The sequence below is a fragment of the Lycorma delicatula genome, chromosome 11 (assembly GCF_047948215.1).
Source record: "Lycorma delicatula isolate Av1 chromosome 11, ASM4794821v1, whole genome shotgun sequence".
NCBI lineage: Eukaryota > Metazoa > Arthropoda > Insecta > Hemiptera > Fulgoridae > Lycorma > Lycorma delicatula.
In genome coordinates, this window is record NC_134465.1 from 58,303,270 (window position 1) to 58,879,985 (window position 576,716).

Genomic DNA, 576,716 nt, shown 5'->3' on the forward strand with positions numbered 1-576,716 from the left:
CAACATTCTACGGCTAATCGTTTTTGAGTTATGCGAGGTACGTACGTACAGACGTCACGCCGAAATTAGTCAAAATGGATTCAGGGTTGGTCAAAATGGATGTTTTCGTTGAAATTTTAAAACCGTAATTTTTCGCGATTACAGTACTTCCTTGTACGAATAGTACAAGGAGGAAATTCGTACAAGGAAAAAAAGATAAAATTTTTGAACATTTAGAAACCACCCGTAAAAGAAGACTAAATTTTCGTGAGGGATATTATTTGAATGGATTTAGATAGATTGAAAAAAAAAAAACTGTTTAATAAATTGTGGAATTATAATACTCCTCTCCAATACATAAAACAAGTAAAGGAAGACATAAATAAAGCAGTTATAGAAGTAAAATATAATCATAATAGAACAACATTTAGAGAAAAAATCTGCAGAAAAGGGGTTCTTGTAAATGCAAAGAAGAAAAGAGAGGGCATACGCTGGACAGAAGAACGAAAAACACAGAGTAGTGAAAGAATGAAAGAATTTTGGTGGAGAAAGAGGGAAATGCAAGCAGAAGAAATTGAAGTAATATTTGCGTGGTGCTCTGCAGCCGGTTCGAAAAAAACAATAATTTAATAAGGTGAAATAATACGGTAATATACTGGAATTCAGCTCAATACAGCATATTAGCTTAACCGTAGATAATATGTAGAGATCGTGTTTAAAAAATTCAATGATATTACAGTGAAAAATATTTATTTCTGTTTAAATTTTATTAAAGCTTTTCATCATAAATAATAATAATAAATTCAAGTACTTTAAAGTATGAGCTTCAGAGTATTGAATATTTCCCTAGAGCGTATTTTAATAGCTGGGATTTATAAATTTATTTTACTTTTAGCCAGGACTTATTAGGAAATCCATTAATGATTAAACACATCTGCGAGATTTCTCCTACACTGTAAAGAAGGCAATTGAAATTCCCTCACTAGACTAATTGGATAAATCATGAAAGGATAAGACTAGAATGTTTTTATAAAACACATATATTTTAAAATTTTTACCTGCGCACTTTCAATTAGTCTATTTTTTTGTCTCTGTATTAATTTTTTAATAATTACATATCAATAAAAAATAACTTTATAATTTTAATTGGAGTGTATATTTTTTTATCACAGAAGGTTTAACTGATGTTATCATCTGAAGAAAATTCCACTAAAACATAAAACAACAAACTTTAAATAATTATCTAACTACTCACTACTTCAAGTGCTTTTAAAGTTTTTTTCTCTAAATGAGACAATATAAAGATAGGAAAGGTTTCCTACCCTTATCAAAGAACTAAAAGGAAATACAGCCCCACCTTGTTTCAAAAACTTTTTTAACTTTTATGTTAGAAAGGTTTTAAGCCAGAAAAGATATTTTTTTAGTAAGACACCAAATTAATCCTTCCTAATGACTTCAAATTTTATTCTTTTTAATTTTTTTTTTTTTTTTTTAAACTAAATAAAATAATAAAAAATCTGATGTGGACACCATGTGACTTCCTTGTACGCCTATTAAATTACATAAACACATTTTTTTTTTTAAAATGAAAAGCGCATAAAATTTTATTTCATTAATAAATTCTGATACTTTTTCTTATTTCTTATTTATATTATTTCTCTTTTTTTTTGTTTTTATTACTGAATTATTATTTATCGTAAAATTTTATTTAAAATCGGAGGTTAATAATTATTAGTAAACCAATATATTTAAATTAAAAAAAAAAAAGAGATGAGTGATACGAACCGATGTGCCCCATATATCTTCCCCATATAATTACTTATAAGAAATATTACTCTAAATAATTATATATAAATATATAATATATTATCTATTATCCTCCTGTGAAAATAGGAGGAGAAAAGATTACGGAGGTAGAAGAATTTTGTTATTTGGGAAGTAGAATTACTAAAGATGGACTAAGCAGGAGCGATATAAAATGCAGAATAGCACCAGCGAAACGAGCCTTCAGTAAGAAATATGATTTGTTTACATCAAAAATTAATTTATATGTCAGGAAAAGATTTTTGAAAGTATATGTTTGGAGTGTCGCTTTATATGGAAGTGAAACTTGGACGATCGGAGTATCTGAGAAGAAAAGATTAGAAGCTTTTGAAATGCGGTGCTATAGGAGAATGTTAAAAATCAGATGGGTGGATAAAGTGACAAATGAAGAGGTATTGCGGCAAATAGATGAAGAAATAAGCATTTGGAAAAATATAGTTAAAAGAAGAGACTGACTTATAGGCCACATACTAAGGCATCCTGGAATAGTCGCTTTAATATTGGGAGGACAGGTAGAAGGAAAAAATTGTGTAGGCAGGCCACGTTTGGAATATGTAAAACGAATCCCTAACAATTCGTTTTACATATTCCATGTAAATATCCATATTCATGTGGGATGTAGAGGGTATACTGAAATGAAACGACTAGCACTAGATAGGGAATCTTGGAGAGCTGCATCAAACCAGTCAAATGACTGAAGACAAAAAAAAAAATATCTGTAATCTGTAAATCTTAAAATATTATCTATAAATCTTATAACGATTCTTATAAGATTCCTGATTATCTTCCTCTTATAAGATCCAGGTATTTCATTAATTAAATTTTTTTGCTATAACTCTGGAACCAATAAAAATAAGTACCACTTATGATATATCGTTGAAAAGCTTTCAATGAGGGCTTACTTCTGCAATTAAGAAAAAAAAAATTTTGGAAATCTTTGTTCAGTCGATTGCAATCTATTTAATTAATCGCACAACTACTTGTTACAACAGTTCTAAATGCAAAATTTCAACATTCTACGGCTAACCATTTTTAGTTATGCGAGATACATACGTACAGCATCAAACTAATCTAAAACTAGTCAAAATGGATTCAGGAAGGATCAAAATGATTTTTCTATTAAAATCTGGAATCCGAAATTTTTCGCGATCACAATATTTCCTTTAATTTATTAGGAATTAAAAATAAAATTACATACGCCAACAATGTAATGTTAAAAAATATAAAATACAAAATAGGTTTATCTGAATTTACATTTATTTGATTATGTGTAATGAATGGTATACGAATAAAGTCCATGCTACACCATTCTAGTGTGATTAATTATATAGCAATTTCCTTGCTTACTATCTCGAATGGAAAAAAGATTGGATTAGATGCCAGAGAGGATTATCAGTTTCCATCCCCCAGTGACTGAAAAAATAAAACAAAAACCATCGATTACCCTCCCCCAAAACTCATGGTTTATATTTACTCCTTTCTAGTTTTCTTTTTCATATTTATTTTTCAACTTCCTTTCACACAAAACCCACTTTTAATCATATTCTATCTCCAGATCTATCTATCGTAATCTATTAATAAATTTAATTAATTTCAGTTGACGATTTATTTTATTTGAAAAAAATACAAAATAAACTGAACAACGAGCGAACAAAGAAAAAAGTTAACCTAAAAGATTACATAAAAAATGTGGTAAAGTAATGACATATAATATTCAATGTGTGTTCAATATTTATCTTTTGCGGTGCAGTATATATATATATATATATATATATATATATATATACAGCAGCAGAACCGGCAATGCTTCGCTATTGCTAGATTTTACTATATATATGTATATATATATATATATATATAAATTAAATGAACATAATTGAAAGTTTGATAAAACATTAACAAAATGAACATTATAGAACTTCACAAAATTTAACCTTTCCCGTTTCCTGTTCCCTTCCCCCTTTCCCATCTTCATTTTACAGTTTTCTTTTCTCCTTTTCCATTTTACCCATTTCCCCTTTTCCAATTCATTCCCCAATTTATCTTTCCATTATTTCCCTTTCTCTCTTTCTCTCCCCCCTCAACACTTTTCTTTTTTCTCCTTCCCCTTTTCATTTCCTTTTCCCCGTTTTCCCCTTTGTTCTTTTTTCCATTTTCCCCTTCTTTCCTTATTACATTCTTCACTTTTAACTTTTTCGATTTTTTTCCTTTTTCCGAGTTTTCCCTTTTCTCCCTTTTTCCCCGCGCATAAATCGGTCCAGTAGTGGTCTATAGCGGACACACATCGGAAACATTGAAATGGAATCGTAAAATATTTAGTATAGCGTGTGTTGCTTTTACGTCCAACAGATAGCGCTGTTTTTCAAAAAAATCATGTTTCTACCTGTCACAGGTGTGACATCTTAGTTATATAAATAGTAAGTAAATAAAAACACGCGCGTATTGGAGTGTAACGTTGTATTTGCTAGACTTCAGAAAATGTTGATATTAGATTTTGTAAATGAATTAATAGAATCATATAATTTATGATTATACTAAATTTAATTCTGTTTAGGTTTAACTACATTTTTAGAAATTTAAAGATGGAATTTAAATTCAAAATTTAAAGATTTCACTTCGTTCCTCACCTGAGGATCTTTTTGGTTTGATTTTATTGTTTGGGTGTGGGTCTATTTCGTTTAGTTTAACCAAATACATCCTGACTCCCGGACTGGGGACGCAGAGACGGCATAGTCGGGCCTGGTGGATTCTACTGTGAGGGTTTGAGGCGGGCACAAAGTGAGATCCGACCGGCGGGCCGAGACGTGAAGATCCGTTAAAGAACACTTTCCTGGGCTGTGTAATACTTAACAACAGGATCCGGCCCGGGGGAAAGGAAAAATTCAAATACACGTTAACCAACAATGTTGTAATTTATTTTTTTCATTATTATATTTTAGTTACTAATAAAAGTTACATTATTATTTAAAATTCTGATAATTTATATTTAAAAACATTATTATAACAATAGATAAACTTTCATTTTAATTTACGTTAATAGTTAATGATTACTGGTGAAATATCTTAAAATCCAAAAAAATTAGATTTTGGTCTTTTTTAACTGCAGTAATAAGCCCTCCTTGTGAAATCTTTTTAATGATATATCATAAGTGCTATCTATTTTCATTAGTTCCAGAGTTATAGCAAAAATAAAATTTTAATTAACAAAACATTTGGGTCTAACAAATGAAGGTTGATCGGTTTGAATTCGACTTCATTTCCTTTCTTTTTTTTTAACTTTTTTATTTTAATTTAAGTATATCGATTTATTAATAATTATTAACCTGATTATAAAAAAAAATTACAATAAATACTAATTCAATAACAATAAAAAAATATACGAAAAAAAATAAAAGTTATTAGTGAAATAAAATTTTATGTACTTTTAAAAGTGTGTTAATGATGTTAAAGAACAATTTAGATTCGAAGTAACAGTACAAGGTGAAAAGATAAAGATTTGCTGAAGATAAAGCTACGATTTGCTGATGATATAGTAATTCTAGCCGAGAGTAAAAAGGATTTAGAAGAAACAATGAACGGCATAGATGAAGTCCTACGCAAGAACTATCGCATGAAAATAAACAAGAACAAAACAAAAGTAATGAAATGTATTAGAAATAACAAAGATGGACCACTGAATGTGAAAATAGGAGGAGAAAAGATTATGGAGGTAGAAGAATTTTGTTATTTGGGAAGTAGAATTACTAAAGATGGACGAAGCAGGAGCGATATAAAATGCCGAATAGCACAAGCGAAACGAGCCTTCAGTAAGAAATATAATTTGTTTAGTTATAATTAGTATATAATTAGTATATAATTAGTATATGTTTGGACTGTCGCTTTATATGGAAGTGAAACTTGGACGATCGGAGTATCTGAGAAAAAAAGATTAGAAGCTTTTGAAATGCGGTGATATAGGAGAATGTTAAAAATCAGATGGGTGGATAAAGTGACAAATGAAGAGATATTGCGGCAAATAGATGAAGAAAGAAGCATTTGGAAAAATATAGTTAAAAGAAGAGACAGACTTATAGGCCACATACTAAGGCATCCTGGAATAGTCGCTTTAATATTGGAAGGACAGGTTGAAGGAAAAAATAGTGTAGGCAGGCCACGTTTGGAATATGTAAAACAAATTGTTAGGGATGTAGGATGTAGAGGGTGTACTGAAATGAAACGACTAGCACTAGATAGGGAATCTTGGAGAGCTGCATCAAACCAGTCAAATGACTGAAGACAAAAAAAAAAGTGTGTATTAGTAATTTAATAAATGAACAAGGAAGTCATGTGGTATGCACATAAGATTATTTTTTCACATTTGTTTAATTATCTGTTTTATTTAAATACCATGATTCTATCTACCCTGTCATCTGATAATCCTGTTTGTGATTTTTCTTTACTTTGAAACATTATAACAGGGCTAATGACTTTAGAAGTCGTTTTCCCAAAATTACAAAAATAAATAATAATATTTCCAATCTTCATCTTTGTCATTTGTAGAATGATTTAATTTTAAGCTCTATGCAAATCCTGGGAAAATTCAGTAACATCTTGTTAGCTATTTTTTCTTGAATGTATATTAGAAAATGAGTTGGATAAAATTGAAAGGAGAAATAGAATCACAAATTTAGATAAAATGGGCTATTTCTATATTAATAATTCATAACCGGTTTTATTTCAATTTTCTTGCACCGTTTCCTTATAAAAAATACATTTATATAGATTTAATATAATGAATTCAATTGAATGATTTCTGTGTTGTATTTTTTATATAAAAATAATTAAATTGATTCATTTAATTTTTTTCCAATCAATTTAATAAATTAAGCTGTATTAATAACGTTAATTAAGCTGAAAAACATTTTTCCAATTTCTTCTCTTTTTTTTTAACCTTGGGGAAAAAACTGATATCGTTTAATATTTGCCGATCCATTAACTGCTAACTCTTTGCTTTCAGTAGCTTCCTGTTATATGTCCCAGATGATTTACGGGAGTTTTATTATTTTTTTTTTCGTTTTGTTTGGCAATATTCCTGTGGTATTTTACGTTACCATCTATCTCACGATATATGCGTATGTATGATCATTTTTTAAATTTGTTTTTTTGATTTAGATTTAAAGTATAGTTTGTAACAAACAGGCTTGATTGATATAAATTATAGTTTTATAAAAACAATTCTGTTTAAAAAAAAAAACAAAAAAAAAAATATTTATTCTATACTTTATTTTATTATTATCATTGTAATGCTAGATGAAATTAAAAATTATATACTTACTAGCAGACCCGGCAATGCTTGGCTGTTGCTAGCTTTGAGTATATATATATATATATATATATATAGAGATTAAGTGAACACAATTGAAAGTTTGATAAAACATTAACAAAATAAACATTACTTCACAAAATTTAAACTTTCCCTTTTACCCTTTCTCCCTTTTCCTTTCCCCTTTCATTTCCCCTTTCCCTCTCCCCCAATTTCCTTTTCCCCATTATCTTTTTTTTTGTATTTCCTTGTTCGTTTCCACAATTTTCCCCCTTCCTATCCCTTTTCCGTTTCCTGATTTATCTTTTCCTTATTTCCCTTTCTCCCTTCCTCCTCTCCATTACCGCTTTTATTTTTTCTCCTTTCTCCTTTCTGTTCCCTTTTCCCGTTTTTCCTTTTTCCCTTTTTTCCTTCTTCCCCTTTACTTTATTCGATTTTTCCCTTTTCCGATTTTTCCCTTTCTCCCTTTTTCCCCGCTTGTAAATCAGTTCAGTAGTTTTTTATTCTATAGCAGACACACGTATCAGAAAAATTGAAATGGAATTGTAAAATATTTAGTATAGCGTGTGTTGCTTTTACGTCCAACAGATTGCGCTGTTTTTTAAAAAAAGCATGTTTTTACCTGTCACCGGTGTGACATCTTAGGTATATAAATAGTAAGTATATAAAAACACGCGCGTCTTGGATTGTAACGTTAAATCAAAATTTCAAAGCAATCGGTGAAGAACTTTTGGAGATTTAACATTTTGAACAAACGAACATTTATATTTTTATTTATATAGATAGATTGTCTTTAATCCGTTGAAAAAATAAACTTTTTTATTTATAGTTTGAATAAACTTGCATTTTTTTCGCCGATGTTTTCATTATTATAATATAAATGTAACTTCAGACTTTTACATATGAATATTTAATATTTGAATATTAAAAACAATATTATTTTTATGATTCATGATGTGGTGTGTCTATACACCACATCATGAATCTTAACTTATAATGATACAATTTCTATTCATCCGTTAAAGATAAAAAACTTTGTGCAGTTTCATTGGCACATAATTTTTTTTAGAAATATTTTACTTTCCTGTTGAATACACCTGGAATTGCTATGTTAAAGGAAAAGTGTGGTGCTATTATAAATCAATGACCTCTCAAGCTGCCTTGGCTATTAAAGATGTATGATGTATACGGATCAAATGACAAATTTATCACATGATCCTTTCTAATTATGATTTCATTCTACTCTAGCGGGATCATGTGATATTATTTTAAGATTAAATCGTAAAATGACCTTGAATTAAGCATTAAAAAATTAAATATTACAATACTAGTTGCCCCGGCAATGCTTCGCTATTTCTAGATTTGAGTATATATATATATATATATATATATATATATATATATATACTAATCTAATGTATATATATATATATATATATATATACATTAGATTAAATGAACACAATTGAAATTTAATAAAACATTAAAAACCTGAACATTTCGAAACTTCACAAAATTTAACCTTTCACTTTCTAAGTCAGAATGTAAATAAATCCAACTGTCAAAACAACAGTACTATCTATCGGATTTAATTCAAACTACTCCCTAAATAAAGTAGTCGGTTCAAAATACCCTAACTTTCTTTCTACTGGTCAGATTGAGGAGTTCAATTGCTTTAAACCTTCTTCGGACAACGCGAGCCATTTTTAAAAAAACCGCGCTTAAATCGGTCCAGTAGTTTTTTAATCTATAGCGGACACATATTCGAAAATTGTTATGTATTTAGATTCACAGGAAATTAAATTAGCAGATCTACAATTACAGAATAAGTAATACAAATTTGGTTAGAGTATTTGTGATGGAAGATCTTATAATACTACTGGATTTTACATTGATTGATTCACAACAAATTGACTCCGTAAACAATAGTACCAATAAATTATTCGGTTTTGTAATTAGGATTATAAAACTATATACGGATATCATTCCAATAATAAAACTAATTCTACTCTTTTGTACACAGCATTTTGAAATACGGATTTGTTATCTTGAATCCATTCCAAGTGAATTCAATTGATTGTGCAGAATAAATTCTTGTATTACAAAAGATTCAAAAACTTTGTCCTCTTGGATATCATTCAGAATCTGAGAGAAATATTTAATATAGAATCCTTAAAAATAATTTGGGAATTCACCACATTGATAATTTCTTTTTTTATAAATTTTTGAGTTACTCGGTGGATCTTCCAATACGGCTGGTGCGTATTTGTTTCTTTGTGCTTCCAAATAAACTTAGACTCGATATGTTGATCGTTATTCCAATAATTAATAAGTTTCATCATTCGATGTCTTACTTTTTAAGGTTTTGTCTCTTATTAATTGATATTAATAAGGGTCAAAGTTATAAGATATTATAATTACTTAGATGCTCCGTATTACTTATTATATATAGCCGTTGAATTATTGTTAAAATAAATAAATAGTTTTACAACTTAATTTGCCTGTTCCTGAAATTTAAAAAAATATTTTTATCTCGTGACTTAGTGACGAGATAGACATAAACATCTTTTATCTTTAAAGAGAATCACTAATACTGCTTCGCTAGAGCTCGACCTCTTTTCTTAGCGTTAAATATACAATTACCTGTAGTTCTTACTGCTGCTCCATGTTATTATCTTCCTTGGCGGTCTTCTATTCGTTTTTATTAGTGTCATAAAAATAACATAAATCCGGTTATCTTAAGAGAAAAGTTTTATAATATTATAAATAACGTTAATCCAGATGCTATAGTTTATACGGACGGCTCAAAAAACGTTAATTCTGTTGGTTGTGGTTTGCAATAGAAAATACATGTTTGGTCTTCCCAGTATCATAGTAATTTCGTTGTAGAACTGTATGTTATTAAAGACCTTAAATATAATTTAATATATATTTAACGCCTTAAATATAATTAGCCAACATATTGACACGTACTTATCTGCTCAGATTCCATGAGTACCTAACAGGCGATTATTAACATGTACTCCAGACACCCTATTTTCTGTGAGATTCAGAGTGTTATTTATCAAATGACTCAACGTAGTACAACTGTGAGCTTCAGCTGGATCTGCAATCATATTTGTATTTCAGGTATTGAGCCCACTGATGGGGCGCAAAAGAGGCTTGTTTCCAGCCTCCTTTCGCTAACCGCGTTGTTTCGAACGATCTTCATTTTTATCTGGTTTTTTCAAAAGGGTGGTTTTTGATGATGGCAAAGGCAATGGAATGCTACCATTCCAATAAATAATAAACTTCTCCCAGTTAAAAACATTTTGTTATCCTGTAGAAATAACCCTTATAACCTTTTTTTTTTTTTTTTTTGGTTGTTTGTGGGCGAAAAACGCTTGGTCGTTATTATCGCCCGGTAGTTATTATTAAAAGGGTATGAAATAATAACCTATACAAGGTGTAAATGTAATATTAATCATATAATAAAAATTTACTAAAACAAGCCAAGAAGGCAAAATAAAGTTAGGTAAGTATAAAAACTTACCTAACTCATGGATATCTGAAGACACAAACTTAAACACTCGTTTGTGCTCATGCTGCGACTGCCAACTAACTGTGCATCACATCCTCGTGGATTGTATCTGTTACACTGCATTGTGTCACAAGTTTAAACTAGGAGCTGACGTGAGAAGTACTTGGGGTACAATGAAACAATGTTATCTAATCTTTTACGATTTCTCAGGGCCGTCCGGTTATATTCAATTAATTTTATTTAATAGAGTGGCTTTCGACTGTTTATACCATTTACCGTATAAATTTACCCATAAGACAGATGGTAATATTTTTGTTTTAATTTAGATTATTGACGTAGTATTTCATTGTGGTTTTATTTCACTTTGTGGGTTTTTAGTTTTAAATTTAATTTTTAATAATTATTTATGTACTGTATAAATATCGTGTCTGGCGCTAACAACGACACTTCGTTGTACACTCAGGAAAAAATCTTTATGTTTATTATAGAAAATTCTGGGTTTAAAACAGTCTTGGAATTTTTTAAAAGATAATAATTTCTTATGTCTAGAAAAATACTAAAAATACAGTTTTGGGATATATATATATATATATATATAAAATTATTTTTAAATGTCATATATATTATATATATATATATAAATTTACAGTTCTGGGACTTATATATATATATAAGTCCCAGAACTGTATTTTTAGTATTTAGTATTTTATTATTTTAGTATTTTAATATATATATATATATAAATTTGTTTTCATTTATTCCGATTAAATTTCATATAAAACCATTTCATAATATGAAACGAAAAGATCTAATTTGAGATCTTTTGGATACCATTCGTGTCCAAAACACGAAATATACGTCTGCTGAATTTAGTAATTATTTTAAGGTCATATTTCGTCCTTTCTTTTGCTATTTAACGTCCGGTAACTACCGTTCAGATAATACTTCAGAGGATGAATGAGGATGATATTTACGAGTGTAAATGATTGTATGATTGTTAAGTGTAGTCTTGTACAATCTCAGGTCGACTACTCCTAAGATGTGTGGTTAATTGAAACCCAACCACAAAAGAACACCGGTATTCACGATTTAGTACTCAAATCCATATAAAAGTAACTGCCTTTACTAGGATTTGAACCTTAGAACTCTCGACTTTGAAATTAGCAGATTTGCTATGACGAGTTCACCACTAGACCAATCCGGTGGTTCTTATTTCGTGCTGGCAAAAGGGAAAGAGACGAATTCCATTATATTATAGAGTGGAATAATGAATTACGTAGGTTCTTCATAGAGGAAGGTCGAGTGTTCGTAGATTTCACATCTTGTAGTGTTAAAAATTACCTCAAAGTTAGTCGTTGTTATCATTGTTTTGCGCTGGGGCATGTGTCGAAATTTTGGAAAGAAAAAGAACAATATTAGTTTTGCGGAAAGGAGAAGGCACGACTGTCGATCAGACGAATATCCTGCTTGCAATCGTGCGCGGGACATTGTATGTCGCCGGATCAATATGTGATAGTTATTGATTTTATTTATGTTTTTGTGTTTATGCCGTGTTTGTGTTAATTTTTTTAATCTTTTTACTTTTTTATCTCCCCCCCTGGAACCGGATCCGGGACTAAGCTAGTACACAGCTCCAGGAGGTGCCATTGCTTCAAACTACTTCAGCAGGCACTAAGGTTCCCCCCAGGTAGCTGGAACTAGGTCTTTAATTATTCGCCATGCCTCTAATTAGGGGACCCAAGGGGTTCGCCCCCACCGGGAATCTGGTCTTGACGCTACCCCTCTAATGGGGAATCCCAGAAGGATCCCCCATCGGGACTACGGTCTTCCTTTAACCCCGACGTGAAGTTCCAAAGGAAGTCCCCGTCCAATCATCGAAAATGGGACACCTTAACGTCCCACCCCTCATGGACGAGGCTGTTTCAACCTTTGGTCGTCCCCAAAAGCAAAGGCGGACGTTGTTTTTATTGTTTTGTTTTCTAACATGTCTTTTGTTTTTGATTACGTTTTAATATTGTCAGTTTTAGTATTTATACGTATGTGTTTTTTGGGGGGTAATTTAATATTCTAATGGTTATATCTGGTTTATGTTTTTGCTTTTGGATTATTTTAGTGTTCTGTTTATGATCTTGTTTTGGTGTTTATTGTTTTGTCGTTTGTTTTTCAATGTTTCTATTTTAGTCTATATTGCTTTTCTGTTTTAATTTTCTTTTCTTTCTCTGTTTACGTCTAGGTTATGAATACATTATATATGTGTTTAAATGTTTATTTATGTCTGTTGCTGAAGTACTGAAAATGACCTACGGTAAAGCCCCTAAGAGCTATGTACAGAGGGGGTAGAGTATGGCGGCCTAACTGTCATGAAGGTTGTCTTCCCTTCGGGGTTATGTTTCATTAACATTAAGTTCTACACAATATTACACACAGATATTTTCAGTAATATCTTTAATTTCTAACTTTTCTTTTCTCTATGAAATCTCTTGTTTGAGGTTTTCTGATGTCTGTTTATTTTATTTTACCAAATAAGTGTATGTATTTTTCAATTATGCCTCTAAAGAAAATGTTCCCCTATCGTAAAATAAAAATTAAATTTTACAAAAATTATTGTTTATCTATCTTATATTTTCTTTCTTCGTAATTTCAGTTTTACTGTCATAAAACGTAACTTTTTAAATTTTACTTTAATGTAATATAAATTTAAAAATATATATATATATCTTTGAAAGAATTTGAAGTATGTAATATAATGTTTAACGAGAAATCTCTATGTAGCTATGTGCTTCCAATGTGTATATATAAAAGCAACACATGGTATGACACAGTATCTAATACAATATTATTAGAAAATATATTTTTTATATTCAAGGGAATATATATTCCCTTGCGTTTGGTCATAATACTTTCTCTTTATTCCATTTTATGAGTTTTATAGTTTTATGATATTTTCAAATTATTAAAAAAATTTACGATAATATATTTTTTTAATGATATATATAAAAATTTAATATTATTTATCTTTCGTTCATTTGTCATCTATTTTTGCTTAAAAGACGGATGTTTTCTTAATTTTAAGAAAATTTATTTTTTTTTATTTGTCTTCAGTCATTTGAATGGTTTAATGCAGCTCCCAATATTCACTATCTAGTGTCAATCGTTTCATTTCGCCATACCCCTTACATCCTACATCCCTAACAATTTTTTTTACAAATTCTAAACGTTGCCTGCCTGTACAATTATCCCACCTGCCTATCTCTTCAATTCCAGGATGCTTTATCCTGGAATTTAACTATATTTTTCCAAATGCTTCTTTCTTCATCAATTTGCCGCAACACATTTTCATTTGTCACTTTATCCATCCATCTGATTTTTAACATTCTCCTGTAGCACCACATTTCAAAAGCTTGTAATTTTTTCTTCTCAGGTACTCCGATCGTCCAAGTTTCACTTCCATATAAAGCTACGCTCCAAACATATACTTTTAAAAATGTTTTCCTGATGTTTAAATTAATTTTCGATGTAAAAAAAATATATTTATGACTGAAAGCTCGTTTCACCTGTGCTATTCGGCATTTTATATCGCTCCTGGTACGTCCATCTTTAGTAATTCTACTTTCCAAGTAACACAAAATTCTTCTACCTTCATAATCTTTTCTCTTCCTATTTTTATATTGAGTGGTCCGTCTACATTATTTCTACAACATTTCATTAATTTCGTTTTTGTTCTTGTTTATTTTCATGCGGTAGTTCTTGCGTATGATTTCATCCATGCGGTTCATCTTTTCTTCTAAATTTTTATTACTCTCGGCTAGAATTACTATAGCACAGCAAATCGTACCATCTTTATCTTTTCAATTTGTCCTGTTACTCTGGATCTAAATTGTTTTTTAACATAATTGATTACTAGTTGTAAGTAAAGATTAAAAAGTAACGGGGATACATTCTTGTTAGAACATTCTTGTCAGACTCCCTTTTTTATTACGCCTTTTTTAAAAGCATAAGAATAGTAAACGTTTTTGAACATAGAAAGAAAATATAAGATAGATAAAGAATAATTTTTGTAAAATTTATTTCTTTCCTTATGAAAGAACATTTTCTTTATAGGTATAATGAAAACATACACATATGTATTTGGTAAAATAAAATAATCTGGCATCAGAAAGCCTCAAACAAGAGATTTTATATAGAAAAAAATATTACATCAAATATAAATTTCGAATTTAAAAATATTACTGTGAACATTTGTGTGAAGGGTATAACACTTAATTTTAATGAAACATAAATTATTATTATTTTTTTTATGGTCGAGATCAGTGGTCTCTAATGTGGGGTAGGCCAAAAAAAGTAGTGCACATAATAAATAATTTGATGCCCTGAGGTAGATATTCCCCACGTCCGGAACACAACATCTACGTTCCACGTCCAGGGTGGCAACAGCTGTACTGAAGTACATTACATATAGCTGGCTAACGGGGTTCCGAGTGTTGCTTCTCGGATGTGCTTTGTTAAGGTTGACCTGGTTCCAACTTCAGGTCACTAAACGGACTGGATTTTTGGCTACCTGCAGGAAATGGAATAACAAACGATTTTGGAAATGGATTCATACCACTCTTAGAGCTGGCGGTGTGACGGCCAGGGTCAATGTTATTGCAGATGGCAAGCATGTAGCAATGGTGCCCATGTATGTCGGTGCATGGGAGCTCTGAAAGCTTCGGTGAGTAGGAGCCTGGAGTCAGTGCAGAGACTGCGCATCCGCTCTCTGCCAGGACATATGCCGGTTCCACCGGAGTACCGGATCGGACCTCCAAGGTTAGTAGCCCTGGAGTGGGGGTGTACCCCGGCGGCTAACCTTGCTACAGAAGGGATCAATGTTCATGAATATTCCTGAACAAACTAACGTGGCAGAGGGTGCACGTAAACACCCTCGTTTAGAAACCGCCGATTCGCCACAAGCGAAGAGGAAAAAAAGTAAGGAGAGTGATAACATGAGAAAAGATGCTGATAAAATCAGTAAAGATTTAAGAAGAGCTTTGTTTGGAAATAATGTTCCCAAACCAAGATTTTTGGTCATTACGAAAGAGAATGGTAACTTCCAAAAGGTAAGTCCATTCTTAATTGCTAGAGAGATTACAAATTGTGCTGGTGGTCCTGTCAAGGAAATCCGTAAGACGTTTAATGGATTACATGTCGAAACTATCAACGACATGCAAAGCCAGAAAGTCCAGGCGTTGAAGAAGATCGGTGAATTTGCGGTTACTGTCCAACCGCATAGTACACTTAATTCATCCAGAGGAGTTGTTGTTTGCCGTGATCTTCTTAACTGTACTGAAGAAGAAATAGTGCAGGAAATGTCTAGTCAAGGAGTGACTCATTGTCGCAGATTTACTATGAGACGAAATGGTGAGATTCTTCCTTTGGCCTCTCATGTTTTGACATTCAATAGGCCAAATCTTCCTGAAAAAGTACGAGCTGGCATCCATCGGCTTGATGTACGGGCATTTATTCCGCAGCCGATGAGATTTTTTAGGTGTCAACGTTTCGGACACACTGCAGCTAGATGTGAAGCGCAGGAAATTTGTATATGCGGAATGAAGATACAGAGTGATCTATGTAAAGACCCTCCAGTCTGCATTAATTGTAAAGGGCACCATAACTGTCGATCTAGGAACTGCCCAGTATAATCAGAAACAGCCATTCAGGAAGTTAAAACGCTTCAAAAAGTCAGCTACCCTGAAGCGAAGAAGATTGTAAACCTACGTACACCTAGACCATCGACTACATACGCAGAAGCAGCTGCTGCTCCCCCCACACCTAAAATCAACGTGGAGCAGTTGCTTAATACGATGGCACCAAGTCTCGCGACAATGATAGAAAGAATAATTGATTCCAAGATCGAGTCGACTCATCAGACACAACAAAGTAAACATGAGAAGGCTCATTCCCGGACTGACGTCGCTGACAGAAGACCCGTACCAGCGCAGTTTAAAAAACCGGCAAAATCTTCGATTATATCTCCATCAGTAGACGTAATGAAGAAAAATCTTGATTTATCCAACAAAGATCAAAATATCACCCCGATGACGAGTCATATAGCTAAGGATACTGTGACAAGAGTACAGGAAAAATCTGCGTCAACCAAAATGGAGGTGCAAGTAACTATCGAAAAAGCACCAGACACAGACGATAATAAAACTGTACGTACAGAGGCCCCAAAAGCTCAGAGAACAACTGTGGCGAGAGCATCTGTATCAGCCGGCCCAAGCACAGCCTTAGATATTGAATCAACTTCATCAGCCGCCGAAAGTGCATCGGTTGCAAGTTTAGATTCAGTTGCAACGATGCTCACAGCACCATTGAAGCTTTCATCACCTGATGTAAGCCGGCGAACGTCATTGGCGTCAGAAAGAGAAGACGATGCCATGTCCGAAGCCTCAGACACACTGTCGTCCAAAGTTGAGGCCGTTCGCAGAATGGAAAAACGGTGCAAAAAAGGATGGCTGAAAGGAAAGCCTAGAAAGTAATTTTATTGGATCAGAAGTTATAAGAAAAGTAAAACTTTGATCATTTTTTGACACATGAAAATGTGAAATATTGAACCCTTTTTTATTTTTTATTTTTTTTGAAGTGGGATGGGGCTAATGACCAAAGTAGTCGATGCCCCTAAAAACCTCAAAAAAAAAAAAAATAATAATTTGATCTTGACTACAAGTGCCCCTGCGCGCACGCACGCACTCATACACACACATACACACCCACACACTTATATATATGTATATATATTATATGAGGTATAAATTATAATTATTTTCGTCTCAGGAATACGCGATCCAAAATGTTTGGAGATTGCTGGTCTAAATGAACTAGTTGGACCCTAAAACATAAATATTTGCAAAAAAATCTGATTTACCATTTTCCATACGATCACCATACTTTACCGTTTAAATGTCTAAAATAGTCTAAACTATACCTAATCTAGCTATATTCGCCGAAAAAGTAATAATTGCAGTTTAAGTTTTCTTAGGGTAAATTAAAAGAATATTGAAACTTAAATGGTTAATTTTTCATAGCATAGTTATTCAAGTTATATTTTTACTGTATTTTATATTGTTTTTAATTTTAAAATATGTGTATTCTATTATTATTGAATTAAAAAAAAAATTATTATTACTGCTTTCGGATGTATATATAAATAAGTTAACAAAAATTACATCCTAGTAGAAGAATAAAATAATTTTGATAAAATTATTTTAGCATATATCTTTACTTACTTTTTTATGGTTTCATTTGAGTACTCTAGCGAGAACTTTATCAGATGAGATTTTTTTTTTGTTTTATAGTAGACTAATTAAAACTTTAAAGTAGTAGTTATAAATGTTTCATAAAATTCTGCAAAGAAATTAAGATCTCTACAAAAGTACTAAACGGAGATAATAAAAGTCAATGAAAAACTTTTAGATTAATTTTAATAATATTTAAAAGTTTAATTTTGTCACTTACTGTTTTCTTTATTGTACGTTTAATATTATTCCAGAGATTTCTGCTTCATTAGTAAGTTTATTGTGGGTAAGAAATTAAAAACATAATTTAAAATATTAAAGTATATTGAAATACGACTGGTACAAAATAATATTCAATATTTGTTTTGGCAATAATTGTTTAGATTTATTAATGAGTTTTATGTTGGCAGCAGTTAATAAATATAGAGTGTCTCATATAAAAAGCAACCCAAACTTATATTGGTAGGTATTGGAATAATAAAAAGGCATGTGTAAATGTAAATGTAATTATTATTTTTACCATCCATTACCTTACATTTAGAGTAAATGTTGGAAGTGGCCGCCATCTTCTTGAATACAAGCTTCAGTTCTTTTTACAGCGTTTCTTGCAACTTTTTTCAAAGTTTGTGGCTGGATATTTAATACAGCTTGTTCAATACTGACTTTTGTCCAAGTCAAAAGTCAAAATTGTCAATACTAACAATTGTTCAAGTGTTCGTGGTTTGTTGCTGTAGGCTTTTTCTTTGAGATAACCCCACAGAAAAAAATCCGCCGGAGTCAAATCTGGAGATCTTGACGGCCACAAGCCTCGACCGATAACACGAGTACCAAAAATTTCCTCAACGAAATCAGACGTTGAACCTGCGTAGTGCGATGTCGCATCGTCATGTTGTAGCCAGCAGCGTCTGTCTTCCTCTTCCAAGAGTTTAATGAACCGAAATAAAATATCCTGATATCTTTCTGCATTAATGGTGTACTTGAAAAAAATTGGACCGATTATTTTCTTCCGCGATATCGCGCACCACACGCCCAACTTCTGCGGGTGTAATTGTTTTTCGCGATAAACGTGGGGATTTTCAGCGCTCCAAATTCTACTGTTTTGGTTGTTTACGTAGCCATCTAAATGAAACCATGCTTCATCTGCGAAAAATAACAAATCCATAACGTTAATTCCCTCACGCAGAAATCGACGGAACCGTTGACAATATTGTAGCCGTTTTTCTTTGTCGGGCTCAAGAAGTCGATGAACCGATTGAATGCGATAAGGTCGGAATTGTAATCGTTTGGTCGCCCGATGAAGAGTTGATTTAGACAAATTAATTTCAGCAGACAAACGTCTGATCGATTTATTTGGCGAGGCGAGTAATCGGTCTTTGATTTCAGTGACTGTATCTGTATTCAACACTGACGCAGATCTTTTGTGTTCCTTGTTATTAACAGAACCGGTCTCTCTAAATTTTCCGACTAACCTTAATACTGATGTTTTGTTAGGAGCTGGTTTATCTGGGTACTTATGGCGAAACACATCTTGCACTGCAACCACTGATTTCGTACTGAAGTACGCCTCGACAATGAAAACACGTTCATCTAGCAAAAACACCATCTTGTCTCTAGCAATACACTGAACGTTATGACTGCATTGTTGTTACTATCGGTAGTGTTCTACTGCGTCGCCGCGATGTTCAGATGTTGGACGAGTCCATTTCAGTAACGAGTAAGGTAGTAAGCTTGACTTCTGAAATTTCATGGACGAGTGATTGATGGATTGCGTTTTATATGGGACACTCTGTATTAGTTTCTTTTTTTACAAGTGCGCTGTTTCTATATCGTTCCAAGATGGCTGACAAAGAACAACTGACTGTTAAACAGCACGTAAAGACTGTATTGTTTTTAAATGAAACTAAAAACGTGGTACTTACACAAAGACGGTTTTGTGCACATTTTCAAACACTGTAGTCGCCCTCCTTTAAAAAAATTTGTAGACTTTACGAAACATTTTATAGTGATAGTTCAGTATTTGACGGTAATGGCCTGCCGATGTTTGTTCTCTACAAAATGTCAAAGCTTCAGAGCAGGGTTGCTGAGGAGCCGCGGGCAAATCAACAAGAAAACCAGCAGCAGGACTAGGAATTTCTAAGCGATCTGTGCAGCGAATTTTAAAAAACCTATTTGCATTTGTATCCGTTGAAAATAACGATGTTGCCTAAATTAACGTTTGACAACAAACATCAAGGAATGGTATTCGTTGAATGTATTGTTGAACGATGCTTAGTTTTCAGATGAGGCATATTTTCACGTAGACGGGGTTGTTAATAAACAGAATGTGCGTTTTTGGGCTTACGAAAATCCACATGCGCTTTATGAAAAGGTGCATCACGCTCCAAGAATATGGTACGGGCCTCTATTTCAAGTCAAGACGTTAGAGAGCCATTATTTTTTGAACAGACAGTGAACAGTGAACGTTATCTAAACTTTGTTTAATAATTTTGTTCCTTAACTTCTTGCAAAAGGGTTTCGATTAGAAAACGAGTTGTTGATGCAGGCAGGATGGAATCACACACACACGCATACACACACACACACACACACACACACACACACACACACACACACACACACACACACACACACACACACACACACACACACACAAACACACACACAAACACAAACACACACACACACACACACACACACACACACACACACACCCACACACACACATATACAGCTAATGTTGTTTTAGACTTTCTGCAAGAAACTTTTAACGCAAATGACAAATGTCATTTCTAACCAATTTTCTAATCGTTTTGCGTGTGGACAGAACAGGCCGCCGAACAGTCCTGATTTGAACCCGTGTGATTATTTTCTTTGGGGATTTCTAAAGGAAAAGATTTTCCCTAAAGATCCATCACTGTTCTCGAACAGTGATGGATCTGTGAGTACTGATCATTTAGGCATGCAACAAAGCAACCGAGGATATGTATCGTCGAGTTATTAACAACATAGGAGTTCGTGATGAAGAAGTTATTACATGTGATGGTCGTCATATTGAACATGTGATAAGCAGAAAATAATCTCTAGGTATATAGTAAACAACCCATTGGCTTGGTCTAGTGGTAAACGCGTCTTCGCAAATCAGCTGATTTGGAAGTCGAGAGTTCCAGCGTTGAAGTCCTAATAAAGGTAGTTACATTTATACGGATTTGAGTACTAAATCGTTGATACCGGTGTTTTTTGGTGGTTGGGTTTCAATTAACCACACATCTCAGAAATGGTTAACCTGAAGACTACATTTCACTTACACTCATACATGTCATGCTCATTCATTCTCTGAAGTAATACCAGACGGTAATTCCTAGAGGCTTAACAAGAAAAAGAAAGGTATTTAGTTAACACTTTGTATTTTACTTTTCTCTATTGGGATTCAAATAAATATTTTCTTAATAAAATCAAATATTAGAACATTTCGTGCGTCACTCGGTATGTTATCATATTACCCAGTTACATAAAACAAACTATTTTGCTGGTATTACAATCTGTTGTAATATTGATTTTCAAGAAATTTCTTACACAGTTAATTTTGGCTTATACTTAATGTTGAATTCAAGCTTGATGTGTTTGTTTTTTTTAATAGTTACTAGTAAAAAATAAAGATTCAGTTGATTTATTTTTTTTATTAATACTGAATACCTATAAAGATTTGTTATAGTCAATGTTTATATAAAATAATGAAACATAAACGCCCAAAAGATATTTCTGAATGAACATATTTACAATTGGCTCAGATGGAATAATACGAATGAGTGACCAGTGTTACTAATATGATATTACATCATACAATGAGATCGATAGTGACTACCTATATTCTATGATTCATTAATTATAGGAAATTTAGATTTACCAGTATTATGGTTTAATTAGTGGCATCATAATTGAAGCTATAATTAATTGTTATTCATTTCAGTCAATACATTTACTATAGAATATTGCAGATCAGAGAATCAGATCGTTGTGGCTTTCATTAGAATACCATCCGGAGTTTTGCTTTTGTTTTATTCCTACATTTTCTAATGGAAAATGTTTTGGTTTTGTTGTGCTTCGTAAATATTTTTCTGTGTGTTAGTAAAAATTTATGTATAAATCATTCGTAATTGTATAAATGATTCTAATAATTTTTAAGAATTGAGAGGAGAGTGGAAGAAGTGTTAGAAGAAGCACAATTTGGTTTCAGGAAAAGTATAGGGACAAGGGAAGCGATTTTAGGCCTCAGATTAATATTAGAAGGAAGATTAAAAAAAAAAAACAAATCAGTATACTTGGCATTTATAGACCTAGAAAAGTCATTCGATAACGTAGACTGGGATAAAATGTTCAGCATTTTAAAAACAATTAGGGTTAAAATACAGAGATAGAAGAACGATTGCTAACATTTACAGGAACCAAAAAGCAACAGTAATAATTGAAGTACATAAGAAAGAAGCCGTAATAAGAAAGGGAGTTTGACAAGGATGTTATCCCCAATACTTTTTAATCTTTACATAGAACTAACAGTTAATGATGTTAAGGGACAATTTAGATCCGGAGTAACAGTACAAGGTGAAAAGATAAAGATGCTACGATTTGTTGATGACATAGTAATTCTAGCCGAGAGTAAAAAGAATTTAGAAGAAACAATGAACGGCATGGATGAAGTCCTACGCAAGAAATACCGCATGAAAATAAACAAGAACAAAACGAAAGTAATGAACTGTAGTAGAAATAATGAACATGGATCACTGAATGGGAAAATAGGAAGAGAAAAGATTATGGGGTAGAAGAATTTTGTTATTTGGGAAGTAGAATTACTAAAGATGGTCGAAACAGGAGCGATATAAAATGCCGAATAGCACAGGCGAAACGAGCTTTCAGTCAGAAATATAATTTGTTTACATCAAAAATTAATTTAAATGTCAGGAAAAGATTTTTGAAAGTATATGTTTGGAGCGTCGCTTTATATGGAAGTGAAGCTTGGACGATCGGAGTACTTGCGAAGGAAAGATTAGAAGCTTTGGAAATGCGGTGCTATAGTGAATGTTAAAAACCAGGTGGGTGGATAAAGTGACAAATGAAGAAGTGTTGCGGCAAATAGATGAAGAAAGAAGCATTTGGAAAAATATAATTAAAAGAAGAGACAGACTTATAAGCCACATACTAAGGCATCCTGGAATATTCGCTTTAATATTAAAGGGACAAATAGAAGAGAAAAATTGTGCAGGCAGGAAACGTATGAAATATGTAAAACAAATTGTTAGGGATGTAGGATGTAGGAAGTACACCGTTTCCACCTATCCTTGACGACCACAGTGAAAATTTTCATATTTGATTGAAACAACGATGATTGAATTGATTTTTCGTTAATTTAATCTGGTTTTAATATTCTTTTTTAATTTGGTTTAATATTGCTAACAACAGATACCGATTATTAAGAATCGTTAACGATCCAATTTCCAGCATCATAACGAACCATGCTTCGAAATTGCTCCGCTCAGATATTCTCGACCTTAATTTGAGCGTAACTCGATAACGACTCAACCAGTTTTCATCATATTTTCACCCTAATTTAAATAAAATAAGACATATCTAAATTTTTATGAAATTAATCTAGTAATGTTGAAGATTTTTGTGCCACAAAAATTTATACATAGTCTCATAAATATATAAGGAAATCCCGAATTTAAGTGAATAGTATTTTCTTATTTTTCATGCCTCAAAACGTAAAGAAAATTCATTTTTATTCTGCTCCACTCACACAATGCAACAGAAAGTAATACCGTAATTTTCTTCCGAAAAATCTGTAAAGAAAATATGAATTCAAAGCAGAAATTAACTTTCTACTTTTTTAAATAATTGTCTTAAATCTAAGAATTATTGCCGGCCTCCGTGGTGCGAGTAGTAGCGTCTCCTCTTTTATCCGGAAGGTGCCGGGTTTGAATCCCGGTCAGGCACGGTGTTTTTTACAAGTTACTTGTCATACATCTCATCCTCTGAAACAATACCTAATGGTGGTCCCGGAGGTTAAAAAAAAGTATTATACTTTCAGATGTCTGTTTAATGTATTTGTTCTAATAAAGTAGTATTGTATGTTATTTTATGGTATTTTCAATTAAAATCCGTTTAGTTTTAAACGGATTAGGTTATGTGGCAAACTGCTTTGCCACATAAATTAGGTTATGTGGCAAACTGCTTAAAAGACCGTATAATTACCGTAGGTTCCTTACTATTCTGAAGAAAAACTATGTGAAAATTAAATTCGGCTTAAAAAATATTTTATTTCATCCCGTAATATTCTCATTATTTATTCTAAAATGGGATAATATTTTAGTTGCTACATTAACGCAATTGGTATTGGCTTTTTTCGTTTATTATTTTATATTCGAAATAACACGTTATCCTATAACACGGGAATAATAGCTGTCTCAGGATGCCCGCATTATAGCTGGGTCGTACTGATTTTTTAATTAAATCTTTACAATTATTTAAATTTTTAAAATAAATTCTACTTTAATTTATTATTATTTTAATCAATTTTTAATTGTTATAAATTTTATTTTTTATAATTTTTAAATAAAAGTTGTTTGCAGTAAATTATATTACAGAAATAGTAGTTTAATTATTTTCAGCAGAATAGTTCATTTTAATTCAACGACTATACTAGTAAACATACCGCTCTACATTAATAATATTTTAATTGTATTTTATAATTTTGTTTTCAAAATGTAATTTATATTCTGCTGTTAGAATGAAATTTGTTAAAACTCTTTATTAATATATAGATATAAATTTTAAATGATTGTAACAAATAAATTTATCACAAATATTATTGTTTAAAAAGTGAAATATTTATGAAATATATAGACAAAGGAGTTCCAAGAGAATATTAAAACGGTTGGAAAGTGCTGATTTAAAGATTTAAATTAATGGATTTTTCTTAGAAACAATATAAATAAAAAAAAAACAAAAAAAAAACAGAAAAAAACATTTATGTTTTTCTTTACTCATATGTGTTTTTTTTTGTTTTATCTAAGATAAATGTTTCTAAAAATACGAGTAAAAAAACAAAAAACGTGACCTGAGCAATTTTTTTAATTTAAATTCCCTTATACAACTAAAAATTGTAGAGAAAAATGTTTAAATTGAGTGTTTATCGAAATAACTGCCTAGAATAAGTAAAAAAAAAACTTACAACACAATTGTAGGATTTTCTCGTCTCATGATTTTTTTCTGATTCACGGTTTACACACACACAATTTAAAATATTTATCATTTTATGTAAATACTAGCTGCAGATGCGTGCTGTAGTCACGCCCACCGTAACTAGGCTCTCCAGGCGGGTTGCCTTGGCGGGCAGCGTCTCGGATTGAGATTATTAGGTGTCCAAAATTGATAACCTCTAATGTAAAAATTTTTTTTTTTAATGATGAAAACTGATGTAACGAAAATTAAATAAGGAATTTAACTCAAGAAATTGATATAAATGAATCGGTATTTTCCATTAGTGAACGATACATTCTGGTGCCTACTTTTTGGTTATAGTTCATTATTTTATGAAGAAAAACGCATATATATATCGATATAATAGTATAACAAGTGTTTTGTGTGTTTTTTTATTTTTGTTTAACCTCCGGGATCACAGGTATTGCTTCAGAGGATGAGGTGAATGATTTGCAACGTGTGTGAAAATGCCATGCCTTACTGAGATTCCAACCCGGGTCGTCCGGATGAAAGGCCGAGACACTACCACCAGTCGCGCCACGGAGGCTGGCAATATAGTAAGAGAACACCTGATCACCACGTGACATGTACTAACCAATCGGGATTTTCCGCTACTGATCGGTATATTCCGATGCTAAGCTAAACGACACACACACACACACACACACACACACACACACACACACACACACACACACACACAGATCCACATACAAATGACCTTTAGTAGGGTATAATAATATTTTTTGTTTATTTAAATCAATGATTCTAACTAAAGCACGGGCGTGTATCGTATTTCATTCGTGCGGGTTTGACGATACCAGCGGCCACTTTAAATACTTTTTTACACTTTAAATATTATTCATTTATTTAATTCTACCGCTTACCTGTGACATCACAACATAATAGTCGACTACAACAGCTTTAGGTCAGTGCTATACTAGCGCTCCTTGTGGCGAGAGGATATTATTGAGGCAATGTACCAACTTAGCCGCTAGTTTATTTATATCATTTTTGGATTGGAGGTGCGAGTTTGCTAAATTTTTATTTTGCAAATATAATTATTTTATTTTAATTGTTAACAAATCTGTCTAATATAAATAAGATCTTAATTAGGCGAAATATCGAGATACTGAGGGTGACCTTGCTCTACAGTCTCAACCCCTTGACATTTTGAGTTATAAATTTAATACCATCAGCCCCCGTTATATAGAAGTAAGCTGACCAAATTTGGTAAAAATCGGACCAGTAGTTCTGGAGATGTAGATGATTCAGAGTGTGAAACAGAACACATACAAGTTCATACAAATATACTGAAAATTTCAATCCGTTTTTTGGGTTTCTTAGGCGTCAAAATGTCAAGATTCGGTGAAAACCGCATGTGCCCAAATTGGTCTGATTACGATACTTTCCCTTCTAAAGCTAAGCGCTAGACGGGAAAGTAAAAAAAATCTTTAACTGCATTGCACATACAAACACACAAAAAATTTATATTATTGATTTTACAACAAATAAAATATTAAATTTATGAATAAATATATAATTTTATTCAAATCTAATATATTTACATATTTTTAATAACAATAATAACTCTAATTTTCAATCTGCTTATATATTTATGAAAATAATTTTTGTTTATTTACATTGTTTATAATAAATACAGTCATAATATATAGTGTAATATTTTAATTAATTCATTGTTACCACAAGCTAAAAAAAAAAAAAAAAAACGCTAGAAAGTGTTCTTAAAAAATATTGAGTAGGGTATCAGCTATTTTACTACTCAAACATATAACTTACCAATCCATGATTGATATATTAACTAAATAAGTTAATTACATTACGTGTATATTATATTTTATAAATAAGCTTTCATTAAGGTAAACTACGTTATCAACTGTCAACCAACAAAAAAAACCTGCTTTTTCTTATTTATTAATGTATTAAAAAGACGTTTTAATATATTTAAATTTCATTCTGTTAATATGATATAAATCGCGATATATAAAGTTTAAAAATAATAAAATTGCTTCGTAATATTGGTTAAAAACAATTTAAGGATGGTTATTTTTTCAGCTCAATATTTTTATTTTTTTTCAAAAAATTGACGATCTAAATAAAATACCATTTTTAACCGACTTTAAAAAAGGAGAAGATTATTCGATTGTTTTTTTTTTTTTAATTATGTTACGCAATATCTCCAACATTAGTAAACCGATTTTGGTAATTTTTTTTTAATCGAAAGAGTATACTTTTTCATTGGTTCCATTTAAATTTTAACTAAATCCGATGATAATCTTAGGAAAAATACCAATAAAACCAAACGGCTCGACTCCCTTAACCACTGACCGCTAGCACCAGTACAATGTTGCTCTCTGTTCTCTGTATGACTAGGATTTTAATAATAGTTTGTATTATCGTTGTTTAGTCTCTGTGGAACTATTCATGGCATTTCTTTCTCTATGTTTCCTTAAACGATAATTTCTTTCGTGACAACTTTCCTTTAAACGTCGCTGTCTCATTTGAGCAGCGCGCCCCATCCATACGTTATAGTATAGTATAGTATAGTCATAGTTTGCGAGATAAATGGCTTGGAATATAAATATATTCTAGGAATATTGTATGACCTTCAAAATCTCGTTAACTTTATCGTCGTATAATACTATTTACCAGTATAACACTATCTCTGATGGTTAAATGTATGACCTTCAAAAAAAGATCCAAGGTCATATGTGACCAAATAATTAAATGTAAAATTTTTGCTCTTTTCATTGGTGGGGTCAAAAATAAATCATTATATCTGAAAAAATATCGGGTTAATCTTCAAATAACGGTCAAGGTCAAGGTCAAATCCAGGGTCACCCTCAAATCTTAGTAACTTTTGTTAAGGTAATTTTTTCGTATTATGTGTGTTTACGAAAAAATCTCCAAGGATGATTAAACTGAAACTCCCTGAAAAAAAGATCCAAGGTCATATTATGACCACGTATTTCAACATACGATTTTCTGCTCTTTTCATTGATGGGGTCATAAATGAGTTTTTTATATTGTGTGTATAGTTTACGAGAAAATCTCATGAGGTAATTAAAATGACACACTGTATATACTATCGTATTTCAACAGCTTTAATAAAAGTTTGGTTATAGACATTTAGCGTAATTTCATTGTGACATTGTTGACATAATTAATTGAACCCCAACCACCAAAGTACATCAGTATCCACCGTCTAGTATTCAAATATGTATAAAAACATCTAGCTTTTATTAGGATTCAAATCTCAGTACCTTCAACTTCAAAAATCAGCTGTTAAACAACTGATTTTCGACGACGAGTTAACCACTAGACCTGGTGGGTTAGCTCTATATATGAAGTACAAACTTTCAAAAAATGTTTAAAAAATATTCAAACCGAAGGAAGAGAGCAAAAGAACAACACATATATATTTCAATTTTAAGAGGTGGGGGTTGATTCTTTGAAAAAAATATTTTTTTTGGATTATTTATTTATCAATTATAGATAATAAAATTTTCTATAAAATGCCTTTGAAGAAAATAGAAATTAATTTTTTTCGTGATAACCCCCAATTCCTCAACGAAAATTTGGATAAAAATTAATATGATCACTGTGTCACATATAGAATTATTTGAGCCAGATTTGAAGAAAATCGGTTCAGTAATTCCTGAGGTATAAAGCCAAAAACAATGCTGGACACATACGTATACACAAGTGCGTACATATATATTTTCTTTCTTTTTCCGGTTCAGAGGATGAATGAGGATAATGAGTGTAAATGAAGTTTTGTCTTGTAGTCTCAGTTTGACCATTCCTGAAATGTGTGGTTAATTGAAACCTAACTACCGAAGAACAACGGTATCCACGATCTAGTATTCAAATCCGTATACAAGTAACTGCCTTTACTAGTAGGCCTTGAACGCTGGAACACTCAACTTTCAGAATCAGCTGATTTGAGAAGACGCGTTCACCAGTAGACCAACCCGGTGGGTACGTTCTAGATAAACTAGTTGGATTCAAAAAAATTTGCAAAAAAAAATCCTGATACCCAATTTTTGACATGTTCATCATACTTTCTCCTCTATTATTATTTTTCTAACTTAATTTTCCGGGGAAATAAAAATTACTTAAATACTGCTCTTAGAATGAACAAATAATATTTTCTAATATTATATTTTATAAAATATTATAGTTTAGATTTTTAACTTTTTGATAATCTTAAGTTTTTTTTTTAATTCTCCATCAAATAAAAGTTAAAATTTAATGAAGAACATGGAAAAATTCTTTTTGTACTTTTTAGCACTGTTTTTTTTTAATTCGTTTTGTTTTTAAAAGTTTATGTTATTTGGAAAAATATTTAAGTAACAATTTGAAAAAATGATTATGAAATAGAATTAAACCATTCTTTATTATGCTGTTTTTTTTTTCTTTTACAGTAATTATGAATCGTGTTATTAAACTTTGAACTAATTGGCAAAGTTATAACAAGATTAATATTACTTGTAATGGCTACGGAATTTAACGCTAGAAAATAATAATAAATAATTTTTTACCTATTTTGGAAAAGAAATTGATACAAAATTTTAAAGGTAGTTGCTTTTATACGGATTTCAATACTAGACGGTGGATACTGGTGTAAACTTTGGTGGTTGGGGGTCAATTAATGTCACAATGACATTACGCAAAATATTTATAACTAAGCTTGATATATAAAACCCGTTGAAATAGAATATATACAGAATACATACAGAAAAATACAGAGAATACATACAGAAGAATAGATACATGCAGAGAATACATACAGAGAATATATACAGTGTTTGATTTTAATAATCCCAGGCGATTTTATCGTAAACTAGACATAATACGAAAAAATTATCTTAACAAAATTTACTCAGATTGGAGGGTAACACGGCATCAGGACTTTTTATTGACTTGAACGACCTTGACCACCGTTATTTTAAGGTTAACACGATTTTTAAAAATGTAATGACCTATTTTTGACCTCACTAATGAAAAGAGCAGGAAATTTTACATTGAATTATGTGGTCACAAATATGATCTTGGACCTTTTTCGAAGATCGTCTGCTAACCATCAAAGATAGTGTTATACGAGTTACACGTTTTTGAAGGTCATTCATTAGTAATTTGTCTTTTTGATTTTCTAACCAGAAAAAATCTGATGTGGACACCACATGATTTCCTTCTACACCTATTAAATTACATATACACATTTTTAAAAGTATATAAAATTTTATTTCACTAATAACTTCCGATTGATTGAATGAAACGACTAGCACTAGATAGGGAATCTTGGAGAGCTGCATCAAACCAGTCAAATGACTGAAGACAAAAAAAAAAAAACTTCCGATTTTTTTCATATATTTTTTTAATTATTATTGTTGAGTTATTATTTATTGCAAAACTTTTTTTTACAATCAGATTAATAATTATTAATAAATCAAAATATTTAAATTAATAAAAAAAATTTAAAAAAAAAGGAAATGAAGTCGAATTCGAACCCCTTGTAAGATCCAAATATTTCATTAATTAAAATTTTATTTGGCTAAAACTCTGGAACCAATGAAAATAAGTACCACTTATGATATATCGTTGAAAAGTTTTCAATAAAGACTTATTACTGAAGTTAAGAAAAAGTTCAAAATAGACATTTTTTTGTGGATTTTGGATATTTTTAGTCAAATCGATTGCAATCAAAAAGAAAGGTGCACAACTAGATGTTACAACAGTCCTAAATTCAAAATTTCAAAATCCTACAGCTAATCGTTTTTGGGTTATACGAGATACATACTCGTACGTGCATATGTCACGCTGAAACTAGTTAAAATGGATTTAGGGATGGTCAAAATGGATATTTCCGTTGAAATCTAAAAAACCGAAATTTTTCGCGATGACAATACTTCCTTTACTTGTACAAGGAAGTAAAAATGAATAATAATAAAAGTTTCGGAATAATATTATTTAATATTTCCTTATAAATTATTACTGTAAAAGTATTTTTTCTTAGCAGGTTAATTTTTTTATGTAATAGACAGTTGAAACATCTTACTACAATACATTATACATATATCTACCTATAATCTATATCTATATTAATATATAGGTTTGGTGTACAGGTAATTTTTTAATTAAAAATATATTTATATTATATATTTAATATATTTATTTGGTTATTATCCAATAAAATATTTATTTGATGACGAATAAAAAATGATTTAGTAGTTTGAGTTACGTATATCTATGCCCTGATGCAAAGTAACTTTTTTGTATATACAGATTGCCTTATTTTTCATTAATATAAATAAATTAATATATACAAGTTCTTTTTACAAAGTTGTAAAAAATTAATTCGCAACTCAAATATGGAAAACAATAAATAAATATTTAATATTATTATAAATTAAAATGTTACATGATAGACAGTAAAAGAAAGAGTATGATTTTAATATAAGTATTTTTATTTTAATATTATTGGTGAGTGTACTCAAAAATGAGTAATATACATTAATACAGCTTTTATTCGTATGTAGTAAATTTCGTTTTTAACCTTACTCCCCAAAGTTTCATTGCTATCGTATGAACGGTTTAGGAAGGCATAAGAGACATACAGACAAACATTCATTTATATATATATATATACATAATCTATTTTTTCTTTTTGGCCATTACTACTTAAATTTTTACAACAAAATTTTTTTTCTTTTTTCAAAGTTACAACTTTTATTTCGTTTTATTCTGATGTTTTGTCTTTTTCCAATATTTCTTCATCATTTCATTATGGCGTTTCTTTCCTTTTTTTTTGTCCACTTGCTTCTAGATTTTTTATTATTATTTTTTTTTTTATTTCGGCTCAGAAGTCTTTAAAGTTTAAGATTTTTTCTTATAAATTTCCCTGCATTAGATTTCTTCTTGAAGTCAGTTTTTTCTCTCCTTCTTTTTTTTAAATTTTTGTACTATTTCTTTACTTTTAACATAACAAATAAAGAAAAACATACCTGTATTTCCCCAACCACCTTATTCACCTGACTTTAGTCTCTGCAACTTTTTCCTGTTCCCGACTTAAAGAAAAACACTTCAAAGGACACCATTTTGGAAAAGTAGAAAGTATTAAAAAAAATGTACCGATCATCTGAAGGATATTCCGGTTTCTGAGTTCCAACACTGCTATGGAGAGTGAGAAAACCATTTGAAGCGTTGCATGGCTTCCCAAGGAAACTATTTCGAAGGTGATAGGGTCCATGTATAATTGGATTGTAAATAAAAAGGTTTTTCTGAACCAGTCTCATTACTTTATTTACAGACCTCGTGTATATATATATATATATCCCGAAAAAAAAAAATATATATATATTTTCGGGATCAAATATACCCAAAAGGTTTCTCAATTATGCCAAAAAAACATGGGAAAAAATTTATTAGCGATAGAATAGGTAATTTTTTGTTTATCCGGAACAAAAACTCCTCTTTCTCTTTATATAATAGTATAGATTATAAAAGCAGGTATTTATGATTAAATTAAGTAAGATAAAGTTTAATTTTATTAATAAATATTTTTGTACATTTTTTTTCTGAATTAAATATGTTTGCTTAAAAAGTAATGTAATTCAGTAAAATGGATTTGACAAATTTTGTACGGCATGAGTGAAAATAGAGAGGATGGTAAAGCATTGAAACTGTCCAGTGACAGCTCCTTCGCATTAGTTATACTACAGTTCGCTTCATTTCGCTTGACTTCAGTGTTTAGTTTAAACTGACCTCTACTCCATTTATGTCTTAGACATTTTAGATTAACCTTTTGACGTTTTGACATTTATAATTACTGGAAAGACGGATTATTAATAACTGTGTTAAATTTAGCTTAAAATCGATTACCTAAATAGTATGTCAACAAGTATTATTTATATACGTTGTGAACATGATTAAAGCGATACATCATAATTAAAATTTTTTGTGCGTGAATAAAATATTAATAATTTCTCATTATTAAGTACCGTTTTTATTATTTTTTTTATTTAATAGTTTATTGTGTTTATATCTTTTATAAATTTTTAATTAATTTAGAAATAAATTAACATTTTGATATGACTTTTACTTTCTATAATATTTTATTACTTATTCCTGGAATACGATGTAATTATTTTCCGGCTTCCGTGGCGTAGCGTCTCCGCCTTTCATCCGGAGGTCCTGGGTTCGAATCCCGGTCAGACATGGCATTTTCTCATAAGCTACATTTCCATATACTAGGCACAGGCTTCAAGGTTATATGACGATATTATCAGGAAAAAAACAACAGAATCATTCTATTGATTTACTTTGCTTAATGAAGGAAAATGTTGCTATAAAAAAACTCCATTTGGACTTTTATATCTTTCGACATCTATTCTAACCATCCTACGTGACGTCACGTTTCAAGGAAGGAACAAATAGCCGGTTATGGACAATAGAATATTCACTAGAAGAAAATATATTAAAGCTCGGATCTGAGTTGAACAGCTTTTATACTTTCAATAAGTTTAGCCAACGATTCTTACAGTTGTCTTAGTGGTTTTTAAGTTCATTTTACGGATGGGGAAAGTCGCATATACTTTTGTGTGCGATTCGCAAATTTGCTTCACATTTTTTGATATCTCGTACCATTATATGTATGAAATAATAAAATATTTTTTAAGCTTTTTATTAATGTAATATATATATATATTTATAAATTCTGCCTTCATCGATATAATTAATGGCAGTATAGATAATCTCTATTGACTGTATTAATAGCATATATCTTAATTTTGTATAACTATTACTCTTTATTTTTTTATACATCACTTTACTATTTTAATCTGAAAAATTTTCAGGATTTGATGAAACAAAAAAGGCTGAAAAACAATTACAGAGTTCAAAAAGTGACGAAACCTTATGGAAGAATGTTTTCTTCTTTTTTTGCATATTTAATTGAGGAAAATTGAGGAGTAATAGGTTACACAATGCAGCAGAAAATGTTTATTGTCTCCCGATAAATTAGATATCTCAGTTATGCTCAGACAAGAATGGTTTTACAAAAAAGTACGCATTGATGCACTAAAAAAGTCCTCCGTCAAGCGGATGTACAACAAATTCCCAGAGACAGGGATGATGGCAGATTCAGCCAAAAGTGATCGACTGAAATTTCTAAGACCAGAAAAATTTATCGACGTTAAAGCTGTATATTCTGTTAATCCTAAGAAATCTGTGCGACACCAATCTAGCCAGTCTAGTCTCTCCGTTGGTAGTGTGAATACGGCATTGCACAACTGTTTAAATATGCATCCGTACACATTTCGTATTGTTCACGAGTTGTTATCTGCAAACACTGGAAAACATGTACATTTTTTTTCAGCGGTTGAAGAATTCGATGACTGGTTTTGGTCTGATGAAGCATAGTTACATCTTGATGGATACGTGAACACACAGAATTCATGCATTTGATGTACAGAAAATCCACATCAGCTACACGGACAAAAAGTGTTTGGTGTGCAATCTTCAAGACATTCTTTCATGGTACAGTGAACAGTAAGTGCTACATACATCCCTACCCCGTTGGGGAAGAGGGGAAGACACTCGCAACAAGGCGATCGGAAGCTCCTTGTGACGCTTCTGGTTTCCACACCACCACCCGCGTTCCTAGCCATGATTGGCTTTAACTGGAGTTGTCTTTCGCCCTCTAACCTTTTACAACTCATAGTAAGAAGCCAAGCCTCGTTGGGATGCCACCGATGTAAATGCCTCGGTAGACATTTGCATCGGTTGTTTTTAAATTCAGATTTTGTCTTCGTTGTAGGCCTCATCCGGACATCTTGAATGTCCTACATCGTTTCCCTCTGAACAAGCTAACCGAGTTCGCGGAAGCAAAAACCACGCGCCTAGTTCTACATTTAATAGAGCCAATTTGTGTGTAAATGTCTCATAAATTCGAGGCAATAGAATAATAACATACCAGAGCGCTACTTACAGATGGTCCAACAATTTGTAAACATTATATCTGCAGATCGGCTAGAGTACACATGATTTTAGCCAGACAATGCTACGGGTCATACAGCCAAGTACACTATGACTATCTTGGATCAGTATTTACATGGATAAGTGATTTCGAAGGGGTTATGGCTCCCTCGGTCCCCTCCTGACGTTTTCTTGTGGAGGGTGGGGGTACCTTAAGGATGATGCTTACAAAACTTATCCTCCTACCATTCCCGGATTGCAGAACAAAATTAACGATGTATCACTGAAATTCCTCAACAAACGTTGCAACTTGTGTTTAAGAGCATACGACGTCGTATCAATTATGTGAATCGCATAATGGAGGTCACTTTTTTTAATAAGGTTGCATCACCTTTTGAACACTCTGTAGAATAAAGTCTAATGTTGTTTAAATATATTCTATTTACAATACGCGTATTTCAAAGTAATTAAAAATAAGCTACATCTTTTGAAAATTTTTCTTCTGTGTTATTTAAATACATATATTATTTTTTAAACACTTTTCTTAATTTTACAATTATTATCGTTAAGTATACAAATTACAATACAATTTATTTATCATATATATTATATAAATTTTTCTATAATCTACTTACTGCCTATATAATATTTACACTTTATAATTATATATAGTTTTTAATAATAATTTATAAAATTATTGTTTTTTATATAAAATAAAAGTCAATAAGTATGCGTGCATCTGGTATTTATACCGGATGTTCATAAAGTATATCACCCTTAAATAAATTTTCAACGTAGAAAAATTAAATTTACTGAATGTTTTGACTTCCTTTTTAGTATTTTCCAAAACCATTTCCTAAGCATCCAGTATCCCCTGAAGGATTGGCAACTTATCAATTTTAATTAGGAGTCGGAATGTGAAAGATAATTTTAAAGTACAATCATTGAAAAAGATTAACACCATCATATCATTTTTGTTAATTTTTTAAAATTATTCCTTCATGGGATTCCTTGAATGCTTGAAATTTGGTGTTCTCATATACATTAATAAATAGTTTTTTCAACGTTGGAATATTTGTTAAATTTAATTTTTCTTTGTTCAATGGTAGAAAATTGTTTAAGGTTGCCATATTTTACAAACAATCAGTATATTTATATTTTTATCATCAAACAAGAAGAACTGATTAATATTTATTTATATATATATTTATATATATATACATATATATATATATAAAAATAATATTGTTTGCGTGTCCGTTTGTCTTTTACAAAGATCTACAGTTTTATTTCGATCATAATGAAATTTTGCACATTAACATTTCCAACAAGAGGAAAATTATTATCTACATTTCATTTTGAAAAAAATACTCCACTCTATCAATCTCTCCGTACAGCATCTAACTTAACTAGAATTTTTCAATTTAAATTTACAAAAATACAGCAGGAGAATAAGTCGTTACTCTGGAAATCGATAATTACACATATTTTTAAATTTAGCTTCATTTAAAAATATTTAAATGTAGTCTACTTACTTTAATTTGGACAAAGCCCAGACGACGCCGAGTAACCCAGCTGGTACACACAAATACTTTTTTATTTTTATTTGTTACCTTGTGATGGGTAGAATGGGCATATAAGTCCCAGTTTTATATGCGTAGTTTTCGCTCAGATTGGAAAAAATATTTTAGATGCGTATTATGAAGGGAGGAGGAAACTAGGATTGGTGGGGAACATCTCCCATCTCATTCTCCCTCATGGCACAGACATTCGGTCTCCCTCATGAGGTGGGGAATGAACCCCACCTAAAAATGGAATAAAAAGGTATAATATACATATATTTTATTATTTTTTTTTGTCTTCAGTCATTTGACTGGTTTGATGCAGCTCTCCAAGATTCCCTATCTAGTGCTAGTCTTATCATTTCAGTATACCCTCTACATCCTACATCCCTAACAATTTGTTTTACATATTCCAAACGTGGCTTGCCTACACAATTTTTCCCTTCTACCTGTCCTTCCAATATTAAAGCGACTATTCCAGGATGCCTTAGTATGTGGGCTATAAGTCTGTCTCTTCTTTTAACTATATTTTTCCAAATGCTTGTTTCTTCATCTACTTGCCGCAACACTTCTTCATTTTTCACTTTATCCACCCACCTGGTTTTTAACATTCACTATAGCACCGCATTTCAAAAGCTTCTAATCTTTCCTTCGCAAGTACTCCGATCGTCCAAGCTTCACTTCCATATAAAGCGACGCTCCAAACATATACTTTCAAAAATCTTTTCCTGACATTTAAATTATTTTTTGATGTAAACAAATTATATTTCTGACTGAAAGCTCGTTTCGCCTGTGCTATTCGGCATTTTATATCGCTCCTGTTTCGACCATCTTTAGTAATTCTACTTCCCAAATAACAAAATTCTTCTACCCCATAATCTTTTCTCTTCCTATTTTCACATTCAGTGATCCATGTTCATTATTTCTACTACATTTCATTACTTTCGTTTTGTTCTTGTTTATTTTCATGCGGTATTTCTTGCGTAGGACTTCATCTATGCCGTTCATCGTTTCTTCTAAATCTTTTTTACTCTCGGCTAGAATTACTATATCATCAGCAAATCGTAACATCTTTATCTTTTCACCTTCTACTGTTACTCCGAATCTAAATTGTTCTTTAACATCATTAACTGCTAGTTCCATGTAAAGATTAAAAAGTAACAGAGATAGGAAACATCCTTGTTGGACTCCCTTTCTTATTACGGCTTCTTTCTTATGAATTGTTACTGTTGCTGTTTGGTTCCTGTACATGTTAGCAATTGTTCTTCTATCTCTGTATTTGAACCCTAATTTTTTAAAAATGCTGAACATTTTATTCCAGTCTACGTTATCGAATGACTTTTCTAGGTCTATAAATGCCAAGTATGTTGGTTTGTTTTTCTTTAATCTTCCTTCTACTATTAATCTGAAGCCTAAAATTGCTTCCCTTGTCCCTATACTTTTCCTGAAACCAAATTGGTCTTCTTCTAACACTAAATTAATTTATTTTATTTATTTTAACTTAATTTTATTTTTAAAGGGAAATTTTGCAGATTTGTAGAACCTAATGCCATAGCAGTTTGACTGCGTACCAATGTCAACATATACCAGTGACAAAGCAAAATGAACTACTGCGCATCATCTAATTAGCTTACAAAATTTAGATTTTTTATATCTGTTAGATAATCATTACACTATTTTAACAAATTATTTATACGTAATGAATAATGACGCTACTAGTTTGCCAAATTTGAGGTGTCTTTACCTTTCATCCAGAACATTCTGTATTCAAATCTTGGTCAGGCTTGGCGCTTTTAATATATTCAGTACATCGTAAACTAATTGACCGAAAGCCTGTTGTTGCTAAGAAAATAAATAATGCAACAAAAAATTTGAAATTATTTAATTTTTATTCTGAAGGAAATTCATTAAAATATTTTGAGTTTATTTCTTAAATGGAAATTTTTGATCTCTTTAAAAATTATCATCTCTAAATTTATTTTAGAGATGATACGTTTATAATACATATTGTTATTTTAAAATTAAAAAAAAAATTATTTTTCATACTAAATGATTAAAATTAAAAGTATTTTAGTGAAAATATAATAGATTGATTACATTTTCAACATTTTAATGAAAGTAATTTCTGTAACAGTTTTGTTAAGTTAAAATTATATATAAAAAAAGAAGATATTCACCATTACGTCCTTCACTGCTCGCAGTGAAGGACGAACTCTCGTCGTGAGGAAGTAGTCCTCTGCCTGTTACGGTTGGGGCATACGAGGATCACACACGAATGCCAGGAGGAGACCCACCTCTGTGCACACGATGCAACTGCCGCATGACTGTGCACCACATTCTCGTGGACTGCGTATGTTATGCGGCGTTGCGTCATCAGTTTAATATACCCAGCAGCATTCGTGATGTCTTGAGCAATGATGGCAGGATTTTGGAGCGAATGTTTCTCTTTTTGCATAGTACTGGGTTACTGCAAAGGATTTAATATACTTATATATGTTTTTCTGTAACGAGAGTTTTTTAATAATTTTAACCTTTATTTTCGATTTGATTTTTTAGTTCTATGTGTTTAATTTTACTATCCGGGGTGGGGATTTTTGCACAACCCATCAGAGTTAGGTAAGCTTTTATACTTTCTTTATGCTATTATTTTATCTTTAATATTTTATCAACTTTGTCTGTGATATTAGTTTTGGGTATTATTTTGCCTTCTTGGCTTGTTTTAGTAAAATTTTATTATATGATTAATATTACGTTTACACCTTTTATAGCTTATTATTTTGTAGATATATCACCCTTTTAATAATAACTACCGGACGATGATAACGCCCAAGCGTTTCTCGCCCACAAACAACAAAAAAAATCCCATTACGTCTTATATTTAAAACCATTATAAACACTAAAAATTAAAATTTTATTGGTATTACAAATAAAAAAGTTTTAATATTTTTGCAGTAATTTTATTTAGGATAACGTAAAACAAAATTCCATTTGGCACGCTGGAAGGCGGAGATAGATTTCACAAGTGTTAAGTAGGAGATAAAATAGATTTCCACCTTAAAGTTAAGAAAAACTTCAAATTTACTCAATACGACAATGGTTGCATGTGAAAAAAAGTTTCACATGTTTAATATACGACAAGCCCCATTTTCTTTCAATTCCAGCAAAATTTTGTTCATCCCTTGCGGTAAGGGTTGATCATATCAAAAATTGTTACAGACAAAAGTTTTATATAATGTTTATAGGACTAACGCCCACTTTAAACAGATTCGATACTGTGCCTATTAAGAGAGGTATGATTTTTTTTGTCTCCAAAACCCCATTTTTTCCATCTCCTTGACCAATGATTGCTGATATAAAAAAATTTACTTACATAAGTTTTAGGCCCTTATCCAAAGAATAGTAGGAACTTTAAACGAATTCGTTATTTTATTTAATAAGAAAGTTATAGTAATATTTTGTTTTTTTTTCGAAAAAGCGCCCCCTATTTCCACCCCCATGTTCCGATTTTGGCCGTTAACAAACTCGACCGAGATTTTGGAACTAGTTATTTTCAAGAAACAATTTTTAAATTATTTAACAATTACGGCAGTTATAGGTCCGCAAAAAAATTAAATATATATATATTTAGACTTTAGAACTGACGGTGGTTTTGGGGTCTGGGGGATGTGAAACGCGAAGATGTGTTAAAATTTTCCGGAAGTCGAATCATAGTAATCATTACAATACGTAACTTTCCTATGAAATCTATGTAAAAAAAAAACTAAGAAAAATATTATTTGACGTATTTTAACAGCATTGTTTTAAAAAACTGCAAATAAGTCTCTGTTATATGGAAGACAATATCGGTTATTGTAAAATATACATTAGTGTAAATTTTTTTTGTTGAAAAATAACTTTTTTAAACGGGTAATAAACACATAAGTTTTAAACAAAACTTGTATAAAATTTTATTTTGATCAAAATGCTTTGAATTAATTCCAATTAACTAAATACAAACTAAAGAATTTGAAAGTAAAAAAAAATCTTAGCCCATCCATTAAAATTAGACTATTCTAGTAGTTAACTAATTGCCGTCGCTAATCAGTTAACAGTTGATTTTCGAAGTCGAAGGTTCTGATGTTCAAATTCTAGTAAAAGCTATTTGCTTTTTTACGGATTTGAATACTAGAAATGGATACCGATGTGCTTTGGTGGCGTGAGTTCAATTAATCATACGTCTCAGAAATGGACGGCCTCAGTCTGTACAAGAATAGACCTCATTTACATATCATATACATCAACCTTATCTCATTGGTCGTGCGGGGGATTGCTTATTATTATTCACTAGTTAAACGGATTGCAACAATGTACAATGTGTTTTTTGACCCTCAGTCTTTTGTATTTACACAAATTATTCAAGTATTTACTCAGATTTCTCAAAAACTATTAAAAATACAATTCTGGTTCTACTTTTTAGATTTTATGTAAAACCGTTATATTTACCTCTTAATTTGGGTTCCAAGAATTACAGTTTGGCTTAACTTTTTTACCGATGGGGCAGAAATCGAGGCAAAATCTTTTGTCAGCTGACCCTTGCTAATAAAACGTTTCCGGTTTTGTGTTTATATGATTTTTCTTTCTTATTTTCACCAATAGAACCTTTCCTTTAAGTTTTTTTAATATTTTTCGTGGATCTGTATATTTTTAATTAATAAAAATATTATACGGGTTGCTCAGTTCTTCTTTATTTGATTTTTTTTTTTTGCTTGTAATAATTACTTACAACCTAACAAAATATTAATTTTAATAAACTTCTTGTTTTTTATATAGGAGTTTTTACGAATTTCTTTTTCTAAATAAAAAAACTGTTCTATTAATATTATACATTATACCTTTACATATTTACAAAAACAATAAAATAGGCTAAGTAATAATAATTTATACAAATCACCATAATTTTATCACTTTATATTTTTTAGTTCTTTCATTATTATTATTTATAAATATTTTATCTTTATGATTATAATTATTATATCTTATTTTTTTATATCATCACAAATCACTGCTGCTTGCACTACCTGGCGGCGATGAACCAATCTTATATCACAGTTCTATAGCTTCTGGTCCTTTCCATGTAATTCCTGCTCTTAATAGATTATAAAATTTCATTACACCGTATATTGCAAATATCTGAAACAAAACAAAAAAAAAATTATCTTATTAAATCAATTTAATTTTAATATTTATTTGAGAATAGCGTTAATAATTTTTAAGAATAATAAGCATTCCATGCTAAGTACAACGTGAATAATGTGGATTTTATTGTTTGTCTTCTTCATTAAGCTACGAGTAAAATAAAGGTAAATAAATAAAAATAACCTACATCAAAAGTATATTTTAGAAGGAATTATCCAGGGGACTCTGCCCTCTTGATCACCCATCATCATCATTTACTAAAGGCTATGTCGATTTAGCCATGTCACTCCCATCTCCGCTTCTGTCTTCAAGTCATTATATGAACCAAGGCCCATCTCTTCTTTAACATTATTTATGATGCTTGGTCTCGGTCTACCTTTAGGTCTTTTGCCCAAAACCTTGCCCTCAAATATATTCATCAAGAACTGTCGTAATACATACCTATCAATTTCGCTCTTCTTCTTCTTCGTATAATATTTAGCAAGGACCTCCTCTCACTCACTTTTGATTTTTATCATTTCTTTTCCTATATCGAGCTTGTTCTTGTTATTCTTCTCCAAATCCACATTTCCATTGCTTCCAGTCTTCTTCTTTCTGCTTTCCCAAGCGTCCATGTTTTACACCGATAAGTTTCTAAAACACCAGACATAAGTTTTAGCGAAATGTTTCTATATTTGTATACTCATATGATTATCAGTCCGTAATTTTTTTTTATCCAGGAAAGCTCGTTTTGCCAGCGCTATTCTTCTTTTTATTTCTGTGACACATTTATTATCGCTAGTGACGGTACTTCTCAAATAACAAAAACTGTCTAATTAAATATCAACCTTTCTACCTTCCTTTATTTTTCTTAAAATCATAATCTTTGTCTTCTCCTTATTAATTTTCAGTATAAGTTTTGTTAGTAATTTAGATAGTGTTTCTAACATAATCTTTATTCCCCTTGCGAATTCAGCCAGTAACACAATATACAATTACGAATACATAGTGTATGGATTTTCCATTAATTCTGATTCCTGGGAATGGCGAGCAAAGCGAATTCTGCGGCGAAAACAGTAGGCCCTTGGCCCCGGGAGGCCCCTGAGTTGGCTCCGGGATTCACCTGGGCTGACCTGAGCCCCAAGGGTGAAGGCTTTGGCTAGACGAGCCAGCGAGTATATATATATATATATATATATACAGGGTGTCCCATATAAAACACGCAACCCATCAATCACTCATCCATGAAATTTCAAAAGTCAAGCTTACTCCCCTACTCGTTACTGAAATGGACTCGTCCAACATCTGAACATCGCGGCGACGCAGTAGAACACTACCGACAGTAACAACAATGCAATCAAAACGTTCAGTGTATTGCTAGAGACAAGATGGTGTTTTCGCTAGATGAACGTGTTTTCATTGTTGAGTCGTACTTCGTTGAGTACGAAATCAGTAGTTGCAGTGCAAGATTTGTTTCGCCATAAGTACCCAGATAAACCAGTTCCTAACAAAACATCAGTATTAAGGTTAGTCGCAAAATTTAGAGAGACCGGTTCTGTTAATAACAAGGAACATAAAAGATCTGCGTCAGTGTTGAATACAGATACAGTCGCTGAAATCAAAGACCGATTACTCGCCTCGCCAAATAAATCGATCAGACGTTTGTCTGCTGAAATTAATTTGTCTAAATCAACTGTTCATCGGGCGACCAAACGATTACAATTACGACCTTATCGCATTCAAACGGTTCATCAATTTCTTGAGCTCGACAAAGAAAAACGGCTACAATATTGTCAACGGTTCCGTCGATTTCTGCTTGAGGGAATTAATGTTATGGATTCGTTATTTTTCACAAATGAAGCACGGTTTCATTTGGATGGCTACGTAAACAGCCAAAACAGTAGAATTTGGAAGGCTGAAAATTCCCACGTTTATCACGAAAAACAATTACACCCGCAGAAGTTGGGTGTGTGGTGCGCGATATCGCGGAAGAAAATAATCGGTCCTATTTTTATCGAGTACACCATTAATGCAGAACGATATCAGGATATTTTATTTCAGTTCATTGCAGCGTTGGAAGAGGAATACTTCTGGCTACAACATGACGGTGCGACATCGCACTACGCAGGTTCAACTTCTGATTTCGTTGAGGAATTCTTTGGTAATCGTATTATCGGTCGAGGCTTGTGGCCACCAACATCTCCAGATTTGACTGCGGCGGATTTTTTTCTACGGGGTTACTTCAAAGATAAAGCCTACAGCAACAAACCACGAACAATTGAACAACTGAAAGTCAATATTGAACAAGCTGTATTAAATATCCAGCCACAAACTTTGAAAAAAGTTGCAAGAAACGCTGTAAAAAGAATTGAAGCTTGTATTCAAGAAGATGGCGGCCACTTCCAACATTTACTCTAAATGTAAGGTAATGGATGGTAATAATAAAAATTACATTTACATTTACAGATGCCTTTTTATTATTTCAATACCTACCAACAATATAATGTTGGGTTGCGTTTTATATGGGACACTCTGTGTTGATATATATATATATATCAGATTTTATTCGTTCGAATAATCAAAGATATTTTAATTTTAGCTTGAAATATTTTTACTTATTGTTTAGCTGTATTTAATAATGCAGTACATTAATCTAGAATTGAATTTATGCTCATTTTCTGTAATATATTGTTAAGTACTAAAGTAATGACGGCAAATGTGACAATAATTGCTGAGAAATCTTTTCTTAGAAACATTTATTTTAATGTAATGAATTAAATTTGTCATTACAGTTATTTGAAAATTTACTCTAGGTACGTTTATTTTTAGGAAAAATTATTGATGTATTCATATTTGAAGCTTAAATTTAAATAGAAAATTTTATTAAGTAAACTGTTAAATCGCATTATCATCGACATCCCTTTCAAATTTCTATAACGTCATTTATATCTTGATTCTCACGCTAAGGATTTAGTGATGCCTGTTTTCTACTCCGAATCTCATCGTTTTATCATTTTCTATTCACTTTCTCTCTCTCTGTTTCAACTAATGCTTCATTTCTAAGCAGGAAATAATAGTAATACCTCTTAACTTTGAATTTTGTTTTAGACTGTTTCACTTACAGGCTATTTGAACACGCTAACCGTGTTATATTTAGTTTTCTTTTTTCTGTAATCTTTACGTTATTAATTCTACCCGTAAAAGATAGATTAAATTAATTTTTTTATTAATATCTATTTTTTTAATTTATCAAATTTATACCTTTTTACATGAATTTGAATTTATTAGAGATTTTCGAAGATTTTATGTTATACTTTATTTTTATTTTATTTTTTATATCTGTATTTATATTTTTTAACTATTACATCAAAATTGCTAGTACTCGCCATGGTAATTATCTCAGTACACCTACTGACCTCTGATTTTGACGAAGTTTGGGATATACCTTTAATAGGATCTAAGTTATATATAATAGTAAATTTTATGTTAATTTAAACGTATTTTTTATTTTGTTTCTTTTAATGTCAGCAGAATGAAATGATTTTTGGAATTTTTTATGGTCAGGTAAGGCATTTTGAAGGGTACAAAGAGAAATGTAGTTAGTTTTTCTCTAAGTTTTTTACTTGTACGAAGTAAAGGAAGGAATCTCGAAAAATTTCGGTTTTCAGATTTCAACGGAAATATTCAGATTGACGTTGGTAAAAATGAATATTTCTTCAGGGATTCATTCCCTGAACTAATTTTATAAACTAGTCAAGGATTCAAGATTCAGAAACTAGTCAAAATTTACTAGTTGCAACGTGACGTCTGTACGTACGTACGTACTTATGTATCTTGCATAATTTAAAAACGATTAGCCGTAGGATGTTGAAATTTTGGATTTAGGACTTTTGTAACATCGAGTTATGCACCTCCCTTTTCGATTGCAATTGACTGAACCAAAAGTGTCTAAGAAAGCCCAAAATCCAAGTTTTGGATTTTGGATCCAAAATTTGAATTTTGGACGTTTTCTTGAACTGTACTAATAAGCCATCATTGAGATATTTTCAACGATGGAACACAAGTGGTACTTATTTTCATTGGTTCCAGAGTTATAGTCAAATAAAATCTTAATTAATAAAATATTTGGATCTTACAAGGGGAAGAAGGCACATCGGTTCGAATTCGACTTCATCTTCTTTTTTTTAATTTAAATATATTGATTTATTAATAATTATTAACCTCTGATTGTAAAAAAAATTACAATAAATAATAATTCAATAATAACAAAACACAAAGAAATTAAAAAGTATCAGAATTATTAATGAAATAACATTTTTATCTAGTTTTCATTTAAAAAAAAAATGTGTAATATAATTTAATAGGCGTACAAGGAAGTCATGTAGTGCCCACATCAGATATTTAATCAGATATTTAAGTAATTACTGTGTAAGTAAAGTAACGGGCTACCAATGATTTTGATGAAATTTGGAACAAATTTATTTAGGTCCTACTTTATTTGTTGCAATTTAATTTATTCAACACAAACGCCTTTCACTTGAGTTAAGTCCCTCCTAAGCTATACAGTACCTGCACCAAAAATTTCGTTATTTTACACTCTACGCGTATAACATACGTTATTTTCTCACTACATAATTTGGTTTCAGTTAAATTAAATTAAGAATAAGATTAGATTTACTTCAAGTTAGGTTAATTGAGCAAAAGTCTTGAATCCAATATGATTCGAATTCCCAGAGTGATTCGGTACTATGTCAACCATAGTGAAAATTTTGTGGATCCTTTTCTCGGGTCCCATACGCAAATAGCGGAGATTATGTGGGCGTCAGTTAAATGCAAAAATAAGCGTGAATGTGGGACGCCCAGATTGTTCTTCGATTCATGCCTCTGTGAATACTTTCGGTGAAGTCGACATCAGAGGAACGATTTGATCGACTAGATACTGGTAGGCATTCACGCTTTCTCGCTACTGGAATTTGTTAAGCTTCATGTAGGACAGGATTGGTCTAGTAGTGAACGCGTCTTCCCAAATCAGCTGATTTGGAAGTCAAGTAGTTCCAGCTTCAAATTCTAGTAAAGTCAATTATTTTTTTACGGATTTGAATACTAGATCGTGGATACCGGTGTTCTTTGGTGGTTGGGTTTCAATTAACCACAGATCTCAGGAGTGGTCGAACTGAGAATGTACAAAATTACACTTCATTTACACTCATACATTTCATTCTCTGATGTAATGTCTGAACGGTAATTACCGTAGACTAAACAGGGAAAAGAAGAAGGGTTTTTTCTAACGCCGGCCTCCGTGGCGTGAGTGGTAGCGTCTCGGTCTTTCATCCGGAGGTCCCGGGTTCGAATCCCGGTCAGACATGGCATTTTCACACACGCTACTAATCATTCATCTCATCCTCAGAAACAATACCTATCGGTGGTCTCGGAGGTTAAACAAAAAAAAAAACCAGAAAACAGAGGTTTTTTCTAAGAAATGGGTGCTTTTAATGCAGACGATCCATAAACATACTATTATAGAACCATTTTTTATAACACCATACATTATATTAGCTTTAGATAAATTAATTTTAATAATTTTTATTAATTAACTAGCTCTACCCGCCACGCTTCGCTGTGGCACATTGTGGTTGCATGGATGAGAAATGAGAAACAAAACAAAGCATACGTTTCATAGAAGTTGCAATACGTTGCAATACTTGTGAATATAGAATATTTTTTTGTTTTTCCACTGTTTGCGTAGATATAAAGGCTATCTGGTTTGCCGACTCGGGAACACGCAACATACAGTTGCCCATGGAGATGCAATCCGCATCTAAATCTAAATCACACAATTCTAAAGATTGACCTTGAGCTTTATCGATTGTGATTGCAAATGCCAATCGAATTGGGAATTGCAATCTTTTAAATTAAAATGGTGTATCGGTCAAGATTATGGGTATTCGAGGAATGAGGACATCTTCACCTTTGAAAGGCCCCGTTAAAATCATTGCTTCCACTACGTTATTCATCAATTTCTTAACTGCGAGTCGCGTGCCGTTGCAGAGTTTTGGCTGATTAATATTCTGCAACAGGATAATTGTCATTTTTTGATCGAACCGTTGCTAGAATCAATCTAATGAGGAATGTTTTCCCAGTTCCTCCTGGCACATCCAAGAAGAAGGTCCCCCAACTCCGTCATTTATCATTTGCATTATGCGATCATAAATGCCTTTCTGTTCACGCGTTAACTTGGGAATGTTTGATTGGACATATGACTGAAGATCACCAATCTTGTAACCTGTTCACGGCGTAAATCCACATCAAATGAAGCAATCGCAGCTCGGGTGGGTGCTGGCATTCCCAATTGACTAAGAACTTTATTTGCAATAGCTATGCACTTGTCTTCAATATTTATCAATGCTTCGTTGTAAATGCCTTCTGTAAATTCCATGGTCATATTGGTATTTTCTAGGCGTACTCTATGCAAAATATCCTCAGCCATATGCGATCGATATCTTTCCCATAACTCTGTGGGAGATGAAGGGAAGCAAGCGGTCAATATAATATCCCACTGTTGGTCGTTTTCTAATAAATTCAGAGCTTGGTGAAAGGCGCAGCTCAATCACGACACGATCACACAAAAGTACCTCGATTAAAGTGAATATTTAATTCAGATTGTATAATAATCTGAATCAGATGCAAGTGGATAGGTTTTTTTTTTTTTTTTTTTTTTTTTTTTTTTTAATAAACAATGTAATTGGGAACAGGTATTGTTTCACATGTGACTGCGGTTGTCGTTAGCTAGTATGGCGAGTGTTCCCCTCGCTTCCAGCAGATGGCGAGGTCACTGGTACACAGCTGACCGTTAAAATAACTGTTTTCTCGCAGTCGCCGGTATGTGACTGATGCGAAAAATAGATAAAAACAATCTTTGATGCGGGTTATATATCGTGCTATAATTTGAGCTCAATCGGTGCAGAACATTTTGAGTTTTTGAAGCGTACACAAACGAACTTAACATTTTTATATATATAGATTAAAAACTTCGTTATTAAAAAAAAATAAAAGAAAATTACAAATAATATAAATAAAATTGTTCGGTTTCTTATATATTTATTTGGTATGATACCTACAAAATAAATACAATGAAAAACGAATTTCTGAGATGAAAATCGATGACTTTAAAAAAACTTCCGGTAACTTAAATATATTTCTCCAAACAATATAAAACACACATTCAAACTTTGTATGATACATATATGGAAATTATGGACACAAACATATATATATGGATTGAGAGGGGAATGGGTGAGAGTACACTACCCATATAAAGTGTCAACAACAGGATAAGGGATATCAAACAATATTCTTTCCTTATATTTTGTTTACCAAACGTTATTCAATAGAAAAGATATTGTGTATCCTTTTGCAATAACTATTATAAAGAATGAAAAATATAGTAACTGAAGTAAAGAAAGAAAGACTGAAATGGATAAAAATAGGAAGAAATAGAATATGCCTTTTTTTCAACCTCTTATATAATGCAACTGCTTTCACAGTCATCATCCTCTGTCTTTTCTTTCTCTCTTACTCAATTTTATTCCATCCACTATCATGTTAGCTTTCATCACCGTTCTGTACCATCTTTTAAAGAAGTCTTTTTTCATTTTTACCCATTTCCATCCCTCATTCTTTTCCACTACTTTGTTTTCCTAATCTAGTACCGTTTTGTAAACTCTTTTCAAGAGATTCTTCTGCTCAGTATTTAGTGTTTTCTTATACTTCCGTATTTCTATATTAGAAAATCGTAGACTACATTCCTGTTTAAAAAAAAAAATTCCAAAATGTTATTCCTAAAAATTAAAAATTCTTACATCATATTATATTTACTTTAAATTTAAATTTAGTTTTTTTAAATTAATTTACTTTAAATATAATTTAGGCAGCAGTGAGGAGGAACGGGGACTCCCAATACCCCGAGTCAATAAAAAAATTGGAGAAAAGAGTCCGGGAGGATGGGGCGGGATCCCGGGAATGGCATAGCCGGGCTCGGTTACCCCCGCCTCTGAAGTTAGAGGCAGGCAAATTAAAATAAGACGATTCATAACCGGTGGGCCGACCTGCCATGCCGGACCTACTGCCGATTGGCGGGGAGGCCGGTTAGTCGCAAGGACACGCCCCTAGACTGAGTCATGCTTCACTGCAGATCCGGACCAGGGGTATAGGGGCAAGTCTAACAAAATAAAGAAAAAATGTTTATTTTATAAAATATATCATCAACCTCAGGATTTTTTTTTGAATAGACCATTCCATTTTCTAGTAAAAACTATTAAAATAATTTTATTTTTAATGAGATATTCAGGTTTTAATATTACATAAAATATTATTTTTTTTATCTTACTATTTATGTGTTTATTCAAAATATGAACCAAGGCCAATGTCAAATAACAATCATTATGTTTGATGATAATATATTTCGTTGCACGTGAAAAATAGTATACTTAATCGGGATTCGAACCCGGGCAGCTCCGGTTAAAAAGAAGCGAGATGTAAACACTCCGCTACAGCATAAAACTATATTGATATTTTTTCTGTCAAACACATATGCTTGTTTAAATTATGAAGGGTATTAAATATAAAAGACACAAATTATTTAAAGCTGAAACGGTTTAGTTGATCAATGTGACATTTTTTTAACTTCTCATGATAATAATTTCCTGCAATAATATATTTGTCCCATAACTTAATCAGCTTATTTATACCTGATGCAAAGAAATCTTTTTCTTAATGTCGAAATCGGTTCAGATATTTTCTTTGAAATCGTCACTGGCATTAAACTTCTTATCACGTAGCGCTTCATTATGTGGTTAAACTAGTTGAAATCAGATTGAACTGAGGTTGGTCAGAACTGCGAGGGTTGAGGTTCCTGCTGAAATTTATCGAATTTACTGAGTTTTTAAGGCCGGAAAGTATCATGAAACATCCTCAACCCCGTAGGAGAAGAAACCCGCCTTATGACGATACCAGTCGCCACACCAACCCCTTTGTTCCTAGCCTTGATGGGTTTTAACGCGGTTTTCTTTTAGACCCACTAAACTTGACACAGTCATCAGTTTGACCTCTGCCAGGATATCACCGATGCAAATTCCTTGGCAGACATTTCCATCAGTGTATTTACACAACCTACAATCGCCTTCTTATGACTTCTTCCAATGGCGACCACCTACCATAACATACATCCCAACCCCGTTGGGGAAGACACCCGCCTAGTCACGTTCCGGTCACCATACCACCCCTCCCGTTACTTGTCCTGTTGGGCTTTAACGGGAACCATAACTTACAACCCTCAACTATCAAATGACCGATTCTACTTGTATTATTATATTATTCTATCTATACATCTATAACAGCATCAGATCCGCTCAGCCATCCTCCGGGAGACTAAGAATCTAAGGAAGCCAGCAACTATGTCCTCTTCCCTTTCGGTTTTCCAATTAAGTTGCAGATCAAAACCACTATTGATCCTTGTAAGCTCTCTAGCTACTTTGGTACGTTCAGCTTTGTACCTGGGACAGACATGTAAGACATGGCACACATCATCAATGGTCCTACACGCCGCACACAAGCCTGAATTAATCAAACCAAATCTGACCAACCTATCTCGACTAGCACCATATCTAGAAAGAAACTGTGAAATATACCGATTGTGGGAAATTCACCTAACTATCTGCATACTTCTCACATCAGCAAAATTTCCATGTGTGTAACGGCCATCGGGCGATTAAGTCCACCTGACCTTCCATAAATGGAAACCTTGGTTGTCTATTTATTTTATGCATAGGTTAGTTGGCCTACCTTCATAGCATCATACCTAAATTGGCGTTCAGTCGCTAAGATATCAATGCGCTTATCACCAGAAATAATGCAGGACGGCCTCTCAATAGACAGTCCTGTAGGCACCAATCACAGATAACAATAGGAGACGCTGGGCTCTCAACAAAATATTCCTATAATAGTTGTACCTCATTCGGTGAGCCTAAACATGTGCAGTAAATAGCAAGATGCAGAATGATGCTTTTACACTGAGATCCAGGGCGTTTTTTTCAAATCTGTTGGTTTCATTTTGTCGATAACATGATATGCGCTGTTTATTGTTCACTGATCTAGAAAATTGACAAAAAGCAAGCCTTTTGAACCCCAAAAATTGTCAGTATTATTTTTCCTGCTGATGGTCGGTTGGGAATTTTTTCTCGACAGATGAACTCGTGTGCTTCCATTCTATGCTTTGACTTTTTGATTTCAGTTCATAACGGTGATTTCATTTCTGATAACGGGTTAGAATACTGTACAAAAAAGAATCACTTTCCTTCTGACATCGTTGTTTTTTATTTCTGCACATGTCAAATTTTGTATCCTTATAGTGATCATTCGACTTTCTTGAAACCCATTTTGCTCTTGTTTTAAGATACTTGAGCTAATTGGTGACAGTTTTATGCATTTTACCAAGAATTACTTGTAATTTTTCAGTTATAATCTCAACTGTAATCCGTCAATTTTCTTGGATGAGAGAGTCTATGCTGTTTCAAGCGCTAATTAAGTTGAATCTTCAATCGGAAGTCTCGAACGGTGCTCGTCAGTCACTGAAGCCTTTAAATTTTTCTACCCAATTGTAGATATCTTCGGTTCGTGCAACTTTATCTTTTTTTTTTTGTCTTCAGTCATTTAACTGGTTTGATGCAGCTCTCCAAGATTCCCTATCTAGTGCTAGTTGTTTCATTTCAGTATACCCTCTACATCCTACATCCCTAATAATTTGTTTTACATATTCCAAACGTGGCCTGCCTACACAATTTTTTCCTTCTACCTGTTCTTCCAATATTAAAGCGACTATTCCAGGATGCCTTAATATGTGGCCTATAAGTCTGTCACTTCTTTTAACTATATTTTTCGAAATGCTTCTTTCTTCATCTATTTGTCACAATACCTCTTCATTTGTCACTTTATCCACCCATCTGATTTTTAACATTCTCCTATAGCACCACATTTCAAAAGCTTCTAATCTTTTCTTCTCAGATACTCCGACTGTCCAAGTTTCACTTCCATATAAAGCGACACTTCAAACATATACTTTCAAATATCTTTTCCTGACATTTAAATTAATTTTTGATGTAAACAAACTATATTTCTTACTTAAGGCTCGTTTCGATTGTGCTATTCGGCATTTTATATCGCTCCTGCTTCGTCCATCTTTATTAATTCTACTTCCCAAATAACAAAATTCTTCTACCACCATAATCTTTTCTCCTCCCATTTTCACATTCAGTGGTCCATCTTTGTTATTTCTGCTACATTTCATTACTTTGGTTTTGTTCTTGTTTATCTTCATGCGATAGTTCTTCTTCAGCTTTATCTATATTTTTTAATCATACGAAAGCAAATTTTTTTCGGTGTTTTACCTTGGGAAAGCAAAAAATCATCAATTTTTTGCTTGATTGCAAAACTGCATCACATTGCAGAGAGTGCATTGATCTCTGCACGTTGTTCAAGGACGTTGAGAACTGATGACTCGTTATTATAAAATTTAAGATATTGAAGCTAAAATAAAACAAACAACTGATCAAACCTCTACACTAGATTACCACCGATTTACTGTTCTGAAATTATCGTAGCCCTCTTGCCAATTGTTTTGCCTCTAACAGCTATTTTTTCTTTAATTATTTAATGACCATTGCATAAATATATTTTTTGTATTATAACGAAAAGTACGGTATTTTTTATCGAGTAATACTATCGATAGAAAGTACGTATACGTAAGATTCATTGATTATAAAAAACGCTTTTGATTCTATAAACCATTAATTCCTGTGCATAGCGTTAAACCTCTAAAACATGCCTCCTAAATATCTCAATTTAATAATAAAATATATTCATCGAGTAAGGCCGGAGCAGTAATGAACCACGTCGGTTAATATTTTAAAATAAAAATGAAGTAAAACAGAAAGATTCTTTATTAGGGCTTGTTGAATTTAGTCTTGGAAGAAGTATTTAAAATAAACTGAGATTTTTGGAATTAGTAGTAGCAGTAGAAGACTGGGAAATCTAAATTTCGTAAATGAACGATACTATTTGCTTTATCTCCTGAAATATTAAACGAATTAGAAAAACAAGGCTGGTTGGCAGTTTACTGGTAAACTGTTCTTACAAATATAGTTAAGGAAGAAATGAATGTACAGGAAAGAAATTATCAAAGAAACGAAACAATCTATTTCGGAGTAATTATAGAGATTTGAGGACAGAATAGAAAAATAGACCCGAAGAAGGATAGCAAATGGTTAGAAAAAATATTAATCCTTTAAATTCATTATGAAAAATACAACCAAATGAGTATTGTACAGAAAGGTAAATTATTAGATTATTGTGTAACACCTTGTCCCATGTACGGTTAAAAAATTTGGATGTTGCCGAAGAATTCTGTACAATAAGTCTGAGTTACTCAATAATCAATGGAAAGAATTATAACTGGTCTGAAATGGAAAGAGAATTAAATATGAAAATATAAGCCAACATGTTTGGAGTGGTAGATGTAGGTAAAGTAATAAAGAAATCAATGAGCACTTGGCAAGGTTTAAAGATGGAAGGTAAACAAATCAAGTTAAATTTTGAAAATATTTCTGTGAGAAAAGGTAAAAAAAAAACAGATTGAAAAATCGGAGGGAGGATGATATATAAAAGGAATAAATTGATGTAGGTTGGCATCGGACTGGAAAGCATTGACTATTGGGGAAAGGTTTGTGCTCGGTAATGGGCCTGGTTTTATATATAAAAATTCGATAAATAGCGTTTAGTTAAATGAAGAAATAATTTAACAAGTAGCTGAAGTATTACTTTTTATTATTTATCTATAAAAAAACGTTTTCTGTAATTTTGTTCGTAGTATTACTTACATGTCCACGTGTATATATATATATATATATAATAACTAGGATCGTTCCTGTGCGTGCATCACGCAAAAACCTACTGAGCAGATTTTATTAAAATTTTGCGGATTTATACCTTAGAAGCTTGGTCATTATCTTCAATTAGAATTATCATGATATTTCTAATGAGGATTAAAATATTAGATATTATTAAAATAAAAATTCATTTAATTCATTATATTTCTGTTACCATGATAAAAGAAAGAAATGAGTTCAGATCTATATATTTTTAAATATTTTATTATATGATTATTATTAAAATATTATTGTAATTATGTTAAATTAGTACATTTAGCAAACTTTTAGATTGCCTATTTTGACTGTCGATATTGGATTGTTAAAAGTAAAAAAAATATGTCCTTGAAAAATTAGAAGTAACCTTCCATATTACTCAAAGTCTGCTAATAGAATGAAAGTATCTCGGTCCTGTGAACAGCTGAAGTTCGTGATACTCGGTTTACTTTTGATCGAAAACGCTTCGCACAGACTCGAGCTGCAATAAATTCTCAAAGCGAGTTACAGTTAAGTTCCTCACGACTTCATACTGACGTCATCGAAGAGCTATCATGCTCACATAAGGATAAGTGGCTTTAGCTATAATGTACAGATTAGGTACGCCAATCGTGGACATATTGGCACCACGACAGAAGTACGTTCGTATTTATCATGCTTGGGAATAGAAAACGGAACCAAAAGGTTTCCAACAATAACGAAGGAAACATTGTAGGAAAGAGAGCTTTTGTTATTTATTAATATTATTCTCACAATCACGAGAGTAACGAATAGAAATACTGTTCTTGGACCTATTTTTCGATTTTTTAGGTCAAATTTCATATAAAACCACTAACTATACCCTTTAATTTGGGATCTGAAGAATTACAATTTGATTTAATTTTACCGAAGGCGCAGAAGTCAAGATGAGATCTTTTCATCAGCCAATATTCGCTAACGAAGCGTTTTCAAACCTATGTTTGTATAAAATTTCATAATTATTTTCACCAGTAGAACATGTCTTGAAAGTTTGTTACGTTTTCGTTATTCATTCTTAATAGTGTATTTAATACTTAAACATTGAAAGGCTTTGTATGTATTCACTAGAAAAAAGTCGGACCTATGGTCCGCCGAGAAAATGATACATGGTGGTTTCATTACACGTGATTTTGTTAAATGTTTTTGCCAGTTGTAACAAAATAACGTTCAACAATTTAGTATACTACCAACAAAAAATACTTTTCCAACGAAAAGCTTTAAAATCATGAAGATTTTTAAGTGTTTCTTAAGTTGCAATTTTTAACGCAACTCTAACCTCAATGTTTTTCTCTTTTATCGCTACAACACAAATATAATTTTAGATAAATGTTTGGTATCGAAGTATAAATCATTCAACGAATGAATCGTTCGTGCGCTGCGCACAGCCGCCCGGTGCATCACCAGTGGTCCGCTCTGCGCCAATAGAAGCTAAAATAAAAATTTGAGCACATACAACAAACAAACACACGCACCATCAGTTTTACTTCCTTGTACAAAGTAACTGCAGTAATTCGAAAAATTTAGGTTTTCAGATTACAACGGAAATATCTATTTTGACCATCCCTGAATCCATTTTGATTACGTTTCGGTACGTATGTATTTTATCTCGCATAACTTAAGAACGATTAGCCGTTAGGATGTTGAAATTTTGGATTTAGAAATGTTGTAACATGTGCTCCTCCAGTTTTGATTGCAATCGAATGAACCAAAAGTTGAGAGCTTTGAGAGCTTTTCAATTATATATCATAAGTTGTACTTATTTTCATTGGTTCCAGAGTTATAGTCAAATAAAATTTAAATTAATGAAATATTTGAAACTTATAAGAGGAAGACACATCGGGTCGAATCAGATTTCATCTCCTTTTTTTAATTTTTTTCCTAATTTAAATATATTGATTTATTAACCTCTGATTGTAAAAAAACTTTTACGATAAATAACATTCAATAATAAAATAAAAAAATATCAGTAGTTATTAATGAAATAAAATTTTATGTAATTTTCATTTAAAACAAAAAAATGTGTATATATAATTTAATAGGCGTACAAGGAAGTCATATGGTGTCCACATCAGATTTTTTTTGGGATGGAATATAAATATCATTTCTTTTATTTTAAAAAAGAAACTTTTTTTTTCATTTGTTTCAGGCTTGTTGTAAGTTCTCGAATGTGGTTTAGGTTATTTAACGAGGTAAACTTGAATTATGAGTGTATGTATATGTACAAATGCGATAATAAGAATAAAATTCATAATTCTAACAGTGGAAATCTGATTTAAATTAGATATATCAATAGAATTTAATTTGACCGCTGTACCAAACCAAGTAATGTGTGTTATTGGGAGAGCAATAATGTATTCAACGTAAAAATAACTTGGGTGAATATCAAATACTGAAAGAGTGTCTAAATTTATGGAATGTAAAAATTTTATTTGCCTTATTACAATATATTTGAATGTGTCTTTCATCGTGTGTCACTCATTATTTAAGTTAAATTTACGGTTTACGGTTCCTGCAGTTAATGTCAGTTATTTTATTTAATTTTTAATTTTATTTTATTTTTATTAGAGTAATAACACATATACAGTGTGTCCCATATAAAACGCAACCCAACCTTATATTGGTAGGTATTGAAATAATAAAAAGGCATGTGTAAATGTAAATGTAATTTTTATTATTACCATCCATTACCTTACATTTAGAGTAAATGTTGGAAGTGGCCGCAATCTTCTTGAATAAAAGCTTCAATTCTTATTACAGCGTTTCTTGCAACTTTTTTCAAAGTTTGTGGCTGGATATTTAATACAGCTTGTTCAATATTGATTTTCAATCGTTCAAGTGTTCGTAGTTTGTTGCTGTAGGCTTTTTCTTTGAGGTAACCCCGTAGAAAAAAATTCGCCGCAGTCAAATCTGGAGATCTTGGTGGCCACAAGCCTCGACCGATAATACGATTACCAAAGAATTCATCGACGAAATCAGAAGTTGAACCTGCGTAGTGCGATGTCGCACCGTCATTGTTGTAGCCAGCAGTGTCAGTCTTCCTCTTCCAAGAGTGCGATGAACTGAAATAAAATATCCTGATATCGTTCTGCATTAATGGTGTACTCGATAAAAATAGGACCGATTATTTTCTTCCGCGATATCGCGCACCACACACCGAGCTTCTGCGGGTGTAATTGTTTTTCGTGATAAACGTGGGAATTTTCAGCCTTCCAAATTCTACTGTTTTGGCTGTTTACGTAGCCATCCAAATGAAACCGTGCTTCATCTGTGAAAAATAACGAATCCATAACATTAATTCCCTCACGCAGAAATCGACGGAACCGTTGACAATATTGTAGCCGTTTTTCTTTGTCGGGCTCAAGAAGTAGATGAACCGTTTGAATGCGATAAGGTCGTAATTGTAATCCTTTGGTCGCCCGATGAACAGTTGATGTAGACAAATTAATTTCAGCAGACAAACGTCTGATCGATTTATTTGACGAGGCGAGTAATCGGTCTTTGATTTCAGTGACTGTATCTGTATTCAACACTGACGCAGATTTTTTGTGTTCCTTGTTATTAACAGAACCGGTCTCTCTAAAGTTTGCGACTAACCTTAATACTGATGTTTTGTTAGGAGCTGGTTTATCTGGGTACTTACGGCGAAACAAATCTTGCACTGCAACCACTGATTTCGTACTGAAGTACGACTCAACAATGAAAACACGTTCATCAAGCGAAAACACCATCTTATGATTGAATTGTTGTTACTATCGGTAGTGTTCTACTGCGTCGCCGCGATGTTCAGATGTTGGACTATGTCCATTTCAGTAACGAGTAGGGGAGTAAGCTTGACTTTTGAAATTATATGGATGAGTGATTGATGGGTTGCGTTTTATAAGGTATACTCCGTATATATATATACCAAGTAATATTAAAGTATGGAAACGGCGTATTCATATTTCAAAACTGAGGTTGAAACAAGCACAGATCTATCTAGTTACAAAATTATTCATTTATGTGGTTTTTCATTAAAAATATTTTATTTTTATTTTATATTTTTCACTTAAAATTATTCATTTATTTGAAATTTTTGTCCGCCATATTGAAACAAAACTTTTTTTTTATAAAATAGGAAGGTAGAAGTGGTACATGTTTATAATGTGAAACATTACGAGAAAATACTAGCGTAAACCGTGTTCGATAAATGTCTTCGTTTTCGAGTTGTAAATAATCAGTTCCAAAAACGGAAGAATTTTGGTAGCAGTAAAACGAGGTAAAACGCCAAACGTAGAAACCTTTTTATTTTTTATTACATTCAGAATTACAACCAGTAAAAAACTTTATACAATTAATATTGGAATTAAAGACCCAAAATTGATAACAACAGCCTTCAAAATAATAATAATAATATACAGAAACTAATAATTTGAGCACTAATTCAAATTAAATGGCTAGGTTTTCTATACTTTAATTATCACAAAATTTAATTTAAAAATTTAGTTACATATTTTCGGTCCTAAATTACTTTATTCGATAAATTAAAAAAAAAAATTAAACAATTTAAACATTTTTAATAATAAATTTGGAGCAGTAATTCAGTTGTTACTTATCTAACAATACAATTTTTATTATATTATATAGTTGCGCGATATACCACATACCATACCAAAGCAAAACGATCGATCTCCTTAATAATTTTGGTTGAGATATTTTGAATCATCCTGTCCTTAGTCCTGACCTGGTACCAAATGAATTTTTTCCTTTCACTCTTTTGAAAGACCATACGGGCGGAAAAAGCTTTTCAAGTGACAAAGAGGTGAAGAATGCCGTATATGTGAGTGGTGAAAGGAAATGGGAACAGGGACGTGTGACACAGATATACGAGTATTATTATCTGGGTTGACTAAATACTTGGAACTGAATAGTGGATGCATAGAAAAGAAATAATGGTATACTTGTGTAGTATGTATTAAACTTTCACCAGTAAATATATATTTTTCAGTTATTTTTAAAATATTGTAACCTTACTTTCCGAACATATCTCGTAATACAAAATACAAATTAAAATGATTTGAATGAAGTTCCATGGATATATATTGTCGCTGCTCGATCAGGATATTGAGAGATTGAGAATTGAATATGTTTATATAATTACAATTTATTGGTTTAAAAACGTAAGTAAAATAAGACAGATAAATAACAATAAAAATAATGACAATAATAATAACAACAACAGACAGTGATTACATACAAAACAGAGTTTAAATTAATTGTCAGGATTTATTCACAGATAGATAAATAGTAAAACGCAGAATTCAGTCTCATTGAAAAAAAAATTAGCATGAATGCTAATCTTAACACTTTTAACCACTAGTCTTGTATTAACAACAATAGTACAAAAGATAAGTATAAAGTTCTTTTACTGCAAATACCTTTTCTTACAAATAAAACTACCCTAACAATCTATGAATGAAATTTAGTCTATTATCTCTTTCACTTATAGTCTTAACAGTAACGCACCGAACCATTTCTCGTTTTCGTGTACTGTCCACACTGGAATTACTTGTGACGTCACCTTAATCGCGTCGAATATGTACGCCTAGAAATTCACTTCCTCATTGACTCCTCGCAGAATACTCTCGCTGACTGGCATCTCACAGAACTCTCCTCGCAGACTCACATCGTAACGTCTCGCTTAGATTGATTTCAACTGGTCTTTCCCAGATTATTTATTATCCTATCTTCTTTAACTGCAGGACCAGATCTTAGTTGAGCATGAGAACGATCGAACGAGCCGTTTCGTTCCTATGCATTCCTAATCTGGTCCGATAACTCTTCTCATGGAACTACATCTTTTAGGTGTGTCAGTGGACAATATTACAAAAGACGATCATTAAACGGACTTGTTACCTTTTAGCTCTTACCAAATTCTTCACATTATTATACTTTTTACTACTTTCTTTTTAATTGGTAGAAATCCGTTATACCGGTTTTGTTACATATTTCTTTGTATCCTGTATTACTTTCCAGAATTTTTTGTAATATTACCTGGAAAACTATTCAACAGAGAAAATCTAAAAATGTTTTAAGTAATCTCATAATAATTAAACTAAACTATTTCGAGGTTTCTATAATCAGTAATTTTTATAAAAAATTCTTTGAAAATGAATCCTCGGTAAAAATTGATTTTTATAAAAATAGTCTCAAATATTTATATTAGACAATTAAGTAATCTATAACATGAAGCAGTTCTATTTTTGCATTACTGCCCAAAATGGAGTGTAATGTATTTAGGGTATATGTATGTATGTTACACTGTAGCAGCTCAATGGTTAAACCGATTTAGATGTATGACCGCTCGTTGGAATCCTTACGTTACCGGGAGTATCATAGGATATATATATATACGCGTACATGCAGGTGATTCAAAAGGAAAGGGAATAATCTGGAAACTGATTCTACTGTGGAACTTGAAGTAACGAAAAAAATTTACACAAAGATATGTCCGAAAACGCTTTGTTATCGAATTACAGCTAACGAAAAATTTTGCACGGATTTCAGTTCCCCCGGTGAAATTTCAGTATATTGGAGAAAAAAGGTGATGGTTTCTTATGTTTCTGGACCTGAAAATTTGGATAAAACTGGTCTCAGAACTAGATTGCCGTAGTTTTCATGATATCCAGTGTAAGATGGAGAAATTCAGTGACGAAAAACGTTTTTCTTTAGATTTTAAGTACATTAACTTTGTTAAATGGCTAGTAAATCCTTCAATTTTATTATCAGAACGTGTAGAAATTTTTATTTTTAGATGATTGATTTAATAAAAGTTATGAAAACCAAAAAAAAAGAAGTATTAATAACAATCTTAAGAAAAAATTCTTATGAATTTGTAAAAATTAAAAATAGCTCTTTTTAATACAATAAATTTACACCTTTGAAAAATTAAAGTATTTTTAATTTACTTTTAAAAAATATACTCACTTTATTGTATACTCTTACATGACTGCCTAAAAAGGAGTGTAATGTATTTAGGTTTATGTAATGTATGTATGTATGTTTGTTTCACCGTAGCAGCTAAACGACTGAACCGATTTAGGTGTATGACCCCACGTTGGAATCCTTACGTTAACGGGAGTGTTATAGGCTATATAAAAATTTATATATATATATATATATATATATATATATATGTATTTAAAAAAAAATAGATTTGAAAATAAATTGACACTTTTTACAAATACTATATACAAAGTTTCCATTCGTACTCTGTTCAGTTATCCTAGATTAAAGAGCAATGTGTTTTTTTTTGGCAGTCGTGTTGTAGATATATTTCATAAGAAAGCTACCTATTGTAATGGGTACCATGATTCGACATCCGGAAAATTTCGACATATCTTCGCATTTCACATCCCCCAGACCCCAAAACCACCTTTAGTTCAAACGTTTATACATACATTTATATATATATATATATATATATGCTCATACATACACACACACACACACACACACACACACACACACACACACACACACACACACACACACACACACATATATATATATATATATATATATATATACACACACACACACACACACACACACAAAGAGAGAGAGAGAGAGAGAGAGAGAGAGAAACAGTGAGAGAGAGATTGAGAGTACACATATTTCAATTTCTTGTGGACACGATAACTGCTGTAATTTTGCGCCAATCACTTTCAAATTGATACAAAAAGTATAACGACTCAAAATATCGGTTCAGCTCGTTAATAGGAAAAATCGGACTATGGGGGTGGAAATGGGAGAGCTTATTCGAAAAAATAAAATATCCCTATAACTTTCCTATTAAGGTAAATATCGAATTCGTTTACATTTTCTACTATTCTTTGGATAAGGGCCTAAAACTTATCTAAGTAAATTTTTCTGATATCACCAACCATTGGCCCATAGGATGGATAAATGGAAATGGGGTTTCGAATACAAAAAATCATACATCCCTTAATAGGCACAGTATTGAATCAGTTTAAAGTGGTCGTTAGTCCTCTAAACATTACCTAAAACCTTTGTCTGAAACAATTTTTGATTTAACCAACCGTTACGGCAAGGGATGACCAAAATATTGCTGGAATTGTAAAATGGGGGCTTGTCGTATGTTAAATATGTGAAACTTTTTTCACATGTAACAATAATTGTTGTATTAAGTAAATTTGAAGTTTTTCTTAAATTTAAGGTGGAAATCTTTTTTATCCCCTACATCGATGAAATCTTCCTCCGCCTTTCGGCGTGTCGAAAGGGATTTTTTTCATTTTTAATATTTATTTGTTGTTATGGTTAGATTTTCAGAGACGTTATCGATTAATCCTATAGATTAATCGAATTAATTAATAGGATTGAAAATTCATGATGTTACGAACATATTAATACACTTATTATTTATTAACCTACGTTAATGTTATGTGCATTAGTTACAAAGATTTTTTTTTTTAATTTTTTTACTTATGAAATCATCCCCAGCAATTTTAATCATGTAAACCTCTTTCCGCATATGGAGAGAACTTATTTTAAAACAAATAGAAAAAAATATTTCATCAAAGTTTTTCAAAATTTATTTGCTTATTCATGCAATTAAAAAAAAAAAAATAAATGAAAATCTTTTTTCAAAAGTAAACTAAGATTTTTAACAAAAAATATTTAAACTTTAAAAAAAACGTTTAAACATGTCTGGCTAGTGTCGTCACCCAAGTAGCCGCCGATTGAATTCCGTCGGAACTATGGTGGAGTGGTGCAGGTGAAAGATCCTGGATCCTGGATCCTGGAACCGAGACCCGGTTCCCTGCTGAGGGGATGGGAGGTGGCGTAGCCATACCCCGTCTCCGAGGCGGGGGATTAGAGGCAGGCGAATAAAATAAAATTAAAGATCCGAGACCGGGGGAGCTAACCTGCCGGGCCGGGTGTACAACCAGTGGGCGGGGGACACTCCCTTAGAGTAAAAGGACACTCTCCCCGACTGAGTATACTTAAATGGATATCCGGTCGGGGAGAGTAGGGGAAGGAAAAAAAAAAAAAAAGGTGAAAGATCCTTGGAATGACCTCAGGAACCCTCGTTACTTTCTGTTCCTGGTGAAGAATGTAGCAACCATGGCTATCTGTGTTTGATTGATTGTCTAGCGATCCTTACGAGTGTGTCTTGCTCCTGACTACCTCCGGTGCTTGTATATGTAAACTCAGAGCCATGATGTCACGTAGAATGATCTCAGTACAAATAGTCTAATAATAAATTAGAACATCCAACCTTCAGGAACAATTTATTACATAAATATTTTGTAATAATGTATTCCATCAAAATTTTACATTAAATCTCTTTTTTAATTAATATTAATCGTGTCAAGATTAATATTAATTACTATAAAGATAGTACCAATAATTTTGATTTTATTTAATTTACACTAATAAATGCGGAATAATACCTTTATACAGATTAAGAAATACCTTTTTTTTCATTAATTTTCATTGTAATAATGAATAAAAATAAATTTACGAAAGATAATCGAATTTTTATGTCGTATATGGCATAGATGAAGTCCTACGCAAGAACTATCGCATGAAAATAAACAAGAACAAAACAAAAGTAATGAAATTTAGTAGAAATATCAAAGATGGACCACTGAATGTGAAAATAGGAGGAGAAAAGATTATGGTGGTAGAAGAATTTTGTTATTTGGGAAGTAGAATTACTAAAGATGGACGAAGCAGGAGCGATATAAAATGCCGAATAGCACAAGCTAAACGAGCCTTCAGTAAGAAATATAATTTGTTTACATCAAAAATTAATTTAAATGTCAGGAAAAGATTTTTGAAAGTGTATGTTTGGAGTGTCGCTTTATGTGGAATTGAAACTTGGACAATCGGAGTATATGAGCAGAGAAGGTTAGAAACTTTTGAAATGTGGTGCTATAGGAGAATGTTAAAAATCAGATGGGTGGATAAAGTGACAAATGAAGAGGTATTGCGACAAATAGATGAAGAAAGAAGCATTTGGAAAAATATAGTTAAAAGAAGAGACAGACTTATAGGCCACATACTAAGGCATCCTGGAATAGTCGCTTTAATATTGGAAGGACAGGTAGAAGGGAAAAATTGTGTAGGCAGGCCACGTTTGGAATATGTAAAACAAATTGTTAGGGATGTAGGATGTAGAGGGTATACTGAAATGAAACGACTAGCACTAAATAGGGAATCTTGGAGAGCTGCATCAAACCAGTCAAATGACTGAAGACAACAAAAAAAAAATATCGTATATACAAATATTTGTTACATGTTTCTGATATATTAAATTCAAGAATGATTAAAATATAATTTAACTAACAAAGATAAAATATAAAATTACGAAAAAAAAAAATAAAAAAAAAAAATATAATAAATCCGTTTGTTAAGCGCAAATTAAGTTTAACTGGGAAGTCTCATGAAGAAATATTTAAAGACTTATCCACTGGGTTTTAACATTTTGTATTATGATGACTTTATAGAATAAGTAATAGAAAGAAAAATAACCATGTACCTTTATGCTTAGCATAAGCATAAAGCATGAAAAATTAGTTTTAAGAAGTAAATACTAGCTGCTGCTTAGTACTTGAAATTAATTAAGTTTTTAAGTAAGAAATATATTAAATCCATACGGATGCACAGCTTAATTTACTGATATAAATTGATGTATTTTCGTTGTTAAAGGTTGAACATATTTTAAAATAGTTAGTTTCCTAAAAATGCCCTCTGCATATTTTTTAAATAGAATTTTACTTTCTAGCATCATAAATCTAGAGCTGTAAGAAAGAAAGTGTATGGTTAGCAGTCAAAAAATGGGGTATGAATTTGTTTTTCATTTCTCGACGTTTTATGATTCAGGGACCCCCAAAAAACAAAAAAGGGGGTAATGTTCGTGTATTGGCACATTTGAAGCTTAATACCTTTTGACCGGATAGAAAGATTTTGATGAAATTTTGTACAAAGACTTGTATATATGGAGTAGTTTGTTCGTTAAATTTTTAGGGTCAGTATCACCATGGAGGTAAATAGTTTTTCAAAATTTTGCAACCATAACCTCATTTTATATTAAGCTCAGTACATGTATATTATTTTTTTAAGGCCGAGCGTCTGTATTTAAATATATAATAATTATTGCGATATGTTTTTTGAAGCTGTTTTAGATTTTTATTGTTTTACCTATGATATTATGCTTTTTAATTTTTAATTTAATTTTTTTAAATTACTGTTATTTAGTTTATATGACTGTGACATTTGAAATCGCGTTGATATATAACACGATTTTTTATATATATATTGAGAAAGAAAGAGAGAGAGAGATAGATTGAGTGAGAGAGTAAGAGGGGGTGAGTGAGAGTGTGAGAGAGAGTGAGAGAGGGGGAGAGAGTGAGAGAGAGAGAGAGAGACAGAGACATAGTGAGAGAGAGAATATAAAAATTGTATTCTTTTCTTCAGCTTTCGTCGTGTTTCGCCTAGGGGGTCCCCCGTACGCGTGGGGGTCGTCTGGGTGTAATAAGATCGGGAGCACTCCTTTTATGCCTTATGTCATCTTGTTCGTGCGAGTCACTTTTTGAGTGGTGTTTGATTGTGTATGTGGGCGTTTTACCACCTTCCAGATGAAATGCACACCAGCTGTACCAGGAAGGGGGAGCCAGGGGTGGAGGTTTAGTCGGTAGTGCGCAGGAATACAATACGCACCTAATATCATCTTGCGGAACCTGTCAGCGAATCCGTCACTGCTTCGGCGCCCGTAAATGGGGTTCTTACACCTCGTAAAAAAAAAAGGTTTCGTCTTGTTAGTATAAAAATGGGGTCTCATGGGTTGTACGACACCACTGTACATATGTGAAATAAAATATAAATGGACACACTAATTTAAGAACTGAACGAAATTCACCTTGTTCATGTTATAATCCTAACTGGATATACAATCTAACCAAACTTAACCTACGCTCGCTAACCTTGACTAGCGAGCGAAGCAAGCTTTGGTTAAGTTTGGTTAGATTATATTTATAATTTCGGTATTAATTAAATAAATTGAAAGTGGTGGTCATACAACCCATAAGACGCTCGCTTCGCTCGCTAGTCAAGGTTAGCGATAAAAGTTTGGTTAGATTATATTTATAATTATAACATGAGCAAGGTTGATTTATTCTTAAATTAAAATTGCAGTAAAATGCAGTGTGTTTGTTTTAATATTCTTCTGTTCTCTTCTCTTTTTTCCCTCTTTCTGGTGTGTGTGTGTGTGTGTGTGTGTGTGTGTGTGATGTTTTTTATTTTAACCGGCTGTGACATTTTATGGCAAAATGTGGATATTATGTTCTTCTACCAGGTCTAAAAAAGAAAAAAAAATCCAATATCAATATCATCATTTAAATGACTGGTAGTTTTCAAAATCGTAATTAAAATAAAAGGAAATTTAAAAAACCATCCTGTAGGGTTATATTGATAGGAAAAATAAATTGTTAAAATTGTGGTAGAGAAATAAAATTACTTCTTGATTTTTCAATAATTAAAACGCAGGAAGGCATTTAAAATGTGAAATCAAAACTAATCAACAATTTCAATTATTATGAATACAAATAGTTTTATTTCTCTCTCTCTCTTTCTCTCTCTCTGTCTGGTGCTCTCTGGAGAGCACCATTGTCGCTTGGGATTAATACTACTACATATCTATGAAGCTGAACTCGACAGTTTAATATTAGTAATCGAAACTTGTTGAATCAGTCAGTCGATCAGTTTATCTCCTTCCCTAGTCATTCGTATCAGTTAGGAAAACACGTAACAATACATGGCATAGGAGTAAAAAAATTCAATTGAAAAAAATTATGCATATATTTTCAATTAACTTTTATTGTAGTATTTATTTATTTATTTAAGGGAATAGAATAAATTTATCTTCTTTTTTGCTGTTTAATTTGGTGCTCAATTCGAAAAAAACAATAAAGTGCTGTAGGATTAGTAAATAAATTTATTTTATTTCCTTGAAATTCAACCAAGGATGATTTCTGAGATGAGAATGTCTTTGATTATTAAATAATTGATATTCATAAAAATACTTTGTTTTGAAATGTGAAAAATATAGATTTATCTTTTTTCTTTTGTCAAAAGGGATTTTGTAACTTCCATCCTATTTTTTTTTCGGCCAAATATTGCTAAAGAAATTTAAAAATGTTATTAAAATAATTCCATTCTACACGCCGGAAGGCGGAGGTAGATTTCACCGGGGCAAAATAGGGGTAGGCGAACTCGGATTGTACGAGCTCGTATCAAATATTACTTTCCATGTTTTACGGACACTACATTTTCTAATTTGACCATAAGCTATTGCTATATTTATCAAGACTTCCTTATAATTCCTGTGCCTATTAAGGGAGCCATGATATTTTTTGTCCTTGAAACCCCATTTTTCCACCCCTTGGCCCTTATCAAATAAAATAGTAGGAACTTTTAACGAATTCAATATTTTACTTAATAAGAAAATTATAGCAATATTTTATTATTTCGAAAAAACCTCCCATTTTCACCCACATGGTTTGATTTTGCCCATTAACGAACTCGACCGAGATTTTTGGTCGTTATATTTTATGTATTAATTTGAAAGTGATTGGACCAAAATTACGGCAGTTATCGTGTCCACAAGAAAGTGAAATATATATATGAAAAGTTTTGGACTGACGGTGATTTTGAGGTCTGCGGATGAAACGCAAAGATATGTCAAAATTTTCCGGAAGTCGAATCATGGTACCCATTATAACATGTAGCTTTGTTATGAAATCTACCTAAAAACACTTCTCTCATCTTAATCTTGGTAAAAAAAAATTATTACAAAGATGTAATACTTTCCTGGTATAGGTTATTTATTCTTATATAGTGGAGAAATAGTTATACATGAAAAAAGTTATTTAATTTTTTTTTTATATTGGATGGAGGCAATCCATAATAAAGTTTTATTGTAAAAATATCATTATATGTTTAAATAAAACAAAAAAAGTTAAAATAATTAGAAAAAAATGAGTATTTTTTATATTTTCTGCTCACCACCTTAAAAAATATCTTTCAAAAACTTCTTTTTTTTCTTTATTAATTTTTTAAATAAAAGAAAGTAAAAAAAAAAATACCCACTGAAAAATGTACAACCAATAAAATGTTATTTAAGATTTATTCTTTATGAATGGGGGATTATGAAATTTTATTCTAATGTTATAATAATTAAAAGTTTAAATAAACTAAAAAGAGTTTTAAAAAACTTTTTAAATCGATATTTTTAAGCTTTGATCGGCTCCCTCACTGCGAGTATTGCCTCCAAATTATTACTTTTTGGCTACTTGCAGTATTATTACGCTTAGGAAGATATAAAAAAATTCGGTTAAGAAATATGCAATCAAAAAAAAAGCTTTATTACTTGTTTGTATGAAGTAAAGGAAGTATTGTGATCGCGAACAAATTAGGTTTTTAGATTTCAACGGAAATATCAATTTTGAACACCCCTGAATTCATTTTGACTAGTTTCAGCGTGACATCTGTGTATATCTATGTATCTCGCATCTCAAAAACGATTAGGCGTAGGATGTTGAAATTTTTGATTTCGGACTGTTGTAACATCTAGTTGTGCACCTCTCCTTTTGATTGCAATCGACTGAACCAAAGGTTTCAAAAAATCCCAAAATCTAAACAAATTTGGGTTTTCTTAACTGCAGTAATATTAAGTCCTCATTGAGAGCTTTTCAACAATATATCATAAGTAGTACTTATTTTCATTGTTTCCAGAGTTACAGTCAAATAAAATTTTAATTAATGAAATATTTGGATCTTAGGGGAAGACACATCGGTTCGAATCAGACTTCTTCTCTTTTTCTTAACTTTCATTCACTTTAACATTCACATGGAATGTAGCTTTGTCTGTAAAAATTATATCGTCTAAAAATGATTCGTTTTCACTTATTCTGTCCAACCATTCAACAGCGAAATTGTAACGTTTTACAACATCATCGTGTTTCAATTCCTGCAGTATCTGGATTTTATAAGCATGTAATTTCAGTTTTTTACGTAAAAGTTTGTGAACTGTTGATTTTTGAATACCTAATTCGACGCTTCGACGGGGGATGGACTTCCCAGGACTTCTAATTGCCGATTGTCTAATTAGTTCAACCGTTTCGTCTGGTACACTTGGTCTGCCGGTTGATTTCTGTTTCTTAACCGATCCGGTTTCATCGAATCGTTTGAACCAACGTGTTGTCTTATTTTTGTGTGTTGGATCTTTTCCGAATTCACGTCGAAACGCACGTTGAACTAAAATTACGGATTTTAATTCAGCCATAAATAAAACACACTTTGCTTTGTCTTTATCCGAGAAAATAGTAACTAACTCAACACACCGCAACAACAATACAAGAACTGACGTTGTGGTTACAACGCTGATAAACAAACTTTTGGTTGGATGCTTTCAGGGATACCAATAAAATATCTAGAAATTTCTCTACAATCTTCCTATGAATTACTGAAACCGCACCATTCTTTTATGATAACTCTGTATTTTAGAATAAAGACCGATCGGAATAAGGCATGTATAGAGGGAAAAAAACTGTTACCTTGACTTTTATAAGTGGAAATAGTAATGGAGCTTATAGTAAACGTAAAAAAAATAAATGCGTGAGCGAGGATGATGGAGGGTTGATTTGGGAGTTTAAAATGAGGTGAAAAATAATATTATTGCGATTTCTGGCGAAAGTTGTCTTCAAAAACATTTGTGGTTATTTAAGACACATAAAGGTATACTTTCACCAAGTTTAGTCATAATTAAATTACTTTTGAGGAAATGAAAAATAACAAACGTAAAAAAAAAAGATTTTTCTTTGAAATTTTGAGGTTATGTTAAAAAGTAACCTCTACAAAAGTTCTAGATTTTTGCATGATCACACGTTTTGTATTGGAAAATTTTTATTTCAACCCCAAACTCACCAACCCCCCAAATCACCCTACCATCACCTCTGCTCAAGCATTTATTTTTTTTATGTTTATTATAAGCCCCTTTACCATTTCCACTTATAAAAGTCCAGGTAACAATTTTTTTTTCTCTAAGTGTAATTTGGTTGGATTATAGTCTATCATTGAATTTAGATATAAAGTTCGAAGTGTTCATTAATCGCTTTTTTCGTATATTAAGTTTTCAACTAACTTTAATTTTCACCTAAACTAATAAAAACATTTTATAACTTGTTATATTAAATCGTTTTCAATATGAAAATTATTTCATGCAAATTTATTATAGAAACAAAAAATATCTCTAAATAACAACCCCTAGGTACCATGTAGAATCTATATAAGTAATAATTTTTGGTACTATTATACTCTATAATAAAGAAACTCTACGTAAAAACCTAGAAGTACTCTTTATAAACATGAACGGAAATATACAACTAACTCTAGCTTTTGATGCAGTCAGAAAACAGAACTACAAAAAACCATTCTGTAAAGTGAATGAAAACCCAGCACATATTCACGTGTTACACATAACATCAATCCCATGAAATCTTGCAGTTGTTTCTATGTATATATATATATATATGTAAATCTCAGAACATTCCCTTTAAAACCTACACTCAAACAGACTTTTTATCAACAGCTTTAAAAGCCTTGAAAAAATATTATAAGTATCCAATATAATAGATTGTATTATTTAAATATAAATTATATTTAAAACGACTGTTTAAACAACTGAATTCAATATTATATTTCTTTTTATATAAAAATTTAAGGGTTGAATTTAAAAACGATCGATTTAATTTTAGAAAATTTAAACAAAATAAACTAAATATTAAGATAGGTATATCGAAATTGCACATGCACGGGAGACTCCCGTACATGTGGGGGTCACCTTGACGTGACAAGGCCGCGGGCACTCCGCTCTCGTATCTGATAGCGTCCGCAGTATAAGGGGTATGTATGTGTGCCTGGTTAGTTTGTGATGTAAATTTTCTGTACTGATATTATGATGTAATGTTTTTGATTTATAATTCTGTTGTTTTTTTGGTTTTTTTTTTACGTATGTATTTGAGTATTTTGCTTTTGAATTTTTTTGTATTTCCCTGTTTCTTGGGGTCTTATTGCAATATGTAGTATTTTGTATTTACTGTATTCCGTAAGGATAAGCTGTTTGGCTGCAGATTTTTACTGTTTTTTGATGTATACATTTATAGTGTTGCGTTGTTGCATTGATCGTGTAATATTAATGAATATCTCATTTCAGGCGTACTTTTATATTCTTGCTGTATTGGTTTTCATGCTTTTTTTTTATATGATGTTTATATTGTTTGAGACTTGTTTTCTTGAGTTGTTCTTCTCTTGTATTTGTATATGTTGTGTGACTGTTTTCTGTATCTTGATGTATGGTGATGTATCATGTTTGCTGTTGATTTGTTTTTGTTGATATTTCTATTATAATGCGATTGCATTAGGGCGTATGCATGTGTGAGTGGGCGTGCAACATCTCTTCCAGATGGAACGCTTCACTAGCGGTTCCAGGAAGAGTGGTAGCCAGGGGTGACGCTTTAGTCGGTAGTCCGCAGGTTTACATACTCATATTGATAACATCATACGGCATCTGTTAGCGAGCCCGACACTGCTTAGGCGTCTGTAAATGGGATTCCCCACCTCTTTAACAAAAGAAAAAGAAAGTATATGGAAATTAATACTGTTAAATGCCGGTAATTCAAATAAAAATTAATGTTGGAAAAGGTTGGTTCTGACGTAATACTACGTCTTTTTTCTCGCTTTGTATAAGGATTATTAATTTTTTGTAACGAAACAAAAAATAATTTTTTTTTAGTGTTATAATTTCTACAGTTTGCAAGTTTTAAAAGTGATATATATGTCTTTTTATGTAGGACAAGTCAATATTTAATATATGTTGTTTTTCTGAACACAACATGACGGATGGAAAAGTTCCAAGATACAACGGTGATAGATATTTTTATTTTATTTTAAATTTATACTAAATTTACGAGCTGAAGTTAAATTAAATATTTTTCATCGCATGGATTTTTTACGATTATTTATTTTTTAATAATAATTCAATAAAGCAACGTAAAAATGTTGCTTTAGTACTTAACTGTAGGAAGAAAAATATAGATTAGTATTAGCGAATAATATTGCGAATTTAAATCAAAGTTGTAACAATTTAACTTTTTTTTTAAAGTTTCGTTAAAATGTTTAATATATTATTTTCCTGGGAAATTATACAAGAAAAAGAAAGGTAATATTTAATGTGATGTGCAATATGTATAGGTGATATAAGTAGGTAATATGTTACCTACAGGTTTTATGACATCTTGACTTTTCACACCCTAAATGACTCTATTAAGATAAAAATAAGTAAACATTTTTCTGCAAGGATGTATATATGTATGACGCATTGCTGTAAGCTAAATATCTTCAGACTGCCGGCGCGAGTGGTAAGGTCTCGGCCTTTTATTCAGAAGTCCCGGGTTCGAATCCGGTCATGGCATTTTCACATGCTACAGTACTGTCATTTCATCTCATCCTCTCTCTTTTTCTGTTTAGCCTCCGGAACCACCGTAAGGTATTACTTCAGAGGATGAATGAAGATGATATGTATTAATGTAAATAAAGTGTAGTCTTGTACAATCTCAAGGCGACTATTCCTGAGATGTGTGGTTAATTGAAACCCAACCACCAAAGAACACTAGTATCCACGTTCTAGTATTCAAACCTGTACAAAAGTAATTGCCTTTACTAGGATTTGAACCTTGGAACTCTCGACTTCGAAATCAGTTGATTTACGATGACGAGTTCACCACTAGACCAACCCATCATCTGAAGTAATAATACCTAACGGTGATCCCGGAGGCTACAAAAAAAAGAAAAAAAATCAGACCGGATGAATTCAGTAAGTCGGTATACAGGACAATTATTATGTAATAATTTTGTGAAAATTAAGGAAGAAAGGAAATAAGTGATTTTTTTCCTAAGTTGTTTAAAAAAATCGTTTTTAACGAAAAATGTTTTGCTTAAATAGTACATAAATTTCCAACAAAAAAAAATGAAAAATCTTTACCTCCACCCACAGAAATTTTAATTATACTATTTTGATCTTTTGAGATTTTTTCAACCGGAAGTAAAAATACGTTTAGTAGAATTACATAGGGATACTCTTATAACAATTTCCATCATCATACAGGTTGTAAAAACCTATTGATCCAGTACTTGACCCATATTTTTGCAAATATTTTCTGTTGAGTTTTAAAGTTATTTAAATCAAGTTTTATTGGTACTATAATTACTACATATGCATATTTCAGTATCATAAAGTATCAGGATAAAGGTAACATAAAAAAAATGACAAAAAATTAATTCCTTCCTCCCTAGAAATTTTTTTAATTAATTATTTTTTTAATAATATTGTGGCGTGTTCATGGCTTGAGAAAGATATTGAGGTACTAACGTATAAATTTCTTATAATATAATTTTATTTTTCTAAAAGTATATAAAATAAAATAAATAGTATTAATAAATAAATGTAACATACAAAATAGTAAAGAAAATATTGATTTAATGAACAGATTATAAAAAACAACATTTTTTTTGTCTTCAGTCATTTGACTGGTTTGATGCAGCTCTCTAAGATTCTCTATCTGGAGCCAGTCGTTTCATATCGGTATACCCCTTACATCCTACATCCCTTACAATTTGTTTTACATATTCCAAACGTGGCATGCCTGCACAATCTTTTCCTTCTACCTGACCTTCTAATATTAAAGCAACCAGGATGCCTTAATTCCAGGATGCCTTAATATGTGGCCTATAAGTCTGTCTCTTCTTTTAACTATATTTTTTCCAAATGCTTCTTTCTTCATCTATTTGCCTCAGCACTTCTTCATGTGTCATGTCAAAAACCCATTTGATTTTTAACATTCTTCTATAGCATCACATTTCAAAAGCTTCTAATCTTTTCTTCTCAGGTACTCCGATCGTCCAAATTTCACTTCCATATAAAGTGACGCTCCAAACGTATGCTTTCAAAAATCTTTTCCTGACATTTAAATTAATTTTTGATGTAAACAAATTATATTTCTGACTGAAGGCTCGTTTTGCCTGTGCTATTCGTCATTTTATATCGGTCCTGCTTCGTCCATCTTTAGTAATTCCCAAATAACAAAATTTTTCTACCTACATAATCTGTTCTCATCCTATTTTTATATTCAGTGGTCCATGTTCATTATTTCTACTACATTTCATTACTTTCGTTTTGTTCTTGTTTATAATAGCAACATACAATCGGATTTACTAAAAACTTTATAATGACTGATAGAAACTAATAATGCAGTATCGATAAGGAAACAATAGAAAAATAAAAAAATTCACACAGTTCACTTTCTGCAAGTCTTATTACTTTTACTGTTTACAAAAGACTTACCTACACTTTATGGATAAATAAAATGCTGTCACTTTCGCTCCTAATTACAAATACCTCAGAGGTTCTTGTTTTCAACCACTGTCCAAAATGGAATCCTTGTAATGCAGCCTTCAATCGTTGCTACCAACACTGACTTTTATCGCTGTTATCGCACGTTTCATCGAACTCGGACGTGCAAAACTACACACTTTGTCTACTGATCCCTGGTAGTATTTGTACCTCCTGGCCTATAGAATCACATGACCCATCCGACCGGATGGGTCGTATGATTCTATAGGCCAGTCTATAGTCTATAGGACAGTCTATAGACCGTCCTTTTGATTGTTCATAATAATTTTCATTCTTCCCGCCCTTACGTTTTTCTATAAGTTCTTTTTCCGGTCTGGTAATTCTTCTAGTCAAAAATGAGCTTTTGGAGGTACCATTGATTGCATTACAAAGAACAAATAATTAAACGGACCTGTTTTCGAAATAAAGGATCCTTTTTAGTTCCTTCTAATTTTTTTTTGTTTTCCTTCTCTTTCCTCTTAATTGGAAGAAACACTGACCCGTTACAATAGTTTAAATAAAAATAGGTGTAAAAAAAATGGTTCGAGAAACCAGATTTCGAAATACAACTCCAGTTTCTCATGGCTGGAAAAATATAGCAAATTCGTTGTGTATATATAAGTAATATATACAGAACATTTCTAAAATGGTGGGCTGGCTATACTTTTTCGGATTTTACTTGTAAAACTAAACAAAAAATATACTTAGGAAAATGCAAATTCTCATTCGTTCTCCTTCTGTCCGCCATTTTGTTCTCAAGTTCGGATCACATTAATATCTGGTAAGTATCTTGGTAATAAAGTTTTAAAACTAGCAAAAAAACAATCCTTAAAACCTTGGCAAATTGCCAAATGCGAGCCATGTTTATTTTTCAATCCCTTTTATGTCCATAAATATTAGTTTTATCAAAATTTATGTTATTTTCTAAAACATTGAGCCTTTTATTTTGAATAAAATTACATTTTACTTTTGAAAATCGGTTTACAAATAATCGAGTTATAGGAAAAAATCGATGTTGGAATTTTGTGTCATAATTATTAGATCTGTTATTGTGAGAAAATTATTACTTAATTTGGTACTAATTTACAGAACTAGAATTAACAATTAATTTTTCATCGAATTGAACATAATCTGGAGGACATGAAAACAGACACATAATTACATAAATTTTCTGTCATAACTCGGCTGTTTGGTAACCGACTTTCAAAAATAAAATGTCATTTTGTTCAAAATAAAAGGCTTAATATTTTAGAAAATAAGATTAATTTTGATGAAACAAAAATTTATAGAGATACTAGCAGACCCAGCAATGCTTCGCTATTGCTATATATATATATATATATATATATATATATAGAGAGAGAGAGAGAGAGAGAGTGAGAGAGTGGGGGAGAGAGAATTTAAATGAACGCAATTGAAAATTTGATAAAAAAAGTAAAAACTGAACTTCTCAAATTTTACCTTTCACTTATTCTCCTTCCCCTTTTCCCTTTCTAACTTCTCCCTTTCACCCTTCTCCCTTCCTTTCTCATAGTTTCCCTTTTACCCTTTCCCGTTTTCCCCTTTTCCCCGTTTTCCATTTTCCCCTTTTACCCGCACATAAATCGATCCATTAGTTAAATGATCTTTAGCGGACACACATATGAACATGCCTTTTATATATATATATATATATATATATATATATATATATATACATGTAGAATAAAAAAGTCTAAAAGTCTGTTTGTATATTTGTTTCGTAAATATCTCGACACCGGCCCCACCTAGAGGGTATAATTTTTGCAAAAATATTATATTCTGAATATGAACCAAATCGGTCCATAAATATAATTTTTCTAAATATCTCAAATCCAACGCCATCTAGCGGGTTCATTTTTTACAGAGATAATTCTTTCCATGTAAGTAACATGTATTCTGAATATGAGGCAAATCGGACCATAAATACAATTTTTCGAAATATCTTGACGCCAGCGCCACCTATCAGGTCCAAACTAATTCAGAAACCTTCCCTGGCATGCGTCCAACCATTCCCCAAAGTTTCATCGCTATCGGATGAACGGTTTAGGAAGACATAAGAGACATACAGACAAACATTCATTTATATATATATATATATATATAGATAACGGATTGAAAAATAAACATGGCTGCCATTTGGTAATATGCAAAGGTATTTAAGTCCTCATTTTTTGCTAATTTAAAAAATTTATTACCGAGACGCTTACCAAATATTAATGTGATTCGTTTATCCGAACATGAGATATAAATTTTTATATAAAAATAACAAAATGGCGGACACTGGGAGAACGAAGAGAAATTTCCATTTCTAAGGATATGTTTTGTTTAATTTTTACAAGCAGAATCCGAAAACGTGTAGCCAGCCCACCATTTTAGAAATACTCTGCATATGTATTCTTTATTTTCATTTTTTACAAAATTTTCACTGAAAAGTAAAGTGTATGATTATTATAATTTGTTATTTTGTACTTTTTCCACTGAAAAAACTAATTTAATCAACCAAATCTTGTATTAGAATATATAATAATGTTCGAATATGTAAATCTAGATAACAAGCCTCTTGATTAAGATAACCTGTCATATCTGAACTACGGAATATTCTCGTATTGTACTATTATATTATACTGTGGAATATACATTACGTTTTAACAATTTGATTAAGGTTCTAACACAACTGCCCTTGTAGGCAGAATATTATTTATTCATTTCAATTAATATGGATTCTCAATTTCAAAATTTTAAGAATTTTTTTCCAATTTATTTTTTCAAGTTTAATATTAATATCTATTCACTTATATAGTAACAACATGCTTACGCCCCCATACAGTTACCAATGGATGATAAATGAATTTCTTTAACTTGTGAAAATGCCATACGTGACCGGGATTCGAACCCGGAACCTCCGGATGAAAGACCGAGACGCTACCACTCCGTCACGTAGATCAACAAATATCAAAACCAAAAAAAAATGTTTAGAAATGTTTTCTCCCACACTCTTTTTTGTTGGCAACCGGTTAAATAAATCCCGTTATCTAATAAAATAATATGTCAAAAATAGTTATATTTTCGTATGTATGGCATTTTTATAAGCTACTTGTCATTCATCTCTTCCTCTGAAGTAATACCTAACGGTGGTCTCAGTGGTTAAAAAAGAAGAAAAACGTTAACGTTCAACAATACAGTATTGGTTTTTAGCCATCCCGGTCGTTGATTTCAAATGGTGCATTATTTTAATTTCCAGACAGGTTTTGTAGTATAGAAATCCTTGTTTACTATAACCTTTTTTCTTTCTTTTTCCTGTTTAGCCTCCGGGAATTTCCGTTCAAGTGTTACTTCAGAGGATGATATGTATGAGTGTAAATGAAGTGCAGTCTTGTACATTCTCAGTTTGACCATTCCTGATATGTGTGGTTAATTGAAAACCCAACCACCAAAATATCCGCGATCTAGTATTCAAATCCGTATAAAAATAGCTTACTTTACTAGGACTTGAACGCTGGAACTCTCGACTTCCAAATCAGCTGATTTGGGAAGACGTGTTCACCACTAGATCTACCCGGTGGGTTTGTTTATAATAACCAGTTACCTTTAGTTTTACGTTTAGAATAACGAAAAAGCATATTATTATCTGAATTTCATAGTTGGCCTCAATATCGATTGTCAAATATATTTTTAATTTTTATAATTTACATATAATAATTATCTTTATTATTACAGGCATACCAACCTAGTGAACAGTTTTTTATTTTTAAGATAGAACTTGGGTAAATGCTTTGTTGTATTTTGGAATCAGAAGGTTTGAATTTATACGAAAGTCACTCTAACCATACTTTTTTATTTACTTTTACTTATAGTCACATCAACGAGTATAGTCGTCATTAGCGACTTAAGTGTAACTACATGATCGTAAATAATAAACATAAACACCAAAAACAAGAAATAATAAACACAAACTAAGTAAAACCGCTAAATTACATTCTTCATCCCACTATCAGAGAGAAACCGCAACTGTCTTTTATGCATTTTTTCAGGTTTAATAAAAAACCTCATACCTGAACCCAGGTCTAATTTTTGCCGAATAGTACCGAATATTGGGAAATCTAGGACCTAAGTGGTGTACTGACCACTTTACAATGCACGCCTCACAGGTCTGCTGAGGAGATCCAAATAGACGGGCGTGGGTAAACCTAGTGTGTCCAATCCTCAGCCGACTTGGGATGACTCCCTGGTGTTACTTGGGAGAAAAGGTTTCTCGAACACGTTCTCTCGGATGTTATCTAAGGCCGTGGGAGGACTTGGCAGCCACAACTTATTTCACTGATAACGTAGTTTAACACGGAGTATTTTCATGAAGTCGCTCTCACATGTTAATTCTACTTGAAGAATTGCCATTTATTACCGCTCTCTTGGCAGCCTAATCAGCCCGTTCGTTCCCGAGAATTCCGCATTGGCCAGGGACTCATACCAATACCACAGTCTTATTTATTCTTGAGAGGGTATCATAAATTATTTGAATGATGGATTCTGATCGTCTGCAGCTCATGCTCTCAAGTACACACATAGAATCGGTATTGTTAGCCATATTGTTTAGGCACCAAATAAAGATAAATATTTATGAAAAATAAAAATAAATATTTTAAAGTATTTCTTGATTTAGTTTGTATATTAAGGATTATCATGATTTTCAGTGTTTGGAGTTTTCTGTAATATTTATTAGGATATAAAATGGGGAATAAAGAGATTTAGAATAAGGGTGATTTACATAAAAGGATGATCGGGACAAATTGAGGTAATTTATGTCTAGCCCAGGACCTAAAAAAAAAGTAACACATTCTGGTACCCTTTGTCAAAGAACTAATTTAGATAACGGACAGTTTATCATACAGCATAATTCACCGTTATTAAAAAAAAAAATCTATTGTACGTATAACTTTAAAGAATTTTATTTTTAATTCGCGTGTTTCGTTTATAAAAACAAAGATTTGTTGGTTGAATCTGTCCAAATATTGATTTATTTAGTTTAAACTGAAAAAAATTATTCTCGTAATCAGATTGATATTACTAAAAGTTACGTGTCCTGGTTTGCATACAAAACTAATTTTATTTTTGTAGAAAGGGAATACGATGTAATTTTGATTATTGTAATATTATACACATTGGAAATAGAATTGTTCCCCTAGAAAAGCCTTTGCAAGAGTAGAAGAATTTTGGTTGTATATTTTGTTTTATTTTATACAAAATTCAATAGGCTTATATAAATGTAAATATTGTATAAATCAAATTGAAAAGATGTAGAATATATATGAGACGTCTTTCCAGTGATTTCTTAGTAATATTTGTAACTTAAATAAAAAAAAAAAACTTGACATTTCGTTGAAAAAAAAAAGACTGAATTTTTGTACAAATAACATTGAATTTTCAAATAAGTACTGAATATTATTATTAAATATTTTTTGTTTGCAGTAATTACATGTTTAGTTAATAACATGAGCCAATCATTTTAATTATAATACATCAAATAAAAAAAAACTTTATTACTTTTTTTACAACAGCACTTATTTTCTGATGTATCTATATAATTATAAAAAAAGCTGATAACACACTTGTAGGACTTTCCCATCACGCGGCTCTTTTCTAATACACGGCTTACACAAACAACTTAATTAAAAATATTTATCATTTTATTTGAATATAATATTTTTTATTTATTTAATTCAATGATTCTAATTAAGCGCGCGCATTTCATTCGCGTGAATGTGGCGGTACTAGCGGCAACTTTAAATCCTTATCTACATTTTAAATATTATTTATTTACTTAATTCTTCCGCTCACCTGTGAGTTACAACATAGCGGACGACTACATCAGTTGTACGTCAGTCCTACACTAGCGCTCCTTGAGGTAAAAAAGGGGTACTAATGGCACAGTATACTCACTTAGCGACTAGTTTATTTTACAGTATTTTTTGGGTTAGGGGCGTGATTTTGCAAAAATTTTTTTTAGAAATATCATTATTTTCTAATTGTTAACAAATGTGCCTAAGAACAATAAGACCTTAATTAGGCGAAATCTCGAGATACTGAGGGTGACCTTGCTCTACAGTATCACCCCCTTGACCTTTTAAGTTGCAAATTTAATGGCATTAATGCCTCATATGTAGAAGTAATATGACTTAGTTTGGTAAAAATCGGTCGAGTAGTTTTGGTGATATAAGGTGTAAAACACCCAAAACTTGCAAATATTTTCATCTGGTTTTTGTGTTTTTTTGGGTTCTTTCAATATCAAAACGCCAAGATCCGAGAGAGAAAGTTAGAGAGAGAGAGAGAGAGAGATATTAATAGGAACTGAAAATGATTTACAGAATAATTATGAAAAAGTGCTGTATTTTTTTTTAACAGATTTGTTATTGATTTAAAAATTAAAAATGGTATAAAGTATTTAGAATTTAACCATAGAAATATGATTACATAAAAATATAAATAAATGTCAAAATTAATGATCTCTCAAATGTATAAAACTCGTTTAAATGGAAGAATGGAAGAATTCATTAAAGGTAAAAATAAAGATATTTTGGTCGAACAAAAAAAAAGAACAAAACAAAAAAAAATGACTTTAAGGTAAGAAAGATAGGTTAGATGTTTGAAAAAAATAAAAATTTCATTAAACGGGAAGAAAGGACTTTGTAATAGAAGAATAAGTGTGTGTGTGTGTGTGTGTGTGTGTGTGTGTGTGTGTGTGTGTGTGTGTGGAATTGTGGTGATTGTATTGTTCGTTCACAATACTATTCTATCTAGTCTATTATTGCGCTTTTGTCGAAAATTCAACAAAAGATTGTGGTGTTGGTGGGTCTGTGGTAAATCGTAATATTTTGTGGCATACAAACACCAAGCATCTTTTAGAAAACTAACGCACTCTACAATTGGTACTAGAAAACTCCTATATACCTTTTCATTTCTCTTGTACATTCACTTTTATTGTTTTCTCTTTGAATGTATGTGTATGAGGTTGAAAATGTGTATTTAATATATATATATAATATGACTTCTTTGTCGTGGAGAATTTTCAAACAAATGTATTTTTTAAGCAGCAAATATATCATATTTTTCTCTTCTTTAAGTAGTTATTCATTCGATTTTTTATTACTTTTATAAATTTATTTTTAGATTTTTAATACCTTCTCATTTTATCTTAAATTCTCCTTTATTATTTATTTATTTTACAACATTTGATTTCCTATAAAGACAAGTTTGACTACAACATCTTCATCTTAACAACTTCTTCTATCGGAACAAAACTTTACACTTAAAAGTTTATTTTAGTTCATTAGTTAGTTAAGTAATTAATTAAGATAAATTATTTAATCAATTATTAACCTCTTTTGTTAAATTAAAGTTACATAATTTAATTCTGTGTAAGAAATTTATGTAATCTTTCTAAAAATTTTAATATATATATTAATTAAGTGATTTTAATTGTTTCATATTACTGTTTTTATTCATCTAGCATGATATTCTATTCTTCTAATTACTTTTTTCCTCTTTAAATTATTTTCTCTTTTCTCTTTAACTTACATTCATTAATTTTGTTTTATTTTCTCAAACATTTCTATCTTTTTTTTTGTTAAAATTCTTATAAATGTGTTCTTTTTTTAATTTCTTTATTATTTTCACTTAATACTCTTCAATTTCGTTTAATAATTTTCTATAGCTAGATAAATTTCCTTGTCAATGGTACAAAAAACATGTTATAAATAACTCGCATGCTAACTGAATACAAAGTTAGTTGTAATTATAAAATTGATTTCATTAAAGAAATTTTAATTAGAAAAACATCCTTAGATTAGTTATCATAGTAACGTGTATCTAATATATAAGATTGTGTATCTAATACACGTGTATCTAATATAAGATTGACGGAATAATTGTCATATTAATTCGATGTCAATGTTTAGCTAATAATCAACCTTCAAAATTCACTGTAATTCATTGTAGAACCCTAGAAAAACGTACTGATATCTTATCTCTAATAACGTTAATTTGTGAGGCAATACAAGACGTCACAAGATAATTTCATTCGTAAAATTAATTAATTTCTTTTAATACTACAAATATTAATCAAGTTTTAATTAAAAGATTTTACAGCAGTGCATCTCAGTCTATCAGATATTACTACCAAGAAACTTTAGTAAAATATTACTAATTTTACGATAAATAAATGTTTGTAGTATCAGTAATTTAAATTTGTTTGTAATTTGAAAAAATCTTACTGTTCTATTTTGAAGAGATTTAATCAATCTTTAAGTTTAGCATTATTATACAGAGTTATCATAAAATAATGGTGCGGTTTTGAACATGGTTTAAATTAAAACAGAATTACTTACAGTTTATGTTTTTTATTTTTCAAATTTGTCGTCTCAAACATTTTTTTACATAATTAATAAATTTCAATATGCGCGTCCTTAGTCGCTCGACAAATGTCCAAACGACACTCAACTTCTCTCCAAACATTAGTTAATATTTCATCGTTAATGGTTGTCATTGCTTCATTAATCCTATTTTTTAAGCGGTTTAGGTCGCGTATTCATTGTGTATAAACAACGCTTTTGATGTACCCCCACAAGAAAAAATCGCAAGGTGTCAGGTCTGGACTCCTTGGAGGCCAAAGTGTGGGTCCTTGCCGGCCTATCTATCGATCTCAAATTTTTCGTTCAAAACGTCCGTGACCAATGCATTGAAGTGCGGGGGAGCACCATCTTGTTGGAAATGAAGTCGATGAATGTTTTCGTGTTCATCCGGCTGAGGAAAGCAATAACCGGTTAACACGTCAAGATACACAACTCCATTAATTATTTTTTCAGCAAAGATGAAAGGCCCTATTACACGATTTTTCATCACACCACACCAAACATTAACTTTAGGCGAATCGCGTTGTTTCTCAATAATTGCGTGTGGGGTTTCAGAGCCCCGTATTCGTGAATTGTGACTGTTAACATATCCATTCACATGGAATGTAGCTTCGTCTGTAAAAATTATATCTAAAAATGATTCGTTTTCACTTATTCTGTCCGACATTTCAACAGCGAAATTGTAACGTTTTACACCATCATCGGGTTTCAATTCCTGCAGTATCTGGATTTTATAAACGTGTAATTTCAGTTTTTTATGTAAAACTTTGTGAACTGTTGATTTTGGAATACCTAATTCGACGCTTTGACGGGGGATGGACTTCCCAGGACTTCTAATTACCGATCGTCTATTTAGTTCAACCGTTTCGTCTGGTACACTTGGTCTGCCGGTTGATTTCTGTTTCTTAACCGATCCGGTTTCTTCGAATTGTTTGAACGAACGTGTTATGTTATTTTTGTGTGGTGGATCTCTTCCGAATTCACGTCGAAACGCACGTTGAACTAAAATTACGGATTTGAATTCAGGTATAAATAAAACGCACTTTGCTTTGTCTTTATCCGAGAACATAGTAACTTACTAAACTCGCCGCAACAACAATACAAGAACTGACGTTGTGGTTACAACTGCTGATGAACAAATTTTGGGTTGGAGGCTTTCAGAGATACCAATATAACATCTAGAAATTTCCCTACAATCTTCCTATGAATTACTCAAGCCACACTATTCTTTTATGATAACTCTGTATAATACTTATATATAAAGTCGAAAGTTTGTTTGTTTTTTGTCGTCGCGAGAATTTGCAAAATAGAGTCGTGTTATACTAGAAAAGATTATAAACCTCTGTGGCCGAGGCTAGGCCACAGATCGAGGTCCAAACCTCATTAGGAATGAAATTGTGAATTAAAGATATTCATTAAAGAAAAAAAAAAGAATTAATCCTTTTACTTCATTAATATATTTCTGTTACCATGGAAACAAAATATCAATGAATTTTTCATCGTCAAAGGTGTGTGTACTTTAGTTAACAGTAGTTATTAATATTCTGTCTTTCCTAATTTGATTTCGTTTTCTGGTTTTTATAAAGCCTGAACACTTTAATTGTTATTTATCAGAATCATTTTCATAACTATGTGGGTAATGAGCTGCGGGGGTTCAAAGGGCGCCTTATAAGCCGATAATGTCGAGCGAAGAGAGCTCTACAGTCCTGGGGTAGGCTCTGTGCTCCTGGGAGACCCCCCAGGATTTGGCTCGGATATCCCTGGGGTTCACCTCGGCCGACCTGTGCCTCGGGGGTCCAAGGTGCAAAGCCCCAACCGACTACCTTCTATATAAAATACATCTAAAAAATATAAAGTTATATCTTGGAGTTACATGAAAAAATTGGAACAAGTTTTTTTTATGTACAATCAATTATGTGAATAAATAATATGCAATACATTATATTATATACAGTATTTGTTTAGGATGTATGAGTATGAGTTGTCAGTCTTTTGTTAGGTGCCACTAAATATGATTAACAAAGATCGATTTTTTTTTTGTACAAATTAATTTAAATTGTTTGACGTTTATATACGTTTTTTTTCTTAATGTCTATAGATTTAAAAAAACATCATTCGTTCCTAAAAAATAAGAATATTCAAGCAGACAATACAGTTATTTTCTCAGTACATGTAGATTAACAACTCAACTTTCGAGAAAATTCTCTATTATGCTTCACTTTCTATTTATAATAAACTACGTAACGATCTAAATGATGTAATCAATTTAATTAAATTAATAATTAAGATTTATTATAACAGAAATACTATTACTTTTACTGATAAATTAGATAAATCTGACTATTTTACGTATCTCGTTAACGTTTACTTAAATTCATACTGAAATATTTATTAATAAATTTTAACATTTTTATTTTATTATCGGATAAATAATGTTCTATGTAAAAACAAATTTTATACTATTTACTTACATTTAACGCTGCTCTTGTTAGAAAAAATGCTACTTCTGCTTTACACGCTGAATCAAATTCCTAAAAAGAGAAAGAAATTTGTAAGTATTAAATTTGAAAAACCTTTTGTTTATAAAAAATAATTATTTATAATTAACTTAAAAGTTCATAAAACAAACTAAGATCAACATTTTTTTATCTATTAATTGTTTTTATAGATATCATCCTTCTTTATTATGTTAGTTTTAATTGTTACTTGTGGAACAATAGAAAGTTTATGGATTAAATTGATGGACTTAATTGGTGTAATGCTAATGCACCTTCATTATTTTTATTTATTTAGTTATTATTGTACTAATTCTTCACATTCTGTAATCAAAATAACTCACAAAAATACATAGTGTAAATTGTAAAGAAAAAAATAAATTTTGACTGATTTTAACTTTTAAACATCATGGACGTATTTGTACGTCTGTGCGAATAGAAAATATTTTTTAAAAGGAATTCTATGACTGATTTTATTACTGAACCTATTAATTAAAAATGTTATTAATTAAAATTTGTAACTGAAACGGTTGATTTATTTCTTTTAAATTAGGAAGGAACAATACGTTTCCAATTTTTATTTTATCTTGTAAACAAGCCTTTTATATTGCATTAAATTTTAAGTTTTTCAAAAAACGTTTAATGAAAAATAAATTAAATTTTTAAATAACCTATTATAGCGAGAGACTTACGTAACACCCTCGTTGTAGACTAACCGCGTTATTTCGAGAAGTAAATTTACTTTAAAATTGGTCATGATTAATTGACAGATGTTGTATTAGAAGCGCATTGTTGACAATTTCAAAGGATTTATGGTGGGTTTTAAACCGATATCGAATACAGTGGTAGAGTAAATAACATTTCTTCATCCTATTTTATTTTTTCAGATATTCAAATAATTTTTGTGGGCAGGTTATATCCGCGTTATATCCGTATTAGCGGTATTTCGAGCCGCGTTATAGCAGGACTGTATTGTATTAATAAAGTATCAACAAGTATCAAGTAAGTTTCTGATCTTTTAGTTGATGGTGTACTTAGTATAAATTTTGCATTTCATTCTTTTATTGAAAATTTTGGTAAATCTAGAGTCTTAATACGAATTTTTGCGAAAAAGACTTTATTAAATAAATAAAAAGTTATTGTTAATTCTTATGTGGTTGACTGGTTTGTTAATTCTATTATCGATTTCTTTGTATTCCTGTTAATAAATTTACCTTTATTTTCTTATTATATCCTATACCCTCATTTATTTGTTTTATATATTCCAATCTCTGCTTTTCCCAGTAGCTTTTTTTACTATACGTCCCCTATTTACTACACGTAAATTTTTACCAAACTTACTAAATATGACTATTTTAAAGGATAGCTAATCTACTTTATTTCTATAAAAAATTCTTTTCGAATTTTCTCTCCTATCATAATCCTATCATAATTTTTTATTAAACTATCAAATTTTTAGCAGTCTTTTCTAACATTTCATTTCAAGCGTCTCTCTTTTTCCTTTTTCCATTTTCTGTTAACCACATTTTGCTACCCTAATTTACTTCACGATATTTCAAGATATTTCAGAATATCTTTCTTAGATCTGCTTTAGATACTGTAAGAGTTCTTTTTCTCATGAATTTTGTAAATTTTTGTACCTATATGCTTTATATTAGTTTACTCTTAGTTATTTTACTTAATAAATAAGGAAAGTTTACAACTTATGAGAATTATAAAACATTTAAATCCATATTGTCATTATTTTTTTGCATTCAATTTCCTTAAGATCCATAAGAATGCTTTCCATAAGAATGATATCCATAAGAATGATTTCCATAAGAATGCTACCTATTGTAATGGGTACCATGATTCAGCTTCCGGAAAATTTCAACATATCTTCGCGTTTTAAATCCTCCAGATCCCAAAACCACCATCAGCTCAAAACTTTATATACTCGTATATATATATATATATATTTCACTTTCTTGTGGACACGATAACTGCCGTAATTTTGCGCCAATCACTTTCAAATTGTTCCTTAAAAATAACGTCCCAAAATCTTGGTCGTGTTTGTTAACGGCCAAAATCGAACTATAGGGGTGGAAATGGGGGGCTTTTTCGAAAAAAACAAAATATCACTATAACCTTCTTATTAAGTAAAATATAGACTTCGTTTAAAGTTCCTACTATTATTTTGATAAGGACCGAAAACTTATGTACGTAAAGTTTTTTTATATCACGAACCATTGGCTCAGAGTATGAAAAAATAAGGTTTCATAGACAAAAAAATTCATACCTCCCTTAATAAACACAGTATCAGTTTAAGTCTTCTAAATATTACTTAAACTTTTGTCTGTAACAATTTTTTATATGATCAACCCTTACGGCAAGGGATGACCAAAATGCTGCTGGAATTGTAAGATGTGGCTTGTCGTATGCCAAACATGTGAAACATTTTTTACATTGTCGTATTGAGTAAATTTGAAGTTTTTATTAACTTTAAGGTGGAAATTCTTTTTATCTCCTACTTAGCACCTGAAATGTACCTCCGCCTTCCGGCGTGCCAAAAAGGATTTTTTTTTTATATTTACGTGTACTCATACATTTAATTGTACATTCAAATGATTTTTTTTTGTATTATATTTACTATTTAGAAGCTAAAAACCAATAAGAGAAAATACATTATTGTTTTACCCTTTTTTTTTAACTAATGCTCGTCTTAATAATCTAGTTTTAATTTTTAAAAGCTATTTGATTCTTGGTGTAGATTGTAGAAATCTACTTCCTTAATATTTTAATATTAAGTAACGTTTTATTCCATTTTGTATCATCAAATTCTACTCCTGATATAAAAACTTTATTTAATAGTTTTATTTATGAATTTTTTTTTATGTGGCTTCTAAAATTAATTTGAAGGTGAAAATTGTTTTTTTTTTACTCATGACCTTTGCGTTTGGTCTTAATTTTTCAACACTTTTCATCACTCCTTCTCTGTGGGTATTGAATAATTTTTGTAACTTTTTAAATTTAATTTCATTCTACCTGACTGGAACGAGACAGTTACTATTTCATCTCAATTCAGAATATTTTCTGAAAATTTATTTGTTGATAATAATATAAAAACTTTTTTGCTGTCATTACCATAGACATGATGATAATAATTTTAATAATTCCATAAATAATCTTAGGAATATTAAAATATAGCTTACGTTACCAAATTTATCACAATTTCTAAATTAATAATATATTTCCTATTAAATACAATTTTAAATTAAAAATAAAGTATTAATTAATATACTCACTCTATTAACGTGATCTCTAAGTACATTTGAATACACCATAGCAACTGCTTCTAATGGTATAAATGTTATAAAACCTATAATCCATGATACTACGAGACCACACTTTTCCTGTAACAAACAGAAACGTACAATTTTACATTTTATAGTTTTTATTATACGATATACTAATGTATATGTCCAGGAAAAATTAATTGAAGGGAATATCTTGATAAACCACGATATATACTAGATGTAGTACGTTCTTCGTGAAAGGAGCTCGTGGTGGGAGAAGCTTTATCTATGGATCTATCCTACGGTAGGGCATTAAGTCCAACTAGAACTGAGATTCTCACTCAGTAGTCATATTAAGGCTAAGAAGTAGAAGATAGTTCAAAAACATGGAGAGTTATTGCATAGCGAATTAAATCTCACAAATGTTGCAATTAATAAAAAAAAATTAAAAAGAAGCCATAAAGCCTTTTTTTTCTTTTTTATTCATATGTTGCGACAAAAAGTAATTTTTTAGTTTACATTTTTTTAACTTGTAAATACAAAATCGTTGATCATCAACGAATTTACTAATCGATCATTAAATGTATTGTATTAATGTATTTTAATGATAATCCAGATACGTGTTAGGAATGTTGGCTACATTAATAATATTATGTTGTAGTGATAGGATAGTTTTTGTGGGAGGGGCTTTGTTTATGGACCAATCCAAATGGGACAGAGGTAGTTACTCAACGATCATCCGCTTGTTGATTAGTAGGTTATTAATGACTTATCACCTTTTTTTTCTCCTGCTCCTCTGAGTCGGATCGGCATTCAAGCAATACTCAACATAGGGGCACGGATCTTTTATTCACCTCATTCTCCTGCCTCATCAACGAGCCCGGCTATGCCGTTCCCGGACCCCGGCACAGTAACCAGGACTTGGTCTCGCCTGTCTCAAGCCACTAGGGAGGGAAACCAAGTCCGGCTATGCCGTTCCCAGATCCCCCCCTAGTGACAGGTCTTGGTCTTTCTCTTACCTTTTTTATTATACTTGCTGTTCCCTGCTTCAGTCACGAAACTCTATTTCTTTCCTCTGAAGAATTTCTGTGGCCAAACCGTCTATAGCATTCCATTCTACCAATCCTTGTATCATATAGCTTACAGTGTTTTCGGGAGTACCATAAAATGTATGTTAAGGTGAATCTACCAGGCTACAGTATATACAGTTGGACATCTCTCGCTTTCCAAATCGGTGTAAATACTCGCCAAATTCTTCATGGCCTGTGCACCATAATAACTCACATCACTATGACCTCTCCCCAGCTACGTCTCTAATTGCGGTATCATTCTTTGTATCCATGTTCCAGTATGTGACTCATCCCAAGCCTCCTGCGATTCTTGCAATAGGAGGATTTTAGCGTTCTCTCTTATACCCTCGTATAATCTTTTCCTGTATTGGGCTATAAGATGAATGGGAGGCACTCCTCCCAACACACTCGCCGATGCTGCCTACACTGTTCTATACGCTGTCGTTATCTTTAATGTGGTTTTTCTTTGCAGTGACGTCAATCGCTTCATATTCTTTTTCTTGTCTAATGCAATGCACGATACCGGTATAGCCTATAACATTAAGACTATCATCTAAACAAAATATTCTGTAAAATAAAATTTTTATATAACTTAAAAAAAAAATTAATAAATAAAAATTATAAGAATTTAACATCGATTATTTTAATAAGCTGGTATAATGATTAAAATCATAAAACAATTTTAAGGAAAAATAATACTAAAGCAATTATGCAAAGCTGTTTTATCAGAGAAAATTCAATATTATAAGAGTATTTTTCTTTTAAACCGTAGGGAAAAATTTATGATTACAGGTATTTTTTATACGTTAGCTTAAATACAAGTAGCAAAGCAAATATTGAATTATTTATGAAGGTAATTAATCTTGCTATACTATTATATTTTTTTCTCTTTTTTATATTTATTTCGTTTACATTTTATATGAAGCTGATAACTTTTCAATATTATTAGATATTTATTAACCTTTTTAAAAGATTATCGTAACAAAATATTTCTCTTTCTTGACTTTCTACCGTGAGTTTTGTTTGCTAATCAATTTGTTTATCTTTGTTTTTCATTCTTTGATGTAATAAAATTAATAAAATTATTTTAAAGCTCTTTGATATTTATAATCGATGACTTTCTAATTTTTAATTAATTTACCTCCTTTAATTTTAATTAACTTTTGATTGAACAACGTTTACCTTACAATTTTAAAGTCATTTTATAATTATTATCGTTGTTTTAGACATTTATTTTTGATATATCTAATTATTGATTTATTTCTTTATAATTATAATATTCCATACATTAAAAATTTACTAGTGGCGTTAAATCTTTTTCCAATTAATTTAAAACCATTCCCGGTCGTTTTCCTGGATAACTCTTTTGACAAAACATAAAGGGTTGATTACACTTTCCTAAAGTTTATTTTTATGAATATTACTCACTCCAAAAATTGTTTAATTTATAATTTTTATAAAATTATAATCCAAAAATTTATAATTTTTATTAAAAAATAATATTAAAAAAAAAATTATAAGATTTTAAAGCGAACAATGTAATAATAAACAATTACCAACTATAATATAAATAAAATAATAGAATTTAAACATTTTACAAAACGACGTAATGGAACTATTGCACGCAAAAAAATTCATGTCATTTTCTTCGCTTTTATAAGTATTGTAGCCAAGATTATTATTTTTATTATCCTTTAAAAATCTACTCATTTTTCTTTACCCTTAATTTTTCAATTTAAATTCGGATCTTTTTCGGAATTCCCCCACCAAAAAAAACACTTAAATTTTTATTCAATCGGCCAATAATCGATGTATTTTTTATATCCTCCAATAAGAATTAGGAATATACATGTTTTAAAATGAAAAATCAAAATTGGTAATTTTTCGTTTCTTTCTCCCCCACACCCCAAGTTGGCAAGTTTTTCACCTAGAGATAACTGAAAATAGCAAGAAATATTGATATTAACAATAACCAAATTGGAGATAAAAACCAGTAACCATATATAACCATTTATTTATTTTATAAATATAATCTAACCAAACATAATCTACGCTCACTAACCTTGCTAATTAACAGTAATGTAATGAATATTTAAATAATAAATTCAGTAATTATTGCTGTAACTTTTTTTTGTGAATGCCATGCCTGACCGGGGGATTCGAACCTGGGACCTCCGAATGAAACTCCAAGACGGTACCAGTCGCGCCACGGAGGCCGACAATTGTTTTTTTATTATTTTTTCCTGTTAAGCCTAACGGAATAACGATCAGGTATTATTACTTCATTAATGAATTACTTCAGAGGATGAATGAGGATGATATGTAGAAGTGTAAATGAAGTGTAGTCTTGTACAGTCTCAGGTCGAACATTTCTGAGGTGTATGGTTAATTGAAACCCAACCACAAAAAAATACCACTATCCACCAAACTAGTATTCAAATCCGTATAAAAGTGTAACTGCCTTTACTAAGATTTCAACGTTAGAATTCTTATTATTTAAATAATTTTATTTATTTATTATTTAAATAATCAAAAAAATACTGTCAATTAGTCGAGGTTAACGAGCGAAGCGAGCGTAAATTTGGTTGATTATATGTATAATTTATATCTGTAATTATAAGCAATAATGCTTATATTTTTAATATGTAAAATATATTAGTATGGAAAATGTTTAAAATGATCAGTAAAAAAAAGCATGTTAGTGTGTTATTTTTTGGGTTATTTCTCCAATCTGGTTATTGGTAATATCATTCATTATTTCCTGCTATTTTGAGTTTACAGGAACCAAACAGCAACAGTAACAATTGAAGAACATAAGAAAGAAGCCGTAATAAGAAAGGGAGTCCGACAAGGATGTTCCCTATCTCCGTTATTTTTTAATCTTTACATGGAACTAGCAGTTAATGATGTTAAAGAACAATTTAGATTCGGAGTAACAGTACAAGGTGAAAAGATAAAGATGCTACGATTTGCTGATGATATATTAATTCTAGCCGAGAGTAAAAAGGATTTAGAAGAAACAATGAACGGCATAGAAGAAGTCCTACTCAAGAACTATCGCATGAAAATAAACAAGAACAAAACAAAAGTAATGAAATGTAGTAGAAATAACAAAGATGGACCACTGAATGTGAAAACAGGAGGAGAAAAGATTATGGAGGTAGAAGAATTTTGTTATTTGGGAAGTAGAATTACTAAAGATGGACGAAGCAGAAGCGATATAAAATGTCGAATAGCACAAGCTAAACGAGCCTTCAGTAAGAAATATAATTTGTTTACATCAAAAATTAATTTAAATGTCAGGAAAATATTTTTGAAAGTGTATGTTTGGAGTGTCGCTTTATATGGAAGTGAAACTTGGACAATCGGAGTATCTGAGAAGAAAAGATTAGAAACTTTTGAAATGTGGTGCTATAGGAAAATGTTAAAAATCAGATGGGTGGATAAAGTGACAAATGAAGAGGTATTGCGGCAAATAGATGAAGAAAGAAGCATTTTGAAAAATATAGTTAAAAGAAGAGACAGACTTATAGGCCACATACTAAGGCATTCTGGAATAGTCGCTTTAATATTGGAAGGACAGGTAGAAGGGAAAAATTGTGTAGGCAGGCCACGTTTGGAATATGTATAACAAATTGTTAGGGATGTAGGATATAGAGGGTATACTGAGATGAAACGACTAGCACTAGATAGGGAAGCTTGGAGAGCTGCATCAAACCAGTAAAATGACTGAAGACAAAAAAAAAAGAATTTATTGTTTATTTGCAATTAATATTATTTATTAAATTAGATGTATTGTTTCTAATAATATCTCTTATTTCTTTGTCGTGAATCTTATAATTGTTATCTTTAGTATCAACTATTGTTAACAAAAAAATTGGTCCCTTCAGTGCAATATTATTCAAAAAAAAAAATCTAACAATACTTATGGTTAAGCAAAACAAATAAAATTGGTACCGTAATGCACCTTGTCCGATGGATCAGGCAAAAGTCAGAAAATCAGGCAAAAGCTGAGATATATAGCCAAACTTTAATTTTTTTGATTAATGAGTTTTCGAAATATAGGGCAAAAATTGTTTACAAATAAATGATGAATATCCCTTACCGCTAAGTCGGATCGACTTAATACTTACAAATTTTAAATAGTTTAATACGTACATTCTTTTGTAATTGTACTTCCCAAATAACAAAACTCTTCTACCTCCATAGTCTTTCTCGTCCTATTTTTATATTCAGAGGTTCATTTACTTTATTTCTACTACATTTCATTACTTTCGTTTTTTTTTTTTTTAATATTTTCATATGGTAGTTCTTGCGTAGGACTTGATCCATGCCATTCATTGTTTCTTCTAAATATTTTTTACTCTCAGCAAGAATTACTATATCATCAGAAAATCGTAGTATCTTTATCTTTTCACTTTTCCACTATTATTCGGGATCTAAACTGTTATTAAACTCATTAACTGGTAGTTGTATGTAAAAATTAAAATGTAACGGGGATACGGAACATCTTTGCATTATTACCTTTTTTTTACTGATTCTTTCTTATGCTCTTCGATTATTACTGTTGCAGTTTGGTTCCTGTAAATGTTAGCAATTGTTCTTCTATCTCTATACTTGAACCCTAAATTTTTTAATATGCTGAACATTTTATTCCAGTTTAAGTTATCAAATTCCTTTTCTAAGTCTGTAAATGTTATGTATGTTGGTTTGTTTTACTTTAATCTTCCTTCGACTGTAAATCTAAGTGCTAAAATTGCTTTCCTTGTTCTTATATTTTTCTGAAACCAAATTGGTCTTCTCCTACCACTTTTTCCACTTGGCTTTTTCCGTGTGTATATTGGTGTAAACTGGATATTGGCAGTTACTAAATTATACTTCGTGCAAAACTCAAATCAGTTTTGAATTTGAAGCGATATTTCCTTCCTTGCCTTTTCCGATACTTTTATTCCAATCTCCAACTATCATTAAATTTTCATTCCGTTTTATGTGTTTAATTTCTTTGTATACACACACTACCTCATTATCATCATCATCATGGACTCTTGTAGGCATATTTAACATCATTGTTGGCTTATGTTTTGATTTTACACCTGGTTACAATTATCGTATCGCTATGCTTTTTAAAATACTCTACTCTCTTCTCTATCTTTCTGTTCATTACGAAACCTACTCCGGCCTGCCCTTTATTTGATTCTGAGTTAACTATTCTAAAATCAACAGATCAAAATTCGTTTTCCACTTCCCTTTGAACCTCGCTAATTTCTACTACATCTACATTTAACCTATTCATTTCCCTCTTTAAATTTTCTTTTATAGATCTTTTTTAACCTTTTATAAACTTCTAACATTCCACGCTCCGACTAGTAGAATGATATTTTTTTAATTTTTTTTTTTTTTATATGAAGTTTAACAGGTTTTTAAAGCTATTTTTACAGTTAGTTTTAGCTTTTATTTTCAGTCAGAGAATCTTTATTTCGTCTTTATTAGTATATTTTTATTTTTTAAATGTCCTGTAGGTTTAAATATTTAGCTCTTTCTTTTTTGAAATATTTTTTTTAATAAAGGAAATTACAAAACTTAATGAGTGCTGCAAACGAAAAAAAACATAAAACTAGATGTTTTATATTATCTGACAAAAGTATCTTTGAATTTAATTATAAAATTTCTGTATGTAATTAAATATATAGAATTTCGTAAGTTTATGTTTGCCTAAGTGTGCGTGTAACTGTAATATTTAATGAAGTTTAATACTTAATGTGAAAGCTGTAGAGTGGTTATTGACCTCTATATAACTGGGTTATTACAGAAGAAAATTTTAAGTGAAAAGTTGTTATAGAATCTATCTACTGTTATTAAGCATCATTAATGAGAAGCTTGAATATTCAACCAAAATGTTACAGAATATTATTCCGCGTAATGAATAAATCTAAAATTTTACTTCAGTTGTTTTTAATGCATCGTGGGCTCCAATTACTAAGTTTGACTATTTACTTGTATTTTAAATGTAAATTATAATAATACGTTTTATTTATATTTAGAGCCATGTAAACAAATTCTTTCAGCCCATGGTTGGATAGTAAAACCATTCATGCAGTGGCCATTATAAATGTTTGCGTGTGTTTCATCTGTCTCCTAATAGAACAAAAGCGATAAGAATAAAAAAATAACAATTTTATAAATAATTTAAAAATTCATTGTGAATCTTATACAGAGAAATTCACGAAGCGTGTAAAAAATTCCAGAATATGTTCGATTAGTGAAAATGTGGAAGGATATTTTATGTAGTAATATCTATAATCAGTTTCATTACTTAGTTTCAAATACAACTAATAATAAAATTAATCTAAGTATAAAACATGGCGGAATAAAAGAGAAATATATTTATAAATAAACAATTTAAAGTTATATCAATCAATATCATGAAACATTATTTCATCATATTATTTTACTTTTTAATACTTCCTTGTATTTTGTACTAAGTACAAGGAAGTAATCCCAAAAAAATCCGATTTTCAGATTTCAACGGAAATATCCATTTTGACTATCCCTGAATCCATTTGACTAGTTTCAGTGTGACGTCTGTACGTAAATATCTAGCATAGATCACCACCGCCCACCCGTGCAAGCACGGGCGAACGGCAGCACCGTACGGAATTGTCCCTCACCACCACGCTTCCCGATATTTCATTCGCAGTATTCCCGAAACAAAACCCGATACATTGTTGAAGTTCACCGAACTGGGTAACATCGTTCCAACGATGGTCCCCACCTCGAGATGTCCAGTTACGGCAGTACAGTCGTGGCGTTCCTCGTCCCAACGCGGGCACTGGAATATCACGTGTTCCGGCGTGTCTAACTCTCGACAGTAAGGGCAGAAAGGCTCTTCAGCTCTTCTTCGTTCACACAGCTACGAACGAAAGACCCCATGGCCGATCAGGAATTGTGTCAGTCAGAATTCCAGTTCGCCAAACTTCCTACCGGTCAACCTGTGCGTGATTAAACGATGCGTCCATATCTCTTTCGTGGACGCTTCCCGCCTGGCTTGTTAATCCTTATCCCTAAACAGTTGCGTTGGCATCGTCCTTAGACACAACCTGATAAACTTGCGCACGAGCCGCCACCAGCTGCTGAAGTGACGGCATCCCAGTCACCACCAGTACAGCCTCAGTTGAGACCGAGGCGTATGCCGACGCCTATATATAATACGAGTATTAAGTGTGTTTACATTTAGTTTTTCATATATATTTTACAGAAATTTTTATGTAAATTAGAATGACCATATCTATTTGTTTTTAACTATGTTCTTTTTAAAGTTCAACTAAAAGTAGATAATATTTCTTTTTTCTACAGATATTTTTATTGTTAAGTGTATTTTACATAAACTAATGTTCATAGATTTTTTTTTTATTGCTCGAATATTTAAATTAGGAATACAATTTGAATATCAATTATTTATATAGTTATTGAGAATTCCATAAAATAAAATCATTTGCATTGCAGGTTAAATTAATTTTTATTTTCAATGTTACGAGCATTTAGATTTGCCGTTTTATTTTACAGTACAGTATTAAAATGTTTCAGCTCTTAATGAATTTCTAACGTTGAAAGGTTCCACTTTATGTTCTTTAAACGAATGGTAAATGTTCAAACACCATGTAAATACACACGCGCGCGCACACATACATATGACCCACTTAGGTACTCAATACAAATGTGCTGTAACACACGTTCATTTAAGCTATAGAGAGATATGTAAATTTAAACCAAACATGTACAATAGGTACATGTATAAAAATTCATTTTTATTCGTAACAGATATTTGTTTTTTTTTTTAATATATAAATATATAGAAATCTATTCTACAATATATCCCTCTTCTTTTAATACTAAAAAAAATATGTACCTTTAAATATTCAAATTGTAATCCAATGTAACTTTTACTTTTTTTTTTAATTTACTTTACTACATTTATCAACTTTTTATTGTATTAATTTTAAAATTAATAGTAGATAAAATGTTCATTTCTTTTTTTCTTGAAAAAAAGAAATGAACATTTTTGAAATGTTGAATTGAAATTTCATGGATGAGTGATTGCTGGGTGAGAAATATAATTTGTTTACATCAAAAATTAATTTAAATGTCAGGAAAAGATTTTTGAATGTGTTTGTTTGGAGTGTCGCTTTATATGGAAGTGAAGCTTGGACGATCGGAGTATCTGAGAAGAAAAGATTAGAAGCTTTTGAAATGTGGTGCTATAGGAGAATGTTAAAAATCAGACGGGTGGATAAAGTGACAAATGAAGAGGTATTGTGACAAATAGATGAAGAAAGAAACATTTCGAAAAATATAGTTAAAAGAAGAGACATACTTATAGGCCACATACTAAGGCATCCTGGAATAGTCGCTTTAATATTAGAAGGACAGGTAGAAGGAAAAAATTGTGTAGGCAGGCCACGTTTGGAATATGTAAAACAAATTTTTAGGGATGTAGGATGTAGAGGGTATACTGAAATGAAACGACTAGCACTAGATAGGGAATCTTGTAGAGCTGCATCAAACCAGTCAAATGACTGAAGACAAAAAAAAAATTTCAATAACAAACCGTTTTCTAATATATGTTTGTACGAACATTTTTCCTTTTATCAAGCTTCAAAAATCAGTTCCAAAATTATTTTTCTTTTTTCTTCATCATTCCTATTTATTAATATTTTTTTCATCAGTATATTTATAAAAATATAGTATAATTTCTCATCATTTTAATTTCAATATCTTTTTAAGTTTGAATCTATTTTATTCAGTTTATAATCTATTTATATTTAACGATTTATTTTATCTCTTCTCAAAATAAAATTTAATTAATTTTAAATATTAGCCGTTATATTTTCATGATTTGTTTAAACATAATTGCGTAATTTCAATATGTCAGATGATTATATGTCAGATAAAATTGAAAAAGAAAACGAAAATTTAATTTAATTGGATTAGTGTAAAATACACTGTACATTATTATTATATTCGATAGGCTTTGTAAAGCCGTAGTATTATTCTGTATTTAGTTTATTTGATTAGTATTTTGTATATATAAATACACACATATATATATAAAGTTTTATGTTTATCTGACTGATAAATAGTTTTATATAAAACTAATTACCCTCAAGCATTGTTAATTTATTTAACCCAATGAGTAAACATAATATTCTGGTATGAAATACAATGAATTCAAATAACAATCATAAACCTTGTTATTTCAGTTTAGTCATTTAAAATACAGACCTTTATATATATATATATATATATATATATACATATATATTTTATACATAATTTTAAAACAGCTTCCCAAATTCCAATTTGATTTCCTCTAGCGCTTTCGGCTATTCTGCCATCTTCAGGAGGAGTATAATATATGTATATATATATATAGTATCTTTCATAAGTTTAAGGACACATTAGAAAAACTGTTTATTTCAGTTTGTCTTTAAACTTATGAACTACATACAAATCTTATCTGGCTGTGAGAAACAGCTTTAAAGAATACATCTTTTGGTGAAAACCGCAAGCTTCTAAGTTAGATGCTTCAAATTTTATGGGGTAATTTAAATATTTTAAATGAGCTAAAATAAGCCCGTATTTTTATAAAGAAATTACTATTTCTCGTAAAATATGTAACCTAGGCTAATGAGTATGATATCATTTTAAAGTTGTGTTTTAGATTTTTTCAATAGAGTAACAAGAAAAATTCTAATGAATTTATTTTTTTTTAGTTAAAAAGGCTTAAGTGATTTTAAAATTTTCATGAAATTTTTGTTTTTAAGAGAGTAATGTTGAAAAATGTAAAAATCACTTTAAAGTGTCAGGTACACCAACTTAGAGTGTCAGGCATACCAACAGTAAATAAAAATGTCAAGTTGGCACTATTATCAGCTGTTTCCCACCAAAACGGTGATGAATTAGAATTTGTCTCTTTGAGGTTAGGTTGGTGAAAAGCTTTTTTATTAACAATGGGTAAGAAAAGTGTTAGTGTAGAAGTAAAATGGCAAGTAATCGGTCTCTGGAAAGCAAATAAAACATACAGAGACATTGTTGAATAATTAAAAATATCAAAAACATGTGTACAGCAAGTTGTTAAAAAATATCGTGATCAAGAAATTGTCGTTGATCTTTCACGATCTGGTCGACCACGAAAAACGTCAATGAAGCAAGACAGAGCAATTATAAAACTATCAAAACTTAATTCATGTACTTTGTTATGTATTTTTATGTTCGATTTACTGTTATTAACATGTAATAACATTATCGTTCACTACTATTATCCTGATTATTATTGTGGTTGTAATTACTATATAAATATTTGTCTATATTATTGTTATTATTAATTTGTCTGCTTGTAATTATGAACATTTTAAACCAATAAACTGTAATTATATAAACGTTCTAAACTGTCAACCTCTCAATATCCTGATCGAGCCGGAACACGTGACAATATATTTTGTAAAGAAATTAATTTAAGATATAAGATGCAATAAACGTGCTAAGATTAGAAAATTTATCTAGGATAAAAACTAATGTAAAAATACATATATATAAGAAATGTGTTTGATATGTTTACACATAACGTATTTATTTTGAAATTGTATTTTAAATTTATAATTGTATAGTATGAAGGATTAGTGACATAAAACTCATATTTAATTTCAATTTATTATAATGAACAGGAAAGACCTTATCCTTAAATAAGAGTGTAATACATGACAGGTTATTAAAATCAAAGTTAAGTTTTCAAATTTAACTTTAGATATAAGTAAAACTTAGTAAGTCTTATTTCCATATAAAAGCAATATAAAGAGGCAAGTTTGATATAAAATTCAGATTTTATGTAACAGGAAGAAGATGTTGATGAAGATGTCTTAAAAGGAAGTAGAAAAAAGTAAAATAGAAGAAAATCATTTTTAAAAGTTTAGCAAGTTCTTCTTTAAATACGTTTGTGTATACGCACGTGCGCGTGTGTGTGTTTCTGTGTTAGTCTAAAACTAATTTGTTTTTCATGTCATTATTGGAATCATTACATCAAAAGTTAGTAAAACCTTTTACTAAAATTATTCCATCATATTTGTAACTTTAGTTAATGCAATAACTCATAATACGATATATATATATATATATATATATATATATATATAATATATCCCAAGAAAATTACAAGCTTATCCTTTTCATGGAAAACAATAAATCATTTAAAAACAGTTTAAAAAATATTATACTAAAAATAATAATTGAAATATCCTTTAAAATCATCCGTTCTGTTATTTTTTTTTTTATAATTTGTTATTCTGAGTACAATTACAGGTCACCATCAGTCCATCAGTACACTAATCGCCTCCAATATTGGAGAATAACGTGTTTAATTTTTATATTTAACGTTAATTAGACGAGGTTACCGTGCGAAGCGAACGTAGGTTGTTTGGCTTAAATTTTAACTTCCTTTTTTTTACGAAGGTTTCTCGTAATCTATTTACCTTAGTTATTAGTATTGGGTGATTTTTTTTTAAATCTTTATTTCGACCCTCACTACAGCTACTTGTGATCGTCGACCTATACCGGCAAAGTTTCGAATAAGAAAATACTTCGGTCTTCATTGATGTATTTTGTACATGTCGACATTCACCGAAGAATATCGAAATTTTCCAGATATCGGTCATTCACCGTAACATATACATCATATATTGTATACAGAGTGTTTCTAAAATGATGGGCTTGCTATAATGTTCCGGATTCTACTTGTAAAATTAAAGAAAAAATATCCTTGAGAAAAATGGCAATTTCTCCATCGTTCTCCCACTGTCCGCTATTTTGTTATTTTTATATTATAATTTTTATCTCAAGATCGAATAAAGTAATCACATTAATATTTGGTAAGCGTCTTTGTAATAAAGTTTTAAATTAGAAAAAAATCAGAACTTAAATACCTTCGCAAATTAAAAAATTGTGGCAATGTTTATTTTTCAATTCGTTATATGTTCATTAACATTAGTTTTATTAAAATTTATGTACTGTAATATTAAGCCTACTGTTTAGAACAAAATGACATTTTATTCTTTTAAATCTGTTAACAAATAGTTATGACAGAAAAGTGATATAATTTTGTATCTGTTTTCATGTCCTCCAGTTTAGGTTCAATTCGATTAAATATTAATTGTTTTTATTTATTGTTATTACTAGAGACGCTGCGCAACACATATGCGCAAAGGTTCATCCGAATTTTGCGCGGGTTTTTATTTCACGACCGATCGGACCTTGAAAAAATAACCCTCGTATAATTGAATTATAAACTGGAACTGTTACTGAATGCGATTGTAAAAAAATAATGCGGTTGCCATTTGTAGGCGACTAGCTGCAACTGGAACTGAACTAGAATGACGACTGAAGACAATAATGACTATGTACTTGCTTAAATAATATTGTTGGAGCCGCTGCTTCGTCAGGAGCCGAGTGACATGTAAGGAGCCGCTGAATCGTCAGCAGCCGAATGCATACGAAAGGAGCCGAATGAACTGTAAATATACTAATGAATCCAACCATAGTCGAAGGTAAATTAATTTAAAAATCCTATTAATACATTAATGCTTCAACATTTAAACGATAATAAAAATCTATAAGTATGTAAAGAATATTTAAAAATTAAAGAAATCTAACTCGGAAGAGTATTGACTTCCCTTTAAAATTAATATTAAAATGGAAACTACGAAAAATGTTATATGATGATCTAAAACTATGGAACCGCAGAATTAAAGGGGGCATTTAATGATTATTATGTTTATAAAAATAAGTTTTAGGCATTGATAAAATTCGGAACTGCAAAGAAATATTTTTGATTTTGGAGTTCTTTTACTCCAGGGGGAGTAAATGAGTAAAATTAATGTTAAAAATTCAGCCAGTAAAATGAAATTCTTAAATAAAAAAAAAAAAAAGGTTCAATAATATTCAAAATTTTAAATAAATTCAAATGTGATTTTTTAGATCGGGGGAATCTTTTTCATCAATTTTTTTTTCAATTTTATAAATAAACTAAACATTTGGAGATAATGAAGTATTAATACTTTCACATTTATAGGAATGGATTTTTCTTTGGCTAGAAAATGTTTTTTTTTCTAAAATGTTAAGGCATAGTTTTTTAAATAATCTAATGTGGACACTACATGACTTCCTTGTACGTCTTATATATTCACAGTTTTTTTTAAAATGAAAAGTACATAAAATTTTATTTCATTAATAAGTTCTGATATTTTTTATTTTATTGTTATTATTGAATTATTATTTATTTAAAAAAAATATAAAATCACAGGTTAACAATTATTAATAAATCAATATATTTTAAATGTAAAACAAAATGACGATGAACTCGGATTTGAACCTACGAGCTTTCCCCTTGTAAGATCCAAACATTTCATTAATTAAAATTTTATTTGGCTATAACTCTGGAATCAATGAAAATAAGTACTACTTATGATACCAATATATTGTTAAAAAGCTCTCAATGAGGACTTATTATTGCAGTTAACAAAAAGTTTAAAATCCAGATTTGTTTTTGGATTTAAGGCTTTCTTGAGCACTTTTGGTTTAGTCGATTGCAATTAAAAGGGGAGGTGCATAACTAGATCTTACAACAGTCCTAAATCCAAAATGTTAACATCCTACGGCTTATCGTTTTTAAGTTATGCGAGATGCCTACGTACATACAGACATCACACCGAAACTAGTCAAAATGGATTCAGGCAAGGTCAAAATGGATATTTCCGTTGAAATCTGAAAACCGAAATTTTTCGCGATCACAATACTTCCTTTACTTCGTACAAGGAAGTAAAAATATGATCTTTTAATTATTTTTTGAAATTGATTATTATGGTTTCCCTTTAGTATATATACTGTAGCTTTATTTTACGGGGAAGTAAATGTAAAGGTCATTTTGAATTGTGCGTATTTTTTCCCAGTTTGTTCTAATGTTTATTATTGCGTTACCTATCGATATCAATAATTAATTTTTTTAATAGACAATGTTTTTAGAACAGGGTTTATTTTCCTTCGGTCCAATATTTGTAAGTGTACTGGTTCGAGTGTCCCAATCAAGTACAACCGATATTTTAATCGAATATACATATATTTATGTTGGTTTTACATACGTAAGTCAAAAGAGTGTGGCTCAATACTCATTGATTTCGGGTTAAGGAAGATTTTTTTAAATCTTTACATTTTTTTTTTATATGGTCGTATTTTTTTGTACTGTTTTATTTAAAATCAGTTTGCAAAATAAGGAAAGTTTAAGTAAATCGTATAAAGCAACAATGATATACACGATAAAAGAGAGATATACAATGATACTTCCCAAGACAATACAATAAAAGTCTGAAAAAGCATAACATTTAAAAGTACAACAAATAAAATGTAGCTAACAATCTACGTAAGTCCGTAATAAAGTACATATAAATCGAAAACGGTGAAATGAAACGGAGCAAAAAAGGATGAATGGTCAACACAGCAGTTAAATTGTCAATAAAACAAAGAAAGTATAATATTTAACGCACAACAGTCTCCAGATGTAATTGTAATACATGCAACTTTTTCAGTCGTCTCAAATCCTCATTGTTATTCAATAGGTTAACAACCAGATGGTTTTCGTGCGTATTAAGCTTAAGTATGTACTTTGAACTTAACCGGTAAATTTATTCACGAACAGATGATATCCCTAGGTAATTGTTGATCTCCTTGTTTTTTTCACAATCCATGACGCCTCCGATATGTTTCTCATCACTTTATTCCTTTGGAACCTTTGGATGATGTCGATATTACTACTGCTTACCGACCCCAAATTTGTATCCTGTAGACTCATCTTGGCATTTAAAACGCTTTATACAACATCAATCTTCTTTCTTTTTCCCTGTTAAGCCTCCGGTAACTACCGTTTAGATAATTCTTCAGAGGATGAATGAGGATGATATGTATGAGTGTAAATGAAGTGTAGTCTTGTACATTCTCAGTTCGACCATTCCTGAGATGTGTGGTTAATTGAAACCCAACCACCAAAGAACACCGGTATCCACGATCTAGTATTCAAATCCGTGTAAAAATAACTGACTTTACTAGGACTTGAACGCTGTAACTCTCGACTTCCAAATCAGCTGATTTGGGAAGACGCGTTAACCACTAGACCAACCCGGTGGGTTTATACAACATCAATCTACTTAACGACAACATAACTCTTTTTTAGTAACCAGTTTCTACCGCCTAAGCTTGATATTCAATTGCTTTCTCTTTTATCTCACGTGATTTTTCCATGTTAGGCGTATGTGTATTCAATAGTTGGCTAAATTCGGGGATTTTGTCTACCGTAATGAGTGTATAATTTTTTCATTGTTTATGTAAATACTAAACATTTTTATAATTGGTTTTTACAATAATGATACCTTTCTCTTACGTGTAAAGTAGAATTCCTAAATCCTAAGTCTCACTAACACGATATCAAATATTACGGCTTTGAGTTTTTTATTTTGAAAATGACACGAAATTTAAATAGCTCTTCTTTTTGAAACACCTTATATAAATGAACGTTCTGATTTATTCGATAGAAAAAAAATCTGTCGTATTTCTACAAAACCGACTCTTAGTTTCCAACACTCTCATTAATTCGCTGTCAGAAACGCACTGATTTTCAGAATACAGAACACCTTACTATATACGTTCGATTAACCAGTTGACGATTTACAAGCATCAAGTTTCAACTCGCTCACCAGTGTGACTCACTACATAAGCGCGTAAATGCCGTTCCCAAGACCTCGCCCCATTCGCTGGAACTTGGTCTTTTCACCAATTTTTGTTTGACCCAGGAGAATTAGGAGTCTCCGTGCCTCCTCACTGCCACCCATCCGTGCAGACATGGACGAACGGCAGCTCAACTGGGGGCTGTCCTTTACCTCACATCTTCCATTCGGGCTTCAGTCGTCCCCCATTCTCTGTAATCCTTTTCCTTCCTCTTTAGGATGTCTGCAATCAGACATTTCCTTAAACCGTTCAACATATACAGAACAGAGGTTTCAGGTGTCACTCATTCGAGATTACAATTTAACTTGGCTCCATCCCACAGAGGATATTCAAAGAAGGTATGCTAGGGGGTGTCCTGAAGCGTCAACATATGAAATTCTGGAAAATCCTTCTACGAAATCGGTACAGATATTCCCCAAATTCGACGTGACCGGAGAGGGACTGTGTGACATGATATCCAACCTCTCCATGTCTGCGGGGAGACTTATCCTCACTAAAAAGCGAAGGGACTCTGCAGGATGCTGTATTTATTTATAAAGCCCTTATGCCAAGATAAAGGTTGATGTTTCGAATGTCTGGCATACAGTGCTGAGATTAAGTGTAAGTAATCATCGTCTCTTGTGCCTGAGTCAGAGAACGCATCTTTTACCGTTGGCTTGAGGTAATGATATTAGTCATGGATTAAGTAGGACATTGATATTTTTGATCTGTGCTTCATTAAGAAGATCAAAGATCAGTCTATATATAATGGAATTTTTTTAAATCCATTATTATTGAAATTGAAATTAATACTATAATTAATATTAAAATTTGTATCACTTGCCTTTATTGTGCGATATTACCAAGTCTGTTCTGTTGTACTAAATAAAATAAATGAATAGATTATTATTTATGATAGAATTTTTTTAAAAATCCATTTTTATGTTTTGTAATCGTGTAGTTATAAATTAATTGGGAATGAAAGGTATTAAAAAAAAGAATATTTCTTAAGAATTTTTTTTTACCAAGCTTTTAAGCAATGAACTATTTGCTGCACAGTATAATGAATTATTGAACAGCTCTAAAGAGTTTCAGATTTAATGTAAATAATTGAAACTGTAGTTAAGCATTTTGTATGTGTGTTTGTGTGTTTCGCATCGATGAGCTATAAGGTATCAGAGTTAAAGCCGACTTAAATAACACTCCTTTCAATAGATACAACCACGGTTTTACCTTGCTTTCCTCTTTCTCTTTTGAACAACCTGTCTCATTCCTTCTTTATCTCTAAAACATTTCTACTCTCAGTTACTTTGATACTTAACGTTGCTTATTAAAATTAAATAATTTTACCACCTTAACCGTTAAACCTTTAAACTCTAACAAAACTTAAATCATCTCATTTACAAAACAAACCGACGTTTTATAAATGTTTATTAATATTAAATACTACGTAATATTTTTATTAATACCGCTTTTTTAATACTTTTATTATAATTATTTATTTTCTTTCATTTAATAATATTTTTTATTGGTTGGTTATTATACTGTATTTTTACATTTTATGAATTGGGTTTATCGTATCAATTAAATTTTAATAAATAATGTAACGTTTTTTAAACAGAACCCTGTTAATTGTGTGTAGATATTTTTAATATTATTTTTTTTAAGATTACGGGCATCAACTGATATGTTAATGGACCTAAATGAAAAACTTTAGCGTTAAAAATGCCACTCCTGATCGAGATTCAAACCCGGAACTTCCAGAAGAAAGGCCTAGACGCTACCACTCTGCCACGGAGATCAGCGGAGATACTTTATGTTATAATTCAAGAATTATGGATTCTGAACTATTGGACCGATTTATAAAGAAGAAAAAAAATGATACGTGTAACTACCGTTTCCGCTAATCGGTCAATTCGATAGTTGAAGATTATAAGTTCCGGTGGTAAGTGGCCATACTAAGTCGATATTTGCATCGGTAGCATCCTAAAAGAAGCCAAACTAATGATTGTGTTCTGTTATCAAATTAGAGGTTATAAAAGTTGGCCTCCGGTAAACCCTATCAGGGCTATGAACGAAGGTGGTGGACGGGTGTTCACAAGGGGGATGTCTTCGCCCAAGGGAGTAAGGATATTACCAGTAATATTGGTGGGTATTCTATTCACTGTATGTTGAGTATTTAATTCAAAAAAATTCTTGTATTGAGCAATAAAATCAAATATAATATTTTAATAAAAAGGGGTAAAATTTAAATATAAATTTAATATGTTAATAAAAAGGGGTTTCTCCCTTTTCAGGACAAACATTTTTTTTTAATAAATTTTCTGAAAGTTTCAAGAATATTTCTGTAAATCTTCAAGTCGAAACTCGTAACACAGAGTTATCATAAAAGAATGGTGCGGTTACAGTAATTCATAGGAAGATAGTAGGGAAATTTCTAGATGTTATATTGGTATCCCTGAAAGCCTCCAACCCAAACGTTTGTTTATCAGCAGTTGTAACCACAATGTCAGTTCTTGTATTGTTGTTGCGGTGAGTTTAGTGAGTTACTATGTTCTCGGATAAAGACAAAATAAAGTGAAGACACTTTCGGTAAAGACAGAAGAAACGGTTGAACTAATTAGACAATCGGCTATTAGAAGTCCTGGGAAGTCCATCCCCCGTCGAAGCGTCGAATTAGTTATTCCAAAATCAACAGTTCATAAAGTTTTACATAAAAAACTGAAATTACACGCTTATAAAATCTAGATACTGCATGAATTGAAACCCGATGATGGTGTAAAACGTTAAAATTTCGCTGTTGAAATGTCGGACAGAATAAGTGAAAACGAATCATTTTTAGATGATATAATTTTTACAGAGGAAGCTACATTCCATGTGAATGGATATGTTAACAGACACAATTCACGAATACGGGGCTCTGAAAACCCACACGCAATTATATTGAGAAACAACGCGATTCGCCTAAAGTTAATGTTTGGTGTGGTGTGATGAAAAATCGTGTAATAGGGCCTTTCTTCTTTGCTGAAAGAACAATTAATGGAGTTGTGAGTTGTGTATCTTGACATCTTAACCAATTATTGCTTTCCTCAGCCGGATGAACTCGAAAACATTCATCGACTTCATTTCCAACTAGATGGTGTTCCCCCGCATTTCAATGCATCGGTCACGGACGCTTTGAACGAAAAATTTGGAGATCGATGGATAGGCCGACAAGGACCCATACTTTAGCCTCCAAAGAGTCCAGACCTGACACCTTGCGATTTTTTCTTGTGGGGGTACATTAAAAGCGTTGTTTATATACAAAAAATTCGGGACCTAAACCGCATAAAAAAACAGGATTAATGAAGCAATGACAACCATTAACGAAGAAATGTTAACTAATGTTTGGAGAGAAGTTGAGTATCGTTTGGGCATTTGTCGAGCGACTAAGGGCGCACATATTGAAATTTATTAATTATGTAAAAAAAATGTTTGAGACGACAAATTTGAAAAATAAAAAACAAACTGTAAGTAATTCTGTTTTAATTTAAACCATGTTCAAAACCGAACCATTCTTTTATGATAACTCTGTATTTGAAAAATTATAACGAGTCAAAAAAGTAGAAACTTTCTTTTCTTTTTATTTATTCACTTTCTATTTTTTATATCGTCATACGCATATTTTATACTTTATTTAATGCTAAATCTAAACGCCGATTAATGATAATATAAGATGATTTTAGAGAACGGAAATTGTAACTAGAGATTCGTTTTAAAAAAGTTACACAATATTCACAGTGAGAAATTTATAGCATTATTTACAGTTTTGAGCTTTAATAAAAAAAAAAATCAGTAGAAAATGATATTAATAGCAGACAAAAGACAAATTTAATAAGGTACATTATAATTTATCTTTTATTATTTGAATTTAAAAAAAAAAAAATATATATATATATATATATATATATATATATATATATATATATTTCCTGTGTTATATACTTTCTGTGTTAAACAGTCAACAAAATTCTTTTATCTCTTTATTTTCTATTTCTTCTTCTTCTTTTTGTCTTCCCACTCCTCTTTACGTCACTTTTACTGTTATATTACTATTATTACTCGTTCATTTTATCATCTCATTAAAATGTAACATTATACTATTATCTAGTACCCTGCCTTTTCATAATATATTAATTAAGATAACCTTATGCAACTAAACAGTATTAGATTACTTATTTATGTTTTTCCAGTTCATATTATTATTAAAAATAATCTTTAGATTAATTATTTCGCGCGTTTAAAGCTCATTTTCTCTAACTATTCTAAACAGTATTTCTCACAGTATTCTAAATAAGTTTTTATTTTTATTTCGTCGTCTTTATATAAATTATTTTATTATATATTTCCTATTTTTATATCATTTTACTTTATTTAATATAAACTTTCCTGTCATCCTCCGTGGCGCGAGTGGTAGCGTTTCGGCCTTTCATCCGGAGGTCTGCGGTTCGAATCCCGGTCAGGGATGGAATTTTCACACGCGCTACAAATCATTCATCTTATCCTTTGAAGAATGTCTAACGGTGGATCCGGAGGTTAAAAAAAAGATATATAAACTTTTCCTGTTTATATTAATATTTAATAACTCTTTTTATTATTAATAATATTAAACAAGTACTAATAATATATATGATTTACTTAATAAAGGATAAATCTGGATGAAATATTTTATTTTTTTGTTTTTTCACTTCCTTGTATTAAGTTCATAGAAGTATTGTGATCGGGAAAAATTTCAGATTTCAACGGAAATATCTATTTTTACCATACTTGAATTCATTTTGACGTGACGTCTGTACTTACGTATGTATACATGTCGCATAATTCAAAAACGATTAGCCGTAGGATAATGAAATTTTTTATTTAGGATTATTGTAACATTTAGTTGGGCACTATCCCTTTTTATTGCAATCGACTAGACCAATAGTCCAAAAAAATTCGAAATCAAAAAACATTTGGGTTATTGATTTTTTCTTAAATGCCCTAATAAGCCCTCATTGAGAGCTTTTCAAGTATATACACAAGTATATACATATTTTCACTGGTTCCAGAGTTATAGCCAAATAAAGTTTTAATTAATGTAATATTTGGATCTTACAGGAAGGCACATCGGTTCGAATCAGACTTCATCTCCCCTTTTTTTTTATTTACATATATTGATTTATTTATAAATATTAACCAGTGATTGTATAACAATTTTAAAAATAAATAATAATTCAATAATAACAATAAAAAAATAAATAAAAAATATCATAAGTTATTAATAAAACAAAATTTTATGTAATTTTCATTAAAAACAAAAAAATGTATATCTAATTTAATAGGCATACACATCAGTTTTTTTTTTTAAGTTTTGGAATTAATTTTGTGTTGTTACACTTTAGTCCATAAAAAAATTATTTTTATTAGTGTTTCTAAAATGGTGGGCTGGCTATAGATTTTCGGATTCTACTTGTAAAATTAAACAAAAAAATTCTTAGGAAAAATGGCAATTTCTCCTTCGTTCATCCCTGTCCACCAGTTTGTTATTTTTATATACAAATTTATATCTCAAGTTCGAATAGAAGAACTCATTAGTATTTGGTAAGCGTCTTTGAAATAAACTTTTTAAGATTAGCAAAAAATCAGGACTTAAATACCTTCGAAAATTACAAAATGACGGCCATGTTTATTTTTCAATCTGTTATATCTCCATAAATATTAGTTTTATCAAAATTTATGTTATTTGATAAAATATTAAGCCTTTTATTATGAAAAAAATGACATTTTATTTTTGTTAAATCTGTTAACAAATAGCCGAGTTTTGGAAAAAAATCGATCTTGTAATTTTGTGTCACAATTATTAGGTCTATTATTGTAAGAAAATTATTTCTTAATTTGATACTAATTTACAATACTAGAATTAACAATAAATAAAAATAATTATTATTTAATCGAACTAAATATAAAGTGGAGGACATGAAAAAAGACACATAATTACATCAATGTGTTAGATTACTCTAACTTTTAATTTTTAACTAAAAATTAAAATCAATTTTCCAAATTTTATTTCATAAAACAAAATCATTAAAAAAAAGTTAAATACGTAAAATGTTAATTAGATTTATTAATTTTCAGTTTAGTTTCGCTACAATCTTTTCTATTAAATGTAACAATCAAAATTTTCGAAACTTTAAATCAGTATAGAATACTTTGGTTAATAATTTTTATAAATTAACTTGTCAGAAAAAAATGATTGGATAGAATATAAGAGTTTATGAAAATAAATTACATTCATAAATAATAATTTTTACGAAAAATAACAAGCTTACGCCTTCATTTTAAAAACCAACAAAACTTTTTTAAAATATTTGTCCCTTAAGAAAACATTAAGTTATGATGATACACTTGTAAAATTTATCCTTCTCATAACTTTGCTAACCTAATTCTACTTACTAACGTTCAATTTAGGCTTATCTGTATATATATATATATATATATATATACTAGCAGACCCGGCAATGCTTCGCTATTGCTATATATATATATATAGAAAGAGAGAGAGAGATAGAGAGAGAGAGTATAAATGAACACAATTTAAAATTTTATAAAAAAATTAAAAAACTGAACTTCACAAATTTTACCTTTCACTTATTCTCCTTCCCTTTTCCATTTCCAACTTCTCCCTTTCACCCTTTTCCCTCGCCCCTTTCCCAGTTTCCTTTTTACCCTTTCCCATTTTCCCGTTTTCTCTTTCACCTTTTCCCCGTTTTCCATTTTCCCCTTTTTCCCTTTTACCCGCGAGTAAATCGGTCCATTAGTTTTTTGGTCTTTAGTGGACACACATACGAACATGTCTTTTATATAAAAATATAAATATATATATATAGAATAAAAAAGTCTGTTTGTATATTTGTTTCGTAAATATCTCGACATCGGCCCTATCTAGCGGGTATAGTTTTTGCAAAAATATTTCTTTTCACGTAACTAATATAAATATTCTGAATGTGAACCAAATCGGTCCATAAATATAATTTTTCTAAATATCTCAAATCCAGCGCCATCTAGCGGGTTCATTTTTTGCAGAGATAATTCTTTCCATGTAAGTAACATGTATTCTGAATATGAGGCAAATCGGATCATAAATACAATTTTTCGAAATATCTCGACGCCAGCGCCACCTAGCGAGTCCAAACAAATTCAGAAACCTTTCCTGGCATGTGTCTAACCATTCCCCAAAGTTTCATCGCTATCGGATGAACGGTTTAGGAAGGCATAAGAGACATACAGAGAGACTAACATTCATTTATATATATATATAAAATGCTTGAAGTAAAAAATTCAACAAAAAATGACAAAAAAATAATAATGGTTAAAAATTTACGAATAAAAAGAAAAAATCGTTTTAATTATTTAAACTTAAAATTATAAAAGATAACAAAATTTATTTATTTTTAAATAAACGGTTTTTTATTTGTAGTCGCTGCAAAAATTAAAATCATTAGCGGTTTATCAGTGTAATGTAAATGTACCGGTAATTGTGTAGTTTTGTACAACTCAGGCCGACTATTCCTAAGGTATGTGGTTAATTGATATTCAATCATCGTCACTGAACACCGGTATCCACGATCTAGTATTCAAATCCGGTTAAAAACAACAATTTGAACCTGAAAACTCTCGACTTCGAAATCAGGTAATTTAAAACAAGTTACCACTAGGTCAATCTGGTGTGTTAAAAATACATTAATTTTTATAAAATCTACATAAATAAAAATGTAAATGTTTGTTTGTTCAAAATCTTAAATCTCCGAAAGTGTTTCACCGATTGCTTTGAAATTTTGAAACAAAATTGCATTCGAATACGCACGTGTTTTTATATAACTACTATTTATATATACCTAAGACATCACACCTGTGACAGGTAAAAACATATTTTTGAAAAACAGTTCTCTGTTGGACTTAAAAGCAACACACGTTATACTAAATATTTTACGATTCCATTTCAATGTTTCTGACGTATGTGTTCGCTATAGACTAAAAACTACTGGACTGATTTACCCCCGCGGAGAAAACTGAGAAAGAGTCAGAAAAGGGAAAATCGAAAAAAGTAAAAGTGAAGTTCCGGGGTATCAAGTTCCTGACCTCGTAGGGAAAGACACCCTCCCCCTACCCCCTCCGTTCCGAGCCCTCATGGGCTTTACCGGAGGTCATCTTCGAAACCTCGGCTTTTCAGATATTCCAGTCCGCCTTCGCCAGGATGCCATCGATGCGAATGCCACGAGTGACATTCTCATCGGTGTACTATATTTAATGAACTCAAAACAAAACACATTTCATAGAGTCTTAAGTAAAACTGAAAAGACCTAACTAAACAAAGGAATTGTACTACCTACCCGTAAGGTAAAAGTGAGTTCAACACACAACACGAAACATAAAAATATTACACGGAATAATAACAACACAGTAACACTGAAACAAAACAAAAGGACATAAAACATAATTTATAAAAGAAAAACAGAATACAAGAGAAATCCAAGCAGAGCTTTAGATCCCCTCAGCAATCCTTTCCTCTGCTAAGTACACTATAAAACTCTCCACTATTGCCCATTTGGCCTGGCTCCTCCAGTTTACACGCAGATCCAACGCCGAACCGATAAGATCAAGCCGACAGATGGTCTCCGTACGCTCGTACTTTGAGCACTCAGAAAGTAGGTATCGTCCTATTGTTCACACTGAGGACACATCCCAGAATCTACTAGGCCGAATTTCTGCAGTCTGCCCCTAAAAGCACTATGGCCTGAAAGAAATTGCGTCACATATTTATTACGGTGCACCCAAGAGGCGTCCCGTAAACCAACAATATTTGGAGAGAGATCATGCGTGTAATGCCCACCATCTGTCTCATTCCATCTGGTCTGCGTCAAGAAATTGCCATATTAAATTTCTTGAACTTTATCCGAAGTCAACTCACCGGACTTCTTAGCAACATACCGCTGCTGCTTCTCAGACGCAATCAAGTCTATATGTTTCACGCCTGCCTCACCAAGACTGCCTGCCGTGAAATAGTATGGTAATCCCGCAAGACAGGCAGAAGGAGTCATCCTCTGTCGCGCATGCAAGTACACCCGGAACACGCCGTGACCAGTCAAAAACTAAGTCAGGCAATAAGAGATTTTATATTCACTTTATATTTATATTTACTTATATTTTCACTTTATATTAAGCTCAGTAAATGCGCACATGATTATCTTAGCATTTAAAAAAAAAATATTTTTCCTCAAATACTCCTTTTTCCCCCAAAACCAAAAAAACCAATCTTTTTATTTATTGTTTATTTATTAACCTTATTTTTTTTAGTCCCCTAGGAATAGTAGTAGCAGAAGTGACTTAAATAAATATTTTGGTGGCAACGTAAGAGTGTGGGAGCCAATTAAATTTTTTAAATATTTATTTTTTGAATTTTTAAATTTTTTTTATTTATTTAAACGTCTAAAAATTGTATTATAATAAAATTTCATAATATTTCATCCTCACCTCCGAAAAAAAAAGTTATATTGCTTGTATATTTTTCAGAGGAATTATTTTTAGTTTTTTTCCATTTAATATAGTATTATTTACTAGTAGTATTAGTAAATTATTAATCTTTACATAGAACTAGCAGTTAATGATGTTAAAGAACAATTTAGATTCGGAGTAACAGTACAAGGTGAAAAGATGAAGATGCTACGATTTGCTGATGATATAGTAATTCTAGCCCAGAGTAAAAAGGATTTAGAAGAAACGATGAACGGCATAGATGAAGTCCTACGCAAGAACTATCGCATGAAAATAAACAAGAACAAAACAAAAGTAATGAAATGTAGTAGAAATAACAAAGATGGACCACTGAATGTGAAAATAGGAGGAGAAAAGATTATGGAGGTAGAAGAATTTTGTTATTTGGGAAGTAGAATTACTAAAGATGGATGAAGCAGGAGCGATATAAAATGCCGAATAGCACAAGCTAAACGAGCCTTCAGTAAGAAATATAATTTGTTTACATCAAAAATTAATTTAAATGTCAGGAAAATATTTTTGAAAGTGTATGTTTGGAGTGTCGCTTTATATGGAAGTGAAACTTGGAGGATCGGAGTATCTGAGAAGAAACGATTAGAAGCTTTTGAAATGTGGTGCTACAGGATAATGTTAAAAATCAGATGGGTGGATAAAGTGACAAATGAAGAGGTATTGCGGCAAATAGATGAAGAAAGAAGCATTTGGAAAAATATAGTTAAAAGAAGAGACAGACTTATAGGCCACATACTAAGGCATCCTGGAATAGTCGCTTTAATATTGGAAGAACAGGTAGAATGAAAAAATTGTGTAGGCAGGCCAGGTTTGGAATATGTAAAACAAATTGTTAGGGATGTAGGATGTAAAGGGTATACTGAAATGAAACGACTAGCACTAGATAGGGAATCTTGGAGAGCTGCATCAAACCAGTCAAATGACTGAAGACAAAAAAAAAAATATAGTAAACGTAGACGAATAAAAAAATTTTCTGAACGGTGATTTTGGGGGTGGAAAAGAAATAAAAGCAAAAATATAACATTTTTTATTAAACTTTATTCATGTATTATTACTTTTCTGATATATAAAAATGTCAATGCCCGGATAGTAGAACAACTTTATTGTAAGTTTTTTCTCAAAAGTTTATTAAAGAGATATGTATAAAACGTAGATATTTTTTTGTTTATCGAATTCTGTTGAATATTAATGTTAATTTTATGCTTGATTAATTTTCAATGTTTTTCTTAATTGGCTAAATTATTAAATTTAAAAATAAATTATACTAACTCATAATGCTTATCGCTGAAGCGTTACATGAATTATAAGTAATTTAGGAAAGGAGAATAGCTTACTTTCTTCATTAGTTTCTTACTCATTATTCTAATATTATTCAATAAACGTCTTTATTCACTGTTTCTCTTTTATAATATCTGTAATACTTTTAATAATTATACGGTAAAATTTTTCATCACAGTATCATAATATAAATGGGAAATATAAAGAAATAAATATCTGAGAAGTTAAATCAAAAAAAAGAAATTAAAAAAAAATTTATTAATATAATTTAGTGCAGTAACTCTCTGTTGTTTTTTATTTATTTATTCATTTATTTTAATTATAAACTTTTTAATTATTTAATAGTAATTTAAACTTTATAACTTATTTATAAATTTAATTTATGTTAATTATTAAAATGAAATGTTTTTAATAAATTTCTAAATAAATTATACAAAAAAATTATTAAATTCTATCTAATGAATATAATTAAAAAGATAAAAACAATATATAGTTTAAATTTGTATGAAAAGTGGAATCAAAAAAGAATATTAGAGAATGATATGACAGTGAAGTAAAAGAGTAGAGACTAATTAAGTATGATAAAGTATTATTGTGTGCTTCGTGAGAAACTAATTTATATTATTTAATTTTGAAAGCTTTTAATAAAGTTTGTTTATTTCAAAATATTTAAACACAGTAACATTATTTACTTTTTCATCCAACTACGCCCGTGCGTGCGCGCACCCACACACAAATTCATATTCACCAATTTGACTCTATTAGTCTATAAAAAAACAAACTTTTCTGTTAATGTATTTAATAAAGTGTGTCTTTTGCGCTAATTTAAAATATGTAAACGAAAATTGAGTAAAGGGGTTTTTTGTTAGCAACACGGATTTAAAGAAAATTTAATTTTTTTTTTTAAAGAATTATATATAATATCTTACTTTAATATCTATTTTATTTCATTTTCCCAGTATTTAATCTTTGTAATGTCTCTTTAAAAGCTTCAACTGTAAACGGAAAGCATATTAGTTCTCCACTTTCCCTGGTACCTTGTCATCACTGATATATATTTTGGTGAAATCACTCGCTGCGCTCATCACGTAATCACTAAAGTTAGGTGTAAAAAAGTTAAAATGTGAATATAACGTGTATATATATTTTTTAAACTATAGCATCCGCTATAGTTCTCCACCGCTCAGCGTGAAGAACATCATCGTCATATTGTGAAGCTCCAACTGCTTTGACACAGTCGCAGGGTTCGTGGCGATGGTTCTTCAGGAGAAGTATCGGGGGGCTCGGGGATGAGGGACAGCTCTCTGCGGAGCTGCCGTTCGCAGTGCTTGCACGAGTGGGCGATAACGATGAGGCACGGAAACTCTCGCACCCCCGAGCGAAAAGACCAAATCCTAGCGGGAATCCCCACTCGGGTTGTCCCCGTTAGAGGCATTGGCATAATGACCGAGTCCCCAGCTCCCGGAGTAGGGACCGAGAGACGGCATAGCCGGGTCTGGGGTATCCTACTCTGGAGGTTTGAGGTAGGCGCAAAGTGATATTCGACCGGCGGGCCGAGACGTAAAGGCCCGTTAGAGTAAAGGACACTCCCCTGGGCTGTGCAATACTCAACTGCAGGATCCGGACCGGGGAGAAGAAGAAAAGGAAAAAAAAATTATAGCATCCTACAGGGTCCACGTCCTTGTTAAGGTCGTGGATGTTCTCACTACGCAGGATGAGTTTCTCAGGGAAATTCGTAAAATAAGTGGTGAGTCGGTCACTATAGATGTTTTATCAATGCGGCCGGCTTACGGCACGACGCAAGTGGTAACATTAGTCGTGCCGCTTATCCTTGCGGACAAACTGCTGTCTGATGTGCGTGTTTGCACTGGGTGAGTGGCTTATCGGGTGACGCGGGGTGCCTCCGACAAACTCTGCTTTAGATGCTGGAGTCCAGATCACAGGGTCAAGTTCTGTAATGGCGCAGATAGAAGTGGCCATTGTTTTAAGTGTGGTAAGGCCGGCCATATACGTAAAGATATTTTTTGTTTAGTTTAACAATTAAAATCCGAAGAAAGTATAGCCAGCCATTTTAGAAACACTCTTTGTTTATATATATATATATATATATATATATATATATAAAATAATTTTTATTTTCTATCGGATTTTATTTTAATGATTTACCTTTTATTGTAATCTCCACATGGATTAGCCAGAAAAATTACTGTAGGTGAAAGAAAAACACGTCTTTTAAATTATACCATACTTAATGAAAAAAAAAACTGACAAATTATTGCATGACTTTACCAGTTACAAAAATAAGATATAAGCATCAAAATTTCTAAATTTCGATTAAAAAATGTTTGATTTTAGGATTTTCTATATACTCCGTAGGGAAGATTTAGAAAAAAAAGATTTATGAAAAAAAGGTCCCTAGCAAAAAAAAAAGTAATTTAAAAGAGACTTGATTAAAACAATTGAAAAAATAAAGTATAACTTTTATTGGAAGTAATGAAGAATAGCTTTTCATTTTGGGTCCGGATGTTGGATCCGTTGTGTTGTCGGATTTGGTACGGAGCTCCGATTCATAAAGGTCATTATACTAGTTTTATTAAAAAAGGAAAAATATGGTATGAAGTGAATGATATTTTGACTATCAACAACAAAATTGGCCGTGAAATTAAAAAAAAAATTATTTTTTCTAGAAAGGCAATAAATTTTAATAATAAATCCATATGATTAACAATCAGTGTCATAAAAAAAAAGATAAAAGAATAATCTAAGAAATCGCAATGATATACAAAAAAAAATTACAATGAAATTGTAAACCGTACAGTAAGAGTCTTGCAGATATAATATCTTCCGCTCAAAAAACAAAAATTTCTGTAATATAAATACAACTCTTTTTAACAAAACGATACTGATATCAAAAAAAGGTAAGAAACTACATTGCTACTATTTAAATCTATTATTAATTTAGAATTTTATTTTTAAAAAAATACATGTTAAATATCAAAATAATTACAACGATTTCCCATATTTTATAAATTTATCTTATAACAAAATTTTTCAAAAGTTATACAACTTTATATTAAATTTTATAGTAAAACATTTTTTAAATAAAGAATTAGCTCAACATTTTTGAAAAAGATTATATAACTTTAAAAAATAAGAAAATAAACCCAGTAACAACGTTGTAAAATAAATTACATTATTCAGAGTTACATTAAAAATCTCAATAAGTAATAAATTTCAAAGATTTTATATTAATTACATTAGTTTTATAATTGTTATAATAATTAAGAAATATTGAAATAATGTGTACATCTTTAACGGAGGTAATTCTTAATTTTTACTTTTTTAAAAGTTAGTATGACTTAATAGAATAATAACAATAATAAACTTTAATACAAAAGTAAACTTTTACATTATGTTTAACCTTCTTAAAGTTTAAAAGTAAATGATGTTTACAAAAACAGATTAAAAATGTTTTATATTCCCTAAGTTAACTTTAATATCCAAGATAACAAAACAGTTAAACACTTTTCGTTCAAACAATCGAAACACTGTAAACTAATCATATTAGATAAAATATAAAGCTACAATCCATAAAATAAAAAAGCTGACAATACAGTTGTAGGACTTTCCCTTCACGCGGCTTTTTTTCTGATCCACGGCTTACACGCACAGTTTAATTTAAATATTTATCATTTTATTTTGTTTATTTAATTCAATGATTTTTAACTAAAACGTGCGCATACCGTATTTCATTCACACGGATGTAGCGTTACTAGCGGCCACTTTAAATCAGGGAGTTCATTAGAACTTCGCCGGAAAGAGTCTTTTTTTCCTGTTTTGCCTCTGGGAATCACCGTCAGGTATTATTTTAGAGGATGATATGTATGAGTGTAAGTGAAGTATAGTCTTGTACAGTCTCAGGTCGACCATTTCTGAGATGTGGTTAATTGAAACCCAACCACAAAAGAACACCGGTATCCACGATCTAGTATTCAAATCCGTATAAAAGTAACTGCCTTTACTAGGACTTAAACGTTGGAACTCTCGACTTCCAAATCATTCCACTAGACCAACCCGGTTGGTTTCTCGGTAAGAGACTGCATGCGGCGAAGTCAACGAACTACGTTTACATTTCTAACATGACCTAACCTATCTAGTTCAAACAAATTACACTTAGAGAAAAAAAAAATCGTTAACTAAACTTTTATTAGTGGAAATGGAAAAAGGGCTTATAATAAACGTAAAAAAAAAATAAATGCGTGAGCGGAGGTGGTGGAGAAGATAAAATCATAGTAATTAAAGAAAAAATCATTAAAAAGTATTGAAAAGGGATGAAAAATGATATTATTGCGATTTCCGGCGAAAGTTGACGTCAAAAAAAAGTATCCAATACAAAAGTTGTAGATCATGCAAAAATCTACAACTTTTGTAACGGTTACTTTTTAACATAGAATAAACATAAAAATTTTTTTTCGTTTTTTTTTATTTTTCATTTTTGTAAAAATAGTTTATTTTTTATGAAACTTTGTGAAAGTGGACCTTTCTGTGTTTTAAATAATCACAAATATTTTTAGATAAAAAAGTATCCAAAATGTTCATTTTTCCGGTCCGAAACACTTTTCTTTTTTTAAAAAAAAGAAGAAATTCATCGTACAGAGTTCAGCCAGTCCTCATTTTTTCGTTTTGACATATACTTTTCAGTAAAATCAAAATAAAAATCTATAATTAAATTTCAAAAACATGCTCATAATTGTAAAATAAAACAAAAAATGACTGCAACACTGAATTTTTCAGTAATTGTAGATAATTTGTTTAAATTTAAAAAAAAAATTCAAAATCTGATTACACCATTCAATTGTACGGAAAAAATATAAAAGAAACTGTTTCATTGTTTGACCTGAAATTTTATTTTTATGCTGTATTGCTATAAACATCTAAGTCGAATAATTTTGTGTACCAAAAGATATTTGTCTTTTGTACGCAATCATTATGTAGATTATAGCTGTATAATATTTGATGATTATCCGGATAATTAAAACTCAATTGCATCTTCAACAAAAACAGCTGAACGCTTAAATAAAAAAAAATCTTCGAGTGTTCCTTTTTTAATATTGAAACGCATACAAAAATAATATTTTTACAAGAGAAATTTTTGTCAAATGATAAAAATAAGAATGAATTTTTAGAAGCATTTAGATGTAAAGGATATACAATTAAACAAGTCCAATTAAAATTAAATTATAAAAGTACAGGTAACAATTTTTTCCCCTCTAAATGATTATTTCGATCGGTCTAAGTAATATAATTGCTAAGGCAACAATAGTAACGACGTAATTTGTCGTAAATATCAACTTGTTTTGATATTGGATCGTATCGCTTATCAGACAGAGCTAGCTGATACAGAGTATACAGTCGTGCGACTGCGCAATAACTGCTGCGTTCAGCCTGCCAGCGACAGCCTGCCTGCTGTTGTTGCGCGGACATGTTACAACAGGCAAAAACGTTGTTAGCTATGCGATGTCAGTTCGTTTATTGTGCGTTTAGAGCTTTTGTTACCCGTATGCGTTAAAAGTAATGAATTCGTTGTAAGTAAATTATATTATTTATTATTTTTTAATTGTTTTAGTATTATTATTTAAAAGTGCAGTTACATATTTTGTTTAATATTAAGGATCTGTTTGCTTAATCATTTCGTTATGTTATATTAATACGTATTGTATTCACTCCGATTTGACGTAATTTAATCATTCAATACGAACTGGTATTTGAATCTGGAGTATTTCATACCAACATTAAGAATTATAATTTTTGTGAGATGTTAAATTTGTGATTCATTGTATGTAACATTCATTTTCTTTTTAGTTTTATATTATAAAATTAAAATAATTAATCTGTAAAAATTGAGATTATTTGTAAAAATATTTGACTAATATTAAATGGATTTGGATCCCAATATTTGATGACTAATGATTAGTTTTTAAAATATGTTTATACACATTGTTTAATAAAACAAATTAAGTAGTTAATTATCGAAATGAAAATGGTTTTGATGAAGATATAAGCATGAATTTTTAAAGCTTATAAAAAAACCGACAATCCACACAAGCTATGTTTATAAATTTCAGCGCGAACCCCCAAATAGAGGTTTTTAGGATCCGGCCGACAGATAGGGGTTAGAGCCCCCATTTTGTGAAGGAAAAATTTTCGGGCACAACGAGAAATCAACAGAAAAAACTGCAATGAAAATCATCCCTTGTACTGCCTTGTATAACTTTTCAAAATTAGAACCATTTTTAGGGGTGGGGATGAAAATTAGGAAAATAATTTTTTTACAAAAGTTGTTCAATAATATTCACAAAATTATATATGCAAAATCTGGAGACGATTTCGTTTTTCTCCCGTGTATCCCCCTCTCCTTGATTTTTTAATTGAAGATTTACTAGCATCAATACCCCTACTATAGAAATACTATCACCAATTTGGTGAAAATTATTCAATTAGTTCTGGAGGTATAAGGTAATTTACATGCCAATATACTTACATAGCTTTCTTTTTCCTTTTTAGTCTCCGGGAATTATCGTTCAGGTATTACTTCAGAGGATTAATGAGGATGATATGTATGAGTATAAATGAAGTGTCTTTTAGTCTCAGTTCGACCATTCCTGAGATGCTTGGTTAATTGAAACCCAACCACGGGGAATACACCGGTATCCACGATCTAGTATTCAAATCCGTATAAAAGTAACTGCCTTTATTAGAACTTGAGCGGTAGAACTCTCGAATTCCAGATCAGCTGATTTTGGAAGACGCGTTTACCACGACCAACCCTGTGGATTTAAATGTACTTACATAAGTACGCACATTTGTCGCGGAAATTTCGATGCCATTTTTCGGTTCTCTGGAGTCCATAGGAGTCAATTTGTCAAGATTCGGTGAAAATCGGATACACCCGACCACCATACTTTCCCTTCTATATAACTACAGCTGTTAAATAGAAGGGAAAGTAAGAATAAAGTACATTTCAGAAACATCTTTTAAAAAAATTAAAAATTACAGTTTTTAGAAAAAAAAATTATAAATCCATAATTTAGCGTTGAATTCATAAAATCTAAATTTAAACAGTATTGAAAAAATGTTTTTTACGTATTCGATCAGTTTTTTTTTTTAAATTACAATCAAATGATTAATAAATAAGAGTAAACTTCCTGAGTTTACTAAATGCTATTAGTTTCTCTTCTCTATTTCACTCACATTATTAGATTATGTCAAATGATTATTTCACTCGCTTCTCTAATCTATTCAAATGTATCCCAATATATCACTTTACAAATGAGAATTGGAGTAGAAGGAGTTGAATCAATAGGATTAAGCTATCCATGAATGTAGTTATTTGAGTATGTTGAGGTACTATTAACATAATAATAATTGGTTGATAGGTAATAATAGTTTGCTTACTCGTGTATTGTCTGGACAAGTCCAGTTTGATCATCAATGTACATGTAGGTTTTTACATTTGAAAAATACTATATTTTTCAGTGGACCGGTCATGTAAGATTTGTCAAATTGTTATATGGATTTATTATTTTTTATTAAAGAGTGATTCATGAAAAATGTAATTAATTTTTCAAGATATGTTCTACTCATGAAAATAAACAAGAAAATCCATATAAACATAGATTCGGAAATTTTTCGTCAGCGAGTGTTGGCTGGCGAACGATTTCGCCCTGATTCCTGCGTCTTAGGTAAAATTATGTTGGACTGTAATTCATGGGATCCAAATTAAGGGGTAATTTTTTTGGTTTTATATGAAATTGGACCTGAAAAAAGTAGGTCTCAGAACTGTATTTTTAATATTTTTTTTTTTTTGGAAATCTGGGGTAAAAGATAAAAGATTGTATTAGGTATGTATTTGTGTGTGTGTGTGTATGTGTTTGTGTGTGGGCGCGCGCGCGTGTGTTTTTAGATATTTATCTGAAGAGTATTGCAAAGCTCACGTATAGTGAATATCTCGTTTAGTATAGTCGGAAATGGGAAAAATGTTCATTGTTCAAAGTTTTTTTACCTTTCTTCAGCTCTTTCAAGGTTGAACTTCGAAATGTTTTTTATTTATTCGTACGAAGGTTACACACATCAAAAATCAAAATTAAGTAGATACCTTCATTTGATACCAACAAATTAAAAAAAAAAAAAAAAAAAAAAAAAAAAAAAAAAAAAAAAAAAAAAAAAAAATAGTAAAATTATATATATAAATAGGAATTGAAAATAAATGATTTACAAAATAATTATAAAAAAGTGCTGTATTTTTTAAACAGATTATTTATTGATTTAAAAATTAAAAATGGTATAAAGTATTTAGAATTTAAGCCTAAAAATATGATTACATAAAAATATAAATAAATGTCAAAATTAATAATCTCCCCAATGTATAAAACTCGTTTAATTGGAAGAATGATGTTTTATTTATTAAAGGTAAAAGATATTTTGGTTGAACAAAAAAAAGATCAAAACAAATAAAATGACTTTAAGGTAGGTTAGATGTTTAGAAAAAATAAAAATTTCATTAAACGAGAAGAAAGGACTTTGCAGTAGAAGAATGTATGTATGTATGTGTATATGTATGTATGTGGGCATGTGTGCATATGTGTGCGTATGTTTATGTGTGTGTTTGTGCGCGCGCGCATTCCCCCTACCCCTTCACAAAAACACCCGCTCACTCTCTCGCTCTCTCTCTCTCTCTCTCAGTCTCTCTCACTCTCTCTCTCTCTCTCTCTCTCTCTCTGTGTGTGTGTGTGTGTGTGTGTGTGTATGCAATTAAATATAAGTTTAACATTTCTATGAACGATTAAGGTAAAAAACACTATTCTATTGCAGAATTTATTTTATAGATCAATATACAGATTTTCTTTTATATATATATATATATATGTTTGTTTTTTATTATTTATAACAAATATTACTATGATATATTTCATTTTTTAATACTTTTATTTATAGTCGCATCAACAATTAAAGTCATTGGTGACTTATCAGTCAAATGAAACTGAACCGGTAAATTTGTAGTCTTGAACAAACTCAGGTCGACTATTCCCGAGACGTGTGTGTGGTTAATTGAAACCTAACCACCAATGAATACCGGTTCCACGATCTAGTATTAAAATCTGAATAAAAGTAACTTATTGTTATTACATTATGAACCGTGGAAAAACAGTATTCAAAGTTCGAAAGAGTTTAATTTATAACTTTGAGAAATTGCAGATTTTGTACGTATGTGTACATCCATACGTATTAGATATTTACGTTGCATAATTTAGATATGTAATTACGCGCGCGCGTTTGTGTGTGTGTGTGTGTGTGTGTGTGTGTGTGTGTGTGTGTGTGTGTGTGTGTGTGTGTGTGTGTGTGTGTGTGTGTATGTGAGTGTGTGTATGTGAGTGTGATGGGGAAAAGACAAAACAATGTGGTCGAAAAATACGCTATTTTATGTTTGGGTAAAAATTATTTTGTTAAATGGGTAATAATACCCACCCATTATTGTTTTTCGTAGTTACGTATTAGCCTGTCGAATAATAAATTGCAAACTTTTGGGTTATTTTTAATATCACCCCATCTAATATATATTATCATTTATATAGTTTTATTTTATAAATATTATTTAACCAAAGTTAACCTACGCTCACTAACCTTGACTAATTAACACAGTAATGTTTTGAGTATATAAATTATAATTTCAGTAATTATTGCAAATTACTTATTATTTAAATAATCAAAATATTACTTAATCAAAATATTAATATTAGTCTTGATTAGCAACGAAGCGAGCGTAGGTTAAGTTTGGTTATTTTATATCAATAATTATAAGCAATAATGCTTATATTTTTAATATGTAAAACATGTTAATGATTCCGTAACTTTGTAAACACTTCAAAGTTACGGAATCATGATGGTTGTAGTCGACGGCCTAATACGTAAGTACCTAATTTTTAATAATGGTTGTTTATTTAAAACATAAGATTGAACAAAACCTTTAAAAAATTTGTTTCTGACTTTATTATTATTTTTCTGGGACCAATATTTTTTCAATTTTTCAGGTAAAATTTCATATGAAACCGCTTTAATCTTGATCCAAGAATAAAAGTCGTAATTTTAGCAAATGTACAGAAATCAGTCGACGCTTACTAAAGAAGCGTATCCGAACATACGTTTATATGAACTATTTTCTTTATTTTTATCAGTAGAATGTGTCTTGAAAGTTTTTTATATTCTTCGGGAACACGCTGTATATAATATAATGATTTTTTATTATTAACCAAAAAAATTGTAATTAAAAAATCTGATGTGGACACCACATGAATTCCTTGTACGCTTTTTAAATTACATATACATATTTTTTACTGCACTTCGTTTAAACTTATATCATTTGAAAATGGGATACGATCCTCCAATTCTTTAATAAAGTGGACAGTTGCTCAATTGTATTGTGGTGGACACCATATTGCATCAAATATTTTGTGGTGTACGTATCAGAATTCTATTTTATATATTAATTTTGTTTCACGTCGCTCAAAAAGTTATTTGGTGTAACTGAGAACGTGTCAGATCCGTAATCATGCACAGATTGGTTTGAATCTGACTTCATATACATATATATTTTTTAAACTTTTTTTAAATTTAAATATAACCTCTGTAAAAAACCTCTGTAAAAATTTACCTCTGAAAATTTAACCTCTGTAAAAATGTTTGAATTCAAATGAAACGTATTAAAATTCTATTTCACTAATAACTTCTGATTTTTTTTTTAATCGGATGTTAATAATTATTAATAATTCAATATATTTAAATTAAAAGAAGTTAAAAAAAAAAGAGAAGGAAATAAAGTCGGATTTGAACCGATGTGCCTTCCCCTAGTAAGATCCAAATATTTGATTAATGAAAACTTTATTTGGCTATAACTCTGTAATTGATGAAAATAAATACCACTTCTGAAATATCGGTGAAGAGCTCTCAATGAAGGCTTATTATTGCAGTTAAGAAAAAGTCCAAAATTCAAATGTTTTGGATTTTGTGCTTTTTTGGATACTTTTGGTTCAGTCGATTGCAATCAAAAGGGGAGGTGAACAACTAGACGTCACAACAGTCCTAGATCCCAAATTTCAACATTCTACGGGTAAGCGTTTTTGATTTATACATACCAACAACAATGAGTAATATTTAAACAAATTGTGATGAAAAAAATCAGTGTTGCCAATTTGTTTTCCGTAGGTCTAAAATTATTACTTCTACCTCTACTAGACACATCTGTTTTCTTTTTTTGTAACATTTTCTTCTAAGTTTTCGTCGGTTTTGTTGTTAATAAGAGTCGACATGTTTAACATTTTATTTGTTTTCTGTTGACATTATTTACATCAATCTTCTTATAATTAAATTCTCTACAATTTATATTTAAAAAATGAATGATTTATTGCCAATTTAACAACGTTATTGTACGTCAAACGTAAAAAATGTGTTTTTGACCCTATTTTTGGCGTTTTACATGGGATATCTTAGAAACTAAGAGAGATACAACTCTGGGACCTATTTTTTTCGATTTTCCAGCTCAAAAACCATAAGAAACAATTGAATTTGTCCCTTAATTGACCTTCCCAGAATTTCAGAAAGCATTAATTTACCCGGAGGAACTGAAACTCGAGCAAAATCTTTCACCCTGTATAACTCGCTAACAAAACGTTTTCGGACCTACATTTATATGAACTTTTTTCTTATTTTTAGCCTCTAGAATGGGTTGTTAAAGTATTGCCCTATCATCCTGAATCACCCTGTCTATTTTTCGATTTATGTTATCAATGGAATGCATGAACATATTAATGGAAGGGTTCAATCTTTTACTCCAGTAATTTTTCATTTTTTTATGAGTGGAGAGATCTTTTCTCTTAGACCATGCCTAATCAATGTTGATTTGTTTTATTAGTTCTTATAACCCACTGAAATTCTTGATTTTGTCTCGAAATGAGTTCCGGTCTTCTAGTTCTCCATCTGTAAAATTTATCTCTTGTATATATTTACGAAATCATCGATCCATTTATTGTTCTTTTGAGTTTTGATGTAAATGAGGATACGTTTTACGAGTCTTACGTCATTCATACGAGAAGATTGGCCATAGAACTGGATTTTGAATTTTTGCATTATATCGGTAAATTTTTCATAGTATGTGTAGAGAACTTATCGATTTGGAGTTTGTAGTTATCAGTTTTCTTTGGGTCTAGGATTTTCCTGAGGATGTTGCTTTCTTTACGTTCAATTATTTGGATGTCACATTTCGTTAGTGGTCCGGGGCATTCTGCTACATACAAGCATTTAATTTAGATGACGGTTTTGTAGTGGCAGATGTTCGTGTTGATGGACATGTATATTTTATTTTAGATGTTTCAGATGAGATGGTATTCAAATTCCAATTTTTATGCTCTTTCGTTCACTGATTCTTTTTCAGAGATGTTAGAGATGATGGTTTTTCTGAAGAATTTGAATTTGTTGACTTCAGAAATTATTTGATCGTTGTTTATTCGAGTACGTTTGGGAGAATATTTAATGTCTGTAATGAATTGCGTTTTTTAAAGAAAACTTGAAGACCAGATATAGCTGCGAATTTTTGAATGATTTCATATTGTTCGGGCTGAAATTTCTACTTTTTCAGATGGTAGAACGATGTTGTCGACAAAAGCGAAGGAGTTGTTGAGATAGTGTTTTCTTTTGTATCAGAGGTGAATTTGGTTGAGAAATTTCAGGTTAGAGAGTTTGTTTTTCCATTCCCTGTTAACAATATGAAGAAAGTAGTTGAAAAGGAGATGTGATAATTCATCTTTGTGTAGAGAAGGAGAGAGTGTGACAGAGAGGGAGGATTTTTTCAATAATTTTTATGAAAATTACTTATAAGAGCTAGAAAAAATGTATTATTACATAAAATTATAACCGTTTTTAAAATTTTATTAAATGAAATTAACGATCTTTGAAAAATTTTGCTTTGAAAATATTTGTTATAATTATCAAATAAAAAATCTTGTTAATATTATCAGTAAACCACTTTTTACTCCTTTAAATTTAAATTTCGGTTTTAGATCTTTTTCGGAATTCCCACCTCCCAAAAAAAACACTTAATTTTTTAACCAATGGGCCAAAAATTGATGTATTTTTAATATCCAATAAGAATTAGGTGGGAATATTTATATTTCAAAATAGCAGGAAATATTGATATTAACAATAACTTAATCACACCAACATTCTTTTTTATTTTACATATTAAAAATATAAGCATTATTGGTTATAATTATAGATATACATTAGAAATATAATCAACCAAACTTAATCTACGCTCGCTTCGATCGCTAAACTCGACTAATTAACAGTAATTTTTTGATTATTTAAATAATAAATAATTGCCGACCTCCATGGCGCGAGTGGTAGCGTCTCAGCCTTTCATCGGGAGGTCCCGGGTTCGAATCCCGATCAGGCATGGCATTTTCAAAAAAAATAATTGTAGCAATATTTACTGAATTTATTATTTAAACATTCAAAACGTTACTGTTAATTAGTAAAGTTAGCGAGCGTAGGGTAAGTTTGGTTAGATTAAATTTATAAAGTATATAACTGGTTATATCTGATTATTGGGTTTTTTCCAACCTGGTTATTGTTAATATTAATATTTCATGCTATTTTGAGTTATCTCCAGGGGAAAAATTTGTACTTTTGGGAGGGGGAGAAAGGAAAACCTAACAATTATAATTTTTTATTTTGAAACATGCATATTCCCAACTAATTTTTATTGGATATTAAAAATACATCGTATTTTGGCCGATTGGTTAAAACATTAAGTGTATTTTTTTTTTTTTTTTTGAGGGGAGAATTCCGAAATAGATCCCTATTTTTATTTATTTAAAAGATTAAATGAAATATAACTCGTTGAATATTTGCGAAGTAAAATATAATAAAAAAACGAAATTAAAAAAAAACTTTTTTTTTCTAAAATATCAGCGGTAACAAAATGTTAATACGTGTTGGTAACTTATGTGACAAAGACGTTTACAAATTTGTAACTAGAGATAGAATTTTTCCGTTTTCTTTATGTATGTATGTGTGCTTTTATTTTTATAAACTCGTTTATCATTTGACAATGGATAACAAACGATTTGTCATTCTGCACGAAATGTCAATCTCAAGTTATACGTTTTTCTTTGAGCTTAGATTTTGTTTTGTTATCTTTCGTGAATTTTTCCATTATTATGAAAAAATATGCATATATTTGTTTATATATATATATATATATATATATATATTTCTTATGTTCGATAAGATTTAAATTAGTTTCAAACCTTTAAAAAATATTTTACAGTAGAAAATACTGGAAATTTCTTCCAATCGAACTCATGAATTTCAGTTTAACAGATAGTTAATTTAACTGAGCCATTAAATTAAATCATTTCTGTCTATTTCAGTATTGTACAAGTTTTTACTGTTTATTACAGTATTATACAAGTTTTATATTTGATATTTTTTTCATTTCGTAATTAGGATTTGACGTTATATATTTATCTATGAATTAACCATTGGTCAAATAAAATCCAAAAATCTGTTGGAAAGTTTAAACTTTTTACAAAAAAAGATTTCTTTTTCTTTGATTTTATGTAATATCTCTTTCAGTTACCAAGAAAAGCAGCTTTAAATTTGCGATATTCTACAGGAACACAATGCTATTAATAAACAACCAATAAAAAAGCGCAGCTTATCCAACAAAACCATTATCACTGTTATTATACGTACAACGCGACGCGTCTCGGCTGGCTACACTTACCACAGGTTGCTTGAATAAAAAACATTTTTAAAAAATAAAAAAAAAGATAAAAAATGAAAAACGAAGTTTCACCGTCAACTCCTGGTGGTTTATCGGGTAACGCTAAGAACCGTCTAAAACACTTTTTACCCACACGAAGGACGGGTAACCGGGTATAAATAATGTTTTGATATGGACTGACTATTCTGATACCCGCATACTTCAGATCACTCAAAATTTCGAGTCCTGTTACTCTGAAGAAATTATTATACATTAATAGATTTTATCAATTGAACAGGGTTTAATATTTTTATTTATCATTAGTATTCTCACAAAATTGAGGATAATGAACACCGTAAAAGTCCTGGGTAGACAGTAAGGGCGAGCGAAGCGAGCCTTGACCGAGTAGTATCTTTATAAAAGTAATATTTAAAATAAAAACCTAATTGTATTAAAATTAAAAAAGAATTAATTTTAAAAAATTTTATCACTTTAAGCAAAACAAGTAATCGAATTTTCTCTGAGAGAAAATTGTCTTTAAAAAAATTCACTAGGCTATTTTTTTCAACATTTCATTTTTAAAATACATAAAATTGTTTAAGTAGGATATAAACAATTTAATTAAGTGAAAACATTTATTTTCTTTTTTCTTTAGAATTTAATTAATGCAAGAACTTTAAGAAAAAAATTGTATTAAGCGTGATTTGAATGAATTAGTTATTTAACAGCATTAACAAAAATCCAATTATAACTTAAAAACGCGATGATGCTCTGCTGAATTAAAAGTATTTAATATAATTTCCTCTTGACCAATTTTTTTTAAATAGTACAGATTTTTACTCTGAACACTTGTACTGGTTTTTTAAATTTTTTTTTTTTTGAAACGAACCGTATATATATTTTTTATATATAAATTGTTAAAGCATTATCCATTATATATTTTGTAGATGAATTTTTTGGAGTGTGGTCCCAATTTAATTTTCTTCTACTTAAATTAACTGGAAATTATTAAAAAAGATATATGTTATTTTTATAGCTAATATGAAAATTTCTTTAAAAATAATCATTGTATTGGAGGACGACGTCATTTTTAAATATTTCAGTTGACGTTTATCTTCCGTTTTGATCAACCACATTTTTGCCATTTTTGAGGTAAAATCATTATACCATCACTGAAGAACTTTCATATATTCTAAACAAAAAACTATGGTACGTGGCTTTCACAATCCTCTTTTTAAACCAGCTTAATACCGTTTAGAAAGTACTATAGAGATCGAAACAAAATATAATCTAACGGTGTAAGATCAGAACTATACGAAGGATGCATAAAAACGTCCCACCCAAGCTCTCTCAATTTTTGAGGGTCGTCAAAAATATATGGGATTTAGTATTTTCGTAACGGAAAACAACATCTTTCCCTTTTTTCCATGAATTCCATTGCTTTATCTTGATCCCTTGACATAAAATTTTCGGTTTATGATAGTTGAGGTTAGAATCAATTGTTTGATCTGACGGCAGCAGCTCATAATGAGCAATTACTTTCCGATCCCAGCACATACACAGTATTACTTTTCTTGGCCACAATCCTGGTTTAGCCTTCATTTATAGAGAGCTTCACCTTGCTTCGACTATTATATTTTCCTACATTATTGTTTTACATGATCCATTTCTATAGACTGAGGTTTCATTCATGTTATTTAAAATTGGCTATTAATGAGAAACAGTAATTTCTATTTAAACTAGGACTTTTAAAATTTAGTGATCTTTTGGATAGTTCCGTTCGGCTGTACTCGGCTGCCGTCGGATTCGCACAGCTCTTGACGAATACACGGCTCCGTTCGGATGCACTCGGCTCCTATCGGCTGTACTCGGCTCCGTACAGATCACACAGCTCCTTACAGATTCACGGCGCCATCTGCTACATCAGTAGGTCATACTTTGTCGTCAGTCCAGTCTTCGATCAATCTCCAACGACTCAACATGCACTAATTACATGATGTTACATATAGTACATATAGACTTGCAAGTTTACCCATCGGGTTAGTCTAATGGTGAACTCGTCTTCCCAAATCAGCTGATTTGGAAGTCGAGAGTTCCAGCCTTCAAGTCCTAGAAAAGTCAGTTATTTTTACACGGATTTGAATACTAGATCGTGGATACCGGTGTTCTTTGGTGGTTGTGTTTCAATTAACCACACATTAGAGGAATGGTCGAACTAAGACTGTACAAGACTCTACACTTCATTTATGCTCATACATATCATCCTCATTCATCCTCTGAAGTATTATCTGAAAGTAATTACCGGAGGCTAAACAGGAAAAAGAAAGAAAAGACTTGCAATTTTAATAATTTTACATGTAATATATATGTGTGTGTATATATATATATATATATATATATGACAATTACAATTTATCATAAAAAATAATTTATAAATGTAACTTCGTAAAGGGTTAATTTATTTAAGAGAATCAGCAAACTTCAACACTATTTTCATCGCCTGCAACGAGCCGTTTCAAAATAATTCGATTTCGTTCTGTTTTAACAATGATTCACAGGTGGAAATTCAATCAATTAAACCTTTAACTGATACATCATTTTTTTGTATCCAGCCTTTTTCAAACGGTTTAAAACAATTTTTTGGTCGATTTTTAGTTCGTTACTGAGATAATGTTCTGATTATGGTCAATATTTTCTATGGTATCACGGCGTTTTCAGTCCATGACTGACTAGAATGAATGTACCATTAATATAAAAATTTCTCAATTTGAAACACTTGAACCAGCACGCGTACTAATATTGCATGATGTCCATAAACATCACAATTTTTTTTTAAAAGCCTAAGTCGCATACTTCTTTTTTTAAATAAAATTTCAAAATGTATCAAATTTCATTTAGAATATTTTTATTTATTTTCAAGACGCAGTAACTTTTAAATAAATTAATTAATATAATGATAACTTTTGTAAAAAATAGTAAATGTCGTTTTTCAAAAGCACGTAACTGTTGACAGATGCGATTAATATTGTCAGAGTTATTGTGATGCTAAAGCCATCTACCGGGAGAATATGATAAACGTTTTTCTAACCTAACCAGTATTGCAAAGCAGTTTGTAATATCTCTTACTAAATATATTCAGTGTAAATCATTTACAGTTGACGTTCTTTTTTTTTATGTACTGAATTTACGTAATGTATTATAAACTCTTTGTAAATAGTATTTTTTTATAAGATTAACAAAAATTTAAATACAGTTTGGACAATAGTCTTTTAATAAAACCGATATATTCAGAAATATAAACAAGAAATTCTATCAGAATTGCGTTAATTTAAATAAATATTATTTATTACTTATAAATGTTATATTAATTTATTATACATAAATAACTGTTTTTTTATCAATTTACCATTGGTTTCTTCAATTTTTCACATGTTTTTTTTTAAATTAATTTATTTTGTTAATTTATAGACATTAATTCATTGGATTGATTTTTGCAGTATTTTCAATATACTTTAAAGTAATTTTTAATTAGTTTTGTAAAGCGTTCTATATTATTTTTTTTTGTTTTAACAAATTAATTTTTTTCGAACTGGCGTGTCACAGAAGAAAAGATAAGGTCTCAAACCCTATCGATTATTAAAGAAAATTTATTTATTTTTTTATTAATTTTATAAAGTTACTACGTGAAAAAAATTATAAATATTTAAAAAAAATATAATGACTAGTTCAGTCTCAACATCGAACTGTAATTTTGTACGTAATTATGTTTAATTCGAAAAAGATTAATCCTTTTGTGCTTTTGCATAATTACTATGTACAGGACCTAAGATTCACAGCTAGAATATGAGTAGTTGATAATCAATTAATCATACTTTCTAGCTCTTGGGAATATGTGGTTAGAAGGAAGGTAATTTTTCCTATGAAGTACTCGTTATCGTCAGGTTTTTCATAATTTATCTTTTGTATTATCAGGAAATGTAGGTGAACCAGGCGGGTTGGTCTAGTGCTGTGCTCGTCATCTCAAATCAGTTGATTTCAAAGTCGAGTGTTCTAAGGTTGAAATCTTGGTAAAGTTAACTTTTATACGGATTTGAATACTAGATCGTGAATACTGGTGTTCTTTGGTGGTTGGGTTTCAAGTAAATATACATCTCAGGAATGGTCGGTGAATGGTCAGGAATATCTTACGGTGGTTTCAGATGCTAAACAGAAAAAGAAAGAAGGAAGTGTAAGTGATCGACTTGTTATAACCATATATTGGTAAATGATCTGCAGAATTGCTTCAATGTTTCATAATTTATTGTTTTTTTGTATTGTATATTTCATACTGTTATTTATGATTCTGATTGGATGTACTCGAAATCTATAAAAATTGATAACTGTTTATTGGTAAATGATCTGAACGGTGAACAGAATTGGACAATCAACGTAATTTAACTTCTACTTATTGCCATTGACACAACATTTTTTTAATATATTTTCTTTTACGTAATAAAAGTTCAACATTTCTATGAACGTTTAAAGTAAAAAAGACTGTTCTATAGCAGAATTTTTTATATAGATCAATATACAGATTTTTGTTTCTATACATATAGTTTGTTTTTTATTAGATAACAAATATTACTATGATATTTTATTTTTTAATACTTTTATTTATAGTCGCATCAACAATTAAAGTCATTAGCCAGTTATCGGTAAATTTGTAGTCTTGAACCAACTCAGGTCGACTATTCCTGAGACGTGTAGTTAATTGAAACCCAACCACCAATGAAAACCGGTTTCCACGATCTAGTATTCAAATTCGAATTAAACTAATTTATTTTTGTTATATTATGAACCGCGGAAAAACAGTTTCAAAGTTCAAAAGAGTTTAAATTATAACTTTGAGAAATTTCAGATTTTGAACATATGTGTACATACGTTGCATAATTTAGATATGTATTTGTGTGCATGCGCACGCGCCCGTGTCTGTGTGATGAATACGTGTATATTCAGATATGCATAGGAAAATGTATGTTATGGAAAGGCTGTTATCTACCTAGGTCCAGGCGGGAATAATATAAACAGAGTGCAAGGAGAAATTTAAAGAGAAAATGAGAGAGTATGTATTTTACAATAGTTGTCTTAGGAGAAGGAGAGAGCTTAATTTGAATAATAGGATACCGCATTATTGGGTTTGTTGTGTCGACGAAATGAGAAGGGAGGAGTATAGATTAATAAAAAGAGAAAACGTTCTCTCCATAAAATGAAAGGGAGAAAGATAAGGATGAGAGACTAGTGTCATATAATACTGTTAGGAAACTAGCGGGGCTTTACTATTTATTCACAGAATTAAATAAGACAGGATTATCTAGTAAAAAATACAGATGCAACATATTGTGTTTTAAACAACCATATAAAAACAGCGTAATCTACTATAAAAAAGTAAATGAATAAAATTAAATAGAACAGCAAATTATTTGTGTGTAAGTGCAAATAGAAAGGTAGATAAACGGTTGAATATATAATTATAATTCATTAAACTGTTATCAGGCTATTTAATTTTATTAATACTTATATAGTTTACGTATTATAGAATTACATAAGCCGTTTTAAAATTTAGAAATTAACACAAATTTAAAAATAAAGTTTTATTTCAAATTTTCTGCAATAATGCGGGGGAATCAGCAAAAGTAAACATAGCATCCTTTTTTTTAGTCAAAACATAAAACATTGCATTAAAACAAAAATATGTGTAATATCAACCATTTTTTTTGTTGTAAGCTTATAACCTTAGATTATTCGAAAATAATATCATTCGTATGTCATTCAAGACTTTATTTGACATGGCAAGTCTATCAACAAATCTTTGTTTCATTTTAACATAAATCAGCTTGTATTCCACTAATAATACGTCTAATATTTGCTTTCAAGTCATTAATCTTTAGTTGTTTGTTGTTATACACTTGTAATTAACACAACCCCATAGAAAAAAAGTCTAAAGGATTCAAATCACATGATCTTGGTGTCTAATTGGCATTACCATTTCGTGAAATTATGAACCACCAAACTTTTCCTACAATAACTGATTTGTTTCAGCAACCGTGTGGCATGTGGCACCATCCTGTTGAAACCCCATCTTATTCAAACCAAAATTTTCCAAATTACAAAAAAAAAATCACCATCATAGCTCGTTCACCATTTACCGCAACATCTCCTTGCTCAATTTCGAAAAAAAAAAAAACAATATCCCAATGATGTCACCAGCCTGTAATACGCATCAAACAGTTATTTTTTCTCAAATATAATGGTTGCTATTGAATCATTTGTGAATTGGAACATCTAAAATACGTCAGTTTTGCTTGTTTACAAAGTCATCAAGCAAAATCTGAAAAGATTATTATTTTTAATGAAAATTTGGACCACTTCGAACTGCTCTATAGTTCAATCAGCAAAATATCGATGCAAAAAATGGTTTCGTGGTTTTAATTCTTGAGTTACTCAAATCTTATGTGGGTATAGACCCAAGATCTTCACACAAAACTTGCCATGTTGTTGAAAAAAATGCCCAAGTCTTGTGAATGATTTAAAACCGATAAATTTCGATTTTCACGAAAACTTGCACTTGTAGTAGCAATATTCTTTTGACTTGTATTTCTTTTGTGAATTGGTTTTTCAACATCAGTTAAAAAGTATTCTCTTCGAATTTTTTAACCAAACGATGAATTGTGCTTTTGTATGGCCGATTATGCACACACACCATTAATATCGCGAACTACACTATTTGTAATTGTAACCGATTCCATATTCAATAAATTTTTACGATTTGTAAACGTTGTTGAGACGCTTAAAATTCAATGATGATTTGTCATAAACTACTGAAAACAAATTGACGATTAAAATTAAAAAAAAAAAAAAACAGAAAAACTCAACGTCGCCACTGTTCGGATTTAGGTTTCTTTAATTTTTAAATACTCTTTACATATTTATATTTTATTATTATAGTTTCAATTTTGGAGTTTTAATATATTTAATATGATTTTTAAATTTAAATATCTTCGGCTCCTTTCGGATGCACTCGACTCCTGATAATATAACTCGGCTTCTGACAGTTCACACGGCTAACTTTACCAATGCAGATGTCCCTCGGGGCATCTGCATCGGTGGCATCTCTGTGGGGCCTGAACTGAACGCTGTGGTGTGCAATCAGTTTGAGGGCGAGAAGATGTCCTCCGTTAAAGCCACTGATGGCTATGAACGGAGCGGGTGGTGTAGTGACCGGACACGCTACGAGGCGGGATCTTCTCCCCTCGAGGGGGAATCGAGAGTTCACACGGCTAATTCGAGACATTCAATGAAATTGGCTCATTAAATGGTTAGAACTAGGCGCGGAGTCTTCATTCCGCGGTTAGGTTTCTACCTTAGTTCCTGAGGGCGACGTGGTAGCTGTAGGTGTCCGTTGTCTTCTTCGGAAGGCATAAATCTAAAACTATCTCGGGGTGAATTTACCGAAGTAGATGTCCCTCGGTGCATCTGCATCAGTGGCATCTCAGCGGGGGCGGAACTGAACGCTGTGGTATGTGATCAGTTTGAAGGCGAGAAGCTGTCCTCCGTTAAAGCCACTACTGGCTAAGAACGGAGGGGGTGGTGTAGCGACCGGACACGCTACGAGGCGGGATCTTCTCCCCTTGTGTGTGTGGGGTGGGGGGGTAATCGAGTTCACACGGCTAATGTAAAACTAGACGCGGGTTTAGTACCTCCGTGAACTCGGTTAGCTAGTTCAGAGGGCAACTATGTTGGACATTCAAGATGACCGGATGAGGCCTTCAGGCAAAAGTTGAGTTTATAAATCAGTGATGTAAATGTCTACCGAGGCATTTACATCGGTGGCATTCCAATGAGGCCTGGCTTATTACTATGAGATGTAAAAAGTTAGAGGGCAAAAGACGACTCCCGTTAAAGCCCATCAGAGCTAGGAACGGGGGCAGTGGTGTGGCGACCAGAAGCGTCATAAGGCGGGTGTTTTCTCCTACGGGGTTGGTTGTTCACACGGCTCCTTTCGGATACACTCGGCTCCTGACGAAGCAGCAGCTTCAGCAACATTATTTAAGCAAGTACATCATCATTCTTGTGGTCGGTCATTCATTATTCATTCTTCAGTTGTCACTCTTGTTCAGTTCCAACCAGTCTCCTACAAATGGCAATCGCATTATTCTTGTAGAATCGCAGTCAGTAATAGTTCCAGTTTATAATTCAATTATAACAAACATTTAATACTAATAATAATAATAATAATAATAATAATAATAATAATAATAATATATATATATATATATATATATATATATATATATATATATATATATATATATATACACACGAGGGCTATTCAGAAAGTAAGGAACGTTTTGGAATTTAAAAAAAACTTTTTATTATATACATGTGAAAGAGGGACTAAAATACTACTTTTCAACATAATCACCATACAAATTGAGGCACTTATCATAGCGGTGGACAAGCTTTGAAATTCCTGTGTCATAGAATTCTGCCGCCTGTGATCTCAACCACTCAGTGACGGTAGCCTAGCTTCTGTGAAACAATTTCAAACAATGAAGTCCGTGAAACTTGTGGGAAACATTGAGAAAGCTCAGTTATTGTGAAACTGCAGTTTTCACGAATCTTTTCGTCAACTTTGGAGACCAGGTCGTCAGTCACAATGCTCGGACGTCACTCTTCTCTTTATCGTGAACGTTTGTGCGGCCATTTTTAAACTGAATGCACCACTTTCTGACAGAACTTTCACTCATTAGGTTGTTCCCGTACACTTCACACAGTTCCCGATGAATTTCTATTGGTTTTAAGTTTTTTGCCAACAAAAAACGAATCACAGACCGCACCTCACAACTGGTAGGATTTTCGATTGCAGCACACATTTCAAATTTGTATATAAAAAAAAAAAACGGGCAGTGCGGAGATGTCCCCGTTGTCACGGCTGGACGCTGACTGAGGTGCCGAGCACGAGCACATCAATATATACGCGATTGGCGTGCGCCTGGCGGCGTCAGGTGGAAACGTTCCTTACTTTCTGAATAGCCCTCGTATATATATTCAAGTATATTGTATATTCAAATATAATAAAGAATTGATAATAACATCAAACTTATGACTTTAATAACTTAAGAATCAACGCCGAACTTCATCTATTCGTACAGCCACCACTATCTGTCAGTTTTTGCGTCCTGTTTTAAAGACCCCTTACAAAAAAATTAACTTAAATGTAACAGAAAATTTTAATAAATAAACATTAATAATGTTTCTATATTCGCGAAACATGAAACAAAATAAAACAATCGTGTTTTGTATCTACAATCAGAAACATTACAAAAAAAGTTTAGCATCTAAGGTTTATAAACTAAAAACAAAATAAATTATTTATTAAAAAGTTTTCAAGTATTCTTTAAGATGATCCAATCATAAGTGGTGAGGAGAGGAGGAGGTTAGCTATAAAAATTGTTTAAACCAATCATTTTAATTTCCTCCCCACTTGAACTGATCGCTACTCCCTTTATACACGCCCATAATATGAGTATAAGGTAAGAAAAGAGATTATATGAAGAAAGCTAAAAATAACATGACCAACAGCTAATCACTGAAATATCTGATAAGTTAATTTTTTCAGTATATATTTTATTAATATTTTATTTGTATATCGTTGTTTCACATTCCTTTTTTAGGTTTTTTTTTACTTTTAGATTAATTAATTAATTAAAAAATTAAAAAAGTTTTTTTCTATTTATGAATTTTTAATTAGATTTTGTAATATTTAATTAAGTTGACCAGTTTTACAAAACATGATATCATGATAAAATTAAACGATTCAATTTAAAATTAATGGAACTTGTCAGAACTAATTATAAGCACCTTTTTGAATGTAATTTCCTCTAGCATTGTTGGTAATGGCTTTTGACTTCAAAAGGTTAATAAACTTCCTGTAGTGTATTCTGTACAATCAAAGTTTTTATTAGATCTGTATTTGTTTGTAATATGTTGTTTTTTTTTTTTTTTAATTAAATTTAGTTTGTAAGTTTATTATTTATGTGTGTGTGATATTGTACTAGTATTACAAATTTTATTTTTTTATATTAGGTACTGTTAATTAGTTTTGGAGTTTTGGAGAACGACTTTAATCGATTTAAAAAGGAGTTATTAATAATTTTAAATTAAATTAACTCACTGAATATTCTGTAATTTTAATCTGGTTGTAGTATTTTAGATTTCATATTTTATTAGTTATAAGTAATTCTAATAATATTTGAAATCCTAGTGTATTAATGATTTTTTTTAAAGGTTTACTGATTTTTAATTAATAAACATTTTATAACAATAATCATAAATTTAGAAATATGTTTCGATGCGGTAGTAAGATGACATTAAAAAAAAAAAATTATTATTTTGGTCTTGATCCATGAAATTTAGTCTCACAAAATATTTCAGCAGTGGCTGCTCGCGTATAGGGAGTATTGAACTACAGTACCCTCTATTTCCACTGGATATTATCGATAATATTTAATATAATGAGTCCTTTTTTCTTTAATTCGTTCTTTATACTTTTACACAACATATAATTCCGAAGCTTAATGTCAGTGGCCATCCCCCAATTTATGATAAATATACAAAAATCTTATCTTAATCGTATGGAACTGTGCGCTTCACAGTTCCAGCGGCGTGGTGTTTAGTTTTTGTACGCATGCGCACATAAGAAGATGCACACGAGGGTGCAAGGAAGAGAGAGAGAACTGTCTATCCTGCAGTGCCGACCCTGGCGTGTTGATGGAAGGTAGTTTTTTTTACTCCGCGTGTGTACGGAACATTCCTTGTTTGTTCCCTTTTCTAGTGAGTTGGTGGAAGGAATATGAAAGTGGTTTAGTTGGTTTTTCAGTAGCGATCAGAAGATGGCGGAAAGCAAGATCTTTTTGATTGCCAAATCTGTCTAAAAACACACTGGAAGGCCAAAAGAGAAGGTATTTAGTAAAAAATAATTATATTTGTTTCTGTGTACATAGAAATTTAGATTAAACACGGAAGTTTAGTTCGCGAAGAACACCGGTATCTACGATCTAGTATTCAAATCCACATAAAAGTAATTGTCTTTACTAGGATTTAAACCTTAAAACTCTCGACTTCCAAATCAGCTGATTTGGGTAAACGAGTACTAGATACTAGATCGTGGATACCGGTGTTCTTTGGTGGTTGGGTTTCAATTAACCATACATCTCAGGAATGGTCGACCTGAGACTGTACAAGACTACAACTTCATTTAAATTCATACATATCATCCTCTGAAGTAATACCTTACGGTGGTTTGGTGGCTAAACAGAAAAAAAGAGCCTAAACAGACTATTGGAGCGCTGTTTTAACTTACAATGATTATTATTAAAGTACCTTGTTTGTCTTTAACCAGATGAAAATTCTTTATACCTCTTCCCAGATTATATTATGAAAAGTATTTAAAATTTTTTTTAATATTATGTGCAGAACATTATAACAGCTTACTCCAAAACGAGTAAATTTATTATGTAAAACTAAAAAATTTGGTAAAAAATCTTGTAATTCAAACGATCAATAAAAGTAAACGATTGTCATTATAAATTTATCAATTACATTGTAAATTTTTTATCGATTAGAAGAGTTTTTATCGTAATTTGTAATAATCGTAGTATGAGTTCCTGTTAATCGGGAATCGGAATTGGGAGATTAGATATATAGGTTTTCATTTCATTACTCTTTCTTTTAAATGACGTTGGAACATACATACGAGTACATACACCCTAAATATATTACACTCCTTTTTGGGCAGTCGTGTAATAAATTATTAGAGTATAAACCAAAGCGAGCACTTTTTTAAAAATATTTTAATTTTTGAAAGATCTAAATTTATTGTACTAAAAACAGCTGTTTTTAATTTTTACAAATTCATTTTTTTTTTTTATTATAACGACACAGCAACTTTAAAATCTGTTCAGCAAGATAATTGAACAATAAGTAAATAAGATCTGTTTGAATAACATTAAGCAGTCGCAGACCCAGCGGCCTACATGCTACGAGGTGCCGAGCAGTGGAAGACGGTTGCTGGAATGATCCTGCGGAAGAGGGAGTCAGAGTACAGCGTGTGGGGTGCAGGCTGTGTAGTCTTGTGGTGAGGGGATCTATTGCTTTCATGAGAGGATCTACTAAGATTATGAAACATGGGACGAAGATGTCTAGGACTAGGGAGGTAGCCCTCATGACTGTGGTGTTCTGGTCCACCCACATGCAAGAGTAAGGGATCAGAGCTACCCGATGGTGGACCTTCAGGGTGTGAGAGGACGGGTCGAGTGGGATAAACACCAGATATGTGAAACGCACACCTGGTTCTTCGTAGCTAGATACGGAAAGAGCAGCTCTCCAGATGTGGGATGGGCTGCCTGTCCAGAAGAGGAAGTCGGCATGTCCCGATGATGCTAGGGAGACCCAGGTGGGATGCCTCTATAGGAAGGGTAGGCTGCTGCCACCACACCCTGAGATGACCGAATGATACTTGAATGCCTGGTTGTCTTAGGGGTGTTAAAATCAGAGGAAAAAAAGACCCAGCGGCTGGTGACTTAACGATAACGATGAAATGAAATAGAAGAGCACTCCGTACAGTCAGACCATAAAGTCACCTAATTGAAACGATAGGCAAACCAAGAATATTGTTCCTCAGCAATCTTGAAAAATCACTGATCTTGTTTGTTATTCAATAAATTGACACGAAATAAGTCGGGTACCGATCCAAACGATTTTGATAAAGTAGGTTGACTAGAGAGATTTCCTGCCAAACGGTATGCGACTTAAGATAATTATTCGTGAGGCTATTGGTTATGTACCAGAATATGTGTAGCATTTTTCGCAGCGTTTTTGTCTGGTAGCGTTTAAGTATGTCAATACTGGATTTGCACTCCGTACACCGTACACCACAATTCAAGCCCGTAAGTCCAAACAGGCTTCAAAACTGATTTATAAATCAATAATTTACTTTCCACTGAAAGCCGAGATCTATGAGGACTTAGATGGCTGATAGGAATCAGCCAGTACATGCTTTTAAACTTGAGATCCAGCTGTTTGTGCTTAGTTTAGTAAATTGAAAATATTAAAATTTTTCAAAGGTCTAAATTTATTGTACAAGAAACAACTGTTTTTAATTTTTACAAATTCATAGGAATTTTTTGTAAAGTTGTTTATTAATAAAGGTGATTTTTTCGGCTTTTCATAAATCTTATGAAATAAATTTTATCAGAATAAAATTTTCTAAACGTTTTGATATTAAAATTTACGCGTTTAGTAGTCATTTAACGAAATTATTTTACTTAAAGCCTAAAAAAATATTTTAATAGAATTTTTTCTGTTTTACATTGAATACTACGTTAGATAAAGTTCTGGGTCCTGTTTTATTCTATTTTTCAGGTCTAAATACATAAGATACAATCAATTTTACACCAATATACCGAAATTTTACTGGAGGAACTGAAATCTGCGCGAAATTTTTCTCTAGCCGTAACTCGATAACAAAACGTTTTTGGATATATGTTTGTATGAACTTTTTTATTTATTTCAAGTTGTAGAATCAGTTTCCAGATTATTTATCTTCCCTTTTGAGTTATCTACAGTGTGTACATATTTATATAGCCTATGACACTCCGGTAACGTAATGATTTGAATGCTGGGTTGTACCAGTTTCCAGATTTTCTTTCCTTTTGAATTACTTGCATGTATGCATATATTTATATAGCCTATGACACTCGGGTAACGTAAGGATTTGAATGCTGGGTTGTACATCTAAATAGGTTCAGCCGTTGAGCTGTAAAACATACATACAATCACCCTAAATATATTATAAGTCTTTTCGATCAGTCGTGTAATAAAGAATTCTGATTATCTAATATATGTATGTGTAATTTAAATCAAACCCAATTGAAAAAACGAAACTGTGATTTCTATTATATTTTGTCAACAGGAAGACTACCATACAATTTTATTGATTAATAAAATTATCAGTAATTATTTATAATTTATTTTAGTTGTGAGTATATATTAATTAGCAACCTGTATTCGAAATCAAGGATGTTGATACTTCGAAGTGAATTTTTTTATTCCAATATCAAATCGTCTTAGAAATAAGATTACGTCTATAAAATTTTCGGATAAGTCTTTACATTAGGAGTTCTGAAATTGTAAAAAAATAATTTAATTAAAATATAAACAAATCATTCGGGGTGGCTGTTTGTTGCAGGGTGGACACTCAGTTAAATTTAAAAAGCGGGTTCGGTTTACTTGGTACAATTGCAAAAAAAAAAAAAAAAATACAGGATTAAAATTGTATTAAATAAGTAATATTTTAAAACCAATCTTTTTTTTTTTTTGTCTTCAGTCATTTGACAAGTTTGATACAGCTCTCCAAGATTCCCTATCTAGTGCTAGTCGTTTCATTTCAGTATAATCCATTTCCTCTACATCCTACATCCCTAACAATTTGTTTTACATATTCCAAACTTTGCCTGCCTACACAATTTTTTCCTTCTACTTGTCCTTCCAATATTAAAGCGACTATTCCAGGATGCCTTAGTATCTGGCCTATAAGTCTGTCTCTTCTTTAAACCATATTTTTCCAAATGCTTCTTTCTTCATTTATTTGCCGCAATACCTCTCATTTGTCACTTTATCCACCCATCTGATTTTTAACATTCTCCTATAGCACCACATTTCAAAAGCATCTAATCTTTTCTTCTCAGATACTCCGATTGTCCAAGTTTCACTTCCATATAAAGCGACACTCCAAACATACACTTTCAAAAATCTTTTCCTGACATGTAATTAATTTTTGATGTAAACAAATTATATTTCTTACTGAAGCCTCGTTTACCTTGTGCTATTCGGCATTTTATATCGCTCCTGCTTCGTCCATCTTTAGTAATTCTACTTCCCAAATAAGAAAATTCTTCTACCTCCATAATCTTTTCTCCTCCTATTTTCACATTCTTTTAATTTTTATAAAATTAAAACCAATTTTAATTTTTATAATTAAGTAATTATATAGCACATAAATTTACATTTTTTATTAAGAGAACCGTTAAAACCAGTAAGCGCAAATGGTGTGTGTGACTCTTCAGAACATGAATTCTGAGGCCAGCAGCGCCAAGAGGCGTTGTACACATTTTTGACTTTATAAGCGACACCAGAGTAAAAATATTAGTAAAACCCTCGTTTAATAATTAATTAGTAATTAAATTAATAGTCGAATTTTCAGAAAAATTTTGTTTGAAAAAAGGCATTCAAAAGTGTTAAGATTCGACATGGACATTTTCCATCTTTTCTGTGTTAATATTACTTTTATTTTATTAACCTTTTAGGTTAATCTAAAATTAATATTTTAAAGTTTAGTTTAATGTTTTAAATTTAATTTTTTATTTTATAAACATCACGTTTGGGCGTTAATGATGGTTCTTCGTTTTATGTTCATGAAAAAAAAAAACTTGTCCGAGTGATGATAACGGCACTTTGTTGTGCGTCAAGGAAAAATTTATATTTTAAGAATATTATAAAATCCTAGTTGGTTTAATTTTCTACTTGTTACCTTAAAAATTAATTGATTGGATATTTTTCACTGTATAGGAATTATTCAGTAGTAAGTTCTTAATGAAAAAATATATAAAAATATATGTAAAAAATAATGGAAGCTGAAATTCGTATAGAGATGTAAGAGAGAAGTTATATAATATAAATATATATATGGATGTGGGTGTGTGCGCGTGTGGGCTTGAGTTTGATAAAAGATGTAATAATGTAGTAAGAAATATTTCTCAGTAAGCAGTTTTCAATAAAATGTTTTTTTACGAAATATAAAAAAGAAATTTTACAATTTCTGATGAAATGCGAACAAAAAAAGGTAATATATCTGGTATGTGAACAATTCGCACTTACATATTGACACGTTCGAACTCAAAAAAATGTCGTTTATAATGGTCATTAATCTTAGAATGATCGATTCGACGTAGCTGAGAAATGTGTTTAATATCTTGACCGATTTTCTTCATTCACATGCTTAGATTCATTCCAATTCATACATATATTTTAACAGTTTTTTTACAAAATTAAATTTGCTGTATCATTATTATTAATCCTGTCGTATTTTTCCCTTTTTTTGACTCAGTACTATATGTTTCTTTGTTTAAACATTTTAAAATTGAAAATCGATTATTATTAACATTATCGGTTACGGAGACGTTCGATTGTATGGTATTGATCTGCCAATAATTTAGAGAAGAATTCTATTGGTATTAATAATAAGCGTATATTAACAAATGCTCCTCCATTTTGTACGTATTTTATTTTCAGTTTTAAATCTTACGATTCCTATTAGTAGTAAATGATAAATAACATTTACTTTAAGTCATGAAAAGCGTTTTTTTGTTGGACATGTAGTTTCTGATTAGTAAAAATAATTTAGTTTAATAAAATAGCAAAACTAATTATCTTCGCATTCGATTTGTATAAGTATATTAGAAATGAATAGGTCGATACACCTCACGTTACCAATCGCAGAGATGTGATTTATACAAAAACTACTCTATTTTTACTATCTTGGTTATACGTCAAGTGCTGCTTCAGCAGTATTAAAAAAAAAAAAAAGTTGTACTTTCCTGGTATTTTTTATTTATTATTATACTAGCAGATCCGGCAAGACTTCGCTATTGCTAGATTTGAGGATATATATAGATTAAATGAACATAACAAAACTTCACAAAATTTAACTTTTCCCTTTTCCCTTTCAACCCTTTCCTTTTCTTTTTTCCACTATTTCTTATTTTCCTTTTTCCAATTTTCATATATAATATATTCCCTTTCCCCATTTAACCCTTTAAATTTCTCCTCCCCCCCCTTTTCTTTCTCAATATATTTTCCCCTTATTCTCTTTATCTCTGTTATTCCCCTTTTTCTTTTTTTCATTTTACCCTATTTACCTCTTTCGGTTTTCCCTTTTCCGATTTTTCCTTTTCTCCGCGCGTAAATCGGCCCAGTAGTTTTTTACCCTATAGCGGACACATATATCGGAAACACTGAAATGGAATCGTAAAGCATTTAGTATAGCGTGTGTTGCTTTTACGTCCAACAGATAGCACTGTTTCAAAAAAAGCATGTTTTTATCTGTCACAGGTGTGACATCTAAGATATATAAATAGTAGGTATACAAAAACACGCGCGTATTCGAATGCAACGTTGCGTCAAAATTTCAAAGCAATCGGTAAAGAAATTTGGGAGGTTTAAATTTTGAATAAACGCAAATTTAAATTTTTATTTATATATAGATAGCGGAAAAATAATGATTTATGAAAAAAAGATTAAACAATCGATATTTTTTACACTTTTCTGCCCCTCTCCACAGACAAAATCACCTCCCAAGAAAATTGTTTGATTTGCCTACATTTACTATGTAAAATGGAAGAAACTAAAAAAAGTTCTATTAAAAAATTTACAAATTAAAAGTTACCTAAGGTTTATATTTTTTGGGAAAATTTTATTTTATTTTTGTTAAAAGTTTAACTACATTAAAAAAGTTTTAAAAAATGTTAAAAATTGATACTTTTAAACGGTGCTCCTACAATGACAAAATTGCCTGGAAATACTTTTTTTTGGGCTATTTGCGTTACTACTATGCTTAGTAAAACATTAGAAAAATTCGGTTAAGAAATATGCAATAAATAAAAAAATCCCTTTCGACACGCCGGAAAGCGGAGGTAGATTTCACTAGTGCTGAGTAGGAGATAAAAAAGATTTCCATCTTAAAGTTAAGAAAAACTTCAAATTTACTCAATACGACAATGGTTGCATGTGAAAAAATGTTTCACATGTTTAGCATACGACAAGCCCCATCTTCTTACAATTCCATCAATATTTTGTTGTTTCCTTGCCGTAAGCGTTGGTCATATCAAAACTTGTTTCATATAAAGGTTTTAGGTAATATTTAAAGAACTAATAACCTCTTTAAACAGATTCGATGCTGTGCCTATTAAGGAAGGTATGTATTTATTTTTTTTCGAAACCCCATTTTTTCCACCCCTTGGGCCAATGGTTGGTGATATCAAAAACCTTTACTTAGATAAATTTTAGGCCCTTATCCAAAGAATAGTAAGAACTTTAAACGAATTCGTTATTTTACTTAATAAGAAATTTACAGTGATATATTGTTATTTCGAAAGAGCCCCTCCATTTCCATCCCAGTGGTCCGATATTTCCTATTAACGTACTTGACCGAGATTTTGTGTCGTTATTTGTTAAACATGTAGATGTCATGGGAATTTTTTTAAAAAAAAAACCGAATTAATAGTTTTTTTTTTTTTTTTTGATTGTGGCTGTTAATAAAAATATTTTATGACCTAGCTGTTGAACAAATGGGTCAAATGAAACGAAAATCTGTTTAATGAACAGTTTTTTCTTTTATGCAATTGCATTATAAATATTACGTAATTAATATTCAAAAATTCTATGGTTTATCGAAATAAAATCTGTCAAAGAGAAAGCCATAAAAAATTATGCAACTATTTGCCGGTTTTTTTTTATTAATAATACAAACACTTTCATGAAAGTATTTTAAATATTTCAATTTTATTTCATTCTAAGTTTTTTTTTCAATTTAATTACATTTCTATAATTAAATAAAATAGAAATTAATTATGTAATATTTTAATTAATGTCGACTAATAGGAGAAGTTCTTATAAATTTCTAGTAAATTACAATTTTCTTAGAATAGTTTAAAGTAGTCAAAGTGAGTTTTATTAAAAATGTCTTATTTATTAATCATAAAGATAATTCATTTAGTTTTAAGGGAGAAGAAACAGTGCAACTGAAACCTTATATTTGATAAAAACTTCTCATGTTTCAATTAGTCATGATTTTTAATTAAAAAAACTTTTAGATCCATACTTTAATCAGCAAGTCTGAAGTAATTAATGTGACAACTGCTTCAATCCTGTGTTTCAAGTCGAGTAGGTCAATCGGTAACGGTGGCACATACACTTCATTATCGGGCGAACGTGGAGGATACAGCAAACAAGCCGTGTCCATCTGGTCCCCGGTAAAAATCAAGTGGTAGTAGTCGGAGAGAATTTCATTCAAGTGGTAATAGTCGGAGAGAATTTCATTCAACCAATCAATCACTTACAACGTTATGCCGGTGAGAATCATCTTATTGCCAAATAAAGTTCAGTGGTTCGTACTGCAGTTGAAGAAACTTCACGGCTATCCTTCTTAACGGATTTCCTAGGGCTACACACAAAAGACTCTCTTTCATGTACAATATTATCTTCGGATAAACTCGGTCGCCTTGAACTCTTCCTTTTACAAATACAGCCGGTAGTTTCAAATTGTTTACACCATCTACGAGTATTATTTTCACTCGAGGGATCAAACTGAAACGTCAAACGAAACGCACGTTGAACGTAATTATAAATCTATACTAAATCGATAATTTAATGTATATTTTTGCTACTAAAAAATTTTGTTATGGTCACCCTTTTTGCTACTAGCGCTTTCAAGCGTAAGGTACAAGAAATGCAGGGTGTCCCATATAGCTTAGGGTCTTCCCAAATCAGCTGATTTGGAAGTCGAGAGTTCCAGCGTTCAAGTCCTACTAAAGCAAGTTATTTTTACACGGATTTGAATACTAGATCGTGGATACCGGTGTTCTTTGGTGGTTGGGTTTCAATTAACCACACATCTCAGGAATGGTCGAACTGAGAATGTACAAGACTTACACTTCATTTACACTCATACATATCATCCTCATTCATCTTCTGAAGAATTATCTAAACGGTAGTTACCGGAGGCTAAACAGGAAAAAGAAAGAAAGGGTGTCCCATATAAAACGCAACCCAACCTTATATTGGTAGGTATTGAAATAATAAATAGCACGTGTAAATGTAAATGTAATATTTATTATTACCATCCATTACCTTACATTTAGAGTAAATGTTGGAAGTGGCCGCCATCTTCTTGAATACAAGCTTCAATTCTTATTACAGCGTTTCTTGCAACTTTTTTCAAAGTTTGTGCCTGGATATTTAATACAGCTTGTTCAATATTGATTTTCAATTGTTCAAGTGTTCGTAGTTTGTTGCTGTAGGCTTTTTCTTTGAGGTAACCCCGTAGAAAAAAATTCGCCGCAGTCAAATCTGAAGATTTTGGTGGCCATAAGCCTCGACCGATAATACGATTACCAAAGAATTCATCGACGAAATCAGAAGTTGAACCTGCGTAGTGCGATGTCGCACCGTCATGTTGTAGCCAGCAGTGTCTGTCTTCCTCTTCCAAGAGTGTAATGAACCGAAATAAAATATCCTGATATCGTTCTGCATTAATGGTGTACTCGAAAAAAATAGGACCGATTATTTACTTCCGCGATATCGCGCACCACACGCCCAACTTCTGCGGGTGTAATTGTTTTTCGCGATAAACGTGGGGATTTTCAGCGCTCCAAATTCTACTGTTTTGGCTGTTTACGTAGCCATCCAAATGAAACCGTGCTTCATCTGTGAAAAATAACGAATCCATAACATTAATTCCCTCACGCAGAAATCGACGGAACCGTTGACAATATTGTAGCCGTTTTTATTTGTCGGGCTCAAGAAGTCGATGAACCGTTTGAATGCGATAAGGTCGTAATTGTAATTGTTTGGTCGCCCGATGAACAGTTGATTTAGACAAATTAATTTCAGCAGACAAACGTCTGATCGATTTATTTGGCGAGGCGCGTAATCGGTCTTTGATTTCAGTGACTGTATCTGTATTCAACACTGACGCAGATCTTTTGTGTTCCTTGTTATTAACAGAACCGGTCTCTCTAAATTTTGCGACTAACCTTAATACTGATTTTTTTTAGGAGCTGGGTTATCTGGGTACTTATGACGAAACAAATCTTGCACTGCAACCGCTGATTTCGTACTGAAGTACGACTCGACAATGAAAACACGTTCGTCTAGCGAAAACACCATCTTGTCTCTAGCAATACACTGAACGTTATGATTGCATTGTCGTTACTATCGGTAGTGTTCTACTGCGTCCCCGCGATGTTCAGATGTTGGAAGAGTCCATTTCAGTAACGCGTAGGGGAGTAAGCTTGACTTTTGAAATTTCATGGATGAGTGATTGATGTGTTGCGTTTTATATGGGACACCCTGTAGTTTATGAGTTTGCGCATACCTAAAATTGTCTGAGTTTCTCTTTTATTTCATGTATAATTAATCAATGTAATTGAAACTTAATAAATATTACGTAACGTTAAAACTCCAGTGTTGTTTTAATACACACTGTACTGTCCACAGCGAGCATATAAGAGATATCCACAAAATTATATCCTGCTACACCATTTGAAGTCGAATGGATGAAAAAACTAAATGTTAATTTGTAGCTATATTGAAATTTGTACCTGAATCTACACAGATAAGTACAATTTGCTATGCATTATTAGATTTGTTTGAATGTTTAGTTTTAATAACTTGGAAATACCTGAAAATAAAATTATTAAACTTTCTCCTATTTTTAACAACTTAATTTGTTTTTGTTTACGTCTCGTTTTTTGATTATTTCTTTTTCTACCATATCCTTACGTTTTTATAATTCTCCTCTTAATCTTCTCTTTCGATTATTTCGTATTCTTTATTTACGTATATCTATCCTTTACTTTGTTTTCCCGTGTGATTATTTCTCATCGTTTTACTTTATTTATTTTTATTCTTTTCTTAGAAATGGCTGTCTTTTTTTTTCAATGTTTATCTGAACTACTGTCATATTTCTTTGATATTTTATATTATTTTTTTAAATTTATACTTCCTGTACTTCTTTTTCTAAATAAAAATGTCAAAAACGGGTAACGTTGAATCTTGAACGTGTGTACGTCACATGTTAAGATATATGTGTAAGTGTAAAGTTTAGTTTCTCATAATATCGATATTTGTGACCAGAAAATATTTTTCGTATTTCTTTTATAACACAAAAAAAAAATAGTTCAACCTTTTTTGTTTGTGTATTATTTTCAATAAATATTTCCTTCTTATATATCTTTCTTAAAACTACATTTGTTTTTGACATTTGTAGAAATGATGATTCAATAATTTTCATTTTTATTTATTTATATTTTTTTAATAATAATATATGTACGATATATTTAATTCAATATACATATATAAAAATATTTAAATATTCTATACATCTTTTTTATACCAACACACACACACACACATACACACACAAACACACACACACAGACACTCTGAACATAATATATATTTTTTCCCATCATACTTCACCAGATGTTTTCAATACTTTTACCGATCTTATTACTTCAGACTGGTAAATTAGTCTTATAGTAAGTACGGGTATTTTCTTACGTAACTCTATCGTCAGGCAGAATTTCATTTGTGGTTAATTAAAGTCCAAATATCAAATGATGGCTTGAAGCTGATATTGTAATTATAATTGGAATTAACCTTCAACTTTTGACCTGCCGTACAGGTTACAAAGCTAACAGTTTACTCCAAAACTATTAATTTTTAATGTGTGTATGTATGTGTGTTGGACAAACACACACACACAAAATGACATTTTATTTTTGAAAGTCGGTTAATAAATAGCCGAATTATGGTAGAGAATTGATTTAATTGTAAATCTGTTTTCATGTCCACATTATGTTCAATTCGATGAAATATTAATTGTTAATTCTAGTACTGTAAATTAGTATCAGATTAAGAAATAATTTTCTCACAATAATAGACCTAATAATTAAAACAAAATTACAACATCAATTTTCTCCCATAACTCGACTACTCGATAACCGATTTAAAAAAATAAAATCTCATTTTGTTCAAAATAAAAGGCTTAATATTTTAGTAAATAACATAAATTTTGATAACACTAATATTTATGGAGATATAACGGATTTAAAAATAAACATGGCTGCCATTCTGTAATTTGCAAAGTTATTTAATTCCTGTTTTTTTGATAATTTTAAAACTTTATTACAAAGACGCTTATCAAATATTGATGTGATTCGTCTATCTAAACTTGAGATATAAATTATTATATAAAAATAACAAAATGGCGGACAGTGGGAGAACGAAGGAGAAATTGCAATTTTTCCTACGATATTTTTTGTTTAGTTTTACAAGTAGAATTCGCAAACATATAGCCAGCGATCATTTTAGAAACATTCTATATATATATATTTTTTTTTTTTTGAAGAAATTCTGTTTAATGCTAAGATGTAAGTCCAAAAGCAATACGACATACGTACACGTATTCGTACATATGCGCATACACTAGTTTGACCGTAAAACGTAAAAGTTTTCAAGTAAAGTATTTATTTTTGAATATCAAACTATTCTAGCTATATTTGCCAGGAAAGTAAAAATTAGATATAAAGAATTATTGGAAAAGGATAATTCCATAACTGTTTTGAAGTTTATTTTATTTTGTTTATAAACTTCAACATTTTTTTTTTTTTAAATCTGTTAAAATTTTTTAAAGTAATTCTAGTTCCCAAATAACAAAATTCTTCTACCTCCATAATTTTTCTCCTCCTATTTTCACATTCAGTGGTCCATTTTTGTTATTTCTACTACAATGCATTACTTTTGTTTTGTTCTTGTTTATTTGGATGCGATAGTTCTTGCGTAGGACTTCATCTATGCCGTTCATTGTTTCTTCTAAATCCATTTTACTCTCGGCTAGAATTTCTATATCATCAACAAATCGTAGCATCTTTATCTTTTCACCTTGTACTGTTACTCCGAATCTAAATTGTTCTTTAACATCATTAACTGCTAGTTCCATGTAAAGATTAAAAAGTAACGGAGATAGGGAATATCCTTGTCGGACTCCCTTTCTTATTACGGCTTCTTTCTTATGTTCTTCAATTGTTACTGTTGCTGTTTGGTTCCTGTACATGTTAGCAATTGTTCTTCTATCTCTGTATTTGAACCCTAACTTTTTTAAAATGCTGAACATTTTATTCCAGTCTACGTTATCGAATGCCTTTTCTAGGTCTATAAATACCAAGTATGTTTAAAATATTATTAAAAAGTATTAATCCAAATTACTAGTAATTAATTTTGAAATTCTTAAAATCTTTCACTCCTTGACCATCCTCAGAAGATTAAAAATATTATAATAAAATAAAGTTAAAAAATTACGATATTAAGCCAGTCATTACTGATTGCTAATTATCAGTATAATGATTGAAATTTACAGTGTAATCTGGTGTAATCCCGGTCTGGCATAGCATTTTAACACACGCTACAAACTGTTCATCTCATCCTTTCTTTTCCTGTTTAACCTCCGGTAATTACCGTTCAGATAATACTTCTCAGAGGATGAATGAGGATGATATGTATGAGTGTAAATCAAGTGTAGTCTTGTACAGTCTGAGTTCGACCATTCCTGAGATGTGTGGTTAATTGAAACCCCACCACCGAAGAACATCGTATCCATGATCTAGGATTCAAATCCGTGTAAAAATAACTGATTTTACTAGGACTTGAACGTTGGAACTCTCGACTTCCAAATCAGCTGATTTGGGAAGACGCGTTCACCACTAGACCAATCCGGTAGGTTTGTTTATCTCATCCACTGAAGCAATACCTAACGGTGTCCGTCCCGAAGAGTAAAAAAAGAGAAATAAAAAAAGTATAATCTGGTGGTAATAAAATCAACGGGAATCATGTTGCACGAATGATATTTTATTTGAATTATTATCTCTTTATATCGATATTTAAAATCATCTTTAAAATCTTTTTGTTCATTAATTAGATTTTTTTGTTTACTGTAAATGTGATATTTTTCTAAATTAGATCTATTATAATTATTATATCTAAAATTTTCACAAAAGTATTTGGGTTGCATGTATGATCTTTATCTAATATATGTTTTGCGAAGTTAGAATTTTCTGGTTTATTGTTTCATGTGTTCTTTTGCACGCATGACACCATATATCATGTTACAATCTTCACATACCTTAGATAAATATTCAAAAGAACATTTCCATAAAAAACCTTTTGTAAGAAAAACAAAAGGCAAGAAATCAGCAGCTTAATAAAAGATGTAAATAAATACAGAGATACTACAAAAAGAGACTTTTTGAGTGTGAAGTAAGAGTGTTTGTATAGGATGATTATATATTATTTTATTTTAACTTTTTTTTTTTTTGAGGAATTGTCAGACAAAATTACTTTGAATGTTAGAACGGCATATGTTGTATATAGTTAACCTACAGAAATCCAATATCATGCAATGATATCGACAAATAACAAAATGAACAGCAGACAAAGAAATTTTTCATTTAAAACAAAAAAAAAAAACTTTCCAGTTAAATTACGCGAAAGAAACTTATAACGGTACTACTAAAGAAACTTCGGTAATAAAATAAATAAAGAAACATTGAAATCAAACAAATAGAAGAAAAGTAAGACCTGAATATACATTTAAAAAAAAAACAGCATATAGATCGATTCTCCTATTTTATTGAAGTTATTTGGAAACGTCTTAAATCTTTTTAAAAAAAATGGTAAACAATTTCTTTAAAAAATTTTCCATGTACAGAAAATTTATTGCCAAATTCTAAAAATAAATTACTTTCAATTTATTTGATTACTTTCAATAAATAAATAAATTAAACATCAATTTATAATCCGTTGATAAAAAATAAAAATATAATATATATATTTCTTAATGCCTATAACATTACACGACTGATGGAAATTTATATTTGGTTTCAGATTTTTTATATCTTTGTAATTTGAAAATGTTTTTCTGGTCGTTATACGAGGGTAATTTTTTTTTCAAGGTCTGATCGGTCACGAAATTAAAACCACAGTGAAACTAAAAAAAATGTTTGTTTGTAACAAGTACGCTATTTCTATACATAGTCGCAACTTCGATTCAGACATTTGTCGTAGCGTGGTATCAACTTTCCTATATCCTCGTCATAGAACGGAGCCGCCTTTGTTTTCAGCCATGTTTTTACGCTGGTCGCAACTCGATGTCTGTGCTAAAATGTTGTCCTCCTAGCCAGCGTTTCATGAGATCAAAGAGGTGAAAATCGGTTGGAGCCAAGTCCAGGCTGTATGGTGGTTGATGAAACAGTTCCTAACGAAAACGCTGCAGGAGCTCCTTTGTTACAGCTGCAGTGTGCGGCCGAGAATTGTCATGGAGAAAGACAATGCCTGATGACAACATTCCTCTCCGCTTATTCTTATTCATCCACCATACAGCCCGGAATGACCCGCTTTTTAAGCTTAACTCAGTGCCCACTCTGAAAGAGGTCACCAGCTCTGCATAAACGACCACCCCGAATAATTTTCGGCCACACAATTGCAAATAATTGTTCAGTATAATTTTCATGTACTGAACAATGTTATGCTTCACACTTTTTTCTCTTACATGAGTTACCTACCTAACTTACTCCCGAAAGTAATTTCTTACATATAAAGACCGGTGATACCCTTTTACGGAATCGTGTACATAATAGTACTGAAAACTACTATGACAAACGCATAATATGCAACAATAAAACAATGAATTTCACAATATAAACCCCGACCCGAATACTCGCCTACATAATACATGATTAATAAAATACACAAAATACATACATAAATACCGACAATGCAGTATCACCTATATACATAATCAGTACACTTAATACATACAGAAACTAATCTCGCTCGTCTACAGATATCTACATATATACAATACAATGAATAATAACGAAATACACAACAATAAAACACAAGCCCCGACCGAAAAAGAACATATCAACTACGACCCGTGCGAGGTACTCCTAATCGCCGTTCTCTGACTCTCTTCCACGCAGAATAGCTTCAACCGATGACCCCACAATATTGGCATAGGGGAGAAGCCCTCTTCCCATTCCTATAAAGATATGCTCCCAAAGCAGTCATGGCCACTCAAAAAATGTCAGCTCATAAGACAGGTTTCCGAACTTCCCCCTCATCCAGACATTAATTTCTGGGATGAGGGATCTGGTCCATTCACCCGTCCATCTCCCCTACCACTGGTTGATATACCGTGTATACGCGTCACCAGCCGCTGTACGCCACTATCTCATAGCCCACTCCTCCGCCATGAGACTCAAGGGTGGCAAACCGGCAATGACAAACACCGCCTTACCGGATACAGTACTGTACGCACAAGCAATCCACAGGGCAAGCATTCTCTACAGCCCATTTACGAGTTCCCTGGTTCGCCTGATGCTAAGGGCTCTAATCCATACCGGAGCCCCGTACAAACAGACTCTACGCCACAGAGGCGAGGAGTCAGTCTCCTCTTCCTGGTAGATGGGCCGCCAAGATTCCTCATTAGCTTGGCTAGAGCACTAACTGTCCTCCAAGCCTCCTTGTACATCTATTAAATTACACATACACATTTAAAAAAAATAAAAATACATAAAATTTTATTTCATTACTCACCTCTGATATTTTATAATAATTTTTTTTTATTGTTATTGAATTATTATTTATCGTAATTTTTGTTTGCAATCAGAGGTTAATAATTATTAATAAATCGATATGTTTAAATTAAAAAAAAAACGTAAAAAAAAGGAAATTAAGTCTGATTCGAACCGATGTGCCGTCCCCTTGTAAGCTCCTGGTTCTTTGCATGACAACGCCTGCCCTCGTTCCGCACAAATGATATGGGATGCTATTCAAACGCCGGGTCGTGAGATTTTGCCAAATTTATCTTAAAATCTTTACAATCTTTTACCAGCAGGGTTTTTGTTTGTTTGGCTCTCAGATTTTACACAGGCACAGATTTTGAAACAGATTTTACGAGGCACCACATTCAGCAAAAATGAGATCAAAATTGCGGTCAAACATTGAAGTGAAAAATTGTTACTAAAACAAGAAAGTTCACGAAAAATGGAATAAAGTTTTAAAAGTAACTGGAAGTTATGCTGAAAAATCGTGCTACTTTTATTGTCTTTAAATAAATAGGAATTTTTCTGCAGTCATTTATCTCATTTAATTAAGAAAAAGATAATCGATGTAATCATTAATAAAAAATCCGTTTAAAACTTAAATTACAACATATATGTTGTTCTTCAATATAAAATGCTATTTAGTCGATTAGGAGTTGAATCTTTTTTTTCCTGTTTAATCTCCTGGACCACGTTAGGTATTGCTTCAGAGGGTGAGATGAATTATTTGTAGCGTGTATGGAAACGCCATGACTGACCGGGATTCGAACCCGAGACCATTGCGGATGAAAGATCGAGACGCTACCACTCGCTCCACGGAAGCCGCTAGGGGTTGAATCTACATCGTATTTAAAAAATTATTTTTTTTTACACTAGTAAATGTATATAATATCTAAAAAAATTTATATATACCTGTTTTGGTTGGAGTTTTTATTCTACATTTTGAATATGAAATTCGGTTTTGGATTATTAAATTATTTAAATAATAGTGTTAGAGAAATTGTGGTATAAAATATTTGATGAGTAATTAATTTTTGATGCAATAATAAATAGTTATAATTTTGGTACAAATAGTAAAATTTGATTTAAGCTATAATTATATTACGTCATTGATAAATACATTAAAACATATTGAAAGTACAGAAACTGTGTGTGTGTGTGTGTGTGTGTGTGTGTGTGTGTGTGTGTGTGTGTGCGCGCGTATATTTATATATATACACTCTGAGCACAGCCAAGTATGAAAACCGCTATAATGTTATTATATACGTATACTGTCTACTATTGTTATTACCTGTATTGTTGCGTTCGGTTGAGTGAAGTAAATATAAAAACCAATATTCCTCCTTCATTGAATTTTGATAATATAGGTCTTGTTTAATATCATATATTCTCGTTCGTGTATGTGGATATATGGAGAGAGAGAGACAAGAGCGAGTAAGAATGAAAGGATGGCAGTCAGTAAAACCTAATGATATTTCCCTATTGTGAAATTTAATTGCATGTACCTGTCAATACACTTCTGAACTTTTACTGAAAAATAATAAAAACAGTCACATATATATGACAGTATATATATATATATATATGTATAAAAACTTGTTTCATGAAAATTTAATGTAAAAAATTTTTTTTTTCTTTTTTTAATATTTACCAAATGAATATACAGGATGTCCCATATAAAACGCAACCCATCAATCACTCATCCATGAAATTTCAAAAGTCAAACTTACTCCCATACTCGTTACTGAAATGGACTCGTCCAACATCTGAACATCGCGGCGACGCAGTAGAACACTACCGATAGTAACGACAATGCAATCATAACGTTCAGTGTATTGCTAGAGACAAGATGGTATTTTCGCTAGATGAACGTGTTTTCATTGTTGAGTCGTACTTCAGTACGAAAACAGTGGTTGCAGTGCAAAATTTGTTTCGCTATAAGTACCCAGATAAACCAGCTCCTAACAAAACATCAGTATTAAGGTTAGTCGCAAAATTTAGAGAGACCGGTTCTGTTAATAACAAGGAACACAAAAGATCTGCGTCAGTGTTGAATACAGATACAGTCACTGAAATCAAAGACCGATTACTCGCCTCGCCAAATCAATCGATCAGACGTTTGTCTGCTGAAATTAATTTGTCTAAATCAATTGTTCATCGGGCGACCAAACAATTACAATTACGACCTTATCGCATTCAAACGGTTCATCAACTTCTTGAGCCCGACAAATAAAAACGGCTACAATATTGTCAACGGTTCCGTCGATTTCTGCGTGAGGGGATTAATGTTATGGATTCGTTATTTTTCACAGATGAAGCACGGTTTCATTGGGATGGCTACGTAAACAGCCAGAACAGTAGAATTTGGAGTGCTGAAAATCGCACACGTTTATCACGAAAAACAATTACACCCGCAGATGTTGGGCGCGTGGTGCGCGATATCGCGGAAGAAATTAATCGGTCCTATTTCTTTCGAGTACACCATTAATACAGAACGATATCAGGATATTTTGTTTCAGTTCATCGCACTCTTGGAAGAGGAAGACAGACACCGCTGGCTACAACATGACGGTGCGACATCGCGCTACGCAGGTTCAACTTCTGATTTCGTCGAGGAATTCTTTGGGAATCGTGTTATCGGTCGAAGCTTGTGGCCACTAAGATCTCCAGATATGACTGCGGCGGATTTTTTTCTACGGGGTTACCTCAAAGAAAACGCCTACAGCAACAAACCACGAACACTTCAACGATTGAAAGTCAATATTGAACAAGCTATATTAAATATCCAGCCTCAAACTTTGAAAAAGGTTGCAAGAAACGCTGTAAAAAGAATTGAAGCTTGTATTCAAGAAGATGGCGGCCACTTCCAGCATTTACTCTAAATGTAAGGTAATGGATGGTAATAATAAAAATTACATTTACATTTACACATGCCTTTTTATTATTTCAATACCTACCAATATAAGGTTGGGTTGCGTTTTATATGGGACACCCTACTATTTTATATAGAAATTTCATATTAGTTATTTATAACTCGCTGGTCGGGACTCCCTCATGGATCCCACAAAGCTCGGTTTGCTCGCCATTCCTGTCTAACCAGATGTTGTTCGCTATCCTCATGGTTGTAAGAATAATACTGATAGATAACAATTAAAGTATTCAGGCTTTATAGTAACGTGAAAAAGAAACTAAATTACGAAAGATAGAATAAAAGTAATTATGATAATAAGTTACGCTGACACTTGACGAAAGAAACTTCATAACTTATTTCTATGGCCATAGCGACAGAAATTAAATTTTTAATCATTAGTATTTTCTTCTTTAATGAATTGACAACTTTACCCCCAAGGGGGAAAATAGAACTTTGGTCTATAGCTTAAAATCTTCCTTGGGATAAGACCAATGTGTCTTGCAAACTTGAAAGCAATCGGTCGGTTGGTTTTTGCGTGATACGAGAACATACATAAAGACAGATAGATAAACAAACTTTCGGTTATCAGAAGATATTAAGTTATAAGATATTTCAACAGATATTTATAATGGAGTAATTTTATTTTCTATGCGTTTCATTCGAAAAGTTTTAGATTCGATTTCCGATTAGCTTTTAGTTTTTTCAGAATGAATAATACATTTATTTATTGTTTAATCTATTTTTATACCCATGGGTATCTGAACAGATAATAACATTATAACTAGGGCAATCCCTATGCGCGCATAACTTAAACATTACCGGACAGATTATAATAAAACTTTGCAGGATTTTCCTAATGGGAATTAAGATATTAAAAGATATTCATTAAGGGAAAAAGATTAATCCTTTTACTTTATTATATTTCTATTATCATGGTAAAAGAAAACATTCTCTAAGTTCACATCTAACACTAATGATCTAACTTAATATTAATATTTTATTAATTTATTATAATCAAGTTTTTTTTAAGTTTTAGGGGCATTAACAGTTATTGTCAATAGCCCCTTCCATATCAAAAAAGAAAATATATAGTTTTCCCTCCCGATAAAAAACACGAGCGATATAACCATTGGAATAATCCTGTCAATAGAGATCATCCAAAAAACAGACTTGTCATAGTATTAAAACCCCAATAGAAATACAAAAATGGCAAGGGTGTAAATGGTCCTTGCCATTTAAAAGCAAAAACCATCTCTTACGAAACGTTGTCAACAATCAAATTTCCATAGTGTCTTAAACACGTAATGACAAGGGTGTAAAAGGTCCTTGCCGCTTTAATATCTAACATCACAAATAATAGAAGAATTATTCAAAGAACATCAAAAACACATCTTAAAAATCTCATTTTATATAAAAAATAAAACAAATTAATTAAAATAAATTTTTTATGGAAATATAAAACCGATCTTTTCTAAAATTCTATCGCCTCGGTTTTCCTTTCAATTATCCTTTTTTCCCATCTTCCTAAGGCCTCGATGTCGAAATCAATGGTATCTGAGGCCTCGAAGATGGAATCTTCAGGTCCTGCGGCGTAAGTTACGCAGGATTTCTGCTGCCGGCATCGGATGACACCGGCTCCAATTGGCGCAGTCAGAAGTACATCACAGTCGAGACTGGATGTACTACTCACTGCAAGAACGTGTGGGGCGGCTAGTGTCTCGTCTTTTCCGCTAAAAGTCTCTATGATTTCGGAGACACCATTGTAGTTTTTCCTAAATCTTACTTTTCTAAAAGGAAGATTTCTGGTTTTTCCGGTCCCAAAGTTGGGATTTTCTCAATCTGAACTTTAGCTGGAAGTTCCTTCTACATTTTTATTCCTTTCCTTCTGTATTATTATTTTTATTATTATTATAATTAGCTTAAATTAACACATTTAGTGAACTTCAAATAGTATGAGAATTAGAAATGGAGAAATAATAATATTGGGAAAATAATTATGTTGAAAAAAAGGAGTTGTAAAAATAATTTAAAAAAATTTGCATTGGAACTTTTGACTCTGTACCCTTCAGACGTATCGAAATGCCACCGAAGAAAAGAAAGAAGTATTGATCCGATAATTTCTACAGCAAAAATAAAAGCCATTCGTGCGTCGAAAACAATTGAACAATGGGAGCTTCATTTACAGCAGGAGCATATCAGAGAATCTAAGACAAGAAAGAGGGAAACGTTGGAAAAAAGAGAGCTTTTCAGACTTTAATTGTTTTTTATCACTATCATTTTCACAACCATGATAATGAATACAGCGGGAGTCTAGGGGGCAGAGTTTCCTGACCGGCTACTATATATATATATATATATACTAGTGCTTCCGCGTCACTGCTTTTACTACGAATCAATTCGGCTTTAACCGCAATGTGTTTATAGCAACCTTATTTATTTATAAATAAAAATTATTTAATCAAGAATATTGATTTCAGATTTTTCATTAAAATCGCGGCATTTAATGAAAATTTTAGCATTTTTTTTTTTATGCTTGGATGAATAAGCTGCTGTATGAATGTACTCTATACCAAACCACATAAAATTTCCCGTGAGAAAAACTGTTTTCTCTTATGTCAATGCCTGTCAACTTCAATTATTGCTCTTCCCGTTGCGGTCAGGAGATATTTAGCCGGTTATGGTTCGCTTCATTCCCCCTTACCGTCTAGCCCTTTGATCTCTTAGTGTTAATTATACTCATTTTTTGTGAGAATAATAATAATAATAAATAAAAATTAAAGTCTGTTTAATCTGTAAAAAAATCAATGTATCTTAATTTCTTCAGAGAAATAGTTGGGTAAATACAGGACCCGACATTTTGAGTAATCTAAGAATATCGGTTTTAAAACAGTTGGATAAAAATATTTTTTCCCGGTTCTTAGTCGTACTCGACAAACACCACTAGAAAACACGTGGCTATAATTCGTTTCTCTTTTTTTTTATTTTTTAAATACTTTTATTTTATGTTTTTAGTTGAGTAACCAGACGTAAGTGCAACCAGTCGTGTCGCACGTACAACAGTGGCTGTATTGGTTGTGCCGCCACACCGTATACTATTGCACCCCTTAAAAATCGATACTTTTATAAACCCGAAAATGGTTTTTAAATATTTATCTGAAGAGTATTTACAAGTCCCAATCTAGTAATGAACAACTCGTTTAGAATAGTCGAAAATGTGTAAAAATTGCCATCAATCTTCAAATTATTTTTACCTTTCTTCAACACTTTTATAGTCGAATTTCAAAAAAAATTAGAATTTAGTTTTAAATATTTAAAGAAAATTAGACACACCAAAAATCAAGTTGTTATTTCATTTGTTACCGAGAAATTAGAAAAAAAATATAGCCGGGAAAAAAATCAAAATCCATTTTAACCCTTTAAACTGGGAATTTCATAAAAATCTAGAAATAAGTTTTTATATATTCACATGAAAATTATAAAAACCAAAAATTTAATTGATATCTTCATTTATTACATAGGAATTTAAAAAAAAAATTATAAAAAAATTTAATTCTAATCAATTTTAACCCTTTAAACTCGGAGTTTCAAAAAATAATCCTTTCTTATTGGATACTTATAACGTAAGAAGAAAATGTTGAGTGACGAATCAATCAGTTAGGACAATTTGCTTTATAGCTATAAATATATATATTTTTTTCATTGTGAATTTTCCTAAATAAAATCTTTCTCGTATACTTGTACAAATTATAGGTGCCTAAACCTAACCCTTTTTTTTCTCCTCTTTAGCCTCCGGTAACTACCGTTTAGATAATACTTCAGAGGATGAATGAGGATGATGAGTACGAGTGTGAATGAAGTTTAGTCTTGTACATTCTCAGTTCGACTATTCCTGAGATGTGTGGTTAATTGAAACCCAACCACCAAAGAACACCGGTATCCACGATCTAGTATTCATCTAATAATCTTGAATATAAAATAATCTTTGAAACCCCATTTTTTCCACCCCCTGGACCAATAGTTGGGGATATCAAAAAACTTTACTTAGATAAGTTTTAGGCTCTTATCCAAATAATAGTAGGAACTTCAAATTCGATATTTTACTTAATAAGCAAGTTATAACGATATTTTTTTTTTCAAAAAAAGTCTTCCATTCCGCCCCATGGTCCGATTTTGCCCATTAACGAACTCGACCGAGATTTTGGGTCGTTATATTTTATGTATCATTTTGAAAGTAACTGACGCAAAATTACGGCAGTTATCGTATCCACAAGAATATTAAATATATATATTATACATTTTTGAACTGACGGTGGTTTTGGGGTCTGGGGGATGTGAAACGCAGAGATATATCGAAATTTTCCGAAAGTCGAATCATGGTACCCATTAAAATAGGTAAATTTCTTATAAAATATACGTAAAAGGAAGGTAAACTGTAGTTGGGGAACATTTTAAACATTTTTTATAAAATGGCATGCTTTCAAAATTTATTGTTTTCAGTAATTTAACACCAAAGACATTTAAATAGATGTTAAAATTAAATATTGTGATAATTAAAGTAAATAATTTCAATTGACCTAGCCATTTAATTTTTTCTAGTATTGCAAATTATTAGTTATTGTGTAATTTTTTTTTTTTTTTTGAGAAAAATGTCATGCGACTGTGATTCGAACCCAGGACTTCTGGGTATTATTATTATTATTATTATGTATTAATTATTAGTGTTATTTATTATTGTGTAGGCTTTTATTATTAGTATAGGTCCAACTCAGTATTTAAAAAAAAATTTTGATTTAATATGGAGGATCCAAGATGGCAGACAAAAAATTTAAAAACCCCATAAAGTGGTAACTTTGTTGCTATGTATTAGAATATCCCAAGTTGTTTCAAATTTGTAGCACTTCTCAGTTTAGAATAAGACGCCATTTACATAGTTTAATAACAAATTTAATAGTGAAGTAACTATTTTGCTACTCTCTGTTGTTAGATAATAATAATAATATAATATACAACATATATTGTTATCATTTACCAACCGGAAAAGTAAAATTATATTAAAAAAAGATAAACGAGAAAAAAATGATGAAAGAATAGCTTTTATTTAATTATTATATATATATATATATATATATATATATATAATATTGTTGGATATTTATCTGTATTCTGCATGCGTGTGGTGCGTGTCTGTGTCTATGGTGTAGTGGGGAGTTCATCTCTCCCTTCTTCTTGTGTGTTGCACGCTCAGTTAGGTTAGTGAAGTGTACATGACGTCGTTCGGTTTTGTTTTATTACAAGTTAGTATACCGGTATTCAATTACGATCAGAGTCAATCTAATACAATAAAGATGTCATAATTTTTAGTTAAATTCAAGCTGTGTCAATTTATTATGCAGTCCACTTAACCGTTTTATAACCAGAATCCTAATATATATATATATATATAAATAAAAATTTTCGTTTGTTCGAAATCTTAAATCTCCGAAAGTTCTTCTCCGATTGCTTTGAAATTTTTACACAAAGTTGTATTCAAATACGCGCGTGTTTTTATATATCTACTATTTATATATCTAAGATGTCACACTTGTGACAGGTAAAAACATGTCTTTTTTGAAAAAACAGCGCTATCTGTTGGACGTAAAAGCAACACACGCTACAGTAATTATTTTACTATTCCATTTCAGTGTTTCCGATATGTGTATCCGCAATAGACTAAAAAACTACTGGACCGATTAACGCAAGGGGAAGAAGGGAGAAAGGGAAAAATCGGAAAAGGGAAACATCATAAAAGGTAAAAAAGGAAGAAGTGGAAAATGGAAAAAAGAATAAGGAGAAAACAGGGAAAAATAAAAACGGGGAAAAAATGTAATGGGTGAAAGAATAAAAACGAAGTTGGAAAAGGGAAATAATGGAAAAGATAAATGGGGAAAGGAAAGGAAAAGGAAGAAATGGAGGAAATGAAAGGGAAGAGGGGAACGGGAATATGGTAAGAATGAAAATGGGAAGGGAGAAATGAGAGTGGGAGTGGAAAGGGAAAATGGGAAAAAGGAAAGGTTAAATTTTTTGAAGTTTTGTAATAATGTTCATTTTGCTAATTTTTTATCTAACTTTCAATTGTGTTCATTTAATCTATGTATATATATATATATAAAATATTTAGAAAATTGAGCGGCTAACCCATTTCCAATCCGTCTGCGGCTTCTACTGGACATATAAGGCTGTGTTTTTTTTTTTATTCTGCTTGGAATGACCCACAAATATGTCAACAAGCGTCATCCGATCCAAAATTTGAGTCTCCTTTGAGAAATACTGAAAAATTTTAATTTATTTTTTAATTGAGAAACTTTGTGAGGTTATTACGTTCATAAAAGTCACATTGAAACTCCGTCAATGCTTGATGACATATCTGTGAGCCATTCCGAACTGAAAAAAAAAAAATTGCCTGATCCGTCCAGTAGAACATCTGGACTGACTGGAAATAGTTTTGATCACGCGTTTTACCTGCGGTAGGAAAGGAAAAATAAAAGTAAGGGTATTAGTGGTGAGACGTGTTGTGAATGGAATAGATTTTTAGCTGTTTTTTTTAAAAATAAATAACATTACTTTATAATGACAACGCTGTGAAGAAGCAACGGGCACTAGTAAATATTCTATTCTTCTAATCCAAACATAATGTTCAAATTTTACTTTTTTGTTAAATATATTCTCGTTTCTCTTTGTTAATACAAGTAATAACGAAAAGCAACGAAAGTACAGTGCTGTACTTTTTTGTAAAATGTAATATTCTGGAGAATAAGAATTTTAAATCTGTTATTGATTTCTAATATTTATACGTTTTATGTTTTTTTTTTAAATGTAATTTACATTTTCCCTAACCTAATCAGCGTAATCAGATTTCTGTTTATTATATTAAAATGCTTATAAATGTTCCTGAAAGAGGAACTGTTTGTTAAATCACCTGTAAAACCAAAAATTAAACGCAGTAATTATTATATTACTGCGTTTAGAATATAAATGAAATTATACAAAGTTAAATAGAGTCATTTAATAAAATACGTAAAAACTGAAATTATTAAAAACACATAAAGGATATTAAATTAAAAGTTTAATAAATTAACCATCAATATTTAATAATAAAATAGAAGACATAAAAAGTGACGAAAAGGTTTTTTTATATGCCTTTAAAATACAACAATAATAGTATAAATATTTTTTTTAAACAAACTAATGGCATTTTTAATTTAAAGCATTTAAAAATATATATAGTACCACTTATAATTGGGATTTAATAATTTTTATATTTATTATCTATTATACTCGAAACTCTGATGGTTGCTATGATCCTGTTATTCATTCACGTAAAAACTACTGAACCGCTTGAGCTGAAATTTTACATTAATATAAATTTTAAATCTGGAAAGAACATAGATCTATTACCGTTACGAAATATTTCACAGTTTTAAGATGGGGCCGTTTCAATGGTTTAGTGTAACAACCGGGTTATGTTCCTAGCCGATATTCATCTTTACTATGGTCAAACAGTTGATCAAATTGAATTCGGAATCACCTGCAGTATTTCATAGTAAATTTTCAATAAAAAAATCTGATATGAACATCACATGACTTCCTTGTATGCCTATTAAATTATTATATACATTTTTAAAAGTACTTAAAATTTTATTTCATTAATAGCTTCTGATATTTTTTAATATTTTATTTTTTTTATTGTTATTATTGAATTATTATTTATCGTAAAGATTTTTTTACAATCAGGGGTTAATAATTATTAATAAATTAATATATTTAAATTATGAAAAAAGTTAAAAAAAGGAGATGAAATTTGATTGGAACCGATGTGCCTTCCCCTTGTAAGTTCCAAATAATTTATTAATTACAAATTAATCTGGCTATGATTCTGGAACCAATAAGTATTACTATGATATATCGTTGAAAAGCTGACAATGAGGCTTTATTACTGCAGTTTAGAAAAAGTACAAATTCCAAACTTGTTTGAATTTTATGCTTTTTTGGACACTTTTGTTTCAGTCGATTGCAATTAAAAGGGGAGGTGCACACCTAGATGTTATAACAGTCCTAATCCAAAATTTCAACATCGTACGGCTAATCGTTCTTGAGTTATGCGAGATACATACGTATGTATGTATACGTACGTATGTGTCACGCCGAAACTAGTCAAAATGAATTCAGGGATGGTAAAAATGGATATTTCCGTTAAAATCTGAAGACCGAAATTTTTCGCGATCACAATACTTCCTCTACATTCTTATAAGGAAGTAAAAATCAGTCTTTTTCGATATCTTTTTTTGTTATCAATAAAAGTAGCTTTAAAGGTGCGACAGTGTATGGTATCATTCCTTTAGATTTGCCTTTCACTTTCAAGCGTATCCAGTTTTTTCTTACAGTTGTTTTCTTTTTCAATGACGACAAATAAATCACAAGGGGAGGTTTGTAGTTGGATAGTCAATGCTTCTAGCGTGGTCTACTGTGGCTTGCTCTAAAGTCTACCTTGGGAACAATCTGTTTGTATACACTCCGGGTATTGTATACAAGGTTTTTCTTCAGGTTATGTTATCCACAAAACCTTTCCATAAAACACAAAGAAAGTTAAAAATATCAAATAAAGAAAAGTATAACTGAAACGAATTAATGTGATCTGCTCTTGGTGTTTGTCGGATAACGCTAATAACTGTGCACAATACATTTTTACTCGTACGTGGACCGATAACCAGCTATAACTACTATTTTTAAAATGGAGTCGACTAATTTAAAACCCGCTTGCTTTAGATCATTCAGTTTCGAATCCTGACCAAACTGCTGTTTTGAAGAAATTACAATAGAAATTGATAATATTTATAAACTGAACAGATTTTAATTATTTAACTACATTATTCTCATAAGTATGGGGATAATGAACGCAGTGGGGTCTATGGGAAGGAACCCCCTGATTCGACGGGAAGAACAAGTGAACCGAGTCTGGACCGGCTGGTTTATGATAAATCAGGTGTCCATCTAATAGAATTCGAAAATCAAAATAAAAAAAATCATAAAAAAAGCATTAACGAAAAATATAATTAATGAAACAGTAGAATTAAAATAATATTTGAATTAAGGAAATAATACATTTAATTTATATTTATCTATATAAATAAAAATTTAATTGCGTTATTGTTCAAAATCTTAAATTTCCGAAAGTTCTTCACCGATTGCTTTGAAATTTTGACACGTTGCATTCGAATATGCGCGTGTTTTTTATACCTAAGATGTTACACCTGTGACAAATAAAAACATTCTTTTTTTTAAAAGACAGTGCTATCGGTTAGACGTAAAAGCAACACACGCTATACTAAAACTTTTATGGTCCCATTTCAATGTTTCCGATATGTGTGTCCGTTATAGACAAAAAAAACTACTGGACCAATTTACGTGCGCGGAAAAAGGGAGAAAGGGAAAATAGGAAAAATAAAAAAGGGAAAACGTGTAGATTTAAAAACGGGGAAAGGAAATAGAAGGGGGATTGGAGACAAAGTAAACGGGAAAGGGGGAAATAGGAAGAGGAACGTGAAATAATGGAAAGAAAAATGGGTAGGAAACGGGAAAGGGGAAAGTAAAAGAGGGGAAGGAACAGGAGGAATAGCGAAAAAGGAAAAGGTTAAATTTTGTGAAGTTCCGTAATGTTAATTTTGTTAATGTTTTAACAAACTTTCAATTGTGTTCATTTAATCTCGCAATAGCGAAGCATTGCCAGGTCTGGTAGTTTAAAAATAAAAACATTAAAGTTTTATTTAATATTTTTTTATTAATGATGATGTAACTCCGATAGCATTTGATATTTCATCTATTTACAAGCTGAATTATATTCGGGAATCCAGTACTTATTCCTCAGTAAAAATAAAAAAAAAAAGATGTTTCGTTGGAAAAATATATTTTCTTTAATTCTTTTTCTTTGAAATGTTTTAATAAAATACATCCCTATTGAGTAAATAAACAAAAATATGTCGAAGACTAACAATTAAGAACCTAAAAATAAAAATACTATATTTTTTGAATTTCTAAAAACTTTGTATGAAAATGTTTTTCAAATGTTACATATATATATTTTTTTTTTCATCTGTTTCATTATTTGGCTTAAGTATATCCCGTTCAAAGTAAAAAAATAAAATAACTTAATAATTCTTCTTTTATTTTCTAAAAATATTTTTTTAAAAGGGAGAAAGGGAAAAGTGAAAAATTGAATAAGGTAAAAGAGAAGAAGAGGAAAGTGTAAAAAAAGGGAAAACGGGAAAAGGAAATGGAAAAGAAATGAGAAAAAAGAAAGAGGGGAAATTAGGAAGGGGAAATAAGGAGAAAATAAATGGGGAAGGTAAGGGAAGGGAATATGGTAAAAATGAAAATTGGAAGAAGGAAAATGGGAAAAAGGAAATTGAGAAAGGGTAAGAGGGAAAGGTTAAATTTTGTGAAGTTCCGTATTGTTCATTTTGTTAATGTTTTATGAAACTTTCAATTGTGTTCATTTAATCTAATATAAATGCTCAAATCTAGCAATAGCGAAGCATTGCCGGGTCTACTAGTTTATAATATATTAGGTGTTCATCTAACAGAATGCGAACATTAAAATTAAAAAAAATTATAAAAAAAGCATTAACAAAAAAATATAATAAATGAACCAGTATAATTTAAAATATAAAATAATGTTTGGATTAAGGAAAAAATACATTTAATTTATATCTATAAATAGAATTCTAATTATAATACAAAAAAAAAGAAACGTTTTATTATCTGCTACAGATTATAATGGCATTTTATTTCAGTGACTGAAATGGTAAATATAAATTTCTATAACGTTTGAATTGTATGAATTATAAAGTTTGAATTGTATTAAAAAAGGAAATACAGCTTAGACATTCTATAAAAGCATTGTTGTGGGACCGGAAGTTATCTTTACAATGCAATCAGGTATTCTGTAAGTTGTATTATCTGTGTATCTTGACATACGTATATATCGGGACCCATGGACGGTATACACTAGAAAGAGAAGTAAGCAACAAAGAGCAGAGATAAAACTTTTCAGGAATACAACCGGGAAAACTAGAAAAGATTGTGTGAGAAATAAATGGGTCAAACAGAAATAGAGTTTATGTAGTTTGCAGGAAAATATAATAATTTTGTTTGGTTATTTATGTGAATGAATGATTACCATTGTTAGTATAGGTACAGAAGGAAATATGATTTAGAACTAGTCAACAGAAATGTTGGATGGTGTAATTAATCAAAGAAGAAGTTTGTAAAAGATTTGACCTTGAAGGATTGTTTGAGTAGAATCTGTTCTTTAGGATGAAGGTGGTGATTTAATATTAACAGCCCTACTAGGGTATCATAAAAAACAAAAGAAGAAAAATAAATGTATAAGTATAATTTATAATAAAATTAAAATTTTATTTATTAAAAATATTTAATAAAAAATTAATTAATAGAAATTAAAGTAAAAAAGCAGACTATATTTTAAAAATATGAATTTAAAAAGATATACTTAACTAGTATTTACCCGTCATGACTTCTGTGTATGAGGAATTGTATAGATTTATTGAACAACTAACTTACAGTAAGCTTTATTTGTCGGTTTATTTAAAAAAAAAACAATTCGGTATTCACATATTGCAAAGATTTATTGTGCTTCAATATAAATACAATTATATCATGAAGAAATACTTTTACAAAAAATATGTATGATACAAAGTCACAAATAAGTACCGTTGTATCACAAAAAATTATGTCATAACCCCTTTGTACACTACGTTAGTAGTTCTTCCATCCGATGCTAAAATCATTAAACTTGATAGTGAACATACTTTAGAACAGGTCACATAGATTTCGGGGGCGATCCACCGTGCAGGCTATCTGCCGAATTTCGGGATGGGCCGACGAGGTGAAGAGAGGCATTGGCGAACCAGGAGAATTCCACTGATGCTGTCACTAGACATAAAAAACGCGTTCGGGGCTATTGGTTGGGGTCAAATAATATAGATATTTTTTATTTATAATTATTAACCTCCGATTGTAAAAAAAAATTACAGTAAATAATACAATTACAAAAAAAAAAAAAAATATCAGATGTTATTAATGAAATAAAATTTTATACTCTTTTCTTTTTAAAAAAATGTGTATATATGTAATTTTAGGCGTATAAGGAAATCATATGGTGTCCAATCACATTTTTCCCCAAAAATTTCAGTACGATCTCATTTCAGTAGAGTAGCTGAAATCCAAGCGAAATCTTTCTCTAGCCTGAACTCGCAATCGAAGCATTTTAGGCATATATATCAGTATATATATGCCTATATCAAATCAGTATATATATATATATATATATATATATATATATATACTGATTTTGTTGTGGAAGTGTACGTAATTTAATCTGATTTGTTAGTAGAATGTTACATCGAATGTAGGAAATATATTAAAATTAAACTGAGAGAGAAATGATAACGACACTAAAAGTTCACTTATCCATGCATATAGTGACTCGTATTTAAGCTGATATAAGGGAATAATAATAATTTTTAACATTATTATCAGGAGAAGAGGGTAAACTTTATATTCTAGAAAAATGCTGAGTAAGATCGTTACATATTTTTTGTTTGTGTACTTGAACAACGTCCTTCTTCATTTTTCTCTATTTTTAGCTAAACTGTTTCCCCTATTTCCTTTTTACATTTTTACACTCATTACTCTTTTTCAGTCTCTGTCTTTTTGCATCTTTTACTGATCCTTCAAAAACTATTTTAATGAATCCTTTTAATTTCAATATATATATACCAACAAATTCGCTATTTTATCTGGAATTGTTCTGATAAAATTTTTATTCTCGTTAAATCTCTCCAGATTATTTCGTAACTTTTCATTTTATCCATTTAATTTTCTTCATAGTCATATTTCAAATACCTTCAGTTTTTTTTTTTTTAGTTTTCATTTTCACATCGATACTAACATACAATCTAAAAGTAACACTTTACAAGTTGTTTTTTTTCAACTCTACTGTATCTTACTACATAATAAATATTTATTGTTAAATACTTTCTTACGTTTGATATTCTTAGTTTTATTCAGTTTTCAAATTTTTAGCGTTTTACTAACACGTTACCTAATTTTCTATTTGTTTTATTTCTCATCTCTTTTTTGTACAAATATTCATCAGCTTATTCGTCTTCTATTTTCATTATTTTTATTTTTATTATGATTGCATTCATTTCATGCCATATTTTGCTTTTTTAATTTTCAAATCGTCTGTTGAATATTTTATTCTACATCTCACTACTATATAAACGTTTTTTTTATCATTTATTTCCGATAACTGCGAACTAAATCAATCATTTCGAAAATTTTTAGCGTTCCTATTAACCCGGAATGTTTATTGCAGTTCAAACTTCACCAATCTTATCACTAGATAAATCATAAATTAAAAAAAAAAAAAACTTATAAATAAATTAGAACTGTTTTTTCTAAGGTTATTGTCGTTGACATATCGATTGTCATCGATGGATGTCTCTGTCGATTTCTTCATGCAGTTATTCTGTGATTTACTAAACTTTATGTAATTTTCTAATCGGATGGATAATTTATGTACTCTGTAGATTTTTATGTACTTAACTAACAAGTTTCATCAAGGTAAACCACACACATAATCTCAGTTTGGTATTAATATTTTCACAATGTCTAGATCGGTGTTGCCAACCTACCGGGTTGGTCTAGTGGTTAAAGAGTCTTCCCAAATCAGCTGATTTGGAAATCAAGAGTTCCAGCGTTCAATTCCTAGTAAACGCAGTTATTTTATACGAATTTGAATACTACTAGATCGTGGATACCGGTGTTCTTTGGTGGTTGAATTTCAATTAACACCACATCTCAGGAATGGTCGAACTGAGATTGTACAACTCATACATATTATCCTTATTCATCCTCTGAAGTAATACCTAAACGGTAATTCCCGGAGGCTAAACAGGAAAAAAAGATCGGTGTTGCCACAAATAGGAAGAAGAAATTTTAGAAGTATTACAGTTTTTTGTCCTAGACAACGTGAATCTACAACAGATCGTTCTCAAAGGAATCCACACGACTCAAAATCGAATTCACCTTTCGAGAAATATGTTAGACCCCAAATCAGTTATTGATTATCACCTTGAAATTGACAACTACATTTGAAAGATATATAAATAGATTAAGTGATTAAAATATTTAACTACTGCAATACCAAAAAAATGGAATGATGAACTTCCTATTATTTGCTGTGCTGGGAACAAAGTTTTTCTTCAACAACTTTAATTTCTTTCTGATTTTTTTCATGAAAAATGTTACTTTGGGAATACAACCTATATATAAAAATTTCATTTTATCCGGAAAGTTGTAAACTAGGATTTGAATACTACCTCGTGGATATCCACGAGAGTTCTAGCGTTCAAGTCCTAGTAAAGGCAGTTACTTTTATACAAATTTTAATACTAGATCGTAAATACCAGTGTTCTTTGGTAGTTGGATTTTAATTAATCACATATCACAGGAATGATTGAACTGAGACTGTACAACATTACACTTAATTTCCTCTTATTCATATCATCCCCATACATCCTTTGAAGTAATATCTGAACGGTAATTCCCGGAGGCTAAACAGGAAAAATAAAAGAAAAAACTCTTACCGACGAAACCCACCGGGTTGGTTGGTTTAGTGGTGAACCCGTCTTCAAAAATCAGCTGATTTTGAAGTCGAGAGTTCCAACGTTCAAATTCTAGTAAAGGCAATTAATTTTATACAGATTTCAATAATAGTTCGTGGATACCGATATTCTTTGGTAGTTGGGTTTCAATTAACCACAGATTTCAGAAATGGTAGACCTGAGACTGTATAAGATTACACTTCCACTTACACTCATACATATCATCCTCACTCATCCTTTGAAGTGACGGTGATTCCCGGAGGCTAAACAGAAAAAAGGTAGGTAGGTTGGACTCTGAGGACAGTCCACGTAATTACTAAAAATTTATTTTCAAATTATTAAGGCTTATAATCAATAATTAAGGCATATATTCAATTTATAATATAGGCATATAGCGTGAGTGAAGCCGCTACGGGTATATTAATCTCCTACAAAAGACCATTCATCTATAAATTTTATACAGTTCATTCTCTCCCCTTTCTTTTATAGTTATTCCCTTATCTTCTTGTAGAACATTTTTATTTCATCTTTAACATACATATTAAATAATTTTGGTAATGAGCAGGAGCCTTGCAACCTACTAGGCGTGTAACCAACCTATTAGGCTTATTAATCTTCTTTGGTCTAACCTGTAATTATATAATTCAGGCACGATTTTTTTAACTAAACGTAAATTTTTCAACACTTCTTATCTCAATAATATTTCGATTGCTATATCCTATTTGAATACCTTTTTTATATGTACAAAAAAACATATATATATATATATATATATATATATATATTCCTTAACCTCTTCTATGTATTTTACTAGGCGGTAAGGGGACTTTGCTTGTCTTTCTCGTCTAGTCGGACGGGTCACTCCGTCTAAAACCCCACTGTGTGTTCTAACCCTCGTGTTTGTGAAAATAATACTGATAAGTAACAATTAATGATTGTTGAATTTATAAAAAAAATATTATCAGTGTATTTTAATATCTTCATAGCAGCAGTTTGATTAGTACAGAATTCGAAACTTTGAATGACTTAAAAAATGTGTGTTTCAGAATTATTGATCCCCATCTTAAAATAATAGTCATAGCTGGTTACTCGTACAAAGAACGGGTAAAAAGTATTTTGCTCAGTTCTTAGCGTTACCCGACAAACACTACGCAAAGGTGACCGTACTTTGTTTCTCATTCTTTTTTTGTATTTTATTTTTTAATTTTTTTGGGGGGGGAAGAATTTCAGAACAATATAATCTACAGAATTGACCAATATAAACATTTACAGCTTTTCTCTCAGGAGATTTTTCCCACTGGAAACTCTGGAGCAAACCCTTTACTCTTCAAGTGGAGATCAGTCATGTAAATCATTTTCCTTTGTGATTTATTTACCGTCATAAAAAATGCAAATGGAACCTGGAGGTGCTTGAAAGTAAAAATCTAAAGTAAAGAGACTTAAAAGTAAAGTAAAGATTAAAGGAATCACACCGTACAAAAGCTACTTATTTCGGTACAAAAAAAAACATATCGAAAAAAAAGAAATATTTTTTGTAGAATATTTAACTTCAAATATTTGCAAATGGTTGCCTAATTCAGTTTTACTGACGGTTTGGCCATGTAAAGTTGAATATAAGCAAAGAATATAATCCGGTTGTTTTTTTTTTTTTGGGTAGTTGGAGGAACCCCATTTACGAGCGAATTGTTGGACTCGCTAACAGGTTCCGCAAAATATTATTAGAAGTGCGTACGTATGCCTGCGCTCTACCGACTAAATCTCCTACCTCACCAACCCATCCACCCGGGATCGGACTTGATTAAGCATTATTACGGCCCTGGAAAGTGCCTAACTGTCTTAACTACCTGAATGGAGAAGTGCCAGGCCCGGCTCTGCCATTCCCAGTCGCCCCACTCCAGTAACTGGGACTCGGTTCTTTAGTGTCATTGCTTCGTAACAGGGGCATCCCGGAGAGGGCACCCCCGTCGGATATTGATCTTTTCAGCTCGGATCAGGAGTCCCCTTGATTCCTCGCCACCGCCCACCCGAGCAAGCCCGGACGAACAGCGACTCCACATAGAATTGTCACTCAACCCCTCGTTCCCCAATCCTTTAATCCGGTTGTTACCGCAAGCTATTAAAATAACAAATCTTTTTCAGAAATTTAACTGACAGTCCTGTAATCTTGACACTTTACTAAACTATGCTTTTTAGGAAATGGAATCGTGATTGTTTTAAGAAAATCTTATGCATCTTCCACATCTCCCTTTTGTAGATGACATTACGTAATATCCCATCTAATATTACGTAACTTCCTATAATCCTTCTTCTGTAATATATAATATTTTTTATTGAGAAGTTATCTATCCGAATAGGTTTTCCATTGTTTATTTCTTTAATTGTTTGAATAATTTCCGATTTTTGGGATTGCTGATCCTAATTTATCATTTTCCATTCTAACCTGATTTCCTGTGGGAAGATCGTGTATTTTACTGTAATGTTGAATAAACTTCTTTCACATTTGTTTAATTATATATTTTTCCTTGTATAATAATTAGTATTTTTTCTGTATTAAGTATCTCTCCTCTTCTTCTATTTTTCTTACGTTACCGTTTTTACTTTTATATACAATAACTCGTATTTTCATTTTCTTTTTAAATTTTCTATATCTGTTTATTTGTTTGTAAGCTTTTTTCGTTATGATCTTCTTAATTCATTATTCAATTTTCTACGGTCTTTTTCATATTCTATGTTCTTTTATTTTCTTTGGGTTTTATTATTCAGCTTCCTCTGGTAACCCTAATATTTTACTTCTTTTTACTTAATGAAGAAAATATTTTGTTCTATTTCTTTCTATCTCTTAATTTTATATAAATATTTTTTCTTTTATTAATATATCTCTTGAACTTAATAAAAAATAAATTAATATGTAAAATATTTATTTATTATTTTTTTACTTTTCAATTTTATTTTCTAAAAAAATATTGGAGTGTTTCCATCTAATATCGTTTTTATTTCATCTATAAATTTAATTAAATATGCGTATATTACAACGTATATAGTAAGTACCCTAATATATCACAGTTAGATCTATATGTTTGTTGTAGACTGCTTGCGCTCACTTAATTTCAATTTCGTTTATTTGGTTTGTACTATGCTATCCTTTAATGATAAACTAAGTTGTAAGATGATGTTTACTATATATAATAATGTGTTATTAGTTTATATTATAGACAAATATTGATTGATGGTTGATGTAATTAGAAGTTAAAGGAGATGTAGGATTATTAAGGATTGAGACGACCTGCAATTGATTATATTAATTTATTATCTTTATACAAAAAAGGAAACCTTACAAGTAATTCTTTTTAAAGTACGAATAAAAAAGAGGTTAAAGGTTATTTTTATATTAAATTTTATATATATATATTATATTCTTGAAAATGTATAATATTGTAATCTAAGTCTAACGAACGTTATCTTGGATGGATAAAAAGGATCATCTGGTACTTACTTTAAAGTCCTGATGTCCTTCTTTAAATATAAATTTTGTGTTTTAAATAAATTAGGAAACATCTTGAAATCTTGAATAATATTATCATTTAAATTGTTATTTTACTCTAATTTAAAGAAAAAATATTTTGTCTTTTTTGTTTGTAACTTTTAAATATAGTAAATACTGTGTTGTACTGTTTTGAGCTTGATTTATCTGGGAACAAAGGACTTTTCATATATGCAGGTATACTGACACCGGAAGTCTGTTTTACTGAGAAATAATTACTTCCTTTTTATCTCTTGATACATATATAAAAGAGTATTTGATTCTCTTATTTCCTCAGGTGAATTTTATTTCTTTTAGTCTCTTAGAAATTATTGCAACTATTCCATAATATTTTATAATATTCTATTTTATTTTATTTAAATCAAATATACACTACAAAAAGGTCTTTTTTTTAACTGTTATTTTATATAACTGTACGTTTGTTGGTAAAATTCCCATTCTGTTTCTGATTCAAGTGTAAATATATATAAAAATAATTTAAATCTATTTATTTAAAACAAGATATCGTGATTAATTCATAATTAACTACAAACAAATACTACTGAAGATAAATTGAAATCTGCGTATACCTGTTCTTGCGGTGGAAGTGCACAAAAAGAAAGGATTTTTTTTGAAATTTCGAGTTTAAATGGTTAAAATTATTAGCAATGAAATTAACAATTTTTTAATCTCTTGGTAATGACCGGCCTCCGTGGCGCGAGTGGTTGCGTCTCAGTCTTTCAACTGGAGGTCCCGGTCAAGCACGGCATTTTCACACACGCTACAAAAATCATTCACCTCATCCTCTGAAGCGATACCTAACGTCGGTCCCGGAGGTTAAACAAAAAAATAATCTCTCGATATCGGCATCGGAATGTAACGATCTCTAGCGAAAAATCCCGTTTTGTTAGTATCAATTTCTAGAGTTAAAATTTCTAATTTAACTTTCGTTAGATAAATTTTCATGATTCAAAAAATAATATATTTACACAAGAGGTAATCAATTTTGGGCATCTAATAATCCCATTCAAGACGCCGCTCTCCAGGGCAACCCGCCTAGAGAGCCTGGCTGTGGAGGCGTACCTACGGCACGCCCTGCTACTAGTTAATAATAGTAACATTATAAAAGTGATATCAAAGAGGGTCAAAGTAAGGGGTATGGATTACGGATATGTAATTAATTACATTATAGCCTACGTGATTTGGAAAGATAGAAGATTTTAAACATTGAAGGAATTTTGCAGAACAGTTGGAAAATAGTATTATATATATAGTTGGTTAATTAAATTAAATTTATACAAATTTTGAAATATGTAAACCTCCATATAAATTTATTTCGTTTTTCAAGTTTATATTTTATCACAAATAATATTTTTAATGCTCTTATTTAGTAGTGGTATTATTATGTTTTATTAATAATCATGATGCATTTAAGTAGAGCCAAAAATTAAACAAAAGCATGTTTTGAATAGTCTAAAAATATTTATTTTGAAAATTATTGGTATATGTATTTATAATTACATTATGTGCTGATAATACTTGAATGCACATAGTTTCCTCAGTCAAATTTTGTAATAATAAAATACGCTTCATTAAAATAATAAATGAACTCAAATATTTATCGTTTCAACATTTTTCATATTCGTGTATAAAACTGTTCATTGTTTTTTACGGTTGTTTATATATTATTTTTTAATAATAAAAATAAATACTCCACCAAAATATTAAATTAATTTAAAATTAAATTTAATAAATAATTAAATTAAATAAATTTTCGTATGTCTTTACCTTAATAATTCCAAAGAGTAGCATAATGCTTAATACAATCATGAACATCTGTGTACCAATTATAGCAAAATATGCTATTTGAACTCCTGTAAAAAAAAATAAAAAATTTATTTATAAATGTGTTATTAGATTATACATTGATACACATATTATATTTAAATATAAGAAAATGCATGAATAACGGGGAAAATAGATTATTTAGGAAATAATATTAATAATAAATGAAATATTGTAGTTGAAAATTAAAAAAAATATTCAATTAATATATTTAAATATTACTAAAGATAAATTAGAGATTGCCAGTTTGCTGATCACCGTGGCGAAATGGTAGTGTCTTGCCAAGAATCCAGGGTTCGATTCCAGGTCCGGCATGGCATTTTTACACACTAAAAAATACAAATTTTCATATTTCTACGTAAAAGCTCTCAAGGCTTTGTAGTAAACTTAAATTTATGTAAATAAAAGAAATTATAATATCACATAATATAATAATCAAGAATTAATCGGTTATTGTAAAATAATTGTTTTTTTTTTTTACTTTTTGTTTTCTTTGAATAAGTGGATCAGCCAATAATTACAAATGACGTAGATTAGGAGAAGATATGAATTAGGATAAGATTACGTAGAAAAAATGATTGTTGTAGGAAAAATAAATCGGTTAATGTTTATACAAAAGAAAAAAGCATTAAACTAGTAAACAAATAAAATGTTAATATAAAAATTACTTAAGTGATACTGATTTTAACAGAGAGTTAAAAAAGTTAAATTACAATAAAAAGAAAAATATTTATTATGGGTAATGAAACGATAAAAAAAAAACATGTATTAAGTAATAATATGAAGTTAGACGTAAAAAGACGTCATGTATTGTATTTAATAAAACTACTTGGTTTGTATATCAAACAGGGAGATTTAAAAAAAGAATGAGTGAGAGGAGAGATTAAAGAAGGTTCAATGGAATACAAATGAATAGAATAAGAAACAAAAACAGTAAAAGAGAATGGAAGCTTAATTAAAACATTTCAGAATATGAAAGCTAACTGGCTAGGAGAAATAATGAAAAGAGAATTTATTAAAACAATGCTGGTAGAATCTCATAGTAGGCCCAAAGTATAAACATTACAGTCAATCTAAAAGGGAATAGAACCTTTTAGAAAGTAAAAGTATAGCTTGGAATAGAAGAAAATTAACACGGCGCACACAGGATAGATAGTAAATAATGATGATATAAGTAAATTTAAATATTTTATTAGAAAAAAAATCTGATGTGGACACCACGTGGCTTCCTTGTACGCCTACTAAATTACATATACACATTTTTCTTTTAAATGAAAAGTACATAAAATTTTATTTCATAAATAACTTCTGATATTTTATCTTTTTTTTTTTTTTTAATTGTTATTATAGAATTTTTATTTATTGTGAAACTTTTTTACGATACGAGGTTAATAATTATTAATAAATCAATATATTTAAATTATAAAAAAAGTTAAAAATTGAAAATGCAGTTGAAGCCGGATTTGAACTGAACTGCCTTCTCTTTTAAGATCCAAATATTTCATTATTAAAATTTTATTTGGCTATAACTTTGGAACCAATGAAAATAAGTACCACTTACGATATATCGTTGAGAAGCTCTCAATAAGGGCTTATTACTGCAGTTAAGAAAAAGTCCAAAATCCAAATTTTTTGATTTTGGGCTTTTTTGGACATTTTTTGTCAAGTCGATTGCAATCAAAAGGGGAGGTGCACAACTAGATGTTACAGCAGTCCTAAATCCAAAATTTCAATATTCTATGGTTAATCGTTTTTGAGTTATACGAAGATGCATACGTACGTAGAGACATCACGCCGAAACTATTTAGGTATGATCAAAATGGATATTTCCGTTGAAGTCTGAAATTTTTCGCGATCACTATACTTCCTTTACTTCGTACAAGGAAGTAAAAAAATAGTTACTTTAAAAAATAAATTAATTTTAACTTACATTTTTTACTTTCTTGTACGAAGTAAAGGAAGTATTGCGATCGCGAAAAATTTCGGTTTTCAGATTTCAACGGAAATATCTATTTTGACCATTCCTGAATCCATTTTGACTAGTTTCGGCTTGATGTCTGTACGCAAAACTGAAAAACGATTAGCGGTAGAATGTTTAAATTTCGGATTTAGGATTGTTGTAACATCTAGTTGTGCTCCTCCTCTTATGATTGCAATTGACCGAACCAAAAGTGTCAGGGAAAGCCCAAAATAAAAAAAATTGGATTTTGGACTTTTTCTTAACTGCAGTAATAAGCCCTTATTGAGAGCTTTTCAACAATAATGATAAAGTGGTATATATTTTCATTGGTTTCAGAGTTATAGCCAAATAAGATTTTAATAAATGAAATATAATCTTAGGGGAAGACACATCGGTTCGAATAAGACATCCTTTTTTTAGCTTCTTTTTTTTATTTAAATATATTTACTTATAAATAAATATTACCTTCTAAGTGTAAAAATTAGAGGGTAATATAAATAATTATGGGTACGATAAATAATCCAATAATAACAATTATAAAATAACTGAAAAAATAATAGAAGTTATTAATAAAATAAAATTTTGCGTAATTATCATTTTTAAAAAAAGTTTGAGATGATAATATGAAACATTATCTTGATGAAGATAGCATCCGGAAATTATTTCATTAAATATGGTATTAATTTAATATTAAATTAATTTTTATTATTAAAATATATATGATACTAGAATATATGATCGTATGATCGTAGACAATATGAATCTACGTTAGAGCCTTCTCAAAGTTTTGAAGAGCAACGCATACGCTCGACTCAAAATCCAGTTAAACGTTTGGGAAATATATTAGGTTCCAAATCAGTTTTATATTATCACCTTAAAATTGACTATCTGAATTCGAAAGATATTCAAATAGATTTTTTTTTTGTCTTCAGTCATTTGACTGGTTTGATGCAGCTCTCCAAGATTCCCTATCTAGTGCTAGTCGTTTCATTTCAGTATACCCTCTACATAGTACATCCCTAACAATTTGGTTTACATATTCCAAACGTGGCCTGCCTACACAATTTTTTCCTTCTACCTGTCCTTCTAATATTAAAGCGACTATTCCAGGATGCCTTAGTATGTGGTCTATAAGTCTGTCTCTTCTTTTAACTATATTTTTCCAAATGCTTCTTTCTTCATCTATTTGCCGCAATACCTCTTCATTTGTCACTTTATCCACCCATCTGATTTTTAACATTCTCCTATAGCACCGCATTTCAAAAGCTTCTAATCTTTTCTTCTAAGATACTCCGATTGTCCAAGTTTCACTTCCATATAAAGCGACACTCCAAACATATACTTTCAAAAATCTTTTCCTGACATTTAAATTAATTTCTGATGTAAACAAATTTATATTTCTTACTGAAGGTTCGTTTCGCTTGTGCTATTCGGCATTTTATATCGCTCCTGCTTCGTCCATCTTTAGTAATTCTACTTCCCAAATAACAAAATTCTTCTACCTACATAATCTTTTCTCCTCCTATTTTCACATTCAGTGGTCCATCTTTGTTATTTCTATTACATTTCATTACTTTTGTTTTGTTCTTGTTTATTTTCATGCGATAGTTCTTGCGTAGGACTTCTTCTATGCCGTTCATTGTTTCTTCTAAATCCTTTTTACTCTCGGCTAGAATTAATATATCATCAGCAAATCGTAGCATTTTTATCTTTTCACCTTGTACTGTTACTCCGAATCTAAATTGTTCTTTAACATCATTAACTGCTAGTTCCATGTAAAGATTTAAAAATAACGGAGATAGGGAACATCCTTGTCGGACTCCCTTTCTTATTACGGCTTCTTTCTTATGTTCTTCAATTGTTACTGTTGCTGTTTGGTTCCTGTACATGTTAGCAATTGTTCTTCTATCTCTGTATTTTAACCCTAATTTTTTTTAAATGCTGAACATTTTAATCCAGTCTTACGTTATCGAATGCCTTTTCTAGGCCTATAAACGCCAAGTATGTTGGTTTGTTTTTCTTTAATCTTCCTTCTACTATTAATCTGAGGCCTAAAATTGCTTCCCTTGTCCCAATACTTTTCCTGAAACCAAATTGGTCTTCTCCTAACACTTCTTCCACTCTCCTTTCAATTCTTCTGTATTCAAATAGATAATATGATTGAAATATTTAACCAATTCAATGCCAAAAATAATAATGAACTTTGCGGTTATAGGAATACAGTAGTTGTTGAATAACGTTAATTTCCTCCTGGTTTCGTTAAAAATTTAATTTTTGGAACACCTTTATCTAAAGATTACTTAGATATTATATTATCTAATGTTTATGAGTTCTCGCGTCAGATTAGAAAATGTGCTTAAATAACGTTAAACTCGTAATAAATCTCTGAAGAAGTCGATATGATTATCGAAATTCAATATTCAAAAATCATTACAACTTTGTTAAATATTTAAGTAGTGGTGATTCTCTTTAAATTTAATATCTAATTACTCTTTTTACATATATTAGGAAAATAATACAAATTGATCCTATCATAAAAACCGTCTGAAGAAATCTATAATGACATAGAAAATAACTACAGCTATATGAAATAACATTAAATTTAATAAAATAAATTCTAGTTTATTTATTTTTACGTTTTTTTTTTCTTTATTACTTGATTTGTAAAGTAATGAGATTGGCGAGGTATGAACTGTGGGTAAATATTCCGGAGATTTAAGAAAAATACAATTAAAATTTTTATAATGATTGGTTCAGTTTGCAATTATCGGGAAGAAACAAAAAAGATGTTGTATTTTATATAGCAATGCAATAGATTTTTGAACCTTTGACCTGTAATATCATAAAATATTTACAGTTTATTTATTTTGTATTATTTTTTAAAGTTCGCTTTATTAATTTTGTTATTTTTATTTATTGAATGATTTAACTAACGTTTATCACCTATTTATTATTCGAACACGGTAAAGTTTTAAGTAGTTTATGTAATATAAATATCGTTGCTCAATTTTAACTGTTTAAAAGTTTTTACCATCGTTATGTTGGAAACATTTGTTGTTATAAAATTCATTGATGTTGATGATGGTAACGGGTGGAACTAAAGAGAGAAATAGTAGTTATGACGAATAAGGATGATGGTTGTTTACTACAATGGAGTAGTTAACTTAGTCTGATGGAAAGTTTTGAACTAGTATTGAATAGACAGTGTAACACAGATGTCACACTGATGTTGAATTGCGAAACTGGACACTTCATTATTGACATCGGTTATAATATTATTGTAGTTACTACTACTGTTATTATGCTATATAATGTGTTTGCATCAGTTCTGTTAATATATATATATATATATATATAGAGAGAGAGAGAGAGAGAGAGAGAGATTATTGAATTAGACAACAATTAATTATCTTAAAACTTAAAGTTTATTGATAATATAATTACAATTATTGAATTAATTAATTACTGTTATTAATTATTATGAGGAGATTGTATTATTTACATTTCATCTTATTTATGAAATAAAATTTCAAAGAAATTAATGAATTTATCATGTGATATATAAATATGGGTATGATTTATATGAGGTATGATTTTTTTTTGTCTTCGAAACCCCATTTTTCCATCCCCTGGACCATGGTTGATGATATAAAATAACTTTACTTAGATAAGTTTTAGGCCCTTATCCAAAGAATAGTAGGAACTTTGTAACAAATTAGATATTTTACTTAATATGAAAGTTAAAGCGGTATTTTTGAAAAAAAATATTTTATTTTTAAAAAAAAAACCCCTCCTATTTCTATCACCATGGTCTGATTTTGCCCATTAACAAATTCGACTGATTATTTGGGTCGTTATATTTTATGTATCAATTTGAAAGTGATTGGCAGAAAATTACTGTAATTTTAAGGTATTTGAAATTTTGTTTGCTTATAATTCGAAAACGAAAACATTGATAAAGAAATAATCTTAACCATTGTATTTATCTTAAAATGTAACATTAAAATCATGTATGTCCAGGACATACTATTTAAAAAAAAAATTAATTCAATGTGGGGGATTCAAGGTGGCGGGCAAACATTTCAAATATACCATAAATTGGTATAATTTTATAACTATGTACATCCGAACTTGTTTCTCCCCCTCAGATTTGAAATGTAAAGCTGTTTCCAAACTTTCCTACAGATATATATATATATAAAATCTTTTTTCATAAGGAAAATTAAAAGGAAAAATCTTGTAATCTATATTGAATCCTACCTTAATAACTTAGTATTAAATAAGTTACTATATCTTATTCATTCCAGAGCGGAAACCTTTTTCTAAAATAAAAATTCATTATATTTTAATTATTTTAACTAAATTATTTTTTTCCCAAGAAATCTTTTATAAAGATTTACATCTACCTTCTCTGGTAATTCTGCTCTATTACCAGCTAAAATCTCTTGATATCTAAGTTCTATTTAATTTCTTCATATCTCTCATTTCCTTTGAAATCATCTATTTTATTTACTCTTTTTCGACCTATCTATTTGTATTAACAGCAGATTTTTAATCAATACTTTTCCTCTAACTGTATTTCCTCGCCCGTTAATTTTCCTATTTTGAATTGTATAGATAAAGATTCCGTATTCATGTTAATTCTTTTCATTACTTCTCCGTTTTTCATTTTGTCTATCCATTTAATTATCTTCAATCTTTTTCATGCTCACATCCTAAATATAATTTTTTCTCTTTTTTTCGGTGTTTCATATATGTAAAGATCTATACTTTACAAACGCTTTTTCAACTTTAAGACTATTTTACTATGTAATAACTTGTTTATTTCTGTTAAATACTTACTTTTCTATTAATATTCTTGTTTTTATTTTGTCTGTTTTTTTTTTTTTTTTGTACAGTAATTGTTTGTTAACATTGTACCTAAATATATTTATGGTTTTATTTATTGTTCAATTCTTCCGTTTTTATTCAGATATTCGTCGGTTTATTGTTTCCTATCCTCATTACTTTAATTTTCGTATACATTAATTTCTAGTTCATTTTATTTGATAGTCTTTTAATTTTTAAATCAACCGTTGAATATGCTATAATCTATCTCCTAAGCAAAATCTGTCATCTACAAATCTTATACTTACTCTTGCACTGATTCCTTTATCTTCTTCTACATATGATATTCTCAACATATACAGAATGATTTGCAAGAAGTGTAATAAACGTTCAGGAATGTTCTTCTAGTGAAAATAAAGAACAGGGAATTCTAAGTACTAACTCTTCTTTTGCATTACATTTCTGTTCATTTTCTTCAAATATGATTTCAAGAGGCCCCACAGGTTAGGCGACCTTAGAACCCAGTTAATAGATCCGCCATGTCCAACCCATTTTTAAAAAATAATCGCAGTTAAGCACTCTCTGCTAGAGGGAAGTATGGAATTACTCTATATTTTTGGAAAATAATCTGCCTTCTTATCTTCTGCCTTCTATCTTCCGATAGATCTGCCAAATTCTTTCGGAAAAAAGGTTAAGTATGAAGCACCCGGAACATTCTCACTGAAAATAAATCGTTATAATATTTTTTGGGCTGGAATACCTCACAAAACGTTTTCCGTGGAACTTATATTGGTATCCAATTTCGACGATGCCGTGTGGATTTTTCTGATTTCATATGTGATTGTTTTTTTTGTACAAAAAATTTCACTTTGAAAATATGTTGCTTCATCGATAAATACAGGGTTATCATAAAAGAATGGTGAAAGGTGAAAGTTTGTTTATCATTAGTTGTAACCACAACGTAAGTTCTTGTATTGTTGATGCGGTGAGTTTAGTGAGTTACTATATTCTCGGATAAAGACAAACCAAAGTGTATTTTATTGATTGCTGAATTAAAATCCGTAATTTTAGTTCAACGTGCGTTTCGACGTGAATTCGGAAGAGATCCACCACACAAAAATAACATAACACGTTCGTTCAAACAATTCGAAGAAACCGGATCGGTTAAGAAACAGAAATCAACCGGCAGACCAAGTGTAACAGACGAAACGGTTGAACTAATTAGACAATCGGCAATTAGAAGTCCTGGGAAGTCCATCCCCCGTCGACGCGTCGAATTAGGTATTCCAAAATCAACAGTTCATAAAGTTTTACATAAAAAACTGAAATTACACGCTTATAAAATCCAGATACTGCAGGAATTGAAACCCGATGATGGTGTAAAACGTTACACTTTCGTTGTTGAAATGTCGGACAGAATTAGTGAAAACGAATCATTTTTAGACAATATAATTTTTACAGACGAAGCTACATTTCATGTGAATGGATGCGTTAACAGACACAATTCACGAATATGGGACTCTGAAAACCCACACACAATTATTGAGAAACAACGCGATTACCCTAAAGTTAATGTTTGGTGTGGTGTGATGAAAAATCGTGTAATAGGGCCTTTCTTCTTTGCTGAAAAAACAATTAATGGAGTTGTGTATCTTGACATGTTAACCGATTATTGCTTTCCTCAGCCGGATGAACTCGAAAACATTCATCGACTTCATTTCCAAGAAGATGGTGTTCCGCCGCACTTCAATACATTGGTCACGGACGCTTTGAATGAAAAATTTGGAGATCGATGGATAGGCCAACAAGGACTCTACTTTGGCCTCCAAAGAGTCCAGACCTGACACCTTGCGATTTTTTCTTGTGGGGGTACATCAAAAGCGTTGTTTATACACAAAAAATTCGTGACCTAAACCGCTTAAAAAACAGGATTAATGAAGCAATGACAACCATTAACGAAGAAATGTTAACTAATGTTTGGAGAGAAGTTGAGTATCGTTTGGACATTTGTCGAGCGACTAAGGGCGCACATGTAAAAAAATGTTTGAGACGACAAATTTGAAAAATAAAAAACATAAACTGTAAGTAATTCTGTTTTAATTTAAACCATGTTCAAAACCGCTCCATTCTTTTATGATAACATGTATATACATATGTATATGTACAGAGTGTCCTTTAAACGTGAGGCCAAACTCTAGGATGTGATTCTTCCTAACATAGTGAAGAAAAAATGTGAATGAATATAGGTCCGATAAAGCATAATTTTCTGTCTGTCCGCCTTTTTAGTTTTTTAAGAAAAAAATATTTTTCAAGAACGATTGGAGGTAACCCAACAAAATTTTGTACTTTATTTTGCACTAATATTTTTAATAAGAAAAAATAACGATAGTCTTCGTTGACAAATTTCAAAAAGGCGGTCGTGTCAATTCTTCAATCTTAAATATCTTAGGAATTATTAGACTTATCAAATAGTGGTGTATTATAAAAATTATGAGGCATTGTTTTGTGAACAAAACGATGCAGTTGTAAAAATCCGACGACAAACAACACAGTTATTGCAAAAAGTAGGCCTAAATCGATATGGCGGCCATCTTGTATTTATTATTATCGTAACTCACTTGATTACTAAATCAAATTTTCTGATTAAGATTGCTAAAATTAGCAACTTTAACCAGAAACCATGATAGCTTCATAATCATTATAATACAACACAATTTGGTAAATCTAATAATTCCTAAGATATTTAAGATTGAAAAACTGAAATGACCGCTATTTTAAAATTTGTCAACGAAGACTAAGGTTACTTTTTTCCTATTAAAAAATGTTACTGTAAAATAAAATACAAAATTTTATTGCGTTATCTCCAACCGTTCTTGAAAAATAAATTTGTTTTAAAAAACACAAAATGGGGAGAGAGAAAAATATGAGTTTCAGACCTACGTTCACTGAACATTTTTTCTTCAGTATGTTAAGTGGATCACTTCCTAGAGTTTGGCCTCATATTTAAAGGATACTCTGTACATATATATGTATGTATATGTATATGCATTATATTCGTATATACATATATTTATATGAGTGACGGACGATATGTACATAATCAGGAGCAAAATTCAAAAAATTAATTTAAAAGAATTACAATATATATATATATATATATATATATATATATACATATATATATATATTGTAATTGGCAGACCCGGGAATGTTTCGCTATTGCTAGATTTGTTAGTGTATTTATATATATATATAGTTTATGGATATGCCGGCATGGACCCGTACTTTGACCTGCAAGGAGTCCAGACCTGACACCTTGCGATTTTTTTCTTGTGGGGGTACATCAAAAGCGTTGTTTATACACAAAAAATTCGCGACCTAAACCGCTTAAAAAACAATTAATGAAGCAATAACAACCATTAACGAAGAAATGTTAACTAATATTTGGAGAGAAGTTGAGTATCGTTTGGACATTTGTCGAGCGACTAAAGGCGCACATATTGAAATTTATTAATTATGTAAAAAATGTTTGAGACAAATTTAAAAAATAAAAAACAAACTGTAAGTAATTCTGTTTTAATTTAAACCATGTTCAAAACCGCACCATTCTTTTATGATAACTCTGTACAATAAAATCAGCGTTATTAACGTGGTATAGATTCCAGTGACAAAAATTTAAACTTACAAAAAGATTTCTAGAAAGTAAATTTTTACCTTTTTGTAGATTAAAAAGATTGAGTTTATCTTTTCGAAGTATTCACAATATCTTTCTTTATATTTAACCAGTACGGTACGAAATTCATCTGGTACTGGTGTTTGGGATATGTTCAATGTGCAGAACTGATATGTTCTTCTTCCCTGACATGATGTTGTTCTTGCTGTTTGACAGTATATGAAGAGAAGACAAAAACGATCCAGTAATACGTAAGCACTGAAATACCGATACAAGGATTTTACGGCTTGGAATCCTCCTATTCAAAAATCTTTGATGTTTTATCGCTGCGCAACTAGTGTATTTTTATTGAAAAACCCATAAACAAAAGTAATGTCTACGTATGCATTCTCTATAAGTTTTATTTAAAACTTTTAAGTTTTTATTACTCATTTAACAAATTTAATTTTGGGCAAACATAAAATAGTGTGTTTTTCGACCCCAGATTTCTATACTTTATCCCAGATTTCACAAAAACTAATAAAAATGTACTTCTGGGACCTATTTCAATTCAATTATTAAGATCAGATTTCATATGAAACCATTAGATTTACCCCTTAATTGGGGTCTGTCAAGTTTAATTTTACCTAAGGTGCAGAAATCGGCGTAAAATCTTACGTCAATTGACACTCATTAACGAAGTGTTTGCGAATCTATGTTTATTTGTCCTGAAAGTTTGTTACGTACTTCCTGAATCTTTCTGTATGTTAAATAAGACTGCTGATAAATACAAACAACAATTTTGGATTATTCCTCTTCCAGGACAAACCATTCAGTTGGAATATCCTCAAAAATTATCCATAATTTGTTGAATAAAAAATAATCCGTTTTTAATATATAAAAGAAAAAACAGTACAGTACAGCCCCGCTATAACGCGGCTCGATATACCGGGGATGCGTATATGACATGGATTATAAAAAATTATCTAAATACCTATCTTCCGCACTTAACCCAACGTCCGGGTCCGCAGTCAAGCAATTCTTTCCGTAGAGGATGAGATAAGTGTTTTGTAGTGTGTGGAAAAATGCCATGCCTGATTGGGGGATTCGAACCCAGGACCTCCGTGTGAAAGGCCAAGACGCTAACACTCGCGCCACGGAGGCCGGCCCGCACTTAACTTGTTTCTATGTAAGTACACATTATACTGTATTGGCTTTTTCTATGAAATCATTATCGCTTGTTTTTTTGCCTAATTTTTTAATTGATGCCCTTTGAGATTTAAAATTTACAACTCGAAATAACGCGGTTTACCTATAACGCGGGTGTCGCGTAAGTCCTCCGATAACCTCGTTATATCAGGGTTACACTGTAATTAGAAGATATTTTTATAAAGTCGTGTATGTTGTATGGAATTATTTTTCTTTTATTTTCAACTAATGATTTTTTTCCTGAAATGTGAAAATAATAATAAAAAAGTGGTTTTACCAAAGGGTGTTTTGGATTTATTGGCCTAATTATTATCTTTTTTTAAAGTTCATCCAGAGCAATGAAAATGGTTAAAATCTTCTTTTTTTTCTATAAAAGAGGCTGACTGGTAAATATTTCAATATAGAGAATAATTTAGCTCACATAGATAGCATTTTAACTGAATAAATAAATTATTGTCAAATCAATATTTTTATTTATTTTATTTAATATCAGGTTACAGAGTAACATAGCACTGTGACATAATGTCAATAGTACTCTGTAGAGATGCTAAGGCAAATATACGCAGTCAATGTGTTTGTCAATGTACGCAGGCAATGGCTTGTCAATGTAGATATGTAGTCTTGAACAGACTCAGTTTGACCATTCCTAAGAAAATGTAAGTTAATTTTTAAAATCTTATTAATACAGGTTACTTCGTTCATGTATAATCTGGTTAAAATAAAATGGGAATAAATCGGAATAGTCAGCACAGATTAAAATTAATCGTTTTTTTTTTTTCATTTATCACCAAATACATCTACAATAAGAAAACGTTCTCCAAGACCGCAAAATTAAGACATTATACAACTGTAATAAGACAAGTAATCTTATATCTCACTGAAAGATTACACCTAATCGACCTCGAAAAATGACTCGAAGAAAAGAAGCTTACTAAGGAAACAACAGAGGAAGGACGCAGACTGAAATATAACGAGATCTACCAAAATCAAGAAAACCTAGAAAGGGCGATAATAAAAAGAAGGTTAAATTTGTTGGGGAGTATGATCAGGATGGACGTAGATAGATTACATAAAGAAATCTTTGATAAGCTGTGGAACATGAAAAGTAAATCAAAATACCGGAAAACACGAAAGAGGACTTCCAAAGAATAGCCTTAAAAAAAAAAATTACTTGTTATTCTATAAAGGAGTAACACTCCTTTAATTAACATTTATTAAACTTTAATAAGTTACCTTATAAAGGTAACTTTCGAAGTATAATTTGTAGTATAAAAGCTCTTGCGGCAGATAAATTAAAAGAAATGAAGTAAATTGAAAGTTAAGAAAATATGAAACCATGCAGAAAAAATGTAAAACGCATGGAAGAAGAGAAAATAAGCTATATAGAATACTGAACATAAGTTAGTTTTTTCGCTTAAAAAAAAAATGGGTGACAACAAAGGAAATTTGTTTCCTGGCATAGGTTATTTACTCTATATAATGGAAAAATAATGTTATATGAAAATAAACCAAAAAATCTGATGTGGATACAACATGACTTCCTTGTACACATATTAAATTACATTTTTAAAAGTACATAAAATTTTATTTCATTAATAACTTCTGATATTATTTCATAATTTTTTTTTTTTTATTGTTATTATTGAATTATTATTTATTGTAATTCTTTTTACTATAAGAGGTTAACTATTAATAAATCATTATATTTAAATTAAAAAAAAAATTACAAAAAAAGGAGATAAAGTCGGATTCAAACCAATGTGCCTTCCCCTTGTAAGATTCAAATATTTTATTTATTAAAATTTTATTTGGCCATAACTCTAGAACCAATGAAAATATGTACCACTTATGACACATCGTTGAAAATCTCTCAATGAAGGCTTATTACTGCAGTTAAGAAAACTGAAGGCTTTTTGGACACTTTAGGTTCAGTCGATTGTAATCAAAAAGGTAGGTGCACAACTAGATTTTACAACAGTTCTAAATCCAAAATATCAGCATCCTGAGGCTAATCGTTTTTGAGTTATGCGAGATACATACGTACGAACAGACGTCACGCCGAAACTAATCAAAATGGATTCAGGATGGTCAAAATGGATATTTCCGTTGAAATCTGAAAATCGAAATTTTTCGCTATCACAATACTTCCTTTCCTTCGTAAAAGGAGTAAAAATTAAAAATTGATCGATTCTCCTATCGCCAATATTGCCTCAAAGTAGTTTTTTTTTGTTACTTGTCTACTAAGAAGACGTAATAAAAAATTTTGGTTAAAAAATATATAATAAATAAAAAGATAGTTTTTACAATTTTTGGGGAAGAAGGGAATTTTGGAGCAAAAAATTTTTAAAAATGGTAAGATAAGCATGCACGCATTTACTGAGCTTAATATATAAAGTAGGATTATGTTTGCAAAATTTTGAGAAAATTTACTCCAATAAAACTACGTTCCCTATCCTCTGGAAATATTTTCCCTAAACCTTTACCAAAAAATTGGCTCATATATTTGAGTCCCTCCTCTATGAATCATGAGACCTTGCCGTTGGTGAGGGGGCTTGAGTGCTCAGGGATACAGAGTAGCTGGACCGAAGGTGCAACCATATCGGAGAGGTATCTGTTGAGAGCCAGACTAAGGAATGATTCCTGAAAGAGGGCAGCAGCTCTTTCAGTAGTTGTTAGGGGCGTGAGTCACAATGACTTAAACGGCCGTATCAACATCACTCAGTCCTCTGAGTACTGCGCAGCTGAAAGCAATGGAAAACTACAGCTGCTTTTTTTCCAAGAAAATGTGGCTCTCTGCATTTTCACATAGCAATAATGGAGGCGCCTTCCTTGGTAAAATATTCCGGAGGTAAAATAGTCCCCCGTTCGGATCTCCGGGTGGGGACTAAGGACTAAGGAAGGGGTCACCAGAAAATTAAAAAATAACATTCTACGAGTTGGAGCGTGGAATGTTAGAAACGACTAGCACTAGATAGGGAATCTTGGAGAGCTGCATCAAACCAGTCAAATGACTGAAGACAAAAAAAAAAAAATATATTTGAGTATTTGTATAAAACTTCAAAACTTCATTAAAATCGCTTTATTAAACATTATTATGCTTCAAATACGCCAACACACACACCTATCTATATACGTACGTACGAAGGAATATTTTCCCCCATTATCTTTTTTGGGGGTCTCTTAGTCACGAAACGTTTATAAATGGGGAAATAAAATATATCCATTTTTTTTTTTTGACGGATTACAATACTTTCCTTCTTGCATCACAGTTTTACAGCTATAATACCAGAAAAGTAAAACTCGTGCTTTTTTTTTATGATTAATTCATTATAAAAGCTTGAAGCTTATGCATGCGAATATAAAATGGAAATTTTATTTTATAGTGCATGAAAAAAGCTATGTCTGACCGGAATTTGAATCCGGGACCTCCAAATGAAAGACCGAGACTCTACAACTCCGCCACGGAGATATTTTTCTATATAATGATAATATGGAAAGAAAAGAGAATGTTAGTTTAATTCCTAAATTTCATTATATTTAAGTGAAGAGATAAGATTTCCTATGAAAATTTACATCACATGAAAATTTATGTAAAATTAATTTTTCTTATATTTCTAATAAATGAAATACTAAAATAAAATTTAGTCTTCACTCTAAATTTTCCTTTCTTTGTACCAAATGTGATTTAGTGAGCGACTAAATATATTACTATATAAAAATGGAGCTATAAAATACGATATTTTATAGTTTTACGTTTTACTTCTAACCCAATAAGTAGTTTTCTGAATAAATATAAAATTAATCTCAAAGTTCAATAAACATAGTTATAAAATACATTCATATCATCCAAGTGCTTGTTTTGTGTACGTAAATATAATTTTTTTTTCTGTTCATAAATGTAGAAATTCTAATTTATAGGTATAAAGTTATTAATATTAGTTTGCTAAATTATTCTTTTCTTTTGCATTTGAGCAGGTCCTTCATGTTATCAATTTCTTTCTCGTTCTCTCCCATTTTTTTTTTCTTGTACCAGTTTCTAATTTTTATAACATTCTTCATCCTATCAAGTTATGTTAATATTTGTATCATAAATATTAACTTTCTTATTTATCAATTTTTAAACGGAGATATATACTTCAAAATGATAATCAATATCAACGCTTCAAATTTTATTATATCCATATTTAAAATATTTTTACGTTTTCTACTATAGTATAATAACAATTTTTTTTAATTGGACTATAAAAATTAAAAAAAATAACGAAACAAATTTTTTTGTAATTTGTTTTTTTTTAAATTATAGATTTTTTGTCAAAATGTAAAAATATTTTGAAACAGAAATACGATTAATTTTTTAATATCATATTACTGTGTATCTATAATCTATTATTACTTTGTAAAACTCGCTACTATATAAAGAGAAATCATCCTTTTCGTTTGTTCCCGATAACAGTTAAGAATACTGAATCCAATCATTACAAAATTTTAACTGTAGTTTTCTTATGATTCCTGGTAAATTTACCTCAGTTCAAACATCACTAATTTCATTACTAAATAAATTAAAAAAGCAAATATTAATCAATAACCTAGAACATTTTTGACTAAATTTAATGCCGTTGTTTTTATACATATAAGTAATATCGATTGCCATTTCTACGGAGTAGCCCGTAAGTAATAGATCACAGTTTTTATCGCCGTAACTTCTAGCGTAAATGCACTTTATGACAGGTTTAACTTTTAATATAAGTGTCAAATTGCAATGTTCCAAAAGGTTTTTTTTTTTTACTGATCGCCACCAGCAGTCTGCTGAAGAGTGTGAGCCACTCTTGAGCCACTCAACTTGGTGAGCCCAAGTTGAAAGAGGACCCACAGATGAAACAAGAGTGTGATTTGGACTGATAAAGCCAAATTTCACCTGAACGATAGGATAAACAGACATAATTACATTTACTAGCGTACGTCGAATCCAAATATGGTAGTCGAGTACAATAATAAAAATCCCTGCATCATGGGCTGGGGAGGTGTTACGTATCAAGGAGTCACTGGCCCTTTCTTCTTTGAAGGTGGCGTCAATGGTGAGAATTACTAAGAGTTCATTATCCTGAGGGTGTAGGTCATCATCTCCTCGACCGAAAAAATGTCGAATGAGCAAATCAAAGAACAAAACCGTGCCGATTTGCTTTTTTGACAGTAGGGGTATCGTGCATAAAGAATTTGTTCCTCCAGGAACCAAGTGTTCAACTATCAACCAAGTGTTTTACAAAAGTGTCCTTGAAAGGCTCAGGAAAAGAGTGATTCGTATGAGACCAAACATTGCAGACAAGTGGATGCTTCATCATGACAATGACCCGTGTCACACGGCCATTTCTATCAGGGAATTTTTGACCTCAAAACGCAATCCTACAATTCCTCAAACTCCCTATTCACCCGATATGAGTCCTTGTGACTTTTTCCTTTTTACGAAATTGAAACATGTCTTAAAAGGATGTCATGTCGGAACTCTGGAGAACATTCAAAAGACTGTGACCGACCAGTTAAAAGCCCTACCAGGAGTGAGAACAACGACTCCGCCGGTGTATAGCTGTCCAAGGGAACTACTTTGAAGGGGATAATATTGTTGTTTGAAAAAAATAAAAACTTTGGTAAATAAAAAGTCAGTTTCATTACTTTTCTCGCACACCTCGTACGCTCGGCTCAAAATCGAGTTTAACCTTTGAAAAATATGATTTGTTCATCAAATATGATAATCATCTTGAAATCAATTAAATTTGAATCATATTCAAATGAGAAACTTGATTAAAATATTTAACCACTGTACTGCCAAAAAAATGGAAATGAAAAAATTTCTACATTTTGCTGTGTTAGGTACAAAAGTAGTACTTCAATAACTTCCTGATTTCATTAAAAAATTCTATTTTGGGAGCACATCCTTTACCTAAACATTTTATTTTATCCGGTAAATTATGAGTAGCAATAATTCTGAGAGCAACAACCTACACGTAATTATTAAAAAAACTATTTCCAGTTTTTTAAAGTTCTAAGTACATATAGATGGGCGAAGGCGCGAAGAGAGGTGCTAATGATAAATTATTATTTTGTTACAAAGGATTTATGAAACTGTGAAGCTTCTTCTTAAAAGGATATTCATTAATCATCTTTTTTGGACTTCTTTTATATTGTGTTATATTTTGTCACAATTTGGAACGTTAGTTTTTAAATTTGAATGTATATTGTCGTTTTGTGCTTTCATTAAAACGATCCTATTTAGATGTCTGATATTTACGTTTAAATTACATATACTTGTTATTATATAAAAGGTTTAATGTTTCATAATTTGGATGTTTTAGTTAATATTTTCCGAAAAACCCCAATATTCTTGTTTTATAGTTGTTTTTTTTTTAAGTTTTACTTACACGGTGACTTTGTGATTCTGTGAAGAAGTTAGGTTTTATTCCACTTTAAAATTTTTACGTCTGAATTGTACGTTTTTCTCCTTGTAATAAGGAGAATCCGTTCTAAAAATATATATACTGAAATATTCCATCTCTCTCCCTTTCTATCGTTTTTATTTGTGTACGTAAAAATTTATAACTTAGAAAAAAAACTGAAATATTTTACTAAAATATTTCACACGTTTTCGTGAAATAAATAAATAAATAAATCTTGTTACTTTTTTAAATTTTAAATTTTTCCGGCTTTTTAATTCTTTTTTCATCATCATTTAAATAAATAGTTCAAATAAATAATCCAGTTAATTTATATTTTATTAAATATATTTTCTGAAGCCCTTAAAACAAAATGAAAAATTATTATTTTACATAAGATTATGATAAAAAGGACTACTACATTAGTATACCTAGCTATACATTAAGAAATGTATAAATTAATGTAATTAATTCTAAAATGAACTTAAAAGAGCAAAGAGATTAAAGAAAGACGAAGATTAAAATGAGTTAAAAATAATTGAATATGTATGATGTAGGTGATATTTTGACACTAATACATTGCCTTATAATGTTTAATCTATTTCATTACGTTAAAAGTAATGAAATGTTGTAGAAATAACAAAGATGGATCACTGAATGTGAAAATAGAAGGAGAAAAGATTTTGGAGGTAGAAGAATTTTGTTATTTGGGAAGTAGAATTACTAAAGATGGACGAAGCAGGAGAGATATAAAATGCCGAATAGCACAAGCGAAACGAGCCTTCAGTAACAAATATAATTTGTTTACATCAAAAATTAATTTAAATGTCAGGAAAAGATTTTTGAAAGTATATGTTTGGAGCATCGCTTTATATGGAAGTGAAACTTGGACGATCGGAGTATCTGAGAAGAAAAGATTAGAAGCTTTTGAAATGCGGTGCTATAGGAGAATGTTAAAAATCAGATGGGTGGATAAAGTGACAAATGAAGAGGTATTGCGGCAAATAGATGAAGAAAGAAGCATTTGGAAAAATATAGTTAAAAGAAGAGACAGACTTGTATCCTAGTATAGTCGCTTTAATATTGGAAGGACAGGTAGAAGGAAAAAATTGTGTAGGCAGGCCACGTTTGGAATATGTAAAACAAATTGTTAGGGATGTAGGATGTAGAGGGTATACTGAAATGAAACGACTAGCACTAGATAGGGAATCTTGGAGAGCTGCATCAAACCAGTCAAATGACTTAAGACAAAAAAAAAAAATAGATTGGTATAGAATGGAAGGAAATTGACATTTATAATATTGTAATATATCAAATGATTTATTCAGCCAGTAAATGGGAAGTATTACAAAGTTATGTATTGAAGAATACAGTAGAATCTAAATGCATATTTTTGGAGTTAAAAATTGTTAATATTACTGAAAAAATATTTCATAAAAAAATTATATAAATATATATTCAATAAAAAAAAAAAATAATATAAAACTTAATATGATAATTAAAAAAAAATATTCAATTTATTTTTATTTTACGTTAATTTTTACTCCGTTATACGTAATAAAGGAAGTATTTTGATCACGAAAAATTTCGGTTTTCAGATTTTAACGGAAATATCCAATTTGACCATCCCTGAATCCATTTTGACTGGTTTCGGCGAGACATCTGTACGTACGTATCTCGCATAACTCAAAAACGATTAGCCGTAGGGTGTTGAAATTTTGGATTTAGGACTGTTGTAAGATCTCCCCTTTTGATTACAATCGACTGAAACAAAAGTGTCAAAAAAAAGCTCAAAATCCTGAAAAATTTGGGTTTTGGACTTTTTCTTAAGCCTTCATTCAGAGCTTTTTAACGATATATCATAATTAGTACTTATTTTCGTGGTTCAAGAGTTATAGCCAAATAAAATTTTAATTAATGAAAATATGGATCTTACAAGGGGAAGGCACATCGGCGAGAATCCGACTTCAATTGATTTATTAAAAATCATTACCATGTGATTGTAAAAAAATCTTTACAGTAAATAATAATTCAATAATAATAATAAGCATAGTAAAAATAAACAATAATGACATAGAACTAGTAGGAAACTTTAAATATTTGGAAGAAAACATCACACACAACCTCCAAGAAAATCCAAATTGGAATGAAAGAATAAATAAACTCATCAAAGCCACGATAAAAACACAAAACATCTATAACAAAAAATGCATGTCCATAAACACAAAAATAAGACATTATAACTCAGTTATCCGACCAGAAAGACTTTACAGATGCGAAACCATATTTGGACCATATCAGACAAGGTTTACGGACAAACCGGAAAAGATTGAAAGACAACTTCTACGACATCGGGAAAAACATTAAAAAAGACGGGATTTGGAGAATTATTCCAAACGCAGAGATTTACAAAACGATCATTCCGATAACTAATAAATTTAGAAAGAAGAGAATTTCCTTTCTAGGACATATTTTCAGAACGGAAGAGACCAGACTTGTCAGACGGATAATCGAACTTTTCTGGAACAAGAAAAGCAGACCGAACTGGTTATACGAAGTACAGAAAGACATGGAGGAATTAGACGTAACCCGTGAAAACCTAAAAACGAAAACCGGAAACTATGAGAAATTAAAAAATAAAGAAACAATATTCCTATCAAAACCCAAGAAAACAATAAGCCGGGTGTACTCTGAACAAGAAAGGGCAAGAAGATCTGAAGCCCTTAGAAATTACTGGCAAAAAAGAAAAACTGAAAAACAACAAATCAGCAAGAAAAGAAAGAACATGCCAAAAAAAATGAACTTAAGTGATCCATTATGTTCTTAAAAGTAAAAAAAAAAAAAAAGAATATGTAATAAAAAATATAAATAAAAAAAAAATAAATGTAATTTAATAAGCGTAGAAGGAAGTCATGTTGTGTCCACATCAGATTTTCTTTGTTTTGTATTGAACTACCAATGGTACTGTTTACTGACTTCCTGCGTGTACTTATATTGAATGTTCTATGTAGAGTATTAAAACGTAGTTCATATATATTATCATAGAATATATATATATATTCTATATAGAACATAGAATATTATATAGTATATAATTTTTCAGGAGTTTCGATGGAAGCTTCTTTGCATGGTCATCTTTACTTATGGTTTCTTTAATATTGTAACCGATTGTAAATTTTATTTTGAGACAAAAAACTGAGACAAAACAAATACTGTTTTAATAATTCACTTAAATATACCAGATAATCTTTTGATTTTATCCGTAAATGGTCTGATTCTGTGAAATTTAAGTCAAATTTTATGAACAAGATTAATAATTATTGAATAAAAATTGGGCTCGGGTTTTTTTAGGGGAAGGTTAATGTTGATTTGCGTATAGCATTTTATATTGCAAAAATAAGCAGTTGTGTTTAACACTGCGGTAACAGTGAGAATGAATTTTATATACAATGTTGATAGCTTAAATAAGAGAGTTTCTGACCAAGGTGACCGAATGATTTTTTAATGAAGGGGCTAAGCGAGGAGATTTTGAACACTGTGAAAGTTACAACGGTGGCTTTATTGTAAATAGGGATATAGGATTTTTCTTTTTCTTCTTCTTCACTATCTTCAAAACAGCATTATGTTCTCAATACAATTTGTATATATATATTTTTTTAATTTCAAGCATTAAGTTTTCCTAAATGCACTGATTTTAATTAATCTTTGATTTTTTTATTTTATTTTACACAGCAACCTTTGGTTATTTCATTATAAAATAGCAGACCCGGCAATGCTTCGCTATTGTTAGATTTCAGTACATATATAGATTAAATGAACACAATTGTTGAAAGTTTGATAAAACATTAACAAAATGAACATTACCCGAACTTCACAAAAAATAACCTTTCCCTTTTACCGTTTATCCCTTTTCCCCTTTCCTCTTTTTCTTCCCCCTTTTCCCATTTTCCTCTTTCCCTATTTTTCTCTTATATTTTCCCTTTCCCCGTTTTAATTTTTCCGTATTCCCTTTCCCCTTCATCTTTCCCCATTTCTCTTTTATCCTTGACCAAGATAATCTCATTCTTTTAGCATTCTTTGAATAATAATAACAAAGGTTATACTTTTCTCTCTTGAAGGCATATTTTTTTTAGCTTTTGGCAATCTAGTATCGACAGCCAAAATAAACAATCAAAACTCATAAAAGTTCTCTACATGTGCTAATTTAAGTTATTACAATAATAATAATAATTTAGTAATAATAATTTTTATTTTATTTATTTATTTATTTTATTGTCAATTGAAAATTACATATACAATTTTATTCAACATATTTATTCTTGACGCAGGTAGCAAAAGAAACCTTGAGCGCTACCCGCGAATTCATATCATTATAATAGGATGATTAATAAAAAAATAATACAAGGGTTACTTTTTTTCTTTTTTTCAAGGTCCGATCGGTCACGAAATTAAAATCACAGTGAAAATAAAAAAATTGTTATTTGTAACAAGTACTTACATAGTTACGCTATTTCTCTACATAATCGCCACTCCGATTTAGACATTTGTCGTTGCGTGGTACCAACTTTCCAATACCCTCGTCATAGAACGGAGCCGCCGAACTTGAACTTCTTTGATTTACTGGGAGAATGAGAATACATCCACTGTTTGGATTGTTCTTTTGTTTCTTCCGTTTTTTGAAATGGACCCATGTCTCATCGCCTGTGACAATTTTGTTCAAAAAATCTTCTCCTTCATTGTGGTAGCGCTGGAGAAACGTTAGGGAGGTGTCCATTCTCATTGTTTTGTGATGGTCGGACAGCATCTTGGGAACCCATCTCGCACACAGCACACAGCGGTACTGAAGTCTCTCACTCACAATGATGTAGAGAGCTGACCTTGAAATTTCAGGAAACGAATCACTCAATACGGAAATTGTGAACCGACGATTTTCTCGAATTGCCTCATCCACTCGCTCAACGAGATCATCGGTTGACATACCCTTCCTTCCCTGACCTCCTGCACCATGAACATCTGTACGTCCTGCTTTAAAGTTTCTGCACCATTGTCGCATTTTGCTGTCACTCATTTAAGTTTCACCGTACACATTACTTATTCGTCGATGAATTTCAGCTGTATTACACCCCTCAGCCTGAAGAAATCGAATTACCGCACGCACTTTACATTTGGCGGAGATGCTATTGTTGTAAACATGTCTACGTGCTAGCTGCGTGTTCCGAACTAAACGAAGTGACGCGACGTTATTGAAGACCATACTGAGACGCTGCGCAACACATATGCGCAATGTTTCATCCGATTTTTGCGCGGGTTTTTAATTCGCGACCGATCGGACCTTGAAAAAAAATAATCCTCGTAATTAAAAATACAGTATTTAAGTAAATAAAAATACATAGAACCAGAATGTAAAATTATTTAAATTTACATTGAAATCGAATAAAATAAAATACAATAAATTCATAATCTAAAAAATGAGAAAAGAAAAAATAATTTCGTAAAGGAGAAATAAATAAAAAAAAAGAAAGATAACTTATGATAAGGCAACAAGAAATATTAATAAAATAATACAGCTGAATACTACTTTGAATTTACATTACCTTAGCATTCACTTAAACATTCACAGTTTTATATGTTAAGTATTACATTAATTTATTTTGTTTTTTGGTATTCATTGAAGTAATATGTTAATTAGTAGTGTAGATTATTTTTGTATCTCAATTTTGTAAATTAAAATATTTATTGGTTCACCCATTCATCTATTTCTTTGCTTTGATTACTATTTATTATTTGGACGTTAAAATGATTGGGGACTTTGTTAGATACTATACTGCAGTAATACGAAAATTGACGTTTGCAAAAAGTTAATTTTGAAATGAATGTGGTACAAATATTTGTTCCTGCTGAAGGAGTATTGTACGGTGTATTTTTAAATTTAAAATCATTATATATATGAGTTTAAGAGTATTATTACTTTCTTGACATATATTTGCCTCAAAGTAGGTACTATAAATTACTCAAATAAGCGTGTACCGGTATATAAACTTGGTCTACCAAGAGCTGCTCTAATTAAATATTTATGCTCCAGAAATATTTAATTAAATATTTTAATATTTCTGGTGCATAAATATTTTATTAAGATGGGTATCGTATGTTCCTTCCTATATCTCGATTCCATATTGAAAAAGTGAGTGAGCGTCTGCAAAATATAGAATTCTTATTTTTTCAACATCTTTCATTTTGTTTATTTAAAAAAAAGTATGAATAAGGTATTTCAGTCTTTTAAAATATTTAAAAGTATTTAAATCTAAATTCAGAGTTTTTTCTTTTACCATGATAACAGAAATATGATGAAGTAGAAAGAAAATTTTTTTTTGTTTAATGAATATCTTTAATATTTTAACCTCCCCCCCACGTTAGGAATATCGTGATAATTGTAATCGGAGATAATGACCATGCCTCTAAGGTATAAATCTGGCAAGTTTTATTAAAATATATGTCCAGTAGTGCTTGTGTGATGTGTGGACAGAAACGATCCTATTAATCATTATATTACATGTATAAATATTTTATTAAGAAATGCTATAAACAGGAAGTGCAAATTGGTGAAAGAAGAGTGGATTAAAGAAAAGTGTTCAGAAGTGGAAAGAGAAATGAACATTGGTAAAATAGACGGAGCATACAGGAAAGTTAAGGAAAATTTTGGGGTACATAAATTAAAATCTAATAATGTGTTAAACAAAGATGGTACACCAATATATAATACGAAAGGTAAAGTCGATAGATGGGTGGAATATATTGAAGAGTTATACGGAGGAAATGAATTAGAAAATCGTGTTATAGAGGAAGAAGAGGAAGTTGAGGAAGATGAAATGGGAGAAACAATACTGAGATCTGAATTTAAGAGAGCATTAAAAGATTTAAATGGCAGAAAGGCTCCTGGAATAGACGGAATACCTGTAGAATTACTGCGCAGTGCAGGTGAGGAAGCGATTGATAGATTATACAAACTGGTGTGTAATATTTATGAAAATGGGGAATTTCCGTCAGACTTGAAAAAAAGTGTTATAGTTATGATACCAAAGAAAGCAGGGGCAGATAAATGTGAAGAATACAGAACAATTAGTTTAACTAGTCATGCATCAAAAATCTTAACTAGAATTCTACACAGAAGAATTGAGAGGAGAGTGGAAGAAGTGTTAGGAGAAGACCAATTTGGTTTCAGGAAAAGTATAGGGACAAGGGAAGCAATTTTAGGCCTCAGATTAATAGTAGAAGGAAGATTAAAGAAAAACAAACCAACATACTTGGCGTTTATAGACCTAGAAAAGGCTTTCGATAACGTAGACTGGAATAAAATGTTCAGCATTTTAAAAAAATTAGGGTTCAAATACAGAGATAGAAGAACAATTGCTAACATGTACAGGAACCAAACAGCAACAATAACAATTGAAGAACATAAGAAAGAAGCCCTAATAAGAAAGGGAGTCCGACAAGGATGTTCCCTATCTCCGTTACTTTTTAATCTTTACATGGAACTAGCAGTTAATAATGTTAAAGAACAATTTAGATTCGGAGTAACAGTACAAGGTGAAAAGATAAAGATGCTACGATTTGCTGATGATGTAGTAATTCTAGCCGAGAGTAAAAAGGATTTAGCAGAAACATTGAACGGTATAGATGAAGTCCTACGCAAGAACTATCGCATGAAAATAAACAAGAACAAAACAAAAGTAATGAAATGTAGTAGAAATAACAAAGATGGACCGCTGAATGTGAAAATAGGAGGAGAAAAGATTATGGAGGTAGAAGAATTTTGTTATTTGGGAAGTAAAATTACTAAAGATGGACGAAGCAGGAGCGATATAAAATGCCGAATAGCACAAGCTAAACGAGCCTTCAGTAAGAAATATAATTTGTTTACATCAAAAATTAATTTAAATGTCAGGAAAAGATTTTTGAAAGTATATGTTTGGAGTGTCGCTTTATATGGAAGTGAAACTTGGACAATCGGAGTATGTGAGAAGAAAAGATTAGAAGTTTTTGAAATGTGGTGCTATAGGAGAATGTTAAAAATCAGATGGGTGGATAAAGTGATAAATGAAGAGGTATTGCGGCAAATAGATGAAGAAAGAAGCATTTGGAAAAATATAGTTAAAAGAAGAGACAGACTTATAGGCCACATACTAAGGCATCCTGGAATAGTCGCTTTAATATTGGAAGGACAGGTAGAAGGGAAAAATTGTGTAGGCAGGCCACGTTTGGAGTATGTAAAACAAATTGTTGGGGATGTAGGATGTAGAGGGTATACTGAAATGAAACGACTAGCACTAGATAGGGAATCTTTGAGAGCTGCATCAAACCAGTCAAATGACTGAAGACAAAAAAAAAAAAAAATAAATAAATATTTACAATCTTTTTAGCAGGCCTATCAATAATTTAAATTAAATTAAAAAATAAAAAATAGACAAAAAATAAATAAATAATAATTAAAATATTTCTAAAACTTTTTTCAATTCTTTTTTTAAATTCTGAATTATTTAAATTGACGCACAGATAAGCCTATTTTTAGATAAGGGGCTACGACTCACTCCACAAAAAACCAACTAGTGGTTGTAGCATGCCGACGTAAGATTAGAATTCAAGTTACAGTCGATGGGGTTAGACTAGAAACAACGTCCTTAGTGAAATATCTCGGGGTATGATTCGATCAAAATGGGCTATACAACCGACACCTCAATGAAGTATACAGTAAAGCGGAGCGGATAGTCAACGCTCTGGTAGACTGATGGGCAACAAGTAGGGACCCAGAGCAGATAAAAGAAAGCATTTGATGATACCAGTGACTTCTACAATATTATATGCAGTGCCTGCCTCGTTTTCGGCACTAAAAAACAAGAGGAAAGTGAAGATGATGACATCACTGCAGAAACGAATGAATATAAGGATCGGGGCGGCGTACCGAACGGTATCAGCGGATGCGGCGGGAGTCCTGGCCGGGATACCGCCGATCCAGTTACGGGCTACCCAAATGAAACAGATCTATGAGAGCATGGATAGGGGAGATGCCACTAATCTCTTGCTACAAGAATTGCAAGAGAAGTGGAACGCCGCTACGACTGGGGCGTGGACAATGAAACTTATTCCTGAGCTAGGAACGTGGCTGAGAAGGAAATACGGTGACATAAGGTACTACCTGTCAAAATTCCTCTTCGGTCACGGAGGATTTGGTGTATGTATACTTACTTACAGGTTTAGAAGAAGCTCCCAAATTGTGTGTACTGCGGTCAAGAAGGCACTCCCTGCCACACCTTTTTTGAGTGTGCACGTTGGGAGGATCTAAAAGCCAGATATAACATACAAGAGATTTCCCCGGAAACTAAACAAAGTATATGCTGATAGGTAAAGAGAAATGGCTGACAATAGAGAGATTCGTGGCTAAGGTTATACGAGCAATGGATTACAAGAAGTGGCAGGAGTTACTTTAGAAAATAAAATAACCAAGACTCGGCTGCTGGGGCAGAGTCCGGCAACGGCATAGATGGACCCGTTCTCCCTGGTCTTAGCGGTTAAACGCAGAGACAAGATGAAAATAAGGAAAAGATCCGGAACCGGTGAGCCGACCTGCCATGCCGATAAGTGGGGAGGCTCATTACAATCGCAAGGATACTCCCTTGACCTGAGTAATACTTGACTGTTGAGCCGGCTCAAGAAGCATGAGAATAAACAAACACAAAAAAATGAAAAAAAGGTTAATTTTAGACATTTATTTTTTTATTAGGTGTCGATTTCAAAAATTAAAATTTATAAAAATACTAAATTTGTTTTACTTTTTAGTAACTTTGTTTATAAAAAATAACTATATATTTATTTATTTTTGAAGTGTATACAATAATTTGCTGAAATTTATATTTAATTATATTTTCATCAATAAACTAAAAATGCATAACTTATTATAAAAAATAAATATTTGCATAAATGAAAATTGTAAATTTTCAAAATTCATAATAACATAATAGACTATTTTGCATAATAAATACAAAATAATATGATGAGAAATATGTAAAGAGTATGTTGTAAACTTGAGTTTTCGTGCGTAAAAGAGGTTTCTTGAAAGTCCACAACGTTCAAATTAAAGAATACCAGTAATTATATTTTTATATTTCGTACGATTTCAAGTCTTTATTTTTAGTCTACAGAATGATTTTTTTCATGATTCATTTGATTATATTTAGTAATTTTGACATTTAAAGGTCTATCATTAATTTGTATCTTTTTTTGTCCAATTTATAATTCTCAGTATTTTTTTGTATATGTATTTTTGATTCTCACTCTCTCTCTCTCTCTCTCTCTCTTGTTCTCAATGTATATAGAACATATCTTATCTAGTTGGTAAATCCTCTTGGGAAATTAAATTTACAGTTTGGGTTTAATTCTAGAATAGAACAGTGTTGCTTTGAATCTGTACGCTATCTATATATTACTCCCAGACTAACCTTGCCTGTTCCATACAATTAATGAAACCACAGTATTGTATTTTGGAATTCATATGATAAATTACAATATATGTATTATATAAATATGAAAAATAGTCTCCTGTTAACGTATTGGTCTGAGTAATTTATATGTTAATTTAATTTTGATTCTGTTTCAATGCTATGTTGTTTTTTTTAATCAAGAAAAACTGTTCCTGGTTGGTTAGACATATATATTTTTTTTAAACAAAATTTAATATTTTTCTTTCCCGGCGAGTATAGCTAGAGGTCTATATTTAAGGGTAAAGTATGGTGAACTTTTCAAAAGTAGGGTATCAGGTGTTTTGTAAATCTTTACGTCTTATAGTTCAACTAGTATATCTGGACAAAAAAAAAAACAACATATGTATGAATGTTAGTCTGTGCGTACTTTTGTACATACATTTTCTGTGTAATATTTACATTTTTTATAAATTATGGATTCCGGACCTAAAATGCAGAAATGTTTTATGAAAATTTTCTTTTTCTTATTTTTACCTCCATTGAATGACTTTTCATAGTAAACTTTACTTAAGCAGATTTATTAGTGTCATATGATCCTCAACTGGAGTGCTGAAAAAACGCATCATCCTGAAAACTTATAGAAGCATCGTTTTGTCGAAGTTGGAATACGGGTCAATCCTGAATGACAGCGGGAGAAAACGTTAAGGTCTTACTAGACTCCTTGTACATTACTTATGTTCCAATAACCATAGAGTAATTTGCCACTAGCGCTATAACAAGTATATTAACGGAATCCAGTGAACTCCCATTACATTACAGGAAGAAATATCATGTTATCAAATACGCGGTCAGCATGTCCCGTCTGTTCAACTGCTCAAGGCAGGAGACCAGGCCCGCTCTAACTCAACAATTTGACGGGAAGAAATCCTTATCTCAATGTTTTAACCTCAAACTATTTTCCTATCTCCAGGAACTAAGCCTGTCTGTTCCGAAGATTCTCGGAAATGAAGTAGGATGCGGTGCTCTTTGGCTGCGCGCATCTCTAAAGTTTGAATGTTTACCAACATTTTTTTTTTCTGTTTAGCTTCCGGAAGCACCATAAGGTATTACTTCAGAGGATGATATGTATAAATGTAAATGAAGTGTAATCTTGTACAGTCTCAGGTCGACCATTTCTGAGATGTGTGGTTAATCGAAACCCAACCACCAAAGAACACCGGTATCCGCGATCTAGTATTCAAATCCGTATAAAAGTAACTGCCTTTACTAGATTTTTAATCTTAGAAATCTCGAAATCAGTTGATTTATAAAGACGCGTTCATCACTAGACTCAACGCGGTGGTTTGGATATTTACCAACTGGAAGACGCAAACGTGACCCTCATTATCGAATTGCTAGGGACCAATTTAGCGAGATGACTAAGAAGTACAACGATTTCACATACATTATACAGATGGCTCTGTCTCGCCTGACGAGTGCGGCAGTTTAATAGTATTCCCTGGTAAAGAGATAACGCAAAAGCTTAATAACTGTATATTCTCCTGCTAGACTTACACAATTTGCTATTCCTTGAAAGTTATTGATGTTCGTAGTAACAACAACTTCCTGATAATAACTGATTTTAGACGTATACTTGAGAGCTTGAACTGCAGACCATCTGAACCCATCATTACACCCTCTCAAGAGTAAACAAGACAGTGGTGCGTATGAGTCCTGTACCATTATGGCATCCTCTTAGCAGCCTCATAAGCCTCGAGCTTATGAGGCTGCTAAGAGAGGGACAACAAATTACCTCTGATTAGAATTAACGTGTGAGAGTGACTTCACGAAAGCAGTCCATGTCTATGTACACAATAGAATAAGTTCTGGTTGCTGAGTCCACCCATGGCCTTACGCAGAATCCAGGAGAACGAATTCGAGAAACGATTTTATTCCATACAACAGAAGAGACCAAGTCATCATAATGCTGCTGAAGTTTGAGCACATTTTATATTAAATTGAGTAATTTTTTTACATTATATATACTCAGGATCAGGTCACAGCAGGTGTAATTTAAATCCTACATCAACCAATAATAGTCGTGAGTCGAGATAATATCATTTCACAGTGAAAATTTAACCTTTCATGAATTGTGTTTGTATACTTTTAATTGAATTAATTAATTTTAAGCGAATTATAATAGGATTTGAACTTAAATAAAATGGTTTTCATCATAGAAGGTTTTATCACAGCTGGATAAATACATTTATACTCCATTATTATAAAATAGGTTATTAAAGAAAATACAATTTATCTAAAATTAGGGTAGAGAGGTTTTTATTAATTAAATTAATATTTTAAACTAATTATATATATATATTAATGTTTCTAATATTCTGAATAAATTATAGCAATTTAATTATAATAAAATAATTATATAATTTTGTTTTATATACGTAACTTGTTTACGTCTATTATATATGCAAACAAAAAACTGTGAGTATATGTAAATTTCAAAGGTTTTTATCATTGTATAGGTAGTTTTTTGTTGTAGATAACATTTTCTATATAAATCATGATATGACTTTTTTTATTAAAGAATATTTGTCCACTTTTCTAATTCAAACTAGTCAAAAAATAAAAAATCTCTATTCCACATAAAAATCCTTTGGATTTTAAAAAAAAGATACTTTTCACTTTATGGAATCCTTATAAAAAAGGGACCATTGTGATGAAATTATTTAAATTCATGCTAAACGTTATCCTGCTATAGAAATTATATTTAGAATTTATATTACATAAATCTAATTAGAAAAAACAACATTGATATTTACTCGTTTATCGCGAAGCTACCTACGACATATGCACTCAAATTATCAATTAACCACTTACAGATTGTTATTTTCTGTAATATCGATTTTATTTATTTATTATCTAAATAGGAAGAAAAGCCACCCAGTTCTGCCAAAACATTACGGGCCGAAGGAGCAGAATTGCCAGGCCTACCCCCGGCTTGCAAAAACTCTTCAATGAGTGGGTTCATACCCTCCCGGGTGGTCACCCCAGTATCTACATCTGAACTATCGTTGTCAGGACCAGTGTTCGAGGAGGCCGAGAGATGAGGCTCCGGCCCCCTCCTCCGGCTAGGCTTCTTACCCACCTCACTAACATCTGTCATGGTCGGAGATGCCCTGACCTAACAGTATACGAACAAAATGATCGTTGTATTCCTTCTACTTAGATGTTGGGCACAAGCCCACAAGCGTGACGACTACCCGCAGCGAGCCACGGGCGGCTTCTGTATTCTCTTGTCATTCTTTGCACCTCTTCACCGCTACTAGATGAAATGTGTGAAATCAAAGATCAACACACAGTTACAGATTACAGCCCCCGCTCTAAAAGTGCGTGAGCAGGACTAAGGGTAAAGGACACTTTGTTCGTAACAAGGACTTGCGACCAGGAGTCGTAGCCACTCTTTTGGCCGCGATGAGGCGGGTGCTCGAACAAATCGTGGGCAAAATTCTCTGAATCCTCGCGAAAAGGGTATGAAACGTCTAAACAGTTAGGGCGTAAAACCGTTGCAGCAGTTCTCAGACAGAAAAATTGTGAAACTGGGGAAGGTACACACTTGACCACCAACTCAAAAATATCACTGAAAAATACTTTATACAACGTAAGCTCGGTTCGTAAAAAGAGACCATAGGTAGTTTATTATCACCCATCGGGTTGGTCTAGTGGTTAACGCATCTTCCCAAATCAGCTGATTTGGAAAGTCGAGAGTTACAGCGTTCAAGTCCTAGTAAAGCCAGTTATTTTTACACGGATTTGAATACTAGATCGTGGATACCGGTGTTCTTTGGTGGTGGTTGGGTTTCAATTAACCACACATCTCAGGAATGGTCGAACTGAGAATGTACAAGACTTCACTTCATTTACACTCATACATATCATCCTCATTGATCCTTTGAAGAATTATCTAAACGGTAGTTACCGGAGGCTAAACAGGAAAAAGAGAGGTTGTTTATTATCTCCCTCCACTTACATTATGAGGGCCGTTCGGTAAGTTCTCGGCCTGGCTAAGATTTTTCTTTCTTTTTTGAACGTAGCCACCTTTCAATTTGATACATTTAGACCAACTTTCCATCTTATTAGCACACTCAATATAATTCTATTTGTCCAAATTTTCAAAATTAGTGGTTGTCTTAGCTTTGGCTTCATCATTTGAAGTAAATCTTCGTCCAGCGAGTCATTTTTTTCTGGTTTGGAAATAACGAAGCATGCAGAAGCTCTTTGAAGCATAGGTGATTCAATTTTTCAGCAAAAACCAGTAGGCGCAGTATGGTGGTAAAAGAACACTTCCTTTTTGGCCAAACATGAGCATGTAGCCTTATTATATCCCGTAAATTTGTCCATCCTGACCCCGTTGGAATTTCAAATGATTCTTAAAAAGTTTTTTTTTAGGGATCCATCGCCAGCTCATTTCCCTCAAACTCGCTTCTTTTACCAATTTTGAAGTGCATAGTAAACACCCCAAATATGGAGTCTGTTTTTTTAAATTTTTTTTTTGTTTTTTTTTTTTTAATACTGCCAATAAGAAATATTTTATAAGCAGTGCATCAAAAAGCTCTTAAAATCAAACGTTTTCAGAAAATCTCGATTAAGTGTTCCCATTCTACCAAGTGTCCCTCTTAACCGAGCGATATTTGACTAGTGATAGGTGATATTTGATATGTTGATATTTACTGATGAATGATATTTGATTTCTTGATAATATAAACCGACTTTTAACATTTAAAAGATATTTATACTAGGCCCAGCCAGTGTACGAGCTTGTGACTTTACGAGCAGACTGCGTATTACTACTCAGCCTGAAAACATCAACTCCGCGTAACAAATCGAAGTATATATCCTATTGTACGCGGTAATTTCTATCATATTTACATTTCCTAATTATAAATAATACGTAATTAATTCTTTTATAATCTTTATTTGTACTAAGTTATTAATTTTTAATAATAAACAAAAACTTACTTGAATTTTCTCATGCATCTAATTCAAACTTCTAGCAAGTTCACCATCTTCGCTAAACGAACCACTATCATTGTCACTTACATTATCAGAGTCTATACGTATAAGATAACGTTCTGCCATTTCATCTATCAGTGGTTCCAGTTTTTAATATGCTTTTAGAATATTGTTTTTAAGTTTTCACAGTAGAGTTTCCAGTCATATTCATTCATGGAATTAATTTTCTCCGTAGTTAATTTTTCAACATTTGTGGAAGAAAATGTTGTGTTATGACTCTCCACATATGTCTTTTTACAGCTGACTATACCATCTCAATCGGATTCAAATCAGGATGGTACTGCGGGAGTCAAAGAGCATGATGCCCATGATTTTTTTAAAGTTTATCCAAGTGATATTTTTGTACTTTAGTTTTATGTAACTTTACTAATTCATTTAACTGTGGTTTCAGCATTTTTTAAAGATACGGAATATGGGTTTTCTCCAGCCAATCTATGTTACCCACCGGGTTGGTCTAGTGGTGAACGCGTCTTCCCAAATCAGCTGATTTGGAAGTCGAGAGTTCTAGCGTTCAAGTCCTAGTAAAGTCAGTTATTTTTACACGGATTTGAATACTAGATCGCGGATACCGGTGTTCTTTGGTGGTTGGGTTTCAATTAACCACACATCTCAGGTATGGTCGAACTGAGAATGTACAAGACTACATTTCATTCACGCTCATACATATCATCCTCTGAAGTATTGTCTAAAACGGTAGTTATCGGAGGCTAGACAGGAAAAAGAATGAAAAAGGCAATCTATGTTTCATCCAAATAAATAATTGTAGCATTGCTTTGTCTGTACTTAGTCATCGCTGGCAAATTTTCAATTCTTTTCCACCTGATATCGGATTTCTCAATTAAAAATTTCTGTTATTTTCAGTTTTACGCCATTTGAAACCTAACTCTTTCAAAATAACCGATAAAATTGATTCACTGCCTTTGAAATCAATAGATGACTGAAGCTCTTGCCTTATTTTTTTAAAAGTAGGAATTCATTCTTCTTTGAATGAAATTCATTAACTGTTCTTTTAACTACACCTAAATCAAAACTGTCCAGTCTACTTACAGGTTTCGAACATCGTTTATACTTTTTCAGCGTGCTGAAAGAACACGGTTGGGATGTTGATTAAAGAATCATGTTTATTTTTTCTCTTCTGAGTTTTTGAACCTGTGTTTTTGATATTCCAAAAGCAGCAGCAGTTCTTTCTTCGCATTTTTGAATGCCAATTAATTATATGTTTGTCGTCAGTTAATTTACATACCTTTTTTTATAAAATCATAAAAATTATTCATAATTTCATGTACTTGACTCTTGACTCTGACTGTTAACTACGGATTTAAATTATGCTATAACAAACCGCACTAATATCAAACGATTAATATATATATATATATATGTATTACAATATGACTGTACAAAAACGCTATCCGAATACCTTCACTGAACAAGATATAAACTGGAATAAAGTATTTTCTTTTATACACACATTGTGTACTACGAATAACGGATCTAAAAAAAAATCGTAATGAAAGACATCATTTCTAACTACACGTATGCATTTTTATAGGCCAGTACATAATACTAATCGGAACATTAGACATCGGTTAAGGAATTGTTATTACTTAGAAGATTGAATCATTAAACATTTTTATACATGTAATCAATTCAAGTGGAAAGAATTAAACACACAACAACATAAATGTATTGTTTGGGTAAGAAAAATTGTATTTTTTCTAAGTCGAAAAATGAAATAAAAATAATAATTACGGGCAAAAAAATGTTTTTGAAAACAGTAATATAATGAGATGTCAGCACGTGACGTCACAAGCTCGTAGATTCGCTGGGGCAACTGTAATATATTTTAAAAAAACGTAATACACAAGAGATTTAAAATCTTTGAAAAAAATACGTAGGCCGTACAAACTTGTATTTGCAAATAAAATTTGGATGATCTCTAAAGTAGCTATTAGAAGAATTTAGGCTGTTGAAATGATATTTTTTCCATAACTAGTACTCTTAGTTGTAAATTAATGATCAACCTCCGTGGCTGAGTAGGTAGCGTCTCGCGTCTCGGCATTTCGTGCGGAGGTCCAGGGTTCCAATCCCGGTCAGGAATGACAAGTTTTTATACGCAACCAATTTCTATTGGGCTAATAACCATGCTGTTGATGGCCGCTTTTTCATAACAAACTAAATTAATGGATAGACGCGTAAATCATCAATTTATTATAATAAAAAGAATTAGAAAGCTTTGCCAATAAACATAAATGTTGGTAACCTCGTTTAACAGTGATGGATTTCAACAGATTACTAGATAAAGAATATAAAATTATTTAATAACCTTAAACGAGTTCTTTAAAAGTTTTTGAGAAAATTTCTGTAAGAATAAGTTTAACAGCCTAATTCTTGCATAAATAAAATTATTATATTGAAAATGTGTAATAATTACACGTTGAAATGGATCTACCTCATAGAGATTAATGAAGCTGATTAATTTTACATCCAACGTTACCCAAGGGAATGATATGGGTAGCCATACGCCCTGGATATCCATAAACCAAGATTTATAGATAAATAATCCATTGGGTTTGAAATTTTAACCATCTGTAGTATATTTAAATCAGCAAAGCTGTGTTGACAATAATTGTCATTTTTTACTATGAAACATTTTTGGAAGTAATCTTAAGATAAGTTTTTTCAAGATTATATAAACTTAAAATATAAAGTATAATAATATATATATTTACCGTAATAAACGTCCTGTAGGTCTGTGTATTTTCTAGCGTTTACACTTATTCTCCAACTGTATATTAATACGACTAATATTGAAACATTCTGAAACAAAAAAATAAACGAATTATCAATTAGATGGTATCACGCTTTTATTAAATATTCATCCTTATGAGAATTAAAATAACTTATGTTGCTCACAATGGGGAGAATAATGTGTCCATTTTGCAACTTTTTATTATTACGATAAAATGTCAAATTACAAAATAAGCTTTTTAGAAATTATAAAGCATTTTCTAATATTTTGCACATTTAGTACTTTTAGCAAAAAAAAAGTCTGATGTGGACACTACATGACTTCCTTGTACGCATATTAAATTACATATACACATTTTTTAGTGCAATTCATTTAAACTTATTTCATTTAATAGTGAGATACGATCCTCCAATTCTTTAATAAAGTGGATTGTTTCACAATTGCTAAAATATTAATTTTTATTAACATCAAATATTGATACAACTATTAATTTAACAATCTTACCTGAAATATTAAGATAGAGTAAAAATCCCTTTATTGCTCTTTAAATAAATGTATCCCTTTTATCTATCTAATACTATGTTTTTTAAAATTATAATGATATAACCATCAACAAAATGAAAACAAAAACGAATAATCAGATATTTCACCAAATCTGATGTGGACACCACATGATTTACTTGTACGCTTATTAAATAACATACACACATTTTTTTAATGAAAAGTACATAAAATTTTATTTCATTAAAAACTTCTGATATTTTTTCATATTGTATTTTTTTATTGTTATTATAGAATTATTATTTATTGTAAAATTTTTAACAATCAAAGGTTAATAATTATTAATAAATCAATATATTTAAATTAAAAATTAAAAAAAAAACGGAGATGATATCTGATTCGAGTCGATGTGTCTTCCCTTTATAAGATCCAAACATTTCATTAATTAAAACTTCATTTGGCTATAACTCTGGAACCGATTAAAATAAGTACCACTTATGATATATCGTTGAAATGGGCTCAGTGAGGGTTTATTACTACAGTCAAGAAAAAGTCAAAAATCCAAACCCTTTTGAAATTTATGCGTTTTTGAATTATGTGAGATACATATGTACGTACAGACATCACGCCGAACTAGTCAAAATGGATTCAGAGATTGTCAAACTGGATATTTCCGTTGAAATCTGAAAAGCGAAATTTTTCGGTATCACAATATTTCCTTTACTTCGTACAAGAAAATAGAGGCAAGATATAAAGACCCGGTGGAGGGATCCTTTGGGGTCCCCTCATTAGAGGCATGGCGCCTAAAAGACCGAGTCCCGGCTATGTTGCGGGAACTTTGTTCGCGACGAGGTAGTTAGAGGTTAGAGGCTATGGCAGCTTTCGAAGCCGAGTTTATGGTTAGTTGCGGATTCGGCTGCGGGAAGCGGGGAAAAAAGGAGAAAACAAAATTTGTTTCTGTGTTTGTATATAGTGTTAAAATTTAAAAAAAAGATCTGATGTGGATACCACGACTTCTCTGTACACCTATTAAATTACATAAACACTTTTTCTTTTTTTTTTTTAATGAAAAGTACGTAAAATGTTATTTCATTAATAACTTTCGATATTTTTTCATATTTTTTTTTTTTTGTAATTGAATTATTATTTATCGTAAAAAATTGTCTACAATGAGAGATTAATAATTAATTATTAATAAATTAATATACTTAAATTAAAAAAAAAGGTAAAATAAGAGGAGATGAAGTTTGATTTGAACCGATATCCTTCTCCTTATAAGATCCAAAAATTTCATTAATTAAAATTTCATTTGGCTATAACTCTGGAACCAATGAAAATAAATACCACTTATGATAAATCATTGAAAAGCACTCATTGAGGGCTTATTACACTTAAGAAAAAGTCCAAAAACCAATTTTGTTTTTGGATTTTGAGTTTTTTTGGACACTTTAGGTTCTGTCAATTGCAATCAAAAGGGGAGGTGCACAACTAGATATTACAACAATCCTAAATCTAAAATTTCAATATTCTACGGCTAATCGTTTTTTTAGTTAAGTGAGATACGTACGTACGTGTAGACATCACACCGAAACTAGTCAAAATGGATTTAGGGATTGTTAAAATGAATATTTCTTGAAATCTGAAAACCAAAATTTTTCGTAATTACAACACTTTGTTGTAGTTAAAAATATTTGATCCAGTTCAAATAGTACTTTTATTTAGAATTGAATAAGAATTGTTAAAAAAATAATTAGCAAATTATATGATTGTAAATTAGTTTTCTAAAAACAATTTTTTTTTTAATTTTTGATACGATTACAGCTAATAAATAAACGTTTGGGTAGTATCGTGAAAGATTTTTAAAATTAGAAAATATGTAGACGTACATATTACGAGAGAAAAAAAATATAGAAATATATAAATAATACAAAATATATAATTTATAATAATTTAATTTTTATAATTATAATTTATATATATTAATAAATAAATGTAATTATATTTCTATATAAATATATAGAAATATAGAAAATACACATTTTAACAAGTAAAGATTTTTTTATTTTAACATGTAAATTATTTTTCGGTTAATATAATTTGTATTCAGAAGTGTTTAAAATGTTAAAGGTGAAAGCTGAATTCAGAAATTTAATAGCACTTCACATTCTTTTTCAAGCTCCTAAAATTATATACAAGTAAACAATTTTATTATAAAACTTTGCCATTGCTTTTTATTTCATGAAAATATATGTTTATATATAACATTAGAAGAAAATCAAATAACACTTTAAACAATGCTAAATAAATTTAACTTTTCTTATTTTTTCGTAATAAGTTTTAGTTATAAAAAAATACAAAATAATTTAACAGTGATTGAATAAAAGTATGAAAATTAAATAAAAATGATTGTTTATTTTTAATAATTTAAGGTGTTTTCTGAAAATATAATCAATTATATTTACTGTAGTAACTTATACTATATAAATCAGACAATATTATGTGTGAATAAATATGTTTGTTTTTAAATATATAATTTATCTTAAATTTAACAACTAATGACTCAATCAAAATGATTTTTTAATTATTTTTATTAACTCTGAAATAATGGTTTTTATACGTAAATTTATCTAGAACTCCATCATTGATTAAGCGGTAAATGATTGATTCTGGGTAATTTTTCCAGGAGTATTATTTTAAATTACTTAAAAATAATTTGGTTTTACGAAGTGAAGTTGAAAAGTAAAAATACTGTACCGAATTTCGTAAATATATAATTATATACTAATCTGAATGGTACATAAAAGTAAAATATTAGATTGCGTCAGGAATGAGCTTGGGTAGTGAACTCCATGGGTTAATGTTTGAAACTGCCCCAGCATTTTTCTGAATAAATCAAAGAAAACCATGGTAAAATACTTATCTGAACAGCATCACAAAAAAAAAGAATTAATTGTAAAATATAAAAAATACAGTTTTTAAAAATTGTATTAATAACTTAAACACATTAAATAATAGTAAACTGAATATGTTAAGATTTTAAAAAAGAAAATAATTACAAAACAAATAACAATTTAGAAGGTTTTAATGAAAAATTATAGGGAACTAATCTTTTTTATAAGTTGTAACGGAGTGAAAAATTTTGTTTTTTCTTAAATTAATATTATCTAAAGTCTATCAAAGACAAACATGTATTATTATGTAAAAGAAATGTTTAATTTATTTTTAATTAACTAATGGAAAGATTTTTTATATGGATTTAAAACAATTTCTCCAAATATCAGAATGAAAAAAATATTCTTGTACCCTAATTAATATAAGTAGAAAAATTACAATTATACGTAATATCGCTCTGTAAATATTATTTAAAAAAATGAAGTTACATCTATAAATTTGTTGGGTCTCTTTCGGAATTCCGCTCTCCAAAAATACACTTAATTTTTTAATCAATCGGCCAATAATCGATGTATTTTTAATATCCAATAAGAATTAGGTGGGAATATGCATGTTTCAAAATAAAAACTTAAAATTCTATTCATTGTTTCTTCTAAATCCTTTTTACTTTCGGCTAGAATTTCTATATCATCAGCAAATCGTAGTATCTTTATCTTTTCACCTTGTACTGTTACTCCGAATCTAAATTGTTCTTTAACATCATTAAAGAACATGAACATTTTATTCCAGTCTACGTTATCGAATGCCTTTTCTAGGTCTATAAACGCCAAGTATGTCGGTTTGTTTTTCTTTAATCTTCCTTCTACTATTAATCTGAGGCCTAAAATTGCTTCCCTTGTCCCTATACTTTTCCTAAAACCAAATTGATCTTCTCCTAACACTTCCTCCACTCTCCTCTCAATTCTTCTGTATAGAATTCTAGTTACGATTTTTGATGCATGACTAGTTAATCTAATTGTTCTGTATTCTTCACATTTATCTGCCCCTGCTTTCAATAAATTCATAAAGGACGAAATATAAAGAAGTATTAATTACCTCTTTGAAAAACATTGCTCTATTTGTTTTTATTTTGATACCACCAGAGTATATATATATATATATATTCCTTCGGTATACTAGTAGGACCGGACAGTCATGACTATTTTTAAACTTTAACTATGATTTTTTTAAACTTTTGACTTTAATACATTAATTTTAACTCCTGATGATGACTTCAAAGTAAGCCGAAAGATCTAGTGAACATATGAACATAATAATAAGGTGGATTATATTAATTGTTAATTTTTTTATTTAACATATCAGCGGTATTCGTTTGAGAAATTAATAATGTACATCACCATAATGAGTAAATGTGGGAAAACAACATAAAAAATTATTATAGAGGGTAAAATAAAGTAGTCTTAAAAATATAGCAATATGTATTAGCTTTATTTTACGATTTTATGAAAAAGAAATTTCTTTAGGTTTTCCATAAGGATAATTTGAATATTAAAATGAATTCAGGAATTCCATCTTCACACTTAAAAAATTAAGTGTTTTGTTTTTGGGTTTATTATTTTTTTTTGGGGGGGGGAAAATTCCGAAAAAGATCTAATTTGTCTAAGTGTGTTTAATTTTTATTTATACAATGGTAAAGTAACGGAGCCTTTTGCTTCAATAACTTTATTTAATTTAAATTTATTTTTCATTTGTTTATTTTTCCACTTTCACTAGCTAACGGATGGACTGCATTACTTTTATTTAACGAATTATTCCGAATGATATTAATTTAATTACAAAAGAGTATTACGTAAAAATTGATACCTCGGGCAATGTTTGTTACTTCTTCAGTCGTAAAATTTACCAATAATGGAAACTCTCTCCTGATGATTAATAGATTTTAGCATTTACTGAATAAACATAAAGTTAAAAAATATTAACAGTACGAGAACAGATTACCTCCACTCCTTTTTCATAATGTTTCATATATATGTGTGTGTGTGTGTGTGTGTGTACTCTTAAGTGATAAAAAATATTTTAAATAATTTTCTTTTAAATTATAGTTTTGTTTTGGAAGTGAAGTAGTTTATCACCCTCTTGTTGAAATATTAAGGTGCTTTTCTATAGATTATTAAAAAAAGTAAATTTTTTTTACTTTCAGTGAAAAAAACCAACAGAGTTTTAGTAAAACAATTTAATAAATAAAAATGAAAGCAAATATTATAAATAATTTTTTGAAAAACGTTTTTGAAATTTTCTGAAAGTGTTCACTTTCATTTCTTTAACTCACTTTCGTTCCACGGTTACCACTTGCTGATGCGCAGAAGATGGAGAGGAATAATACATATGTGCAGTAGGTTTTTTGGATAAACATCGATGTAGCCGATCAACCTACGTAACGCTTCGAACACCCTCATACGACATATCGAAAATTCCCGTATTATATTCAAATTTTCAAGACGTTCTGTAACCATCACAACACCTGCACCTTGCGTCGATTAGGTAGCATTTTTGGGTCGGCCTCCGTGGCGCGAATGGTAGCGTCTTGGCCTTTCAACCGGAGGTTCCGGGTTCGAAACCCCCTCAGGCATGGCATTTTCACACACGCTGCAAATCATTCATCTCATTCTGTGAAGCAGTACCTAATGATGATTTTTGAGGTCAAACAAAAAAAAAGTAACATTTGTGGTAGATTTAAATATTTAAACATTTCTTTTTTTAGATCGAGAACAGGAAAACAGGGACTCAAGTCAGGTGAATAAGGTGGTTGAGGAATTGCAGGAATGTTTTTCTTTGCCAATTCTTTAATTGAGAGTGCAGTGTGATAAGGTGCATTGTCATGACGCAGCAACCAATCATCTTTGATGGCTGATCTCACGCAGGTAACTCTTTTCCACAGTCTTTCAAGAATTTCTCGGTAAACATATTGATTTATAGTCTGTCCTGTAGGCAAAAACTCCTTTTGGACAATGCCATTACTATCCAAGAAACTAATTAGCATGGTTTTGATTTTTGATTTGCTCATTTTTGCTTTTTGGCACGTGGTAAGTTTGAAATGTGCCACTCCTTGCTCTGGCGTTTTGTTTCTGGTTCGTACTCAAATATCCAAGACTCATCACCGGTAATAACATTTTTTAGAAAATCAGTTTCAATTCGCCCTAAAAGATCTCAAAACACTTCCACACTGTTGTCTTTTGTTCAATAGTGAGGTTTTTTTGGACCAATTTTGCACAAACATTGTTATGTCCAGTTTGTTTTGTCATAATTTGATGGACTGTGGTACGGTTCAAATTCTATCGTTCTACAATCATTTTAACAGTTAATCGCCGGTCGTACCGTATCAAGTCTCTGATTCGCTCAACATTGTCGTCATTTTTTGACGTAACGGTTTTCTAGAGAATTGATCGTCCGCAACTGATTCCCGGCCATCTGAAAATACTTTAAACCACCAAAAAACTTGGGGTAGTGACAGGGGTGTCATCTCCTTACACCCTTTTCAATTCTTAAAAAGTTTCAATAGTATTCTCACAGAGTTGAACACAAAACTTGATTGTACAACGTTGCTCATAATTAGTATCACTCCTTTTTTTTGTAACGCATAACGAAAACTCGTTTCACGAAAAGTTTGTTTACGTCTCATGTGGCAACAATAGACTAAAAATATTAATACTTAATATAAATCAGCTGTTCATATAACCATATGTTCACTAGTATCTTTGCAGTGTTGCCACTTTGGCTGCCAAAAAAAAAACTATTCTTATTACTTTATTTACAGACCTCGTATAAGCAGACCTGGTATAAGTACTGTATTATTATACCATAATTTAGTATACTATAGGATCTGCTTTATTAGTCATCACTCCAACGAAGATGACAATTTCAGTGATTACTCTTCTTAGCATGTCAGATGTTTTTTATCTTCAAATATAAGTTTAAAGTAAATAACACTGAAATAAAATTCAATAAAAAGCGGGAAATTAAAATGGGAAGTGGGATTTTTTACTTTAATATAAATAAAATATAAAAAACCTGACATACTTTGTTGTTTTTATTGAAGTGAAATTCCTTTATTCCATTAAACTTATATTAAAAAATCTATTTTCTGCATAATCCAAGTTCAATAAAAGGTTTTTAATTTAATATTTACTTTCGGGTAAGCGACTAGATATTTATTAGTATACGGAATCACGTACGATATATAAACATGATAATATAATACAACACCATGATCTAGTTTTACGTCAGTAAACCTTTGTTTTCGTCATAAATTTCATATATTAAAGGGTATGCTGTCTAGTTCTCTCACTAATATGAGATCAATAGTATATTCCTCCTCCCTTTTGTAATATGGGTGTATGTTTTATCAGTACATTAGGTTATATATGGTGAAATCTATGATACTACATCCAATTTTATTATACAGTATATATAGAAGACTTCTTTGAGGTGGTCTCAAAAGGTTAATTTAGATGCTGTATATTGTGTTTATATGTATTTTAATATCTATAGAAGATTTATACATCAATAAGTTTGATTAAGAACTTTATGAATATCTCAAGCACTTAGAAGACGAATAATAGAATTCCTTGAACCGTTAAGTAAAGATAATTTATTTAAAAAATGTTTTTCATGATTTTTCAACATCATCATATATGTCTTTTAAACTTATTCAGTAGAGATTTTAACTTTGAAATTATGTACCAAAGTAAATAAATTATGGTAATAAGTTCGAAAAAATATGTAGAATAAAAATGTTCCCTAGCGGAGATGATCGATTAACTATTTAATTTGTTAATTAACAAATTAAGGAAAGATTTTTATTTATTTGCCAATAGCGACTTTATTTTTAATTGTACGTAAAAATAAAAAGCACCAATATATACCTGAGGAAATTTTGTATAAAAAACTTCCCGGGTACTTTTATCTACGAGCAAAACTAAGGAGCTCGCGAATTTTAAAATAAACACAAAAATTGTGCTATAGTTAACATACTTAGGTAGCGTAACTCGAGAAAAACATAATAAATAAAGTAAAAAACTCTCTCTCTCTTTTTCCTGTTTAGCCTCCGGTAACTACCGTTTGGATAATTCTTCAGAGGATGAATGAGGATGTATGAGTGTAAATGAAGTGTAAGTCTTGTACATAATTAGTTCGACTATTCCTGAGATGTGTGGTTAATTGAAACCCAACCACCAAAGAACACCGGTATCCATGATCTAGTATTCAAATCCGTGTAAAAATAACTGGCTTTACTAGGACTTGAACGCTGGAACTCTCGGCTTCCAAATCAGCTGATGCGTGCACTGCTAGACCAACCCGGTGGGTAAAAAAAAAAAAATTCTAAATTAAACTTTCTTAACTCTGTTTCTATTAAAGGTAATTAAAAAATTCATAAAGGAACGGATTCATAAAACCCAAGGTTATAAATCAGTCAAATTTTTGAACTAAGTTTTATTTCAGATTGCCCGTTAATCCGGATCTATTGTGAAAATTTGCAAGTTGTTGATACAACGCCTATAACAATAAAAAATTATAAAAAATTGAAAAAGTCAATATAGCGTTCTATTCTTGAGCTTACTATCTACTCATTCCTTAAGGAATATCTGGACATCGTATTTAAATGTTTATTTATTAACATTTGAAAACTGTATTTTTTAGAAAAAGCGCATTTTGGTACCTTAAGTAAAGCACAAAACGTTATTAATTCTGTTTTTTTTTTTTAAAATATGAAAATATTTTAATTGTTATTTGTAAGATAAAACATTTACTTTAAGATGGCAGAGATGGTTTTCCTAAAACATTAATTTTTTAATGAGTTTTGGAAGTAAATGTTAGTATACTTCGTAAACAAATTGTTATAAAAAAAATCCCTTTTGGCACACAGGAAGATTTCACCTATGCTAAATAGGGGATAAAAAAGATTTCCACCTTAAAGTTAAGAAAAACTTCAATGGTTGCATGTGAAAAAAACTTTCGCATGTTTAGCACACGACAAGTCCCATATTTTTTACAATTCCAGTAACATTTTGGTCATCCTAATTTATTTTGAAAATGCTACACTTGCTAGCGTTTTCAATAAAGTGTGTCTTATTTTTAATGTACTCTAGTGGTTTTGAATTTATAATTGGTTATACTCGTTTAAAACATTTTTGTTATGTATACCTATTGTTCGGTATATGTATGTATATATATATATATATATATATATATATATATATATATATATATATATATATATATAGGTTATTCCAAAAGAAGAAGCAGAGTTTAAATATTTATTTATTGTATTTTATTTATTTATTTATATGTTTATTTATTTTATTGTAAATAGAGATACATATGACACATCATTGAATAGAGAAAAGTCCAAAGTTTTATTTTAAATATTCAACTTGATCACCATTTTTTACGCGACAAATATCGAATCGGTATTCCATTTTTTGCCACACACGAATTAACTCCCCGGTTTTGAATTCATTTTGGTTTTGAATTCACTCTATAACAATTCGATTTCGCAGACCTTGAAGAGTAGCAGGCATACAAGCTATCTTTTATGTACACTCACAGCTAAAAATATAAAAATAGCGAGAAATAAGGTCTGGTAACATTGGAGGCCACTTAAGATGAACAAGATCATTACGCCCTCCTCTTTCAATCTATCCTCCTGGAATTGTGTCATTCAGATACTGCCGTACCTAGTGATGAAAGTGAGGTGCAGCGATGTCTTGCATGAAAACAAATCATCCCGATTTTTTTTGAATTTGTGGAAAAAAAAAGGTTTTGGAGCATGTCTAAATGTAACTTCAGTCACAGTTCCCTTCACAAAAAAGAAAGAGCCATAAACGTTTTTTTTGCAATAATGGCGCAAACACATTCAGTTTTGATATGCACACATTCACTTTATTAGAGATATGAAATGTTGCTCCATCGGAAAAATAAGAATTTCAGAAAAAGTGACATCTTCTAATTCTTACAAAATTGCTGTGAAAAATTCTAATCTTTTTTCATGATCGTTAAGATACAATCCCTGAAGTAACTGCAACTTATATAGTTTCATATGCAAACGAATTTTAAGCACACACCATACCGTTTGTTACGGAATTCCAAGTTCTCTGCTTCTGAATTTCCTGTGGCTACGTTTGAAAGCAATTCGGATACGTTTAATATTTTCATCTGACGTGCTAGGTTTACCAGTGGTTTGCCCTTTGCATATGCAACCATCTTCTATGAATTTCTTGTACCAGTTGTAAAACTGTTTACAACTTTGTTGAAATTACAATTAAATACACGCTGCACTAAAACAGTGGATTCACTCTTCGCATACTGCAGCACACAAAACCAATTTTCCTGGATCGCCACTTTCTCGTAAACTAGCCGTCGCGCGTTCGCGCTTGCGTGGATGGGCGACGGTGATAATGCACGGGGACTGTGGATCCCCCGAGCTCGAAACACCTCCCGAGGCTGAGTAATACTTAATTGCTGGTCCAGCCCGGAGGGGGAGCCCGATGAGATAGGAGGTTTAGTCGATAGAGCACGGGGATGCATACGTACCCTTGGTAATATCTTCCGGAACCTGTTAGTGATCCCGACCCTCTGCCCGTAAATGGGGTACCTCCGACTCAACGGAAAAATAAACCACAGCGCCACTGTAGGCATTGAATGGAACTATTACTTAAATCTTTGAACTTTCTTCTATTCAGTGACGTATCATATGTGTCTCTATCTATAGGCGTTCATTAGAAATAAATATTTAAAATCTGCTCCTTCTCTTTTAATAACCGATATATATAAATATATATATATATATATATATATATATATATATATATATATATATATATATATATATATATATATATGACATAATAAATAGCGATGTTATTTTTTACGAGTTTAATAACTTCTTTTTCTTTTTTTTTACTTTTAAGGCTGCAAAGGACCACTTTAGTCAGAATAATTCAAGTCTTTTAGCCGATCTTTTGACCTTTAAGTTCTTAGCTTTTACTTTCTCCCAATATTTAGTCATTCTTAATAATCTTGCTTTACGATCCTCTTCTGAATAAACCCTTTTTGTGTAATTAAAAGTTCTTACTTTAATGTTGGTATTCGGATCTTTAATAACAAATTTTAATTTTTCGGATTTATTAAGTAAATCTTCGTAAGTCAAATTTAATTCTTTGCATGTCTTCTTTAATTTCTTTGATCCATAATGGCGGATTTTTTAAATACCAAAATTGATCGATAATTCTCTTAGTAATCCTATCCTGTGGACAGAAAGAAATTCGCTTCTTTTTCATAGTATAGATTAAGGATTCCAAGTTTTCGTACAAAAATTTATTAGGCAATAATCTGTACTGATTTTCGTGTTTATATTTTTTGTATATGCAGGTTCTAAGAATCCTGCGTTCAACTTTAAGCAAAGGTTCAGTCCTATTTTTCTGATTTAATCTAAATAAAGTCTCGCTCGCATAAGTAATTACTTGTTTAACCACAGTTTTGTAATATCTAATTTTAGTGTTAATCGAGAGCGATTTTCAGTCTTTCAGTCCAATTTTGTTTTTCGTTACAATTACAAGTAATGATCTCTCCAAGATATTTACATTTTTCTACAAGTTCTACTTTGTTTCCATTAATATTCACAAAATTAATATCTAAAGAATCTATAGCCATCATTTTAGTCTTTTCGTAAGAAATTTTAAGTCCAATTTTATTCGTAAGATCTTCTATACTTGTTATTTGTATTCTGGCTTCTGCGATACTATTAGCTAATAAAGCTAAGTCGTCGGCAAATCCTAGGCAATTTAAATTTAAGTTATCTCTTTTTATCCTATGCGAATATTTTTTAGATTAATTTTAAACCATTCGCGCATCAGAAATTCTAGTGCACAATTAAATAATAAAGGCGAAAGTCCGTCGCCTTGTCTCAGTCCGGATTTTATGTAAAAAGGTTCGGAAAATTCGCCACGAAACTTCAGTTTAGATTTTGTATTTGTCAATGTTAAACCGATCATATTTACCAATTTAGGATCCAATCCGAGATTTCTCAGAATTTTTAACATCGAAGGCCTAAGTATGCAATCGTACGCTTCTTTGAAATCAATAAAAGAAATAATCATCTGTTTTTGCTTTCTATTATAAATATCTATAAGTTATAATTTGATCTGGACAACTGCGCCAAGGCCAAAAACAACCTTGATAATTGCCTAGCTCGCTTTCTAGTTGGTCCTTAATTCTATTGTAAATAATGCTAGATAAAATCTTGTACGTACAATCCAATAACGAAATTCCACAATAACTGTCCGGATTTGTCTTGTCGCCTTTTTTGTGTAAAGGATGTATAACAGCTGTCGTCCAATGTTCTGGAAGTTTTTCGGATTCCCAAATTTTAACCAGAGAATTATACAAAGATTTCTTAACTGATTCTTCTCCATTTTTCCAAATTTCTGCAACTGTTTGCTCTTCTCCGCTTGCTTTATTATTTTTAAGTTCTTTAAGCGCATTTTCTACTTCTTTATAAGTCGGCGGTTTTCTGTTTGATTCTAGCGTTTTAATTTCTGTATTAACACTTATTTCTAGTAAATCTTTCGGTTCTTCGCAGTTGAAAAGCTTATTAAAAGCTTCTGCAAGGATTTCCGCGTTTTCTTTATTATTATGTTCAATTTTACCAGATTTATTTAATAATAATAATAAAGTATAATAACTTTATTATTTTTTTTTTCATAATTCACATCCTTACAGAAATACATTCAAATTTAATTCTTTGCAAAATGTTCTTCAAAATTCCATCCTACTTACTGTTTATTTCTGTTAACTACTTTCTTCTTATACTGTCATTCTATTTTCACTTTTACAAGTTTCTTTAAATATATCTAAATTATGTTATGTATTACAGTATCAATTCCTCCTTCTTTTGAATATACCTCATTGGTTTATTCTCTGTTTTCTGTTATCTTCATTATTTATATTTTCCATTACATATCCTGTCATAATATCTACAAATATTAATATTAAATCTTGTTTTTATTTCGTAATATAATTTATTTTGTTTTTTTCCAATTCCCCCTTTTTCTTTCCTCTTTTAAGCCTTTATTTTTGGTAAATGTTATACGAGAAAGTTTATATAAATTTTATGTAACAGTATATTTTTGTTCTTATTTTAATATATATAATAAATCTACTTGATAACTGTAAAATAAATCATAGAGTTTAAAACAAAAAGTTGTTCATTTAATAAACATTTATTCAATAAAAAATAATAAAATTTTAGATACCACTTAATAAAACTTTTAAAATAATAAATTATTTAACGAATCATTATCATATATAAAATGGATGAACAAGTTTAGAATGACGTCACAACTACTCTCTTTCTATTTACGTATAATGTAATTAATCTGAGAAGAAATATATCCTAGTTGAGTGAAGTTAATGAATTGTACAGCCTAATTTAACTTAATGCAACCTGTTCTAACTTTAAACTTGACGTTTTAACGTTAACCTACTTCACTATTAAACGTTAGATAAATGAAATAAAAATATAAATAATACAAGGAATAACCATTAGTTTGAGTTTATGTGGGTATGTGTTATACACACTCTAACTTATAAAATACACAAACGTACCGGTATTGTGTAGGGGATGGAGAAATTCGTTACGTCTATATACGAATTTTTAAAATGGTTTTGGTCAAGGCTATTTTTCACATTGACTTATTCATTAATCAAGAATAACAATATACACACCACTGATATACGCGCACACACAGATATACGCACAAACTACACAAAAAAAACACACAAAGGATGATAACCCGATAGTTCCTTTCTAAATATAAATTCATTATTTGAAAAAAAAAAAATTTAATGTTTTAATTGACTAAAAACATAATTGAAGATTTTTTTTTTAATAATTGCTTATGAAATGTTTTTAAAATTTAATTAGTTCAAAGGTTTTTAAATTTCTGTAATTTATTCGAAACGATTTTTTTTAATTATAGTCTTTCTGTACAATTGATTTAATATTTATTTGTATTATAAAATTAGCTCAAAGATGGCTGCAAATATTGGTAAGAAAATATTTTTTACAATTAAAATTTTTAAGTATTTTATAATTGGTAAATAATTATTTTTCTTGATTATAACTGAAAATTAACGATTTATTCATGATTATCATAAATTTATACACCTAATTTTTACGGACGCACAGTCGCTTAATATAACATACATAATCTCAGAAACGTATTTACGTTCCCCAGACGTTCAAAATACTAAACAGCAATGGAATTTTTTTTAGATTTCTACACATCTTTGAAAATCTCTTAAGTAATATCTATTTATAATTAATTAAATATAAATTAACTGATGTAGAGGGGGAATCATTTTGAATATTTCTTGTAGAATGGTGTGCTTTCAAATTTTATGGTATTAAGTAATTTAGGACTGGGAAAAATTATTATAAATCTTAAGATTAAATAAATATTATGATAATTAAAGTAAATAATATCCAAAAAAATTACAATGAAATTGTACAAAGTCTCGCAGATATTATTTCTTCTGCTCAAAAAACAAAAATTTCTGTAATTTAAATAAAACTGTTTTAACAAAACGATACTGATATCAAAAAAGGTAAGATACTACAATTCTATGATCAAATTCTGTTATTAATTTAGAATTTCCTTAAAAAAAAAGTACGTGTTAAATATTTGTAATAGACAATAGATAAACGATGTTTAAGCGTTCCATGAAAAAAACAGAAAAATATGTTACGAAACTCTTGCCGGCCCGATTTCATTTATTAAACAACGAATAAACATAAGAATTGTGTTATTTCTATAAATGTGATATGTATTATTCGTTGTTTAATAAATGAAATCGAGCCGGTAAGAGTTTTATAACAATTTTCTCTTTTTTTCTTATTATATGGAACGCTTAAACATTGTTTATTATCTATTATTATATATCTGTTGTCTATTACATATATTTAACATGTATTTTTTTAAAGCCAATTCTAAATTCATAACAGATTTTGATTGTAGAAATTTAATGTTAGTCTTACTTTTTTTTTATATCAGTATCATTTTATTAAAAACAGTTTTATTTATATTAAAGAAATCTTTGTTTTTTGAGCGGAAGAAATGATATCTGCCAGACTCTTCCGGTACGGTTTACTATTTCGTTGTAATTTTTTTTTATATCACTGAGTTTTGTTAGATTATTCTTTTATTATTTTTTTGTGAATTATCGATTGTTATTTTATGGATTTAATATTAAAATTTATTATCTTTCTAGAACAAACAAATCGAATTTCACGGCTAATTTTTTTGTTGATAGTCACATCATTTCCTTCATACCATATTTTTACTTTTTTAATAAAACTAGAATAATGACCTATAAAATCGATGATCCGTGATTGCACTTATTACTTTGTAACTGTAACCCTCGTCCGGAGGTCCCGTGTTCGAATCCTGGTCAGGAATGGCATTTTCACACACGCTACAAATCATTCATCTCGTCCTCTGAAGTAATACCTAACGGTGTTCCCGGAGGTTAAAAAAAATGTAAACCTCGATTTTTATCGTTAAATTCGATTTTACCAATGGAATTTATTTTTGTTTTTTTTTTATTCCTTTTTTAATAAAATTAGTATAGTTTTTGTAAGCTAATACTTTTATATTTTTTTTTAAAGAAGTGATGGGAATTTTAAAAAAAATTTGTCATCTTCAGTACTTTCATTTACGTAACATTTACTATTAAAACAAGCAATTTTGTAGTATATTTTCTTTTAAATTTCTGTTATTTCAAGTATATTATCAAGTTTTTGTACGATACCTAGTACTAGCAAGTACTACTATCTAGCGGCGCGATTCGTAGTTACATTAAAAAAATTAATAAAATGACATATTCGAGCCCCACGGTTCATCAAATGGGGAAAAAAAATGTTGTCTAACAAAATTCGAGGTATTTTTTGAAAGTATTCTTTATTATACATCTAATTGAACTGACATATGTTTTCACGTAAGCGTGAAAACATATTATTTTTCCCCATTTTAATTTCACTGTTAGGTTAGGTCATGTTTAGAAATGTAAACGTAGTTCGTTGACTTTGTCGCCTCTTACCGACGAAGTTCTAACCAACTTCGTGATTAGTTGTACTAATCAATTATATATGTAGTTGTGCTGCAAATTATTATTTTCTTTTTTTGTTATTGGATTGTGTATTATTGTATTGTTATATTATTTTATTAAGTTTTTTATTGAATATAATTCTGAAAGTAATACGAAAGAAAATGTTTCTACAGATTGTTTAATTATTTTCACGATTTTTCCGTTTCTACAGATTTGATTACTTGTAACTCAAAAAACGAAGGCATTTATCAAGAAACGGTTTTTGCCATCGTAATTGTAGTAAAATATTACATTAAAATCATGGTATGATGTGACCACCTACCTATTTAAAAAAAATTTTGATTCAGTTTGGTGGATTCTAGATGACGAACAAAAATTTCAAATACTTCATAAAGTACTACACGAAGTTCAAAAAAAACTTCTTTTTCTTTGTAACTGTATTGATACGCACTTGTTTCTTCCTTCTAGAATCCCTCAATTTTGAAATATGAAGCCATTTTCATACTTTAATATCACCCAGAATATATATATATATATATATATATATATATATATATATTTATATAAATGTTAAGTTCATTTGTGTACGGCTTCAAAAACTCAAAATGTTCTAAACCGATTGAGCTCAAATTTTAGCACGATATATAACACGCATCAAAGATTGTTTTTATCTATTTTTCGCATCAGTCACATACCCGCGACCGCGAGAAAACAGTTTTTTTAACGGTCAGCTGTGTACAAGTGACCGCGCCATCTGCCGGAAGCGAGGGGAACACTCGCCATACTAGCTAACGACAACCGAAGTCACATGTGAAACAATACCTGTTCCCAATTACATTGTTTATTAAAAAAAAAAAACGTATCCACTTGCATCTGATTCAGATTATTATACAATCTGAATTAAATATTCACTTTAATCGAGGTACTTTTGTGTGATCGTGTCGTGATTGAGCTGCGCCTTTCACCAAGCTCTGAATTTATTAGAAAACGACCAACAGTGGGATATATGTATTAATGACGCGTGCAACACTGCACATCCAAACAAAATTCGCAGTTATATTGACCGCTTGCTTCCCTTCATCTCCCACAGAGTTATGGGAAAGATATCGATCGCATATGGCTGAGGATATTTTGCATAGAGTACGCCTAGAAATTACCAATATGACCATGGAATTTACAGAAGGCATTTACAACGAAGCATTGATAAATATTGAAGACAAGTGCTTAGCTATTGCAAATAAAGTTCTTAGTCAATCGGAAATGCCAGCACCCACCCGAGCTGCGATTGCTTCATTTGATGTGGATTTACGCCGTGAACAGAGTTACAAAATTGGTGATCTTCAGTCATATGTCCAATAAAATATTCCCAAATTAACAGAAAGGCATTTATGATCGCATAATGCAAATGATAAATGACGGAGTTGGGGGGTACCTTCTTCTTGGATGCGCCAGGAGGAACTGGGAAAACATTCCTCATTAGATTAGTTCTAGCAACGGTTCGATCAAAAAATGACAATTATCCTGTTGCGGAATATTAATCAGCCAAAACTCTGTAACGGCACGCGACTCGCAGTTAAGAAATTGATGAATAACGTAGGAAGCAACGATTTTAACGGGGCCTTTCAAAGGTGAAGATTTCAGGAGTGAGGACTCCTGGAATACCCATAATCCAGACCGATACACCATTTTAATTTAAAAGATTGCAATTCCCAATTCGATTGGTATTTGCAATCACAATCAATAAAGCTCAAGGTCAATCTTTAGAATTGTGTGGTTTAGATTTAGATCCGGATTGCTTCTCACATGGGCAACATGTTGCGTGTTCCCGAGTCGGCAAATCAGATAGCCTTTATATCTATGCAGACAGTGGAAAAACAAAAAAAATATTGTATATCCACAAGTATTGCAAAATTAAACTTCTATGAAACGTATGCTTTGTTTTGTTTCTCATTTCTCATCCGTGCAACCACAATGTGCCACAGCGAAGCGTGGTGGGTACAGCTAGTATATATTTATATATATATATCTGTGTGTGTGTGTGTGTGGTTTGTTTTGTTTGAAGGAAATGATTCGAAATGTGTATATAATAGAGAAATATTAAATATTAAACCTATTTTTTATTAAAAAATGACGTAATGAAAATCTATTAATACTTACTGTAAATAACAATAGATACATGCCGATTTTTAAAAGTTTCTATTCTAGTTGGCATGACTTACATCTGTACAATCAACTAACAGGACTGTAAAATTTCAATGAGAGATTCTAAAAAAAAAAGTATTGTTTTTTGGGGTTGCTGTTGAATAAGTAGTTATTTTTGTGTGATAAACCACACAATAATTTAAGGATAAAAGATAAATATCAAATTTTTTTTTTAGTTTTGTCATGCTGTTTTTATATTTAGTAGAAATTAGACAAATATTGTTTCTACAATCTATTCTAAAATTTGAAACTAATTTTGCCTGGAGCTATTTGATAAATTCGGTAATTAATCTCGATTTAACGATTCGTAAAGCTATACTAAAACGAATTTTAAATTGACTGCCGAGACACCATTTAGACCTTATTTTTAGGGAATTGGGAGTTCTTGATGTTAGACAACTCTATAAAAAAACAATACTGATGTAGGCAGATTGCATCCATTCTGTTCTATTTAAACCATTCGTATATAAAAATTACACTCTAAATTGGAAAACTGGTTAAAAGTAATAATACAACAAAATGCCTCTTGTCTCGTTCGGATGGACTTTAATTTCACACACGCGCGCGCAAACACACACACACACACACACACACACATGCACCAGCAATTCCTGTCTCGGTTTTTTTGCGAAATACATAATCGGAATTTGAACATGAATACAAAAATTAATTCCTCAATGCCAAGCCTATTTTATTTTTTGAATTACAAAAATTGAGTAACTATTGAAAAGTACAAGGTATCTTGAAAAAAAGAACACAATCATAGTTTATTTATTATTAATAAATCAATATATTTAAATTAAAAAAAATAAATAAAAATAAAAAAAGGAGATGAAGTCTGATTCGAACCGATGTGCCTTCCCCTTGTAAGATCCAAATATTTCATTAACTAAAATTTTATTTGGCTATAACTCTGGAACTGATGGAAATAAGTACCTTATTATATATTGTCGAAAACCACTCAATGAGGGCTTATTACTGCAGTTAAGAAAAAGCTTTTTTGGACACTTTTGGTTCAGTCGAAGGCAATCAAAAGGGGTGATGCGTAACTAGTTATAATAATCCTGAATCCAAAATTTCAACTTCCTACGGTTAACCGTTTTTGAGTTATGTGAGATACGTACGTACAGACGTCACGCCAAAGTTAATCAAAATGGATTCAGGGATGGCCAAAATAGATTTGAAATCTGAAAACCGAAATTTTTCGCGTTCACAATACTTCCGTTACTTTGCACAAAGAAATAAAAAGAAAAGATCTTACTACTAAGATTTGAAAAAAGTTTCAAAAAATTTCTTATCGTAAATAAGCAATTAAAAATGAGTAATTTAAAATGTATGTTTAATTGAATGTATTTATGTAAATTTGTCGTATGGAAATATTCGTATGTAAATGTTTTAAAGCAAACATGTTTCTATTTACTAATAAATTCAATTAGTAATATTACATTAAATTTATCAAGTACGAGTAATTAGTAGTCTGTATAACTTAAATAACTTTTATGTATTATAAAATACAGAAACTCATACGGGTATTTGTAATTTCGTTGTATGTGTATTTCGTTTGCTTGTTATAATTGTAAAGACTGAAATTTATCTCATACTTATTTTATAAATTAAAATCAATACTAAGTAACTTAATAAATTGTACATTTGTACATTTTTACAATTAATATTACAATACGGTTAATCGGTTTGGAGTGGAATTTTGATTCTCACTTGGGCACTTTTTTTATAGTACAATAAATTTCTAATCAAACAAATTTTTTTTACGATTAATTCATCATATAAGCTCGAAGCTTGCGCATAGGAATATGAAATGGAAATTTTGTTGCATAAGAAAAATGCCTGACAGGGATTCGAACCTAGGACTTCCGGATGAAAGGCCGAGACGCTACTGCTCGGCCATAGAGTTAAATAAATAAAAACCGTTTGCAAGCGATAAATATATATATATATATATATATATATATATAGAATTTGATGGCGTGACTATTAAGACGGTATACATTAAAAGCTTAATAAGACACGTTCAACGTGACATAAATGATTTAAATTAAGAGCAAATTATAATTACTTACTGAGAATTAAGTAATAAAATTAACAAATATGTATTAGGGGGAATTGTTCAAATCTGAGCATTGTGCGAAGACGATTTAAGCACATTAATGCAAGACTTTGTACTAAATAACTTTTTTGAAAATCAAGATGCCAAATATAGAACCAACAAAAATTACCGAAATGGACTTTTTTCTTTTTCCTGTTTAGCCTCCGGTAATTACCGTTCAGATAATACTTCAGAGAATGAATGAATATGATATGTATGAGTATAAATGAAGTGTAGTCTTGTAAATTCTCAGTTCGACCATTCCTGAGATGTGTGGTTAATTGAAACCCAACCACCAAAGAACACCGGTATCCACGATCTAGTATTATTCAAATCCGTGTGAAAATAATTGACTTTATTAGGACATGAATGCTGGAACTCTCGACTTCCAAATCAGCTGATTTGGGAAGACGTGTTCACCACTAGACCAATCCGGGTTTACTGAAATGGACTAAAAATACGTTTTTCTTTATTAAATACTAGCTTTCCGGCAAAGCTTCGCCCCCGCAAGATGGTTGGTTGCGTTTCCCGTAGCGGTTAATCTTTTTATTTTATGTTTTCACTGTTTTGTACGACGTAAAGGAAGTACTGTGATCACAAAAATTTCGGTTTTTAGATTTCAACGGAAATGTCCATTTTGACCATCCTGAATCCATTTTGGTTGGTTTTGAAGTGACCTTTGAACGTACGTATGTATCTCGCATACCTCAAAAACGATTAGCCCTAGAATGTTGAAATTTTGGATTTAGGATTGTTGTAACATCTAGGTGTGGACCTCTCTTTTGGATTACAATAGACTTGACCAAAAATGTCCAAAAAAGCCCAAAATCCAAATTCTTTTGGATTTTGGACTTTTTCTTAACTGCATTAATAAGCCCCTCATTGAGAGATTTTTAACGATATATCATATGTGGTATTTATTTTCATTGGGTCCTGAATTATAGTCAAATAAAATTGTAATTAATGAAATATTTGGATCTTACAAGGGGAAGGCATATCGGTTCGAATCAGATTTTACCTCATTTTTTTACTTTTTTTTTAAATATTATGATTTATTAATAATTATAAACCTCTGATTGTAAAAAACATTACGATAAATAATAATTCAATAATAGTAATAAAAAAAAAATATGAAAAAAATCAGAAGTTATTAATGAAATAAAATTTTATGTACATTTCATTTAAAAAAAAAAATATGTATATGTAATTGAATGTGCATGTTTAAGGAAGTCATCTGTTGTCCACATCAGATTTTTTAGTTAAGTAACCGGAGGCAGGTGTAGCCAGTCACACATACAATAACAGTGGCAGTGGCTGTGTTGGTTGACCACAGCGCCGTATACCTTCGCACCCGTTAAAAAATTGGAATTAAAAAACTCAAAAATGATTTTTAAATATTTATTTGAAGAGTATTTGAAGCTCAAAAATTTACTAAATATCTTGTTTATTATAGTCGGGATAGGGAAAATTTACAATCATTGTTCAAATATTTTTTTACCTTTCTTCAATCCCTTTCAAGATCGAAGTTCAAAAATGTTAAACTAGTATATTGACATGAAGATTACACTCACCAAAAATCTGGTTGATTTCTTCATCTTGACCAAGAAATTGAAAATAAAACAGGGTTTCAAAATAAATTCAAAAATCACTTTTAACCCTTGAAATTCGGAATTTCAATAATCTAGAAATTGGTTTATAGATATTGACAATCATTCAGTTAAAACCTAGCTCACACAGTGATAGATACTCACTGTTCATTGGTTCCGGTTGAAGCACTATGAATTCATTAACTGAAGTCATGGTGCTTCAACCGGCAAATCTCCACTACTACAGATATTTATTTTGCTTAAAACTTTTTTCGAGATGATATTTAAAAATCTTCTCAGTTATGTCCAGAAACATGGGTAAAAATTTATTTTCGATTGATCGAATAGTTTTTTGTTTATCCCAATCGAAGAAAACCTCTCTTCCTCGTTATATAATACTATAGATCGATTATATTATTTAATGTAAATTTAATTGTATTATTATGAACCCAAAGGGTTGGTCTAGTGGTGACCGCGTCTTCGCAAATTAGCTGATTTGGAAGTCGAGAGTTTCATTGTTGAAATCCTTTTAAAAAAACAGTTACGTTTATACAGATTTGAATACTAGATCGTGGATATCATTGTTTTTTGGTGGTTGGATTTCAATTAAACACACATCTCAGGAATGGTAGATCTGAGCCTGTACAAGACTGCACTTCACTTACACTCACAGATATCATCCTCTGAGAAGTAATACCTGACGGCGATTCCCGGAGGCTAAACAGGAAAAAAAATTATATTATTATGTAATATATTCATTCGACTGATTCGAATTACTCAGTTAAAACTCAGTTCATTAATTCATTTCATCAAAGTTTACACTTCTACCAGGAAATCTTCACTACTACATACACAACTTTTTTTCGAAATTTTTCGAAATGTAATATATGAAAAATTCTTCTCAGTTATTCCAAGAAACATGGGTAAAAATTTGGTTGTGATTGATGGAGTAGTTTTTTTTTTTTTGTTTATCCCGAACATACAAAAACCAGCTTCCTCTTTATATAATCATATGTATAGTTTATTTTTATTAAATATTTTTAACTAATTTATCTCATGGTTTATTTCTCAAAACCTCTACTCTTTAATAATTATTAAAATTGCAATTAACTGCTATATTTTTTTATATTAATGAACTAAAATAGCATTTTCAACGTTTCCTTTTTATTTTATCTTCTTAGTTCATAAAATGGTCAAGTTCTGACCTATTACTACAGTTAAATGAATCACTTTCGGATAAGGTCTTTTACTTTTTACTTGTGAAGACAAAATAGCCTACTTTTTTAAAAAATAAATAAGAAAATTAAAAAAAAAAATTAGTTTTGATTTCTTATCATCTACAAATAAATTGGCAAATTTGTAAATGTACACCCTGAAGTATTACTATTATTTTTTTTTACAGGTATATAAAGGGATTAATATTTTGTAATTTTAAGTGAAAATATTTTTTATAAGTATTTTTAAAAATAAATCTTATTTTATTAAATTCCTTTATTTTAACATGAATATTAAATTTTATATTAAAATAAATGAATATAACTGAAATGATATAACAATATGCATTTTTATTATAATAAAAGGAATGGTATTACTGACAAAAGAAAAATGATGATAATGATAATAATAATAATGACAAAAATATAAATGGTTGTAATATAGAATAATGTCACTTGTTAACTTCTATCTTCTTGATCTTCTCTTTCTCTCTCTCTCAATCTTTCTCTTTTCACAAGAAAAGTTATGAATCAGGTCAAGCTTATCGATAAACTATTGAGAAAGTTTTAACTTTAGTGTACTTTCTAAAACTTGATTTCAATTGAAATTTGAAAGTTACGTGATTTAACTCACGCTATTATTACGAATAACTTTAACAATAGATTAGTTAAACATAATATAATTACGTAATAAAATTAAATTTTAATGAATTATTTTTACATGTTATATACACTAGCTCCCCGACGCCGCTTCGCCCGCGCTATATGGATTCTTAAGTTTCCTGTAGCGGTCAATCTTTTTAATTTTTATTTTTTTTTAGTCAAGTAACCGGAAGCAGGTGAAGCCAATCACACATACAGCAACGGTGGTAGTGGTTGTGATGGTTGCGCCACAGCGTCGTATACCTTTGCACCCTTTAAAAAAAATTTTAATTAAAAAAAAACCGAAAATAGTATTTAAATATTTATTTTAAGAGTATTTTGAAGCCCAAATTTACTAAATATTTCATTTCTTGTAGTCGGGCATTGGGAAAATTTACAATAATTTTTCAAGATTTTTTTTACCTTTTTTCACCACCTATCAAGGTTGAATTTCAAAAATCTAGAAATTGATTTATTTACATGAAGATTACACTAACCAAAAGTCAGGTTGATTTCTTCATTTGTTAACGAGAAATTAAAAAAAAATTTCATTGTTGATTCATTTTACTCCTGTAAATTCTGTATTTCAAAATGTCCTTTCGTAGTGTGGAATTACATAGTAAGAAGAACAATTTTCATCAATTTATCTTCAGCAGTTTTTGCTTAGCGTTTACTATGAACCACTCACTATATTTTGTCTGTAATTTCAATAAGACTCTATTGAAAATATTTCTACTGAAAAATAATCTTGGGAGCAGCTCACAGTAAAAAAGGAGCATGATAATTTACGGCTCTAGCCGTATTTCCGAATAACCGTCATCTGTTAGATAAATACTGAACCTGATGCATGCAAAAGTTCAACCTACTAAAAAATACTCCATTTAAATTCTGGAAATCTATTGTTTACAGAGAAATTATAAGAGCACCCCATTGCACCTCCTAAAACAGCATGTCAGGGGCACCCCGTTTTTTTACCAGTTGATGGTAATGATCAGTCTAGCGTCCCACGAATGTTCGTATATCTCGCCACTCTAGTTTTACAACCAGTTCCCGCTGGAAACCCATTATCGTTAAATGGAAATTTTTTTAATCTATTTAATATTATTTTATTTAACGTAAATTTAATTTTATTATTTTTGTAATATTATTCATTCGATTTATTCGAATCATTCAATTCAAACTCAACTCTCACAGTGATAAAGACTCACAGTTCATTAATTCAATTCATTAAAGTTTGTGCTTCAACTGGCAAATCCCCCACTATTATACATATATATTTTTTTTTCCAGATGAAATATATCTAAAATTCTTCTCTGTTATGCCAAGAAACATGGGTAAAAATTTGGTTGAGATTGATCGAGTAGTTTATTTGTTTATTCCGAACAAACAAAAACCCTCTTCCTTTTTATTTAATAGTATATATATTTATTTGAAAAAGATTATTTAAAATAAATTATGAAATATTTACAAATGAAGAATTATGATAAGCGTTAATTTAACCAGATTACTTATGCTCAGAGATTACAAATAAAAATACTACAGTGGGTTTCGTACCTTTTCATTCAGAATAAAATATCTTTCGTGCATTTCGAAATATTTCCATAATTTTTAACCAGTTTTTTAACCCTAGAATAGTACCTATACACAACAATAGTGAATGGTACCTATACGTCTTATAGACGTACAGCCCTGAAAAGTGCCAAAAAATGGTGTAATAAATATTTTAAATTCTGTAAATGTCAATAAATGTTAAATCTTCTTCTATTTGCATACTTACTACATTTCATAGAATGAAAAACTGCTCTTAGAATTAAAATATTAAACAAAACTGCAAGTAAGAAAACATCATTATAGAAAATAAATTTGAATTCGATTCCCAGGAATTTTTTCAAGCAGGTAAAAATGTTTAAATGAAAGGATGAGGTATATAAAAAACACTTTAATGAGATTTAAACAAAAATTGGTCATAAATTTATTATTTTTTACAAACTTGGCAAATGTTGAAACAATGTTCGCCACACACTGGCTTTCTGCAGTTGCAGCAGGTCATTTTACTCATTCTTTTCTTCTTATAAGAACAGTACGTACAATACTGCCTTTTTTCAGATTTTGATGCCGCTTGTATTTCAACAGGTGCATCCGTCACACCGAGACAATCTTTTATGATGCTTCGTAGGTTGTGAGGCATGTGTGACTGTTTCAGTCTCTCCATCATCCACGGAATTGACAGTTGATCGGCCAATTTCATGAGGAAGTGAAATCTTGACAAAGGCTTCTTGTCACCATTATTTTTCATAAAAAAATTGTGCAAATAAATAATGTAAGCATTATAGCTTGCTATATTTAGCAAAAAAAAAAATACATCAAGAATAGTACCAACACGCCTGAGAGGCGTGGTAGGATTTGTTAGAAAAAATGCACTGACCTTGATGTGAACACTTCTGAGGTTTGAAGTACACTAATCCTCCAATGGAGAGTCAGGTGTAGTATATCTAGAAGGCAGGGGTATTATTCTCCTCCAAAACAAAATGGCGGCTGTTCAACTACTGAACTACGTCTAATAGGCGTATACGTACCATTCTAGGGTTAAAGAAAAATTGGCTTACTAGATTTACTTTTTAATATTTTTTTATGAACTGTATCCCAAAATTATTTATTTATTGTCAAACTTGTCAAAATTTGAGTCTAATTTACTTTAAACATAATAAAAATATCAACATTTGAAATTCAAATCTAGTAATATAGATTATTTTAGATGAATCAATGATAATCTCAATCTTGTAGAATAACCCGGTAACTTGGGACTGAGTAAACTCTCGGAATACGTTTAACAAAACAATTTCTCAACTGGTTTTTGTTCACTAATGAGTATGCATATTACTTAGACCTTTTTGTCTTTTTTTTTTAACAGTATAAACGTAAAAGGTTCGTTCTCATTTATTCTTGTCGTACATATTGCTATTTAAAAGCTAGACTGCTGTATAATTTATATATGATGTACAGGAGGAGAAAAAACACAGGATTTAATCACACATGTCATTCATAAAAAAATGTTCAGGAAATAATTGATTTTTGCGAAATATGATTATAGTATTTTGGTATTCGGTATCAGTTGTACCGAATACAATTTATTATCGCATTTTCTGCTTGCTCGCAGTATTACGGAAATATTTTAGATGCAGAACCCTTTTAAATATAGAATTAGATGACTGTTTTGCTTGTAAAGAGTCATTAGATAATATATAAACTAAGGAAAAATTATATATCTATTTTTCGTCGGATTTGCTTCAATAGAAAACAGTTTTTTTAAAGTTTTTATTTACTTTTTTTGATTGAATTTACAATTATTTTCTTAGAATTAAATTCTCAACAAGTTTTATTAATAAATCTTCCCCATTTATTAGTAATTTAACAAAGCTATGTACTGCGAACCTAAAAAAAACTTTTTTTCCAACACCGAATGTTTTACATCGGATATCTTAAAAACTACTGGAGTTACAGTCTGGGAACATTTTATCCTATTTCTAGCTCAAACTATATAAGAAACCAAAAATTTACTCCTTAATTTGGGTCCCCAAATTACAGTAGGGCTGCTCTTTATTAGAAGAGCTGAAATCCGTGGAAAACCTTTGCTAGCCGCAAATCAAAAACAAACAGTTTCCAGCCCTATGTTTATTACAACTTTTTTCATTATTTTCATCAATAGAACATGCCTTGAAAGTTTCTTCGTGGGACACAGTATATATCCACGCACAGAGTGATTCACGAAGAATGTAACAAACTTTCAGGACATATTCTAATGGTAAAAATAAAGAAAATTTCATATAAACTTAAGGTCGAAAAAACGTTTCGGTAGCGAAAGTCAGCTGGCAAACGATTTTGCCCTGATTTCAGGGCCTTCAGTATAAAATTAAGCCAGACTATAAATTCAAATGCAACACAGAATTCTTGCTTGTTGGAACCAGGGCCAAAATTTTCAATTTTTCAATCAGATTTATATAAAACTGGAATTTATCTCTTGATTTGGATTAAAGAATTATATTCTGGCTTAATTTTAGTGAGGGCGCAGAAATTAGGGTGAAATTTTTCGCCAGTCGACATTCGCTAACGAAGCGTTTACGATTCTATGTTTACATGAATCTACTTCTGTATTTTCACCAGTAGAACATATCCTGAAAATACGAGGGTAAGTCAATTATTATCCGCAATTTAGTTATATTTTTGTTTATGTTGGTAATATTGTCGTGTTGCGTAAATGACGCATGCGTGGTTTAATTGTTGTTATGTCTGTGCAGATTTGATGCTGCTAGGTTAGTTCCATTATCGCTGCCCTGCCATTAACCATGGCTGCTCCACTTTTTCTTTCTACAGAAGAAGAGCAACGTTAAGCGATTTGTTTTTTGTGGTCAGAAGGTGTATCAGGGGCCGAAATTCATCGAAGACTTTCGGTGCAGTACGGGATGTTGCCGCAACGGAGTGTCTACGAATGGATTGAAAAATTCAAAAATGGTCGCAAAAGTGTTACGCACGACTAAGGAGCCGGACGACCGTTTACCGTTACAAATCAGAAAAACATTGAGCGTGCACGTTACATAGTTTTCTTAGACAGACGAGTAACTATTGATGAAGTGGCACATCGTCTGCAAATTAGTCACGGTTCTGCCTACGAAATCATCCATAACAGACTTGGATTTCATAAAGTCTAAAAGATGGGTCCCAAAACAACTCATACAGTTGTATAAACAAACGCTCTTGGACATCTGCCAAAAAAATTTGGATCGCTATGGTAACGAACGGGACACCTTCATAGAATCATCACTGATGACGAAACATGGATCCATCATTACGAGCCGGAGAGTAAACGGCAGAGTATGGAATGGAAATATCCAAATTCGTCCTGCAAAAAAAGTTCAAGACCCAACCATCCGCAGGAAAATACTTATGGATTTTTGGAACTAACAAGACCCAGTACTGGAACTTTATGAGTAAAGGGGCACGACAATAAACAGTGCGCGTTATAGTGTGATGCTAACTGCCAAGCTGAAGCCTGCAATTCGAAGCAAACATCGAGGACTGTTGTTGAAAGGTGTTGTGTTGTTGCTCGACAATTTCCGTCCACATACTGCTGCCCACACTGCTGAAACTCTCCAGAAACTCAACTTTCAAGTACCGTATAGTCCTGATCTTCCCCTTCTGACTACCACTTGTTTGGTCCACTCAAAGAGGCATTAAGGGGCCGTCGACGAAACAGTGAAAGAAGCGGTGCATTCCTGACTCGCAGCTCAACAGAAAACCATCTTTTATGAGAGCATCAGGAACGATGGACCAAGTGCGTTGAAATGCAAGGGGACTATGTTGAAAAATGATGTACATGTAAGTTTCCTATCTGTATTACAATAAAAATTATAACTACATTGCAGATAATAATTGACTTACCGTCACATGTTACATTATTTGTAAATCACTCTGTACAACTGATCCGATCGTATTTTTAATTATCAATGTTTTGCATATTAACTCAACATTACCGTTCTCCATTATTCTTAAATTATACAAAGATAATTTTTTTTTCTAATTTAATCAAATGTACGTCCGTCCTATCGCGCGACCTTTAGATCTCCATTCATTTCACTTGCTTTTATTTAGCTGAAATATAATTTATCCTATTTAGATTCAACATATATTCCTTGTAATGAATAAAATGCGTTAGCTGTAAATATTTACACTTTAGCAATTATTTAGAATTTATTTTTATTGACACATATTTTTTCTTTCTTTTTTTAACGCGGTGATATATTAACAGTAATAACATTGTGCTAAAATCAGTTGACTTAATGGATAAACATGCACGCCTCATAAATATATTTTCCTTTAATTAGTGTTATGTCATTTGTTTTTAGTCTATATGTATACAGGGCTATATGACTTGACAATTTGTATGACGTAGATACAATCGGAGTTTTGTAATGCAAACAAATTAATGGTAGGGAACAGACGAGGGTTAAATTTGCATATTTACTTCCGTACCCCGAGTGCAGCAATTTATTATTTGACTTCAGTAATGCTATCCTTACTTAGAATGATATTCCTTTTTTTCTTTTATAATTCACATTTTATCTGTTTCAATGTTATAAAGGTTAGAAAAATAACTATTTAGAGCGTTGAAACACACACACACACACACACACACACACACACACACACACGTATATATTTTTTCTCCCATTTATTACATGTAGTCTTTAGGAGATTGTAATAGAGCACAAATAGCTACTTCGAAATAAATTAAAATATTTCAATGATATCTCTTTAAAAAAGGAAACCCACGTATAAATAAAGTTATTAATTTGGAAAGGAGGTATTCATATCTTTAAAGCATAAAAAATACTTTTTTATAATATATGCTCAGTACAGCTATTCCTTTGTGATTTTGTGACAATAATTTCTCTGGAAAAGTTTCAATAAATATTAAAACATAACAGTAATTTAATTTAATAAATATATATTTGAAGTGATGTAACATTTAAACTCGTACAGATGCTTTTAATTGGATTTGAATTCCCATTTTTAGATTACTAACTCGGGTGTTGTAAGTAACACATCATTATTAGTTGGTCTTAAATTAATCAACTGCTGTATCCTGATTATGTTTAATATGTAACATAACTGTTTAATTTCAAAGGGTGTAATTTAGACGTTTATAAATTAAAGTGTTCTATAACTAAATTCCACACTGGGCAAACAGGACGTAATTTAAAAAAAAAAAACATTAGGTATGATGAAACACGTTAACAACTAAGTCAATATTACAAATCCAGCTGTTATATCAACGATATATATATATTTACATAAAAGTTTTCTCTGATTATTAAGAGTGGAAATTCCTTCATTTCCTGATAACCAGATATTATAGTAATGTTTTGTACTAAAAAAAAAATTAATTAACTATATGTTACTATAAAAAGTTGTCTTTTAGTCAGATTGTTTTTATACTATTTATTTATTTATTCATGCAGTAGAAATAATAGTTTAGTGAACAATAATATTCACTAATATGTATAACAGTAAATTTCGTAGCGTGTAAAAAATGCCATGCCTGATCGAGACTAAAACCTGGAACCTCGGAATAAAAGAAAGAGACCACCATTTCACCACGATTAGTATTATATTTAATATATTATAACCTGATTGTTTAGAAATCTTCGGTAATTATATATAGCTGCGGATTCACCTCTGATTTTGATAAAATTTGGAATATAGATTATTTAGAACGTAATTTTTATTCGTTAAAATTGAAATTATTCGTCGAAAACGCCTTTTACTCGAGTTATGTCCCTCGTAACATAGTACACATAACCAGCAGCTAAATTTTGTAATTCAGCATTGCACAAATGTAATTAATTAATATACATTAATTTTGATCTAAATAATTTGGTTTCAGTGAAATTAAGCTAAGAATGAGGTCAGGTTTACTTAAGAATAATCAAGATAAGTTAAGCTTAAGATGTGGGTTTTAGTAAATGTAAAATGTAAATTATTTACGTAGTAACTAAATTTGCTTTCAGTGAAATTTAATTGAATTTGGTTAGGTTTAGGTTAGGTTGGTATATAAGTAATTTATAAATTTGATAGAAACTTACCTTCATTTATCTGATTAAGTCACAATTCAAGACTTCTGCTCAACTAAACCTTAAGAAAATCTAACGTTATTCTTAACTAAATTTAACTGAAACCAAATTGTTTAGTCAGAAAATAATGTACGAGAACATTACACGTGTACAGTACAAAATAACGGAATTTTTATTTCGGGAACTGTGTAACTTAAGAGGGACGTAACTCGGGTGAAAGCGTTTTCGACTAATTTATACGAATAACTTAGGTCCTAAATAAGGTACATTCCTAATTTCATCTAAATCAGATGGATAAATATATATAATAACAAAATTAAAAAAAAAAAGAAAAAATGGAATATTTTAAAGTAATCAACTTATACGCTGATTGGTTGCTCGAGTTGTGGGCGGGTGCTGTTGTCTAGGAAATGTTATCTGGAAATGTGCAATTTGTCATCAAAGTAGGCTGTATTTGAAAATCCTTACCTACGATTGATCTTTTGTCCATGCGTTAGGGGTGATGAGGGAAGCTTAACTCCAGATTTTTAACATCCCCTCTCCCATAGATTTTTGAAAAACTCGAAAAACTCAAAAAGTTTTTGAAATGCGTTTTTCTCTTAATCTATGCATTTTAGAGAAAAGTTTTACAAAAAAAAAGAAATGTAGAGGACATTCTCCTCTACAATTAATGTCTTCGAATTTATGCCGTATAGTTTGAAATTGAAATACTAGGTGGCGCTGAAGTTGTAAAAAACGTTGTAAACGGAGTAAACGACTAGACCGGTTTCGAACACGTGCCCAATTCACAACATTTTCACACTTTCACAAGCTACAGCTCCAAAACGGTAAGTTGTACAAGAAAATTGTTTAAACAAAAGTTGTCTGTTTTTTTAGATTAACAATTTTTCCAAATGCAATACAGACGAAAAACAATTTTTTCCTGTGAAAAAACCGAAAAAACACATTTTTTACAACTTCAGCGCCACCTAGTATTTCAATTTCAAATTATACGGCATAACTTCAAACACATTAATTGTGGAGGAGAATGTCCTCTACATTTTTTTTTTTTTTTTTTTGTAAAACTTTTCTCTAAAATGCATAGATTAAGAGAAAAACGCATTTCAAATGTTTTGACTTTTACAAAATTCTATGGGATGGGGATGTTAAAAATCTGGTGTTAAGCTTCCTTCATCACCCCTAACATATGGAAAAAACATCAATCGGTAGGTAAGGATTTTCAAATAAAAATAGAAATGACTGTACTAGAAAGTGTCTATCATGTATGAACTAATGATGTCATTAAAAGGTGTGGTCATGTCCATGAATTATGATGCTTTTTCTTGGCTGACAAATAATTTATTCAGTGCGAATCCCTGATTGGTTGCGTAAAACATACTGTTATCTGAAACGGTTTCTGCTTATAAAGAGCATCTGGACTGTACGTGAAGTAGCAAGTGGATAATCTAATACGGGAATATGTTACTGTTCATTATGTTTTTTTTTCTCGTAATAATGATATGAACGTACCAAATCATGAAACTATAAAAAACGAAAAAAAAAGAAAATATCGGATTCTAAACACAATATTCAGATAGATATAAGACATATACAAAATATGTACGTGACATATAAGTTAAAATCACCTCTTATAAAAAAATATTTAACGTAGAATGTCGAAAAACATAGTTTGGTAGCCACTGCTGATATTGCACAGTATTCCATAATTTAGAAAACCTAGGTTATTTCTATTATAAATTAAAATATTCTGAAACGGCACTCTACATTGGGCAAACAGGATGCAATTTTAAAAAATGAGGTATGATAAATCGCGTTAAAAATGAAATCCATTTTACAAACCTACGTTATTTTGATTAGTATTCTTTAGTTTTCTTTCATTTGACATTTTGTATACATATATTAAGCCTCCAAGGCCACCGTTAGGCATTGGATCAGAGGATGAGGTGAAGTGACAATCTTTCACCGTGTAAAGATGCCATGTCTGACTGGGATTCGAACCCCGGACCTGCGGATGAAAGGCCGAGAGCTACCATTCACGACAGGGAGGTCAACAAACCAGATTAATTACGTAATTTTATTGTACATAAATCGTTTTCCTGTATAATAGAAAATAGTCTGATATTTAAAATGTAAATGTTATAAAAGCAAGGTGTTATCTAAAGTATATTATAATTTGTAAATATGAATACATAATGTTAAATATAAATATACAATCTCTTATAAAGATTTATTAAAAGCTTTAAAAAATCATAGTAATAGAGGTAAATAAATTTATTGGCAATTCTTTTTATATGAACAAGTGTTATACATAAATAACGTAACATTGTTTTTAAATTTCCGCATATCACTGGGAGTTTTTGATTATGACTAAGAAAAAAATTCGTTAGCTTAGAACTACTTTTTGTTGTTAACATTATCATGATTTTAATATTTTTTTAGTAATTTATTAGCATTTTATTTGATATATTAAATATAATATAGATGAAAATATTTAGGAATTAAAACATTAAAGATTTTTTTTATACTTTATTGTTTTACTAATGATGGAGGACGCCGATAGCATTTGATATTTTATTTATTTACAAGCTGAATTATATTCGATTATCTAGTACTGATTTTTCATTAAAAAATTAAAATAAAAGATGTTTCATTCGAAATATATATTTTATTTAATTCTTTTTCTTTCAACTGTGTTAATAAAATATATACCTATTGAGTAAATAATCAAAAATATGTCGAAGATTAAAAGTAAAAACCTAAAAATAAACATATTATTTTTTCGAATTTTTAGAACGTTTCTATGAAAATGCTTTTCAAATTTTACATATATTTTTTTTCTTCTTTTTAATAATTTCACTTAAGTGTATCCCATTCAAAGTAAAAAAAAAAAAATATAAATTAATAAAGTTGATTCATACATGTTAAAGGGTTTAAGGGATTGGCTAAACATGGAGAAGCCGATTACAAACATCCTAAAGAGGAAAGAAAAGGATTACAGCGAACGGGGGGAGGGGCAAACTAAAGCCTGGATGGAAGACGTGGAGGGGAAGGACAGCCCCCTGCTGAGCTGCCATTCATCCGTGGTTGCACGGGTGGGAGGCAGTGAGGAGGCACTGGGACTCCCGACCCCCGAGTCAAAAAAAAAATTGGAGAAAAGTCCGAGTCCCGGCGGATGGGGTGGGGTCCCGGGAATGGCATAGAGGACCCGGTTAATCCCCTCTTAAGTTAGAGGCAGCCAAATTAAAATAAGAAGATCCAGAACCGGCAGGGCGCCTGCCATGCCGGACCTACTGCCAGCAGGCGTGGAGGCCCGTTAAAGTCACAAGAACACACCTCTGGACTGAATCCTGCTTGATTGGATATCCGGTCCTGGGATATAGGGAAAAAACGAAATAAGTAATGTTGATCTAAAATTTATTTTCGTTATTTTTTTTTTAAATCTTAATTGATCCTTTTCCCATCGAAATCAGAATAAGACAAGGAGATGGACTTTCTCCACTACTTTTTAACTGTGCACTTGCAAAGGTAGTCGGAGAATGGGAAAAAATTTTGAGAAAAATATTTGAATAAGACTGGAAACTAAAGAACTAAAGAAAGATTAATTGTTTAGTTTTCGTTGATGATTTGGTCTTATTAGTTAAAAACTTGAAAGAAGCTGAATAATAAATTAAAGAATTAGAAATACAAGTTGCTAAAACGGAACTGAAAATCGCGTTCGAGAAAACGTAAATTTTGACTAATGATAAAAAGTACCTGAATTTCCTTAATATCTATTAAAAAAAAAAAAAAAAAAAAAAAAATAGAGAAAGTGGATTTCAAATATCTTGGAGAACAGATCAAATGGATTCTTTAGATAAATAAATCTTTAACAGAGAGAGCTAATAAAATGATATTAGCTTTTCTACTAATGAAAAATAAATGCAACAAACCATCTTTACCATAGAACTCAAAATATCGACACTATAAAACTGTGATAAAATAGGAAGCACTCTATGCGACAGAAACCCTAACTATGCAACAAAGGACTATTAGAAAATCTAGAAGAAAAAGAATAAGAAAAAATTTAAGGTCCTAAATTTCAAAATAGTCAGGTAAAATTTTTACTTTTTACTTACCAAAGTTTTTTTTTTTCAAACAACAATATTATCCCCTTCAAAATAGTTCCCTTGGGCAGCTATACGCCGGCGAGTCATTGTTCGACTCGCCATGTAGAAGGGATGAACAAACAGGTCTAGCACAAACCGGTAGACACAGCGTTGCCAGATCGCTCGCAGTGTTACCAATCTCATTACTTTTCTCACACACTTCGTACAGTCCTGTAGGCAAAAACTCTTTATGGACAATGCCAAGAAACAAACTATCCAAGAAGAAATTAGCATGTTTTTGATTTTTGATTTGCTCATTTTTGTTTTTTTGAGACGTGGAGAATTTGATGCTTTAAATGCTCTAAACCACTTAAAAACTTGGGCTCGTGACAGAGCGCCATCTCCATACGCCCTTTTCAATTTTGAAAAAGTTTCAGTAGCATTCTTACAGTTTAACACAAAACTTGATTGCATAACGTTGCTCATAATTAGTATCACTCATTTTTGTAATGCACAACAAAAACTCGTTTCACGAAAAGTTTGTTTACATCTCACTTGGCAACAATAGACTAAAAATATTAATACTTAATATAAATCAGCTGTTCATGTAACCATATGTTTACTAGTAACTTTACAGTGTTCATTTACAATTCAGTACTTTACAGACCTCGTACATTTTTATATTAAAAATATTAAAAAAAAATAAAAAAAACAGAGAAAAGTGAAGCTAAATAGGGCATTTGCCCAATGAAATTTTATGCTTACTTTGATGTCTTAATATATATATATATATATATATATATATATATATATATATATAGAGTGACATATACGAAATATGATTATAATTTATTAAACTCTCATAACTATTTATCTGAAAGGAAATTATAATAGATTTCAAATTATTTTATTATAAAATAAAAATCCGTATAAGAATTCTATATTTTGTACGGGTGTAAATTATAATTTATGTACACATTATAGATTTTGTTTATGAGTTTGAATTTGAATGAAGTATGAAAAAGATTTATCATTCAGGTATGATAATAGATTCTCATAATAAGAATGCTTGAGTTAATAGAATTTTCTTTCATGCGGAAGAAATAAATCCTTAAGGAAACTGGTATCGCGTCGTACTATGTATAGAGTATACTACAGCAGAGTATGAACTATGGAAAGGAATAGAAGACTTCCTCCATTAAAAACTCTACCTGCTACCTAATATGGAATATATGTTATAATAATAACTTAGCCTATTCCCCAAGGTCTGTCGTTTCAAAGAACGTATTTAAATATTTCCATCCCGTTATAGAATTTATTTATAGCATATTATGTGCATCTTATACGTTTTATATATACATAGTGTAATATTGTATGACATATATACATATTTGTTAAATCATACATTAGCCTATATCTATATTAATTACGGAATACCCACATTGGTTATTAGATATATATCGATTGTCAGTTATTACTCTATTTCAGAGATCGATAATTATACATAGCTAGTGAACGGAGAAAAACTTTTAATAAATAACCTTTTATACAAATCATTTATTGTTTTCCTAAGGTTTTTATTATGACAAATTTATTTGTTAAGATTAAAAAAATTATATTAACAGAGTTTATTTGTCTGTTTTATCTCGTGATTTTGTTTACAACAAGATGAAACGAAAATATTCTAAAAATAATAAACGTATGGATTTAAATATAAAGAGAACCAATTTTTGTTGCTGTACACGGTATAATAACAAAAACAAATGTCAAGTTGGCTTTTCAGGAAAAAAGATAATAAAAAGAACAAACTTACTGAGCGCATAGTATCAAATTTTTTTTGTATGTCTAGATAAACTAATAAGGAAAAAATGTTATGTGCACAACACATGACTTCCTTGAACGACTATTAAATTACATATACATTTTTTTTTAAAATGAAAAGTACATAACATTTTATTTCATTAATAACTTTTCATATTTTTTTTATTGTTATTATTGAATTGTTATTTATCGTAATTTTTTTTTATAATTAGAGGTTAATTATTAATAAATCAATATATTTAAATTAAACAAAAAAATTAAAAAAAAGAAAGGAGATATATTCTGATTCGAAACGATATTCCTTAATCTTGTAAGACCCAAATACTTCATTAATTAAAATTTTGTTTGGCTATATAAACAGGGGTCGGCAACCTTTTGAGTCAGAAGAGTCAAAAATTACAATATACAAAATTTCAAAGTTTTTAAAGAGCCACAAAATGTTTTCGAAAATTGTTATAAATAACAATTTATAGGTACTTACACTTATAATTATTATTTTTACTCTAATTTTTAAATAATAAAAGCTATAAAATAGATAAATAATAAAATAGGTAATTTATTAAATATATATTTTAATAAAAACACTTTCGCGGTAATATCCAACAGTAGTACTTTGTTTCTTTTTTGACAATTCTTATCCACTTCAAAAAAGTAGTTAGGTATCTTATTTGGAAAAAATATGTATAATATGTATTTTAAAAATATAATACTTATTATGTTACCTGTCTTTACTTCGGTTTTTTTATTATTATTATATATATATATACATACATAACTTTGAGAAGATAATTCGCTTCTAACTCTTTTACTTGAAACAACAAACTATACGTCACAGCCAAAGCACTGGTGAAGACGCCAAATTGTCTTGCGTCGAAAGCGAATTAAAACCTACATAGAAACATACGACGACGGCGTCATTTGAGAGCTTCTGACGGACTGACGACAGTGACGACGCGTGTCACGGTGGAGGGGTGCGGTGAAAAGCGAGTACAAGTGGTAAAGCGATAGAATCGGTGCCTAATCCTCGTTAATAGATTCAGAACGATTTTTAAATGTTTTTTTTTTTTTTTTTTTTTTTTTTTTGATAGAATAAATAATATTTGCGTATGGAACTAAAGAGCCGCAGCTTCACATCCAAAGAGCCGCATGTGGCTCGCGAGCCGCAGGTTGTCGACCCCTGCTCTAGAACCAATGAAAATAAGTACCACTTATTATATATCGTTGAAAAGCTCTAAATGAGGGCTTATTACTGTATTAGAAAAAAACCAAAATCCAAATTTGTTTGGATTTTGTGCTTTTTTGGTTTACACTTTTGGTTTAGTTGATTGCAATAAAAAGGGGAGGTGTAAAACTAGATGGTACAACAGTCCTTAATCCAAAATATCAACATCTTACAGTTAATCGTTTTTTAGTTATATGAGATCCGTACGTACAGACGTCACACCACCGAAACTAGTCAAAAATGGATTCAGGGATGGTCAAAATGGATATTTTCGTTGGAATTTGAAAAACCCGAAATTCTTCGCCATCGTAATAGTTCCTTTACTTCATTCAAGGAAGTAAAAATAGAATAATATTAAAAACCAAATAATAAATAATTAAAAACACATATAAAGAGTGATTCAGGGAAACGGGAAGTTTTGAAATTTGTGTTGGAAGCCCTGAGCGAGTGTCAGCAATGAGCTAAGCCAATTCATGTCTTCTTGTCGTTTAATTATCATGGACATTTAATGTTTTTTATAAATAAAAAAAAATCTGATGTGGACAACACATGACTTCTTTGTAAACCTATTAAATTACATTTACACTTTTTTTTTTAAAATTAAAAGTACATAAAATTTTATTTCATTAAAAACTTCTATATTTTTTCTTTTTTTTTGAATTATTATTTAACGTACCAATGTTTTTACAATGAGAAATTAATAAATCAGTATATTTAATTTTAAAAAAAAGTTACAAAAATAAAGGAAATGAATCGAACCGATTGTGCTTTCCTTTAAGATGAAAATATTTCATTAATTAAAACCTTATGATACATCGTTGAAAAGCACTTAATGAAGGCTTATTACTGCAGTTAAGAAAAAAATCCAAAATTCAAATTTATTTGGATTTTGAACTTTTTTGGACACTTTTGGTTCAGTCAATACAATTTATTTAATTAATTGCACAACTAGTTGTTACAACAGTTCTAAATCCAAAACTTCAACATTGTACGACTAGTCGTTTTTTGAGTTATGCGAGATACATACGTAGTACAGACCTCACGCCGAAACTAATCAGAATGGATACAGAGGTGTTCAAAATGGATATTTCCATTAAAATCTGGAAACCGAAATTAAAGCTTACTAACGTTTGATTGGATTAACCTATTTTTATGAAATTTTGTACAAAGACTCGTGTATATGAGTCAATATATTAATAAAATTTTGGGACAATATCTTCAGATTGGGGGTAGAGATTTTGTTAGTCAGTTTTTCAAAATTTCACAAATATAAACCTATTTTGTATTAAGCTCAGTACATGCATTCATGCTTATCTTATCATTTAAAAAAAAATTTCCCTTTTAAATAAAAATTTGACTATAAATTCCCCCTTCAATAAAAATCAAAAAAAGTTATTTTTTAATCGAATTTGTTTTTATATCTTCATAATGTAATAGTAGTGCAAGTGATTCAAAGAAAAAAATAATTCGGGCAATATTGGGGATGTCATACCTGAACAGAATTTAAAAATATTGATTTTTTGAACGTTTAGAAAATTTATTTAGTTTATTTAAAATTTTAATAATAATATTACTAGAAAATTTCATCATAATTTACTCTTATCCTTAAAAAAAAATCTTCGGTAAATTTTTATTGTTTATACAATTTTCAACAGTTTTTTTTTTAGTTCCTTCAATTTAACATATTAAACATAGGAAAATCAAAAACAAAATTTTTGTTTTAAGATGATTTTATCGGTGGGGGAGCAGAAAAATATGTTTAAAAATACCGATTTTTAAATATTTAAACGTTTTTTGGTTTATTTAAAAAATATAATGATAATTTTACTACAAAACTTCATCATAAATTATCCGTTCCCAAAAAAGTAAATTTTAGAAAACTTTCTTTGGGTTTTATTATTTTTCCACTATACGATATCTTTCATAAGTTTAAGGACACATTAGAAAAACTGTTTATGTCAGTTTGTCTTTAAACTTATGAACTACATACAAATCTTATATGTCTGTGTGAAACAGCTATAAAAAATACATCTTTTGGTGAAAACCACAAACTTCTAAGTTAGATTCTTTATATTTTATGGAGTTATTTAAATATTTTAAATGAGCTAAAATTAGCCCTTTCTTTAATAAAGAAATTACTATTTTTCGTAAAATATGTAACCTAGACTAATGAGTGTGACATCATTTTAAAGCTGTGCTTTAGAGTTTTCAATAGTGTAATAATTAAAATTCTAAAAAAATTATTTTTTGAGTTAAAAGGGCTTAAGTGATTTTAAAATTTTCATGAAATTTTTGTTTTTAAGAGAGTAATGTTCAAAAATGTACAAATCACTTTAAAGTGTCAGGTACACCAACTTAGAGTATCATGCATACAAACAGTAATTAAAAATGTCATGTTGGCACTATTATCAGCTGTTTCCCACCAAAACGGTGATGAATTAACATTTGTTTCTTTGAGGTCAGGTTGGTGAAAAGGTTTTTATTAACAACGGGAAAGAAAAGTGTTAGTGTAAAAGTAAAATAGTAAATAATCGGTCTCTGGAAAGCAAATAAAACATACAGAGACATTGGTGAACAATTAAAAATATCAAAAACAAGTGTACAGCAAGTTGTTAAAAAATATCATGATCAAGAAACTGTTGTTGATATTCCACGATCTGGTCGACCACGAAAAACGTCAATGAGTCAAGACAGAGCAATTATAAAGGTATCAGAACATAATCGGTCTGCTAGTTTGCCTGATATGGCGACGGAAGTAGCACGAAATCATGGAATTCAGGTTAGTATTGACACTCTTTCTAGATGTTTAAAAGAATCTAGAATGGAATTACATTTCGCATTAGCAAAGCGTCTTTTAAGCGCTGTTCACAAGTCAAAATGTCGTCACTTTTGCAAGCAAACGAAGAACCGGTTGAAAGAAGGCGAAGCGTTGTCTTTTCTGATGAAAGCAGATTCCAGTTGTATTCAAACAGAAAAATTAGGGTCAGGCGACCAAAAATTGAAAAGTTTCTACCGACCTGCATTATTCCTGCTGTGCAAGGTGGAGATGCTGTCTTGGTGTGGGGTTGCATAATTTCAGAGGGCGCTGGACACCTTAGAATAATGGATGGGACAATTAACAGCATACAGTACATAAAACAACGGAAGAATTCATATTTCCTAGTGTCCATAACCTGTTGGCTGAGAATTTCATCTACCAGCAAGACAACGCACCTTGTCATAAATCACGAGTTACCAAGGCACGGTTTGATGCAAATGATGTGGAACTTTTGAACTGGCCTGCTCGTAGTCCTGACCTAAATCTGATTGAGAATTATGGAATTGGATGGCACTTTAATTTGCTGAAAGAAAACCTAAAAATAAGGCTGAGTTACCACTTCAAATCGCAAGTCTGTGGCAACAGGTGACGAAAGAAAAATGTCTGAAATTGATTGAATCAATGCCTGATAGAGTAGCAGCATGCCTAAAATCGTATGGAGGTCATACAAAATAATAAACATTTAAAAAATTATGTAGCATTATCTGTGTTATTTTTATTTTTTATTTTTACTTGTATAAAATAAAGATTTTGTCATAAAATACTGTTTTTTCGGTTATTTTTAACTTGTACTTAAACTTATAAAAGATACTGTATAAGAATAAATAACCAATGCCAGGTATATAACTTTGTAGTCAGCTTTTTTAAATTAATACTAAAATATGTTTATAAAAAATTGAGGTTATAAAATTAATATATATATATATATATATATATATATATTTTTGTACGAGAATAAAATAAATTTGAAAAGCTAGAGGAAAATAAAAAAATTTAAAAAAATAAGTGAGAAATTCACAAAGAGAAAATGAAATGGATTTCCACTTCAATATAAATCAAGAGCCTTAAGCTGTTTAACTCTCTATATCAAAGTTGTAGAAATGTATGAGTGAACACTGTGTTTGTTCACGTGTTGAAGTAAACGTGCGGAAGGTAAGAGATGAGGTAGTATGTGTTAATAAATAACTGCAATTTCGGTGTACTGTTTATATATGTGTGAGTACTTTGGTGACAAATTACAGAATGTCTTTTGACTACCCGTTTAGACCTTTATAGATATGATGTTCTCATCAGTGGTTTCTAAATACTCATCTAAACTTAGTCGATCCGTTCCCCTTGTATGTACTTATTTACTGTTGTGTCACATTTACACCTGCTATAAATTACACGCATATATATATATATATATATATATATATATATATATATATTTCTACATTTTCCTACAAACGTTTATCTACTTGTCACTTCGATTACAATTATATCTTTAGTTTATTTTAATATTTAACTAAAAGTATATGTTACTAATATATGTTCCATCGACAATTTATTTTACTTATGATCAATATTTTTGTATGAATTTTAGCTTAATCTTAAATACTACAAAAATTATGGATTATAAATCTTCCATCATTATTTAAACAAGAAGAAAAATTTATTGAAATATGTATATGTATTTGATTTTCACCATTCAACACTGCGTTGTGGAAAACATTTTGGCGTAGCTTTAAACCATTCGTTCTCAAAATGGGCGATAACGCCTCCATGTGGCCGCTGGAGACCTTCAGTGGAAGGTAGAAAGCCCACAAAAAATTGGGGACTTTCAGGCGGTCTAGGAAGGCAATGACTGATTATACAAAAGGCAAAAATTATGTTTTCCTGATATTTCAAAATAAAATGTATTTTAAAATATAAGTTTCAACTCAGAAATACGATATGCCATGTTTAAAAACAGTAATTGCAATTGCTATTTTTAAGAGCGCATCTTAAACAATTATTATTTTTAAACCGGCTTCAAACTGGGGTTGCACCAACCAGGGTTAACGCTAGATGGCGTCAAATAGACCCTAACGACCTGAACTGCGAGTGCGGTGAGATTCAGGTCTCTGAACATCTCCTAAAATGCACCCTCTGCCCAACCAAATGCACACTAGAAAATCTGTGGCAAGGAAATGCTTCTGGTGTTTCAGTGGCACAATACTGGTCGCAAAGGTTTTAATGTCTCATCTCTCGGACACGAAAAAGTAAAGTAAGTTTCAGTGATAAGTTAAAAAATTTGGGGGGCGCTAGAATAATTTTGATTCTTAATGTGGGCGATGGGCGAAATTATTATTTGGATGTAGGTCCGAATTTCTATGTTACGTAAAACATCATTTTGAATGGTATGAATGTAACATTGATTTAACTTTCAACTCATTCGTTTACTGAGACATTCGCAGTTCACGAACGGTGCTGCCAAATCTGGACTAGATGCGAGGTCTGCGCTTCTGCGGTTTCGGTTAGTTAGTTTGAGGGAATCATGTTAGGTTGGATGTAAAGATGTCTGTTTGAGGCCTACGTGAAGGCGAAATTTGTTATATATTTTACTGATTCAAATGTCTGCCGAGGCATTTACATCGGTGGCATCTCGACCGAGGCCTGGCTGATGACTGTGAGATATAATCAGTTAGAGGATCTAAAGACGACCTGCGGTAAAGCCCCTCAGGGATCGAAACGGAAGGGGTGGTGTGGCGACCGGTAACGTCACAAGGTAGGTCTTCCCCCTATGGGGTTGGGATGAGCGGAAGTTTGAAAATCAATGCTTTAAACCGAGAAGTAAATAAAAACGAGTTATTTTTGTGAATAAGTAAATTTATAAAAAGAGTTGTTTGATAGTTTTAACACTAAAAATAAAGTCAAAATGTATAACAGCGGTTATGAAAGACTTAGAAGAAATGAAAGTAAAAATCGAAAAAGGTAACTTGTATAGAAGATAATGAATTTTAAGTGATTTCAAGAAAAAACTCAAGATGTTCACCTGAACAGAAGAAGAATGAAGTAGAGTGAGGTAATCGAATTTTGGAAAAGGAAGCAAAAAAACAAGAAAAATTAAATTATTTCTCTTGAAATTTAATTTTACAGTTGGTTAAATCAAAATAAAAAATAAAAAAATAAAATTGAATATAAAGTAGTTCATGTTTATAATATTTCTTTAAATTGAGACATTTATAAATGTAACAAAGCTAAATCCTTCGATAAATCCTAGAATGTAACAATATCCTGAGGCTATAAAATATACTAAATCCTCTTTGCTTGAACGAAACATCCAATTTAATGCCTTTTATTTAAATAAACTGCTAAATAATTTTTTTTTTAATCGCTTGAAAAATTCATTTCAAATTTTAATCTCCGTGGCTGAGTGGTAGCGTCACCATTGATGACATTTAGACCAAATCTCATTAAAATATTTTAATCCGTTCTTAAAATTTAAATTTTATTTAAGATAAAAAACAAAATGACGTATAGAGGGAAATTAAGAGACATGAGATATTTGTACCCATTGAAATTTTTTTGTTTTGTACACAGTGAAATTTTTTTGTTTAATTTGATGTCCTGAATCATTCCTTTAAGTTAACTAACACCTTCTAGAACATTCTATATGTCATAAAACTTGAATAATCAATTTGAATTAAATCTAATTTTCTTTATAGTTTAATGTTAATTTAACTAGATTATACTGGTTGTATAAAGTTGTAGTGTTAAAAAAAAAGTAATAATAATAATAATAACAAAAGAATTTACTTAGAATAAAAAAGGTTCTTATTTTGCCTTTAGTCAGCGAAGTGAAAAAATTCTTCTTGGAAGATGGAAAGTAAATGAAAGAAGAAGGGTCGTGTCAAATTGAGATACTCATGGAAGGGGGAGATAATGCTCACTGTCCACAGACAGGCCGGCCTGTCAGTGCTTTAATGTAAAGTTTTTAATTAGACTGTAAAATTTTGTCATCGGTTTTACTTGAAATCATCTTTTTATATACAGAGTTATCATAAAAGAATGGTGCGATTTTGAACATGGTTTAAATTAAAACAGAATTACTTACAGTTTATGTTTTTTATTTTTCAAGTTTGTCTCAAACAAAACATAATTAATAAATTTCAATATGTGCGCCCTTAGTCACTCGTCAAATGTCCAAACGATACTCAACTTCTCTCCAAACATTAGTTAACATTTCTTCGTTAATGGTTGTCATTGCTTCATTAATGCTGTTTTTTAAGTGGTTTAGGTCGCGAATTCATTGTGTATAAACAACGCTTTTGATGTACCCTCACAAGAAAAAATCGCAAGGTGTCAGGTCTGGACTCCTTGGAGGCCAAAGTGTGGGTCCTTGCCGGCCTAGCCATCGATCTCCAAATTTTTCATTCAAAGCGTCCGTGACCGATGCATTGAAGTGCGGGGAGCACCATCTTGTTGGAAATGAAGTTGATTAATGTTTTCGAGTTCATCCGGCTGACGAAAGCAATAATCGGTTAACATGTCAAGATACACAACTCCATTAATTGTTTTTTCAGCAAAGAAGAAAGGCCCTATTACACGATTTTTCATCACACCACACCAAATATTAACTTTAGGCGAATCGCGTTGTTTCTCAATAATTGCGTGTGAGTTTTCAGAGTCCCGTATTCGTGAATTGTGTCTGTTAACGCATCCATTCATATGGAATGCAGCTTCGTCTGTAAAAATTATATCGTCTAAAAATGATTTGTTTTCACTTATTCTGTCCGACATTTCAACGGCGAAATTGTAACGTTTTACACCATCATCGGGTTTCAATTCCTGCAGTATCTGGATTTTATAAGCGTGTAATTTCAGTTTTTTATGTAAAACTTTGTGAACTGTTGATTTTGGAATACCTAATTCGACGCTTCGAAGGGGGATGGACTTCCCAGGATTTCTAATTGCCGATCGTCTAATTAGTTCAACCGTTTCATCTGGTACACTTGGTCTGCCGGTTGATTTCTGTTTCCTAATCGATCCGGTTTCTTCCACTCGTTTGAACCAACGTGTTATGATATTTTTGTGTGGTGGATCTCTTCCGAATTCACGTCGAAACGCACGTTGAACTAAAATTACGGATTTTAATTCGGCCATCAATAAAACACACTTTGCTTTGTCTTTATCCGCGAACATAGTAACTCACTAAACTCACCGCAACAACAATACAAGAACCGACGTTGTGGTTACAACTTCTCATAAACAAACATTTGGGTTGGAGGCTTTCAGGGATACCAATATAACATCTAGAAATTTCCCTACAATCTTCCTATGAATTACTGAAACCGCACCAATATCTTTTATGATAACCCTGTATAAAAGAGAGAGAGTGAAGGAAAGAAATATATCAAATAAATTTTATATAGTCTGCATTTTTAGCCAAAATTTTCTTTCACCCTGCTCGAATTGTATTATTTTATTTTAATTCACGAGTTATTTTGTATAAATGAACATTTACGTGTTCTAATTTTAAATATTTAATTTTATGCAACAAATGAAAATTTCTATTGCGGAGGTTTTACGAACATCAATCACACATTTTAACAAGAGTGAATTTTAAAATTTGATGAATTTATTAAATTGATTAGAAAAAATATCTTAAATTTCAGCTACAGTAAATATTTATTTGTGTTATTATTTTCCTGCATCGTAGCTCTAGATGTGTACTACAAATAGGAAAAAAATGGTAATCAGTTAAAAAAAAAGGTATGGGTTTTTACATTTCTTGACGTTTCATAACCCGTGCAGATTAAAAAAAAAAAAAAAAGGAGGGGTAATGTACATATGTTTGAAGTTTTTGACTGGATAAACCGATTTTGATGTAATTTGGTACAAAGATTTGTGTATATAGGACAATTTGATTGTAAACGTTTGAGATCAATCTCACCATGATGGGGTGGGTTAGATAGTTTGGGTAAATTTTCTCAAAAATGTGTAATCCAACTTTATATTAATCTCAGTCTACAGGCGTACACGTTAACCATTAAAATAAAAATTTTCCCCAAATTCAGCCACCTTTCTTCAAACAAAATTACCGTTTTATTTGTTGCACATTTTTTAACCGAATTTCTTATTATGTGTTTTTAAGCTTAGTTAGTAGTAAGTGGCTTAAAAAATCCCTTTCGGGGAAAATATTTCTACTTTAAAGTTAAGAAAAACTTCAAATTTACTCAATACAACAATGGTTTCATGTGAAAAAATGTTTCACATATTTAGTATACGACAAGCCCCATCTTCTTACAATTCCAGCAATATTTTGGTCATCCCTTGCCCTTGCCCTTGGATTGATCATATCAAAAATTGTTTCAGAAAAAAATTTTAGGTAATGTTTAGAGGACTAACGACTAATTTAAACCGATTCGATAATGTGTCTATTAAGGGAGGTATGAATTATTTTTTGTCTTGAAAACCTCATTTTCACCATATCTGAGCCAGAGGTTGAGGATATCAAAAAACTTTACTTAGGTAAGTTTTAGGACATTATCGAAGGAATAGTAGTAACTTTAAACAACTTGATATTTTACTTAAAAAGAAAGTTATAGCGATATATATTTTCGGTTTTTTATCTTTTTTTTTTTTTTTTTATTTGCCTTCCCTTGTCAGAAGGGTTGATCATATAAAAAATTGTTAAACACAAAAGTTTTGGGTAATGTTTAGAGGACTAACGACCACTTTGAACCGATTAGATACTGTGTCTACTAAGGGAGGTATTATTTTTTTTTTTTGTCTTCAAATCCCCATTTTTTCCAACCCTTGGGCCAATAGTTGACGATATCAAAAACTTTACTTAAATAAGTTTTAGGCCCTTATACAAAGAATCGTAGGAAATTTAAACCATTCTATATTTTATTTAATATAGAGGTTATAGCGATATTTTTTCCTTTGAAAAAGCCACCCTATTTCCACTCCCATGGTCTGATTTTGTCCGTTAACGAACTCGACCAAGATTTTGAGTCGAATTTTTTTAGGGAAAAATTTGAAAATGATTGGCGCAAAATTACGGCAGTTATCGTGTCCACAAGAAAATATATATATAAATGTATATATAAACTTTTGAGCAGACGGTGGTTTTGGGTTTGGGGGATGTGAAACACAAAGATATGTCGAAATTTTTCCGGAAGTTGAATCATACCTATTACAATAGGTAGCTTTCTTATGAAATCTACCTAAAATAAATTTTTAAAGTATTTATCATAGTCTATCAAGAACATAATTTTTCATGAAACAGATTTTCTTTTATGTAAAATTTTTCCTAAAAACTTTAAATTAATTTTTCTTTATAATTAATTCATTACATAACCTCAAAAATTGTGTCGTAGGAATATGAAATGGAAATTTTTTAGTGTATGAAATTCCCAAGCCTGACTGGGATTCGAACTCGGGACTTCAGGACTAAAACCCAGTCCCTAGAACTACACCAAAAATGTTTAAACAAATCTCGATGTTCAGGTCGAATTGATATTATTATTTTTATCTGGCTTGCAAAAATGTGAACTTTAGCATTCAATTCTTATTAAATCTACCTAATACTTTGGAGGTCAATAATATTATTGGTAGAGGGGACGGTCAAAGTTTAAAAACATTGATTCTTTACGTCTTTTTTTTTAACTTTTAATAATATAATAAAGTTATAAATAATTTAATTATAATAAAACTGCATTAAAATTCACCCCTACGTTCAAAAAGACATCCTAGATAACTCTATTTATCGTGTATTTTTAGTGAATTTCTTTTAGTTTCTTCCATTTAACAGTAGTAAACGTCAAAAAATCAAAAAAATTTCTTGGAAGATTTTTAAGATGGGGCAGAAAAATTTTAAAGGTATATATTTTTTGAATCCTTAATTTTTTATCATTTTTCTTTCAATATTATAATATATAACCATTGCCAGGAAAATATAACATTTATGTCAGCTTTTTTTTTCAGTTTTGTATTTATATTTTATACTTTATTTTTACTTCTACTAATAATATAATTTTTTAATAATGGAAATGCATGTCTAATTACAGATTTGTATTTTTTATGTTCGGTTATTAAGTATTTATCTTAGGTATTTTATTTCAGTAATAGTTTACCATAGTTTGTTGGTTGAATTAATATTTAATAATTGAAAGAAAAATAAAATAAACAGTTTGTCTTATCCTTTTATTCGAAAGCTATCTTTATCAGTATTAGAACATTTGAAGAGATAAGTAAGCTTTGTTGAATCCGTTTATTTGCTTGAAAATTAATCCTTGGTCCTTTATATATAAATTCGAACAATATGTTTGTCTTCCTGCGAGAATAAGTTTACTTCCGCTTTGTTTACTTAAAGGAGAGTTTCTCTTTATAAGAAAAGATAGCTTAACCTCCTTTATCTGCTTCACTTTTATTTTTTTTATATTTTTTTTCTTCTCTTTCATTTGTATTAGTCTGGTCGTAAATCTAGTGTTTTTAAATAAAAGCTTTTAATCATCATTATATACGTAAACACGCGCGCGCTATATACAATTTGGATTAAGAAATTACGGAATTTTTTTTTTGAGAATTTTTTAAAACGCAGTTCAATATTTTTTCAACAAATTGAATAATAAAAAAAAATCTATTAATAGTCTAGTTTATTCATTTTTTTTTTTTTTTTTTTTTTTAGATGACGCGCATCGACTGTTTTACTTATTTTACCCTTTGAGAATGAAAATTTGTTCTTTTTTTTGTCTTCAGTTATTTGACTGGTTTGATGCAGTTCTCCAAGATTCCCTATCTAGTGCTAGTCGTTTCATTTCAGTATACCCTCTACATCCTACATCCCTAACAATTTGTTTTACATATTCCAAACGTGGCCTGCCTACACAATTTTTTCCTTCTACCTGTCCTTCCAATATTAAAGCGACTATTCCAGGATGCCTTAGTATGTGGCCTATAAGTCTGTCTCTTCTTTTAACTTTATTTTTCCAAATGCTTCTTTCTTCATCTATTTGTCGCAATACCTCTTCATTTGTCACTTTATCCACCCATCTGATTTTTAACATTCTCCTATAGCACCACATTTCAAAAGCTTCTAATCAGATACTACGATCGTCCAAGTTTCACTTCCATATAAAGCGAAACTCCAAACATACACTTTCAAAAATCTTTTCCTGACATTTAAATTAATTTTTGATGTAAACAGATTATATTTCTTACTGAAGGCTCGTTTAGCTTGTGCTATTCGGCATTTTATATCGCTCGTGCTTCGTCCATCTTTAGTAATTCTACTTCCCAAATAACAAAATTCTTCTACCTCTATAATCTTTTCTCCTCCTATTTTCACATTCAGTGGTCCATCTTTGTTATTTCTACTACATTTCATTACTTTTGTTTTGTTCTTGTTTATTTTCATGCGATAGTTCTTGCGTAGGACTTCATCTATGCCGTTCATTGTTTCTTCTAAATCCTTTTTACTCTCGGCTAGAATTACTATATCATCAGCAAATCGTAGCATCTTTATCTTTTCACCTTGTACTGTCACTCCGAATCTAAATTGTTCTTTAACATCATTAACTGCTAGTTCCATGTAAAGATTAAAAAGTAACGGAGACAGGGAACATCCTTGTCGGACTCCCTTTCTTATTACAGCTTCTTTCTTATGTTCTTCAATTATTACTGTTGCTGTTTGGTTTCTGTACATGTTAGCAATTGTTCTTCTATCTCTGTATTTGAACCCTAACATTTTTAAAATGCTGAACATTTTATTCTAGTCTACGTTATCGAATGCCTTTTCTAGGTATATAAACGCCAAGTATGTTGGTTTGTTTTTCTTTAAACTTCCTTCTACTATTAATCTGAGGCCTAAAATTGCTTCCCTTGTCCCTATACTTTTCCTGAAACCAAATTGGTCTTCTCCTAACACTTCTTCCACCCTCCTCTCAATTCTTCTGTATAGAATTCTAGTTAAGATTTTTGATGCATGACTAGTTAAACTAATTGTCCTGTAGTCTTAACATTTATCTGCCCCTGCTTTCTTTGGTATTATTACAATAACACTTTTTTTGAAGTCTGACGGAAATTCCCCTTTTTCATAAATATTACACACCAGAAAATTTGTAGTATATGAAAAATGTCTGATCAGGATTCGAACTCAGGATCTCCGGATGAAAGACGCTACCCTACCATTCCGCCACGGTGATAGGCTCATTCAATGTTAAATTGGGTTAACGGTGCTCCTAGAATATTCAAATAAGATATATGTTGTTTTTTTTTTTGGTAATTTTTCTTTAAATAAATCATAATTATGGTGTGAAAAATTCTTACAATTTTGAGGTTACTACATAATTCCTTACGAATAACAACTTTTATAATTTTTTTTTTTATTCTAACTAATTGTAATTTTTCAGTTTAAAATCTTAAATTGAAAAAAATGTAAAAAATCTTAATTGATAAGAAAGAAATTCTTTATGAATTTCCTATAAACTAAAATAACGTCGTGTATTTTTTTTTTAACTCGCTCTTGTGATATCCGGAATCACTGAACAAGAGAAAATTAGATCTTTAATACTGTGTTTCAATATTTCAATATTATTCGACTAATAATTTCAAGCTGCATTCTATTGAAATCATGTACTAAACAATAACCTTATTTTACAACGTAATTATAACGTTGTTTATGACGCTTTTAATTACGAAAGGCATAATAATGACATTCCAACAGCATGGAATAATGACATTATCATACCTATTTGTTTGAAATTTATAGACGACCTCGCTCGTGGTTGTAATATTATGAGGCACGATTTTAATAAAATATTACGTTTCATAAGTTGAATATAACCTTAAAATATGAGAAGAGAGTTAATTTATTGTCATAGAATAATTACACATTTCAAGGAAAGCATTTAAATTACGTGTTTATTATATGTACTTAAAAGAAAATTCATTTTACTAAGTTTCAGATTATTTTACTCTGAAAACCTACAAAGTAAATAAAATATTTATCTATAATTAGGGTGGTTCGAAAAAAATTTCTTTTTTTTCGGAATGATATAGAGCGCAAAAGTTGCCGTTGGTATAGACAAAAAAAATACATTTTTTACATATCTTCCGGTCGTGCATTGCCGTTAAAGTTCGATAAAAACCATAAATTTCCAGTATTTTTTGTAAGGAGAGTATAACTACGGTCCTACATCGCGTAAACGTTTCACCTAAACATATATAAACTATATTCATATTATTTTTTGGTCGCGCTTCGCCGTCTAAAATGTATTGAATTGACGAATTTAGTGAAATTTCAAAGTTTTACATTTTATTATGTTTTTATAACAAATCTAGTAGAGACGCTACAGTTATATTCCTGTATCTAGAAATTCTACTGCTTAGTAAACAAGTATAGTATATTAATCCTCATATTGTAATACTAACTGGTCGCGCAACCGCATTAAAAAGTGACTAATGCTGCGTTGGTCTTAGTCCTAGTCGTGCTGTATTTTGTATACACAGATGTAAAAGTGCTAAAAATATAAACCTGCTTCAGTAACACTATTATTTTAATTCTTTTTGGTCGCGCAACTGAATGAAATAGGGTTTCACTAATTAATTTTGCGGTATTATTCAAATTACATTATGTATGCAGCTCTTCGCCGATTTTGCTTCACAAAACGACCCAGCACTCACCACAGAGAGGTAACTGCACTTCTAGTTCCACCCACACCCTACCCAACCAATCAGCCAATGATTAGGGTGTGTTATTTATATTATTTACAATTTTACAAATTTTCATTGTTTGTTCCCTACACTTTTTCACTTTTACTGCTTAGTTTGAAAGGCTACTAGTTTTTTTTCCGTTACTTTATATTCTGATATTTTCAAAAAGGTAGGCATGGCTGATCTTGAACAAAATGTAGCTCTGATGAAAGCGTCTGTAGCATCTCCGTGTGTACTTCGTCGTTTTTGCATAGGTCTGAGAGTTTACATCATTTTCTTTCATAGTATTTCCGCTTCTTTCTAACAGTAATTCTTTTTGTTCCTTTCACATTCAAACACCTGATTTTCCCACTGCCGAATTTTTCTCTTCAAGTACATTTATCGTAAATCCAGGGCAGGAATTTGTTTTCTCTTTCACATATGCAGTTAATATTTATTGAATACACACATGCATCTGGAGTTTTCTTGCAAGCACAGTAGTTAGCAATAATTAGACATTTACATGCAGAGATGTCAAAAAGAAAAGAACTCTTCGTTTTAAATTCATCAAGTCTCAGTTTAAATATTGGTTTGTTTTTGTCACGAATGTATGATTTTCTGAGCTTACAGTACAATTCATAGTAAGCATTAATAAGCTGGACCACTTTTCATACAAACATTTAATTTTGTGTGCAACTGTTGCGGCTACTTTTTAAAAAGACACACTCTTGTTGTTTCTTTCAACAGCCAAGTTAAATCTCTCTTGAAAGCAACAGCGGAGAATATACTCACGTGTTGGTAGCTTGTTATTTAACAAGTCTTTTGGGTGGCCAAATATAAGGCATTCGAAATCTTTTTTTAATTATAACACCTACGTCTACCTTTTTTGGCACATCCATCACAGCAGTAATGCACTTGCACTTGTAATCACAAAAACTTAATAAAAAAAGCACACGTCGACGACTAAATTGAAAAGCAAACAGTCACGTACTAACACAGGAACAACACCACCCCCGTACTAACTGAGACCTACAGCAGAGTTACAGTTTACAATCAAACACAAAATGGCGGATAGGGAGCAGATGCGTGCACACGTGCGTCTCGTCATACCAGTACCAAGGTCACTGCGACGTTAGTCAATGTTTTATGTAGCTGTACTACCAGTTAGCATTAGAATATTGCAATTATTTTAGAACAGTAGTTCCCAAAATTTTCCGAGTCGTGGGGCCCTTTTTCAATTAAAATTTTTCCATGGCGCCCTATCCTAACTAAAATTATGACTACTCGCAAATAAGAGATAAAAATAAATAAAACTCGTGTATCTTCATTATTTTTTTAATTTTTTTTTTTACTTTATTAACATTAAATTAATAATTATTGTCTTGGTCAATTAATTATGAAGCTTTTACAATATTTTGCGGCGCGTCTGTAAAGAGGCCCTGGCTTTCCGGAAAGCCGCGGCGCACAGTTTGGGAATCACTTTTCTAAAACACTTATTTTCTAAGCACTTGAATATCACTATAGCGTTTCAACTTTATTAGTTTTAAGAACATAAGAGAATGTAAAACTTTGAAATTTCACTGAAATCGACAATTTGAAACACATTTTAGACGGCGCTTAGAGAAACGTTTACGTGATATAGGACCGGAGTCATATCATCCTTACATAAAAAAATATTGAAGATTTATGGTTTTTACCGGTTTTTTTTTCCGAATTTTAACGGCAATGCGCGACCGGAAGATATGAAAAAATTTTTTTTTTATTTTTTGGCTATACCAACGGCAACTTTTGCGCCCTATAACATTCCGAAGTAAAAAAAATATTTCGAACCATCCTAATCACTCAATGAGACATTTAGAGACCTCTTCTAACATTTCTCAGAACACCTCCGCATGTTGAATTTCATTTTTTTTGAAATACCGCTAAAATTTTGACGAATTTGTACAATAAAGTTAATCTTGTTCATATCATTAGTATTCAATTCACTGATAAAGAGTAATTCAAAATGATAGACTCAATTTCGTAATTCTGTATTCTAAATTGAGAACTAATAACAAATGTGAAGTAAATACTACATCTGCTAATCCTCGTAATAAATTTTACAGATACAATTCATAAATGTTCAATATGGCTCCCATCGGCTATACGGCACATATCTAAGCGGTAGCTGAATTCCCACTCGCGAGAAATCATATTTTACGTTACTGAATTCACCGCAGTTGTGATACGGTTCCGCAAATCGGCTAAATCTGTTGGTAGACCTGGTACGTAAACTGCGTCTTTCACAAATCCTCACAAGATGGCGCTAGTGGTAACGTCTCGGCCTTTCATCCAGAGGTCCCGGTTTCGAATCCCGGTCAGACATGGCATTTTCACACGCGCTACAAATCATTCATCTTCATCCTCTGAAGAATGTCTAACGGTGGATCCGAAGGTTAAAAAAAAATAATAAACCCACTAGAAAAAATCACATGGCATGAGATCAGGTGATCTTGGAGGACAGAACTGAAGAGCCAGGTCTTCATTCCCGATCAGTCATAGTCATTGTTGAGATAGAGATTCATTCAGATAGCGTCGAACATCAAGGTACCAACGGGGCGAAGCTCCGTTCTGTTGAAAAATGAAGTCTTGTAAATCTTCAAACTTCAGTTGAGGAAAAATTCAGTTTTCCATCATTCTTCAATTCCTCTCACTTTCTCCTCTGCCACACGCAGTCGGCCCGTGCACTTGCCTTTACAGAGACATCCTGATTGTTCAATATAGTAAAACCAACAATATATGCTCTTTCTTGTTGTAGGATGAATATTAAAACGGAGGCTGTACTGCAGTTGTCGACTGAGATTTAAAGTACTCAAAAACATAGAAAACCTTGTGCTGCACTGAAGCCATTTTAATCACAACTGATACGTAATGGTATTTCATGCACTCTAGCGGTCGTTTACGCAACTACATGAACTCTAGCGATGTTATTCAAAACTTTCCGACCTATTCTCTCAATTATTACTTAGATCTGTTAGATACAATCAATGATCTCTATAACTGGATAGAGAATCCCATGTATTGAAATTGGTAAAATTTGAAGTATAAACTTGCGCCACCAAATAAGTGGCTAGAACTAGATAAAATGAAGCAGCGCATGCGCAGATGTAAGTGTAAGAGTAGGGATAAAACCATGTTTTAAACCGATGCAGTAGAAGTGTTCTGATTTTGTATTTTGAACACTAATCTCTGTGTAACTATGTATCTGATCTCTATACAAATTTTCTACAACTGTCCGTAAGTTTCTGCTTGTGTTACGAAAATGACCGTTCTTGGTTATCTTTTTTTCTTTTTCCTGTTTAGCCTCCGGTAACTACCGTTCAGATAATACTTCAGAGGATGAATGAGGATGATATGTATGAGTGTAAATGAAGTGTAGTCTTGTACATTCTCAGTTCGACCATTCCTGTGATGTGTGGTTAATTGAAACCCAACCACCAAAGAACACCGGTATCCACGATCTAGTATTCAAATCCTTGTAAAAATAACTGGTTTTACTAGGACTTGACCGCTGGAACTCTAGACTTCCAAATCAGCTGATTTGGGAAGACGCGTTCACCACTAGACCAACCCAGTTCGTTCTTGGGTTCGTTCTTGGTTATCTAACTTGAGTAAAACAAACATCCCTACTGTTACGGTTATAGTCCCGTACAATGGTTTTATTTAGTTTCTAGCCACTCAATCTGCGGCGCTGGAGTATGCTTTAATATTGAACACTTAATTGTATTTTACGCCATAGGGATCCTATATAGAGATCAGTGTCTCGACAACTACGCAGATCTGTCAGATATAATATTTAGTTCAGAAAATATAGAGTTACTAAATTTAGTTAATCATTTAGAATTTTACTTATACGTTTTCATTAAGTTAAAAAGATAAAACAATATTTGGTGTCTTTGATATAAATATTAAAAATTCTAAAAAAATTAGACTATACATAAGTTTAAATTTTATGTACTATTTATTTTTTCATTATTATTGGCCAATTTTTACAAAGTAGCTTCAATGGCAGTGTCTCCCATTTTATGTGTTTGGTGCTTATTTCATCTGCCGATTTTAATTTCCTGGCATCAGACCCTTATAGCTATGCTGCAAGAGGGAAAGTAGAAGGACTAATAGAAAATCAGGTATGAGGTTTTTCATATTTCTCAACATTTCATAGCTAATGGACGCTTCAAAAAAAAAATTAGTGGGGATAATGTTCGTACGTACGTACGTACGTGAGTTGGCGTATTTAAAGCTTAATCATTTTTTACCGCATTAACCGGTTTTGATGAAATTTTATGCAGAGACTTGTGGGTATGGGGCAATTTCTTCGTAAAATTTTGGGGTCAATTATTTAGGGAATGTTTTGTAGAGACAGTCTTATCAGAATTTTGCAAATAGTAATAACTAAAATTTAATTTATCTTACCATTTAAAAAAAAAGATTTCCTCCAAATTTCCCCCTTCCCTAAAAATCGGAATAATATACCTTTTTATTTTATTTACACGTATTTTCTGTTACGTATCCGAATTTTTTTATGTCTTCCTAGGTATAGTTATAGTGTAAGTGACAAAAAAAGAATTGTGGGTGCAATATTTGGTTTGGGGGATGGTGGAGGGTGTTTCCTCATCAATGTTTAAAAACATAATTTTTTGAATCTTTTTAAAACTTTATTTTTCTGCTATATACGAATAAATAACCAACGCCAGGAAAATATTAAAACTTAATTGTTTGTTTTACTTCCTTTTACGAAGTAAAGGAAGTATTGTGATCGCGAAAAATTTCGGTTTTCAGATTTCAACGGAAATATCTATTTTTACCATTCCTGAATCCATTTTGACTAGTTTTGGCGTGACTTCTGTACGTTTGTACGCATAATTAAAAAACTATTAGCCGTAGAACGTTGAAATTTTGGATTTAGGACTGTTGTAACATCTAGTTGTGCACCTCTCTTTTGAATTGCAATCGGACTGGACCAAAAGAGTCCAAAAAAGCCCAAAATCCAAAAAAAAAAAAATTTTTATTTTTTCTTAACTGCAGTAATAAGCCCTCATTGAGGGCTTTTAAACGATATATGAAAAGGTATTTATTTCTTTGAGTCCAGAGTTATAGATAATAAAAAATTTCATTAATAAAATTATTTGGTCTTGGAAGGGAGAAGGCTTGGAATTGGTTCGAGCCCGACTTCATCTCCTTTTTTATAACTTTTTTTAATTTCATTTTAATATTTTGATTTATCAATAATTATTAACCTGTAATTGTAAAAATAATTTTATGATAAATAATATTTATTCAATAATAACAATTAAAAAAAAAAAATATGAAAAAATATCAGAAGTTATTAATGAAATAAATTTTTTTGTACTTTTCACTTAAAAAAAATGTGTATATGTAATTTAATAGGCGAACAAGGAAGTCATGTGATGTTTACATTAGATTTTTTTCATGTAAGATTGCATATAAAAATCGTTAGTTTGGTAACAAATGTGGTGGGTCTCTGGAGTTTTAGTATACATTTTTATCCTTTTCAGCAGAATTTTGAGAAAAATCTTTCACCTGACGTAACCTAATTTTATTTATTTATTTTTGTAATGTCTACCTTGCAATCTATTCAATTAATGAACAACAAACAAATCCCCTTCCCGGGCACAATGTGATAAGGATGATATAGATGAAGTGTTTTTGTACAAACTAAGGCTGACCATTCCTGAGACGTATGGTTAATTGAACCTCACCATCAAAGTACATCAGTATCTACTGTCTAATATTTAAATCCGTAAAAAAGTAACCAATTTTTAGTAGGATTTGAACCTCAGAACCTTCAACTTCGAAAATCAGCTGTTAAATATGAGTTTTGCCTCGATGAGTTTTATCACTAGACCAGCAAGATGGGGTTAGAATTTGAAGTTTTTCCAGACCTATAATTATATGATGGACATTTTTCATTATTTTAATTAAAGAAGTTCGCCTATAAAAGTGTAACAGAAAGTTTTATGGCTGAAACATCGTTTTTTTTTGTCTTCAGTCATTTGACTGGTTTGATGCAGCTCTCCAAGATTCCCTATCTAGTGCTAGTCGTTTCATTTCAGTATACCCTCTACATCCTACATCCCTAACAATTTGTTTTACATATTCCAAACGTGGCCTGCCTACACAATTTTTTCCTTCTACCTGTCCTTCCAATATTAAAGCGACTATTCCAGGACGCCTTAGTATGTGGCCTATAAGTCTGCCTCTTCTTTTAACTATATTTTTCCAAATGCTTCTTTCTTCATCTATTTGCCGCAATACCTCTTCATGTGTCACTTTATCCACCAATCTGATTTTTAACATTCTTCTATAGGACCGCATTTCAAAAGCTTCTAATCTTTTCTTCTCAGATACTCCGATCGTCCAAGTTTCACTTCCATATAAAGCGACACTCCAAACATATACTTTCAAAAATCTTTTCCTGACATTTAAATTAATTTTTGATGTAAACAAATTATATTTCTTACTGAAGGCTCGTTTCGCTTGTGCTATTCGGCATTTTATATCACCCCTGCTTCGTCCATCTTTAGTAATTCTACTTCCCAAATAACAAAATTCTTCTTCCTCCATAATCTTTTCTCCTCCTATTTTCACATTCAGTGGTCCATTTTTGTTATTTCTATTACATTTCATTACTTTTGTTTTGTTCTTGTTTATTTTCATGCGATAGTTCTTGCGTAGGACTTCATCTATGCCGTTCATTGTTTCTTTTAAATCCTTTTTACTCTCAGATAGAATTACTATATCATCAGCAAATCGTAGCATCTTTATCTTTTCACCTTGTACTGTTACTCCGAATCTAAATTGTTCTTTAACATCATCAACTCCTAGTTCCACGTAAAGATTAAAAAGTATAACATAGTTATATAACTGAATTAATAAGTCGATAAATCTAAACACAAAAAAAAATAAAAATGATCAACACATCAGTAAGTTACAGCAATTTGAAAATTGCTATATAATTGTCTTCTTTATCAAAAATTATGCAACTAATTATCACTAGGAAACAAATGAACATAGATTATTTATTATAATTATTATAAACGCGGTAAAAAACATTTTATTTGTTTAATGTCAATAAATAAGAAAAATTCTTTTTATCGTTCATCTTTGTCACTTTAAACAATTTAGGAATCCTAACCTGAGATTTATTGAAGGAAGAAAAATAAAACGTAAAAAGTACGAACTTTTTTTAAACAACTTTTAAATATCTTATTTAAAAAAAAATGAAATAAACTTATGGAATACGTTAGTTTTATTTTTATTTTACGTTCATATCTCTGAAAAGTTTTTAAGCTAAGTTATAGAGAAAATAAAAAATGAAAAAAAGACCACGATAATTTTATATATGAAACTTTATTTTTTAAATAAATTTAAGTTTTCCATACTTAAAAATAAAATCTTCACAATGTTAGCTATATTACATAGCTTTCTACAACTAATTTTTAATATTTAAAAAAATTACTTATATGAACCAAATTTATGGTTAAACAATTTAAACTGAATGCAAACGTTCACATTTTTGCGATTCAAATGAAAATAATATCAGTTCGACCTGTATATCAAATTTTGTTTAAACATTTTTGGTGTAGTGCTAGGGACTGGGTCTTTAGTACTGAGGTCCCGGGCTCAAATCTCAGTCAGGCTTGGGAATTTCATACACAAAAAATTTCCATTTCATATTCCTACGACAAAAGTTTTGAGGTTTTGTAATGAATTAATTATAAAAAAAAATTAATTTAGAGTTTTTAGGGCAAATTCAACATAAAAGAAAATCTGTTTAATGAAGCATTATTACATGTGCTTAATAGACAATATGATATATACTTTAAAAATTTATTTTACGTAGATTTCATAAGAAAGCTACCTCTTGTAATGGATACCATGATTCGACTTCCGGAAAATTTCGACATATCTTCGTGTTTCACATCCCCAAGACCCAAACCACCGTCTTCTCAAATGTTTGTATATACATTTTATATAATTCGCTTTCTTATGGTCACCATAACTGCCGTAATTTTACGCCAATCACTTTTATATTGTTCCTTAAAAATAATTCGGTCAGCTTCATTAACGGCCAAAATCGGACCATAGGGGTGGAAATGGGATGGCTTTTTCGAAAAAACAAAATATCGCTATAAAATTTTTAATAATTAAAATATCGAATTTGTTTAAAGTTCCTACTATTCATTGTATAAGGGCCTAAAATTTATATAAATTAAATTTTTTGATATCACCAACCATTGGCCCAGGGGATGGAAAAAATGGGGTTTTGAAAGCAAAAAAAAATCATACCACCCTTAATAGGCACAGTATCGAATCGGATTAAGGTGGTCGTTAGTCCTCTAAACATTACCTAGAATATTTGTCTGAAATAATTTTTGGTATGACCAACCCTTACGTCAAAGGATGACCAAAATGTTGCTGGAATTGTAAAATGGGGCTTGTCGTATGCTAAACATGTGAAACTTTTTTTCACATGCAACAATTGTCGTATTGAGTATATTTTAAGTTTTTCTTAACTTTAAGGTGGAAATCTTTTTATCCTCTACTTAGCACCAGTGAGATATGCCTTCCGGCATGCCGAAAGGGATTTTTTATTTATAATTAATAACTTAACTAGAATTTTGCTAGAATTTTTTTAGCATAATTTTCTCTTGATATCCAATGTATTTTTATACTAAGCTTGAAAAAAATTAACTGGAAATCCGATTAAGTTAAAAGTAGTTATACGTACTTGTAACTCTTGATCTGCAGTAAGATATCCTTAGTTTATAAGTAGTAAGTAGGTAGTTAAATCATTTCTCGTATTTAATAATTTCAAGTAAAATAAATTTAAAAACATATAAAAAAATTTCAAAAATATACAATAAAGAAATTTAAACATTTTTTTTTTTTTTTATTCTTGTTATTTTATTTTTTAATTTGGCGGTAATTAATTTTTGATGTTGTTATTTAATATCTGGTTTTTCTTAAAGCAGGACATCTATATTCCATTACCTAATAAGTACAGAGTGATTTTTTAGTCCTGTTACCCAATTTTAAATGTAATTTAAGAAAGGGAAAATTAGATGGAATAAAAAAATGTATTTTTTACTTACAAAAGAGATTTAATAAAAAGCTATTACTTACATAATTGTTAAAGAATATGCTCAAAATGCCCAGCCCTTGCGGTTATACACGCATGGACTCTTTTCAGCATATTAGCAGAAACCTTTTTAAGAGTTGCATTGGAAATATTCGTGATTGAGTCTGTAATATTGACTTAAGTTCTTCAATAGTGTGAGGATTGTTTTTGAAGGCCTCGGACTTAATATAGCCCCGCAAAAAGTAGTCAGGAGATTAGGAGATGTGAGGTATGGGGACCATGGAGGTCATAAGCCCTTGCTTATTATTCGATCATCAAAGAACTCTTGCAGAAAATCCATGGTTTCTCGAGACGTGTGGCATGTATCGCCGTCTTTCTGAAACCAGCAATACCGTTCTTGAGGTTCCAGGAGGGACACAAATTGGCGACAATATTCCTGTATACTTCACTATTTACTGTCTGTTCGAAGAATATGGGTCCGACTATACGATGACGAGATATCGCACACCACACACCAGTTTTTTCAGGGTGCAAAGATTTCTCTTGTAAAGCGTTAGGATTTTCAACCGCCCAAATTCGACAGTTTTGACTGTTCTCATTACCATCGAGATGGATCCAAGCTTCATCTCTAAAGAACACTGTGTTTAAAATTTCGATTCCGTTATCGTTTACTAGAGACCTAAACCACCGGCAATATTGCAATCGCTTGTTTAAATCTGGAGGCTGAAGCTCTTGGACTAACCGTACGCGATACGAATGCAATTTCAATTTTTTAGCTGCTTTCTGAACACTCGAATATGACAAACCGACTTGCGTGGAAAGTTTTCGTAAACTTTTTCGTGGAGAATTAGCAATCTTGTTTTCACATTCTCTAAAACGTCATCTGTCAAGCAAGTTGGTCGTCCACTACGTTTTCTGTCGCAAACACTACCTGTTTCTCGAAATCGGTTTGCTAGCCTAGAAATTGACATTTTTTTTGGCGGGGGAACACCAAATTTAATTTGAAATGATTCTTTTACACTAGCGTAAGATTTCGTAGCAAAATATTGTTCAAGAATGAAAACTCGTTGTTCTATGATAAAAGACATTCTGTTCGTAGCCCAACCGGAAACGGCACAAAAGTTTACACAGCTCAAGGAGAATCAACTCACACTGCCGTACCTATACCGGTTGAGTAGCGCTACCAACTTCGTGTCACAAAATAAAATTTCCCTTTCTTAGAAAAAAATTACCAGACATTAACAACTGGGTAACAGGACTAAAAAATCACTCTGTATAACATATTGTGATTTAATTTTTCCTATTTTTCCTGCGTTATTATACGGTTTGTTTGTTAATTTTATTTTACTTTTCCATCCTATAGCTCTAGAAGGGAAAGTATTTTAATCGGTCGAATTTTGGTATATGCTGTTTACACCGGACCTTGACGTTTTGACCCCTAAGAAACCCAAAAAACCAGATGGAATGTTAATTTTCGTATGAAGTGTGTTCGGTGTCGTTCTCCAAATCACCTTATCTCCACAAATATTCGACCGATTTTGACCAAATTTGGTCAGATTACATCTACGTATGGGGGATTGTACTATTAAATTTTCAACTTAAAATGCCATATTATCTAGCAATTGGATTACCGTAAAATTTGTGCACGATGGGTACCGTGCGAAGTCTCTGAGAGCTCTCCGCAAGCTGAAGTTTGCGTCTATTCCGCATCCGTCATACTCGCCGGATTTGGCTCCGTGCGACTTCCCCTTTTTTCTTTATCTCAAGAGGGATCTCAAAGGTAATCATTACACCACCGATGAAGAGGTGAAGGAGGCTGTGGCCACTTGGATCTAAGAATGATAGCCAAAATTTTTCAGTGACGGAATGGAAAAATTTGTTGCACGTCGGGAAAAGTGTATCAGTGTAAACGGGGATTATATTGAAAAATAAATACTGCATTTTGTAGCTAAGGTATTGTACTTTTATTAATTTTTTAATTCATTTCAATATTTCTTTTCATTCACATGCTACACGTATATGTGCAAAATTTATCAGTAGAGCCTCGTGTAATAATTTTATCATTAAATTTAATTTCAATTAGTGAGTTTGTTACTTCGATGGTATTTCAGAGGATATGGTTTAAAATATGTGAGATTTGCCTTAGGTATTTAATGCTTTAAGTTGTTGCAAACTTTAATGCTTTAAGATCATACAGTATAATTAGTTTAATATACAGAGAAATAGTTATTTAATAGGTGTAACATTAATTATTTGCCATAATTAAACTACGATATCTATAAAACAAAAAATTTAGTGAACTTTCAATTCTGAATATTTTTATAAAAAGTTTCATTTCAAAATAATAAGCACAAGACAGAATATTGTATTAAAGGTTATTTTTTAAGTGAGACGAACGAAAACAGCAATACCAATTCTCAATTAGTTAGAACTTCAAGATCAATTTAAGGTCAGATTTAATATTACAGTTGTGGGAAAAAAGTTCTTTGTATTCTTTTGGTAAATGGATTTAGGATCGCATAACTCTAGTAATATTAATCAAATTTATAAACACTTTCGTGCTTTTGAAAGATGATACCAATGATTTTTTATAAAAAGGTTATGATTTTAATTAACTTATCGATTTAACATTTTTTGCTTAAAATAACAAATTGCTTAAATTTAATATTTTGAAATAACTTAAAATAAAGAAGAGATTCGATACACTCTGAAATTCTATTCCTAAAAAAGAAAAATGCGACTTAGGCTGATACAAGAAAATTGTGATATTTATGGACATGATGCAGTATGAGTACATATGGCAAAAAGATGGTTTCAATTTGGAAATTTTGATCTCAATCATGCATCTCTTTCTGATTTCCATTGAGCTGAAAAAGCCGATAAAATCTTTAAAAAAAATTACTGGCAATTAGCAGTATATTACCGGCATTATTGTGGAGCAATACCGGCACATTAGCAGTTGCGATATCAGTAACGAACAAAGCATCAACCACAAAACAGTTTTAGACTGTTTGAATAAGACTGCGTATAACCATTAAATTTATCTTTTATTTGGACCCAAAAATTACAGTCTGGTTTAACTTTACCGAAATCAGGACAAAATCATTCACCATCCGACACTAGCTGACGAAGCATTTCCGAACCTACGTTTACTTTCCATCTTTTATTTTACCAGTAAAATATGTCTTAACCCACCGGGTTGGTCTGATGGTGAACTCGTCATCACAAATCAGCTGATTTCGAAGTCGAGAGTTCTAAGGTTCAAATCCTAGTAAAAGCAGTTACTTTTATATCGATTTGAATACTAGATCGTGATACCGGTGTTCTTTGATGGTTCTCTTTTTCTGTTTAACCTCCAGAACTACCGTAAGGTATTACTTCAGAGGATATGTATGAATGTAAATTAAGTGGAGTTTTCTAAAGTCTCAGGTCAACCGTTCCTGAGATGTGTGGTTAATTGAAGCCCAACCACCAAAGAACATCGGTATCCACGATCTAGTATTCAAATAAGTATAAAAGAAGCTTCCTTTACTAGGATTTGAACCGTAGAACTCTCGGCTTCGAAATCAGTTGATTTGCGATGACGAGTTAACCACTAGAACAGCTCGGTGGGTTTTCTTTGATATTTGGGTTTCAATTAACCATATATCTTAGGAATGGTCAACCTTTCTGTTTTTTTAACCTCCGTGATCACCGTTAGATATTGCTTCAGAGGATGAGATGAATGATTTGAAGCGTGTGAGAAAATGCCATCCCTGACCGGGATTCGAACCCGGGATCTCCGGACGAAAGGCCGAGAAGCTATCACTCGTGCCACGGAGGCCGGCAAGAAATGGTCAACCTGAGACCGTTCAAGTCTACACTTCATTTACATTCTTACGTATCATTTTCATTCATCCTCTGAAGTAATACCTTACGGTGGTTTCTGGAGGGTAAACAGAAGAAAATAGAAGTAAAAAATGTGTTGAAAGTTTGTTACATTTTCCGTGATTCACGCTATATAATTAATGTTATTAGCTTAAAAAATTGAATCTCGATTTAAAAAATGTTTGAAATAAGAAATAAGATATTATAATTTTATAATTCTTTGAATTTTAAGTTTTGATCTAGTGCCAGAGTAAAAAAAATTTGCGCAGTTCTGCGCAATAAGACCTACTTTCCGTTATTTTATTTCTTTTCATTGAAAAAGTATCAGCTCATTCTAATCTAATATTTTACAAAACAATTAAATAATAAATAAATGAAATAAAAATTTATAAAAAGCACAAGTTTCAACCAACTCACTGCATAAGCGCGTATGAAAAATACACAACTACACAGTCAACATAACGTCAGATTTTTTTTCGATCTTAAATTGTGCGTAACTCAAGAAGAACAACCAATCTTCATATCCCAGGCAGACATTGCATTTTCACACGCTATTGTCATTCATCTCATCTTCATATCCTCTGAAGCAATACCTAACGGTGGTCCCGGAGGCACTACCTTTATTCTGTCCCAGGGAAGAAGGTGGGAAAAAACCCCAATCTTCATAGAATTTTCATATGCACAACTTCAGATAGAGTATTATAGTATGCGTAAATTTCAGTGAAATTGATGTAGTAGTTTTGGAAATTTTCGAGCCACAAAATGTCATACATAGGTCTCTCTCTCTCTCTCTCTCTCTATATATATATATATATATATATATATATATATATATATATATAATAAATAGTAACTTTTCGGTTGATTGTTAAAATTATAATATAGAATATTTTTGTTGCATATATATATATATATATATATATATATATATATATATATATTTATTATTATTATTATTATTATTATTATTATTATTATTATTATTATGCTTTTACGGCCAACATGGGACCACTTAAGTCAATTTTAGTTAGATCTTTTCTGAGAAAAGCGTGTTATTTTACTCTTCCGAGCTGCCCAGTATTTCTTCATCCGTTTAGACCTTGCTTTTATTTCTTCATCTGTAAACACCCTCTTCGTTGTATTCTGTCGTTTGTTTAAATCGAATGTTTCTATCTTTTAGCTTTGTAATTTTTCCTTTTATATATATATATATATATATATATATAGGGAAACCCAATTTTAAATAAATGATAGTTTCGTACTTCTCATACTTCAAAATGAAAAAGAAAATTCATTTTCGCCTCACACTCACACCGTGCAACCGAAATTAATACCGTTCTTTTCTATGAAAAGTTGGTAAAAATGAAGACTTGAAATATAAGTTTTAAGTTTCTGTACATACTTTTTTTAGTTTTAATTTAAAATTATTTTTATGAAATTTATTTTATTGTTTTTTTTTTTTCTTAATTTTATTTGTATTTAAAATTTAAATATAATTTTAAGAAAACTCTGTTCCTATTTCATTAATTAATTAAACATCTATGTGGTTCAATTAAACCATTAAATTATTTTTAATAAAAATCATTACATTTATTTTAGAGTTATTGAAGCACAAAAAGTAATATGACATCCAAGCACGTTATTTTTTTTACGTGTGATATTCAAGTAAAAAATGTATACGGTTTTTTTTAATGAATGAATTACGGTGAAATGGATGGATATATAAAAACAATAATTGTGGTTGTAGACTGTAACAGAGCATATTGAGGTTGAAAAATGAAAACGAATGGAAAATTTCATTCAATATCAAACAGTTGAAAATAATAATAATAATAATAATGAAGCCAAACTTATATAAAAACAATTTAATTGATTTATAAAAAAAAGAAGAAATTTCATTAAAAACTTCTTTTATTATAAATAATATTAATGAACTGTTTTATTTTAACTCGCACAACATCAATATAAACTCATCACCTAAAAGCAAGTGTGTTATTACGTAGAAAGCCGTTGTAACAGACATTTAGACAATATCATATCACATAGTATACGGATATTACTGTTACTCTTATCTACTGTCAAATTTACTATTAATAACAACTCTGTTACATCGTACATCTAGAACGCTTGAAATGAAACTGCCTTACCTATCTAAACGTAGACCTCTATATTTACTTGGATAAGAAAAAAAAAATTCACGGAATATTTTACTATAGTAGTATTATTTTTGCTTATGTTTATTAAAAGTAAAAATCAACGTGTAAATAATAATTAAAAACAAAAAACTGACAAAGTATTACATGACTTTATAAACTGACTTTAACGGATAGCTATGTCAGTCAGATCATACAATACCTTGTTTAAAATTTTTATTTTTTTAAATTTTTATAGGGTTATTCAAAAAGCAAGAAGCAGATTGTAAATATTTATTTCTAATGAACGACTATAGATAGAGACACAACACTGAATAGAGAGGAAAGTTCAAAATTTTATTTTCTGTATTCAAGATGAGCACCATTTTTTATGCGACAAACGTCGAATCGGTATACCATTTCTTGCCACACACGAATTAACTCGTCCCTGGTTATTGAATTCACTGCTGCAAACGATTCGACTTCGTAGATCTTGAAGAGTAAAAAAGGACCGTAGTCCCGGGAAGGGTACATCTTAGAGGGTCTCCCTCTTAAAGGGAAGGCAAAGCAAAGATCGCAGTCCCGGGAAGGGGATCCCCCTGGAGGAGGTTGCCCCCTCAAAAGCAAGAAAAAAGGACCTATACTCGGCAAATCGAGCGGTCGGCCAGGAACAGCATAGCTGATCCTGGTGCGGATCGTTCGACTGGTTATAGGCAGAAAGGCACCCACCCAAGACCACGTAGTGCAGTACTGCTGGGCCAGTCTTACGAGGCTAGGGAAGGATTAGAAAAAAAGGTCATGTAGAGTAGCAGACATAGATGATACATACAGCTGTCTTTTATGTACCGCCACAGATAAAAATCGCAAGGGTTAAGAACTGGTGATCTTTTTCTCTTTAGCCTCCGAACCACTGTAAGGTATTATTTCAGAGGATGAATGAGGATATGTATGAAAGTAAATGAAGTATAGTCTTATAGAGTCTCAGCTCGACCATTCCTGAGAAGTATGGTTAATTGAAACCTACCCACCAAAGAACACCGGTATCCACGATCTAGTATTCAAAACCATATAAAGGTAACTGCATTTACTAGGATTTAAACCTTAGAAATCTCGACTTTGAAATCAGCTGATTTTCGAAGACGAATTAACCACTAGGACCAGCCCGGTGGGCTAAGATCTGGTGACCTAGGCCACTTAAGATGAACAAGATGAAGTTGCCCACTTCTTCCAGTCCGTCGTCCTAAAACTGCGTCAATTGTGTCTTTTTTTCACGATCGCCAGGATGCTATTCCTAAAGTAACTCCAATTATACGGTTTCAGATGCAGACGTTTTTTTAAGCACACATCATACCGTTGGTTGCGGTATTTCAAGTTCTCTGCTTCCTGGGTGGGGAAGAAGAAGCGTAATATTAAGATTGTTTTAAAAACTGCGCTACGCTTTTATTTAACTAAATATTTTCATTACTTTTAATTTTAAAATATAATTATTATTACATTTATTTAATTTTTATTTATTGGTTACTTATTAGATATTTATATAATTTATTTTTTACTTTTTAGAGGGTTTTTCTAATTTGTTTCCTTTTTTTATTAATGCTAATATTAATATTAATTAAATATTTTTTTATATTTTTAAAAATAATTTTTTATATGTAATCAAATATATTTTGGTATTTTTTTTTTCCAGTAACAATATATTTATTCTCAATTATGACCTCCAAAGGCTTAATACATTTTAGACAACTTGATAGAAAATATATCTACCCTTACACTCATCAGTTTTGTAATAAACGTTAAAATGAGGTTTATACATCATAAAAAAATATTTTACTCCAATATTTCAGTATTCCAGTACCACAAGTTAAATAAAATATTGATTGAAATTCATATATTAAAAAAACTATTTATATAAAAAAAAAAAAAAAGGTAATAAAACGTTAAGGAAACAAATTAAATTTACTTTTCGGATATTTTTACTGAGAAATGACATTTCCTACCACCGTATCGACGAATTTTTTCCAGAAATATGATGATTTCAATGTCCCTTATATGTAGGTCATCATACTATCTAAGTCTTTACGTCAAATCCCTTCTGAGATATTAAGTAAAACAGAGGATTCCAGTACATACACACACATATTTCTAAGTGGTTTTACTGGATCTCAACATTTTATATCCCCTTGGTTAGTAAAATACATAGTATCTCTCGATAAGTCACATTTGACATATCGAGAGACATCAGTTCTTTCATGTTATGTTCTATTGTATTCTATAAAATTCGGAACCTAATAATTGTTACCTTTCATAGTTTTAAAAAAACTGTATATACACGAAAACAGTTCTGTAGTTTGGTTTGAAAGAGATAATAATATTTTTGTAAAAATAAAAATTGAAAGTCGCTGTAAATTAAATTTTTTTTACCATAAGAGAAACCGATTTAATTTTATTTCAAACAGATCTTTGAATAGTAAATACCAAAATTTTTGTGGCGGAGTGGTAATAACTCGGCCTTTCATCCGGAGATCCTGGATTTGAATCCCGGTCAGGCACGGCTATTATACATTTTACAAAATTCATTTGTTATTCATATAGTAAATATAAACAGGCGTAAGCCTGTTGTTATTCAGGGCTGTGTCAGAATATATAACGATGATACTAAAGCATAAAGTCACGGACGACGAGTAAGCGAAAGGGTGATGGACAGCCTCCTGTGGAGTCGTCATTCGTCCGGGCTTGCCGGGATAGACGGGACGATGAGACTTGAGGACGCCGTCGCCCTCGAGCTGTTAGACCCGGCTGGTCCCCCTCGGGAGATCCGTTTAGAGGCAGGTAGCTGTTAAAAGACCGAGACCCGGCGTGACCCCCCCCCCCACGTTTGTGGGATACTCACAATTGGAGGCAAGGCATCAAGTCCCTAGGATGGGGTTCAGGAACGACATAGTCGGACATGAATACTTTGCTCTAGGTGTTAGAGGCAGGCATTGAAACAATCCATTAAGAGTGGATAATCCCCTGGTTTGTACTATGCTTCACGGTGAATCCAGCCCAGGGGAGTAGAAAAACAAGCTAAAACAAAAAAAAAATCCTGCTGTTATTATGTAAATAAATAAACATTAAAAATATAGAAAGCCCAGTTATTACCATTTAAATGAAGAAATAGCACCCGCTAAAAAGGTTTTAATTACCTATGGTTCAAAAAATTCATTCTTCAAAAGTCATTAAACCATAAAATCATTTTATTACGTTGTAAATCGTTAATTGTTCATAAATCGTAAAATAAGCAAGCATAGAGATAGTAGGTAAAAATTGAAATAATCAAATGTTTTTGCTTCCAAGAAAAAATAAATAAATAGATCATTATAATAAAACGTTAATACGTTATTTACAAACGTATTTATATCTACAGATAGCGCTCGTTACAAAAATTATGTCATATCTATCTACGTAAAACGTGATACAATATTGTATTAAATTGCTGATATTTTGAGAATAATTCAGATATCAGATTTATACCGGTATGTGGTTGATACTATTTTTCATTCCTTTTTATTTGTGCTAATCTTTTAACCTTTTTCTTTTTCCTGTTTGGTCTCCGGGAATTACCATTCAGGTATTAGAGGATATGTATGAGTGTAAATGAAGTGTGTCTTGTACAGTCTCAGTTCGACCATTCGTGAGATGTGTGGTTAATTGAAACCCAACTACCAAAGAATACCAGTATCCACGATCTAATATTCAAATCCGTATAAAAATAACTGTCTTTACTGGTACTTGAACTCTGGAACTCTCGAATTCCAAATCAGCTGATTTGAGAAGACGCGTTCAGCACTTGACCAAACCAGTGGGCTTAATGTTTTAACCTAACGTCATTTACTTCGAATGTCCTATATACTTCATTATTTATTTAAAAGACCTTAATCTTTGTGTTTTCTTGTAGTTGAAATTTACCTTACACTCATTCCTCTACTTTGATCTTTCTTTCATTTTCTTTTCAGATAATACTTTAGAGGATGATATGTATGCGTGTAAATGAAGTGTAGTCTTGTAAAGTCTCAGTTTGACTATTCCTGAGATGTGTGGTTAATTGAAACCCCAAATACCAAAGAACACCGGTATCCACTATCTAGTATTCAAATCCGTGTAAAAATAATTGACTTTACTGGGACTTGAACGCCTGGAACTCTCGACTTCCAAATCAGTTGATTTGGGAAGACGCCTTCACCACTAGACCAACCCGGTGGGTTAACAACGACATACTGCTCAACTGCAATCATAATCTTGATTTTTTCGTTTTTAATATGTTATAGTCTTGAGGTGCCAGCTGATTGGCCCAAAAAACCCATTTTTAGGACTTAAAACTTGAGTTTTACTTCAACAACTTAATTGCTAGCATTAACAACTGTACTTACCTTTTGGTTCAATCTACATTATATAACAAAGATTTTACTTTGGTGGTTGGGTTTCAATTAACCACACATCTCAGGAACGGTTGACCTGAGACTTTAGAAAACTCCACTTAATTTACATTCATACATATCCTCTGAAGTAATACCTTACGGTAGTTCTGGAGGTTAAACAGAAAAAGAGAACCATCAAAGAACACCGGTATCCACGATCTAGTATTCAAATCGATATAAAAGTAACTGCTTTTACTAGGATTTGAACCTTAGAACTCTCGACTTCCTAATCAGCTAATTTGGAAAGACGCGTTCACCACTAGACCAACCGGGTGGGTTCCTCTATTTCGATCTAACCAAAACCTTCGTATCTTAACATATAATCAAACAATATAACTTACCTCTTTAAAATTTAAATTATATAATAAGTAATAAATTGATAAAAATATAACTTTTCTACTTCTTTGAATTTAATTATTTTTTTTCTTTTTTACTTTATAAACGATTGTGTATTCTGTAATACTGATATGATTAGTGTCCTACCACAATTTCCCTTGAACGAACAAAGCAAATAAGAGTACTAAAACAGTTTTTTTTTTTTTTTATTCGTAGAGTAATATATCTATATATAACTGATGTGACCTAGATTTAATGTATTATAATGTAACGACCAGAATAAAATACTTATTTTTATTTTTTATTTAATATCTTAGAGAATAAAAAAACATTGTTCTTTGCATCGGAGATGCTTACGCACGTCTCTGCTTTAAAAAGGATTAAACTTTGTTAATAAAACAGTAGATTAATGAATCCATTTTGTTTTTCGTGTCTTTTTTTTGTATTATAAAAATTAATAATAGGGTTATTATGTTTCGAATTCTGTATAAAATATGATTAAATTAAAGTGTTTAGTAGTAACTAATTGTGTTGAATTAATTAAAAACTTTTAGATACGCAAGCCTTGTTTGGGTTTTTTAAAATTAGGTTTTGTTAGAAACCATTTTTACTTCCTTGTACGAAGTATTGAGATTGCGAAAATTTTTGTTTTTCAGAGGAAATATCTATTTTCTGTTGAAAATGGTAATATGGTGGTAGTATTGTTAATAATGGTAATATGTTCCGTTGAAAATGAAATATAAATTTTACGTTCAAAATGGATTCAGGTATCCATTTCTCCTGAATCCTTTTGACTAGTTTCGGTGTGATGTTTGTGCGTATATCTCGCATAACTCAAAAACGATTATCCGTAGGATGTTGATATTTTGAATTTAGGACTTTTGTAACATCTAGTTTGGCCCCTTTTTAATGTAATCGACTGAACCAAAAGTGTTCAAAAAAGCCCAAAAAGATTTGGATTTTAGACTTTTCCTTAACTGCAGCTATAAGCTCTCATTTAGAGCTTTTCATCGATATATCACAAGTAGTACTTATTTTCATTGGTTCCAGAGTTATAGCCAAATAAAACTTTAATTAATGAAACATTTGTTTCGTACAAGGGGAAGGCGTATCGGTTCGAATCCGACTTATCTCCTTTTGTTTAACTTTTTTTTTCTTTATTTATATATATATTGATTTATTAATAATTATTAACCTCCGATTGTAAAAAAATTTACAGTAAATAATAACTCGGTAACAACAATAAAAAAAAAATAAATGAAAAAATATCAGAAGTTATTAATGAAATAAAATTTTATATACTTTTAAGAACGTGATTTGTAATTTAATTGGCGTACAAGGAAGTCATGTGGTGTCCACATCAATTTTTTTCTATTAGCAAAATTAACAAGGGTTTTTATGATTTCGAATTCAGCGCAAAACATGATTAGTTAGACTGTTTAATAGTAACTATCTGTTGAATTAAATAAAAAGTTGTAGATACACAATTTATTTGTTGTTAGAAACCAGTTTTTTATTTGTATATAATTCTATTATTATTAAGAAATTTGTTGCTATTTTAATAAATAATATGTTTTTTTTTTTTATTCCCATTAATCTTTTTTCTCCTGCTCCCCTGGGCCAGCTGTACAATCTAGTATTACTCAGCCCAGGGGAGTATCCTGCAATTCTAATAAGCCTCCCCGCCTACCAGGAGTACGTCCGGCTCACCGTTTCCGGATCTTTTTCTCATTTTCCTCTTCCCTCTGCCTCTAACCACTAAGGCCAGGAACACCTTGGCCTTTTTTTCTTAAAGTAACTCCTCCCACTTGTTGTAATCCACTTTCTTTGCTCGTGTAACCTCAGCCACAAATCATCTATTGTCAGCAATTTCTATTTACCTCTCAACATATACTTCGTCGTAGTTTCCGGGGTAATCTTTTATATATTATATCTGGCTTTTAGATCCTCCCAACGTGCACACTGAAAAAAGGTGTGGCAGGGAGTGTTCTCTAGACCGCAGTACACACAATTTGGGAGCTCCCTTCTTTTAAACTTGGGTAATTTTACACCAAATCCTCCGTGACCGAAGAAGAATTGTGATAGGTCACCCCCCCACCTCACCATGTTTCCTTCCCACCCACGGTCCTATCTCTGGAATAAGCTTCTTTGTCTACGCTTCAGTTGTAGCGGCGTTCCACTTCTCTTGCCAATTTGTAGCAAGAAATTAGTGGCATCTAAACACCTAAAAGTTTTTTCTGATCATTCATTTTTTAAATGGTTGCTAATTTTGGGTTTTTACCAACTTTCCGAAGAAAATTTCGGTATTACTTTCGATAGCATAGTTAGAGTGAAGGATGAAAATGAATTTTCTTTAGAAATTTTGAGGAGTACGATACGACCATTTGTTACACACACACACACACACACATATATATATATATATATATATATATATATATATATATATAAAGGCCCGCACTGTCCGCTGCGGGCAGTATGAATTTTCCTAGACATAACTACCTCGCCCTTGGAAACCCATTCGATAACGAGCCTCCGGTCGATATCGAAGATCAAATCGCGCTTGAGCACGACCTCCGATACGAGTCGGCCATAAAACATAATCATATACATGCTGCTGATCGACAGGCAATCGGCGATTTTGCTGGGAATTGGCACAGCCTTGTTGGTGCCGTAGGTCTTTCAATCAAGTACGGGGTGGAATCAGTTACTGGAGTACTATATCTACGAATGTCAGCTCTATGTAATGTCGGCTCTATATATATGTACAGAGAGAGAGAGAGAGAGAGAGAGAGAGAGAGAGAGAGTGAGTGAGAGAGCTAAGTGTAATCTTTTATAGTTAAAAAATCTCCAAAAATACTATATCAACTTCATTGAAATTTAGATATGCGGTAGTAATGTACATAAAGTTTTGTGCATGTGAAAATTTTATTAAGATTTGTTTGAGTTATTCTTCAGTTAATAATTGAAGTTATGTTGGCTTTGTAGCTGTGTATTTTTCATACGAGCTTGTGTAGCGAGTCATAGTGGTGAGTGAGTTGAAACTTGGTATTTTTTTTTTTTTTTATTTTAGTTATTTTTTGACGTGTAACTATTTTTTATGGATCAAAGATTTTTTTTATTTATTTTTATATTAGAATGAGTTGATAATTTTTGAAAAGAAAACAAAATAATATAATTAAATATTGGTCTTATCGCGCAAAACTGCACAACAATATTTAATCTATTATCTCTCTTTTCTATCGTTATCTTTATTTTTCTCTTTTTTATCTATTCTTAATGTTTACATTTCAATCTATTCAACTTTGTAAACCCATTGACCAATGATATGCGTGACGTGTAAATGAGGTATAGTCTTGTACAAATTTCATGCTGACTATTGTTGAGATGTGTGATTAATTGAATCCCAACCAACAAATAAAAACTTTTTCCACGGTCTAGTATTCAAATTAGGTTGCTTTTATTAGGATTTAAATCTTAGAACTATCGATTTTCAAAATCGATGTTTAATAACTGATTTTCGACTTCAATTTTATCACGTAGACCAACCCGTTGTGAAAAAATCTTTAATGTTTTAATGAAAAAATCTTTTCTTCAATTAAGAGCTGATTGTTTAAAACTTTATAATATTAAAAATTTATCTCAAAATAATTTTTTTTAAATGTTTTGTATTATACTATAAAAATTGTACTTTCACAATAAAAAATGTATAATATTAATTTTTTTTTATTTTTAAAAAAAAAATAGTTACTAAAACTAGGTTTTACAAAGTTCTTTGTTGTTTTACGAAAGAATTAAAGTACATAAAAGTTTCATTGAGAAAAACTTTCTTTTAAATTTTAACAAAACTTTATATGGTCGGATAACTTTGTGAAAAGTTAAAAACAAAGTTTGATATTCTGTTTTATCAAAAGTTGGTTATATTCAAATGTTCTTCTCTTGGTGAAAAGCCTGTAAAGTTGATATATATATATTTTTAATATCATGATTTTATCATATGATACAAAGTATTCAAGTGTTGTTCATCCGCATTTGCATATGTTCAATAGTTCAGGTTTGACACTTTTTTATATGCTAAAAAATTATTGTCGTGAAATTATATTTGTAATTTTATATCAATTTAATATTCTAATTTAACAATACTTTAATTACATTAATACCAACGATATTCTAAATTAAAAATCTTAATTTTAGTTCAAGGTAATAAAAAATTGAGCTCTTTTAGTGACCAATTACTGCTCCGCAGCGTTATTACAAAGTAACGTAACATACTTTTTAAAAAATCGGGTAAGAACGTATTCAAATTACAACACATCTCACCCAACCCCTTTTTTTTCTCTTCCCTTTCCTTCCAAAGATAAAATTCACGTTCATAACTTACCTCCAGTCCGTCCAGATGTATTACTGGACAGATCGGGTTGATTATTTTTTATTCTGCTCACAACGGCCCGCAGATATGTCATCAATTATCGGAAGTTCTTCAAAATGATTTTCCTGTGAACAATAATCTTCGAAAGATTCTAAATTAATTAATAAATGTGGAATTTTTTTTGAGGATTTCTCTGAGGAGCCTCAAGTTTGGGGTTCGATGATACTTAATGACATATCCGTGAGTCATATCGAGCAGAAAAAAATTAGCCCGATCTGTCGAGTAGAACGCCTGGACGGATTGAAAAATGGTGTTTCAATCCGAATTTTTTAATATATTAGATTAATTATAGAAGATAAATGATAGAATGATACCAATAAAATACAATGATATCAGGATATTTTTTTAATCTATAAATGTCCTCATATGTATATTTAATTAACAAGTATCTTTAAAGAAGCATTTATGATTTTTCATAGTTCAAATGGGTTTCGGAAAATAAGATTGAAGAATAAAAAAATCCCTATCGGTACGCCGGAAAGCGTAGGTAAATTTCACCGGTACCAATAGGGGATTTTTTCAAATCTGTTTTTAACCCCATCAATGAAAAGAAGAGAAAATGTACATTGAACCTTTTTAAAGGTCATACGATTAACCTTCAGGGTTAGTGTTATACGATAATGTAAAGTCATTTTTATGTTCTTTTCCCGTTTAGTAGTTTGCGAGATAAATGATCAGGAATATTGTATAACCTTCAAAACCGTGTGACTCGTATAACACTATATTTGATGGGTTAGCCGTACGACGTTCAAAAAACGTCCAAGGTCATATGTATGACTACATATTCTAATGTAAAATTTTCTTTTCATTGGTGGAGTCAAAAATAGGTCATTCCATTTGAAAAATCGTGTTAACGTTTAAATAAGGTCAAGGATAAATCCAAGGTATCCATGAGGTGCCCCTTTATAATTTCCCATTCCCTTTTCAAACGTTTTGGTAATTTTTTTTTATTCAGCGTAGTTTATGAGAAATTCGCCTGGGGCGGGCGATTAAAATGAAAGACCACATACATAGGTTTAAATAATATTAAATAATGAGAAAAAAAGATTATACTATATAAAAATACTATTTACAAAATTGTCATTCGCGTGCTCTTAAATGATCCTATGTTATACTATATTAAAGAGGAATGTTTGTTACCCGCATGTCCAACGTGCTAATTTGAAATTAAAATGCAAATTTCAGAAACCGTGCTCAGAAGTTTTCAATTTCTACTATTAGGTGGCAAGGTTCGCCACCTAATAGTAACAAAACAAATATACTATACTTATAAAAAAATCTAGATAATAATAAAATAATAGAGTATGATTCCGAGAAACGGAAAATCTAAACATTTATGTTGGTACCACTGGGCGAGTATCAGCACTAAATAATTTATAAATGCCAGTTTTCGCCATCTTGCCATTTACTTATCATGGCTACTTAGAGTGGTGGTGTGCCATGAAAGTTTTTTATTTAAATAATGAATGTGGTGGCTAAGCGTAGGGAATTTCGCTACCAGTTTAACTTAAGTTTTTATTTTTACATGGATTTGAATACTAGATCGTGGATACCGGTGTTCTTTCGTGGTTGGGTTTCAATTAACCACACATCTCAGGAATGGTCAAACTGAGAATGTACAAGACTACACTTCATTTACACGCATACATAACATCCTCATTCATACTCTGAAGTAATACCTGAACGGTAATTCCCGGAGGTTAAACAGGAAAAAAGTTTAACTTAAATCGAAAGTTCTAAGATTCAAATCCTAGTAAAAGCAGTTACTTTTATACGGATTTGAATACTAGATCATGGATTCTGGTGGTTGGGTTTTAATCAACCACACATCTCAGGTATGGTCGATCTAAGATGTACATTCATACATATCATCATCTGAAGTAATACCTTACAGTGGTTCCGGAGGCTAAACAGAAAAAGGAAAAATATTTATCTGAACAATTTTGTATGCCATAATCTATTGAATATCTCGTATAATATAGACGGAAATTGGGAAAATTTGCATTCATTCTTCATATTATTTTACCTTTCTTCATCCCTTTCAACGTCAAATTTCGAAAAATCTAGAAATTGCTTTTTACATATTTAAATGAAAATTACACACTCAAAAAATTAAGTTGATATCTTTATTTGTTACCGAAAAAATTAAAAAAAATTAAAAATTCGTTTCAACCCCTTAAACTCGGAATTTTAAAAACTAGAAATTATTTTTTAGATATTTATATAAAGATTACACATACTAAAAATCAAGTTGATATATTCCAGAAGAAATTAAAATAATAATAAATTTCATTCTTACTCCATTTTAATTCTTTATACTCGGAAGTATAAAGAATTTGTTAGTGTGCACTTACACCTATGTAGAACATGTATACTAATACACCGGGTTGATCTAGTGGTGAACGCGTCTTCCCAAATCAGCTGATTTGGAAGTCGAGAGTTCCAGCGTTCAAGTCCTAGTAAAGGCACTTAATTTTATACGGTTTTGAATACTAGATCGTGGATACCGTTGTTCTTTGATGGTAGGGTTTACAATTAACTACACATCTCAGGAATGATCGACCTCCGACTGTACAATACTACACCTCATTTACATTCATATATATCATCCTCTGAGGTAATACCTGAACGGCTAATTCCCGGAGGCTAAACAGGAAAAAGAAAGAATCGTGGCAAAATCTATTTCTTTTTTTAGTTCCTTTTGTCAGTCGTATTTTTTAATTTTTAACATATTTTAGACTTGTTTAATTGTTTATCTCTGACGTTAACATTATTTAATAATAAATATACGTTATAGATTTAAACTAATTTTTTCATACTTAATTATAAATAGTAAAATATGTGAATATAATTAATATTAATATAGTGGAGGTTGTATACTAAATGTAAAGCTTTGAAATAATTTGGTGTAATATAGTCTGAAGTTTGTGTAAAACAAACCCTGGTATTTAAACAAGTATTTTATTAGACCATATTTCTGTGTAGCTATATATCACACTACGTGAATGAACTACTAGTTTATTGTTGGACATCTTAAATTTAACAATAAAACACGTATAAAAGGATTTTAATAGTTGTACTGTTGTAGATATATTAAATATTTTAACAACATTTTTTACTAGTAGCAATAAAAATCATTTTATTAGTTTTTTTTTATTATTAAATTAAATATTATATATATATATATACATATATAATTTAAAAATAAAATATGTAAATATATTTTTTTTTCTTTTTTTTTACTTAAAATTAAAAAATCACAGCAGATCGAATTAAACATTTTTGAATGTTTTAATTTCACTGAATCTCACCCCATTCTCCCAAATCGTACATTTTTATCGGATTTTTCTATTTACCTTATTCAAAACTTGGTCGATGTTAATTTAATTTTGGTTTGCAGGTTTGCATGAATTTAACTCTTGTTGATTCGATGTGATATCACCTAGGAAGGATTTAACTAAAATTTAATTAACGCGGCTAGCTGCCAATCTGTCCATTATGTATACGATAAGATAAACTTTAATCATTATGCCATTGTCGCTATTCATTTTCATAGCCAGTAGTACATACCGTCGTGACATTCAGGTTTCATAGTAACGATGCGTGGTTAGTATTATTATAATATACCCTTATTACTTATAATATTTATCTGTTCGACAATATGTATAGTTTTATACTATTTTAAATTCTATATAAATAAAAAAGTAGATGTTCGTTTGTTCAAAATCTTAAATCTCCGAAAATTCTTCACCGATTGCTTTGAAATTTTGACACAACGTTGCATTCGAATACGCGTGTGTTTTTATATACATACTATTTATATATCTAGGATGTCGCACCTGTGACAGGTATAAACATGTTTTTTTTAAACTACTGGACCGATATACGAGCGGGGATCAAAAAAGGTAAAAGGGAAGAAGGGGAAAACGGGAAAAAAGAAACCCAGGATAAGGAAATGGAAAGGGAAAAGGATAAAAAGAAAAGGGGAAAGGTGAAAGAGGGAAAGGAGAAGAGGGAGAGGGGAAAAGGAAAGGAGGAAAAGGAAATGGGAAGGGAAAGGTAAAGGGGGAACAGGGAGAAAGGGTAAAAGTGAAAAGTTAAATTTTGTGAAGTTCCGTAATGTTCATTTTGTTAATGTTTTATCAAACTTTCCATAATGTTCATTTAATATATATATATATATATATATATAGTGTATTATTGTTTTTATCTATTCAATTTACAGTCTTAGATCCAGTCTAAATTATTTAGTACTAGCAGACCCAGCAATGGTTCGCCTAGGAATATATTGCTAGATTTGAGCATACATATATATATATACATATATATATATATATATATATATTACATTTTTTTCTTTATAATCAAAAACCAACTTAAATTATTAATTTTCAAAATTAAAAGTAATATTTACTTAAATATAGCATGGCGCAGTTTTTATAACAATCTTTTCGAATAAGTATTTATATATATATATATATATATATATACATATTATATTTTTTCTTTATAATCAAAAACCAACTTGAACAACCCAAGTACATCATTACAAAGTAAATGAAATGACACTTACCTTATTTTATTTTATTTATTCCAATAGTACTTTCTCGGAATCCTGCATCATCAGTTGTATATAAATTATATAAAATTACTTATCAAACATAATAATTTTTTTTAGAATAAAAATTAAAAGATTAATATTACTCTCACACATACAAAATTGATTTCATATTTTGTATATGTGATAGATAGTGATAGATAATTTTGTATATGTGATAGATAATTTTAATCTGTGTTTTAAGAAAAAAAAAATTGTCATGTTTGATAAGTAATTTTATATCGTTTATATACAATTGATTATGCGTGATTCCGCGGAAGTGCTATTGTAATAAAGAAAAGAAAAATGAGGTAATTGTCATTTCATTTACTTTGTAATCCTCAACTTGGTTGTTCAAGTTGGTTTGTGATTATAAAGAAAAAATATAATATGTATATATATATATATATATATCTATAAATACTTATTCGAAAAGATTGTTATAAAAACTGCGCCACGCTATATTTAAGTAAATATTTTCATTACTTTTAATTTTGAAAATTAATAATTATTACATTTATTTATTTTTTATTTATTAGATATTTATATAATTTATTTTTTACTTTTCAGTGCATTTTTATATTTGTTAATATATTTTTTTTGTTTAAAATTCTCAATTTGATTTAATACTTATTTTTTTACTTTTTAGAGGGTTTTTCTAATTTGTTTCCTTTTTTTATTAATATTAATATTAGTTAAATAAAAGCTTTTTAAAAAATAATTTTTTATATGTAATTAAATATATTTTTGTAATTATTTTTTTGGATTTTTTTAAGACAAATTTAAAAGCTTTTAAAAAAGTAAAAATATTTATTTTTACCATCGAAGTTACATATGTGTACCAAATTTCATTGATTATCATACGATAGATCAAAAGATATAGCAGTTGCAAGATTTGATTATTCTGAAAGCGAGTTAAATAAAAGCTTTTAAAAATAGTTATAAAGAATATTATTAATAAATAATATGAAAAGCAAAGGACCAAGGAAACTTCTCTGCGATACTCCATGTTCTACATTTTCAAGAACCTAAATATTTTACATAAAATATTAATTATTATATTTATTTTAATATCTTATAAAAGAATACCCATGGAAATTTATGTTTTTGAAAAAAAATTAGTTCAAGTAAATATATTATTAAAATTCACATTATTAATAATAAATCATTTTCGAAATTTCTGTTTTTTTTTAATTAATAAATTAAAAAATTTATAAATCTATTTGTTTTACCATTCTTTACTGCCGCTTGATTCGTTCATATGTATTTATATTTTTACTTTTATTTATATAAATATAAAATAAAGGAGAAAATTGATGAAATTAATTTAAAAACGAATAGAAGACTAGATAAAAAAGAGAGATAAAAATAAATGATGTTATCTAAAGATTGCAAATATTTTGATTGATTATAACAGAATCCTCATGAGGGCAAAATCAGAGCGCCTTTTGTCAATAAATCTCGTAATTGCTCTCTTTGTCGATGAATGAAGCTGTGAAATAACCTTCGTGTCAGTTCCATCCGTAGGGCTTGTAATATATAATAATGAATAGACAGATCGTAACTTAGAACAGTGACTTGAATATCATTGTCTTCTTTCCTTTTCTATCTCGTGGTTACATACGAACCTATTATAATTTTTTTTTTCTTTCTATTATTTCGGTTCAGTATTTGTCATACCTTCACTTACTCTTTTTTTCTCATCCTTTCTCACTTTATTCATCCATTATCTATTTGTTTATCTAATATAGATACACTTATACATGATAAAACAGTAAAACTGTATAGAAATTAATCACATTTTGACATATTATTCTATTTTTTAACTACCAGAAATTCAAAATAATTACGTATTATTATATAATATGTAAAATTAGTTTTAATGCGCGGCATTGTGTGGGGAACTAATCTACAAATATTTAAAAATGTGAAAAAATCATAATAGAAGAATATACACATGGAAAAATCCAGGTGATACTGCAAGGAATCAGATAGATTATACCGTGGTTAAACAAAGATTTAGAAATCAACTCATCGACTGAAAATCTTATCCTGGAGCAGACATTGATAGCAATCATAATTTAGTGATAATGAAATGTAGATTGGGGTTTAAAAACCTGAAAAAGAGGTTCAAATGAATCGGTGGAATTTAGAGAAGCTTGAGAAAGAAGAGGTAAAGAAGAATTTTGAGGAGGACGTCACTTGTATCCTTCTGACAAATTATATAAATTAATAAAAGATTATAAAGTTAAAATAATTTTCATAAAAACTTATATTTTTATAAATAAAAACAATTTTTTTTTTGTCTAAATATTCTTATAAAATAACCTAGGTACGCAGGGTAACATTCAATTTAATCTGTATACACATTAATTAAAATAAATTCTTGTTATACAAACAAAAAAAAAAGTTCATAAAAACATAGGTTCGGAAACGCTTCGTTAACGAGTGTAGATTGGCAAAAATTTTTTCCTAATTTCTGCAACTTCGGTAAGTAAAATTAAGTCATTATGTAATTCTTGAGACTCAATTTTAATGTTTTTTTTTTTTTTTTTTTTAATAAAATATGATCTGAAAATTGAAAATATAGATCCCACAACTAAATTTTTAGTAGTTTTTTTAGAAATGTTATGTAAAAGACAAAGGATTGGAGTCGAAAAACAGTATTTTATGTTTGACGTCAAATAATATAACTTTGTTAAACGTAAATAAATACATAAAACTTTTAAATAAAACATATAGAAAACTTGATTTTGAGTTAAATGGTACGAATAGAAGCTAAATAAATGCAAATATAAGAATTTTGAAGTTTATTAAATACAAAACGTATTAAAATGTGAAAGATTTTGACTTTTTTTTTGTACTTATGAGACCATAATGGATCATTTAGTTCATTTTTTTTGGGCAAGTTCTTTCTTTTCTTGCTGATTTGCTGTTTTTCAGCTTTTCTTTTTTGCCAGTAATTTCTAAGGGTTTCAGATCTTCTTGCCCTTTCTTGTTCAGAGTACACCCGGCTTATTGTTTTCTTGGGTTTTGATAGGAATCTTGTTTCTTTATTTTTTAATTTCTCATAGTTTCCGGTTTTCGTTTTTAGTTATCGGGACGATCGTTTTGTAAATCTCTTCGTTTGGAATAATTCTCCAAATCCCGTATTTTTTAATGGTTTTCCCGATGCATCGTCGTAGAATCTGTCTTTCAATCTTTTCCAGTTTGTCGGTAAACCTTGTCTGGTACGGTCCAAATATGGTTGCGCATCCGTAAAGTATTTCTGGTTGGATAACTGAGTTATAATATCTTATTTTTGTGTTTATTATTTTGACTTTATATTAAACGAAACAAATTTTTTAATATTACAGAACAAAAGAATTAAGTATTTTAGAAAAATATTTCGTTTAATATTTGTATATATATTTTTTCTCATGTTTTCCGTCTAATATTACCCTTTGAAAGTATTTCACTAAATACTTTCAAAATGGCTTTATAGTACATTGTATCAGTAAAAATTTATTGTACATTGTTTTGTAAAAATCAAGTTTTTGGTGCTTAAAAGAGTTTTTGAAAGGAATTCAGAACTAGGTAAATTTTGAAGGTCATTTGAGGTTAAATATGACACTTTATGGAAAAGTACTTCAGACAAGACTTACGTATCTTTGTCCCTAGAATTAAAATTCGCGGTGAAAATATGTGTCCCATTTAAAAAAATGAACTTTGTCTAGTTAGCCCACTTCCGGTCGAAACTGGAAGTTGGCAATATGACCAAAAGGTAGAACGCCCCCAAGTTGGTGATCACTTCCTTTAATTTTAAAAAGGGTGGATGGTAGGTCTAGGACCCTGATATATATATATATTGTTACCACATATATGCCTAATTTAATATCGGCGAGCGATAACGGTAGCAACGATGTGAGCGGGTCGCACAGTGTACGGACGCGCGGATTCAAGCATCACTTCCAACGCGCACTTCTCCCTTCATAGCGGCGTTGCCGGCCCACCACTCTCAGGCTCATATAAAAGAGCGTGCATGAGAGTGAATTAGCAATTCATCGTCGACCACCACCTGGAAAAGACCAACAAGAAGAAGATGAAAGAAGAAGTTCCCTGGCCGGCTCAACGTATGACCTCCCGGCAGATGCCAACATCCCCGCCGATGCAGAACATCAGCGTCGGAGCAGGCTTGACCGGTTTGCCAAAGGAACCGCTGGACGCGGACGCTACATTCCCGCTCGCCGGGCTCAGCAGCAAGAGCCGGCCCAACGTTGGGTCGCTCGTGGAGAACCGCCTCGGTCGCGCCAGCGAAGGACGACCGACGTCCACCCGACACTACGGAGCTCTGGAGATCAACACTGCCACGCTGTAGTGGGGACTCAACTGCCGCTGAGGGAAAGCCCGGTCAGACTTCAGTGGACGAGCCTCAACTCCCCAACTTCGCCGGAGACCAGCTTCCGGAAACAACAGCTCTTCTCGTAGTTAACGCTAAAAAACGGCCCTTTGTAGGGCTACCGCAAGGTTTATGAATTACGTGCCGTCGAATCCATTCGGCGACAATATATATGTGTATATAAATAGTACTTTTTAGTTATTAAAATTCTAATTTTTTGAAGTTTATATCAAATTAATTATTAGTAAATTGGTTTTGATGGTTTTTAATTTGATACAAACTTCAAAATATAAAATTTATAGAAAACTCAAAGTTTTGTGATTTCTTTTTAAATTATTTTACGAATTACTATACAATTTTTATTTGAAGTACGTATAAGTCTACAAAAAGTGGCTATCCATATATATTTCATACATAACGCTCTACTCGTGAAAATTTAAAATATTGATTTGGGGCTAAATTATAATATTTAAATTCGGTTATTTGAAGTATTTTTTTTGTAATTCTAATAATCTTTCACTGATTTTAAATTTAAAAAAATGGAATACGCGTAATTATTTTCTTAAGGGATACTTTTGCTCTACTGGGTATCTTTATTCAAATTAGTGATAGAAATGGTAGGATGTGAGTTATGTAAAATTTAGATTACCTTATTTCTAGTAATAAAGAAACAAAAATAAAGAGCTACTAGGAAATTTCAGTTATTTAAACCCGTTTATTTCAAAAAAATATCTCTGCTTGATTATCAGCAAGATTCTCAATTCTTTAAAAATATTTACTGAAAAAATTCTGGAAAAAATATGTATATATAATCAAAGGGTTCTTAAGTGTTTATTTATTTCCCGTTTGGAGTTTAATAAACCAAATATTGATATATTTATTACCACTGATGAAAAGTAAACTGAAAGTCAAATAACTTATTTAATCAGTTTGATTACTTTCATGGAAATTGTTTGATAAGTTAAGTTTAGTTTAATTGAAAGTAAATAAATTTTTCTCTTTGGTTATAAAACTATTTACTTTTCCCCCTACAGATTCGCTGTGGAAATTTATACTTATTTGTCATGGAGAAAAAAGATGTAACGGAAAACATTCTGTAGTTATGGGAAAAAAATTACGTATTACAGAAATTCTTATTTATTTCATATTCTACATAATACTTAGGATACATCATTTATCGGTAACGCTGGACCGATCTGAATGATTCCTTTACCGTTATTTCTTATTTTTTTGTGACAGTTGAATTAATTTACCCCAGAAACTTACAAAGAAATTCGTACGTGGTATTATGAAAATGAAGATTTGTAGCGTATTAAAAATGACATTATCTCACCGAGTTTCAAACCTTCAGGTGAACGGCCGAAACAATTCACTCCGCCTCAAAGATCGGCAAACTTTTATTTATAAATATTTAAGTAATATTGACAACTAAGATTAATGAGTTTATGAATATGTCTTAAAATTAAAGCACCTAAAATGTATTAATGAATAGTTTTCTTTTTCACTTATAGGAATTGTAGAAGTTTTTAAGAAGTTAAAGAATAAAAGTTATGCAGTTGGACTTTATTATTATTAAGTCAAAAATATGAAAATTTTCCAATCTTTCTGGTAGTGCTTTTCATTCGAAGACTACGGATTCGATTCCCGGTCAGACATGGCACTTTTCATAAGCTACAATTTTCCATATTCATATTCCCATACAAAAAATCTTTTTAAGCTGTGGCGAATTAATTCATCAACAAAAAAAAAAAAATATATAAACCAACATTATACGATTTGTAGATTGACAAGAAAATAAAACATGTACGAACTCTCATACCATAATCAATATTATTACTTTTATTATCGAAAAAATTCTTCGTTTTTTTTTTTGTTATTTGTAGGATCCACAGAATGAACAAAATACGAGATGTGTGAGAAATGTAATGAGATTGGTTGCACTGCGAGCGATCTGACAACGCTGTGTCTACCGGTCTGTGCTAGACCGGTTTGTTCATCCCTTCCACACGCTCAGTACGAGTTTCAACTCCGTTCATCCAACACATTATTTTTGACAGCGCCATCAGTGAACTTGTATTTTTGTTGTGTTACGAAAATGGAGCATCGGAATTTAGAGCGCCGTTGTGCAATCAAGTTTTATGTTAAACTTGGGGATTCCGCGAGTATAAGCTGTGAAAAGTTGAAACAGGCCTATGGGGAACATTGCTTATCCAGATCACTAGTTATCCGCTGGCACAAATCTTTTTTGGAAGGCCGAGAACACGTTGAAGATCAACATCGTTCAGGGAGGCCGTCAACTTCAAAATCTGATGAAAAGGTTGAGCGTGGTGAAGGTTCTTGTGAGATCAGACCGTCGCTTAACACTAAAGATGATGAGTGAACAGTTAAATTTAAACACTTTTACCGTACATCAAATTTTGACAGACGATTTGGACATGCGAAAGGTTTGAGCCGAAAAATCTCACAACGGAACAGAAGGACAATCGAAGAAACGTGCGCGTTGATCTTCTTGAGAGGATTGACAGTGACCAAGAATTCTTCAATTGTGTGATCACAGGTGATGAATCCTGGATATTTGAGTACGTTCCTGAAACAAAACGGCAAAGCCAAGAGCGGCACACTCCGTCATCTCCTCGACCGAAAAAATGTCGAATGACCAAATCAAAGATCAAAACCATGCTGATTTGCTTTTTTGACAGTAGGGGTATCGTGCATAAAGAATTTGTTCCTCCAGGACAAACTGTCAACCAAGTATCTTACAAAGGTTCCTTGAAAGGCTGAAGAAAATGGTCATTCACGTGGACCAGACATTGCAGACAAGTGGATGCTTCATCATGAGAATGCCCCGTGTCACACGGCCATTTCCATCAGGGAATATTTGACCTCAAAACGCATTCCTACGGTTCCTCAATCCACTTATTCGTAAGATTTGATCTTCCTTGTGACTTTTTCCTTTTCCCGAAATTGAAACACGTCTTAAAAGGACGTCATTTTGGAACTCTGGAGAACATTTAAAAGACTTTGACCGACCAACTGTTCGGTCATAGTGGAAGGCTTCAACTGGTAGGACTTTTAACTAAAAGTCCTGCCAGTTGAAGCCTTTGAGCGCTGCTACCAGGAGTGGGAACAACGACTCCGCCGATTTATGGCTGCCCAAGGGAACCACTTTGAAGCGGATATTATTGTTGTTCGAAAGAAATAAAAACTTTAAGTAAGTAAAAAGTCAGTCTCATTACTTTTCTGACACACCTCATTTTTGTCTATTTTTGAAAAAAATTAATTTATAAGATTGAATTTGAATACCGTTATAAATCTGGGTTCTAAATTACGGCTCACTTGACTATGCTTAAGTAAACTTTTCTCTATATTTAACAACATTTTCAATAAAGGTTAAAATAAGAAAAAGAAAACTTTCAACAAAAAAGATTTGTCTTTTAGATCCGGGGACAATAATTTTTAAAAAAATCGTCGACATTTGTTAATAGCTTTAAATATGAAATGCACGCAAATTTTGAAAAATTTATTTAACTTGAAGGGAGATATAGTGAAAGAACAGAAAATATATACTTCAGTTTTAAGAGGTGGGGTTTGAATTTCTAGTAAAATGTATTTGGGTTATTGATGTAAGCATTGTAGGTAAATTTGCTTTAATAAACTTTTCTTTAGAATGCATCTGAAGAAAATTGAAATGTTTGTTTTACTATATCTTCCCACTCTTATCGAATTAAAAAAAAAAATAATATGAACAATGCCCCATATATAAAAATATTTGAGCTAAATTTGAAGAAGATTGGCTCGATCAGTTCTAAGATATAAGGCCCCCAGCAGTGCGACTTATATATTTACACACAAACGATGTTTTTCTTTTCTAGATGAACTATTTGGATCCTAAAACGTAAAGATTTGCAAAAATTGGTTACTCCATATTTTACATAATCATCATGCTTTCACCTTTAGTATTTTAGCTATTTTCGCTGGGAAAGTAAAAATCTATGGAAGGAACTGTTATTACATAAGGATTTTTTTTTTTTTTTTGAAAGAAATTCCGAGTTTAAATAGTTAAGGTAGAGTAAAAATGAAATTTTCTATATTTTAATTTCTCTGTAACACATGATATCAACTTGATTTTTGGTGTGTACGTAATCCTCAGAGAATAACTAAAAGCCAATTTTTTTTTAATTCCATTTAAAAAAAATTCGAATAATGATTGTAAATTATCCCCATTTTCCCAGACTATAATAAAACGAGAAATTCGATTCGATTTCCAAATTCTGTTTAGATAATTATGTAAAGACTTTCGTCGTTGTTTTTTGTACAAAGTAAAAGAAGTATTGTGATCGCGAAAAATTTCAGATTTCAAAGGAAATATCCATTTTGATCATCTCTGAATTCATTTTGACTAGTTTCGGCGTGACGTCTGTACGTATATATCTCGCATAACTAAAAAGCGATTAGCCGTAAGATGTTGAAATTTTGGATTTAAAACTATTGTAACATCTAGTTGTGCACCTTCCCTTTTGATTGCAATCGACTAAACCAAAAGTGTCCAAGAAAGCCCAAAATCTAAAAAAATTGAATTTTAGATATTTTCTTAGGCAGTAATAAGCCCTCACTGAGATCTTTTCAACGATATATCATAAATGGTACTTATTTTCATTGACTACTGAGTTATAGCCAAATAGAATTTTAATTAATGAAATATTTGGGTCTTACAAGGGGAAGGTACAACGATTCGAATCAGACTTAACCTTCTTTTTTTTAACTTTTTTTTAATTTAATTTAAATATATTGATTTATTAATAATTATTAACCTGTAATTGTAAAAATAATTTTATGATAAATAATATTTATTCAATAATAACAATTAAAAAAAAATAATAAAAAATATCAAAAGTGTTTAATGAAATAAAATTTTAGTCTTTGTACTTTTCATTTTCAAAAAATGTGCATATGTAATTTAATAGGCGTACAAGGAAGTCATGTGATGTTCACATCAAATTTTTATATATATAGCTTATGTAATTTTTTAAATTATGAACCACGAACCTAAAACACAGAAAGGTTTTTGGATTTGAACCGATGTGTCAAATCAAACTTCAGCTTCTTTTTTTAAAATTTAAATATATTGATTTATTAATAATTATTAACCTCTTATTGTAGAAAAAGGTTTTAACGATAAATAATAATCCAATAATAACAATAAAAAAAAATAAATATGAAAAAATATCAACGTTATTATTGAAACAAAATGTTATGTACTTATGTTATATACTCATTTAAAAAATGTATATATGTCATTTAATAGGCGTAGTCATGTGGTGTCCACATCAGATTTTTTGAATTTTATTATTTTAGCAGGTAAAAAACATAATTGTTTTTTTTTTTTTTTTTTTTTTTTTAATATTTGACTGTTTTATGCTACCACTAATGAGTCAATGTTTATGTGATTTTTTTTAACATTGTGATGGTAATTTATGTTTTTAATTCTGATAATGTATTTACATGAGCGATACCGCGACGGGAAATCTAAAAACCAGTCAGTGGTTCTGTACTGACCAAACTGTTGTTTTGAAGAAATTACAATACAATGATATTTTTATAAACTGAACAGAGTTTACTTTTTATTTATCATTTTTATTCTTACAAGCACTAGTTTAATGAAGTCAGAGTTGTCCAGGGAGCTCTGTTTCTTGGATAGACGGAAAAAGCAAGCGAAGCGAGCCTTAATCAATTAAACATTACCGCGACGGGAAATACAAGTAATCATATAGCATCGAGACTGTTATATTAGTTTAGTACAAAAATTATTACTTATGATTACTATTATATAAAATATGTCTAAAAACTACTGTATTGTTTCAGTTATTTTTTGTTGTGTATTCCTGTTCCCTTATTGATACAAACAAATGTATTAAAAACAATAACACTCCCAAGAATTGTGTTCTTATTTATTTGTCTCTCTGTGGGAATAGAGTTGTGATCGTGAACATAAAGATTAAAAAACTATATCCGACTCGGAAAATCTTGAAATTTTCTCTTCAAATATTTTAATAAAATAAAAATTCCCGGTTATGTAAGGAATGTGGTAGGCAAAACCCCATATTTCTTTCAATAAATTTTGTGAACACCGTTGTTAATTATAAGATAGTTTAATAAATATATATATATATATATAGAGATTCCTGAAATATATATGTGTTTCAGGAATCTTTAAGTTAATAAATTAACCTGTGAAATACGTAACGTAAATATTCACTGATAATTTTAATTTCATAAACTGGTAGAGTTTAAAGTCGATGCTTATACTTAGTTGTTAAAAACGTTTTCCAATTTTTTTGAAAATGATTAATTAGGCATTTTATTTATTTTACAAAACATGGGGTTTCCCTGAATTTTGAATAACTGTTTACTGTTTTTGTTACACTCTACATATAACAAATATATCAGAAATATGATTGACTTGGTGGAATAAGTACAGTTTAACCAGCAGTACGAAACACGAAATTTCTTTTTTTCCCCTCCGAGACACATGGATACCCTAATTTTTCCCAATGAATATAATTTTTTATTACTATTTTTTTTAAGACAAACCTTGTTATATCCAAAACAAATCTCGTTTTTAATAAATCGGATAAAACTTTTTGATTTAATATAATAGTTGTATTACAAGATTTCTTTGACAAATCTTGTTTTTATTGTGAACTCTTCAATCGTAAAAGTTTAGATAATGCTAGCATTAAAAAGTCATTTTGTTGTTTCTTGATAAGAAAATATATTTTTTTTTTTAAAGTAAAAAAACTTAAAAAGATAAATCAATTTTTCAAATAAAATCAAATTTCACTAAAATATGAAGTCAAAATTAAACATTATTAGTACACCTGTATTTAAATAATTTCTGACAAATACATATTTTCAAATCAAATTTACTTGTAAAAAAATTTCCAAGGACAAGAAAACGAGGTTCCAAACCAAAAAAAAAACCCAAACGTAAGATCCAATTCTACGAAGATGAAAGGAAAGTATGATCTGAAAGATTGAAACAATTATAGGCTAAAAGAAAGGCAAAGAACACAAAAAAATGATCGATCCAACCCCCAACTCGGGTGAAACGTAAAAAATAAAAGATATATAAAGATAAATTTGACCGTTTTTCTATATAAAATGAATTAAAAATATAAAGTCTTTTATATAAAATGTATTCCTTCTGTTACCCAATTAAATTTAAATTCTTCGTATTGTAGTGTAATACACACGATTTTCTGAAAACTGATAATAATTATAAATTTTATATGTGACTAAAAAATTATTTTTTTTAAATTATTGGAACAATCGAAAATATCTTTTTGTCTAGATTTTATACATAAATATGTATATACACGTAGATACCTAAGTACGCACTGTAGTTTTAAACGTATGTTCGAGAAGAAATATAGCGATTCGTAACTAAATATAAATTACGGCTAAACAACCCCATGAATTATTTAGCTATTAATTTTCTAGACAATAATGAAGCCCGAACATTATCTGATAAAATCATACGTACCTCAAGTACGTATACTTAGCCCTATTCTATTCCCATTATTTATTGCTGAACTACTAGGAAATGACTATACCATCTTTGGAAAGTTCACAGATTATGTAATTTTATTTATAACTGATGAATTACTTTCCAGATGTGATACTTCAAGACAATTTTATAAAAATTTAGATTGATGAAAAAAATGAAAAATTGAAATTAATAAAGAGAAATCAAAATATGGTTTTATTTAAGAAAGGACCTTATGCCCTCATATTATTCATACAACAACAAGGTAATTTAGATTTAGATTGTTGTTTGATGTGGAAAAGACAGCGGGTAGAATTAAAATTGCATGATCTCTATTCGTTGAAGGAGAGATTAATTTTATCAGTATAAAAGAATCGTAATTAAAACCTATATAAGGTTACAAAATACAACTTTAATAATAGCGAATAACTGAAATTTTGTACGAGGGTTATTTTTTTTCAAGGTCTGATCGGTCGCGAAATAAAAACCCGCGCAAAAATCGGATGAACCGTTACGCATATATGTTGCGCAGCGTCTCTAGTATGGCCTTCAATCACGCCGCGTTACTTCGTTTAGTTCTGAACAAGCATCTAGCACGTAAACATGTCTACAACAATAGCATCTCCCGCCAAGTGTGAAATGCGTGCGGTAATTCGATTTTTTGAACTGTCACAGGGGACGAGACATGGGTCCATTTCGAAACTGAAGAAACAATAGAACAATCCAAACAGTGGATTCATTCTCATTCTTCCAGTAAACCAAAGAAGTTCAAGCGAACTTTCTCCAACTGAAAGTGTATCTGTAAAGTGTATACAGTGCTACTGTGTTCTGGGACCGAAATGGAGTTCTCTTGGTGGAATTCATGGAACGTGGCACGACCATCACTACAACCTCATACTGCGTGACTCTTCAACACCTACGAAGGGCAATTCAGAATAAGCAGAGAGGAATGTTGTCATCAGGCATTGTCTTTCTTCATGACAATGCTCGGCCGCACATTGCAGCTGTACCAAAGAAGTTCCTGCAGCGTTTTCGTTGGGAAGTGTTTGATCACCCACCATACAGCCCGGACTTGGGTCCATCCGATTTTCACCTCTTTGCTCACATGAAACGCTGGCTAGGAGAACAACATTTTGACACAGACATGGCCCTGCAGACCGGCGTAGAAACATGGCTGAAAACACAGGCGGCTCCGTTCTATGACGAGGGTATTGGAAAGTGGTACCACGCTACGACAAATGTCTAAATCGGAGTGGCGACTATGTAGAGAAATAGCATAACTATGTAAGTATTTGTTACAAATAAAAAATTTTTAATTTTCACCGTGGTTTTAATTTCGTGACCGATCGGACCTTGAAAAAAAATAACCCTTGTAATAATCTGATTTTTCTTATCAAATATCTTTGGGATATTCATAAACGCCTATGATGTGATATAAATTGCATACTTAAATATAAAGTTAAAAACTGTAAAAAAGAAAATTCAACTATTCAAAGTAAAATAATACTATTTAAACTTTTAGTCCTCTCTATCATTGAAGAGAGAATCAAGATACTATCTAGGCTTATCATTAAGCAACATGAATAGCTCAAATTATTTACTTCATTTTGTAGTACTTTAATTAATTTTTCAATGCATATTCCATTGTTTTTTATATAAATTTTTATTTTTATTAATTGTAATTTCTCGTTTTATTATTATTTTCCGATCTCCTTGGCAATGTGGCAGCATCTCGGCCTTTTTTTCGGTAGTTCCGGGTTCGAATCTCGGTCCCGGCCGAGCATTTATCACATGTTAAAAAAATTCATTTATCATTCATCTAGTAAGTGTAAAAGGGCGTAAACTTGTTGTTACTTTATAAAAAATATATTTATTTATTATTATTTCCTTATTTGTTATTATCATAATTTATTTTTATTTTATAATCAAGCTTTATGTATAATAATTTTCGAAATGAAAATAAAATAGATTTTAGTTATTAAGTTAATTATAATAGAAACAGTAAATTGTCAGCACGTTAAAAAAAATTAAATTACCTTTTGATTTTCTGTAATGAAAACAGTGAAAGTAGCTTTGTGACCTATAATCAATCTAAATTATCAGTTATTATTATTTTAAAAAAAAAATACAGATTTTAACTAACATACCTTGTCGTTTAATTAGTCTACTATACAAATAAAAGAATAAAAAATGTAATTGGACTACTATTAATGGAAATTTGAGTACGCTAATTTACTTAATAATTTTATCATTTATTTTTAATGTTTTGTGTAATATTTTTGGAAACATGTACCACTCTTTTGATCATATAGAAATTATAACCAATTATGATATTAAAAATTATTTCTAAAACGTATGCATTAATTTCATACATTGAATTACATTATTACATAAAGGAAAATACTCAGTAGATAATTTTTTTATAAATAAAAGGAATTAAATAAATTCGTTTTCCGTTTATTTTAACAATCATTATCAGAATTGTTACATCAGAAGTAATAAAAGGTAACTATAAAAAACATTAAAATAATTGCATTTATGAAATAATGGAAAAACTATTTATATGTTTATAAAATATAAAATAAAAGTTGATAAAGTGTGATTAGTCCAAGTAAAAAAAAATGTTACATTGTAATATTGTTACAATATTCAAACTTGGGAGTGTTTCACTTTTTGCAATACGAAGAGGAGGAGAATTCTGGTCATTTTATATGGTAGTTTTTTGTGTCAGGGTAGAGATTTTTTTTAATTGGGCAGTGTTGGATGATATATCCCAAAATAAAACTTTTTTGGAAACTAAAAAAAAATTGTTAAAATTATTTGTTTTTTTTATTTTTTATTATTTCATTGTTAATCAGGATTGTTTTTGTTTTTTTTTTTTTTTTTAATAAAATGATGAGTATTGTATAACTGCTGCCTCTTACTGTTAATCAATAAATAACCTTTAAATCTGTAAACATCTGTGGCAACTCACTATGTTCCCGTGATGATTACACTACTGTGAAAAAAAGATGACATCACAGTTGTAGTACATTCCCATCACACGGTTTTTTCTGATGCACGGCTTACACACACATACACACAACATAATTAAAAATATTTATCAGTACAGTCAATTTGTATTTTTATTTGAAAATCCTTACCTACCGATTGATGTTTTTTTTCTATATGTTAGGGGTGATGAGGAAAGCTTAACTCCTGATTTTTAACATCCCCCTCCCATAGATTTTTGAAAAACTCAAAAAGTTTTTTAAATGCGTTTTTCTCTGAATCTATGCGTTTTAGAGAAAAGTTTTACAAACAAAAAATGTAGAGGACATTCTTCAATACAATTAATGTATTTAAAGTTATGCCGTATAATTTGAAATTGAAATACTAGGTGGCGCTGAAGTTGTAAAAAACGTGTTTTTTCGGTTTTTTCACCGGAAAAAATTGTTTTTCGTCTGTATTGCATTCGAAAAAGTTGTTAATCTCAAAAAAAAACAGACAACTTTTATCAAAACAATTTTATTGTACGACTTACCGTTTCGGAGCTGTAACTTGTGAAAGTGTGAAAAATGTTGTGAATTGGGCACGTGTTCGAAACCGGTCTACTCGTTTACAACGTTTTTTACAATTTCAGCGCCACCTAGTATTTCAATTTCAAATTATACGGCATAACTTCACAGACATTAATTGTAGAGGAGAATGTCCTGTACATTTTTTGTTTGAAAAACGTTTCTCTAAAATGCAAAGATTCAGAGAAAAACGCATTTCAAAAATCTATGGGAGGGGGATGTTAAAAATCTGGAGTTAAGTTTCCCTCATTTTGACCGTAATCACCTTTGACCTTTGACCTTTTAATCATATTTATTACATCGAATAACTGTTACGTTTTTTTACAAACAAAAAGTACGTCCCACGCGTCCTAACGCATGGACAAAAGATCAGTCGGTAGGTAAGGATTTTCAATGCAGCCTATTTTGATGAAAAATTGCCTGTACTATCATTCTATTTAAATATTTTTTTTTTTTTGTTTATTTAATTCAATGATTCTAATTAAAGAGTGCGCGCATACCGTACTTCATTTGCGCGTGTGTGGCGGTATTTTTCTTGTTTAGCCTCCGAAAATTTCTGTTCAGTTATTACTTCAAAGGATGATATGTATGGGTGTAAATGAAGTGTAATCTTGTACAGTCTCAGTTCGACCATTCCTGAGATGTGTGGTTAATTGAAACCCAACCACCAAAGAACACCGGTGTCCACGATCCGTATAAAAATAACTTGCCTTTACTAGAACTTGAACGCTAGAACTCTCGATTTCCAAATCAGCTGATTTGGGAAGATAAGTTCACCACCAGACTAACCCGGTGGGTTATGGGTAATTATTAACTGTGTTTTAGTTTCTTTCTTATGGTTTCTTATGTAGTTTTTGTTTAGATTTCAATCGTTTGTTAATTTTAAATACTTTGTAATATATTTTCATCACATCAATTAATATTCCTAATATACAGATGATTCATTTAGTGTTACGTGGCGCTTTCTGAACTCATTCTACTATCGAAAATAATAAAAAAAGTTCATACAAGTATGAGTCCGGAAACCGCTCCGTTAGCGAGTTACAACTAGCGAAAGATTTCTCCCTGATTCCTAGGCAGAGAGTGAAATAAAACCATACTGAAATTCTAGGAACTCAAATTAAGGGTTAAATTTAGTGGTTTCTTATGGTTTTTGACGTTTTTTTTACGTTTGTAATACAAAAAAACTTTGTTAAATAACAAATAAATGCGTAAAATTTATTATCAAAACTTGTAGAGAATTTAATTCTTGAGAAAATTCATATAAAATAGCCTAATAAAAAAACAAATAAAAGTTCAAGAAATTATTATTAAATTCTATTTCCTACGAATTAAATTTACTGGTGTAAGAATAATTGTAATGATAATAATATTATTAGTATTATAATTAATATTATACTTTACTCCCGGTAAGTTTCAGAGAAGAACCGTAAAATGTAAATTGGATTTTGTTTAGTGAAAATTAGTTAGAGAAATAAATGTTCTAGAATGTTTAATACACAACGTAACAGGTATTAGACAATTATCAAATTTTGTGGTGACAACTATACGAAAAGCCCCATCTGAAGATAAAATATTTATCAAATTTTTAAATTATTCGTATTGCAGTACATTACATATGATTTTTGATAAGTGATAATAATTACAAATTTTCTATCTGATGGAGAAATATTTTTATAATTTTTGGAACATTTGAGAATATCTTTGCTTCATTTTATCTTTACATATTTATACAGAATGCTCATATAGTTGCAAACCCCCAAATTTTTTTTTTTTTTTTTGCTTTGTTGGAATGACAAATTTGTAAAAGATATTTTAATTATAGTAATTTTTTGTGTGACAGAATAGTGTATGGTAGCACTGCTAGATCACGCCTCCAGGCGACATTGGGCGAGACAACAGTGGGCGTGGCTCCAAGCAGTTTGTTTAGACCGAGAAGCAATGTCTTTACGCGAGAACAACTTGTCTTTATTGTTGTAAGTTACTGCGAATCGAAATCGTACGCGAAATGTCAAGCAGATTTTTCAGATGCTTTTCCAGATGCTAATGTGCCAAACAAATTCACTATATGTAGTTTATTTAATCATTTTTGGGATACAGGTAGTGTGCATGACGTAAGCGTACCGGCCGTCCAAGTGTTTTAACTAACAGCCTGCAGACGATAAATTTCTTCTTCTCCAAAAAAGTTTTTTTAGAAACTTACTAACCAGATTAGGCTATCGAACAGAAGTGTTCATAAAGCTACTAAAATTCTAAAATTACATCCGTACCGGATTAACGTAAATCATCGCCTCCATGAACCAGATAAGGAGAAAAAAATGGCAGTATTGTCGGTGGTTTAGAAGTTTCATTCGAAATGACATATCTGTTGTAGACAAGTTTTTTTACAGCGATGAAACTTGGTTTCATCTTAGCGGATATTTCAACAGTCAAAATTACAGAATATTTTCTTCAGAGAACGTACATGTGTTCCATGAATAGCCATTTAATATGCAATTTCTTCGGGACCGGATAATTTCTCGTGGTCTATGGCCTACTCGTTCCCCTGACCCGACTCCTACGGCTTTTTATTTGTATTTCTTTTTGAAAGATAATCTGCACTCACTCAAACAACTCGCATATACACTTGATGAATTTAAACAAAATCTTGAGGACTATTCGTATATCAAATATCACTACTACTAGACTGAAAAAGGTCACATACAATGTAAGAAACGCGTTAATGCTTACATTGAAAATCATGGTTTCTTGGACTTATTATACTTATAAGTAATCATTTTGTAAATTTTATATTATTTTCTAAATTAATAAAAAAAAATTCTGATGTGGGCACCAGCTGACTTCGTTGTACGCCTATTTAATTACATATAACATTTTTTTAAATTATAAAACATAACATTTTATTTCATTTATAAGTTTTGATATTTTTTCATTTTTTTTTTTTTTTGTTGTTTCTATTGAATTATTATTTATCGTTAAAATATTTTTACAATCACAGGTTAATTATTATTAATAAATTAATATATTTATTAATTTATTAATAAATATATTAAGCCTTTCCCTTCTAAGATCCAAATAATTCATTAATTAAAATTCATTTTGCTATAACTCTGGAACCAATGAAAATATGCACCACTTATGATATATCATTGAAAGGCTCTCAATGGGGGCTTATTACTGCAGTTAAGAAAAAAAGCAAAAATCCAATTTTTCTTTTGATTTTGAGCTTTTTGGACACTTTTGATTCAGTCGATTGCAATCAAAAAGAAAGGTGGACAATTAGATTTTAAAACAGTCCTAAATCTAAATTTTCAACAACCTACGGCTAATCGTTTTTGAATAATGCGAGATACATACGTACAGACGCCACGCCGAAATAAGTCAAAATGGATTCAGGGATGTCAAAATGGATATTTCCGTTGAAATCTGAAAACTGAAATTTTTTTCGATCATAATACTTCCTTTACTTCGTTCTTATTTTCTCTTAAGCCATTTGAGTGGTTTGATACAGCTCTTAAAGATTTCCTTTCTAGTACTAGTCGTTTCATTTACCCATTACATCCTACATACTTTTCTTTTTCCTTTTTATCCTCCGGTAACTACCGTTTAGATAATACTTAAGAGGATGAATGAGGATGATATGTATGAGTGTAAATGAAGTGTAGTCTTGTACATTCTCAGTACGACCATTCCTGAGATGTGTGGTTAATTGAAACCCAACCACCAAAGAACACCGGTATTCACGATCTAGTATTCAAATCCGTGTAAAAATAACTGACTTTACTAGGACTTGAACGCTGGAACTCTTGACTTCCAAATCAGCTGATTTGGGAAGACGCGTTCACCACTAGACCAACCCGGTGGGTTTACATCCTACATACCTACACAATAACAACACCTAAACAATACGTTGTTATTGTTTTACATATTACAAACGTTGCCTGCCTGCAATTTTTTTTATTTCTACCATTCCCTCCAATATTAAAGCGGCTATTCCAGGATGCCTTAATATGTGGCCTATAAGGCTGTCTCTTCTTTTAACTATATTTTGCCAAATGCTTATTTTTTCATCAATTTGTCGCAACACCTCTTCATTTGTCACTTTATCCACCCATCTGATTTGTAACATTCTCGTATAACACCACATTTCAAAAGCTTCTAATCTTTTCTTCTCAGGTACTCTGTTCGTCGAAGTTTCACTTCCATATAAAGTTACGCTCCAAACATATACTTTCATAAATCTTTTCCTGACGTTTAAATTAATTTTTGATGTAAAAAAATTATATTTCAGATTGAAGGCTCGTTTCGCCTATACTATTCGGCATTTTATATCTTATAGAGCGATATAAATTTCGTTCAAGTATTACTTCGTTCAAGGAAGTAAAAATTAATAAAAAGGATTTCCAAAAAACAATTTTATTGTTTTTTTAAAATTTTATTAAAAAAACAATTTGTTGTCGTTTGGGTTGCGCGACTTTACGATCACTTTTTATATCACTCTTTAATGTTATACGTACTGAATAAAAATTATTTTAGTATTTTTCAAAACATTTACTTTTGATATGTTTATTTAATATATTAAGAAATTATGTTTTATTTTAAATAATAAATAATTTTGTTTGTTATAACTTTAACGTATAAACTATTTACTAGTTATAGAGATGCCTGTATTTAAAAGGTTATGAGATATTGAAAATCTCTGATTAAGGGGGCTTGTTTTGTTGGATGGAAGGTTGGTTAGTGGAATAGAGAGGTCGGGTTGAGTGTTTCATGCTTCAACGAACTGAACCCCCTGAGGTTCAGTTTTACACCCGAGTGGTATCGTATAGGAAAAGGGTATGTGTTATGGAGGGTGTTACGGGCGCTGCTGCTTCTACAGTAGTATTACTACTACTCGGTACTAACGTACTTTGAAGAGAGGATGTGCTAACACTTAAGCTCTCTCTTTATCCTTCAGATCTTAGTTATATTCGCTCGATCATCTTTTACCATAGAGTTTATTAGTATTTTCATCCCCACTAATAACGCAGGACTTATAGGCTATATTCTGCCAATGTACGCTTATATGTAATTTTTTAAATTACATTCGATCTTTGGACTATTTCATGGGTTTTTTTTTTAATGAACTCTATTTTAATATATATTATTGTTAATGAATTTCTATAACCCATTTAATAATAATAATAAAATCTCACTTCAACCTTTTTTTTTTGCTCAATAACAATTATAATTACAATCGGCTCTCCTGCGAGCCATAAATAAGTTTCCTGACAAAAGCAAATGATAAGAAGGTCCTTAAGGAACCCCCAAAATAAATAATAACAATAAACAGTTGCAAGCAAATTTAAAGTCAAATATGAAATTTCAAGCTCAGTTTTAAATCACAAACCATTAATTTCAGCACCATATAGTCTACAAAACAAACATTAATAACAAATAAAAAGAAAAAGAAAGAGAAGTAACAAGAAATTAGATACAACACCACTAAACTTGACGGTGTTAGATTCCAAACCGTTACGCAGACCCTAAGTCGAGCACAAGGGCTCGTTTAACCGTCGGACTTCTCTGCTGTTATCGAGTAGATTAATTGCAAAGTGGTTTACATGACTCTCAAGCCTCTGCAGGTATTTGACGTTGCGCTGTCGTACAATCTCACGAACCGATGGGAGCTCCAGATAATCCTGAATCTCATTATCCCGCGAGAACCACGGAGCTTCGGCAATTACCCACACTTCTTTGTTCTGACGTATAATTTCCACATTACTAGTACTAGCCGTTCCCCACAATTCTATACCGTACGTCCAGATTGGGTGGGCGCAGGATAGTCTTGTAAATTAAGATTTTTTGGATAACGTAAGCCCTGAGTTCCTCCATAGTAGCCAATGAAGTTCCCTGTACCTTACGTTTAACTGTTTCCTCTTCATCCTCACGTGACACTTCCAAGTCAAACGCCGATCCAGGTCCCAGATATCGCACAGTCTCAACCTATTTTATAAAATAAATTACTTGACATCTTTTTTTTGAATTTATGGTAAAAATAGATCACAAATAAAATTAAAAAAAACTGGGCATGTTGTATTCTTAAAAACAACAAATCGTTGCATATTAAAACATTATCGTTAGAAAAATATAATACTCATGAATTAGTATTTGCATTTGTATTAATGAATATTACAATATGATTATTAATAGCCATTTGTCGTAATAGTGGTAAAAATGTTCTATATTGGTCAAACAGGATGTAACATTTAATAAAAATACGATGAACACTTAAAAAAGTACTCCAAAGTAAAATAAAATGATTTTTTGACAACCTTATCATAATTAGAGATTACAAATCCATTGATAACTTTAAGGCTAAAAAAAACTCTCATCTTAATGTACTTAAAAACTATGAACTTTATTAATAAGGAATAATTATATATTGAATCCTATTATTATATCTTAAATACTTGTTTGCCTAATTAAATAACTAATCAGCAATGTATTATATCATACAAGATATAATACATTGAGTTTTCACTCATACCAGAGTGAAAACAGGAACTCTAGTCATAGAAAATGGTTGAAAATATGTATAACTTTTGGTTTTATTTATAAAAATTAATTTCGTTTATAGATAATTTTAAGAACAGCTTTCCAAAATTCCATTTGACTTACTCAAGCGCTTTCGGCTATTCTGTCATCTTCAGGAGAATTTATAATCAAAATATATAAAAAATGTGAAATTCACTTAATGAAATTAAATACATAACAATTGATCGTCATCTTGTGTCAAAGTCATAAGTTAAAATAACTATGTCCGTTTTTATAAGAGTATCACAATTGTTATCTCTTATAAAACGGACGTAACTTCGTCCGTTAAAGGAATTCCTACGTAAAGGAACTCCTTTAACATTATAAAATGACGATTAGTTGTTATGTATTTAATTTTATTATGTAAATTTTACATTTTTTATAAATTTTAATTATAAGTTATAAATTCCTCCTGAAGATGGCAGAACAGCCGAAAGCGCTTGAGTAAGTTAAATGGAATTTTGGTAAGCTGTTCTTAAAATTATGTATATTAGTTATTTTACCAACAGTGCATGTTCAAAAAACTTAATTTGATTTTTAGTTTAAAAAAATGTATTTTTTTTTTTTTATCTTATATAGAAAATTCCTGTAATGGTCTGTTTGTATTTTGTCCAGTTTTTTTTTTTTTTTAACGGAATATTACATTGTCTACACATAGACAATGTGTACCCTCTACTACCGTAGGGTATGACACCCGCTTTGTGATGCTTCCGGGCGCTACATTCATCCCCAGTTCCTAGCCCTGATGGGCTTTAACGAGAGTCGTCTTTCGCTCTCTAACTTGTTACATCTCATAGATCCTCGTTGGGATACCACCGATGTAAATGTCTCGGTAGACATTTATATCGATGATTTTCAAACTAAGTATTTGCCTTCAACCCACCGGGTTGGTCTAGTGGTGAACGCGTCTTCCCTAATCAGCTGATTTGGAAATAGAGAGTTCCAGCGTTCAAGTCCTAGTAAAGCCAGTTATTTTTACACGGATTTGAATACTAGATCGATGATACCGGTGTTCTTTGGTGGTTGGGTTTCAATTAACCACACATCTCAGGTACGGTCTAACTGAGAATGTACAAGACTGCACTTCATTTACACTCATACATATCATCCTCATTCATCCTCTGAAGTATTATCTGAACGGTAATTACCGGAGGCTAAACAGGAAAAGGAAAGTATTTGCCTTCGCAGTAGGTTTGGTCCGGACATCTTGAATATCCTACATCGTTACCCTCTGAACTAGCTAACCGAATTTCGCAGAAGTACGAACCCCGCACCTAGTTCTAACTTTAATTTGAGCCAATGTCTTGTAAATGTCTCGAAATACGAGACAATTTAACAAAAACATATCATCAGAAATTTTGTTTGCGCCAATCGTCTACATAGTTCGTATGAAGACGTTTTTCTTTATTTTGGAGTCATCATTACTATATATGTAAAAATTATTTTATTATTAGGAATAGTTTTCAGCCAATAAATGCCGCAAATATGATCAATTTTTTTTTTTTTTTTTTTTTTTTGTCTTCAGTCACTTGACTGGTTTGATGCAGCTCTCCAAGATTCCCTATCTAGTGCTAGTCGTTTCATTTCAGTATACCCTCTCTACATCCTACATCCCTAACAATTTGTTTTACATATTCCAAACGTGGCCTGCCTACACAATTTTTCCCTTCTACCTGTCCTTCCAAAATTAAAGCGACTATTCCAGGATGCCTTAGTATGTGGCCTATAAGTCTGTCTCTTCTTTTAACTATATTTTTCCAGATGGTTCTTTCTTCATCTATTTGCCGCAATACCTCCTCATTTGTCACTTTATCCACCCATCTGATTTTTAACATTCTCCTATAGCACCACATTTCAAAAGCTTCTAACCTTTTCTTCTCAGATACTCCGATTGTCCAAGTTTCACTTCCATATAAAGCGACACTCCAAACATACACTTTCAAAAATCTTTTCCTGACATTTAAATTAATTTTTGATGTAAACAGCTTATATTTCTTACTGAAGGCTCGTTTAGCTTGTGCTATTCGGCATTTTATATCGCTCCTGCTTCGTCCATCTTTAGTAATTCTACTTCCCAAATAACAAAATTCTTCTACCTCCATAATCTTTTCTCCTCCTATTTTCACATTCAGTGGTCCATCTTTGTTATTTCTACTACATTTCATTACTTTTGTTTTGTTCTTGTTTATTTTCATGCAATAGTTCTTGCGTAGGACTTCATCTATGCCGTTCATTGTTTCTTCTAAATCCTTTTTATTCTCGGCTAGAATTACTATATCATCAGCAAATCGTAGCATCTTTATCTTTTCACCTTGTACTGTTACTCCGAATCTAAATTGTTCTTTAACATCATTAACTGCTAGTTCCATGTAAAGATTAAAAAGTAACGGAGATAGAGAACATCCTTGTCGGACTCCCTTTCTTATTATGGCTTCTTTCTTATGTTCTTCAATTGCTACTGTTGCTGTTTGGTTCCTGTACATGTTAGCAATTGTTCTTCTATCTCTGTATTTGAACCCTAATTTTTTTAAAATGCTGAACATTTTATTCCAGTCTACGTTATCGAATGCCTTTTCTAGGTCTATAAACGCCAAGTATGTTGGTTTGTTTTTCTTTAATCTTCCTTCTACTATTAATCTGAGGCCTAAAATTGCTTCCCGTGTCCCTATACTTTTCCTGAAACCAAATTGGTCTTCTCCTAACACTTCCTCCACTCTCCTCTCAATTCTTCTGTATAGAATTCTAGTTAAGATTTTTGATGCATGACTAGTTAAACTAATTGTTCTGTATTCTTCACATTTATCTGCCCCTGATTTCTTTGGTATCATTACTATAACACTTTTTTTGAAGTCTGACGGAAATTCCCCTTTTTCATAAATATTACACACCAGTTTGTATAATCTATCAATCGCCTCCTCCCCTGCACTGCGCAGTAATTCTACAGGTATTCCGTCTATTCCAGGAGCCTTTCTGCCATTTAAATCTTTTAATGCTCTCTTAAATTCAGATCTCAGTATTGTTTCTCCCATTTCATCCTCCTCAACTTCCTCTTCTTCCTCTATAAAACCATTTTCTAATTCATTTCCTCCGTATAACTCTTCAATATATTCCACCCATCTATCGACTTTACCTTTCGTATTATATATAGGTGTACCATCTTTGTTTAACACATTATTAGATTTTAATTTATGTACCCCAAAATTTTCCTTAACTTTCCTGTATGCTCCGTCTATTTTACCAATGTTCATTTCTCTTTCCACTTCTGAACACTTTTCTTTAATCCACTCTTCTTTCGCCAGTTTGCACTTCCTGTTTATAGCATTTCTTAATTGCCGATAGTTCCTTTTACTTTCTTCATCACTAGCATTCTTATATTTTCTACGTTCATCCATCAGCTGCAATATATCGTCTGAAACCCAAGGTTTTCTACCGGTTCTCTTTATTCCGCCTAAGTTTGCTTCTGCTGATTTAAGAATTTCCTTTTTAACATTCTCCCATTCTTCTTCTACATTTTCTATCTTATCTTTTTTACTCAGACCTCTAGCGATGTCCTCCTCAAAAATCTTCTTTACCTCCTCTTCCGCAAGCTTCTCTAAATTCCACCGATTCATCTGACACCTTTTCTTCAGGTTTTTAAGCCCCAATCTACATTTCATTATCACCAAATTATGGTCGCTATCAATGTCTGCTCCAGGGTAAGTTTTGCAGTCAACGAGTTGATTTCTAAATCTTTGCTTAACCATGATATAATCTATCTGATACCTTCCAGTATCGCCTGGCTTTTTCCAAGTGTATATTCTTCTATTATGATTTTTAAATTGGGTGTTGGCAATTACTAAATTATACTTCGTGCAAAACTCTATAAGTCGGTCCCCTCTTTCATTCCTTTTGCCCAGCCCGTATTCACCCACTATATTTCCTTCCTTGCCTTTTCCAATGCTTGCATTCCAATCTCCAACTATTATTAAATTTTCATCTCCTTTTACGTGTTTAATTGCTTCATCAATCTCTTCGTATACACATTCTACCTCATCATCATCATGGGCGCTTGTAGGCATATAGACGTTAACAATCGTTGTCGGTTTAGGTTTTGAATTTATCCTTATTACAATGACTCTATCGCTATGCGTCTTGAAATACTCCACTCTCCTCCCTATTTTCTTGTTCATCACGAAACCTACTCCTGCCTGCCCATTATTTGACGCTGAGTTAATTACTCTAAAGTCACCCGACCAAAAGTCGCCTTCCTCTTCCCACCGAACCTCACTAATTCCTACTATATCCACGTTTACCCTATCCATTTCCCTTTTTAAATTCTCTAGCCTACCAACCTTTTTTAAGCTTCTAACATTCCACGCTCCGACTCGTAGAATGTTATTTTTTAATTTTCTGGTGACCCCTTCCTTAGTAGTCCCCACCCGGAGATCCGAACGGGGGACTATTTTACCTCCGGAATATTTTACCAAGGAAGGCGCCTCCATTACTGTATATGTGAAAATGCAGAGCCACATTTTCTTGGAAAAAAAGCAGCTGTAGTTTTCCATTGCTTTCAGCTGCGCAGTACTCAGAGGACTGAGTGATGTTGATACGGCCGTTTAAGTCGTCCTGACTCACGCCCCTAACAACTACTGAAAGAGCTGCTGCCCTCTTTCAGGAATCATTCCTTAGTCTGGCTCTCAACAGATACCTCTCCGATATGGTTGCACCTTCGGTCCAGCTACTCTGTATCCCTGAGCACTCAAGCCCCCTCACCAACGGCAAGGTCTCATGATTCATAGAGAAGGAATATATGATCAAATGATTGTAATATTTCTCAAGTAAGATTCTTAAGATGGCATTTTATTTAATTTCAGACGTACGCTTTTTGTTACTTTTTTGTGGCAATTAAACCACTTTGCAATTAATCTACTCGATAACAGCAGAGACGTCCGACGGTTGAAACGAGCCCATGTACTCGACTTAGGGTCTGCATAACGGTTTGGAATCTAACACCGTCAAGTTTAGTGGTGTCGTATCTAATTTCTTGTTACTTCTCTTTCTTTTTATTTGTTATTAATGTTTGTTTTGTGGACTATATGGTGCTAAAATTAATTTATGACTGAGCTTGAAATTTCATATTTGACTTTAAGTTTACTTGCAACTGTTTATTGTATATTATTTATTTTGGTGGTTCCTTAAGGACCTTCTTATCATTTGCTTTTGTCAGGAAACTTACTTATGGCTCCGCAGGAGAGCCAATTGTAATTATAATTGTTATTGAGCAAAAGAAAAAAAAATTGTGGCAATTGAGTAAAGAAAACAAGTTTTAATATATTTTTTTTAAAAAATGGATAAAATTGAAGTTCGAGATGCTATAAATTATTTTCTTAAAAAAATCTGATGTGGACACCACCACATGATTTCCTTATACGGTTATTAAATTACATATATTTTTTATTTATTGAATTATTCTAATTTTTTTTTACAATCAGAGATTAACAATTATTAATAAATCAATATATTTAAATATAATAAAAAAAGTTTAAAAAAAAGGAAAAGATGTCGGATTCGAACCGATGTAAAAAAATACAAAAAAAAATTTATTAACTAATACAATTACTAAATAATATTACGGATTACTTGGAAGCTATCATACATTTAAAGTCAAAAGTTTAAAAACCATAGTTATAATTTAAATATATTAATTTTAACTGATGATGGCTTCCAAGTAAGCTGAAAGATCTAGAGTACATATCAACGTGCTGGTAAAGTGGATTGTATTAATTGTTAATTTATTCATTTAACATTCGGTACCATGTTTGAAAAATTAAATAAAAAAAATAAAAAAATAATGACTTGATTGTCAATCAAATAGCTTTATTATATGCATTTTTTCTTGTAAATTTGTTATAAACAAGCTTATAAGTGTAAGGAAAAAAGTAAGTTTATCATTGTAAATGAAGTATTTAAAAAGTACTAAGAAACACATAATGTTGTATACTAGTAGGAAAATGGTCACGTAGATAAAAATGAAGTAAATGTAAAGGATGAAATGTCTAATATATAACTATAGAGATAGAGTGGAATAATGGGAGCAGTCAGGAGTTAAGGAGTAACCACATGTGTTCAGTCTATCTAACACAATGTCTTTGCAACAGATTCTCTTCCCCATTGCCCCTCACTATAGCACTGCATAATAAAGATTCACCACCATTTTGAAAAAGAAAATTTTATTAAAAATTGTAACACATCCATCTCATTCCATCTAATAGCAAGGAAAAGAAAAGGTATAAAACTTAGAAAACATATAAACAGTAGTTGTAAATGCATCGTAAACAAATAAAAAAAAGATAATAAAAAAGATAACAGTTGAATCAGCTAAGTTCTGTTATTCAAAGAATGGTCCAGGAAATTATCACACAAGAATTTTTAAGTTAATTTCTTTAAATTAAATTTATAAACTTGATATTTATGTAAAGGAAGTATAGAACTGCAAAAAAAATAAATGTTTAATCGATTCTCTATTCAACATTTTAAATATTAATAAATTACCTAATTTATTAATATTTACAGCACTTAGTAAAAATATAAATAAATATTTTACTCTGATCAGTACTTATAATACATTAGAAAGATCATTTAATAATAAATTGATGTATCATTAACCGACTGATTTATACAGTATCATGGATGAATACATCTATTCATAAAATAGTTAGATTATATCATGAATAGTGCTACTCAATAAAATAAATAATAAAACAGAAACTGCCCCAGCATTTTCCTGGAAGAATTATGGGAAACCATGATAAACTTGGAAGAAAACAGTAAAAAAAAAACCATCACCTATAGTTTGCAAATTCTACTGCGATCAGTGAGACAGGTGCCACCGTTTTCGTTTAAGCTTTTTCTCCCAAGGTAATTAAACAGTGTTCCTTAACGAGATTAGTGGCAGAATTCAGCACCAATACAAGGTATATGTTATTTTTATGCTTGAATGCATCTTTTAAGTTACTTTAAGTAGTTTTTACATGAACCTTTTTTAAAAAAAAATGTCTTCCGTCCACAGCCATAAAACATCACCGCCCGCAAAGGATTAAAGCAAACTTTTTATCTACAATACATTTACGAGGTGTGTAGAAAAGTAATGAGACTGACTTTATATTTACCAGTTTTTAATTTTTTCAAACAACAATATTATCCCCTTCAAAGTAGTTCCCTTGGGCAATTATACACCGGCGGAGTCGTTGTTTCCACTCCTGATAGCAGCGTTGGAAGGATTCAGCTGGTAGAGCTTTTAACTGGTCGGTCATAATCATTTGAATGTTCTCCAGAGTTCCAAAATGACGTCCTTTTAAGACATGTTCCAATTTCGGGAAAAGGAAAAAGTCACAAGGACGACTCAAATCAAATGAATAAGTGGGATGAGGAACAGTAGGAATGCATTTTGAGTACAAAAATTCCCTGATGGAAATGGCCGTGTGACACGGGGCATTGTCATGATGAAGCATTCACTTGTCTGCAATGTCTGGTCCCACGCGAATCACTCTTTTCTTGAGCCTTTCAAAGACACCTTTGTAAAACGCTTGGTTGACAATTTGTCCTGGAGAAACAAATTCTTTATGTACGATACCCCTACTGTCAAAAAATCAAATCAGTATGGTTGTGATCTTTGATTTGCTTATTCGATATTTTTTCGGTCGAGGAGATGGTGAAATGTACCACTCTTCGCTTTGCCGCTTTGTTTCAGGATCGCACTCAAATATCCAGGATTCATCGCCTGTGATCACACGATTGAAGAATTCTTGGTCATTGTCAATTCTCTCAAGAAGATCAACGAACACGTGTCTTCAATTGTCCTTCTGTTCCATTGTGAGCTTTTTCGGCACCAATTTCGCATAAACCTTTCGCATGTACAAATCGTCTGTCAAAATTCGATGTATGATGAAAGTGTTTAACTATTCATTCATCATCCTTATTCTTAAACGACTGTCTGATCTCATAAGAACCCTCACACGCTCAACGTTTTCGTCAGATTTTGAATTTGAAGGTCTCTCTGAGCGAGGTTGATCTTCAACGTGTTCTCGACCTTCCAAAAATGATTTGTGCTGGCGGAAAACTTGTGCTCTTCATAAGAAATTTTCCCTATAGGCCTGTTTCAAATTTCAAAGGTCATACTCGCACATTCCTCAAGTTTAACACAAAACTTGATTGCGCAACGTCGCCCTAAATTCCGATGCTACATTTTTGTAACACACAACAAAAACACAAGTTCACTGATGGCGCTGTCAAAAATAATGTGTTGAATGAACGGAGTTGAAACTCGTACTGAGCATGTGGAAGGGATCAACCAACCGGTCTAGCAGAGACCGGTAGACACAGCGTTGCCGGTTGGCTCGCAGTGTTACCAATCTCATTACTTTTCTCACGCACCTCGTATAAATCCAAAAAATATTTATTACCACCTCTTAAAATTGAAATATATATTTTTGTTGTTTTGTTCTATCTTCCTTCGATTTAAATAATTTTCAAAATTGTTGAAAGTTTATACTTCATTTACAGAGTTTTCAAGAAATATTTAATGTGGAGAAAAGTTTTTTCGAGGATTTTCTTTTTCTTATTTTAGCTTTTATTGAACGGGATGTTGATTTACAGAAAACTTTACTTAACTTTTTACTTTCTAATTATGAAACTAAATAGTGGCATTGTGTCTCCAAATTTTGATCACGTAGTTCTCTTTCAGCTATAAATTAGATTTATAGTTGGTTACCTCGTGAATATGGTAAAATTGCTTACATAAGAAAAAATCATTTTTTTTCAAAAATGTTAATAAAAAAAAAAGTTACAGAAGAATCGAAGCAATTTTTAAGTAAAATGAGAAAGTATAACTCTTGCTTCCAAATGACATCCTTCGGAGTAGATAAAGTGATAAGAATGCCTGGATTTTCACCAACTTTTACTGTACAAGGACAGATATCAATTTGATATCATCAAATTGGATCACTTTTTCCAGCAGATAATGAACAGCATAAATTTTTGCAGGTGTATTTTACGGGTGATGAAGAAAGTGAAGTAAACCGTCGTTGTCAGTATATTGAAATAGTTGAAAGAGATACAGTATTGAAAATTTAACGAATGTTAGACAGCCACAATTTGTTGGTAAATACCTTTAAAAGTGCAATAGAAAACTGGTCTCCGGATAATTACATAGTGGTCATTCATGCTGATCGGACTCCACGTGGCGAACATGAGAGACGTTATAATGCGCTGATGATCAATGATGTTGCTGTTTTGGATACTGGTGACCCATGCTCTACACCAGACATAGTGTTACGGGTACATGATAATACGCTGAAACGCGTAGCCGATTCTCATAAATTTTATGAGTATATATAAACAATATATATTTATTCTGTATAGTATAAATCAGTAGGAAAAACACAAGAAAAGTTTTTTAACATATTGATAAACATAACCTGAAGGGAATATAGTCTACAAAGTGCTGCATAGCAGTTTAACTTTAGTATTGAGGTAATAAATTTAAATTGATGAGATAGCAATATTGTTCTTTTTTATGATCAGCAAAAACAGTACCAGCTCTAATATTGCTAAATCAGGAATATATTATAATATATATATTATACCAAAAGACTGTATGAGTGTGGATGATGTGTATGTGTGTGTGCGTGGTGTGCATATGCATGTGCCTGCAGATGGGTTACAAATGGATGTTTTTATTTGTTGTTTTGTTCATGTATGAGGATTGAGGGAGCAATTAGGAAAGGATTTAGATATGTTATACAACTTACACACTAAACCAATGTATATGTGATTGAATTGCGCCGCGCGTGCGCGTGGGTGTGTAAAGAGAGGAAGAGAGAGAGAGTGCAGAGTGAGGGTGTGTGTTTGTGTGTGTAGAACTAAATTCCTAAACATGGATAAATGACTAGCACATATATATAAAATGTGCAACCTCAGTAAAAATTCCCTGCAATCTGTTTATATACCAACCAGATTAAAACAAAGCCTAGCTAATTACGCAATCAGTTTATTTATCAATGAGTGCTTGCAGAAAACCACTAATTAATTTTTAGTTAATTATCTTAATAATATAATTAAATTACTGAATGTGTACATACATCCTATCAATAAAATTAAATTAACTGTAGAAGATACCTTTTAAACAATTCAGAATATGTCACCTAAATATTATAATTAAAATGTAATCACTCTTGTACCTAAGAGCAGTAAGTGTATTAACAAAAACGCTCTGTATAAAATTTAAAAAAAAATTTATTTAATGTTTTTATAAATCACTGAAAAAAACAAGAAAGATAGTCATATCTAATTTCATAAATATTTATACGACATAAACCTTTTATTCAATAAAAACATCAATGTAAATTTGCTCCTCCGTCACTCTCTCGCTCGCTCTCTCTCTCTCTTCATACACAAGTACACACACACACACACACACACACACACACACACACACACACACAAAATATTAAGGAAATTATATGCACCATTAAAATACACAATGATGCAAGTAAATAATAATTATTCTACTCTAGTAACATGTTGAGATAAGAGAGACATTAGTGAATTACGCGCCATCCCGTTGACCAATTACAACCAGAATTAAAATGGCTTCAATAATCCTTATTCATAAAATTCGGTTTATTTAGTCTTTTTTTTTTCTGTTTAACCTCCGGGGCCGCAGTTAAGCATTACTGTACAGAGGATGAGATGAATGATTTGTAGCGTGTGTGAAAAATGCCATGCCTGTCCGGGATTCGAACCCGGGACCTCCGGGTGAAAGGCCGAGACGCTACCACTCGCGCTACGGAGGCCGGCCGGTTTATTTAGTCTAAGGACATCAAAGTGCCGGCCTCCGTGGCGCGAGTGGTAGCGTCTCGGCCTTTCACCCGGAGGTCCCGGGTTCGAATCCCGGTCAGGCATGGCATTTTTCACACACGCTACAAATCATTCATCTCATCCTCTGTGCAGTAATGCCTCACTGCGGACCCGGAGGTTAAAGAAAAAAAAAGGACATCAAAGTTACATACCAATTAATAATTTGATATTTCCCTCGTATAAGAATTTTATTTTGGGTTAAGAAACATAAAAAAATAAAAAAGGATTTTTACCTCACTTTTATAGGGTTTAAGTAAGACAAATCATCATCAGAATATCACAAATTAAATGAATCCTTTCAAAATTTACTAATTTAATCTGAAGAAAGTAAAGTGAAAAACTTGTTTAATTACAAGAGATGTAATGTAAAGCACTAAATAAAATATTAGTTTCTATGGAGGAAATATGCATTGTATATATTCCTTCCTCTTGAAAGAAGAAATAATGGTAATGGATATATGTTTCAAGACTTAAATTGAAAAATATTTTAAAAAGTGCGTGGGTTGCCTATGTGATCATAAATATTTCAATTAATATCATTTAAGATATAATAAGCATAAAACAAGTCAAAAGCTACACATATTACGTAATATGAATATTCCATCTAACTGCTTGTTACCTAATCTAATGTAATGTTTCCCCATTTTTTAATACACCATTTTTTTTTTCTACTTGCATTATTCTACACTGTAAAAAAAAATGACTTTAATAATACAAAATGCCTGTTTTCTCTTTTAAAAATGAGCTCATATATTTATTTTATAACACATTATGTAATAAAAATATCATTTTTTTTCTCTTAGAAATTTTCTTTTTTTCTTTAAATATTACCATACTAAAAAATTGTTTGAAAATTATCAAATAAAAGATAATTTAAACATTTATCAAGTGAAATTCAAATTTACTGTTATTTAACACATTATTATTTTTTTTTTTTTAAATCTTTGTTCAATTTTAATTAATATATTTTCTCTTTAAATATATGATTATTTTCATTCCAAAAATTATTATAATTGAAATTTTTTATAGAATTATGTTAAATATAATATAATATAATATAATATAATATAATATAATATAATAGAAAAGTATATGTAAACAAAAAGTGTTTAAAAAAAACATTTTTTTTATAAAAGAATAAAACTTAATTAAAATCTAAAGCTAGTGGAAATTTTTGATTGTTAAACAGATCACAAAGGATTAATAAAAAATGACCTAGTTGTAAAAAAAAAAAAAACTAATAAAAGAACTCATAATTTTCCCGGCTTTGCTCTTGACATATTAAGTAGACTTCATAAGAAAGCTACCTATTGTAATGGGTACCATGATTTGACTTCCGGAAAATTACCAACATATCTTCGCGTTTAACATCGCCCAGACCAAAAACGTCAACTCAAAAGTTTATATATGTAAATTTTGGAGTTGACGTAATTTTATTTTAATTTTTTGACGTTTTAATTTCATTTTCAAGTAAACATCTTAATTTTGCGCCAATCACTTTCAAATTGTTTTCTAAAAAACATTTGACCCAAAATCTCGGTCGAGTTCGTTAACAACCAAAATCGGACCATGGTGGTGGATCCCATATCCACCACCATGGTCCGATTTTGGGGAAAAAGCCCCCCATGGGCTTTTTAGAAAAAAAATTGCTATAACTTTTTTATTAAGTAAAATATCGAATTCGTTTAAAGTTCCTTTGATTTTTTGAATAAGGGCCTAAAACTTATATAAGTAAAGTTTTTGATATAACCAATCATTGGCCAAAGGGTGGAAAAATGGTGCTTTGAGGGTTTTATTTTTTTTTTTTGTCTTCAGTCATTTGACTGATTTGATGCAGCTCTCCAAAATTCCCTCTCTAGTGCTAGTCGTTTCATTTCAGTATATCCTCTACATCCTACATCCCTAACAATTTGTTTTACATATTCCAAACGTGGCCTGCCTACACAATTTTTTCCTTCTACCTGTCCTTCCAATATTAAAGCGACTATTCCAGGATGCCTTAGTATGTGGCCTATAATTCTGTCTCTTCTTTTAACTATATTTTTCCAAATGCTTCTTTCTTCATCTATTTGCCGCAATACCTCTTCATTTGTCACTTTATCCACCCATCTGATTTTTAACATTCTCCTATAGCACCACATTTCAAAAGCTTCAAATCAGATACTCCGATCGTCCAAGTTTCACTTCCATATAAAGCGACACTCCAAACATATACTTTCAAAAATCTTTTCCTGACATTTAAATTAATTTTTGATGTAAACAAATTATATTTCTTACTGAAGGCTCGTTTAGCTTGTGCTATTCGGCATTTTATATCGCTCCTGCTTCGTCCATCTTTAGTAATTCTACTTCCCAAATAACAAAATTCTTCTACCTCCATAATCTTTTCTCCTCCTATTTTCACATTCAGTGGTCCATCTTTGTTATTTCTACTACATTTCATTACTTTTGTTTTGTTCTTGTTTATTTTCATGCAATAGTTCTTGCGTAGGACTTCATCTATGCCGTTCATTGTTTCTTCTAAATCTTTTTTACTCTCGGTTAGAATTACTATATCATCAGAAAATCGTAGCATCTTTATCTTTTCACCTTGTACTGTTACTCCGAATCTAAATTGTTCTTTAACATCATTAACTGCTAGTTCCATGTAAAGATTAAAAAGTAACGGAGTTAGGGAACATCCTTGTCGGACTCCCTTTCTTATTACGGCTTCTTTCTTATGTTCTTCAATTGTTACTGTTGCTGTTTGGTTCCCGTACTTGTTAGCAATTGTTCTTCTATCTCTGTATTTGAACCCAAGTTTTTTAAAATGCTGAACATTTTATTCCAGTCTACGTTATCAAATGCCTTTTCTAGGTCTATAAACGCCAAGTATGTTGGTTTGTTTTTCTTTAATCTTCCTTCTACTATTAATCTGAAGCAATTGCTTCCCTTGTCCCTATACTTTATCTGAAACCAAATTGGTCTTCTCCTAACACTTCTTCCACTCTCCTCTCAATTCTTCTGTATAGAATTCTAGTTAAGATTTTTGATGCATGACTAGTTAAACTAATTGTTCTGTATTCTTCACATTTATATGCCCCTGCTTTCTTTGGTATCATGACTATAACACTTTTTTTGAAGTCTGACGGAAATTCCCCTTTTTCATAAATATTACACACCAGTTTGTATAATCTATCAATCGCTTCCTCACCTGCACTGCACAGTAATTTTACAGGTATTGAAGATATAAAAAAAACCATACCATCTTAATAGGCACAGTATCGCATCGGTTTAAAGTGGGCGTTAGTCCTCTAAACAATACCTAAAACTTTTTCTAAAACGATTTTTGATATAACCAATCCTTACGGCAAGGGATGACCAAAACTAAAATAAAAAAAATAATAAAAAAAACAAAAAAAAATATCGCTGTTATTTTTTTATTAAATAAAATATCTAATTCGTTTAAAGTTCCTACTATTTTTTGGATAAGAATCTAGAACCTATGTAAGTAAAGTTTTTTATATCACTATCCATTGGCTCAGAGATTGAAAAAAATGGAATTTCAAAAAAACATCATACCTCCCTTAATAGGTACAGTATCAAATGTGTTTGAAGTGGTCGTTAGTCCTCTAAACATTACCTAAACTTTTTGTCTTTAACAATTTTTGATATGACCAATCCTTACGGCAAGGGATGACCAATATGTCGTTGGAATTGTAAGAAGATGGGGCTTGTCGTATGCTAAACAGATGAAACTTGTTTTCACATGCAACCATTGTCGTATTGAGTAAATTTGAAGTTTTTCTTAAGTTTAAGGTGAAAATATTTTTTATCGTCTCAGCACCGGTGAAATCCCTTTTTTTTCAACATTTTGTTTTTTAATTTAATTATATTGATTTATTAATAATTTTAACTAACTGTAAAAAAAGTTTTACAATAAATAATAATTCCTAAAATAATAATATAGAAGAGGTCAGATACCAACTGTCAACACTGAAAGAGATTGCAGGAAAAAATTGGTCTAAAAATTTCATACGAAAAAACCAAAATTATGGTGAGAGACCCACTATGCATAGGCAAAGTTAATATAAACAATAATGACATAGAACTAGTAGAAGACTTTAAATATTTGGAAGAAAATATCACACACAACCTCCAAGAAAATCCAAACTGGAATGAAAGAATAAATAAACTCATCAAAGCCACAATAAAAACACAAAACATCTATAACAAAAAATGCATGTCCACAAACACAAAAATAAGACATTATAACTCAGTTATCAATCCAGAAATACTTTACCGATGGGAAACCATATTTGGACCGTACCAGACAAGGTTTACCGACAAACTCGAAAAGATTGAAAGACAGATTCTACGACGATGCATCGGGAAAATCATTAAAAAAGACGGGATTTGGAGAATTATTCCAAACGAAGAGATTTACAAAACGATCATCCCGATAACTAATAAATTTAGAAAGAAGAAAATTTCCTTTCTAGGACATATTTTCAGAACGGAAGAGACCAGACTTATCAGACGGATAATTGAACTTTTCTGGAACAAGAAAAGCAGACCGAACTGGTTATACGAAGTACCGAAAGACATAGAGGAATTAGACATAACCAATGGAAACCTAAAAACGAAAACTGGAAACTATGAGAAATTTAAAAATAAAGAAACAAGATTCCTATCAAAACCCAAGAAAACAATAAGCCGGATGTACTCTGAACAAGAAAGGGCAAGAAGATGTGAAGCCCTTAGAAATTACTGGCAAAAAAGAAAAGCTGAAAAACAACAAATCAGCAAGAAAAGAAAGAACTTCCCAAAAAAAAATGAACTAAAGTGATCCATTATGGTCTTAAATGTAAAAAAAATAATTAATAATTACAATAAAAAAAATATATGAAAAAATATCAAAAGTTATTAATGAAATAAAATTTTACGTACTTTTCAATTTAAAATAATGTGTATATGTAAATTAAAAGGCGTACAAGGAAGTCGTGTGGTTGCCACATCCCATTTTTTGTACTAATGTAGTAGGTATTTAATTTTAGTTTGAATTATCAGGCAAACATAATATTTGCCTTTTCTTTTTAATCGGCCATCGCCTTCCTTTTTTTTACCTCCGGGATCACCGTTAGGTATTACTTCAGAGAATAAGATAAATGACAAGTAGCGTGTGAAAATACTATTTCTGACCGGGACTTGAACCCGGGACCTCTGGATGAAAGGCCGAGACGCTACCACTCGCGTCAAGAAGGCCGGCCATCGCCTTCCTAGACCGCCTGAACGCTCCCCAATTTTCTGTGGGACTTCTACCGCTCCTCCTCGAAGACCTCCAGCGTCCATATGGAGGCGTTATCACCCACTTTTAGAACGACTGGTCTGGAAGGTTTATATCTAAATAATTCACGTTTTGTTTCAGCCGTAATTTATATTTTGTTACTCTGTATTTCTTCTCGAACATACGTTTAAAACAATAGTGCATCCATGTGTATCTCTATATATATATATATAAAATACGCACACACATATGTACATGTTTATATATAATATCCATCAATGATATTTTTGAATATTCTAATAATGTTTCAGTCATATATAAAATTTATAATTATTATCAGTTTTCAGAAAATTGTATGTATCACACTATAATATAAAGAACTTCAATTTAATTGGATCAGAGAAGGAATACTTTTTATATAGTAGATTTTATATTGTTAATGCATTATGTATATAAATAAACGGCCTAAATTTATCTTTATATATCTTTTGTCTTTTACGTTTCACCCGACTTGGGGGTTGGAACAATCACTTTTGTTGGGTTTTGTGCTTTTCTTTTACCCTAGTATTGTTTCATTCTTTCGAATCTTACTTTCCTTTCTTCTTCGGAAAACTGGGTCTTACGTTTGGGTTTTTTTTGGCCTTGAATCTTGTTTTCTTGTTGTTGTAAATGTTTTTGGCAGTTTTGCCCAGGAGTTTACTTGCTGTAGTTTGGAGTGACATTAGATCTTTGTCTGTTCGGTTGAACCAATCTGGTTTGGTTTTTCTGTCGTGGAAATAATCAAAAACTTGTTTGGTTAGTCTGCTGGTTCTCATTCTGAGGATGTGTCCTTAAAATTCGATTCTTTGTTCTCATTATGTCTGACAATATTTCTGTTATTTTTTTCTATAGGGTTTCATTTTTGATGCGGATTACTTTGTTGTTTTGAGATTTTCCTTTCTTTGATCTCCAGTTTCTTGATTGGGCTGAAGTTGGTGATGGATATTGTTTGGGCTACATGCAAGGCTTCCGATTTGATTACCGTATCTTAGAGTTGTATTTTTGCATTCCAGGATACATATTATTTTGTTTTAGGTGTTTTTGGTGTGTTGAAAAGCTAGTTGGAATTCGTTTATTCTGGTTTCCATTTATTTTTCTCAACGGAATTCCAGCTGATCCATTCCCCGAGTATTTAAATTTTTTGACTCCTTCTATCTTTTTTCTCTCCATTTTAAGGTGCCTTGGTGGTTTTTTGATGTTTGTCATTACTTTGGTCTTTTCAAAGGAGATTCTGAGAGCTATTTTCTCTGATTGTTTTTCAAGTTCTAGAGTCTGTTTTTTGGCTTCATCCCATGTCTCAGCTAATTGAGTCATGTTGTCTTCGAAGACTAAACAGCTGATTTTGATACCTATGTTTTTTATTCCTTGTCGGATTCCAGTATGGATCTTTCGGTTCTATTCTTTAACTAATTTTTCTAAAGCATAGTTGAATAGTAGTGGGGAGAGTCCGTGTCTTGTCGTACTCCGGTTTTAATCTCGATACGATCAGATAGTTCTCCCATAAATTTAACTTTGTAAGCTTGTATTATTATCCTATTTGGCTCCATTCAGCTGTAAAAATTGACAATTTTTCTTTTTTTAAACTATTTTAAACAATTTGGTGAGTAAAACAAACATACTCTGTATATTGACAGAGAATATCAATTACTGAGAAATATATTGTCTTCAAAAAGTAATGCAACCTTATGGAAGAATGTTTCTTCCATAAGGTTGCATCGTTCTTCTTCTTCTGTGTCAAGTTTAATTGAGGAAAGACGGGATATACAATGTAGCAGAAAATATTCATTATCTCCCAATACATTAGATGGGTCAGTTATGCCCATACCCAGAATCCCTTCACAGAAAAATATGGTGAGGATGCACCAAACAAATCTTCTCTCAAGCGGCTGTACAAGTTCCAACAGAAAGGGAATGCGGCAGATGCAGCCAAAAGTGCTAACACCACTAAAGTTGATTGACGTGTAAGCTGCATATTCTGTTAGAGCAAGAGGTCTGTGCGTCTTCTATCTAGCCAGTGTGGTCTCTTCGTTGGTAATGCTTACACGGCATAGCGCAAATGTTTAAAGATGCATCCGTATATAATTCGTGTTCACGAGCTGTTAATTGCAGATACCGGAAAACGTGTAGCTTTCGGTCACTGGTTCATGTCATCTGTAACGCCAGATGGGGAAGAACTCGATGATCGGTTTTGTTCTGACCAGGCATGGTTCCACCTTGACGGATACGTGAATCCACATAATTCACGCATTTGGTGTACGGAAAATCTACATCAGCTGCACGGACAAAAAGTGGGTGTTTGTTGTGCAATGTCACGCAGGCGAATCTTCATGATATTCTTTTCCGGCACAGTGAACAGTGAGCGCTACATATAGATGATGCAACAATTTATGATGAACATTATACCTGAAGATCGGCTAGAGTACACGTAGCTTCGACAGGACAATGCTACGGCTCATACAGCCAATATTATGACTTCCTTGGATCAGTATTTTCATGGACAAGTCGTTTCGAAGGGGTTGTGGCCCCCTCGGTCTCTTGATGTATCTTCTGATTTTTTCTTGTGGGTATACCTTAAGGATGATGCTTACAAATTTCATTCTCACACCATTCCCGAATTTTAGAGAGAAATTGAACGGTGTGTTGCAGCAAATCCACAAGAAAAGTTATAGTATGTTTTTAAGAGTATGTAACGTCATATTCAATTATGTGAATCGCATAATGGAGGTCACTTTCTACTACTATAGTAACTTACTCATTCTCCCACAATTCGCGTCACTTTTTGAACATTATTTAGCTTTAATAATTATTTTAATTTAAAAAAATAATTTTGAATATAAAAATATTTTGAAATACTTTCCTTATAGAAAATTATCAGTAAATTTTTAATTTTACGTAAAACTCTACACTTATGTTTTAAGTATATAGATAAATATATTATATTTTAATATATTATACCTAGAAGTAAATAACATATTTTCTATTGTTTTTTTTCTTTTAATAAGTTCAATACAATTAAAAAAAACATTAGAAACTAAGAAGACTGATGTTAATTGAAAATAATGTTAAAGTGAAGTTATTCACAATGAATTCAATCTCTCATTCTATCCGTTACCATGGTAACTATAAATAAACCTACAGCAGGAGATTGTTAATTATTTAATCAAAAGAGCTTCCTTTAATCAATTTTGACGTATAAGATATCTAGCAAATAAATTATAAATATAAAAACTAATTTAATTCACGCTACCTATAATAAAAACGGAGCTTGTTAGCTAAATTTTAACTCTTACAGAAATTTACGTTTTGTAAATTACCGGATTTTTTTATAGCTGTAAAATTGTTTTTACTCGACTGCCAAAAAATGAGTGTAATGTATTTAGGGTATATGTTTGTTCCACCACAGCACAACGGCTGAACCGATTTAGATGTATGACTGACTCTGCGTTGGAATCCTTACATTACCGGAATTTTCATAGGTTATATAAGTATATATATATATTTATATTATATTCAAAAAGCAAGAACGGAAAATCCTCAGGAAAATCCATGGTGCAGTCTTCAGAGGCGGAACCTGGACCAAATAAACCACAAAGGAATTATATAAAAACACAGACTCCATCACCGACAAATCTACAATTCTACGGACACTTATGCAGGATGGGTGAAGATAGATTCACTAAGAAAAATTGTCAACATTCTCAAGGCGAGTAAATTAAAGTTCATTTAGTTAAAAGAAACATAAGATGACCTTTCTTTTTCCTGTTTAGCCTCCGGGAATTACCGTTCATGAATTACTTCAGAGGATGATATGTATGAGTGTAAATGAAGTGTAGTCTTGTACAGTCTCAGTTCGACCATTCCTGAAATGTGTGGCTAATTGAAACCCAACTACCACTAAACAACACGGATATCCACAATCTAGTATTCAAATCCTTGTAAAAATAACTGACTTTACTAGGACTTGAACGCTGGAACTCTTGACTTCCAAATCAGCTGATTTGGGAAGACGCGTTCACCACTAGACCAACCCGATAGGTTAACACAAGATGACCTGGAACGGCTGAACACCAGAGAAGAAGAAATCAAGAACAGAAGGAAATTTAGGGATGAGATTAAAAATAAGAAAATTGTACGAGAGCAGAAAAGAGACACGATAGGAAGATGATGGATGGAGGAGAGGAAGAAGAAATATAGTGAACGGATGAAGAGGATCTCGGAAGAAACGAAAAGAGAAGGTGGTAAAATCATGATTGGCTCAAGTTCACTTGCTCTCCTAAAGGGAAATAATAATAATTATGTATAAATGTTTAAAAAAATTGAAAACAAAATTATACTTTATACAAAATCTTCACCCGCACGCTTTCTAATTAACTTGTATTAAAGAGTTTTTTTGGCAGTCATTTTATTTTTTAATTTTTAATATTTATCTCTTAATAATTATGTTTTTTTTTTATTTTACTATAAGAAATAGAGATAAAAATGAAAACACCAATGTTTAATTTAATCTTTTACAATTTATTAATTGTAGTTTTCATTATCAGCTTTATGTGATTTTTTCAGAATCGTATTTTTCAGTATTGTATAATATTTTTATTCTTTCTTTTAGGTACACATTACTGCACCTTGTAGGGTCCTTAGTTTTCTGGTCGTTATACATTCTCTAGGTATGAAAAGAGATGTATGGGAATGCACGGATTTAATTTGATAATTGATTTTTTGAAGTTATGATAAATCTTTAAAACATTGTTATATAAATTAAAATTCATCGTTTTTGTAAAATAATAAGTAATTTGTTGAGTTTGTAATATACTCGTAAAGATGAATGATAATTTTGAACTGAATTAAATTTACCTATTATACACCTAAAATAGTTTTAAGAGAGATTGGTAAAGACATATTTGGAACAATGAACTTGTGTATGTATGTGTGCGTGTGTATATGTATGCCCATACGTATTCTCTCTTTCTATTTGTATTAGTTTGTTTGTGTGTGTCTTTGAAAGTTTACTGGTTTTACTATTTCGATTAAAATGAGAAACCCCACTGTTAATCTTAGTTAATCTATTACTGGGGTCTAAAGGAAAGGTTCTACCAAATAAATTGATGATGGCCTTGCTTTGAAGTGTTAAATTTTGGCCGTTAATTTAAGGGTTTAGTCTATTTTACTTTACTTTGTGTGACCTCCACATCGGTACCTTTTAATTAACTTACTCGTTATATAAAGCCTGTGTAGACTTAAAGGATTATAATTTTACTCTAAAGTAAATTTTATTCTTTTAATATTATACTCTCCCATATATTTTATAATTACTTCATATATATATATATATATATATATATATATATATATATATATATATATATATATATATATATATATGTTTTGATTAAAATCTTTCAAAATTACAAAATCATTTCTACATTTAATAAAATAAGTATATAAACTTCATGTGTAACGCTAAAATAAAAATCTGATTTTGCAACCACATGACTTCCTTGTACACCTGTTAAATTACATATACAATTTTAAAAAAAATGAAAAGTAACTAAATTTTATTTCATTAATAACTGCTGATATTTATTTATTATTTTTTTTGTTATTATTGGATTATTATTTATTGTAAAAAAGTTTTACAATCAAAGGTTAATAAATCAATATTAAATTATAATACTAATTAAATTTTAAAAAAAGTTAAAAATAAAAGAAGATGAAGTCTGATTCGAACCGATGTGCCTTCCCCTTGTAGGATCAAAATATAACATTAATTAAAATTTTATTTGTTTATAACTGAACCAATGAAAATAAGTTCCACTTATATATCGTTGAAAAACTTTCATAAGGGCCTATTACTGCAGTTAAGAAAAAGTCAAAAATCCTTTTTTTTTTTAATTTTGGGCTTTTTTGGACAGTTTTGGCCATTCGATGGACCATTTTAGGATAACAGTTCTAAATCCAAAATTTCAACATCCTACGGTTAATCATTTTTGAGTTATACGAGATACATAAGTACATACAGACGTCACGCGAAAAACTAGTCAAAATGGATTCAGGGGTGGTCAAAATGGGTATTTTGACTACCCCTAAATTCATTTAAAAAAATATGATATCTGAAAACCGAATTTTTTTGCGATTACAATATTTTCTTGTACACATTCTTGTTTATTACAGTACTTCCATGTAATAAAATCATTAAGAAGTGATTTTATTTAAAATTAAAATCTATTTCGATTATTAAACAATCATCATCAGTAGAAGTACATGTAAATAAAAGTAAACAAATAAAGATTAAAACAATATAATATATAACAAAAACGTTTTTACGAAATACTATGGACTAATTTCCTGGTGAAGTGGTAGGTTTTCAACTTTTCATCCGGTAGTTCCGAGTTTGAATCTCGATCAGGCATGGCATTTTTCATACGCTATAAATTCCATTTTCGTATTCCCTAAACAAGGTTCAAAGGTTTTGTGATAAATTAATGAATCAATCAAATAACCAATAATTTTTAATTTGATTTTAAAATAAGAAAAAAAGTAATAAACTACAAATAACTACAGTGGTTTAGGAAATTCCAATAGAAAGCCGAAAATTTTAGTTTATGAACTATCTGAACAATTTAAACTTCAATTTAGATGTCCACCATTTAGTAGAAAACGCGTGCATTAAGTAATTACTTTTATTTTTACTTTCTTGGCATTATAGCTTTCTAGAACTATGGTATAAGAAGGAAAGTATCTTAAGTTAAAAAACGGGTTATGGGTTTCATTTCTCGACGTTTCATTACCCGAGGACCCCAAAAGAACAAAAATAAAGTAAGGGATAATGTTCGTACGTAAGTACGTGTGATGGAGTGTTTGAAATTAAATAACTTTTTACTACATAAACCGATTTCGATGAAATTTTATATTAGCGTGTATGGGCAATATGTTGGTAAAAGTTTAGGGTCAAGGTCTCCAGGGATGGTGTAGATAGTTTCTTTGGGGGTCAATTTTCTCAAAATTTTGCAAAATAACTCCAATTTATATTAAACTCAGGACATACGTATATGTTTATCTTACCATTTAAAAGAAAAATTTCCACCAAATCTTCCCGTTTTCCAAAACCTGAAAAAGCAGAATTTTTTTTTTGCGTTCTAAGCAGAGCAGTAGTGCAAGTGACCCCAAAAAAATATTTTGGGGGCAATATTTGTGGTGGGAAAGCTGATCAAAAACGTCGATTTTTTTGATTTTTTTAAAATGGATTTTAAAAGTTTAATTAATAAACTTTTAATAACTAGCAAAAAGGCGAGCATAAGGCCCGACGTAAAAGTGTTACAACTTTTATGTTTCATTACATATTATTTTGTTAATTGTTTTTGCCAATTGTAAATAAAAAAGTGCATTATTTTAGAGCACTGACAATATCATAAACCTTTAAAACAAAAAGTTTCACAATCCTGTGTTATGATTTTTGAGCACAGATCTAACCGCAGTGTTTTCCTTTTTATCTTTAAAAACAAAATCGTTTTTATCAAGAAGTATAAAGCGTTCGAACGAATGATTCGTTCGTGCATTGCAGACAAAAAAGATCTCTTGGAAGATGATTTTGGTAGTGGGGAAGCAAGAAAATATTTATTATTTTTTAAAAATATTTTGGATTTTTTTGAACGTAATATATTAATATCTTACAATAAAATTTCATAATAAATTACTCTCACCGCAAAAAATCTAAGGTAAAGTTTCTTCACGCATCGTTATTTTTCTATACTTTTCCGTTGTTTGCTGATGATAATTGTATAAAAATTGACAATATCATTGAGGTTAAGATTAAGTAAAAAAATATTTTAATGGTTTTTGTAACAAAATTTTGTTTTCCTGAAAATTAAATCTCTAAGCAAAAATCCCTTTCGGCACGCTGGAAGGCAGAGGTAGATTTCACCGGTGCTATGTAGGGGATAAATAAGATTTCCACCTTAAAGGTGCTCGAAGGCACCTTCTGGGGCTGACTAATGCTTAAATGCGGTTTCCGACCTCGGCAGGGGGGCTGGTGAGGTGGAGGTTTAGTCGATAGGGCACAGGCTACATACGCCAAAACATCTGAGGAACCTTTTAGTGAGCCCGATAAATGGAAACCTTTGTCCGTAAATGGGATTACTCTCCTAACCAGAGGAAAAAGAAAAAAAGCCCCTCTTCTTACAATTCCAGCAATATTTTGGTCATCCCTTGCCGTAAGGGTTGGTCATATCAAAAATTGTTTCAGACAAATGTTTTAAGTAATGTTTAGATGACCACTTTAAACCTATTCGATACTATGCGTATTAAGGGAGATATGATTTTCTTTGCCTTCGAAAACTCATTTTTTCAACCCCTGAGCCAATGGTTGGTGATATCAAAAATCTTTACTTATATAAGTTTTAGGACCTTATCCAAAGAATAGTAAGAACTTTAAACGAATTCGATATTTTACTTAATAGGAATGTTATAGCGATATTTTGTTTTTTTTCGAAAAAGCCCTCCCATTTCCACCCCCATGGTTCGATTTTGTCGAATAACAAACTCGACTGAGATTTTGGGTCAAATGTTTTTTAGGAAACAATTTGAAAGTAATTGGCGCAAAATTACGGCAGTTATCATGTCCACAAGAAAGTGAAAAAAAAAAAAAAATATATATATATATATATATATATATATATATAAATGTTTATATAAACTTTTGAATTGACGGTGGTTTATGGGTCTGGGGGATGTGAAACGCGAAGATATGTCGAAATTTTTCGGAAGTCAAATCATGGTACTCATTATAATAGGTAGTTTTCTGATGAAATCTATCTAAAATGTAAAACAAAAAATTACATTAGAAATAAATAAAGAGGTTCTGTTATTAATTCTTTAAAATAGATTTTTTTTCATTAAAATGTTTAAGCCTGAACTTATTATCAGTTAATATTTTACTTGTAATATATCGCCAAATACTAAATATAAAAATTAATCTAATTAATTTAAATAACTAATTTAAAGAAGAATCAATCAGTTTAACGGTATTTTTAAGTAAATTTTATTATTATTTTTAATTTTTTCAATTCTTAATTTTTTTATTATATATGTCGATATATTTAAGTAAAAAATCGACTAAATGTTAATTCATAGTAATCCGTCGATATTTTCTATTATTAATTTTATCGTTCATCATGTTAGTTTTAGAATTGTATTGAATATCACGGCTTCACTTGAATCAAAATCTTGGTTTTGTTATCACTTTATCACAGTACACATAATTTATTCCATTAATCATGAAGATATCTTACAATAGCGTTATATCCCTTGCTACAATTTGTTTTTGTCATTGGCTTCAGGTCGTTAATTAGCCGGTCCTTGTAGTGTCCGTGTAAAGGATTCCAGCAATATTATAATACCGATGTACGTAATATAAAGGGAAGTTTTAGATCATTGTACTTTGTGCTTTGATACTTGACTTATCTCCTTTTAATATACTCCTTCCTTTGTCCTCTGTCCTTTGTAACTTTACTACGTAAATAGTAAAATTTCATTCGCTATTCCGCTTCTGTAATATGATCTTCTTTTTCTATCTTCATTGAAAAATGTTACTGTAACCTTCTTATTTTTTTTTTATTATAAAAATTGTTATAAAAAAATAAAAACAAAAAGATTTTTTACTGTAAAAAAAATTAAACATATATTAAGCATTTTTTTCTAAATTTTTTTTAGATAAACATTTATTTATTTTCCACAAAATAAAATTACATCTTCTTTAATAAAGTTGAATCCAAATATTACCTTTATTGTGTTAATTTTAGAATTATTATTTTTACTAAAAAGATAATAACAACTAATAACAAGGGAATCCGTGCTGTTCCGTAGCAACAGTAAATAAATTAAGATAAGCTATAATAGATAATTTACTTTGTGGTTCACAGGACTTCCTTCCAGACAACATAAACAGTGAGTCGACCTTTAGATTACATTTCCACTTTCATATTTTTAAAAGATTTTGTACGTAATAGGGTATTATACAATTTTCCATGGTTAAAAACTGGTTCAGGTAGATAGAACCTACTTGTCCAGAGTTTATTTTGCGCTTTTTTGATGCTCATATAAAATGCTAGGATCCCTAGCCACGTGGGGATTCTAGGTAACGGTAACAAAAGAGCAGATTATGCTGCCAAAGAAGCGTGTATTCAACCTCCTTTCACCACCCGAGTTACTAACTTTGATTTTATCAATCGTACAAAACAATCACTGAGAGCAAGGTGGCAAAGCGGTCGGGCGAATACAGTCGATAATAAACTCTGACGGATTAAAGATTCAGTGTTGCCATGGGACTCCTCTTGCAGAAAATCTCGTCGTGAGGAAGTGGTCCTCTGCCGGTTACGGTTAGGACATACGAGGATCACACACGAATACCTAATGTCAGGAGAAGCCCCACCCCTATGCACACGATGCAACTGCCGCATGACTGTGCACCACATTCACGTGGATTGCATATGTTACGCGGCTTTATGTCGTCAGTTTAATCTACCTAGAAACATCCGTGATATCTAGTGCAATAATAACGGAATTTTGGACCGGGTTTTCTCTTTTTGCGTAGTACCAGGTTACACCAAAAGTTTTAATATTATCATATTTGTTTTTCTGAGTTTTTTAATAATTTTAACCTTTACTTTCAATTTTTGTTTTTTGGTTCTATGTATTTAATCTTGCTATTCGGGGAGGGGATTTTTGCACAACCCATCGGAATTAGATAAGTTTTATATAGTTTTTTATTCGATTATTTTAACTTTTATATTTTATCGACTTCGTTTCTGGTATTAGTTTTGAGTTTTATTTTGCCTTCTTGGCTTGTTTTAATACATTTTTATTATATGATTAGTAATATATTTACACCTTATAAACTTTATTATTTTGGAACTATTTTACCCTTTTAAAATTCTGGGCGATGATAACACCCAGGCGTTTTTCACCCACAAACAAAAAAATATATATATAAAATGCTAACCGTATAGAAAATTGCCTTCGTTTAAAATAAAATGGAAAGTAATGTCAGATGGCGTCAAACAAATTCGAGATCTGCCTCGAATTTATATCTGTTGTTCAACTACTGTTATAATTTCCACGACCAAATGAATTCTATTTCGTAATTACGGCGATTCTATTTTTTTATTCTATTTCTGAATTATTTATTTTTGAATTCTATTTCTTTACGGCCTGGTATACGGCGATTCGAATGTATTTAATAGTGAGGAAATATATATATTCCTTGAAAACGTTTGTAGGAATTGAGTGATAGAATTCGCCGAGGGCTCATTTGATGGCGGTTGACGTGGTGAGTGTTTTAAAATCAAGACATTCTATATCTTAATTAGTTAAGATAATTCGATTTAAACGCCGTTCAAAGTAAGGCTTTGAGTATAACCCGCTAGGCTAATTAACCCACTAGGTTATCAATATATATCATATCAGGTTTTATCATATATATATATATATATATATATATATATAGGAGAGTGGAAGAAGTGTTAGGAGAAGACCAATTTGGTTTCAGAATAAGTATAGGGAAAAGGGAAGCAATTTTAGGCCTCAGATTAATATTAGAAGGAAGATTAAAGAAAAACAAATCAGCATACTTGGTATTTATAGACCTAAAAAGGGCATTCGATAACTGGAATAAAATGTTCAGCATTTTAAAAAAATGGGAAAAAAGGATTCAAATACAGAGATGGATGAACAATTGCTAACATTTACAGGAACCAAACAGCAACAGTAATAATTGAAGAATATAAGAAAGAAGCCGTAATAAGAAAGGGAGTCCGACAAGGATGTTCCCTGCCCCCGTTACTTTTTAATCTTTACATAGAACTAGCAATAAATGATGTTAAAAACAATTTAGATTCGGAGTAACAGTACAAGGTGAAAAGATAAAGATGCTACGATTTGCTGATGATGTAGTAATTCTATCTGAGAGTAAAAAGGATTTAGAAGAAACAATGAACGGCATGGATGAAGTCCTACGAAAGAAATACTGCGTAAAAATAAACAAGAACAAAATGAAAGAAATGAAATGTAGTCGAAATAACCATGATGGACCACTGAATGTGAAATAGAAAGAGAAAAGATTATGGAGGTAGAAGAATTTTGTTATTTGGGAAGTAGAATTACTAAAGATGGACGAAGCAGGAGTGACATAAAATGCCGAATAGCACAGGCGAAACGAGCCTCAGAAATATAATTTGTTTACATCAAAATTTAATTTAAAAGTCGGGAAAAGATTTTTGAAAGTATATATTTGGTGCGTCGCTTTATATGGAAGTGAAACTTGGACGGTACCTGAGAAGAAAAGATTAGAAGCTTTTGAAATGTGGTGCTATAGAAGAATGTTAAAAATCAGGTGGGTGGATATTTTAGAGAAATTGATTATTCAATAATTTTTATTTGCAAAGTAAATGTTATATTTAACTATTCTCCTTAATTTCTTCATTCTAGTATTCCTATTTTTCATTTATGTATAAGTCCTATAATTAAGATTAAGATTGTAATTGTTGATGAAATTAGTCATTCTTCTATAATTATTATTTTTGTTGAGAATATTGGTATGATTATTGAGATTTCAATATCGAAGATTAAGAAGATTGTTGCAATTAGAAAGAAGTGAGTAGAAAATGATTTTCGTGTCGATGATATTTTTGAAAATCCACATTCGAATGGTGAATTTTTTTCTCGTCTTATTTTATTTTTTTTAGAGATTATTATTGTGAGTATTATTATTAAAATATTGATTGATCTTAGTGAAATTATTGTTATTGTAATTTTGAATATCTTTTTAACTTTTTTTAATCTATTAGTTGGAGGCTAATTATACTTTTTGTACTAAAAAGATTATTATTATTTTCCTCATCAGTAAATTGAAAGATATAGGAATAATCAAATTACGTCTACAAAATGTCAGTATCAGATTGCTGCTTCTAAACCTAGGTGATGTCTGGCTGAGAAATGTATCTTTATGCATCGTACCATTGAGATTATAATGAAGGTTGTTCCTACAATTACATGAATACCGTGGAATCCTGTAGTTAGAAAGAATGATGATCCATAAATTGAGTCTGCTATTCTAAAGGTTGATTGTTGATATTCTCATTTTTGTACAAATGTAAAGTATAATCCTAGGAGGATAGTTAATATTAACGATTTATTTGATATTGATAGTTTATTTAATAAGATTCTGTGATGTGCTCATGTTACTGTAATTCCTGATGACGGCGATTCGAATGTATTTAATAGTGAGGAAATATATATATTCCTTGAAAACTTTTGTAGGAATTGAGTGATAGAATTCGCTGAGGGCTCATTTGATGGCGGTTGACGTGGAGAGTGTTTTAAAATCAAGACATTCTATATCTTAATTAGTTGTTAAGATAATTCGATTTAAACGCCGTTGAAAGTAAGGCTTTGAGTATAACCCGCTAGGCTGATTAACCCACTACGTTAAAGTCTAGACTAACCCGCCGGGTTAGTCTAGTGGTTAAACTCATCATCACAAAATCGATTAACTTTCGAAATCGAGAGTTTTAAGATTCAAATCCTTGTAAAGGTAGTTTCTTTTATTTAGATTTAATTGATAGACTGTGGATATCGGTGTTTTTTGGTTGTTGGGTTTCAATTAACCACGTCTCAGGAGTGGTCGGCCAGAGTGTGTTCAAGACTACACATTTATCGTTACATTTACACTTACATGCCAGACTGCGCACAGATGCCTTGGAATTTCTATAAAGTATTGTTGACTCATGTCTCTGTGCTGTTACTCTGTAACCTAGTATACATAAATATAATAAGTAAATATGAGAAAAATTATGTTCTCTTAAAACACCTCTCATAATTAATTGAGCGTATTCGGTGCATGCTGGATATCTGTGGACAGATGTAATAAGTGTTTTATTACCTCAACGAAGTCTGTAACTAAATTAGTTATTCACTAAATGTAGAAAAACTAAATCTACAAATTTCGATTCTCACAGGGCAAAATGACCGCACTGTCGATGCCTGCATCTCAATAATTTTTTTTTTTTCAATATTTTAAAAAGTATGGAGTATCGTATATATTTTTTTGTTTAAATCGTTACGTTTTAGACTCCTATAGTTCATCTAAAGCAAAAATAGATATATTTATGTATGTACGTATTATTACCACATATACACCTAATTTAATATCGGCGGACGAACACTATAGCAATTCAATGTAAGCTGGCGCACAGTACACCTACGCGCTGATACAAGCATCAATGCAGCCGCACAGATGACCGCGCAGTTCTTCCACCATAGCGTCGCTGCTGCCCTACCGCTCTTACTCTTCATTAATACCACCACCTGGAGAAGACCAAGAAGAAGATGGAAGAAGACAGAGGAAGTTCCCCGGCCGGCTCATGGTGGGACTTCCCGGCGTATGCCAACATCCCCGTGCGGATCAGCACGCCTGGCCGGCTTGCCGAGGGAACCGCTGAACGCGGACGCTACCTTCCCGCTCCAGCGTCAATTGCCCTGGCCGGCGGACTCGGCCCAGCGTGGGATCGCTTGGGGAGAACCACCTCGGCCGCGCCGACCCGACACTGCGGGGCTCCGGGGACCACCACTTCCACGCTGTAGTGGGGGCCCAACTGCCGCTGAGGGAAAGCCCGGTCGGATTTCGATGGATGATCCGCAACTCCCCGACTTTGCCGGACATCAGGTTCCGAACCCAACAGTTCTTCTCAGAGCTAACGAAAAAATCGGCCCTTTTTAGGGCCACCACAAGGTTATGAATTACTTGCCATCGAAGTCATTTGGCGACAGTATGTACGTCGCAATGTTTTTGACCTTATATTTTATTGAATATATATAACTTGACCAAACTGATTTTCTTTAAATTTAGCTCAAATTTCAATTCAATTCAATTTTATTTCCTCTTTTTTTAAATAGAAAACAAACGTAATATTTCTATATATATATAGAGAGAGGGAGAGAGAGAGAGAGTGAGTGAGAGAGCATTGATCATATTAATTTTTTTTTAATTCATTAAGGGATTCCGGGTTTTTTTATCGCAAAATACCAATTTCGATTTTCTTCAGAGGCATTTTAGATAAAAGTTTGTTTATTAAAGCGAATTTGTTACTTATAATACATATAGAAATAATGTAAAAAAAAATTAACTCCCACCTCTTAAAATTGAAAAATATGTTTTTTTATTCTTTTGCTCTACTCGTCTCTGTTTAAGTATTTTTAAGGTTTTTAATAATTTATAGTTATACAGTTATGAAGAAATGTCTACAATTTAAAAAATATATTTTTGTTGTAATTTTTTAATTTTATATTCAACCATAAATGCCTTAAGAAAATTAAAAAAATTCGTTACAAAAAACGTTTTACTTAATTTTTATGATTATTTTACAAAAGATGAATTTATTTTATTGTAAAAATAAAACTCAGAATGTTTGAATTCAAAACGTTTTCGGTCGGTAAGATTTTTTAATAAAAAAATCTGTAAAGATATTATATATAAGTATTTTGATCAGGTTAAAGACATATAATGCTTTGCCTGCTTTTTAATCTGCTTAGTTAATCAACGAATTTCCGTTGCATAATTATTATAGTGCTTATTATCCAATTAAATTATATGTTCAGCCAAGTCTAAAGATAAGTATGTCAGAAATAATTTTCATAAAATATAAATAAAAAATTGAATCTGTTCAACTTTACAGATTTTTATTTTATTTATTCTTATCTTAAAAAAAAACTTTCAGATATTTTATATAAAAAAAGAAGATTTTATTTCTAGGTTTTATTTTTAAAATAAAAGTCAGTTACATCTAAAAAAAAAAATCTGCCTCTATCAGATCTGATTCCGCGTGAATAACCCAATGTGTAAGCGTACAAGAAAAGGTATATTTATGTATCCATTCCCGTTAAAAAAACGTATTCTATCTTTGTAAAAGATTTTCTGAACAATTTATTTAAGAAAAAAAATTGTTTCTTTTTTCGCCGTACCTATTTTATTTTTTCATTGATTTTTTAAATAAAAAAAATGTAAACTAAAAAATTAAAAACCTTGATTTACTTCTTAAAATATCAGTGTGCACATAACTTTTTGACGTACCAGGTTCTTTCGATAAAATTCATAATAAAAAAAAGAATATTGGATAAATTATTTATTAAATTATATTAATATTGGGTAGATTTCATAAGAAAGCTACCTATTGTAATGGATAAAAACGATGATTAATAAAAACAAGGAAACAAATTAGAAAAAACCCTCTACAAAGTAAAAAATAAGAATTAAATCAAATTGAGAATTTTAAACAAAAAATATAATATATTAACAAATATAAAAACGCACTGAAAAGTAAAAAATAAATTATATAAATATGTAATAAATAACCGATAAAGAAAAAATAAATAAATATAATAATTATTAAATTTTAAAAGTAAAAGTAATGAAAATATTTAGTTAAATAAAAGCGTGGCGCAGTTTTTATAACAATCTTTTCGAATAAGTATTTATAGACATTTGCTGTATTTTAAAATATATTTTTTGTTTAATGAGGTTGTTTAGTATATGTATATATATATATATATACTTTATTTATCTGTAATAAAATAACTCATGTTTTAATTCATTGATGGTTCAAATTTGCACCGAGATGACCTTTAAGGGTTAATAAGATTAAAAATAAAAATTAAATTTAGAAATCTTGCACAAAGTTATTACATTTTGACGGTAATCTGAAAAATTATTAATTATTATAATTGTAATCGTAATTATGAATTCATTAAATACAAATTCATAATTAATTAAAATGAAACTTTTAGCGGAAAGAGTGCGTTCAATTTGGCTTAGATTACAAGCAGAATTCGAAGATGAACTTCAACTATGTGAGAACACGTACAAAGAAAGCGAGTGGGTGCATTTTCCCAGATTGTTACTGTAGCTAGTCTGTCTCAACTGGAGAGGTTCCAGCAGAACTTTCCGCCTCCTCGCGTCGTTATTGGAAATGAAAATGAAGATTAATTGTTGTAAAAATAAATGTTGTGTTGTTTTAAATGAATTATAAAAACTGCGCCACGCTTTATTTCAGTAAATATTTTCATTACTTTTAATTTTAAAATTTAATAATTACTGCATTTATTTATTATTTATTTATTGGTTATTTATTAGATATTTAAATAATTTATTTAAATATTTCCCCCTTCCTCTCAAATTACAAAATAGTTTATTTCATTATATTTTTGGACAATGTAATGTTTTAGGTAGATTTAATAAGAAAGCTGCCTATCGTAATTGGATACCATGATTCGACTTCCGGGAAATTTCGACACAGATTCCAAAACCATCGTAGCTCAAAAATTTATATATATATATATATATATATATATATATATATGTGTAAATGTATATATAAACTTTTGAGCTGACGGCGGTTTTGGGGACAGGGGGATGTGAAACTCGAAAATATGTCGAAATTTTCGGGAAGTGGAATCATGGTACCCATTTCAACAGGTAGATTTCTTATGAAATCTACCTAAAAATTGTAAAACAGTTTTCATTATGGAGTTAATTTCCGCCCACTCACTCCATCTCTCCCTCTCCCACTCTCTCTCTCTCTCTCTCTCTCTCTATATATATATATATATATATATATATATATATATATATATATATATAGGAGAGTTGAAGAAGTGTTAGGAGAAGACCAATTTGGTTTCAGAATAAGTATAGGGAAAAGGGAAGCAATTTTAGGCCTCAGATTAATATTAGAAGGAAGATTAAAGACAAAACAAATCAGCATACTTGGTATTTATAGACCTAAAAAAGGCATTCGATAACTGGAATAAAATGTTCAGCATTTTAAAAAAATGGGAAAAAAGGATTCAAATACAGAGATAGATGAACAATTGCTAACATTTACAGGAACCAAACAGCAACAGTAATAATTGAAGAATATAAGAAAGAAGCCGCAATAAGAAAGGGAGTCCGACAAGGATGTTCCCTGCCCCCGTTACTTTTTAATCTTTACATAGAACTAGCAATTAATGATGTTAAAAAACAATTTAGATTCGGAGTAACAGTACAAGGTGAAAAGATAAAGATGCTACGATTTGCTGATGATATAGTAATTCTATCTGAGAGTAAAAAGGATTTAGAAGAAACAATGAACGGCATGGATGAAGTCCTACGAAAGAAATACTGCGTAAAAATAAACAAGAACAAAATGAAAGAAATGAAATGTAGTCGAAATAACCATGATGGACCACTGAATGTGAAAATAGAAAGAGAAAAGATTATGGAGGTAGAAGAATTTTGTTATTTGGGAAGTAGAATTACTAAAGATGGACGAAGCAGGAGTGACATAAAATGCCGAATAGCACAGGCGAAACGAGCCTCAGAAATATAATTTGTTTACATCAAAATTTAATTTAAAAGTCAGGAAAAGATTTTTGAAAGTATATATTTGGTGCGTCGCTTTATATGGAAGTGAAACTTGGACGGTACCTGAGAAGAAAAGATTAGAAGCTTTTGAAATGTGGTGCTATAGAAGAATGTTAAAAATCAGGTGGGTGGATAAAGTAAAAGATGAAGAGGTGTTGCGGCAAATAGATGAAGAAAGAAGCATTTGGAAAAATATAGTTAAAAGAAGAAACAGACTTTTATAGGCCACATACTAAGGCATCCTGTAATAGTCGCTTTAATATTGGAAGGACAGGTAGAAGGAAAAAATTGTATAGGCAAGCAACGTTTGGAATATGTAAAACAAATTGCTAGGGATGTGGGATGTAGGGAGTATACCGAAATGAAACGACTAGCACTAGATAGAGAATCTTGGAGAACTGCATCAAACCAGTCAAATGACTGAAGACAAAAAATATATATATATATATTTTTAGAGTGTGTGAGAGAGAGAGAGAGAGAGACCTAAACCGTTCGATACATTTTTTATAATTAATTGTGTGTTTTATACTACTCTAACCAAGTTTTACAACCGGTTGATTTTTTCCAAGTTAATTATAAAGCAATTCCTTTTTATTATTCATTAAATAATACAAATTCCTATTTACCAATTCCTAATCTGATTTATATTTATTTTAGATGTAATTTTTTTTTTTGTAATAATGAATTAATTCATTAATTCAACAGATAAGCTTTTGACGTTTATACGTGAAAATATGAAAAAATTCCGTGCCTGAAATTGATTCGAACGTACGATCACCAGATTAAAAGGCTTTGTTTAGATATCCGTTATAAAAATAAATAAATAAATTCATTTCTGTTGTAAAAGTAGGTTTCCAGAAAATGATTTGTTATGTTAATTCGGGTTGGTTGCACACGCCATTAAAAAAAAATTATATAATTATATATATGATTATAAAATTGTTTTTTTTTTTTATTTAGTTAATTCTATTTAATAATAATACTGTAATAATTTAAGGTTTTAAAAAAAATACGTTACTGTAATTAGATCTAACATAAGCTTACCTTGGATTAGGCACATATATGTTTAGTTATTACGAGAAGTTTATAAGGACAAGTTAAATTAGGAATTTTTTATGTTAAAATAAACAAGATATATCATCTACACATATATGAGATATTAAAAAAAAGGTACAACAAAAAGAGAAGAGAAAGTAAAATAAGAAGCTTAGTTTCAGTGACAAATGACAGTTCTTGTTTTATTAGACAGTTTCAAAGCTTTCTTTATTTTTAAGCTTTCTAGGGGATAGTGGCTAAATGTAACGTTCAATATCATAAATAGAATGGTATCATAATTTTACTTTAATAGCAATTGAAATATCAAAATATATTTTTTTAAAAAGAAGAATAAATTTAAATAAAAACTAATATATTTAAAAAAAAAAAAAATCTACTCAAAATCTTTAAATAGCGTTCTTCCTTTCATATTAAAAGCTCCAATCCAGGTCAAGGTGTTAACTTATCATACGTTAAGAAATTCATCACTTATTACAGAAAAAGTATATAAAGCTGACTGGGTGTTATCCTGTACTGAATACATTTGCAAATAAAACGATTTCCTTCATTTTGTATAGAATTAAATTTTCACCTTTTATGTTTATGATTGTATTAATTGTCATGTGATACTCTTGCGTGTTTTTAACAACGAAATAAAACTGCTAAATCAATTGAAGGTTAGATATTTTTAGATGTATTTCCTTTATAGTTCATGGACATATTTTTTTTTTTTATATCGCATTTAAAAATCTTACTATATTAGTTAATTTAAATTTAGCTGGTTCATCCAGTTTTATTTTTCTATGTATTACTGTGACAGGCACTCAAGTATTACGATTCCTGTAATCCTGTAATTTTAATTTATATAGGAAAATTGCCATAGAGTGATTCACGAAGAATTTAACAGACTTTTAGGGCCAGCCTTAACAGACGCAAATAGTAGTGTCTTGGCCTTTCATCCCGAGGTCCCGTGTTCGAATCCTGGGCAGGAATGGCATTTTCGCACACGCTACAAATCATTCATCTCATCTTCTGAATCAATACCTATAGGTGGTCCTGGAGGTTTAACAAAAAAAAAAACAGAATTTTAAGACAAGTTCTACTGGTGAAAATAAAAACGTAAGTTCATATAAACTAAGTTCCGAAACGCTTAGTTAGCAACCATTGGCTGGCGAAAGATTTCGCCCTGATTTCTGCGCCTTCAGTAAAATTAAGCTAGACTGTAATTAATTCTTCAGATCCAAATTAAATGGTAAATTTAATGGTTTTATATGAAATCTGACTTAAAAAATAGATCTCACAACTGTATTTTTACTCATTTTTAGAAATTAAAGATAAATGTGGGGTGTAAAAATACAATATTTTATGTTTAACTTAAAATAACGTTTATTTTAAAGGGTAGTCCCTGTCCAGGAAAGGTGGGCCAACCCATCGAGTTGGTCTAGTGGTGAACGCGTCTTCCCAAATCAGCTGATTTGGAAGTCGAGAGTTCCAACGTTAAAGTCCTAGTAAAGGCAGTTACTTTTATACGGATTTGAATACTAGATCGTGGATACCGGTGTTAATTGGTGGTTGGTTTTCAATTAACCACATATCCCAGGAATGGTCGACCTGAGACTGTACAAGACTATACATTTCATTTGCATTCGTACATATCATCCTCATTCATCCTCTGAAGTAATACCTGAAGCGTAATTCCCGGAGGCTAAACAGGAAAAAGAAAAAATTGAGATGTGGGCCATTCTCGATGACTGGACGGGGACTTCTTTGTCCCCGTAGACCGTACTCCCGGTGGGGGATCCCTTTGGGGTTCCTCATTAGAGGCATGGCGTAAATACCGGAGTCCCAGTGGGGGGATCCCTTTGGGGTTCCCTCGTTAGAGACATGGGGTACAATTAAAAGACTGAGTCCCGGTTGTGTGGGGGGAATATTAGTTCTCGGCTAGGTAGTTTCAGGCGATGGCATCTCCTTCAGCTGTGTAAATGTTTAGTTGTGAGTCCGTCTCCAGAGGGGGGATAAAAAATGAACTCTAAAAAAAGATAAAAAAGTATTTCAATCAAGGTCAGATTAATTTTATCATGTAATTCCATTATAAACAATTCAACATTATTGCGTGATGTACAAATGGTCATAAACGGAAATAATTATTAGTTAATTTACTTCAATCATATAAAATCGCATTTTTATCCTAAAGAAACTATATTCGCAGCTATGTGTATGTTACACTAATTTTATAAAATTTGTCTAATATTTATTCTTACGAAGTAGAAACGTAAAGAAGTGTGTGCTTTTATAAATTTTTTCTGCCATACCTAATTTATTTTTTTTTTGAATTGAACCAATTCTGTACAAGGAATAGCATACATAATATCTCTGTTTTCAGGAATATCAGACATCATTGACGTGTATCATTGACAGTATCAAGTATAACCAAGTTAAAACAAGTTTTGTTTTATAAATGAAGGAAAAATTATTAAAAAATAAATGCTTTGAAATCCAACATCAGATTAAATACGTAATAGTTTATTGAGAATTTCACAATGTTCTACAGTAAAGTGAACGTCAGAGGTAAAGATGAAATAAAACGTCTCTCCATTAAAAGACAGACTAGAAACTATATGTGATGTCAGAAGTAGGTCACGTCAGGAGTGAAGGAGAGATTATGAACGTTTCTGAAGCAGCAATGATATGGTGAACTTCCTCTATACCAAACCTTACCGACATTTCTGTTTAAGAAAGATAATAACCGCCATTTTGAAACTAAAAATTTTATTAAAAATTCGTTGTTAAGTTTTTCTATCGATTAGCTTAATTAAAAGGAAATTTAGTATAAATTTAAAAGAAAAAAGTAACGGAAAAACAGTTAGGACCTAACTGTGGTCATAAAAACACAATAAACAAACCGAGTTCAAATAAGACCTCTTTAGTAAAATAGCATTCCATTTGAAAAATTGAAAAATCATAATTTTGTTGTGGAAAATAGTATACTGTTTTAAAAGTAATCAATTGTAAATTTTTAATTTAAAATAGAAAACTATCTTAATTGAAGAAATATATTACAAACAAATCTTCTTCACAGCGAATTTTGTATGGTTTTGTGATTAAATTACCTTACAGATTTAGCGGTTTTTTTTTAATACTTATTTTCACCGGAGGTTGTCGCTCCATAGAAAACGTTTTACGCTACCATTTAACTGACAGAAATCGTGTTCTTTGTATGTTTCTCATATTCCAAAACTCATAAATATGTTAAAAAAATTTTACTAAATAATTTAATGTAATTTATATAAAAACTTCTTAAGTATTTTTGAAGTACAAAAAAAAGATTTCATGACATTCTCGGCATTAATAAAATTTAAAAATGTTGAGATAAAAAAAAAAAACAGAATATACGATCTATTTAATTTAGTGATGCGAAATGAATGTTAAAACACTTTTCTAAAAATTTGTGTAAGTAAATTTTTCTCTAAATTTAGCAAAACCTTCAATAAAGGATAAAATAAGAAAAAGAAAATTTTCAAAAACCTTTCAGTATTTCAGGTTCGTGGTTCATAATTTAAATATATATTTAATTGTTGTAAGCTATATATATATAAAAATCCTCGATCTGACCAGTAGAAAGAAAGTTACGGGTATTTTAAACCGACTACTGTGTTTAGAGAGTAGTTTGAATTAAATCCAATAGGTAGTGCTGTTGTATTGATAATTGGATTTATTTACATTCTTACTTTTATAAAGTGAAAGGTTAAATTTCGTGAATTTCCGTAATTTTAAGTTTTTTAATGTTTTATCAAACTTTCAATTGTGTTCATTTAATCTATATATATATATATATATATATATATATATATATATATATATATATATATATATATATATACTCAAATCTAGCAAGAGCGAAGCATTTCTGGGTCTGCTAATTCTATATATAAAAAAAAACTTTAAAAAAGTTTTTGAAAAATATTAAACCGAAGACAGATAGAGCTAAAGAACCAAAAAACAACCTTTTTAAGAAGGGTTTTTTCTGTTATTTATATATGCGTTAGGTAAGAAATTTCCTTTAATAAAGGTTTCTTTAAAGAACCTCTGAAAAAAATCCAAATTTATTTTTTCGTCATATCCCTCCATCAACGAATTTAAAAAAAATTAATATCTTCGAATTACCATTTTTTTTAAATATTTGAGTCTGTTTTTTTTTACTTTTAAGACCATAATGGATCAGTTCACTTCATTTTTTTTTTTTTGGCAAGTTCTTTCTTTTCTTGCTGATTTTTTGTTTTTCAGCTTTTCTTTTTTGCCAGTAATTTCTAATGGTTTCAGATCTTCTTGCCCTTTCTTGTTCATAGTACACCCGGTTTATTGTTTTCTTGGGTTTTGATAGGAATCTTGTTTCTTTATTTTTTAATTTCTCATAGTTTCCGGTTTTCGTTTTTAGGTTTTCACAGATTACGTCTAATTCCTCCATGTCTTTCTGTACTTCGTATAACCAATTCGGTCTGCTTTTCTTGTTCCAGTAAAGTTCGATTATCCGTCTGATAAGTCTGGTCTCTTCTATCCTGAAAATATGTCCTAGAAAGGAAATTCTCTTCTTTCAAAATTTATTAGTTATCGGGATGATCGTCTTGTAAATCTCTTCGTTTGGAATAATTCTCCAAATCCCGTCTTTTTTAATGTTTTCCCCGGTGCATCGTCGTAGAATCTGTCTTTCAATCTTTTCCAGTTTGTCGGTAAACCTAGTCTCGTACGGTCCAAATACGGTTTCGCATCCGTAAAGTATTTCAGGTTGGATAACTGAGATATAATATCTTATTTTTGTGTTTATAGACATGCATTTTTTGTTATAGATGTTTTGTGTTTTTATTGTGGCTTTGACGAGTTTATTTATTCTTTCATTCCAGTTTGGATTTCTTGGAGGTTGTGTGTGATATTTTCCCCCAAATATTTAAAGTTTTCTACTAGTTCTATGTCAATATTGTTTATTTTTACTTTGCATATGCATAGTGGGTCTCTCACCATAATTTTGGTTTTTTCGTATGAAATTTTTATACCAATTTTTCCCGCAATCTCTTCCAGTGTTGACATTTGGTATCTGGCCTCTTCTATATTTTGGAATAGTAGGGCTAAATCGTCCGCAAAGCCTAGGCGATTTACTGAGATACCTTTTCCTATTTTAACGTTGTCTTTATTTAATTTTTTCCAATCCCGTATTATAAATTCAAGGGCACAGTTGAATAAAAGCGGTGACAGTCCATCTCCTTGTCTCAGTCTTGTTTTGATCAGATATTTCTCCCCTGAATTTAACCTTGGATTTGGTATCCGTTAGTGTTAGTTCGATGATTTTGACTAGTTTTGGGTGAAGCCCTAAATTTCTCAGGATTTTTAGCAGGGGTTTGAGCCTTTATTTAGAAGAAAATCGGTTATCTCAATCCTATGATATAATGCCAAAAACAGTGCGAGCCAAATGTTTTTTTTTTTTTGGTTTAGATAAATTATTTTTGACCAAAACGTAAAAATTTTTTAATTATTTTATACCCCATTTTTTACATGATTAACCGTATTTTTCTCTTTAATATATCTATTCTAATTATATACATCGGGCAAGTAAAAATTGTTTAATAAATGGAACATTTTAAACATAAATGAATATGTACGCGTATGTACAGAAATATTTCAATTTATAACAAAATGGATTAGCAATTATTTATTTTTTATAATTTAATATTTAATGGGTGGAATTGTAGGTTAGTCAACATTTCATTTCTCACACACTTTCTTTTTTCTTCAAACCTATCTTGTGCTGATAAAACATTTGAGCTGGCAACTCTTACCCCTTCAATTTCTATTTTACAATTTAGGAATCATAATACAAATATGTAATTTATTTTTCATAAAAGTATGTTTTTTTTAACAAAATTATTACATATAATTTTTAAACCTACATAGTAATTTACACAAGCATCGCTCAGTTACAAAAAGAAAAAAACATTTCGTTCAACTATACAAACTTCCTATGCAAGTGACTACAGTATACGTAAGAGTTGTATTTGCCTACTAAAATTTAACGTTTAAACTAGACAAACTGTTTAATCTTTAAAGATATTTGACTTTTTTTTAGGATATTTATACAACTTGAGCTGAAATGTTTATATTTACAAAGATAGTTCATAATTCCAGCCTTCGTGGCGCGAGTGATAGCGTCTCGGCCTTTCATCCGGAGGTCCCGGGTTCGAATCCCGGTCAGCCATTTTCACAAACACAACAAATCATTCATCTCTTCCTCTGAAGCAATACTTAACGGTAGTCTCGGAGGTAAAAAAAAAATAAAAAGGAAAAAGATAGTTCAAAATACTAAAAAAGTACTTGAACAAGCGAAATTTTTCTAGATATATCATACACATTTGAAGTATCATAGATATTCTGATATTGACACTGATTAAATATTAGTAATACAGTACAATTTTTTTTTAACTGTGTTTATATTTATTAGACAAATATATATATATATATATATATATATATATATATATATTTGATAGATAGATAGATAGATAGAGAGAGAGAGAGAGAGAGAGAGAGAGACCAAGCGAAGAGGTTGATGAAAGTAAGTTGAAAAAAAGCAGAACTGATTGATTATTCAATGAAGAGAAAATGTAAAATAGTCTCTCCAATTATACATTTTATCGATATCATTCCCAATTTTATCAATCTCTCACGAGTTATATTTGCTTCATGCAATCACAGAAGTAACGGTTCAATAAATTTGAAGGCAAAGTCTTGGTTTTTTTTAAAAAAATAATATAATTGATATATAAAATAATTGTTTAGTAACGTAAGGATCCCATCCTGGATAAAATTCCTCCAATCCTTTAACTTATTTACAGTGGGTTGAGTTTCTGCTACAGGGAGGAGTTCCTTCGTTCAGATTATTGATTTGTAATTACTTTATGGATATCATTCTTTCTCACCTTCTACCCATCTGATTTTCCTTGAATTTTTCTTCACTATGATGTGTTTATGAATATGTAGATTGGCGCACGCTGGAAATTCCTAAATGCGTTAAAATAGTGTACTATAGAGCAACCAGGGTACTCTGTTTGTCCGCTGATTGTACTTTTACTTCCGTCAATCGCCTTGTTGTGCAGCCATTGCACAACAAAGGCTTCAATTTGCTCTAAATATGCAAATAAAAATTTAATAGATAATGACTGTAGGAAGTTGTCAAAATCCAAGTAAAGTTCTTGAAACAAAAATTTTTAACCTGAAACAACCAGTATTTTTCACTGGTTGGTCTGTTAGGAGTAAGTCTGGAATTTTTTCATAGATTTGATCATCCAAAACACATTTCAAGAAATACCAATTGATTAAAAAACTCCAACTATTAGGTTAATACAGAGTTATCATAAAAGAATGGTGCGGTTTTGAACATGGTTTAAATTAAAACAGAATTACTTACAGTTTATGTTTTTTATTTTTCAAATTTGTCGTCTCAAATATTTTTTTACATAATTAATAAAGTTCAATAACTGCGCCCTTAGATTCGCTCGACAAATGTCCAAACGATACTCAACTTCTCTCCAAACATTAGTTAACATTTCTTCATTAATCCTGTTTTTTAAGCGGTTTAGATCGCGAATTTTTTGTGTATAAACAACACTTTTGATGTACCCCCACAAGAAAAAATGGCAAGGTTTCAGGTCTGGACTCCTTGGAGGCCAAAGTATGGGTCCTCGCCGGCATATCCATCGATCTCCAAATTTTTCGTTCAAAGCGTCCGTGACCAATGGATTGAAGTGCGGGGGAGCACCATCTTGTTGGAAATGAAGTCGATGAATATTTTCGAGTTCATCCGGCTGAGGTAAGCAATAATCGGTTAACATGTCAAGATACACAACTTCATTAATTGTTTTTTCAGCAAAGAAGAAAGGCCTTATTACACGATTTTTCATCACACCACACCAAACATTAACTTTTGGCGAACCGCGTTGTTTCTGAATAATTGCGTGTGGGTTTTCAGAGCCCCATATTCGAAAATGGTGTCTGTTAACAAATCCAATCACATGGAATGTAGCTTCATCTGTAAAAATTATATCGTCTAAAAATGATTCGTTTTCACTTATTCTGTCCGACATTTCAACAGCGAAATTGTAAAGTTTTACACCATCATCGGGTTTCAATTCCTGCAGTATCTGGACTTTATAAGCGTGTAATATCAGTTTTTTACGTAAAACTTTGTGAACTGTTGATTTTGGAATACCTAATTCGACGCTTCGACGGGGGATGGACTTCTAATTGCCGATTGTCTAATTAGTTCAACCGTTTCGTCTGGTACACTTGGTCTGCCGGTTGATTTCTGTTTTTTAACCGATCCGGTTTCTTCGAATCGTTTGTACCAACGTGTTTTGTTATTTTTGTGTGGCGGATCTCTTCCGAATTCACGTCGAAACGCACGTTGAACTAAAATTACTGATTTTAATTCAGCCATTAATAAAACACACTTTGCTTTGTCTTTATCCGAGAAACTCACTAAACTCACCGCATCAACAATACAAGAACTGACGTTGTGGTTACAACTGCTGATAAATAAACTTTTGGGTTGTAGGCTTTCAGGGATACTAATATAACATCTTCCTATGAATTACTGAAACCGCACCATTATTTTATGATAACCCTGTATAAAGGTGAATTCGATATTATTATTATTATTATTGTTATTATTATTAGATCAAATGCTACTTTTATACTGAATGAAATGCTGATTATTCGAATGCCGATTTTCTGGATGGCCAACTATCCGGACTGCTTACATCCGTACTAGGCGACTTAACAAAATTACCACACGGTTTAAAAAATTAAAATAATATTCAAATAAAGGTTTGCTTAACCAAAAATGTATTTCATCGATCTTCGTTTTACTGAACTATTATTGCATTGTTGTATTCGTTAGCAACAAGTTCTGAAAGTTTCTTTTTGCTTTCACCACAGAAACTTACAGAAAAGCTTGTAAGTGAAAATATGGAGGAGTACCTAACCTAACCCAAGGAGGTTAGGGTACCAGATGAAGGAGAAGAAAATACCAGTCCCGATGGGAGATCCCCTATTTGAGGCAGGACATTGGAAGACCGTAGTTCCGGTGGGGGTCACCCACCGGGACCATGGCATTACCCAGTACTGTGTTAATGCTTGATTGCCAGTCCGGGCTTGGGAGGCAGGGGATAAAAAGAAAAAAAAAATGAAAATATGGAAATAAAATTTTGTAGCGGATGAAAAATTACATGTCTGACCGGGATTCGAACCCGGGAGCCCCGGATGAGAAGTCGAGAAGTTACCACTCCACCTCAAAGATCGGCAAATTTAAGTGAAATAAATTTTATTTATTTTTGCTAATAATATATATACTGATACGTAAATTAATTTATTTTTATTACATTTTATTTATAATATATATATTTTATAATTTAATAAAAACGTTAAATTGATTTTTGTACGATTTTATTAAATTATAAAATATAAATATATATATATATATATATATATAACAACCTGTCAGGATAGATTCATAATCAACGCTCAGCAAAAACTACTGAAGATAAATTGATGAAAATCTGTATATACAAATGAATCGTATGTTGATACTAACAGTCCGTTACCAGCAAATAAACAACTAAGGAAAAGGTGATTTCTTTAACAAAGGGAATGAATTATTTTAGTTTATGTTATTGAAGTTAGTTTATTTAATATTTAATTAAGAAAATAAATGGGAAAAAATAATAAATTGAATTAAGATAATTAATTAAAGAAAGGTTTTATAACTTTAATTTAAATGATATAAACTTTTTACGCTATCCTGAATGTTTAATACTCTTGATTACATCAATATACATTAGGTTACATTAAATCTGAATTGAATTTTGTATTCAATCACCGAAGTGTAATACCTACATAAATCAGTTAAACTGAGGATCGATGAAATACAATTCTAGCTGGGATATGTTAAACCATTCCTAACTTTATCAGTGATATAATGTTTCACCTGGTTTCTCGTAAACTTCATCGCCTATAAAGATAATGTCGTCGTTATTTCCATGGTTTATTCAAGTGAAACGATATTTAATTTTGTTAATTTATATTACTTCTTTTTAACCGCAATTAAACCTAAACGTTATGGTACAGTTATGGATTTTGCTATTTATAACGAGATACAATTAAAAATTAATGAGTGGAAGGTTGTTTTATTAGATAAATTATCAAATATTTCTCGAATGATTATTATTAAATGTACAATTGATTTGATCCAATATTTTAAGGAGATGTATGACTTTAAATTTAATTTTTTTTTTTTTAATTTTGTTCAAAAATTAATTAACTTTCAAACTGATTAGGGCAGAGAATTAAGGTCTTCACTAGTGTTATAAAAATTATTTATATGTACATATATATATATATATATATATATATATACACACACGAGATCTGTAAGTCAAGTAATGAGACTAGTTTTTTTTTTTTTTTGGTAGCCAAAGTGGCAACACTGTAAAGTTACTAGTAAACATATAGTTATATGAACAGCTGATTTATATTAAATATTAATATTTTTAGTCTATTGTTGCCACATGAGATATAAACAAATTTTTGTGAAACGAGTTTTTGTTGTGCGTTACAAAAATGAGTGATACTAATTATGAGCAATTTTGTGCAATTAAGTTTTGTGTTAAACTCGGTGAGAATGCTACTGAAACTTTTTCATAATTGAAAAGGGCGTATGGAGATGACGCTCTGCCACGAGCCCAAGGTTTTTTTAGGTGGCTTAAAGCATTTTCAGATGGCCGGGAATCAGTTGCGGACGATCCACACTCTGGAAGACCGTTAACGTCAAAAAGTGACGACAATTTTGAGTGAATCAGATTTGATACGGTACAACCGGTCATTAACTGTCTGAATGATTGCAGAACAATTGAATTTAACCCTACCACAGTCCATCAAATTTTGACAAAACTAATTGGACGTGAAAAATTTTTGTGCAAAATTGGTCCCAAAAATCCTCACTGTTGAACGTAAAAACAACAGGGTGAAAGTGTGCCGCGATCTTCTAGGGCGGATTGAAACCGATCCTGATTTTCTAAAAAAGTGTTATTACTGGTGATAAATCTTGAATATTTGAGTACGACCCAGAAACAAAACGCCAAAAAAGCAAAGGGAGCATATGTAAAATCAAAACCATGCTAATTTGTTTCTTCGATAGTAATGGAATTGTCCATGAGGAGTTTTTTTTCTTCGGGACAGACTGTAAATCAATTTGTTTACTAAGAAATTTCTGAAAGACTGCGGAAAGAATGGCCCACGTGAGACCGCCCATCAAATATGATTGGATGCTGCATCATGACAATACATGTCGAGGTGATAACGAGAGAGCTGTCTATACAAACTCAGGCGGAAAAAAGTAAGCTGTATCATGTTCTGAAGAGGTCTATGTCTGATGAGGAACTAGTTGTGGTAGTGACTAGACCCTAGTCGAGTGGGGTCATGAAGAAACTTGTACGTGTGGGGGATCCTTCGAGAGTGAAGGCCTCTACTTCCCGTTTTATAGACTTATCGGAGCCTCATCCTCAAGACTGTGTCGTGGCGATCTAGGCTCCAGCCGGGGGATGTGTTGGAGAATACCTCCCGCATTCTAAGGATGGTCGCCGGTCCCTCTGATGATCGACGGTTTTATTTGTTTTATGATTCCTCAATGGATGCCCATGTCACGTTGGGGATGGTTCTAGCGTCCCCGCAATGGATATAGGACGAGACTCCACATCCGCTGTTTTTCCTGCCAGAAGACCGGATTGGCTCATGCCTGGAATCTTGTGGTGTTGTTTGGTTTTGGACGAATGGGATCCCTGCTTCGGATGGTGTTGCTTCAGGTCTTTGGTGATAAGCATGGGAAAGTGGTTCATTCACGGCATTCCACTCCTGTGGTTGTTGACAGCGGAGCTGTTATGCTTAAGACACTGGGCGCTCTTACGCTGAGTTATTCATGACAGTTAAGGAGAGAGTTGCGACGGAGGAAGTGGGTAATGTGCTGTCAGTCAAAGAGGGGCCTACAGGAGATTTGCGTATTCGGGCGCTGATGAGGCGGTTGCGTTGAAGACAGTTCTTCAGGATAAAGCTAAGGACCTGCATGTCGGCATGAAGCGAGGGGCGGTCGCAGGTCGGTGGTACACCTGCAGGATATTGAATGTACCTCGACTGAGGTGGAGATTACTGAGGCCATACGCCGAGTGGTTGGCGAATCGACCGTGTTTCAATATCTTCAGTTCGTCCAGCTTATGGAGCAACCCAGAACGCCACTGTTGCGACTAAGTAAGGTGTTGCGAGGAAACTGAATGAACACCAGGTCAAGGTCAGCTAGGTGAATTATCGGGCTTCCATGAGAGATCCTAATTACAAACGTTATCGCTGCTGGGGCTAGGGCCACATGTCTTTGACCTGTCGTGGAACTGTTCGCTCGGCGTTGTGTTATAATTTCGGGCAACCGGGTCGTCAGTGGGGTCACTTATGGAAACCCTGGGGATGCGTTATTTGTTGGAAAACGGATCACCGGTCAGATGAAGGTACTGCTCGCGAGTGAGTTGCTGTCCTGGTGTTTACAGGCTTTGGTGAAGGTGGCAGTTGCCCAGTGTCTTGCTTTTCAGTTTCTCCTACGTTGGAGCGTTACGGTATATTTCAGTACCGTGAATGATGGGGTAGCGATGAGGGTGCTGGACAGCTCGTTGTGGAGTCGGCGTCTCTCCACGCTTGGTTGGGTGGCCGTTGAAACATGAGGGCTCTGGTGCCCCGAAGATGATAAGACCGAGTCCCGGCGGAGATGACCCCTACGGGTTGCCTCCGTTTGAGATAGGCAATGCAGGACCGAGTCCCAGCTCCCAGGGTGGGGTCGATGGGCACGACTTTGTCGGACCTGGTGGATTCCCTGGGAGTTAGTGGCAGGGCAAGGAAATCAAGATCCTACCGGCGGGCCTGCCTGTCATACTGGTCTTACAGCCGGTAGGCGGGTAGGCTCGTTAGAGTAATGGACACTCCAACGGGCTGTGTTTGTGCTTCATGTTGATCCGGCCCGTATGAGGAAATGAAAAAATAATACTAAAGAAGAGTTATTCATTAATATAGGCGGGATGTTATTCAACCTGTACGAAACGATCCTGAGTTGACACGGAAATATTTTATTCCAGGCAGACTGCTGTGTTCACTGTGAAAGAGGGAATTTCAAACAATTACTGCAGCTCAATTTTGATATTCTGTTAACATTAATCATTTCACATATTTTATTTTTCTGTTTTGCTATATTAAGAACAATTTTTATTAGGTTCTGAAAGAGTAATTTGATTTTCTATCTATTTTTCATCTGCTTTGTTTTAATAAAAAACCGATTTTAAAAACGTTTTATTCCTTTTTTTCATTGTATTTACATTAGCATTCTCAAATTCTAAATTCTCTACAAGTTTTTTTACTAAATCTTCTGTATTTATTAGTCACTTAACAAAGCTGTTGTACTACAAACCTAAAAAAAACTTGATTTTATATATAGAATTTTATGCTTAACGTCGAATATCTTAAAAACTATTAGAGTTACAGTTCTTCGATCTGTTTTATTCTATTTCCCTGTTTAAATTACCTGTTTTAAATTATTTTTTTCTTCTCTCCCCCGGACCGGATCCTGCAGTTAAGTATTACACAGCCCAGGGGAGTGTCCTTTACTCTAACGGACCTCCACGTCTCTGTCCGCCGGTCGGATCTCACTTTGCGCTCGCATCAAACCCTCAGAGTAGGATCCACCAGGCTATGCCGTCCCAGGGTTCCCACTCTGGGAGTCGGGTCTCGGTCTTTATGCCAATACCTCTAAGGGAATACCCCGAGTGGGGCATCCCCACCGGGATTCAGTCTTTTTCGATTGGAGGTGCGAGAATCCCCGTGCCTCATCGCTACCGCCCACTAGTGCAAACACGTGCAAACGGCAGCTCCGCAGAGGGCTGTCTCTCATCCCCGAGCTCTTCCATCTTTCTTAAATTACATTAGAGACCGCCAACTTTACTCCTTAATTTGGGTACCAAAAATTACAGTAGGGCTTCTTTTTATTAAAAGAACTGAAATCCAGGCCAAATCTTTTGCTAGCCTTAACTGGAAAATATAGCATTTCCAGAAGTATGTTTATAAACTTTTTTTCATTATTTTTACCAGCAGAATATATCTTCAAATTTCTTCGTTTCTTCGTGGGTTATTCTGTATAAGATATGTTTTGAATGCTAATATACTTATAAATGTAGAGTATTTAAAGATAAATTATTATTTTAAAAAAAATGTATATTGAGGTTTGAAATATAATGGTTTTTATTCTACTTATATTTAAAATAAATATTTTGAATTATTATTATGGTTTATTCCTTTAAACTTGACTATTCGTGAAACAAAAGCGGTTCAGTTTTATTAATATAATACGGTCCATTAAATAAAAGTGATCTCTTCAGATATACTCATCTGTTATGAACATAAATGATTTGACCTCGTTTAAATTTCTCTAGTTCGAAAATTTAAATACGGTTTTGATAGGATAGGAAGTAAAACTAAAAAACGATGACAACGGTAAAGAAGAATAAAGATTAAAAACTAAAGAGGAAAATATGGTCTTGTAAAAGAGGAAAGTGTTCGGTAGATGAAAAGGGAAGGTCTTATCTTAACAGTCTGCTTGCCTGCTTTTCTACTTCAAAAAGCTTTCCTCTTCTAACAGAAAGAAGAAGAGAGAGTCACCACCTCACGACTGTTACATTCTGTACCTAGCAGGACGGACGTCAGACCTGTCTTATCCAAACATATCCTAGCTATCCTCACTACTCTGTTGTGCTCGTGTTTTCGACTATGTTACTTTCTTCTTTTCTTCCTTCTTCTACACCTCTCTCCGTAAACCGATCCTTTTCCCTTTACTTCCCCCGCTATCACTATTACTTTTCTCTCTTTAGCTTATTTTAGAATTGTTGTGTTGTTGAATATTGTGCAGCTGTATCATACTGCTGCTTCTAATACGATTTCCTTTTCAACCTTATATTTTGAATATTATACTCATTTTATATAAGTGACACCTAGATAATTCGAATATATTTATTTCAAAATTTATGTTAAACGGTTGTATATTTTTCTCTCCGATAATTTTACGTGTAATAATACAATTTTAAATCGAATAATTTATTTTATAAAAGATAGAAATAAAAATTATTTTCTTAAAACAAAAAAAAATTAATCTAATTTATTTTATTTTAGTTTTTTCCCCGAGTTCACCTTGGAATACGTCAGATCATTTATTTATTTGCGGTTGTATTTTTTTCCTTTTTGCGTAGCACCTCTTCATTCTTTCTGAAACCTCTTTTCTTTGTTCTTCAGAAAGTTCAGATCTATTGTTCTTGCGCTTTAGAGCTTTTTGGAACCTTAAATTTTCATTTTTAAATATTCTCTTTAAAATTTATTTTTCTCTTATAATTTCTGCAGTTATCTTCAATTCTTTTAAGTCTTCTTGGACTAACCCGTCTTCCCACATCAAGCCCGTCTTTCCCAAATCAGCTGATCTGGAAGTCGAGAGTTCTAGCGTTCAAGTCCTAGTAGAGGCAGTTACTTTTATTCGGATTTGAATACTAGTTATTATTATCACATAAAAATTTTTAAATTTCTTGGAACAACATGCTTAGTTACTTTTTCCTGTTTATCCTCCAGGAATTACTGTTCAGATATTACTTCAGAGGATGATATGTATGAGTGTAAATGAAGTGTAGTTTTGTACAGTCTCAGTTCGACCATTCCTGAGATGTGTGGTTAATTGAAACCTAACCACCAAAGAACACCGGTATCCACGAGCTATTCTTCAAATCCGTATAAAAATAATTGACTTTACTAGGACTTGAACGCTGAAACTCTCGACTTCCAAATCAGCTGATTTGGGAAGAAGCGTTCACCATTAGATCAACCCGAAAGGTAGGAACCAGATTCTTGACTTTTGTTTATCTTACTGTAATAATTTAGTCTAATTTACGAACATTGATGAAGTTAAGACTTAAGTATGTTGGTAATATAACCCAAACGCCTACAGGGATTTAGTACCTTAGTAAATAAGGTTTACGATATACATTTAGCTTATGTTATTGTTGTTATTATTTTGTCTTCATATAAATAATTAGTGCTAATAGTAGAAGTTAGTTGAAACAGTATCTGTTTGTCCTGTTTCTTTTGTTTATATTGTATTAAATTGTTTATTTTATATGTCGTATCATGTAGTCGGTGCTTAAGTAAATTTCATTGTTGTTCGTTCACTAATTGGGTGTGTACTTCGTTAGAGATAATATAGTATGACGTCATTTAAATATGCCTGGGGTGAACAATTATTTAAAAAATTACAAATTAAAATGCTTTACGACTCTTTATTTTTTTAGTATTATGCATCAGGAAATATTATAAATATCCGACATAAATATAATTATTTATACTAGGAACTTTGTATATTTTTTTTCTGATTATTATGAAGCTTAAACATGTTCATTATAAAGTTAAATAAATATTTGGTAGTTTTTACGCTATATTTATTTTGCTGTTAATATATTCGTCTTAAGGTTTTTTACTACTTTTTAACTTAAATTTTATATACATCGATGTGAAATGAAAAAAATAAGCTAACAATACAGTTGGAGCAATTTCCGTTACGTGGCTTTTTTCTGATGCAAGGCTTACACATATATACACACAACTTAACAAAATATTTATAATTTTATTTAAATACAATATTTTTTCTTTATTTAATTCAATGATTCTAACTAAACCGCGCGCGCATACCGTATTCATTCGCGCGGGTGTGGTGGTACAAGCGGCTACTTTAAATAAGTTTTTCACTTTTATTTCATTTATTTAATTCTACCGCTCACCTATGACGTCACAATACAGAGGCGACTAAAACAGTAGTCCAGCCGGTAAGTGGGTTTTAAGTGTTTAATTGGAGGGGGATAGCTTTAACCCACTGGGTTGGTCTAGTGGTGAACGCATCTTGGCAAATCAGGTGTATGGAAGTCGAGAGTTCCTCCAGCGTTCAAGTCCTAGTAAACGCAGTTACTTTTATACGGATTTGAATACTAGATCGTGGATACCGGTGTTCTTTGGTGGTTGAGTTTCAAATAACCACACATCTCTTAAGAATGGTCGAACTGAGAAAATATAAGACTACATTTCATTTACGCTCACACATATCATCCTCATTCATCCACTTAATAATACTTAGTAATACCTGAACGGTAATTCCTGAACGTTAAACTGGAAAAACGGGTTTTCTTGGACTTGTGTGAACCATTTGTTCTTAGTTTTTTTATACTTATTATATTTCTGTCACCATGGCAACAGAAATAATTTATGAAATTTTCTTCGTCAAAGGTACATATACTTATTATTATTCTAGCTCACCGGGTTGGTCTAGTGGTGAACTCGTCACCGGATTTCAAAATCGACAGTTCTAAGGTTCAAATTCTAGTAAAGGGAGTTTCTTTTATACGGATTTAAATACTAAATAGTGGATACCGGTGTTCTTTGGTTGTTGGGTTTCAGTTAACCACACATCTCAAGAACGTCGGCCTGAGACTGTACAGTCACTCACTTACATTCATACATATCATCATTATTCATCCTCTGAAGAAATATCTGACGGTAATTCCCAGAGGCTAAACAGGAAAAAGGAAGGGAGGGTAGCTGGGTTAATACTCCACTTTGATGGGAAGCAAATTTATAGATCCAACGAGATGCTAATATAAAAAATTGCAACGACAAAGACCCACTATACTGCATAATTTTGAAATGTAGAAGGCAGCCTTCTACATTTCAAAATTATGACTATTTTTTTTGGAATGAGGGTACAATTTAACAAAACTTTTTTTACACAAAAGATGTTTTTTTTTTTATAATTGTTCACAAAAATATATAAAAAAAAAAATTAATGAAAATCACCCACTTTTGTATTTCCTTCTATAATTCTTAAATATTAAAACTATATTTATAGGTGGGGTGAAATTTAGCAAAACTTTCACCCCACCTATGCAAAATCTGGAGACGATTTCGTTTCTCCCCCTGTATCCCCAACCCCCTGACCTTTTGAATTAAAAATTGAATAGCATCATTGCCCATGCTATAGAAATATTATAGCCAAGTTTGGTGAAAATAGGTCCCGTAGTTCTGGAGATATAAGGCGATTTACACGCCAACGTACATACGTACGCACATTTCGCAGAAATTTCGATGCTATTTTTGGGGTCCTTAGGGGTCAATTTGTCAAGATTCAATGAAAACCGGATACCCCCAAAATTTGATCGAACACCATAATTTCCTATCTATATAGCTTCGCTATAGCTGCTATATTACGGGAAATAATTTTTTTCCCAATAAACAATTTTTTTATTACCTTAATCAGTGTGAGAATTGTTTAGACAGATAATTCTTTCAGTTATCGTTAATTACTTTCCGAATAAAAGCTATTAGGTCAAGAAATAATTATCTTTAAAAAAACTAACAACACAGTTGTAGAAATTTCCGGACACGCGGCTATTTTCTTAATTTTGTTTAAATATAATATTTTCTGTTTATTTAATTCAGTAATTCTAATTAGAGCACATGCGCATATCTCATTTCATTTGCGCGGATGTGGTGGTACTAGCCGCCACATTTATTACTTTTTTACACTTTAAATTTTATTAACTTATTTAAATTTACCGTTCACCTGTGACGTCATAACGTACAGACGACTACAAAAGATGTACGTGAGTGCTACACTAGCACTCCTTACGGTGAGAGGAGGGGGTACTATTTAGGCAGTATACCCATTTAGCCGTTAGTTTATTTAGATCATTTTTTTTTTTTGTCTTCAGTCATTTGACTGGTTTGATGCAGCTCTCCAAGATTCCCTATCTAGTGCTAGTCGTTTCATTTCGGTATACTCCCTACATCCTACATCCCTAACAATTTGTTTTACATATTCCAAACGTGGCCTGCCTACACAATGTTTTCGTTCTACCTGTCCTTCCAATATTAAAGCGGCTATTCCAGGATGCCTTAGTATGTGGCCTATAAGTCTGTCTCTTCTTTAAACTATATTTTTCGAAATGCTTCTTTCTTCATCTATTTGCCGCAATACCTCTTCATTTGTCACTTTATCCACCCATCTGATTTTTAACATTCTCCTATAGCACCACATTTCAAAAGCTTCTAATCTTTTCTTCTCTGATACTCCGATCGTCCAAGTTTCACTTCCATATAAAGCGACGCTCCAAACATATACTTTCAAAAATCTTTTCCTGACATTTAAATTAATTTTTGATGTAAACAAATTATATTTCTTACTGAAGGCTCGTTTCGCTTGTGCTATTTGGCATTTTATATCGCTCCTGCTTCGTCCATCTTTAGTAATTCTACTTCTTCTGGGGTGGGGATGCGATTTTTTCAAAAAATATTTTTGGCAAATATTTTTATTTTATATTTTGTTAACAGATTTTCCTAAAAATAACAAGATGGGCGAAATTTCGAGGTACTGAGGGTGACCGAGCCCTACAGCCTCACCCCCGTCACCTTTTAATTTGAAAATTTATTGACATGAATGGCCTATATATTGAAGTAATCTGACCAACTTTGGTCAAAATCACGCAGCAGGTCTAGAGATATAAGGAGTGGAAGACCGAACACACACACACGTATATACGAACATCCGGAAAATTTCCAATTCGTTTTTTTGGGGTTCCTTAGGTGTCAAAACGTCAAGATCCGGTAAAAACCCCATATGCCCAAATTCGACCGATTACTAACGATACTTTCCCATCTAACGCTATAGCGCCAAGACGGAAAGTAAATGAACTATTGTTTACTTACTGGTTAATATGCAGAACGATGTTAAAGTATGAAAACTACTAGGAGGTAGAAACCTGTGCTAATCTACATACTTAGAATATTAATACTTTATGATATGTCTGAAATTCTTGTCTGTCATCTTGGATCCACTTCATTCAAACAATTTTTTTTTAACAGAAATGTAGGCGTATGATACATGATTTTAATGAAAACGTTTACAAGGAAAATGATGGTGAAATTGTTTCTTGATAAAAGCCTTCGTTTTTGAGTTATAAACAATGAAAATTGGGAAAAACGGAAAAAACTGCAGCTGTAATAAAAGAGGTAAAACGCCCCGTGGTTACTTTTATTTACGTCTTTAAACTTTCAGAATTACATCCAGTAACAGAATTTAAACATTTAGTGTTGGAATTAATGATCTAATCTTCAATATTAACAGACCTCACAATAATACGTAACACTAATAATAATAATATTACACAATAACTAATTATTTGCTTTTATTATCACAGTATTTAATTTTTAAATTTAGTTAAATGTTTTCGGTCCTATATTATCTAATATAATAAATTTTGTAATCTACAAGAAATATTCAAAATGATTCCTCTGTACAGCTAGACAGTATGTAATATCCGTTTATCGTTTGAACAATACATACATAGGTTTGGCAGGAGAGAGTCACCAATCTGTTGTTACTGCGATGCGGTTGACGATGCCGAACACCCTATTTTTGTGTGCAGACGATGGGAGGAACATCGTATAAATGCAGGACTGATGCATATCCGACCGGAGTGGCTCTTGGCTATGTCCGGAAACCGGCATAATTTTGCAATATTTGCAAGAGCAGTTCTCAGAATAAAAGAAGATGTGGCAAGACGATTGGGATACTGAGGGTTGTAGTTTATAGCAGGGCTAGGCGGACAGCCCCATTCCTGAGGGCTCATATGCCCTGGTGTGTGGGTTCCCGTGATGGAGCGGGGACTCCTGGGATCCGTTAGGTGTGAATGAATGAAAAGACTGAGACCCGGCCCGGATACGCTTTGGCGGCTTCGGTTCCTGCGCCGTCGGTTTGAGGCTGGCAAAAGGAAAGACCCAGACCCGGTCTCCGGCTGGAGGGGCTGGGAATGGCATAGCCGGGCCTGGTTCTTACGTTGGAGATTAGAGGCAGGCAATTAAAAGATCCGGAAAGGACACGTCCCCGAGTCGAATATACTTAATTAGATGTCCGGCTCGGGAATGTAGGAAAAACAAAATATCCGTTTATAACTTATTTTATCATAGCCAATTTTTAAAATTAAATATTATGATAATTAAAGTAAATAATATTGTGTAAATTAAATTTAATTTAAATTTTGTGGAATTTTAATTTATACAATTGTATTAATACCAACGGTGTCAAATGCTTAGTAAATTAATTCAAACAATACCATTTGACCTAACCATCTTGTTTGTAGCTGTGTTCTATGTTATTAGTTATTGTATATTATAATTATTATTACTATTGGTGTTATTTATTATTGTGAAAGCTGTTATTATTAGTGTTTGTGCCATTAATTCCAACATTACAGTTCAATGTTTGTTATTGGATGTAATTCTGAAAGTTTGAAGAAATACAAAAAGTTACTACAAGACGTTTTACCTCGTTTTATTACGCGTATTATCGGCTACCGCGATTTTTGCGTTATTACAACTTTAATTGCTTGTAACTGAAAAACCAAAGGATTTATGGAGAAACTGTTTTAGCCATCGTTTTTCTCGTTACATTTTACATTAAAATTATTTATCATATATCCAGCTTCCTGTTTTGATTCAGTAAATTAAAAAAAAAGAAAAGTTTTGATTCAGTATGGTGGATTCAAGATGGCGTACAAAGATTTTAAGGTACCTACGTATTAACGCCACCGCAGCTACAGCTTTATTTAAAAACAAAGTAGTCAATCGGATTTCGGTGGAAAATGACCAGGCTCTTTACTGATTTTAATAAATAGTTATTTATATTTATTTATTTTATAAATATAATTTAACCAAACTTAACCTACGCTCGCTAAACTTGACTAATTAACACCGTAATTTTTTGAGTATTTATTTAATAAATTCAGTAATTATTGCAATTATTTATTATTTAAATAATCAAAACACCCCTGTTAATTAGTCAAAGTTAGCGAGCGAAACGAGCGTAGGTTAAGTTTGGTTAAATTATATTTATAAAATAAATAAATAGACTGTTTTGAATCTATGTTAAACTCTATATCGGCCCATTTTCCACCGAAACCGATTGACTACTTTGTTTTTAAATAAAGCTGTAGCTGCGGTGGCGTTAATACGTAAGTACCGATTTTAAATACCAAAATTTAGTAAATTTTTAACCATGTATTTTTTTTAAGTAAAAAAAAAAATGATACCACAGACCATTGTAATAAAGACTGTTGACAATTTCATCGGATACCTGGCAAGAGAACGGATTACCAAGGGGATTTAGGATTCCGCCTGGTCTTTCCTGTGTTTTGGTTTTGCTGTCTGAGGTTTGATGTATTTTTTAGTGTTTTGTTTATTTAGTTTTATTTTTATGTCTTATTTTGGTTGCATGCTGAACTCAGCTTCTAACTTATCGGGTAGTAGTTGCTTTTTTTAATTTCAGTTCCTTCATGTCATTCAGTCTTGTTAAATACTTGACATAGATGTGTATTATTTTAACGATTTCATTTCCTAATAGTATACCGATGAGAATATCACCTGTGATATTCGCATCGGTGGCATCCTGACTGAGGCAAGAACAAGGCTGAGAAATGCCTTTTGCCGGGGTTCTGAAGATGACCTCCGGTAAAGCCAATAAAGATTAGGTACGGAGGGGGTGGCGTGGCGACCGAATATGCTACATGAAGGGAGTTTTCCCTTACGGGGTCAGACCAGCGTAGTTAACCCAGGGACTAGTATTGAATGAAAAAATATTCGGGCTGGTCTAGAGGTTAACTCGTCATCAAAAATCAGCTGATTTCAAAGTCGAGAGTTCTAGGTTTCAACTCCTTGTAAAGGCTCCTTTAAAGTCTCCTAGTAAAGGTTACTTTTATACGGATTTGAATACTAGATCGTGGATACCGGTGTTTTTTGGTGGTTGGGTTTCAATTAATCACACATCTCAGGAATGGTCGACCTCAGACTGTTCAAGACTACATTTTCATTCATACATATAATCCTCATTCCTCATAAGGATGTAATACCTTATGGTGGTTCCAGAGAATAAATAGAAAAAGAAAAGACCATTGTAATGGGCAAAAAAGTTTTATAAAATTTTTAAACCTATAATGTACAAAATATAAGCTCAAAAATCTCTCATTAACTTTATTTGTGAAGTAAGATATAGCAAAAAAAGAGAAATATCAAAATGATATGAGAAAAGTTATGAATAGTAAAGAAAAATGTCTGATAATTTTTAATCTTAATTAAAAAAAAACTTCAACTCTTGTGAGAAACTTCTTTGCTAAATCGTCCTAGTAAAACTTTAAAATTTTATTTTCGGTGAAATCACTCCCAATCCTTTTTTTCCAGTATTTGCAAAAATGTAGTACATTTAAATATAATATATTTCCTCACAAAAATAGTACCGGCCTACCATATTTGAAGAAAATCGATCAACGAGATCCAGAATTTTAATACCAAATTCAGCTAACATACATGCACAAGCACAAACGTTCGTTTTACAAAAATACATTTTTTGAACTTGGGAAATTTGGAATAAAAATGTTTTTTGTAAATTATTAAAATTTATTGAATTTCTATTAAAATTCATTTATCTATTTCTCTGTGCTAAAACAAACTTTTTTAAATATCTTCTTAAGGTATATAATTTAAAAACTAATTTTTTTTCGCTGTTGTATTAATCTTCCTTCTACTATTAATCTGAGGCCTAAAATTGCTTCCCTTGTCCCTATACTTTTCCTGAAACCAAATTGGTCTTCTAATACTTCTTCCACTCTCCTCTCAATTCTTCTGTATAGAATTCTAGTTAAGATTTTTGATGCATGACTAGTTAAACTAATTCTTCTGTATTCTTCACATTTATCTGCCCCTGCTTTCTTTGGTATCATGACCATAACACTTTTTTTTGAAGTCTGACGGAAATTCCCCTTTTTCATAAATATTACACACCAGTTTGTATAATCTATCAATCGCTTCCTCACCTGCACTGCGCAGTAATTCTAATTCAAAACATGTAGGAAGGAAAAAAGATATAAATGTGGTAACCTATAATAATTTTAGTATTACTCTCACTTTCCCATTTGATAAAAATCTGGTAAAATTTGCCATAATTTTTCAAAGGGATAGTAAAGAAAATTAAAAAATAAATTAGTTTTATTTAAGTAATCCATAAATTTTTTTTTTTAACCTCCGGGTCTACCGTTAGAAATTACTTCAGAGGATGATAATGAATGTTTTGTAGCGTGTGAAAATGCCATGCCTGACCGGGATTCGAACCCGGGAACTCCGGAATTCACAAAAGTTAAAATGTATAAACCAAATCTTAAAATTCAGAGCCCGTTCGAAGAAAAACTGAATTTCATAAAAGTATTTACATTTTTTTGAATGATATTTTAATGCCGGATACCTGAAAATATTATTTCGAAAATTAAAAATTATTTTAAATACAATTAAGTAACATTTAAGTATTAATAAATTTATGATAAAAAGACTTTTGTATTATATTTTTAATTTTCCTTTTACAATCCGTTTCTCTTTATCGGTTACCATTATTTTTCTCCCTATTTTTCTATTTTCTGTTGTAATTTTCTACCGTATGAGAAATATATAACGAAATTACGTTGTAAAATCACTTACCGTTTTTTTTTCTACCGAAAAAATCGATGTAATCTATTATAGTACGGAATTTATACATTGTCTACCTCTTTTTCACATTTTTCAGTAATAATGAAATTTTACACCCTTACTCGTTTTTCTCATTTTTAAATTTTTTCTTGGAATTTCCTTATTTCGTTAGTTATTTCATCAATGGATAGATAGATAAATGGGGTGGTAGAAAAGAATAGAATTGATAGGAGGAGTAAAAAAGGAGTATGAGAATGGATTGGGTGAGGAATGACTGAACATGAATGAAGGAGGGGGTGACCTCCAATCAATTCTTTTCCACTCACCCCCACTCTAAACCTAACTATAGTATATCTACCACAAAATCCCCTCCCTTTTATAATATTATAACACCCTTTCTTGCCCGCTGCCAACCTTAACTAACTAACTCCATCTCTCTTTTTTGTTTTCTTTTTTACACATTCTCATCATAAAATATCCCTTTAGCTTAATTTATATATATATATATAGGCATACAATTTTTAAAATGTGTTTTTAACAGTGTTAGATGCTAACTTATCGCTTATAAGACATCCAATGTACAAAGAGATTTTAAAACCAGTTTTAATAATAATATTAGAAAATAAGAGAATTTTTTATTGAACAAAAATATATATAAAATGTGTTTTCATTTCCTAAACAGAATATATAATTTGTATGTGTGTGTGTGTGTGTTTGTGTGTGTGTGCACGCGCGCGCGCGTTTTCTTTTTATCATCATGATTAATCGATCGATTGTCAATCAATATATGTTTGCGTTAATAGAATTTTATTTTATGCGATTTAAAAAAAAAGAAAGAAATTAAAATAGAAAATAAATATTTTAGAGTGCAAAAGATATGATGTGAATATCTTTGACTTTTCCTGTTTTATTCCAATCTTGTGTGTACTGTACGTCAGAAAGTTATGATGGTATAACTCAATAACAGTTCCATTGATTTATGAATACATATCTGACTCGGTCTAAATTGTTTTACCAACAGTGAGTTCATAATAGTTTTAAAATATTCTCAATAAAATCCATCCATCATGTATTATTGTTTCCTTCTTTATCTTTTATTTTTGTATAATAAATTTTCGATTTATTTTTATTTTATTATCATGACATCGACAATATTTTACACTTGTTTTAATATGTTGTGATAATGGAGATGAATTAAAAGAAATGACAGTTGATAATAATTTTTTGGGGGGGAAGGAAGTTGGAAATGCATTTACTCATGAAGTGTCAGGTTCCCACTGATGGTATTATCCAATCACCATCAGCAGACTACAGACTAAAACCACCGCCCCCTTTCTACCAGGACTCGACCCGGAACCGTTTAACACATTACTTCAGGATAAGTCATCCTATCTTAGCCTGAGAAGGCCGCTACTTAATTTTCATGACTATCTAGGTCACCTTTCTTGGTCCTGAGACCTGCCGATGAATCGGGCCATACTCTCTCAGCTGCTCAGGTCATGGCGCATCATCGCAACGACGTTGTGGGAGCTCCGTGCTCCGAGATCCGCACCTAGTGTCCCTCGATCTACCGCCCGCCGAGCACATTTGAAAAAGGTGTGTTCGGCGTCGTCCCTTACACCGGGTCAATAGAGGCAGTTGGGGGACGGCAGTTTCCCCGTGAGAGATAAGCGCGGAAGTACCCGTTACCAGTTAAAAACTGGGGTCACGTAGTACTCCACCTCGCCATGATGCCGCTCCTTCCATGGTTTGACCAGAGGAATAAACCTTGTGGTCGTTCGTCCTCTAGTGTCGTGGTCCCAGGTCTCTTTCCATGCGAGAAACGTACGAGAATGTTCCTCCTTGGCGATAGTCTCCCGGTCTTTGCCTCCCGTCACCTCCTGTAGGATACCTGGAGACATCCTACGGGGAGCGAGTCGCAAGGTCGCGATGTGTTGCACCTGCGCGAGGCGCTTCCGGTTTCTTTCGAATCTTAATGTTTGAGCCCACGCTTCCGTCCCACACAACAGCGCGGAATACACCGTAAACATCAGCAATCACCGTCTTCTGGCTTTCGGTTCTCCGATATTCGCCATTTGCTGGCTAAGAGCGGTTATGGCTCTGGCACCTTTGTCGGCGGCTCTCCGAAGGTGCTCAGCAAAACTGAGTTTCCGCTCAATCATAATACCGAGGTAATTTGCGGCTGGCATGGACTCGACAACCTCGTCTCAAGAAGACCACGATGGTGCATCTAAGAGATCGTTTGGCCGTGTGGCCAGTCGGCGTGTCGACGTTTCCAACACGAAATATATTCGAAGTCCTCCCAGAGGCGTTTATAAGGGAGATCACTTTTTCTCATTTTTCTGACCTCCTGTTCTTCCCAGATGAAAACCCTTCCGGATCTCCACCGATCCGAGCCTACGCTATCTCCTGACAATAAATCGAAAAAACCCAAAAATAACAACCCCCCAAAAAAATCTTCGCCAGGTCAAATCTTTCCTTTTCTAGGCGTTTCACGATAATTCTGACCTATCCAAACTTCGACCCAAAATACCCTAATCAAAAAAAAAATTAAACGCCGTGAAACGGAATGATTTGGACCTGCAAAGATCATGAGCGGGCTCTCATGATGTATTACAATTTCATATGGTTAGATCGTAAAATTCGGCAATATTTGCGTAGAGGGCTTACATTGCACAGATTGCACTTTCGGTGGCAGTTTCGAAATTTCATTTTCAAAATTATTAGAAACTAAAAACCACACCAAATACAGTTAATAATAAAAGTAACAATAATCCTATAATAAAAGATTGAAATATTTAAAAGCATATAGATCTGAATTCAAAGAGCTTTTGCTTTTATTACGGTAACAGAAATATGATACAGTAAAAGGATTAATTTTTTCCTTTAATGAATATCTTTAATATATTAACCCCCACTAAGAATGTCGGTATAATCATAACTGGTGATAATGATCAAGCCAAGAATAAAACTACCAAGTTATATTAAAATCTCTGCAGTATTTGTAGCTGAAACGCGCATAGGAATGTGCCACTTATCATTTTATTTAATGTATGGATAAATTTAGTTTTTTGTTATATTTTTAAAATCCAAATTTTTAAAAATCTATATTTAACAATTATTAGAAGTAGATAGTTAGAAGTTGTATATTTTGTAAAGTAATTACAATTCTCATTTTCCCAATAATTTTCACAATTTTTGAGTTAATTAATTTCCAAAATTTTATACTAGTATATAAAGAGAGTCCCTCCCAAAAAAAGGGAAACTTTCAGGACATGTTCTAATGGTGAAAATAATTAAAAAAATTAATTTAAACATAGGTCTGGAAACACTTGAAATATGTAAATTTAATGAAGATTGGTTGAGTCTTTTTTCAGTTACGCTCAATTTAAAATCGACAGCAGACAACATAATTTCAATCCGAGGTTATTTTGACTTTGTATTAGTATATTTTTCATACGCGCTTCTACAGTTAATCACAGTATGGAGTGAGTTTAAATTTGATGCTTGTGTAAAAGCAAAACTCGTTATTTTTAATTCATTCATTAAATTACGGTTACAATAATTTAATTTTCTCATAAACAGAAAATATATTTTAATATTAAAAAAAAATTATATCTTTTTTAGTTTTCTCATTTAATCTATGTTTTGTATGTATTTATGTTTTTCCCAAGAATTTTGTTTAATATTAATTTTTTTTTTTATTTAAATATTTAATATTTGCTAATTTACTTAATGAGAACCATTCTTTAGAAATAAAAATTAATATTAAATTCTGATTTTGTTTCAATATATTAAATAATTATAATACAGATTTTTGCAACCACGTTTCGATCTGTTTTATTTTAATAAAAGTTCAATTTCTTACCAGTTCCTTACGTTTAATCAATATCGTCCGTAACACCCTTGTATTATTTTTGGTCTTTCAGACTACAATTTTAAAATTTTATAAACCCCTTTTCTTTTTATAAATAGAAATACATAAATTAATTTCTTTTAGTCTTATCCAATAATGATTCAGTTTCAAAATTATTAGAAACTGATTAAAAAAGAATAATAAATACTGTGCCATTTAAATATATTGATTTATTAATAACTAGCAGACCCGGCAATGCTTCGCTATTGCTAGATTTGAGTTTATATATATATATATATAGATTAATTGAACACAATTGAAAGTTTGATAAAACATTAACAAAATGCACATTACGGAACTTCACAAATTTTAACCTTTTCATTTTACCCTTTTTCTATTTTCCCTCTTTTCCTTTTCCCATTACCCCTTCCCTTCCCCATATTTTCTCTTTTCCTACCCCTTTCCATTTCCTTCCCAATTTCTCTTTCCCTTATTTCCCTTCTCCCTTCCTCTTTCTGACCATTTTCCTTTTCTTTTTTGTTCTTTCTGCTTCTTATTTCCTATTCCCGTTTTCCCTTTTCCCTGTTTTTTCCTTTTTGTCTTTTTTTTTTATTTCCCCCTTCTTCACAGTTACCTTTTCCGATTTTTCCCTTTTCCCGCGTGTAAATCGGTCCGGTAGTTTTTTAGTCTATAGCGGACACACATATCAGAAACATTGAAATTAAATCGTAAAATATTTAGTATAGCTTGTGTTGCTTTTACGTCCAACGTAGCGCTGTTTTAAAAAAAGGATGTTTTTACTTGTCACAGGTGTGACATCTTATGTATATAAATAGTAGGTATATAAAAATACTCGCGTATTCGAATGCAATGTTGTGTCAAAATTTCATATCAATCGGTGAAGAATTAACTAGAATTCTATACAGAAGAATTGAGAGGAGAGTGGTAGAAGTGTTACGAGAAGACCAATTTGGTTTCAGGAAAAGTATAGAGACAAGGGAAGCAATTTTAGGCCTCAGATTAATAATAGAAGGAAGATTAAAGAAAAACAAACCAACATACTTGGCGTTTATAGACCTAGAAAAGGCATTCGATAACGTAGACTGGAATAAAATGTTCAGCATTTTAAAAAAATTAGGGTTCAAATACAGAGATAGAAGAACGATTGCTTACATTTACAAGAACCAAACAGCAACAGTAATAATTGAAGAACATAAGAAAGAAGCCGTAATAAGAAAGGGAGTCCGACAAGGATGTTCCCTATCTCCGTTACTTTTTAATCTTTACATGGAACTAGCAGTTAATGATGTTAAAGAACAATTTAGATTCGGAGTAACAGTACAAGGTGAAAAGATAAAGATGCTACGATTTGCTGACGATATAGTAACTCTAGCCGAGAGTAAAAAGGATTTAGAAGAAGCAATGAACGGCATAGATGAAGTCCTACGCAAGAACTATCGCATGAAAATAAACAAGAACAAAACAAAGTAATGAAATATAGTAGAAATAACAAAGATGGACCACTGAATGTGAAAATAGGAGGAGAAAAGATTATGGAGGAAGAAGAATTTTGTTATTTGGGAAGTAGAATTACTAAAGATGGACGAAGCAGGGGTGATATAAAATGCCGAATAGCACAAGCGAAACGAGCCTTCAGTAAGAAATATAATTTGTTTACATCAAAAATTAATTTAAATGTCAGGAAAAGATTTTTGAAAGTATATGTTTGGTCGCTTTATATGGAAGTGAAACTTGGACAATCGGAGTATCTGAGAAGAAAAGATTAGAAGCTTTTGAAATGTGGTGCTATAGGAGAATGTTAAAAATCAGATGGGTGGATAAAGTGACAAATGAAGAGGTATTGCGGCAAATAGATGAAGAAAGTAGCATTTGGAAAAATATAGTTAAAAGAAGAGACAGACTTATAGGCCACATACTAAGGCGTCCTGGAATAGTCGCTTTAATATTGGAAGGACAGGTAGAAGGAAAAAATTGTGTAGGCAGGCCACGTTTGGAATATGTAAAACAAATTGTCAGGGATGTAGGATGTAGAGGGTATACTGAAATGAAACGACTAGCACTAGATAGGGAATCTTGGAGAGCGGCATCAAACCATTCAAATGACTGAAGACAAAAAAAAAACGGTGAAGAACTTTCGGAGATTTAAGATTTTGAACAAACTATCATTTCATTTTTATTATATATATTTTTCTCCTGTGATTGTAAAAAGATTTTTACGATAAATAATAATTCAATATATATGAAAAACAATCAGTAGTTATTAGTGAAATAAAATTTTAAATACTTTTAAAAATGTATATATGTAATTTAATAGGCGCGTAAGGAAGTCATGTGGTGTTCACATCAGATTTTTTGGTATTCAAATTTACGTATGGTTCTGGTAAATTGGAACCGATAGTAAATTAAAAATTGGGACAAAAAAATGATTAGTTTCGTTTTCTCTACTTTTTTTAAAAATATATATCTTCAAAAATATATTTTTCTTTTCCTATAACAAATAACATCAAAAAATTTCATAAATGCTTACTAACAAGTTCAAACAAAATTTAAATAGTACATCAGACAAGAAATCGTTAAGTAAATGTCTAATCTCAATGTCAGAAACCTCTAAACAAACTGTACCTAATGAACAAGCTCCCTCTTGTAAATTGCTACTGAGCACACAGAAGCCTCACTCAAGTTTTAAGGCAGTCCTTTATCAAATACTCCTCTCCCTCCTCAACCTTTCACAATCATACTCTCTTTCTATCTCTCAGACTATCTTTTACTCTTTTCCATTTGTATATTCGTATCTAGAAAAGTTACAACGTTACTCAACTAAATGAGAACTTTCAGTGACTTATAGGATATTTTGTTACCTCTCCCCATTACAGAATACGTTCTCATTTACATGAAAAAAGTATGAACTAAGGTATTACAATAGGATAAAAATCCTTTTAAATCTACGATGTAATAAACATAATACGTTTCACACTCATGAAAACATGTGTGTGTGTGTGTGTGTGTGTGTGTGTGTGTGTGTGTGTGTGTGTGTGTGTGTGTGTGTGTGTGTGTGTGTGTGTGTGGGTGTTAGCATGAACCATAATTTTAAAAAAAATAGTTATCAATGAAAAATCTAGTAAGACTTTCCCGAACGAACATTATTATTATTATTATTCCATTTAATACACCTTCTGAAATAATATTTTAACTTTATATTAGTTAAAATAGTTTTATTCAGAATTATTTTCTGCTTATAGAAATTATTTACTGCTTAATCACAATTAATTAATACTCTGGTTGTATTCTTTTTTATTACTTTATTATTCTTACTGTTTTAAAATATATTATAAAATTATGTTCTGATTTTGTATATTATAAATTTTGAATTGTATTTTTTAATTGTAAAATACTAAATTGTTATTGTTTGTAATTGTAGTTATTATTACTGGATAATGTGATAGATATCAGTTATTATTATTACAATTGTTTTAGACCATTTTATTAATATTATTTTATGATTATGCCAGATTCATAACTTGCATTTATTAACATATATATGTAAATTTGCTATTGATTTATAAGATGGTAAAGGCGATGGTCTGATTTTCATGCCGCAAGTTCGTTTCTTGAACGAAATTAATGTATTTTTGTAAAAATTTTTTGAATAGTGACTTAAACTATAATTATTATTTCCATTGTTGTGAATTTATAATTTATTATTAGTATTGTATTCCGATATTTATGTATTTAAATAGTGTATTTTCAATTTATATGTGAATTGTTACTTATAACTGTTTTAAAGATATTGTAACTATTGTATATATTTTTATGTAATACTGTGCAACATATGAAGGCTTTGTTAAACTGTTCTGTTGCACAAAAAAACAAAATAAATTATTATTATTATTATTGTTATTACTGTTCTTTCAGTTATTAATCCATTTCTAAAAAATGTATTATCTCTAACGTCTACTCACACTACATACGCTAACTTAGTTCACGGGAACCGGATGTTTTTGAAGTGGGTTGTACTCGGGCGTTCGCGGTGGGAGGGGCACGTGGCTGGTGTCTGACGTTTCCTTTGTTCATAGCATTTACATTTTAGTCGTTGAGATGGAGCGGTGGACGCTAGACCAACGTCTGTACGCGTATGACAGTTTTGTGCGAAAAGACGAATCCGTAACTGCTGTTCAGCGAGATTTCCGCCGTCAGTTTAATATCCATCGTAATGCAATTGTCCCTTTATCCTTTACGATAATATTCGTAATATTGTCACACAATATTGCGATTGGTAAACAACCTTCGAACAAGCGGTTCAATATTGAAGAAAAACCACCGGGTCCCCGACGAACTGCTAGCACTCCGGAGAACATCGAACGAGTAAGGGAAGCCACTGTCAGAAGCCCACGCCGCTCTATTCAGAGGCATTCAGCAGCGTTTCAAATGAGCACAAGTACGGTAAGACGAATTCTGCATACAGACCTGCATTTCCATCCTTACAAGATAGCCGTTGTGCAGGAGTTAAACGAGCAAGATTTCACGCAGCGATTACAATTTTGTCAAGTGCTTACCGTTTTTGAAGAAAATTAAGATTTGTTATTTGTTAATGAGTGACGAAGCCCATTTTCATCTGAATGGCTTCGTCACCAAACAAGAATTGCCGGTATTGGGCAGAAAGAAACCCACATCAGCTTCACGAGAGATCACTTCATAGCCCAAATGTGACTGTCTGGTGTGCAATAGGAAAGGTCGGTGTTATTGGACCATATTTTTTTGAAGAAAATGACGCTGCCGTAACTGTAACAGCTGATCGTTACACTTCGATGTTGAATACGTTTTTCTTCCCTGAGTTACGAAACCGGGGAATCGATTTTCAAAATGTGTTATTCCAGCAGGATAGAGCTACAGCGCACACAGCGAGGACAACGATGGCTGTTCTCCGTAACTTGTTTCCGGGACGGATCGTTTCCAGATTCGGCGACATTCCTTGGCCCCCTCGGTCCCCCGACTTGAGTAGTTGTGATTTTTTTTCTGTGGGGGTTTCTGAAATCGCGTGTGTACGGCAATAAACCGCGTACATTGGAGGACCTAAATATCGCAATTCGTAATCACGTCACCCAGATTGATGTAGACATGCTGCAAAGAATTGAGGCCAGTTACCGTGAAAGGCAACAACAATGTATTGCCCAAAATGGACATCACTTGCCGGACATAATTTTTCGTTCACGAGTAAGTAACAAATGCTTTGATTTAAAAAGTGTTTCAGTACCAATAAAACTTTTTTAAAGTAAATATTCAATTTTTTATGATTATTTTAAAACATCCGGTTCCCGTGAATGACTCTGTATAATTTATTTATCTAGTATTTTTCTCATTATTAAAAAGTTAATTTTTATGCTATTTTGAGGTATCAGAATTTGATTTATAAAATTTATGTTTATATATATTATGTATTTTAGTAAACCTGACATTATTACGTTTGAACCAAATTGATAAGTTACTCGGTTATAACGAGGTTAATGATTATAACAAATTTTAATTTTGGTGCCCATTTTGAGCTGAACCCGACGGCCGACCGCGGCCGTTTATGTAGTTTTGTAATCCTCTAACGATACTTAATCCGAATCCAAAATCGAAATCCAAGATAAAAAGTATTCACACACATTCATAAATATTGAATTTAATAACGAACTGTTCGTTCGTTGAAAAATGTATTCTAATAAAATATAATGTATACTTTCTCGTCTAGATAGCGCTATAGTAGAGCTTTTAGCTCTTGACGGGAAAGTATTGTAATCGGTCCAATTTTGGCGTATGCCGTATCCACCCGTTCTTCACGTTTTGATACTTAAGGAACCCAAAAAACCAAATACGCTGTAGTAATGTATCTGAAGTTTTGAATGTTAAAATTTGATGAAAATTGGTAGAATAATTCTTGAGTTACAATTCATTAAGATAGAAGCATGGTTCGTAATGATACTGCAAATTAGAAGGTAGACGTTTTTTTATTTGCTGTATCTATTTTTAGCGGCATTAGACCAAATTACAATTATATTAAAATATTGAAACAGATTAATTAACGAAAATTTGGTCTCCTTGTGCAGAAGTGCGCAAGATTTTTTTTTTATTTTTATGAAAAAATCTGTTATGAACAACAGAAAAGTCAACACATGACTTTTTTGTACGCCTATTAAATTACATTTACACTTTTTTTAAAAAAAAATGAAAAGTACATAAAATTTTATTTCATTCAAAACTTCTGAAATTTTTAATTTTTTATTTATTTATTTTTTTTTTTGTTATTCATCGTACTTTTTTTTTAATGAGAGGTAGATAATTAATTATTAATAAATAAACTTATATATTTAAATATATATATATATATATATATATATTATTATGCTTTTACGGCCAACATGGGACCACTTAAGTCAATTTTAGTTAGATCTTTTCTGAGTGTTATTATACTCTTCCGAGCTTCCCAGTATTCCTTCATCCGTTCAGATCTTGCTTTCTTTTCTTAATTTGTAAACACCCTCTTCGTTGTATTTTGTCGTTTTTCTGTCTTTTGTTTAAATCTAATGTTTTTGTCTTTTAGCTTTGTAATTTTTGTCAGTTTTATTCTTTAGTCAGTCAGGGAAATTCCCAATTCTTTCATATCTTCTCTAATTTCTTTGATCCATCCTACTTGGAACCAAGCTTTTGGAACCAGAGCTTTTCAATGATATTTCTTGACAGTCTTGTTTCCGGTGTCCTTATGAGATGACCAAAGAAAGAGATTCTTTTTTTCCGCATAGCATCAGTAACAGGCTCTATTTCTCGATACACCACCTCATTTGGCACAATCCACCATCGGCCTTCTTTTTGGTGTTTTTTATTGATACACATTCTGACAATTCTCCTCTCTATTTTCAGAATTTTATCAATTCGGTTTTTCTGAGTGATTTTGAATAGGGTCTCGCTTCCGTAGGTGACTTCTGGCTGAACTACAGTTTTATAATGTTTTAATTATGTTTTAGTCGAAAGGCATTTTTTGTTATATGTTGACCAAGTTAGTTTTTGGGATTTAATCATTTTATTTGTCCTGTTTTTCCATGTCACTTTTTCGTTTAAATTATAAGTTATTATTTCCCATAGATATTTAAATTGTTTTACTATTTTAATTTTCTGATTGTTTACCGTAATGTGCTCTATTACCAGAGGACCTATGGCCATTAGTTCATATTTTTCGAAAGAGATATGAAGCCCTATCTTTTGTGGTAGGTTTTGAAGGCTCATGATTTGTGTTTTGGCTTCTTGAATATTATTTGCTAAAAGAGCGAGGTCATCTGCAAATCCCAGGCAATTTAGTGCGATGGAGTTTTTCTTAGTACCCATTTTTTATATTTTTGGGATTTATTTCATACCATTTTCTCGTGACAAATTCGAGGGCGAAGTTAAAAAGGAGTGGTAAGAGGCCGTCTCCTTGCCTCAATCTAGTTTTTATGGAAAAGGGTCGAGAGAGTTCACCTCTGAATTTTACTCTGGACTGGGTATTGGTTAATGTTAATTTTATCATTAAAATTTAATTTTATCATTAAACGAGTTTAGGGTGAAGGCCCAGGTTTCTCAGAATATTCAGCATGGATGGTCGGTGTATACAATCATAGGCCCTTTTAAAGTCGACGAAGGTGATTATTAATTGTTTTTTCGTCTTTTGTATAAGTCCATCATAAGTTTAAGGGATATTATTTGCTCCGGGCAACTTCTCCATGACCTAAATCCTCCTTGGACCTCCCCAAGTTCCAGTTCAAGTTGATCTTTGCATCGGTTGTATATGATTCTCGACAGGATTTTATATGTGCAATCCAGGAGAGCTATGCCTCTGGACATATATTTATATATGTATATATATATATATATATATATATATTTAAATATACAATATTAAATTGAAATATATTTAAATTAAACAAAAAACTCCTTTCTGATTCCTTTGGAATCAGACTTAACCTCCATTTTTTTTAACTTTTTTTTTTTAAGTCTGATTAGAACCGATGTCTTCCCCTTATAAGATCCAAATATTTCATTACTTAAAATTTCATTTGTTTATAACTCTGGAACCAATAAAAATAAGTACCACTTATTATATATCGTTGAAAAGCTATCAATGAGGATTAATTACAGCAATTAAGAAAAAATTAAAAATTCAATTTTTGTTGATTTTATGCTTTTTTGGACACTTTTGGTTTAGTCGATTGCAATCAAAAGGGAAGGTACACAACTAGATGTTACAACAGTCCTAAATCCAAAATTTCAACATCCTACGGCTAATCGTTTTTGAGTTATGCGAGATACAAACGTACGTACAGACGTCACACCGAAACTAGTCAAAATAGATTCACGGACAATCAAAATGGATATTTCCGCTGAAATCTAAAAACCGAAATTTTTCGCGATCCCAATACTTTGTCCTTTACTTTGTACAAGGAAGTAAATATAATCTATAAATTAATCTTTATTAATTGTTTAAAATATGAAAATTTAATAATAATAATTCAAGGAAATATACTATAAAAGAAATATTAAATAAAGGAAAGATGTGTAAAACACAGATAGACAATAAAATAGAAAGCTTTAATGATATTTGATTAATCTTGTGATTCTATAATTAAAATAAAATATCAAAGACCTTTGTCAAACGCATCCTTCATATAATATTTGTATATCATTTTATTAACATAAAAATATCTTAATTAAAAGCAAAAAATTCATTTTAAATAATTTTATATTATTTTTTAAAAAAATGACTTTAAACAAAGATAATTAATTTGTGTTAAAAGAAAGTAAAATATTATGGGTTAGGTATTATTACAAAAAGAAGAAAAATGTTTCAGAAATTGTATAATATTGTTATTTAGTTTAGATATTAATATAGCAAAGGATAAACAAAAAAAAAATTTTTTCCAAAGCATATTAAGACAAGGGGAAAGTGGTTTCATACAGAAGATAATTCTATTGGTATTAAAAGAAAAAAAAACAAATTCAGGGATTATAGAAAAAAATGTTTTAATTATTTGTAACTAGTGTAGCGAATGATGAAAGCAAAGTGGGACAAGTTTCAGAAAATAATAGTCTTATAAAATCTGGTATTAAAGGATAATATTGAGATTTCAATTGGTAGATTAAGTATGAAATGAAAAAATTATTTGGATGAATTGAAAAATTTTATTTCGTTTTTTAAAATTGGAATGGAATGGAATGGAATGCAAAGTTGGTGGGAGTTTATTTCTCCCTACGTATCGCAGAACCTGGACAGAGTCCCTTGCTGCTGGATGATTCTAATCGGGCGTGTTTATTTTTAAAAAGTTTATTTTCAATGACGGGTCTAATTTCTCAAGTTGTGTTTTATTTAGTATTTTAAGGACGGATTTAATTGCATTCCAATCCGTTGTTAAACCAGCGTTATCGAACCCATTTTATGGGCCGACCGCGGAAGGCTAGGCTTATGAAACCTGTCCTCCCGACGTAATTCCCCTTCAGACCGTCCACTGAAGTCCTTTCGGTTCTAACGCTTCATAGGACAGCAGGAATACGCCACAACGGTGCACTAACTATCAGGAGGGAGCAATGCGACTCCTACTCCGGAGGAGTCGCAATTGCTGGTTTATTTTATTTAACTTCTAAGTTTTAAAGGAGAGGTTGTGTAGAAGTTCTTCATCCACTTTTGTTATGGCTGCCTTTCAGGACAGAGATGCGTCCTGGGCTCTGTTCCGGACTCCAGTCCGTGATGTTGGGACGAGTAGAGGGTCTTCCTTCTTCTTCATCTTCTTCTCCCTCTTCTTCTTCCGATGGCCTCTTCATTCTTCTTTCTCCTGCACTTTCCGAGAATTGGTAGTAACCGGAGTTACATACCGTTAACCTTAATATTCCCGAGGCCCCGAAGAGCTGAACGGGGAAAAGTGCAGGTTTCTTCCTTCTTCCATGCTGTCAGTGGCTGCTGGGCTCGTTCCCTCATTCTTCTTTCTTGAAAGGAAAGGGAATAGGGAACTTACAATTTGGTGGTACCTATTCGCAATCGCGGTTTTGGGGTGACGATTGCCTTTTCAGAAGCAAACAGAAGTTCTTTACTGTACATAATATTAATCTCCAGACACACGTGTGTCCGGGAAGGGGTTGGGGGATGATTTTTAAAATTAAAAAACTTAATGTTACAATATTTAAGATAAATAAAAAGTATATTAACTCACCTAAGAGTAAATGAGTTAAAGTAAAATAAAAAGAGGATTATGCCAGAAAAAAATGTATTATTAAGAAAATATATATTTATTAGATATACATCTTTATTCTTTAATTTTTATATCTTAAAACAAAAAATAGGGAAAAAAGAAAAAAAGAATATAACTGTTCAAATATTAGATATTTTAGATAAATCTTGAAAATTAAATTCAGAAAAGGGATGAATAATTCTTCCATATTTTTTTTACTTTTAAGACCATAATGGATCACTTTAGTTCTTTTTTTTTTTTTTGGCAAGTTCTTTCTTTTCTTGCTGATTTGTTGTTTTTCAGCTTTTTTTTTGTCAGTAATTTCTAAGGGTTTCATATCTTCTTGCCCTTTCTTGTTCAGAGTACACCCGGCTTATTGTTTTCTTGGGTTTTGATAGGAATCTTGTTTCTATATTTTTTAATTTTTCATAGTTTCCGGTTTTCGTTTTTAGGTTTTCACGGGTTATGTCTAATTCCTCCATGTCTTTCTGTACTTCGTTTAACTAGTTCGGTCTGCTTTTCTTGTTCCAGAAAAGTTCGATTATCCGTCTGATAAGTCTGGTCTCTTCCATTCTTTCAATCTTTTCCAGTTTGTCGGTAAACCTTGTCTGGTACGGTCCAAATATGGTTTCGCATCCGTAAAGTATTTCCGGTCGGATAACTGAGATATAATGTCTTATTTTTGTGTTAATAGACATGCATTTTTTGTTATAGATGTTTTGTGTTTTTATTGTGGCTTTGATGAGTTTATTTATTCTTTCATTCCAGTTTGGATTTTCTTGGAGGTTGTATGTGATTTTTTTCCCCCAAATATTTAAAGTTTTCTACTAGTTCTATGTCATTATTGTTTATTTTTACTTTGCTTATGCATGGTGGGTCTTTCACCATAATTTTGTTTTTTTCGTATGAAATTTTTAAACCAATTTTTCCTGCAATCTCTTCCAGTGTTGACAGTTGGTATCTGGCCTCTTCTATATTTTGGAATAGTAGGGCTACATCGTCCGCAAAGCCTAGGCGATTTACTGAGTTACCTTTTCCTATTTTAACGTTGTCTTTATTTAAATTTTTCCAATCCCGTATTATAAATTCAAGGGCACAGTTGAATAAAAGCGGTGACAGTCCATCTCCTTGTCTCAGTCCTGTTTATTTATTTTTTAATTTCTCATAGTTTCCGGTTTTCGTTTTTAGGTTTTCATGGGTTATGTCTAATTTTATTTTAAAAGATTTTATTTAAAATATATCGCTGGATATTTTTTATATTAAAAATATAATTCAGTGGCAGAGTGTCTGCCACTGCCTTTCATTCTCTGCCTTTCATTCGGAGGTTCCGGGTTCGAATTCATGGCATTTTTCATTCCATTTCCAACGAAATGGAATCATTGGAATGTTACAATTGTGAAAAAGACCAAATTGTTAATTAAAAATAATTTAGGTTAGTTTTAACGGTTTGCATTACCTCTCTCTGGTTGGCCGGTGGCAAGCAAAGACAAAACCCACAGTAATCATCTTGCCCTGATAAGTTTATGAATAGAAATCGATGGTGGATAAAGAAGAAACTGCCTATGGGTAGTTTTAATCCAGGCAGAAAATACGATGGAAAATCAGGAGATGAATAGAGGAAACAAATGAAGGGATAGGGATAAAAAAAATAATCGAAAAGATTGAGTCAAAGCCAGGGACGGGCCCGGGAACGACTTAGTCGGGTCCGGAATACCTCACTCTGGTTTGTTAGAGGTATGGCAAAAGAAGAAATCTCAAAAGATACGAACCGGTGAGCTGACCTACCGTACCGGACATAGAGCCGGCAGGTGAGGAGGCTCGTTAGAGTTAAGGGACACTCTGCTTGGGTCGTTCTAAGCTTTAATGCAAATACGTCCCAAGTAGAGCAGAGAAAAAGAAAGGTCTGTTTTAACCTCCTTCATCAAATGACTACCTTAAAAATGATGAAATATCTTCTGTACCTATAAAGAATCTTGTCGTGTTTGACTGATTCATCAACGTCCAGCAAATACTAATGAAGATAAATTGATTAAAATTTGATTACATATTCTTCTTAATGTATAAGTACACACTAAGAAAAAATGTTCTAAAATTCCAAGTTTCAAAACATCCTTTCATAGAGTAACGATGAAATTTACTACTTTTTTAATTTCTGGGTAACAAATAAAGATAACAACTTGATTTTTGTTTACTGTAATCTTCATATGAATATATAAAATCTATTTTATAATTTTTTTCAAAATGCAATCTTAAAAGAGATGAAGAAAGGTAAAAACAGATTTAAACAATGACTAGAAATTTCCCCGATGCTAAACGAAATATTCACTAGATTGGAATTTGGAAAATACTCTTCAAATAAGAAATCTAAAAACCATTCCGGGTTTTTTTTAATCTTGATTTTTTTTTAAGGGATACGACGGTGTACGGCGCGGCGGCTCAACCAACACAGCCATTGTTATTGTATGTGCGAGGCGACTGGCTCCACTTACCTCTGGTTACTTGACTAAAAAACATAAAACAAAAGTAATTAAAAAATAATAAGAAACGAAGAACGGTCACTTCCTAGTGATGTTTATCGGGTAACGATAAAAACCGAACAAGATACATTTTTACCCGTACAAAGTACGGGTAACCAGTTATAATTAAAATTTTTAAGATAGAGACCGACTCTTTTGAAACCCACATTCTTAAATCACTCAAAATTTCGAGTCCTATACTAGCAAACTGTTGCTCTGAAGAGATTACAATACATTAATATTTTTTTATAAATTAAACAATAGGCTTTTCATTATTATTCTCACAAGCATAAATGTAATAGACACAACGGGGTCTAAGGGGGAGAACCCTCTGGCTAGACGGGAAGGATGTGCGAAGCGAGCCATGTTCGGCTAAATATCCCCTTACCGCGACGGGAAACGCAAGTAACCATACAGCGCGGGCCAAGCCACGACTGAGCTGCTAGAACATTTAATACGTCTCCGGTAAACAAGTGTTATAATAAATGCAAATGTTTGTGCAACTGCCTATTTATTTTCAATAAGATTACGCGAAAGCCAACTGACTTCAAATTACTTTACTTTCAAATTTTCAGGATACGTTTGTTTTTACGTAGGAAAGGTTTTACGATCCATAGATCTAGGCCCTAACCTCCTTGGGTGTAAGATATTCATTAAAAAAATAAACATTAATAGTTTTACTTTTTTGTATTTCAATCACCATGGTAAGAGATATATATGAAATAGAATGACTTAATTCTTTTCTCCTTAATTAATATCTGTAAAATACTTAATATTCTCAAAATCATGATGATAAAGAACGCATCGGAGACCGTGGGGCGGAGTCGTACGGCTAAAGGTTGAGCCAGCGAAGGAAGCCCTAACCCGGTAGTTAAAAATAAAATTCAGAAAAAAATCAAAATTCATATTAAAAACTTTGGGTCCCGCTTGATATTCTGCTCGACAACTATTCCATTCAATCTTTTTTTAAATAGTTAAAATTTAATAATATTGACAAATAAAAGAAAAAAGTTAAAAATTTGCTTGCGATAATAAACCGTGTTTTAGATAATTTACTTTGTTTAAAAAATATTATAGGACTACTTAGACTATTGTAAGAAGGTTAGAAATTAAAAAAAAAACAAATCATCACCTATTAAAAAATGTATTATTTATACAAAATGTGGCAGTGAATCGGACGATTTTAAAAACGTTATTCCTGTAAATTATTAATTTTATTTAGTTATAACAAGAATGATCACAATATAGACATAAAAAAATATAATTTTTGATTTTGTCACAAAAAAAAAATTTATCAACCAAAAATACAACTTACGAGATACAGATGACCGGCATTTCGTAGAGCATACTCAGTAAATCTCACTAAGTCAGACATTCCTTTTTGCATCATCTCATAGGGAACTCTTAGAGTTTTTCAATCACAGTATAGGAAATTTTGCTTGTTAACAAATCCTGACAAATGAAAATGATCAGTAAATTGTTAAAAATATCTTCTTGCCTTTTATTAATTAACTGCAGTAAAATTTGACAGAAATTTTTCTTTTTTTAATAGTCATTTTCGTGTATCGCATGAGTTATTTTAATTTTAGACGGGTGAAATGTGAGGTCATTGTGTAAAATTCAAGTCAGAGAGTTTGAGCGACACAGAATGTCAAGGCGCTGGAATTTGCTCAAATGCCTCCTTTGTAGTGTGGTATTATCGGATGTATTTACTGTGTCTATATTGTCACATTTCTTCTTTAGCGTAGAACCAGTAATCAAAGTTTTAAATACAAGTTTTAATGGCATGAGCTGATGGAACAACAAGATTGGGATTAATTGCGTAATGTATTTGAAAATGATGCTGATCGTTTACTTAACTGTCACAGTTATTTTAAAACACTTTTACAGCAAAGGCACGCTGTTCTTTACACCATTGCTCCGTTACATACAAACGCTTCATATAAGCTATATATATATATATATATATATATATATATATATATATATATATATATATATATATTAAATAATATTTAGTTAATAACTAGCTTTGGATTCTGCTTGAAGTTCAAGTTACGGTTTTTAATAGCCTATATCATTCTCTGTAAAATAAAAAAATAATTATCAAAATCGGTGTAGCAATACTCGCTGAAAAAATAAATATACACGTTTCACAAACTGATAAAGTTTTTCAGAATTGCATAATTTCTTCGTTTTTCGAAAAATAATATCGGGGATCTTTGACACCTATAAGTTTCTCTATCTAGAAGCCAGGCAGCTTACAGCGGCCTGGCAAGAACAGTGGGACACATCGGTGAAGGGGAGGTAGACCTGGAGGCTCATAACAGGATTAAGTTGTGGCAAAGCAGGAGGTATGGAGAGCTGAATTACTACCTTACATAGCTCCTCTCTGGCCACGGCGATCACTGGTCTTAGAGCACACCTTCTTCGACTGTGGAAGGTGGGTGCCGCTACTGAGAGACCTGGGGGTTCTCCAACTGACGCCGGACAATATGCTGGAGTACATACTCAGAGGAGATAGAGAGTGGCTTGTAATAGCAGAACTAACCATAAAGATTCTGTGAGAAAAGGAGCAGGGTGGACAGCTGAACTGATATTGAGAAGAAACGGGGTGCAACCATGTCTAGGGTCCATTGGCTGACTCAACTCAAATGAGGAGGTGAGGATCCCCGATAATAATATGCTGACCGTCTAGAACCCAGAAGATCATAGAACACCTCAAGAAGTGCGTTGAAAGATACTGTACTTTAGAGCGAAGGAGGTACAGACAGCCCTCTGCAGAGCTGGCGTTCGTTCGTGCTTGCATAGATTAGCGATAGTGATGATTCACGGAAACTCTGAACACAATGAGCTCGACTACACCTTCTGGGGCTGACTAATGATTAGATGCGGTTTCCGGCGTCGGGAGGGGAGCTGGTGTGGTGGAGGTTTAGCCGGTAGGGCGCAGGCTACTTACGCAATAACATCTGCGGAACCTGTTAGCGAGCCCGACACTTTGTACGTAAATGGGAATACTTCCCTCACCAGAGGGAAAAAAAGTTTCTCTATAAAAAAATATAACGAAAATTCAACGAAATCCGGTGCAGTAATTTTTATATGATTGGGAAACAAAAAAACAAACTTTCACATCTATACAATGGTGTAGTATGATTGTTTTAACGACTGTTTTTATAATTTGATTTTACTAAAATGATATTTGACAGAAAAAACAGGAAAAAACCATTTTGGTTTGAAAAGGGGGGAGGGTTCTCCCTCTAGAATATTATTAAAAAGCAGTATAGTATACGATTGATTCAAGGTTAAATCTAAATTAAAGTTCTGATTTTAATGAAAACCGAATTTTCATTCAATTGGTACCTTAATACCTTAATATAGAATCCTTAATGTAAAAGGACTGACTTTTCATTGATTATATATATATATATATATATATATATATATATAGAGAGAGAGAGAGAGAGAGAGAGAGAGAGAGAGCTTAGAATACATTATAGTTCTGCTGATTTTCTATCTCTCTTATTCCTACTATTCTGACCCTAATTTAACTATTACTTCTTACTTCAAGTCTGCTTGCTAGTATGTAATACGTGTAACTACGCCATGCTAGTTCTATTCTCAGTACTTATTTGGAAATTTAACTAAACTCTATTAGCATATTTTAAACTCAAAGACAACTTTGTTCTCGTCTGATCAGCGTTTATCGAATACAGTTTGCATAATTTTCTACGTCTAACGTAAATTTAATCTAACAACTATCCTGGAACAAATTGTCTCCTTGATTCAATTTTATTTTTTCTATTAGCTGACCCGACAATTAAAAAAAAAATATCTATACATTTTGGTCAATATTTAATTCATAAAGAATTCGATTCTTTCAAAGAAATAAAAATGATTTTTAAATATTTTTATATAGAATTCTAGTTGATAAACTGGGTAACTGATTTATTAAAAATATTTTTTTTTTACCAGAAATAGAAAAATAAACAAAAGTTCTGAATGTTTAACATGTTACTTTATTTTTTCTTAAAATTTAATGAAATAGAATTTATTTAGGCAAGTTAAATATGTTTTATAACATCAAAAATGTTCGGAAAGGTCGTCTTGGCCTAACAAAGAAAAACACTAGATTTTCTAATTTTTTTTACTTCCCTGTACGAAGTAGAAGTATTGCAATCGCGAAAAATTTCGGTTTTCAGATTTCAACGAAAATATTCATTTTGATCATCCCTGAATCCAATTTTATTAGTTCCGGCGTGACGTCTGTACGTAAGTATGTATGTACGTATCTCGTATAACTCAAAAAGATTAGCCGTAGGATGTTGAAATTTTGGATTTAGGACTGTTGTAACATCTAGTTGTGCACGTTCCCTTTTGATTGCAATCGACTGAACCCAAAGTGTCCAAAAAAAAAGCTCAAACTCCATCATCAAGAAATCACAAAGGCAATCAACTCCTTCAATCGTTTGATGGGCTCTAAATGGTGGCCAAGGGCAGAAAAACGTGGACTATTAATGGCAGCGGCTACAACTGTGATCCTGTATGCTGTGCCTTCATGATACGTCACTGTCGATAAGAAAAGAAATTAGCAAAGTTTGACCTCATTGCAACGTCGGACCACGCTAAATAATTATGGCTGCACACAAAACGGTGTCGGCTGTTGCGGCGGAGGTATTGGCGGTAGTTTCTCCCATCCGACTGATGGCTTTGCAAAGAAAAAGAAGATACGAAGGAATGACAAAGGATTACGCCAAGAGGCTTTTTTACCAAGAATGGCAGGAGGATTGTGACGCGGCACGTTCGGGTGAATGGACTCGCCGGCTAATTCCCAGACTATAGTCTTGGCCGGAGAGGGGTCATGGGGACGCGGTTTATTACTTACCCAGTTTCTCTCCGGTCATGAGGAATACGGAGCGTACTTGCATATATTTGGGTGAAGAGAACTACCCAGTTTATACTGTGGATTGATAGAATCCCCCCCCCCCCCATTATACCTTTTACGAATGTCACAGATGGGAAAGACTCAAGCAAAAACATGGCCTGAGGTGGATTGCTCCCGAAATCACTGTGGCACACATGTTAAAAAGCACCGCAGTTTGGAATCAATTGAAATACTGGTTACGGAAATAATACAGCAGAAGGAAATTAAATATCGAGAGTGGCGAATGGTATAAAGGCAAGACCTTGTTCCGGCGACTGGGGCGGGAACCGGGAATAGCATAGCCGGGCCCTACCTCTCCCGCCACAAGTCTTGAGGGAGGCAAACAAAGTTAATTAAAGATCGAGTCCCGGCTGGTGGGGCAGGGACACCGGGAACGGCATAGCCGAGCCTGGGTTCACCCCTGTCCCGTCAGTTAGAGATAGGCTAATGTTGGTAAAAGATCCATAACCGATAGGCCGACATACTGCCGGCGGGTGGAAAGGCCCATTAGAGTTACAGGATACTCCTCTGGGTTGAGTTAGTATCCACATGCTTGATTACAAGACCAACCCAAAGAAGAAGAGGAAAAAAGAAGATAAAAATGTGTTAACAGTTAGTAAAATTGGATTAGATTTCCAGCTAACGAAAACATATATAATAAACACTTTTTATGGTAGTTTAGACCAATGAACCAGACATGTCCCCTTCCGTATCAAAGTTTACAATTATAATTTATTGGCCTTGCCGGTTACTACGGTAACAATATAATCTGAATTGTAAAGGCGATAAAAGTAAGAGCAATGACCAAGACTTGTCCTGTTATGTATTGCAGATTACAGTTTCATGTAACGCCCTCGCCGGTTTTTACCGTAAATTACAAGATACCCTAAAATTATGCAAAAAAGTCTACTATAAAATCTAGAAAAAAAAGAAAGGAAAATTATTAGAAAATTTTAGGTCCTAAATTTCAACATGATTAAATAAAATTAATTACAAATAGCAAACTTTATACTAAAATTGAAAACCTGTCAGACACGATAAGGAAAAGAAAAATTGAATTTTACTCCCGTCTACTTGGAATGAGTAACAGTAGATCGACTAAACAGCCGGTTTCCGTGGCGCGAGTGGTAGCTTCTCGGTCTTTCATCCGGAGGTCCCGGGTTCGAATCCCGGTCTATCATGGCATTTTCACACACGCTACAAATCATTCATCTCATTTTCTGAAACAGTACTTAGCGGTGGTTCCGAAGGTTAAAAAAAAATTCGACTAAACAAATTTATTTCTTCCAAAATAAAAGTAAATAGTTCACACAAGTCCAAGAAGACGTAAAAGAACTGAAGATAAGTGCAGAAATTATAAGATAAAAATTAATTTTAAAAAGAATATTAAAAGTTGAAAATAAAAGATTACAATAAGCGCCAAAACGAATTAACAGATTTGATGAAGAACAAAGGAGAGAGATATCACAAAAAATGAAGAGGTACTCAGCAGATAGGAAAACAGCAAAAAAAAACAACCGCAAATAAATAAATGATCTAACATGTTCCAAGAACTATTCGGGGGGGGGGGGGGAATTATTATTATTTTAAATATGGTTTCAAAATATTAACAACATTTAAATTTTTATAAACATGTTCTGTTAAAAAAAAAACTGTAATTGTGCAAATCAATTATTACAGACGTGATTTTTTCTTGTTTTTTTTTTTTTAAATTAATTTTATTTTTTTGTTTAGTAAGATAAGTTTTTATTCCAAAAACTTATTGTTTTTTTCTATTTTTTTTTTTTATTTATATTTTAAAATTAAACATTTTATTACTTAATGAAGTGTATTTTTAAAGATAATTGAGACTATATTTATTTTCAATTAATCTTTTAAAATATAAGCTTTTACATCAGTTGGTTCTATATCTACTCTTGGATAGAAAATCTAGGTTAAATTTATGTAATGGAACAAAATCTTACCTTATTTTGTGGAAATATTTGTCTTTGAAACGAATCATGTCATCATAAGTAAACAAACTCTTACTTCGTTATATAGGTTAAATCACTGTTAATGTTTTTGATGCTATAGATTTAATTTTAATGAATTTTAAACGTGATTCTGACGACGTTTTTAGATAATAAATATTAATTATAATATAAACAATTGATCTAACAAGAAATTTATATTATTATTAATTGAAATTTTTAATTTAACTTTATAGACCTAAAAAAGGAATTCGATAACTTAGACTGGAATAAAATGTTCAGCATTTTAAAAAAATTAGGGTTCAAATGCAGATATAGAAGAACAATTGCTAACATGTACAGGAACCAAACAGCAACAGTAACAATTGAAGAACATAAGAAAGAAGCCGTAATAAGAAAGGGAGTCCGACAAGGAAGTTCCCTATCCCCATTACTTTTTAATCTTTACATGGAACTAGCAGTTAATGATGTTAAAGAACAATTTAGATTCGGAGTAACAGTACAAGGTGAAAAGATAAAGATGCTACGATTTGCTGATGATATAGTAATTCTAGCCGAGAGTAAAAAGGATTTAGAAGAAACATTGAACGGCATAGATGAAGTCCTACGCAAGAACTATCGCATGAAAATAAACAAGAACAAAACAAAAGTAATGAAATATAGTAGAAATAACAAAGATGGACCAATGAATGTGAAAATGTACGTATGAGTACATATGTGTGTCGCACTGCTTTTGGCCTTATATCACAGTTTGATCTAACTGATTTTCTTCTCAAATATTTCTGTATACGTGGCATTGATCAAATTTTCAAAATTCTTTAAAAGTGTGGGGAGATATCGCAAAATATTTTTTTGGGGTTATACAAAGCATGTTTAATAAGAAAAGTTATGTAATAACGGCAACCCACCGGCTTGGTCTACTGGTGAACGCGTCTTCCCAAATCAGCTGATTTGGAAGACGAGAGTTCCAGCGTTCAAGTCCTAGTAAAGTCAGTTATTTTTACACGGATTTGAATACCAGATCGTAGATACCGATGTTCTTTGGTGGTTGGGTTTCAATTAACCACACATCTCAGGAATGGTCGAACTGAAACTGTTGAAGACTACACTTCATTTACACTCATACATATCACCCTCTGAAGTATTATCTGAGACGGTAATTACCAGAGGCTAAACAGGAAAAAGAAAATATGTAGTAACGGCAGTGCTGCAGAGCAGCAGTTTTCACGTGCTTGCACGAGTGGGCGGTAGCGATGACGCACGGGGACTCTCGCATCCTCAAGCGAAAAAGACCGAGTCCCGGCGGGGATGCCCCACTCGGGGTGTCTCTGTTAGAGACATCGGCATAAAGACCGAGTCTCGGATACCGGAGTGGGGACCCAGGAACGGCATAGCCGGGCTGGTGGATCCTACATCGGGGGTTTGAGGCGGGCGCAAAGTGAGATCCGACCGGCGGGCCGTTAGAGTAAAGGATACTTCACTGGACTGAGTAATACTAACTGCAAGATCCGGCCCGGGGGAGAAGAAGAAAGAATAAAAAAATAACGGGAAGTTATTATTAAAACCATTATAGATATTTTACTTAATTCAGATCGTTCTTAAAGTCGCTGTGCAGTAGGTTTTAGAATTACGTAGTGAATTCTGTACTTTCGGTATTAGATTAATTGCCTTGTAGGTTCATTGGGCGTTGCTCAGTAATAAGTCAGGTGTCAGTTGTTGTGTTGTAATTGAACGTGCTTCGTTTTGTTTATAGGAATCAATTAATAGTTGCGAGAAGCATAATGGTTCTTTCGGTAGACGAACGAATATTTCTCGTTGAAAACGTCTTTTGTCAAGGTGACTAGTATACTGATTTACTGAAGTTTTCTGAAAGATTTCCAAATACTCCTGTTCCTTACCGCAATGCAGTTCGAACTCGCATCGAAACATTTCGGGCAACAGTCTCTGTTGAAGACGTTGATCTAGGCGGAAGCCCGCCTAAAATAAACGAACAAAAGCTTTTAATATTTCGGATGCTATGGCCGAAAGTCCATCAAATTCTATGTATACTTTAGCACAGTAGCTAGATATTAGACTTATTACTACATATAAAGCTGTAAGAAAATAACTGAAACTTTCCTGTACAAGTAATATGTGTTCAAGAACTGAAATTTACAGATCAGAAGACATAATTATTGTCAATGGTTTAAACATTTTATTGACTAAAGTTCCGTAGGTATCCTTGACATAAATTTTTTATAGGTGAAACGTGGCCACCTGGGAGGCTATATTAAATCACAAAATACACGACTGTGCTTGAAAAATAACCCCATGAATTACATGAACATCTTTACACGAAGCGGAAATTCGAGTCTGAATCTCTGTGAGTAGAACGCGTCTTGTGGGTCCAGTCTTTTTTGAAAGTTAATTGTTATCGTTATTGTGCTGTTTTAACAAACTTCATTAGTTAGTTAACAGAAGTGAAAATTAATCACGGCACCAACAAGATGGCGCCAAAGTCCAAATAGCTAAGAGGTCAATGACTTTTTTATGAAATGTCTTTGGTGAACAAATAATTTCGAGGGATTTATTGCCTACACGATTGCCCGATCTGACTCCCCCAGATTACATTCTACGGGAGGACAGCGAAACAGACGATTTACGATTGACGAACTAAAAACCGGAATAAATGCATACGAACGAGACATTCCAGTACATCAGCTGATTTTTTTTTTTTTTTTTTGTCTTAAGTCATTTGACTGGTTTGATGCAGCTCTCCAAGATTCCCTATCTAGTGCTAGTCGTTTCATTTCAATATACCCTCTACATCCTACATCCCTAACAATTTGTTTTACATATTCCAAACGTGGCCTGCCTACCCAATTTTTCCCTTCTAACTGTCCTTCCAATATTAGAGCGACTATTCCAGGATGCCTTAGTATGTGGCCTATAAGTCTGTCTCTTCTTTTAACTATATTTTCCCAAATGCTTCTTTCCTCATCTATTTGCCGCAATACCTCTTCATCCACCCATCTGATTTTTAACATTCTCCTATAGCACTACATTTCAAAAGCAGCTGTCAGCTGTTCAAAAGCAATCAACTGATTAAACTGCTTAAAAACAAACATAAACGTGTGGAGTGTTGTATTGATGTTGGAGGAGGTCGTTTCTACAACTTTTTTAAATTATTCCAGTTATTGTAATATCCGTTTCTATAAAATATTGAAATAAAAATACAAAGTAATAATCAAGAAAGTTTCGTCACTAAACTTCCATAATTCCAGTAGACAGCAACTTTCCAAACGCTCTGTATAATTGAAGCAAGAAACTTAAAACAATGAAATCTGTTACGAGAATTCGTGGATGTGGAGATTAATTTATTATTAGTTTTACTGCTGCAACCAAAACAGCAGTACTTCACTGTGCTATTACAAAAAATCTAATGTGGATACCACATGACTTCCTTGCACGCCTATTAAATTACATATACACATTCTTTTTTAAATGAAAAGTTAAAAAAACTTTTATTTCATTAATAACTTCTGATATATATCGTAAAAAATTGTTTACAGTCAGAGCTTATTAATTATTAATAAATTAATATATTTCAATTTAAAAAAAAAGTTAAAAAAAGGAGATGAAATCTCATTCGAACCCCTCCCCACTACTCACTTATAAGATCCCGAAAGTTTAATTTGGCTGTAACTCTGGAACCAATGAAAATAAGTACCACTTATAATATATCGTTGAAAAGCTCTCAATCAGAGCTTATTATCACAGTTAAGAAAAAGTCCAAAATCCAAATTGTTTTTGGAATTTGGGCTTTTTTGGACACATTTGGTTCAGTCGATTGCAATTAAAAGGGGAGGTGAACAACTAGATGTTACAGCAGTCCTAAATCCAAAATTTCAACATCCTATGACTAATCTTTTTTGAGTTATGCGAGATACATACCCATAGTTAGAAACTAAACAAAATGGATTCAGGGATGGTCAAAATGGATATTCCGTTGAAATCCGAAAACCTTAATATTTTTCGATGACAATACTTCCTTTCCTTCGTACAAGAAAGTATTTAGATACTTAAAATATTGTACTTAACATCGTGTGGTCAATTGCTATGAAAAGTCTTATTTTAAATTTTTATTGAAAATAAAACTAATTTTTGTGATCCAAGAATATTAATGAAGGTAGAAGAAAATAATTTAATGAATTTTTACAAAAAAAAAAGAAAGAAAAAGAACTAAACAGAAAAAACAATATATGTATATAATACCATGGTGAAAAAGGATTGATAAGGTTGAAATGAAATAACAACAAGAATAGTTTTGTTAAAAATACATTTAAAAGAAAGAAATAGTAATTATTATCCATTAAATGAAGTTAACATTGAAGAAATATCTTGTAAACGTTTGGAGAATAGCTCTTTAGGAATATGAAAATCAGAAAAAAATTGAAAATAAAATCTGGTAAGATTTGAAATACGAACACGATAGAAATTAAAAAGATTAAAAATGAACAAAATGAAAAAGTTATTAGGATGTGAACAAAAATAGAAGTTAAATCAGAATAATTGTGAATATGAAAGAAAAGTTGATTAAAACAATGCTAAAAGTAATAATAGAAGGTATAAATAAAAGTGGGCAGAGGATAATAATAATAATAATGATTATACACGATGTAAAAGAAAATGGAAACTGTCAGGAACTCAAACGTTTTTCTTTAAACACAAAAGGATAGAAATGGACATTTATGTAGGAACTGCTTCAGGGGAAAATATAATGCGATGATAAAATGTTTGTATTTAATAATATTTAAAAAATGAATATCCCTATGTCTTTACGATGGTAATTTACTATTTCACTTCTTTTGATTCTATTATTCGGATATTGTTTCTTCTTAAACTTTAATAAAAGAAAAAAAAGAATTCATTTTAATTTCAATAGAATGAAACGTAGTTGCACTAGTAAACAACTGCACGAATTGCGAAATTACAGTTTCACAGCTATTGTTCTTTCCTGCAGAAATACGAGAAATATCTCTAAGGTAGACCGCTGGGAAATTTCTCTCCTTAAGGTTGGCGAACCTGTGTCGTTCATGACCACGTTAATAATGTACACACTGCATTGTTGTCTGTAAGTTATCGCGTTGTAGTATCTTTGATTACGTGTGATTTATTACGTTATAAAATGAATAGGAAAATCGATGTTGCCGCCGACTGTAAAATACCTGGAGTCATATGTTTTGTAAACCATCAAAACGTTAAGCCGGCTGAAATTCATAGTCAGTCGGTTGCTGTGCACGGTGATAATGTAATGAATGAAAGAAACATCTAAAAATGGTGTGAAAGGTTTAGAAACAACAGAATTAATGTGCACGATGAAGAACGTTCGGGAAGGCCCTCGATAATCACCGAGGACTTGTTACGCGTAGATGATGAGATCAGAAAAGGTCTCAACGATTTCCGACCTGGCCCTTCTTTTTCCTGATATTTCAAGAGCTGTTATCGGTCGCATTATTCATGAGCATTTAGGCTTCAAAAAAGTTTGTGCACGTTCAGTGCCGCACGTCTTTAACGTACAAAAAATCCGAATGTGATCGGCTTTAGAATTTTTTATACGCTAGACAGGAAAAGGTGATGAGTTTCTTAATTCAGTCGTTACCGAGGATGAAACATGGATTTTGTATTACACGCCAAAGAGAAAACGGCAGTCAAGTGAATCATCCTCATTCACCAACCAGACCTACAAAGGTCAGGCCACAGCCATTTGGATGCAAACTGATGGCCACAGTCTTTGGGACCGGTTATAAATGCAGAAGCCTACTGCGAAACTCTACATAAGTTACGGCGCGCCATTCAAAATCGGCGACGTGGGCGGCTGACCGTCGGCGTCGTCCTGCTGTACGATAATGCATGTCTACATGTTGCGGGTCCAACACGTGATTTACTGAGAACATTTGGATGCTAAATTTACTATTACCCACCATATAGTCCGTACTTAGCTCCTTCCACTTAGATTACCATTTGTTTGAAAAATTGAAAGAATTTTTGAGTGATCATATAATCGCGGGTGACGATGAACTTAAAAATGCTGTTAATCAGCGGCTAAATGGACTGACGGCAGAAGAATACGACGAGGATACATTGAAGCATCTGTATCGCTACGATAAATATCTTAATTCATTTGTCGATTATATAGAAAAGTAGTATAAGTTTAAGAGAAATAGAAAATATTTATAAATTTTTCAGAATGAATTTTTTTACAATGAAACGGTTTTTACTTTAGTGATAACCTCCTGTATTTTAGTCAAACGTAATGTTGAAACAAATTTAGATTCAATGTGGGTGTCCTAAGACCGATATTAATCTTAAAATCTTTTTTTTTATACAAAATGCTATCAGTAAATCGGTCTTTTCAACATCCTCAGGATTTAAAAAAGGTATCGTAGACACATTTTAACACTTATAAAGGAAGAAGGTTATCAATTATAAAAGAAATTCGACCTTTGAGATAGAACTGAAATAATTAAAAAAAAAAAAAAATGAGGGAATCGTTGTAACTTAATGATATATGAGTATATTAAAAAGATTAGATTGAAAATCTGTTTCCAATACGTGTAGGCGTTCTATTGGATGGATTGAACTGATTTTTTTTTTATTCTGTTCGTAATGAACCGCAGACATACCAACAACCGTTAACAGTTCCCGAACTTCAGTCTCCTCTGAGAATTCCTAAAAAATCCTCATTTATTACTTAATTGAGGAAACGTCCGTACTTGATTACCCACAGGAAATTAATTTAAAGGTCTGTCGATCTTAATGACATATCTTCGGGACGTACCAAGCAGAATAAAATAAAAATCAGCCCGATCCGTCCAGTAAAAATTCTGGATGGACTGGAAATAGGTTGTGAGCATACAATTTAGGAAAGGAAAGAGAAAAACAAAGGAGTTAGAGGTGTGACGTGTTTGTAAATGGAATAGAGTTTAGTTGTTTTTCTTTTTTAAATATATAAAATTCCTTTGTAATAATAACGCTGTAGAGCAACAGGGGTCCACTAATTTTATAGTCGGAATAGGGTTTTGGCCGATATTTTAAATACCGGGTGATTCAGAAAGGACGTCACAAATTTAAAAGCATACAAAAATTTATTGAAATAATACAGATTCAGATGAAGTCACTCTCATTTCATAGAAAAACACATCAAGTTTGTCACCCAACATTCACTTTGTTTCGATACGGCTTCCATTTGTAATGCAACATATACCCCACCTGAAGTCGATTTCTTTTCAGATTGTACCAGCAAGTCGGACGTTATCTCTACAGCTGCGGCGTTAATTCGAAGTCTTAGCCCAACAAGATCAGTAGGCAAACATAGTATTTAAACCCGATCTTTAATGAAACCCCATAAGAAATTATCTAGCGGGATCGAATCTGGGGAGCGAGGTAGCCATACAATTTGACCTTCACCTGGGAATCGAATATCAATAAAATCTAGGATTTCTAGGCGGTAATGAAGTGGTGCTCCGTCTTCCTGATAGTAATAGCGTCATTTTTGTCATCATAGTCTAACTGAGGAAGTTTTTAAACATGTCAAGATAAATGATACCATTTGCGGTTGCCTCTTGGAAGAAAAACAGGCCGTTCTGTCTGGAGCAAGATTAACCTGTCTCAACGAAGGTGTGGGGACAAGAATAAATTGTATTTAAACTAGGAGGCTTTTTAACGTACTCTCTACGAAAATTATGTTGAACTGCAGTTGATGACTGCAAATCGTGAAACTAAAATAAACAGCGACCACGTTCCACATCAGTAAATATGTCAATTTTTAACAACGATGACCGCTCTGGTGTTCAAATTCGGTACTAATGAACTACGTGAATCAAAACGTATGTGTTTTTTATCCATGAAATTTGACCTCAACTGAATCTGTAAGTTATCTAAATAAATTTTTATGTACTTTTAATATTGTTATATCCTTTTTGAATCACACGGTATATAATATTACTTTGTAATAGTAATGCTGCGAAGCAGCAAAAGACAACTAATCAATTTGAAATTAAAATATGTGTTTAAATGTTGAAAAGAATAAGAAACATTTAAAAATTAAAAAAAGTACATAAAACGTTAAAAAGAAATAATTAAAAATTGTGTAATGTTTTTACAAAGCATCCAACCGTATGAATTTATATTTCTAATAAAATATAAATTTTATAATTTACAAATTAAAAGATTTTATTTTGTATATAAAATATTTTTTAATTTTAGAAAAAGAATGGATGAAGCATGAAAGTGTAATGGTTTAATCATTCAAAATATACGAACCTATAATATATTACGTTAATATAAGATATTGAAAAATTATTTAATTATTTATTTAAAATAATATTTTTATAAAATTACAATGGAATTATTAAAAAAAATATATATATATTATTTTTGTAGGAAATATTATTAAGAAATTATCAATAATTTCTAACTTCAAGATTTCATAAAATTCATGAATACACGTATAACTTAATTTAATAGAATTTATTAAAAATATATTTTTTTTTTAAATTTAATTTATGTTTAATAATAAGTGATTCTAATTGTGAATAGAATATATTTATTTGTCTTTGTAATTAAGTTTGACATTATTACGCTTTCATACGAAAGCGTATTGTAAATGATTTTCCGTTTTAATTTGAATGACGCTTCTTTTATATCATTTTATGTTAAACGTTCCGTTCCTCCCTTTTCTTTCAATACTACTTTACTTTGTTATTCTCTTTCTCCATTTTAATTTCTTTTATTCACCGAAAAACGCATTATCTATTCTTCTACTAAGACGTTTTATTAAAATCCCAGTCGTACTCAAAATTACTCTGCTTTTCCTTTAAATATAATTCCAAGAGTTGAAAATTTCATTCATTGTTAAAATCGGTTCGTTCTCTCACTCTCTCTTTTTTTATTTTTCTTCTTTTTGTAAGCTTTGACCATTTTGTTTGCAGATGATTTTCTATTCTGTTACTTCACTAAAGAATAAAGTTAAATAAAGAAAAACGTTTTTAAAATAGGTTATCCTTATTCCGTTGTAGGAAATCACAATTTTGTATAAATCTGTAATGAATTTGTTTTTTTATTATTGTCATTATTTTCTTTACATGTAAGTTAAATTAAAAATTATGACTTAAAATCATAATTTACCAAATTACATCTCGAAAATATTATGCATTTATATACAGTATGTTAATCGTAAATATTATAGAACAGCTAAAATTAATTATAAGTATTCATTTGAAGTACTCGTTCCTTTGAAGACTTCATGCACTTCAATTCTATAAAATCTTCATTCTTTTCACTATAGGCAGTATATTGAACATCATTACTTTCAGGAAAAGAACTCTGCTGGGTGTCTTTTATAACTCCGCCACAAGAAAGACAAGGAAATAGACCGTATGTTAATAGATATGTATCTCTTTCTACAGAAAGAGATACATATCCAAACACCTTATCTCACTACAGTGAGATAAGTTGTTTGGTTTACTTGGAATTTCTCCCGCCACCTCCTCGTTCGGTCGTCCTAAAGCATATGACAAAATGTCTGTGCCAAAAACGGCTACTGATCCTCGAACAGTTTAGCGACTAGTATCCTAAATAGCTCCTATACCTTACCTAACAACGTGAGCGGACTAAACGCGGTCCCATACACCACCGGCTTACGTGTCCCAACCGCTCACTTGTCATATATTTGCTAAAATGGGTAGGCGCACCCCATCAACTACTTAAAATATATATGACATCCATAATAAAATTTATTTTGTCCAGGCAGCAATTCGCTGCTACGCCTAGGTCGCTGAATGCCAGCAAGTGCCTGTCCACCATAACGCGCTTGAAGCCTTAATTGGTAGGTAGTCAGCCATATATGTCACTAGATTAGCTTCCCACAGCGTTGCGGTAGAAGTCTTTTTCCTTAGGTAAACTACTGATATCGACTGAACAAAGCAACCTCATCAAGGAACTCCTACACGGTCCGCCAGTGCGGCTTTCGCCACATTGACTCGCCGCTTGTGAGTGGCCAATTTTTCCCTTGACCTCTAAGTTCCAGGGTGGTCCAGCCTCTGGTCCCCCAAGAGCAGGGCAGTCAAACATCAGGTGTTCATTTGACTGGACCTCACCGCAGACGCACAGCTCATCAGCTGCCAGGCGGAACCGAGGCAGATAAGGTGTTATTATATATATATATATATATATATATAATAACACCTATATAATATATATGTATATATAGGTCGAATTCCATTTTAACGAATTTTAAAAAAATTTTATTTGGCCAACCTTATACAATCGTGTTAAAAAAAAAAAATTTTAACGAATGAGTCAAACAAAAAAATTCAGTGTAATGAAACAAAATTTTTGAGGTAAATAATTTTTTTCGTAAAAAAAATTATCTCAGATGCTATAATGTGAATGAGTCACCGGAATCAGACGGCGCCATTGGTTTATTTCCCGGTCCTACGACAAGTTTAGAACTAAGAAGTTTATGTATAGTTGGGGAGTAGTTAATCGATGTCTTTCATCACTTGGCGCGCAATTTTGAGCTATTTAGGTTTTTTTAAGTTATACTTTTTTTGGCGCAGTAGAAGAAACTGATCAGATTGTATTTTCGGTAAGTTACGGAAGTTCCGCGCGCCGATGTAACACACCATGAAGAACTGCGCATGCCCAAGTGGATGGATTAGTTTATACGTACATGCGTGTAGTGTCTAATTCAATCAGTCATTCAATGCGATTAAGTGATTAGTACTTGTTGTAAACATAACAGATATTGAATAGTAATAAATATATATATATATATATATATACGTATTTCTGAAGACTGATATTTTAAACTGTGAATATTGTTGTGCATATTTATAAAACTTTATATTGCAGCATATATTTTTGTGAAAATTGTGTATCAAAATTTGAGGTTATATTTATATAAGTATTATTTTTTATGAGTAAAATTATATTTTTTAATAACACAGAAAATAGCACACATCAGATAAATTGTTGATTTTGCGTAAATAATTTTAAAATTACCAAAAACAACATTTTTGATAAAATACACTGTTATAAAACAAAACTATTTGTATCATATTTTTCATATCATAACCCTCGTGCATATTCAATCGTCATCAGAAGAATTAATGGAACTAATCGAAATATATTCGATGAACTTTGCTTTATATGACAACGAATACTTCAATACTTCTTAAACTGTATAATATAAATATTATTTAATTTAACTGTTATTTATTCTAACTTTTATTCATGCTATTTAATATCGTCTATCGATCGCTTGACTCAGTTCAAATTTGTTTGAATGCGTAAAAAAATTATTTTTTTATTCACGCCAAAGAAGTATAGCTTCTTACGTGCGTACATAAGTACACACCAGCTTTTTGTAACATTCACTAAGAAGTGTGCTATAGGCAATTTAAAAATAGTTTCATATATTTTTTTTTTCTGTTTAGCCCCCGGGAATTATCGTTTAGATATTACTTCAGAGGATGAATGAAGATGATATGTATGAGAGTAAGTGAATGAGTGTAGTCTAGTACAGTCTCAGTTTGACCATTCCTGAAATGTGTGGTTAATTGAAAGCCAACCACCAAAGAACACCGGTATCCACGATCTAGTATTCAAATCCGTGTAAAAATAACACGCTTTACTAGGACTTGAACGCTGTAACTCTCGACTTCTAATCAGATGGATTTGGGAAGACGCGTTCACCACTAGATCAACCCGGTAGGTGAGCTATTTACTTTGTCTATTATTTGTTGTGTTTTAATGTACAGTACTGTTGATTTTTACATCTATTTTGGGTATCTGTGTTGCGGTTTTCAATACCTTCTTTTTTCAAAATTTAAGTAAATCTGAAATTTACTTTAACTATAATTAGAATTCAGTTTAAATTAAGATGGAAAATAGAAACAGATAAAAAATATCAGTTTACTGTCAAAGAAAAGTTTGAAATAATAAAGAATGTTACTTCGGGTAGGAAAAGAATTGAAGTAGCAAAAGATTTCGAAATAGCTCCATCGACTTTATCAGTAATCTTACGAGTAAAAAAAAACCGCTAAAAAATATAAGATGGATCTTCTTCTAACATAATCTTAGCTCCTGAAAGAAAAAAAATACGTACAGCTTTACGTGATGATTTGGACAAAGCTATTTACACGTGGTTTGTTGAGGTTAAATCCCAAAACGTGGCTATAAGTAGAAATATAATCCGTGAAAAAGCTTTAGGTTTTGCAAAACTGTTCGGTTATGATAAATTTCAGGCCAGTATGGGTTGGTTGGCTGAATCGATTTTGAGATATATACAGGATTTTTTGCAAAGCGATCTGTTGTGAGGAAATGGACGTTCATATGTCCAATGTAACGAATGGAGAAGTGGAAAAATAAAACAAATTATAAAGCTGTATAATCCGGATAATATTTTTAAGGCTTATGAAGCGGGTGTATTTTTCCGGTTTCTTCCATATCGTACACTAAGGTCAAAGCAGAAAAATTTTAAAGAGGGAAAAGTCTAACCAACGTATCCCAGTATTTTTCTGCTATGATACGTGCAATTATCGTGCCAATAAACGTGCATGGATGACCCAGTCTATTTTTAACTATTGGCTAGTAGAGTTGACATTAAGATGAAACAAGAAAAATCCTCCTTTTCGTAGACAATCGCTCTGCTCATAATTTTAAAAGCAGATTTGAAAATGTTCGTGTTGAATATTTTCCTGCAAACTGCACTGCTGTTTTACAACCGCTTGATCTGGGTATAATAAGAACTGTAAAAGTACAGAAGAAAATTAGTTAAGAAAATTCTACTCAGTATAGATTAAATTTCAAACAAAAAAATTAAGTCAAACACGCTTGCGAAATGATTTCAGATTCTTGGTCGCTGGTAAAAGAATCAACTATTAAGAAATATTGGGGAGAAAGTTACACAAAAAGCATCCTAGTGAACCTGACGTTGAAGATAATAGCGTTGAAAATGAAGGAAGGCCCTTGTGGGATTTAACAGTGAATTATTCAGCTCTTATACCAAAATCAGAAGCATTCCAAGACTATGTTAACGTGGATGACGATCTACTGTTTGCTAATGAAGTGGGCGACAAAGAAACTATGGAGAAAGTAAAGGCTTCTTCTACATCGTCTGTTTCAATTTTAATAGCTTGTGATTCAGAAAGCAGTGACAGTGAAAATAAAGACGACGAACGTTCAAAAGAAATAAAATTGTCTCTCAGTGATGTAAATAAGTGTTTAACAACACTCAATCATATCTCGCTACGTTACCAGACCATATTTTTTAAATGTTAATTTCGTTTAAAATTTCATTTTAAATGCTGCAACTAAAAAAAGCATTGCAATAAAAAATTACAGATTTTTTTTAAAAAGCGGACAATAATTCATTAATTACTGTTTCTTCTGTTCATGAATTTTCGTAAACGCCGTACCGGTATAATTGAAATAAAACATAAATTTAATTTTGCATGGTTATTTTATAAGATTCACTGTAACGAAATTTCAGTATAACGAAAGGATCATAGCGGCCCGACGAATTCGTTATAACGAAATTCGACCTGTATAAGTAGACAGAGAGTTGTGTTTACAAAGAGTATAACAACCCTTAAATAGTTTATTTTTCGATTAACAGTTTATTTTTCGATTTGATACGGCCACATCCAAAGCATTCAACGTATTAGGTCAGCTCAAAAAAATTAAGTAAACAGGATAGGAATATAACAAATTATTTAAATGAGCATTGAAAAACAAAATTTTTGTTTTTCACTACACTAGTCCATTTAATATTTTTCATAGTCAAAAGTCCCGGTTCGAATTCCAGTCAGGCATGGCATTTTCACACACGCTACAAATTATTCATCTCATCCTCTGAAGCAATACCTAACGGTGGTTCTGGAGGTTATAAAAATAAAAAAGTTTCAAAAGTGACCGATATACAAACTTAAGAATTAATCTCTTCTTTATGGTTTTAATTAACTGGTTTTAATCCTACTCACCAATCCCTTCTCTTATATATAGTAGTGGTTTGATCTTATAAAATGAAATAATAATAATAATAATAGTAAAACATAAACTCCAGAAACCGACTGGAAATTAAAAAATATAAAGTGTCAACTTATTATGAATTAGAACATCGTAAAATTAACAGTGAAGATTTTTGTGACATGCTAAAAAATAGAGTGAAACCCACAATAACAAGGGAACATTTTGACTCTCTCTCGAAAGGCATAATTATTGTTCATGATAACAATCGCCCTCTAACGCTCAAAAGACACGGGAAACTGTTCGGGTCGGAAAGTGTTGTCACATACAACTTACAAAGTAATTTTTTGTGGTACCAATCCCAGTAAAAATTGCTAGTTCAGGAACGCGGCACAAGAATAATTCAGACACTACATTGAATAATTTTTACTTCTTTGTACAAAGTAAAGGTAGTATTGTAATCGCGAAAAACTTCGATTTTCAGATTTCAACGGAAATATACATATTGACCATCCCTGAATCCATTTTGACTAGTTTCGATGTGACGTCTGTACGTACGTACGTATGTATCTCGTGTAACTCAAAAATGATTAGCGGTAGGATGTTGAAATTTTGGATTTAGGAATGCTGTTACATCTAGTTGTACACCTCCCCTTTTGATTACAATCGAGTGACCAAAAAAGCCCAAAATTCAAAATATATGAATTTAAATCCCCTTAAACAGCAGACCCGCCTTAAACAGAATACCCGCCTTTCATTCAGCATAACTCATGGAGTGCTGTTTCATCTGCGAGCATCTTGTTTTCTGTACCCTTGTGTTGTTGTCCTACTTTTGCCGTTCCCTTCTCTCGTTTCGGGCCTTCTTATGATGGGTGAGGGAGTCTCGTGTACCTCATCAGCAGTGGTGACCCCGAGGAGGCCCCTGCTACTTCCAAGCTCAAGCTATCCCTTCCCCATCCACTCGTATTGCCCCGGTTCTGCGCGCAGGTTATCCCTGCATGCCTATCTATATCCTACGCCTCTGACCTCTTACAGCGGATAATGCTTACCCACAATACTAGAGATGGAGTTTCAACCCCTCTCATCTTTTAGCATTTTCTGGACAATATTATCAGGCGTTAAAGGGCTCAAATGATCGTAAGTAATTTCTCAAAGCCTCCCATCTGTAGCAGCGGAATACCATGTGTTCCGAACCTTCAGGCTCATCGCAGAATAGGCACATGTCATCCGCTCTCCTTCGATTGAATAAATACTGTTGGAAATAGCCGGGGCCCGTCAAGAACTGCGTGAGCTCATAACTGAGGTCACCAAATCCCCTAAGGACCCTGGACCTTCACATTAAGTGGACGTGTCCATACTCCAGTCGTTGCGGCGTTCCATCGACCACCTCTCCAGTAAAAGGTCGTATGAGGCCTGTCTGTCCACACCCGAATACGTCTCACACCGCATCTGGGCAAGAAATCCAATGGTAGGCGTCCCTGCGAGGAGAAGAGATGCCTTCGCTGAGACAGTCCTACAAACTGCGCAGATTCTCAAAGCCATACGCCTTTGCAAGCTGTCTATCCGATGTCGGTTCCTTGCAGCATCCAAAGCTTTGTGATACACTGGCACTTTTTAATTTATTTATTTTTTTTTTTTTTTACGTAATCTATTATTTTATGTATATATTTTTTATTATTATTTTTATTAATTATAATCCTTTTTGGTTTTTTTATTTTATTTTCTGTTCTACAGTGTTGCTGTTATGTATATTTTCCAATATTTTTTCCTGTAATTCTTATTAAAAAAAACAAAAAAAAAAACAGAAATTTCTTTTGCTATCCATGAAATAACTCACTTCATGAGGTTGATTTAATTTTTTGTAAGTTTGTTTTATTGTTGAGTTTATATTTATATTTTTCAAAAATATTTTTAGTTATTTTGTATGTAATATTGAAAATATTATTTCGTTTACATCTAGTTAAAAATCACGTCTTGTTTTTGATAAACTTCGGAATTCATAAGTTTGTTTAAACTTTTATTCGCTTATTACATGTATATTCAACATAGTTATTTTATTGTAAACATGAAATAGTTTCTTTTTCGTCCCCAGTCTTTATTTTTTTACCCCAGATTTCTCGAAAACGACAAAAAATATAGTTCTGGGATCATTTTTTTTTTTAATTTTTCAGTTTACATTTTATATAAAGCTACTAAATTTACCCCTTAAGTTTGGTCCCTATGAATTATAGTCTGGCTTAAATTTAAATGAAAAGCGCAGAAATAAGAGCGAAATCTTTCTCCAGCCGAGACTCGCTATCGAAGAGTTTTTGAAGTTATGTTTATATGAAGTTTCTTCTTTATTTTCACCAGAGTGTTTTACATTATTTGTGAATTACTGTGTATAAATATGTAACTGTTTTTCTCCTCTTTACTTTTATATAAAAAAACAAAATTTGTGTATGTATTGTTGAATTTTTTCATAAATATGGAATAGAATAATTTTCTGTAGTGGTTTGAGTTTTGCATTGTTCTTTAGTAATACATAAAGTATTTACCTTAATATTATTTCAGTGTTTGTATTTATATAATATAAATTTATTAAATAGATGTATTTACTATACAAATATATTTATTTTGTATCTTATATTGACGTAATTTGTATAATATCTTTTTATATAACGATCATAATAAAGATTTACTTTAGTTATTTATACAATATTTTAATAATATAATGTTGATAACAATGAACTTACCAATGTATAAATAGCACTAGTAACAGCTGCATGTCTAGCATGTAATCTAAAACAACCGAATCCGTCGTTGATAGCCTCATATGGATAAAATACTCTTGCCTTCATGTTAATTTTATCCGCACTCAGTCATACCAACTCCTGTAAAAAAAAAATATTAATAAATAAATTGTATCATCTTATAAAATAATACTTTATGTATTTTTTTATAAGAAGTAATTCATTAATAAAATATCTGTGATTATGAAATATAAAAAAATAATTGAAAAGAAATAGTACATTTTTTATAATAAATATAGTAGTTATATCTTCATATCTCGAAGACTTGATTAAAGAACAAAAATATATAACTAATAACAGCGGGAAAGTTCTACAACCCTTTACCTATTTTATTTGCATATCGTATCTTATCACTTCGGGTGACTTCATTGAAATTTCTAAGAAAGAGCATTTCTACAAAATGCAATTGTCTTAAATCCTTTTTTCAATGCATCCATATACATGTCTTACTGTCATAAAGAAGAATAGGAAAAGCCATTAACGTATATAAATTTTGCTTGACTATTCACACTAAACATATTTTTTATGAATATAGAATATTATCCCAAACGGCTTAAAATATTCTAATTTAAGTAAATTTTAAAACCTAAATATGTAACAAAATCTGATCTGTTCCAATATCTTTCCATAAATAATAGTTTTAGATTTTATGAATTCATTACTATTACAATCCCATGTTACTTTGTTTTCAGCCAACAGAGAATATCTAATTTTAAACACCTTAATTTTAATGAATTAATTATTAAATTATTTTAAAATATCATTTATTTATAAATAATAGAAAATAAAAACGATTATAATCTGAATTTGTAAAAGGGACCAAAAAGTATTCTATTTCGGCTAATTTATGAGACATCTAAATTAGTACTTCCTGTTACATCTAATTATCTAGGAAAAGATAACAGAATATCGGGGTCCAGGCAGGTAGAGGACATCTCCTCTACCTGCCTGACTCAAGTTTTTAGGCATGATGATGAAAACTTGAGTCAATAGTTTGGAATATCGAGTACATTCCTTTTCAAGAGAGGATAGAATACAATTTGTGATCGCCAAGGTTAGCTGAGCGGATAAGAAAAAAGATTACTAATGAAGTGACCTCCACCCGTCGATTTTTTTAAACAGATTAGAGTAAACTTAATTTGTCTGTAATCTATTTTTTAAAAATTCATTTCAGATTGGAGGGAAAACAAACATGGTAAAACAAAATAAATAAAATTAAAAGAACACAAAGTTAACTTGGCAATCATACAATAAAAAATCTCTCTCAATAAAATCCAAAATTCAGCGTTATAACATCGTAGTTCTTCCGGTGGCGCTTTATCCTTGTGAGACTATCTTTCAGATTAAGAATGAAAGTAAACCGGACCAATTACTTAAAACAGAAAGGTGAATTATCAGAACTTGTTTAAATAAAAGTTTTCAACAAAAAAAGGAGTCTGTTGAATTGCCACAAATGAAACAGTCTACAAACAAGTCGACCCGATTCTCAGGTCAACGAAAAACCGAAAGATTTCCCATTTTTTCCACGCATTAAGAATGTCTGATTACCGAATTCTAAAACAACTGCTCACAAGAAATATTAACAAATAAAAACCTGAGGAAAATATGTTGGAGAAATCCAAAGAGATCTTCAAGAAATCAAGTTGAGAGTTGAGGATGCCTGTGATAAAATTAAAAATTAACTACTTACTTCAAAACAATACATTCAACGTTAAACAATTAGAAACGCATATCAAAATGGAGGTCATAAACGAGATCGGGCGGCAACAATCCGATAGAATGAAGAAATACTGGGAAAATCGAAAGGCCAGACTAATACAGAAATTCAAGAGGAATTGAAATATTGATGACTAAATTTTGTGGCCTCAAAAGTAAAAAAAAAAGTAATTTTAATAATATAATTAATTAATTAATTAAAAAGTTGTTTATCAGGTATTTAATGCTTTATTTAGAACAACTTTTAATCCAGATTGTAAAATAAGAAATGAATTAATTAACAAAATCTATTAAAAAGGAATTATTTTATTAAGGGATTCAGGATTCAACAAAATAAATATTATCGTCTTTTCTTTCTCTTCTTTTAATCTGCGTATTTTATTTTTTTTTTTAATTTGTCGACTATTTTCATCACTTAACGTTCCATCGAATTAAAAGGTATTAAAAAAATGTGTTAATTCACATCAAACTTCCAACCGAGATTTCGTAAGTTCATTCCTTTCTTTTTTGTAAAATTTTTTTTAGTTTCACGTTTCAGTGGTCAGCCAAATTACATTTTAGATTGAATAAAAAGAATTGGTGAGGAATTAGCAATAAAAAAAAGGTGTTAAACTTAGTATAGTAGGTAAACTGCAATTTTTTTATTTTAATTCCAATCATTTATAAATTCATTTACATGTTTTAAAAATTCCCTAGGCTCTACTAATTAACCAATTTAAATTTTACAAAATTCATTTCGAAGTTTTAGTTTTCTTTTATATGTGATTAAATTTTTAAGTATTTAACGACTTTTTTTCAGCCTCTACACAGTTTGGAAAAATCGCATTTTTTTTTTAAATCTAGATTGCAAAATTATTGTGCAAAAACTGACGGATCGATTTTTTTTTTTGTATTTTGGCGTGTTGCTTTATCAAATCAAAAAGTTCTTTGAGGTAAAATCTGAAGTTATTTATAATATAAGTACTCAAAAAAGTTTCTAAAAAAAAAATGTTTTTTTTTTTCATTTTTTTGATAGTTATTGCTGTATTTTTACAGATAATAATGTATTTTTCGATTTTCAACCGATTAAATTTTAATCTCAGATTAATAGTAGAAGGAAGATTTAAGAAAAACAAACCAACATACTTGGCGTTAATAGACCTAGAAAAGGCATTCGATAACGTAGACTGGAATAAAATGTTCAGCATTTTAAAAAAATTAGGGTTCAAATACAGAGATAGAAGAACGATTACTTACATTTACAGGAACCAAACAGCAACAGTAATAATTGAAGAACATAAGAAAGAAGCCGTAATAAGAAAGGGAGTCCGACAAGGATGTTCCCTATCTCCGTTACTTTTTAATCTTTACATTAAACTAACAGTTAATGATGTTAAAGAACAATTTAGATTCGGAGTAACAGTACAAGGTGAAAAGATAAAGATGCTACGATTTTCTGATGATATAGTAATTCTAACCGAGAGTAAAAAGGATTTAGAAGAAACAATGAACGGCATAGATGAAGTCGTACGCAAGAACTATCGCATGAAAATAAACAAGAACAAAACAAAAGTAATGAAATGTAGTAGAAATAACAAAGATGGACCACTGAATGTGAAAATAGGAGGAGAAAAGATTATAGAGGTAGAAGAATTTTGTTATTTGGGAAGTAGAATTACTAAAGATGGACGAAGCAGGAGCGATATAAAATGCCGAATAGCACAAGCGAAACGAGCCTTCAGTAAGAAATATAATTTGTTAACATCAAAAATTAATTTAAATGTCAGGAAAAGATTTTTGTAAGTATATGTTTGGAGTGTCGCTTTATATGGAAGTGAAACTTGGACAATCGGAGTATCTGAGAAGAGAAGATTAGAAGCTTTTGAAATGCGGTGCTATAGGAGAATGTTAAAAATCAGATGGGTGGATAAAGTGACAAATGAAGAGGTATTGCGACAAATAGATGAAGAAAGAAGCATTTGGAAAAATATTGTTAAAAGAAGAGACAGACTTATAGGCCACATACCAAGGCATCCTGGAATAGTCGCTTTAATATTGGAAGGACAGGTAGAAGGAAAAAATTGTGTAGGCAGGCCACGTTTGGAATATGTAAAACAAATTGTTAGGGATGTAGGATGTAGAGGGTATACTGAAATGAAACGACTAGCACTAGATAGGGAATCTTGGAGAGCTGCATCAAACCAGTCAAATTACTGAAGATAAAACAAAGAAAAACCTTTTTTCTGTCGCGATCCTTTCTCTAAAATTAACAATTATCGACTTAAATAGGAAGAGAAGAAAAAATAATGGATATTTTGGAGATTTTTTACATTTTGTTTAATATACATTTAAGTACATCTTTTTCATTTGGCACATAACGAAATAATAATAATTTCTGATGATATTATGTAGGCATGTAGGCCAGCTTAGCTGGATCCGGAGTCTCCTTGCTGAGGGTTAGAGGCTGGCACAATAAAAAAGATCCAACCTACGGGCTGACCTGCCTTGCCGGACGTACAGTTGGTGGGCGGGAATGGTCGTTGGAGTTAAAGAACACTCCCCTGGACTGAATTATACTTAGCTGTGGGTCCGGTTCAGGGGAGGGAGAAAAATATATATATATATACTTGTGCATAGGTACATTTTACGTAGGAAAATCAAAACCTTCTTTTCAAAGATTATTTGGTGATGGGGGGGAGCAGAAAAAAATAAAAAGTACTGATGTTTTAAATAAAGATTTTTTTGTTTATTTAAGCATATAATGGTAATTTTGCAATAAAAATTTCATTAGAAATTAACCATCCCGAAAAAAGAAATCTTGGTGATTTTTTAAAAAATGTATAACTATTTTCCCAGTATATAAAAATAAATAAACAATGCCAGGAAAGTATTAAACTTTGTTTTCAGTTATTTTTTGTTTCTTGAACAACAAACATTAAAAAAATTATATTTCCTGTTTATAACTTTGCCTAGCAAACCCACCGGGTTGGTGTAGTGGTGAACGCGTCAACGTAAATCAGCTGATTTCGAAATCGAGAGTTCTAAGGTTCAAATCCTAGTAAAGACAGTTAATTTTATACGGATTTGAAAACTAGATCGGTGTTCTATGGTGGTTGAGTTTCAATTAACAACTACACATCTCAGTAATGGTCGACCTGAGATTGTACAAGAGTACACTTCATTTACACTCTTACATATCATCCTCTGAAGTAATCCTGACAGTAGTTCCGGAAACTAAACAGAAAAAGAAAAAAAACCTTGCCTAGTAAATCATTACCTCTTCTGATTAAATTGTATACAAGAAGTTTTGGTAATATAATTCGACCTTTAGAACAGAAAGATCTAAGAAAAAACTTTTCTTAACGTAACTTAAAATCAAAGCATTTCCCAACTTATATTACATGAAACTTTTTTCATTATTTTTATGAGAAGAATAATTTTATAAAATATTGAAGTTACTTTCTCTATATTAATTAAAAAAATATATTTACGAAACATAATAAATTGAATATTTTTTTAACTGTTTAGAATAAAAGTAAAATACAAAAATTGCTATTCCAGTTTTAATCAGTTCCAAACAACAGTTTAAAATTAGCATAAAAATACTCAAAATATTTCACTCAATTAGTCCTCGATCACCTAATGCAACCACTTTATACAAAATTAAAATATTTATTTTATATTGTTTCAGAAATTCATTTATTTGTTTAATAATAATTTATTTATTATTTTTCTTTACGTATCATTTATTATTACACAACTGCCCAAAAAAGGGTAATGTATTTAGGATCTATGTAGTATATATGTTTGCACCGTAGCTGCTCAACGGCTGAACCGATTTATATGTATGAACCCGCGTTGGAATCCTTACGTTATCGAGACTATCACAGGCTCTATATATACAGAGTCATTCACGGGAACCGGATGTTTTAAAATAATCATAAAAAATTGTATACTTACTTTAAAAAAGTTTTATTGGTACTGAAACACTTTTTAAATCAAAGCATTTGTTACTTACTCGTGAACGAAAAATTATGTCCGGCAAGTGATGTCCATTTTGGGCAATACATTGTTGTAGCCTTTCACGGTAACTGGCCTCAATTCTTTGCAGCATGTCTTCATCAATCTGGGTGACGGATGACGAATTGCGATCTTTAGGTCCTCCAATGTACGCGGTTTATTGCCGTACACACGCGATTTCAGAAACCCCCACAGAAAAAAATCACAACTACTCAAGTCGGGGGACCGAGCGGGCCAAGGAATGTCGCCGAATCTGAAAACGATCCGTCCCGGAAACAAGTTACGGAGAACAGCCATCGTTGCCCTCGTTGTGTGCGCTGTAGCTCCATCCTGCTGGAATAACACATTTTGAAAATAGATTCCCCGGTTTCGTAACTCAGGGATGAAAAACGTATTCAACATCGCAATGTAACGATCAGCTGTTACAGTTACGGCAGCTTCATTTTCTTCAAAAAAATAAGGTCCAATAACACCGACCTTTCCTATTGCACACCAGACAGTCACCTTTGGGCTACGAAGTGGTCTCTCGTGAAGCTAATGTGGGTTTCTTTCTGCCCGATACCGGCAATTCTGTTTGTTGACGAAGCCATTCGGATGAAAATGGGCTTCGTCACTCATTAACGATAACAGATTTTCATTTTACTTCAAAAATGGTAAGCATTTGTCGACAAAATTGTAATCGCTGCGTGAAATCTTGCTCGTTTAACTGCTGCACGACGGCTATCTTGTAAGGATTAAAATGCAGGTCTGTATGCAGAATTTGTCTTACCGTACTTGTGCTCATTTGAAGCGCTGCTGAATGCCTCTGAATAGAGCGGCGTGGGCTTCTGACAATGGCTTCCCTTACTCGTTCGATGTTCTCCGGAGTGCTAGCGGTTCGTGGTTTTTTCTTCAATATTGAACCGCTTGTTCGAAGGTTGTTTACCCGTCGCAATATTGTGTTACGAGAAGGGACACTTGCATTACGATGGATATTAAACTGACGGCGGAAATCTCGCTGAACAGCAGTTACGGATACGTCATTTCGCACAAAACTGTCATACGCGTACAGGCGTTGGTCTAGCGTCCACGGCTCCATCTCAACGACTAAAATGTAAATGCTATGAACAAAGGAAAGATCAGACACCAGCCACGTGCCCCTCCCACCACGAACGCCCGAGTACAACCCAACTTCAAAAACATCCGGTTCTCGTGAATGAGCCTATATATATATTAATTTTTACTTCCCTGTACGAAGTAAAAGAAGTATTGTGATCGCGAAAAAAATATTCATTTTGTCTGTCGCTGAATCTATTTTGACTAGTTTCAGCTTGACATCTGTACGTACATATGTATGTACGTACGTATGTATCTCGAATAACTGAAAAACGATTAGCCGTAATATGTCGAAATTTTGAATTTAGGACTTTTGTAATTGTTAATTTAGAACATTTAATTTTGTACTTCCCCTTTTGATTGCAATCGACTGAACCAAAAGTATCCAAAAAACCCCAAATTCCAATGAAAAATTTTGTTTCTGGACTTTTTCTTAACTGCAGTAATAAGCCCTCATTGACAGCTTTTCAACGATATATTTTAAGTGGTCCTTATTTTCATTGCTTCCAGAGTTACAGCCATATAAAATTCTAATTAATCAAATTATAGTTAAAAAATATTTATGATAAATAATTATTCAATAATTATAAAAAAAGAAATATGAAAAAATATCAATTTTTTATTAATGAAATAAAATTTGATGTACTTCTCATTTAAAAAAAAATGTGTATATTAATTTAATAAACGTACAAGGGTGTCATGTGGTTCCACATCAGATTTTTTTAACTGAATTTAACTAATTTAAGTTTTCAATAAATTACAAATTGAAAGTGAAATTCTTAATCGTAACTGTGACGATTGCGAAAACTTTTATCAGTGGTAGAAAAACAAATTTTTCTAAAATATCGAAATCACTGTTTCCATGGATACCGAAAATAACCTTCTTCACCTAACGACGCTTGTAATGGAACGGAACGGAACATAAGTGTGTCAAAACAATTATTCCCTTTTGTATCGCAGTGTCTAGACATTTGTATTTTGCTGCTGGCTAATGCTTAATAAATAAAGGTTATGTTATTTGTAAAAATATTTACGATAAATAATAATTCAATAACAAAAAAAAAGTTGTTAAAAATATATGTAATTTAATAGGCGTACAAGGAAGTCACGTGGTGTTCACATCATATTATTAATATTTATTTTTTCTTCAAGTCGTTATTACCTTAAGTGCTTTTCTTGTGTTACATTTATGAAAAAGGCTAAGTTAAATAAATATAAGAGAAAAAAATTAATGTCGGAAGTACGCTTTGTAAACCCTGTGTCTATATACTAGGAAAAGTATAAAAAGGATTTTGGGAAATACTATTATGACATTATTAGTTCAAAAAGAAAAGGAATTAAATTATATTTTATTTTGATAATAATACGCCAGAAGGAAGTGTAAAAAGGATATACACGATGATGACAATATTATGCAAATGCGGGCGTATGCTTGTTCTAGTGAATATTAAGATTGCTGAGACATAATTATACTAAAAATAAAGATTTTTAAAATATGAGGAATGAAAAAAAGATTTTTCGTATAAAACCGGATTAATCCTGCGGTTCCATAACTCGGATTATGGATTATAAAATATAAAAAAACCTCTCCTTTTATTAATATCAAAGAATAGTGCGCCACCTGGTTTTAATTCTCACCTCTTTTACTTCTACTTTTTAAATTCTTAATTATTTTAATAATCCTTTCCTTATTCTGCTTTGTATAAATTCAATTATTTTTTCTCTCATATAAGTGTAGTATTTAAAAATTTGAAAAAAAATTTGGAAAAAAATGTTTCACCGGTTATTAATTATTTATTTGTCATGTGATTTATAAACTGTCACAACAAATAGATGAATAATTTCCCCTAAAATTTTGAGGAATTAATCAAATCCCATTCAATTACATTTATTGTTGTTATCAATTCTATACTTTCCTTTATTGTAAATTTTTATTATCATTATTTTTTAATAAGTCAATTTAAAATTAAATTGTATATTTTAATAAATAAAACATTAAAACCAGTGTAATTAAAATATCTACAAATAAAAAGATTAAAAGAGCATCTAAATTTAAATACTTTATTCTAGAAGTACAAAACATGAAAGAAATAATAAAAAAAAAATGAAATTTTCATGTAAAAACACAAATTTATAATTTTTTTTGTCTTCAGTCATTTGACTGGTTTGTTGCAGTTCTCCAAGATTCCCTATCTAGTGCTAGTCGTTTCATTTCGGTATTCCCTACATCCTTCATCGCTAACAATTTCTTTTACATATTCCAAACGTAGCCTGCCTGCATAGTTTTTCCCTTCTACCTGTCCCTTCAATATTAAAGCGACTATTCCAGGATGCCTTAAAATGTGGCCTAAAAGTTTGTTTCTTCTTTTAACTATATTTTTCCAAATGGTTCTTTCTTCATCTATCTGCCGCAATACCTCTTCATTTGTCACTTTATCCACCCATCTGATTTTTAACATTCTCCTATAGCAGCACCACATTTCAAAATCTTCTAATCTTTTCTTCTCAGATATTCCGATCCATGTTTCACTTCCATATAAAGCGACACTCCAAACATATACTTTCAAAAATATTTTCCTAACATTTAAATTAATTTTTGATGTAAGCAAATTATATTTCTGACTGAAGGCTCGTTTCGCCTGTGTTATTCGGCATTTTCTATCGCTCCTGCTTCATCCATCTTTAGTAATTAAATCCCAAATAACAAAATTCTTCTACCTCCATAATCTTTTCTTTTCCTATTTTCACATTCAGTGGTCCATCTTCGTTATTTTTACTACATTTCATTATTTTCGTTTTGTTCTTGTTTATTTTCATGCGGTAATTCTTGCGTAGGACTTCATCCATGCCGTTCATTGTTCCTTCTAAATCCTTTTTACTCTCAGCTAGAATTACTATATCATCAGCAAATCGTAACATCTTTATGTTTCCACCTTGTATTGTTACTCCGGATCTAAATTGTTCTTTAACATCATTAACTCCTAGTTCTTCGTAAAGATTAAAAAGTAACGGGGATAGGGAACATCCTTGTCGGACTCCCTTTCTTATTACGGCCTCTTTCTTATGTTCTTCAATTACTACTGTTGCTGTTTGTTTCCTGTAAGTGTAATCAATCGTTCTTCTATCTCTGTATTTAAACCCTATATTTTTTATAAAATGCTGAACATTTTATTCCAGTCTACGTTATCGAATGCCTTTTCTAAGTCATAAATGCCAAGTATGTTGGTTTGTTTTTCTTTAATCTTCCTTCTACTATTATATATCTGAGACCTAAAATTGCTTCCCTTGTCACTATACGTTTTCTGAAACCAAATTGGTCTTCTCCTAACACTTCCACTCTCCTCTTAATTCTTCTGTACAGAATTCTAGTTAAGATTTTTGAAGAATGGCTAGTATTATAATAAAAAAAAAAATTATAATAAATAATAAATATCGAAAAATATTAAACTTATGTACTTGACAGTACTTTTAGCTGCAGCTTTATATGGATCTGTTTGAACTTTTTTACAAAAAACTATTTTGAAAAGGACAAAAAAAAATACTAAGAATAATTCATGATCCAATTCTAAAGGAAGAAATCTATAAACTTAAAGAGGAAGATCTTTATACAAAAACTAGAAGATAATTGATTATCTTTTGAGGAAAAGAAGATAAAAATTTTACCAAAATCTAATAGAATGAAAAACAGTAGATCAAAAAACCAAATAATTAACTTTTTTTAAAAAAGTAAAACTAAAATCAAATGGTTTTAAGAAGTCAAAAAGAATATTAGACTTTTTAAGATATCAAAAGAATATATAATGGACAGATTTTTTTTTAGTACGTTGATTTCTGAAGTTAAGTTTCTAGAGGAAAAGAACATCTTAAAAAGCTTAGCATTAACAGAAGAAAGAATCACCGAAAAAGAATGATTAAATATTGGAAGGAAAGGAAATAGAATTTTATTTATCGTAATTCTTATGTGGTCAAAACGAAAAAAAAAGACATCAAAAAGTAATAATAAAAAATTGTATAATCTTTTATAACTCAAACAACCATATTAATTTATATTTATTATAAAAAATACAATTGCCGTTTTTTGGTACCACTGTTGAATCACTCTTCACGCGATTTAGTAATATTATGATGGTAATTTACGTTTGTAAATTTTATTATGTATTTTATGAATGAAGCCGTGACGGGAAATCTAAAAATGTACTAGTAGTTGGTCCTGTATTGACTATACGAGGTCTGATAAAAAAATACGTAGACTAACGTCATAAAACAAAATGTATTTTATTTAGAAGTTACTTGTCTGGGTTCAAAATACTTTCCTCTCCGATGCACACACTTATCCCAACGGTGTTTCCACTTTTGAAACAGTTCTGGAACGCTTCTTTTGTGATGTTCTTCCTTCGTCGCATTTGCCTCAATCTCGGGAATCGTCTCAAATCTTCTTCCTTTCAAAGGTCTTTTGAGTTTAGGGAAAAGAAGTAGTCACAAGGAGCGAGGTGAGGTGAGTAGAGTGGGTGGGGAAGAACAGTGATCGAATGTTTGGCCAAAAATTCACGAGTTCTGAGGGCTGAATGGCGTTGTCGTGACGAAAAAACCAGTAACCACTCTTCGAAATTTCTGGCATTTTCCGCCGGATAGCGTCCCGCAGACGTTTGAGAACTTGCATGTAGTAAGTCTGGTTCACTGTAGAGCCTTGGGGTCGATTTGCCCGAACTAGGGTGTTGCTTTTGTCTAGCGTGTGAGTCGTCAGTTGACGTGGAAGGACATCCAGGACGCTCATCGTCTTCAATCGACTGACGACCATCTTCATGCCACTTCATAAATGTCGCACTCTTCATAGCAACGTTGCCGTAAGTCGTCTTGAGCATATCAGAAGTTTCACTCCCAGATTTTCCGAGTTTAACACAAAATTTTACAGCAACTCTTTGCTCGTTGAAGTCACTGTTTCTAAAATCCGCCAAACGAAAAAAAAAACACTTCACAAACAACCGCGCATCTAAGCAACCAATAATGATATTTGCAATCAAAAAACTGCATTGTAATCATCTGATCTGTACAAATGTGGCGACGCCAAGCGGATTTGACTGGAACCAACTGGACCCGAACAATTCAAACAGTCTACGTATTTCTTGAACAGACCTCGTACTGTTCCTATGAAAAAATTACATCTGATTATTATTTTATCTTTGTTCCTTATTCTTAAAAAGGAACTATTACGGAACAAAATGCAAAAATGGCGGGATTATCAATATTTCTCCCTATAGATCGCAGAGCCCAGACAATGTCCCTTGCTACTGTATTTTCCTATTATCGGGCAGGTTTCATGGGTTATTTAGTGGCGGTTATAAATTTTAAGTTTTATTTATGGACGGATTTGGTGATTTGCGTTCCTATCCGTATGGACCAGCGTGAAAATTATTTATTGGGTCTGACCGTGGGAGACTAAGCTTTTGAGCCTCGTGCTTCCGGCGTTATTCCCCTTCATTCCATCCGCTGAAGTTCTTTTGGTGCCAGCAGCTATGCGCTAGCAGGAATGCGCCTTCCTGGGCCCTAGTTATTTGGAAGGAGCAATGCGCCCCCTTCTCCAGAGGGAGTCGCATTTGCTGACTGAATTAAATTGTAAGTTTTGAGGATAGTCTGTAAGAAGATTGTAGATCTTCACCTTCTTTTGTGGCTGCCCTTCGTGCTGTTTCTCTGTTGGGCTCTTCTACCAAACTCTAGTCCGTGACGGTGAGTCGCGTTGTGGGTCTTCTTTCTTCTGTTTCTTCTTTTGTTGACTTCTTTCTTCTTTGTCCTATATTTTCTGTGAGCAGTAATCGAATTACACGCCACTAACCTTAAAAAATCCCGTGACCCGGAAGGACGGACGGGGGAAAGTGCAGGTTTCTTCTTTCTTTGGTCTACGGTTGGTGGCTGCTTGTGTCGTTCCTTCTTTTTCTTTCTTGAAAGGTAAAATAAAGTAAAGTACTTACAATGGGGTTTAATTTTGCGGTCACGGTTTGGGAGAGGCTATCGCTTTGATATTTGAAGTAGTAAGAGGTGGAATTCTTACATAAAAATAATTAATAAATCATCCAAACGCACATGTGTCCGGGAAGGGGTTGGGAGGGACCGCGTGGCCGCCGTCAATTACCTATATTTTGTTGGGTGTGGAATCTGAAACATAGAAACAAAAACACACAAAAAAAGGGTTTTATTTTATTTCATTTTAAGAAAATATTATGATTCGGATAAATTACAAAGAAAAAATATGATAAAAAAGTAAAGTGAAACAGATTGTTTCTGGAAATTTATTGTATGTTGAGAAGGTGGGAAATTGGTAAAGGAATTTCATTATAAAATTATAAAACCATTGGTGTTTGGTTCTATTATATTGAATCCAAACAAATATACTATAGGATGACAATTATTTAACAAAATTCTTTCCACTGTAGATAAGCTGAGATATTGCTGGGCTTTTGAGGGAATTAATATTATGCAGTTTATTATTATTATTTATTAATTTAATAATTTTTACTTTATGTTTGGGCTTTTATAATCTAATAATGGTAGAATTTTTGTTTATTAAAAATTCTATTCATTATTTATGTTGAATATTTTGAAGAAAACCAATTATAACGTTTAAAAGTGACTTTAAAATGAAACTGCTTTCAAAAAATTATTAATATTATGTTTCTGAGAATGATGTAGCGTCTTATAACTCTAGGACTATTTTATAATAATTATTTTGTTTATAAGTGGTATTTTTTATAGTACTAAGTAATAAAAGATTCATTTTATTAAAAGCAATCTTTAAAAAGCTTTTTTTAATTAAGAAATTTTTAAAATTTTTTAAAATTCTCTTCAATTACATAATGTTTAAATATTTCATTCTTTAGCAGATTTAATATTTTGATATATAATTAGACTTATTTTAATTATACTTAGATTAAATATAAATTAAACTTATTAATTGTAATTAAATGTTAATAAAAATTAAATTTTAAATATTTTGTTTATAACCCATATAAAAATCAGGTAGTTATGTTTGAAATATAAGATGAAAAAATGCCAATTCAGAAAAGTAATAAGACAAAAATATAATTTATCGTCTTCCTATTTTTCATTGTATAGAAAGTAATAAAGGAATTGAAAGAAAATTTTCAGCTTCATATAACAACCAAAGGATAAGAAAAAATGTATCCCAAGACTTGTTGATAATGATATTTTGTCCTATCAGCTGTTAAAAAAAAAGAGAAAAAATTATTAATCTATTACTTGGATGCAGAAGAGAAATTCAATTTGAAAATAAATTGAAATAAAATAGGAATAAATGAAGGATATATTTAAGAAAATAAGATAAATTAAATATTAAGATAGATGGATGTAGTATAGAAGATGGAAGAAAAAGATTAAAACAAGCAAGTAGAAGAAGTCTCATTAAAAAATAAAAAAAATGATCTGATATTGTAATACGTAGATTTAGAGGAATTTTGAAGATTTTTCTTTTTAATATTGATGCTGATATAAGTACTTTAAATATGATAAAATAAAATAAGAGTGTAGATTTTTTATTGACGAAAATTATTAATGATTTTCTTAATTAAGTAGTAAGATTTGTAGAAAAATAATTTTTAAGTATAAAAATTTCATACTAGAAAAACAACTAAATTGATTGGTCATATGCATTTATGATGTATAAACTAAAATTTGAATTAAAATATTAGTAAAAAATAGAAAAGAACGGAGAACTACTTCAAACTATTTAATAAATTTATAACAAGAAAGAAACCTCAAATTTATTTTCCTTAATAGAAATGATTTTATTCCAGTTCATGTGGGTTTTATTTATTAATAAATGAATTTTCCACTGTTCTATCTGCTTATTCTATATCCCGGTAAAGAACTTCAAAAAAAAAAAATTCGAAAAATATTTTCTACAAATTATTTTAAGTATTTTTTACGAGTAACTATTAAAAAACAAAAAAAAAACATTAAACTTGAATTCAGCATTAAAAAATAAGCCAAAATTAACTGTGTAAATCAATATTATAACATATTGAAATTTCAGCAAAATAGTTTTTTTAATGTTATAACATACCGAGTGACAAACGAAATGATTCAATATTTGGTTTTGATAAAAAAATATTTATTTGAATGGCAATACAGAAAAGTAAAATACAACGTGTTTACTATATACCTTTCTTTTTTTTCTTTTTCCTGTTTAGCCTCCGGTAACTACCGTTTAGATAATAACACCAGAGGATGAATGAGGATGATATGTATGAGTGTGATAGAAGTTGTAGTCTTGTACATTCTCAGTTCGACCATACCTGAGATGTGTGGTTAATTGTACGGTATCCACGATCTAGTATTCAAGTCCGTGTAAAAATAGCTGGCTTTACTAGGACTTGAACGCTGGAACTCTCGACTTCCAAATCAGCTTATTTGGGAAGACGCGTTCACCACTAGACCAAACCGGTGGCTTACCAACATGAACTCCTATGTTGTTAATAACTCGACGACACAAATCCTCCGTTATCTCGTTATACTCCTCAATGATCAATACTCGCAGTTCCATCACTGTACGAGGATATTTAACGAAAATCTTTTCCTTTAGAAATCCCCAAAGATAATAATCACACAGGTTCATATCATAACTGTTCGGGGATCAGTTCTGTTAAGACGCAAAACGATTAGAAAATCGTTTTTAAGTGACATTTGCGTTAAATAGTTTCATGCAGAAATTCTAAATAAACATCAGCTGTTTGTAGTCTGGCTCCATCCTGCATGAACCAGTCGTTTTCAGTTTTTAGATTTCAACGGAAATATTCATTTTCCCCATCTCTGAATCCATTTCGACCAGTTTCGACGTGACGTCTGAACGTACGTACGTATATATCTCGCATAACTCAAAAACGATTAGCCGTAGGATGTTGAAATTTTGGATTTAGGACTGTTGTAACATCTAGTTATGCACCTCGCCTTTTGATTGCAATCGACTGGAAAAAAGTGTTCCAAAAAAATTGGTTTTTGGATTTTTTTTAAATGCAGTAATAAGCCCTCATTGAGAGATTTTCAACGATATATCATAATTGGTACTTATTTCATTGATTCCAGATTTATAGCTTCTTTTTTAACTTTTTATTTTAATTTAAATATATAGATTTAATAATAATATGATTGTAAAAAAAAAAAAATAAATAAATAATAATTCAATAAAAATATGAAAAAGAATCAGAAATTATCAGTGAAATAAAATTTTATGTACTTTTCACTTTAATTCAAAAATTTTTACAGAGGTTAATAATTATTAATAAATTATTATATTTAAATTTTAAAAATAAAGTTAAAAGTTATAAATAATATTACAAAACTTTTTAAAAACTTGCTTTATACTTTAATCAAATTATTATAATACACTACATGAGTTTAATTAGTAGGTTAATTTGCAGTCGACTGAATAGGCAGGAGCTGTGTCTCAACATACTGCCCGTCAAAAATTATCTGTTATACGAAATGTTATCAAATTATGGATCGGACACGTTCTCACTTACACCACGTAACTACTTAAACGACGTGAAAAAAAATTAATATATAAACTAATAAAAAATTCTGATACTGACACCACAGTAAAATGTGGTGCAATATGGTGTCAACCACAATACAATTGTGTAACTGCCCACTTTATTAAAGAATTGGAGGATCGTATCTCACTTTCAAATGAAATAAGTTGTAAATGAAGTCCAGCCAGAAAATATATATATGTAATTTAATAAGCACATAAGGAGTCATGTGGTGTCCACATCAGATTTTTATCTTTTTATATAAGATATGGATGTTTAATATTAAAGTCACGTTTTAATTTACTTTATACCACTGCAATGTTTGATATTGGTTTTTTCTCATATAATACAAACACGAATAGGTTGGTTTTCTTCTCCAGTTCACGTCCAATCCGAAGTTCAAATAATCTTCCGTGTACATTACTTGTACAAGGTTATACTTATGTCGTCTGGATTTACTGTTTCTGTTTCTTTTGTGGTATTTTCTTTGTCGTCATCATTTTTTAATTACAAATTTGTCCATTTTAATGTCATAAAAATGTAGTAATTAAAAAAATTCAAAACTATATAAATATGAAATTCGAAACGAGAATGAAAAATATGAATAGGAAGTCAAGAGTTCCAGCGTTCAAGTCCTAGTAAAGGCAGTTACTTTTACACGGATTTGATTACTAGATCGTGGATACCGCTGTTCTTTGGTGGTTGGATTTAAATTAACCACACATCTCAATAATGGTCGAACTGAGACTGTACAAGACTACACTTCACTTACACTCATACATTTTATCCTTTGAAGTAATACCTGAACGGTAATTTCCGGAGATTAAACAGGAAAAAGAAAGAAGGTGTACGTACTTTAAATTACATTAAATTCAAAAAGGCAAGATCGAAAAAAAACATTGGTATTTAAAACGGAACAAACACAGAATTTGAACTGGGTATAGTTATAAAAACAAATATACTAGTGTGCACATGGACAGTTGGCGGCTTCTTTCAATATGCAATGCGTTCCACGAGTAATAAAATCTATCATCGCCGCTTTGAAGCTATGGCAATCAAATTGTACTGCTTTGTCGTCGTATACATTTTTCACGGCACCCTATCAAGAGTTTGGCGGTACACTAAATTATCGCGACAGAATAGTTTAGAATCGCTGATTATATTTTGTATTCAGTTAGCTTGTAGAGTGAAGAATAAACAAACATTGTGTTTTTGTTCGTGATTTCGTTACGTTTTTGCTGGGTCACGTCCCTTGCGTCAGTGCCGATTCACAACGCGGCCGATTCTGTATACAACCCAACAATCATTACTCATATTAGTCACGGTATAATTAATTTGGCACATAGTAGTAATCATGTAATCAAATAAATTTATAACATTTTGTCTATTAAACCCTTGATGTTTTCTCTTTTGTTCTCGTGTTCAATTTTGAGAGCCTTTTGAATCGGCCGCCTGAACACTCGTACGTGCAGTTTATTTATTTCGACTCGAAGCTAACTGAATTTGGTATAGACCAAATAACCCACCTAGTGGTCTAATGGTGAACGCGTCTTCCCAAATCAGCTGATTTGGAAGTCGAGAGTTCCAACGTCCAAGTCCTATTAAAGCCGGTTAATTTTACACGGATTTGAATACTAGATCGTGGATACCGGTGTTCTTTGGTGGTTGGGTTTCAATTAACCACACATCTCAGAAATGGTTGAACCGAGAATGTACAAGACTACACTTCATTTACACTCATACCATCCTCATTCATCCTCTGAAGAATTATCTAAACGGTACCGAAGGCTAAACAGGAAAAAGAAAGCCTTTCTAACAGATTTCCTAGGACTACACACAAAAGATTCTCTTTCACGTTCAACTTTGTGTTCGGACATACTTGGTCATCCTGTACTCTTCCCTTTACAAACACAGCTAGTGGTTTCAAATTGTTTATATCATTTACGAATGTTATGGAGATCACAACAGAACGCACGTCGAACGGTAATTACAGATTCATACTTTGCTAACTGTAAAACAGGACGCTTTCTGTTATAAGGTTGTCATCTTGCTATTGTCGCTTTCAAGCGAAAAGTACAGAAAGCGACAACAGTTTATCAGCTTGCACATAACTAAAACTGTTTGAGTTGCTCTTTCATTTCATATATAACGAAACAATGCAGATGAACTTTCGGATTTGATACATAGCGTTAAAACCCCGATAATCATTTTGAAACAGTCTGCATATTATTTTGTTTATTTAATTTTTGACTAAATATTTTAATTTTTATTATTAATAGCCGGGAAATTCAAGTAATACGTTACCTGGTTTTATTATAACGCAAAAGAATATATTTTTTTGTGAATTATTTAAAAATAAAAAAATATATTAAAAAAGTATAAGATTAAAATGGATATAAATGCATAGAAAACAATTATAAATTCATTCAATTATTTTATTTAAGAATAAAGACATTATGTAATTAGATGTTAAGCTTTTAATCGCTTTTAATTAATTTGTATAAATTAATTGAAAAAAGTTATACTTTAAAAATAAAATGAGAAAAAATATCAATAAACAATTTAAATGAATTATTATATTTACTGTTCTATTATTCATAACAATAATAATAGTAATATAATCAATATGTTAATGACTGTGAAAGGAGAGAATACAGAGTGATGTTTTAATTTTATTATGTTATTTTAAATGAATTATTATCGCTCAGCGGCAAAGTTTGTTTAAATTATTAAATCGGAAATCAAATTTTCCTGCAAGTAATTAAATAATGACATCATAATAATTACTATACGTAATTACGCACTGGAATTAATTTGTTAGTTTATTTAATAAAACCATATAATTTTATTTTTCATTATATAAATTATAAATAAATGTCAATATTTTCCTTTATTTTAAAATAAGCTAATTAGTAGAAAGAAATTAAAAAAATTTATTTTATTATATTTGGAAATATTATTTTATTTTTTTATATTTCTTAATTTTAATTAAAATTTTATAATTTTTATTTAAAAAATGTATTTTTCCAAAAAAAAGATGAAAATTTCGTGGTTTTCTCTTAAATTTTCAAAATATATGTTTTTGAAAATATGAAGAATTTAGTAAGAAGTTAAAATTTATTTTTTAATAATTGTTTTCATGGAAAAAAAATTAGTACAATTTTATTTACTGAATGTAAAAATTTCCAAATTTCATGAAAAAATCTTTATAAAAATATTTAATTAAGAAATTTTTACCCCGTACTGTAGACAATAAATCTCGTGTTATTACATTGAATTTAAAATATTGTGCTCTAGAAACAAAACTAAATCTGTACCTGTAGAGCAACTTGTCTTGAGTGACTGATTCATTAGTGTCCAGAAAAAACTACACTATACAAATTGGTGATTTGTATACATGTTCTTTTTTTCATTTTCCTGTTTAGCCACCGGGAATACCGTTTAGATATAACTTCAGACGATTGTATGTATGAGTGTAAATAGCTTTGTTCAGTATCAGTTCGAACATTCCTGAGATGTGTAGTTAATTGAAACCTCTCTCTCTCTCTTTTCCTGTTTAGCCTCCGGTAACTACCGTTTAGATAATACTTCAGTGGATGAATGAGGATGATATGTATGAGTGTAGTCTTGTACATTCTCAGTTCGACCATACCTGACATGTGTGGTTAATTGAAACCCAACCACCAAAGAACACCGGTATCCACGATCTAGTATTCAAATCTGTGTAAAAATAACTGGCTTTACTAGGACTCGAACGCTGGAACCCTCGACTTCCAGATCAGCTGATTTGGGAAGACGCGTTCACCACTAGACCAACCCGGTGGGTTAGTTAATTGAAATCTAACCACCAAAGAACACCGGTATCCACGATCTAGTATCCAAATCCGTATAAAAATAACTGACTTTACTAGGACTTGAACTCTGGAACTCTCGACTTCCAAATTAGCCGATTTGGGAAGACGCGTTCACTACTAGACCAATCCGGTGTACTAATATACATGTTCTACTTAGGTGTAACTGAACACTTACAAAGGATTTTTCCTGGTATAAAGAATTAAAATGGAGTAACAGTGAAATTTATTATTAATTTAATTTCTTCTTGAATATATCAACTTGATTTTTGTTATGTAATCTTTACATAAATATCTAAAAAATAATTTCTAGATTTTAAAATTCCGAGTTTAAGGGGTTGAAACGACTTTTGAATTTTTTTTTAATTTCTCGGTAACAAATAAAGATATCAACTTAATTTTTCGAGTGTGTAATTTTTCATTTAAATATATAAAAAGCAATTTCTAGAGATTTCGAAATTTGACGTTGAAAGGGGTGAAGAAAGGTAAAATAATATGAACAATGAATGCAAATTTTCTCATTTTCCGTCTATATTATACGAGATATTCAATAGATTATGGCTTACAAAATTGTTCAGATAAATATTTTTTTCTTTTTTTTGTTTAGCCTCCGGAACCACTGTAAGTTATTACTTCAGAGGATGATTGAGGATGATATGTATGAATGTACATCTCAGATCGACCATACCTGAGATGTGTGGTTGATTAAAACTCAACCACCAAAGAACACCGGTATCCACGATCTAGTATTCAAATCCGTATAAAAGCAACTGCTTTTACTAGGACTGGAACGCTCGACTTCCAAATCAGCTGATTTAGGAAGACGCGTTCACCACTAGACCAACCCGGTGGGTTGACTTAAGTTGAACTCCTTTTTCCTGTTAAGCCTTTGGTAATTACCTTTCAGATAATACTTCACAGGATGAATGAGAATGATATGTATGAGTGTAAATGAAGTGTAGTCTTGTACAGTCTCAGTTCGACCATTCCTGATATGTGTGTTCTTTGTTGGCTGCCACCAAAGAATACCGGTATCCAAGATCTAGTATTCAAAACCGTGTAAAAATAACTGACTTTACTAGGACTTGAACGATGAAACTCTCGACTTCCAAATCAGCTGTTTGAGAAGACGCGTTCAAAACTAGACCAACCCGGTGGGTTGACTTAAGTTAAACTTTTCTTTCTTTTCCTGTTTAGCCTCCGGTAACTACCGTTTTAATAATTCTTCAGAGGATGAATGAGGATGATGTGTATGAGTGTAAATGAAGTGTAGTCTTGTACATTCTCAGTTCGACCATTCCTGAGATGTGTGGTTAATTGAAACCCAACCACCAAAGAACACCGGTATCCACTATCTACTATTCAAATCCGTGTAAAAATAACTGGCTTTACTAGGACTTGAACGCTGTAACTCTCGACTTTCCAAATCAGCTGATTTGGGAAGACGCGTTAACCACTAGACCAACCCGGTGGGTCAGACTTAAGTTAAACTGGCACCGAAATTCCCTACGTTTGGCCTCCACATTCATTACTTAAATAAAAAACTTTGATGGCACACCATCACTCTAAGTAGTCATGATAAGTAAATGACAAGATGCCGTAAATTGGCATCTATAAGTTATTCAGTGCTGATACTCGCCTAGGGGTACCAACATAAATTTCTAGATTTCCCGGTTCTCGGAATCATACTTTTATTATTTGATTATTATCTAGATTATTTATAAGTGCAGTATTTGGTTTTTGTTAGTTTTTAACTGTAAAGAGTTTTTAAAAAATAAAATATTTTAGTTTGTAAAAAAAATTGGAAATACTGTTTACTTTTTTTTTGTTTTATAATTTTATACTTCTATAACAGTTGAGTAAAAAGTAATGGTTTTTTTGGTTTGGGGGGGGGGGGTAAAATGGTTGTATTTTAAAAATACTTTAGTTCATTGATATTTTTTTTTTTTTAAATTGGCTATTTTAAATATGCATATTATTACCATAAAATATTTAGGTCAAATAATGTTGAGATTATAAGGTATTTAAGTAATTTAAATAAATTAATAAAAGAGGAAATAATTACAATTTTAGTTTTATAAACACAATTTTTTAAATATATTTTTTAGTATCAATTTTAGTTTTTGGAATATTTTCTTGAATATTATTAACAACTTTTACGAATCATTTTACTTGCCTAAAACATTTATCTACTATTCTAGTTTAATTATTTTAACAAGATGTTGGAAGTTATGCGTCACTGGAACAGTGCCTTAAGATAGCGTTAACAACTGTCATGTCACTCATATTAGTTAAAACTTGAATGTAATATCAATAATTTAACACGTTTAAATCAAGCGTAAACTTCATACACGTCTAAGACGTTAAGTAACGTTTCAGTTACATTTCTACATTAACATCCTGATAAGAATTATTCTACGCCAACTAATTGTCACTTTATATTAGTTTATATTAATATACGTAATATTGCAGATTACTACGTATAATATAATTTATAATTTACATAGTTATTACTTGAGATTTGTTTGCCTAATACAATTTATTATACCGGGTGGCGCAAAAGAAAAAAATTGTTTTTAGATTTATACAAAGTAAATTGTTAATTTATTTCGATGAGTAATTATAAATTATAATTGATGGAGATATTTTAAATGACTTGTAAAATAATTCGTCGCACAAATGTGCGATAAAAGTTGTGTTTTTTCTACACAACATTCGCTTCAATTTCAGCTCAAATACTGTATTTTAATTGTTCGATGGTCTTATGGATTATTAATATAGACCTCATTTAGATAAATTAAGAGAAAAGAATATGAAACTGTTAAATCCGGCGAACGAGATCAGTTGATTGCAGTTTTTTTTTTAAATTATCAGTTCATCAAAAATCTCTCACAAGAGCTGCATACTGACTTTGTTCGTGCATGCAGTGCCTCCATCTTGTTGGAATCACATCACTTATTTGTAAACAACAACAGATTGCAAAAAAGTTTGAATGATACACAGGTATCGCTCTACAATTACCATTACAGCTTTTCCGTCAACTACTTCACAAAAACATGGCTTAATAATCCTTTCGGATGAAATACTGCGCACCAGAATGTGTATTTAAGCGAATGTAACTCTGATTAATAACCTTTGGAATTGTAGTTCCCGATATTTGGCAATCTTATTTGCAAACAAATCGATTCAGATGATTGATTTGTCTGGCATTTCTCTCGCCACCACCCTATTCGGTCGCCCTAAAGCATAAGACCGAATGTCTGTACCAAAAACGACAACTGAGCCTCAAAACAGTTTAACGATCAGTATCTTAAATAGTTCCTAAAGCATACCTAACAGGGTGAGCGGAATAAGCGCGGTCCATACGTCACTTGCCTGCGTGTCCCACCGCTCACTTGTCATATATTACTAAAATGGGAAGGCGCAACCCGTCAACTGCTAAAATATATATGACATCAATAATTTAAATTTTATATCGTCTAGACAGCAATTCGCTGCCACGCCTAGGTCGTTGAATGTCAGCAAATACCTGTCCACTATTTTGTAGCGCTTGGAGCCATATTTGGCTGGTGGTCAGTCGTACTCAGCCTACTTAGCTTCCCATAGCAGTGCGGTCAGAGTCTTTCCCTTAATCAAACTAATGATGTCGACTGAACAACGCAACAACATCAAGGAACTCCCACACGGTCCAATAATGCGGCTTTCGCCACATTGACTCGCCGCTTGTGAGTGGCCAATTTTCCACTTGACCTCTGAGTTCTAGGGTGGTCCGGTCTTTGCCTCCACCCTCAACAGCAGGACAGTCAAACATCAGGTGTTCATTCGACTAGACCTCCCCACAGACGCACAGCTCATCAGCTGCCAGGCGAAACCAAAACAGATATTGGTTGAGATTAACGTGGTTGTTTGCAAACAAAGCGATTCAAATGTTATTGGGCTTCATCGATCATTATCAAATTATACATGACATTTTTATTTGTTAGTGCCAGTTCTTGAAAATATGCGGTATAATTTTGGCACTATTCAAGGTCTATCTGCTTCAGTTTTTGCATGAGTTGAATTTTGTATGGAAAGAATCTTAAATCCATTACGAGTATTCGCTGCAGCGATCTTCGAGTAATGTTTAACTGGAGAGAACGTCTTCGAGTAGATTTTTTTGGATTCTTCTAAGCAATTTCTTGTACTCGTTGAATATTGTCTTTACTTTCTATGATCTTCCGGATTTTGACAAACGTATACCTTATTGAATCCTGCTGACGTTCCACTAAGTGCCTAATCATGTAAGCTAAGGGCGGAAATTAATAAAGTTTGAATAGCTTTTCATTGATACATAATGATAATCAAATTATTAGTGATAAATATTTTTATCTCTAAACACACACACGTACTTATTTTCATTGCTTCCAGAGTTATAGCCCAATAAAATTTTAATTGATGAAGTATTTGAATCATATAAGGGGAAGGCACATCGGCGAGAATCATTATTTTTTTAACTTTTTATTTTTTAATTTAAATATATTGATTTATTGATACTTATTGACCTGTAATTGTAAATAAATGTTAACAATAAATAATAATTCAATAATAACAAAAAAAAATAATAACTATGAAAAAAATTTAATAAAAAATATAATTTAAAAGGCGTACAAGAAAGTCAAATGGTGTCCACAATAGATTTATTGTTTATTTGTAAGAAATATCGGTGTTCAATTTACTAACGACATGTATTCACGACGTATAATTTTTCATAGATTCGGTGAGCAATATTGAACAGATATATAATTTTTCAACATTTTCCTTCCAATAATGACTCAAGCAATCATTAAAACGTTCAATCTTCTACATAAAGCAAATTATTTTCTATACTGCTTAAATATAAGTACTTCGTACTGACAGAATAATTCATAAAGAATTTAAGAAACTTTCACTGAAATTGAAACATTTTTACTGAAATATAAAATTATGAAACAAGTTCACCTGAAAATAAATAATAATGTTAACGTAAACAAAATTTTGGAACGCTTCCTTAGTGATTATCGACTATTGGAAGATTTCTCCGCGATATCTGCGCCTTCGATAAAATTAAGCCAGACGTAATTTTTGGGAATTCAAATTTAAGTATAAATTTATATATATATATACAATATGGTCTGAAAAAGTGGAAAGAAAAATAAATTCCAGAACTGTATTTTTAATATTTAATGAGAAATCTTGAATAAAATATAAAACATTGAGTTTGAAAAATATACTATTTTATGTTTAGCGTAAATCAACTTTATTAAATGGATAAAACTTGTATAGAATTTGATTGTGAATATAATGGTATGAAAAAACTCCATAGAATGTATAAAAACGAAAGAATTTAGAAGTTTATTAAAAACAAAATATTTTAAAATTAACTAATTATTAAAAGCAAGGTAACAAAACGTTCAATACTACAAAAATAAAAACAAAATATTTAAATATTTTGTTTTATCAAAATATCTTCCTTGTTTGCCTATTAAATTACATATACACATTTTTTTTTTTAAATGAAAAGTACATAAAATTTCATTTCATTAATAACTTCTGATATATTTTTTTAATTCTTATTATTGAATAATTATTTATCGTAAAACTTTTTTTACAATCAGAGGTTAATAATTATTAATAAAGCAATATATTTAAATTTAAAAAATAAAAATTAAAAAAAGGAAATGAAGTCTGATTCGAACCGATGTGCCTTCCCCTTGTAAGATCTAAATATTTAATTAATTAAACTTTTATTTGGCTATAACTCTGTAAATAATGTAATACGTACCACTTATGATATATCATTGAAAAGCTCTCAATTGAAGGCTTATTACTGCAGTTAAGAAAAAGAAAAAGTTGGGCTTATTTGAACACTTTTCGTCCAGTCGATTGAAATCAAAAGGGGAGGTGCACAACTAGATTGTACAACAGTCCTAAATCCAAAATTCCAACATATTCGGCTAATCGTTTTTGAGTTATACGAGCTACATACGTACAGATGTCACGCCGAAACTTGTCAAAATGGATTCAGAGATGATCAAAATGGATATTTCCGTTGAAATATGAAAACTGAAATTTTTCGCGATCACAATACTTCCTTTATTTCGTACAAGGAAGTAATAATGAATACAAACACAACCAGTAATACCAACTTAAAACAATAAAATATAGAGAATTTTTTTTTGTAAAAAATCTACTTTTATGTAATTTGATATTTTTAAATCGAATTTGACTACCAATAAATTCTTCTAACGTATGTTCTTTTTTCTTAACCGCAATATAAATCATAATAATTATTAAAAATTGAATTTTTAAAAACTAACATTCTGCTGTAGTAAGAAGTATATATGTTATATCATTAAACCTTTCTTAATGTAGGTAGATCTTTTAAAACGGTACAAAGAATTCATTCATCATGCCGCTTCTTATAAAATGAACTTTATAATGGTCAGTCCTACCAACATTACGTAAAGAATACTTTTTTAAAGAAATAAAAATCTTACATTTTATAATTTTACGATTTATTAAAAAAAATACTATACATAAAATGTTAATATTATCAATAAATCATGTATTAAAATATTTTCAAATTGATTCTATTTAATTAAGTCATATTTTCATGACTTAATTAAGCGTAAATTAAGGATTAATTAGGTAAAAAACATCTAAAGATAATTTCTATGGTATTGAATAAAATAAGTCAAACTTTTATGCTTCGTAACCATCTATATCTTTATAAAGTTTAAAAACCTCTCAATTATTTCTTTCAGTAATACAAGTATTTTTATTTTTTTTAAATATTTTCTTAACATCAATTAAAAATATTATCTTAATTTTTTGCAAGCTTAGTTACATCACGTCTAAAAGTAATCATTAAACTTTTCTCAAGGTAATTTTGATTTACCTTTTTTTAATTAATAAAAAAATATATTACTGGATTTAATCTTTTTTTTAACATCTAGCTGTAAAAATTCTTTAATAAAAAAATTAGTATAAATACGTTAATTTCAGAAAATCAAGTTGTAGGTTATAAAATTATATCTTATTAAGAAATTACACCTTACAAGAAATTACTTCTAAGTTGGTAAAAAAATTTTAAAGTAATTACTCAAAACTAGCTATTGAATAAATTCAATTGAATTTAAATTTTCTCTTGTAATACTAAGTAAAGAAACAATGGTGGGTATAAAAAAGACCCACTAAACGTAAGAATTGGAGCACGGAAACATGTAAAACATATCAAAGTAAACTGTCTAGGATTTGCACATGACCTAGCTTTTCTAGCCAATAACATCGCAGAAGCTAGAATCCAAGTAACTTCATTAGAAGAACTAGCAGGAAAAATAGACCTAAGAAAATCATATGAAAAGACTAGAATAATGGCCATAAATCCCCTGGTATTGAACCACGTAATCATAAACGGATATAAAGTCGAGCTAGTTGAACGGTTTAAATATTTAGCAGAAAATATCACACATGACCTCAAAGAAAAAATAAACTGGAATGAAAGAACATAAAAGCTGAATTATGCACAAAATACCACCGCTGAAACAACATATAGCAAAAGATGCATCTCTATAGATACTAAATTCAAACATTACAAAACTGTAATCAGACTTATAATATCATATGGAAGCGAAACACTCTTCAAACTAAGATCCAAAATTTCCTACTTAGCGAGATGCAAAGAATAGAAAGAAGAATTCTAAGAACATGTATAAATAAAAGACGATTTTAATATCAAGTGGAAATAGGGGATGGTGGAATTCCACATTGCCTATACGCGAGACGCCACTGCTCTTTTTTTAAAGATATCCCTGAGGTTCCTCAGATTTTGTGTATGTAACGCAAAGAAATCAGCGATCCCTCTCTCACTTTTCTGGGTAAGTGGAATCGCTCAAACGAGCTTTCTGGTCGGTGCGAGCAGAACTTCGTTGTTATTATTATTATTATTATTATTACATTTACAACATATCAATTTTTGTTTACTCTGTTGTAAGGAAAATGTGATAGTTTTTTCGTGATCTAGTGATTGTAACCAATTCAACAGTTGGTTCTATCAATATTTCATTCTGATTACATAGTAAAGCGCAATAGAAATTGAATGATAATAAAAACTTTGTTCTGGATATATATATATATATATATATATATATATATAAACAGGTGGGGAAGTAAAGACTTGATAGAAACTACGAATCTAATTTTATCTTCTTTTTTTGTATTAGAAGTTTGTAAAATGCACTTCTATTTTTTTTATCTACATCTTTGAATGCGCATATGGTCGAATTTATTATTAATATTAATTATTCTATTGTTTAATTGAAATAATAATTAATTATATTTCTAAATGCACAATACAATTCTGTTTTTGATGTGTTAAGAGATTGGTTTTTGTAAATACCATTTTGTGGACAGAATGAATGAGAGAGAAGTCGGTGTAGATTGTACATGTAAAATAAGTAAAAGCTATGGTGAAATGTTGGTTGTGAAGGATGATAAAGAGGAAAAAGTAGCAGTAGTCGGAGAGGAAAAAGGGAGAATTTATATATGTGAGAGAGATAAAGTGATCGGTAGTACTCGGTTAGAGGTTGAAGTTATACGGTTTGACTGACTGACTCGGTCTCGCAGTGTGGTCAACTGGTGAAATTTCATTTCCCCCAGTGTCACTCTACAGTACAACACAGCTAGGTTAGAGTATAGACTTCCACATACGTGCAACTAACTAATGGGCTTTGCTTAGCTTTTCTAAGCAGGTTTTCCACACAAACATCTATTCCAAAGATAAAATAGAGGTAAATGGTAACTCAGTGATGTGCGTATCCTGTTTCAGTTGCTTTCAACTTCCATCAAAATGAGCCTTTCTTTTAAAATCTATTTCTTTTTTTTTTCTTTACTAAAACAAAACTGTAACGGAATATTTTACCATAAATATTCATATAAAATTTATCATTTTTAGAACCGTTTTAATTATTTGTTTTATAAATTAATTTTTAATTTTTTTTATTCATATTTTAAGATAAATTTTAATTACATTTATAAATATTTTAATAATAAAAAATCTGATGTTGATACCACATGACTTCCTTGTACGCCTATTAAATTACATATACACATTTTTTGCTGAACTTCATTTAAATTTATTTCACCCGAAAGTGAGATACAATCCTCCAATTCTTTAATAAAGTGTACAGTTATACAATTGCATTGTGGTGTCCCTATCAGAATTTTATATTAGTTTATATATTAATGTTGTTTCACGTCGCTAAAGTACTTATGTGGTTAGTGTGAAAAGGTGTCGGATCCGAAACCAAGGATTCATCGGTTTGAATTCGATTTGGTATACATATAATTTTTTAACTTTTTTTTTAAATTTAAATATATTGATTTATTAATAATTATTAAACTCTATAAAAATGTTTGAATTAAAATGAAAAGCTTATAAAATTTTATTTCACTAATAATTTCTGATATTTTTTCATATTTATTTTTTTATTATTATTATTGAATTATTATTTATTGTAAAAAATTTTACAATCGGAGATTAATTATTATTAATAAATCAATATACTTTAACTAGAAAAAAAACGTACAAAATTAAATATATGTATATGAAGTCGAATTCGAACTTATATGCCTTCCCTCTTGTAAGATCCAAATATTTCATTAATTAAAATTTAATTTTTCAAAGTTTGTTACGTACCTCATGAATCAATCTGTATATATTACGCGATAACAAAATATGTCAACTCTCAGATAACGTTTCAACAATAAATACCAAAAAAAATGAATTTTAACAAAAATTCATTTAAGCCTTTCACCCGGACGTCCTGAGTTCGAATCCCAGTCACGTATGGCATTTTTTCATACGCTATATTTCTGTATCCCACGCACAGGCTTCAAGCTTATTGTGGTGTTATCATCAAAAACCAAAAAAAAAAAAAAATCTTCTTACTTTGAAAAAATTAGATAAAATTATTAGTATGAAACCACTTAAGCACCTCAAAGAGGAGCAAAAATTTCAACTCGAATGGGAAAAGATTTACAACATATAAAAAGGTGTTGAAAAAAAATCTCTCTTAAAACCTTTGGACCGTACAATCCTAATAAAAATGGTATACTGAATATTTTAACAGTTAATTTCAAAAGTGGGTTAGAGCATACCTTAAATTAAAATAAATCTTCATGTACTAGGAAAATTTACTAAATTTAATTTTGTTTTTTTTGTTCCTCTACTGATAACGTTATTTTAGAAATAATGCAGACCGCTGAAACTAGTTGTAAGAAAAAAATTTAATGAACGATATTTTGGTTATTATTTTCATAGTACAAAATTTGTATTTTGAGTCTTCTTTAAAATGATTTGTCACAACGCTAACTTTTCCATTAAATTTTTTGATTTTCCCCACTGGTGCTTAAAGTATGGTTGTCTCATACCAAAAAAAATATGGTTTCGAAATAGGAGCTTTTGCTAAACGAGACTATTACTTGGGATATACTGTAGGTCACTGCGAGGCAATTATGATTTATGCTGTACCTATGTGGGCGAGTAAGATGAAATTACCGGGATATATTAAAGAGGGCCCAGCGCCTCTTGTTAACGGTATCAGGAAGCTACAGTACAATCTTTCAGGAGGCTATTCTAGTAATCACCGGGCTTAAACCCGTAAACGTTCTTGCGTCTGAGCGACAGAGGCGGTATGTTGCTAAGAAGCTAGATGAGTAACATTTTAGAAATTAAAAGGATTGAACAAAGTGGATATCAAGTATTGCAATCTAGCTGGGATGAGACAGCAGATGGGTGTTGTAATCACGGTCTTTTCCCAGTTGTTAGATGCTTGCGAGACACCTCTTGGATACGTCCAAATGTAACTCAATTTCTTTCAGGTCATAGTACCTTTAGGGACAGATTGGCTCCATTCGGTCTGGTTGACTGGGGCTTATGTCCGCAGGGTGGGGCGATTGATGATGCCTTCCATGTATTGTATATATGTATAGAAGCTCATACTTTCTACATTTAAAGGAGATTATATATCTTAGATTTAAAGGATAATTGGTAGAAACAATCCGGATGGACGATTTTTAAGGAGTATATGAAGTATCTGGTTCTTGAGAGGGTGGCTGAGGGAATTTAAGATTAATGGTTTAGGATTATTAAATTAATAGTTAATGGAGGTTTAGAATTAATGGACCCTAAGGGCTAGGGTCCAGTTTGCGTAATCTAATCCACAAGATAGTGGCAATCGTGTCCCGGTTAGATAGATTGCGTCTGAGTTAATGAGTTTGTGTTATTGTTGTTATGTTATATATTGTGTTAGAGATTCTGTGATGGTTTGCGTTTCGGGAAAGGGTCTTGTCGGCCTTATTCTCGGGGCAGTCGAATCAGAGATGTCTTGCTGTATGTTTTATGTTGTGTTTTGTACTTTGTATTTCAATACAGAATTATCATAAAAGAATGGTGCGATTTTGAACATGGTTTAAATTAAAACAGAATTACTTACAGTTTATGTTTTTTATTTTTTAAATTTATCGTCTCAAACAATTTTTTACATAATTAATAAATTTCAATATGTGCGCCCTTAGTCGCTCGACAAATGTCCAAACGATACTCAACTTCCCTCCAAACATTAATTAACATTTCTTCGTTAATGGTTCTCATTGCTTCATTAATCCTGTTTTTTAAGCGGTTTAGGTCGCGAATTTTTTGTGTATAAACAACGCTTTTGATGTACCTCCACAACAAAAAATCGCAAGTGTTAGGTCTGGACTCCTTGGAGTCCAAAGTATGGGTCCTTGCCGGCCTATCCATTGATCTCCATATTTTTCGTCCAAAGCGTCCGTGACCGATGCATTGAAGTGCGGGGGAGCACCATCTTGTTGGAAATGAAGTTGATGAATGTTTTCGAGTTCATCCAGCTGAGGAAAGCAATAATTGGTTAACATGTCAAGATACACAACTCCATTAATTGTTTTTTCAGCAAAGAAGAAAGGCCCTATTACTAGGAGGCTTTCAGGGATACCAATATAACATCTAGAAATTTCCCTACAATCTTCCTATGAATTACTGAAACCGCACCATTCTTTTATGATAACCCTGTATTATATTTTGTGTTTGTTGGCACAATTTTGTTTAGATCAAAATTTGCGATGTTACGAAAAACATGTTATATATGGTGTGTTATTAGGGTGTTTAATTACGTTTTACAAGTTCGAGTTATAACATCGAATCAGTCCTGATGGTTGGAAATACTGAGTATTTAAATTTATGAATTACATGGCTTCTTCGGTTAGATTAAACGCGGGGTTCGCGCTTCCACGAATGGGGTTGATGTGGAAACATTTGATGTAGGAGCAAGTAATTATGATATGAAGGCGACAGCACAGGGTTTTGTTCTCACCGAAGGAAATGTCTGTCGAGGTATTTGCATTGGTGACATCCTTAAAGAGGCGAAACTATGTTGTTATCAAGTTTAGAAGGTTTAAAAGACGATTTCCGGTAAAGCCCATCAGAGCTAAGAACGGAGGGGGTGGTGCGGCGACCGGAATCGTCACAAGGCGGGAATCTTCCGCTACAGGATCAGGATGAAGGTCACTTTTGAAAAAAGCTATGAAAAGTATTCATTCAGTGTCCAGTACGGTTTGGGTTGTTGTAACCTTTTTTTACGTCAAAATTTTTGATTTTTAATGCCGTTAAATATGATTTGTCACACCAAACTCTTTTCATATGAAATTGGTCAGTTATCCTTCATAGAATCTTTGGATTGTGGTGGATTTATACACAAAAAATTTGTTTCGAGATTGAAGCATTTGTTAATTTCATTTTCTTTCTTATTAATATTTTTTATTATTTTTTTCCCTCTCTCTCTCTCTTTGTGTATGTGTGTGTGTGTGTGTGTGTGTGTGTGTGGGCGCGCGTGTGTATAAAACAATTATAAGGAATTCATTAGAAATTAATTATAATTGAACAGATTTAAATAAATGATTAGAGTTTCACATCGCACTATCTTAATGTAAGTAAATAAGTAATTTGATTCTCTTTGACCTTTTTCCAGTCTTCACTACTCACTCTCTAGTATAATTAGCGCTAATAAATTTGAATGATTTCTTTTTTTACTCTATAAAATTAAATCTTTTCGTTTTTATATTTAAACGTGTCATTTGCAATACACAATGGAACATTATTAATCATTTTTAAGACTTTTGATTTGAAACGTTGAATAAATTACATTTCAGTAAATTGTTGATACCGGAGTTGTATATTTTAAGCCTGTACAGGTTTTGGTAATGTTTGTTCTCTGATGATTAATAGATAGACATATCACGTCTATCGAATACGGATCATGCAATTTTAATCCTAACTGCTTTTGTGGATTATAGACATGTTCTATTCTATGTCATCAGGTAATCTAAATGGAATAAACCAGTTATTTAGATGTATCTAAGAGAATAATTCCTTCCTTAAACTCTGTGGATAGTTTTACGTAAAACATAAAATTTATGTAGATAACTTCTGGGTGGCAGTAAAGCATAAACTGACAGAGGTTCATTATTCACAGCCTCATATTTTACTTACCAATATTTCAAGTTGCTGACTAAATCAAGTTTTATAAAAGATAGCTCCTACAAATAAATATTAAAAATAATTTATGTGAACACCACATGACTTCTTTGTACGCCTATTAAATTACATATACACATGTTTTTACAATGAAAAGTACATAAAATTTTATTTTATTCCATTAATAACTTCTGATATCTTTTAATATTTTTATTTTTATTATTATTGAACTATTATGTATCAAAACGTTTTTTTTTTACAACCAGAGGTTAATAATTGCTAATAAATCAATATATTTAAGTTAAAAAAAGAAAATGAAGCCGATGTGTCTTCCCCTTGTAAGATTCAAATATTTTATTAATTAAAATTTTATTTAGCTGTAACTCTTATGATATATCGTTGAAAAGCTATCAATGTGGGCTTATTATTGCAGTTAAGAACAATTCCAAAATCCACATTTGTTTGGATTTAGGGCTTTTTTTGGATACTTTTGATTCTGTCGACTGCAGTTAAAAGGGGAGGTGCACAACTAAATGTTACAACAGTCGTAAATCCAAAATTTCAATATCTCACGGCTAATCGTTTTTGAGTTATGCGAGATACATACGTCACGCGGAAACTAGTCAAAATGGATTCACGGTTGGTAAAAATGAATATTTTCGTTGAAATCTGAAAACCGAAATTTTTCGCGATCACAATACTTCTTTTACTACTTACAAGGAAGTAAAAATATTGAATTTTATTTTTGTAAATCAGTAATTAAATTTAAGTCAATATTTTAGTAAATATTAGCTACTTAAATGAAATTTCAATGCTCATAAATTTTTCATAGTTACTGAGTAATAAAATTTTTCATTATCATTTGTTTAGTGTATTTGCCGACTTTTGTGGTGGAGTGAAGTTATCTTCATTTTTATCCCGAAGGTTTTGGGTTTTGATCCCGGTAAGGCTTGGCATTTTTCATACGCTATAAAGATTTCCTATCACATTTATCTGTTTACGATTATCTCAGTTCATCTATATTTGATCGTTTGTTTGGGTTTATCAGTAAACTACATAATCTTTTGTTTCAACGAGACTTGAAAAAAATGAATTTATTTTAACCACACAATATTTTATAAGGCTTAAAATATCTCGTCAATTTAAATATTTACCAATAAGAAAACTCACTTGATAAAAATGGATAATGGATTTTTACTTGCTATATATTAACTCACAATGTTTTATCAATTTTTTTTTTCATGTTTATCCTCAAATCTTGCATCCTTAATTTAACATATTTCCTGACATTGCCGATTGATGAAATTTTTCATAATTATTACGGTTGGGTAATAATACAATATTCCACCATTACTTTTGCAAACATCCCCCCATATGAGGGTAAATTAAGAGGATGGGGGTAATAAATTGCAAAACCTGCGAAACGGCTATGCGGGGTTTTAACCCACCAATTAAACTCGTGCAATGTATGATAATAATTTGATTAAAGTATGATTAAAATCTATAAAGCAAACTATCTTACAAAAGTTGAAGTTTTTTTCAAGAACAAAAATTATCAAAATGTTTTACTTAATATGCATTCCCTCCCCCAAAAAAAATTTTAAATATTTTTTTCATATCTTGATTCAGAAAAAAAATTAATGGAAGATTTTTGTATCTATATTTTCTACATTAATAAGTTTTCAAACCACTATAAACATTTTTTTTCATTTCACTCTGATGGTTAGTGGCACAAAAAAGATTTTTATTTCTTAAATTCTTTAAAAATGTATTTTAAATTAAAATACATGTTCCAAGTTATCCATAGCATTTAAAATGTAGAAATTTTTAATAACCTTTACATTTTAATATTTCTTTAAAAGAAAATTAGCCAAAAATCAAACCTTCTTCCTAGAAAATTACAACTTTGTTTATTTAGAATTATGGTTGTATCTTTGAGTCTTTTAAACAATTTTAAAAAGTTTTTAAATCTGTTATCTTAGGGATTACTTTTTTACAAAATTAATTTTACTCGAATACTTTCCCTTGAGTATGGAAAGTCCCCAGTATGAAAATTACTTTTTTTTAGCTTCTTTCAAGCTAAAACATTAATTCAATAACTTGATAAACGAAAATGGGAAAGTTATAAAGTTATTTCGGACTTAAATTATAAAAACTAAATTTTTAAAAAATCAAAAGGGGAGCACGGTAAATAGGATGAGAATCATTTATGAATGGGATTAGGGTTGAAATGCGAGATCTTTGTTAAATGATGTGTAAAAGATCGTATTTATTGTTAAAGAACATGCTACTGCTATTCCAAGCCGTTAAGTAATTACTATACAAGCATGTGAAATACAACTCTTGAGTATAAGCGAGTTACTCAATACTATACGAACGATCAAAGAAAAGTCATAATTTATAAAAAAAATAATAATTAAATATCCTTATAATTAAATTAAAACCATTTTTGTGAAAGAGGAATTCTCCAATTAAATTATAAGACGTTTGTGCTTCATTTCATCCAACAAAATCGGGATTACCTCAAGTATGCTGAGTCCCATTACATTCACATTATATTTTTTATATTTACATCTTATCCTCCCCCTCTATGAATCATGAGACCTTGCCGTTGGTGAGGGGGCTTGAGTGCTCAGTGATACAGAATAGCTGGACCGAAGGTGCAACCATATCGGAGAGGTATCTGTTGAGAGCCAGACTAAGGAATGATTCCTGAAAGAGGGCAGCAGCTCTTTCAGTAGTTGTTAGGGGCGTGAGTCACAATGACTTAAACGGCCATATCAACATCACTTAGTCCTCTGAGTACTGCGCAGCTGAAAGCAATGGAAAACTACAGCTGTTTTTTTTTTCCAAGAAAATGTGGCTCTCTGCATTTTCACACAACAATAATGGAGGCGCCTTCCTTGGTAAAATATTCCGGAGGTAAAATAGTCCCCCGTTCGGATCTCTGGCTGGGGACTACTAAGGAAGGGTTCACCAGAAAACTAAAACATAGCATTCTACGAGTCGGAGCGTGGAATGTTAGAGGCATGAAAAAGGTTGGTAGGCTAGAAAATTTAAAAAGGGAAATGAGTAGGATGAAGGTGGATATAGTAGGAATTAGTGAGGTTCAGTGGGAAGAGGAAGGCGACTTTTGGTCAGGTAATTTTAGAGTAATTAAACGACTAGCACTAGATAGGGAATCTTGGAGAGCTGCATCAAACCAGTCAAATGACAAGACAAAAAAAAAATCGTATCTTACAGAAAATGATAACACAATCATCACATAGTTTTTATATGATATATCTCAATTCGCATTGGATGAAACCACCCTTGAAACTTTGATTATACATCAAGATTTACTCAATAACATTCGTAATGATGTTAAAATTAAAATTAACGACAAAACATCAAAATTTATTACATTTACTTTAATGAACGTAGTAATAAAATAAATCTTTAATTATTATCAATACATAATAATAATTATATTTATAATTACGTCATTTATAAGATAAATTATAAACATAAAAACATAAAAACATAAATTATAAGATAAAAATAATAATAATAAAGTGATTAGTATTATTATAATTTTTTTTAAATATAATTATAAAATAATGTTAAGATAAATACATTAAATAAAAACAAAAATGAATGAAGAATTTTGAATCCTAAAGTCAACTTCTCTGGTGTTATTGTGTCAAGGAAAGAAAGTTAGTTTCGTATTACGATAATTTGTTTCGTAAATTGAATATAATATACTCGTATAATAATAAATTAATTAATTTAATTTATATTTTAGCTTCCAGCTCTCGTAGTGAGTAAACTTACATATAAATATTTTGGATCTTGATAAAAGTTTGAGTGTGAAATTTTTAAAAGATGTCTAAACCGATCTAAAAACCAAATTTAATCGAAACGATTTGCTGATATTTTTTCGTTTTCCTTTATCAATTTTCATCATTCAAAAAAAATATTTTTACGCAATAGGTAATCAATTTTGGACACGTAATTTTGAACACGTATTTTCCGGAATAAATAGCAGACGAGACGCCGCCCGTCAGGGCAACCCGCCTGGAGGGCCTAGCAGCGGAAGCGTGCTGTAGGCACTCCCTGCTCAAATAATCGTATATTCTGTTAGTTTTACATATATATATATATATATATATATATATATATATATATATATATATATATATATATATACAGGTTCATTCACGGGAACCGGATGTTTTTGAAGTGGGATGTACTCGGGCGTTCGTGGTGGGAGGGGCACGTGGCTGGTGTCTGACGTTTCCTTTGTTCATAGCATTTACACTTTAGTCGTTGAGATGGAGCCGTGGACGCTAGACCAATGCCTGTACGCGTATGACAGTTTTGTGCAAAATGACGAATCCGTAACTGCTGTTCGGCGAGATTTCCGCCGTCAGTTTAATATCCATCGTAATGCAAGTGTCCCTTCTCGTAACACAATATTGCGACGGGTAAACAACCTTCGAACAAGCGGTTCAATATTGAAGAAAAAACCACCGGGTCCCCGACGAATTGCTAGCACTCCGGAGAACATCGAACGACTAAGGGAAGCTATTGTCAGAAGCCCACGCCGCTCTATTCAGAGGCATTCAGCAGCGCTTCAAATGAGCACAAGTACGGTAAGATGAATTCTGCATACAGACCTGCATTTCCATCCTTACAAGATAGCCGTCGTGAAGCAGTTAAACGAGCAAGATTTCACGCAGCGATTACAATTTTGTCGACAAATGCTGACCGTTTTTGAAGAAAATGAAAATCTGTTATTGTTAATGAGTGACGGAATTGCCGGTTTTGGGCAGAAAGAAACCCGCATCAGCTTCATGAGAGACCACTTCATAGCCCAAAGGTGACTGTCTGGTGTGCAATACGAAAGGTCGGTGTTGCTGGACCATATTTTTTGAAGAAAATGACGCTGACGTAACTGTAACAGCTGATCGTTACATCGCGATGTTGAATACGTTTTTCATCCCTGAGTTACGAAACCGGGGAATCTACTTTCAAAATGTGTTATTCCAACAGGATGGAGCTACAGCGCACACAGCGGGGGCAACGATGGCTGTTCTCTATAACTTGTTTCCGGGACGGATCGTTTCCAGATTCGGCGATATTCCTTGGCCCCATCGGTCCCCCGACTTGAGTAGTTGTGATTATTTTCTGTGGGGGTTTCTGAAATCGCGTGTGTACGGCAATAAACCGCGTACATTGGAGGACCTAAAGATCGCAATTCGTCATCACGTCACCCAGATTGATGTAGACATGCTGTAAAGAATTGAGGCCAGTTACCGTGAAAGGCTACAAAAATGTATTGTCCAAAATGGACATTACTTGCCGGACATAATTTTTCGTTCTTAGTAAGTAACAAATGCTTTGATTTAACAAGTGTTTCAGTACCAATAAAACTTTTTTAAAGGAAATATTCAATTTTTTATGATTATTTTAAAAACATCCGGTTCCCGTGAATGACCCTGTATATATATATATATATATATATATATATATATCAGAATATACGATTATTTTTCGTCCTGTGCATGTGAAAATGTATGAATGGTTAATGCATAGCAACTGAATTACAAAATTTTGTTTTCTTTTATATAGGATAGCATCTGAGTATTTCTCTTTGTATTCCATTTCGTATAAGAATCATTTAAAAAAAGAAAGAAAATAAAATAAAATACATAAAAGGTTGAGTGTTATTTGAATTTTATTAAAAGACGAACGAGAGGGATTTGAAATCTAACATTGAATTTGTCCTATCCAATATGTAGTTGTGTGTATGTGTGTTGTGTATATATATATATATATATATATATATATATAAAATAGATAAGAAAAATGTTTTGTCAAAAATACCAACAATGCGTCAACAAAAAAAGAAAAAAATACTAAAGTAATATGAACGACGGAGAATAGTATGCAAAAAGGGAAAAAAGGATGAAATAAATATATAAGATATTTACCAAAATAGAACAAGTTGTATAAAGTTGAACAAAGCTTTTGGATAGGGATTTATTGCATTCTTTCTCGTTGCTTTGTTACCACACTCTCTGTTATACATTGTTCACCGACTTGTTGTGGTAAGTTGTAAAAAAATATAAAAACAAAATACAAAAAAAAACTGTACAGAAGAAATATTTTCACAAACAACTACAAGAAACGAACTTAATTTACGTCGACATTTGTTCCTCTTTTCTATTTTTTTCTTTTACAGCACCATCATCATGATCCTTTTGCTACATTTTTTCTATTTTGAACCTCACTTTCTTCTAAATTTTCTTACTTTTTTTTATTTCAGAGTTTTAAAATTATAAATAACATATATTTGACATAAGATATTTTTCAAGATTATGCATAAAGAATGTGTATTACTTTTACTGCGACAAATTCTAGAAATCTCTCAATATTTTTTTAAGTTAAAGTTTTATAAGATAATTTATCATTTTATAAAAGTTAGGAAGCCTTTATTATTTTTTTTTGTAACTATAATATCCTAAAAAATATATTGAAATTCAGTTTTTATCTAATCCTTGTTTCATATTTGTTCCAAAACAAATAAGAAAAAATACAATACAGGTGAAATTTTCTGTAAAATCGTAAGTTTTCAGTAGAAAATTGTCTCGTGTTCGCGGTTTGACCAGGATACTGGGAAACTAACAAAACTAAAAGTTTCTTATAAATACAAGTTATTACTGTAAAAACAAATAAAATAAAATAAATAAATAATAATAATAACAAAAAATTGATAAAGCATTCAGAATAGTAATTCAAAAAAATCTGATGTGAACACCACATAACCTCCTTGTACGCCTATTAAATTACATACACACATTTTTTTTTTTTACAATCAGAGGTTAATAATTGCTAATAAATCAATATATTTAAATTAAAAAATAAAATTAAAAAAAAAAAGGAAATGAAGTCAGATGTACCTTCCAAAATATCTAATAATTTATTAATTAAAATTTTATTTGGCTATAACTCTGGAACTAATGAAAATAATTACCACTTATAATATTTGGCTGATAAGCTCTCAATGAGAACTTATCTATTGGAAGGACAGGTGTCCTTCCAATATTAAAGCGACTATTCCAGGATGCCTTAGTATGTGGCTTCTATAAGTCTGTCTCTTCTTTTAACTATATTTTTCCAAATGCTTCTTTCTTCATGTATTTGCCGCAATACCTCTTCATTTGTCATTTTATCCATCCATCTGATTTTTAATATTCTTCTATAGCACCACATTTCAAAAGCTTTTAATCTTTTCTTCTCAGGTTCTTCGATCGTCCAAGTTTCACTTCCATATAAAGCGACACTCCAAACATATACTTTCAAAAATCTTTTCCTGACATTTAAATTAATTTTTGATGTAAACAAATTATATTTCTTTCTGAAGGCTCGTTTCGCTTGTGCTATTCGGCATTTTATATCGCTCCTGCTTCGTCCATCTTTAGTAATTCTACTTTCCAAATAACAAAATTCTTCTACCTCCACAATTTTTTCTCCTCCTATTTTCACATTCAGTGGTCCATCTTTGTTATTTCTACTACATTTCATTACTTTTTTTTTGTCCTTGTTTATTTTCATGGGATAGTTCTTGCGTAGGACTTCATCTATGCCGTTCATTGTTTCTTCTAAATCCTTTTTACTCTCGGCTAGAATTACTATATCATCAGCAATTCGTATCATCTTTATCTTTTCACCTTGTACTGTTACTCCGAATCTAAATTGTTCTTTAACATCATTAACTGCTAGTTCCATGTAAAGATTAAAAAGTAACGGAGATAGGGAACATCCGTGTTCCCTATCTCCGTTACTTTCTTATTACGGATTCTTTCTTATGTTATTCAATTGTTACTGTTGCTGTTTGGTTCCTGTACATGTTAGCAATTGTTCTTCTATCTCTGTATTTGAACCCTAATTTTTTAAAATGTTGAACATTTTATTCCAGTCTACGTTTAATAATATATACAATAGTAATAAGTTACTATTGTAACTTATTACTAAAGTTAAAAAAAAGGCTTAAATCCAAAATTATTTGCATTTTAGTCTTTTTATTATTTTAGGCGTTACAATAGTCCTAAATCCAAGATTTCAACATTCTACGGCCAATCATTTTTGAGTTATGCGATAGGTAGGTACAGACAACACACCGAAACTAATTATAATGGATTCAGTGATAGTCAAAATGGAAATTTTAAAATTGAAATTTTTCGCGAACACAATACTTCCTTTAATTCGTACGACGAAGTAAAAAAATAACAAAGTTTGTTTAATGACAATTAAATTATAAAAATCCCTTTCGGCACGCCGGAAGGCGGAAGTACATTTCACCGATGATTGATAAGTAGGGGATAAAAAAGATTTCCACCTTAAAGCTAAGAAAAACTTCACATTTACTTAATACGACTATGGTTGCATGTGAAAAATGTTTCACTTTTTTAGCATACGACAAGCCATCTTCTTACAATTCCAACAATATTTTGGTCATCCCTTACCACAGGGGTGGTCATATCAAAAATTGTTTCAAAGAAAAGATTTAGGAAATGTTTTGAGGACTATTTACCACTTAAAAACTCCTACTGTGCCTATTAAGGGAGGTATGATTTCTTTTGTCTTCGAAACTCCATTTTTTCCACCTCCTGGACCAATGGTTGGTGATATCAAAAACCTTTACTTAGGTAAGTTTTAGGTCCTATTTCAAAGAATAGTAGGAACTTTAAACGAATTCGATATTTTACTTAATAGGAAAGCTAATGCGATATTTTTGTTTTTCGAAAAATGATTACTGTGTCTGATTTTAAAAACAGCCTCACTTTTATCGAAAGTTTCAGAGATATTCAAAATGATTTACGAAGGATGTAAAAACCTTTCAGCGCATATTCTATTGGTGAAAATAAAGAAGAAAATTCACATAAACATAGGTTCGGAAACGCTTCGTTAGCAAATGTCGGCTGGCGAAAAATTTCACCCTAATTTTTATTCCTTCGGTAAAATTAAGTCAGTCATAATTCTTTGAATACTATATATCGTGGATACCGGTGTTCTTTGGTGGTTTCTCCCGTTAGAGCCCAACAGGGCTATGAACGGGGCGGAGAGGTGTGGTGACCGGAACGTCACTAGGTGTTTGGTGGTTGGCTTTCAATTAACCACATATCTCAGGAATGGTCGACCTGAGAATGTACAAGACTGTACTTTATTTACATTCATACATATCATCCTTATTCATCCTCTGAATACCTTACAGTAGTTCCGGAGGCTAAAAAGAATAGAAAGAAAAAATACATAATTCTTGGGATTAAAATGAGGGATAAATTTAATTGTTTTATATGAAATCTGCCCTAAAAAATTGAAAAAAAATAGGTCTCAGAATTGTGTTAATAGTTTTCGAGAAATATGAGATAAAATATTCGGGTCAAAAAACCGCACACAATTTTATGTTTGACGTAAAATAAATTTGTTAAATGGATAATAAACATATAAAAGTTAAAAAAAAACTCGTAGAGAATTTAATTCGAAGTAACATGATATAAATAAAATCCTCAGATGTTTAATGAAGCTAGGGTTGCTACCGAATATCTTAAATCTATATCACTAAAGAATCATCTCTTTCTGAACATTCTTACAAATCCCCTACAAATAACGGCAGTTACGAATGCAGTGTAGAGGAAGAAGTAAGAGAATTTCCGTTATCCATTATCCGGTAATCTTCCTCCCGGTCGTTGACTTCAAAGAAAAAGCTCCTGTCACGATCATAAAGTTTTTAAAAATGAACATTTTTGTCATCCTTCGAACTCTTAAATTAAATTAAACCCTAATTAATTAGAGAGAGGAGCTTTTAGCAGCTGCAGATTTAAATAAAGGAAGAACTTGCGCCTGGAAACGATCTCGTCAACTTTACGGACGGCGTTCCTGAATCATCTAAGATATGAGATTTTCAAGTATAAGATAAATATTTGGTACAAAACCTGTTTACTGAAGTTGATATGTTCTTTGATTATGGAATTGTTCAGGACTAAGTTTACTTTATGATCTAAAAAACTGGAGGAACGTTATGTTATTCAATTATGTTGTGTTATGTTATTCAATAATTGAATAACATAACTCCAGAAGCTAAATTCTCCAGAAGTTAAATTCTTTTGCATGATAAAAGTTTGGTCTGGTTACGGAAAGCATTAAATTTATTTATTATATTCTGCATAAAACCCGAAAAAGTAAAATCTAATGTTATCTAGAAAAGCTGGTAATTTTTATCTGAATTTGTAAAAAAAATTTGCCATTAGTTTTTTTTTGTTATTTAACAATACGTATAACTTAAGTGAGCTATCTTAGAAAAACTTACTTTTATTACTTTAGAAACATAGTGTAATAATACAAAAAATGTTATTAAGTTAACTAGTAATCGTTACTTTTTTTTTCTTTAAGAAAAAAAAGCATAAAGTACTTAACGGTCAACTTTTCTGTTAAAACTTTTTAATTAATTTCCTTTGCGCTAATACCTACCTATCTATAACAACTTTTTATTCTTTTGTTTTTTTCTCATTTATAAAACTTTTCTGAACAGAATTTTGTTTTTTAAGATACGTAATATACTTGATCTTAAATATTATGCGGATAATTACTTTTTTGTTTTTATATTACTTAGAGGATACGGGTTTTTAAAATCTTTTGATGTAATGCAAAAATGAAAAAAAAAAATGTATTATTATATTTGTTGCTGGATTTATCTTGTATTTAATGCACAATATAAAAATGATCAACTTTTTTAAAAGAATTTTTTCTTAATACCCTGGTTAAAATTGTAGTGTCGATTCCGTGGCTAAGTAGGTAGCGTCTCGGCATTTCGTGCGGAGGTCCCGGGTTTGAATTCTGGACAATCATGGCATCTTTTCATACGCTAACAATTTCCACCGGACAATCACCGTAGCTGTTGATGCCCACTCTTTCATAACAAATAAAAAAATTTGTATACTGAATAGCTAAAAATAGGTTTTACATGTAATAATGTTTAAAATTAACTTTCTCTGAATGATTCGTTAATTATGTTGTCAATATTTTCACTCAATAAAAAACATAAAATATAGACCAACTATGAAAATATCGACCAATCTGATTTTTTTTTAAATTAGCATATTTTAACATAATTATGGAAAAAATAAAAGTTATATATATATATATATATATATATATATATATATATGAGCTATGGTCATTAGCCGACAGGAAATTGGTAGCGTATGAAAAGATGCCTTTCCTGAATGGCTAATATATATTATTTTCCTAATGTGTATGTTGCAGTTTAATCAACTACTGAAAAATAAGCAACCCCCTCTCACGGCCCAATGAGATGATAATGATGTTTACGGTGGTGTACTTTTGTATTAACTCTGGCCGACCATGTCTGAGACGTGTGGTTAATTGACCCCCAACCATCAAATATATCGGTATACGGATTCAAATCCTTATAAAAGAATTATCTTTTACTAGGATTTGGATACAGAACTTTCGACTTCGAAAATCAATTTGTTAAAGAAATAATTTGCGACGAATTAATAACTAGACCAGTTTGGGGTAACACATATTTGCCGACGAAAAATTCATAACGTATTTCTGTTGCCATGGTGACAGAAATCTATGTAAATAAAAATGTAAATGTTCGTTTGTTCAAAATCTTAAATCTCTGAAATTTTTTAACCGATTGCTTTGAAATTTTGACACAACGTTGTATTCGAATACGCGCGTGTTTTTATATACCTAAGATTTAACACCTGTGACAAGTAAAAACATGCTTTCCTTAAAAAAAAAATAGCGCTTTCTGTTGGACGTAAAAGCAACACACGAAATACTAAATATTTTACGATTCCATTTCAATGTTTCCGATATTTGTGTCCGCTATAGACTAAAACTTTACTGGATCGATTTACGCGCAGAGAAAAAGGGTGAAAGGGAAAAATCGGTAAAGGTAAAAGGGAAGAAAGGGAAAATGGAAAAAAGAAAAATGGAGGAAAGAAAAAAAGGTAAACGGAAAAGAAAATGGAAAAGGGAAAGAGGACGCGGGAAAGGAAATAAAAGGAAGAGAAATGGGAGAAGGAAAGGGAAATAATAAACTAAAAGGAATTATCTTTTTTTCCTTTAATGAATATCTTTAATTCACAACTTCATCTCCAAGGATGCTAGAGCCTCGGTTTATGGCTTAAAATCTTCCCTAAGATAACACAGATGTATCCTGCAAATTTGAAAGCAATCGGTAGATTGGTTCTCGCGTGATGCTGTTACAAACAAACAAACAAACACACAGACAATCAAATTATCGTTTTGATTAATAAAATAGAGTGTAGGTAACATTACGTTTAAAAATAATTTTTAAACCAAAAAAAAAAATAAAAAATAATGATTTTAGTTATTTTCTTGTATAAAATATTAGGTTTTAATATACGTGTAATGTCTTGTACTTAGACAATTTTGTTGCAAAAAGTCAGTTTCAAACTTTTATAAGTTAACATTATTTACGAACACTGTAAAAAAATTCTCATTAATTAAAGAAAAAACATTCACTTGTACCAAACCAGACAACAGTAATTTTAGAATATATTTCAACCTAAAAAATATTTCACTTTGCTTTTGCTGTCATTTTTATAAATTACCATGCCATGTAAGAACTTAAATTCAATTTATTTAAAATAGAATAAATAAATTTTATTTTATAAATCCAACATTAGTATTCTATTGAGAGATTTTAAATTACATCTATTAAATTTATAACAGTTATATTTAATTAACTATGGACACCGAAAATAACTTTTCAGTAGTTATTTGAAAACTTCGAAAAATGAAATGTAATTTAGTAGTTGTTCCTAGTTAAAAACGATATTTTTTCGTCATTTTGATTTGCCATTTTGGAAGCTTGAGATAAAGGATCTCAGACCAAAATATAGAACATTTTGAGGTAGAAGCATTGACTAAATTTAATATTTAATTTTTGAAAAATTATTTAATGCTTGCCATACTTTGTTAACACCGGTATAAAATGGTGATATATTTAATTACAGAAACGGCTTCATATTTAAGTGTGAATGGACATAGATAAAAAATTACTACTTAATAGTGCGATAAAAATTTCTCCATCATATTCGATGAAACTTCATTTTTTTTAACAGGAAAAAAAACGTGAAGGAAGGTGTACATGTGATCTATGTACATGATTTTAATGTAACATGTAATCAGAAAAACGATGATGTAAACAGTTTTTTGATAAATTTCTATGTTTTTGAGTCATAAGCTATTAAATTATCAAAAAATCGCGGAAGTACTTAAATGAGGTAAAACGCCCTGAATTAACGTTTTTATTTCGTATTACCTTCAAAAATAACATCAAACAGCGAACTTTAAACAGTTAATGTTACAGATAATGGCTCAAACACTAATAATAACTTTCACAACAATAAATTACAATAATAAAATAATACACAATCGTTTCCAAAAAGTCAAAAAAACACTAGGGTTAGTTCACAACATCTACAACAAAAAATGTATGTCAAGACAGACTAAACTCCGGCATTACAACACAGTTGTAAAACCAGCAGTCCTTTACGCCAGTGAAACTTTGACACTTAACAGAAAACATGAACTTGAAAAAATTAAAAAAGTAGAAAGAAAGATCATTCGGAAAATCCTAGGAGCAAAATATACCCAAGATGGTTGCAGACTACTACAATCAGTCAAAACAACAGAAAAGTATTCAAACATCGAAATTGACATTAAGAAAAGACAAATGAAATTCTTTGGTCATCTCAATAGACTACCAGAAATTCGATTGACAAAAATTGGTAATAGAATATGTAATCTCGCTCAAGTTCTTCAGACTATTTCGGATGATGTTGTTTAGGCTTCGGCGCTTCTGGTTTAACTTCCCATTTATTTATTTTATTTCTGCATGTGTTTCTGTAAAATTATAATACAGAATGTCCCATATAAAACGCAACCCATCAATCACTCATCCATGAAATTTCAAAAGTCAAGCTTACTCCCCTACTCGTTACTGGAATGGACTCGTCCAACATCTGAACATCGCGGCGACGCAGTAGAACACTACCGATAGTAACAATAATGCAATCATAACGTTCAGTGTATTTCTAAAGACAAGATGATGTTTTCGCTAGATGAACATGTTTTCATTGTCGAGTCGTACTTCAGTACGAAATCAGCGGTTGCAATGCAAGATGTTTTTCGCCATAAGTACCCAGATAAACCAGCTCCTAACAAAACATCAGTATTAAGGTTAGTTGCAAAATTTAGAGAGACCGGTTCTGTTAATAACGAGGAACACAAAAGATCTGCGTTAGTATTGAATACAGATACAGTCACTGAAATCAGAGACCGATTACTAATATAAATCGATCAGACGTTTGTCTGTTGAAATTAATTTGTCTAAATAAACTGTTCATCGGGTGACCAAACGATTACAATTACGGCCTTATCGCATTCAAACGGTTCATCAACTTCTTGAGCCCAACAAAGAAAAACGACTACAATATTGTCAACGGTTCCGTCGATTTCTCCGTGACGAAATTAATGTTATGGATTCCTTATTTTTCACAGATGAAGCACGGTTTCATTTCGATGGCTACAAAAGCCAAAACAGTAGAATTTGGAGTGCTGAAAATCCCTACGTTTATCACGAAACACAATTACACCGGCAGAAGTTGGGCGTGTGGTGCGCGATATCGCGGAAGAAAATAATCGGTCCTTTTTTTCGAGTACACCATTAATGCAGAACAATATCAGGATATTTTATTTCAGTTCATCGCACTCTTGGAAGAGGTAGACAGTCACTGCTGGCTACAACATGACGGCGACATCGCACTACTCAGGTTAAAATTGTGATTTCGTTGAGAAATTCTTTGGTAATCGTGTTATCGGTCGAGGCTTGTGGCCACCAGGATCTCCAGCTTTGACTGCGGGGATATTTTTCTACGGGGTTACCTCAAAGAAAAAGCCTATAGCAACAAACCACGAACACTTGAACGATTGAAAGTCAATAATGAACAAGCTGTATTAAATAACCAGCCACAAACTTTGAAAAATTTGCAAGAAACGCTGTAAAAAGAATTGAAGCTTGTATTCAAGAAGATGGCGGCCACTTCCAACCAACATTTACTCTAAATGTAAGGTAATGGATGGTAATAATAAAAATTACATTTACATTTACACATGCCTTTTTATTATTTCAATACCTACCAATATAAGGTTGGGTTGCGTTTTATATGGGACACTGTATATCTATGTATATTATTATAATAAAAATGTTTTTTTTGCTTGATCAAATTCACTACAGAAACGCGAAGCTTGTGCGTAAGAATATTAAATGTAATTTTTGTAGTGTATGAAAAATTCCATGCCTGACCGGGATTCGAACACAGGACCTCCGGATGAAAGGCCGAAACGCTACCACTTTCTCACTCTCTCCCTTTTTCTTTTAGCCTCCGAAACCACCGTAAGGTATTACTTCAGAAAATGAATGTGGATTATATGTATTAATGTGAATGACGTGTCGTCTTGTACAGTCTCAGGTCGACCGTTCCTGAGATGTGTGGTTAATTGAAAACCCAACCACCAAAGAATACCGGTATCCACCGATATAGTATTCAAATCCGAATAAAGGCTTTACTAGGATTTAAATCTTATAACTATCGACTTTGAGATCAGCTGATTTACGATGACGAATTATCCAGTAGACTAATCCGGTGGGCTGAGACGCTACCATTCGCACAACGGAGGCCGAAAAAATTTAATGTATACAGGTAGTACGTTCTCAGGTAGTTTCTGGAAAGCCTTTAATTTTTTTCTTAATTTTGAACATATTTGTTTTTTCTTTGTATCTTTTCATAATTTCTTTAGTATTGTTGTAAATTTTAACCACTTGTGATTTTTTTAATATAGTAATTGCGTATTTTCTGACACTATTATATGGTCAATATGTCGTTTCTTTTGATCCAGCTAGGAAAAAATTAAGGGAATCTCTTTAGCTTTCCATCACAGACTTGAGATACGTTTATTTTTATAACCAGAAATATTTTATGTGACCTGACAAATAATGTAAATCAAGAACCATCATAACTATTCAAGGCAAAAATTATCCGTTTCCCAAGCTTACTAAGGAAAATTAGATGGGAAATATTTTTCTGAAAGCTTTTTACTTTCTTGTACGAATTAATTTCCATTAATTCGTACAAGAAAGTAAAATTAATAAAATTCGTACAAGAAAGTATTGTTGTAATCGCGATAAATTTCGATTTTCAGATTTCAACGGAAATATTCATTTTGACCATCCCTGAATCCATTTTGACTAGTTTTGGCGTGAAGTCTGAACGTACATATGTATCTCTCATAACTCAAAAACGATTAGCCGTAGGATGTTGAAATTTTTGATTTAGGATCAAAAAAATTTGAATTTTGGACTCTTTCTTGACTGCAGTAATAAATTCTCACTTAGTCCATTTCAACGATATATCATAAGTGGTACTTATTTTCTATGGTTCCAGAGTTACAGCCAAATAAAATTTTAATTAATGAAATATTTGGTTCTTACAAGGGGAAGGCACATCGGTTCGAATCAGAATTAATCTCCTTTTTTTAACTATTTTCTCTTTTAATTTATGTTTTTAACTTTATTTTTTTAATTTAAATATATTTATTCATTAATAATTTTTAATCCGTAATTGTGAAAATGTTTTATAATAAGTAACAATTCAATATAAAAAAAAAAAAATTAAAAAAATCAGATGTTATTTGTGAAATAAAATTTTATGTACTTTTAAAAATTTTTATATACAATTTAATACGCATTATTACATATGTCTATGTGTAATAGATTTGGAGAAACAATTGATTATTTAATACTAATTTAAAATAATAATTTAGAATCGTATTATTTTTAGATTTTCTAGTTTAATTTTATTCAGTTATACTGGAATTTCTGTTTAATTTTATCTACATTAACGTTAACTACAGAATGACTGAAAAATATACCCTTTTAAGTACAACATGTACACTCAGGCATACATGCCTGATCATTAATAAATTGCAAAAATGTTTTATCTTTTAGTTCATTACTTTTCTGATATTTTCGGACAATATTCTCCCTAAGTCGGAGTTTTCATCATTTCGTTTATTTGTTTCTGTTGCCAATCATTTAATCGCTCTTTGATTTGATTTAATTCTTCTGATTTTAATTTTGGTACACGTTCTCTAGTTTCTAAATTTTCTCTTTCTTTATATTTAAAATCTTCTCTTAATCTTTTTATTCTTTCTTTGTTTTTAACATTTTTTTCTTTATATTTATCATCTTCTCTTAATGATTTTATTCTTTCTTTGTTTGCAATATTTGCTTCCTTTCTTTCTTTGGTTTTAACATTTTCTGATTTAGTAATACGAGTAATAAAGGGACTTTTACTCTATCCTAAAATTTCATGTAAGATTATTGAATAAATAATTGTATAAATATTTGATGTTAATAAAAACTAATATTTTAGAAATTGCGTAATTGTTTACTTTATTAAAGAATTGGACGATCGTATCTCAGTTTCAAATGAAATAAGTTTAAATGAAGTGCAACAAAAACTGTGTATATGTAATTTAATAGGCGTACAAGCAAGTCTTGTGGTGCCACATCAGATTTTCTCATTAATCGAGAATAAGCCAACTGCATTGCATATCGGTGTGTCATATTACCAATATAGTTATTAATTTGTAAAAGTAAAACTTCATTCTATTAATCACAGGGAATTTTTGTTCATTGTACATCATTACTAACAGAGAAAGAACACTGGATATTATTTCTTGTATCTTTAATTTTTTATCTGCATAACAGATTTAAGAAAAATTTTGTTAAGCAATTTATTAATTACCCTTCTGTTTAGAAAAAACGCATTATGTACTCTACTTAGTGTTGTAGGGATGATCCGTGTAAAATATTTTTTATTGATCAGTATATTTTTATTTATGTAATTTCGATTATAACACTTAAGAATACAATAGTAATTAGGTATTTGTATTTAATATTATTATGATATTAATTAGAAACGATCAATAAATTAGTATTAAAAATATAAATAGTGTTATGAAGAAATAACAATAACTGTTAAAAATTAAATTAAAGAAAAAAAGACTACAGGAATTTTCAAAACTGTTATTTAGGAATCGCTTTTTAAAAGTGTTAATTTAGAAGAAGCTACTTCAATTTATATAAATCGCCTGTCAATTCAATATGACAGCCGATTACCACAACTATTCCACTAGATTTGGTAATTCACAAGATTTTCCAATTCATATAACACAGTTTTCCAAAAGGAGCTATTCTCTCTGTAAAGAATTCGATTCGACAACAAGTTTTCCTTTTGCATTAGTAATACCATTACTGAAAACAATTTAACGATGTACTTTAAGGGTTTTTATTAACAAAACAAGAATTTTCTTCGGATCTTATTTCGAAAGCGGACGCTTTGTTTAATTTTTATTTTCCGGATTACTTTTATGGTTAATTAAATTATTTTTGGATTAAGTAGTAATATACAATGTTAAATTTCTAATGGTTATCTTATCTGTCGTTGTAATAATTATTATAGTTCAACCTGTTTTATCTTACATAGTTATATCGCTTACTGTGTACAATTCGGTGTTTTCAATTATTTCAATTGTGTATTGCGTGACTTATCAGTAACCGTTATTTTTATTCCACACGAATATTGATTTATTTAATTCGTCAGGTAGTAGATAAACAAATGCTGTTCGTTTTTACTTCCTTGTACGAAGTAAAGGAAGTATTGTGAAAACACGAAAAATTTCGGTTTACAGATTTCAACGGAAATATCCATTTTTATTATTCCTGAATCCATTTTGATTAGTCTCAACATGACGTCTGTACGTATGTATATATCTCCCATAACTCAGAAACGATTAGGCGTAGAATGTTGAAATTTTTAATTTAGAACCGCTGTAAAATCTAGTTGTACACCTCCCATTTTGATTACAATCAACTGGTCCAAAAGTGTCCAAAAAAGCCCAAAATCCAAAACAAATTTGGGGTTTGGACTTTTTCATAACTGCCCTCATTGAGAGGTAACGATGTATCATAAATGATACATATTTTCATCGGTTCCAAAGTTATAGTACAATGAAATTTTAATTAATGAAATGTTTGGATCTTAAAAGGGAAAGGTGGTACATTGGCTCGAATCCCCTACTTCATATACATATATTTTTTTTTTTTTTTTTTTTATTTAAATATATTGATTTTTTAATAATTATTAACCTCTGATTTTTAAACAAAAAAATTACAATAAATAATTCAATAACAACAAGAAAAAAGTTATTAGTGAAATAAAATTTTATGTATTTTTCATTTTAATTCAAAAATGTTTACAGAAGTTAATAATTATTAATACATCAATATATTTAAATTTAAATATATATATATATATATATATGAAGTCGGATTCGAACCGATGTGTCCATGGTTACGAATCCGACACACTCTCACTTATACCATATAACTTTATGAATGACGTGAAACAAAATCAATGTATAAATTAATATAAAATGCTGATACGGACACCACAAAAAAATGTGATGCAATGCGGTGACCACCACAATACAATTGTGTAACTGTTCACCTTATTAAAGAATTGGAGGATCTTATCTCACTTTCGAATGAAATAAGTTTAAATGTGTGATTACAACGTAATTACTTTGATTTACTTTGATTCAAAGTTAATTTTCAATGATAATGTATGTACGATAATCTTCAAGTCCAAAAGGGATCTTGGTTTGCTTCTTTGGGTTACTCGGAATTTCCAGTATGCAAATAATATCTTGCACCTACATAAGATTATGATTATCCCTGTTTTTGAATAATAACCTGGAGTTGTGATAGGGACTGTACGTTTAATAGTATAAAAGCAGTGCAGAAGTGATTATTTTAGATTTTGCGTCTTTTTTGTAATATCTCTTCCTTTGAAAGCTACAAGGATGACTCCTGTTTTTGGAAGATGCAGTCACTCAAAGTCAGACGCTCTGTGCAAGAAATTTCCATGAAGGCGGGAGGCGTAGCTCTGTCTTGCCGGGGGCGATCCTTGGTTTTGACTTGGTAATGCCACGCGAGACTCTATGATGGAACAGGGTGGAAATACTGGGTTTGTCCCCGGCTCCTATGCGGACCAGAATGGGGTTATATTTCCCGTCCTAAGTGATCTGACTTAATTTGATCAACTTATTGAGTGTAAGTGTGAATTTCTACGCTGTGTAAAACATGCTTTTGGCTGGTATGAGTTTAGCGCTGATTTGACTTACCATTTTCTGAGGCTTCACAGTCGTGAGGGGTGTTGTCAAAATTGGACTAGGCGCTGGGTTGGTGCTTCAGTGATTTCGAATAGTTAGTTTGAGGGTGTAATGTTAGAAATGGTGTGAAGATGTCCGTTGGAGGTATATGTGAAGGCGAAATCTGATTTGTAATTATTTACTTATATAAATGTCTGCTAAGGCATTTACATCGGTGGCATCTCGACTGAGCCCTTACTGATAACTGTGAGATGTAATCAGTTACAGAGTGAAAAGACGACCTTCGGTAAAGTCCCTCAGGGCTCTGAACGGCAGGGGTGGTGTGGCGAATGGTAACGTCACAAGGTGAATGTCTTCCTCTACGGGTTGGGATGTACAAGAGCTTGTCTTTGCCTGTAAAACAGTTAATTGGGGTTATTGAATTGAGATTTGAGAAACATAATCGTATGTGTTCTATTTATTCCTGTTTTTTTAGTGCTCTATTAGGCACTTCCGGTTTAAATGGTATAAAAATAACAGGTTGACATCTTTAGCTGGTAGTATTATCAGGCTAAACAAGTATGGTTGGCTGGTCGATGTGTTTTTTGTTAGACCCTACGGTAATGAGTTTATTTGAGTAGGATTTCTTATTAGGGACCCGTTATGTTCTTACTATTATTTTTTTTTTGTATTGTTAGTTAAATTTTTTATTTGGTTATCTTTCGTTACTTGCATATTATTATTTTAGTATTTTTGTGTTTTGATTTGCGACATTACCAAGTCCTTTGTAGTTTCATAACTTATTTGCATTCAGTTTAATATTTTCACGCTCCGCTGTTTTATATATCCCCTGGTAGAATTAGTATATACAACAATGATTTTTTTGCTGTTCTATGCACTTTCTTCTCGTTACAGTAGGTCATTCTACTTCCCTGTTAAAGCTTTTTTCAAGGAGGTTGGGATGGTTGTAAGGAGAGATTTGGAGTCCATCAAAATTAAAAAATAAAAATAAATATATTATTACTTGGTTTCTAACAATGCAAAAACCAAACAATATTTAATGTCATGGAGGTAGTGATTTTATCAAATTAAAAATAAAAGTAATGAAAATAAAAGTTGTGAATATCATTATTAAAAATAACAATAATAATAATGAAAAAAGTAGTTTTATTGAATTGGTAATCCAATACAGGAAGTAGATTTCACTACAATTACGAAAAAAATATTCAGGAAAAAGATTTTAATTCAAATTTTATGTTTTAAGTTTTTTTTTATCTTCAGTCATTTGACTGTTTTCATGCAGCTCTCAAAAATTCCCTATGTAGTGCTAGTCGCTTCATTTCGGTATACCCCCTACATACCACATCCCTAACAATTTGTTTTAAATATTCTAAACAATGCCTGTCTGCACAATTTTTTCCTTCTACCTGATCCTCTAATATTAAAGCGATTATTCCAGTATGCCTTAAAATGTGGCCAAAAAGTCTAAAAGCTATATTTTTCCAAACGCTTTATTCTTCATAAATTTGCCTCAACACCTCTTCATTCGTCACGTTATCCACCCATCTGATTTTTAACATTCTCCTACAGCACCTCATTTCAAAAGCTTCTAATCTTTTCTTCCAAGGTACTCAGATTGTCCAAGTTTCACTTCCATATAAAGCTACGCACCAAACATATACTTTCAAAAACCTTTTCCTGACATTTAAATCAATTTTTGATCTAAACAAATTATATTTCTGACTGAAGGCTTGTTTCGTCTGTGCTGTTCGGCATTTTATATCGCTCCTGCGTCCTCCATCTTTAGTAATTCTACTTCCCAAATAACAAAATTCTTCTACCTCCGTAATCTTTTCTCTTCCTATTTTTATATTCAGTATATTTTAAGTAAAAATCCCATTCAGCCCCTTGTTTTTTTTTTTTTTGAGATTTAAGACTTCAACTAATTTTACCAATGTTAATCAATAGGAAAAAAAGAGTCTTTTCTTTGATGCATCCTGTTATGCTGTAATTTTTCTCAAATTTATATAAAATTATGCGTAATATCGTTTAAATCATCACATTATTAAATGATTAAATAAATTTGTAGATAAATTGTAAAATTGTTATCTGTGATGGCCTGAACGACTTGCATATAAGATAAGCGATTCTCTATATGTATACAGTACTAATATCCCGTTCTATGTACAAAAATTAATGTTTGTACATTATAATGTTCTGTTATTCGAAGTATTTTTTGATTTGTTTTAGTTTAGAAAATAAGTGTAAGGACCTAGTCTCTCCTTTCTGCGGTTTGACGCAGGCAATGTCTATAACCGAGTCCCGGTCTCTGGCGGGCGACCCGGGAACGACATAGTTTGGCTCGGTTACCATCAGTTGGGGATTAGAGGCAGGCACTTAAAAGATCCGACGGGGGACTGATCTGCCGCGCCGGATATACTGCCGGTTGGTCGGGAGGTCCCCTTAGAATATAAGGATACTTTCTGGGGCTAAGTTCTACTTAGTTGTAAATCAGACCCGGGGGTGTAGGGTTGTAAAAAAAAAAGAAAAAAGGTTACTTTCTCCGTACGGCAACTGCTTTTGGGTGAACAAATTAGGAAATTGTGAGAGTTCTAATTTTATATTCTAATATTGTATGTTTCTTTGTAAAGTTAAGGTGGTGTAACGTTGGCTATAAGTGCACTGTTAAACCGTTGTTATGGGTGACACTAATGTATGCGCTGAAATTTGTTTTGTTTTATTATTCACTAACAGTGTCCGAGTGGAAAAGTACTAAGTCTTATGTTCGTATGTTGTAGGTTCCCTGGCGCTCTTTCGGAATTTTCCCAAACATTTATTTGTTTTTTTTTTAACGATATTTATTTGAAATATTAAGCAATACATAATTCATTAAAAATGCAAGTAAGAAATAAAATTATTTTGGTCGAGAACATAATTAAAAATTCTTATAATATATTTTTAAATATAATATTTATCGTAAATCGTATTAATTATTTTTATAAACAAAATAATTATTTTATTAAACAATAATTATTCTACGGAGTGAAACTTATTCTGTCTTCTGTATAATTTTGCTATCTCTGTTAGTCTGAGTTTTTCTTTATTGATTTGTTGTATATATGTTTTGTTCTGATTTGATTTTGTTTTATCGTGATTTTTATTATCTGTCGTTGGATGCGTTTTCTTGGCGTAATATGTTACTGCGTATTTTTTGGACGGTGATGTATTGCATTGTGGTGTATGAACGTGTGAATGGGCGCATCACCCCACGCTTCCAAAAGTATTGCTTCTTTAAGCAATTCCAGGAAAGGCAAGTAGCCAGGGATGTAGGTTTAGTCGGTAGTAAGCAGGTACACATACGCATTTAACAACTTCTTGCGGAAACTATTAGCGACCCCGACACTGCCATATGGCATCTGTAAAATGGATTTCCCACCTCTAAAAACAAAAAGGATGAAACTCACTTATGTGTTGAAGTATTAAATTAAACAAATCTTCTTCATTCTTATGTCGGTGATGCCATAAAAATTCACATGAATAAGAATCCAACAAATTATTAGCCATTATTTAAGATTGTATCATTTCTGTGTGTAATTTGTATATTTAATATTAATTAGACAAGGTTAACGAGCAAAGCGAGCGTAGATTATGTTGATATACGTACGGTTCGTCATATGTCGTTCAAAAGAAGTAGAAAACTTTTTTGGGGGAAAATTCCAAAAGTTTACCGATTACTTAATTAGCGAGGATCTAGAAAATACAATAATTCATAACAAATGAGTGCAGGGCGCATAATAGAAATACCCTAAAAAATTATAGTTTACTAAAACAAAAATCTAATATGGACACCACATGAATTCCTTATATGCCTATTAAATTACGAACACATATTTTTTTTTAAATGAAAAGTACATAAAACATTATTTCAGTAATAACTTCTGATATATTTTTTTTATTGCAAAACGTTATTACAATCAGAGGTTAATAATTATTAATAAACCAATATAATTAAATTTAAAAAAAAAAGTTAAAAAGTCTGATTCGAACCGATTTGCCTTCCCCTTGTAAATCAAAATATTTCATAAATTAAAATGTTATTTGGCTATAACTCTGGAACCAATGAAAATAAGTACCACTATATCGTTGAAAAGCCCTCAATGAGGGCTTATTACTACAGTTAAGAAAAAGTCAAAAATCCAAATGTTTTTGGATTTTTGGCTTTTTTGGTCTAGTCGATTACAATCAAAACAGGAGGTCCACAACTAGATGTTACAAAGTCCTAAATCCAAAATTTCAACATGCTACGGCTAATCGTTTCTGAGTTATGCGGGATAGATACGTACATATGTATGTACAGACGTCACGCCAAAAGTAGTCAAAATGGATTCAGGGATGGTTAAAATGAATATTTCCATTTAAATCTGAAATTATTCGCGATCACAACAGTTTCTTTACTTCGTACAAGGAAGTAAAAATGTGGATATTGTGATGGATCGTTATCCGATAGGAATGAAAAATAGGGAAAAGTAGTAAAATCGTACAGCCAAATGTCTACTAATTTGGTCAATAAATTTTTCAAGACATTAGAATTGTTTAGAATTAATGTGGAATATTCCCTACTAAATTTGATTGACATATAACTTAGAAGTTTAAATAATTTAATTTGTATTTCATGGTACTAAAGCTAATTTTTACCACTGTACAAAAACTGAGAATGGTGAAAAGTACCTCTCCCCATCTTTAATTTTGTCCAAGATTTATGACAATTAATGTTTCATTTATTAAAATGGTTTGTACCATTTACGAAAATACCCTCACAGGTACATACATCCAGAATTTTCTATACTTTTTTTGAAATATGAGGTCTTGAAAGTCGAAAATTTTCAAAAAGCTCGATATCCAAAATTCTGGCTGATCTTCTGTACATTCCCTTTTGTATATTACTTCTCCAGCCAGAGAGATAAGGAACCTAAAAAAATAAAGTGATAAACAAAAATATATATACACACTTTTATTAAATAATATTTAATAAATGTATTAAATTATATGATAAAAAATAATAAAATCAAATTATAAAGGGAATGTAAGCGATAAAGTAATTATAATAAACTTTTTTTTACTATAAATTATATAATACAGGGCGTTTCATAATGTTCTTAGGAGTTACAAAAATTCAGTACAAAAAAGTATTTCACTTATCTAAATGAAAGTTGTACGAGGTGATGCAGGGACTCAAACAGTCTTTGTTAAAATCTATAAATGTTCAATATGTGCTCCTCTGGTGACACAGTACACATCAATTCGAAAGTCTAGCTCTTGCCAAACTCGTTCTAACATGTCATTTTCGATAGAGTTGATTGCATTGATTATACGATCCTTTAGCTCAGCGATATCGTGCGGCGTTGGTGGGGTAAACACCTTATTTTTTAAGTAATCACTTGGCGTGTGGTCTGGTGATCTTGGTGACCACAGCATAATGTGTTGGTCTTCTTCAGACGCACGTCCTATCCAGCGCCGTGGTAATGTTGTGTTAAGGTATTGTCGAACCTCGTTATATAAACGGGTAGTACAGCCATCGTGCTGGAAAATGAAATCGTTGAATAGTTGAGGCATAAGCCATAATTGTAACATATCCAGGTATATCATGCCGGTTACTGTCGTTTCTATAAAAAAGAACGGCCCATACACTGCCTCACGAGAGATTTCACAAAAAACGTTAACTTTCGGAGAATCCCGAATGTGTTCCACATAAGCGTGTGGGTTTTCAGTTCTCCAAACTCGCACGTTATGACGGTTTACTTTACCGCTAATATGGAAAGTAGCTTCATTGCTGAAAATTATCTTGTTTACAAAACCTTCATCTAACAACATCTTTTCCTGTAACTGTAAATAAAAATCGAGTCTACGTGTTTTATTTCCATCAGAAAGACGCTAGATTAATTGCAGATGGTACGGTTTGCATAATAAACGTTTACGGAGAACTCTCCACCACACTGTTGTATTCGGATCGGAATTTCTAATTCTCTGCCTGCAGCCGCAGTCGATTTTGACGGGCTGCGAATGAAACTTGCACGCACACGTTCGACATTAACTTCTGAGGTTGATAGATGACCAGTTGATTTTCGGTTGCACAAGCAACCAGTTTCAATGAATTGTTTATACCATGCACGAATTGAATTGTCACTTGGTGTCTCCTTATGAAATTTCAATCGAAACGCACGTTGCACCGAAATTACTGACTTTGACAATGAAATTCTAACACACAAAACGACTTCTCGCTCCCCGTAGCAGCCATTTCCTCTACTGTCCACGCCTAGCGAGCAAATGGTTTACTAAATGCTTAGTATATGTGGAAAAAACTATTTGACGTACTCTTTCGTACAGTACTTGTTTTATTCTTATGAGTGAAATAGTTTTTTTGTTAATGAATTTTCGAAACTCCGAAGAATATTATGAAACGCTCTGTATTTAATTACTGAAAATGCAAAATTAACATGGCCTATATTACAATAATACTAGTACGAGGAGATGCCGAGTTATTGTTATTTACATTCAATGTTGTCTAATAGATGCGGGCATGAACATGTCTTCATTGTCGAGGGATGCAGATGTACATAGCAGCATATGATGCGTTCAATGAATGCGCCGTAATCAGTATCATTCTACCGCAGTTAAGTGTGTTGTGTTGCATGCTCTGTTATTATTCTACATTGTTTACGTTAAATTACCACTCGTTGTTTTATTATTGTATAACATTGTCTGTTGTCAGTTAAATTAAAATAATTATACGAGAAATGATAAAACGTATAAGGTTAGTTATAAAGTTAATTTTAAATTACATTCAGTTTTATAATAGGTTTCCATTAAATGTTAGGCGATTCAATTTTAATATTGTTGAATATTTTTGCATGTAAAACCTGATTAGATTTTAAAATTTTAATTAAACTCGCATCAAGTCCACCAGGCTGGTATAGTGGTAAATTCGTTGTCGCAAAAACACTTGTTCAACAGATGATTTTCGATGTTGAAGGTTCTGAGGTTAAAATCCTAGTAAAAATTAGTTGCATTTATAAGGATTTGGAATCTTTTCGGAATTTCCCCCATAAAAAAAAAAAACACTTAATTTTTTTAACCAATGGGTCAAAAATCGATATATATTTAATATCCAAAGAATTAGGATAGAATATGCATGTTTCAAAATAGTAGGAAATGATATTAACAATCACCAGGTTGGATAAATAAACCAATAACACACTAAAATGCTCTTTTAAGCAGTCATTTTAAACACTCACCATATTAACGTATTTTACATACTAAAAATATAAACATTATTGCTTATAATTATAGATATAAATTAACCAAATACGCTTGCTAATCTCGACTAATTAACAATGATGTTTTGATTATTTAAATAATAAATAATTGCAATTATTACTGAATTTATTAATCTAACGTAGGGTCGCTTCGCTCGCTAACTAATTAACAGTCAAATTTTGATTATTTAAATAATAAATAATCATAATAAATAAATAAATAAATAATAATAATAGGCCTTCGAGGCGTGAGTGGTAGCGTATCGGCCTTTTATCCGGAGGTCCCGGGTTCGAATCCCGGTCGGCATGGCATTTTCAAAAAATTTTTTTTTTTAATTATTGCAGCGATAATTACTGAATTTATTATTTAAATATTCAAAACATTACTGTTGATCTTAGCGAGCGTAGGTTAAGTTTGGTTAGATTATATTTATAACTAGCCGATAATTTTCCAACTGGCCGGGCGTATTGCAATAAGCCTGATTTTTCATTTCGCCTACGACATATACATCAATTTTCATTTAAAATATTTCAATCCTTTTTTAAGATATATATTTTTATTGAAAAAAGAGCAGAAAATGATAGATAAAGGGATGAAAATTAAGGTAGATTAACTATTTTTTCATATGAACTTCATTTTGATTTCCTAATTCAATCCCTTAAATTTGGTCAACATTTCGAAAAACCTTGTAAACTCAAAATGTTCATTTTAAATATACCACCATTAGGATATCTGAAATTGTGAAAGCTAGAAAAAAACTTAAAAATTACGAACTTCATTTAATTTTCACTAAGCATTAAACTTATGATATTGACATTTTTCTATTAATACCATTTTTTCCAGTATGACGACCGACATTTTTTAAAAATAGAAAAATATCTTGATCTGAAATTTTGTATAGAAAAATATCATTTTAACACCTTTTTTTTATTTTTGGGTTTTTTTTGTCTTCAGTCATTTGACTGGTTTGATACAGCTCTCCAAGATTCCCTATCTAGTGCTAGTCGTTTCATTTCAGTATACCCTCTACATCCTACATCCCTAACAATTTGTTTTACATATTGCAAACGTGGCCTGCCTACATAATTTTTTCCTTCTACCTGTCCTTCCAATATTAAAGCGACTATTCCAGGATGCCTTAGTATGTGGCCTATAAGTCTGTCTCTTGTTTTAACTATATTTTTCCAAATGCTTCTTTCTTCATCTATTTGCCGCAATACCTCTTCATTTGTCACTTTATCCACCCATCTGATTTTTAACATTCTCCTATAGCACCACATTTCAAAAGCGTCTAATCTTTTCTTCTCAGATACTCCGATCGTCCAAGTTTCACTTCCATATAAAGCGACACTCCAAACATACACTTTCAAAAATCTTTTCCTGACATTTAAATTAATTTTTGATGTAAACAAATTATATTTCTTACTGAAGGTTCATTTAGCTTGTGCTATTCGGCATTTTATATCGTTCCTGCTTCGTCCATCTTCAATAATTCTACTTCCCAAATAACAAAATTGTTCTACCTCCATAATCTTTTCTCCTCCTATTTTCACATTCAGTGGTCCATCTTTGTTATTTCTACTACATTTCATTACCTTTGTTTTGTTCTTGTTTATTTTCATGCGATAGTTCTTGCGTAGGACTTCATTTATGCCGTTCATTGTTTCTTCTAAATCCTTTTTACTCTCGGCTAGAATTACTATATCATCAGCAAATCGTAGCATCTTTATCTTTTCATCTTGTACTGTTACTCCGAATCTAATGTTAGCAATTGTTCTTCTATCTCTGTATTTGAACCCTAATTTTTTTAAAATGCTGAACATTTTATTCCAGTCTACGTTATCGAATGCCTTTTCTAGGTCTATAAACGCCAAGTATGTTGGTTTGTTTTTCTTTAGTCTTCCTTCTACTATTAATCTGATGCCTAAAATTGCTTCCCTTGTCGCTATACTTTTCCTGAAACCAAATTGGTCTTCTCCTAACACTTCTTCCACTCTCCTCTCAATTGTTCTGTATAGAATTCTAGTTAAGATTTTTGATGCATGACTAGTTAAACTAATTGTTCTGTATTCTTCACATTTATCTGCCCCTGCTTTCTTTGGTATCATGACTATAACACTTTTTTTGAAGTCTGACGGAAATTCCCCTTTTTCATAAATATTACACACCAGTTTGTATAATCTATCAATCGCTTCCTCACCTGCACTGCGCAGTAATTCTACAGGTATTCCGTCTATTCCAGGAGCCTTTCTGCCATTTAAATCTTTTAATGCTCTCTTAAATTCAGATCTCAGTATTGTTTCTCCCATTTCATCCTCCTCAACTTCCTCTTCTTCCTCTATAACACCATTTTCTAATTCATTTCCTCCGTATAGCTCTTCAATATATTCCACCCATCTATCGACTTTACCTTTGGTATTATATATTGGTGTACCATCTTTGTTTAACACATTATTAGATTTTAATTTATGTACCCCAAAATTTTCCTTAGCGTTCCTGTGTGCTCCGTTTATTTTACCAATGTTCATTTCTCTTTCCACTTCTGAACACTTTTCTTCAATCCACTCTTCTTTCGCCAGTTTGCACTTCCTGTTTATAGCATTTCTTAATTGCCGATAGTTCCTTTTACTTTCTTCATCACTAGCATTCTTATATTTTCTACGTTCATCCATTTTTGGGTATTTTTCTTAAATTTAATCGTTCAGGAGTATTAAGGGTACATTTCCTCGAATGTAAAAACAAATATAATCTTTTCCGGTCAACTTTACCGCAAATCTTTCAACAGTTTCTATACATTTTTATCGATGTAAATGTGTTATAATAATGACTGAACTAATATTCATTAATGTTTCCTGCTATTATAGATACTATCCGATGTTATTTAATCAAATTATTACGATTTCTGGTCAATTCATACACGGTATAATGTCAGATCAGTTCATTTCTTAAATCGACATATAATTTTCAGTTTGTGATTTTGTGAAAAGCTACGGAGGTTCCTGGTAAAAAAAAAATTTAATTTGAAAGATTTGTGTAAATCTAAATAATTGTTTATTTCTTTCGTTCAACAGTGTAATATTTTGTTAATAAGGAAATAATGTAATAATGGTTACAATATGACATTAAGGATAATTGAAGTCGAGAAAATAGCATTACAATATGATTGGTGGTAGACAAAATGTTCAATTACAATCTAATTTCTGATTAGATTACTCAAAATTACCTTACGGGAAAGTATTGTTGTTTGTTTACAGCTGCAGTACACGTGATGATGAATATTAAGTTTTGCGATCGTAAACTGCAAATAAATCACAACACAGTTGTGGATTGGTGTAACTGTTTGCTAGTAGTATGTCATGTTAAACGTTTAGAAATATCTAAAGTTACAGGAGGCCAGGATTAACTGTTGAAATCGATGAATTCCAGTTTGTAAAACGCAAATATAATTTCAGCTCGTTTCCTAACTAGCAATGAATTTTTGGAAGCATTACCGTGTAATGGATGATTAGTTTTTGTTTGTTGTAGAAAATAGAACAGTGGATTGTTTCATGCTTATTATTTTTGTTAACAGTGGCGACTAGCGTAAAGGCATTGTAGAACTGCAGAACCCCTTATTTCCACTTGATATTATCGATAACATTTAATATAACGAGTCCTTTTTCTTGAATTCTTTCTTTATACTTGTACAATATATAATCCTTAAGCTTAATATCAGTAGCCACCGCCCAGTTTATGAAAGAGATACAAAAATCTTTGTATAGAACTGTATGTTTCACAGTTCCAGCGGCGTGGTGTGTGCATGCGCACATAGGAAACTGCACGTGAGACTGCGAGGGAAAGAGAGCACTGTCGCTTTCGCAGTGCCGACCCTGGCGTGCTGGTGGAAGGTAGTTTTTTATTTTCTCCGCGTATGTACGGAACGTTCCTTGTTTTTCCCCTTTTCTAGTTTAGTCGGTGGAAGGAATATGAAATCGGTTTAGTTGTTTTTTTCAATAGCGATCAGAAGATGGAGGAAAGCAAAGGCTCTTTGATTACCAGTTCTGTCCAAAAACACGCTGGGGTAGGAAGAAAGAGAAGTTAAGAAAGAGAAAATATTTGTTTTTGTGTACATAGAAATTTAAATTAAGGATCGTTGGACTGTAGTGTTTTTAAGCGGACATTTTATTAAGTTATTATCTAATAATGCTAAAAAATATTATCTGTATTGACATTTTATTGTTTATTCGGTTAAACGCAATGAGCTTAAAAACCGTGTACCGTATTCTTGAGTGTGATAAAGTCTAGTATTAGATTACTATCCTGCTTTCAGTTATTCTATTTGATTCATTTTTTTTTCGGTTCTTTTATTTTATAGAAAACTTTAACAATGGCCTTGAAAAGACCAAGTTTTTGACAACAACATTTCTGGAGCAGCATTCCTACTAATTTTAGCTACGAGTCGCCACTGATTATTAATTACATTTCGTCTGCATAATTTCAGAGCAATCGTCTCGTTTAAGATACTTAAATAATGTGTAAAAACATAGTACTGTCAACCATTAAGTTAGTTCATAAATCCCGTATCAGGCGCACAATAATACTGTTTAAACAATGAGGGGCGTTACGAAATCTTCTTTTAGGCAAAATTATGATTTTGAGTTCTAGATCGTGGATATCGGTGTTCTTTGGTGGTTGGGTTTAAATTAACCACACATCTCAGGAATGGTCGAACTGAGACTGTACAAGACTACACTTCATTTACAGTCACACATATCATCCTCTGGAGTAACACCTGAACGATGATTCCCGGAGGCAAAACAGGAGAAAGTAAGGCAAAATTATGATAGTCTACCGAACTGGTCTAGCGGTTAACTCGTCATAGCAAATCAGCTGATTTCATAGTCGAGAATTCTAAGGTTCAAATCCTCGTAAAGGCAGGTACTTTTATACTGATTTGAATACTAGATCGTGGGATGCTTGTGTTCTTTAGTGCTTGGGTTTCAATTAACCACACATCTCAGGGACGTTTGACCTAAGACTGCACAAGAATACAGTTCATTTAATTTCCTACATATCATCCTCTGAAGTAAACCTTACGGTGGTTCCGGAGGCTAATTAATAAAAGAAAGAAAAGACGACGTTATGATAATCACTGAAATGATGGACTGCAAATTTATGAGAAGGAAAAGTCAAAATTTATGAGAAAAAGTGCAAAATTTATGAGAAGGAAATCAGCCTACCGGCTGACACCAATTCGTTTAAGTGTATACTAGACGCGTAATTGTTGGCGGCACAATGTCTGTTCAAGTTTGTTGATTTAATAACGGTATAGACTGTTTAATTTCGTTGAATTAATTATAATAAAATTAATCCTGTATTTATTAGTTTTTACCTATCTTAGATATAAATAAAATATTCAAATCGATATAATTGAACAGAAAATGTTTAAAGATTCCTAAGCGTATATCTGAATTTAACCGGAATTGGGCAATTGAAAAACAACTTAAAAAGTAATAGGAAAAATTAGTTTAAATTAGGAATAACCAAAACGTAAATGTTTCGTTTTGACTGAAACTTATCGCATATTATTTTCTCAAAAAAAAATATTCTTACGGCTACTACCAACCTATTTCTCTTAATAAAATTATATCAAAGTAATATATTCTTTTTCTTTTTTAAATGCTTTTATTTACAGCCGCATTAACAGTTATTGGCTACTTTTGTTTTTCTTTTTCCTGTTTAGTCTCCGGGAATTACCGTTTAGGTATTAATTCAGAGGAATGAGGATGGCATGTATGAATGTAAATGAAGTGTAGTCTTGTACAGTCTCCGTTCGACCATTCCTGAGATGTTTGGTTAATTTAAATCCAACCAGCAAAGAACACCGGTATCCACTATCTACTATTCAAATCCGTGTAAAAATAACTGGCTTTACTAGGACTTGAACGCTGTAACTCTCGACTTTCCAAATCAGCTGATTTGGGAAGACGCGTTAACCACTAGACCAACCCGATGGGTCAGACTTAAGTTAAACTGGCAGCGAAATTCCCTACGTTTGGCCTCCACATTCATTACTTAAATAAAAAACTTTGATGGCACACCATCACTCTAAGTAGCCGTGATAAGTAAATGACAAGATGCCGTAAATTGGCATCTATAAGTTATTCAGTGCTGATACTCGCCCAGGGGTACCAACATAAATTTCTAGATTTCCCGTTTCTCGGAATCATACTTTTATTATTTGATTATTATCTAGATTTTTTATAAGTGCAGTATATTGGTTTTGTTAGTTTTTAACTGTAAAGAGTTTTTAAAAAATGAAATATTTTAGTTTGTAAAAAAAATTGGAAATACTGTATACTTTTTTTTTTGTTTTATAATTTTATACTTCTATAACAGTTGAGTAAAAAGGAATGTTTTTTTTTTGGTTTGGGGGGGTTTAAGTGGTTGTATTTTAAAAATACTTTAGTTCATTGATTTTTTTTTTTTTTTTTTTTTTTTTTAAATTGGCTATTTTAAATATGCATATTATTACCATAAAATATTTAGTTCAAATGATGTTGAGATTATAAAGTATTTAAGTAATTTAAATAAATTAATAAAAGAGGAAATAATTACAATTTTAGTTTTATAAACACAATTTTTTAAATATATTTTTTAGTATCAATTTTAGTTTTTGGAATATTTTCTTGAATATTATTAACAACTTTTACGAATCATTTTACTTGCCTAAAACATTTATCTACTATTCTAGTTTAATTATTTTAACAAGATGTTGGAAGTTATGCGTCACTGGAACAGTGCCTTAAGATAGCGTTAACAACTGTCATGTCACTGGTATCCACGATCTGTCCAACACCGGTATCCACGATCTAGTATTCAAATCCGTATAAAAATAATCATTAGCTACATGATCATAAATAAAAAAAATAATAAATAAAGAGGAACAATAAAGAATAAACATAGACAAGTAACAATAGCAAACTAAAATACGTAAAATAAAAACCACTAAATTGTATTCTTCATTCCATTGTAGGAGAGGAACCGCAACTGACGTTTGATACGAAGGTTATTTTTTTTTCAAGTTCCGATCGGTCACGAAATTAAAACCACAGTGAAAATAAAAACTTTTTAATTTGTAACAAGTACTTACACAGTTACGCTATTTCTCTACATAGTCGCCACTCCGATTTAGACATTTGTCGTAGCGTGGTACAAACTTTCCAATACCCTCGTCACACAACGGAGCCGCCTGTGTTTTCATCCATGTTTCTGCGCTGGTCTGCAGCTCGATGTCTGTACCAAAATGTTGTCCTCCTAGCCAGCGTTTCATCCTCCCGTTATTATTATTCAAATAAGAATAAGGCTCCGATTATTCTTATTCAAATAAGAATAAGCAGAGAGGAATATTGTCAACAGGCATTGTCTTTCTCTATGACAATCCTCGGCCGCACACTGCAGCTGTAACAAAGAAGCTCCTGCACCGTTTTCGTTGGGAAGTATTTGATCACCCACCATACAGCCCGGACTTGGCTCCATCCGATTTTCACCTCTTTGATCACATGAAACGCTGGCTAGGAAGATAACATTTTGGCATAGACATCGAGCTGCAGACCAGCGTAGAAACACGGCTGAAAACACAGGCGGCTCCGTTGTATGACGAGGGTATTGGAAAGTTGGTACCACGCTACGACAAATGTCTAAATCGGAGTGGCGACTAAGTAGAGAAATAGCGTAACTATGTAAGTACTTGTTACAAATAATTTTTTTTTATTTTCACTGTGGTTCTAATTTCGTCACCGATCGGACCTTGAAAAAAAAATAACCCTCGTACCTTGTTTTCGATTAAGTAGAAATTTCATATCTGAACCCAGCTCTTAAGTTTTGTCCGATAGTTCCAAAGATTGGGCAACCTTAGGCTAGTAATATTAACTTTATAAATCAAATTAAATATTGACAAAAAATAATATATGGTAAAAATTAAAATCGGAAAACACACTTTTATAGCTTTTTTTTTAAATTTCACAATTTTTTATTAAAAATAAAATAAATACAGAAGACCGAAAATACCTGTCTTGAAATTTCGTTACATTCTTCGTGAATCATTCTGTATATTACGTCAAAATAGTAAAAATGTTTAAAAATACATAAGATATCGACTAAATTTAAACAACAAAGGGTGTAAACATTATATACTTGTTTCCAACATAATTATTAGTTTAGTTAGATAAACTTTACAATAATTATACGTATGAAGGTAAGGAAAGTTGTTGCGTAAGGAAACTTTTAGAGCCTAAATTTGAAACAAACAAGCAAACAACGTACCAAACAAAAACTTTTCTGGTACTTGGTGTAACATTTAACGACTAACAACATATTTACTCATCCTCCAATTAACATCACCAGAGTTGTGTTATTTTATTAATTTACCTTAACTAATTATGCTACGAAATTTTACTAAAATTTATAACTTTAGTAACACTAAAAATAAAGCTATATTAGCTTCATTTAACATTAACAAAATTACCAATAATAATCAATAATTACATCTTTCACACTAAAAAAAACGATTTCTTTCATTATTACGAATTACATTAATTTTAAAGATATCGATGAACTTTGATGAGATCGATTACTTATTTCCCCCTTAATTTCAAAATACAGCGTGTTTCAAAATTACCACTCGGGATGAATAATTATCTACAGAGTGATTTTTTAGTCCTGTTACCCAATTGTTAATGTCTGGTAATTTTTTTCTAAGAAAGGGAAATTTTGTTTTGTGACACGAAGTTGGTATCGCTTCTCAACCGGTATAGATACGGCAGTGTGAGTTGATTCTCCTTGAGCTGTGCCGTTTTTGCCGTTTTCGGTCGTGTTACGAACAGAATGTCTTTTACCATAGAATAACGAGTTTTCATTCTTCAACAATATTTTGCTACGAAATCGTATGCGAGTGTAAAAGAAACATTTCAAATTAAATTTGTTGCTGTTCCTCCGCCAGAAAAAAAATGTCAATTTCTAGGCTACCTGTCTCTTGAAATCGAGAGACAGGTAGTGTTTGTGACGGAAAACGTAGTGGTCGACCAATTCGCTTGACAGATGACGTTTTAGAGAATGTGAAAACAAGATTGCTCAATTCTCCACGGAAAAGTTTACGAAAACTTTCCACGAAAGTCGGTTTGTCATATTCGAGTGTTCAGAAAGCTGCTAAAAAAATTGAAATTGTATCCGTATCGCGTACGATTAGTCCAAGAGCTTCAGCCTCCAGATTTAAACAAGCGATTGCAATATTGGCGTTGGTTTAGGTCACTCGTAAATGATAACGGAATCGAATTTTTAAACACAGCGTTCTTTAGTGATGAAGCTTGGATCCATCTCGATGATTATGTGAACAGTCAAAACTGTCGAATTTGGGCGGTTGAAAATCCTAACGCTTTACAAGACAAATCTTTGCATCCTGAAAAAACTGGTGTGTGGTGTGCGATATCTCGTCATGGTATAGTCGGACCCATATTCTTCGAAATAGTGAAGTATACAGGAATATTGTGCGCCAATTTGTGTCCCTCCTGGAACCTCAAGAACGGTATTGCTGGTTTCAGTAAGACAGTGCAACATGCCACACGTCTCGAGAAACCGTGGATTTTCTGCAAGAGTTCTTTGATGATCGAATAATAAGCAAGGGCTTATGGCCTCCAAGGTCCCCAGAGCTTATATCTCCTGACTACTTTTTGTGGGGCTATATTAAGTCCGAGGCCTTCAAAAACAATCATTACACTATCGATGAACTTAAGTCAATATTACAGACTTAATCACGAATATTTCCAAAGCGACTCTTAAAAAGATTTCTGCTAATATGCTGAAAAGAGTCCTTGCGTGTATAACCGCAAGGGATGGGCATTTTTTTTTTCATTAAAATATTTCTTAATTATCAGTTTCCAAAAAATGAACTTGTTTCATATTATACGAATTTAACGGATTAAGCTGTAAAACCAAAATTAAATAATTTATATATATATATAAAAATGAATGTTTGTCTGTCTGTATGACTCTTATGCCTTCCTAAACTGTTCATCCGATAGCGATAAAACTTTGGGGAATGGTTAGACGCATGCCAGGGAGGTTTCTGAATTAGTTTGGGCCCGCTAGGTGGCGCTGACGTCGAGATATTTTGAAAAAATTTATTTATGGTCCGATTTGGCTCATATTCAGAATATGTGTTACTTACATGGAAAGAAATACATCTGCAAAAAATGGACCCGCTAGATGGCGCTTGGGTTGAGATATTTGGAGAAAATTGTATTTATGGACCGATCTGGCTCATATTCAGAATACATATTAGTTATGCGAAAAAAAAAATTGCAAAAACTATACCCGCTAGGTAGCGCCGATGTCGAGATATTTACGAAACAAAGAAAGAAATATACAAACAGACTTTCTTCTTCTATAGATATAAAAGGCAATGTTCGTATAGACTAAAAAACTACTAGACCGACTTACGCTACTGGTCCGATTTAAAGGAAAGTGGGGAAATGGGAAAAAGAAAGAACAGGAAAAAAGAGTAAAAGGGAATGGGGAAATAAGGGAAAAGGTAAAAAGTTGAAAGGGAAGAAGGGAAATAGGGAAAAAGAGATATAGTGAAAGTTTAAATTGTATGAAATTCCGTAATGTTAATCTTTTTAATGCTTTACCAAACTTTCAATTGTATTCATTTAATATATATATATATTTGATAGATTTGAATATATATATATATTCAAATCTAGCAATAGCGAAGCATTTCCGGGTCTGCTAGTAAAATATAAAATTAAAATAAAGTACAAAACGGCCTTATGTACTCCTTACTACCTTTAAAAAATCTAGTTTGAACATTTTTTATTTGATGAATGTCTATACTAAAGTTTTTGTTGTATTCGTCGCATGTAACGTCATCTAAAATTTTATGTATCATTTATACATAATTATTATTATTAAATTACTCGTACGAACATAAATTTGTTGGGTTTATAAATAACTTATATTACGACAGAGACAAAATTGTTTGAAATTTTATTATAAAATATGCTAAAGGATGGGTTATTTAGTTAATGTATTACATAGTAATTTACAAAACGTCCCATGTGTCAAAATCTTTTCTAACGGAATAAATTAATTGAAAATTTAGGAGTAGACGCATATCTTCATATAGCCTACGTTAACAAGTACAGTAAATATGTCAGCGTCTCAGGTGTGCAAAGGAAATTGGTAGGATGAGCTGTGAAATAAAAGGAGTTTTGTCTGAGAAAGTACTTAAACTGAGTGAAATATATAGACGGGGGTTAATCCAATTTCAAACAAAACAAATCGATGTATACGTAATAAAATGTAACGAACACAGCTACCCAGATGCGTTCCTTAATATAAGTCAAATTTTTATTTATTTTTTTATGATGTGTTAAATTATTATATAGAAAACTAACGTTATTTATCCTAATTTAGATTATCTAACGGGTTAACAATAACGTAAACATGTTTTTCAGATTTTTTTTTAAAGGAAGAATTATGAACAATATTTATTATTATTTATTTAAAATAATTTATTGTTGTTTACTCTTTATATCACTGATATAATTAATAACAAAAGAATAAATTTGCAACGCTGTATACTTGAATTCAAAGTACAAGATGATTATAAATAATTCAAGGATTTTAAAAATCTGTATTTAAAAAGGTATTAAACATAAAACTATGAATGATACATGTAAATAAACAGAAATTATCCGAGTTTCAGGTTAGGTTTAAAGTGGTCATTGACAGTTAGCAGCACAACCTCAGTTTCTAAAATGGCTTCTACACAACAGAAAGTATTCTGCATCTTAGAGTATGATAAATGTTTATCCGTTGTTACCGTGCATTGTTTATTCCGGATACGGTTTGAAACAGAACCACCAGGCCACCAAAGTATTCTAAAATGATATAAACAGTTTAAAGACACTGGTTGGGGATTGTCGAGGGAATTTAGGGATCCACCTGGTTTTTCCTGTGTCGTGGTTTTGTTCTGGTATTTTGCGATTTAATTTTTTTATAGTGTTTTGTTTATTTAGTTTTATTTTTAAGTTGATTTTTATCAACTTCTGTTGAACTCAACTTCTAACGTATCGGGTAGGTAGTTGCGATTTTAATTTCAGTTCCTTCATGTCACTCACTCTTGTTAAAGACTCGATTTACATTTTTTGTTTTAACAATTTCATTTCCTAATAGTATACCGATGAGAATATTACCTGTGATATTCGCATCGGTGGCATCCTGACTGAGGTAAGAACAAAGCTGAGAGGTGCCTTTTGCCGTGGTTCTGAAGATGACCTCCGGTAAAGCCCATGGATCTTTTTACGGAGGAATTCCCCCTCCCAAAAAAAACCACTTAATTCTTTAACCAATCGGCCAAAAATCGATGTATTTTTAATATCAAATCAAAATTAGGTTGGAATATGAATGTTTAAAAATAAAAAATCAAATTTGGTAATTTTTCGTGTCTCCACCCCTACAAAAGTTTGCAAATTTTTCACCTAGAGATAATTGAAAATAACATAAAATATTGATACTAACAATAACCAGGATGGAGAAATAACTCAATATGGCCATTTATACAAGGGTTTTTTTTTCAAGTTCCAATCGGTCACGAAATTAAAACCACCGTGAAAATAATTTTTTTTTATTTGTAACAAGTACTTACATAGTTACGCTATTTCTCTACATAGTCGCCACTCCGATTTAGGCATTTGTCGTAGCGTGGTACCAACTTTCCAATACCCTCGTCATAGAACGGAGCCGCCTGTGTTTTCAGCCATGTTTCATGGAACGTGACACGACCATCACTGCAGCCTCATACTGCGTGACTCTTCAACGTCTACGAAGGGCAATTCAGAATAAGCGGAAAGGAATGTTGTCATCAGGCATTATCTTTCTCCATGACAATGCTCGGCCGCACATTGCAGCTGTAACAAAGCAGCTCCTGCAACGTTTTCGCTGGGAAGTGTTTGATCATCCACCATACAGCCCGGACTTGGCTCCATCCGATTTTCAACTCTTTGCTCACATGAAACGCTGGCTAGGAGGACAACATTTTGGCACAGACCAGGGTTCAAATCCGGCGCCTTCAGATAAAAGGCCGAGACGTTACCACTCGCGCTACGCTGGCCGGAAATTATTTGTTATTTAAACAATCAAAAAATTACTGTTAATTAGTCGAGGTTACCGAGCAAAGCGTGCGTAGGTTAAGTTTGGTTGATTATATTTATAATTTATATCTATAATTATAAGCAATAATGCTTATATTTTTTATAGTTTATTATGGAGAAAGATTAAAATGACCGGTATAAAAGAGTATGTTAGTATATTATTTCTCCAACAGGGTTATTGTTAATATCAATATTTCCTGCTATTTTCAAACATGAATATTCCCACCTAATTTTTATTGGATATTAAAAAAACATCGATTTTTGGCCCATTGGTTAAAAAATAAGTGTTTGGGGGGGGGGGGAATTTCATGCATTATGAAAATACTTATTTAAAGATTTAATCCTAAGTTTCCTAGAAAAATTGCGAATAGCGATAAACCTTTTTATATTTCAGTGATTAAAACTTATGTTACTTTTACCCGTGATAAGTAATATAAAAACACTACTTCAATCTATATATATATATATATATATATATATATATATATACATATATGAAGATGACCTCCGGTAAAGCCCATGGATCTTTTTACGGAGGAATTCTCCCCTCCCAAAAAAAACCACTAAATTCTTTAACCAAAAAAATGCTTTATATATATATATATATATAATTACATGTCGTGAGTCATTCATAATTAATGCTTAGCAAAAACGAAAATAAACTGATGCACATTTGTATACACGTTCTTCTTACGGTATAAGTGCATCCAAAAAAGGATTTTTGAGATTCCGAGTTTAAAGGGTTAAAATGAAGTAAAAATTAAATTACAATTTTTTTAATTTCTCGATAACAAATGAAGATATGATCTTGATTTTTGGTGTGTGTAATTTTTATGTGAATATTTATAAAAAAAATTTCTATGATTTTTTGAAATTCTGATTTTATAGGGGTAAAATGAACTTTTGAATTTTTTATTGTGATCTGAATATTTTTTTTTAATTTTTCGGTAATAAATGAAGATATGATCTTGATTTTTGGTGTGTGTAATTTTTATGTGAATATTTATACAAAAAAATTTCTATGATTTTTTGAAATTCTGATTTTATAGGGGTAAAATGAACTTTTGAATTTTTTATTGTGATCTGAATATTTTTTTTTAATTTTTCGGTAATAAATGAAGATATCAACTTAATTTTTGATGTGTTTGTGTGTGTGTGATATTTATGTGCGCGCGTAATATTTATGTGACAATCTAAAAATAAATTTTCTAATTTATCGAAATTCGACCTTGAAAGTTAACCTCTTGAAAGGTAAAACAAATTTGAACAATGATTGCAAATTTTCCCCATTTCCTATTACAGTAAACCAGATATTCAGTAAATTTGGGCGTGCAAATCTCTTCTTTTTTTTAAGCCTCCGGGACCACCGTTAGGTATTGCTTCATTGTATGAGATGAAATGAAAATTTTGTAGCAAATGAAAATGCCTTGCATAACCGAAATCAAACCAGGGACCTCTGGATGAAAGGCGAGAAGCTACACTCGCGCCGCCGAGGCAGTAATGTACCAGGACTGGCTACACCTGCCTCCAGATTACTTGACTGAAAATCATAAAATAAACAAATTAACCGCGACGGAAACGCAAGTAAACATATAGAGCGGGCGAAGTCGCCACCAGGATTCTAATATTATAAAAAAATTAAAGCTTATATTTCATTAATAATATATTATTTAAATTTCTTTAAGTTGTAAACGTATTTAATCAGAAATAATAAATATGATAAATTTATCATTATTAATTAACATTAATCATGATAAATTTTAACAACATAGTAGCATCTGGTGCTTTGGATCTAAAAAAAAATATATAATTTCAAACTATTCTCTTTTTATGATTTGAAATACCATACTAGCAGAATAGTTATGGAATAGATGTATTAGTTACATTCAATTTTTTATTTATATGTATGAGACAGTTACGAAAATTATAATCATCCTTATCAAATAAATGATACCATTTTAGTAAATGAAAACGTAATACCGTATTGTAGATGATGAAAACGTGCTTTAAAGGTGATAACATCATTAAGTACAAGGTTTGTCAACTGATTGATTGAGATATCTTATTACTACCGTTCACAGATGTAGAATTTGCCAATTTAATTACGTATTACGACTGCTATATATTTTAGGTAATTCGATTCATCAGAATTATTCGGTGCTTTGAATCGTTTTAAAACGGTGGTTTCTGATTGATCAAATGTATTCATTTTTATGATTGGTTGTTTTTTATTGTATGGAATATGAAGTAATTTGTCTTAGCTTTCTCTCTCTCACTCTCTATCACTCTCACTCTCTCTCTCTATCTCTCTCTCTCTCTCTCTCTCTCTCTCTCTCTGTGTGTGTGTGTCTGTATGTCTCTCTCTATATTCTATATATTCACTCTACTCTATATTCTATATTCTAATTATGTCTTAATCCGTGCAATAATCATAAGAATGAATACATTTGACCAACCAGAAACTATTACATTAAAACGGTTCAAAGCACTGAATAATTCTAAGTATATAACTAATATTGCATTTGTAAATAATTTCTAGGAACTGTTTTAGTTCACATTATCTTCAAGTTGTATAGTAAATTATGCAAAAACCTTTTCTGCTTAATCACATTGTTTATATCACAATTAGCCGATTACCTGGATTTGACCGTTTAAATGTTTGCACAGGATTACGCGTGAACGGCATTACCCGTTTTACGTAAACGTTTAGAGTAAATTTAATTTACTTGGAAATAGCGTTCTACCAAATTGAAATCCCAGCAATCTGTAAGATTGCTGGGATTCGTTCGCTAGAATTTATTACAAATCTTATGAAAATAGATTATCATTATTTACTCTCGATTAAATTATTAAAATATACTTACTGATAAAATAAATGAATTTTATCTATCATTTTTTTTTCTTTTGTAATTAATCATTTTCTAATTTAATGTATGACGATAAAACAATTACCTTTTTCACGAGTAACAACAAAAATATCTGAAAACCTTCGTTTCGTATTTTTTTTGTTTTACATAATTGAATTATTGTTGAATATTAATAAAATTAAAATTTTAATCTTTTAAATAATTAATTAAATCTTTTTAATCTTTACATGGAACTAGCAGTTAATGATGTTAAAGAACAATTTAGATTCGGAGTAACAGTACAAGGTGAAAAGATAAAGATGCTGCGATTTGCTGATGATATAGTAATTCTAGCCGAGAGTAAAAAGGATTTAGAAGAAACAATGAACGGCATAGATGAAGTCCTACGCAAGAACTATCGCATGAAAATAAAAAAGAACAAAACAAAAGTAATGAAATGTTGTAGAAATAACAAGATGGACCACTGAATGTGAAAATAGGAGGAGAAATGATTATGGAGGTAGAAGAATTTTGTTATTTGGGAAGTAGAATTACTAAAGATGGACGAAGCAGGAGCGATATAAAATGCCGAATAGCACAAGCGAAACGAGCCTTCAGTAAGAAATATAATTTGTTTACATCAAAAATTAATTTAAATGTCAGGAAAAGATTTTTGAAAGTGTATGTTTGGAGTGTAGCTTTATATGGAAGTGAAACATGGACGATCGGAGTATCTGAGAAGAAAAGATTAGAAGCTTTTGAAATGCGGTGCTATAGGAGAATGTTAAAAATCAGATGGGTGGATAAAGTGACAAATGAAGAGGTATTGCGACAAATAGATGAAGAAAGAAGCATTTGGAAAAATATAGTTAAAAGAAGAGACAGACTTATAGGCCACATACTTAGGCATCCTGGAATAGTCGCTTTAATATTGGAAGGACAGGTAGAAGGAAAAAATTATGTAGGCAGGCCACGTTTGGATTATGTAAAACAAATTGTTAGGGATGTAGGATCGAGAGGGTATACTGAAATGAAACGACTAGCACTAGATAGGGAATCTTGGAGAGCTGCATCAAACCAGTCAAATGACTGAAGACAAAAAAAAAAAAAAATTAAAATAATATTCTTACGAATTTAAGATTTATATCCCTTACGATAGAAGATTTAGAGTAAAACGCGTAGTTAATTATGAAACATTTTCCTTTTCAGAATATTGAAAAATGAAATATTTCGTTTATAATTTCCTAATTTTATATATGCAACCTGCCTACTCATACAAATGAAACAAATTTTAATATTTTTGTCTTATCCGTATCTTTAGAACGGAGTAAGTTATAAAAGCATAAACTATCGGGTTGTCTAGTGGTGAACGCGTCTTCCCAAATCAGCTGATTTGGAAGTCAAGAGTTCCAGCGTTCAAATCCTTGTAAAGGCAGTTACTTTTATACGGATTTGTATACTAGATTGTGGATACCGGTGTTCTTTGGCGGTTGGGTTTCAATTAACCACACATCTCAGAAATGGTCGAACTGAGAATGTACAAGACTACACTTCATTTACACTCATCCTCATTCATCCTCTGAAGTATTATCTAAACGGTAGTTACCGGAGGCTAAACAGGAAAAAGAAAAAAAAAATGAAATAAAAAAGTTACTGTAGGACGTTTTATCTTGTTTTATTACTACAGTGACGTTTTCGTTTTTTCAAATTTGATTGCTTATAACCTGAAAACGAACGATGTAATCAGAAAACGGTTTCCCCCATAGCTTTTCTCGTAAAATTTTGTGTTGATAACATGCATCATATCTTCACCGTCTTGTTTTAAGCAAGAAATATTTGATTTAATATTGCAGATTCAAGATGGCGGAAAAATTTTCAAACGTAACATAACAATTTTATAATTACGTAAATCCGCACTTATTTCTACCTCCTAGTAACCCTCATTTTTGAAATATGAAGTCGTTTTTATACTTTAATATCGCCTTGTATATTCGAATGTTATTGTGTAGCAGTTTAATATCTAATTCTTTTGTATTAAAGAATAACGCTTGGATGAATAAATACAATCAGGTATAACTTTTTTAATTAGAAAATGTTAAAAGTTTTCAGGGAGGATTATTCAGTAATGTTGCTATATATTCTTTAAATTCTTTGTTGAAAGTGTAGAGAATACAACAAATAGGATTTTATTCATTCATAACTCGCCGGTGTAGGAAATGACCATTATTTTTGGAAACAATATTAGCCTAGCTATCGTTCGCTGCATGTAATTCTAATTTAAAAGATTGGACTATACAAAACACCCGTTTTGCAATTACAAAATAACTTGATTTGAATGGAAATGTACTTTTGTGTTTGAATATACTATACATTCTATAATGCGTTATTTGTGTGCTATATGCGAGGTTCTGTTATTGAATAAATTTATTTTTCTTTGGGCGTAATGAATATATCTTTGTTACGCTACATATTATATATATACGCGTATATGAATGTATATTCACATTTTTTCGTTTTTTTCTAATAAAAACATAATTTGTGTACAATACAGCTTCATTTTAACGTGCTGCCTAAAGTAAAAGTATATGAAAATGAACGTTAAATATTTTATTTAAATGTGTATGTTATTTTGAAAAATTTTGCATAATATCTCTTTATAATATCTCAGAATAAAACTGTATATAATTTTTGTTTTATTTATATCTAAAGATAAATATATATATATATATATATATATATATATATATACATCTACCTATCTTTTATCTTGTGTAAAATCAGTAGTATGGCAGGAAGCCTTTTGATGAACAATACATTTCCGACTATACATATTTTGTTGTATATATTTGTATATAGCCACTGCATTTTTTCTTTTGTTTTTTTTTTTTTTTGTTACATTCAGAATAATTTCGATGTGCATACTTTTCCTTTTTACCTTCCTCCTCATCATTTCTTTGACTTTTATTTTCTTTGTTTTAAAAGGTTCATTTTTTACATCCTTTTATTTTTATGAAGTAGATAGACAATTCAGTGTGTTTTTTTTTTTTTTTTTTGTTATTGTGATTTCCTAATTTTTGAATCTACGTTAATTTATGAACATTCAGAATTGTAGACATGTTTATTAAAATTATCTACGATTATATATATATATATATAGTTTTTTTTTTCTAATTTGTATTTTGCAATGTGTTAATTAGTTTCAAATCGATAAGATGGTGTTCTCGAGACGCAAAAATAATGCTGGTTATATCTATAAAAAATATGGGGTTTCGGCGGCGTTAGTGGTGAAAATTACCAATTCTTCGATGTGAAAATTGTAGACAGATCGATTCAAACCCGGCTAAATGATAACAAAGACTTGTCGGGAACATATTGTATTCGGATTCTTGGTATGCGTACCAAACCGGTGGACTGAAAATTGAATGGTTTCGCCGTTATACTGTGAATTATGAGTCAATTTCGTTGAGCGAGGCTCAACGAAATCTATATTATACTAGAAAACGCTTGCAAGGGTCGCTGAAATAACGGAATAAAAAGCACAGGGAACTGCTAGGCACCACGTGGAATCCTACTTCGCCGAATTCATGTGGCGTCGCATGAGGGGACAAGAACCCGTTCCAGAAACTACTCGGAGCAAAAAGGGATACCTGGTCACTGGATATCGCCATGTAACAGTTAGTGAGTAAATTTTCTATGATCTTTATATTGAAATAATACACTAATTCGTAAATTATCAATAAATAAATGAAATTTGTTTGAAAAGGCCACCAAATTGAAAGGATTGGCGCCTGTATTCGATAAACGTACCGTAATAATTGATTTCCATTTCCATTAGGTCTTGAAAACGGGTACTAAAATATTATCCGAGGATCCATAAAATTTAATTGGGAATTAGCAAAAATGTTATTATTTTAATGGAATTTAAATATCAAAATTAACGCTATTACAAATAATTAATATATGTTTGATTTCTCCAACCAGTTTTTCGGCTACTGCAGGGTCTGTGTGTGTGTGTGTGTGTGGGGGGGGGGGGGTGTGTGCGTGTGCGATCGCGCGTGTGTGTGTGTGTGTGTGTGCGCGCGCGCGCGCGGACGTACGCATGTTTATACAGGCAAAGGCAATTATCGTCATCGGATTTCTAGGCCTGACGTAGCTGCAGACGTACAGTAGTACAAGTGCAAATGTACCGGTGAACATTTAGTCTAGAACATATTCACATCGACCACGTCTGAGATGTGTGGTTAACTGAAACCCAACCTCCAAAGAACACCGGTATTTACAGCCTAGCATTCAAATCCATATATAATAGCGTCTGTCTTTACAAGAATTTGAACCTTTGAACTCTCGACTTCGAAAATCAGTTTATATACGAGTATATATATACATATAAGGAATTTTTGCTCATTTCTTGCAAATATTAATATTTGTGTTATTTTTCAACATAATCTCTCTTTTTCGCTATGAATTTGTTACACCTCCTGCGAAACTTTATGTTCCATCAACCAACAATTTTTGGATTCAGATCGAAACCAAATTTGTACGACTTTTTTGACTTCTACATTATCCTTAAATCATATTTCATTTAGTCTACTTTAACGTACCAATAAGTTGGTTACCTGAAGTCATTAAATCGGGACATAATTTGAATATAGAATGAGTACCAAACTTAATTTGGTTATGGTATCTTTTGTTTCTTTGGTAGAATGAAATCGAGCAACGTCATGCTGAAGAATCATTTCTTTATTAAAAAAAAATCCATGTTGTTTAGTTCAAATAGCCGGTTTCAAATCGGTTTTTTCAGCTATTCTGAATAACTGACCCTGTTGATAGTATGATAACCTTACAGATAATCGTATAGAAGTGTCACGTCCGACAAGGTAATAAGGATATATTTGTTTTGCAAAAAGCTTATTGTGAATTTCTTCGTTAGATTTGAGGGTTTTTACTCTATTATGATACTTCTGATGCATATTTATAAACGCCCATATTTATATTTGTTTTAAGAATAAACTAACTTTTCGCGTATTAATATCAATCACCCCCTGCGTAGTACAGCTCGCACTAATATTATATCGTCATGCAGTCGAGCAGTCAAATTTATTACCTATCCACGCGCATTTGTCTGTTTACTTACCTGATCGCCCTCATATGTAATATATTAAATAATAATATAATTTAAAATTAAACAAAAATCAGAACAATATAATTTATAAATTAATTAATTACCCAAGATGAATAAAATATTTCATAACGTTAAAATTCCAAATAAATCGAATCAAATATAATTATCTCAATTCTACGGTAAAACAATTAAAGAAGACTTGCTTACAATATTACGATAATGCATTTTGAAGTAATATAATGCCTACATGGAAAATTAAATTACTCTGTTTTTAAACAAATTATTCGAATTTTCAAACATGAACAGTAAACTTTATAAGAACTGTTCAATTTAGTTCCATGAATTCAGATCAGTAAGAAAGACAAAGTTTGTTCGTAGATTAACCGAATTTATGCGGTAAATTAATTATACTGAAGTCGTAACAATTTATGTATGAGAAATTTTAGATATTTAAGATATCAGAAATTTAAATTACATTTATGTTAACCAATGTTATAAATCTGTATATCTACAAACATTAATATATTTTCTGAATTTCTTGATTACATATAACAGACGGTCAATTAATATAGTAATGGTTAATATATTGATTTATAGATCCGGTTGGCTTCCCGAAAAGGATCTAGCTCCTGTAATTTTATACATTTCATCCTCTTCATGAAAATACGTTTCTAGTAGGTCAAAATAATTAATAAAATATTGTTATAGAAATAAAATCTTACGTGATAAACTACACTATTTAGAATACAATAGTAAACAGTGTAACAAAATAGTAAATTTAATTAAGAAATTCTGTACTTATAGAATCTTAATTAGTTAAGCCAAAGTAAAAAAATAATTATTTTTATTAAATAAACGTTAAAATCTTCATATTAAGTTTATACTACAATAATACAAAGTAACAATTCTCACAAAAAAAATACTGACATCAAAGTTGTAATATTTTTGTATAAAACTGCATTGGTTATTTTTCTACTATACTACACAGAATGTCCTAAAAAGAAAGGAAGATACATACAGGACATTTTCTAATGGTGAAAATATTGAAAAACGTTCATATATAAACGTAGGTATGAAAATGCTTTGTTTTCAAGTTACGGGTAGCGAAAGATTACGCCCGGATTTCAGCTGTTCTAATATAAATAAGACCTACTGCAATTTTTAAAGCCAAAATAAATGAAAAAAATTGTTGTTTCTTATTTAATTTGAGGTGGAAAATAGGAAAACAAAGATCCCAGAGTAAATCCAGTAGTTTTTAAGATATCCGACATAAAAAAAAATAAATTACGGTTTTGTGTTTTTTTGTAGGTTTGTAGCATAATAGCTTGGTTAAGTGTCTAATAAATGCGAAAATTTAATAATAAAACTTGTAGAGAATTTAATTCTAAGAAAACTAATGTAAATCCAGCCTATAAAATTTAACAAAAAAAAAAAACCTAAATTGGATTTACTTCCTTTCACTTCGTACAAAGAAGTAAAAACCAATTTAAGTTTAAGTATTGTGATCGCGAAATATTTCGGTTTTCAGATTTCAACTGAAATATACATTTTGACCATCCCTGAATCCATTTTGACTAGTTTCGGCGTGACGTCTGTACGTACGTATGTATCTCGCATAACTAAAAAACGATTAGCCATAGGATGTTGAAATTATGGATTTAGGACTGTTGTAACATCTAGTTGCGAACATCTTTTAATTGCAATTCATATGACGAAAAATGTCCATAAAAGAACCCAAAATCTAAAAAATTTGGATTTTAAACTTTTTCTTAACTGCAGTAATAAGCTCTCATTGAGAGATTTTCAAATATATATTATAAGTGAAAGTTATTTTCTTTGGTTCCAGAGTTATAGCCAAATAAAATTTTAATTAATGAAATATTTGGATTTTACAACGGATCAGTTCAAATCCAACTTAATTCATTTTTTTTTCTTTTTTTTTTAATTTAAATATATTGATTTATTAATAATAAATTTAAATATTTATTAAAAATTAAGAGAAAGTTTACAATAAATAATAATTTAATAACTAAAAAATAAAAAATCAAAAAAATCAGAAGTTATTAGTGAAATAAAATTTTATGTACTTAAAAAAATATGTACGAGTATATGTAATTTAATAGGCGCGCTACGAAGTCATGTGGTAAACCCACCGGGTTGATCTAGTGATGAACTCGTCTTCCCTAATCAGCTGATTTGGAAGTCGAGACTTCCAGCGTTCAAGTTCTAGTAAAGTCAGTTATTCTTATGTTTACAGTTATGTTTTTTATTCCCTACTTAGCACTGGTTAAATCTACCTCCGCCTTCCAGGGTACCGAAAGGAATTTTTTTATTAGTAACAATTTGAACCATCATAGAAAATTTTAATATATATATACCCATTAACAGTAATATTTCTGCAAATTTGGTTTTGATTCCCTCAAGGTATGATAAATTTAAATCCGGTCTTTTAATTTTTAAAAAAAGTATTTTTATATATTTGGCAGGTTATTGTATGCATTTACGGACTTAATTCCAGTACTTTTCATTTTTAAGATGTGTTAATCACAGGATTAGGGGATGAGATAGAATCAGGTCGAAAATGTAAGTAATGGCCAAAAGTCCATCAATTTAATACTTAGGCTAACTAGACGAGATTAGCTATCAAAACCTGCCGGTTTGGTCAAGAGGTGAACGCGTCTTCGCAAATCAGCTTCGAAATCGAGAGTTCTAAGATTCACATCCTAATAATGGCAGTTAATTTTATACGGATTTGAATACTAGATCGAGGATACCGATGTTCTTTGGTGGTTGGGTTTCAATTAACCACACATCTCAGGAATGGTCGACCTGAAATTGTACAAGACTACATTTCTTTTACACTCATACATATCATCCTCTAAAGTAATTCTGACGGTAGTTCCGGAGGCTAAACTGAAAAAAACGGTTAGCGTTCAAAGCGAGGTTTAGGTGGTATGTTCGCTGATATCTTACAAAGTTCAGTACTCGTAATCATTAGTTTTAACGGGTAAATGGCATCATGTAGTAATATTTTTGTGTATCATGGTTATAAACTAAGCTTTAAGGTATTTTTCGTTGTATAAAACATATCCTAACAGTTAAGTCATAAGAAAAAATTGTCCAAAGAGTGTCAAAGCCAAAGTTAGTCGAAAACACTACCGTAAATCGTGGAAAATTATTTGATGGTAATTGGATTTCTGGTGGCATTGAGTGTGTCAAAAAAATGTATTTTTTTTCCCGTGCCCTCACGAGATAGTAAAACATTACTGACTGTCATTACGAAGTACATTTTTTCCTGGCACTTGATTCACCTTGATAAAGGGAGGTACATACATAAACAACTGAAAGGCATGGAGAGAGGTACGCGGAACGGAATCAACAAGATATGGAAACAATAAACATCATACATGTGTATTCTGCTGAATTCATGTTTCACAGGAGTGCGTCCTGAATGAAAATCATGTATTTATGATTTATTTAGAGTTATCCGCGAGCTATGCAATGGTTGAAAACGACCAGAACCTTTTTGACACTAATCCTTAACTCCAGGATAATGGCACTTGCGAAGACAACTTTTCAGGACTAACTAATGTTTTCTTTCATATTTCCAACTCTTAATTAGTTATTCTTTAAATGTAAACACTATTTTTGGTAACATATTTTAAATTGGAAAACATTAAAGCTGAGTCCACAATATTCTTTTTTGTAGTAATAAATCCTAGGATGTTTTGGCAGCAGTCTTCCTACTTTAGGCAGTTCTATCTTTTGCTAATCTCTTTGTTTCCATGTACATTTTGCATTCTGCTCAATACATCCTACTTTTGATCTGACACTTGAATTGTTTCCTTCAACTGTGCTCTTTTTTATGGTGTGCAACACACACTTATGCCTTATCACATGTCTCGTCGCTTTTTTAATAATTTCCGTGTAAACATAGCACATTATCAATCTTTCGTAACATTTTTTCATCGGTTATTTTCACCTTTCATGTAATGTTCAACATACATCGGTAGCAACATAGCTTGAATATAATATTTATAGAATACCGTGTGTTTCAAATATTATATACACTTTAATATTTTATACATGAAACGAAAGAGGAACTCAAAGAGTTTTTCTTATAAGTGTTCAATGCGAGTTTCATTCTCACACGGCACACGTCCCATATTTTAATCATTAAGTGTGGAATAATTGATGCGACAGCTAAAATTGATACAACTCTAAAAACGCTACAAACGGTTGTACACAGTTGTAAGCATTTCCTTAAAATCCTCCACACAGACGTCACTGAAATCGCTAATTCGCGGCTAGCCTTCCTAACGGATTTCCTAGGACTACGCACAAAAGAGTCTCTTATTCAACATTGTCTTCGGATACACTCGGTTCTCCTGTACGTTTCCCTTTACAAATACAGTTAGTGGTTTAAATTATTTATACCACCTACGAATGTTATTGTCCGTCGGGAATCACAAAAGAACTTCAAACGGAGCGTACGTTGAACCGTAATTACAAATTCACACTTTGCAAACTGCAAAACCCAAAACGCTTTCTGTTGAGGGGGTCACCATTTTTGCTACTAGCGCTTTCAAGCGGAAGCTACAGGAAACAGTTTATGATCATGGTATAACTAAAACTATTTGAGTTGCTCTTTCATTTTATATATGATTAATCAATGTACATGAAGCTTGAGAAATATTACGTAGCTTTATTCTGTATATATTTACATAATAATTACCATTTGATATGTTTTTAAATGTTTTAATTTAAAAACATATTTACAAATTATATTTAAGTTTTATTTAGATAGCTTAAAAAAGTATATGTTACATTTTTGATTAAACGATCACTTTATTTTATATCTAAAACTAATTTTTATGCCGAATTATTTGTGTAAGGAAACACTAGCTTAAAATGAAATTCTAACATCAAAAAACCTATAACTAACGAAAGAAAAGTTATTATTTATATCAGTGATTATAGGTGATTGGTTATATAATCCTTTCTTAATGAATTAATTACAAATAATGAATTTACCTATAACTATTTTTATGGAAACTAGAGAGTGAATGCTCCTGCTGTTAAATAAAAAATAATATAAATAGATGTTCAATAATGAACTATTAAAAAATAAGATTATAAATTAAAAATATTAAAACTATGATGAATAAAATTAAATTAATGATAGAAAAGAATGAATGATAATAGCGATGAAGGAAAAATGGGAATTGAAGTAGAACATAAAGAAGTGAAAAAGATTTTTTGACGTGCGATGCATTACGTTGAACAGAAGCCTAATGGAACCCGCTACTATGTCCTAAAACTTGAAAAAGAAAAAAACGAGAGACCTTGAAGAAAACGTTAAGTGTTTCAGCTCCAAAACAAACAAAAAAAATAAAAATAAACGGGAATTTATTGACGTCAGTATGAATTATTTGTTATTGGTGGTTACCAGTTATTTTAATGGTAAAAAAATGAACTATTTTTAAATAAATGTATTATATTTTAGACAAGAAGATCTAAAATATAACAATAATTCGTAAAATAAATTCATTTATTAAAAATTAGTTGGCAAAAATTAAAATACGTGAAATTAAAAGAGATCTCAATAAGGGCGGGTATTTTAATTAAGAAAAAACTCCCTTTTTGTCAACAGTATTTGATATTTTTGCTAGCCGGTCACGGCTTGCTTAGTTTGCCCTTCCCCATTTGCCATGTTGTTCAATTGATTTATAAAAGCAACCTAGCCGGTCATCTTTGCTACCTGGATCCCCCCCGCTGTGTTCGTTAGCCTCATGGTTGTGAGAATAATCTGATAATTAATAATTAAAATCTGAAAAGCTTTCTTTCCTCCAACTTTTCCCACGTTGTTGACATAGAAACTCTAATTACCCTCCCCCCCCCGCGTCCCACCCCGAGGCCTAAGGTCTAGATATATGTCTTAAAACTTTTCCTAGGATAACATAAATGTATCCCAAAAATTTGAATGCAATCGATCAGTTGGTTTGTGTGTGTTGATCTGATACCACCTTCATACCTCTCAGATTAATTTCAAAAACTATCATGTTTTATGTAAAGTGCCAATTGATGTCATTAGGTCATTTTTGGTATTCTGTTAGACTATAACTCTGTTTTGATCGATTTTATATTAGCGTTATGCACGCGCACAGTCGTATCAATCTTTGTTAGATTATCATGTCAGCCAAATGAGCACCATCATCAGGTGCCCATTATTTTAATAGAATTTTCAAGCAGATATCATATATCTGAAAGTCAATTTCTTAATTGTAGCAACGTATTTCGTTCTTCAACTATAGGAGTAACTTGAGTTAATAGCATAAATGTTATTCTTCAAATAATCCAACATAAAGTAATAGCATGGTGTTAGATCGCTCGATCTAGCTTTCGTTTCTTTCTTCTTCCTGTTTAGCCTCCGGTAATTACCTTTCAGATAATTCAGATGATGAATGAAGATGATATGTCTAAGTGTAAATGAAGTGTAGTCTTGTAAAATCTCAGTTCGACCATTCCTGAGATGTGTGGTTAATTGAAACCCAACCACCAAAGAACACCGGTATCCACGATCTAGTATTCAAATCCGTGTAAAAATAACTGGCTTTACTAGGACTTGAACGCTGTAACTCTCGACTTCCAAATCAGCTGATTTGGGAAGACGCGTTCACCATAGCCCAACCCGGTGGGTTTCGATCTAGCTGACCAATTTTATCTCCAAAACGACAGTTTATATATACGATCTGGGAATTTGGTCTGCAATAAATAAATGAATTGTTTCACGTACTGTGTGGCTGTTCCACACACCATCCAAATTGGAACCAAGTATTTTCCACAATCATATCTTTTAATTCTGAGAAAAATATTATCGAGCATCGCACGATAATGAACTGCATTCAACCTAACAGTACCACCAGCTTCGTTCTCGTAGGACCCAATCACTCCGCGATGTGTCACTTTTGTGAATTCATGGAATTTGTGTGAATTACCTTTGAGTTTTCCCATTGACCCAAATTCGACGATTTTGTTTATTCACGAAGCTGTTAAGGTAGATATGAGCTTCGTCACTTAAAAATACTTTCCATTAAAATTCATTTTGGGGAGACCCCCAAAGAGGTTACCTCACCGGAACTCCGGTCGTTACGATTCATTCACCTCAAATGGGGAATCCCCGAAGGGATCCCCCACCGAGTTTTCGGTCTTTACTCCCCCCTGGTGGCTCCACCAGGACTCCCCGCCCGCTCATCGACGATGGGACGCCAGAGCGTTCCACCTTTCCTGGACGAAGCTGTCCCATACCGGAGCCACCCTAGTTATACACTCATTAGCGTGTACTCCTTAATTCCGATGTTCAATTCTGCAACCCCGGCCTCCCCTGAGCGTAGCCGAAGGTGCAGCATAAAGCACAGAGGGCCTCCTTAGTAAATAAACGTTGTTCTAAAATAATATAACGTGATATTTCTAATAACCTTTAAGTCTCACTAAGAGAGATATCAAATATGGGAGCTTAGAATTTTGTAGTTCGATAATAATGTGTAAATACATAACAAGTTAACATTTAAATAATATAAACGATTTATACAATTTGAATAAATAATAACAAAAAATGTAGTAATACTTTCAATAATATGATAATACCAATTTTTTTTTATTAGTTATGCAGTAAAAAAAAAAAAAAAAAAAAATCAACTGAAAAGCTATATAAAGGATTCAAGTAAGCATCTTATTGCAACATACCGATTCTTATAGCAAGTACCGATTATTTAAGTATTCATTATATAAGGTAATTCAATTGTAGAATGAAACATGGACATGTTATGCGGATGAAAATAAAGAAAATTCATACAAAACATCGATTTGGAAACCCTTCGTTAAAAAATGTAAGTTGTAGAAAATTGTGAAAATGTAGAAAGTTTTGACCGTGAAAAATGGTGAAAGCATTTGTCAATTTTTTTTTAAGAAAAATCTTAATATCAATTTTAACGACTGTAACACCTTCGGCTACATATAGTTTCATGAAAATATTTCCCACCCCTTTTTCATATTTCACACCTTCCAGATTATATTTCTTGAATTATTGTGAAATATTAAAGTAGATATTAATGATTGAAAATATTTTAATGACCATCATTTTGGAATTTTTTAATGTAAAATTTGTAAACTTATTTATTTTATTGACAATGTTGTTGATGTATACACCACATTTGATTAAAATATCTCAATTCGTTTTTCGTATAAATAAATAATAAATGAAAATACATGTAATGGGCTAGATAAGGAAAATGAAAAATATCGAGCATTTGTCCATATGATTTTTATTGTTTATTTTGATGCCTTGAATGAGTCTTTTAAATTTGACCTACACCTCCAGGGCATGTTCAATACAAAATTTTAACATCATAGAATTTAGGGTTACTGAAAATATAGAAAAAAAATTATTTTGTAACAATTTCACTCTTAATTTTAAAAACCTATTTCCAGTCCATGTGGGCGTTCATATGGATGGATCAGGCTGATAATTTTCTTATTCTTCTCCGAATTACCAACAAATACGTTATAAAGTGTCATCGGACCCCAAACTTGAGTATCCTCTGAGAATTCCTCAAAAAATCCTCATTTATTTCTTAATTGAGAAATCTTTTGAGGTTATTACTCAAAGAGGCAAATCACTTTGAAGATCTGGGGATGCTTGGTGACTTATCTGCAGGCTATTCCGTGCAGAAAAAAAAATCAGCCCGATCCGTCAAGTGGAACGTCTGTACGGACTGGAAATAAGTTTGAGTAAGAATTTTACCTGTGGTAGTAGGGGAAAGAGAAAAAAACGGTAATTGGGGATGTAATGTGTTATAAATGGCTGACGGTTTTTGAAAATATATAACATTACTTTGTATTAATATCCGTATGGAGCAGCCAGGGACCACTAGTACTTTATTTATTAAAGTACACATTTTAAGAGTAGTTATCGTAAATATTTGCGAATAAACAAAACTGATTTAAAAATCCTGCTTTTATCGTAAAAAAGGAATTTAAATTTTCAAAATACGACATTTGTGTACTACGTCAATTATTCGGACAAAAAAGGAGTTTTTTTTCAAATCCTTGACAAACTAAATATTTTTTCCTTTAAAGTTATTTTAATTTAATTTAACATAAAATATTAATAAAATTGATTAATATAAAGCTGGATTTTTTAATCCGCATTTAAATATTCAAAATACGACATTTGTGTACTACGTCAATTATTCGGACAAAAAAGAAGTTTTTTTTTAAATCCTCGACAAAAGCAAAAGGGACTTTTCGGCGATGATTTATGTTAATCTAAAATTTAAATATCATATTAATTATACTTATCAGTAAATTATTTTAATTTTTTTTTTTTTTAATTTAATTATAAATATATATAATTGTTAAAAAAATGTTAAAATATATATAATAAAGCGATTATTAATTATAAAAATGTTAAATATAAAGAATCATCATATGTATAATGTAGACCTACATCTATTTTTTGAATAATCAGATGAATCAAATGAATTTTTGCTTGTGAAATAACGAACTAACTGATTTATTTATAAAAGTAAAATAAAATTGGAACACAAAGAAAAATGGATTGATGTACGTATAAAGCCTATGTTCTCACAGTTAAAAAAAATTAAACGAAATAACGCTCAGTATTATTTTTTTCTCTTTTTTGTTAATAATTTTGTTAAAATATATATACAATATATTATATTCTAATTTACTCGTTCATATCATATGTAGATGAACGAGCTTTTTGTATCTTCATTTATATAAATAAGGGAAAAAAAATTAGTTGAATAACTTCTCTTTTATTCAAATTCTAACATCTAAAATAGAATAAATCACATAATAATTTAGGGTTGTAGATTTTCACATTAATATTCACTTACCAAAACGTAAAAAGAAACAAAACTTTTTTTATAAAAAAAAAAATATTCATATTTTGAAAGGAAATATTATAAAAGAAAGTTTTCTCGTTCGTTATTCAGTTTAAAGAAATATTCAAATGAAAGTATGTTTTTTCTCGTTTTCCTTGCAAACTTTCCATTTAAAAAGCGTAATTCAACAACATACTGGATAAAAATACATTTAGATAATATTTCATCAGTTTTTTTAATCGTAATATACATGATAACTTACGTCCTTTAGTATTTAGGTACACTACTTTTTTTTAAATATTTCTTTATCATTGTTGCATTATTCTAGTTCAATTATATAGAATATTCAGATAGAACAATTATTAAGATTCATTATGCAATCGGTTAAACAATTTTTTTTAACTCTGAAAATTTCTACTCTAATCTTAGAATCGTTCTCATATCGAAGTAAATGGGCATGTGGTTTGTCACCCATGAATATGAATTATTTAGATATAAAGAGTGATTTTTTAGTCCTGTTACCCAATTTTAAATGTAATTTAAGAAAGAAAAATTTAGGTGGAATAAAAAAATGTATTTGTTACTTACAAAAGAGATTTAATAAAAAGCTATTACTTACATAATTGTTAAAGAATATGCTCAAAATGCCCACCCCTTGCGGTTATACACGCACGGACTCTTTTCAGCGTATTAGCAGAAACCTTTTTAAGAGTCGCATTGGAAATATTCGTGATTAAGTCTGTAATATTGACTTTAAGTTCATCAATAGTGTGAGGAGTGTTTTTGAAGGCCTCGTACTTAATATAGCTCCACAAAAAGTAGTCAGGAGATGTGAGGTCTGGGGACCTTGGAGGCCATAAGCCCTTGCTTATTATTCGATCATCAAAGAACTCTTGCAGAAAATCCGTGGTTTCTCGAGACGTGTGGCATGTAGCGCCGTCTTGCTGAAACCGGCAAGTTTGAGTTATACGAGATACGTATGTACCGTACGTATCTCGTATTTTTGTAGCGAGATATTTAAAGAATATATATATATATATATATATATATATATATATATATATATATATATATTTGTCTTCAGTCATTTGACTGGTTTGATGCAGCTCTCCAAGATTCCCTATCTAGTGCTAGTCGTTTCATTTCAGTATACCCTCTACATCCTACATCCCCAACAATTTGTTTTACATATTCCAAACGTGGCCTGCCTACATAATTTTTTCCTTCTAGCTGTCCTTCCAATATTAAAGCGACTATTCCACGATGCCCAAGTATGTGGCCTATAAGTCTGTCTCTTCTTTTAACTATATTTTTCCAAATGCTTCTTTCTTCATCTATTTGCCGCAATACCTCTTCATTTGTCACTTTATCCAACCGTCCGATTTTTAACATTCTCCTATATCACCACATTTCAAAAGCTTCTAATCTTTTCTTCTCAGATACTCCGATTGTCCAAGCTTCACTTCCATATAAAGCGACACTCCAAACATATACTTTCAAAAATGTTTCATGCGACAGTTCTTGCGTAGGACTTCATCTATGCCGTTCATTGTTTCTTCTAAATTCTTTTTACTCTCGGCTAGAATTACTATATCATCAGCAAATCGTAGCATCTTTGTCTTTTCACCTTGTACTGTTACTCCGAATTTAAATTGTTCTTTAACATCATTAACTGCTAGTTCCATGTAAAGATTAAAAAGTAACGGAGACAGGGAACATCCTTGTTCGACTCCCTTTCTTATTTCGGCTTCTTTCTTATATATATATATATATACATATATAAACATATATATATTAATCTAATTTTTTTTTCTTATTATAAAAAGTTACCTAGGGAAAGTTTTATAATTATTTTTAGACTTCCTGTAACTAAGTTTATAGGTAAATTAAGACAGTTTGTTTAATTGATTAAGTAAATACGAAAAAACTATTGAAGGAAATAATTGAGAGGTTTTTTAAACGTTAAAAGGATATAATATTTACGAAGAATAAAAGTTTGACTTGTTTTATTTAATACAGCAAAAGTTAATTTTAAATATTTTCAGTTAATTAATGTTAAGCACTGCTTCATTATGTTTTAAAGATATTTAAAAAGATTATCTATTGATTGAAATTAATATTTTACGAGCAGGTTTTACTTTTATAAAATTATAAAGTACAAGATTTTTATTTCTTTAAAATCTTTTTTTTTTTTTTTTTTAATTTCATGTTGGCAGTACTGACCATTACAAAATTCTTTTTAGAAGTATCATGATGAATGATTCCTTTATACTAGTTTGAATAACCTACCTTAAAAAGAAAATTTTTATTACCGTAATAAGCTTTTTTCTATTACATAATAATTTAAAACTGACCTCTATAATTTTTAAAAGATTAAATTTTTTATAAATTATCTTGATTTATTTTTAAAAGTATATATGTAAGCATTAACAGTTAAAAATATTGATATAAAAAAGCGCTAATAAATAATAATTAGAATAATGCTTTTTCAAGGCTTTAATTGCAAGTTTTTGAAATCGGCATCAAAATAAAAATAAAGGACCAACTTATAAGTTGATATCGAATTCTAAAAGTTAAGATTTTAAGTAATTGAAGAGCATAATTTTTAAATTTTCTACGTTTTTAAAATCACTCATTTGTATTAAAAAAAAAAAATCATTTATTTTATTCCAAATTAAAATAACTTCGCCTTTTATCACATTTAAAAGCAATACAAAAGACAAGAAATCAGTATATTCGTAAAAATTAAGTTGAGATGCTATCGAATGTTAGTTTATTAACTTATCCCAGTTATGAGTTGGAGCAACCTGAGTGCGATCTTGTGTATTATTAATGTGTTTTATTACTTCTAACTACTTTTCACAAAAACTTCTTGAAGTTCCCTTAAAAATTCTTCGAATTATCTATAATTTTGCTATAAACATTCAACAGTGTTTCATAATAATTAAAAATAAACGAAACAATATCTTCTTGATAAGAAATTTCAGTTTAAGAAAAACCTTCAAATCGTTGCGGGGAAGGCCTGTAATGCCTTCTTGGGGAATTCGACGGGTGGTCAATCCTGTTTGGGGCTCTTAATTTTATTACTATGAATATCTTATATAAGGGCGTCTGCGAGGCAATTATGCTACATGCGGTGCGGAGCGGATATGAAATTTAAAAGCTATTGGGATATTTTGTTACAGGCCAAACGCCTTGTATTGCTAACGGTAACGGGTGTTACCGTACAATTTCACGGGAAACGATCACGGTCATCCCAGGCGTGAAACCGATAGACTTTTTTATTTTATTTTTATTTTTTTCCCTACATCCCTGGGCCGGACATCCACTCAAGTATATACGGCCCAGGGATGTGTCCTTGTGACTCTAAGGGGGCCTCCCTACCCATCGGCTGTACGTCCGGCACGGCAGATCAGTCCCCCCCGGTTCCGGATCTTTTCTTATTGCTGCCCGCCTCTAATCCTCCGAACGTAAGGGAAGGTCCGGCTATGCCGTCCCCCCCCCCCCCACACGCAGAGAACCGGGTTTCGGTCTTTACTCTTTTATGCCTGCCTCAAACCGGCGGCGCCAGCCCCAGCAACCACCGAAGCGCCCCCAGGAACACCGCCGGCCGGGACTCGGTCTTTTCTTTATCCCTTTCAAGCAACCCCAGGAGTTCCCACCCCATCACCGGAACCCGCATACCTAAGCATACGGGCCCTCCGGGGTGGGACTGTCCTCCCTGCCCTATCTTCGCGCTATCGTCTGTGATGCCTCTCCTCTTCCTGTTTAGATTTGAGGGCGGTGCTCGCAAAATTGGAAAACCAATCCCAGTTGTTATTGGATTGCATTAGCCAGCTAACCAGGTTATCAGGTGTCAGGTTATTATGCCTTATTTCATGTCTGAGACCCTCCCATCTATAGCAGTTGAATACGGTGTGTTCCGCGTCGTCTTCTTCCAGACAGTACGGACACCTTGACTTCTGCCTTTTCCCGATTCTATTAAGGTATTTCCCGAACAACCCATGTCCTGTCATCAACTGAGTGGTGTGGAAATTTAGTCCGCCTCTCTCCCTACCCAACCGCTTTTTCAGATTGGGAATAAGTCTCCTTGTCCACTCTCCTGTTTGAGCGGTTTGCCAGTTGCTAACGACTGTGTCTTCTACCTCGGCTCTTGGCACACCTGCCGCCCTCATGCTTCGGCCTTTTATCTGTAATTCAATGGGAGGCGTTTCAGCTAAGACACATAACGCATCGTAAGAAATTGTTCTATATCCTGAGACAACTCGTATTAGTGCTACTCTGTGCACGCTTCTAAGTTTGCGTTTATTGTGTTGTACATTCATTGCAGTGCCCCAGACTGGTGCCGCGTATAAGATAGATGACATCATTGCCGTTATGATCAACCTTCTGACCACCAGTTTCGGTGCACAGTGTTATTAAATAGACCTCTTATAGCCTTAATCGTAGGAGCAACCTTTTGACAAATCATATCTATCTGATAACCGTACTTTAGACTCTTATCTATGAATACGCCCAAGTATTAAACCGATACACTTGATTGCGTCTAAGAGGCAAAGTTTGCTAAATTATGTTTACAAAAACTTTAAAAAAATAATTACTTTTCATTAAAATTTATAATTTTCATTGAAAATATAAAAAAAAATAGTACGGCTTCATTTTACCGAAGGCGCAGAAATAAGCCCGAATTTTTTCACCAGCCGACACTTGCTAACAAAAATTTTGCACACCAATTTATTATATTAATTTATTTTCACCAGAAAAATATGTCCTGAAAGTTTTTTGTTTTGTTTTAGCTTGTTTCCCTATCCCTCTGGCCTGGATTCACCGTGACCATAGCCCAGGGGATTATCCAATTTAACGGATCGTTTCAGTGCCTGCCTCTAACCCCTATGACAAGGTATTTCCAGGCTGGACTATGTCGTTCCTAAACTCCATTCTAGGGGCAGGGACATAGTTTTGATGCCTTGCCTCTAATGTGAGTACCCCACAAGAGGATCCACACCGGGTCTCGGTCTTTTAACAGCTGCCTGTCTTTAACCGGGTTCCCTGAGGTTGTCCCAGCCGGGTCTCGATATTAACAGCTCGAGGACGACGGAATCCTGGTGTCTCATCGTCGCGGCCCATCCCGAAAAACCCAGACGAATGACTTCTCCAGAGGAGGCTGTCCATCGCCCCCTCACTACCTCGTCGTTCCTGCCTTTGGGCTGTAGTATCGTTGTTATATATTCTGACACAGCCCTGAATTTTTGGACTCCAGATAGTATTGTCGGTACAATCGTGTTTACATCAAGGGGTCCAGTTAGTTAATTGCAGATGCCTCTTTCGACCATCCACCGTCGACACCTGAACACAACATGTTCAGAGGAGTTATAGTCTCCGTAATATAGGCATTAGGTAATGATAGCCCTCCTCCTCCCGAAAAGATATGACCTGAAGACCCCGTGCCCCGTTAAGAACTGCATTACCCACACATGGAGTTGGCCAAATTTGCCATCAATCCATGGTACAACCTGTTTGATTAAACGATGGGTCCAACGCCTCGTTGATGAGAGATCCAACTGCCTTTGCCACTTTCGTATCGGAGTGTGACATCCGTCTATAAAAGGTTTGTTAGTTACATTCTTTGTGAATCACTCTGTATAAACCTTTTTCTTTATTTTCAACGAGCAGATCCGGCAATGCTTCGCTATTGCTAGATTTGAGTATATATATAGATTAAATGAACACAATTGAAAGTTTCATAAAACATTAACAAAATGAACTTCACGGAACTTCACATAACCTTTCCCTTTTTACCATTACCATCTCCCCCTTTTCATATCCCCTTTTCCTTTTTTCTCAATTTCCTCTTCTTTCCCTTTCCTTCCCCATTTCTTTTCCCCTTATTTCCCTTTCCCCTGCCGATTTCCCTCTTTTCCCTTTTTCCTCATTTTTTCTTTTTTCCATTTTCCCCTTGTTCCCTATTTACCTTTTATCGATTTTTCTCTTTTCCGATTTTTCCCCTTTCTTCCTTTTTCTCCGCGCGTAAATCGATCCAGTAGTTTTTTAGTCTAAAGCGAACATGCATATCGGAAATATTAAAATGAAATCGTAAAATATTTAGTATAGCGTGTATTGCTTTTACGTCCAACAAATAGCGCTGTTTTTAAAAAAAACCAAAAACATGTTTTTACTTGTCACAGGTGTAACAACTTACGTATACAAATAGTAGGTATATAAAAATACGCACGTATTCGAATGCAACGTTGTGTCAAAATTTCAAAGCAATCGGTGAAGAACTTTCGGAGATTTTAGATTTTGAACAAACGAAAATTTCATTTTTATTTATATATTTCAGATGTTGCCTTGAAATTTCATTTCTTTGTGAGATATTTTGCATAATTAATCAGCCTTGCTTCTACTTATCCAAATCTTATTCATTATTAGTAATATTCTGATGATATAAATGAATTCATGAAACGTTTAGTAACTGTCTCGTTAAACAGTAGCAAATGGGTAAGCGTATACGAAATTCGTGCGTACAGTAACGTTCTCGGAATATTATTAGTTACGTTAAAGCAGATTGTATAAACGGCTGTAGAAAAAAACAATGTGTGCATAAACAAATATTTTTTATTAAGGAAATAAGTCATTTTTAATATAACTAGGCTGTACCTCAATGAATTTAATTTCTTTGTAAAATAAAAAAATAAAATAAAATTAAAAAATGAAGTATAGATAATAATTCTGTTATCATTTATGAGTAATACTTTTTTTTTTAATTATTTTTTAATCTTCTAGATTGTACTAGCTACTACTACTATACGAACAGATTATGATAATCGTCTTTATTACTTGCATTAAAAATAAGTAGCGGAATAAATCAATTTACTTTAAAAAATTTAGTATCTCGTTTTTAAAAGGGAAAAATTTTTAATTAAGCGAAATTATATTTGTCTCTTTATTACAGAGTAATATATCCGGGAAAACTTATGAAGGAATAGAAAATAAGCAATACCATTAATTTTACCAAAATCAAGCTAACTTAATTAAATATTTCAAAACACTTTTGAAATTCAGTCATATGAATTATTCCAGCACAGGAAACTAAACTTTATTGTAATAAAGATTAAATACCCTACTATCTTAATTACATACATATAACAAATATAAATGCGGCTAGATTTACAGGAGAAGGCAGTACAATAGATCATACATGTATGTATATTAGATAAAGTATCTCCGTTGCGTGCGCGTATTTATACAAGCAATCCTTTACTTAGGATGTCACTCTGAGATAAGACAGTTTATTGCGGTACATATATGAATTTTGTAATAAGAACACAAATATATCCAGTGATATATATCGCTGTGTTTAATATGTTAGGTTTGAAAACAATAGAATTAAGTAAATCATACTTCTACCATTTAATCTAAATATAGTAATGATATTAAAAAATGTACCTATATATACAGACTAGCGTTCCCCTGTCGTGGCTTCACCCGCGATATCAATGCGGCATCTACAACAATAATTCTTTAATAGTAAACTTATTTATATATAAATAAAAATCACCTAATTATGAATATTTTTTTTAGATGTTTAATAAAACCCCGTCACTGCATTTAATAAAAATTTTGGCTTTTTTTGTGGTATTAGAATGAGTAAGCTGCTGCGTGTAATTACTCGAGAATTCTAGAGCAAGACACATAAAACTGTCCACGAGATAAACAGTTCTCTCTTAGGGAAAACGCGCACTTACGCGACTACCCACGGATAATTTGTATAAAGCTCTTTCATACTTTTCTTCTTTAACCTTCGAGAATTACCGTTCAGGTATTACTTCAGAGGATGAATGAGGATGACATGTATGACGGTAAATGAAGTGTAGTCTTGTACAGTCTCAATTCGACCATTCCTGAGATGTGTTTAATTAAAACCTAACCACCAAAGAACACCGGTATACACTATCTAGTATTCAAATATGTTTAAAAATAACTGATTTTACTAGAACTTGAACGCTAGAACTCTCAACTTCCAAATCAGCTGATTTGGGAAGACGCGTTCACCACTAAACCAACACGGTGGGTTAATTTTTGTAGAACTCGTATGAATGAAAGCACACGTGACCGGTACGACCAACTGGCCGCTGCAGCCTGAAAATTGTCGTTCTGGCCGCCACGACCATCTTATTGGCAAAATTCGTATTAATTGTAATGTGACAATGCGCATACCAGACGGACTGTATGCGATCAGCAACCTGTTCAGTTTTGTGAAAACGTTTGCTAAATTGTATTAAATTGTGAATATAGTGCAAATTTTACTTTTCAAATTTTCTTTTTTCTCTTGTCTCTTTTTAAAAAAATATTGATATAATATAGGAAATTTATTTCGATACAGAAAGATTAATTTCTGATGATAAAGAAAGACTAGTTTTATGGACTCTGCCTTTTGCTGAATATGCCAACAAAAGTTTTCTATACGTAAATGCAATGATATGTCTATAATTCTTATATTGTCTGTAATCTTATATTTAATAAATCAAAACTAATGACTAATATTCTGGTGAAATTGAAATATTGTTTTTCATGTTAACACTGATCACAAAAAAAATTATAAAATATGTATTTTGAAAAATGATTTCGTAAAATGGGATGTACTCATAAAATTTTTCTTTGCCGTTTCAAGCGATTATATAAATACTTAACTGCAGCTACCTCGGTAACATCCTTCTTGTGACTGGACAGCCGATACACAGCCACCACATTGCTGGCGGCAACAACGAAGCTATTACTAGCCAGCAATGTGAGCCGATAAATAACAATTATAAATAAATAGGCTTTATAGAGAGTTGAAAAGGAAATTAAATTATAAGAGGCAGAGAAGTAATAACTATGGTAATTAAAGTACATACACCTTGGCGACGAATAATTCATAACTTAGTTATGTTGCCATAGTGACGGAAATAAAATAATGAAGTAAAAGGATTAACCTTTATTTTTTTTTAATGAATATCTTTACAACTTCATCCCAAGTTAGGTCCCTCGGTCTATGAATTAAAACCTTCCCTGGGATAACACAAATGAATCCTAAAAAATTGAAAGCAATCTGTTTGTTAGTTCTTGCGTGATTCGAGAACATACCAACAAACGAACAAACTTTCGACTTTATAATATTTATACTAGCCGGCCCGTCTACCCAGAACCTAGACCTTCGGCGTTCAGATTTTGAGTAGACGGACCGATCTGAGTAGACTGGGTAAACCTGAAACAGAAACTACATTACAAATGATAGATTAATAGTAATTTATTTTTTTTTTAATCTCTGGGACCAGTGTTAGGTATTCCTTCACAGGATGAGGTGAATGACAAGTAGCGTGTTAAAATGCCATGCCTGACCAGGATTCGAACTCGGAATCTGCAGATGAAAAGCCGAGACGCTAACACTCGGAGGCCGGCATATTAACTATGATAACTAAAGTACACACACCTTTGACGACGAAGAACTTTTTACTTTTCCATCGTGGCAGAAATATAATAGTAAAGTAAAAGGATTCTATTTTTTTCTTTATTAAGTATCTCTAATTCACAACTTCACCCTCCTTGGGGCAAAGAAATATGAGTATTTTTATCTTAACATTCAAGGAAGCTAGGGCCTCGGTTGATGGTTTAACCTTCCCTGGGTTAACACAAATGTTCCTAGAAACTTGAAAGTAATCGGCCGGTTGGTTCTCGCGTGATGCGATAACAAATAAATAGAAAAACTTTATATATATTTACAATTTCCGAATAACCATGATCTGTTAGATGGAGAGTGTACCTGATGCATGCAAAAGTTAGCCTTCAACCTACTAACAAATACCCCGTTTGAATTTTGAAAATGGGAAGATTGTTTGAAGAGATATAATTTTATTTTGATGTAATCAAAATAAATTATTTGATGTTAATCATGATTTCCTTCTTGGTGAAGGATACATTTTTCCTTTTAGTTAATTCTTTTAACTAGATCTTCTATTATTAATATAATTATTATGTAAGTGTACATCAAATCAGCTGTTATTTCTTGTAGAAAAGAAAAAGTAATTTTGGAGTGAACAAGTGGATTGGTTAACGTATTGGTATATTGCTGCCTACCGTGGCGCGAGTGGTAGCGTCTTGAGCTTTCATCCGGAAGTCCCGGGTTCGAATCCCAGTCAGGCATGGTATTTTCACACACGCTAAAAATTGTTCATCTCATCCTCTAAAGCAAATACCTGACGGTGGTCCCAGGAGGTTAAACAAGAAAAAAAATATTGCTGTTTGCTTTTAAGCTCTAAAGTTTTCTTATAAATCATAATAGAATACGTTTGATTCTACGTATAATCTGGAATCGTTACAGAACTTACACATCACATGAAATGATTAAGCTTATCGATGAAGAAATTTTAACTAAACAATAGGTGAAAATTATCTAGTTTGAATGTATAACTTAACAGTTATCTACTTTTACCAGTGAAATTAAATTATATTTTATCAAAAGATCGGAGTACCCGAGAAGAAAAGATTAGAAGTTTTTGAAATGCGGTGCTATAGAAGAATGTTAAAAATCAGATGGGTGGATAAAGTGACAAATGAAAAGGTGTTGGGGCAAATCGATGAAGAAAGAAGCATTTGGAAAAATATACTTAAAAGAACAGACAGACTTATAGGCTACACATTAAGGCATCCTGGAATAGTTTCTTTAATGTTGGAGGGACAGGTAGAAGGAAAAAATTGTGCAGGCAGGCAACGTTTGGAGTATGTAAAACAAATTATTAGAAATGTAGGATGTAGGGGTATACCGAAATGAAACGACTGGGACTAGATAGAGAATCTTGGAGAGCTGCATCAAACCAGTCAAATGACTGAAGACAAAAAAAAAAATCAAAAGATCTGGATTGGAAAAACGTTATTTTGGATGGATCTTATTATGGATCTTACTCTGCGAATATCTGGTATGATGATAAAGATTTAAATAAGCTTATTATTAATTTCAGAAATGTAATATCAGTTTTATTATCAGATATTGCGAAAGAACACTTCTCTTTCTCGTAAAGCAGCAGAGAGTGTTGATTTAAAAAGTTTTGAGAGTTTGGTTAAAAATTATATCGATCTATTACAGTTTAAATAACCGGAAATTTAAAATAAATAAACTTTTTTTTTAACCTAATGTACATTTAAAATGAATAAAGAAATGATAACGCACCGGTATCTAAATATCCCCGTGTATAAAATGTTTTATTAGTGATTTTAATCCGTTTTCTAATCCAGTAGAGTTTAAAAGTGAGATTTGTAAAACGTTTTTATTAGATATAATTTACCGATTTTTAAATAGGTTTTTCTGAATTTTTTTAATTACATTTATTAATTTTTTTGTTCGAATTTTATGATTATCTATCTAACTGGCCTTGGACAGTGTGCTTAATATTTATTCATTTCTAAATTATCACAAAATTGTTATTCATTCCATCCTGGTTGGTTGATATTAGTCCGTTTTGATGAATCAGTCAAAAAAAAAAAAAATATTTGCCTATTTTTATTTATAGTCACAACAACAATTAAAATCATTAGCGACTCATCAGTATTACATTTTTAAGTGTAACTTTAGCAGCTCCTGTGTATCTGCTGTGTTTCCGTATTTAAATGGATGGGCGGTAGTGATGATATATGTGGACTTTAGAGCCCCTGAGCCAAAAGATTGTAGTCCCGATGGCAAGGAAGACAACAAGACAGATTAATCAAGGAAGTCAAGCTGGAAACCAAGACCTCCGAGGTGAAAACATATACTGGAGGGCGAGAGAGTGACGGACAGCCTCCTGTGGAGCCGTCATTCGTCCGCGCTTGCGTGGATGGGCGACGGTGATGATACACGTGACTCTAGATCCTCCGAGGTCGAAGGAACCTCCCGGGGCTGTGTTATGCTTAAATTCGGGTCCGGCCCAGGGAGGAAAGTTGGTGAGGCGGAGGTTTAGTTGGTAGGATAAACGCGGTGTTCTTTGATGGTTGGGTTTTAATTAACCGCACATCTCAGGAATGGTCAAACTGAGAATGTACAAGACTACACTTCATTTACACTGTATTCATATATGTATTTACACTGTATACATATCATCCTCATTCATCCTCTGAAGTATTATCTAAACGGTAGTTACCGGAGGCTAAACAGGAAAAAGAAAAAAAAAAGGTATATAAACGCACCCAAATCAGCTGATTTGGAAGTCGAGAGTTCCAGCGTTCACGTCCTAGTAAAGGCAGTTACTTTTAAACGGATTTGAATACTAGATCGTGGATACCGGTGTTCTTTGGTGGTTGGGTTTCAATTAACCACACATCTTAGGAATAGTTGAACTGAGACTGTACAAGTCTACCCTTCATTTACACTCGTACAAATCATCCTCATTCATCCTCTGAAGTATTATCTGAAAGGTAATAACTGGAGGCTAAATAGGAAAAAGAAAGGTATACAAACGCAACCCAGCGGGTTGGTCTAATGTTGAACGCCTCTTTACAAATCAGCTGATTTCGAAGTCCAGAGTTCCAACGTTCAAATCCTAGTAAAAGCAGTTATTTTTATACGGATTTGAATAGTAGATCGAGGATACCGGTGTTCTTTGTTGGTTGGGTTCCAGTTAACCACACATCTCAGAAATGGTCGACCTGAGATTGTACAAGACTACACTTCATTTACACTCGTACATATCATTCTCTGAAGTAATACCTGACGGTAATTCCCGGAAGTTAATCAGGGAAAAAGATGGTATACAAACGCACTTTAACATCTTGTGGTACCTGTTTCAAGCCCAACACTTCGTCCGTAAATGGGATTCCCCCATCATCATAGAAAAAAAAAAATGTACCGGCAGATTGAACAAACTCAGGACGACCATTCCTGAGACATATGGTTAATTAAACCACCAACATTACCAAAGAACACTGATATCCACGATCAAGTATCCCAATCCGTGTGAAACCTTTCATAGTATTTGAATCTGACGACTTTTGACTTCGAAAGCAGCTGATTTACGATTGCGAATTTACAAATTGACCAACCAGATGGGTTTGAACTAAAAAATTATTTTAAATTTTTTAACTGATAAAAATATGTCATTTTAGATTTTTTAAATTTTTTATTCTCATTAGTGTTATTTTAATCCATTAATAATCTAGTTTTAAAGTAGTTGTTTCCCACGGTATCGCTATCGTAGATTTTAGATTTATAAATATAAATATGTTTTCAAAAGAAACAATAGATTTTCATTAGAATTCTCATAACTTATAAAATATTAAACATTTTTTTCGTTTAATTAATCTGCTAGTTAAAATCTTTCACATTTTGACATGTTTTATTTTTAATATACAGTCAAATTCCTGTAATATGAATATCTATAAATCGAAAATTTCTACAACTTGAAATTTATTCTAATTCTCGGCAATATTGAATTAAGTTGTACGGAAATATAATTCCTTTAACTCAGAGTTGAAGTAAAAATTCGATTAGTTTATTACAAAAAATAAAAATTAAAAAACCGAAGTTTAACATTAGGCCTACAATACCGATCTTATTTTCACTTCAGAAATATGAAACAAGCATCATTATTCACTTCCTGTACTATGCGATAACAAAAAAGGATGAATCAACATATAGAAAAGAAGAAAGCAAAATCTTATACATCTAGCGTCAGTATTCATCGGAACTCGTTTGTCGTAAGAAGTGTCGTTTAATGTGTCTTTATAACCTTCTTAGCTTGTGTTCATAGTTTTTATGTCCGTGTTTGTTTGTTACTATAGACAAGGGTGTTTTTATTCTTTCCTTAAAACGATTTTTTTTCATGTGTTTAATATTTATACAACTAGGTTAACTTTTTATTCAGTTTGGTTAGTTGCTTTTACATTTTCTGATTTTTTTTCTTGTTTTAAACGTGAATAGAAATTTAAAAACGCTGACATTAGATGATAAAATAAGGCTCATACTGGAAATAGACGAGGAAAAAAAAGAAGAAAAACGAGATCGCATCGGAATTCGATTTACGATTACAACGATTTACAAAAACCGTGAAAAAATTTTGAAAAATCATAGCCGTCGTAACCCAGACGTTATCAAAAGAGTAAAGAGTAAAAAAAAGTTTTAGAGTGGTTTAAAAACAGTCGCAATCAAAATTTACCTATCAGTGGACTAATTTTACGTGAAAAATCCGAGTACTTTGCGACACAGTTCAATTGTACAGATTTCAAAGCTAGTGTGGGTTGGCTTAATAAATTTAAAGATAGGCATGGAATAATTTTGAAAAATGTTTAAGGTGAAAGTGCCAGTGTAAATGAAGAAGTTTATAATACGTGGATAAACAGTACACTAAAATAAATTTAACGCTGATGAAACTGGGCTGTTTTACAAATGTTTACCTGAAAAAAATTATAAAGGTCATAATAGGAAACGAAGTAAAGACCGTGTCACAATTCTTTTAGGTGCGAACATGTCGGAGACAGAAAAGTTGAAACTTCCCTTAATTGGTAAATTTCAAAAATCACGTTTCGTTAATGTTAAATGTTTGCCTATTCAGTACGAAACTATCAAAATTTTTTTTAATCGATTTTAATTAAATTCAGTTTTTTTTAACGAAAGAGCCAATTATTCTTCATTTTTTATTTTATATTTTATAATTTTAATATTGTTTTTATTTCATTTGAAAAACGTTTAAAAACACAATTCTTGAATATAAAACTGAACCGTTTTATATAAAATGCAACAATGATTTTTTTTTTACTGTTCATAATAAATATAGCCTTTCAAATTTTTCATTCATTTACGATTTTTGTGCAATAAATTATCAGTGAGAAAAAAATGTGATTAATGTACAGCAGTATTTTCGTATTTATTTATTAGCCTAAGTATTATTTAGTGTCTTCCACGGTAATAGAATACTCTTCAAGTAAGTTAAATTTAACTTATTAATAACATACATACTATATATATATATACGTACTAAGCAGGACGTATATATAGTATACTGTATTTATAAAGCTTAATCATGTCATGTAATAATAATATTGCTGTGATATAATATGACTGTATATGGAAAAATACAATATTTTATTAAATAGTCCTGTACATTTTACGTGAGTGAATTTACAGCGGATAGTAATTTCGTAACATGTTTCTCTAACCCGAATTTTCCGTTAGTCGAAATTTTTTTAATTCCCTTCAATATTCGAGTTATAGGAATTCCATTTGACTTCATATTCATACGTTTGTGTTTAGTTTCAGAAGACTTTATTCATATAATTTTACTCAAAATCCAAATTCTCTGTTGTGTTATTTAAAATGTTTATGTTTTTTTTTGTCTTCAGTCATTTGACTGGTTTGATGCAGCTCTTCAAGATATCCTATCTAGTGCTAGTCGTTTCATTTCGGTATACCCCTACATCCCACATCCCTAACAATTTGTTTTATATATTCCAAAAATTGCCGGTTTTAATTACCTGTTTAATAAAGATATTTTACGCCAAACATAAAATACTGTATTTTTCTACCCCAATCTTTTTTTTTTACCGCAGGTTTCTCAAAAACTACTAAAAATACAGTTATGGGACTTAATTTTTTATTTTTCAGGTCTGATCTCATATAAATCCATTAAATTTACCCCTTAATTTGGGTCCCAAGAATTACAGGCTTAATTTTACCGAATTTACAGAATTCGAAGCGAAATCTTTCGCCAGCCGATGCTTGCTAACGAATCGTTTCATAAAACCTATGTTTATATGAACTTTTTATTTTTATTTTCATTAATAGAACATCTTCTGAGGGTTTTTACAATCATTCTGAATCACTTTGGGTATATATAAATAAATAACTAGCATCCTGGCGCGGCTTCTCTCGTACTGTATGATTAGTTGCGTTTCCCGACGTGATGAAGGGATATTTATCAGGTCAGGGCGAACGAAACGAGCCCTTCGCGTCAACCCCTGATCACCCTCAGTTCATTAAATTTTCCTTGTGAGATAATGATAAATAAAAAATAAATTCTGCTGAATTTAAATAAAATATCAGTGTATCGTAATTTCATCAGAGCAACAGTACGGTCAGAAAAAGACCCAAAACTTTGAGTGATGAATGAAGAATGCGGTTTCAAAATAATCGGCCTTCATCTCAAAAATATTAGATAAACTAGTTACCCGTAATTTGTACGGGTAAAAATGTATTTTTCTGGGTTCTTATAGCGTTTTCCGACAAACACCCTAGGAAGTGACCGCACTTCGTTTTTTAATATTTTTTTTTTTATTTTATATTTATTAGCCATGTAACATGGAGGCAGGTGCAGTCAATCGCATCGGAAATGTAGTGGCATTGGCTAATGGGTTAAAATTTGAAGGTCGAATTTCGAGAAATTTATAAACAGGTTTTTAGATATTACCATGAAAATTAAACACACAAAAAATCGTCAGAAAAAATTACAGAAAAATGTAAAATCTGTACGCCTATTAAATTACATATACACATTTGTTTAAATGAAAAGTACATAAAATTTTATTTCATTAATAACTTCTGATGTTATCATATTTTTATTTATTGTTATTATAGAATTATTTTTTATCTTTTTTTTAATATCTCATTAATTTCATATATCTCATCTTCGCTCGTTAAAATACACTTGTAGAATATTATGCGGTCGAATTGTAAGTAAAACTGGAAAAATTTGATCTGTTATTATGTAATATTAGAATCTTTTTTTTAAATAAATTACTTTACCAAACGGATAAAATTTATCGTAATATTTTTAATATATTTATTAAAATTAAAGGAAATTAATTATTATTTAAAGAAAATGTAATAAATATAAAATAATCGACAAATATTGATTTAATTTAATGATATCGAACGTCTCTATATATAAGAAATAGTGCTGTTAATATTGTTACTCACACAGGAGTAATGACCGTTACGTTTAGGATTGTATTTGAACAGTACCATCGCGTGATCTAGTACTGTCCAACGGTAGCCGATCAGACGTGAAGGAAGACAGCTGGCCTTTCTGTTCACCATCCCCCCTCCCTGTCACAAACCATCAACGCATTAGTCACCCACTGACAAATCTTTTCACTTGAAGCTCGCTGCTACCACAAAAAATTACACAAAAAAATAATTACCTCTTAAAATTTCTCTTTGCAAAGTAGTTTATCTATCATCATACGACTGATACAATTTTTAAATTATCGTTTTATTTTATCATTCATTGGCTGTCGAACTATATATTTTTTTTTTATTAAAGTATTTATTACTATAAAAAATTTACTTATTACATTTATTTTATTTTATTTATATTAAATATTGTTATTAAACATTTAACTTTAATCATAAGCTGAAGTTTTTAAAATCTAGCACAAATTATGTATTACAGTAAATAAACTGTACCTTCAAAACTAGATTGAACTAATATATCGGCGGTACATAATGGGTTGATGCGGCTTTCTATTATTTAATCAAATCTAATGCTCCATCTTAATAAAACTATATGTGTACATGTTTTCATCAGTAATGCAAGAATTCGCACCCACACACACAAGCGCGCAGGTAAAGGAAAAATCCGTTACTACGTAATTACAATTTTTGCTTAAAATTACAATTACAATTTTAATTAAAATTACAATTTTTATTAAAATATTAAAAAGCGTTTACCTCTTAGCAAATGTTACGTATTCGTAAATATAAATGTACGGAAACGTCAGAATTTTTAATTTACTGAACAATTCACACGAATCACATTTAACGGTACAAAACAAAATTCTGACAGCCCATTTTAGTATACTTTTTTGACTTTTTCAAGTAATCGCAAAAGATAGTATTATAAACTTAAAAAATAATAACGATGATGCAAGATTAGGATTTTATTTTGTATATTTAATTTATTTGGCTATAACTCAATGAAAATAAGTATTATTTATGATATATCGTTGAAAAGCTCTCAATGAGGGATTACTACAGTTAAAAAAAAGTTCAATCAAAGTTTTTTTTTGGGCTTTTTTAAATCAGTCGATTGCAATCAAAAGGTAGGTGCACAAATAGACGTTACAACAGTCCTAAAAACATAATTTCAACATCTTACGGCTAATCGTTTTTGAGTTATAAGAGACTCATACGTACGTACGTACGTAGAGACGTCACGCCGAAACTAGTCAAAATGGATATATTTCCGTTGAAATTTGATAACTGAAATTTTTCGCGATCACAATATTTCGTTTACTTCGTAAAAGGAAGTAAAAAATAGCCAGTTAAAAAAAAAGAAAATATAAAATTTATTTTAACCCTTTAAAGTTGGAATTTGGAAAAAATTAGAAACTGGTTTTTAGATGATATTCACATGAAGATTACACACACCAAAAATCAAATTAATATCTTCGTTATTCTCCTAAAAAAAAACAAAAGTAAATTTCTTTGCTATTCCATTATAACCGTTTAAACTCGGAATTTCAAAAAATCCTTACTTAAAGTGCACTCACTCGATAAGAAAAACGTGTATACAAATTTTCATTAATTTATCTTCAGTAATTTTTGATAATATATATATATATATATATATATATATATATATATATATATATATATATACAGAGAGAGAGAGAGATAATGTAAATTAAATCTATATATTTGCTAAATTTAGCGTATATTGTCTTTTTGCTTCTTTATAAATACAATGGATCTGTTATTTTATTTTATAGTAGTTTAAGTTGTTCTGTTTAATAAATATTTTTATTACATTTTATATATTAACAATAATTTATCTCTACATATTTTATTCATGAATAATATGTAATAATATGTAAGCAATAAAAAAAAATAAATTATTCGGTATAATTTTTACCATATATTTTAATATATTATTAGTTTCATTTTATTACAAAATTCTTTTATATTTTATTTATGAAAAAAGTTTTATTTTTTAACTCACGGAAACAAGTTTTACTTCCTAAATTCATTTATCATAAAAAAACGAATAATATTACACATGTTATAAAAATACCAGTATTATAAAAAAAAACGTTTATTTTTAATAAATTCATGTAAGATAAATCTGATCTAGAATATCTAAATTTAATACATCAATTTTCTTTTATAACAAATTTTATCTCATTTATTTATTTTTTTTTTTTTACGACAGAATATAATAATATCTGAAGAAGGCAAAAAAATACCGTTTAAATTTACAAAATACAAATTTGTAAAAAGTGAATATTTGAGTTTCCAATTTTATATATTTTTACTTCCTTGTACGAAATAAAGGAAGTATTGTGATCGCGAAAAATTATGGTTTTCAGATTTCAACGGAAATATACATTTTGATCATCCCTGAATCCATATTGACTATTTTCGTTGAAAATATCTCGCATAACTCAAAAACGATTAGTCGTAGAATGTTGAAATTTTGGATTTAGTACTGTTGTAACATATAGTTGTGCACCTCACCTTTTGACTGCAATCGACTGAAAAAAAATCCCAAAATCCGAAACAATTATAATTTTGGACTTTTTCTTAACTGCAATAATATGCCCTCATTGAGAGCTTTTCAATGATATACATAAGTGTTACTTATTTTCACTGGTTCCAGAGTTATAGCAAAATGAAATTTTAATTAATGAAATATTTGGATCTTACCAGGAAAGGCACGTCGATTCAAATCAAACTTTATCTCCTTTTATTTTTTATAACTTTTTTGTAATTTAAATATACTGATTTATTAAAAATTATTAACCTCTGATTGTAAACACATTTTTACGATAAATAATAATTCAATAATAACAAAAAAAATATGAAAAAAATATCAGAATTTATTAATGAAATAAAATTTTATGTACATTAAAAAAAAAGTGTATTTGTAATTTAGTAGGCGTACTAGTAAGTCATTTGGTGTCATGAGATTTTTTTTTCATCATGTAATTTAATCGTTTTTAATATCATCAGCTGATAAGAGGATAAGAAAATCAAGATAATTGTTAAGAGTAATTGAAAACGTTTTTTGACGTCATTTAAAATATATTTATAATTTTTTTTTTCAGTTAGCTTTTCGAATTTTCACATTTTTAAATAATTAGAGACAAAAGTTGTGGTATTCCACAATTACAAAAATAATAGTTATTTCTCCAATATTTTCAAGGAAGAATTAAAATATACGTTTAAAATCTTTATCACATCATCAGTATAGATTTCATCCGTGTAGATTATAATCCATAATCAGTATATAAAAAACCAGCCTCCGTGGCGCGAGCGGTATCGTCTCGGCCTTTCATCCGGAGGTCCCAGGTTCGAATTCCGTTGAAGCATGGCATTTTCACACACGCTACAAAATCGTTCATCATATCCTCTGAAGCAATACCTAACGGTAGTCCAGGAGGTTAAATAGGAAAAAAAATTAACATATAAAAAATAATTATTCCATAAAATAATAATTATGAAAATATGCTAAGATAAAACAAAATTAAATGAGTTAATTGCTAAATAATTTGAGTAAGAAATTTTAAAATTAGTTTAAGTATGGAGAAAATCAAATTTATCTTATTAATAGTTATTTATTACTTATGAAGTCTTATCAAAAAAATCTGACAGAGTATTGAATAATCCTGAGTATAAATAAGAAAATATTTACTCAGAAACAAAAAACAGAAATTATATTTTTTATAGGTGGAGATAAATTTTAAGAAACATTTTTAAAAATATTCATATACAGGTTATTCTAAATAAATTTAAGTAATTTTTTCTATGTTTTCAAATCTAAAACCCTTTCAGTAATGGCTGAAATAAGAAAAAGAGAATTTTGGAAAATACTTTTCTGCATTCTAGACCAGGTACTACAATTTAAAAAAAAAATTATTTATGTTTTTGATAACTCTGTAAATTAAGTTTTTTTTGTCTTCAGTATTTGACTGGTTAGATGCAGCTCTCCGAGATTCCCTATCTATGTCAATCGTTTCATTTCGGTGTACCCCTACATCCTATATCCCTAACAATTTGTTTTATATATTTCAAACGTTGTCTGCCGCACAATTTTTCCCATCTACATGTCCCTCCAATATCAAAGCGACTATTCCAGGATGCCTTATGATATGACCTATAATTCTGTTTCTACTGTTAGCTATATTTTACCCAAATGCTTCTTTCTTTATCAATTTGCCGCAACACCTCTTCATTTTTCACTTTATCCACCTTCCTGATTTTTAGTATTCTCCTATAGCACACATTACAAAAGCTTTAATCTTTTTTTCTCAGGTACTCCGATCGTCCAAGTTTTTCACTTTACGTATAAAGCTACCTTCCAAACATATACTTTCAAAAATGCTTTCCTGATATTTAAATTAATTTTTGATGTAAGCAAATTATATTTCTGACTGAAGGTTTGTTTCACTTGTGCAATTCGGCATTTTATATCGCTCTTGCTTCGTCCATCTTTAGTAATTCTACTTCCAAATAAAAAAATTGTCTACCTCTATAATCTTTTCTTGTCCTCTTTTTATATTCAGTGGTCCATCTACATTATTTCTACTACATCTCATTACATTCGTTTTGTTCTTGTTTATTTTCATTCGGTAGTTCTTGCGTAGGACTTCACGTATGCCATTCATTGATTCTTCTAAATATTTTTTTATTTTCGCCTAGAATTACTATATCATCAGCAAATCGTAGCATCTTTATCATTTCAGCTTGCACTATTACTCCTAATCTGAACTGCACTTTATCATCATTAACTTCTAGTTCTATAAAGATTAAAAAATAATGGTGATAAGAAACATCCTTGCTGACTCCCTTTTTCATTACTGCTTCTTTTTTATGCTCTTCGATTACTACTGTTGCAGTTTGATTCCTGTAAATGTTAGCAATTGTTTTTCTATCTGTACATTTGAACCCTAAACTTCTTAAAATGTTGAAGATTTTATTTCATTCTACGTTATCAAGCGCCTTATTCTAAGTCTATCAATGCCGTGTATGTTGGTTTGTTTTCTTTAATCTTCCTTCTACTATTAATCTGTGCGCTGAAATTGCTTCGCTTGTCCCTATACTTTTCCTGAAACCAAATTGCTCTTCTCCTAACACGTCTTCCATTCTCCTCTTAGTTCTTCTGTACAGAATTTCAGTTAAGATTTTTCACGCTTAAGTAGTTAAGTTAATTATTCTGTATTCTTTACATTTTTCTGCTCATGCTCATAGATGAAATATAAAATTTCCAAAAATTGTTGAAAAAATATTTAAACCACTGGGTGAGAACAGAAGAACAAAAAACATAATTTCATTTTTAAGAGGTGGGGTTGATTTTTTGAATTTTTTTTTTTTTAATTATTTATATATGCATTATAGGTAACAAATTTGCTTTAATAAAGTTTTCTATAAAATACCTGTAAAGAAATTTTTTTCAAGATATAAAAAAGTAAATAAAAATTATGTTTTTTTATCCGTAAAATATTATAATTCAAAAAAGGTTTTTACATATTTATCTTAAAGATCATTTGAAGGTCCAAATCGAGTGAATATCTCGTTTAGTATAGTCGGAAATGGGGAAAAATTGCAATCATTTTTCTTTTTTTTTATTACCTTTCTTCATTCCCTTTCAAGATTAAGTGTTAAAAGCATCTAGAAATTTATTTTTAGATATTCACATGAAGATTACACATTCCAAAAATCAAGTTGATATTTTCAACTTTTCCCGAGAAATTAAAATATATATATATATATATCCTTTAATGTTGCTCCTCTTTATTTCTTTAAATTCGTAATTTTAAAAAATCCTTTCTTAGTGTGTACTTACAGCGTAAGAAGAACGTGTATACAAATTTTCATAAGTTTATCTTCAGTAGTTTTTGCTGGAAATCAATTACGAATCACTCACAATAGGTTGTTTTATATGTATATATATATATATATATATATATTGAGAGTAACAGAAAGGTCCTTGAAAAGACGATTTCCTTGGAAAGGTCCAGAAAGGACGAGTTCCTTTTGTAAGCTATTGGTCGACGCTTATATAAGATCAAAATATTATAATTCCTTCTTTTTAAACAATTAAATGTTTTTGTTGTGTTACGATAATTTTATTTAGGGTAAACTAAAAACAAATCTGACGTGGACACTACATGACTTCCTTGTACGCATATTAAATTACAAATACACATATTTTGCTGCACTTCAATAAATTTATTTCATTTGAAAGTGAGATACGATCCTCCAATTCTTTAATAAAGTGGACAGTTACATAATTGCATTGTGGTGGACATCACATTGCATCACATTTTTTATTTTGTGTTTATATCAGCGTTTTATATCAATTTTGTTTCACGTCGCTCAAGTAGTTATGCGGTGCAAGTGAAAACAAGACAGATCCGTAACCATAGACAAACCGGTTCGAATACGATTTCATACACATATTTTTTTTTTAACTTTTTTTAAAAATAAGTATATTGATTTATTAATAATTATTAATCTCTGTAAAATTTTTTGAATAAAATGAAAAGAACATAAAATTTTATTTCACTAATAACTTTTAATTTTTACATTTTTTTTATTATTATTGGATTATATTTTTATTGTAATTTATTTATAATCAGAGGTTAATAATTATTAATAAATCAATATATTTAAATTAAAAAAAAAGATTTTTTTTAAATATGTAAGTAAAGTCGGATTTCAACCGATGTCTTCCCCTTGTTAGATCAAAATATTTCATTAATTAAAATTTTACTTGGTTATAACTCTGGAACCAATGAAAATAAGTACGACTTATGACATATCGTTGAAAAACATTCAATGAGAGCTTATTACTGCATTTAAGAAAAAGTCCAAAATCCAAAAATTTGGATTTTTGACTTTTTGGTTCAGTTGATTGCAATCAAAATGAGAGGTGAAAAACTAGATGTTACAACAATCCTAAATGCAAAATTTCAATATTCTACTGCTAATCATTTTTGAGTTATGCGAGATACATACACACGTACAGATGTCATACGGAAACTAGTCAGAATGGATTCAGGGATGGTCAAAATGGATATTTTCGTTGAAGTCCGAAAACCAACACTTTTTGCGATCATAATACTTCCCTTTACTTCGTATAAGGATGTAAAAAAAGTTTGAGTATAATACTGATATATTTGAATCAACAATCAGACTAATGGTCATTAGATCAATATTGCTTATAATCTAATCTCGAAATAATTTTATTAAAGATAGAAGTTTTTAAAAAATGTCTCTTAATTTACTAAGCAAAAACAAACTTGTTTGGAAACTTATTTGTTTTAGTTATGATAAAAAAAAGGGTGGCAAACAATACATACTTTTAAAAAAAATAAATAAAATATGCGTTATATTTTATTTATTTAAAGTAAAATATGTATATATTTATTACAATATTTCGAATATTGTTTTTTTTTTTTTTTTTAATTTCATGAAAAACCTTAAAAAACCATAAATTTATTAAAAAAAAAAAAAACATTACAATAGTTTCTTTATTTTATGAAAGGTTTTTTCGATTTCTTTCAGATAGATTTTAATTTATCCTGCTTAGTAGAAAGAATTAAATTTATTAAACGTGATGTTCATTAAACAAAGAATAATTGAAATAAATCAGATCATAAAATTACCTGTTTATTTTTACTTGGACTATCGATAATAAATTTTATTATTTTTTTATGCTTATCTTTTTTTGAAGTTTATTAAATACAGGTAAAAATTCCATTTTAAAATGGACGATTTAATTTTTACTTCCACCCGTATGTTTTAAAAATTATTTTCCTTCAGTAAGAATTTTGTGTAGTATATTTAAAGATTCTGTTTACAGTGTATTGCATTAAAATAAAAAGGTCTTACGTATTTTATATACAATAAAAACAAGAAAATTAATTTTAAATCATAGATAAATATAAAGGAAACATTTCTTTTCTATTGTTAGATAAAAACAATCGTTTAAAAAAAACAGTGTGTAAAACATATTTTGATTTAGTTAGATCATTGTTTTAATATTAACTGTACAATTTTTTAATAATTAATTATAAAAATTACATTAACTGGTTATGTGATGGAAGTGTATTACTGTTGACCAGTGAACACTAGCGTAACGTGTGTTGTAGTACTTTTACTGTTACTATTAAGCAGAATTATGATGACTCATGCCTAATAGAAGACGGGTTGTTATGTAACAAACTCCCTAACAGCTTTGCACTGTATGTTACGAACATTTCCGACAATTGCCGATTAACAAAAATGCTGACAACAGTGAAAGGTTATGTTAGTCAGTTTGTCGTGTGCTTGTAGTAACTTCAAGGGATGACTAATTATTGTAAGTTTAACTTATTTATTTTATATTTTAATTAATAATTATTACTTTAAATTGTTGTATTATATTTTAGTAATGTTTTGTTTTATTAGAATTGTTATTACGTGTTTCATAACTATTTTAAAACATGCTAGACAATATTAGAAGCTTTAACAAGACTAGTTTATATTAATGAGCAATTGTTAGCAGACTTGAATGTTACATACGTATACGGTCTGTTGAATTATACTAAAAATGTTTCGTTATTTACATAAAAACTAATTCATATAGTATTGATTACATTTATAAATTATTTTGCTACGTAGTTAAACATTTTATTTGTTTTTATGATATCATAAATTGCAAATGTCACCATTACAATATCCCCATAGTTAAAAAAAAATGCAAATACCTTTAGATATTTTTTGAAGATGTTGATTTGTATTGTTGGTTTGCATTTTATTAATATCTCCAGACTGGCTTAAATGAGTTCTTCAACATTAGCACAACAGATTCTCTATACGGAGCATAATTTATATTAAATTTTGAATAAAACAAAAAAAGGTGAAGCTTAGGTTTCTTCATTTTTAATTTTTGATTTTGTAATTGTAGAAAATTGAGCTTTAGTACGATAAAAGTACTTATTAAGTTATTTAAAATTTCAAAGTTTAAAGGCATTCTGATTAGAGGTGAGGAGATCTTCAACATTATTTCTAAACAGTTTTTACCTAATATCTCGTCAATCCGTTAACAAAAAAAGTTTAAATTTGTTTATATATATATATATATCGGAGCTATTGCCTGGTTTTTTTTTTAGTTTTGTTGAATAATATTACAACAAATCGGGCTAACTTATTGAAATAAGTTAATTCCAATAAATAAACTTAAGAGACCCGTAGTTAAGAATAAATGTCCAACTTTATCTATTAATTGTGTGTGTGAACCCACAGTCGTAGAACTTTCTCGAAACGCGGCTTTAGCCGCGTCACGGAAAGTGTATTGTTAGATTCTTTTAATAATTTATGACATTTTATTTGTTCTTAAATTTGAAGCTGTTGTATAAGGTAATTTCGAGTAAAGGAACCCAAGTTTTTTTTATTATTTTTAAAAGATTTTTTATACGATTTCTGTTCTCTAAATACATTTATATTTTTATGATAAAAACCTCATTTAGTCATGAAGTTCAAATAGGACCTACAAATTTTTACGAAGAATGTTGTTTTTTTTCTGTTATACTTTTAAAATACAGCATTATTTTTTTAAGATAAAATTGTCTTATGATCAAAGGGGTCAAATTGGACCCACTTTTTTCTACTAAATATTTTGATCCTAGAATGTTTTAATTAAAAAATTATTTTTAATGTATATGTATTAATATGTTTTAATGCACAAGATTTCTACTACATTAATTTTATCCACAAAGTGTTTATGAATTTATAGATAATTTGGTACTCTTTCGGAATTTCCCCCTTCCCAAAGTTTTTTCTATTGTTTTTTGACGATGTATACTTGTAATCTTGTGCAATATCATAATTAATTAAAAATGTATATATTTTAATGATCAGATGGAATTATTTTGTAGAAACGGAGTATAATTAAAAATTCTGATCAAAACGAAGCCGATCAAAATGTAAAGATTCTATTTTTTGAATTAATTTTTTTTTTCATTTATCATTATTTTTCTACTGCATAAGAATAAATAACCCACGCTAAAAAAATATTAATACTTTATTGGTAGTTTTTTTTTACTTTCCCGTCTATATAGCAACAGAAGCAACATAGAACAGAAAGTATGGTGATCAGACAAAATTGGACATATCCGGTTTTCACCGAATCTTGCCAAATTGACCTTTAAGGATCCCGTAAAATTGAAAAAATGGCAATCGACATTTCCGCGAAAAAATTTGCGTACATATGTATGTTTGGCGTGTAGCAGATATAATCGCCTTATATCTCCAAAACTACTTAACTGATTTTCACCAGAGTTGGCTATAATATTTTTATAGTAGGGGCATTGATAATATTAATTTTTCAATTCATAAGGTCTGCGTGTGAGGAATACAGGGTTAAAAACGAATTCGTCTTCAGATTTTGCATAAAGTTTTTTTCTTTATAATTTTTGTGAATATTAATAAACAACTTAAAAAATTTCAAAATTTCAATCCGATCCCTAAAAATGGTTTTAATTTTGAAGAATTGTAGAAGGCATTACAAGGGGTGATATTAGTTAAAAAATTTTTTCTACTGGCTTGTGGTTGTGCCCAAAAATATTTCCTTCACAAAATGGGGGTTCTAACTTCCACCTATTAGCCGAACCCTATAAAACTCCATTTGAGGTTCGCACTAAATCATTTCCATATCATTTTCATATTTTCAAAGGCCGCTTAAGGCTTGTTTTTTAAATCGCATCCCCACCCCAAAAATTGCTCTAAAAACAAGCGACTAAGTGCGTATACTTCGTCATTAATACCCCCTCTCGCAACAAGGAGCGCTAGTGTAGCACGACATACAGCTACTGTAGTCATCTTGAATGTTGCGACGTTACAGGTGAGCGGTAGAATTAAATAAATGAATAACAATTAAAAAGTGTAAAAAGGTATTTAAAGTGGCCGCTGGTATCGCTACACCCGTGCGAATGAAATACAATATGCGTGAGCGATGTAGTTAGGATTTATGAATTAAATAAACACACAAAAAAAATGTGTGTAAGCCGTGCGTCAGAAAAAAGTTAATTGACAGAAAAGTTTTACAAATGTGTTAGGTTTTTTTTTAAATATTAGTAGAAATTTACTTCAATCTGTCGATTTTATTGAATGTTTTTAATATTTTAGTTATTATATATTTTTTTTTTTTTATATAAAAATTTAATTTAGTAATCAAATTAGTTATAATTAAAAAATCTGATGTGGACACCATATATACTCCTTTGTACGCCTATTAAATTACATTACACATTTTTTTTTAATGAAATGTATATAAAATTTTATTTCATTAATAAACTTATTATTTTTTCAAATAATTTTTCTTTTTATCGTTGTTACGGTAAATCAATATATTTAAATTAAAAAAAAGCTAAAAAAAGGAGTTGAAGTCGGATTTGCTTCCTCTTTAAAATCAAAATACTTCGTTAATTATAATTTTATTTTGCTATAACTCTGGAACCAATGAAAATAAGAAATACCACTTATGATATATCGTTGAAAAGCTCTCAATGAGGGCTTATTTTGGCAGTTAAGAAAAATTCCAACTTTTTGGTATTTTGGGCTTTTTTGGACACTTTTGTTTCAGTCGATTGCACAACTAGATGTTACAACAGTCCTAAATCCAAAACTTCAACATCCTACGGCTAATCGTTTTTGAGTTATATACATATGCATGAACGTACAGACGTCACGCCGAAACTAGTCAAAATGGATCCAGGGATGGTCAAAATGGATACTTACGTTGAAATCTAAAAAACCGAAATTTTTCGCGATTACAATACTTCCTTTACTTCGTACAAGGAAGTAAAAACCAAAACCTTTATATATATGTTAATCCTAAAATATGTTATTTAAATAATCTAAAGGTGAGATTGTATTTTTTAACATTAGGATTTTTATATGAAATCATTGAGAAATATTTTCTAAATCTAACAAATTAATTTTATTCCTTTCATTAAGATATAACAAAAAATCTACCGTATATAGATTATTCGTAAATACGTAATTTTATTAACTAATTAAGTGAATCAAGCGTGTAATTCTCCCTTAACTTTGATTATAACATTGAATTATTTAGTTGAAACAGTGATATGTTTCATTGTAATATGAGCTAGATACAAGAAGTGAATTGGAAACAGAAGCAACGCTTTCTACAAGGAAATTAATCTTGGAGGGATTAAATTCACGGTTTCTTCATTAAGTATACTAGGGTTACGCCTTACCTAAAATAATCTTCTGTAAATATATGCTTACATATTAACAGAAAAATAAAGAAAGTTAATGAGGTTTACCTTAAATAATCCGTGAATAATTTATTTATTAATATTAAAATTCTAAAATATATTTTTAATGTAATCGAGTCAAACTTTATAACACCTTATTTTTAATAACGTATTTCAAATATTTTGTCATCCTTAGTAGCATGTTCAGTGATTCGCTTACCCCATCACCATATGTACTATATATGTACTTATACGTACCTATATTAAGTAGATACGTATTTAAAATTTGGCCGAAAAGAATACCAAATTTAAATTGTGTCTGTTTACCTAGTTTTATCATTTTTTTTTAATATCTTTCAACATTTTCAAATCTAAATTATTCCAAATGTTTTGGCAACTTTTTCGAGTATGTTCAACGATTCATTTTGCTGTTTTCTTCTTGCTATCAGTTGATTACTACCGTCAGGTTATTTTTGGAGGTTATATTCATCTTATAACCCAATACAGGAAAAGAGGTACTTGCGTATTAACGCCATCGTAGCTACAGCTTTATTTAAAAATAAAGTAATCAATCGGGTTTCGGTGGAAAATGTACAGTCTCTTTATTAATTTAATAATAAATGGTTATTTATATTTATTTATTTTATAAATATAATTTAACCAAACTTAACCTACGCTCGTTTCGCTCGTTAACCTTGACTAATTAACACCGTAATTTTTTGAGTATTTATCTAATAAATTCAGTAATTATTGCAATTATTTATTATTTAAATAATCAAAACACTCATATTTATAATTATTTAATAAATAATTATTTATTAAATAAATACTCAAAAAAATACTGTGTTAATTAGTCAAGGTTAGCGAGCGAAGCGAGCGTAGGATAAGTTTGGTTAAATTATATTTATAAAATAAATAAATAAACCATTTATTAAAATTAATAAAGAGCCCATTTTCCACCGAAATCCGATTGACTACTTTGTTTTTAAATAAAGCTGTAGCTGCGGTGGCATTAATACGTAAGTACCGGAAAAGAATATACGAGGTATGATAAGAAAGGACGTTAAAAACCTTTCAACGGAAATATCCATTTTGACTATCCCTAACGAATCCATTTTGACTAGTTTCGGCATGACGTCTGCACTTAGGAATGTATCTCGCATAACTCAAAAACGATTAGCCGTAAGACGTTAAAATTTTTGATTTAGGTCTGTTGTAACATGGAGTTGCACACCCCCCATTTTGATTACAATCGACAGGACCAAAAGTGTTAAAATTTAAAAAAATGTAAATTTTGGACTTTTCTTAACTGCAGTAATAAGCCGTCATTGAGAAATCTTCAACGATATAAGTGGTACTTATTTATCTTTATTGGTTCCAGAGTTATACCCAAATAAAGTTTTAATTAATGAAACATTTGGATCTTACAAGGGGAAGGCACATCGGTTTGTAACTGGCTTCATCTCCTTTTTTATTTTTAACTAATTTTTTAATTTAAATATATTGATTTATTAATAATTATTGTAAAAAAAACTTTTAAAATAGATATTATTACAATAATAACAATAAAAATAAAAAAATTCAAAGTTATTAGTGAAATAAAATTTTATGTACTTTTCATTTTAGAAAAGTGTGTATGTTAATTTGATAGGCGTAAAAGTAAGTCGTGTGGTGTCCACATCAGATTTTTTTTTTTGTTTAATGAATTAATTCTCTATAGAAACTTTTAAGGAAATATGGAAATGGAATTTTGTAGCTTATGAAAAATGCCATGCTTGACCGGGATTTGAACCCGAAACTCTCGGATATAAGGTCGAGACCCTACCACCCGCCAGTGAGATCGGGAAATTTTGATAGATTTCTGATTAATTTTTTTTTTAAATGTTGATTTCATATTGTTATAGAGGACATTTAAGTATTTATTACTTCTTTGTTTGAAACTTCGTCCTGTTTGACCGATATAATCACTGATTAGTGAAAAAGTTACAGATTAAATATTATATAATTTACATTTTAACCGACTTTAGAAAAGAAGGAAGTTATTAATTAGGCTGAAATATGTTTGGAATGTGGTCTATAAATGGTATTGAATTTAAATTGTATTTATTTTTGGTTATATCGTTTTGTGTACAGTACTAAGGTTTTTCCTCAATATTGTTAAATTTCTATTAATATCTTTGAGATGACTGGCGTATATGTTGATTTTGTGTTGTTATAAAGACGAATTTGAAATGTTCTTTATATCGTTTTATGAAACTGCGTTTTGTTTGAATATTGTAGATTTTTTCCTGGGCACACAATGAAGTGTCATTATCAGCATTCGGAAAAAACATTAATATGTAGGAAACGATTAAAGATTGAAATTTAAATTTAAAAAATTAGAAAACATTTTAGAAGACTGAATAGTCAGATTAGTTTATTTTTATATATATTTTAAAATGATTGAATTTAATAATTTTGTCCTAAGTCTCCGGATGTCTTATACTAGATTCCCCTCCTCCCATGTAAATGCCTGTATCGCTCCGCTCCGGCAGAGAAAAGTGGGAAAAAAGTTATTTAAGCTTTAAATTTTAATCTGTTTAAAAACTCAATTACTATTGTTTTTTTTCGTTTATCATTTTATTTTCGAAATAACGCGGTTAACAATAAGGCATTAAAGGTTAATTATAACGCGGGTACAATAGTTTTTCACCGGATGGCCGCGTTATAGCGGGGTCGTACTCTATATATTAAATAAAAGCAAAAATCGACTTTACATAATAACTTAATACTAACATTCTGGTTCGTTACGTTGCCTGAATACGTTACCGAAGATAAAAAAAATGATTGACTGCTAATATTTTTACCTTGTTTTTAAGTTATTTGATCAGAATAATAATAATCTTTAAACAATTTAATAATTTTATACAATTCGAAATAATTTACCTCAGTTTGTGTCATATTTATTATTTCTAGTTTTTTTTTAAATTTCTTTTTGTTGTACGTTTTTTTTTTTTTACTAACTATATTAAAAATTAATAAGTAAAGTGTTTCATTTTAATCGCCCGAGGTGATTTTCTCGTAAACTATGCACAATACAAAAAAATGATCTAAACAGAAGTAACTCAGATTGAAGGGGGATACCTCATACTGACCTTGGAGTTGATCTCGACCGTTATTTCAAGGTTAACACGATATTTTAAAATGGAATGAACTATTTTTGACTCCATCAATGAAAAGAGTGAAAAATTTTACATTGGAATATGTGATCGCAGAAATGACCATGGAATTTTTTGAAGGTCATACGGCTAGCCATCAGAGATAGTGTTATACGGGTGTTCGATTCTTTTCGTAGATATTTACAGTCACTGGTTTCTGAGTTGTGAGAAAAGGATTGATATCTGGAACTGCCTTGAATCAGCAAATTGTGTTAATCGGATACCGTATGTGAGTAACTCCTAAATCATGAACTTCAAGTAGCTAGAAAAAATAAAACGTAATCAAAAAACGTCATCACTTAATTAAATTATATAAACGTGACAGTTTTCGCTCTTTCCATTGGTGCTATCGATAAAGATAATTCCATTTAAAAATTCTCAGTGACCTTGGGACGACCTCCAAAGGAGGGACATCAAGGTCATGATCAAGATCACCTTCGGATTACCCCTCATATCCACATAAATTCTGTAAAGTCATTTTTATGCTCATTCCGATAGTTTTCGAGATAAACGGTCTGGAATATAATTTTTTTTTTTTTTGTCTTCAGTCATTTGACTGGTTTGATGCAGCTCTCCAAGATTCCCTATCTAGTGCTAGTCGTTTTATTACAGTATTTCAGTATACCCTCTACATCCTACATCCCTAACAATTTGTTTTACATATTCCAAACGTGGCCTGCCTACACAATTTTTCCCTTCTACCTGTCCTTCCAATATTAAAGCAACTATTCCAGGATGCCTTAGTATGTGGCCTATAAGTCTGTCTCTTGTTTTAACTATATTTTTCCAAATGCTTCTTTCTTCATCTATTTGCCGCAATACCTCTTCATTTGTCACTTTATCCACCCGTCTGATTTTTAACATTCTCCTATAGCACCACATTTCAAAAGCTTCTAATCTTTTCTTCTCAGATACTCCGATCGTCCAAGTTTCACTTCCATATAAAGCGACACTCCAAACATATATTTTCAAAAATCTTTTCCTGACATTTAAATTAATTTTTGATGTAAACAAATTATATTTCTTACTGAAGGCTCGTTTAGCTTGTGCTATTCGGCATTTTATATCGCTCCTGCTTCGTCCATCTTTAGTAATTCTACTTCCCAAATAACAAAATTCTTCTACCTCCATAATCTTTTCTCCTCCTATTTTCACATTCAGTGGTCCATCTTTGTTATTTCTACTACATTTCATTACTTTTGTTTTGTTCTTGTTTATTTTCATGCGATAGTTCTTGCGTAGGACTTCATCTATGCCGTTCATTGTTTCTTCTAAATCCTTTTTACTCTCGGCTAGAATTACTATATCATCAGCAAATCGTAGCATCTTTATCTTTTCACCTTGTACTGTTACTCCGAATCTAAATTGTTCTTTAACATCATTAACTGCTAGTTCCATGTAAAGATTAAAAAGTAACGGAGATAGGGAACATCCTTGTCGGACCCTTTCTTATTACGGCTTCTTTCTTATGTTCTTCAATTATTACTGTTGCTGTTTGGTTGCTGTACATGTTAGCAATTGTTCTTCTATCTCTGTATTTGAACCCTAATTTTTTTAAAATGCTGAACATTTTATTCCAGTCTACGTTATCAAATGCCTTTTCTAGGTCTATAAACGCCAAGTATGTTGGTTTGTTTTTCTTTAATCTTCCTTCTACTATTAATCTGAGGCCTAAAATTGCTTCCCTTGTCCCTATACTTTTCCTGAAACCAAATTGGTCTTCTCCTAACACTTCTTCCACTCTCCTCTCAATTCTTCTATATAGAATTCTAGTTAAGATTTTTGATGCATGACTAGTTGAAACTAATTGTTCTGTATTCTTCACATTATGTATTATTCACATGGAATATAAATATACCAGGAATATTGTATGATTTTCAAAATCGTGTAACTTTTATAACGCTATCTCTGTACATCAGTATCATCCGTATAACATTATCTCTGATGGTTTGCTGTAAAATATTCAAAAAAAGGTCCAAGGTCATATGTGTAACCACTTATTCCAAAGTAAAATTTTCTGCTCTTTTCATTGGTGGGGTCAAAAATAAGTCATTTTACTTGAAAATATCGTTTTAACCTTTAAATAACGGTCAAGGTCAAAGATAGGTGTACCCTTTAGTCTGATTTGACCTTGAAACTTCTAATGGGGACTAAAAGGTGTCCCGTTTAGTCTGAGTAACACTTGTTTAGGTCGTTTTTTTAATTTCCAAAGGACGATTAAAATGAAACCCTATGCATTTATATTCAAAAAAATCCTTTGTGTAAAATGTTTAAAGTTAGTAAATACGCAGAAATAAAAATATAGAGAAACATTTTATGTGTAAAACTTTAATTTTTCGTATTCTCGTAAAAGAAAAAAAAAATTATACATTTATCTTCCGTGGAGCCATTGAGGTTGTCGATTGTCACATTTATAGTGGAAATAAATAAATTACCACCCAGAGCTGAGCAAATACCAATCAGTAATTCCGATGACGTAAGCGTTACTATTGGTAACACGTGACGTTGCTTATAGTTTCTCCAATTTTATTTACATTTTCATTCGTGTATGTATTCTTTCAATGAATATATACAACGTGGTTGATAGATCTGGCATCTATAAAAAATTCTATCTCTTTTATATAACGACTGAACTATTATATATATATATATATATTTCTTTTTATGAAATGAAAAAATTAAGAGTAATAAAAATCTAGAATTAGTGTAAAAATTTCAATTAAAATAACAATAAAAAATTAATCCTAATAAATAGTTTGGTGTACTTCTATTTAGTTTTTATAATTATGAATTTCCTTGAAAGAAATATTACTTATTCAATAAAAATATCGATTTCTATAAAACCAAACAACAGCCAAACATTTCATCTTCATGTAACTCTAGCTAACATTTCGACTTATTTGAAAGGGCCTTACAATTCATTTTTAATAAATCACGAAACATTTAAAAAAATCTTCTCACCAATTTATCTTAATATAAATATATAAGTAATTTTTGTAAGAAAGTGGTTATGTGGGTGTATATGTGTCGGGATCTCAAAATTTACGCAGGATTTAAATTGCATGTTGTTTTTTTCGTTTGGGTTGAAAACGCTCTCTCTGAAGCACATATAGTATTGAAATTCCGGTTGTTAGAGACTTAGTCACGCCGAGCTAGTCAAAATGGATTTAGGGATGGTCAAAATGGATATTTCCGTTGAAACCTGAAAATCGAAATTTTTCACGATCACAATACTTCATTTACTTCTTACAAGGAAGTAAAAAGAGAGTTATTTGTTGGTTAAGGGGAACGGTCATCATAGAATTCACTACATGCTGATTATTTGATATAACTATATTTAAAGAATGTATGAAAATTTACTGGATGTCATTAACTACAATATTATCGGGATATTTTGGATTCGTTAAAATTTAAATTTACCACCCGGTCAGGGCTTGCTTTACTTATCCTTCTCTTTTATTATTCTGGGTAACCAGACTCCCCCCCTCGTGTTTCTTATCCTCATGGTTATAAGAATAATACTGGCAAATAAAAATTAAAGGATGTTTGCATTATGAGTGAATTGAAATTTTTTCACAGTAATCGTTTGGTTAATAAAGGATTTAGTTCGAATTCTTCAGATCACTCAAAATGACCTGAAGAATTCGGGTTTCAGAATAATCGGCCGCCATCTTAAAAATATTTTTTATACCCGTCCCTCGTATTAGTAAAAAAGTATTTTTCTCGGTTATTAACGTTATTCGTAAAACATCACGAGGAGATGACCGTATTTTGTTTCTCAAATTTTATTTTTTTTAATGTTTTTTAATCAAGTAACAGGAGCAGGCGAAGCCAATCGCATCGCAAAAGCCGCTACACCGTACATCTTCGTATCTTTAAAGTTACTTTTACGATAACAAAAACAGATATCGTAAAAGACAAATAGTAGTTGACCAAGTCCTTTTTTGTAGAAAATTAAATTTCAAGTACGACAAATGGTCTCCGAATTCGTTTTTCCAACTGTTTCATCATAGTAAACTAGCATATCGGCAATGAGTATTATCCGATTGTTACCGCAGGCCATTAAAACGGCCACCATCTTGAAACTGTAAAACATTTCGTAACGGCATTAATCGTATTGGTTTGTCTGGCATTTCTCCCACCACCACCCAATTCAGTCGTCCTAAAGTATAAGACCGAATGCCCGTACCAAAAACGGCTACTGTGCCTCAAAACGGTTTAGCGACCAATATCCTAACTAGCTACTAGAGCTTACCTAACTGCGTGAGCGGAATAAGCGTGGTGCCCTACAACACTCGCTTGCTTGTCTTATCGCTCACTTGTCATGTATTACTAAAATGGGTAGACGCATCCCGTCTACGTACTAAAATATATGACTTGTAAATAAATTACAATTTATTCCGTCAAGAATAGTAATAGCATTAAGGAACTCCCAAACGGTCCGACAATGCGGCTCAGGCCACATCGACTCGCCGCTTATTAATTTCATTAAACGAATATTCTTTCCAAGTATAAAGACTATCATGCAAAATTTCAGCTCAATCGGTTATTTAAGTTTTGCATGAAAGTATAACAGACATGGAGATACCACTAGATTTATGTAAAGAAAAGTGTTTTGCAGAGGAAAACCTTTATAAAATTAAATAGGATGTTAATATGTTAAAAAATTAATCCTGGTCATCAATTCAGGATTTCACAAGACCAGGGAACTTGAGAGAATGAGATTGATGACAATGTAGCGTGTGAAAATGGCATGCCTGATCGGGTTTCGAACCCGGGACCTCCGGATGAAAAGCCGAGACGCTACCACTCACGCTACGGGGGCCGCTCACAACACCAGTTAGGAAAGTTTTATTGTAAAAAATATTTTACAATATTTTTACCTCATTTGATAAGAATTTTAAAAAAATTAATTTTAATTTTTCATTTATTTTTAAACTAATGATAGAATGCTAATAAGCACAAAAAGAGCAGTAGTGAAAAAAAGGGTTAAAACATGTAATTTGTAAATCACTGTAATCATTGTTATTTGTAAATAAACCTTAAATTTTTAAAATAATACTATGCTAATATTGGTATTATTTTAAGGATTTTAAATGAGGTTATTTAAATTTTTATTTTGTTTTCTTTTATTAGTATTTTTACACTTCAGTTGAATAACTGTTAATTAATAGTTTAAGCCTTACCAACGTTTAATAGAGGCAGAAAATATAACGATATCGTATCGACTGACTGTATGTTTCCAGATGTAAGGTTTTCAGATTTAAGGGTAATGACTCGTATAATTAAAATACCGTTTTTTTTTTTTTTTACATTTTCCTATATGAAACTAAACAATTTTCATCGGAATTATTACCGTATAAATTCAGTTTATTTGAAATATATAATTAATTTACATAAGGTAACTTTAAAATAATTGTTTTGATTTTTGCTTCACCATATTATCACTCTCTCGCACACTCGAAATCTCTCTGTCTGATAAATAACACTTAAAATCTCTAACGTACAAAATATAAATTTTAAAACGATATTTTACATTAATACGTGTAAATTGGTTCAATACTAGTATGTTAAAAAAAAAAAAATATCTCGACTCCGTACAAAAATGATTGATTCTGATTCAATCGATACTGCATATGCCTATACAATTATGTTAATAACTGTAGGCAGTTCACCACCAATCGTTCATATATAGAATATATCTACATTTTTGGATTTTCATTAAAAATCAACAAAAGAATAATGGATAGAAAATTATATAAAATAAAGTTATTTGCATTAAAATATAGCCGATGTACTCCGGTTTCTATCTGTCAACCTTTCTTACGATATGGTCAATACTAGCACATCACGCTAAACCCTTTCGGTAAGTAATTTATAACGAGAAAAGTAAATATTTTAATGATTAATTGGCTTTACTTAACTTTTGAGAGGATTCCTGAAGATTTCTTCTTCGTATTCCGCATCTCAAATTATCTCTCCAAATTAATTTCTTCTCTTTGAAAAACAACTTGTTCAGATGATTTCCTCAAATAATCTGTTTTTTCGATGTCTCCAGGATAGTATTCCGATATCATTATTTATCTGTATTTTATATTATCCTAACTGTGGACATATCACATCAGATGATGCTCTCGATACACAACGATATACTCTTTCTTTTTCCTGTTTGGCCTCCGGTAATTACCTTTCAGATAATACTTCAGAGGATGATATGTATGAGTGAAAATGAGGTGTAGTCTTGTACATTCTCAGTTCGACCATACCTGAGATGTGTGGTTAATTGAAACCCAACCACCAAAGAACACCGGTATCCACGATCTAGTATTCAAATCCGTGTAAAAATAATTGGCTTTACTAGGACTTGAACGCCTGGAACTCTCGACTTCCAAATCAGTTGATTTGGGAAGACGCTTTCACCACTAGACCAACCCGGTGGGTTAACAACGACATACTGCTCAACTGCAATCATAATCTTGATTTTTTCGTTTTTAATATGTTATAGTCTTGAGGTGCCAGCTGATTGGCACAAAAAACCCATTTTTAGGACTTAAAACTTGAGTTTTACTTCAACAACTTAACTGCTAGCACTAACAACTGTACTTACCTTTTGGTTCAATCTACATTATATAACAAAGATTTTATTCTGCGTCTTCTTTTTTATGGACAATAAGAACAATTATTTGTGACCTTTTTGCCGTTATAGATTTATATTTTGTTTAACGTTAAATTATTATTACACTTTTTTTTTAGGCGGTAAAACGAAGTCTTTAGTTTTATAATATATATATGAATATTAACTTAAATGTAATTTATTTAATTTTACTTTCCTCTTGATTGGATGGAATTAAATATATTAAAAAGACATATTTTACTTAAAAAAATTACCTTTATTAATTTCTTGGGTTAACCAATCAACTATACAAATGTATAAATTAAATACACAACGTTTCACTTAGAATTCTCTAAGCTTTCTCAGGTGACAATACACATTCATACACACATCACACAAAATCCTCTCACATACTAAGAAATAACTGGTTTACCCATCCCAGATAAAAATATGTAATCCCCACAAGGAGCGCTCGTGTAGCACTGAAATACAGCTGTTGTAGTCTTCTGCTATATTGTGACGTCACAGGTGAGCGGTAGAATTAAATAAATGAATAATATTTAAAGTGGCCGATAGTACCGCCACACCCGTCCGAATGAAATACGGTATGCACGAGTGCTTAGTTAGGATCGTTTAATTACATATATAAAAATTATTATATTTAAATAAAATGATAAATATTTTTAATTAAGTTGTGTGTGTAACCGTGCATCAGAAAAATTCCGCGTGACGAAAAAGTCTATAGCTGTGTTTACAGCTTTTGTATATGTGTTTTATATTTCGAATAATTAAGTTTTGCATTTTTGCTGATGTATAGGATTATTATTATCATTTTTGGTTTTTTTAATCGACAAAATTCCTCTTTTTTTCTGTATTGTAAGTATTTTCTCAATATTATCGTTAGGAAAATTTTAAGCTCCTTTCAAATCAATTCGAAATTTTTTCATATTTTGTCGTCATTTACTTTCTTTTTTTTTTTTAGTATTTTGAGGTCACAGTGGACCACTTAAGTCAACTCTCTTTCGTCTTTTCTTTTTTTTTTTCTTGATTGCTTCCCAATACTTCTTTATTCTGTCAGATCTAGTTTTTTTTTGGTTCTTCTGAACGAACCTTTGCTGTTGTTTTCTTTTCTTTAATTTTAAATCTGGAGTTTGCTTCTTTTATTATTTTTTATTGTCAGTTTTGTTTCGTAAATCTTGTATTGTGATTTCTAGTTCTTGCACTTCTTGTTTAATTTCCAGGTAATCCAGGTCGGTGTTTTGGACTTTTTCCAGTATTTCTCGACCAGTTCCCTGACGAGCCTGTTTGGTTCTGTTTTTTTTTTATGTGTGGTTCTTTCTAAAGGAGTCTAGAGCTGGTTCTACGTCTTTATGTACCTCTTGGTTTGGTATGAATCTTCATACTCCGCCAACAGTAAGTCGTCTTTTATTTATGCACGTTCTTATAATTCTTCTTTCTATTCTTTGCATCTCTGCTGAATAGAAAATATTGGATCTTTGTTTGAAAAGTGTTTCGCGTTCATATGATATTATAGGTCTGATTACAGTTTTGTAATCTCTGAGTTTGGTATTTCTTTAGATGCATCTTTTATTATATGTTATTTTTTTGGTGGTATTTTGTGCATAATTCAGCTTTTTTGGTCTTTCCAGTTTATTTTTTCTTTGAGGTCATGTGTGTTAATGTTCTCCTAATTATTTAAACCGTTCAACTAGCTCGACTTTATGTCCGTTTATGATTATGTAGTTTAATACCAGGGGATTTATGGCCATTATTCTAGTCTTTAACGTTTAGACATTTAATTATATTATTATGGCTGTTAACATATATACTGATGTTACTTTAACGTTTAAAATTTTCACTAGCAAATTCAAGAAAATGAATTGAAAAAATTAGAGTAAAAAATTAATTCGCAGTGTCTCATTCTATAACCTTGTTCACACTGGTAACAATATCCTTAACACCGATTGTCTAGAGGTTTTTGTGAATTTTATTATGACTCAAATTTATTGCAATTCTAATGTGAATTACTTTTTTCATAAAGAAGTATTTTACGTTTATTCACATTTAAAACAACAACAATAATAATAATAATTACAAAATAACTTTTAGAGTAATGTGTAAACCGTGATTAAAAAATAATACCGTTTAAATTTTTCCATTCTGAGTTTCGTGTAATTCGATTAATTTCTATATAATTTTTAGTTCTTTGTCTCTCTTTATCTTTCTTTCTCTCTCACTCTCTCTCTCTCTCTCTCTCCCTCTCTCTCTCTCTCTCCCCCCCCCTCTCTCTCTCTCACTCTCTCTCTCTCTCTCTCTCCCTCTCTCTCTCTCTCTCCCCCCCCCTCTCTCTCTCTCACTCTCTCTCTCTCTCTCTCTCTCTCTCTCTCTCTCTCTCTCTCTCTCTCTCTCTCTCTCTCTCTCTCTCTCTCTCTCTCTCTCTCTCTCTCTCTCTCTCTCTCTCTCTCTCTCTCTCTCTCTCTCTCTCTCTCTCTCTCTCTCTCTCTCTCTCTGTCTCTCTCCATCCGAGTAAATATCTTTCTAACATAATGTTTACATTATCCATCAGTGTGAATGTAGGCTAAAAATGTTGATTTATGAAGTTAGTACCAAATTAAATATAATCTTTATTTTAATTTTGGCCTTTATTTTAAAAATTCTAGTAGAAAAAAATTTTTAAAGTAAAATGTATTATATTTTTTAATGTTTTTAAGCCGTTCTTATTTTTTTTAAATAATTTATATAACGACTAATATTATTACAAAAAGACCAATTTATTGATACGGGACAAAAGCTATCCAAACAGCTTACTTTCCTCTTAAGAATATAATAAATATAACCATAATATTTTGTTTATTTCAATATATTAATTTAATTATTATAAAGTTATAGATGGTCAAACAAAAATATACAAAATTGAAATACTTTTATTTTTAACTTTAACTAAAATATTATTCGTTGAATATAACATTACGCTTGACCTTGAATTTTTAGATATGGCAACTATCCAATCACTTCTCATCCCTTCATTCACTCAATATGCAGTGTGCTGTATAATAGATTACCAATTAAACCTACTTTGATTGATGTATCGCTTTAAAATTGTTATACAGATTAATTTATGAGCTTTTAAAAGATTAAATTCTAAATTAATTTAGCGTCAATTTAAGTGAAAAGTTTTTTTTTGAATTGGTAAAGTTTTGTGGTAATTCCATTAATTCCTGTATAATTTTTAGTTTTTTTTCTCTTTCTCCCTCTCTCTCCTTCCGAGTAAACATTTCGCTAACTTAAAGTTTACATTATCCATCAGTGTGAATGTAGGCTAAAGGAATAAGAGTAGTAAACTATAGGATGGGTGTTACTATCAGCGAAGGTTTCAGGTAGGGGTGAGTAAACTGTTTTAACGATAAACGGCAGTCACCATGTTAAAGAGAATGAAACGTTTTGAAAAAAAGAAGGGGTACCTGGTAGCGAGTAGAATTGGAGGTAGTTTAGGATTGATGGGGAGAGGGTAAATAAGAGGAGAATGTGAAAGGACGGTTTTGGAAGGGGACACAGGAAGCGCGCCATTAATCCCTGTGGATCGGAAATTGCTGCCTTCACTTTCCCCTACCAACCTTTCCAAGTCCTTTCCCCTCAACTGTACTCCTCTTCACCGTTTCCCCACCGCTGTTCTACAAGTTGATTTACTCCCTTCCATCAGTTTTCAACTACATTCACATTCATGTCCACTAGTATTATCTTTTTCTTTTTTTTTTTTTTTGCTTAATTTTTGGTGACACGTACACGAACGTGATTCTCTTCAGTGAATTCTAATTGAGAGCTAAAAAAAAATAATTAGACGAGTATATAATATAATCAAATCGCATTATATTAATCGTATTATTTTACTAATCTTAGTACTGTACGAATATAATACCGTTTTGATCTAAAATTTAACTGAAAAAAAAAAATATATACATGTCAAAATTTATACTTTTACTCAATTCGTCATAGTTGATTTGACATCGTATTTGTACTGTCCTTGATTCTGATACTTTATTTCCTTCTGATATTTCTGAAATGTATAGAAATTTAAAGTTAAAACATTTAAATAAAGAAAGTATTACTTTTTTATTTGTAAAATGGAACGTATTGCTTTTAATAGTTAAAAAAAATTGATGTGAACACCACACGACTTCCTTGTACGCCTATTAAATTACATTACACATTTTTTTTTTTTTAAGTGAAATGAACATTTTTCTTTTTTTTTTGTTCAATGTTATTATTAAATTATTACTTCCTTGTACGAAGTAAAAGAAGTATTGTAATAGCGAAAAATTTCGGTTTTCAGATTTCAACGGAAATATCCATTTTGACCATCCCTCAATCGATTTTGACTAGTTTCGCGGTGACGTCTGTTCGTTCGTATATATCTAACATATAACTAAAAAACGATTAGCCGTGAATAATGAAATTTTGGATTTAGGATTGTTGTAACATCTAGTTGTGCACCTCCCCTTTTGATTGCAGTCGACTGGACCAAAAGTATCCAAAAAAGCCCGACAAATTTGGGTTTTAGGTTTTTTCTTTAATGCAATACTAAGCCATCATTGAGAGCTTTCAACCATATACCATAAATGAAACTTATTTTCACGGGTTCCAGAGTTACAGTCAAATAAAATTTTAATTAATGAAATATTTGGATCTTATAAGGGGAAGAAGGCACATCGATTCGAATTAAACTTTATCTCCTTTTTTTTAAAATTAAATATGTTGATTTATTAATAGTTATAATTAAACGGCCGTCGTTGCTAGTAAATAACCAACGAAAGTAAACGCTAGGTTAGGGCTGGAAAAAAACCCGAAAAAAGTAAAATAAAATAACAAAAATCCAAAAACAACGATTTAAACAGTACAACTAAACAACGAAAGGAAAACAGAACAAAACTATAACAATAATAACGGAGTACGTATAATCGAATTGCAATCACAGAGCATCACAGAAACACGACCGGCTCGAGCAATAGCTGTTCACATATCGGATTTCTTAGTATTAACAGATATGAAGTTCACATGACCTATGGAATGCAATGAGTCAGGATTTTACTGTATCATAAACTATATATATTGAAGAATCGAGTTTAGGAGACTCGGAAACGTAAAGATATGTTATTCCTCCTCCCACCGACTGTTATAAAAATCTGAACGGGTGCATTTCTACAAATTCTTTGGAAATCCGTTAAAAAAAAAAGGTTGTTTTAAAGACTTAATAAAACCAGTTGATACTACAAGAAATCATTATCAATTGTTACCAATGTTGTTCGGTATGATTTATCATTAAAATTAAAGTTATTTAAATTTGATTTAGTATCATTTTGAATCTGTAAATTTCCCAAACCATTTACGTTAATAAAACAGAAATATTAGTTTTTGATGTAAAATTAGTTGAGGTTACAATTTGATGTTTACGTTAGCAAATTTATTGTGTTATGTAACGATAAACAACCTTAATATCGGTTTTAATCCACCTTTTTGTTATTAGTATAATAATTTAGGACGTTAAATTCAGTTAAAATACAGTATGGTGATTTTATATGATAATTTAAGAATGAATCGGTTGATTTGATTTACAAATTTCGGGCGAAATATTATAATTTTATTATTTTATTCCATGAAAATACTCATTAATTTTGTAGAGGTTTGAAATTAATTTTATCTCTATAAAAGAGTCTCTTTGTGGTTTTTGCGTGATCTGTTTTAATTAAAAATTAATAAAGATCACGCAAAATCCACAAAGAGACTCTTTTATTACTTCTGGTATTATTATTGTGTATCTACTATTTTTAATAAAATATATGCTGACCGGAATTTCTATTATATTTTATATATTATAAAGAAAACAAGATTGTAACAAATATTTAATTACTATTTCTTCAACTTTTCTTAAACTTATAATCGTGTTCACTATTGCCAATATTTTAAACCTAAAATTCCCTTTCTTTTATACTATAATTATTAGGAATAGTTATAAAATGATAAAATAACTCGTAAAAAATTTACTTTTACGCTAATTGTTAAATTAAGCCTTATGGTTTTATACTTAAGGATTATATTACATACATTATGTAGATAAGAATAATTAAATTTAAAATAAATTAAATGAAAAACCGTAGAATAAATCAAACTGTTATATAAAATACGCTTAAAAAAGTAATTAATATATCCCAATCATGATTAAAGCATTATTTATTTTAACCATGAGATTAATGGTAGAATTTGGAATGTACGGGGGTGTGCCGCAAGGTTCCGTGCTTGGTCCACAATTGTGGAACATTGTATACGACGGCTTCATGGGATTGGAGTATCCAGGGGACACCCAGTCAGCCGCCTACGCTGACGATCTGGCGCTCCTGGTAGCCGGACAGACAGAGGAAGAGGTTGAAGGTAAAGAGAATGAGGCGGTCGACATGGTAAGCGGCTGGATGGAGGAGCGAGGAATGAGTCTGGCTTCCCAGAAAACAACTATGGTGGCGATGGTTGGCCGTAGACGAATCAAGGAGTTGGAAATATCGGTCAAGGATACAAGAGTTCGCACGTCCAGGAATGTTAAGTACCTCGACGTATAGTTAGACAAGTCCAGGCATCATTACTCTCTATAACCCACCGGGTTGGTCTAGTGATTAACGCGTCTTCCCAAATCAGCTGATTTGGAAGTCGAGAGTTACAGCGTTCAAGTCCTTGTATAGCCAGCTATTTTTACACGGACATGAATACTAGATCATGGATACCGGTGTTCTTTGGTGGTTGGGTTTCAATTAACCACACATCTCAGGTATTCGAAGCCGGAGGTTCCGGCTTCGAATCCTGGCCAGGCATGGAATTTTCACACACGCTACAAATCATTCATCCCATCTTCTGAAGCAATACTTAACTGTGGACCCCGAGGTTAAAAAAAAAAAACTGTACGCCGCGGCCCCTTCATAGAGGCGCCGCAAAATATTGTAAAAGCTTCATAGTTAACTGAACCAACACGTTTATAATTATTAATTTAATCTTAATAACCCACCCGGTTGGTCTAGTAACGCGTCTTCCCAAATCAGCTGATTTGGAAGTCAAGAGTTCCAGCGTTCAAGTCCTAGTAAAGTCAGTTATTTTTACACGGATTTGAATACTAGATCGTGAATACCGGTGTTCTTTGGTGGTTGGGTTTCAATTAACCACACATCTCAGGAATGGTCGAACTGAGAATGTACAAGACTATACTTCCTTTACACTCATACATATCATCCTCATTCATCCTCTGAAGTATTATCTAAACGGTAGATACCGGAGGTTAAACAGGAAAAAGAAAGAAAGAAAAGAAAGGCATCTTTACTCATCATCTTAAGGAGGCGGCAAACAAATTTTCAATATGACAAAACAAAATAATCGATTGTTTTTTAGAAAAATTAATCAAAATACATCTATAAAAGAATTTATTAATTATCTTTAAATTTGATTAAAAAATAATTTTATCTAAATTTCTTTTAATTATCTTTATTTGGTTTGAATTTTGTTTATAACTGGTGTGTTTATTACACAAACTTATTTTTCTCAAGAAGATAAAATTGCGTGTTTTTGGCCCCAATTTTTTCTCTTTTACTCCAGAAAATAATTAAAAATTCAGTCGTTGAATCAATTTTTTTTTAAGTCAATTTAATATAAAACCCACAAAATTTACCCCTTTATTTGGGATCCAAGAATGCAGTCTGCCATAATTTTACCGAAAGCGCAGAAATCAGGGTGAAATCTTTTAAAGCCGATGTTCGCAACTTAGCTTTCTGAATCTTTCTTTTCTCTTTTTCCTGTTTAACCTTCGGGAATTCCCGTTCAAGTATTACTTCAGAGGATGATATGTATGAGTGTAAATGAAGTGTAGTCTTGTACATTATCAGTTCGACCATTCCTGTGATGTGTGGTTAATTGAAACCCAACCGCCAAAGAACACCGGTATCCACGATCTAGTTGATAAAAGTTACTGCCTTTACTAGGTAGAATTTGAACACTGGAATTATCGACTTCCAAAATCAGCTGATTTGGGAAGACGCGTTCACCACTAGACCAACCCGATGGGTTAGCGTTTCCGAACCTATAATTGTATGACTTTTCTTCTTTATTTTCAGTAAAAAATTTGTTACATTTTTCGTGAATCACATTGCATATTTTATTTAAATATAGTCTATTATTGAGGTAGATATCTAGTTATTTATTTTTTGTTTAACCTCCGGGAACATCTTTAGGTATTGCTTGTATCGAGATGAATAACAATTTTTATAGGTTGTGAAAATGCCATGCCTGACCGAGATTCGAACCCGAGACCTCCGGATGAAAGGCCGAGATGCTACCACTCGCGCCACGGAGTTCGGAGGATATGTAATTACCTATTAGTAGATATTTTATTTATCGAGAACTTTTCAGTGTAGCTGTCATCAGAGTAGGATGTGTGCGTGTGTGTATATACACAAAAAATCTATTATCATTTAATATATATATATATAGATTTTTTTATAAATTTTAAAGGTGTGGTTTATAAATTTCATTTTGAATATGTTTTTTTTATAATATGATGGGGACAAAGAAATTTAATTGATTCTTTTGTGTTTATATTTTGCATTGAAATGAATATTGAATTTATATTTTTTTATTATTAAATGTTAATCAGATAATATGATTTATTGATATTTAATTAATAAATATAACCTAAAACCAAAATTTTGTTCAAGGTACTACTTATTTAGTTGAAATTTTAATAAAAAATAAACGTAGACAGTCGGTAAAGTATTGATCATAAATTATAATAATTCTACGAAGAACCAGAATTCAAAACGTCCATTCTCATTAACGTTACTGTAATTCAAAATAATTTTTGGTTCGAAGATTTATTTATTTAAATTTTGTTGATCATTTAAAATGTTTTATTGTCACAGTTTCTACGATATAACTTGAAAAAAAAAAACGAATTTGTTTATTGAATTATAAACTATCCGTGTAGCCAGACCCCCGCAGTGTTTTTTATCCTCAAGGTTGTGAGAATATTACTGCTAAATAACAATTAGATCTTGAAAAGTTCTCTTTCTCTAACATTTCCCTCGACTTTGACGTAGAAGCTCTACTACGCTCTTTCTGTAGACGAACATATCTTTTATTTCCAATTCCATTTCCGACCGTAACAATAGAACATACTTCTGTCATGGCACCAATGTCGGTGTCCATGATCGGCTTACTTAATCTTTATGTTAGAGCTAAAATCATTTCTATTCTTATGTAACCATGGTATCTCTGCAATGATATCAATATGAACTAACTCGTGAGTAATTTAACTGCAACTCGCGTTGAAAATTTATTACAGCTCAATCCTGGGCGTAGCGTTCTTAAGTCGGCAGCTGACCAAGTATCATGCACTTCAGCTGTTTTAGAAGGCCGAGATACTTTCATTCTATTAACAGACTTTGAGTAATAAGAAAGGTTATATCATATTTTTAAAGGCATATTTTTCTATCTTTTAACAATCCATTATCCACAGCCAAAATAGGCAATCTAAGCCAATAAACGTTTACTAAATGTACTAATTTAACCTAATTACAATAATATTAATAATAGTTTAAAATTATTATTATATATTTTAATAATAATATTATAATAAAACAATGAAATATTTAAAAGTATATAAATCTGAACTCAGATCTTTTCTTTTACCATGGTAACAAAAATATAACGAAGCAACAAGTAATAAAATAAAATTTTTTTAAAAACCCACGAAGCCGTTTTGAATTCTCAATTTAATTTTCGGAATTCTGAATTTTATTTTCGGTAATTGCTAATCCCTTCATCGAAAATAAAATTCAGAATTCCTTCCATTGCAAAACTGCAGATTGCACTATGTAGGTATCACTTCAGAGCAGTTTTTTTGAACCTCTTTTACGGTTACAGGCCACCAGATTTCTCTAAAACGGTTAAGCCGATGTTGATGCTGTTTTTTGCATGACATATGTATCACCTCAGAGCAGGTTCTGAGGTGATTCGTTTTACGTTTATAAGCCGCCAGGGAGCGTTGCAGTAGATATATTTCTAAAAACCTCATCAATATCGGTCTAATCGTCTTAGAGACACCTGGTGATCTGTAACGGAAAAATATGTCTAAAAATGAGATATGTTACAAAACAACCCCATTAACATCGACCTAACCGTTTTAGAAAAACCTGGTGACCTGTAACCGTAGAACAGGCTAAAAAAACTGCTCTGAAGTGATATTTATATAATGCAAAAAACCACATCGAAATCGGTCCAGTAATTTTTGAGGAAAATTGTGACAGATATATACGTAAATACATATACAACCTCTTACCCCAAAACCATGTGCCGTCTCCGTTCCGTCGTGGGCAAAAATAATTGTTTTTTAATATCGTAATATTTTAATCCCTTCTAGGAATTTTGTGATAATTTTAATTGGATATAATGAAGAAACCTTTTAGATATAATTTACTTAAGTTTTTTTAAATGTGTTAAATAGTTTCTTCGTAATGCGCGCACAGGGACAATCCTAATTATCATTGTATTATATGTATACATGAATTATTTAAACGAGACAGCAATTCTCACTATTAAAATTTTAATTATTTTCACTACTCTTAATTGCAATATATTTACGAGCACGGTTTTCCCTCCTGATTAAAAATATAGTTTGTATCAATTAGTCTGAAATATGTAGAAATATCACATAGTAAAATAAATATAATATATGATAACTGTGTTATATCTGAATGGAAAAATGTAAATAACAAATTTTTCAAAAGAAATGTAATTAATAATAATTAAATTCGATAATCATAGAAATTGATATTTAACAAAATTTTTTACCTTGGAAAAATATAAATATTACTTTTATTTACTACACATCGATAATTCGGCTTCCAAAGATACGGTACGAAGTTCGGTTGATAATTTTGCACCTATGTGCATAGCATGGGAATGAAAAGAGATTTTGGAATGAAATAAAAAATTAATAAAAGTACAATACCTTAGCTACAAAATTTATTATTTATTATTCAATATAATCCCCGTTTACACTGATACACTTTTCCCAATGTGTGAAAAATTTTTGCATTCCATCACTGAAAAATTCTGGTGGTCTTTCTCGGATCCAAGTGGCCACAGTTTCCTTCACCTCATCATCGGTGGTATAATAATTACCTTTGAGATCCCTCTTGAGATGAGGGAAGAAATAGAAGTCTCACGGAACCAAATCCCGCAAGTATGATGGAAGAGGAATAGGCTCAAATTTCACCTTGCTGAGAATCAGCAGAGAGTTTGCGCGATACCCATCGTGCACAGATTTTACAGTAATCCAATCGCTCGATAATATGACCTACTCATTCTTTAAATATACCTAAGTGAATAGCGATGAATTGTTGGGCGATTCGCCGGTCACTTTGAAATAAATTGTCCGTCTCCTTTCTCATCAGTTACAGAAACTGGTTCCCCGCTACGCGTTGCGTCCTCAATTGTCGGCTTTACCAGGTTCACATTCGCAAAATTTCAACACCCACCTATTCACAGTACTTCTGTCAACAATTACCGTAAACCGCTTTTAAACGATGAAAAATATTCGATCACATCGAATATTTTCGCTGCTGTTAAAAATTAGATCACTGCGCGCTGTTTTAACTGTGTTGACATATTGGCTGTACTCGACTCCATTTTAAACTAAGATTGTTGTTATTGGTTGGAATTTACCGCCTATCTATTTATCAGTTACGTTGACAGTTGTGATTGGTGTAAAATAGTGAAGTTTTAATTGGTCAATCGTATTCGTAGATGGGATCGGTTAGAAAAATATTGTATTTTGATTCGTTAGTTACGGAAGTAATCACTGGGGGTGGTGATACCTAAGTGTAATTTGCGATAAGCAGGTGTGAATATATATTGCCATAGATTTATTTTTTATCGGCTTTCCTTTGGGAGGACTAGGGTCGTGTTTCTGTTATATTTAATAATTTTCGCACGTTTGGTGACTGATATGAAGGAGCAAACGTTAAATAAATTTTTATTGAATTGCATAATTATAAAGAATTAATGAATGACATCATCTTACTTTTTAACATATTCTTACATGAACCTCTGCTAGTATAAACTTTCATACAGAAATTATTATCTTTGTCATGTCATTTTTCGAAAACGTATTGTAATATTCCTGCATTTGGAATGCAGAATGAGGTACGGAGAGTTACCTGTTAGGAAATGTTAACTGGAATGCATATTTACTGTGGTTATACATTAATTTTATTTCCTCATTATAGATATTGCACCAATTTTTTTTTGGATTATGACATTCAGGATGGTCCGTCCTTTTCGTTTTTACGCTTGCTTTGTATATAATACCCATATAATTTCATACGTTTTTGCTATTTTTTAAGTATAATTTTAAGTGGTATCGTTTCTGTATTTATTCCAACCAGTTATTACTAGGTCTGTGCGCGCGCGCGCGTGCGTGTGTGGACAAATGCAATTACCGCTGCCGGCTTGTCAGATCTGATGTAGCTGCTGGCACAGTGCGATTTAAATGTAAATGTACCAGTAAACATGTAATCTGGAACAAACATAGGTTCACTTGTTGAATCGCTTTCTTTTTTCTGTTTAGCCTCCGGAACCACCGTAAGGTGGTTACTTCAGAGGATAATGTATGAGTGTAAATGAAGTGTAATCTTGCACAGTCTCAGGTCGACCATTCCTGAGATGTGTCGTTAATTGAATCCCAACTAAAAAAGAATACCGGTATCCACGATATAGTATTCTAATCCGTATAAAAGTAACTGTCTTTATTAGGATTTGAACCGTAATCATAAGGACCATAATCATTAGGATTTGAAACACGCTCGACTTCGAAATCAGCTGATTTGCGATAACGAGTTAACCAATAAACCAGCCCGATCAGGTCGAGCACTCCTGAGACGTGTGGTTAGTTGAAACCCGATCACTAAAGAACATCGGTGTTCACAGTATAGCATTCAAATTCATATAAAATGAACCGCCGTTACAATATTCAAACCTTAGAATTCCATACTTCAAAAATCAACCTATTTTACGATGACGTGTTTAACCTATCACCTAATCCGGCGTGATTAATTTTATTCGGGTTCACCATTTTGAACTGGAATCAAAATGTCAGAGTATAGAATGAACGCATCAAATTTCACCAACCAGAAAAACATTCAAAACATAAACATCAGCCGTGAAATGATGCTAACAAGGATATTTTGAAACTATAAAGACCTATTTCTTCCGATTATTTGGAAGAACAAGGTGCAATGAACAGCTAGCAGTATTGTGACAGAAAATAATAGTTAAAAAGCTGACAAGAAAGTTTTAATATATTTACGGTATTTTTATCTACACTTACGTAGTGGAGAAATAATGATATATGAAAATAAACCAAAAACAGTTTAAAGAAATTAAAAAATTCCATATCTTTTAACTTTGATCGTCTTTCTCATCCCCAAAAATCACCCACAAAGAATTTTTTTGTCACTTGCATTACTACTATGCCTTCTTTTTTCCTGTTTAGCCTCCGGGAATCGCCATCAGGTATTACTTCAGAGGATGATATATTCAGTGTAAGTGGACTGTAGTCTTGTATAATCTCAGGTCGACCATTTCTGAGATGTATTACTACTACTACTATGCCTACGAAGACATTAAAAAAATCGGTTTAAGGAACTGCATTAAATAAAAACATATCTTTTTTTAGATTTATACCAAGGGGGAATTTAAACATTTAAAAAAAAAATGGTAAAGTAAGCATGGGTGCATGTTCTCAGCTTAATTTAAAGCGGGGTTATGTTTGCAAAGTTTTGAGAATATTGACTCAAAAAAACTATCTTTCACACCCCCTGGAGATATTGACCCAAAGGTTTTTACCAATAAATAGCGATTTATACACGGATTTCTGTGAAAAATGTCATAAAAATATGTTAATCCAATCAAAAGTTATTAAATATCAAACCAGGAGCGGATCCAGCAACTGAATTTGGGGCAGCCATTGGAGAGGTCAGGGGTCACATCTTCCTACTACCTTCTAATTGGTTTAGGTATATAATATTTCATACTTGGATACATACTATATTCTGAAGTACTTTTAAACACGAATACTCGTTTATCCAATCATTATTGTTGCTGTAAAAAGAGGAAAAGAACGTTTTTGGCAAACCAAAAACATTCTTAAGTCTCTTCAATTTTATTTCGATTTATAAAAATTAAGCTGTAATTTTTTCGAAGTAACCCTCATTGAAACTCCAGAAGCTAAATTAATTTTAAACTCTGACTGTATAATCCTTATAACTTTAATCAAAACTGACATACAAACAATCAGAATTATATAACGATACAAGATGTCTTGTATATTTTATCTACAAACATAAAATATACAAGTGGCAGGCGAACCAGAAGGAAGAGAAAAAGAGGACTGGTAAAAAGTGGACAGAAGAAAGAAAACAGGAGCACAGTCAACAAATGAAACTCCACCGGGATAACCAAGAAACAATAAAAAAACGCCATGCTCACAATAAGTGAAATTGCCTCGAGTAGTCCTGGTAGGGTTCAGACACGTCAAATAATATACGATGAGATAAAAAATAACAAGATGAAGATTTAAATTAAGTTTATTTTTATTTTTTCATTCATCTTTATATTTATAATTAATCCATTGCAATCCAAAATTTTTCAGATTTTAATTCATACAGTCTATATAAATAAAAAATAAAATATAAATGTTCTTTTGTTCAAAATCTTAAATCACCAAAAGTTCTTCACCGATTGCTTTGAAATTTTGACACAACGATGCGTTCAAATACACGCATGTTTTTATATACCTAAGAGGTAAAAAAAGTTTTGTTTTTAAAAAAAAACAGCGCTATCTGTTGGACGTAAAGCAACACACGTTATATTAAATATTTTACGATTCTATTTCAATGTTTCCGATATGTGTATCCGCTGTAGTCTAATAAACTATTGGACCGATTTACGCGCGGGGAAAAGGTAGAAAGGGAAAAATAAAAAAAGGTAAAAGGAAATAAGAGGAAAATGGAAAAAGAAAAAAAGGGAAAACGGGGAAAAAACGGGAAAAGGAAATGGAAAAGGGAAAGTATAAACAAGAAAAGGGGGAAGGGCGAAAGGGAAATACGGGAAAGAGGAATAAGGGAGGAAAGGTAAATGTAGAGGAAAATGGGGAAAAGAGAGGGGAAATATGGTAAAAATGAAAATGGGGAAAAACAAAACTGGAAAAGATAATGGGGAAAGGGGAAAAGGTAAAAGTTAAATTTTGTGAAGTTCCGCAATGTTCATTTTGTTAATGTTTTATCAGACTTTCGATAGTGTTCATTTATACATATGTATATGTATATCTATATGTATTTGTAACGTATGGCAGCATAACAGTACAATAAACAAGAAAAATCGAATAGAAGTACAATAAAATAAAAGTGCTAATAAAACTGAAAATTAGTTTATTTGTTGTTTGGACAACAATAAAAAAAAGAACATATGCAATGAACTTATGAGTTTTTACGACTATTCCCATGCAATATGTTTACAAACATATTGTAATATTGTATATATATATATATATATATATATATATATATATATATATACTGCAGTGAAAGAATAATCACGTAAAAAGAGAAAGTTGAAAAAACATTTGACCAAAAAAAAAACTTATAATATAGAAGAACACATGATACTGAGCGCAAAACGATGTCTAAAAAAGTTACAAAAGAAATAAACTTGTGTGATAAGTAACAGAAGTAGGTAAAAAAAGGATCTGAAAAGAGAATTGAATAAAAGGACTGATGAAACGAAGGCTTCATGTTTTCTGTCTCTCTTTTTTTTCATTTCATTTCAAATGTTATATCCTTTATTCGTATGTGCATGTATGTTAACTTCAGTTACAGTGTAACATACAATTTTTATTGTCCAGAGACAATAGAACTTATAATTAGCATATAGTTTTTTTTTGTTTTTTTTTTTATTCCGGGGAAAACCGGTTTCGAATTTTTTTGTAAATCAAAATTTATTTTTGATTTCAGTTGTTAGTTTTCTAATTATTTTGTGATAATTGAAATACATTTAATAGTACTTTTTGATATTTATTTAAAGAAATAAACAGGTACCTTTCCAACATGTATCAAATGATTTTTTTTTGTATATACTTGAAATAATAGCTCTCTCCAAGGAATGGAAACAGTGTATAGAGAACAATTATTTTTTTATATTAGAGAGTAGTTAATTAATTTGATTCTTGACAAAACTAACTTATTCTCTCTCTCTCTCTCTCTCTCTCTCTCTATATATATATATATATATATATATATATATATATATTTGAATTAAATAATAAACATCGCAATTTTTTACAATAATTTAACAATATTATGTTAGCAATGTGATTAACAACATTATGTATATTGCACCATTTTATTACAAACACAATTCACAGTGGGTCAGGAATTCCAATGCCTCGGAGGTAAGATCATGGATGTTTTGTAGTGAGCCTCTAAATGATGTATTTGGACAAACCAGGGCCAAGTGGGCAATAGTTTGCTCTTCAGCTCCACATCGGTCGCATCGTGGGCTTTCCGCAGCTCCCCACTCGGTCAGACTCTTATTGCAGATATCATGATTTGTGCGAATCCTTTTGATGTTACACCAATGAGTCTTTTAATATAACGTATATAAAGCATCTCGATTACAAGAGCCACTTGTTAGAGTTAATTTCTATAAGATTATTGATGTTCATATTACGGTAATTATCTCTGAATGAATTCATTAAACAACTGTAAGATAATTTCCATTTCGTTGGGCTTATCATGCTGATATTAAACAGTATATTTGCCTTTGATAATAAAGTATCGAAAAAACGCTTGATTTGCCATTTTCCCTTAAAATCTTAATTTGAAATGATCTCCTGAGTACGGATACTACATTTTCAAATATGAATGGTGTTTTATATCATGCCGCCTAAAACGTTTGTTTGTAGTACCTAACATAAATATGCAGTCCATTTACAGTATATTTTTAATAAAGATTAATCACTGGTACCACTTTTTTTTATTAGAATTTGAATATTTAATTATTATTAGAATAGTTAATAGTCCACATCTTGTGGGCTGACACGTGATTTACTGAGAACATTTGGATGGGAAATTTACGATAATTCACCGTATAGTCCAGACTTAGCTCCTTCTAATTACCATTTGTTTGCGAAATTGAAAGAAGTTTTGGTAAGCAATTAGCGAGTGACGATGAACTTAAAAATGCTGTTAAGCAGTGGCTAAATTGATTAGCACCAGAAGAATACGACGAGGGTATATTAGAGCTGGTATATCGCTACGGTAAATGTCTTAATTTATGTGGCGATTATATGGAGAAGTAGTATAAGGTATTAAACCAATATCTGTTTCGGTTCCGCCTGGCAGCTGATGAGCTGGGCGTGTGGGGAGGTCAAGTCATATGAACACTTGATTTGACTGCCCTGCTCTTTGGGGGGACAGAGACCGTGCCACCCTGGAACTTAGAGGTCAAGGGAAAAATCGGCCACTAACAAGCGGCGAGTCAATGTGGCGAGATCCTCATTGTCGGACCGTGTGGGAATTCCTTGATGCGGTTACTTTGTTCAACCGACATCAGTAATTTACCTAAGGGGAAAAGACTACTACTGCACTGCTGTGGGAAGCTAACCCAGAGATATACATGGTTGACCACCAGCCAGTTAAGGTTCCAAGCGCTTTAATATGGTGTGCAGGTACTTTCTGGAATTCAGCGACCTAGGCGTGGCAGCAAATTGCTGTCCAAACAAAATACCCATTTTAGCAAATAAATGATAAGTAAGCGGTTGGAACACGTAAGCCGGTGGTGTATGGCACCGCGCTAACGCTGTTAGGTAAGCTCTACGAGCTATTTAGGATACTGGCTCGAGGCTCAGTAGCCGTTTGTGGCACAGATATTTGGTCGTATGCTTTAGGGCGACCGAATGGGGTGGTGGCGGGAGAAATGCCAAGTAAACCAATAGTATAAGGTACGTGGTTTATGAAAAATAAATAATATTTATAAAGATTTCAGGATAAACTTTTTTACAATGAAACGGTTTTTAGTTTAGAGATAACCTCTCGTAGATATAAATTAACCAAACTTAACCTAAGCTCGCTAACTTGGACTAACTAATAGTAATATTTTGATTATTTAAATAATAAATTCAATAATTATTGCAATTATTTATTATTGAAATACTCAAAATATTACGGTGTTAATTAATCAAGGTTAGCGAACATAGGTTAAGTATTGGTTAACTGGAATCTCTCCCGCCACCACCCCATTCGGTCGCCCTAGAGCATAGACCAAATGTTCCGTGCCAAAAAACGGCTACTGTGCCTCAAAACAGATTTGCGACCTCGTTATTCCTAATGCTCCTAGTGAGCTCCTATCTTGCGTGAGCGGTTAAGCTGGGTGCCGTATAGCACCCGCTTACGTGTCCCTACCGCTCACTTGTCTAATTAAAACTAGATCGGGGAGGCGCACCCCTTGTTACAAATTAAAACTAAAAAAGTTACAAGTTAAAAAGACGGCAATTTAAGCCGCCACGCCTCGGTCGCTGTCAGCCAGCTAGTGCCTGTCCACCATTTAAAGCGCTTGGAGCTTTTACTGGCTGGTGGCCAGCCATTATTTCGAATAAGGACTTCCCACAGCTCCGCTAAAGGAATCAATAAATCCCATTTAAATTTAAAATCTAACGATGACGGTTGAACATCGCAACCTCATCGAGGAACCCCCACACGGTCCGACAATGCGGCTCTCGCCACATCGACTCGCCGTTTATGAGCCGCCAGTTTTCCCCCTGACCTGTAAGTTCCAGGGTGACCCGGTAGGTTAAGTATGGTTAAATTATGTTTATAAAGTAAATAAATATAAATGATAATATAATGGTTATATCAGGTGATATTAACAATGACCCAAAATTTTGCAATTTATTGGTCGATGGGCTGATACGTAAGTACCATTGTTTTTTTGTTTTTTTATTAATATTATTATTATCAACCAAAGTACGGATGTAGATGTTTTAACCAAAGGTTTTTTAAAAATTTACTTAAAACCGAGAAGTTATGTGGTACTTAAAAATTGATTTTCCTTTTTATTGATTGGTTTAAATTTTTTCACGAATTTCTTTGAAAGGATATTTTTTAAATTAAATTTGACATAATTCGATTAAAGCGTTTGAAACGAAATAACAAAGAAAGAAATAATAGAAAAATAAATTAAATTATTATACGAAGCACTTGGTATTGGATTAGTTTAGGATATAATTCAATAATGGTTTAATGTAGTTTGTTTTATATGATTCCCCTTCCTGTATCCGGTTAGATAGGATACATTACAATAAAAATCTTCTGATCTGTTCTATTGCATCTTCTTCCGAACATTGGATCGATTTGCCCGCTTCCCTTAGTTGATAAAATATATTAAAAACTTATTATTATTATAAATTTATCTATGATAAATTTATAATAATAAATTCACTTTAACATAAGAAAAGCCATTCACTTTTTTCTCAGTTATTTATTTTTGTTTTCTGTAGGTTGTCTGCAAATATTTTAGTATTATCTCTGATGTGGTTTTTTATAGGATAAATTCTTATGAGTGTTACGGTTTTTAGTAGTGTTACAGTACGATAATTTATACTTATAATTCGTTTCACGGTATTTATTTATGATAAATGTATTGTTAGATTATTGGCTGTTTGCCCTAATATGCAGTAAATTTATGACATTATTTGAACTTTTAAGTTGTTAAACTTTTGCAAAATATCTACTGGTATTGCTAATATTCCAATACGGTTGCATGAATCAGAGAATTATGTCGTTATTGCATTCATTGTGTACAACAGTAGCAAATTGGTATTACACAATTTACGTGGTTTAAATTGCCTGAAGTACTGTAAATCCTATATTGTCATTGGTTTCATTAAAATTTGGTATTATTGATTTCTGTATAGTTGTACAGTTGTTAGGCAATATACGTATTCATCAACTATTCCTTTTATTCTCAATTTTCATAAAACTGTTAAAAAATTATAATATTTAAGAACATATTATTGTTTTATATATATATATATATATATATCATATAGATGGTAAACCCGAAAGTTTATCTATTTGTTCTCGCATCATACGAGAACCATCCTAACGAATGGTTTCAAATTTGTAGGATATTGCAGCGAAGATTTTAAGCAATATATCATCAGAAGCCCTAGCCTCCTTGAGGGTGAAGTTGGGAATTAAAGATATTTATTAAAGAAGAAAGAGAGTGAAAGAAATGGCTCTTTCCTCATCTGCAAAACCGTTCTAATTTTATTACTGTTATAATTTATTGATTGATAACAAATTTTAACCGATATCTTAGGATTTTTTTTTTTTTTGTTTAACCTCCGAGTCCACAGTTAAGCATTACTTCAGAGAATGAGATGAATGATTTCTAGCGTGTGTTAAAATGCCATGCCTGACCGGGATTCGAACCCGGGACCTCTGGGTGAAAGGCCGAGACGCTACCACCCGCGCCACAGAGGCCGGCTAGGTTAGGTTAGGCAACCTTAGGTTTGTTTAAAAACCCATCGGGCTGGTCTAGTGGTGAACACATCTTCCTAAATCAGCTGATTTGGAAGTCGAGAGTTCCAGTATTCAAGTCCTAGTAAATGCAGTTACTTTTATATGGATTTGAATACTAAATCCTGGATACTGGTGTTCTTTGGTGGTTAGGTTTCAATTAAGCACACATCTCAAAAATGGTCGAACTTTTTACTTTTTTCCTGTTTAGCCTCCGGTAACTACCGTTCAGATAATACTTCAGAGTATGAATGAGGTGTAAATGAAGTGTATTCTTGTA

General features: G+C 31.3%; 1 protein-coding gene across 1 annotated transcript; it reads right to left on the reverse strand.

Moving 5' to 3' along the window:
• Positions 1 to 41,679: 41,679 nt before the first annotated feature.
• LOC142331948 (uncharacterized) lies at positions 41,680 to 424,328 on the reverse strand. Its single transcript, XM_075378000.1, has 6 exons — positions 424,224 to 424,328; positions 218,988 to 219,075; positions 182,593 to 182,678; positions 89,572 to 89,679; positions 86,264 to 86,323; positions 41,680 to 41,883 (listed from the first exon to the last, which is right to left on the reverse strand). Exons 1-6 carry the CDS (start codon positions 424,326 to 424,328, stop codon positions 41,797 to 41,799), a joined length of 534 nt encoding a protein of 177 aa, XP_075234115.1. The 3' UTR covers positions 41,680 to 41,796.
• Between the last annotated feature and the right edge of the window lie 152,388 nt (positions 424,329 to 576,716).

Excerpts from the sequence above, each read along its gene's own strand:
- LOC142331948 (XM_075378000.1), bottom strand. The coding sequence starts at position 424,328 with ATGAAGGCAAGAGTATTTTATCCATATGAGGCTATCAACGACGGATTC. Across the intron at positions 219,076-424,223 it reads CTAGTGCTATTTATACATTG|AATGTTTCAATATTAGTCGT; the intron begins GTAAGTTCATTG and ends TTTTTGTTTCAG. Across the intron at positions 182,679-218,987 it reads CCTACAGGACGTTTATTACG|GAGTTCAAATAGCATATTTT; the intron begins GTAAATATATAT and ends TTTTTTTTACAG.